At 38.8% G+C, this 576,716-nt stretch overlaps 2 protein-coding genes and 1 non-coding gene across 6 annotated transcripts; 1 reads left to right on the forward strand and 2 right to left on the reverse strand.

Annotated features, from left to right (window-relative positions):
• Positions 1 to 191,429: 191,429 nt before the first annotated feature.
• TRNAA-UGC (transfer RNA alanine (anticodon UGC)) lies at positions 191,430 to 191,501 on the reverse strand. The gene has a single exon. It is a non-coding gene; the product is annotated as a tRNA-Ala (tRNA).
• Positions 191,502 to 194,554: 3,053 nt separating this feature from the next.
• On the forward strand, positions 194,555 to 462,046 carry PDGFD (platelet derived growth factor D). 4 transcript variants are annotated; one of them, XM_061143144.1, is made up of 8 exons: positions 194,555 to 194,901; positions 370,383 to 370,569; positions 375,121 to 375,301; positions 384,974 to 385,108; positions 425,478 to 425,540; positions 432,379 to 432,577; positions 448,381 to 448,595; positions 459,533 to 462,046. In XM_061143144.1, the coding sequence occupies exons 1-8, from the start codon at positions 194,778 to 194,780 to the stop codon at positions 459,656 to 459,658; spliced, it is 1,230 nt and encodes a 409-aa protein (XP_060999127.1). In that variant the 5' UTR covers positions 194,555 to 194,777; the 3' UTR covers positions 459,659 to 462,046. The 4 variants fall into 4 exon arrangements, with proteins under 4 accessions (XP_060999127.1, XP_060999118.1, XP_060999147.1 ...); XM_061143135.1 differs by having other exon boundaries at positions 194,557 to 194,901; positions 370,365 to 370,569; XM_061143164.1 differs by lacking the exon at positions 384,974 to 385,108 and having other exon boundaries at positions 194,562 to 194,901.
• DDI1 (DNA damage inducible 1 homolog 1) lies at positions 329,316 to 341,404 on the reverse strand. The gene is made up of 2 exons (XM_061143177.1): positions 341,197 to 341,404; positions 329,316 to 330,966 (listed from the first exon to the last, which is right to left on the reverse strand). Exon 2 carries the CDS (start codon positions 330,630 to 330,632, stop codon positions 329,442 to 329,444), a length of 1,191 nt encoding a protein of 396 aa, XP_060999160.1. The 5' UTR covers positions 330,633 to 330,966; positions 341,197 to 341,404; the 3' UTR covers positions 329,316 to 329,441.
• Positions 462,047 to 576,716: the final 114,670 nt, after the last annotated feature.

Below are 576,716 nucleotides of genomic sequence, written 5' to 3' on the forward strand. Positions count from 1 at the left end.
AATGTTTGTTCCTCTGCAATTTTTTGAAAGAGTTTTAGGATAGGCATTAACTATTCTCTGAATGTTTGATAGAATTCTCCTATGAAGCCATCTGGTCCTGGGCTTTTGTTTTTTGGGAGTTTTTTTTTTTATCACAGCTTCAATTTCAGTGTTTGTAATTGTCTTGTTCATAATTTGTATTTCTTCCTATTTCAGTCTTGGAAGATTGAACTTCATTATGAATCTGTGAACATTTCTTCCAGGTTATCCATTTTATTGCCATATAGTTGTCCCTAATAGTCTCTTTTAATCCTTTGTATTTCTGCACTGTTTGTTGTAATCTCTATTTTTTGATTTCTAGTTTTGTTGACTTGATTCTTCCCTCTTTTTTTCTTAATGAGTCTGGCTAAAGGTTTGTCAATTTTGTTTATCTTCTCAAAGAACAAGTTTTAGTTTTATTAAACTTTACTTTTGGTTTATTTATTTCTTTTTCATTTATTTCTGCCCAGATCTCCACGATTTCTTTCCTTCTACTAATTGTGGGGGTTTTGTTCATCTTTTTCCAGTTGCTTTAGGTGCAAAGTTAGGTTGTCTATTCAATGTTTTTCTTGTTTCTTGAGGTAGGATTGTATTGCTATAAATTTTCCTCTTAGAACTGCTTTTGTTGAATTCCATAGGTTTTGAATTGTAGTGATTTCATTATCATTTGTTTCTAGAAATTTTTTTATTTCCCTTTTGATTCCTTCAGCAACCTGTTGGTTATTTAGAAGCGTATTGATTAATGTCCATGTATTTTTGTTTCTTACAGTTGTTTTTGTTTTTCTTATAATTGGTATCTAGTCTCATAGAGTTGTAGTTGGAGAAGATGTTTGATACAATTTTAATTTTCTTAAAGTTATTGAAGCTTGATTTGTCACCCAGGATGTAGTCTCTCCTGAAGAATGTTCTATGTGCACTTGAGAAGAAGGTGTATTCTTCTGTATTTGGATGGAATGTCCAGAAGATTCCAATGAGATCCATCTCATCTAGTGTATCATTTATTACTTTTGTTGTGGAAATAGGTGAGGGTTTCTGAACGTGATAATAACAGGAACAGCATTTTGTGTTCAAACCACAGTTTTACCATCAGCCCAGACTTTAAGATTTACATTTTGTTCAATTAAAGAGAGAGAAAGAGCTGGCTCCATATTCATGAATAGAGGCCTGGACCTTGTTCAGTATATCCCTCCCCAGAAGGTGTGAGGGAGATCCCAGCACAATCACAAACTCAGAAACTGTGAGAAAATAACACAGAGTTTCAGATGCAGCTTAAAGGATGACTGAAATTATAGAGTTTGTCTCGTCCTGACAGTCCCATTACATTAGTGGATTGGGAGGAAAGTGGGCCAGGGGCTTCAGTGAACACAGAGAAAGTTGAACACAGAGAAAGTTGGCTCAATGTCCAAAAGAAAATTGACTCCTTGGCCCCCCACAGTTATTAATACCCAGGCTTCCTCAGGTGTTGTTAAGATGGGAGCTTGTGTAGGGACCCCTGGGCACCTTCAATCCTGATTGTCCTGAGAGTCCGACCCCTGGAGCCAACACCTCTGGGGGCAATTCTGTTCTCCATCATGGTCCTTTACAGACTGGACAGAGAGCCGGGGGAAGGGGGTGCTTAGACTCCTGAAAGCAACTTCGCTTGAGATGTTCCTCTTTTCCTCAGCAATAGCAAGTCTGTCCCTTTTCACCTGGGCTCCTCTGGGCATTTTCCTCTTCAGGCTGACTCATACCAGTTTTCCCAGCCATCTCTAGAGCATGGGCCTTTTCTTTGGTTCTTTTCTGTTGTCGTTTCTCCTCCTCATATTCTCTACTGTAATATTCTGCCTGAGTCAGCTGAAAAGGTTTCTCTAAAGACTGATTCAGTCTGAACGCCTGTTTTTGTAACTTATGGTGGATATCTGGAGCTGACTGAGTGAGAAATGTATCTTTTAATATTGTCTCTCCCTCTGCACTCTCAGAAGAAATATTGGTGAACTTTCAAAGACCTTCCCAAAGTCTCTCTGGGAATCCGCCAGTAGTTTCCTTCTCTCCTTGCTCTATGTCAGTCAACTTAGCATAATTTAGAGGCTTGGTTTGAGCTCTTTTAAGCCCTTCAATAATGCAATTGACAAAGTGGGTCTACTCCCATATCCCTTTGTCTTTGTGATAATCCCAGTCTGGCTCTGCTATAGGAACTGCTTGGCTACCCATAGGGAGGAGAGGTATTTCATGTTCCCACTTTCCCCTTGCATCACACTCAAGCCATTCATCTCCAAAAGCAGTACTTCCCCCAAAATTCGACCTCTAGAGTCAAGAGTCAGCATGGTCCAAAGACATACATTACATGTCGCCAAGTAAGCTCATAAAGTTAGTCCTGTAAAAGCTTCTATGTATTTTTCTGGATACTCTAGATAGTCTCCCAGATCTCTCTTTATCTATTGTACCTCTGGGTAAGAAAAGGGCTTATGGATTTTTATCGATTGGTTATTTTTTTCCAGTGGTTGCCTCCTGAAGAGGCAGTAAGTTGTGTAGCTGTTCCTCTCTAGCTACCCTTCACATATGTTCCCAGGGATAGATTAGAGAAACCTGCTTTTTCTCATATTCATCCTCTTTCTCGTCCTCTGTCTCATCCTCTTCTCTATCTTGTATTTTACCCTTAGTTTTGGTTGTCTGTGCCTTCTTTACTTTGACTGCCTGATTTCCTATCGAGACAAGAGTAGTCTGAGGCTGCATTGGAACTAGGGTTGTTTGAACTTCTATCAAGACTGAGACAACCCTCCCTGGAGGGTTCCCATGACCCTCAACTTGCTCAGTTGTGAGCCCTGGATACAGAGGCAGAGGCAGAGTAAGAGGACAGGAGGGAGATGAAGTCTTTACACCCAAATCTGTACCCTTAGGACATAAGTCTGACATGTCTCACAGAGCGAAAAAGAGTAACACATGAAAAAGAGTAACATTTCCCTTGTTTTCTACAGAACTGCGTTAGTTGTCAAACAGCATCTTAATTAAGAGACCCTTCAACCTGCCATTGTCTGCCACCCTCCAGCGGATAATGTGGCCATGCATATTTGCAAAAGAAAGCCAGGTGTGTCTTCTTTAAACTCTAGGGGTCAAATTTATCCATTTTTCTGGACACAATCCAAGGGTGTGAGTCTGGAGCTTTGAGTAGCTCCCATCTATAAGAGAAAAAAAAGTGGCAACCAGAGCCTCTGCTTCTTTCCATCAGAGGTGTCCCTCCCTGTTCTAGATAGTAGTGGAGACAGACTTTCCACCAAAGTTTTCCTTCCCTGGCCAGACTTAGTTTGTCCCTAACTGACGCTGGCGCCTTACTCATCCCTTCCATTTCTACCACCGAGGCTGGGTGGAGACACACCATGGGTATACCTGATGGCATCCCAAATTGATTTCTAGCTCCATACCACTGCAATCTTTGTTTGGTTTGCCCCTTTCCTCTGATGACACCTAGGGTGTAACAGAGTAGTTTCCTGGAACGTTTCCCAAACTAGGACTACTAAAGGAAGCATCCATCTTCCATGTGTTTATTCATATTCCTGAGTACAGTCCTGATTGCAGTAGAAGCGATGAGCCATAGCCACATAAGTAAGCTACTGGAGAGCTTTTTCTAGTGTGCTAAGAGCTAGTACTACCGAAAGAAGAATCCCACTGTACTCCCAAACTGGGATTCCTGACCTATGCTCTTAGAAACCTCATGCTTGCTAGCAGCGCTTCCACCCACACAGTTAGGAAACACAGCTACACCAAGGACTCACTAGTTCCACTAAGCTCCTAAATGTTCTTCTAGCAAGTCTAGGTTCCCATGACTACCAAGCATGGGGATCTAAGTAAAAGTACAAACTAACAGCATGAATCACAAGTCCATTGGAAGTCTATGATCCGACAGATTAGGCTAGTAGTTCTAATTTCCCACGCAATTATGAAATGGTAAAAGAAAACAGGAAAAGCTGAATGAAAAAGGAAAGTTTAGCCTACATGCTTTGCCCATGTCTGGTTGCTCCTCTCGCAGGGACCTTGGGTGTCTCCTGTCATTGGCAGGTCGGTTTAAACCCCCAACAAAGCTCTTCTTTTTGGGGCTGCTTTCAGTCATTATGAGGCACTGCAGAACAGGGCTCAATGCTCATCTCTTACTCATTTTGGTATGTCTCTTTTATTCTACATCCACACAGACAGGCACACCATACAGTTAGTAAGACAGAAAATGTGTATACTGAGAAAGCAGACAGGCTAGAGCTCTGAGTGTTCTTACCTTGTCCTGAACATCCTGGAGAAGCCCCCAAGATGATAGCTTATGATAAATGAAGTCGGATTTGTGATCTCCAGAGAAGATTTAGCTTCAGGACTAGAGACCAAGTTTGACCACTCAGAGCTCTTGTGTGGCAGAAGTTTTATTACAGTGGAAGGGACAGAGAAAGATTCTGACATAGACATCAGAAGTGCCCCGCCTCCTAGTCTTAGCAAGGGAGCTATATATCTTTTTAATTAGTTATTACAATAAACCAAAACAATGTCTGAAAGTTGTAAAGATCATACCAGACCCATTCCCACAATTTGCATTTTAAGAAAACAGGATTAGAATCTAACAATAGAAAGATCTTACCAGACCCACTCCCATAATATGCATTTTAAAATAACAGGATTAGTTAGAAGGTTTTCAGGAAGGAGAAACTGTTCTCAAACAGGATATGCTGTTGTTATATAATCCCTAGTACAGAGCTTAAACTGAGCTGCTTTGTTGAGTAAATCATCGGTTCTGGTTTAAAGGCGGGGGGGGGGTGGGGGGGAATGCTACTAAAACTAAGGAATGTAAAGGAAAAAAAAAATATTAGACGTTTGTCCTTTCCTCCTTCTTCTTGAAAATTCCAGACACCTCTCTCCTCCTTGGGGACCCTGGACTTTTTATCAACCTGCCTAGAAATTGACTCTGTCAAGCAGAACATAAAGAACAAGTATGACATAAGTATTCACTAAGTCCTCTCTCTTTTCCTTAGAGAGGATGACATCTAATAGCTTACTGAGCCAACAGAATTTCTCTTTTTGAATTTCTTACACTTTCCCTTTCTTGATGATCATAGACTTGTTTATCCCCTCCTGGATACATCATGGAGTGTTTATCTGACCTGGATTTCCAATTTATAATCCATGTTAATTGGTCAGAATCTCTCTTCACAGAGAGCTCAAGGGGAAATGAAAAATTGATTCCCTGTCTCCCCAAGAGCATGCAGGTATGTGTAAAATTTAATTTCTAGAGGATTATTTTCAATGAGAAAAAAAAAAAAAATAAGGCTCCAATGTGAAGTTTTCTTGACTATCAAAAAGAATGCACTTGACAACATTGGACCCTCTTACAGGGAGTTCCTCTGAGGATGCTTACTTGATTCCTAATCTAGCTTCTCTTTGACGTTCCCTCTTTTCACCTTTATTCTGAATTTTACTTCCATCTATCAGAAAAATGTCACTTCTTTCAGAGAAAAACCCCATTCCCTTAAATTTTTTTCCCCTTTTCCTTTCACGGATTACTGAACTTCTTGTCCTGTAAATTTGAGTGGCACTCCAAGGCTTCAGCAAGGTACATACTGGTCTCTTGCCCCCCCTCCCCTCAAGGCCTGAAACAAGAGGGAAAACAAAGAATGAGGCGGAACATAATAAGCTCTGGTTCTCTGGTAGTGGTGGAAGTGGATGTCCCCATCCAGGTCTCTCTGACAGTCTCACAAATATGAAAGGCAAACTTACCACTTCCTTAAACAGTATACATCTCTGCCCCTTCCACCACTATCAGAACAGACTAAAATACAGGTAGTCAAATTTTAAAAGTGATATGTTCTTACTCAGATTCTTTTACACCACTGGGTGTCCAACAATTCAATTAAATTGTGACATCAATTTCTGGAGTTAGTGCAGACCCCACAGGTTAAGGATGTGGCTCACAATTCTGCTGCCACTCAGGCACCACTCACAATTCCTGAAAGGGAAGTCCACTGTAGTTCTAGTTAACTGGCTATGAACTGGGGTTCTTACAACCCCTTTGTAAGGTTCATTAATTTGACACAATGACTCACAGAATTCAGCAAAGCTATTTATGTTTACCAGTTTATTATTAAGGGTACAAATCAGAAACAATGCAATGGAAGAGAAAGGGCAAGGTGTTGATTCGGGGGAGGGTGGGCAGGCAATGGTTAGTCTCCATTCTCACGCAGGATTTGCCGGCCTCCCAGCACATTGATGTGTTCATCAACTAGGATTCTTCTCAAACTCTACTATTTATAGGTTTTCACAGAGGTTTCATTATGCAAGCATGATTGATTAAATTATTGACTACTGTGACTGAACTCAGTCTCTAGTCCTTCTACCTTCTCCACAGTCAGGAAGTGTAGAGTAAAGACCTGAAAGTCCCATCTCTTTAATCATGACTTGGTCTTTATGGCCACCAGCCCCATCAAGCAGCTATCAAAAGGCCCCATCAGTAATCTAAGCACACAAAATGCTCTCTTGTTACTCAGGAGATTCCAATGTTTTCAGGAATTGTATACCAGGAAAATATATATGTATAAATATATAAACATATATACACACATAAAATATTATATATATACATATTATATACATGTGCCATTATAATATATACATTATTTTGCCACAGTTCTCTGTTAGCAAGGCAGTTGCTTTCCCTCCACACCCATGGAATCGGTAAAACACCATCAATTTATTACTGAGTAAAATAACCTTGGTTTCATCCTTGCTTCAGTCAGACATGTTGGATTTTATTATCTGCTGCATTCATTTCTAAAGTAAGTTTAGTTTCTTACCTAGAGAAATATTCTATAATTGATGATACTCGCTCTAATCAGATCTTCTAATAAGAATAAATCTTGCAGATTCTATCTACTACAAAAAGACACATTGCTTATCTTTAGCCATCTTTTTTAACCCAGTCCTTTATTTTCTCATAGTAATTCAGCAGCTTATTAAAGTATTTTTAAAAACAATTTATAAAAACAATGGTAAGCACAAAAATATTCATCCATGATCAATCACATCAATTCTTAACATTTTTTCCAATATCCCTTGACAATGTTCTAAAGCACTTCAGAAATTATTGTGTACAAATTATAAAATGTCCCATTAACTTTACTGTTTGACAGATATTTTCACATATTAAAACCAGCTTTTTATCTTGTATTTAGTTTTTTTTGTTTTGTTTTGTTTTGTTTTGTTTTCCTAAATTGCTCTTGCCAATAAAGCTTAGATCTGGAATGTGGGAGAATGCACACTGAGATTCTTTTGCTTTTTTTTCCTTTTTTATATGTAATTGCAAGTTGAAATGTGCTGAAGGCCTTAATTTTATGCAGTTTTTCTTTTTTTTTTTTTTTTCTTTAATTTTTCTTTTTGCATTGGGGTATAGACAATCAACAATGTTGTGATAAATTCAGATGAACAGAAAAGGGACTCAGCCATATATATGCATGCATCCATTCTCTCCCAAACTCCCTTCTCATCCAAGTTGCCACATAACACTGAGCTGAGTTTCATTTACTATACAGTAGTTCTATGTTGGTGATCCATTTTGAACATAGCAAGGTGTAAATAACCAACAAATATCCCTTTCCCCTATACTTCCCACTGGCAATTATAAGCTCATTCTCCAAGTCTATAAGTTTCTTTCTGTTTTGCAAGTAAATTGATTTTTAACATTTCTTTTGGGAATGTAAATTGGTACACCAAAGACTTTGACTTTGTGGATAACAACAAACTGTGGAAAATCCTTAAGGAGATGGGAATACCAGACCACCTTACCTGTCTCCCGAGAAAACTTTATTCAGGTCAAGAAGCAACAGTTAGAACTGGACATGGAACAGCAGACTGGTTCCAAACGGGGAAAGGAATTCATCAAGGCTGTATATTGTCACCCTGCTTATTTAACTTATATGTAGAGTACATCATGAGAAACACTGGGCTGGGTGAAGCACAAGCTGGAATCAAGACTGCCGGGAGAAATATCAATAACCTCAGATATGCAAATGACACCACCTTATGGCAGAAAGTGAAGAGGAACTAAAGAGCTTCTTGATGAAGGTGAAAGAGGACAGTGAAAAAGTTGGCTTGAAGCAAACATTCAAAAATCGAAGATCATGGCATTCAGTCCCATCACTTCATGGCAAATAAACTGGGAAACAATGGAAACAGGGAGAGACTTTATGTTTTGGAACTCCAAAATCATTGCAGATGGTGACTGCAGCCATGAAATTAAAAGATGCTTGCTCCTTGGAAGAAAACTTATGACAAACCTAGACAGCATATTAAAAAGCAGAGACATTATTTTGCCAACAAAGGTCCGTATAGTCAAAGCTATGATTTTTTCAGTAGTCATGTATGGATGTGAGAGTTGAACCACACAGAAAGCTGAGCACCAAATAATTGACGCTCTTGAACTGTGGTGTTGGAAAAGAATTTTTGAGAGTCCCTTGACGGTAAGGAGATAAAACCAGCCCATCCTAAAGGAAGCCAGTCCTGACTATTCATTGGAAGAACTGGTGCTGAAGCTGAAACTCCAATACTTTGGCCACCTGATGTGAAGAACTGACTAATTGGAAAAGACCCTGATGCTGGAAAACATTGAAGGCAGGAGGAGAAGGGGACAACAGAGGATGAGATGGTTGGATGGCATTACCAACTCATTGGGTATGAGTCTGGGTGAGCCCCGTGTGTTGGTGATGGACAGGTAAGCCAAGCGTGCTGCAGTCCATGGGGTTGCCAAGAGTTGGACATGACTGAGAGACTGATCTGACTGACTGACAGCAACTATGGAGGACACTATGGAGGTTCCTTAAAAATACTAAAAATAGAGGTAGCATATGACCCTGCAATCCCACTCACAAGCATGTATCTGGAGAAAAACATCATTTGAAAGGATACTTTCAACCCAGTGTTCATTGCAGCACTGTGTACAATAGCCAAGATCATGGAAGGAACCCAGATGTCCAATGATGGAGAAATATATAAAGAAAATGAAGTAAATATATGTCATTTCAGTTCAGTTCAGTTCAGTCACTCAGTCATGTCTAACTCTTTGTGACCCCATGAATCGCAGCACGGCAAGCCTCCCTATCCATCACCACCTCCTGGAGTTTACCCAAACTCATGTTCATCGAGTCAGTGACACCATCCAGCCATCTCATCCTCTGTCGTCCCCTTCTCCTCATGCCCCCAATCCCTCCCAGCATCAGAGTCTTTTCCAATCAGTCAACTCTTCACATCAGGTGGCCAAAGTATTGGAGTTTCAGCTTCAGCATCAGTCCTTCCAATGAACACAAAGGACTGATCTCCTTTAGAGTGGGCTGGTTGGATCCCCTTGCAGTCCAAGGGACTCTCAAGAGACTTCTCCAACACCAGAGTTCAAAAGCATCAATTCTTCAGTGCTCAGCTTTCTTCACACTCCAACTCTCACATTCATACATAACAGCTGGAAAAACCATAGCCTTGACTAGACGGACCTTTGTTGGCTAAGTAATGTCTCTGCTTTTTAATATGCTGTCTAGGTTGGTCATAACTTTCCTTCCAAGGAGCAAGCATCTTTTAATTTCAGGGCCACAGTCACCACCTTCAGTGGCTTTGGAGCCCAAGAAAATAAAATCTGACACTGTTTCCACTGTTTCCCCATCTATTTGCCATGAAGTGATGAGACCAGATGCCATGATCTTAGTTTTCTGAATGTTGAGCTTTAAGCCAACTTTTTCACTCTCCTCTTTCAGTTTCATCAAGAGGCTTTTTAGTTCCTCTTCACTTTCTGCCATGAGGGTAGTGTCATCTGCATATCTGAAATTATTGATATTTCTCCAGGCAATCTTGATTCCAGCTTGTGCTTCACCCAGCCCAGTGTTTCTCATGATGCTTTCTACACATAAGTTAAATAAGCAGGGTGACAGCCTTGACATACAGCCTTGACATACTCCTTTTCCTATTTGGAACCAGTCTGTTGTTCCATGTCCAGTTCTAACTGTTGCTTCCTGACCTGCATACAGGTTTCTCAAGAGGCATGTCAGGTGGTCTGGTATTCCCATCTCTTTCAGAGTTTTTCACAGTTTATTGTGATCCACACTGTCAAAGGCATTGGCATAGTTAATCAAGCAGAAATAGATGTTTTTCTGGAACTCTTGTGATGATCCTGTGGATGTTGGCAATTTGATCTTTCGTTCCTCTGCCTTTTCTAAAACCAGCTTGAACATCTGGAAGTTCACGGTTCATGTATTGCTGAAGCCTGGCTTGGAGAATTTTGAGCATCACTTTACTAGCATGTGAGATGAGTGCAATTGTGTGGTAGTTTGAGCATTCTTTGGCATTCCCTTTCTTTGAGATTGGAATAAAAACTCACCTTTTCCAGTCCCGTGGCCACTGCTGAGTTTCCAAATTTGCTGGCATATTGAGTGCAGCACTTTTACAACATCATCTTTTAGGATTTGAAATAGCTCACCTGGAATTCCATCACCTCCACTAGCTTTGTTCATAGTGATGCTTTCTAAGGTCCACCTGACTTCACATTCCAGGATGTCTGGCTCTAGGTAAGTGATCACACCATCATGATTACACACACACACACACACACACACACATATATATATAATGGAATATTACTCAGCCATTAAAAAATGAAAAATGCCATTTGAAACTATGTGGATGGACCTAGAGATTGTCATAGTGAGTGAAATAAATCAGACAGAGAAAAAATATCACATGACACCCCTTATATGGAATCTCCCAAGCCTTTATAACATCTGTTTATTATTCTAGACAGATTACAAAGAGTGGCAACCAGTTTTTCTCTAACCTAGGAACATTCACATTTTCTGCTCTTTTCTTCTATAAGTTTTATAATTTATCTTTAACATTTTGGTCTATGATCCATTACGAGTTTATATCTACATAGCACATAAAGTATTGGATAAAGTTCAGATATTGCAAACAGACATCAAATTGGCCTGTGCCACTTTTTAAAAGATTATCTCATATGTGTGTATATATATACACACACACACACACACATGTATATATACATTTACATACACACCAGTACACACATGGGTGTGTATATGTTTGAGAAATATCTTGACAAATATATTTTTATCAAATAGGTATGTAGGTATATGATTTATGAATTTTCTTTTCATGTCTTTAAAAGTGAAAAGTTATTTTTTAAAAGGGAAAATTAGAAATCATTGAGAATGCTGAATAATATTATGTATGTTAAAATAATTTTAGCCTGGCCCATGTGGGTAAGTAAAAGACAAAGAAATGCTTTTTACTGATTTATGACATTTATATATAATTTAAAAAATTGTTTTACTTTGCAAATATAACATACTTTTTATTGCTAACATCATATTTATGTTTTTATGAAGCAATATTGAAAACAAATACCATGGCACGTGAAATACTCCATGGTTTTTCTTAAAGGTTTCTGCTCTGAACTGGACAGGGATTCCTCACTTAGGTAGTAAACATGACTCCAAAGAGTGTGTATCATCCTTATTTTTCAGAATAATTTATCAGTCACATAAAAAAATCACTTAGGAAGACCCTGTAACATGATTAAGTGTGATTGTATTCTCATCTATGTTTATATTTGTTTCAAGGCAATTCCAAATTTATCAGGCAAGAGGTTAATCACAATGGAGTGAGGTGGATATCATACAACTACTTTGGATATATTATGTGAGTTAATTCCATCTTTAAATTATAAAGCTTCAGAGGTATTGAGAACTTCTGTGTGTTCAGTATCAATTTGATTCAGCCAGCCCAGAAAAGTTGCAGGGGTGAGAGAGAGAGAGAAGAAAGAGAAAAGAGAAAGAGATGAAGATGATGGAGAAGGAGAAAATAAACTAATGAAATGACAGTTGACAAATAGATACTCACAATAAAAATGTCAGAGAAGGAAACGAAAAGAAAATCAGAGTTTTGCATATTTGTGAATGAAGGAGGAAGATCAGAAGAGATGAACTAGCAGGTTTTGTGGGAAACTGAAAAAGGAATAGATAATTAGAACTTTCAGTAAGGACTGTTAATTGTATTACCTCTGACATTTTACAACAGACATTTTAAATAAAGTTTAAAGATATTTCACAGTTACTGTTATTTGCCAGACTAATATTTATTGTACTCCCTTAAAACAGTGACTAAACATGAAGATGTTTGATTTCAAAACCAGTTTCTATGCTATTATTATTGCATCTTCTAGTATTATTTTCTTATTATCTTTTGAAAATAAATTATTATCTAGCAACAGCTTTTGTCATAAAATCTTTGAGAAACAGGGATTGTAATCTCCAGAGAGTCTGGTATAAAAATAAGGGAAAAATACTTCTCTCTAAACTACATTATAATAAATTGAATCAGCCATTGATTCACAATTCTAGGATGTCAAGGGTCCTCCCAGGACATGTTTTAGGAGCTAATCTGGTTGCAGACACTGCTTAATTTTCTTTCCTGAAAATACAACTTCAATTTTTCAAACAAACACATCTCCAGTATTTTATCTTTATTATTTGAGAGGATAATAATAATAACTCGATGTAAATTCATATTTGCTACACACAGTTGCATTTGGTCTATACCACAGCCCTGTGTAACAGCCTGATGCATAGTAAGTGTTGTTTACATTTTACCTTTTTAAAAAAATGAGGCTCCAAAAGAAAAATCAGTTGTTACTGGTCACATGGCAGAATCGGATTAACACCCTGGTGTCTGCACTCAAGCTTATGTTATTTCTAATACACATTACTTATTCTAAAATAATTATTTTAGTGTTTTTGTTTTTTAAATTAAAACAATGCAGTAAAATATATGACTAATGCACTTATTAAAATTAGTTTAGATATTTTTAAAGAGTAGAATAACGTGATATATTACATACTAAATTTTCATCCATGTTTGCCATCATACATACAAAAATGATTGTATAGATTAATTACTCCATTTAGTGGTAAAATCTACCCGCTATCTTATCAAGAAACAAACATATGAACACATATTCATCAACAATAGGATTTCCCTGGTGGCTCAGACAGTAAAGCGTCTGCCTACAACGCGGGAGACCCAGGTTCAATCCCTGGGTTGGAAGATCTCCTGGAGAAGGAAATGGCAACCCACTCCAGGATTCTTGCCTGGAAAATTAACAATGGGATTCAAGAGAATTCATAAAGTAAAATGAAAATTTTCTGGGTAATATTATATTCTACCCAATAATATTCAAATGATTATTGACATAAATCTTAAATGGCACTCTTAACTACAACTGTTGATTTTCATTAGTTCAAGACAAATGTTTCCCTGGTGAAAATAATATAGCAGCGAGAATCTAGGACAAGTAAGAAGACAGAAGAGAAGTTCTTCAGCCATAAGAAGTGCCTTAAAGTTCACCATTAATAAAGGATGAGCTCATTCTTCAACAAAGACACTGTCAGAGTGACATGTGCTAAAATGTCATCTATCCCAAGTTGTAAGAAACACTTTATTCCTTCATCCCTGGAGATTCATCTTCATTTTCTTTCCCTGTGTTTCTTTTACAACCCTTAAGACCCAAAAGACAGTTACCACAAAAAGTTTTTCATGCCCTGGAATACTATTTCAATCATTTTTTTTAAACTTTAAGTTTAACATTTTTTTTTTTTTTCTCCCAGCAGAGACCATCGAATTCATAATTGGTCAAATATCACAAAAGTTTCACTATGTGATTGATGCCAGCAGGAATCTTTGCATGAGGTAGATGAGTTAATCATGGAAAATAACTTCTAACATTTCATATTCACATTTTATTAGCTGAATGAACTTTCCTTGAGAGTTTTCTTGAGGTTTATTATTTAAAGGACAAAGAGAAAGGGCAAGAAGAAAAGGAAGATGAGGAGGAGAATATGTTTAGTCACTAAGTCTCATCTGATTCTTTTGTGACCCTATGGATTGTAACCTGTCTTATAACCTCTGCCCACGGGATTTTCTAGGTAAGAATTCTGGAGTAGGTTGCCATTTCCTTCTCCAAGGGATCTTCCCAAACCAGAGATCAAATCTGTATCTTTTGCATTACAGGTAGATTCTTAGCCATCTGGGAAGTTTATTCATTAAAGAGAGAATGGGATTTATGAAAAGAGTAACATGGAAACTTACATTACCATATGTAACATAGATAGCCAATGGAAACTTGCTGTGTGTCTCAGGAAACTCAAACCAGGGGCTCTGTATCAGCCTAGAGGGGTGGGAGGGGGAGGGTGGTGGGAAGGAGGTTCTAGAGGGAGGGGACATATGTGTACCTATGGCTCATTCATGTTGAGGTTTGGCAGAAACCAACACAATTCTGTAAAGCATTTATCCTTCAAATTAAAAAAAAAGCATTAAAAAATGCCTTATGAGAGAGAAAGAGAGGCTTTTTTGGCTTCCCAACTTGATCCAATCTTACAGGTCTTCAAAGAACTAGCTTTCCTTAATTTGAATAAATAGAAGCTACAAAAATTCACTTGTAAAATCATGCCCTCTGATTGCTTATTATGAGTTCTTCAGTGGACTTTGAGTTAATTCAAAATGCATAGCTGGCTTTTTTTCTGCTACAGTTTCTTAGTCTAGACTATCATAATAATTGCTTCCTTTCTCCCCTCAGGTTAGTATTATAGATCTGTTTTAAGATCCTAAAAAGAACCTGGCAGAATGAGAAAGCAATTATACTCTACTCAATTCCATGTTTCCCAACAAATAGGTGTCCTTATGAGATTTTAAACAAGGAAAAAAAAAAAAAAAAAAAAACAGAATGAATGAAATATTCACATAACTGCATAAAATCTCTAATGGAAACCCACAAAGTGTCACACTAGAAAGAATTTGCTGCTATAAGGAGCATATACATTTTAGCAGTTTTAAGTTCTGAGAAATCAGGAGTAAAATTCATATCTCATGGCTACTGTTACACTGTCAGAGTGATTAGAGAAAGGCATAAAAACATTTAAGAAATGGAAGAATTCATGTTTTTAGTCCTTGCTCTATACTTAGCCTCTTTTGGAGTTCTTTCTAACCCACAATTGACTCATTTATTTATTCATTCATCATGAATAAATAAATTGACTCATTTATTTATTCATCATAATTCTGTATTATTACTTACTTCAATCTATGGGCATGACTATAGGAAATATTGAGAGTAAGATGAGGAAAAAACAGGATTTTTTTTTCAGTCAGATTACAGTCTAGTAAGGAAAGAATCCACATAAAATGATATGATATACAGTTGTCCTTCAGTATCCTTGGGAGATTGGGTCCATGACCCCCACAGATGTAAAAATCCATGCTTTCAATTCCTTTATATAAAATGAAATAGTGTTTGCATATAACTTACACACATCTTCCCATATACTTTAAATCATTTCTAGATTACTTACAGTACATAATACAATGTAAAAACTATGTAAATAGCCACCTGAAAGTAAAAACTTCTAGTTTTGCATTTTGGAACTTTCTGGAATTTTTTCCCCAAATACTGTGATCCATGATCTGTTGAATATGCAGATGCAGAACATATGGATACAAAGGCTGGCTGTGTGCTTTGTTAGTTAAACAAAAGTAAATATATAAAAATGGGTTAAAGATTTAAATGTAGGTATGGAAACTATAAAACTCCCAGAAGAGAACATAGGCAGAACACTCTTTGACAAAAATTATAGCAATATCTCTTTGGATCTGTCCCTTAAGATAAAAGATTTAAAAAACAAAAATAAATAAAACCTATTAAACTTAAAAACCTATTACACTTAAAAACTCTGCAAAGCAAAGAAAACCATTATCAAATGAAAATAAAACCTACAATGTGGGAGAAAATATTTGCAAATTACATGACCAACAAAGTGTATTATTTAGTATATATATGTGTATATATAGATATATATGGGCAGCTTATCTTGTATAATGCATTCTGATATCAAACAACTCGAACAACATATGGGTAGAAAAACTCATTAGACATTTTTCCAAAGAAGACATACAAATGGTTAACATATACATGAAAAGAGACACAATGCTGCTAATTATTAGAGAAATGAAGATTAAAGAATCAATGAGATATCCGCTTAGAATTTTCAGAACGTCTATGTATAAAAGAGTACAGGAAATAATGTTGGCAAGGATGTGGGGGGGGGGGGTGTGGGAAAACACTTGTACACTGTTTGTGGTAATGTATTTGGTGTAGCCACTGTGGAAAACAGTACAGAATTTCCTTAAAAATTAAAAAATAGAATTACTCTCAGTCAGTCAGTTCAGTCAGTCAGTTCAGTCGTTCAGTCATGTCTAACTCTTTGCGACCCCATGAACCGTAGTATGCCAGACCTCCCTGTCCATCATCAACTCCCGGAGTTTACCCAAACTCATGTCCATTGAGTCGGTGATGCCATCCAACTATTGCATCCTCTGTCGTTCCCTTCTCCTCCTGTCCTCAGTCTTTCCCAGCATCAGGGTTTTTTCAAATGAGTCAGCTCTTTGCATCTGGTGGCCAAACTATTGGAGTTTCAGCTTCAGCATCAGTCCTTCCAAAGGACTGATCTTTAGTATGGACTGGTTGGATCTCCTTGTAGTCCAAGGGACTCTGAAGAGTCTTCTCCAACACCATAGTTCAAGAGCATCAATTCTTTGGTGCTCAGCCTTCCTTACAGTCCAACTCTCACATCCATACATGACTACTGGAACAACCATAGCCTTAACTAGATGGACCTTTGTTGACAAAGTAATGTCTCTGCTTTTTAATATGCTGTCTAGGTTGGTCATAACTTTCCTTCCAAGATGGAAGTGTCATTTAATTTCATGGTTCAAATCATCATCTGCAGTGATTTTGGAGCCCCTCCCCCCCAAAAAAAATAAAATAAAATAAAGTCAGTAACTGTCTCCACTGTTTTCCAATCTATTTCCCATGAGGTGATGGGACCGGATGCCATAATCTTAGTTTTCTGAATGTTGAGCTTAAAGCCAACTTTTTCACTCTCCTCTTTCACTTTCATCCAGAGGCTCTTCAGTTCTTCTTCACTTTCTGCCATAAGGCTGGTGTCATCTCCATATCTGAGGTTATTGATATTCCTCCTGCCAATCTTGATTCCAGCTTGTGCTTCACCCAGCCCAGTGTTTCTCATGATGTACTTTGCATATAAGTTAAATAAGCAGGGTGACAATATAAAGGTTTGACATACTCCTTTTCTCCTATTTGGAACCAGTCTGTTGTTCCATGTCCAGTTCTAACTGTTGCTTCCTGACCTGCATACAGGTTTCTCAAGGGCAGGTCGGGTGGTCTAGTATTCCCATTTATTTCAGAAATTTCCACAGTTTATTATATCCATACATCAAGGCTTTGGCATAGTCAAAAAAGCAGAAATAGATGATTTTCTGGAACTCTCTTACTTTTTTGATGATCCAGTGGATGTTGGCAATTTTATCTCTGGTTCTTCTGCATTTTATAAAACCAGCTTGAACATTGAATTTCATGATTCATTGAAGCCTGGCTTGGAGAATGTTGAATATTACTTTACTAGCATGTGAGATGAGTGCAATTGTGCGGTAGATTGAGCATTCTTTGGCATTGCCTTTCTTTGGGATTGGAATGAAAACTGACCTTTTCCAGTCCTATGGCCACTGCTGAGTTTTCCAAATTTGCTAGTATATTGAGTGCGGCAATTTCACAGCATCATCTTTCAGGATTTGAAATAGCTCAACTGGATTTCCATCAGCTCCACTAGCTTTGTTTGTAGTGATGCTTCTTAAGCACTTGACTATGCCACTTGACTATGCATTCCAGGATGTCTGGCTCTAAGTGAGTGATCACACCATCATGATTATCTGGGTCATGAAGATTTGTTGTATAGTTCTTCTGTGTATTCCTGTCACCTCTTCTTAATATCGTCTGCTTCTGTCAGGTCCATACCATTTCTGTCCTCTATTGAGCCCACCTTTGCATGAAATGTTCCCCTGGTATCTCTAATATTCTCGAAGTGATCTCTAGACTTTCCCACTCTATCAAGTTCAGTTCACTTCAATTCACTTCAGTTCAGTCGCTCAGTCCTGTCCGACTCTTTGCGACCCCATGAATCTCAGCACGCCAGGCCTCCCTGTCCATCACCAACTCCCGGAGTTTACTCAAACTCATGCCCATCGAGTCGGTGATGCCATCCAGCCATCTCATCCTCTGTCATACCCTTCTCCTCCTTCCCCCAATCCCTCCTAGCATCAGGGTCTTTCCCAGTTAGTCAACACTTTGCATGATGTGGCCAAAGTATTGGAGTTTCAGATTTAACATCAGTCCTTCCAATGAACACAAAGAACTGATCTCCTTTAGAGTGGGCTGGTTGGATCTCCTTGCAGTCCAAAGGACTCTCAAGAGTCCTCTCCAACACCACAGTTCAAAGCATCAATTTTTCTGTGCTCAGCTTTCTTCACAGTCCAACTCTCTCATCCATTCGTGAGCACTGGAAAACCATAGCCTTGACTAGACAGACCTTTGTTGGCAAAGTAATGTCTCTGCTTTTTAATATGCTGTCTAGGTTGGTCATAACTTTCCTTTCAAGGAGCAAGTGTCTTTTAATTTCATGGCTGTAATCACCATCTGCAGTGATTTTGGAGTCCAAAAAAATAAAGTCAGCCACTGTTTTCACTGTTTCCCCATCTATTTGCCATGAAGTGATAGGACCGGATGCCATGATTCTTAGTTTTCTGAATGTTGAGCTTTAAGCCAACTGTTTCACTCTCCTCTTTCACTTTCATCAAGAGGCTATTTAGTTCCTCTTCACTTTCTGCCATAAGGGTGGTGTCATCTGCATATCTGAGGGTATTGATATTTCTCCCAGCAATCTTGATTTCAGCTTGTGCTTCTTCCACCCCAGCGTTTCTCATGATGTACTCTGCATATAAGTTAAACAAGCAGGGTGATTATATACAGCCTTGACATAATCCTTTTTCCTATTTGGAACCAGTCTGTTGTTCCATATCCAGTTCTAACTGTTGCTTCCTGACCTGCATACAGGTTTCTCAAGAGGCAGGTCAGGTGGTCTGGTAATCCCATCTCTTTCAGAATTTTCCACAGTTTATTGTGAGCCACACAGTCAAAAGCTTTGGCACAGTCAATAAAGCAGAAATAAATGTTTTCCTGGAACTATCTTGCTTTTTCGATAATCCAGTGTATGTTGGCAATTTGATCTCTGGTTCCTCTGCCTTTTCTAAAACCAGCTTGAACATCTGGAAGTTCACAGTTCACGTATTGTTGAAGTCTGGCTTGGAGAATTTTAAGTGTTACTCTTCTAGTGTGTGAGATGAGTGCAATTGTGCTGTAGTTTGAACATTCTTTGGCATTGCGTTTCTTTGGGATTGGAATGAAAACTGACCTTTTCCAGTCCTGTGGCCACTGCTGAGTTTTCCAAATTTGCTGGCATATTGAGTGCAGCACTTTCACAGCATCATCTTTTAGGATTTGAAATAGCTCACCTGGAATTCCATCACCTCCACTAGCTTTGTTTGTAGTGATGCTTCCCAAGGCCCACTTGACTTCACACTCCAGGATGTCTGGCTCTAGGTGAGTGATCACATGATCGTGATTATCTGGGTCTTGAAGATATTTTTTGTACAGTTCTTCTGTGTATTCTTGCCACCTCTTCTTAATATCTTCTGCTCCTGTTAGGTCCATTCCATTTCTGCCCTTTGCCGAGCCCATCTTTGCATGAAATATTCCCTTGGTATCTCTAATTTTCTTGAAGAGATCTCTAGTCTTTCCCATCCTGTTGTGGTCCTCTATTTCTTTGCATTGATCGCTGAGGAAGGATTTCTTATCTCTCTTTGCTATTCTTTGGAACTCTGTATCAAAGGGGAATATCTTTCATTTTCTCCTTTGCTTTTCACTTCCCTTCTTTTCACAGTTATTTGTAAGGCCTCCTCAGACAGCCACTTTGGGTTTTTGTGTTTCTTTTCCTTTGGGATGGTCTTGATCCCTGTCTCCTGTACAATGTCACATACCTCCATCCATAATTCTTCAGGTACTCTATCAGATCTAATCTGTTGAATTTATTTCTGACTCCTACTGTATAATCATGAGTGATTTGATATAGGTCATACCTGAAAGGTCGAGTGGTTTTCCCTACTTTCTTTAATTTAAGTCTGAATTTGGCAATAAGGAGCTTATGATCTGAGCCACAGTCAGCTCCTGGTCTTGTTTTTGATGACTATATAGAGCTTCTCCATCTTTGGCTGCAAAGAATCAATTTAAGTATTGATCATCTAGTGATGTCTATGTGTAGAGTCTTCTCTTGTGTTGTTGGAAGAAGGTATTTGCTATGACCAGTAAGTTCTCTTTGCAAGACTCTGTTAGCTTTTGACCTGCCTCATTTTGTACTCCAAGGCCAAATTTACCTGTTACTCCAAGTGTCTCTTGACTTCCTACTTTTGCAGGAAAGGATCAGTGACCCCGCAAGAGACTGACCCAGACTTTCCCAGGAGTGTCCAGGAGTCTCCCACAGAGGTGTGGGTCAGCAGTGGCATGCTGCAGAGTTGCGTGCAGTGAGTGTAACAGTACATGCATGGGATCTGTTGAAGGAGGTCTCCATTATCTTCATTACCTCCACCATAGTTGAAATCAGTCCTGAATCTTCAATGGAAGGACTGATGCTGAAACTGGAACTCCAAAACTTTGACCACCTAATGCAAAAAACTGACTCACTGGAAAAGACTCTGATGCTGGAATAGATTGAAAGTAGGAGGAGAAGGGGATGACAGAGGATGAGACAGTTGGATGGCATCACCAACTCAGTGGACATGAGTTTGAGTAAACTCTGGGAATTGGTGACGGACAGGGAGGCCCTCGGGTTGCAAAGAGTTGGACATGACTGAACGGCTGAACTGAACTGAAAAGAAAGAAAGTGAAGTCGCTCAGTCATGTCTGACTCTTTGCGGCCCCATTGGGCTGTAGCCTACCAGGCCTTTCCATCATTGTGATTTTCTAGGCAAGGATACTTGAGTGGGTTGCCACTTCCTTCTCCAAGGGATCTTCCCGACCCAGGGATCTAACCTGGTCCCCCTACATTGTAGGCAGACACTTTACTGTCTGAGCCACTAGGGAAGTCTGAACTGAAATAGCAGGGAGGGAACAGAGCTCCACCCATCAGTAGAAAATTGGATTAAAGATTTATTGAGCATGGCCCTGCCCATCAGAAAAAGTCCCAATTTCCCCCTTTTTCAGTCTCTCCCATCAGGAAGCTTCCATAAGCCTCTTACCCTTCTCCATGAGAGGGCAGACAGACTGAAACCCACAATCACAGAGAACTAACCAATCTGATCACATGGACCACAGCCTTGTCTAACTCAATGAAAACTATGAGCCATGCCATGTAGGGACACCCAAGATGGATGGGTCATGGTGGAGAGTTCTGACAAAACGTGGTCCACTGGAGAAGGGATTGGCAAGCCACTTCAGTATTCTTGCCTTGAGAACCCCAAGAACAGCATGAAAAGGAAAAAAGATAGGACACTGAAAGATGAACTCCCCAGGTCGGTAGGTGCTTGATATGCTAATGGAGATCAGTGGAGAAATAACCCCAGAAATAATGAAGGAACAGAGATAAAGCAAAAACAGCACCCAGTTGTGGATCTGACTGGTGATAGAAGCCACCCAGTGCTGTAAAGAGCAATATCGCATAGGAACCTGGGATGTTAGGTCCACGAATCAAGGCAAATTGGAAGTGGTCAAACAGGAGATGGCCAGAGTGAATGTTGACATTTTGGGAATCAGCAAACTAAAATGGACTGTAATGGATGGATTTAACTCAGATGATTATCATATCTACTATCATGGACAAGAATCCCTTAGAAAAAATGGAGTAGCCATCATAGTCAACAAAAGAGTCTGAAATGCAGTACATGGAACATTACACAATTGTAAATTGGTATCACTTTTCTTTTAAATTCTATTTCTATTTATCTCTTACAACAAATTAATTAAAAATTCTGATACTGTGTTTAATGGTGAAGCAATCTTGAAAATTTTAATATATTTTATAATGATTTTTAAAAGTACCTTTGCTGTTTCTTCATTATGTGATTAATTCAATATTGCCTAAAATTTTTGGAGTGTGTGGTAAAAAAATGGAAAATCAGACACCAACTGAGGTGGTGGAATAATAGGACAAGGAAAAAGAAATAATTCAGTAGTTGAAATTTTAAAATAAAACATACTAGAAGGAATGAATAACATACAAAATGATGCAGATGGAACAATGGAAATCATCTGCTCAGAACACTAAAAAGAAAAACAGTTTGTTTGTTTTTTTTATGAAAAAAAAAAAAAAAAGGAGATATTGGAGATAACATTGTGTACCAACATTTCCATTATTAGAGTCCCAGAAAGAGAAGAGTGAGAAAAAGTGGGTCAAAAATGTGATTTTCTAGGCAAGGATACTCGAGTGGGTTGCCACCAATGTCTCTGAGGAAATTATGTCTAGAACTGCCAAATCTGAATAAAGAAACAGATATCTAGGTACAGGAAGTAAGAACATACCAAAGAAGATAACCTAAATAGAACCTAACAAAAACATCACAATAGAGTTGGCAAAAGTTAAAGACAAAATTCTCAAGTCAGTAAGAGGAAAATAAGTAAGACCAAGAAAGAATGAAGCCAGTAAGAGGAAATAGAAGGAAAAGAGAAAATACAAGGGAATCCACATAAGGCTACTAGCTGATTTCTCCACAGAAACTTTGCAAGCCAGAAGAGAGTGGCATGATCCATGCAAAGTGTTGGAAAGGAAGAACTTGCAACCTTAAGTACTCTACCCAGAAAGATTATTATTCAGAATAGAAGGAGAGAGAAAGGTATTCTCAGACAAGCACAAACTAAGAGAGATTATCACTATGAAACCTATCAGGATAGGTTAAAGAGTCTTCTCTAAAAGGAAAACAAGTAAGAATTTATAGATAAGGGAAAATTCCATTAGGAAAAGCAAATTACAGTAAGGACTGAGGATCAACCATTTAAATAAGCAAGATAAAGATTAAGAGACAAAAACTGTAAAAAGCAACTTTAGTTGAAATACATAGCTAAGGTTTAAACACAAACATGTAGGATATGACATCAAAAACACAAAATGTGAAAGAGGGGAGTGAAAAAGGTGGATAATTTAGGGCGTGTTTCAATTTTAATGACAGCCAGTTTAAACAAGTAGATATAGTTGTAGATCAATACATATGAACCCCATGGGAAACACAAATTAAAAACCTATAATATATGCACAAAAACAAAAAGAAATAAACATACTAGTAAAGAAAACAATCAAACTGCAAGGTAAGAAACAAAAAGAAGTAACAAACAAAGAAGAGCCATAAAAACAACCAAAAAACAAGTAATAAATTGTCAATAAGTACTTAACTAACATTAATTACTTTAAATGTCAATAGATTAAATGCTTCATTCAAGACATATGGTGGCTAATAGTACAAAAAGAACAAGACCCTTCAATATGCTACCTACAGAGACTGAAAGTAGGATGATGTAAAATGATATTTCATGCAAAGAGAGATGACAAGAAAGTGGAAGTCTATTTTATCTTATATCAGATAAAATAGACTTAAAAAAAAACTATGACAAAAGACAAACAAAGCAATATAGAATGATTCAGAGATTTATACAAGAGGAGGATTAAATGTGTTAGCATAAACGCACCTAACTTAGAAGTACCTAAATATATAATACAAACATGAACAAATATAAAAGGTGAAATGGACAATAATAAAAACACAGTAGGAGACTTCAACATCCCCAGTGACATCAAGAGACAGATCACCTAGAAGGAAAATTAATGAAAAGAATGGCCTGAAATGACAGAAGATAACAGTTGGATTTAATAGGTATCTATAGGATATTCCATCCAAAAACAACAGAATATAAATTATTTTCAAGTGCACATGGAATGTTCTCTGGGATAGCTCATATGCTGTGCCACAAAACTAGTATCAACAGATTTAAAATGATAGAAGTATATTAAGCATATTTGCCAGCAACAGTATACAGCTAGACATAAATTATAGAAAAGAAAATATGAAAGGAACAAAATGTGTATAATAATAAATATGTTACTAAAAAACAGATGGGTCAACCAAGAAATCAAAGAGGAAATCAGAAAATACCTCAAGACAAATAAATGTGGAAACAAGACACCCTAAAACATATGTAATGCAGCAAAAGTGGTTTTAAGAGGAAAGTTTGTGGTGACACACAGCTTCCTCAAGAAACAAGAAAAATCTCCAACAACCTAATATTCCATCTAAAGGAATTAGAAAAAGAACAAACAAAGCTTAAAGTCAGAGCAAGGAAGGAAACAGTTAAATTGAGAAGGTGAAAGTGAAAGGCGCTTAGTCGTGTTCAACTCTTTGCAACTCCATATATTATGCAGTCCATGGAATTCTCCAGGCCAGAATACTGGAGTGGGTATCCATTGGCTTCTCCGCGGTATCTTCCCAATCTAGGGATTGAACCCAGGTCTCCTGCATTGCAGGCGGTTTCTTTACCAGCTGAGCCACAGGGAAGCAGGAAATACATAAAATGGAAAATTTAAAAAGTTATGCAGAAGATCACATCACCCCCTTCAAAGGATGTGTGAGACATAAGTTGCTGCCATTCACTGATGAACCCTTTCATTTATCTCGTTCAGTCCCCACCCCTCTCCAGCCCAGTCCTCGCAGCCTAGCTATCTCAGCCTGAGGGACAACTGGCCGCTGGGTGAAGTCTTTCCCTCCACTCCTATCTGCGTGTCCTTCTCCCTCTCCCTGCAAAGCACTTCTCTTTGTATCAGTCTGGAAGTCTGTTCCTCGTCCCTAAAACCCAGATGGAGCCAAGCTCCCAGGATTGACACGTTTTCCTGGGCTTCTGCAGCTCTCATGGGCTGACCCCTACCACAGGTGGCTGTTGAAGTGTCAGTCCGAGACCAGGAGCTCCCCCATGCGTGCAGGGAAGGGGACCGAGTTGGACTTTGTGTGAGACCATGGGATTATTTGGATTATTTGGACTATTTGGATCTTCCCCGTAGCTCAGACGATAAAGATTTTGCCTGCAGTGCAGGAGACCCGGGTTCGATCCCTGGGTCAGAAAGATCGTCTGGAGAAGGGAATAGCAATCCACTCCAGTACTCTTGCCTGGAGAATCCCATGGACAGAGGAGACTGGCAGGCCACAGTCCACGGGGTTGCAAAGAGTCGGACACGACTGAGTGACTAACACACTATGCAAAAGAGCAATAAAACGAAGTTTGCTTTTTTGAAAAGAAAAGCAAAATTGATGTACCTTTAGCCAGATTCAGCAAGAACAGAAGCGGACCCAAATAAACAAAATAAGAAATGAAACAGGAGAAATAACAATTGATACCACAGAGATACAAAAAATGATAAGAGAACACTATGAACAGTTATATGCCAACAAATTGGATAGCCTAGAAGAAATACATGTATTTTTATCAGCATACAGCCTGCCAAGACTGAAGCAAGAAGAGATAGATAATTTGAAGGGACCAAATACTAGTAAAGAAATTGACTTTGTAAATAAAAAAAAAAAAAAAAGACTTCCAACCAACAAGAGTCCAGGAGTTTATGGCTTCCCAGGGAACTCTACCAACCATATAAAGAATTTATACCTACTATTATCAAAGCATTACAAAAAATTGAAGAGGATAGAACACTCTCCAGTTCATTCTAGAAGGCCACCATTACACTGATACCCAAAATAGACAAAAACACTAGAAAAAAATTATAGGCAAATATCATTGAAGAATATAGATGCAAAATTCCTCAACAAAATATTAGCAAACTGAATGCAATAATATCTAAAAAGAATGAGACACCATTAATCCAGGGATTTATTTTGGATTTATTTCAGGGACACAAAGAAGGCTCAATATTTACAAATCAATCAGAGTGATACACCACATTAACAAAATGAAGTATAAAAATATCATCATAATTTCTATAACACCAAAAAAAAATTTAATAAAATTCAGCATCCACTCATGATAAATACTCTCATCAAAGAGGGCATTGAAGAAATATATCTCAACATAATAAAGGCCACTTATTACAAACCCACAGGTACCTAATATTCAAAAATAAGGCCTTTCCTCTAAATTTAGGAGAAGACAGTGGTGACTTCTTGCCACTTCTATGTAACATGGTTTTGGAAGTCCTAGCTGCAATAATCAGACAAGACAAATAAAAGCATCGAAATTGTAAGGCGAGAAGTAAAACCACCACTATTTGCAGAAGACATGATACTTTTCATAGAAAACCCTAAGTTCTCTCTCCAAAACCTATCAGACATAGTAAATGAATTCAGAAAATGTAAAGGATACAAGATTAACATACAACAATATACTAATAATGAATTGTCAGAAACAGAAAGTAAAATAAAACAGTTTTTAAAATCACATCAAAGAGAATAAAATACCAAGGAATAAATGTAACTAGAGAGCTGAAAGATCTATGCATGCTCAGAAAACTATGACACATTGATGAGAGAAACTGAAGAAGATAAAATTAAATCATTTTATTCTACAGAATGGGAGAAAATATTTGCAAGTGGTGCTACTAACAAGGGGTTAATTTCCAAAATATACAAACTGCTCATAAACTTAATATAAAAAGCAATAAAAAAAAAAAAATAGGCAGAAAACCCACACAGACATTTTCCCAAAGACATACAACATTTAACAGCACATGGAATGATTACCATTGCTAATTATTAGAAAAATGAGAATCAAAACAACAATGAAATATCATCTTACACCCTCAGAATTACTCTCATTAAAAAAAAAAAAAAATCACAAAAGCAAATGTTGAAGAGGATATGGAAGAAAGGAACTATTTTACACTGTTGGTAAGAATATAAATTGATGCAACCACTTTGGAAAACAGTATGGAAGTTCCTTAAAAAGTTAAAAGTAGAATCACCATATGGCCCAGAAATTGCACTCCTGAGTGTATGTACCTGAAAAAATAAAATGAAATCACTAAAAAAAAGATACATGCATCCAAGTGTTCACAGGAACACTACTTGCAGTAACTGAAATATGGAAGCAGAGGCCCCAGTGTGGCACACGCCCAGGAGCTGGTGCCTCTCCCACCCTGGCTGTGCGATCCTGGGGCAACCAAGCTCCCCTGTGCTGGTACCTTGCGAGCCTGTGGGAGGCAGCTGGTGAATGGGTGAGTTCCCGCTCTGCATTCAGACAGTATCGTGATACACCTAGTTGCCTTACCTTGGACACATTGTTTCACCACTCCAAGGCTCAGCTTCCTTTGTAAACTGGAGGAGGACAAGAATAAGAGTAGACTTTCTCTCAGAAACGATCTTGCATTAGAACTACCTAGAGGTTTCTCAAAATGCCCCATAGGTGGCCTACTGAATCAGAATCTTCAAGAGTGGGGGCAAGAATTTGCATGTCTCCTGGTGATTTTATGCACCTCTAGTTGCCTACGTGTGTGTTGGGGGAGTTGAGCGATTATTAATTATTTATATATTTCTGTATTGTTTGTCTAGTTAGGTAATGAACAAGAACATCTTTTGCTACTTAAACAAACAAAAAAGCCATGATGTCCAAAGAAAATATATCGGTGGTGAATTATCACTTGAAAAAAAAAAAAAAAAAAAAAGACATGGAAGCAACCCAAATGTCCATTTATATTTGATTTGCATGGATAGAGAAGATGTGGTGTGTATGCATATATGTATACGTGTGTGTGTGTGTGTGTGTGTGTGGTGTGTAATATTACTCAGCCATTAAAGAAAGCACTGACATGTTGTCATTTGCAGCAACATGGATGGACTTAGAGAATATTATGCTTAGTTAAGTAAGTCAGACAAAGACAAATATGGTGTGACTTCACTTATGTATGGAACCTAAAAAAATAAAAGACATACTTGTATATAGCAAAACAGAAGCAAACTCACAAATATAAAAACAAAGTAGTGATTGCCAGTGGGGAGGGGCAAGATAGGGTTATGGGATTAAGACATACAAGCTATTAAGTAAAAAATAGATAAAACTATAATATATAAAAAGCAAGGAGGATATATTGTATAACACAGGGAATTATATGCAATGACTTGTAATAACTTTTATGTAGTATATTTTGTAAAAGTACTGAATCGCTATCCCATACAGGTGCTGCTGCTAAGTCGCTTCAGTCATGTCTGACTCTGTGTGACCCCATAGACGGCAGCTCACCAGGCTCCTCCGTCCCTGGGATTCTCCAGGCAAGAACACTGGAGTGGGTTGCCATTTCCTTCTCCACATACAGGTGCAACCAATATAATATTGTAAGTTAATTATGCAATTTAAAAAAGAATGGATCTGTGACCCAGTGAAACTGAGGCTTTTCTATTTCCTTCAGAGAGGTGTAACCTTGATTCCTCTTTTCACTAGAAGAAAACTACGCAATTAACAATTTTTACACTTGAAATTCTTATCTGGTGGACCGTGGAAATTCTAAAAGCAAAAGATTTTGAAAACAATTCCAAAATAGAAATAACAACCATTATTTTGGGCTGAATAATTACAACAGCCGCCGTCAGAAAGGAAAAAAAAAAAAATCTACACCCTAATCACCAGAACCTGTGAAAACATTCACTCACATGGCCAAAGGGACTTTTTATCTGTGATTAAGAATCTTGAGATAGAGGGTTGTGATTTTTCAGGCAGGTCTATTGATGTGGGTACTTGTGAAAAGGATGCGAGAGAGTTGAAAGCAGAGAAGGTGAAATAACAAGAGAAGAACTGGGGAAGAAAGAGAAAACTAAAGATGCTATGCTGCTGGCACTGAAGATGGAAGAAAGGGCCATAAGCCAAGGAATGTAGGTAAACTCTAGCAAGTGCAAAAGGCAACATATTCTCCTTCAATGTCTCTAAGAGGAGCCTGCTTGGATAACACCATGTCTTCAGACCAATGAGCCTGCCTGGGGACACATGAACTCCGGAAGTGTAAGAGAATAAAGGTGCATTGTATTAAGCACTGAGGTTGTGACAATTTGTTGCGGCAACATTAGAAAACTAATATAGCCAGCCTTTCATACTGCCCTCACCAACCAATACTGAGTTCTGGAAAAATAAAACTTATAATCTACTTTGAGAAATATTTCTTCCCCATTCAAGAGGAGTATAGGTGAACCACTGAAAAGCAGTGAAATCAGCTTACCTGTCACAGTCTCATGGTCGTGTAGTATGTACCAAAAAGAATAGAATATGACAACCATGCTTACACATGCACATGATTATACTTGTAAAAATTGCCTCGTAAATGCCTATGCGTATGTCATGTTAGAAAGTCATTGGAGGACAAAAATACTCTCAATCTCTAATCGTTGTTTTTCCAAACCTTAGGAAACTAAAGTTCTTAAATTTCCTTAAAACAAGCCTTGTTTAAATCTTAAAAATATAATCTCTGCTTTCTGCCATGAGCCAAGCTAGATAATAAATGTCCTGGAAAGAATACATCTGTAGAACATGGAATGAATTTCAGAATTATAAAATCTGGTTTTAAGTCCTGGTTCTGTTCTAACTTCAGGGAGATATGAAAATTAAATGAGATGATAGGTGACTGTATAACATGTAATCATTGTACTTAAAAACATAATAAATAATGCCATTTAAATAGCATAACACATTTATCTAGTTTATTACCTGTTTTTCCATCATCACAGCACCTCTGAGATGGCAGTAAGTGGATCTGACTGTTTTTCCTACCTATTGTTGTGCCTATCATTGAGCCCAGAACAACAGAATCTTCATGGAGAAAAACTGCTTATTGAATAAAAACGAAAGATGTACCAGGAAATGCATGTGCTGCACTGAAGTCAGTGCTCCAGAAAGCGCTTCACTATCCTGTTCCTAAAATAAGATTTTTGCTTCTATAATATTGCCTGGAGATTTTAATTTGAGATAGATTTTTAATTTAGTTTAACTAGGTGCTGAACACCTAATTAATACTTAAAGAGCTTCAGTTTGGATCAGAATGAAGATGCCTACTAACAATAGTTAATGATTATTTATGGCAATATTTTAAAAATGAGCATTCTAATGGGGTTACATAAATATTTGACACAGTTTAATTATCTTTATAAATGTGAATAGGAGCTGAGGAAGTAATATCATTCCTCAGCAGGCATTCCTATCTAATAATGTGGGTGGTAAGTGGAATCCATTTGGAAAAGCAAGGTTTTGTGCTCTTTCTAATGTAATTTCTATATTTTGCTAATTCCTTAGAGATGAGACACTTAAACAGAAAACAAGCTTCACATTGGAGACTTTATTGTCTCTTCCGAGAATTCCTTGGACTGCAAGGAGATCCACCCAGTAAATTCTAAAAGAAATTAGTCCTGAATATTCATTGGAAGGACTGATGCTGAAGCTGAAACTCCAATATCTTGGTTACCTGATGTGAAGAACTGACTCATTGGAAAAGAACCTGATGCTGTTATGATTGAAGGCGGGAGGAGAAGGGGATGACAGAGGATGAGATGGTTGGATGGCATCATCTACTTGATGGACATGAGTTTGAGTAAGCTCTGTAAGTTGGTGATGGACAGGGAAGCCTGGCATGCTGCAGTCCATGGGGTCACAAAGAGTCAGACACGACTGAGTGACTGAACTGAACTGAGACACGATGTCAGGTTTAGATGCACATTTTCAAAACACTTTTTAATATGGAAAGTGGCTGCTTCAGGATCTGTAAAACTCCTAACAATGTCATCATTATGATTACTTCCAACAATCACAAATATTTCTATTATCTGTTATTTAGAAGTCATTATCCCAAGTCTAGAAATAAGATAAAAATGAGAGTGCTAGCTATTATTTATGTCTTCACAGCTAGTATACAGACTCCATGAGAGTGAGGACCATGTATTCTCAATTATCTTTTCATTTTCAAGCAATTCTTGCAAGCATAGACTAAGTACTCTAAATTTTTTTCAAGAAACAGATCTATAAAATAAGAATTATAATAGTAGTGACCCTCTGGTTGCTATTGCACCCTTCCCCTCATTATGGTTTTCAGTAGTTTATGCAGCATTGATTCTGCTTCGTCAGTGCTTATGATTTACAAATTTTTAAGCGTTTTGAAAAGCACATATCTGTGTCAAAGAAAAGTGTTTTAAAGGGTAATGCATGTGAAAAACTTTTAAGAAGTTGAATAACTGGTAATAATAATGGTGCTGATGTTTAAAATGAGAGAAATGAACATAAAGGAGAAAATTACTAATCATGTAGCCTGTTAATAACCAGGTTAAGAAAGTAGTAAATTCTTAGAAATACAAAAAAGAGATAAGTTGATGAGTCTAGTCTAAAGCAAGAAATATTTATAAAACATATGACATGTAAAGAAGGTGCTCAATTATTGGTATGACATGATTGACTAAAAGGGAAGGTAAAAATTTCAGGTCCAATTAAATACCCATATAAATTTATATTAAATGATAGGACATTCAATTAAAATGTTTTACCTTTATGAAAGACAAAATGATTGGGAATTTTAAGAAATGTAATAACATCAAACTACTTCAGAGGTAAGGAAAATTGCAACATCTTGATTAGTATTCTGTAAAAAAGATTTTCTATATTTTTTAATGTGGAGATGGTAAGGAAAATTAAAACTAAAAGTGTCCATAAATGTTGCCCATTAAGCATATTAAGTATGTTTAGTAAGTATTTTCTTCATTCCATAAGATTTTATTTATTTTTCCCATTTTTTTTTAATTTTATCTTTTTTATACCAAATCACTTGGTATTAGACTATTAACAATAATGTGAGAGTTTCAGGTGAACAGCAAAGGGACTCAGTCTTGCATATACATGTATTCAGTTTAAAAATTAAATACTTATAACTAATAGTTTAACACTGAGAGTTAAAATATGATTTGAAGAAAACACAGAACTATCATTGTTATGAAATACCATTGTTGTGCTTAGTTGCTCAGTAACCCATTAGTCAATCAAAGGTAAAGGTAACTCAGAAAATATGTTTAACTGAGTTAAAAAGAAAGCAAAATATATCATAATTTATGGGCTGCAGTCAATGTAGTCTTCCAGAGAAATTTATAAACACAAATATTTATATTTGAAAGAGAAATATCTCAAAATAAGATATGAGTCTTAAGAAACTTAATAAGAGGAACTAGCCATACCTAAAGCAGGCAGAAGGAAAGAAATAGTTAAGATCTAAATTGAAATAAAACAGCAAAAAGAAAAACAATTTTTAAAGTCATAAAATTTTATGAAGATTTTTAGAAGACCTAAAGGATAGCTTCCATCAGGAAGCTTCCATAAACCTCTTACCCATGACCATCAGAGGACAGACGGAATGAAAATCACAATCACAGAAAACTAAACAAGATGATCACATCAACCACAGCCTTCTCTTACTCATTGAAACTATGAGCCATGCCATGTAGGGCCACCCAACACAGACAGTTCATGGTGGAGAGTTCTGACAAAACATGGTCTACTGGAGAAGGAAATGGCAAACCACTCCAGTATTCTTGCCTTGAGAACCTCATGAAAAGGCAAAGTATGAAAAGGCAAAAAGATATGACATTGAAAGATGAACTTCCCAGGTCGGAGGGTACCCAATGTGCTACTGGAGAAGAATGGAAAAATAACTGCAGAAAGAATGAAGAGATGGAGCCAAAAAGAAATCAATACTCAGTTGTGGATGTGACTGGTAATGGAAGTCAAGTCTGATGCTGTAAAGAACAATATTTGATAGGATCCTGGAAAGTTAGGTCCATGAATCAAGGCAAATTGGAAGTGGTCAAACAGGAGGTGGCAAGAGTGAACATCGACATTTTAGGAATCAGTGAACTAAAATGGACTGGGATGGGTGAATTTAATTCAGATGACAGTTATATCTACTACTGTGGGCAAGAATCCCTATGAAGAAATGGAGTAACCCTCATAGTTAACAAAATAATCCAAAATGCAGTACTTGGATACAATCTCAAAAGCAACAGGATTATCTCTGTTTGTTTCCAAGGCAAAACATTCAGTATCACAGTAATCCAAGTCTAGGCCCCAACCACTAATGCTGAAGAAGCTGAAGTTGAACGGTTCTATGATAACCTACAAGACCTTCTAGAAATAACATCAAAAAAAGATGTCCATGTCATCACAGGGAACTGGAATGCAAAGGTAGGAAGTCAAGAGATCACTGGAGTAACAGGCAAATTTGGCCTTGGAGTACAAAATGCAGTAGGACAAAGGCTAGCAGAGTTTTGCCAAAATAACACACTGGTCACAGCAAAAACCCTCTTCCAACAACACAAGAGATGACTCTACACATGGAGATCACTAGACTGTCAACACTGAAATCAGATGATTATATTTTTTGCAGCCAAAGATAGAGAAACTTTATACAGTCAGCAAAAACAAGGCAGGTAGCTGACTGTGGCTCAGATCATGAACTCGTTATTGCCAAATTGAAGAAAGTAGGGAAAATCACTAGACCATTCAGGTATGACCTAAATAAAATCCCCTATGATTATACAGTGGAAGTGACAAATAATCAAGGAATTAGATCTGATAGACAGAGTGCCTGATGAACTATGGATGGAGGTTCATGACATTGTATAGGAGGCAGTGATCAAGACCATGCCCAAGGAAAAGAAGAATAAAATGGCAAAATGTTTGTCTGAGGAGGCATTACAAATAGCTGAGAAAAAAAGAGAAGTAAAAGGCAAAAGAGAAAAGGAAAAATATACCCATCTGAATGCAGTGCTCCAGAGAATATCAAGGAGAGGTAATAAAGCCTTCCTCAGTGATCAATGCAAAGAAATGGAGGAAAACAATAAAATGGAAAAGACTAGAGACCTTTTCAAGAAAATTAGAGATACCAATGGATAATTTCATATAAAGGTGGGCACAATGAAAGACAGAAACACTATGGACTTAAAAGAAGCAGAAGATATTAAGAATAGGTGGCAAGAATACACAGAAGAATTTTACAAAAATATCATAATTACCCAGATAAGCACGATGGTGCAATCACTCACCTAGAGCCAGATATCCTGAAGTGTGAAGTCAAGTGGGCCTTAGGAAGGATCACCTCGAGCAAAGCTGGTGGAGGTGACAGAACTCTAGCTGAGCTATTTCAAATACTAAAAGATGATGCTGTGAAACTGCTGCTCTCAATATGCCAGCAACTTTGGAAAACTCAACAGTGACCACAGGACTGGAAAAGGTCAGTTTTCATTCTAATGCCAAAGAAACACAGTGACAAAGAATGTTCAAAATACTGCACAATTGCACTCATCTCAAACACTAGCCAAGTAATGTTCAAAATTTCTAAGCAAGGCTTCAACAGTATGTGAACTGAGTACTTCTAGGAGTTCAAACTGGATTTAGAAAAGGCAAAGGAATCAGCGATCAAATTGCCGAATCTGTTGGATCTTAGAAAAAGCAATAGATATCCAGAGAAACATCTACTTCTGTTTTACTGACTACGCCAAAGCCTTTGACTCTGTGTATCACAACAAACTGTGGAAAATTTTTAGAGATACGAGTACCAGACTACGTTACCTGCCACCTGAGAAATCTGTATGCATGTTAAAAAGCAAACGTTAGAAAGGAATATGGAAAAACTACTGGTTCCAAATTGGGAAAGTACCTAAAGGCTGTATATTGTTATCCTGTTTACTTAACTCATATGCAGTGTACATCGTGCAAAACGCCAGGCTGGATGAAACACAAGCTGGAATCAAGATTGCTGGGAGAAATATCAATAACCTCAGATATGCAGATGACACCAACATTATGGCAGAAAGCAGAGAGGAATTAAAGAGCCTCTTGATGAACATGAAAGAGGAAAGTGACAAAGTTGGCTTAAAACTCAGCATTCAGAAAACTAAGATCATGACATGCAGTTTCATCACTTCATGGCAAATAGAAGGGGAAACAATGGAAGCAGTGACAGATTTTATTTTCTTAGGCTCCAAAATCACTGAAGATGGTGACTGCCGCCATGAAATTAAAAGACGTTTGCTCCTGGGAGGAAAAGCTATGACCAACCTAGACGGCATATTAAAAAGCAGAGACATCACTTGGCCAACAAGCGTCCATCTAGTTAAAGCTATCATTTTCCAGCAGTCATGTATGGATGTGAGAGTTGGACCATAAAGAAAGCTGAGTGCTGAAGAATGGATGCTTTTGAACTGTGGTGTTGGAAAAGACTCTTCAGAGTCCCTTAGACTGCAAGGAAATCCAACCAGTCAATCATAAAGAAAATCAACCCTGAATATTCATTGGAAGGACTACTGTTGAAGCTGAAGCTCCAATACTTTGTCCACCTGATGCAAAGAACTGACTCACTGGAAAAGCCCCTGATCCTGGGAAAGATTGAAGGCAGGTGGATGAAACTGGAGACAGCAGAAGAGACACAGATGTATAGGACAGTCTTTTGGACTCTGTGGGAGAGGGTGAGGGTGGGATGGTTTGGGAGAATGGCATTGAAACATGTATATTATCATATGTGAAAAGGATCAACAGTCCAAGTTCAATGCATGATACAGGGCACCCGGGGCTGGTGCACTGGGATGACCCAGAGGGATCAAATGGGGAGGGAGGTGGGAGGGGGGGTTCAGGACGGAGAGCACATGTACACCTGTGGTGGATTCATGTCAATGTATGGCAAAAACCACTACAATACTGTAAAGTAAATAAATAAATATATAAAAATAAAACTCAAAAGAAAAAGAAAAAAAAAAAAACAACACCGTGAACAAGTATATTCCAACAAAATTAGATAATTTAGACAATACAGATAAATTCTTGAAAATTTTAATTATAGACAAATATTAAAAATTACATTAAATAGGAATTTAAAAATATCAAAATTCCTAAAGCAAGTGAAGAAATTAAAATAGTTTTTCTTTTCAACCTTGCCAAAATAGTTTTTCTTTTTAATCTTTACATAAAGAAAGCCTTAGGGATATACGACTTCACAATTGATTTCTTGTTGTTTCTCTGACTGTTCACTCTATATATCATGTCCAAATCATTGTGACCCCATGGACTATATCACACCAGGCTTCCCTGTCCTTCACTATCTCCCAGAGTTTACTCAAATTGAATTGAATTGAATTGAATTGAATTGGAATTGGAATTGAAATTGAATTGAATTGAATTCACCATTGAATTGGTGATGCAATTCAACCATCTCATCCTCTGCCACCCCTTCTCCTCCTGCCTTCAATCTTTCCCAGTATCATCATCTTTTTCAATGAGTCATCTCTTCACATCAGGTAGCCAAAGGATTGGCGCTTCAGCCTCATCATCAACCCTTTCAATGTATATTCAGGGTTAATTTCCTTTAGGATGGACTTGTTTGATATCCTCGCTGGCCAGGGGACTCTCAAGAGTCTTCTCCACATCACAGTTCAGAAGCATCAATTCTTCAGTGCTCAGCCTTCTTTATGGTACAACTCTCACATCTGTACATGACTACTGGAACCATAGATTTGACTATACAGACCTTCCTAGGCAAAGTAAGGTCTCTCTCTCTCTCTCTCTCTCTCTCTCTCTCTCTTTTTTTAATATACTTTCTAGGTCGGTCCTAACTTTTCTTCCACGGAGCAAGCCTGTTTTAATTTCATGGCTGCAGTCACCCCTGCAGTGATTTTGGAGATCAAGAAAATTAAATCTGTCACTGTTTCCATTGTTTCCATGTATTTGTCATGTATTTGTCATGAAGTGATGGGATCTGATGCCATGATCTTTGTTTTTTGAATGTTGAGTTTTAAGCCAGTGTTTTTTCACTCTCCTCGTCCACCTTTATCAAGAGGCTCCTTAGCTCCTTTCACTTTTCTGCCATTAGGATGATATCATCTGCATATCTGAGGTTGTCATATTTCTCCTGTCAATCTTGACTCTAACTTGTGATTCACCTAGCCTGGCATTTCACATGATATACTCTGCAAATAAGTTAAATAGACAGGGTGGCAATATACAGCCTTGACGTACTCCTATCCCAATTTGGAACCAGTTCCATGTCTTTTCTAACAGTTATTTCTTGACCTGCATATAGGTTTCTCAAGAGGGAGGTAAGGTGGTCTGGTATGCCTATCTTTTTTTAAGAATTTTCCACAGTTTGTTGTGATCTGCTTAGTCAAAGGCTTTCACATAGTCAACGAGGCAGAAGTAGATCTTTCTCTGAAATTCTCTTGCTTTTCCTATGATTCAAAACAATTCAGCTATTTGATCTCTGGTTACTCTGTCTTTTCTAAACTCAGCTTATACATCTGGAAGTTCTCAATTCATGAACTGTTGAAGCCTAGCTTGAAAGATTTTGAGCATTATTTTGCTAGCATGTGAAATGAGTGGAATAGTGTGGTAGTTTGAACATTCTTTGTCATTGGTCTTCTTTGGGATTGGAAAGGAAACTGACATTTTCCACCCTGTGGTTACTTCTGAGGTTTCCAAATTTGCTGGCATATTGAGTCCAGCACTTTGACAACATGAGCTTAGGACTTGAAATAGTTTAACTGAAATTCCATCATCACCACAGCTTCGTTTGTAGTGATGGCTCCTAAGGCCCATTTGACTTCACACGCCAGGATGTCTGGCTTTAGGTGAGTGACAACACCATCTTGATATTGGTCATTATGACCTCTTTTATATAGGTCGTGTATTCTTGCCACTTCTTCTTAATCTCTTCTAATTCTGTTAGGTCCTTTCCATTCCTGTCCTTTCTTATGTGACCTTTGCATATACCCATCATTGCATACTGATTTCTATCAGTTATTGTTATAGCCACGCTTTCCAGGAAACAAACTCACTCAGAAGGACAATGCAGATAGTGGAGTGCAGTTTATTACACCGGTGGGCCCAAGGCAGAGTCTCCTTTTAGCCAAGGACCCCGATTAGCATTTGTGAAAATCTTTTATACCCCATGTGTACGATGTGTACGTGTCCAAACCCCCCACCCCAATTCCGTTGAGACTTACATAAACAAAGGAAGGGTAAATACAACTACAATAACCCCATCATTCACATGCTATGTGTTCAAACAGTCAATAATCAATAAGCCCGCAGTTACATTCCAAATAGTTAATAACCGATAAGCCTGTGCTTACATTCTGATAGATAGTGTCCGGAAGCAGTGGTGATTAGTGTCTGTATTCTCTTAGGTGATGAGTAACCTGGATATGATCTTCAAGGTTCCCCTGTCCGGAGGGTGTCTTATCCTTCCATTGTCGTTCCCACAGGCACTAAGCAGAGAGTTCAGAGTCCACTGGAGAGGTGGCCGAGCACGATCAGCACAGACAGGCCTGAGATGGAGTCCAGGCCCTGTGAATTCCTTCTTCATTATTAAAAACTAAAATGAGAAATTCCATGATGATCCAGAGTTTAACAATCTGCCTGTCAATGTAGGGGATCTGAGGTTCTAACCTTTGTCCATGTAGACTCCTCATGCCACAGAACAACTAAGCCCACGTGCCACAACTACTGAAGCTTGAGCACCCTTGAACACATGCTCTGAAAGCTATGCAACTAGAAAATGCCTGCTCACAGCAAAGAAGATCTATTGCAGCCAAAAATAAATAAATAGGGAAGTATTTATTAAAAATAATAAAAAACTAAAGCTAAAGCACTACTGATCCTTCACAATCTCTATAAAAATGGAGAAGGAATGATTTTCCTATCCAGTTCTTAAGGACAGTATTATCCTGACATTGACAAAGCCATCACAAGGGAAAATAAAATAATAGTCTAATATCCCTCATGCCTGCATGCATGTTAAGTCACTTCAGTTGTGTCCAACTCTTTTGGGCCCTATGCACTATAAACCACCAGGCTCCTCTGTCCATGGAATTCTCTGGGCAAGAATACTGGAGTGGGTTGCCATGCCCACCTCCAGAGGATCTTCCCAACCCAGCTATCAGACCATGTCTCTTATGTCCTCTGCATTGTCAGGTGGATTCTTTACCACTAGCACAACCTCAGAAGCCCTAGTATCCCTCATGAACACATAGTAAAAAAATCCTTAGCACAGTATTAGTGAGTATATTCAGTAACATACAAAAAAGATTATATAGCATGACAAAGCTCAATTCATCCCAGGAATACAAGATTAATATGATATTAAAAAACCAATAATATTAAATACAATATTAATAGGAAAGGGTAAAATTCTAATAATAATCATCAAATACAAAACATCTGAAAAAATTCAGCACTTTTTCATCTGAAAAAATGTTCAGATTCTACAAATAGAAGGATATATCCTCAATCTTATACAAGGTATATATTAAAAACCTACAGCTAAAATCCTACTTAATGGTGACTGAATACTTTTACCCTGAAATCAGTCATTACAGTGACAGAACTCCAGTAGGAACGATATAGATTATAAGACTAAATGTAATTACTATTTGACTCTTTAGAGAAAAAGTTTGTGGACCCCTATCTACATGAAAGAAGTCACCTACAGAAAACTACCTATGATTGCATTTATATGATATTCCAGAAAGACAAAAGAAAATCAGTGATTGCCTGAGCCTGAGAGTGAAGACATGGATTGACCACAAACAGCCAAGAGTGAAGTAGCTGGGGGATAAAAATGTCTTAAGACTGGATTGTGATGACAGTTGTATAATTATATATGTTTATTAAAAAAAACTCTAAATTGTAGTTATAAAGGGTGAATTTTCATATATAAATTATATTTCACTGAAACTTAAAAATTAACAGGCAGTGTAATATTTTTAACAAAAATTATTTTAATCCAAATGACTTAAAATACTCATTTACTATGATTAAAATTTGACTTTTCTATTATTTAATTTTAAAATTTTATGTAAAAAACTTTGTCTCTCAGTCCCATACAGGATAAACCTAAGGAGAAATATGTTGAGACATACACTAATCAAGCAAATAGAGATTAAACACACACCAAAAAATATTAAAAACAGAAAATTATACAATAAACAGCTGATTTTTCAGTGGAAATTCTACAGGCCAGAAGGGAATGGCAGGTTGTATTTACAGTACAGAAAAACAAACAAACAAACAAAAATCTACTGACAAGATTACTATACCTGGCAAAGACCTCATTTAAAACTTATGGAGAAATCAACAGTTTTAAAGACAAGCAAAAGTTAAGAGAATTTAGCATTACCATGCCAGCCTTACAACAAATATCAAAGGGACCCACAGCAAACAATATTGTCAATTGTGAAAAACTGAGAGCATTCCCTGTAAGATCAAGAACAAGACAACATGCCCACTCCTAACACTATTCAGCATAGTTTTGGAAGTCCTAGCTATAGCAATAGAGAATTAAAAGAAGTAAAAGGAATCCAGATTGGAAAAAAAGTAAAACCCTCACTGTTTGCACACAACATGATATTATACATAGAAAGCCCTAAAGATACCATCAGAAAATTACTAGAGCTAATCAGTGAATTTAGCAAAGTGGCAGGATACAAGATCAATACACAGAAATCACTTGTATTCCTATACACAAACAATGAAATACCAGAAAGAGAAATTAAGGAATTAATCCTATTTACCATTGCAATAAAAATAATTAAATACCTAGGAATAAACCTACCTAAAGAGCTGACCCACTGGAAAACTTCCTTATGCTTGGAAAGATCGAGGAAAGAAGGAGAAGAGGGCATCAGAGGATGAGATGACCAGATGGTATCACTGATGCTATGGACATGAAGTTGGGCAAGCTCTCAGAGATGGCAACAGAGAGGCCTGGAATACTGCCGTCCATGGGGTTGCAGAAAGTAGGACATGACTGGGTGATTGAAGAACAACAAGGAGACAAAAGTGCTGTATAGAGAAAACTATAAGATACTGATGAAAGAAACCAAAACTGACATAAACAGATGGAGAGATATTCCATTTTCCTGTGTTAGAGGAATTAATATTGTGAAAATGACTATACTACCAAATGTAACCTACAGATTCAATGCAATCCCTATCAAATTACCAAGGACATTTTTCACAAAACTAGAACAAAAAGTCTCACCGTTCATATAGAAAGGACCCAGAATAGACAAAGCAGTCTTGAGAAAGAAGAATGGAGCTGGAAGAATCAACTTTCCTGTCTTCACACTATACTACAAAGCTATAGACATCAAGACAATGTGGTACTGGCACAAAAACAGAAATATAGACCAATGGAACAAGATAGAAAGCCTACAGATAAACCCACACACCTATGGATACCTTATTTTTGACAAAGGAAGCAAGAATATATAATAGAGCAAAGACAATATTTTCAATAAGTACTGCTGGGAAAACTGGACAGCTACGTGTAAAAGAATGAAGTTAGAATACTTCTTAACACCACACACAAAGATAAACTCAAAATGCATTAAAGACCTAAATGGCAGACCTAAATGTAATGACAGACCTAAATGTAAGACCAGAAACTGTACAACTCTTAGAGGAAAACATAGGCAGAACACTCTCGGACATAAATCACAGCAAGTTCCTCTATGACCCACCTTCTACAGTAATGGAATTAAAAACAAAAATAACCAAATTGGGACCTAATTAAGCTTCAAAGCTTTTGCACAGCAAATGAAATTCAAAATAAGGTAAAAAGACAACCCATGGAACTCTCTAGGCAGAATACTGGAGTGGGTAGACTTTCCCTTCTCCAGGGGAATCTTCCCAACCCAGGGATCAAACCCAGTTCTCCCACATTGCAGACGGATTCTTTACCAGCTGAACCACAAGGAAAGTCCAATAATACTGGAGTGGGTAGCCTATCCTTTCTCTGGAGTATCTTCCTGATCCAGGAATTGAACCAGGGTCTCCTGAATTGCAGGCAGATTCTTTACCAAGTGAGCTATCAGGAAGCCCTCAGAATAGGAGAAAATAATAACAAATGAAACAACTGACAAAGGATTAATTTCAAAAATATACAAGTGGCACATACAAGTCAAAACCAGAAAAACAAACAACCCAATCAAAAAAATGGGCAAAAGACCTAAACAAACAGTTGTCCTAAGAAGGCAGACAGATGGCTAATAAACATATGAAAAGATGCTCAACATCGCCCATCATTAGAGAAATGCAAATCAAAGCTACAATGAGATATCACCTCACACAGGTCAAAATGACCATCTTCTAAAATCTGCAAACAATAAATGCTGGGAGGGTGTGGAGAAAAGGAATCCTCTTGCAGGGTTGGTGGGAATGTAAATTGTTACAGTCTCTATGGAGATTAAAAAAAAAAAAAAGCTAGGAATAAAACCACCTACAGACCTGGGGAGCTCATCTTTCAGTGTCATATATTTTTTGCCTTCATGGGGTTCTCAAGGCAAGAATGCTAATGTGAACCAGCAATCCCACTACTAGCATATACCCTGAGGAAACCAAAATTGGAAAAGATAAATGCACCCCATTTTTAATTGCAACCCTGGCTACAATAGCTAGGACATGGAAGCAACCTAGATGTCCATCAACAGATGAATGGATAAAGAATTTGTATTAGATATACACAACAGAATATTGCTCAACCATATAAGGGAACACACTTTTGTCAGTTCTAATGAGGTGGAAAATTAACCAAACTGACCACATGGATCACAGCCTTGGCTAACTGAGTGAAACTATTAGTCATGCTGTGTAAGGCCACCCAAGACAGACAGGTCATGGTGGAGAGTTCTGACAAAACATGATCCACTGGAGAGGGGAATGGCAAACCACTTGAACATTCTTAACTTGAGAACCTCATGAATAGTATGAAAAGGCAAAAAGATATGACACTGAAAAATGAACTCCCCAGGTCGGTAGTTACCCAATATGCTACAGGAGAAGAGCAAAGAAATAGTTCCAAAAAAGAGTGAAGAGGCTGAGCCGAAGTGGAAACAGTGACCGGTTTTGGATGTGTCTAGCAGTCAAAGTGAAGTCCAATGCTGTAAGGAACAATACTGCTTAAGAACCTGGAATGTTATGTCGATGAATCAAGGTAAATTGGAAGTGGACAAGCAGGAAATGGCAAGAGTGAACCTGGATATTTTAGGAATCAGTTAACTAAAATGGACTGGCATGGGCGAATTTAATTCAGATGACCATCATATCTACTACTGTGAGCAAGAATCCCTTAGAAGAAATGGAGTAGCCATCATGGTCAACAAAAGAGTCCAAAATGCAGTACTTGGGTTCAGTCTCAAAAATAACAGAATGATCTCTGTTCAGTTCCAAAGCAAACCATTCAATATCACAGTAATCCAAGTCGATGCCCAAACCACTAATGCCAAAGAAACCGAAACTGAACAGTTCTAATATGACCTACAAGACCTTCTAGAACTAACATCAAAAAGGATGCCATTTTCATCATAGGGAACTGGAATGCAAAAGTAGGAAGTCAGAGATACCTGGAGAAACAGGCAAGTTTGGCCTTGGAGTACAAAATGAAGTAGGACAAAGGCTAACAAAGTTTTGCCAAGAGAACACACTGGTCATAGCAAATACCCTTTTTCAGCAACATAAGAGACAACTCTACACATAGAGATCGCCAGATAATCAATAGTGAAATCAGATTGATTATATTCTTTGCAGCCAAGGATGGATAAGCTCCATACAGTCAGGAAAAAAAAAGACCATGAGCTGAATGTGGCTCAGATCATGAACTCCCCATTTTGCCAAATTGATATTTAAATTGAAAGTAGGGAAAACCACTAGACCATTCAGATATGACCTAAATCAAATCCCTTAGGAGTATACAGTAGAAGTGCAAATAGATTCAAGGGATTAGATCTAAAAATACAGTGCCTGAAGAACTATGGACTGAGGTTTGTAACATTGTGTAGGAGGCAGTGGGCAAAACCATCCCCAAGAATGAGTAATGCAAAAAGGCCAAATGGTTTTCTGAGGAGGCCTATACAAATAGCTGAGAAAAGAAGAGAAGCAAAAGGCAAAGGAGAAAAGGAAAGATATATCTATCTGCATGCAGAGTTCTAAAGAAAAGCAAGAAGAGATAAGAAATCCTTCCTAAGTAAACAATGCAAAGAAATATAGGAAAACAATAGAATGGGAAAGAAGAGAATTCTTCAAGAAAATTAGAGACACCAAGGAAAATTTTCATTCAAAGATGGGTACAATAAAGGACAAAACAGCAAGGACATAACAGAAGCAGAAGATATTAAGAAGAGGTGACAAGAAAACACAGAAGAACTATACAAAAAAAGAACTTAATGACTCAAATAATCACAATGATGTGATCACTCACCTAGAGTCAGGCACCTTGGAGTGCAAAGTCAAGTGGGCCTTAGGAAGCATCACTAAGAACAAAGCAAATGGAGGTGGAGGAATTCAAGCTGAACTATTTCAAATTCTATAGATGATTCTGTTAAAGTGTCACACTCAATATACCAGCAATTTTGAAAAACCCAGCAGTGGCCACAGGACTGGAAAAGGTCACTTTTCATTCCAGTCCCAAAGAAAGACAAGGCCAAAGAATGTTCAAACCACCACACAGTTGCAGTCATTTCACATGCTAGCAAAGTAATGCTCAAAATTCTGCAAATTAGGCTTCAATAGTACATGATCCAAGAATTTCCAGATTTTCAAGCTGGATTTAGAAAAGACAGAAGAAACAGAAACCAAATCATCACCATCCAATGGATCATAGAAAAAGCAAGAGAATTCCAGAAAAAAAAATATATATATATATATCTCTGCTTCATTTGCTAAGATAAAGTCTTTGTCTGTGTGGATCACAACAAATTGTGGAAAATTCTTAAAGAGATGCAAATACTAGACCACCTTATCTGCCTCCTGCAAAATCTGCATGCAGGTCAAGAAGCAACAGTTTGAACCAGACATGGAACAATGGACCGGTTCCAAATTGGGAAAGAAGTACGTCAAGGCTGTATATTGCCACCCTGTTTATTTAGACTGTATGCAACAGTACATCATGTGAAATGATGGGCTGGATGAAGCACAAGCTGGAATCAAAATTGCCTGGAGAAATACTGATAACCTCATATATGTAGATCACACCAACCTTATGTCAGAAAGTGAAGAGAAACTAAAGCAGAAAGTGAAAATGTTGACTTAAAATGCAACATTCAAAAAATGAAGATCATAACATCTAGTCACATCACTTCATGGCAAATAGATGGGGAGACAATGGAAACAGTGAAAGACTTTATTTTCTTAGGCTCCAATATCACTATAGATGTTGACTCCAGCCATGAAACTGAGAGCTTTGCTTCTTGGAAGAAAAGCCATGACAGACCTAGACAGAATTAGAAGGCAGAGACATTCAAAGGTCCTTAAAATCAAAGCTATTGTTTTTCCACTAATCATGTATGGATGTGAGAGTTGGACCATAAAGAAGGTTGATTGCCAAAGGATTATGCTTTTGAACTGTGCTGTTGGAGAAGACTCTTGAGAGTTCCTTGGACTGCAAAAAAATCCTAACCAGTCAATCCTAAAAGAAATCAGTCCTGAATATTCATTGGAAGGACTGATGCTGAAGCTCCAATACTTTGCCCACCTGATGTGAAGAACTGACTCATTAGAAAAGTTCCTGATGCTGGGAAAGATTGAAGGCGGGAGGAGAAGGGGATGACAGAGGATGAGATGGTTGGATGGTATCACTGACTCAACAGACATGAGTTTGAGCAAGCTCTGGGAGTTGGTAAAGGACAGGGAAGCTTGGTGTGTTGCAGTCCATTGTGTCACAAAGAGTTGGGGATGACTGAATGACAGAACATCATCAACACGGAAGTGGATGAACCTAGAGCCTATTGTACAGAGGGAAGTAAGTCAGAAAGAGAAAAAAGTACCATATACTAACATATATATATGGAATCTAGAAAGGTGGTACTGAGGAATGTATCTGCAGAGCAGCAATGGAGACACAGACATTGAGAATAAACTTATGGACACAGCTTGAGGGGGAGGAAGGAGAGGGTGGGATGAATGGAGAGAGTCACATGGAAACATATATTACCATGTGTAAAATAGACAGTCATTGGGAATTTGGAATTCATTCCAAGGCTCAATAACAACCTAGAGGGGTGGGATGCGGAGGAAATTGGGGGTGGGGGGATGTTCAAGTGGGAGGCGACATGGGTAAACCTATGGTTGATTCATTTTGACATTTGGTAGAAGCCCACACAATACTGTAAAGCAATTATCCTTCAATTAAAAATAAATAAAGTTTAAAAAAACTGTTTCTCATTGTTACAGTTATCATTTTTCAAAGTCATCTAACTATGTCATGAGAAAGGGCACATATATATATATTTTTTTTTCTTGTCATGAGAAAGGGCATATTTTTTTTAAGTTTGCACAGGACATCATACGAACTAGCATTATTCATGTTTCCAGTAGCATGCTACAGAACTTCTTAATTTACATTTTGTTTAAAATATTAATAACAGTATTCACAGGTGAAAAGAGCTGGTAGAAGGAGGTAAATACTTTCAACCTGAGAAGACTTTGGCAGGGTGGAACAGCCTAATAAGACTTAAGCTAGGATGTACATAAAGTACTATTTTTTTGTGAGAATTCAGCCTCACATAAAAGATGGATATGAGATAGCATAACAGAAGTGTATGTTAAAGAGAGGTTTTAGTTGAGAATAAGTATGATATGGAGTTTAGAGTGGGAACACTGTAAATGCATGATGTGCCACCATTTAGCAAAGAGATTAGCTTCACCTTTAGAGTAACCAAGAAGAGAAACAAGGCCAAAGGACTGAAGTGAAAGAAAAGCAAATTTCAGTTCAACATGTTTTAATGATTATAAGTCCCTGAAGCTGTAGATGATATAAAATGAGGTCTGAGCTATTTTTAAAACCCTATTCAACATCTGTTATTGTATAATTCTATGACAGTGAATGGTATAGTAACTCAAGTTGCTAATCACTCAGATCAAAATTCACAAATTAAAATCTGTTCTTTCTACTTTAAACTCATTGTAGATCGTTCCTTAGTTAAAGGGTTTTGTTTACATGTGTAATTGATGTTGGACCTCTTCTTTTTTCTCCCTTATGCTTCTTCCCTAGTATTCTATTCCACCTATAAACAAGGAGGAGGAATTGAGGAATCAACAGCCAAATACATCAGTTAGGTAGTTCCTCTCCCTACCCAGTTAGTCAGCCACAAAGTGGATGGGATCATTGCCTCTCCATGTTCAGAAAAAAAGAGGCATTTTTAATGCATTCTTTCTGCATTACCCATATTTCTTCTAAGCATAAATAATACAGTGAATACTGATGAAGATTTAACATGTGTGTGTGTGTGTGTACACTTATCCATATACAACAAAATTTCATTATTTGTATTTGTAAAGTCAACTACTCCTTAAAATTTATTTGTAGCCCCAAAGTCAACATGTATGATGCTTTCATGGTTATTTGTGGACATGCAGAGAGTCACCTGATGTGTATGTAATCAGAAGTTGAGGTTGAACAGCACTCAGTCTTCCTTTTTCAGCTTTCATATTGTAAATAAATATCCTTTATATTTTTCACATTTTTGTGATTTTTGTTAGTGAACTTACTTCTTAAAATTGTCACCAAGCATAGTGCTGAGGTGCTGTTCAACATTCCTAAGTGCGAGAAGGCTGTGATGTCCCTTGCAGAGAAAATCTGTGTGCTAGACAAGCTTATCGAGCCATGAATTACGGTGCTGCTGACTTTGATTTCAATGCTAATGAGTCAGGAATATATATTAAATAAGGTGTCCTTGATCAGAAACACATAAAACTAAGGCATGTACTGATCAGTTGATGAAATGTGAGCAGAAGTGTACCGGATCATATTTTTCTAGGATCAACAGTTCAGTATAAGTATTCACTAATTCAGGCTTCATAGCAACTTTGTAGAGTAAACCACTATGAATAATGAGAAGCAAGTGGTTGTTCATGTGGGTGTATCCGTGCGTGTGTAGAAAGAGAGAGACAGAGACAGAGTGGTTCTTTAAAAGCAAGCTGGGAGTGGGAGAAATGGAAGGGTGATGTACACTGAGAGAAATGTCCATGATAGAATATAAGGTGTGACAGAAAATCAGATGGTTCAACGGCATCACTGACTCAATGAACGTGAGTTTGAGCAAACTCCCTGGGGATAGTGAAGGATGGGAAAGTCTGATGTGCTATATAGTTCATGGGGTCACAAGGGGTCAAACACGACTTAGCAACTGAGCAATACAGCATACTGGATGAGGAAGCTGATTTTTATAGGAGTTAAAATAATGAGGCTTACTGTTAGTAACAAATTTTCTAAAACTAGAATTCCTTATCTGGCATATAGAGCTATGATTCTAACATAGGTATTACTAATTCCAGGCTAAGCTTACTTCCTCTTCTATTCTCCTGTGTTTCCAGTTCCTTGACACTGAATTCACTGAAAGTTTCACGAACAGTCAAGCTTGTTTCTAGCCAGATCTAGAGATAGCCTGCACCAATTATTCAGACTTAATGACAAGATGGGCTCCCTCGTTGCCTCAGTGGGAAAAAATCCAACTGCAATGCAGAAGAGGCAGGAGACATGGGTTCTATTGTCAGATCAGGAAGATCCCCTGGAGGAGGAAATGGCAACCCACTCCAGTACTCTTGCCTGGAGAATCCCATGGACAGAGGAGCCTGGCAGGCTACAGTCCACAGGGTCGCAAAGAGTTGGACACAACTGAGCAGGCAGGCACACATACCATAATGAGAAGACAATATGTACCCCTCAATGTATTTTATGAGTCTATTTAATGAAGAAAATGTTATTGCTTATAACTTTGTTTTTCTGGTCAAAGGGTATCTTAGAACCACAGAAAATATAATATTTTAAAGATCACATGCATGAAGAAATTTTTCTTTTAATAAGTAAGTGAAAGTGAAGGTTGCACTGTTGTGTCCAACTCTTTGCGATCCCATGTACTTGCCCCACTCCTCTGTCTATAGGATTCTCCAGTCAAGAGTACTGGAGTGGGTTGCCACTTCCTTCTGCAGGAGATCTTCCCCACCAGGGATCAAATCCAAGTCTCTTGTATTGCAGGCAGATTCTTTAAAAATTGAGCCCACTAGCGAAGTCCTAGTGGGCTCAGTTTAATAAGTAAACTGATGTGTAAATTGTTCAAAATGTTTTTCTGAGGTTGCTTATTGGTAGAACATTTTCTGTGAATATATACCTTCTAAGAACCAATGTTTTATGAAAACTGTCTGGGAAAATAGTTTATACCAGTGAAAGCATCTCATATTAATCAAGGGATCTAAAACGTAGCAAGATGACACAGTGCGGGGAGAGAGCAAATTAGCCAGGATGGCGTGTTTCAGCTCTCTCGCCCAGCGTTTTGTAAATAGTGACTATATAATAGCTGAGATCATTTGTAGCACTGTGCATGCATGTCACGAGGCACTTGCTTGGACATGGGCTGCTTTGTGTGGTACACATATAAGAGCTCTCCCTAGAAAGCAGGGGCCTTACTACTGAGCCACAGCTGTGTCTGTTGGGTCAGCCACAAGAGGGGCTACTGCTACAGCCGCTGCATAAGCCAGGAGAGAATAACCATGTCTGCAGATCCTACAGCTCCTCAAGTCTCCTTCCAGCCTCATAGCTCGCACCTTGCCTACCCTGGGTTCAGCGAAGAGTACAAACTAGTGTCACAAACAGGATGAGCGATACACATGGTATCAGCTTATTGTCAGCTGGATGCAAAAAGCTTCCTAAATCACTCAGCATCCCTTCACAAAAGAGCATGCCCTAATATTCTGTGCACATAACATTTATGATAAGGAATTATAGATCTCAGGAAAAGGTGAGCTAAAACCAAAGGAGGTCCTTAAATACTGTTGCATTAATTTTAAGGACTCAGTATAGTTATGCAACCAGAGATCACATCAGGTATTTTGCCACATCTGCATTGACTCCAGTGAAACAAAATGCTCACTTAATATTTTTTAAGTCATTCAATATTTCACGTAAGTGCTAGTTACACATAGACCTGAAATATAATTTTCCAGTCTGGAGAATTTCTTTGTATCACTGTAGGTGGAACTTCACAATTCATAAATTAACTTACAGTGGACTGAAGGCCACTTTTATAATGGCCCAGGATATTCAAACAAGCACTAGACATTTGGTGCTTTTTTTTTTTCCTCTAGTCATCCTAACAATCAGACTGAGCCAGAAAATTGCAGTTTTATTTATTGATTAACTTCTATGTACCAAGAACAGTCCTACATTTCATATTCACTATCTAATATAATTTCTGTCAGGTATTATTTTCCCCAATTTTACAGAAGAGAACACAGGCTCATAAAAATTAAATAACTAGGTCAAGGTCATATAGCCAATATCTAACAGGGCCAGAATTCAATCTAAAGCGTGTTCTTGCAGTTCAGTTCAGTTCAGTCGCTCAGTCACATCCAACTCTTTGTGACCCCATGAACTGCAGCACGCCAGACCTCCCTGTCCATCACCAACTCCTGGAGTCCACCCAAACCCAAGTCCATTGAGTTGGTGATGTCATCCAACCATCTCATCCTCTGTCGTCCCCTTCTCCTCCTGCCCTCAATCTTTCCCAGCATCAGGGTTTTTTCAAATGAGGCAGCTCTTTGCATCAGGTGGCCAAAGTATTGTAGTTTCAGCTTCAACATCAGTCCTTCCAGTGAACACCCAGGACTGATCTCCTTTAGGATTGACTGGTTGAATCTCCTTGCACTCCAAGGGACTCTCAAGAGTCTTCTCCAACGCCACAGTTCAAACGCATCAATTCTTCTGTGCTCAGCTTTCTTTATAGTCCAACTCTCACATGCATACATGACTACTGGAAAAACCATAGCCTTGAGTAGATGGACCTTTGTTGACAAAGTAATGTCTCTGCTTTTGAATATGCTGTCTAGGTTGGTCATAACTTTCCTTCCAAGGAGCAAGTGTCTTTTAATTTCATGACTGCAATCACCATCTGCAGTGATTTTGGAGCCCAGAAAAATAAAGTCAGCCACTGTTTCCACTGTTTCCCCATCTATTTGCCGTGAAGTGATGGGACCGGATGCCATGATCTTAGTTTTCTGAATGTTGAGCTTTAAGCCAACTGTTTCACTCTCCTCTTTCACTTTCATCAAGAGGCTCTCTAGTTCTTCTTCACTCTCTGCCATAAGGGTGGTGTCATCTGCATGTCTGAGGTTATTGATATTTCTCCCAGCAATCTTGATTCCAGCTTGTGCTTCCTGCAGCCTACATTTTAGAGCAGCAGCAATATGATGACTCCATCTTTGGCCTCAAAGAGAGGTTAAATCAACAGAGGAGCTGGATTTGAGCTTGGGTTCAGCCTGTCATTCGGATCTGATATAGCCTTTTATAGAATCATTGTGAATTGAATGGAAAGAAGGAAAGTAAAGTGAATAGAGTAAGCACCTCATAATAGACAAAAATTACTATACATTTCTTATTTTTTTTTAATTGTGGTAAAAAGTCACATAATATAAAACATACTGTTTTAACCATATTTAACTGTACTGTTTGGGCTCTCCAGGTGGTACCAATGGTAAAGAATCCAATTGCAATGCAGGAGACATAAGAGACATGCGTTCGGTCCCTTGGTTGGGAAGATCCTCTGAAGTAGGAAATGGCAACCCACTCCAGTGTTCTTGTCTGGAAAATTCCATCGACCGAGGAGCCTAGTGGGCTACAGTCCATGGGGTCGCAAAGAGTTGACCATGACTAAAGGACTTAGCATAGCAGCCGTACAGTTCAGTGGCACAAGCACATCCACACGGTTGTGCAACTTTCACCTCCATCCATCCCCTGAGCTTTCACCTTCTTAAACTGAAACTCACCAATAAATATTAACTCCCCATCCTCCCTCCCCGCTTCCCACCTCTCCCCTCTGCCCCTGTTGGTGGCACTGAGTGAAGGTTCTGAAAGCTAAGGCTCCCCTCCTGCTTCCTGTCTTTTTTCTCAATTTCCTTCTAGATGTTTTCATCTAAATAGTCCAAAGCAACAGTCTTTTACAGAATTTATTAATTCCATAAACATTGTTCTATTCCATAAACACTGTTTTAGGACTAGACCATACAAATCTGTGTATGCCTCATATTGGAGCAACTGCCTATTTATACCAACTATCATAAATATGGTGTTCATAAAAATATTAAATCCTTAAAGTGATCTTCATCATGACTTACCTGTTTTAATCAAAAGTTAAATATGCATGCATTTCTGGATACACATCTTATATTTCACTGTCAAATCTGACTCTTCTGTCCTGTAGTACACTATGTTGTACAACAATGACGGCAATGTCATTACCACTGCTCGTGTTCCTTTATAATCTTGTCATACCCCTAGAGGTGGAGTATAATTTCCCTCCTCTTAAATATGGAAAAGTTTAGAACTCACTTGTAATGAACAGAATGCAGCAAAAGGAACAGAATGCAGCAAAAAAGAGTGCACTTGGGCAAGGTTAGAAAAGGTGGTACAGATTATATTTTGTTTACAAAACATGATTTTGGAGCCCTATGCCACCATGGAAGCAGTGAACTGCCATTCTGTGAGGAGGCCCAAAGTAACCTGCCACAAAGGAACAACAGGTGTTTTATAGAAACAATATATAGAAACTGTAGAGAAGTTTAGTTCCTACAACCACAAGGAATGAGACTCTGCCCACAAACCAAATGAGCTTGGAAGTGGGTTTTTCCCCAGGACAGCCTCCAAATGAGACTGCCACCCAGCTGGCACACAGGTAAGCTATGTTCAGATTTCTAACCTGCTGCTGCTGCTAAGTCACTTCAGTCGTGTCCGACTCTGTGCGACCCCATAGACGGCAGCCCACCACACTCCCTCGTCCCTGGGATTCTCCAGGCAAGAACACTGGAGTGGGTTGCCATTTCCTTCTCCAGTGCATGAAAGTGAAAAGTGAAAGTGAAGTTGCTCAGTCGTGTCCTGGCGACCATATGGACTGCAGCCTACCAGGCTCCTCTGTCCATAGGATTTTCCAGGCGAGAGTACTGGAGTAGGGTGCCATTGTCTTCTCCATTCTAACCTGCAGAACCTGTGAAATAAATGTGTGTGGATTTAAGCCAGTAAATTTGTGATAGTTTGTTGCATGGTAATAGAAAACTAATACAGGAACCAAGAATGAGATTGGCTTACAAACCTCATGCCATGAAGTACTGCAGTGGTATATCGGAATTTTGGATCTAAGCAATTTAGATCTAAGCAATTTAAATCTAAGCCATCTAAGCAATCCTAAGTATTAGGATTAGAAAGATCAGATATGAGACCTATAAGCTCCATGAAGTTGAAAGGAAATCATGGAAAACACTATTCTTCTGACTTGCAGTTGGAGGAGCAAGTACCTATTAGAGGCCACCCTCTCTCAGGATCTTACTTCAGGCATTCCCTTAAGGCTCTGGCTTTGGGCTTAAGTCTCAGCCTCTTTCCTGTCTGTCCCTTGTCTTAGATTCTCTTTGTTGCTTTTGGCCTCAGCTTTACTATCCAACCCCCCGCCCCCACACACACACCCTCTGGAGTTGCAGAGTTGGCCACGACTGAGCGACTAACATACATACACACACACACACACCCCTCTGTAACTACATTTCAACTGCACCTCTGAGTTTTCCCCGATTTCCTGGTCTCAGGCTTTATTATTATCATTATTATTATTATTAACTTTACTGGGTGTAGTTCTGCTGTGTCTTTGTCAACATTCAGCCCTATTTAGGAGACCCTGGCCAAGTTCTGTCCTCCCAGACAGGAGACCAGTATAGCTAAAGTGTCTGATTTGTTCTTTTCATCTCCTGCTTGATAGAACTATCATTTTCTAAAGGCATACATTGTGCTAACCTGAGGGGGAAGAAAATGATTGCATTGATTCAATTCACCACTAAGCTGTGCAGGTGTTCAGGCACTGTGCTATGGAGCCAGAGTCATGGTCAGGATGGAAAGTGTCCCTCCAGAACTCATCCAGGCCTTCTTGTAGGCTAATTTTGCTTCATGTTAAATTGTTCAGTCACTTCATGATGGGATCAAATGGCTTCTTTAAAAAGTGAACAGGTGCTATATTACAAGCCAATGAAATCCATCCCCATGAATTATGGTAATAGACAAGCTTCAATGTCATTCCAAAACTAGTAATATAATAAAGCTTGCAGAGAAATAGACTTTTCTTGTCTCTCAAAGCTAGATGAATAGGTAAAATAAATTAGTCTGTACCCTCCCTACATTCACAAGAGTAGAGAGTGCCTCTGTGCCTGAGAATAGATTGGACATTAGGGTCAAAGTAGAAAATTAACTTGGGTACTTTAGAGCAATGTATATCTATTGAAAAATATACATTTTTTAAAGAGTGACTTTTTTTATACATGAAAAACAAAAAAAAATTCCTTGGGCAGAACCCCAAACAGGGCATATGCCATGGACAGAAATGTTTATATTTTTGAAAAAGCTACATTTTACATCTTTATTTCCTATGATTTTAAATGCTTGCTTCCATTCTTATTTAAGAAAGCATTTCTAGTGCAGACTTTTCATAAATCTCCCCTGACTTATTTCCAGTCATCTTCATGAGCAGGAAAACTTCAGTTAGCTAATACAAGTAATCCAATTTGCATATTTTAATTATTTAAATGCATACCAGTAAATTAAGATGTATCAGTTCTGTGCTAACCTTTAGGATACAAAGATGAGTCCACATTTCTGGTCCACAATGAGTAACAGCCTCATGGAAAGGACAACTAAAAATGCCAGTGTGGTAAATGCCTTTAAGTGCTGGTTCTCATCCCTAAATTCACACTTGAGCCAACTGAGGAACTTTTGAGTAATAGTTTTGCTCTGTCACTACACTCAAAGAGTCAATCTAGAATGAGAGGCAGATAACAGAAATGCTTAAAAGTTCCCCAGATGACCTGAATGTGTATCTAGAATTGAAATTCACTGTCTTAAAGGATTCACTTGCCAGGTGCTAAAATAATAATCCACTAACTCTGCCTGTGGGAGAGAAGTCATCAAAATGCAGGTAGCACTTGAGTTTAAATTTAAAGAATGCAGAAAAATCTCTCCAGGGATTTGGGTTTGGGAGGTTTGAAGGGCTTTTGAAGTAGGATAAGCCTGCTGGGCACAATCCTGTTGAGACTAACTTTTAACTACCCTCTTAATTTATCCAAGTGTTCATCTCCATTGCCACCACCCTAATGCAAATCACTGCTGTAATAGCCTTGCATGAATCTACCAGTTTCTTAGCTTTTTCTGCATGAGCACTCTTTCCTCTTCAAACATATTCATCCCACCTGCAGAGAAAAAGATTTTCTACATTACAAATCAGTTGCATTGCAATAATTAAATATTTTCAGTGGTTTCATTTTGCTCCAAAAATTAAAAATATTTAACATAGCAGATTAGATCCTATGTTACCTATGTTATTTAATTCTGGTCTCCATTCAGCCTCATCTTAAATGTCCTATCCATCTTCTCTCCAACTTCTCCACCATCTCATGAACTAAATTTCATCCATGTCTGTTGTTTCAGTCTCTGTGCAAGTAAACCAAATAAATGAATATTGAATACACCAGAAATACAATCTTACCTACTTTTTCTCTCCAGTAGTTTTTATTTCCACCCAGCTCAAGATTTGGACCATGAAATTTGTCTTACCTTTCTTTATTGTATTTTTTTTTCCTCTCTGCTTTCTCTTTCTCCCTTTCTCTCTTTTCTCTTTTTCCTCAGAAGTTTAATATTTTGTATGGACCTCTGCATTTAAACAGAGAAACAAATAAACAATTATTATTAATAAGAAAATTATTACCTTAGTGTATGCATGTATGGATTGCCATGATGAAAAGGAAAAGGGAAGCTAAGTAATATTTTGTGAGCAGCTGTAATATGTTTATCATATTCAGTTAATGATTTAATTCTCTTCCGTGAACAATAATTTTTGAGATGAAGGAACTGGGACTAGGGAAGTCATTCTTTCCCAACGATCTCACAGCTAATAATAGAACTACCAGGCTAATGGCCAGTGCCTCTACAATTCCCTATCCTTTCCTCTCTCCACTACGCCAGTGAAGCTATAACAAAAGGTAGACCATTACCAGGGATTCAAAGCCCTACATGGGAAGTTATCTAACATATCTTAACTTTATATAGCTTCTTACACTATAGATTTCGGGTGTCTGTATTGTGTTTCACTCAATTATGTTTATAAGGCTAAAAGATTATGCACGTTACCAATTCCTGTCTCATCTCATAACCTTTTTAAAATTGCATTCAGTCATCCATTCAATAATGTCTGGTACTGGGAATATAATTCTGATTTGCTTTCAGAAAATTTATGTTATTAATCATAAAGACATTTTCTTAAGATTCTGAATTTTGTTATACTCCATTTCTTTCTAAGCTTTGAAATTAAATTCCATTATGCAATACGTACAATATAGTTGATAATTCTTGCATGTGTATGAAGTGAAAAAAAAAAAAAAAAACCTGCTGGCATCTGGGCTATGTGGAATGAAGAAATAAACTTGCAAAGTGTTTCCTGATTCTTAAAACACATATGTTGTGCCAGACCATATCATGATGGAAATCCCAGGTTAAGTGCAAACTCGTTTAATAATCAGTTCAATTAAACCCATGTGGTCCAAGATAATATTATGAGCAAACTGACTTAACATCAACTACATGCAGATTCATAAATTTTAAAGATAAGATCATTAAACATTCCAGAAATTTTGTGGTTTACAATTTCCTATCAATCAATCCCTGCCAAGACCATCCTATGACTAACTCTAGCCAACCTCTCCCCTCTTTCCTAGCCCTCCCTGAAAATCCCATAAATGAATTTAATAATAGTTAGTTCTTAAGACCATCCCAAATTGGACTACTTATTATCTTTTACCATGACAAAATCTTATCTAGAAGAGAAAGGCTGCAAAGACAATATCTACCTGAAAGACAATGTCTATCTGAAAGGTAATAATTTTAAAAGACAGCATCTAAGTAGACAAATTTACCTGACATCAGTTTTCATCTGTTACATTCTAAGGCCCAACCTGATGGAGGTGTCACCTGTACAAATTTTTTAAACAAAAGTAAAAAATTTTAAAAAAAAGATTTATTCAGGGTAGCTATTGGCAACATAGCAACTTGATTAAAGAGAAATGAAATAGTCAAATTCATAAAAGAACTATATTAGGACTGAAAAAAAAAAATACTGTAAGAAGAGGGTAATAGGGAATAGAACAGATGAGATGAGTGAAAGGATAATCAGAGAATTTGGTGCAAGATAGAAGAAACCAAGTAATTTGATTGTTTTAAAACTTGATTTTTACCTGCTGTTTAGCTATGATGAAGTTACTACTCCCCACCTGTAAACAACTGTAAAATGTGATCAAATATGTGAAGTAAATATTTCTATATGTTTTAAAGCATGGAGTATAGAATGGCAAATCTGAAAAGAAGAACTGAAGACTTGAATTTCATTAAGCCCTGCTTTCTTCCTGAAGCCACTTTCCAGGGTAAAGTGCAAGGAAGTTCATACATAGCACAGTTGTCTCACTGAGTTCAGTAGATAGAAATTAGAGTTCTGTTCTTCTGGAGAGTCTGGAATTTATGGAACAGAGTACCACAGAGAAGAGAATTGTGCAGAAAATAAGTTCCAGACTCTTCATAGAATGTCTCCTTGAATTTTCAGCTAAACACTAAAATACGCATGCTTAGGGTAGGTCTCAGTGGGGATGAGCAAGAAATAACTACCAGGGGAAGAACACAACAGAGCCCATACTTGGGAGTCTGCACAAGATAGGGATAAGAGGCTTCATTAAACAATCCAAGCATTTAATAAAGATCACAAAGAGCTCCTATGGTAGAAGAGCTAATCTAGACTTACAGCAAATTCTGCTCTAGATCCATCCCACCAAAGGATATGAACAACTTATCTGCAAATAAATGAACCAAAGCCAGAACCCTGTCAATAAAACAACAAAATCCCCAAATAGAAGTAAGAAAACTTTAAAAGGCTGCACTATAATACTATACTGCAAGATAAATATATTTAAAATAAATGAGAAAAAATAGATATCTCTGTGTTAAAAATAAAAGTCAATTCATAACTCACTTCATGTAGAAACAGTAATGCAAAATGGATCATAGATTCAATTTAAAATAAAAATTAAAATTTGTATAAAAGTATTTAAACTCTAGAGTGAATTATAGGAGATTATATTTGTAACCTAGATCTTACCTACAAGAGCAAAACCATGATCCAAAAGAGAAAGCTAACTGATAAATTTTGGTTAATTAAAATTAAAAATTTCTGTTCTTCAAAGACACTGGTGAGGAAAGTCATAGACCGAGAGAAAATACTTGGGAGTCATATATCTGATAAACTATTTGTATCCAGAATATGTAAAGAGCTCTTAAAATTCAATAATTAGAGAAACAAACACTCCAGTAAAAAAAAAAAAATGGGCAAAAGTAATGAAAATCACTTCACCAGTTAGTGTAAACAGAAATTTTACCAGCAAAGAAAACTGAACACATTTCTAATACAAAAGTTAGTTAATTTACACTTGTGAGTGACTCACATTGTTTTACGGCAGAAACCAATTCAGCATTGTAAAGCAATTACCCTCCAATTAGAAGCAAAAATTAAATAAATAAATAAAAAGACATTTATAACATCAAATAATTTAAATACATAAATTATTGAAGAAATAATGAAAATATTTCAAACTGAAGGACAGTGAATATTGTTGTTATTGTTTATTCTCAGTCATGTCTGACTCTTTTGCAAATCCATGGACTGTAGCCTGCCAGGCTTCTCTGTCCATGGAATTTCCCAGGCAAGAAAACTGGAATGAGTTACCATTTCCTTCTCCAGGGAATCTGTATGCTCTACAGATCAAACCCTTGTCTCCTGCACTGGCAGACGAGCTCTTTATCATTGAGCCACCAGGGAAGCCCAACAGTGAATATATATCATGTTCACATATTCACATATTCACAAGCCCAACATATCAACATATCTTTTAGATGCAGTACTTAGAAAGGAATTTAGAGATCCATGCTTGCTGTAGGTTGAATTGTGCTTCTCCAAATTTGTATGTGGAAGTCCTAAGCTACAGTACTTAGAATGTGACTTTATTTAGAAATAAAGTCTCTGCACATGGAATTTAAATCATACTGGAGGAGGGTGAACTCCTAACAAAGTTAACTGGTGACCTTACAAAAACATGGAATGTTGGACACAAGCACACACACAAGAAGAAAGCCACATGAAGACAAAGGCAGAGATTGGGATAATGTTGGTACAAGAAAAGGAATATCAAAAGTTGCCAGAAAACTGCCAGAAAATAGGAGACAGACCTAGAACAGATTATACCTCATAGCTCTCAGAAAGAATCCATTTTGCCAAAACACTGATCTCAGATTTCTAGACTCCAATAACAACTGTGAGACAAAATTCCTATTCTTTAAGCTGCCCAGTTTCGGGTACGTTTTTTTATGGTGGCAATAGAAAACTAATGCAATGTTTTTAATTAAAAAAAGAATAATGGTTCAATATCAATGATCTATGCATCTACATTAAGATACTAGAAAAAGAGCAAATAAAAAAATAAAAATAAACAAAATGAAGGAAAGTAAAAACAATAGTGAAAATTAATTTTAAAAAAGGAGTAAACAAATGAGAAAAAACAATGAAATCTAACGGACAAAATTCTAGACAGACTAATCAAGAGATAAAGACAGAAAAGTGAAAATACCAATACAGAAATATAACACACCAATGAATTACAATAATATTGTTCCAATGCTAATTCTCCCTTTATATGTATACATTATACTCTTTGTGTGAATAATACATGTGCTGTTGTTGTTCAGTCTCTCAGTCATGTCTGACTCTTTGCAAACCCTTGGACACCGGTTGTCCTTCACTATCTCCTGGAGTTTGCTCAGACTTGAGTCCATTGAGTTGATGATGCCATTCAAGCATCTAAACCTCTGCCAACCTCCATCTCCTCCTGCCTTCAATCTTTCCTAAAATCAGCGTCTTTTCCAATGAGTCAGCTCTTCACATCAGATGGCCAAAGTATTGGAGCTTCAGCATCAGTCCTTCCAATGAATATTCAAGGTTGATTTCTTTAGGATTAACTGGTTTGATCTCCCTGCTCTCCAAGGATCCTTAAGAGTCTTCTCTAGTACCACAGTTCGAAAGCATCAATTCTTTAGCACTCAGCCTTCTTCATGGCCCAACTCACATCCATATATGAATACTGGAAAAATCATACGTTTGACTAAACAGACCTCTGTTAGCAAAGTAATGTCTCTGCTTTTAATATGCTGTCTAGGTTTGTCATAGCATTTCTTGAAAGGAGCAAGCTTCTCTGAATTACAAAGCTGCAATCATCCTCTGCAGGGATTTTGCAGCCAAAGAAAATAAATTGTATCACTGCTTCCATTTTTTCCCCATTTATTTGCTGTGAAGTGATGGGACCAGATGCCACATACTTCATTTTTTGAATGTTGAGTTTTAAGCCAGCTCTTTCACTCTGCTCTTCACTTTCATCAAGAGGCTTTTTAATTCCTCTCTGCTTTCTGCCATAAGGGTGGTGTTATCTGCATATCTGAGGTTATTGATATTTCTCCTGTCCATCTTGATTCCAGTTTGAGCTTTATCCAACCTGGCATTTCGCATGATGTACTCAGCACATAATTTAAATAAACAGGGTGACAATATACTGCCTTGATGTACTCCTTGCACAATTTTGAAACCATCCACTGTTCCTTGCTTGATTCTGCTGTTTCTTGACTTTCATACAGGTTTCTCAGGAGGCAGGTCAAGTGGCCTGGTATTCCCATCTCTTTAAGAATTTTCCACAGTTTGTTTTGATCACACAGTCAAATACTTTAGCATAGTCAATAAAACAGAAGGTTTTCTAGAATTGCCTTGCTTTTTCTATGATATGACAGATATTGACAATTCAGTCTCTGATTCCTCTGTCTTTTCTAAATCCAATTGGTACATCTGGAAGTTCTCAGTTCACACTCAGTTGAAGTCTAGCTTGAAGGATTTTGAGCATTACCTTGTTAACATGTGAGATGAGTGCTATGTGCAGTACTTTGAACATTCTTTGGCAGTGCTTTTCTTTGGGATTGGGATAAAAACTGACCTTTTCCAGTCCTATATTCAGTGCTGAGTTTTCCAAGTTTGTTTGCATATAGAGTGCAGCACTTTAACAGCTCCATCTTTTGGGATTTGAAATAGCTCACCTGGATATCCTTCACTTCCACTAGCTCTGTTCATAGTAATGCTTCCGAAGGCCCACTTGACTTCACATTACAGAATGTCTCACTCTAGGTGAGTGATCACACCATCATGGTTATCCAGGTCATTAAGACATTTTTTGTACAGTTTTTTGTGTTTTGTGTATTCTTGCCATCTCTTCTTAATATCTTCTCCTTCTGTTAGTTAGGTCGATACAATTTCTGTTCTTTCTTGTGCACATTTTTGCCTGAAATGTTCCCTTGGTATCTCTACTTTTCTTGAAGAAATCTCTAGTCTTTCCGATTCTATTGTTTTCCTCTATTTTTTTTTGCTTTGATCACTGGGGAAGTCTTTCTTATCTCTCCTTACTGTTCTTTGGAATTCTGGATTCAGATGGGTATATCTTTACTTTTCTCCTTTGTGATTCACTTCTCTTCTTTTTCCTGTGATCTATAAGGAGTCCTAAGATAACCTTTTTATATTTCTCTTTCTTGGGGATGGTTTTGATCACTGCCTCCTGTACAATATTATGAACCTCCATCCATAGTTCTTCAGGCACTCTATCAGATCTTATCCCTTGAATCAATCTGTCACTCCCACTATATAATCATAAGGGATTTGATTTAGGTCATACCTTGAATGGCCACCAGTATTCTTGGGTTTCCCTAGAGGCTCAACTGGTAAAGAATCCACGTGCAATGCAGGAGACCTGGGTGCAATCCTTGAGTTGGGAAAATCCCCTGGAAAAGAGAATGGCTACTCACTCGAGTATTCTGGCTTGGACAATTCCATGGACTCTATAGTCTATGGGGTTGCAAAGAGTCAGACATGACTGAATGAATTTTACTGAATGGCCTAGTGGTTTTCCCTACTTTCTTCAATTTAAGTGTCAATTTGGCAATAAGGAGCTCATGATCTGAGCCACAGTCAGCTTCCAGTCTTGCTTTTGCTAACTGTATAGAGCTTCTCCATCTTCAGCTGCAAAGAATAAAATCAATCTGATTTTGGTATTGACCATCTGGTGATGCCCAAGTGTAGAGTCTTCTCTTTTGTTGTTGGAAGATGGTGTTTGCTATGACCAGTGTGTTCTCTTGACAAAACTGTTAACCTTTGTCTTGCTTCATCTTGTACTACTGAGCCAAATTTGACTGTTACTCCAGGGATCACTTGACCTCCTACTTATGCATTTCATTCCCCTATGATGAAAAACACATTTTTTTTTTTATGTTTGTTCTAGAAGTTCTTGTAGGTCTTCATAGAACCATTCAACTTCAGCTTCTTTGACATTAGTGATTGGGGGATAGACTTATATTAGTGTGAAAATAATTTTTGATATGGAACAGCAAAGGGCCTAGAGCAACTAAAAGAATCTTAGAAGAGGAGGTCATATACTACCACATTTCAGAATTTACTATAGTGCTACATTAATCAAGAAAATGCAGTATTCAATTTAATGGAATAAAGAATTTAATTAAAAAAAACTAACACCCTTGAAAACCATTCATTTTCAATAAGATATCAAAGCAGTAAAGTGGGGAAAGACCATTCTTTATAATAAATTCTGGGATAAATTGTGCTGGAAGACTGGTACTACATATGACAAAAAGGTAGACCTTAACTCATATCTCACACCATCACAGAAAGTTCACCATGAGATAGAGCAAAGACCTAAATGTAAAACCTTGCATTGTAAAGCTTGTATTTTTCATTGAAGTGGACAAAAATGTTTATAAACAGGACACACAAAAAAACTCTAAATAAACAAAAAAGAATTTTATCTAAATTAAAACATTTTGTTCACATTGCTAAAAATATGAGCATACAAACTTCAGACTGGGTAAAATAAGCCATAAATATAACTTGCAAAATACTTTAATCAAGAACATATAAACAACTTCTACAGCTGTATGGTAAAAAAGAAAAGCAATCCAAATTAAAAAAAAAAAAAAATGGGTATTTATTTCACCAAGGTTTATATACTAGCAACATGGCTAGTAAGCCATAAAGGTATTCCATACCTTTAGTCATCAGTAAAATGTCAATTAAAGCCACAATGTGATGATGCTACTATTGCCTATCCAACTAGAATTGCTAAATGTAGAAAAAAATAACACTGAGCTGCAACAAATGTGTGGAGTGACTGAAACTCCTACAGTTGCTGCTAAGAATGTAAAAGTGATGAAATACATTTGGAAATCAGCCTAGTAGCTTCTCACAAATGTCATTGTTTATTCAACAATGCGGATGAATCTCAAAACCATTTATCTGTTAAAATATAGTGAAATATTTTGAAGTAATGGCTGTCTCTGGCTGAGGTGGGATTGACAGAGAGGGCACACGTGTTCTTTCCGGGGTAATGGAAATCACATACCATTTTTTCACACATTCTCTGACATGTACCATTTTTAAAGTCTTCATTGAATTTGTTACAATATTGCTTCTGCTTTATGTTATGGTATTTTGGTCTTCAGGCATGAGGGATTTTAGTTCTTCAACCAGGGATTGAACTTGTATCCCCTACAGTAGAAGATAAAATTTTAACCACTGAACCACCAGGGAAGTCCATGAAATCTATATCTTAACATATGGGTGACAGATTCATGCAATTGTCAAAATTCATCAAACTATGAACTTAATATTTGTACATTTCCTTGAATGGAAATTATGATTCAAATTTTTAGAAAAATTGAAAAAGAAGTCTTTTTTATGGCATACTATATTGTCACCCTGCTTATTTAACTTATATGCGAGTACATCATAAGAAACGCTGGGCTGGAAGAAGCACAAGCTGGAATCAAGATTGCCGGGAGAAATATCAATAACCTCAGATATGCAGATGACACCACCCTTATGGCAGAGAGTGAACAGGAACTAAAAAGCCTCTTGATGAAACTGAAAGAAGAGAGTGAAAAAGTTGGCTTAAAGCTCAACATTCAGAAAACTAAGATCATGGCATCTGCTCCCATCACCCCATGGGAAATAGATGGGGAGACAGTGGAAACAGTGTCAGGCTTCATTTTTTTGGGCTCCAAAATCACTGTGAATGGTGACTGCAGCCATGAAATTAAAAGACAATTACTCCTTGGAAGGAAAGTTATGACCAACCTAGATAGCATATTAAAAAGCAGAGACATTACTTTGCCAACAAAGGTCTGTCTGGTCAAGGCTATGGTTTTTCCAGTGGTCATGTATGGATGTGAGAGTTGGACTGTGAAGAAAGCTGAGCAGCAAAAAATTGATGCTTTTGAACTGTGGTGTTGGAGAAGACTCTTAAGAGTCCCTTGGTCTGCAAGGAGATCCCACCAGTCCATCCTAAAGGAGATCAGTCCTGGGTGTTCATTGGAAGGACTGATGCTGAAGCTAAAACTCCAATACTTTGGTCACCTCATATGAAGAGTTAACTCATTGGAAAAGACCCTGATGCTGGGAGGGATTGGGGGCAGGAGGAGAAGGGGGTGACAGAGGATGAGATGGCTGGATGGCATCACCGACTCGATGGGCGTGAGTTTGGGTAAACTCCGGGAGTTGGTGATGGACAGGGAGGCCTGGTGTGCTGCGATTCATGGGGTCGCAAAGAGTTGGATATGACTGAGTGACTGAACTGAACTGAACTGAACCCTATGACACAGAACTATCTGCTCAGCAAATTAGTCCAACTATATTATAAGTATATAAACCATTCTACATTCTGAATATAATTGGTTTTTCATTCTGGAAGATACACTTCTTCATCATAGTTTATAATTTAAGTCTTGATAAGAAAGTCTGCTTCCAGAATAATTTTCAATTTTCCAAAAGTATATCCAGTTTTCTAGGTTTGGTCTAGTATGTTCATCTTCCAGGAAGACTAAGAGTATTCTCTTAAGCACATTATTTTCTAATTTCAAACTTATGTAGTAGTGACAATCCAATGCAGATTAATCTAATTCCTCTCAGTTCATTAATGTTTTCTGTTCATTCTATCTCTATCTCTCACCTCAAGGTTTTTCTTCTGAGAAACAGATCTTCAAATTGGACAAGAGAGGAATACCTTCTATAAAACTGCAAAAGAAAATGCAACAGTTTTTTAAAGATGTAATTCATATCCATGTAATTCACCCATCTAAAGTATTCAACTCAGGGCTCTTAAATGTATTCATGGAGTTGTGCACCATCACCATGAGCTTTTTTAGAACACTTTTATCACCATAATTTTATCACCTTGTTATAATTTCCATTTCTTTAATTTTTTATTTGTTTTGTTTTAATGTTGTGCCAGGTTAATTATTATTTCTCTTGTCTTACACATACACTTAAATTCCTCTTTTACTTAAATATTAAATATATGATTATAGAGTCTATGAAAATAATTTCACAATCTCAAGCATTTGCAGATCTCATTTTATTTGTTTTTTTTTTCTTTTTTCCTGATTCTTTCACATCTCAAATCAGTGAAAGGACCAGCTTGTGGTTAAACATTTTCAGGGATAGTTTTATGGTATTAATGTGTGCCATCAACATCTCCTGGAGCTTGCTCAAACTCATTGAGTTGGTGATGCCATCCAACCATCTCATCCTCTGTCTTCCTCTTCTCCTCCTGCCTTCAATCTTTCCCAGCATTAGGGTCTTTTCCAATGAGTCAGTTCTTCTCATCAGGGGACCAAAGTATTGGAGTTTTAGCTCCAGCATCAGTCCTTCCAATGAACACTCAGGACTGATTTCCTTTAGGATTGACTGCCATGATCTCCTTGCTGTTAAAGGGACTCTCAAAACTCTTCTCCAACACCACAGTTCAAAAGCATCAATTCTTCAGCACTCAGCTTTCTTTATGGACCAACTCTCACATCTGTACATGACTACTGGCAAAACCATAGCTTTGACTAGATGGACCTTTGCCACCAAAATCATGTCTCTACTTCTTAATATGCTGTCTAGGATTGTCATAGCTTTTCTACCAAGGAGCAAGCATCTTTTAATTTCATGGCTGCAGTCAGCATCTGCAGTGGTTTTGGAGCCCTTCAAAAAAATAAAGTCTCTCACTGTTTCCACTGTTTCCCCATCTATTTTTCATGAAGTGATGGGACTGGATGCCATGGTCTTAGTTTTCTGAATGCTGAGTTTTAAACCAACTTTTTTACTCTCCTCTTTCATTTTCATCAAGAGGCTCTTTAGTTCTTCTCTTCTTTCTGCCATTAGGGTGATGTCATCTGCATATCTGAGGTTATTGATATTTCTCCCGGCAATCTTGATTTCTGCTTGTGCTTCATCCAGCCTGGCTTTTTGCATGATGTACTCTGCATTTAATTTCAATAAACATTAAGTTAAATAAGCAGGGTGATGTACTCCTTTCCCAATTTGGAACCAGTTCGTTGTTCCATGTGCAATTCTGTTATTTCTTGGCCTGCATACAGGTTTCTCAGGAGGCAGGTAAGGAGGTCTGGTATTCTCATCTCTTTTTTTCCACAGTTTGTTTTGATCCACACAGTCAAAGGTTTTAGTGTATTCAATGAAGCAGAAGTAGATGTTTTCCTGGACTTTTCTTTCTTTTCTATGATTCAGTGGATGTTGGAAAGTTGATCCCTGATTCTTCTGCCTTTTCTAAATCCAGCTTGAACGTTTGGGATTCCTCTGTTCACATACTGTTGGAGTCTAGTTTGGAAAATTTTGATAATTACTTTGCTAGCATGTGAAATGAGTACAATTGTGTGGTAGTTTGAACTTTCTTTGTCATTGCCCTTCTTTTGGATTGGAATGAAAACTGACCTTTTCCAGTCCTGTGGCCACTGCTGAGTTTTTCAAATTTGCTGATATATTGAGTGTGGAACTTTAACAGCATCATCTTCTAGGATTTGAAATAGCTTAGCTAGAATTACATCACCTCCACTAGCCTTGTTCATAGTGATGCTTCTTAAGGCCCACTTACTTGACTTCACACTCCAAAATGTCTGGCTCCAGGTGAGTAGAAGTAGATAGTATAAACAAAATGCATAATATGGAGGAATATTCACATATAGCCATTCTACAAATGTGAAACATTAAAAAACAAGTAGATTATTATAAATATGAACCTGGAAATCCATGTCAAGTCCTTTATATTAATAGCCCCAAAGAGGGTTCACAGATCTTTGTTACCCATAAATCTTTTCAGTTTCATTGATCATTTTCTAAGCATTAAGAACTGTCCTTATGTTCTATGTGTATTTCATGGTATTTACTGTACAGCAAGAAAGACACATATATAAATTGACGATCATTGTGTATTGTTGTGTTATGGTAGTATATAAAAGGAGTAGATAGAAGTACCTTCTAATATCTATCTGGACAAGAAATTACTTGATAGAGAAGCACATGTTTCAATATGTGTTTAATGAATTAATGATTAAGAATGAGAACCCAGGCAGTAGTGTTTGGAGGCTTTTTGCCTCTTTCAAGGCCACTGTAGAAGTATTATTTGGCAGGTTGATAATTTTCATATTCTGCTTTTTGTTTTATACCTCTGATTTCTTTAAATGCACCTTCTAAAAAAATATTCCTAAAAATCATAAGAAAAAATGCTTTAATCCCATAGACTAGTAGAAGAATGTACATTTAGAAAAATAAAATTTGTTGGGAAGTTTCTTTCAACAACATGGGAACATTCATGGTGAAAATTCTCCATGACTATGGAATTTCTTGCCACTTCACACTACAGATGAACATTTTCCAAATTCTGTAATCCTCTAAATTCTTGCAATCAACATAACCTCCCACTTATCTTCTGTCTCCATTCTCTGTTTCTGATTTTTATCTTAAAGAAGTTTGCTGAATTCCATTGAAATGTATGGAGTCACAGAATGATCCTGAAAGAGATTATGTAATCTACCAGAAACCAAGCAAAATGATGAATAGGATGATCAGAATAGAAACAAAATGGCCTGTGATCTGCCCAATACTTGCTACATCTTGTTCCTTGCACACATGAAATAACAGGACAGTTTTCTTAGTTTAAAGCTCAAATTAAAATTCCCAGTGCTGTGGCTAATTATTTCACTACAATAAATTCTGATTGATGGATTATATTTTCTATACACTCACATGGGCTACATATCTTCTGACTGATTAAGAGATGGAAGACAAATTAAAAGCTATTTCCTAAATGCAATTTTCTTATTGAAGAAAATATTTGAAAAAATGGAATATGTAGATGGAAAGTATAGAACTATACATGAACTGTTAATCTAGTCTATAATCTTTATCTTCTTAAGTAAAAGCTTGAGATCCAAAAAGGCCAAATTAGTGTCTCAGTATCCAACAAGATAACACCAACATCCACTGGATCACAGAAAAAGCAAGAGAATTCCAGAAAAAAACATCTACTTATGCTTCATTGACTATGCCAAAGTCTTTGAATGTGGACCACAACAAACCGGAAAATTCTTAGAGATGAGAATACCAGCCCACCTTACCTGCCTCTAGAGAAACCTTGATGCAGGTCAAGAACTGGACACCGGAAGTGGATGGTTTACTCATGGAATGAGAGCAAAATGGAAGTGAATAGCTTATGCAAGGAACTGAAGTTCAACTTTGAATTATTTTAATTCCAGAATTGATTTAGCATGATCTTGGAGTGTGTGGGGAGAGAGTAAATTACAAAAGATGGTGTGTTCAGGCTCTCTTGCCCCATGGTTTGTAAATACTGACTACCTAACAGCTGAGATTATTTATAGCACTGTGCATGTGCTTCTCGAGGTACTCACTTGGTTGTGTGTGGTATGGCATATATGTGTGTGTGGCACGGCTTCCCTTGTGGTTCAGCTGGTAAAGAATCCGCCTGTAATATAGGACACTTAGATTCAATCCCTGGTTTGGGAAGGTCCCCTGGAGAAGGAAAAGGCTACCCACTCCAGTATTCTGGCCTGGAGAATACCATGGACTGTATAGTCTATGGGATCACAAAGAGTCGGCCACAACTGAGCGACTTTCACTTTCACCTAGAAAGTGGTGGCATTGCGGCTGTGTCCGTTGGGTCAGCCACGAATGGAGGGATTATAGCGTGTCTGCTGCTATGGCTGCAGAGGAGAGAATAAACGGGTCTGCAATTCCTACAGCTCCTTGAGTCTCCTTCCAGCCTTTTAGCTTGCGCCTTGCTTACTCTGGCTTCACGGAACAGTGCATACAGTGAGGTACAGTAAGATAATTCATGTCAGGAGCAGGATCAGCAACACAGTTAATGTTTCCAGGCACAGTTCAGAAAAAATAGACAGAGATAGAAACATACATAGAGAGAGCCATCCCATACTTCAGGTTAATTTTACAAGTAATTTTCAAAACATTTGATACAATTAAAAAAAAAAAAGAATGGAAACCATGAAACAACATGAAAAATAACCAAAGGTGTTAAGCTGGTGTTCTAACAAAGAAGGACATATAATGGTGGGAACAGTATAAAGAGTCTCTGCAAGATGGTTATCTATGTGCCTGATGCTGCAGCTTGAAATGCATAGGTCTGGCAGTAGGGAAGAAAAGACAGATGTAAAGTAGGGGAGAACAAAGCAATCTGGAAACCACAAGAGAAAGGAAATCAATAGATTATTGAAAAAACACTATCAGTCAATCTGATCAAATTGACGTCTATAGACCACTCTGCACGTTAATAGAAAGATGCATATTATTTTCAAGTATACATAAAACATTCAGCCAAGTAGGAAATACGTTATATGCTATAACCAAGTTTAAATAAAATTAAAAGATGGAAGTCATACATATTTCTCTAACCACAAAAGAAGTGAATCTGAAACTAATACACAAAGATATCTGGAAAAACTTAAATAGTAAGACAATAAATATAAACTTAGGTTTTTATTACCCCTAGGTCAAAGTGGAGTACACAAAGAACATTTTGAACTGCATAAAAATACATAATATAACAAAATTTTCAGCATGCAGATAGAGCCATAATTAGAGGAAAATTTATAGCTATAGTATTTGTATTCAGATAACTAAATGGTCCAAAGGCAATGATCCACTTAAGTATGCACCTTAAGGAGCTTTAAAAAAGAAAAACAAAGTAAGCTCACTGTAGGGAGAACAAGGAAGTGGAAAAAAATAAGAGCAGAAAATTCTTAAATAAAAAATTATAAAAACATATAGAGAAAATTAAGCCAGAAGTTTTCTTTTAGCCAATAAAACATAAAAGTCTAGTTAGAGGGATCAAGAAAAAGATAAAGAACAGATTATCAGTATCATGAATTAAAAAAAAAAGATTATCATGAGAGATCAAACAATTGAAGAACAATGAGAGAATGTTATGAATGCTGCTGCTGCTGCTGCTGAGTCGCTTCAGTCATGTCCAACTCTGTGCGACCCCATAGACGGCAGCCTGCAAGACTCCTCCGTCCCTGGGATTCTCCAGGCAAGAACATGAGTGGGTTGCCATTTGTGAATACTTGTTAAGAATACTCTACACCAACAAATTTAATAACTAAGACAAATTTCTTTTTATTTATTTATTTATTTATTTTTTCCCAAATTTCTTAAATAATAAAATCTACCAAAACTTACTCAGGAAGAAATGAATAATTACAGTAAATGCAAGAAGAAATAAATATCAACAACTATACGTCCACATGCACAAAATTGAATTTAGACTCCTAACTCACACATATACAAAGATTAACTCAAAGTGGGTCAAAAGCCTAGAGATATAAGCTGAAACTATAAATTTCTTAAAAGAAAATACAGGATAAATCTCTGTGACCCTGGATTCATCAATGATTTCTCAGATAAAACACATAAAGCACAATTGATATAAGAGAAGACTGTGAAACCAGACTTTGTCAAATTAAAAACTTTCATATTTTAACAAACCTCATCAAGAAACCACAAAGATAAACTCACAAACTAAAGAAAATAATTTCAAATCATATAACCAGTAAAAAATTTGTGTACAAATATCTGTGAAGTATTCTTTTGACTCAATAACATTTTAAACAATCCTATTTTAGAATGAGTAGAGGATTTGGATACTTCTACAAAGATATTTAATAAAATAATAATTTTTATTATTTATTTAATATTCTATTTAAATATTTAAATTTATTATCATTATTTTAATATTTAATTATTTATAAAATGTTTAATAAACCCACAAAAAGTTGGTCAACATTATCAGTCTTTATAGAAATGCAAAGCAAAGCCACAATGAGTTGCCACCACACACCTACTAAGATGGATATAATAAAAAAGAAAGTCACTAACAAGAATTGGTGGAGAAATTGGAATCTCATATGTTGCTGCTGGAAATGTAAAGGAGCACAGCACTTTGGAAAACAGTCTAGATGTACTTCAAAAGATTAAGCATAAAATTAACAAATGACCTAGCAATTTTACACTTAGATACATACCCAAGATAAGTGGAAAAATAGGTCCACACAAAAATTTGTGCATAAATGTCAAAGTGGCATTATTCATAACAGTTGGAAGATTGAGGCAACACAATATTCAACAGATGAATGAAAAAAACAAAAGCTGGTATATAATGGAACAGCATTTTGCATCCTGATACATGATGTAACTTGGATGAACTTCAAAAACACCATGTTAAGTGCAAGCAGTCAAAAAGAGATCACATTTTATGAAATGTCCAAAGGAGACAAATCTACATAGAAGGTACGTAGGTTAGTGGTTTCCTAGGGCTGGAAGTAGAAGGGAGAAGTGGGGAGTGACTGCTAAAGGTTTCATTGAGACATGGTGAAATTGTTCTCAGTTCAGTCACTCAGTCATGTCACTCAGACACTTTGCAACCCCATGGACTGCATCACACCAGGCTTCACTGTCCATCACCAACTCATGGAGTTTACTCAAACTCATGTCGATCCAGTCAGTGATGCCATCCAATCATCTCATCCTCTGTCATCCCCTTCTCCCGCCTTCAATCTTTCCCAGCATCAGGGTCTTCTCCAATGAGTCAGTTCTTCACATCAGGTGACCAAATTACTGGAGCTTCAGCTTCAGCTTCAGGCCTTCCAATGAATATTCAGGATTGATTTCCTTTAGGATTGACTGGTTTGATCTCCTTGCAGTCCAAGGGACTCTCCAGAGTCTTCTTCAATACCACAGTTCAAAAGCATAATCCTTTGGTGATCAACCTTCTTCATGGTTCAACTCTCACATCCATACATACTACTGCAAAAACCATAGCTTTGATTTTATGGACCTTTGTTGGCAAAGTAATGTCTCTGCTTTTTAATATGCTGTCTAGGTCTGTCATAGCTTTTCTTCCAAGGAGCAAGCATCTTTTAATTGCATGGCTGCAGTCACCACCTGCAGTGATTTTGGAGCCCAAGAAAATAAAATCTGCCACTGTTTCCATTGTTACCCCATCTATTTGCCATGAAGTGATGGGACTGGATGCCATGATCTCAGTTTTCTGAATGTTGAGTTCTAAGGCAACTTTTTCACTCTCCTCTTTCACTTTTATCAAAAGGCTCTTTAGTTCTACTTCACTTTCTGCCATAAAGGTGGTGTCATCTGCATATCTGAGGTTATTGATATTTCTCCTGGCAATCTTGATTCAGCTTGTGCTTCTTCTAGCCCAGGGTTTCTCATGATGTATTCTACATATAAGTTAAACAAGCAGGGTGACAATATACAGCCTTGACTTACTTTTTTCCCAAACTGGAACCAGTCTGTTGTTCCACGTTCAGTTTTAACTGTTGCACCTTGACCTGCATACCTTTCTCAGGAGGAAGGTAAGGTGATCTGGTATTCCCATCTCTTCAAGAATTTTCCACAGTTTGTTGTGATCCACACAGTCAAAGGCTTGGACATAGTCAATAAAGCAGAAGTAAATGCTTCTCTGGAACTCTTTTTGCTTTTTCTATGATCCAATGGATCATGAAATTGTTCTAAAATTATATAATGGTGATGTTGCACATTATGTTAACATGCTAAAAACCATGGAATTGTATACTTTATAAACAGTGAACTCTATGCCATGTAAATTACATCTCAATGAGAAAAAAAATAAAGCATATAACTGAGAAATTAAAATAAAAATATTTAATTTAAAACTTCCCTCAGACAAAATGCCAGGCTGTGATTGCTTTAATGGAGACATATGTCCGATGTTTAAGGAAGAAATAACATCAATTTTACTTAATTTCTTTTAGAAAATGGATGAGAAATGTGGAAGACAATTTTCTCTTATTTCTTAGTAAAGGATCCCAACATCCTGAATAATGGAAACTGACAAATTATAACAAGAGACTGCTTCCTTTTTACCCCAGAAACATTATCATTTTAAGAGTAGTAAGCCCAAAATTAAGCACTTAACTTAGGTTTAAAACTACCTAAGCTAAAGTTTCAGAGGTAAATGAGATGCTGAGCTACTCTTTTACATTCGATACTTGTAAAGTAGGAAGAGTTTTATTAGTCTTCCAGGGATTTGTTTACATTATGGAAATTAGTTGTTTCTAGTTCTCATAGGAGGAGCAGGTAGACTGAGCAGTATGTGATATATATATATATATATATATATATATATATATATATATATGTTTATATATATATATTTATATATATAATATATTTTATTAAAATATTAAATATATATATATTTAAACTCACAGATTCCAAATCCAGAGTTTCTCTCTTGTAGTGTAAAATATCCCTTTCTGTATATTCAGGTCTAGTCATCTGTTATAAGCAATAACAGTTTGGTTCTGATCCAGAAACCTCATCTTTGCTTTCAGAACAATAAAAGTACCTTTAGATATTAAATGGCAAGAAAGCTTTTCAAATCATTTTATGTGGCCATGGAACTGGAAAATGTCAGTTTTCATTCCAATCCCAAGAAAGGCAGTGCCAAAGAATGCTCAAACTACTGCACAATTGGACACATCTCACATGCTAGAAAAGTAATAAAAATTATCCAAACAAGATTTCAAGAGTACATGAACAGAGAACTTCCAAATGTTCAAACTGGATTTAGAAAAGACAGAGGAATCAGAGATCAAATTGCCAAAATCTGTTGGACCACTGAAAAAGCAATAGAGTTGCAGAAAATTTCTACTTCTGTTTTATTGACTGTGCCATAGCCTTTGACTGTGTGAATCAAAACAAACTGGAAAATTCTTAAAGAGATGAAAATACAAGACCACCTTCCCTGCCTCCTAAGAAAACTGTATGCAGGTCAAGAAACAATAGTTATAACCAGACATGGAACACCAGACTGGTTCCAAATTGGGAAGGGAATACATCAAAGCTGTATATTGTCACCATGCTTATTTAACTTATACACAGAAACACAAAATCATGCAAAATTCTGAGCTGTATGAAGCACAAGATGGAATAAAGATAACCAGGAGAAATATAAATAACTTCAGATATGCAGATGAGCAGTCATGAAATTAAAAGACACTTGTTCCTTGAAAGAAAAGCTATGACAAATCTAGACAGCATATTAAAAAGCAGAGACAATACTTTGCCGACAAAGGTTCATCTTGTCAAAGCTATGGTTTTTCCAGTATTCATGTATGGATGTGAGAGTTGGACTATAAAGAAAGCTGAGCATGGAAAAATTGATGCTTTTGAACTGTAGTATTGGAGAAGACTCTTGAGAGTCCCTTGGACTGCAAGGAGATCAAACCAGTCCATCCTAAAGTAGATCAGTCCTGAATATTCATTGGAAGGACTGATGCTGAAGCTGAAACTCCAATACTTTGGTCACCTGATGTGAAGAACTGACTCATTGGAAAAGATCCTGATGCTGGGAAAGATTGAAGGTAGGAGGAGAAGGAGACAACAGATGATAAAATCATGAGATACTATGAAAGCTCACAACTATTAGTATAAATACTGACAATTTTCCCCTTGGCTAAATTGCAAGCCCATGGAAGAGCCTGTTGGGCTGAAGCAGCCATAGGTAAAGATGCTGCCTCAACAACATCAAAAGGAGCTGCAGTATCATACCAACACAATACTTTCTATTTTCCACTTTTAAATAAGAGCCATCATTGAACCAAGAGAAGTCACTGTTATCCAAAGGAATTTCTTGTAGATCATTACAATGAGTTAAGAGATGCTCCATTAGTCTTAAGCAGTTGTGAAGGACTGATGATGTAGTGGAGGAGAGTAGCAAAGTTAAGGCTCTTACAACATAAAAGATCACTTTGAAGAGCCATTGACAAAAAGAGTTTATAGGAGGTGAGATAGTGGGCTGAGAAGTGTTCAGTGTGATAAGAATTCAGAAGAGTTTCTACCGCATGAGGTACAAGAAACAGTTAAAAGAGATTTCACAATATTTTCTTGGGGTCCTTAATCAAAAAGGCCATGGGCGTAATGTCTCTAAAGCAAGGGGTAGTCCAGACTGGATATGTAGTCCAGTCTCTGGCTATAATATCCTAGCTGATGGCTGTCCCCATGTTTTGGGGTGTTTTGGGGTGAGTAGCCCAACAGTATTCCCTTCCTTTTCATACACAAAAAGGAAAAAAAAAAAAAAAACTCTGACAATTAAGATGCCCAAGAGCAAGTGGTTTCATCAAACTCTCCTTTAAGGCCTTAAGGACCATGTCTTTTGATTCTCTCTGTAAAATTGGGTCAAGCTTGTTATATTTAAGTAAAACTTATAGAGATTTGACCATGAGAGAGATATTTGCAATCTGGTTTTGGCAATAACCAAATAGAACACCTCAACAGCTGATACTTAAGTTTGGATTTGGGGAAACTTATGACACTTTGAAGCCTATCTGAGTGTCAGTGCACCCCTTGTTTGGATATTAGATGTTTTAAATGTCCAACCTGGGTTTATTGCATTTTGTTTTTGAAGACTTTATGTCCCTTTAAGGCTAAAATCTATAGCAAGTGGGTGTCTTTCTGTGGGGAAGCTTGAGAAGGAAAGCAAAAAAAGCAAATAATCCACATACTGCAAGAAAGAAGAACCTCTAGGGATCTTATGTCCACCCAGATTAGCCTTCAGGATTTTTGAAAAATAAGGACTCTCATTAAAACCCTGAGATGCTATTGTCCAGGTGAATTGTTTTTCTTCCCAAGTGAAAGCAGAAGGGTATTGACTAGCTTCACCAACTGGAATACTAAAGACTGCACTGCATAAATCAATTACAATAAACAATTTACTTCTAGTTAGTAACAAATGAGGGTCAAGAGCAACAGGGTGTCCAGCAGCAACAATAGAGTTTATTGTTGAGAGGTGCTAAACAAACTTCCACCTTTGGCCCTTAGATTTTCTCACTTTCAAATGCAAGTGTCACAGGGCTAGTACAAGAGATAATGGGTCTTGAGGCTTGTAGTAATCTATTATATGTTTTATGTTTTGAGTCCCCATGTTTTGTTCTTTAGTATTGTTTAATTCTGGGAAGAGGTTTTGAGGGGTCTATCTGAATTTTGATGGAAAGTGCACTGTGAATTTTGCCATCTTAAGTTGCAGATCATGTCTGTAAGGAAAGTGATAACTGATTCAACAGAGACAAATTATTAGTGTTTCCAAAATCTGCTCTAGCACCATCAGAGGTGGAACAAATAAAAGATGTCAAATGCCCATTTAATTCAACTGGTGGGTTACTTTGATGATTACTATTAGTAATTATCCCTCCCCCTTTTGGGAGAAGTAAATTTTTTCAAGATACCTCTCTAAAAATCTTGGCCAAAGAACTGTATGGGCCTAAACCAAAGGAAATACATTTAGAAATAGGAATTTTTTGAGATTCATTAGAGATCCCCATTGTTTGAGCTCTTTTAGTACTCCAGGGCATGAATTTTACAGTAGTGAGTTTAAGAACCACGAGTGTGGCTCCAGACTCAAGAGGGCTAGGAAAGATTCATTCCCAATCCAAAGAATGTTTATCTAAGCATGGTAAGTATAAGATGGTGACATGAGAAGAGTCTCTGTAGCTCCTTATTGCTCTATCAACAGTTGGGAGGACAATGGAAAGGCTGGTGAGGGGGTGAATTCACCTAAAGCTCTAATTTTAAAAATCTATGTCCTTGGGTCTTTTCAATAATAGCAGAAACTAGGAGGGAGTTGAAATTTAAAGATTTTGGTGGTTTTCCTTGGAGATACCTCATCTAGAATGCAAGAGAGCTGGTGTGCCAGAATAACTGAATCTGGAATGGACATATTTTCTAATTCCATCCCAGTCATTTTTTTTTTTTTTTCCCTAGAAGGGAAAGTTTCTGGTTCGGTCTACTAAAAAGCATAGTGTTAAAAGCTACTTGGATGAAATCAACATTTGAAGAACAGAATTTTCTTTAAAACTAATCTGAAATCTACTATAGTAGTCTTGAACAGATTTGTCAGATTTTTTGTACAAGCCTGAATTTTACCCCAAGACTTTGGAAAATCTTAGGTATGGCTTGATGAAGCAACTTGACAATTAGCTGAGCCTGATTGTATAGTAAGTTAGTAGGCTGGACTCCTTCTTGTAATTGTAGATATCTTTCAGGATTTTTCCAATTAGTATTTTTCTTCTAATGGTTGGCCTGATCTTCACAGATCAATGCATGAACTGGCTGATAGGTCAGAGACACCATGTTGCTAAGTTTAAATGATTATGTTTAATTCCTCAAAAATCTATAAGGAAGATATTTGGTTACTTTATGGAAATCTTTGACTGTGGTTCATAGTTAAGCCTTAGTCCAGGGAGTATAAGAAATTAAGGGCTTAACCTCTGAATCCTCAGAAGGCTTAATTTTAGAGGGACAGGTTCTGACAAGTTCTAAGGAAAGGGGAATGAGAGAGTTCAGAAAAAAAAAAAGTGGAAGTTTGGTGATAGAATTAGTACAGGGGATCTGAGGGTACAGAGGAGGCATAGGAGGTTTAGAAGGGAAGGAAGAACATGGCATCAGAGGCAGAGTCTATTCACAAGGAGCTGAGGAAGAGAGAGACAAGATACTATCGGAGGTGAGCCTGAGGCAAAGAGGCCAATTTGGGGGCCATTTTATCTTTCTGCAGTGCAGGAGACCCAGGTTCAAGCCCTGAAGAAGAGAATGGCCATCCACTCCAATATTCTTGCCTGGAGAATCCCATGGACAGAAGAGCTTTGTGGACTACAGTCCATGAGGTCACAAAAGTCAGACACCACTGAGCGGCTAACACTTTTCTGCCTCAGTTAATATTAAAATCTTGTTTTGCAGAGAGGCAATTTTAGATTCCTGATAATGCTGGGGAGTCTCAAAATATCAATCAAAATTTTCTGAAATTTTTTGAGCTATTGTAGGCTAATTCGGTTTTAAGAAAATGAAGGTTGGTAATTTCAAAAGTTCCCCATAATGATCACTGATAATTTAAACTGCCTTTGCTCAACTTGGTTCATTTAGTTGAAAATGAACTTGAGAAAGAACTGAGGTTTTTAAAGATAAAAATCAGTCAGAATCTCTGTAGGGTGGGGACATCCTCAAAATACTGAAATAACTGTAATCCTATGTCCTAGAGGATTTTCTTCTAGAGTAAAAAAACAATTTTCAAGTAGATTAGGCAGCTTATAGCACAAACAGCTCAATTCAACCAGCTTCCAAACCAATCCTAGCCTGCCCTAAGAAGACAGCTTAGTTCCGGAGAATCTAGGCTGACATTTTACTCAGGATCAGCTGAGAACTGTAATTTGGGGTCTGCAATCATAGAACCATGTTCAAGTCCCTGCACTGCAAGGGAAGGAAAATACTTTTTAAGTATTGAGTCCTTGCCAGCAAAAAAGAGGAATCTTTCTTCTTTTTCCTGGGCTGTGTTGTCACAGGCTATGAGTGCTCTCCCATCTGGTCTCCCAGTTCTGTTTAATGAAGTTGCTGCTTATTAATTTTTTACATATATGTTACAAAGAAGGGGACCCCTTCCAGGACCTGAAAGGGGGCACTTGTCTAACACACAGCAGTGAGTTTCCTGAGGAGATGCAGGGCTAACACAGCAAGAGACTGTATTGGGAAAGGGCACCAGGTGAAGAGCAGCAGAGTGAGGGACCCAGGAGAAGCCCTCTGCCACCTGGCTCGCAGTCCTCGGCTCTGTGGTGATGGGGTTAGTTTCCTGGTTGTCTCTGGCCAATCATTCTGACTCAGGGTCCTTCCTGGTTGTGCTTACATGGCTCAGCCTGGGTGGATTCCAGTGAGGAGGATTCTGGGAGGTTAGTAGGACATATGGCTGGCATTTCCTTTATCCTTTTGACCCTTCCTAAATTCTTCTGGTTGGTGGTAGCTTGTTAATTCCACATTCCAGTGTGACCTCCTGTTGCAAGATAACTCTTTTAAGTGGTTACTATTTTGCCTGGTCGGGGGGTGGGGGGCAGTTTTCGTCAGCATTTCCCCTAACACATGCATATTCTCAAAGTTTAATTATCATCTTGTCTCCTCTTTTTTAACAGTTTTTCTTTGATAATCTGAAAGGCTGTGGTGAATTTAGTCATTTATTCTGTGCTGAAGACCCCTCCTCCAACCTTACTCACTGCTCTTCAAGCCCCAGATATAAATTTCTAGCCTCTTGTTAAAATTTCTACAAAAGTTTTTCAAATTCAATGTGTCACTAACAAAACTCATCAACTTTCCTCTCTCAATATGTTCCTCCATCTCGTTAAATAGATGTTCTTTTTAAAGCTTTCCTGTTATTTAAGTCAGTATGCTCTTAATTATACAACTCAAGAATCCTGTAGGTATCTTCCCTAAATATCAGGGTACATTTTTTATTTGTTATCCATGTTTGTTTAACCTTCCTTAGTCTACAAAGAATTATCTGTACATTTTCTGTAGTTTACAAAGAATTTTCTGTACATTTTCTGTAGTTCTAAATGAACTACATGTTCATTTAGTGAAGAGAATATGGGTTGAAGCCAGATAGAACTACATATGAATATCTTCTCCAATAAGGGATTGTATGCTTGAGTATAGAAGAGAAAATCTCAATTAAAGGGAAGCATACAGGTCAAACTTAAGTCTCATGAATATTCATGCAGTTCTGCTTCCACCACATTTCAATAGCTTTATCTCATCCTTTTTCCTCTACTGCAGACTCTTACTTGAATTATGTTATACAACTGAAACTTACCAATAGTTGAATTGTTTTTCATTTGTTTTTATTAGTTGGAGGCTAGTTACTTTACAATATTGTAGTGGTTTTTGCCATACATTGACATGAATCAGCCATGGATCTACATGTGTTCCCCATCCTGATCCCCCCTCCCGCCTCCCTCCCCATCCCATCCCTCTGGGTCATCCCAGTGCACCAGCCCTGAGCGCTTGTCTCATGCATCCAACCTGGACTGGTGATCTGTTTCACCCTTGATAGTATACTTGTTTCAATGCTGTTCTCTCAGAACATCCCACCCTCGCCTTTTCCCACAGAGTCTAAAAGTCCGTTCTGTACATCTGTGTCTCTTTTTCTGTTTTGCATATAAGGTTATTGTTACCATCTTTTTAAATTCCATATATATGCATTAGTATACTGTATTGGTCTTTATCTTTCTAGCTTACTTTGCTCTGTATAATGGACTCATAAATAAAAATAAAATTTATTTTGATACTGGGAAATGGCTACCTTAAATGAAGTTCTGTAAATATTCTTTTGATGTTATGCTTGAGAACATGGACCTGAGAGCCTACATGAAAAGGCAGTTTTTGTATGATTCCCTAAAATAGATTTAAATACATTTGCATTTGGATATCATTAGGTCAAGATTATGCACTCTTCACCTAGTCCAATCTTATTCACATCTCCCAGTCACTCTTTGGTTTATTCCCAGCCTCTTTCAGCCATTTATCTGCATAGGCCCAATGGTCATGTTGTTTTTTAAGGTTTGATCTATATACTTAAAATAAAATTTTAAAAAAATAATGCAGAATGCCAGAAAAATAAATAAAACAAGTTCATAAATTTAAAGAAAAGAATACAAGTCTGGTTTCAAATAAGTTTTCAATTTCTTAGAAGAACATATTTGAGAGCTTAAAAATATCAGCACTCTAGTTTCAGGGCCACCTTCCCCATAAAGGACTTTCTCTCTTCCTCATTTGTACTCTGACAACACTCCGTGTGCTTCTCTAAGGTGAAAAATTGATCTGTGAGCTTCAGTTTCCTTATCCATAAATGTTATAATAATTTGACCTACCTCATTTCAGTTTTCAAGATTAAAGGAGATATATAAGTAAAACACATAGCCCACTGTCTGACAAAAAGTTGAAGGAGTTTTGTACTAGAAAGGTGTACTTTTCTTTCTTTTCCAGTGAACAACAAATTCCTTCAGCATAAACTTTTGTTTGTGGAAGTTTGGTTCACCCTTCAGTGGCACTATACTAGGATGAGGAGGTGTGGAAGGAAATCATAGGCCAATTCCCAACCCCGACATGCTGATTCATTCAAACAGGGTTAAGATTTGGACACAGTTCTTATTCAAATATAAGCAAAGGATGTTACTTATTTTTCCTACCATCTTTGATTTCACATGAATGATAATAACAAAATGTAAGGAAACATTTCATTTGGCCCAAAGGTTTCCTTAGTTCATGATCAACTCCTTGTTTGCTATAACTCAAAATAAAGTTTCTAAAAGTTTGGAAATAAATTAAACTGTGCTTATCATTATTTTACTTGATTTTTTAAAGCCTAATTGCATCACTTAAAAAAATCGATTTTTCACTCTGCTCAAGTTAAATTAAGTGTGCTTGACTGGTTATATTTTCAGAAAAGCAAAACAAACTTGAAAATTGTTGCCATGGTGATGAGAAAACCTCCTAATTTGTTTTGTCAGAGCTTCCAACATTGTCCTAAAAATGTGGAGTATAATTAGCCTTCATTTCTCTGACAATTATTGCCAATTTCCTGTACAATTCAGTTTCAATATCCAGTATTATAATAATATCAATTTAGATAGCTAAATTTTAGAAATGGGAAAATAATTGTCAGAACAGGATTAGATTAAATAATAAATGTATTTGTACTTTGTCCAAATTGCCTTAAGTAATAGCTAAGTTTTTCTAAATTTATATTACTATTAACAATAGAATAATATTTATTTTATAATTTGCATAGTGTTTCTATTGTTAGATTCAACACTTCGTCCACACAAGAATTCTAAAGCATAATACTTATTATTTTTATTTCACAGAAGCTAATATGAATCAAGAAATATACATGGACAGGTTTTTTATTCCATGATCCTCCATGAACTTCATAGTATTCTCCAGCAACATTTTTATCAACAAGATCATTCAAATGTATAAATCTAATAGTGTAACTTATTTTGAAATCAAGATTATTTCTAACTTCCTTGTTATGGGTAAAGAAAGCAAATTAAAAATTCAAGATATTTATAAATGTTCATTCAATTATTTTAGAATATTTATTGAGACTGATATGGTGATACAGAATTAATGTATATAGAAATATATATGTATATATACATAATACCTTCTCTCAGCAATATAGTTGCAATAAGAGCAATCACATGCATAATGACAATATAAGGGTAAGTGCTGTGATGGATGTATGCCTGGCTAGTATGAGACAATCAGGATTGAATCAGTACGATTCAGCATTATGGGACAAATTGAGTATGTTCTTCCTTCATAGGTTGATAATATAAGCACAATTTTGAATGACTATTAGTAGTTATATAGATAAAGATAAGGAGAAGGAATTACTAAGATAGTATACTGAAGTAGCAAAAGCAAAAAGGCATGGGATGATAAGATTTGTTCCAGTATTTGCAAGTATTCTAGATGCCTGGAAAGTCAGATTCAAGTGGAGATTTGGCAGGACACGATTAAGGTCATACCATTTGGTCCAAGGTACCAGACTCTAGAGTATGAATTTTAATCTGGCCACTTCTTGAAGATTTATGAATAAATACAGTGTAGTCTGGGGCTTCCAAGGTGGCATTAGTGGTTAACAAAGAAAAAAAAAAAAAAAAAAAACTGCCTGTCAATGCAGGAGACACAAGAGAGGAGGGTTTTATCCCCAGGTCAGGTCAGGAAGATCTGCTGGAAGAGGGTGTGATGACCCTCTCCAGTATTCTTGCCTGCAGAACCTCATTGTCATAGGAACCTGGCAGGCAACAGTCCATGGAGTCACAGTCAGACGTGATTGGAGCAATTTAGCATGCACACACACAGTATAGTTTAGGTATTTGAGAGTCACATTTTTAATTGGTTATTGACAATGTTTTTGTTTAAAAAGGTATAAAATTTACATTGTAAAATCTAACCAAACAAATTTTAATGATAAAAGTGAAATATTTCACCACATGTTCATTTTCCACAGCTAACTGCTAAAGTTGTCTTTTCTCAATTTTTTCTGTACATATGAGAGCCTGAAATTCTATTTATCTACCTAGCTATCATTAGCATAAATGAACGGGATCATGCGTATTTTTGGTTCTACAACATTTTTTACCTAGATTGATTGTAGCTACTTTTGTCACTCTACCTTGTTCTCTCCACTACAATATTGTAAAGTAATTAGCCTCCAACTAATAAAAATAAATGAAAAAAAAAGTGCTAGAATTGCATAATATGACTATATTCAATAATCTAACCAGTCTCTAAACCTGAACACTTGATGGTTTCCATCTTTGCTATTATAGAAATTATTTTAATAAACAGTCACATATGTTGACATGATCTATTCATTTTGCATTTTATGTAGAATAAGTTCTTAATTTTTGCAGTGCTACACTGAAAGTTCTATGCATTATTAATTTTGATTTAAATAACTGAATTACTTTCTAATTATTTGTGTGAATTTTTACTCTTTATTGGCATTTTAGATTATAAATAAATCTATTCAAACCCAGTTCTTTTTCAAAATATCAAATATTTCCTAATAAATATAATAAAATAGATGGCATTTATACCACTTTTCTGCTTTCAGATGTTTTTATACATATTAATAATATGTATTTATATTCAAACAAAAAAACAAAATGAAGCAAAAGATCTTTGCAAGTTTTTTTCCTCTTCCATTTTTCTTTTGACAGAGTAGGCAACTAGGGCTCCTCAATTGAAACAAAGATCTGGCTATTAGTCTACAATATTATTTCCATGATACACCCTCAAATACAAATACAAATATGGTTGTCACATTTATTTTGCTTTTTTATAGCATTATTGGAAAACTGTTGTAAATCATTTAAAACTACTCTGTATGTATAAACTTAAAATGTTGAATACTATAAAAGGAAAAAAAAATAAAGCTAGATTTAAATATCAACTTTAAGCCAGTAAAAGTTTAATCTGGTCTTGAAGCAGTGACTCATAAAACCTCATGCATAGCTGTGTTGTTTTAGGAGAAGATCATTATTTCTATTTTAAGTGAAAGTGTTAGTCACTCAGTTGTGTCCGTCTCTCTGTAACCCCATGGACTGTAGCCTGCTGGGCTCCTCTGTCTATGGGATTTTCCAGGCAAGAATACTGGAGTGGGTAGCCATTTCCTTCTCAAGGGGATCTTCCTGATTCAGGGATCGAGCCTGGGTCTCCTGCATTGCAGGCAGATTCTTTACTGTCTGAGCAACTAGGGAAGCAAAAGTAGCAATTATTAAATAGCAAGTCGGGGAGTAGACTTTCTAATGAATGCTGCTGCGTGTGCTTAGTCGCCCAGTCTTATCCAACTCTTTGTGACCCCATGGACTGTAGCCTGCCAGGCTCCTCTGTCCATGGGATTCTCCAGGCAAGAATACTGGAGTGGGTAGCCATGCCCTCCTCCAGGAGATCTTCCTGACCCAGGGATCGAATCCAGGTATTCTGTGGATTCTTTACTGTCTGAGACACCAGGGGAGCCCAAGAATACTGCCTATCCCTTCTCCAGGGGAACTTCTTGGCCCAGGAATTGAACCTGGGTCTCCTGCATTGCAGGCAGCTTCTTTACCACCTGAGCCACCCAGGAAGCCCCCTTTCTAATGAGTGGATTCAACTAAAGCAATTTTGCTTTCAATTAGTTATAAAGTATCCAGGGAATAGTGTGAGATGCCTGTTGCCATGTTCTATGAAGCTCAGGGGAAAGAAGAACGGGAGATGAGGTCAAGAGTCGGAAACACTTCTCAGCAAATGATTCCTTTTCAGTCCATGAATAAACTCAGAGTCCATAGTGAAATTAGTGCCCAGGACCCAGTAAGTTTCCCAGGTGGCTCAGTGGTAAGGAATCTGCCTGCCAATGCAAGAGATGAAAGTTCAATCCCTGGGTCGGGAAGATCCCCTGGGGAAGGAAATGGCAACCCATTCCTATATTCTTGTCTGGGAAAACCCCCAGACAGAGGAGACTGAAAGGCTACAGTTCTGTGGGGATCACAAAGAATCAGACATGACCTAACAACTGAACAACAACCAAGTAAGCAATTAAAAGTGCAAAAGTGGTGATAGGTAAGTGCACCTGGCAACAGTGTCAATTGAATCATGTTTGATATGCAGACCCAGTCACCAAGGAACTTAAAGGATCTCAAGGGTTACTTTCAAGAGTTTCTTGATTCTAAAGTTGGAGATTAGTGTTAGAAAGAGAGAAGTAGAAATATCTGCAGGAGTAAAGAGGTGTTGAAAATCCAGAATTGCAATTCAATGGAAATTCCCTAAGGATAAAAGGTATCTATTATTTGGACCAGTCTCTATTCCAAAATTAAAATAGGTCAGGAATCATCCACAGATCAAGGGAAGTCTTTCAGTGTAGTTTTTTCTGGTGTCTGCAACAAACAGAGGTAGCTGAGATATGAGGCTAATGGGAGCAAGGTGAAGACCAGGTTCAAGAACTGATGCTGAGGGATAAAACAAAAATTAAGACAAAGCATAAAAAGACAGAAGCAAGTCTAGAAGCAGAGTGCAAAGTTGCAATCTAAGGAGAAGAGTTTCTCTGATAGCAAATCTAAGTCTATTTAAATTGAGTTATATAAACTGAGTATCACTGCTTGTATTTCACAAATGAGGGGGTAAAACTGGGATTAAGACTGGAAATGAGACGTTGTTTTTATTTTCCTAAGGGAAAACAGGACATCTATAGAAAAACCGGGAAAGTCTCTGGCCCCAGGAAGTTATTGCTGAAACTTAAGACAATTCAGGAACTTAAAAATGGGGAGTGAAGATTAAAGGAAAAGCAAAATGTGTGCTTAGGCATAGTATTGTATACTATCAGACTTCATCTCTGCTTATTCTGAAGGATAGGTTATTTCTCTCTCACAGTCTCTTTATCTTTTTTTTTCATTTTTTTTCAATTTTCCAAAAGAACAATGAATATGTGTAAATTATGTAACAAAAATAGTTGCTAATGTGGTTTGAAATAAACTTTTTATTGAGGTATAATATGTATATAATAAAATGCATCTATTTTATGTAAGCCTTTCGATAATTTTGATGAATTCATTATACAGTCTTGTGATCACCACCACAGTTCAAATATAGAACATTTCCATCACCCCAAAATTTCCTTTGTGCCTCTTTCCAGACAATAGCTCTACCCTCAACCTCAAGGAACCATCACGATACTTTCCATCACTAGAGACTGAACTGTTCTCTTCTAAGTTTCAAAGGTTGTTCTTTTCTAACTTGCTGGTTGGTTGATTGGTTGGTTTCTCTCAACAGGTTTGTAAAGTTCATTTATGCCATTGCAGCTATCAGCGGTTCATCCATTCTTGTTTCCGAAGAGTACTTCACTGTGAGAATAAACCATATTGTGTCCATCCACTCTACTTTGTTGTTGTTGTTGTTCAGTCACTGCCATGTCCAGCTCTTTGCAACCCCATGGACTGCAGCACGCCAGGCTTCCCTGTCCTTCACTGCCTCCTGTAATTTGCTCAAACTCATGTTCATTGAGTAGGTGATGCCATCCAACCATCTTAGAATCTGTTGCCCCCTTCGTCCCCCTGCCCGAAATCTTTCCCAGCATCAGGGTCTTTTCCAATGACTTGGCTCTTCACATAGATGGCCAAAGTATTGGAGCTTCAGCTTTCATTCTCCAAATGATGAGAATTAGGATTATTCTCAGTTTGACATAATTAAGAATAATGTTGTCAAAAATATGTATATGCAAATCTGTGTGTGAGTATGTTTTCATTTTTTCTTGTGAAAATGCCAAGGAGTGGAATTTCTTGGTTATATTGTATCTATATATTCAACTTGAGAAGGAACTCACAAACTATCATCCAATTTTATACACTTTTCAACAGTGTATGAGTATTCTGGTTGCTATGCATGCTTGACAAAATTAATATTGACAATTAATATTGGCAAATTAATTTTAAGCATTCCAGTGGATATGTAGTAGTATCTCATTCTTGTTATAATGTTATTTGTCTAATCACTAATGATACTGGGCATATATTCAGGGTGTATGGGTCCTTTGTATATCTTCCTTTGTAATGTGTCAGTTAAGATTCTGTGTTCATTTTAAAAATTGAGTTTGTGCTTCTATTAATTTGAAAGAAGTTTTATTTATTTATTTATTTTTTAAATAATGAGACAGCCATCCCTTTGTCAGATACATGCATTGTGGCTATTTTCTCTCAGCCTGTGATTTGCCTTCTTTTCTTAACAATCCCTTTTGAAGAGCAGAAGTTTTTAATCTTAAGGATATTCATAAAAGGGCATTGAATTTTGTCAACGGCTTTCTCTGCATCTATTGAGATAATCATATGATTTTTATCTATCCGTTTGTTAATATGGTGTATCACATTGACTGATTTGTAAATACTGAAGAATCCTTGCACCTCTGGGATAAAGAGCACTTGGTCATGATGCATAACATTTTAATATGTTGTTGGATTCTGTTTGCTAGAATTTTGTTGAGGATTTTTGCACCTATGTTCATCAGTGATATTGGCCAGTAGTTTCCTTTTCTTTTTTTTTTTTTTTTTTTTTTTTTGTGGCATCTTTGTTTGGTTTTGGTATTAGGATTATGGGGGCCCTATAGATGAGTTTAGGAGTTTGCCTTCCTCTGCAATTCTCTGGAAGAGTTTTGAGTACACTAGGTGTTCAGTTTAGTTCAGTTCAGCAGCTCAGTTGTGTTCAACATTTTGTGACCCCATGAATGGCAGCATGCCAGGCCTCCCAGTCCATCACCAAATTCCAGAGTTTACTCAAACTCAAGTCCATTGAGTCGGTGATACCATCCAACCATCTCATCCTCCTTTTGCCCTTTCTCTTCCTGCCTTCAATCTTTCCCAGCATCAGGGTCTTTTCAAATGAGTCAGTTCTTCGTATCAGTTGGCCAAACTATTTGATTTTCAGTTTCAGCATCAGCCCTTCTAATGCATATTCAGGAATGATTTCATTTAGGATGGACTGGTTGGATCTCCTTGCAGTCCAAGGGACTCTCAAGTGTCTTTTCCAACACCACAGTCCAAAAGCAACAATTCTTCCATGCTCAGCTTTCTTTATAGTCCAACTCTCACATACATACATGATCACTGGAAAAACCATAGCCTTGACTAGACAGACCTTTGTTGGCAAAGTAATGTGTCTGCTTTTTAATATGCTGTTGAGGTTGATCATAACTTTTCTTCCAAGGAGCAAACGTCTTTGAATTTTATGGCTAGAATCAACATCTGCAGTGATTTTAGAGCCCAAGAATATAAAGTCAGACACTGTTTCCACTGTTTCCCCAATTATTTGCCATGAAATGATGGGACCAGATGCCATGATCTTAGTTTACTGAATGTTGAGCTTTAAGCCAAATTTTTCACTCTCCTCTTTCATTTTCATCAAGAGACTCTTCAGTTTTTCTTCACTTACTGCAATAAGGGTGGTGTCATCTGTAAGCTGACGTTACTGATAGTTCTTCTGGCAATCTTGATTCCAGTGTGTGCTTCAGCCAGTCCAGCATTTCTCATGATGTACTCTGCACATAAGTTAAGGAAACAGGGTGACAATATACAGCCTTGACGTACTCCTTTCCTGATTTGGACCAGTCTATATTTCCATGTTCAGTTCCAACTGTTGCTTTCTGACCTGCAAACAGATTTGTCAAGAGACAGATCAGGTGGCCTGGTATTCCCATCTCTTTAAGAATTTACCACAGTTTGTGGTGATCCACACAGTCAAAAGCTTTAGCATAGTCAAATAAAGCAGAAATTGATGTTTTGTGCGTGTGGTTTTTTTTTTTTTCTGTAACACTTTCTTGCTTTTTCAATGATGCAGCAGATGTTGGCAATTTGATCTCTGGTTCCTCTGCCTTTTCTAGAGCCAGATTGAATATCTGGAAGTTCACGGTTCCCCTACTATTGAAGCGTGGCTTGGAGAATTTTGAACATTACTTTACTAGCGTGTGAGTTGAGTGCAATTGTGCAGTAGTTTTGTCACCTGCTTATTTAACTTATATGCAGAGTACATTATGAGAAATACTGGGCTGGATGAAGCACAAGCTGGAATCAAGATTCCCGGGAGAAATATCAATAATCCCATATATGCAGATGACACCACCCTTATGGCAGAAAGCAAAGAAGAACTAAAGAGCTTCTTGATGAAAGTGAAAGAGGAGAGTGAAAAAACTGGCTGAAAACTCAACACTCAAAAAGCTAAGATCATGGCATCTGATCCTATCACTTCACAGGAAATAGATGGGGAAACAATGAAGACAGTGACAAACTTTATTTTCCTGGGCTCCAAAATCATTGCAGATGGTGACTGCAGCCATGAAATTAAGACACTTGCTCCTTGGATGAAAACCTATGACCAACCTAGACAGCACCTTAAGAAGCAGAGATATTACATTGCCAACAAAGGTCCATCTAGTTGAAGCTATGTTTTTGTTTGTTTGTTTGTTTGTTTGTTTGTTTCAGTAGTCAGGGATGGATGTGAGAGTTGGACCATAAAGAAGGCTGAGTGCCGAAGAATTGATGCTTTTGAACTACAGTGTTAGAGAAGACTCTTGAGAGTCCCTTGGACTGCAAGGAGATCAAACTATTCAATTCTAAAGGAAATCAGTCCTGAATATCTATTGGAAGGACTGATGCTGAAGTTGAAGCTCCGATACTTAGGCCACCTGATGGGAAGAACTGACTCACTGGAAAAGACACTGATGCTGGGAAAGATTGAAGGCAGGAGGAGAAGGGGACAACAAATAATGAGATGGTTGGATGGCATCACTGACTCAATGGATATGAGTTTGAGTAACTCTGGGAGTTAATGATGGACAGGAAGGCCTGGAGTGCTGCAGTCCATGGGGTCGCAGAGAGTCGGACACGACTGAGTGACTGATCTGATCTGAACTGTGAAGAGTAGAATTATGTGATAGTTTGAGCATCCTTTGGCTTTGCCTTTCTTTGTGATTGGAATGAAATCTGACCTTTTCCAGTCCTGTGGCCACCGCTAAATTTTCCAAGTTTACTGGCATATTAAGTGAAGCACTTTCACAGCATCATCTTTTAGGATTTGAAATAGTTCACCTGGAATTCCATCATCTCCACTAGCTTTGTTGGTAGTGATTCTTCCTAAGTCCCACTTGACTTCGCATTCCAGGATATCTGGCTCTAGGTGAGTGATCACACCATCATGATTACCTGGGTCATAAAGATCTTTTTTGTACAGTTCTTCTGTGTATTCTTGCCACCTCTTCTTAATATCTTCTGCTTCTGTTAGGTCCATACTGTTTCTGTCCTTTATTGAACCTATCTTTGTATGAAATATTCCCTTGGTGTCTTTAATTTTCTTGAAGCGATCTCTAATCTTTCCCATTCTGTTGTTTTCCTCTATTTATTTGCAGTGGTTGCTGAAGAAGGCTTTCTTATCTCTCCTTGCTATTTTTTGAAACTCTGCAATCAAATGGGGATATCTTTCCTTTTCTCCTTTGATCTTCAATTCTTTTTTTTAACAGCCGTTTGTAAGGCCTCCTTAGTCAGCCATTTTGCTTTTTTGCATTTCTTTTTCTTTGAGATGGTCTTAATCCCTCTCTCCTGTACAATGTCATGAACCTCCGTCTATGGTTCTTCAACCACTCTGTCTATCAGATCTAGTCCCTTGAATCTATTTCTCACTTCCACTGTATAACCATAAGGGATTTGCTTTGGGTCATACCTGAATGGTCTAGTGGTTTCTCTTTTCTTCAATTTAAGTCTGTATTTGGCAAAGTGGAGTTCATGATCTGAGCCACAGTCAGCTACCAGTTTTGTTTCTGCTGACTGCATAGAGCTTCTCCATCTTTGGCTACAACGAATATAATCAATCTGATTTCACTATTGACCATCTGGTGATGTACATGTATAGAGTTCTCTTTTGTGTTGTTGGAAGAGGGTGTTTGCTATGACCAGTGTGTTCTTTTGGCAAAACTCTATTAGCCTCTGCCCTGCTTCATTCTGTACTCCAAGGCCAAATTTGCCTGTTACTCCAGGTGTTTCTTGACTTCCTACTTTTGCATTCCATTCCACTATAATGAAAAGGCCATCTTTTGGGGGTGTTAGTTCTAGAAGGTCTTGTAGGCCTTCATAGAATAGTTCAACTTCAGCTTCTTCAGCATTACTGGTCGGGGCATAGACTTGGATTATGGTGAAATTTAATGGTTTACCTTGGAAACGAAGAGATAATTCTGTAGTTTTTGAGATTTCAACCAAGGACTGCATTTCGGACTCTTTTGTTGACTATGATGGCTACTCCATTTCTTCTAAGAGATTCCTGCCCACAGTAGTAGATACAATGGTCATCTGATTTAAATTCACCCATTCCAGTCCGTTTTAGTTCGCTGATTCCTAGAATGTCTATGTTCACTCTTGCCACGTCCTGTTTGACCATTTCCAATTTGCCTTGATTCGTGGACCCAACATTCCAGGTTCCTATGCAATGTTGCTCTTTACAGCATCAGACTTTGCTTCTATTATCCACAACTGGGTATTATTTTTCCACTGGCTCTTTCTCTTCCTTGTTTCTGGAGTTATTTCTCCACTGATCTTCAATAGCATTTTGGGCACCTACTGACCTGGGGTGTTTATCTTTCATTGTCCTATTTTTTTTTTTTCCCCCTTTTCCTACTGTTCTTGGGGTTCTCAAGGCACAAATAATGAAATGGTTTGCCATTCCCTTCTCCAGTGGACTACATTTTGTCAGAACTCTCCACCATTACCCATCTGTCTTGGGTGTCCCTACATGGCATGGCTCATAGTTTCATTGAGTTAGACAAGGCAGTGGCCCATGTGATCGGATTGGTTAGTTTTCTGTGATTGTGGTTTTCAGTCTGTCTACCCCCTGATGGAGAAGGGTAAGAGACTTATGGAAGCTCCGTGATGGGAAAGACTGACTGAGAGGAAAACTGGGTCTTGTTCTCCTGGGCAGGGCCATGGCCAGTAAACCTTTAATCAAATTGTCTCTTGATGGGTGGGGCTGTGTTCCCTCCCTGCTATTTACCTGGGGCCAAACTATGGTGGAGGTAATGAAGATAATGGTGACTTCCTTCAAAAGACCCTATGCATGTACTGTTACACATATTGCCCCCAATCCTGCAGCAGGCCACTGCTGACCCACGCCTCCATTGGAGACTCCTGGACACTCCAGGGCAAGTCTGGGTCAGTCTCTTATGGGGTCACTGCTCCTTTCTCCTGAGTCCTAGTACACACAAAGTTCTGTTTGTGCCCTCTAAGGGTCTATTTCCCAGTCTTGTGTAAGTTCTGGCAGTTCTATGGTGGGGTTAATGGCAATCTCCTCCAAGAGGGCTTATGCCAGACTCAACTCTGCTGCACCTAGAGCACCTGTTCTTGTTGCAGTCTATTGCTGATCCGTACCTCCATAGGAGATGCTCAAACACAGTTCTGTTTCAGTCTCTGTGGGGTCCCTGGGTCCTGGTGGACACAAGATCTGTTTGTACCCTCTGAGTGTCTCTGGCTGGAATGGGCTTTGATTCTGAACATGAATTCGCCCCTCCTACCATCTTGCTGGGGCTTCTCCTTTACCGCCCCAGTGCCTACCATCTTGCTGGGGTTTCTCTAACCTTGGACGCGGAGTATCTGCTCACAGCCACTGCAGCGAAGTGCAGCCACCACTCCTGACCTTGGACATGGGGTATCTACTAATAGGTGTTAGCTCTTCTCTAAATTTTTGGTAGTATTCACCTGTGAAGCCATCTGGCCCTGGGCTTCCATTTGTTGGAAGATTTTTGATTAAGCTCCAATTTCTGTGCTTGTAATGGGCCTGTTAAGATTTTCAATTTATTCCTGGTTCAGTTTTGGAAAGTTATACTTTTCTAAGAATTTTTCCATTTCTTCCAAATTTTCCATTTTATTAGCACATAATTGCTCATGGTAGTCTCTTATGATATTTTGTATTTTTTTGTTGTCTCTTGTGATTTTTTCATTTCTAGTTTTATTGATTTGATTCTTCTCCCTTTTTTCCTTGATTAGTCTGGTTAATTGTTTGTCTATTTTATTTTCTTAAAAGCCACCTTTTAGTTTTGTTGATTTCTGCTATAATCTCCTTCATTTTTTTTTTTTAATTTACAGTTAGTCCTTTCAAAATATTATGCAAGAATTCCTTGCTGAGTATGAGAAAGAACCAAAGAATAAGAGAGCAAAGTGGTTTTTCTAATCCTATTCCTTCTTGCCACCAATGATTATAGTGATTAAAGTCTTTGGAGATAAGGCACCTATATAATTTGTCTACTACTGTCCTGGTGTAAGTTTGCTATCATATAATAATTATCAAGGTTTCCTTTTTTACTCTTAAAACTATCCTGTTTTAGATGGTAAAGATAGATAACCTTCCCTGGCTTTTCTGCCTTTCAGATGTCTCATGATAATGATACCAAATAGCCCCTTGGAAAAATGTATTGAGTACCATCTAAAGATCTGAACACAGATTTTTGAAAGTATTCCTAACTTTTGAAATAAGAACAGATCATGTCAAGGGCATTGTATATATGATTTAAGGGTTTTCTTAAAGGGGCTATGTTGGAATATTCTGCCACATTTTTCAGAGATGGGCCTGTCTTTGTGCCATTTCAAAGTCAGCTCAGCTGAGTTTGTATTTGAAAGAATAAGAGAAGATATGAAAAGACTGTTCACAATAGACTAGATAGTGGCCCAGAAAAGATTCATCCTAAAACACTGTTACCACAAATGTTATTTGTGCAGCGAAGGGTACTTTGATGATGTGATTAAGGATCATAAATGAGAATATTATCAAGTCTTACTTGTGTTGATCTTAAATATAATCTCAATTTCTCTTGCAAGAGGAAAGTGGAAGGAGATTTGACTATAGAACATAAAGTAAAAGATGTGAAAATGGTAGCAAAACATTGGATTGATACAAAGAAGGAGTAACAAGTCAAGGATTGCAGGTGACCCCCATAAACTAAAAAAGGCAAGGAAATATACTGAACTCTGGAGCCTCCAGAAGGAACCAACCCTGCTGATGATCTGCGCAGTGAAATTGATTTTTGACTTCTGGCTGCCAGAAGAAGGTTAATTTGTGTTGTTTTAGACCTTTGCATCTGAGGTAATTATTACAGTTGTCACAGGCAACTAACACACTGATGTAGCATTGTCTTATTTATAGTGAATATTTTAAATATACTGTATCAAACAAAGCTCGCAGAAGCTCTATGAAGTAAATGTGATTATCTTTCATAAAGGAGGAATCAGAAGTTCAGAATTAAAACTATTAAGTTAATAACACTCCATTCTTTTTTGGCATACAATGGCCAAAAAAAATCAAAGGAGGTGAAAAAAAAAAAAAAAACTAAAACCAAAAGGACTAGAAATAACTAAGTAATCAAAATCAAGTTGGTCCAAGACTGATTCATGTCAATGTATGGCAAAAACCACTACAATATTGTAAAGTAATTAGCCTCCAACTAATACAGATAAATGGGGAAAAAAAAAAAAAATCAAGTTGTCATGTTACAGGATATTTGACCTAAAATGAGATATGAGTCTAGAGCTAAAGGCTTAGAAGAAAAGAGCTGAGTGAAAACCCGAAAGAAAACTGATAGAAGTGCATTATTTAATAATTAATAAAGATGCTTTGATGAGGATGTATAATCAAAGCATATGAGCCACAAAACTTGATCGGGAAAGGTGATTCCTTTGGTCATGTTGTTGGTTAGTCACTAAGTCATATCTAACTCTTTATGACCCAATGGACTGAAGCATGCCAAGCTTTTCCATCCTCCCCTATTTCCTGGAGTTTTCTCAAACTCATGCCCATTCCATTAGTGAGGGTATTGAATCATCTCATTTTCTATCTTCCCCTTCTCCTTTTGCCTTCAATCTTTCCAGCACCAGGGTCTTTTCTAATGAGTTGGCTCTTTCCATCAGGTGGCCAAAGTTTCAGCTTCAGCATCAGCCTTTCCAATGGACAGTCAGGGTTGATTACATTTAGGATTGGCAGGTTTGATCTCCTTCCAGTCCAAGGGACTCTCAAGAGTCTTCTCCAACACCACAGTTCATAAGCATCAATTTTTCAACACCCAGCATTCTTTATGGTCCAACTCTCACATTGAACATGACTACTGAAAAAAACAAAGCTTTGACTAGCTGGATGTTTGTCAGCTAAGTGGGGACTCTACTTTTTAATCACTGTCTAGGTTCATCACAGATTTTCTTCCAAGGAGCAAGTGTCTTTAATTCCATGGCTATAATCACCATTCACGTGATTTTGGAACAGAAGAAAATAAAATCTGTTACTATTTCCACTTATCCCCTTCATTTGCCATGAAGTGATGGGACTGGATGCCATGGTCATAATTTTTTGACTATTGAGTTTTAAGCCAGATTTTTCACTCTTGTCTTTCACCCTCATCAAGAGATTCTTCATTTCCTCTTTGCTTTCTGTCGTTAGAGTGGTATCGTCTTCTTATCTGAGGTTATTGATAATTCTCCTGGAAATCTTGAATCCAGCTTGTGCTTCATCCAGTCCGGCATTTCACGTTATGTACACTGCATATAAGTTAAATAAACAGGGTGACAATATACAGCCTTGAGGTACTCCTTTCCCGATTTGGATCCAGTCCTTTTTCCTTATTAGGTTCTAACTTTTGCTTGTTGACATGCACACAGATTTTTCAAGAGGCAGGCAAGGTGGTCTGGTGTTCCCATCGAAAAAAAAAAAAAAAGAATTTTCCAGTTTGTTGTGATCCACACAGTCAAAGACTAACTTAGCTAATGAAGCAGAAGTGGATTTTCTTTGTCTAGACTTTCTTTGCTTTCTCTGTAATCTAATGAATGTTGGCATTTTGATCTCTGATTCCTTTGCCTTTTCTAAATCCCACTTGTACATCTGGAAGTTCTTGGATCATGTACTGCTGAAGCCCAGCTTGAAAGATTTTGAGCATTACCTGGCTAGCATGTGAAAGGTGCTCAACTGCATGGTGGTTTGTACATTCTTTGGCATTGCCTTTCTTTGGGACTGGAAAGAAAACTGACCTTTTCTAGTCCTATAGCCACTGCTGAGTTTTCTAAATTTGCTGCAATATTGAGTGCAATACTTTAACAACATCGTCTTTTAGGATTTGAAGCAGGTCAGCTGGAATTACTTCCACTATACTTGTTCATTGTAATGCTTTCTAATGCCCACTTGACTTCACACTCCAGGATATCTGGCTTTAGGTGAGTGACCACACAATCATGGTTATCCGAGTCATTAAAACTTTTTCATATACTTCATCTGTGTATTCTTGTCACTTATTCTTAATTTCTTCTTCTTTTAGGTCATGCACTTTTGTTTGTTCATATACTTTTACCAAAACAATACAGTAATGCCTAGGTTTATAAGAGGATAATTGAATTTCAGAGGTGAGTCTTTTCCTTTCTATGTGAAAGCTATATTGAAAAGTAAATCACAATCATTTTCTAAACAACAGCAATAATATCTCATATATTCTATGTGGAATATAAAATAAGTACATTTCCTTAAAAAATATTCTCAGAAACATCTGATGCTCTAGGTCATATCTGAGAGTGTGTACAAGTTGGCAATTTGAAGAAATCTATGACATAATTTGAAAGTCAACTCCATGATTTATAGTCATATCCTGTGCATGTCACCAAATAACTGCATTTCCTCATGTCAGACACTTTGGAGGTGGAAATTATTTGTTATATGTTAGAAAACTTTGGGGAAGTCTGATGTGGGTCGTAGAACCTTTGCTACAGTATGAGAACTTCTGTGGTATAATCATTCTACAGTTTGTGAGTCACCCACCCAACAGCTCTATGTTAAGGTTACAGGTTTTATGGTGGGGCTAGTGGCAACCTTCTCCAAAAGGACTTATGCCAACATGCCATGCCTCCCAGGACTGATACTGCCAGTGTCCCTGTCCCTGCAGCAGGCCATTGCTGGCCCATGCCTCCACAGGAGACTCTCAAAAATGCACAGGCAGATCTGACTCAGTATCTTGAGGGGGTCATTTTTCCTTTCTTGTTCCCTGGGTTTTGGTGTGCATGAAGAAGGTTCCATCACTTCATGGCATATGAATGAGGAAAAAATGGAAGCAATGGCAGATTTCATTTTCTCGGGCTCCAAAATCACTGCAGACAGTGACTGCAGCCATGAAATTAAAAGATACTTGCTCCTTGGAAGAAAAGCTATGACAAACCTAGATAGCATATTGAAACGTAGAGACTTCGGTGACAAAGGTCTGTATAGTCAAAGCTATGCTTTTTCCAGTAGTCATGTACAGATGTGAGAGCTGGACCATAAAGAAGGCTGAGCATTGAAGAATGAATGCTTTCATTAATTCTGGAGAAGATTCTTGAGGGTCCCTTGAACAGCAAGGAGATCAAGTCAATCCTAAAGGAAATCAGTACTGTATATTCATTGAAAAGACTGATGCTGAAGGTGAAACTCCAATACTCTGGCTACCTGATGTGAAGAGCTGACTCACTGAAAAAAATCCCTGATGTTAGGAAACGGAAGGCAGGAGGAGAAAGAGATAACAGAAGATGAGATGGTTGGATGGCATCCCTGACTCAGTGGACATGAGTTTGAGCAAACCATGGGATCTAGGGAAGGACAGGGAAACGTGGCATGCTGCAGTCCATGGGGTCGAAATGAGTAGGACACAACTTAGTGACTGAACAACAACAAGAAAACTTGAGATATCAAATAAATTTTGGATGCTTGTCCCATAATGTTTTTGAAAGTAATATACTATAAGCAGTAATTTCATTGATTTTCAGTTATTGACAAACTGCTCATAAAAGGCAGCTCAATGTACATGTTAAGAACATGTAATTTGAATCTTGCATCCAGTGTTTCTATATTACTATTGGCCCCTACTTCTGTGTGGTGCAGTCTACGCCACCCTATATTGTAGCCCTTTGCCTGGTTCCTCTTAAGCAAAGTATCAAAACTCACTGGGTCATAGATTCCTCCATAAAATGGGGATAAAGATAGCTCCTCCATCATAGGGATGCAATACAAAAAATAAATTATTTATCTATTTAAGCACTTAAAACAGTATCTGGAACACAGTAAGCATTAGGTATGTGTTTTCTATTATTAGGGGCTTCACTGATAGCTCAGTTGGTAAAGAATCCCCCTGCAATGTGTGAGTCCTGGGTTTGATCCCTGGATTGGAAAGATCCCGTGGAGAAGGGAAAGGCTACCCACTCCAGTATCCTGGCCTAGAGAATTCCATGGACTGTATAGTCCATAGGGTCGCAAAGAGTCAGACACGAAGGAGCAACTTTCATTTCACTTCACTTCACTTTCTATTATCAGGTTGAACGAACTAATATCAAATAATATATTTAATAATTCTATAAATTGCAACTTCCAACTTTCCTAAATCCTGAAATGTTAATATTAAATGCTTTACAACTTTGTCTTAAATGGTATTTAACTCTTAAAAATAATCTTATAGGCTTTCATTGCCTTTTAAAAATAATATGTTTCTTTCATACTCAGTATATTAATATATCTTCAGTATTTGATGTTTTATTAACACTGTTTCATTATAAAACTCATTTAATATTAAACTACTTATAACCATGGCTAAATAGCTGTAATTTCTTGAGCTATGACACCATGTTGTATATAAATGTGGTGATGGTGAGAGTGATTTATTTTCTTTACTTCAAAGTGTTAAATGGAAAAAAAGAAAAAAAAAAGATAATATTCTTCTTTGAGGGATTATTCTCCTTCTCTTCATAATATCAAATATCTATTTTAGATTGATTAGTATCAGATCAATTAAATTTTTAAAGTAAAATGAGCTTGATTCTTTTCAGACCTATCTACAGAATTCAATGTTAATCAAAGCTACACATGATGATTGGTCTGGGAGTCAAATATGACATTTGAAGAATTCAAATAAATATTCCTAGAAATTTTTAGGAATGTTCATGTACTGAAAGTCATTTTTAAAATAGAGACAACAAAAACAAAAGAGAAAAACTTTAGGAATTAAATTGTAATATTAATATAATTGATGTTTGCTTCTGCCACTGAACCCAGTCAAACATTTCTGGTTCAGATCACTTGTCAGTAGGCCAATTTTCTCATGGAACCTACTTCTTAAGTCCAAAATTATTTCTTGAGGGGAACAGTAAAAGTCAGCTTATACTATAAACGTATCACATGTGCAAGTGCCTTACAAAAGAAAATAAAAGATGAAACAAAAGAATACACACAAAAATGAAATGAAAGGTTAAAAGCTATTGTTGACTCCCATTCCTAACTAACCCAACTCCTCTGACCCATAAAGATTAACATAGCAGAACAACAAGAATATCCACTTGACATTTTACCTCCTAACTGTTACATGTGTTATGCTAATTATTCTAGTCCTTGCCATTCTTCACTGCTCTAACAATATATTGGCTCATAAGAAGAGAAAATGTATTATTTGAATAATATAGCTTTGTCTAGAGAACTATAAAGTGTATTCTGGGAATACTAAGAACATTTCAATATGCATTATTGCTTAAATTTTGGGCAAAGAACAACACATCAAAAAGAATATAAGATTGCATTTCAGTAAAATGTTTAAGTGTACTCTAGGCAAAAATGTAATTTTCTCTATAACTCCTTAATATACAAAATAGTGTATTCATATCTATACTTTCTAAAAACAACTCCCCAAGGAAGCAGTTTTTTTTTTTTTTTTTAATAAATAAGAAGGCTCATGGTTTTGAGTTTTATTTTGTTTATTTATCAGCAGGAAACATTAGCTTTAAGTACCCTTCCAATAAATGCAAGTGCAATACCAAATGTGTTCCTATTTTGTTCTATTCCTAGAAAAAAACTACAATGAACCCCAAATAAATAAATAAATAAATGAATAAACTTAATAACAAACACACACACCCACACATGGCCTTTTAATAAAAAGGCAAGTGATGGAGTCCTCTGCCTGACCTAAAATTGAAATATCAACAATGTAAGCTATCAATTATTTACTTCTATCTGAAAATGAAGGAAAGGATTCAGTAAATTAAGCCCTTCTAGGTCAAAAATAGATACGACTGAAATGACTTTGCACACACACTCAAATTTCTAGAAAATGTCAGTCTTCATAATATTCACATATGTATGTATTTTCAGAACACCAACAATGTAAACATGTGATGTCAAAGGAATTTTAGCTATTTTCTTCTTCATCATATTAAATACCATCAAAGAAGAAAATATATGATTAAACCAAGGCAAATAAATAAGTAAATAAACCAAGGCACATTTTGGGTATAAGCACAAAAGAGTATAATAAACCTTATATAAATGAAATAATTTTCCTTTTAATAATTTTATCTTCGAAAAACACTTTAGCAACAAAAATTGATAAAATAAATCAAAATATATAAAAATTAATGATACAGTTTAATGGAAAGTTGGACTATATAAACATTTTTAAAATTTGTCGTTACAAAACACTATTAACAGAATGAGAAGACAACCACTGAGATAAGAAGATAATATTTGCAAAACATATATCTAAGAAGGGATTAATATCTAAAATATATAAACATTGCCTACAAGTCAATAACATAAACACCAATAACTCAATTCAGAAATGGCAAAGAACTTTAACAGAAATTTCTCAAATAAAGTTTACAAATGACTAAATAATCACATTAAAAGATGGTCAACCTTATTGATGGGCAGGGAAATATAAATCAAAACAACAATCAGAAACCATTTTGTACTCATTTAGATAGCTGTTATAAAAAATATTAAGTGTTTTTGAGGATGGGAAGAGATTGATATCCTTGTCAGTTGCAGCTACTATGGGGAATAGTGTGGAGTTTCCTTAACAAAATTACAAATAGAATTACTATATGATCCAGCAATTCTGCTTTTGAATATATATACCAAAGGATTGAGAGCAGAGACTGGAACAGCTATTTGTAAACCTCTTTTCACAACAGCTGTATTCACAATAATCAAAAGATGAAAGCTCAATTCAAGCAACAGTGATTCATCTGTCATCAGATGAAGGGACAAACAAAATGTGGGAGATGCATATATATATACATGTACGTAATGGAATATTATTCAGCCTTTAAAAAGAACAAGTTTTTTACATGTGCTACAACATAGATCACCCTTGAAGACATTTTGATAAGTGAAATAAGTCTCTCAAAAGGACAAATATTTTTTTACTCATTTATATAATTTGCGTATGTTTATATTATTTATATGATTCCACTTGTAGGAGATACTTAGGGTGCTCAAATTCAGAAATTAGAATGGTGGTTGTCAGGGGCTGGCAAAAAAGAAGTTACTGCTTAATGTGTTCATAGATTCAGATTTGCAAGATGAAAAATACTCTGAAAATGGAAGGTGATGATAATTTAACAGTAATGTCAACATAACCAAGGCACTTACCTGTGCACTTAAAATGGCCAAAATGTTAAACTGTATGCCATTTATATTTTACCGCAAATTTTAAAACTATCTAGAGTGATAAAATATCCTTTTTTGAGTAATATGACAAATTCAGCTCTTTGGACCAGATCTCCTTTTGAATCAATGGCAAGTGCTAAATTAAAAAAAAAATAATTCTAGAAAAGCACCACAAAATGATAGCATTAACATTAACCAATTCTCCATGTGAGGTTACACTAAGCCTTAATAGCTTAATGATAAACAAATCCATTTGACTTGATTTGGCCAATGAAAGATGAGCAGAAGTGGACAAATTTTGGAGTAGAAACTTTAAGAACTATTGAATGGTTCTTCTATCTCTTCTATAGCTCTTTTACTAGAATTCCAATTCTTATAAAAAACTCCCACTTTAATTTATCTGCTTCAGAATGTGGAATACATATGAAGCAGCAGTGTAGCTTATCTGCAGCTGGTCTGTAATATAAATAAAAAAGGAAACTGTTATCTTTGTAAGATAAGAACATGTGGGTTTGTTTATTACTTTAGGATAAATTAATAAAAGTTGACTTGATAAGTAACTCACTACACACTATAAATAAAATCTGAAATTCAGAGGAATTCCCAGTATGGGAGTTCTAACAAGATAACCTCTCCCCTTAAATCTCAGACTATAAAGAGATACAAACTAAATGTAAAGATAAATCAAAATCAAACTACTCAATCATCATCTCTATTCACTACAAGAAAAGTTGCCTTACAAAGGAGAAAAGCAAGACATCAGAAATTATAAACAAAGACCAATTATAAGCATGGAAATTGAAACTGTAATAAAAAAATCTTCCAACAAACAGAAGCCCTGGCTTCACAGGCAAATTCTGCCAAAAGTTGTGGTTGTTGTTGTTCAGTTGCCAAGTCTTGTCCAATTCTCAATGAATCCATGGACTACAGCACTCCAGGCTTCCCTGGCCTTTATCATCTCCCAGAGATTGCTCAAACTCAGGTCCATTGAGTCAGTGATGCTATCCAACCAGCGATCTCACCCAAAGTTTAGAGAAGAGCTAACACCTATCCTTCTTAAACTCTTCCAGAAAATTGCAGAGAAAGAAAAACTCCCAAACTCATTGTAGAAGGCCACCACCACTCTGATACCAAAACCAATCAAAGATATCACACAAAAAAGAAAATGACAGGCTAATATCACTGATAAAAATATATGAAAAAATCCTCAATGAAATTCTAGCAAACAAAATCCAACATAACATTGAAAGGATCATATATATTTATCAAGTGGTCTTTATCCCAGGGATGTAAGGATTCTTCAATGTATGCAATTCAATCAATGTGATACATCATATTAACAAACTGAAAGATAAAAACCATACGATCATCTCAATAGATGTAGAGAAAGCTTTTAACAAAATTCAATACCCATTTATGATAAAAACTATCCAGAAAGTAGGCATGGAAGGAAATTACCTCAAGATATTAAAGGCCATATACAACAAACCCACAGTGGACATGATTGTCAATGGTGTAAAACTGAAAGCATTCCCTCAAAGTTCAGGGACAAGTCAAGCATGCACATTCTCACAACTAATATTCAACATAATTTTGGAAGACTAAGCCACAGCAATCAGAGAAGAGAAAGAAATAAGAGAATCCAGATTGGAAAAGTAAAACTCTCACTGTTTGTAGATGATATGATTCTCTACATAGAAAACCCTAAAGATGCCACCAGAAAATTACTAGAGCTAGTCAATGAATATAGTAAAATCCAAGATATAAAATTAATACACAGCAATTCCTTTCATTCCTATACATTACCACTGAAAAATCAGAAAGAGAAATTAAGGAAACAATCCCATTCACCATTGCAACAAAAAGAATGAAATACTTAGGAATAAGCCAACCTAAAGAGACAAAAGACTTATATGCAGAAAACTATAAGACATTGATGAAAGAAATAAAAGATGGGGGAAAAAAATAAAACAGATGAAGGGATATACCATGTTATTGGATTGGAAGAATCAATATTGTGAAAATGACTATTGTACCCAAAGCAAACCATAGACTCAGTGCAATTCCTATCAAACTACCAATGGTATTCTTCACAGAACTAGAACAAAACAATTCACAATTTTTATGGAAACATAAAAGATATAAAACATAAAACCATAAAAACAAGACATAATAGCCAAACCAATCTTGAGAAAGAACAGAACTGGAAGAATCAACCGGCCTGACTTCAGACTATACTACAAAACTACAGCCATCAGGATAATATGGCACTGGCACAAAAGCAGAAATATAGACCAATGGAACAAGGTAGAAATCCTAGAGATAAACCCATGCAACTATGGGCACTTTGTGTTTGATAAAGGAGGCAAGAATGTACCATGGAGAAAAGACAATCTCTTCAATAAGTGGTGCTGTGAAAACTGATAGATACATGTAAAAAAACGAAACTAGGATACTTCCTAACACCATATACAAAAATAAACTCAAAATGGATTAAAGACAAATATAAGGCCAGAAACTATAAAACTATTAGAGGAAAACACAGGCAGAACACTCTTTGACATAAATGAGAGAAGATCATCTTTGACCCACCTCCTAGAGTAATAGAAATAAAACCAAAAATAAACAAATGGATCAAATTAAGCTCGAAAGTTTTTGCACAACATAGTAAACAAAGATAGGTGAAATTGAGCAGCAGTAGTAGTATGGAGATTCCTTAGCAAGCTAGGAACAAAATTATCATATGACTCAGCAATCCCACTACTACCCTGAGAAAACCATAAGTGAAAAAGACATACATACCCCAATGTTCATAGCAGCATTATTTACAATAGTTAGGGACGTGAAAACAACTTAGATGCCAACCTACAGATGAATGGATACAGAAGATGTGATACATATATATAACGGAATATTAGCCATAAAAAAGGACAAATTTGAGTCAGTTCTAGTGAGGTGGATGAACCTAAAGCCTGTCACAGAGAGTGAAGCAAGTCAGAAAGAGAAAAGCAAATTTTATACATTAATGCGTCACGGCAACCCACTCCAGTATTCTTGCCTGGAGAATCCTATGGGCAGAGGAGCCCGGTGGGGTAGACTTGATAGGGTGGCAAAGAGTTGGACATGACTGAAGCTACTGAAGTGAAATGATAGAATTTAGAAAAATGGTATTAATAAACTTTATTTGCAGGAAAGGAATGGAGACACTGATATAGAGAGACGGACTTTCGGACAGTGGGGGAAGGAAAGAGGGAGATGAAGGGAGAATGTAGCATCAACATATATACACTGTGTGTGTGTGTGTGCTCCATTGTCTCTGACTCTGTGAGCCCATGGACTGTAGTCTGTCAGGATTCTCTGTCCATAGGATGTTCCAGGTAAGATTACTGGAATGGGTTGCCACTTCCTCCTCCAGGGGATCTTCCCAACCCAGGGACAGGACACCAGTCTCTTAAGCTTGCTGCATTGCAGGCAGATTCTTTACCATTGCACAACCTGGGAACTATATGTATGTGTGTATATATATATATGTGTGTGTGTGTGTGTGTGTGTGTGTGTGCATTACCCTACTGTATGTAGTGTATGTACACTACCCTAGGGTACACTGCGATAGTGTACATATATACATATACGTGTATATATATATATACACACTCCCATGTGTAAAATAGATAGCTGGTGAGAAGTTGCTGTGCAGCACAGGGTTCCCAGCCTGGCACTTTGTGATGACCTAGAGGATAGGACGAAGGGAAGGGAAGGAAGCTCATAAACCTTTGTCATTTAGTTGCTGAGTCTGATTCTTTGGCAGCCCCATGAACTATAGCCTGCCAAGCAGGATCTCCCAGGCAAGAATACTGGTATGGATTATTATCTCCTTCTCCAGGGGATCTTTCTGCTCCAGGGATCAAACCTGTGTCTTCTGCTTCACAGGAGGATTATTTACCACTGAGCCATCTGGAAAGCCCTTCATAAAAGTTTGGACAACTTAAAATAGATAAATATATTTCTAATAGGAATCCCTTAAGGTTTGACCTTGTAGGATATGGAAAGGAGACAAAAAATATTTGAAAAAGTAATATCCAAAGATTTTCTAAATTTGATAAAACTATAACACATAGATCCAAGAAACTAAACAAGCCCTAGGATACAAAGAAAGCAACACTAAGATTCATAATGAAATTGCTTAAAACCGGGGTCAGTCAGTTCAGTCACTCAGTCGTGTCCGACTCTTTGCGACCCCATGAATCGCAGCACGCCAGGCCTCCCTGTCCGTCACCACCTCCTGGAGTTTACTCGAACCCATGTCCATCGAGTTGGTGATGCCATCCAACCATCTCATTCTCTGTCGTCCCCTTCTCCTCCTGCCCCCGTCCAGCATCAGGGTCTTTTCCATTGAGTCAACTCTTCGCATGATGTGGCCAAAGTACTGGAGTTTCAGCTTCAGCATCAGTCCTTCCAATGAACACCCAGAACTGATCTCCTTTAGGATGGACTGGTTGGATCTCCTTGCAGTTCAAGGGACTCTCAAGAGTCTTCTCCAACATCATATTTCAAAACCGGGTAATAAACTATAAAACTTCTAAAAGAAAACATAGGCTGCACACTCCTTGACTTAAATCACAGCAAGATTCTCAATGACCTACCTCCTAGAATAAAGAAAATAAAAACAATAACAAGTGGGACCTAATTAAACTTAAAAACTTTTGCACAGCAAAGGAAACTACATACAAGGTGAAAAGATAACCCTCAGAATGGGAGAAAAATAATATCAAATGAAGCAACTGGCAAAGGATTAATCTCCAAAATATAGAAGCAACACTTGCAGCTCAATATCAGAGAAATAACCCAATCAAAAAGCAGGCAGAAGACCTAAACAAGAAGACATACAGATGGGCAATAAACACATGAAAAGATGCTCAACATAGCTCATTATTAGAGAAATGCAAATCAAACTACAATGAGGTATCACCTCCCACCAGTCAGGATGGCCATCATAAAACAGTCTACCAATACGACAAACAATAGTAAAGTAAGTCAGAAAGAGAAAAGCAGTATTTGTATATTAATGCATATATATGGAATCTAGAAAGATGGTACCCTTAAATTTATTTGCAGGGCAACAATTGAGATCCAGATATAGAGAACAGACTTGTGGACATGGTGGGGGAAGGAGATGGAGGGATGATTTTAAAGAGTCTCATTGAAACATATATACTACCATGTGTGAAATAGGTAGTCAGTGGGTATTTGCTATAAGATGCAGGATGTCCAAACCCGGTGCTCTGTGACAACCTAGAAGGACAGGATGGGATGAGAGGTGGGAGGGAGGTCAAGAGGGAGGGGACAAATGTATACCTATGACTGATTCATGTTGATGTATGGCAGAAACTAATACGATATTGTAAAGCAATTATTCTACAATGAAAAATAAAATTTAAAATGTCAACTCACCCTTTGTGATATTATACTGTCATTTTGAAAATGTTACTCTTGAAGGAAACTGGGTAGAGTGTACAAAGGATGAGTAGTATTACTTAAAAATTCATGAAAATTTACAATTATTCCAATAAGAAATTTCACTTAAAAGGAAACACACACACACACACACACACACGCAGACAAGAGAAAATCTGAAAAGCAACCATGGAAAGAAGATACATTACATAAAGAGTAGCAGAGATAATACCTCAACCAAGATGGCAGAATAGGAGGATATGTGCTCATCTTCTCCTGCAATAACTCCAAAATTACAACTAGCTGCTGAACAACCATCCATGGGAGAATGTTGGATCCCACCAAAAAAAGATACCCCATGTCCAAGGGCAAAGGAAAGCCACATCAAGGTGGTAGGAGGAGCAAAATCGTGTTTAGAATCAAACCTCAAACCTGCTGGAGACACTCAGAGGGATCAAACAAAACCTTGTGTGCACTAGGACCCAGAAGAAAGGAGCAGTGACCCCACAAGAGACTGCCCACACTTGCCTGTGAGTGTGTTCAGGAGTCTCCAGTGGAGGTGTGGGTTGGTGGTGGCCTGCTACAGGGTTGGGGGTGCTGAGATTGGTCATGTGTGCACGGGACCTTTTGAAGGAGGTCGCCATTATTTACATTACCTCCACCATAGTTTGCTCTCAGGTCAAGCAAAAGGGAGGGAACACAGCACTGCCCATCAAGAGAAAAACGGATTAAAGATTTACTAAGCATTGTCCTGCACATTAGAACAAGATCCAATTTCCCCCTTTTTCAGTCTCTCCCATCAAGAAACTCTCATAAGCCACTTATTCTTATCCATCAGAGGGCAGACAGAATGAAAACCACAATCACAGAAAACTAATCAAAATCGTTACTTGGACCACAACCTTGTCTAAATTAATGAAACTATGAGACACACCACGTAGGGCCACCCAAGAAGGACGGGTCATGGTAGAGAGTTCTGCCAAAACATGGTCCACTGGAGAAGGGAATAGCAAACCACTTCAGTGTTCTTGCCTTGAGAACCCCACGAACAGTATGAAAAGGCAAAAAGATATGACATTGAAAGATGAACTTCCCAGGTTGGTAGGTGCCCAATATGAATGGAGAAATAACTCCAGAAAGAATGAAGAGACAGAGCCAAAGCGAAAATAGCACTCAGTTTTGAATGTGACTAGTAATGGAAGTAAAGTCCAATGCTGTAAGTAACAATATTGCATAGGAACCTAGAAAGTTAGGTCCATGAATCAAGGTAAATTGGAGATGGTCAAATAGGGGATGGCAAGAGTGAACATCAACATTTTAGGAATCAGTGAACTAATGGACTGTGATGGGCGAATTTCTTTCACATGACCTACTAGTGTGGGCAAGAATCCCATAGAAGAAATGGAGTAGCCATCATAGTCAACAAAAGTCTATGAAATCCAGTTCTTGGGGGCAATCTCAAACATGACAGAATGATCTCTATCTGTTTCCAAGGCAAACCATTCAAAAGCAAAGTAATCCAAGTCTATACCCCAAACAGTAATGCTGAAGAAACTGAAGTTGAATGGTTATATGAAGACCTACAAGACCTTTTAGAACTAACACCCCCAAAAGATGTCCTTTTCATCATAGGGGACTGGAATGCAAAAATAGGAAGTCAAGAGATACCAGGAGTAACAGGCAAATTTGGTTTTGGAGTACAAAATGAAACAGGACAAAGGCTGACAGAGTTTTGCCAAGAGAACACACTGACCATAGCAAACACTCTCTTCCAACAACACAAGAGAAGATTCTACACATGGACATCACCAGATGGTCAATACCAAAATGAGAATGATTATATTATTTGCAGCCAAAAGTGGAGAAGCTCTATAGAGTCAGCAAAAACAAGACTGGAAGTTGACTGTGGCTTAGATCTTGAACTCCTTATTGCCAAATTCTGACTTAAATTGAAGAAAGTGGTGAAAACCACTAGATCATTCAGGTATGACCTAAATAAAATCCTTTATCATTGTGCAGTGGAAGTGACAAATAGATTCAAGGGATTAGCTCTGATAGACAGAGTGCCTGAAGAACTATGCACAGAGGTTCATGACATCGTACAGGAGGCAGTAATCAAGACCATCCTCAAGAAAAAGAAATGCAAAAAGGCAAAATGGTTGTCTGAGGAGGCCCTACAAATAGCTGAGAAAAGAAGAGAAGCTAAAGGCAAAGGAGAAAAGGAAAGATACTTTCATCTGAATGCAGAGTTTCAAAGAATAGCAAGGAGAGACAAGAAAGCCTTCCTTAGTGATAAACGGTAAGAAATAGAGGAAAACAGTAGAATGCAAAAGACTAGAGGTTTTATCAAGAAATTTGCAGATACAAAGAAAACATTTTATGCAAAGATGGGCACAATAAAGGATATAAATTGTATGAACCTAACAGAAGCAGAAGATACTAAGAAGAGGTGGCAAGAATACACAGAAAAACTATACAAAAAATCATCATGACCCAGAAACCACAACGTCATGCTCACTAGAGCCAGACATTCTGGAATGCAAAGTCAGTTGGCCCTTAGGAAGCATCACTATGAGCAAAGCTAGTGGAAGTGATGGATTTCCAGTTGAGCTGTTCAAATCCTAAACAGTGTTGCTGTTAAAGTGCTGCACTCATTATGCCAGCAAATTGAGAAAACTCAGCAGTGGCTACAGGACTGGAAAAGGTCAGTTTTCATTCTAATCCCAAAGAAAGACAATGCCAAAGAATGTTCAAACTACTGCACATCTGCACTCACCTCTCACACTAGCAAAGTAATACTCAAAATTCTCCAAACCAGGCTTCAACAGTATATGAACCATGACATTCCAAATGTTCAGGCTGGATTTAGAAAAGGTAGTGGAATAAGAGATCAAATTGCCAACACATGTTGAATCATCGAAATAGCAAGGGAGTTCCAGAAACATCCACTTTTGCTTTATTGACTAAGCCTAATTCTTTTACTGTGGTCACAACCAACTGTGGAAAATTCCTAAAGAGATGGGAATACCAGAACACCTATTTGCTTCCTGAGAAATCTCTGTGTAAGTCAAGAACTAACAGTTAGAACCAGACATGGAACTATGGATTGGTTTAAAATTGGGAAAGGAGTACATCAAGACTGTATATTGTCACCCTGGTTATTTAATTTATATGCAAAGTATATCATGCAAAATGCCAGGCCAGATGAAGCACAAGCTGGAATCAAGAATGCCAGGAGAAATGTCAATAACCTCAGATATACAGATGACACCACCATTATGGCAGAAAGTGAAGAAGAACTGAAGAGCCTCTTGATGAAAGTGAAAGAGGAGAGTGAAAAAGTTGGCTTAAAAATCAACATTCAGAAAACTAAGATATGGCATCCAGTCCCACCATTTCATTACAAATAGATGGGAAACCAATGGAAACAGTGAGAAACTATTATTTGGCTTCAAAATCACTGCAGATGGTCACTGCAGTTATGAAATTAAAAGACGCTTCCTCCTTGGAAGAAAAATTATAACCAACCTAGACAGCACATTAAAAAGCAGAGACATTACTTTGCCAACAAAGTTCTGTTTAGTCAAAGCTATGTTTTTTCCAGTAGCCATGTATGGATGTGAGACTTGGACCGTAGAGAAAGCCGAGCTTGGAAGAATCGATGCTTTTGACCTGTGGTGTTGGAGGAGGCTCTTGAGAGTCCCTTGCATTGCAAGGAGAACAAGCCAGTCAATCCTAAAGGAAATCAGTCCTGAATATTTACTGGAAGGACTTTTGCTGAAGCTGAAACTTTAATGCTTTAGGCACCTGATGTGAAGAGCTACATTGGGAAAGACCTTGATTCTCAGAACTACTGAAGGCAGGAGGAGAAGGCGACAATAGATGATGAGATGATTGGATGGCATCACTGACTCAATGGACAAGAGTTTGAGTAAACTTCCGGAGTAGGTGATGGACAGGGAAGCCTGGCGTGCTGCAGTCCATGGGGTCACAAAACGTCGGACACAACTAAGCGACTGTACTGAACTGAACTGAATGATAAGCAGTTTTTAACATCTTTTCATGTACCTCTTGGTCATCTGTATGTCATCTTTAGAGAAATGTCTGTTTAGATTTTCTGCCTATTTGTTGATCAGTTTGTTTATATTGATGCTGTTAAGCATCATGAGCTGTTTGTAAATTTTGGAGACTATTCTTTTGTGGGTCACATCATTTGCAAATATTTTCTCCTAATCTGTGGGTTGCTTTTAGTTTTGCTTATTGTTTCCTTTGCTGTGAAAAAAAAATAACTTTTCAGTTTAAGTAAGTCCCATTTGTGTATATTTGTTTTTATTTCTATTATTCTAGGAGAGAGATCAAAAAAGATTGCCACAATTTATGTCAGAGAATGTTCTACCTATGTTTCCCTCTAGGAGTTTTATAGCGTTCAGTCTCACATTCAGGTCTTTAATCCATTTTCACCTATTTTACATGTGTGTGCTCAGTCAGTCAGTTGTGTCTGACTCTTTGCAGCCTTATGGACTGTAGCCCACTAGGCTCCTCTGTTCATGGAATTTTTTTAAGCAAGAATACTGGGGTGGGTTACCACCTCTTCCAGGGAATCTTCCTGACCCAGGGATTGTATCTGCATCTCTTGTGTCTCCTGCATTGCAGGCAGATTCTTTTATCACTGACACAGCTAGGACAGCTGTCTAGTTTTCCCAGCACCATTTGTTGAAAGACTGTTTTTCCAATATTGGGTAGTCTAGCCTCCTTTGTCATGGAATAATTGACCATAGGGCTTCCCTGTGGCTCAGATAGTAAAGGATTTGTTCGCAATGCAGAAGACCTGGGTTCGATCCCTGGATTGGGAAGATTCCCTGGAGAAGGGAGCGTTTTATTTCCCTTCCCTTAGCCTGGAGAAGGGAATGGGGCATGGGTTTATTTCTGGGTTTTCTATCATGTTTCACTGACCTATATTTCTGTTTTTGTGCCAGTACCATACTGTTTGATGACTCTAGCTTGGTAGTATAGTCTGAAATCAGGGAGCCTGATTCCTCCAGCTCTGTTTTTCTTTCTCAAGGTTGCTTTCAATATCCAGAGTCTTTTGTGTCTCCATACAAATTTTGAGATTATTTTGTTCTAGTTCTATGAAAAATGCCATTGGTGACAGGGATTGTGCTGCATCTGTAGATTGCCTTAGGTTGTTGTTATTGTTGTTCAGTCACTCAGTCGTGTCCGACAGCTGACTCTCTGTGACCTCGTGGATTGCAGCTTGCCAGGCTTCCCTGTCCTTCACCATCTCCCAGAGCTTGCTCAAAGTCTTATAGTCATTTTGACATGCTGGTTTTCTATAGTAATTAATGAATATAAGAATATTATTTCAAGGGTATTATGTCTGTTTACTAGAGCCTGCCTTTAGTTTTTATGCAGAAGGGATGGAATCAGAGAAGGACATGGTAACCCTTTCCAATATTCTTGCCTGGAGAATCCCATGGACAGATGAGCTTCACGGGCTACAGCCCATAGCATAACAAAGAGTCAGACATGGCTGAAGTGACTGAGCAATCATGTCAGTGAAACTAGCCCATCTTCCCTAAGGATTTCTCATTCTTCCTTCAGTGCCAAGAATTTTGCCACTGCTTCTGTACGAATGTAAATGAAGCTCACCATTTGATTCAAGCATAGTTGGAAGGAAGGAGAGATTGGTGATTCAGAAAAAGAGATAAAAAGGCCCAGTAGTACCATCTTTTCTGAATTGCATTCTTCAATAAATCGTCATATAAATTGTTGCTGGACCTTCTTTCCTTCTTATTTTTTGCCTTTGAATGGAATCTTCCTTGCCTTTTTCAACAATTCACTAGAGTAGTTATCACTCTGTAAATTTCAAGCTATCTGCCTAGAGTCCTGCAACAATTTCTCAAATAGTATTGATGATTCTGTTTTCTTACATTTCCACATTAATATAGATCAATTCTGTTTTAAAATGCCTCTTTGTTATTTCTAAGAAGGCAAGGTTGCAGAGGCAAATGTGTTCAATCCACATAAAGGAAAGATGTATAGAGTAACACTAGCCAGTGAAATATCCTGATTTTGAGAGATGCCTGGCATACATTTAGACATTTTGGCATCCTCAAAATATAAACAGAAACTAATTAATGGGAATTCATTAAAGAAATTATATAGAGGAAGAAGAATATTAGATACTGAATCTGAATATTAATGTTTCATGTGTGGATCATGAGAGAGAAGGGATTGAAGGCTTAAAGGAAACCGTCTAAGAGATGAGTAGTCTTTGGTAAGAGTGGGTCTACACAAGCTAAATTTTAAATTTTTATTATACTTTTTGACTTCCAGCCCCACTTCAATTTGTACCTATTAAAATAAATTATTTATTTCCAAAATTTATGTATTAATTATATTTCTGTAAACTAATATTGGATTTTCAGACAATAGGTATATTAGCATAACAAAGAACAACAACATATTGCTTCACAGATTAGATGGTAAGTAATTATGATAATGATGATCATGGTCATAATACTGGACAATTATTAGCATATATTTTGACCAATATTGCTAATACGTTGTTCTCTGCCACTGTCTTACAGCCAACTGGACTCTGTATTTTTGAGAGTGAGTAGATAACCAGGCTTACATTTTATATTTGACATCAAAAATCTTTAAAACTTTAGCTCAGATTGATAAAACCTGGTTTTCACAAATGACCTAACACAGATTATTGCAGAACTAAACAAAGCTTATCCTGCTCATTTTACTGGTATAGTTGCATTTTTAGGGGTTCTTTACTTAATAATACCTGAAATGTATCCATGGTATACACAACACATCATATGCATGAACACTTAAAAATATTTTGTTTTTGTTTTGTTTTCAGACAATGAAGACAGTGAGGAATAACAAATATTTGCATTGATTTGTCGTATTTAAGGTTGTCTTGAGAGTTAACTGTGCCTAATTGCTTCATTTTGTTGTTGTTGCTCAGCTAACTGAAAAATCAATAGCTTCTTTTGTACTTCGTATTAGATTTCCTGTGGCTCTATAGTGTTGCAACTTTAAACTTGTTCTGCCTTTCATGAAAGATGCTTATTAATTTCCTATTGTATACTCAGTGCTGTCCTTGTGATACTGAAGTCAAATCTTTGTACTAGCAGACTTTGAATTCTCTTTCTTCTATCTTCTCTGTTTCAATAGCATGAGACTAATTTGAAAATTAATTCACATGAAAACTTTTAAATTTAACCAGAGTAAAAAGTATTTCCATGTCAACTTCCTTATCAGGACCTGTGCATGAACTACTTCAGACAATTTTATCTGTATAAACATGAGTCCTAAATATGGGAAATTCTCATTATACAGACGGATTGTTTTCTCAAGTTTATTTGCATAAATGTTATTTAGAACTTGGAAGGCTTTTCCCCACAAAAACAATGGTATGTATAATAATAATCCCTTAAGTTTGTCCAACATGTCACAGTTTTCAAAGTATCTTTGCAACTATTTTCCCACCCATCTTGGAAGAAATTTTTTAGGAATTTATGTGGGTGTTGTGCTTCCCTTTATATAAATGATCAAAACCAGGCTCAAAGATTAAAAAGAAATATCTGTTTTCCTCTACCCACAGAGAACTTCTGACACCAAAAGTGGGAGTTTTCCCACTCTGACTGGTTCTCCAACCCTACCAACAACAACTGGATGGCTTATAATTGCATTTTGACACTATGTGAAATTAGCACAGACTCCACAGATTAAGGGCACAATCCCATAATACTACCCCTCCCTCCAGGCACCCTCTTTACTTCAGACACCAGCAGCAAGTCCCAGGTATCAGCTGTACATCTCACCAACTGGCCACAAATCTGGAGTTCCCATAACTCCTCCTCAGATTTAAGTCTTTGCTATAATGGCTCACAGAATTTAGGGGGAAGGGTTTATTATAAAGAATACAGATGAACAGCCAGATAAAGAATCACATATTTGAGGTCCAAAAGGGTCTTGAGGGCAAGAACTTCTGTTCCTACACCAACTTGACACATGGATATGTTTACCAACCCAGATCTCCAAACCTCATAGGTTAGGGTTTTTCTTATGAATGCTTCTTCACAGACAAGATTGCTTATAAACTCAAACTCCTGTTCCTCTCCTCCCCCCCAGGGGATGTATGGTGGGGCTGAAAGTTTCAAACTCTAATCTTGGCTTTGTCTTTCTACTGACCAGCCACCATCTGAAGTTATCTAAAGCCATCAGACACCAATGATCTCATTAGCATATGGAAATACACTCATCACTCTGGACTCCAAAGGTCTTAAAAGCTCCTACAGCAGAAATGAGCTTCAGAGAATGTATATCAGGGGGATAAAAAAAAAAAGATGTTTTTAGCACCCTATCACTCAGGAAATTACAAGCATTTTAGGAACTCTGTGTCAGGAAACAAGGGCAACCACTCTCACTATCTAATATGTAATATTGTATATATCATATTTTTGTTACATATATAATAATAGTGTTTTTGTTTAGTCACTAAGTCATGTCTGACTCTCACAACCCCATGGACACACCAAACTCCTCTGTCCATGGGATTTCCCAAGCAGGAATGCTGGGGTGAGTAGCCATTTCCTTCCCCAGGGGATCTTCCCAACCCGAGATCAAACCTGTGTCTCCTGCATTGCAGGCAGATTCTTTTAACACTGAACCATCAGGGAAGTCCATATATATAATAACACACATTATACTTAACACCACAAAATTTTGTGTCTTGCTCAAGGTAACATGACCAGTGAGTGAATCAGCAATAAAAAGCATTGGAGTAGAACTCCAGATTTTGGCTGCTAGTGTAGTACTTATTCCACCACAATATATCTAATTTGTGTTTATTCAGTTACTCAGGAAGTCCAAAGCTCTTTTCAAAAGAGTTCTTTTTTATATCTTTTTTAAAAAAGAGCTTTTTAAAAGAGCTTTCAAGGAAAATATTACACATTTTCCTTGAAAGATGTTATGAAATATTGGAATAGCAACAACTAAGCAGAACAAATAAAACATAAATGAAATGTTGATATCTATTTCTTTTCTAAAATTGATTTATATTTTAATTGAAGGATAATTGCTTTACAGAAAAAACCTCAACATGAATCAGCCACAGGTATACATATCTCTCCTCCCTTTTGAACCTCCCTCCCATCTCCCTCCCAGCCCACCCTCTGGGTTGGTACAGAGCCCCTGTTTGAGTTTCCTGAGCCAGACAGCAAATTCCCCTTGGCTGTCTATTTACATATGGTAATGTAAGTTTCTATGTTACTCTGTCCCTACATCACACCCTTTCCTCCCTCCCCCCACTGTATTCATAAGCCTGTTCTCTATGTCTGCTTCTGCAAATAAATTCACTGGCACCACCTTTCTAGATTCTATATATATGCATTTGTATATGATATTTATCTTTCTCTTTATGACTTACCTTACTATGTTATAGTAGGTTCTAGGTTCATCCACCTCATTCGAACAGACTCAAGTGAGTTCCTGTCTATGGCTTAGTAAAATTCCATTGTATATATGCATCATAGCTTCTTTATCCATCATTTGTTGAAGGACATCTAGGTTGCTTCCATGTTCTACCAATTGTAAATAATGCTGCAAAGAACATTGGGATACATGTGTATTTTTCAATTTTGGTTTCCTCAGGTTAATGCGTAGGGGTGGGATTGCAGGCTCATATTGTGGGTTTACTCCTAGTTTTTTTAAGGAATCTCCATATTGTCTTTCATAGTGGCCATATCAATTTATATTCCCACCCTCAGTGCAAGAGGGTACTCTTTTCTCCACGTCCTTTCTGGCATTTATTGTTTGTAGACATTTTGATCATGGTCATTCTGGCCACCCATATGGCAGAAAGTGAAGAAGAACTAAAAAGCCTATTGTGGAAAGTGAAAGAGGAGAGTGAAAAAGTTGGTTTAAAACTAAACACTCAGAAAACTAAGGTCACAATATCTGGTCCCATCACCTCATGGCAAATAGGTAAACAATGGAAACAGTGACAAACTTCATTTTTGGGGGCTCCAAAATCACTACAGATGGTGACTGCAGCCATGAAACTAAAAGCTTGCTCCTTGGAAGAAAAGTTATGACCAATCTAGATAGCATATTAAAAAGCAGAGACATTACTTTACCAACAAAGGTCCATCTAGTCAAAGCTATTGTTTTCCACTAGTCATCTATGGATATGAGAGTTGGACTGTAAAGAAAGCTGAGCATGGAAGACTTGATGCTTTTGAACTGTGGTGTTGGAGAAGACTCTTGAGAGTCCCTTGGATTGCAAGGAGATCCAACCAGCCAATCCTAAAGGAGATCAGTCCTGAATGTTCATTGGAAAGACTGATGTTGAAGTTGAAACTCCAATAGTTTGGCCACCTGATGCGAAGAGCTGACTCATTGGAAAAGACCCTGATGCTGGTAAGATTGAAGGCAGGAGGTGGAGGGAATGACAGAGGATGAGGTGGTTGGATGGCATCACCAATTTGATGGACATGAGTTTGAGCGGACAAGCAAGCCTGGCATTCTGCGGTCCTTGGGGGCACAGAGTCAGACACAGCTGAGCAACTGAACTGAACTGATTCTGACCAGTGTGAGGTGATATCTCATTGCAGTTTTGGTCTTTCCCACTTTTTGATTGAGTTGTTTGTTTTTCTTGTATGGGTGCTTGTATGTTTTGAAAACTAATATATTTGTAAGTTGTTTCCTTTGTTATTACTCTCTCCCATTTTGAGGGTTGCGTTTTTACCTTGTTTATGGTTTCCTTTGCTGTGCAAAAGCCTTTAATTAGGTCCCATTTTGTTATTTTTGTTTTTATTTCCATTATTCTAGGAAGTGGGTTATAGAGGATCTTTCTGTGATTTATGACATTGAGTGTTCTGCCTATGCTTTCCACCTAACAGTTTTATTGTTCTGGTCTTAGATTTAGGTCTTTAATCCATTTTGAGTTTATCTTTCCGTGTGGTGTTAAGAAGTATTCTGACTTCATTCTTTTACATATAGCTGTCCAGTTTTCCTACCACCACTTTTTGAAGACACTATCTTTGACTCATTGTATATTCTTTCCTCCTTCGATAAAAATAAGGTACCCATAGGTGCATGGGTATATTTCTGGGCTCTTTATCTTATTCCATTTGTCTATATTTCTGTTTTTGTGCCAGAACCATACTGTCTTGATGACTGTAGCTTTGTAGTATAATCTGAAACCAGGAAGGTTGATTCCTCCAGCTCCATTCTTCATTCTCAAATCTTCTTTGGCTATTCAGAATCTTTTGTGCTTCCATATGAATTGTGAAAATTTTTGTTCTAGGTGGAATTAAGATTGCTGGGAGAAATATCAATAACCTCAGATATGCAGATGACACCACCCTTATGGCAGAAAGTGAAGAAGAACTAAAGAGCCTCTTGATGAAAGTGAAAGAGGAGAGTGAAAAAGTTGGCTTAAAGCTCAACATTCAGAAAACTAAGATCATGACATCCATTCCCATCACTTCATGGCAAATAGATGGGGAACAGGGCTGACTTTATTTTGGGGGGCTCTGAAATCACAGCAGATTGTGATTGAAGCCATGAAATTAAAAGATGCTTACTCCTTAAAAGGAAAGTTATGACCAACCTAGATAGCATATTAAAAAGCAGAGACATTACTTTGTCAACAAAGGTCTGTCTAGTCAAGGCTATGGTTTTTCCAGTGGTCATGTATGGATGTGAGAGTTGGACTGTGAAGAAAGCTGAGTGCCAGAGAACTGATGCTTTTGAACTGTGGTGTTGGAAAAAGACTCTTGAGAGTCCCTTGGACTGCAAGGAGATCCACCCAGTCCATCCTAAAGGAAATCATTTCTGGGTGTTGATGGGAAGGACTGATGTTGAAGCTGAAACTCCAATATTTTGGCCACCTGATGCAAAGACCTGACTCATTTGAAAAGACTTTGATGCTGGGAAAGATTGAGGGCAGGAGGAGGAGGGGATGACAGAGGGTGAGGTGATTGGATGGCATCACCAACTCAGTGGACATGGGTTTGGGTAGACGCCGGGTGTTGTTGATGGACAGGGAGGCCTGACGTGCTGCGGTTCATGGGGTCACAAAGAGTCGGACATGACTGAGTGACTGAACTGAACTGAACTGTGAAAAATGCCATTGGTAATTTGACAGGGATTGTATTGAATCTGTTGATTGTATTTGGTATTACAGTCATTTTCACAATATTGAATCTTCCAACCCAGGAACATGGACTATCTCTCCATCTGTTTATGTCATTTTGATTTCTTTCATCAATGTCTTAAAATTTTCTGTATACAGTTATTTTGTCTCCTTAGGAAGGTTTATGCCTAGATATTTTATCCTTATGTTGCAATGGTGAATGGGATTGTTTCCTTAATTTTTCTTTCTGATTTTTCATTGTTAGTATACAGAAATGCAAGTGATTTCTGTGTATGGATTTTTTATCTGCAACTTTTCTAAATTCACTGATTAGCTCTAGTAATTTTCTGATAGTATCTTTAGGGTTTTCTATGTACAGTATCATGTAATCTGCAAATAGTGAAAGCTTTATTTCCTCTTTTCTGATCTGGATTCCTTTTTTTTTTTTTTTCCTTCTTCTTCTTCTTTGATTGCAATATCTAGAACTTCCAAAACTATGTTGAATAATAGTGGTGAGAATGGAGATCCCTGTCTTGTTCCTGATCTTAGAGGGAATGATTTCAGTTTTTCATCATTGAGACTGTTTTCTCTGGCCTTATCATATATGGATTTCCTATGTTGAGGTAGGTTCCTTCAATACTCATTTTTGAATGGTTTTAATCATAAATGTGTGCTGAATTTTGTCAAAGACTTTTTCTGCATCTATTGAGATTATCATATTTATTTTATCATTTAGTTTGTTACTACGGTGTACCACATTGGTTGATTTGCCTATACTGAAGAATCCTTGCATCCCTGGAATAAATCCAAGTTAATCATGGTGTATGAAATTTTTAATATGTTGTTGAATTCTCTTTGCTAGAATTTTTTGGAAGATTTTTGCATCTATGTTCATCAGTGATATTGGCATGTAGTTTTCTTCTTTGTGTGTTGTCTTTGTCTGGTTTTAGTATCAGGGTAATGGTGACCTCGTGGAATGAGTTTGAAGTGTTCCTTTCTCTTCAATTTTTGAAAGAGCCTTGGAAAGATAGGCATTAGCTCCTCTCTGAATGTTTGATAGAATTTACCTGTGAAGCCATCTGGGACTGAGTTTTTGTTTTTGGGGGGAGATTTTTTATCATGGTTTCAGTGCTTGTAGTTGTCTTGTTCATAATTTCTGTTTCTTCCTGCTTCAGTCTTGGGAGATTGAACTTTACTATAAATCTGTCCCTTTCTTCCAGGTTATGCTTTTTTTTTTTTTTTTTGTCAAATAGTTGCTCCTAATGGTCCCTTATAATCTTTTATATTTCTGCATTGTCTGATGTAACCTCTCCTTTTTCATTTTTAATTTTGCTGATTTGATTCTTCTCTATTTTCTCTTGATGAGTCTGGCTAAAAGTTTGTCATTTTTGCTTATCTTCTCAAAGAACCAGCTTTTAGTTTTGTTAACCTTTATTGATATTTCTTTCCTTTATTTTCCATTTATTTCTGCTCTGATTTTTATCATTTCTTTCCTTCTGCTAACTTTGGTAATTTTTGTTCTTCTTTCTCCAGTTGTTTTAGGTGTAAAGTTAGGTTGTCTATTCACTGTTTTTCTTGTTTCTTGATGTAGGATTGTATTGCTATGAACTTTCCTCTTAGAACTGTTTTTGTTGCATCCCATAGGTTTTAATTGTCATGTTTTCATTGTCATTTGTTTCTAGAAAGTTTTTGGTTTCCCTTTTGATTTCTTCAGTAAACTTGTTCATTATTTAGAAATGCATTGTTTAATATCCTTAAGATATCAGTTAGATCCATCTGATCTAATGCATCATTTAAGACTTGTGCTTCCTTATTAACTCTCTGTTTTGATGATTTCTCCAGTGGTATGGTGATCTGTTAAGTCTCCTACTATTATTGCATTACTGTCAATTTCTCCTTTTAGACCTGTTAGTGTTTGTCTTATGTATTAAGGTGCTCCTATGTTGGGTACACAGATATTTACAATTGTTATGTCTTCTTCTTGGATTGATCCCTTGTTCATTATGTAGTGTCCTTCCTTATATCCTATAATATTATTTATTTTATGGTCTATTTTGTCTGATATAAGGATTGCTATTCCAGTCTTCTTTTGATTTCCCATTTGCATGGAATATATTTTTCAACCTCTCACTTTCAGTCTTTATGTGTCTTTAGGTCTGAAATGGGTGTCTTGTAGACAGCATACATATGGGTCTTGTTTTTGTATCCATTCAGCCATTCTGTGTCTTTTGGTTGGAGCATTTAATCTGTTTACATTTAAAGTAATTATTGATAGATATGTTCCTATTGCCATTTTATTAATTGTTTGGAGTTTGCTTTTGTAGATGTTTTTCTTCTCTTGTATTTCCTGGCTATATAAGTCCCATGAACGCTTGTGGTAAAGCTGGTTTGGTGGTACTAAATTCTTTTAACTTTTGCTTCTCTGTAAATCTTTCGATTTCTCCATCAATTCTGAATGATATCATTGCTGGGTAGAGTAATCTTGGTTGTAGAATTTTCCCTTCAAGTGCTTTAAATATATCCTGTCATTTCCTTCTGGCCTGCAGAGATTCTGTTGAAAGATCAGCAGTTAACATGTGGTGTTTCCCTAGTACTTTACTTGTTTTTCCTTGCTGCTTTTAATTTTCTTTATTTGTGTTTAATCTCTGTTAGTTTGATTAGTATGTGCCTTGGCCTGTTTCTCCTTGGGTTTATCTTTAATGGGACTCTGTACTTCTTGGACTTGATTGACTATTTCCTTTCCCATATTGCGGAAATTTTCAACTACAATCTCTACAAAAATTTTCTAGTATCTTTTCTTTTTCTCTTCTTCTTCTTTGGACCCCTAGAATTTGAATGTTGATGCATTTAATATTGTCCCAGAGGGCTCTGGGACTGTCCTCGGTTATTTCATTCTTTTTACTTTATTCTGCTCTTCAGCAATTATTTCCACCATTTTATCTTCCAGCTCAGTGATCTATTCTGCTTCAAATAATCTTCTATTGATTCCTTCTAGAGTATTTTTTATTTCAGTAACTGTGTTGTTTGTCTGTGTATGTTTATTCTTTAATACTTCTAGGTCTTTTTTAATTGATTCTTGCATTTTCTCCATTCTGTCTTCAAGCTATTGGATCATCTTTATTATCATTATTCTGAATCCCTTTTTCAGACAGTTTGTCTATATCCTTTTCATTTATTTGGACTTGTGTGTTTCTAAATTTTTCCTTCATTTGTGCAGTATTTCTCTCCCTTTTCATTATTTATTATTATTATTATTTTTTAACTTATTGTGTTGGAGGTCTACTTTTCCTGGGCTTCAGGGTTGAACTCTTTCCTCGTTTTGGTTTGTGCCCTCATAAGGTTTGTCCATTGGTTTGTGTAAGCTTCATGTATGGTGTGACTTGTGCTTGTGTTCTGGTGGAAGAAGGTAAAGTTTGCTTTTTTGTTTTCTTCTGATGGGCTTGGCTGAGTGAGGTGGCAATCCTGTATGCTGAATGTTGGGTTTGTATTTTTATCTTCTTTGTTGTTCGGATGAGGCGTCCTGCACAGGGTGATGCCCGATCTTGTATATAAGTGGTTGCCTTTGTTGGGCACTATTTGATACTCCATAGGGTTAGGAGTTCTTTGGTAGTTTAGGGTCTTGGAGTCAGCGCTCCCACTCCAAATGCTCAGGACTTGATTTTGGGCCAGGAACAGAGATTCCATAGGTGGTTTGTTGGGCATTAAATGGGATTAAAATAAATACTCAAAAACAAGAAACAAAAGACACCCCCAGACAAACAGCAATTACAAAATCAGGCAATAACTAAAATAATGAAATATACATGCATATATATATATATATATATATATATATATATATATCCATAAGTAAAAATCAAAACAGTTGAAAAATGAACAAATAAAGTATAATAGATTAGATTGACCTGGTGAACAAAGGAAACAAAAAATGACAACCACAGGTTAAGAACAAAACTAACTAAATCAGAGACTGGAAAACAAAACTAAAACAAAGTGACAACTTGTTTTAGTTGCAAAAAAAGCAAAGAAAACATGACAAACTAACAAATACAGTGAGAAAAAGAAAGAAAAGAAAGAATAGAAATGCAGAGTTAAATAAACATAGATAAAGAATATTTATATATATTAAAGATTTACTGAAAGGGAAAAAAGTCAGTGGGAAAAGCACACAAAGGAATAAATGTGGAAAATTCTCAATAACTTAAAATTTTTTTAATTAAAAAAAAGAGAAAAAAGGAAAATAAATATGAAAGAAAGCACCATAGAAATATAAAAAGGTCAAAGTAGAGGCAGTAGTTTATAAAAGAAATAAAAACTAATTGAAAAAGATTTTCTCCAAAGCTTAAATAGATCTCCATTCCTTCCTCTAGCTTTGTTTGTACGAATGCTTCCTAAGGCCCACTTGACTTTGCATCCAAAGATGTCTGGCTCTAGGTGAGTGATCATAACATCATGTTTATCTGGGTTATGATGAGCATTTTTGTAGTTATTCTGGGTATTCTTAACCGCTCTTCTTAAAATCTTCTGCTTCTGTTAGGTCTATATAGTTTCTGTCCTTTATTGTGTCCATCTTTGCATGAAATGTTCCCTTGGTATCTCTAACTTTTTTGAAGAGATCTCTAATCTTTCTGTTCTATTGTTTTCCTCTATTTCTTTGCATTGATCACTGAGGAAGGCTTTCTTACCTCTCTATGCTATTCTTTGGAACTCTGAATTCAAATTGGTATAACTTTCCTTTTCTTCTTTACCTTCTCTTCTTTTCTCAGCTATTTGTAAGGCCTCCTAAGGAAGGAGGAGGATCATCTGTTTGGATCATCAAAAAAGCAAGGGAATTCCAGAAAAACATCTACTTTTGCTTTATTGAGTATAACAAAGCCTTTAATTGTATAGATCACAGTAAACTGTGGAAAATTCTTAAATAGATGGAAATACCAGATCACCTTACCTACCTCCTGAAAAATCTCTATTCAGGTCAAGAAGCAACAGTTAGAACTGGACATGGATCAACAGACTGGTTGTAAATAAGGAAAGAAATATGTCAAGTTTGTATATTGTCACCCTTCTAATTTAAATTGCATGCAGAGCATATCATGTGAAATGCCAGGCTGGATGAAGCCCAAGCTGGAATCAAGATTGCCGGGAGAAAAATCAATAACCTCAGATATGCAGATAACACCACCCTTGTGGCAGAAAACGAAGAGGAACTAAAAAGCCTCTTGTTGAAAGTGAAAGAGGGGAGTGAAAAAGTTGGCTTAAAACTCAACATTCAGAAAACAAAGATCATGGCTTGTGGTCCCATCACTTCATGGCAAATAGATGTGGAAACAGTGGAAACAGTGTCAGACTTTAATTTTGGGGGCTCCAAAGTCACTGAAGATGATCACTGCAGCCATGAAATAAATTAAAAGACGTCTGCTCCTTGGAAGCAAAGCTATGACCAAACTGGAAAGCATATTTAAAAGCAAAGACATTACTTTTCCAACAAAGGTCCATCTAGTCAAAGCTATGGTTTTTCCAGTGGTCATGTACGATGTAAGAGTTGGACTATAAAGAAATCTGAGTGCTGAAGAATTGAACCTTTTGAACCATGGTGTTGGAGAAGACTCTTTAGAGCCCCTTGGAGTGCAAGGAGATCCAATCCTAAAGGAAATCAGTCCTGAATATTCATTGGAAGGATTGACGTTGAAGCTGAAACTCCAATACTTTGGCCACCTAATGTGAAGAACTAACCCATTTTAAAAGACCCTGATGCTGGGAAAGATTGAAAGCAGGAGGAGAAGGGGGCAACAGAGGATGAAATAATTGGATGGCATCACTAACTCAATGGACATGAGATTGAGTAAACTCTGGGAGTTGGTGATGGACAGGGAGGCCTGGTGTACTGCAGTCCATGAGGTCACGAAGAGTCAGACACAACTGAGTGACTGAACTGAACTGAATTGAAAATGCCTGAATATGTGAATTCAAAAGTAGATTGCTGCAGTCTCATTGCCTTCTCAAATACTATGAGTAATATTTTCACTGGTGGTATAATTTTCTGAAATAAGGTAAAAAACAAACTTTCTTTAAAATTCAGAAATTTATATGTATATCATTATATTTAGTTTTGAAAATTTTGCTTGTAGATAGGTTATTATCTATTAATTACATTTCACAATTTTAAAGCAGAAATAAAAAGTAATTATTATTAAAAGAAAACATTGTTTAATAGTAATAAGTGCTAGTGTAGAGAATTTTTAATAAAAAAGAGAACATTAAGTCCGATTGGATGGATCAGTGGTCTAGAAATAAAAACAAATGAGAAAAAAGTGAGAATGTTGAATCAACTTGGTAGCAGATAAAAAATCATCTTGGCAATTCACTGTTAAAAGTAGGAATTTTTTTGTCTGTAACTCAAAGGATTTCTGGACAACAATTTATGGCTCCTCCTAGTATATTCATCATAAACTTATAACTTTTAAGATATTGATTCACTGTAATCTTTGCCATTATAACCTCTACTATTGTTCTTTACTGTCTTCCTCTACTAATTTTTAATCAGTCAAGCTCTACTTCCTTTTACAATAAATATTCTTCTTACATTATTTATTTCCATGTCAACCAGATAATTTAATAATCCATATCAAAAAAAAAAAAAAAAAAAAAAACAAGACTGCATGACATTGTCCTTAAGAAATTCTGGATTATTTCTAAAGTGTGCCAGACACAGACTGAGCATTAAATTTAGACTGTCCTTAGATAAAAACATAGCAATGCTCATAATCACAATAAGATTGATTTGATACTGTCATGTATACTTCTTTACTTTAATGTATGCATTGCTTTCCCTTCAATTTTTATTTTATGATTTTTGATGATTTATGATTATTGCTGTCTGAAGATAGTATCCAGGATCCAGAAGTGAAGCCATGTGAGTATATTGTGATAGTAAAAAATCCAGTAAGCATTACCAAATTAATAAATTATAACCTCCACAATAGTGACCACAGCATAATGAAGATGTATACAGTATCTGATATTAGCAGCAGCAAAGAGACAGTTAGGAAGGAGAAATGAAAGACACTCCAAGACAAGACAATGTGGTATTTAATGCAAAGTATCGCTGCAGATGCTGATTGCAGCCATGAAATTAAAAGACGCTTGCTCCTTGGAAGGAGGTTATGACCAACCTAGATAGCATATTAAAAAGCAGAGACATTACTTTGCCAACAAAGGTCCATCTAGTCAAGGCTATGGTTTTTCCAGTAGTTATGTGTGGATGTGAGAGTTGGGCTGTGAAGAAAGCTGAGTGCCAAAAAATTGATGCTTTTGAACTGTGGTGTTGGAGAAGACTCTTGAGAGTCCCTTGGACTGCAAGGAGATCCCACCAGTCCATCCTAAAGGAGATCAGTCCTGGGTGTTCATTGGAAGGACTGATGCTGAAGCTGAAACTCCAATACTTTGACCACCTAACGTGAAGAGTGGACTCATTGGAAAAGACCCTGATGCTGGGAGGGATTGGGGGCAGGAGGAGAAGGGGACGACAGAGGATGAGATGGCTGGATGGTATAACCGACTCGATGGACATGTGTTTGAGTGGACTCTGGGAGTTGATGATGGACAGGGAGGCCTAGCGTGCTGCAATTCATGGGACTGCAAAGAGTCAGACAAGACTGAGCAACTGAACTGAACTGAACTAAATGCAAAGGAAATTGCTCTTATACTGTGATGACTCCAGTGGTTTTTACCTAATCAATAGTGCTGAGTATTGGAAACTCTGGGGCATTTGTAAAAAAACTTTCTAGTTTTCAGAACCACATAATGTTGATGTCAGTTCAGTTCAGTCGCTCAGTCATGTCCGACTCTTTGCGACCCCATGAATCGCAGCACGCCAGGCCTCCCTGTGCATCACCAACTCCCAGAGTCCACTCAAACTCATGTTCATTAAGTCAGTGATGCCATCCAGCCATCTCATCCTCTGCTGTCCCCTTCTCCTCCTGCCCCCTATCCCTCCCAGCATCAGGGTCTTTTCCAATGAGTCAACTCTTCACATGAGGTGGTCAAAGTATTGGAGTTTCAGCTTCAGCATCAGTCCTTCCAATGAACACCCAGGACTGATCTCCTTTAGGATGAACTGGTTGGATTTTCTTGCAATCTAAGGAACTCTCAAGAGTCTTCTCCAACACCACAGTTCAAAAGCATCAATTTTTCGGCACTCAGCTTTCTTCACAGTCCAACTCTCACATCCATACATGACCACTGGAAAAACCATAGCCTTGACTAGACAGACCTTTGTTGGCAATGTAATGTCTCTGCTCTTTAATATGCTATCTAGGTTGGTCATAACTTTCCTTCCAAGGAGTAAGCATCTTTTAATTTCATGCCTGCACTCACCATCTGCAGTGATTTTGGAGCCCCAAAACATAAAGTCTGACACTGTTTCCACTGTTTCCCCATCTATTTGCCATGAAGTGATGGGACCAGATGCCATGATCTTAGTTTTCTGAATGTTGAGCTTTAAGCCAACTTTTTCACTCTCCTCTTTCACTTTCATCAAGAGGCTTTTTAGTTGTTCTTCACTTTCTGCCATAAGGGAGGTATTATCTCCATACCTGAGGTTATTCATATTTCTCCCAGAAATCTTGATTCCAGCTTGTGCTTCTTCCAGCCCAGCGTTTCTCATGATGTACTCTGCATATATGATAAATAAGCAGGGTGACAATATACAGCCTTGATGTACTCCTTTTCCTATTTGGAACCAGTCTGTTGTTCCATATCCAGTTCTAACTATTGTTTCCTGACCTGCATATAGGTTTCTCAAGAGGCAGGTCAGATGGTCTGGTATTCCCATTTCTTTCAGAATTCTCCACAGTTTATTGTGATCCACAAAGGCTTTGGCATAGTCAATAAAGCAGAAGTAGATGTTTTTCTGGAACTCTCTTGCTTTTTTGATGATCCACCGGATGTTGGCAATTTGATCTCTGGTTCCTCTACCTTTTTTAAATCCAACTTGAACATCTGGAAGTTCATGGTTCATGTATTGCTGAAGCCTGGCTTGGAGAATTTTACGCATTACTTTACTGGCGTGTGAGATGAGTGTCATTGTGTGATAGTTTGAGTATTCTTTGGGATTGCCTTTCCTTGGGATTGGAGTGAAAACTGACCTTTTCCAGTCCTGTGGCCACTGCTGAGTTTTCCAAATTTGATGGCATATTGAGTGCAGCACTACCACAGCATCATCTTTCAGAATTTGAAATAGCTCACCTGGAATTCCATCACCTCTTCTAGCTTTGTTCATACTGATGCTTTCTAAGGCCTACTTGACATTACATTTCAGGATGTCTGGCTCTAGGTGAGTGATCACACCATCGTGATTATCTGGGTCATGAAAATCATCTTTGTACAGTTCTTCTGTGTATTCTTGCCACCTCTTCTTAATATCTTCTGCTTCTGTTAGGTTCATAGCATTTCTGTCCTTTATCAAACCCATCTTTGCATGAAATTTTCCCTTGGTATCTCTAATTTTCTTGAAGAGATCTCTAGTCTTTCCCATTCTGTTGTTTTCCTCTATTTCTTGGCATTGATCACTGAGGAAGGCTTTATTATCTCTCCTTGCTATTCTTTGGAACTCTGCATTCAAAGGGGAATATCTTTCCTTTTCTCCTTTGCTTTTCGCTTCTCTTCTTTTCACAGCTATTTGTAAGGCCTCCTCAGACAAGCATTTTGCCCTTTTGCATTTCTTTTCCGTGGGGATGGTCTTCATCCCTGTCTCCTGTACAATGTCATGAACCTCCATCTATGGTTCTTCAACCACTCTGTCTATCAGATCTGGTTCCTTAAATCTATTTCTCACGTCCACTGTATAGTCATAAGGGATTTGATTTAGGTCATACCTGAGTGGTCTAGTGGTTTTCCCTACTTTCTTCAATTTAAGTCTGAATTTGGCAATAAGGAGTTCATGATCTGAGCCACAGTCAGCTCCCTGTCTTGTTTTTGCTGACTGTATAGAGCTTCTCCGTCTTTGGCTGCAAAGAATATAATCAATCTGATTTTGGTGTTGACCATCTGGTGATGTCCATGTGTAGAGTCTTCTCCTGTGTTGTTGGAAGAGGGTGTTTGCTACGACCAGTGTGTTCTCTTGGGAAAACTCTATTAGCCTTTGCTCTGCTTTATTCCATACTCCAAGGCCAAATTTGCCTGTTACTCTAGGTGTTTCTTGACTTCCTACTTTTGCATTCCAGTCCCCTATAATGAAAAGGACATCTTTTTTGGGTGTTAGTTCTAAAAGATCTTGTAGGTCTTCATAGAACCATTCAACTTCAGCATCTTCAGCATTACTGGTTGGGGCATAGGCTTGGATTACCATGATATTGAATAGTTTGCCTTGGAAATGAACAGAAATCATTCTGTCTTTTTAGAGATTGCATCTAAGTACTGCATTTCGGACTCTTTTGTTGACCATGATGGCTATCCATTTCTTCTAAGGGATTCCTGCCCACAGTAGTAGATATTAAGGTCATCTGAGTTAAATTCACCCATTCCAGTCCATTTTAGCTCGCTGATTCCTAGAATGTCAACATTCACTCTTGCCATCTCCTGTTTGACCACTTCCAGTTTGCCTTGATTCATGGACCTAACATTCCAGGTTCCTATGCAATATTGCTCTTTACAGTATTGGACCTTGCTTCTATCACCAGTCACATCCACAACTGGGTATTGTTTTTGCTTTCGCTCCACCCCTTCATTCTTCCTGGAGTTATTTCTCCACCGATCTCCAGTAGCATATTGGGCACCTACCGATCTGGGGAGTTCCTCTTTCAGTATCCTATCATTTTGCCTTCTCATACTGTTCATGGGGTTCACAAGGCAAGAGTACTGAAGTGGTTTGCCATTCCCTTCTCCAGTGGACCACATTCTATCGGACCTCTCCACATGACCCGTCCATCTTAGATGGCCCCACATGGCATGGCTTAGTTTCATTGAGTTAGACAAGGCTGTGGTCCTGTGATCAGATTGGCTAGTTTCTGTGATTATGGTTTCAGTCTGTCTGCCCTCTGATACTCTCTCACAACACCTACCATCTTACTTGGGTTTCTCTTGCCTTGGACGTGCGGTGTCTCTTTATGGCTGCTCCAGCAAAGCGCAGCCACTGTTTCTTACCTTGGAGGAGGGGGATCTCCTCACCGCCGCCCCTCCTGACCTTGAACATGGAGTAGCTCCTCTCGGCCCTCCTGCGACCGCACAGCCAGCACTCCTTGGACGTGGGAAATAATGTTGATTTAAAACTTCACAATTCAAACCTATAAAACTTACACTCTATATTCAAAAGCAGAAAAATCAAATCCATCCCCTATTACACACCATTGACTTCCCAAGGTGATAAAACCTCATATTATTTTTGCTTCTAGGTTACTTTTCCTTGCCTGCAGCTCTTTTGAATGATAAAAATATTTCCTTGCTTAACCCCCCTATGCTTCTGCATGTACTAACAAGTCATCAGGTTTTATTTTCTTTCAATTATCTTTGTAGCCAATGTGGTATTCATGAAACTTTGTGCGAGTTCTTCATATCTACCCTTAGTTGTGAAGCTGGGCCCAGAATTAGTCTCAGCAGTTAATTATATCATAATTTACTGAAACCCTATTTCAGCCTCCAGAGCAATTATTATAAAGTCTCCTCAGACCCTGATTCTATCCCTTCATTTTACAGTTTCAGCAAGTGAGCTAACTTCTTTTGTAAATAAATAAATACACACAAAACAACAAAATGCACCTAAAAAATTCATATAGCCTTAAGTGTAGTTTTCCTGTCTTTACCATCCTCATCTCCAACTCAGTAAAGGAACTCCTTTACCCTGTTCCAAGGTAAAATATTCTGTCTGCTCAATCTTAAATGTTAAAATTGCAATCTTACATTTATTCATTGCTATCTCTTATAAAAGTGTCCTCTGAGTCATTCTCATCTTATTTATTCAATTTCTGTCTTCTAAATTTCTCTTACTTCTCAGTCTTTTTCCTCTTACAAACACACTCAAAATCTTTACGCCTCTCCATTCTTTCCCTTTGGTCTGTTCAATTTACCGTCCTGACACTATAATTTCCATCATTACTGACTTTTAAAGAAAACAACATGTCATTGTCTCCGTTTAGTCTCTTCAATCTTCTAAAATTTTGTTTTTGTTCTTAACAATTGAAATAAAGTTACTCTAATGAAGTCTCCCCTGGCTTAACAGTTTTATTCACTAATTCATTCTTAATGTCTCATTTTAATGTCTCATACTGACTAGATGCTCTATAAAACTCTCCTGTATGATCAAGAATAAAATTACTTTTAGAATTCTTGTCTAACAACTCAAAGGCCTCAAAAATAAATCTCAAACATGTTTTTAATTTCATCTCTTGTTATTTCAAATCATCTCATTCATTTCCATCAAATTGTGCATACTCTGTGCTTTGTATATGTGTCTTCATTGATCTGTTTCTGTTCCTGGAAGAAATTCCTCTTCCCTTCTGCCCATTAAATAATACACAAAGACATTAGAAAATAGTGGTTAAGAGCTTGGCATAGGATGTCAGGTCATCTGAATTTAAATTTTACTGCATTACATACCATCTACATTAACTATTGCTCTTACTTACTTATTTTTCAAAGATCATTTAAAATATCTTCCTTCATAATTACCACTGAAGGAGAAAGGAATACTTTACTCTTTACCCCATCCAATATTTCAGAATATTTTGTCCTCTTAGGTTTTCATTAGATTGAAAGTTCCTTGGGACTGGGACTGTGTTACATAGATCTTTGTCTTTTCCCCCTCTCCCATGATGTCAAGGACAAAGCTTTCTATTTTTTTAAATTATTTGTTTATTTATGCATGTATTTGTGTTTGTGCTGGGTCTTCCTTGCTATGCATGGACTTTCTCTGTGGCGAGGACTACTCTTTGTTGCAGGATATGGTTTCTCGTTGCAGTGGCTTCCCTCATTGTGGTGCACAGGCTCTAGAGGCATGAGTTTCAGTAGCTGCAGCATGTGGGATCAGTAGTTACAACATGAGGCTCTAGGGTGAGTTGGCTTCTACAGTTAAGGTACAGTGGGCTCAGCAGCTTTGGCACATGGGCTTTAGTTGCTCTATGGCATGTGGAATCCCTCCCTGACCAGGGATCATCCCCTACATTGGCAGGCAGATTATTTTTCCACTGTACTACCAGGAAAGTCCACAACATTTTCTGTTGACAGTCACCAAAGTCTTCCCTAAAGCACATCATCTTAGTCTCAGCTGGATACTAGCCCAGCAGATGGAAGCTGAAGAAAAGATCAGAGGCTAGAGGTTGATATCAAAGTAGTGAAAATGTTAGTCACTCAGTTGTGTCCGACTCTTTGCAACCCCATGAACTCTAGCCTGCCAGGTTCCTTTGTTCATGAAATGCTGCAGATAAGAATATTTAAGTGAGTAGCTGTTCCCTTCTCCAGGGGATCTTCCAGACCCAGCGATCCAACCTAAGTCTCTTGAATTACTGGCAGTCTCCTGCATTACAGGTGGATTCTTTACCATCTAAGTCCCCAGGGAAGCTGGTAGAGGTTGATATGGCTCCTTTCAATTCTAGAGAAGAATAGAGAAAAACTGTAAGCCATGATCTGGATCAAATATGATACTTTAAGAAAGTATCATTTGCTCTTCAAATGCATACTGTGATTGGTTGATTAGATGAAATAAAGTATATACCTACCTCAAGTAGGGGGAAAAGGGGTTAGAGGAAACTCTTACTGAATGATACCATCAGTGTATGAGGAAATTCTAAAAGTTCAAGTCACCTGGTCTAAGAGGTTAATTAGAAATCAGAATACAACAGAAAGAGAGTAGGGAACCTAACATCTAGTTGCCAAATTCATGGCTTATATCGAGTAATAAGAGTTAAGAAACTAAGGCAAAAATGAATGAAGAGCCAGAGAGGTTGCTGAGTGAGGAGTTTTGATAAAAGCAAAAAACAGATTTGTGGACTGAACAATTAGACCAGTTCATGATGCATACACATATATAATAATAGCAACAACAGTGATGGTTGTTATTATCCTGGCAGTCTGGATTACAATAGTGGATAAGAGTTGGGAGGCTGATAAGGGAGAAGCAGTTTACTTGAGATATGAACCAAAAATGCAAGCATTCAGTCCAAACAAGAAGTTAATATGAAAGCCTTTGGGGCATAAAATAAAAAGACCAAGAAGGGCAACCAGATGAAAACAAAGACCAAACTTTCTAAGTTAAGCCTCAGAAGCCAAACCTAGAGAAATACCCCAAGGCAAAGAAAACATATCTGTCTTAATTTTGTATGTGATTCTTATGACTATTGCTTGGGGTGTGTCCAAGAATTGACTGTGTATCTAAGATTAAATATATCCAGAAAGATTCCAGATTTTGTTGGAATTTCTACCTTAAATAGAAATAGATTCTAGTATCTAAGGGCTTCCCTGATAGTTTAGTCTTAAAGAATTCTCCTGCAATGCAGGAGACCTGATTTTGATCCCTGGGTCGGGAAGATTCCATGGAGGAGAAAACGAAACCCATTCCAGAATTCTTGCCTGGAGAATACCATGGACAGAGAAACATTGCAGATTATAAACCATGGGATTGCAAGAGTCAGGCACAACTTAGCAATTAAACTACCACCTTATCCTAGGATTCACTTTGGCTTCTGGAGAGTTCTTGTATCCTGGGTAAGAACATGACATTTTTGAATGTCATTTTTGACATTTTTGTCATTTTTGAATCTAATATTTAATCTTGGGAAGCATCATCCTCATAATAAGGAAATGCAGAGTCAATGTACGCAACAAATAGCTTCAAGAAAGGGGGATGAGTGTAAAGACTGAAAATCGGTATAGAGAATTGTTACCCTAATTTGAATAGTGTCAAGAGAAGACAGAAACAGTAAGGACCCTGCAGAAGCTGAAGAGATTAAGAAGAGGTGGCAAGAATACACAGAACTATACAAAAACGGTCTTAAAGATACAGATAACCATGAAGGTGTGGTCACTCACCTAGAGCCAGACATTTCTAGAGTGTGAAGTCAAGTGGGCCTTAGGAAGCATTACTATAAACAACTAGTGCAGGTGATGGAATTCCAGCTGAGCTATTTCAAATCCTAAAATGTGGTGCTGTTAAAGTGCTGCACTCAATATGCCAGCAAATTTGGAAAACTCAACAGTAGCCACAGGACTGGAAAAGGTCAGTTTTCATTCCAATTCCAAAGAAAGGCAATGCCAAAGAATGTTCAAACCACCACACAATTGTGCTCATTTCAGATACTAGCAAGGTAAGGCTCAAAATCCTTCAAGCAAGGCTTCAACAATATGTGAACCAAGAAATAGAAGCTGCATTTAGAAAAGGTCAAGGAATCAGTGATCAAATTGCCAAAACCAGTGGGATCATAGGAAAAGCAAAAGAACTCCAGAAAAACATCTACTTCTGCTTCATTGACTACCCTAAATCTTTTGACTGTGTGGTCACAACAAACTGGGAAATTCTTAAAAGAGATGAGACTATGAGACCACCTTACCTGCCTCTTGAGAAACCTATATGCAGGTCAAGAAGCAACAGTTAGAACCAGACATGGTACTATAGATTGGTTCAAAATTTGGAAACAAGTATGTCAAAGCTGTATATCATCCTGCTGTTTATTTAACTTATATAGAGAGTACGTCATATGAAATGCCAGGCTGGAATCATGAGCTGGAATCAAGATTGGCAGCAGAAATATCAACAACCTCAGATATGCGGGTGACACCACCCTGATGAAAAAAAGTGAAGAGGAACTAAAGAGCCCTTGTTGAAGGTCAAAGTAGAGAGTGAAAAGACTGGCTTAAAGCTCAATATTTGAAAAAGTAAAATTATGGCATCCAGTCCCATCATTTCATGGCAATTAGATGGGGTAAACATGGAATCAATGACAAACTATATTTTCTTGGGCTCTAAAATCACTGCAGATGGTGACTGCAGCCATGAAACTAAAAGACACTTGCTCCTTACTTAGCGACTAAATTACCAACACTACCTAGGAAGAAAAGGTATGACAAACCTAGAAAGCATATTAAAAAGCAGACATCGCTTTGCTGACAAAGGTCCATCTAGTTAAACCTATGGTTTTTTCCAGTAGTCATGTACGAATGTGAAAATTGGACCATAAAGAAGACTGAGGGCTAAAAAATTTATGCTTTCAAGCTGTGGTGCTGGAGAACACTATTGAGAGTCCCTTGGACAGTAAGAGAACAAACCAGTCCACCCCAAAGGAACCCAACCCTGAATATTTATTGGAAGTACTGATACTGAAGCACCAACACTTTGGCCACCTGATGCAAAGAGCCAATTCATTGGAAAAGACCCTGATTCTGGGCAAGATTGAGGCCCTGAGGAGTAGCGGGCAGCAGAGGATGAAATGGTTGGATGGCATGGGTTTGAGAAAATGGGCACTGGCTTGAGCAAACTCTGGGAAATAATGAAGGATGGGGAAGCCTGGCATGCTGCAGTTCATGTGGTGGCAAAGAATAGGCACAACTGAGTGACTGAACAACAACAACAGCGAGAAGATATTGCTGGAAAGAATAGGACCACAGCAAAAGAAGTGGTTTGATTTGAGAGAAGGAGTCTAGCATGGCTAATAGAAACTAGGACTTAGAGGGAATAAACTAAGTCTCTGAGGTGAGTCATTTCATTGTGTTGCTGGAGGTAAGTCCTGCATCATTACAACTGTCAAGCAAGTGGTGTTGAGAGACAAGAGTTCTGGCTCTATGAGCCATACTGGACTTTGAATCCTGGCTCTGCCACATTTGACTGTTACATAAAAGGAGTTAGGAAGTATGATTTTGGAGAAATGAGTGGGAGTGGGGGTAATGGATGATATATATTACTAATGTAATACTTGAGGGTCAAGACCCCTGACCTTGGACCTCTCTTAACCATGCCAACTCAACAGAAGAAGAGTTCTTTGCATTCTTGAGGTGACTGTCATTTTCTGAGCACTTAGGAATATTATCAGAGTTACAGTGTATCTGAGGTCAGAGGTAGCTGTGCAAGCATTCTGATTACTCATGCCAGAGAGCTCATTTTCTCCACAGCCTCCATGTTGATACATGTAATATGATCATCTTACTCAAGTAGTTAAGTTAAAACAGAAGCTCTCATCAGGTGCCATTGAGCAAGTGGTCACACACATTAGAAAAATGCACATACCTTATAGTTATATCTGATTTTGAAACCTTATTTTCAAGGTTCAAGGCTCAGTGATCTTGGGCAAATCAATGGCTCTCTAAATTCCAACTTCTTTATCTGCATAATATTTATTGTTGTTGTTCAGTCACTAAGTCATGTAGAGCTCTTTGTGACCCAAGGACTGCAGCATGCCAGGCCCCTCTGTTTTTCACTATCTCCTGGAGTTGGCTCAAATTCATATCTATCAAGTCTGTGATGACATCTAACCATTTCATCCTCTGCCAGCCCTTTTTCCTTTTGCTTTCAACCTTTCCCAGCACTTGGGCCTTTTCCAATGAGTCAGCTCTTTGTATCAGTTGGCCAAATTATCAGCACTTCAGCTTCAGCATCAGTCATTCCAATGAACATTCGGGGTTGATTTCCTTGAGGATCGACTGGATTGATCTCCTTACTGTCCAAGAGACTCTCAGGAGTCTTCTCCAGCACCTCAATTTGAAAGCATCAATTCTTTGGCCCTCAGCCTTTGTTATGGTCCAATTCTCACATCCCTGCATACTAATACCTGTCTCATAGGGTGATTGTGAGGGCTAAGAGATATAAAATTCCCATCCAGAGGAAAGCATTTAAAATGTCCCTCTTCCCTATCCCTTCAGACAGAGTTGTCAATCACCATAAAGGACTTCCTGACAAAAAATAGTCCCTTCTACTGACCTGAAATTCTAAAGACAGAAAATTCTGGAGGGAAGACAATACATTAAATCATACCATTTGTTGACACCTTAGTCAGAATGAGTTTCTCCAAACTTTTTTGATATGACAAATAACGTGAAAGTACCTCCCTATAAAATAAAAGATATATGTGTTTTGATGGAAGGAACAGTAGATATTTGGATTGGCCTTTAGCACAACAAGAGAGGATCTAGCAAAAAGACAAATAAAGGGACAATCACCTTAGGAGAGGAGAAATATGAGACAGTCAGAGATCATTTGCCTGCTAAGTGAGGGCACAAGAAAGGGTCTTAAGAATAACAGCAGATTAAACGCTTATGTGTGTTTATTCATTAGATCTCTCCTGATAGAACTAAGCTACAGGAGGTATTACATTTGCTTTATTCATCTCTATGTCTCTCATCTACCACAGGTTGGCACATAGTACATACTTAATAAATATTTACTGAATGAATAAATAAATAAACAACAAATTTCTAGTCATTAGGCACTAATAAGTGCCTAACTCTATGTTAACTTATATATCTTTAGTCCCATTTAATCCTTATGCATGCTTAGTCACTTCAGTCTTGTGCAACTTTGCGATCCCATGGACCATGGCCTGTCAGGCCCCTCTGTCCATTGGATCCTCCAGGCAAGAATACTGGAGTGGGTTGCCTTTTCCTTCTCCATTAATGCTTATATCTGCTCTTTAATGTAGATGTTGTCTATGTTTACAAATAAATGCACTGAGCCCACAGAATTTTAAGAATTTTCACCAAGGTCACATAGCTGATAAGCACATAAATAAAGATTTAAACCCAGGTCTATTCAGCTCTAATCCATCCTTTTCCTGTTATACTTTACCAGACAAAAATATTTCAGCTCTGTGCATTCATAGTAAATACTATGCTCACATCCTACACTGCTCAAATCCCTCAAAATTCACCTCAAAATGAAGAAGTTTTCTTACTGCTGTTACTTAAGGCCTATTTTTATTTCTTGGCCAAGGCAGTATGCTTGGCCTATATGCAGAGTAGGCCGGAAGGGCCAGAAAATTAATTAAGTCCTTGCAAGCAGCCATCAAATCAGTGACAGATGGGAAGTTGGAGAAACTTTTTCACCCCTTTTCACCCTTTAGTTGGGTAACTCTGATGCATATTCTGTAATGCTGCCTATGAATCCCCAGTGGGATTGAACCTAGGTGCTTATAGGAGCACGTACAAAAGAACACATGCTTTTCTGATTTTGTCCCTTTATCTGATGCTCTAGCCCACTCCCCTTCTTGTACTTACTAGAATCACCTCTCAAGCTTATTGTTTCCAAACTTTTATTCAGAGAAACCTCAGGAAAGCTATTCTTCCAAACAGTTCCATCACCCAACTCAGGGGTTCCAAGGACTTCTCCTGGTCTTACTTCTGTAACAGGCTCTTCGGGGATAGCTGAGCTTAGGGCATTCACAGTCCAAAATATGAAATAAGGTTAACAGGCATACACCACTCTACATGTCCCATCTGGATATGCCCATCTCTTCATTGTCTCAGTCTGAATATCCCATTTACATGTGGAGAGCTCTTTGATGCTTCAGGTATTTTTCAGGACCTATCCATTCTTAGGATGCAACAATGGTATTCAGTTAAAGGCAAAAGTATGGTTGCGGCTTGAGGATTTTGTGCATATATTCTATTTGGTAACAGTAAATAGGCTGGCAGAATATTTCTAAGAAGTGAACTGATGTTGAATACTATCTGACAACACCTGGAATTTATAATGATATCTTAAAAATGCACTCTATCAATTCCTCTCACTGATACATTTCACCACAAATTATGTTACTTTTATTCACATATACAGCATTATTGAGGTTTCCTGAATGAAGTTTCAGGTTCATTAACGTCCATCTTTCTTGAACTTTGTTATTGATCCCTAAGTAAGTTATTTCACCTTTGAGCAGAGCTTATAGATCAGTCTGAGAAATAAACTAAGGAATACAACTTAGGGCATATTCAGTTTAATTTTCCTTTAATGTTTGGAAAATTCAACCATACTCTATGAGTTTTGTTTTATGAGTAGTCTGTATGTTTTCCCAAAGAAAAAATTTTAAGCAAATTTGTTGACTAACAAGCAACAATAAAAGAGATTATATAAAGTTCAGATTTATTTGGAAAGATTTTAACTTGATAGAGAGAAAATAGATGTACATTATGGGCCTGGGAGTAACACGGGACAAGAATGCTTAATCAGGTTTCAATAGCTGACTTGAGTTCCAGGAGAGTGGCCTTGCCCACACCCAATTTCAAGGACCCTTCAGCTCCTGTCTCAGAGAAGGCACTAAAGTATTTGTTAAACTAACTAATGAAGAATGAGAAAACATGTCTTTTTTATTTAAAATCATTGACCCATTCTCAAGGTGTTCAAGGTTCAAAGGAAATTCACTGTTAATGTCAGACTACTTAAATTTCATTTCTGAAAAGGTTCCAGGAAGAAACGTGTTACCACCAATTTGAGCACAAGATTTTCATAGGGAAAAGTAGCAATACAGGGTCCAATTGACTTTAAATGAGGCCTGGACACCTGAAACACTGAAAGGAAGATCCTCTATAAAATTAAATTCATTAAATTCAGGTCCCACCTTTTTTGCCCTGTTTTTGTGTTTTGTTTCCCATTCATTTCTATCAGGCTTTTAACCTTGACTTGTCCACTAGTCATTGGAATGGAGTCATCCGGATTTTCAATACCCACTAATGCAACAAAGTGCATCTTAAACCACAAACATAATACTCCAGCAAAAGAAATTGTATTAACTAATGAGATAAAGAAAATGGTCTATACCAGGGCATTTTGTTTCAATGGCAGACTCAAAATCGTTTAAGATTTTGTGTTCCTTTGATGCATAAATATTCAGTTTATGCATAGTGAGTTTACCCAGTCTACAGTAATTAGTTTCATAAGAATAAAATACTACATCACTAACAAGTTCCAATTTATATCATTATTATTGTCATCATCATCATTTCTATTATATTTTTTCTGTTATTCGATATAGTTGTCCACAATTATTTTGAGTTTCTCCATTACTTTAAACAGTAAATTCAGCCTCTCCATATCTCTCCTGCTTTTGTAAGGCTGTGGAGAAGTTTAAAACCAAACCATCTAAATAAAGGACAGAGAAAAATACTGACAAAGCTCAGTGCTGAGCACATAACACATAATTAACATAATTTAATTTTAATTGGATTAATTTATTTGAAGTTCTGTCCTCTGGATTTGCATTTTTTTGTAACTTCTTTGACTTGAAAGATAACAACTCTTAACAACTGCAGCCTAATCATTTATATATTCTTATTTCTCCTGGAAAAATTTGTTCTGATACTCTTATACTTTTAGATGGGTCTGCTTTGCAGATATGACTTGTGATCATTTTTTAAAGAAATATCATTTAGAAATAAAGTTTCTCTTGTTTAATCATAAGACCAACATTGTTAAAGCTCATGATTCATGTATAAACACTGGTATAGTCATTTGAATATTTTATACTAGCTGCCCATAAGTTATGCAGCATTAAGAATAATTAGGGTACAAAAGCAAAATAGCTTTGCATGCATTATTGGTATCTGATATTTCTTCTTCTTATTATAAACAACTTGACTGGAACAAACAATAATGTTGCTTTCATGCTATTTATTTTTATTCTTGCATTTTCTGTTTCATATTGTCTCTTTTCAAGACCAAGAACTAATTTTTAAGCAGAGTAGTATGTGTTTCTCTGACATATGGATTGATTACCATATGTGATAACAATCAAATATGATATGTAATTCTTATCTGCTACAATTTCAAATTCATACTGTTCTGTGGAAAATGTATACAGACAAAATATAGACCAATTTAGTGTAAGCATTGGTTCACCAATGTTTGTGTTCTAATTCCTGAGTGTTTCCATTTCCTTGCCATGCTCCATATCGTTACTATAAAAATTCAAACTTAATAACAACTCAGGTGAAGAATACAGAAGGAAGAGGAAAAGTAGGAAGCAGCAGGTAAGGATCTTTCCAGCTCACATGTAGCTCACCACTGCCACTGTCTACAGCTCCTTGAGGCAGAACTTAAGGATCTTCTAAGGATGTGCAAAGGCAGTAGGTTGCCTTCTGATTCAAACCGGTGACATGCTGGTCAGAAAAATAAGGCTATTATTAACTTATGAATACATAGATTTCTCTATGTCAGTACATAGGTACCAATAATGATAGCCTATTTTTCTACCCAAAGCATCCAATTCTTATCACACTGATCCTAAAATATCCCTGTCACCCATGTCTATTCCATATGCTCAGAGTTAGATGCCTTACTTATGCTGGATGTCCAACTGATACATTGACTTTTTTGTTTTCTTGTCCATATTTCTTGGTATGCAGTAAACCTGAGGCCAAAATCTGTGTCTTTCTCACAATTGTATTTACTAAAACTTTAAAGTCATGGAAGTTCTAAGTTTCTATACTTCTAGAAAGAAGTGAATGTATTTTAAAAATACCATGTGTGTTCCTACATAAATACCTACTAACCTCTGAGGCTGTATAAGGTTATTAAGATGTTATCAAGGAATAATTATTTTCTGTTAAGTAAATATTGTTAATAGTTGCCATACTAGAAAAATACCAGAATGCTTTAAGGGAAATATGACTAACAAGTTTATCCACTTAAGTAACAACATTTTGTGATAGTCCATTTATATTTGCAAACATGTAAAAACACTTCTTTATAGATATTGTAGTATTGTGCAAACACATAAAAACTTTATTTAGTTATTGCATATGAAAAAGTTATATTGTATGTTAGTAGAGTACTGCATATTCACTAATATTTTATTTAAAACTGTTTCAGGGTATGGAATATTATTTTCTAGGGATTTAAAAGCATTTAACTAGGTCTTTGTTTTTCTGCAACCTCAGATCTCATATGAATTTAGAGTGGAACTCACTGTTCTCTTAAACAGTTATTAGCTCAGCTAAATTGTATTGCAGTGCACTAATGGGCTAGTATTTCCCTCATTTACTTTGAATTCTGCTTTGACGTAGAATTGTTGATGTCCTGATTATTATTCTGCTGCCAGACTGACTTCAGACTCTAAAATATTTTCCTAATGACAAATTTCTCTTTTAAAAAAGTGTTCTTCTGTTAATCATGTTGTCCCTAAAGCCTTTACACTCCTTCAGAAATTGGTCAGAAATGGTGGAGTCCTGACCGCACTGCTTTAAATTGCCTTGCTGTATAGAACCATCATACTGCATGATGCCCAGGCAAGTGGAAGCTAAGGAAACAGTGCAGCAGAAATGCTCACTGAAAGTGCTTTCTTTGCACACAGAACCAGGTTGCCATGATTCAGTAAGAGTGGGAGTCCAGGTTGTCCACAGCTCAGGTGCTATGAGTCTATCCTGCTGGACTCTCCCTAGCCACAGGTGTCCTTTTAGTATGACGGTGGTGACTTAGTGTACTGTCTTCCAATGTGTCCTTTTTAGTGTCCTCTTACTAATTAACCAGTTCTACAGCTTGGAGAGCTGTTGCTTCAGGCCCACAGAAAGAGAGAGCAGAATTAGAAAACCTCATCTTGCAAGGCTCTACAGGCTCTGACAACTGCTGCTTCCCAGCATCCGTTGCTCTCGTGTCTGCAGGTTCACTGTGCCCCTCCTCTCAAACCTCATATTTCACCTTGCTGACATCACTCTGTTTCAGAGTGTCATACAATTGCTGTTGTATGTTATGTATGTTGTATGTTATGTATCACAACAATTGCTGTTGTGGAATTTCACTAGAATACTGCACTTAACTCCCATCCAAGCCATCAGTTTGTTTGATTTACTGATGGCTTCTTTGGTTTGATGAGTTCTAAATTCTTCTCAAAGCTTCATGGCCCTAAAGACAGCCAGCCTATTTAGGTCCCATTCTCTAGAGATACTGAATCTAGATTGAATGACTGTAGAAGTTAATAAGATTCATGCCTATAAGGGGAGACTGAAGATGGACTGAGATAAATGAGTGGAACTTTGAACAGGGTCTTAACTCATGAAAAGCAGGATATTGTCAGTATCAGCATTTGCTTTTGTTACCTGGGGTTGAACACCAGTGTAACATTATCTTAATTATATGACCCTGGTAAACACATTTGAACTACCTGGGCCTCAGGATCCTTTGTAAAATGAGAGAGATAACAGTATTTATCTCACCTGTCTGAGGTCAGAAGTAAATATGTTTGTGGGTCTCAAATCCTCTGGAGAGTGCTGGTGTGTAGAAACACTACCAAAATGTGCCCATTGTGATTACCTGAAGATGCTCTGTGCTCCAGCCATCAGCTCTGCACTGAGCACCGTTGAGTTAACCCCTGCATAGTTCTCCAGGCCATTGATGCTGACTATATAGAACAGAAACAAATAGAAGACTACCTTACCTAAAGGGATAAATGCAGCATTGGCACATACTTAGAAACAAAAAGAAGGACAAATATACAAAAATGGAAAAAACCCTCACATCATGGAAATTATTAGATTATGGTCAACAACTAACTTTAAGTAAACCCAGATATGTCAATGATAATTTAGGGGCAAAGGAGCTGGATTTTCTTGATTTTGAACATATGTTGTTTCGAGGGATGACTGTTTTGCTATCAGCATCCCTTAAATTGCCAGACCTTCAGGGAATACTGTCACTTATCCTATACTTATTTCTCAAGTACGGGCACTGGGCTTTTGAGGATTTTGTGCATTTTGAGTCACACATTTTTTATTAGAATTATATTCAGTTCCACTTAAATTCTCTCCCTGCATTTGTCCACATGAGTGCATTAGAAAGAGGCTACTCCAGTTATTTCTGGAAGCACAGTCCATCTCATCCTTCAGGACCCACATCCAATGCTTCAACTTCATGAATTCCTCCTTGATTTCCCCAAAGTCTCCAGCTGATATAACCATTCCCTCAGTTATAATTCCATAGCACTTGACATGTTCATTTTAACTTTATAAACCACTGATTCATACACTTTCTATAACTGCCTGTCATATGTTATCTGAAGACTGTTATGTGTATGTGCTAGATTCAAGTTTAGGTTCTCAAATTTCTAGAAACATGTCTAGAAGCTCATCAAATATTTGTTGAAAACATAAATTTACCAGACTATATATCCTTTAAATTCTGTGCTCCATTTGGGAAAGATTATGCTAATTTTGTCAATGATAGGGTCCTATGCAGGATAGCACTCAAAGTAGATACTCTATAGACATTTGCTTGGTGAATAAATGGATAGGACATCCACTGACACTTGGAGATACTTAAATTAGACAAAGTCTCATTTAGATTTAAAGAGAAGGACAAGAAGCAGCTCTGTGACACATCATAATAGGATTTTAAATATCAGGAGGACCAGCTGCAAGCATCCATGTGCAGAAGTCTCAAAACAACCCTGAAACATAAAGAAATGTGTAATAAAAATGTTTCTTTCTTAATTCAACAACATTTTATTTTGCCTTTCTGCTCATTAGGCATTTACCATCTTAATGAACTTTAATTTGTCTGTATATACTACTGAAGTTTTAGATCAAAGTGATTATTCAAAATCATTTTAAATTTTACATGTCTTAAAATGCGCCATAAATGCTTATAAGGCAGTGCATCTAATTTATGAGGAAGTGGCTATCTCAGAGAACACATGTGAGATGTTTGCAAGTCAGACCTAATTATGCCAAGCTTTTGATGCTTATTGTGCCTGAGGGCCTTCAATAATTAAAAAGGAATATATGGTATGACAAATTTGACATATATGCACAATAAAACTGCAATTACTATAACACTCAGAAACTGTGTTCTCATTAACTGAATTAATGGAAAACTAAGAATTAAGCATTTTCCCCTCTAGAATCATTGAGTGTTGCATTATAACTTACTACATCAGTAGCCTCCTAACTGGACCATTAATCTTCCACTCTTGACCCTCTACCATCTACATGCCTCACGATAGCAACTTATCTTTTTAAGACATGAAGATCATGTTGATTCCCATTTCATTAGAGTTAAAATTCATGCTTTTTACCATGAAAAATAACTAAGGGTGAAAACCTTAACTAAAGTTCATGTTCCATGATTCTCAACCTGGGCTATATATTGGAATCACCTAAGGAGAGTCAAACTATTCTGATGCTTCTCATCTCCTCCCAGAGATCTTGATTTAATTGGTCCAAGTTGGAACCCAAGCATGGGCATCTTGTAATGGCTCCCTAACTGATACCAATGTGCAGTCTTTTGAGAACCTCTATTGAGACCCTCTGTGCTAAAAGATATGACCCTCATTTGGTGGAAGAATGAGCAACCTTTGATGGATTATAAGCAATGAATGAAGCAATAGAATTTGAATTAGATTAGAAAATTATCTGTTGTTTTTGTTCGGTCATTCAGTCATGTCCAACTCTTTGCAACCACATGGACTGCAGCACGTCAGGCTTCCCTCTCCTTCAACATCTCCAGGAGCTTGCTCAAACTCATGTCCATTAAGTCTGTGATGCTATCCACCCATCTCATCCTCTGTCATCTCCTTCTCCTGTTGCCTTCAATTTTTCCCAGCATCAGGGGCTTTTCTAATGTGTTGGCTCTTCACACCAGGTGGTCAAAGTATTGGAGCTTAAGCTTCAGCATTAGTCCTTCCAATGAATATTCAGGACTGATTTCCTTTAGGATTACTAGTTTTTTCTCTTTGCAGTCCAAGGGACTGTCAAGAGTCTTCAACACCACAATTTCAAAGCATCAATTCTTCAGAACTTAGCCTTTTTAATGGTTCAACTCTCACATCAATATATGACTACTGGAAAAACAATAGCTTAGACAATACCAACTTTTGTCAGCAAAGTAATGTCTCTTCTTTTAATTATGCAGTCTAGGTTCATCATAGCTTTTCTTCCAAGGAGCAAACATCTTTTAATTTCATAGCTACAGTCATCATCTGCAGTGATTATGTTCAAAATTTATCCTTTTTTGTAATTTTTCTTTGCAAACAGAAAAAGAGAGTAGTGTTCATCACTTCCTTTATTAATTTTTGAGTCATTTTAACTCCTTTTAACAGAAAATAACAACTCAACTAGAACTCATAAAATCGATGAAGTTTAACAAGTGTTTATCAATTACGTCTGCATCCACATCACTAAGACATCACAGTCTATTGCTAAGTACGATCATTTACTTTTCCATAGCATGTGCTGTCTTTTCACAAAATGTCAAGCATTGTCCTAGATGTAAGGGACGTGAACATGAACAATCACAACTCTACTTGTCAAGATGTCGCTGTTCATCAGAAAGACAGAAAAATGCAGAGCTAATTCAGTGACAGTGTAAGAATCCATAGGAATAAAGATAAGGAAAACATAATCTGTTGAAGGTAGAGGAGGATCAATCACAGAAGTTTCAAAGAAGAGGTGTCATTTCCCCCAGACCTTAAAAGATGAATGAGGATTAACCAAGCAGAGAAGAGAGGAAGAACACCCTAATTGGGAGCGATGACAGCAGCTGTGGCCTGGAGGAAGCGCGGGAGGGTTGGTCTCCTGAAGACCTATTGGGTAATTGAGCACACTATGTGTGCTGAGAGGGATGGTGCCCATAAAAATAGAAAAGTAATTCACATTATCTCAATCTCTTAGCAGCTTTAATTTCTCACGGTAATTTATTGCTATTTACAGGTTTTACTTGGTAATGTTTCAAATCTAGAAATTAAGTTTAAAATTTGAGAGTTAAACTTTGTTACAAAGTAGAATGGCTCAGGGCAACAGCTTTGATGCCAGCCTGCAGCTCCTATTTCTCTATGACTTAGCAGTAAATCCATATGGTGGTACATGTAGATAAAAGTCATTCTCATTGTACACAAGAAGTGCCCAAAATAGCCTGCTCTAATTCATCCTGCATTGGCCTACAATTTCTTTCTAATCTTTGGATTACAAACTATATTTCCTGTGAGTCAACTCTGGCCCAGTGCCTGCTTTTGAAAATAAAGTTTTACTGGAATACAGCCATTCTCATTCATTTGCATGCTGTCTATGGATGTTTTCACACTATAATGATAGAGTTGGGTATCTGTGACAGAGGCCATATGGGCTACAAATCTAAAATATTTACTATCCGGACCTTTATGGGAAAAAGTTGCCAACCACTGATCTAAACTTTGAGTGAGAATTTACTTCTAACAAAGCCTAATCAAAATGAAAACCAGTTAGCTGACAGGGGTAAGGCACTCAGTCATCGTCGCCACCTAACAAGCTAACATACAGTTTTGTTTGGCACGTAAGAGCACAAGGTCTGGAGCCGTCCATGTATGTTCAAATTCTCTCCTGCCACTTGCAAGCTGTGCAAGCAGCCTGGGAAGGTTCATAAACTCCCCTAAGTCCTAGTCCGGGCCCAGCACTCAGCTGTGATGACCGTTCATTACATGACTCCAGAAGTGACGCTCATTGCAGAGTCTGTAGAATAGATAACCATGAAATCACACTGTATGCAAACTGAGTGTCCCCATATGTTTTACCCATCCTTTAGTATGATCAAAATCACATGTTTCTCATAGAAGAGTTGGGAGGAATAAATGAGTGATATAATAAAGCAATTAATATAGGGCATAGTGTAGAGAATGCACTCAATAAATAAAGTCACTGTGCAGATGGCTAGTTGTCTTGCCAAATCCCACTTTAGGTTCTTTCTTTCTATTACAGTTTAAGTCAGACACAAAGCCCTATGACAAGGGTCCATATTTCCTAGTTTCTTTGCAGGTAGGTGTGGCTATATGATTAAATTTGGGGAAAGAAATATGTATACAAAGGTTAAGTGTAAATTCCATATAATCTCTGATTTAAGATTACTCACCTTCCCTGGAGTGTAGTCTTTTATTCTCCTCATGAAGTACATAGAAGATATATCAGAAAATCAACACTGACCATACAGATGAAGATAACACCCTAAGGAGATGAAGAAACAGGAAGATGAAATGAATCTGGGGCTTTGATGATCTGAGAAGTAGAATTCCCATGATAGTCTATACAGAACAAACATATGTGAGAGAGAAATAAATATGTATTTATGTTACAAGCTCTAACAGTTTTTTTTTTTTTTTCATTTATTTTTATTAGTTGGAGGCTAATTACTTTACAATATTGTAGTGGGTTTTGTCATACATTGACATGAATCAGCCATGGATTTACGTGTATTCCCCATCCCGATCCCCCCCTCCCACCTCCCTCTCTACCCGATCCCTCTGGGTCTTCCAAGTGCACCAGGCCCGAGCACTTGTCTCATGCATCCAACCTGGGCTGGTGATCTGTTTCACTATAGATAATATACATGTTTCGATGCTGTTCTCTCAAACCATCCCACCCTCGCCTTCTCCCACAGAGTCCAAAAGTCTGTTCTGTACATCTGTGAGCTCTAACAGTTTTATTGACATAAAATTGACATACAAAAATGTGTACATATTTAAACTATACAGTTTGGTATGTTTCGATTTATGTATATGCCTGTGAAACTGTCACTGCAGTCACAATAATGAATAAACTCATAACCCTAGAGTTTCCTTGTGCCCCTGGGAACCTTCCCCTGCTGTCCCTCCCCTAAGCCTCCCACTCATAACTAAGCAGCCACTATATTTTATAGCATTTTTGTCAGATTACCTTAGCCTTTATCTAAACAAATGCACATGTTATTACCATGTGATCTAATCAGTCCCCATGGAAATTTTTGGCAAATGTTTCAGGTGATGGATATATATGTGTGTGTAAAGCATAAAGCTGGCACAGAATAAAGCAGCATTTTAGGGTGAGTGATATAAGTGGTTAGGTACAACTGTTGCTTGATTATAAACTCATTGCTAGTAGGGTTTATGTCTCATTTATCTCTGAATTCCTAGCACCTACAACAGTGTTTTACCTTCAAGACCCAATGCAAGCTAAAGTGAATGAGCATATGGTAGCACAAAAAAAGAGGGGAAAACTTCAACATTTTAAGTAATTTCATGATTACTCACTGAGCTTGGCATGATTGTCAATGCATTAGGAGACCAAGATCAGCAGCATATTTTTAGACAATTTTGCTTCAAAGCAAGCAAAGTAATAATAATAAAAAAAAATTTAGACACAGCAGTTTGGGGAAAAATATCTTTGATCTTCTAAAATATTTGGCAAAGGAGAACAATAAAATATGAAAATAAAATATGCAATGTTATGAAAACTCTCAAAAGAGAAATATTTTTATTTGACATTTAAGAGCTATTTCTGACTATCTCTTTCAACTTCTGGTCTCCAGCTTAAGAGAAAACAACAAAAAGTGGAATGATGCAGAATGAATAGGATGAGTCATGTGTCAGAGTAGAGGTGAAGGGCAAGAAAATGGATAGACAGAAACAGAGAAAATTTCATCAGCCTGATTCACAGTATGCTTGGGCCCTGTACTTCCTTTTCCTTTGATTGTGCTTACAGACTCAATCTTCACTTAACCGTGCACTCAACTAACCAGGGACTAGATGCCAGGTTCTATACTAGGAATTGGAGGGGAGGATATAAATGTGGAGCTGTCAATGAGGGTCTTGGTAGGAGAAGACCACACATGCCAATTTTCTTAGTACAGTCTCAATTTAACCTGGAATAATGTAACTTTTGCAAGTATCCTTTTACTTTCTTAAGTGTCCCAGGTTGGATGATAAATTCAGGGCTATGATAAAAATGTTAATAGCTTCTCAAAGGAGAGAACAATTAAGTCTACCTTAGGAGGTCAGGAAATAGTCCATAAATAGGAAACATTTAAACTGAACATGAAATGAAAGCAGCTAAGAGCTAGGGAAGGAAGAACAGGGTTGCATATCTCAGGCAGAGGGAGCACTACAGTCTTGAGTTTCAGGGTTACAAGCAAGCATAGCACTTTTAGCAAACAAGAAGATAACAGAGAGGAGGTGGCTTTAAGAGACTAGAAATGTTTTTGCATTAAAAACTAATGGAGCTGAGTAGATTAAGGATGCAAAAATTTTTCTGATAATACATCTTCATTGGTGACCATGGTTTATTAGTGAGTTCTGTCCTCCCAACTGGCAATTTCTCAAACAAAACCCATGAGATAAGGTGACTGAGCAAGACAAGGCTGCTGATATTGGTATAACACTTATTGTAGGATGAAACAGAAGGACAAAGGACAAAATGTTGAATGCATGTAGTGGCAAGAGAACTTTTAATACAATAAAATATTTCTTTAAAGCTGGGTAAAGTGGGAAGTAGAGTCAGGTTGAATGGGATTGGGAAACGTAGGGAAAAATAAAATAAGAAACTAAAGACTCAAATTATAGTGTAAGTAAGAACCATGTAATGTGTTTACTGAAATTGCATTCTTGGGTGCTTCAGTTCTAACATTCTGATAAAGAAAATCCAGCATGAGTCTCAGGAATCATCTGCAAGGATGGGTATGTACGAAGTGAAGTGAAGATTGGGAGTTTAGAGAGTCATTGAACTCAATGCAGATAGATGCTCTGCCTTTCTTTGAAAATTCACTTTCATCAAATGCTGTCCTTAAAGTAAATTCTTTGTTTAGTCAATTTCTTCCTTGCTATCATTTCTCATTCATTTTTCTCATTCAAAACCATAGAGTCTATTTAACCAAGGAGGTGAAAGATCTTTACACTGAAAACTATGACAGTGTTTTAAAAAACTGAAGACACAAATAAATGGAAAAATATCAGGTGCTTGTTAACTGGAAGAACTAATATTGTTTAAGTGCTCATATTGACCAAAGTAATCTACAGATTCCATGGCAATTCTTATAGAAATAGAAAAAATCCTAATAATTGTATAGAAAAAAAAAAAACTTTTAAAGAATCTTAAGAAGAAAAGGGCTTGAATCAAGGCAAATTGGAAGTGGTCAAACAGGACATGGCAAAAGTGAACATCGACATTTTAGGAATCAGAGAACTAAAATGGACTGGAATGGGTGAATTTAACTCAGATGACCATTATATCTACTACTGTGGGCAAGAATCCCTTAGAAGAAATGAAGTAGCCATCATAGTCAACAGAAGAGTATGAAATGCAGAACTTGGATGCAATCTCAAAAAAGACAGAATGATCTCTGTTTGTTTCCAAGGCAAACCTTTCAATATCACAGTTATCCAAGTCTATGCCCTGACCAGTAACGCTGAAGAAGCTGAAGTGAATGGTTCTATGAAGATCTACAAGACCTTCTAGAACTAACACCCCGCAAAACTTGTCCTTTTCATTAGAGGAGATTGGAATGCAAAAGTAGGAAGTCAAGAAACACCTGGAGTAATAGGCAAATTGGGTCTTGCAGTACAGAATCAAGAGAATGCACAGGTCAGAGCAAACACACTCTTCCAACAACACAAGGGAAGACTCTACACATGGACATCACCAGGTGGTTAATACCAAAATCAGATTGATTATATTGTTTGCAGCCAAAGATGGAGAAGCTCTAACAGTCAGCAAAAAAAACAAGACTGGGAGCTGACTATGGCTCAGATCATGAACTCCTTATTGCCAAATTCAGATTTAAATTGAATAAAGTAGGGAAAACCACTAGACCATTCAGGTATGACATAAATCAAATCCTTTACGATTATACAGTAGAAGTGAGAAATAGATTCAAGGGATTAGATCTGATAGACAGAGGGCTTGATGAACTATGGATGGAGGTTTGGAGGCAGGGATCAAGACCATCCCCAAGAAAAAGAAATGCAAAAAAGCAAAATGGCTGTCTGAGGAGGCCTTACAAATAGCTGTGAAAAGAAGAGAAGCAAAAAGCAAAGGAGAAAAGGAAAGATATACCCATTTGAGTGCAGAGCTTCAAAGGACAGCAAGGAGAGATAAGAAAGCCTTCCTCAGGGATCAGTGCAAAGAAATAGAGAAAAAAATAATAGAATGGGAAAGACTAGAGATCTCTTCAAAAAAAATTAGAGATATGAAGGGACCATTTCATGCAATGGTGGGCTGAATAAAAGACAGAAATTGTATGGAACTAACAGAAGCAGATGGTAAAATACATGGAAGAATTATACATAAAGATCTTCATGACCTAGATAATCATGATGGTGTGCTCATTCACCTAGAGCCAGACATCCTGGAATGAGAAGTCAAGTGGGCCTTAGAAAGCATCACAATGAACAAAGTTAGTGGAGGTGATGGAATTCCAGCTGAGCTATTTCAACTCCTAAAAGATGATGCTGTGAAAGTGCTGCACTCAATATGCCATCAAATTTGCAAAATTCAGCAGTGGCCACAGGACTGGAAAAGGTCAGTTTTCATCCCAATCCCAAAGAAAGTCAGTGTCAAAGATTGTGTAAACTACCGAACAATTGCACTCATCTCATACGTTAGTAATGTAATGCTCAAAATTCTCCAAGCCAGGCTTCAACAATACATGAACTGTGAACTTCCAGATGTTCAACCTGGTTTTAGAAAAGGCAGAGGAACCAGAGATCAGATTGCTGACTCCCATGGGATCATTGAAAAAGCAAGAGAGTTCCAGAAAAACATCTATTTCTGCTTTACTGACTATGCCAAAGCCTTTGACTGTGTGGATGACCACAAACTGTAGAAAATTCTGAAAGAGATGGGAATACCAGACCACATGACCTGCCTCTTGAGAAATCTGTATGCAGGTCAGGAAGCAACAGATAGAACTGGACGTGGAACAACAGACTGGTTCCAAATAGGTAAAGGAGTATGTCAAGGCTATATATTTTCACCCTGTTTATTTAACTTATATGCAGAGTACATCATGAGAAACGCTGGGCTGGATGAAGCACCAGTTGGCATCAAGATTGCTGGGAAAAATATCAATAACCTCAGATATGCAGATGATACCACCCTTAGGGCAGAAAGCGAAGAACTAAAGAGCCTCTTGGTGAAAGTGAAAGAGGAGAGTGAAAAAGTTGGCTTAAAGCTCAACATTCAGAAAACTAAGATCATAGCATCCGGTCCAATCACTTCATGGCAAATAGAATGGAAACAGTCCATGGTTTTGAAAAGAATTGGATACAACTGAGCGGCTGAACTGAACTGAACTAAGAAGAGAAAAGCTAAAGGTTTCATGCTTCCTGAATCTAACTGTATTGCAAAGGCATAGTAATCAAAGCAATATTATATTAGCATAAAAGCTGACATATAGATAAATGGAAGAAAATAGGGAAAGCAGAGGTAAATCCATGTGGATCTGGTCAATTAACTTATGAAAAAGAAGCCAAGAATATTCAATGGTGAAAGGACAATCTCTTCAGAAAATGGTATTGGTAAAACTGGACAGTACCTGCAAAGAATGAAACTGGATTGCTATGTTATATCATACACTAGAATCAACTCAAAATGGAATAAAGACTTGAACATAAAACCTGAAACAATGAAACTCCTAGAAGAAAACATCAGTGGTAAGTCCCTTGACATCAGTCTTGGTGATAATTTTTTCAATGATACCAAAGGCAAAAGGAATAAAAGCAAAAATAAGCAAGTGGGACTACATTCAAATAAAAACCTCACACACAGCAAAGGAAACCATCAGCAAAATGCAAAGGCAACCTCCCAATGGGGGTAAATATTTGCAAATGGTATATTTGATAAGGGGTTAATATCTAAAATATATAAAAGACTTATGCAACTCAATGTAAACAAACAGTTAGATGGGAAAATGTGCAGAGAATGTGAATAGACAGTTTTCCAAAGAAGACAGCTAAGTAGTCAACACATAAATAAAAATGCACTCAACATCACTAATCTCAGGGCAATACAAAATTAAAACCATTATGATATTTTACCTCACGCCTGTCAGAATGGATATTATAAATAACAATAATAATAACAATATTGCCAAATAGTTGTCAAGGACGTGGAAAAAAGTAAACCCCTTGTGCACCCTTCTAGGCATGTAAATTTGTGTCTCCACTATGGAAGTTCCTCAAAACATTAAAACAGAACTATCATATGCCCTAGCAAACTATCATATGCACTAGCAATTCTACGTCTCAAAATACATTCCAAAGAAATGAAATCATTATGTTGAAAAAATATCTGCACCCTGATTCTCATCCCAGAGTTAACTGCAATAGTCAAGATATAGGAATAAAAGCATCTAAATGTCCATGAATGGATAAAATATATGCAAAGGACCCTAGGTAGAAACTCAAATATAATAGTAATTTGAAAAATACTGATACCTTTCATTGGTTATGTATATGATTTTACTACATATCAATCCTTAGAAAAATCAAAACTATTTTTCAAGTGGACTTAATCAGGTGAAACTCTGTCTAGTGCCTAGAGAAGATCAGAATATATCTAGTAAGATTGGGGGGAGGGCAAGTGCTTTAAATATTTGTAGAGAATTTTTAAATTCTAAGAGGAACAAAATGTTACTCATGACTGGCATAAAAATATAAAATGTTTACATTAGAAGGGGTTTGAAGGTTATCTTATTTGAATATGCTATTTTTAACTAGGAAACTAAGAAAAAACAAGGTTGTCTTTTACCCAACACCACAGTGAAAAGTGGAGGAAATTAACCCAGCATTTAGGAGTTTCAGGGGTTCCCTGGTGGCCCAGATGGTAAAGAATCTGCCCACAACGCAGGAGATCTGGCTTTGATCCCTAGGTCAGGAATACCCCCTGGATAAAATGGCTCCCCACTCCACTGATCTTGCCTAGAGAATCCCATGGACAGAGGAGCCTGGTGGGCTATAGTCCATGGGGTTGCAAAGAGTTGGACAGGACTGAAGCAATTTAGCATGCAGCACATTAATATGTTAAACTGTGTGCAGAATGTACAGAAAAAGTTTAAATGTGACCCTATATGCAAGACAGCAAAAGAGACACAGATGTAAAGAACAGACTTTTGGACTCTGTGGGAGAGGGCGAGGGTGGGATGATCTGAGAGAATAGCATTGAAACATGTGTATTACCATATGTGAAATAGATCACCAGTCCAGGTTCAATGCATGAGACAGGGTGCTCAGGGCTGGTGCACTGGGATGACCCTGAGGGATGGAATGGGGAGGGAGGTGGGGGGGTGTTCAGGATGGTGGACACATGTACACCCACGGCTGATTCATGTCAATGTATGGCAAAAACCACCACCACAATATTGCAACATCTTCAATTAAAATTTCAAAGACTTATTAAAATAAATAAATACTTTTTTAAAAATTCAAATGATAGAATTTTTAAGCATGCTAAGTTGCTTCAGTCCTGTCCAACTCTTTACAACCCCATGGACTATAGCTCACCAGGCTCCTCTGTCCATGTGTTTCTCCAGGCAAGAATACTGGAGAGGATTGCTGTTCCCTCCTCCAGGGGATCTTCTCAACCCAGGGATGGAACACATGTCTCTTAAGTCTCCTGCATTGGCAGGTGGGTTCTTTACCACTAAGACCACCTGGGAATTCCCTGGCTGTCCAGTGGTTAGGATTCTGTGATTCCACTGCAGGGGGCTCAGGTTTGATCCCTGGTTGGGGAACATAGATCCCACAAACTGCACTGCAATGCAAAAAAAAATTTTTTTTAATTTACATATTCATTTCAAAAACCTAATTATTCTTATCTAATTTAAAAAATTTTTGTGAAATCATTTATTTACAGACATCTTTCTCTTCCCTTGTCCCTTTCAACATTTACACACATATCACAGGATCAACCAAAATGTTTGCCTAGTCTGAAATAGGAATCCTAATTAATGACAAAAACTTTGTTGGCACATCACACTTTAAAGATATTTGTATTTTTGCAATTTAATTTATAAATATACCATGTGGATTTATAATTTAATGTCTTAATTTTAATGCTATAATAAAAACTAAAAAAAGCTAGTATGGAAAAATATTAGGGTGAGTGCTTATTATCCCCAACTTACAGATGAAGAAACTGAGGCCAGAGGAATTAAAAAAACTTTCCTGAGATCACATGTCTGGTACATGATAAAATTAGGATTTGAATCTAACCGGCACTATTAACTACTACACTGCACTACCACTCAGAGGGGAAAAACAGGCAACAAAGTAAGAAAATAAACAGTGAATGTGAAAAAAAAAAAAAAAAAAAAAACAGTGAATGTGAATAATGACAATGCCATCATGAAAACAGAGTAAAGTTAAGAGAAAAGGAAAGAGTTGGAATCTATTCAGATTCTGGGCAAGGAACTTTTTCATATTGCAGTAATGCTAAGATGAAAAAGATTGGAAGCCAGATAAACAAAGAGAGGGGAAATAATGGTCTACACACAACAAATAACATGTGAGAAGGCCCAGGTGTTTAAGAGACTGGCGGGCTTGTGCAAAGAAAAGGCGGCCAGTGTGACTGGAGTGTTGAGAGCATGAAAGAGAAGAGATGTCACTGGAGAGAAAGGTCAGGTCTGGATGGTGCAGGGCCTTGGGGCGCATTAAGAAATTTTGATTTCATTGCAAGTGCAAAGGGAAGTCACCGAAGCATTTTAAACTGAGACCAGTTTAAGAGGTTTCTGTTCTTTTTATATCTTCTCTTCAGTCTTCTTCAAAAGCTATTGCACTATACACATTGGATTGTGAATAAAGGTTAGAGTCTTAAATTACCAATAGAAAAGGGAGGTTATTTTTTTTTTTTTTCCACTTCTTTATTGTTACAGAGGGGACACAGGCCACAACATAAAGCTAAACATATCTCAGAAGTTTGTCAGTTTTCAAGCCAATAAAAATATTACTCTATCGCCAACACAATCCACATATTTGAATAAATAAGTAACAAAGACACTATTCAAAAGGAAAAGGTCAGCCACAGGTCCATATTTTTAGAAATTCTCAGCTTAAATGAAGTAAAGTATCCCAATAATTTCTTTCTCAGCACATAGTTTCCTTGATCATGCTTTACAAAACTGAATTATGTCTGCCTTCAAGAAAAATATGTTCTTGAAAAACATATATACTTTCATGACCCATTTGAACCAGAAAATGTATATCATAATGAAAACAAAAAATAAATTTGCCTTGGACATGTAGAATAGCTGAGAGTGGGAGAGGGATGGGAATGGGGAAAATATTTCCAGGAATTCTTTCTCTGCCTCCTTTATAGGAATACACTTGAAATATTTAAAAACTGTAGTAGACTAAATCAGAATGTGAGTTCAGGATCAAAAAAGAGTGAAAATCACAACTTGGTCTCAGTTCAGTGTTTACTCCCAATGAGGTATTAAGTTGCGGAAAGGAAAGTAATGATACCCTAAAGAGGGTGGGAGAATGTGGTCTCTGTGCCCTCTTGTATCTTGCAGACCAGCACCCCAAGCTCAGGGGCTACGGCAGCTCTCACAGAGAAGATGCCCACCATCACAGAGACCAACAGGATCCTGAGCTTTCTATCAACACATCCACAAGTAGCATTAGTACCAGAGACTGTCTCTTGAAATGGGTGAGACCTTAGATTTACAACTCAAAAAGCCATTTCTCTATTGCCTAAATGTTTGAATCATAGGTCTTAACACTTAAAAAAAAAATTTAATTGGAGGATAATTGCTTTACAGTTTTATGTTGGTTTCTGTCATACAACAGGAATTGGCCATAAATCCACATAGGCCCCTCTTTCCGGAAACTCTCTCCCACCTCCTACCAAGTCCCACTCCTCTAAGTTGTTCCAGAGTACCGAGGAGAGCTCTCTGTGTTAAACAACTTCCCAGTATATGTCTGTTTTGCATATGGTAATGTATGTTTCAATGCTACTCCTTCAATTCACCCCACCCTCCCCTTCCATCACTGTGTCCACAAGTCTGTTCTCTATGTCTACATTTCTATTCCTGTCCTGCAGATAGGTTCATCAGTACCATTTTTCTAGATGCCATGTATATGCATTAATATATGATTTTTGTCTTTCTCTTTCTAACTTAATTCACTCTGAATAACAGGTTCTAGGTTCATCCACCTCACTAGAATGGACTCAAATTCTCTCCTTTATATGGCTGACTAATGCAGATGACACCACCCTTATGGCAGAAAGTGAAGAGAACCTAAAAAGCCTCTTGATGAAAGTGAAAGAGGAGAGTGAAAAAGTTGGCTTAAAGCTTAACATTCAGAAAACAAAGATCATGGCATCTGGCCCCATCACTTCATGGGAAATAGATGGGGAGACTGTGGAAACAGTGTCAGACTTTATTTTTTTTGGGTTCCAAAATCACTGCAGATGGTGATTGCAGCCATGAAATTAAAAGACGCTTACTCCTTGGAAGGAAATTTATGACCAACATAGATAGCATATTAAAAAGCAGAGACATTACTTTGTCAACAAAGGTCCATCTGGTCAAGGCTATGGTTTTTCCAGTAGTTATGTATGGATGTTAGAGTTGAACTGTGAAGAAAGCTGAGTGCCGAAAAATTCTTGCTTTTGAACTGTGGTGTTGGAGAAGACTCTTGAGAGTCCCTTGGACTGCAAGGAGATCCGACCAGTCCATCCTAAAGGAGATCAGTCCTGGGTGTTCATTGGAAGGACTGATGTTGAAGCCGAAACTCCAATACTTTTGCCACTTGATGGGAAGAGCTGACTCAGTGGAAAAGACCCTGATGCTGGGAAAGATTGAGGGCAGGAGGAGAAGGGGACGGCAGAGGATGAGATGGCTGGATGTCATCACCGACTCAATGGACATGGGTTTGGGTGGACTCTGGGAGTTGGCGATGGACAGGGAGGCCTGGCGTGTTGCAGTTCATGGGGTCGCAAAGACTCGGACACGACTGAGTGACTGAATTGAACTGAATATCCCATTGTATACATATACAACTTCTTTAGCCATTCATCTGTCAACAGACATCTAGGTTGCTTCTATGTCCTGGATATTGTAAAGAGTGCTACAAAGCACATTGGGGCATATTTTAGAATTATGGTTTTCTTAGGATATATACCCTGTAGTGGGATTGCTGAGTCATGTGGTAGTTTGATTCCTAGTTTTTTAAGGAAACTCCATGCTGTTCATAGTGGCTATATCAATTTACATTCCAACCAATAGTGCAAGAGAGTTCTCTTTTCTCCATAACCTCTCCAGCATTTACTCTTTGTAGGTTTTTTTGATGATGCCCAGTCTGACCAGTGTGAGATGATACCTCATTGTAGTTTTGATTTGCATGAGTGATGTTGAGCATCTTTTCATGTGTTTATTGGCCATCTGTATGTCTTCCTTGGAAAAATGTCTGTTTAGGTCTTCTGCAATTTTTTGACAAGGTCTTAGCCTCCTCTAAATGAGGCAATCTCTCTAGCTAAGCTTTCACTGCAAAATCTAAGAGTTCCACTATGTTCATTTAGAGATTTACCATGGCCAACTAGGCATAGCCCACCACAATAGCTCATACTAAGTCAAAACAGTGATTAATTCCTCACACCTGGCACCCTTTGTTTTATTGTTCACAGAAGTGACATTTTAAACAAATCATGAAGAATGAATTAGCACTTGTATAGTCTTTTATCATGAATTACATCCTTAAAAATAACAAATGATGGTTATCTCAACTAGTAAAATACAGGGAAAGTAATAGTGTTAAGACAGGAATATTATAGTCTCTAGTACTAGTTAAAATAGAATTCTATAATTCTGAAAAGTGTTCTCATAATCATTTTATAAATGATGGTTTTCATTATATATGTGAACTTTAGGAATAAAGCCATGTATTTGAACACTCTCAGTTTCTGTAGAAACAAGATTAAATCTGGGCTAACCACGCAAAGCACTGTGTGTATAACAGTTACCTGATCCCCTTGATCTAACAAGGAACACTGTTGCCTTTTAGAGCATGAGGTGCTAGACATCTTTTTTTTTCTCCCTGTTAGATGCTCTTTTCTCACAAAACATTGTGGGAACAATTGCATCAGCTTTGGAAAATTACCTCAAGATACCTTAAATCCCTCTGTTGAACAAAACAAGATTAAATAAAAACTACAATAATTGAGTTCACAACAAGTCACAGGTATAATTATGGTATTCAACTGCTAACAAGTTTAAGCCATTAAGCTATCCATTTTCAGATGATGTCTATACAAGAACATTGGAATTAAGCTAGACAGAAAGAGGTTCTTTCGCCACTATCCCTCCATCTACAACCTGGAAAGGAGTAAAAGTATTTAATAGTTAAGTAGTGCTTTATATTTTATATACCAATTTATTTAACAAATTATTTGAAACATTTTGTAAATATAGAAGCTTATGTCCAGAATAGTTAATTGATTGTCCAACATCATACTGCTAGTAAGTTAGAAATCAAAACTCAAACTTGAATTTGTTTTACAATTCTGAGTATAAGTCATTAGCTGCATATCTAAGGTATATAGGAGTCAGTTGCATTCTGTGTGCTGGTGCAGCATGCTAGCAGTTGAATCCGTACAGACCTTGACATTGTTTTTTTTTTCAAAGCAATGTTGGTACATGTTACCAAATAAATATTTAATTTCATACTGCTTTGACTACCCTCTCATGCTCTATCATCAAGACATATAAAATATATATTTTTCCAAATTAGCAAGCATAGGAAGAGGTTTTATCTTATTGTTTTTTCAGACTGATACCAGTTGATCTATGTATTATATTTTTGTAGATATTGGCAAATGCTCTGATGTCATGTGCCCAGATCAGCATCATTCTTGATGAAAACTAGGGAAAATGGTAGTTTTTCATTACCATTTCCCAAAAATATATTCATGGATACGGATTAGGCTTACCCCCATTAATGAGGACATCAGATAAGAGATGAATTTAAATTTCTATTATGAAACATAAAAAAAGTCAAAATTGTCATAAGATGCATTTTTGAGTGCACAAGATTAAGTTTAGTTATAAATGCCACTTATTACTTGTTATGACCTCATCTTTCTGAAATAATTACAGACCACTGTCCTAGGGGAGCAAACAAGAGGCCAAATATCCACATCACTCCTCCACCCCACACTCACTGTACTCCCCACCCGCACCCCCCAGTACCTCTTCTGCAGCTGACTAGACCAATATTGGGGCTTTAACAATAGGTCTCATCTACATAGGCCCCTACCTGTAACCTGTAAGAGGTTCAGTTCCAAGAGGTAAAGTGCACCAGTCAGTCTGTCACTGAGCAAATTTTGATGAGAAGGGAAAATCTAGTCAGTGATGAATACTTGCTCTGAAAAGTTTAAAGAACTAAGTCTAGGGGGACAATTAAAAGACTGAAATCCTTTGAAAGCTATATAAGAGGAGCATCTCAGAGGGAGATGATTGGGAAGTGACGACGGGAACAGGCAGATGCAGGCTGGTGGCCTCAGGCCCCGCAGGTCAGGCAGCCTTAGGCCTCACTCCCGAGGTCCAGCCTCCATCTAGGGAGGCCCTACCACAATTCACTTCCAAATTTATATAGGTGTGGGACTCTCTAGATGCCTTCTAAAAAATCTCCTTTTTCATGAGCAAGCTTGAATGAGTCTCTAGAACTTAAAACTGAAAAGAATACCCTAACTAGGACATGACAGTTACCTAAGCTTTGAGCTCTATATATGTGGGTAGGAGAGGGTATTTTCTTGGGTTATCTTTTACTTCCATTAAAAAAAAATGCAAATGGTTTTAATTTTGTAAATAGCAGTTCATCACAATTTCTCTAAAGATGAGAGAGCGATATTGGGAAATAGAGAAGTGTGAGAGGCTATTTACTGTCTTAAGATGTCAGCAAGTTATTTGTAACCAAAAAAATCATGACCATGAAGTCTGTATACTCAATCAGGAGAAACATGTACCCTAAAATGTGAACAAGGATAATATAGTCTAATCCCATGTGCACACTCAGTTCACGGGGAGACTGAAAAGTCAGGACATGGCATGCTGTTTCCTCTGGTAGATGTTGTCCACTGTTAATATTCCTGCTGAGCTTGAGAATAAGTGGAAAGACACACCAAATCTAAAAGAGTACATTATTGATGACGGGAGAAAAATACCAAGAGGAGCAAGAAAACTGGGACTGCAAGTTTTGTATTTCAAATCAGAAAACTGCAGTTTTTCTTATCACGCTATCTGTGGGAGGATAGCCACAGAAATTGCCCTGAAGCAGGCATTTATATTTACACCAGGAATCATTGCATAAATTGCAGGCCTTTTCCTACATTAGGCAGGTCTAGAATTGCCAGTTCTACTCTCAACTTTACAATTGTCATGATAAATTACTTTGCCCAATGCTGACTTTTTCTTAGTCACATCAGCTTAGAATGAGATGATGAAATTTCTGAGAATGTCTTCACTTGTTAAGAAACTGATTCTGTTAAATGTACTAATCATCAACTGTAGTTTTAATTGTTGTCTTCTGGGACCTTATTAGCAAGAAGTATTTCACACATATGTCCCAGGGACTCCTAGGGACTTCACAAGTGGTGCAGTGGTAAAGAATCTGCCTACCATTGCAGGAGACACAAGAGATGTGGGTTGGGTCTCTGGATCCAGAAGATCCCCTGGAGAAGGAAATGGCAACCCACTCCAATATTCTTGCCTGGAAAATTTCATTGACAGAGGGGGCTAGTGGGCTACAGGTCATAGGGTCTTAGAGAATCTGACAGGACTGAGCAAATGAGCACAGAGGGACTCCTAGGTGCTTTTATGGGACATTGTTGATTCTGCAACCCTGGATCTGTTCAGCCCCAAATCTTCCTAATTTGAAAAGAAATTTAAGCAAAAGAATAAAATCACAAGAAAGCATTTGCTATCATATTTACATAATATGCTTTATGATAATCCATGTAGATATTTTATGAACTTTAATGGTTTATATTTATGATAGATTCTGAACTTATTAAAAGTATGATAACTACTTAATAGTATCATTACTCCCAAGCGAAGCACTTGTTTTTAGAATTTGATATAGAATAAACTCCTCTGAAATAAATAGCAATTGCCAAGCTTCATGGCTAGAAACCTAATAATAAATTCTGGAAAACCGAAGAGTTACCTGAGGGTAAAAACGTTCACTGCTTTTTAGAAAATGAAGACATGGAAGTCTATTCAAACACATTAGGAGGTGCACAGCTTTGAAGCCAACACATTTTTTTTTTCCCATTAAGAAACTACAGTTTTAAAGATGAAGCCTGTAGTGGGAAAACTGTAACTGAGTTAGGCATAAATGATTTATTTTCATCTAAATTGAATGCCTGATTCTCTAGCACGTTAATTGTTACAATTATCTGGACCAGACAAATCCTTTCTTTTCATTTTCTGAGGTGATATTTTTTATGGTTGAATATATCTGGCTATTTTTGCATGGTCATTTAAAATGGACTTGCTCATTTCCCATTTAAACTTGCTAAAATAAGTTATTTTGATGTTTTGCTATGTTTAAATTTATATTAATCCTGAAGGGTCAAATTGAATAATGTTAGTGTGCTTTATGATTGTTTTTCATTAGTAGGGACGAGAATTCAGGTCACAGGGAAGTTCTGTCCCATATGGGTTAAGTACCTTTCATTCCCCTTTCCCTGATCAAACTCAATTATCATTGTATTTGTCTAAGCACTGAAACATTTCTTTTAAGAGGGGGAAATCTTAGCATAATGAATTTGTTTTGAGGAAAATAGCATGCCCACAAATATGCAGCAAAAGGCAAGGATTCTACTTTTCAAGTTTTGTGGGATATGAATGTTCTTCATTTAGAGCCACTTTTCTCCTTTTGACAAATGTGGAATCATATGGAAAACTGGTAGAATGGAAAAATCATGAACACTTGCAATTATGTTTCCCCTTTGTATTTCTTCCTTATATATTCAGGGGAGTTCTTTTTTTTCCCTTCAATAGTGTAATATAAAAAAGATGGTAGGGAAAGAATTTTGCTAGAATAGCATAGTCTTTTAGATTTTGACACAGACTCAGAGTTGGAAGCATAATTTTTAAGACAGAGCAAATCTGAGAACTACTTCATTTTTACCTTCTTTATTTTTAACTTCAGGTGGAGAGGGTTGATGAATTCACACTCCACTGTACCTGGCACTGACATTATTATCTTTAGAAGGGCCCATACTTTTTTTCTTAAATCCCTTTTATATCCTTTATATTTATTGCCCAATGTCCTCACTCTCCAAAGGAAATAGAAGGGGAAGAAAAATCAAACATTTGACCCCAGAAGCTTCTAAGGATCCTTAATAGGTAAAGGGGAAATAAAAGGAAAGAGAGGGAGGGGAATTACTCAGAAAAGAAAAACAGCCATCAGATTAATCAGGTCTTCATTTATGAAAAAAAGTTTTAATATATGATTATGATGTAACTACCACTTAAAATGTGCTATCTACTATAATTTCACATTGATCAAGTAAAATGTTAGTAGTCATCCTTGATTTATCCCTTTCTTTCAGCTCCCACATGCAATAGCCCCCAAACATGTTCCTGTATCTCTTTACCCTTTCATTTCTGGTCTAAAACAGCATCTCCTCTTGCCTGGACTGGAGGAAACATCTCTCTTCTCACCTCTCTGCTTCCACAGTGACAAATATGTTTCACCACATCAGCATTTTCCTTCCAACCTCAACATCACAGTGACTCTTTCCTCTGCCTGGAGAAACCTTCTTCTGAATTTCACTTACTTTAATCCTTTACCTCATTCAGCTTTCAGATCAAATGTCTCTTCCTTAAAGGTGATTTCTATCACTTTCCTATGGAAAGTAGCTCTAGCCTACCCCAAGTCATTCTCCATTGTATTGCTTGGTTTATTTTCTTTTCATTACTATCTGCTGTGTCTTATAAAAAAAAAGTATATTATTTCTTTGTTTGTTTATTTGCTTATTTTTCTATCTTCCAGCTTCTCTCTATTACAAATAGGAGGTAACTCCATGAAAGACAAGGACATTATGTTTTTCAGTACTTTCACCCAAATACCCAGAACAGTAGTCACATCACAGACAATTGATTATTTATTAAATGGGTGAAAGCACTGGGCTCATTATTAGGTGACATACCTCCATCCTAAGAATAGGTATAACGTAAATCACTGCAGACAGTGACTGCAGCCTTGAATTTAAAAGATGCTTGTTACTTGGAAGAAAAGCTATGGCAAAACTAGGCATCATATTAAAAAGCAAAGACATCACTTTGCCAACAAAAGTCCATATAGTCAAAGCTATGGTTTTTCCAGTAGTCATGTACAGATGTGAAAGTTGGACCATAGAAGAAGGTTTTCAACTGTGGTACTGGAGAAGACTCTTGAGAGTCCCTTAGACTGCAAGGAGATCAAACCATTCAATCCTAAAGGAAATCAATCCTGACTATTCATTGGAAGGACTGATGCTGAAGCTGAAGCTCCAATACTTTGGCCACCTGATGCAAAGAGTCAACCCACTGGAAAAGACCCTGATGTTGGGAAAGTTTGAGGGCAGGAGGAAAAGGGATGACAGAAGATGAGATGTTTGGATTGCACTCAATGGACATGAGTTTGAGCAGAATCCAAGGGACAGTGAAGGACAGGGAAACCTGGTATGCTGCAGTCTACGGGATCACAAAGAGTCAGACACAACTGATCGGCTGAACAACAGCAAAGAATAGGTATAAACATATTGTTATTATTTGTTTTATAATCAAGAAACTGAAATTCTATTAGAGAGATTAGACAATTCTTCCAAATTGTATGAAATATAAATGGTACATCCAGAATGAAGACCTTCATTTATTCTAATTCCAAAATTCTTGGTCTTTTTATTGATTTTATAATTAATAAAAGTGATGTCCTTTATACAACAGTCCTATGAGGTAAGTGTTATTATCTCCATTTGTATAGATAATGAAGTTTAGGCTCAAGATAATCAATAACTTTGCCCAAATCACACAGGTAAAATATGATAGAGTAAGAATTCGAGTACTATTTTCAATGACCTAACATCATATTCTTTCTATCATGTCACATTACTTCCCAAATCATAGTATTAAGGTGAAGGTCCGTCTAGTCAAAGCTATGGTATTTCCAGTAGTCAGGTACGGATGTGAGAGTTTGAATATAAAGAAAGCTGAGTGCCAAAGAATCGATGTTTTTGAACTGTGGTGTTGGAGAAGACTCTTGAGAGTCCCTTGGACTGCAAGGAGATCCAACTAGTCCATCCTAAAGGAAACCAGTCCTGACTATTCCTCTAAAACTCTAGTAGCCACTGATATTTCTACTGTCTCTATAGTTTTTCCTTTTCAGGATGTCACATGGTAGGAAACATATGTTTTTAAAAGTACTAGAATTTTTCTTGTTCTTTTAGTGTTCTGGTTTAGAAAGCTTCCTGGAGGAGAAAATGGCAACCCACTCCAGTATTTTTTGCCTAGAGAATCCCATGGACAGAGGAGCCTGGCAGGCTACAGTCCATGAGGTCACAAAAAGTTGGACACGACTGAGCAACTAATACTTAGAAAGCTTCATGGGTTTGAGAGGTCTTCTCCAACTCTATTGTTCGAGAAGTTCTGTTACTCTTGGAGTGCAATTTTGTACAAAGAGTGATTTTTTTAAAAAAATGGATACACTGAGTTTTCATAGAGATAACTTTAGTTTCATTTCAGTTCAGTTCAGTCACTCAGTCGTGTCCGACTCTTTGCAACCCCATGAATCGCAGCACGCCAGGCCTCCCTGTCCATCACCAACACCCGTAGTTTATTCAAACTCATGTCCATCGAGTCAGTGATGCCATTCAGCCATCTCATCCTCTGTTATCCCCTTCTCTTCCTGCCCCCAAACCCTCCCAGCATCAGGTTCTTTTCCACTGAGTCAGCTCTTCGCATCAGGTGGCAAAAGTATTGGAGTTTCAGCTTCAACATCAGTCCTTCCAATGAACACCCAGGACTGATCTCCTTTAGGATGGACTGGTTGGATCTCCTTGCAGTCCAAGGGACTCTCAAGAGTCTTCTCCAACACCACAGTTCAAAAGCATCAATTTTTCGGCACTCAGCTTTCTTCACAGTCCAGCTCTCACATCCATACATGACCACTGGAAAACCCATAGCCTTGACTAGACAGACCTTTGTTGGCAAAGTAATGTCTCTGCTTCTTAATATGCTATCTAGGTTGGTCATAACTTTGCTTCAAAGGAGTAAGAGTCTTTTAATTTCATGGCTGCAATCACCATCTGCTGTGATTTTGGAGCCCCCCCCCAAAAAAAAATAAAGTCTGACACTGTTTCCACTGTTTCCTCATTTATTTCCCATTGAGCCAATATAAATTTGGAGGTCTCAATGTTGCAAGAATTAGCCTACTCTGGTTTATATAGATATTTAATTAAAAATCACTTTTACCCAAAGGATAGGGCATTTTTAAAAAATTATTATTAGAAGAAGTGCAGCATAGTAGTTGAGTGAACTTGAGAAAGTCTCTAAATGTTAATAACCTTACCTATCAAACAGTTGTAGTAGGTTTCTGTGAGTATTGAACAAAACAAGTTTAGTAATACATTTAGTTCAGTACTGACTCACAGTAGGAATTCGCACATATCAGTCACAATTTGCACCATTGGCTTTTATGTCAGATATACCACAATTCTGCCATATACTATCTGTACAGCCTTAATAATATTAGTTAAACTTGTAAAGCATCAACTTCTTTATTTGTAAAATGAAATTAATAACTTATCTCATTGTTCCTGGGAAAGTGTCTGAATATTATTCTGTCTGCTTATATGTAATCCAATATGTGTTATTAGTTTTGCATATATTATATTACTTAGAAAAAAAAATGATATTCAGACACTTTCCCAGGAATAGCAGACACATTAAAAAAAAATAGGTTTTGGTATGTCTTAGAGATTTAGATTATGTCTTATAGGTAAATGTTGTGCTTGCATATATATCAGCGTGGTTCCAGAGGTTACCAATGAGAAGGGGATATGTCTGTAATCATTAGCAGATATGCTAAGATTAAGAAAAATAACATTCCCAACTGCAGTGCTTTCCTCTAATTTATGCAGCAATATATTCACAGTGAGAAACTCTAGATTCGTATATGGTTTATTAAAATATTTTTTCTGAAGTTCACTGTATTCCATATAAATAGGGGAGATAAAGACAAATGACATACATCAAAATAAATTTGAGAATTTAAGAATTAAGTAATAAAAATAATTTTAAAAACTGGAAGAAATGATATGTGACTATCTATCAGTTTCTAAGACTATGGAAAGACCTTATGAACATGTTAGAGAATGGAACCCTAAAAAGAATTTTAATAAATATAACTTCCTAAAATTTTTAAATTTCCCCACAAATGTTTAATTCATCCACTCATCACCCCCCCACCAAAGATAATAACTAAGAAAATTATGAATATCAGAGTGATAAGCCTGGTGGTCTTACTCTATTGCCATCATTCTGTAAGGAAAAGAGAAACATCCAAAGAGAAAAATAGTGTAACAATGATTTGTTTTTGTGCCCCTGAAAATTCATATATTGAGATCCTAAGACCCAATGTGATGGTATTAGGAGGTGAAGCCTCTGGGAGGTGACTAGGGAGCACTCAAGGATGGGATTGGTGTCTTTATGAAAGAGACCCCAGAGTCCTCTCTCACCTCCTGGCTTGTGCAGATGCGATGAGAAGATGACTGTATGCGAACCACAAAAGGACCCTCAACAGACACTGAGCCTGCCTGAGATTTGATCTTGGAATTCCCAGTCTCTGGAACTGTAAGAAATAAGTCTCTGTTGTTTATAAGCCACCCAGTCTATGGCATTTCCATTATAGCAACCCTAACAGACTAAGACAGATGGGTAAGTGTAAAATTCAGATAACTCATTGTGTAAATATTTATTAACTAATATATACTAGATACGGTTCTGAGTGATGGGAATTAATAATAGAATGAATGATAGTCACTCTCTCACCCCTCAGAAAGCTTTTTACCTAATGAGAAGACAAGCAGTAAAAAAGTAAACAGGAGGCAATTCCATAAACAAACAACATAAGGGCTTCCCTGGTGGCTCAGTGGTAAAAAAAAACCCACCTGCCAATGCAGAAGACATGGTTTCAATCCCTGGGTCAGGAAGATTCCCTGTAGAAGGAAATGGTGACCCAATCCAGTTGTCTTGCCTGGGAAATCCCATGGACAGAGGAACCTGGTGAGCTACAGTCCAGGAGATCACAAAGAGTCAGACATGACTTGGCAACTGAGCATGCATGCATGCAAAAAAAAAAAGTTATATGAATCTAAGGGAAGTAGCCATAAAATAATGTGGGGAGAGGCTATTTTGGATGTTGGGGCATAACAACCTTCTTTGAGGAGGTGGCCTTTGAACAGAACAGAATGAATGGAGAGAGGTGAGACTTGGAAGGACTTAGATACAAGCATGCATTGCAAGTAGAGAAAATCAAGTACAAGGTCAAGGTCCCAAGATGGAAACAAACATGGCATAGTCTAAGAATTGCAAGATCACTGTAGCTAGACAGAATAATATAGGGAAATGTGGTTGAGAAGAAGTAAGACCATGTGTGATCTCGAGGCAATTGAAGCAACAAATATACTTTCAAAATAACCTCATGAATAATGATGTATGCAAATTAAAATATAGTAAAAACAAGTTTACTATCAAATAATCAGTTATTTAATGACTATGTACATTGCTAGAGAGAAAAATGAAGATTTGAAGGATAGGATTCTCAATTCTCCTAGCAAGAATGAAAATGCCTATCATCTTTCTGGAGAGCAATTTGATAAGTGTATTTAGATGCTTAATGCATATTTATAATTTTGACCAGATAATTAATTCTAGGAATTTAAGTTGGTGAACATACATACATGCACAGTTATTCTTACATTATTATTCAAGCTAGTGCAATATTGAAAATACACTGGTATATAAGATATAGCAATAATAAGGAATGTTATGCAGAAATAAAAAATTTCCAAAGACTATTTAGTGAAACATGACTCAGGATAATATGTTGATAGGGAAAAAGTAGTGTACCAAAAATATGGCTCCAATTTTATTGAAAAAACAGAGAGAAGAATCAAGCAAGTAAGTACACTGAAATATAAGCAGTGATTATTATTGTGTTGAAGAACTATGTGTGATTTTGATCTTCCTTTTTGTATATTCTTTTTCAACTTTTGTTCAATTGTAATATGCAAATTTTGTAATTAGAAAAACAGATGTTATTAAGAAAGTTTGCATCCAACATGCCTTGCATTTTATAAAAGTATCCTAAGATGGGTTATCCCCATAGTGAATTGTTTGGCGATACATAGAAGATAACCAAGAAAATGCAGTTTTTTGAAAAGAATGATCACAATGTGATGAGGTATTATATCTAAAAAGAACCATGAAGATAACTTCGTTAAAATACATTGCTTCACTGATAAGCAAACTCAGGAAAGATATGCTATCTGCCAAGGACTCAGAATTGAGTTAATGGTGGGAATTAGACTAAAATCTTTTTTCATATTTAACATTTTATTTTTATGCATGGAGGAATGGAAGGTTTTGTTTTTCATATATTTTAAACTAATAGCTCTTGTTTATGTTTATTACAGTGTATATATATAAAATATATATAATTTATTAGTCTTTAAAATACAGGTGGGAGGGAGGCTCCAGAGGGAGGTGATATAAATGTAATTATGACTGATTCACACTGATGTATGTGGAGACCACCACAACTGTGTAAAGCAATTATCTTCCAATTAAAAAAATAAAATCCACAGATTATTCTAGCAATTTTTCATGATATAAACTGGTGGCATGTTATATATTAATATTTCACTACAGTGTAAAGCAGTGATGGAGAAGGCAATGGCACCCCACTCCAGTTCTCTTGCCTGGAAAATCCCATGGATGGAGGAGGCTGGTAGGCTGTAGTCCATGGGGTCGCTAAGTGTCGGACACAACTAAGCGACTTCCCTTTCACTTTTCACTTTCATGCATTGGAGAAGGAAATGGCAGCCCACTCCAGTGTTCTTGCCTGGAGAATCCCAGGGACGGGGGAGCCTGGTGGGCTGCCGTCTACGGGGTCGCACAGAGTCGGACACGGCTGAAACGACTTAGCAGCAGCGGCGGCAGTAAAGCATTGATGAACACTTTGTTATAAATAATTGATTTTTCTTCTCCTAAGGTACTATTTTTTTCTTTTAATTTTACCCCCTTTGGCATATATATATGTATGTATGTATATACATATATAGAACAAAACCAAGGAAAATGCATAGTTGAGTGATCACAGTGTGATGAGATATTATATCTAAGAAGAACCATGAAGATAACTGAGTTGAAATACATTGTTTCACTGATAAGGATAATGAAAGTCAGGAAAGATATGCTATCTGCCAAGGACTCAGGAATTTTGTGTGTATATATATATATATATATATATATATATATATATATATATATAAATTGCTCCTCAGTCCATTTTCCTGTATCCCAGAACACCTCTTCAAACCTAACAGCAGTATTACCCTTGTTCCCAGTAAAGGGGATATATCAGAAAAATAGGGAACCTATGGCTGAGGAAACCTCTAACGTGTAGGAAAAAAGCTACCTATAGTGAGAGAGCAATGAGGATGACAAAATGACCACTTTTAACAACGCAATCTTTTGTGGCTAGAATGAAGTGCAGAGAAGAAAGAAAATAGTCACTGGGAGTGGAGAGACAGTGACCAGTGAGCAGACTAATGATCTGTCAGAGGATCTATTTTTATGCCAACAAGTTCAGCCAGGCTTGTTACCTGGAGCAACTTAACTAGGGATTATCTACTTTTCAGAAAAGCAAGACTGTACAACCCAGAATGTGGAGGAAAGGATAGTGGTCAGACAAGATGCATAGAGGTGGTGAGCTGACTCTCTGTAAGGACACTGCACTTCATTTTCTTGAGGTTTTATAAACTGAAATTCCTTACACACAGTAAGTTTTTCTCATACTTTAAGGCTCTGTAGATTGGTAGTTCACCATAGTTACTTACTTACTCTGCGATATACCTCATAGATATTTCCTAAAAGCTTGGCATCTAAACAGTGTACTAATTGTCATGCATAATCCAGTAGTGACATTGAATTCCAAAAGATGGCATACTGAAATACCAGAGATACCATCTGACAGACCTACATACAATTCTAATTTTGTCACTTATTAACTTGGGGTAAATGAGCTTCAGTTTTTTAATCTATTTTACCAAACAGAACTGAAAGGATAATATGAGACAATGAATGTAAAATACAGGGAGAATATTTGGACTGTAAAAGGCACAAGGTAAATAGTAGAGGCTCTTCCATAGTTTTTGCTTCTGTCTGTGTACCCTCCTCCCCTTTACCCCTTCCATTCTTTCCAAGCATAAGAGTTCACTGAGCTTTAAGCCCAGTATATGTTTTTAATCATGTTTCTACAAAGCTGTTCCTCTCATGGACATTCAATACTTGCTGGCCAAGTCTATAATAGTTTGAGATCTTCCATGACCTTAAAGGGACTTCCCAAGTGGCTCAGTGGTAAATAATCCAACTTCCAATGCAGGAGATACGAGAAATTTGTGTTCGATCCCTGGGTCGGAAAGATTCCCCCGAAGTAAGAAATGGCAACCCACTCCAGTATTCTGTCCTGGGAAATCCCATGGACAGAGGAGGTTGGTGAACTATATATTTTCCATGTAGTCACAAAGAGTCAGACATGACTGAGCAACTGAGCATGCACATTTGCATGATCCTAAAAATGAGGGTAAAAGCTTGATTTGACATTGGGAGAAACTAAAATTGCTCAGGAAGCTCTGAAATGGATTTCCACAAACTCAACATGAAATCCTCTCTCAGGATTTTGCAACATATCTGCTTGTATGTGTTGATGTGTGTGTGTGTGTGTGCATGTGTGTTTGTATGTGCGTGAGTGTGTGTGTGATGTGCTTATGTAGAAAAAGGAGGATCCTTTTGGACATGCAAAATGACTAAATCAAAAGAATAATGAGCAATGTAATGGTGGGTTCTACTTCACTCATTGTCTAGTATGCCTTAGAAGCAGAAGCAAATGCATGGGAAGCCTTGCAAATTTCAATTTTTGATTCCTCCCGTGAGCATTAAGTGGAGCATGAAGTGAAATGGAAAAATAAATGTTGTCAATTTGAACTTTCTAAGACATTTGGTGAAAAGGGAATATTAAGTTTAAAAGCAAAGCAATATATTTCTTCTCCGGGTGGCTATCACCTAATCCTATTCTTGGGTGAAAACATACATCATGCGTGTGGAAGCCAGAGACTGGAGACCACATCTCTGTATTCACAGCCATATGTGCACACTTACCTATAACTTTAACTTTTAATGGAAATCTATTTCTCCATTTTAATTTTTTAATATCAGTTATGTGTATAATGTATATAAGAACCCCATGTGGGGCTTGCTGAAAATCCCTCATCAGTTATGAAAAATTCTAATTCAGGAATCTGCATGTCTTAATGAAGATCTCAGGGGATCTAGTGCAGATGGTTATCCCAAATATGTTATGAAAAACTTCTACAGGTCCCCTGCTCTTTCTTCTTAATTCTTTCTAATGGGGCCCTCAGCCAGTGCTTTATCCTTCCCCTATTATTTTCTATGGAGGGACACACCTTTTTCCTTCAATTTTTTTTTTAAAGCTCTGATATGTCATATCTACTTTTGCCACTGTTTGCTTTTCTAATTAATAGAGCTAATATGAAACATCTTTTTCACTTGGCTTCTAAATCACATATTTGTCTGCTCTTCCTCTAACATTGTTGGTCACTCCTTCTCAGGAGCCTTTTTTTCGGGAAGTCCCTACTTACTTCCCAGCCCCTTAATGTCGATATTCACAGGGCTCAGTCCTTGAATATTTTCTATTTTTCTTTTTTATCAAAATCACTCCCTGAGTTATCTTATCCTTCTTGTGACTTGTATATTCAACTATCTTTTGATATCTTCACATGGATGTCTAAAAAACTCCAAAAACATGACCATCATGTCCCTCCAATCCTGACTGTCCTTCAGTCTCCTCCATCTTTTCAGTTGCCAAAATTCTTGAAATTATGTTTGACTCTTCCCTTTCCTCATACTATAACTCGATTTCATTAGCAAACCCCATTGGTTCTATTTAAAAATTTACAATCTGAACACTTCCTGAAACCCCATCTTTGCCACTCTAGTCTGAGTCCTTGCCATTTCTCACCTGTATGACTCATAGCTTCCCCACTGATCTTCCTTTCACATACACCTCCCTTTGTTGAACAGTTCTTATGAAGCTAGAATGGCCTTGTTAAATATAAGTTGAGCATGTCACTCCTCAAAATCCAAAGACTTCTCTTCTCACTAAAGTAAAGCCCGAAATCTACTCTATTTCTCAAAGGCCCTACAATAATCTGACCACAAGGCTGCTAGTTCACTTTCAACCATCTTACTTATTCCTCCTGGCCTCCTCACCACACTCCTACCATAGGGTCTTTGCAAGTGCTGCTTCCTGTCTGGAAAGTGTTTTTCTCAGATATGTGCTTAGCTTGCTCCCTCACTTCCTTCAGCTTCTTACAAAGTCACTTTCTAGACAACCCTCAGAATGGAAGGAAACAATTGATAACAAAACAATTGACAAAAGATTAATCTCCAAAGTATATAAGCAGCTCATACAGCTCAATATCAGAAAAACAAACAGCCCAGTCAAAAAGTGGGCAGAAGACCAAAAACAGATATTTTTTCAGACATACAAATGGCCAATAAACACAAGAAAAGAGGCTCATCATTGCTCACTATTAGAGAAATGCAGATCAAAACTACAATGAGGTATCACCTTACACCAGTCAGAATGACCATCATTAAAAAGGTGAAAAACAATAAATGCTGTGGAGAGGATGTGGAGAAAAGGGAACCCTACTTCACTGTTGGTGAGAATGTAAATTGATACAGTCACTATGGAGACAGTGTGGAGATTCCTTTAAAAACTAGGAATAAAACTATCATATGACCCAGCAATTGGGATTTCTGGGATTTCAATTCCAACCATAATTGCAAAAGATACATATATCCCAATATTCATTGCAGCACTATTTACAATAGCCAGGGGATGGATGCAACCTAGATGTCCATCAACAGAAGAAAGGATAAAGAACAATGGAATATTACTCAGCCATAAAAAGGAATAAATTTGAGTCAGTTTTAGTGAGGTGAATGAACCTAGAGCCTGTTATACAGAGCGAACTAATTCAGAAAGAGAAACACAAATATTGTATATTAATGCATATATATGGAATCTAGAAAAATGGTACAGATGAACCTATTTATAGGGAAGGAATGGAGACATGGATATAGAGAACAGACTTATGGACACAGTGGGAGGAAGGGTAAATTGAGACAGTAGCATTGATATATACACACTATCATGGGTAAAATAATTAGTGGGAAGTTGCTGTGTAAGACAGGAAGCTCACCCTGGTGCTCTGTGATGACCTAGAGGGTGGGTTGGGTGGGGGGAGGGAGGCTTAGTGGGGAGGGGATATATATCACGTTGCTGATGGTAGAAACCAAGACAACAGTGTAAAGCAATTATCCTCCAATTAAAAAAAAAATCACTTTCTCGGATAAAACTTTCTTGGCTAATAATCTATCTAAGGGTTAGCATTCCCCCACCCCTTTGTCATTTTACTTGCTAAGTCACGTCCAACTCTTTTGTGACTCCATGGACTATAGCCTGCCAGGCTCCTCTGTCTATTGGAATTCCCAGGCAAGAAAAATGGAGTGGATTACCATTTCCTTTTCCAGGAGATCTCCCCAATCTAGGGATCACACCCGTGTCTTCTGCATTGGCAGGCAGTTTCCTTACTACTGAGCCACCTAGGAAGCTTTCCCTCACCTATTAACATGTTGTAACTCCATTTCCTCCTTCGTCTTCTACCCTTAGCTTTTACTATAACTTGTTAGATATATTACTTGGAAAGAGTGAAAGTTTACTCACTCAGTTTTCTCCAACTCTTTGCAATCCCATGGACTGTAGCCTGTCAGGCTTCTCTCTCCATGGAATTCTCCAAGCAAGAATAACAGAGTAGGTAGCCATTCTCTTCTCCAAGTGATCTTGCCGACCTAGGAATTGAACCTGGGCCTCTTGTATTGCAGGCACCAGGGAAGCCCAGATAGATTACTTTTATTACCTATATTTGGATGCTTCTTCTTTGAGTGTTTTGTTTATTGCTGTAGCCCTAGTACCTACAGTGCCTGATATACAGGAGGCATTCAGTAAATACTGGTTGAATGACTTAATGAATAAATGTTTAATTTCTTGGGCCCTGCAATCCATCCAATCCACTTCTAACATTTTCTCTAGTTCTCTAGAGAATATGTTCCAAACACATTTATATGACCAAAATAAAATGCTCTGTATGCTACACTATATTGTTTAGACTGTTAACTTACTTTACTTTTAAAATGGTAGCCTTAATTTCTATAGTGCCTATAGTGTGAAATTATAACATATAATGCTATTCTCCAATTTAACAGATGAGGATTCTGTACTTTGAGTAAATAGCCTGAGATCACAGTTAGTGATCTTAGGATTTTTCCATAAATCATGTTCTTCCCTCTCACACCAAGGTCATATCATATCATTCCATGTAAATATTCCACTTCTGAAATATTCTGAATTCCTCTTATGATGCACTATCCTCCCCAAATTTATTTCATAAACATTCAACTTTGTTCTTTCACTTAAGAGTTGTAGCTTAAAACTGACCCTACATTTGCACTTCTCCTAAAGCTTTCCAGATGCAGGGAAGATTTTATCTACCTATATAGTTTTCATGTCATTTGATTTAAAAACTCTCCCCCTTTTTCATTCATTCTATATATATTTTCTTTCCTCAGATCTCTCAATAGTTAAATAAATCTCAAATTTCAACCCCAGTTTTAAAATGTGGCATTATGCCAGTGTTAATAATTATAGCCAATGTCAGCAGAAAATTTGGATAACTCATTGTTTCAAAATGGAATTATTGGCTCATTAATCTGGCAAAGTTATTTGCAAAGTGAAATTAACATATGTGCCAAGCATCTCTTCTGAAATTTTGCTGGTTAGGGATACCCATACAAATGACACAATTAAGATAAAATTTTAAAACAATGCAAATTTTAGATGACACTGACATCTGTATTTATATAATGATAACTGTCTCATTTTTTAATCATAAAGGCTTAAGATAAGGTACCTGATATTAATGGAAAAAATGCCAGAAAAAAATTTTTTTTACCAAATAAATCATGTTCTTTCTGCTAAAACTGACTTTATTCAGACATTGCTCATGAAGACAGTAGTGCCTCAACAACAACAAAAAATTCTAATAGTTTAATTAAAATTTAATCTTCTTATTTTAATGGTCATGACTTTCAAAATAAGTGCTTTCATTCCTTCCTAATGTATCAACAGTCTGTTGAGGTTATAGTCTGTAAAGCCCTACTTTCTATAGAGCAAGCTTAAACTTTACAATATCCCCTGTGCATTTTTATTAAAAAAGTGGGGAGGGTGAAAGAGTGGATTATGAAGGCATTTATATTAATTCATTTACCTTCTCCAGGGATGATGATGGATTTGTATAGTCATATAGCACTAAAACATAACTGCTTTAATATATGGTAGGTTTTTCATTTTTTAAGAACTCCTTGTGAAAAGGAAAAAGGTTAAAGTCGCTAATTTATGAGAAGAAAATATATATAATAAGAATGTATACAATTTTGAGATCATAATTTTTCTGCTATTGAATATCAAATCTACTAAACTATAACAAAAATGATAGTAGATAAAGAGGAATAATGACAAAATAAAAAATCTGGAAGCAGATTCAGTCATTTAACACTTCAGTGTAGACAAAAATCTCATCACAGGTTTTAGGGAGGAAACTCATGCAGCAGATTTTCAGCCAAGATCTTATCAGTTAATTGCAGATTCATATGACAATAATTCATCAATGCATTTTTGGTTAGCTTTATTATTTTTGTGATCATCATACATGTCAAACAACATGCTGGAAAAAAATCAGTAGTTCATACAAAGTATTGTCATTTTAGCCATTGTGTAGACATCTTTCAGGGTGATTAGTTTTCTATGACTTCCTGAAAAACAGTTTAAGAACATGTAGAAGTTCAACTTGTAGGAAAAAAAAAAAAAACCTAATCTGGCCACCTCATGCGAAGAGTTGACTCATTGGAAAAGACCCTGATGCTGGAGGGATTGGGGGCAGGAGGAGAGGGGACGACAGAGGATGAGATAGCTGGATGGCATCACTGACTCAATGGGCATGAGTTTGGGTGGACTCCAGGAGTTGGTGATGGACAGGGAGACCTGGCGTGCTGCGATTCATGGGGTCACAAAGAGTCGGATACAACTGAGCGACTGAACTGAACTGAACTGAATCTGGTAGAAAATAAGAACTACTTAGTAAAAAATAGTATTGAAAGAGTTTGAGAAATTTTATACCAATATGAAGATGTTAAAGTTCTAGCAACCAGTGGAGAATTAACATAGTTAAACATAGCTATGTTAGAGTCTTAAGATGTTATTTGTGTACCATTGAGAAAAGAACAAGAAAATCTGCCCAATACTACTAATTGAATTAATCAATGCTTTGTTATCTTTAGAAATGTTATGTTTATTCAAAGAACTCTTTTGAACTGGTTAATGTGTATTTTTACAATGAATAAATAAAAATGAAAATATTAGCAAGACACATTGGTTTAAGTATTCCTGAAACAACGTCCAACCAGAACCCAACTCTCCTAGTTGCTTTTTGGTTGAGAATTATTAAACTCTGTGTTTTAACATAATGTTATTTTCTGGGCAATCAAGAGGGTTGATAATACAGCATTTATTAAAAGAGGGCTCCACAATTGTCTTCGAGGTTTTCTCCTTATCCATCAACACCATTCTGTAACATTTGATGTCTGGGCTTTCTTAATCTTACCAGAGGTACCAACTGATGTCAACCACATTATGACTGCCACTAGGCCAAGAATGTTTGAGAGAAGCAAAAGATTAATCCTGATTTTAGATCTGTTTAAAATGATAAAAGGAAATGCATCTTAGAGTTGATGATATACTGTACGTATATGTGTGTGTCTTCAGTAGCTCAGACATGTCCAACTCTCTGTGACCTCATATACTATAGCCCACCAGGCTACTCTGTCCATGGAGTTTTCCAATCAAGAATACTAGAGTGGATTGCCATTTCCTCCTGTAGGAGATCTTCCTGACTCCTGGGATTGAACCCACATCTCATTGGCAGGTGGATTTTTACTGCTGTGTCACCTGTGAGACCCAGGATATATTTTATTCTGTTGTTGTTCAGTTGTTAAGTCTGTGTGACTCTTTGTGACCCCATGCACTGCAGCACTCCAGGCTCCATTGTCTTCCACTGTCTCTTGGAGTTTATTCAAATTTATGCCCATTATGTCAATGATGCTCTCTAATCATCTCATTCTCTGCCACCCCTTTCTCATTTTGCCTTCAATCTTTCCTAATATCAGGGTATTTTCCATGAGTCAGCTCGTTGCATCAGGTGGCCAATGGAGTTTCAGCTTCACCATCAGTCCTTCCAATGAATCAGTATCAGTTCATTCAGTATCAGTTCATTCACTCAGTCATGTCCGACTCTTTGCGACCCCATGGAATGTAGCACACGAGGCTTCCCTGTCCGGGACCAATGCCCGCAGCCTGACCAAACTCATATCCATTGAGTTGGTGATGCCATCCAACCATCTCATTCTTTGTCGTCCCCTTCTCCTCCTACCTGAAATCTTTCCCAGCATCACAGTCTTTTCCAATGAGTCAGTTCACATACTTCACGAGGTTTTGGAGATTCAGCTTCAGCATCAGTCTTTTCAAAGAATATTCAGGACTGATTTCCTTTAAGATGGACTTATTGGATCTCCTTGCAGTCCAAGGGATTCAAGAGTCTTCTCCAACACCACAGTTCAAAAGCATCAATTCTCTGACTCTCAGCTTTCTTTATAGTCCAACTCTCACATCCATAAATGACTACTGGAAAAACCATAGCTTTGACTAGATGGACCTTTGTTGGCAAAGTAATGTCTCTGCTTTTTAGTGTGCTGTCTAGGTTGGTCATAACTTTTCTTCCAAGGAGCAAACGTCTTTTAATTTCATGGCCGCAGTCACTATCTGCAATGATTTTGGAGCCCCCAAAATAAAGTCTTTCACTGTTTCCATTGTTTCCCCATCTATTTGCCATGAAGTGATGGGATGAGACACCATGATCTTAGTTTTTTTAATGTTGAGTTTTAAGCCATTTTTTTCACTCTCCTCTTTCACTTTCATCAAGAGGCTTTTTAGCTCTTCTTCACTTTCTGCCGTAAGGGTGGTTTCATCTGCATATCTGAGGTTATTGATATTTCTCCCAACAACCTTATTTCCAGCTTGTGTTTCATACAGCCAAGCATTTCTCATGATGTACTCTGCATATAATTTAAATAAGCAGGGTAACAACATACAGCCTTGATGTACTCCCTTCCCAATTTGGAACTAGTTTGCCATTCCATGTCCATTTCTAACTGGTGCTTCTTAACCTGCATACAGATTTCTCAGGAGGCAGGTAAGGTGGTCTGGTATTCCCATCTCTTTCAGAATTTTCCACAGTTTATTTTGATCCACACAGTTATAGGCTTTGGCGTAGTCAATAAAGCAGAAGTAGATATCTTCTCTGGAACTTTCTTGCTTTTTCTATGATCCAAAGGATGTTGGCAATTTGATCTCTGGTTCCTCTGCCTTTTCTAAATATGGCTTGAACATCTGAAAGTTCACGGTTCACATACTGTTAAGCCTCACGTGGAGAATTTTGAGCTTTATTTTGCAGACTTGTGAGATGAGTGCAATTGTGTAGTAGCTTGAACATTCTTTGGCATTGCCTTTCTTTAGGATTGGAATGAAGAGTGACCTTTTCCAGTCCTGTGGCCACTATTGAGATTTCCAAATTTGCTGGCATATTGAGTGCAGCATTTTCACAGCATCATCATTTAGGATTTGAAATAGTTCAACTGGAATTCCATTACCTCCACTAGCTTTGTTCCTAGTGATGCTTCCTAAGGTCCATTTGACCTCACATTACACGATGTCTGGCTCTAGGTGTGTTATCACACCATCGTGCTTGTCTGGGTCATGAAATCTTTTTTGTATAGTTCTGTGTATTTTTGCCACCTCTGTTCCAATGAATATTCAGGGTTAATTTCCTTTAGGATCAACTGGTTTGATCTCTTTGCTGTCCAGGAGACTCTCAAGAGTTCTCCAACACCACAACTCAGAAGCATCAATTCTTTGTGGCTCAATCTTCTTTATGGTCCAGCTCTCACATCTGTACATGAATACTTGAAAAACTCTAGCTTTCCTTATATGGACCTTTGTCAGCAAGGTGATGTCTCTGCTTCTTAAAATGCTGTTTATGTTTGTCATAGCTTTCCTTACAAGGAGCAAGTGTCTTTCAATTACATGGCTGCAGTCATCATCTGCTGTGATTTTGGGGCCCAAGAAGATAAAATCTGTCACTGCTTCTACTTTTTCACCTTCTATTTGTCATGAAGTGACTGATGGTTTACTATAATCTCAGTTTTTTAAATGTTGAATTTCAAGCCAGCTTTTTCACTCTCCTCTTTCACCCTCAGTGATATCATCTGCATAGCTAATGTTGTTGATAGTTCTCCTGGCAATCCTGAATCTTGAATCTTGGCAAGCACAATGCAGCTTGTGCTTCATCCAGCCCAGCACTTCACATGATGTACTCTGCATATAAGTTAAATAAGCAGGGTGACTGGCTTCCCAGGTGGTGTTAGTGGTAAAGAACCCACATGGATTTGATCCCTGGGTTGGGAAGGTCCCCTGGAGGAGGGCCTGGCAACCCACTCCAGTATTCTTGCCTGAAGAATCCCAGGGACAGGGGACTCTTGTGGGCTATGGTCCCTAAGGTTGAAAAGAGTTGGACACAACTGAAGCGACTTAGCACACATGCAAGCAGGATGACAGTATACAGACGTGCTCCTTTTTCAATTTTGAACCAATCAGTTGTTGTATGTCTGGTTCTAACTGTTGCTTCTTGACCTGCATACAGGTTTCTCAGGAGGGACTCTCAAGAGTCTTCTCCAAAATCACAGTTCAAAATCCATCCATTCTTCAGCGCTCAGCTTTCTTATAGTCCAACTCTCATATCCATACCAAAGAAGGCAATGGCACCCCACTCCAGTACTCTTGCTTGGAGAATCCCTGGGATGGGGGAGCCTGATGGGCTGCTGTCTCTGGGGTCGCACGGAGTCAGACACGACTGAAGTGACTTCGCAGCACATCCATACATGACTACTGGAAAAATCACAGCTTTGACTATATGGACTGTTGTTGGCAAAATATTGTCTCGCCTTTTAAATATGCTATCTAGGTTTGTCATAGCTTTTCTCCCAAATAACAAGTATCTTTAATTTCATGGCTGCAGTTACCATCTGCCGTGATTTTGGAAACCAAGAAATAAAGTCTCTCACTGTTTCCATTGTTTCCCCATCTATTTGCCATGAAGTGATGGGACTGGATGCCATATTGTGCTACAAAAACAACTGCATTAACTTTAATGCATTAGGGAAAATATATATGTAGCCATGACACTATTCAAGATTCTGGCCAGATTAAGGAGAAAGGCAACCTGCATTTTTTTTTTTTTTTATTCCCAATATAAGATCTTTCTTGTATATGCCTTATTCTCAATATAAGATCATTCTTATATATGCCTTTTTTTAAATTCTCAATATAAGATCATTCTTGTATATGCCTTATCATTCTTGTATATGCATTAAGAATGCTGCTGTGCCTTAGTGGGAATCTACAAAACTCTTCTAAAAACGGAAAACTTTTTAAATGGATCTGAAATAGAACTATTAAAAATTCCCAGCTGTTATGTATATGATAGGATTATTGTTCAAAAACTAAATGATCTTGAGAGAAATGTGATCATAGAATTACAAATCCTAGAGTTTGAAAAAAAGTTTAAGTCCTTTAAAATTCCTCCTTAATGAAGCAAATTCATTTTCAAAATTCTGAATATTTATGCAGTTCCCATGATAACATTTTCAGTAATTTAAAAACAAAACAACTTCTGTCTCAAGATTCAATTCATTCCACTCTTAAACAGGTCAACTTATATGGTGTATCAGTTGGAATGTGCCTTCTGCTAAACTCCATCCATTACCTCTATACATAGAATAAAAGAGAAAGTTTAGTTACTCTACCATATAATAGATTTTCATATCTTCAAGTACTTGAAGGTACTTTTTAGGTCTCTCTGCACCCTCACCCCACCTCAATTCTTCCTACACTCCCACTCATTTCAAGCCTTTATTTTTATAATTCTTAAGAAATGATTTCCACACAGATACTTCACTATTCTTGTACCTTCATCAGTACAAATATTAGTTTGTCTGCACTTATGTAATATATAGCACACAGATTATAATTGGACAGACTCTTTTTTCACCTTTACTTCTTTCCTCTGGTTTCCCACATCCTTTTTTGTCACATTTTTATTTTATTTTTTTCATGTTATCCAGTCCATTCTTGAAACTGCATCTCATTGATTATTATACATGAATACACTGAGCTTGCTTGTTTCTTCAAAGCTTCCTGAAAAGTTTTTAACTTCCATTGTAGCCTACTTAAAACAGGAAAATACAATAAGTAATTTGGACCATCGATAACTTTTCATTACTTTCAAAATGGCCTATGCTCAAGCAAATATAATCATGGAACATAAGTCATGACCTTTCAAAGATGCCATATTATGTTATACTTTAGGGTAACTTGAGGATTCTTTAATTAGTCAGTCAGTATGCAATACTGAAATATAAGATAATGCTGATAAAACTAGTGAATATTGTTGATCCTTCATCAAAACAGTCTCTTTTTGTAGAAGTTTAAATTTTTCAAATGAGGGAGTTTGCCAGTCTTTCTTCAGGAAACAAATTTCTTGTGCCTGCAAAAAAAAAAAAGGAACAATCAGGTTCGGTGTCTAGTGATGTGATTTATTTCACTATAAGTTATTTATTCAAAGTATTCATTTTGCACAACACTTTCAACACTTATTTCTCTTCTACTGTGTAATTTTATTTTCTTTAGTAGACTAAACATAAAGAGGGGATTCTGATAAGATAACTAAGGTTTTAGAATACAAAAGTTGAAGTTGGGAATTCCCTAGTGGTCTGGTGGTTAGAACTCTGTGCTTCCACTGCAGACAGCATGGGCTCAGTTCCTGGTGAGGGAACTAAGATCCTGCAAGCAAGTCAGGTGGCAGGACCAATAAACAAACAAATGCAGATGGAGCTTAAACAAAGAAGCAAATACTATCTGAAATTGAAAGGCTTTAAAGAAAAAAAAAAAAAAAACCTTGATCTCAAACTCTTAAAAGCAGATGAGTTAAAGTAGTTGAAAAGAAAAAGAAAAAAAAGAAAAGAAAAGAATCTGGTCATTAATAAGAGCTAAATACTTACTCAAATTTTAAATATCATCTTATTAATAAATTCAATATTGGATCCACTGAAAAGAAAAGAAGAATAAATGTATAATTATGGAGTCCCAAGAGACAAAAATATAAAACATATATATATATATATATTTTCTTGATTGAATTAAGCTCTCAGTCAACCAAGGGAACATTTAAAGACCTGAATGCCAATTTCTTGCTCAAGAAATAGCAAGGTAAGAGGAAAACTTAAAGAATAACAATGCACTGGCTATAAGCCAATCTCATAAAGATAAAAGTGCAGAATTCTGAAGGAGACTGGCAGACATCCCAGATCAATTAAGGAAGAAATCCTGCTGTATAGACAACACACTTATCTTTGAAAACTTAAATTTAGATAATGTAGCCCAAGAATGGATAAATGGACATAAAATATAACTAAATTGAAAAAGAATTATAGATTTGTGGGGATTTTTTAATATGATAAATGTGTAATTCAGTGACTCATTCTATTAAACTGTACCTCTGGTTAACTCACTGAAGTAAAGGTAAACTAATATTTGGCAGAACAGAACTCCAACCCTACCTGACTGACTGAATGGTTTTCAAAAAGTCAAGTTGACAGTCTCACCAACCACTAATTTTAAAATATCAAATCTGGGACCTAGTGCTCAAAATGTATCAGCTTTACATCAAATGCATTTGACATTGTTATTTAGAAACCCAGAACAATATGTAGTTTGTATATATATATGTATGTATGTATATAAAGTAAGTTACAAAGTGTAGCTTAAAATGAGCACATCTGAGGATTGAATTGCCATATATTGCTACCATGATTTTCTTCAGGTTAGGATGCAGAAAATAGAAATAGGCCCACAGTTGAGTCTATCAAGTAGAAAGAAATATCACTACCAGTTTTCATGTGTTTGATGGTATACAGTCAGCATGTGTCACTGAAGGCAGAGTTGTAAAGATGAATACTTAACGAGAAGGATCTCAATGCCATGGCCTGTTGTGGAAAGACGGTGTTCAGGACACAGGATCCCTCATCAGTAATTGAAAAGACTAGATTAATGCTGCTCTGAAGCAAATTAAATAAACCCACAAGTTTCAGTCCTCCAAACAGCCCTTTATTCCAGAGTGATTTAATTCCTCTTTAATCCTTATTTAAAGGAAATACACTTAAATTCTCATAATAATGGGGATAAAAATATAAATGTGATATACATGACAAATAAGTTGGTTAAAAATATGAGTTTAACAGATAACTTTATTGTTAAAAGAATCATTTGATCAGTTTAAAATGGTGTTCTATTTTTTGATGAGTCAATAAAATTTAATAATATATTTTGCACATACTTGATATAAAATAATATACAACCATTACTGTATTCCAGATCTTTAAAATCAGCAGAACTATTTAAAAATGCACCAAAATTTGTCAACTTATAAATATTTAATTTTATTCTTAGGCACCTAAAATATTCAAACATCTTTTTATTTTGAATACAGAGTTTAATCCATTACTTTGAGGCAAATCATAGGTCAAAATCATTTTGTTATGTATCTTAAAGTGTCAGGGATAATTATATCTTTTTTCTAAATTTGTCATAATTTTAGCCAACTGTATTTCTTCTATTATTTCCTTCTACCATTAAAACTATTTCTGTCTGTTATTGAACCCACCTTTGCATGGAATGTTCCCTTGGTATCTATAATTTTCTTGAAGAGATCTCTAGTCTTTCCCATTCTGTTGTTTTCCTCTATTTATTTGCAGTGATCGCTGAGGAAGGCTTTCTTATCTCTCCTTGCTATTCTTTGGAACTCTGCATTCAAAGGGGAATATCTTTCCTTTTCTCCTTTGCTTTTCGCTTCTCTTCTTTTCACAGCTATTTGTAAGGCCTCCTCAGACAATCTTTTTGCATTTCTTTTCCATGGGAATGGTCTTGATCCCTATCTCCTGTACAGTGTCATGGACCTCTGTCCATAGTTCATCAGGCACTCTGTCTATCAGATCTAGTCCCTTAAATCTATTTCTCACATCCACTGTATAATCATAAGGGATTTGATTTAGGTCATACCTGACTGGTCTAATGGTTTTCACCACTTTCTTCAATTTAAGTCTGAATTTGACAATAAGGAGTTCATGATCTGAGCCACAGTCAGCTCCCAGTCTTGTTCTTGCTGACTGTATAGAGCTTCTCCATCTTTGGCTGCAAAGAATATAATCAATCTGATTTTGGTGTTGACCATCTGGTGATGTCCATGTGTAGAGTCTTCCCTTGTGTTGTTGGAAGAGGGTGTTTGCTATGACCAGTGCATTCTCTTGGCAAAACTCTACTAGCCTTTGCCCTGCTTCATTCTGTACTCCAAGGCCAAATTTGCCTGTTACTCCGGGTGTTTCTTGACTTCCTACTTTTGCATTCCAGTTCCCTATAATGAAAAGGACACCTTTTTTGGGTGTGAGTTCTAAAAGGTCTTGTAGGTCTTCATAAAACCATTCAACTTCAGCCTCTTCAGCATTACTGGTTGGGGCATAGGCTTGGATTACTGTGATATTGAATGGTTTGCCTTGGAAATGAGCAGAGATCATTCTGTCGTTTTTGAGATTGCATCCAAGTACTGCATTTTGGACTCTTTTGTTGACCATGATGGCTACTCCATTTCTTCTAAGGGATTCCTGCCCACAGTAGTAGATATAATGGTCATCTGAGTTAAATTCACCCATTCCAGTCCATTTTAGTTCGCTGATTCCTAGAATGTCAACATTCACTCTTGCCATCTCCTGTTTGACCACTTCCAGTTTGCCTTGAGTCATGGACCTAACAACCAGGATCCTATGCAATATTGCTCTTTACAGCATCAGACCTTGCTTCCATAAACATTCACATCCAAAACTGGGTGTTGTTTTTGCTTTGGCTCCATCACTTTATTCTTTCTGGAGTTATTTCTCCACTGATCTCCAGTAGCACATTGGGCATCTACTGACCGAGGGAGTTCCTCTTTCAGTGTCCTATCATTTTGCCTTTTCATACTGTTCATGGGGTTCTCAACGTAAGAATAATGAAGTGGTTTGCCATTCCCTTCAGAAGTAGAAGATATTAAGAAGAGGTGGCAAGAATACACAGAATAACTGTACAAAAAAGATATTCACAGCCCAGATAATCATGATGGTATGATCACTCACCTAGAGCCAAAATCCTGGAATGTGAAGTCAAGTGAGCCTTAGAAAGAATCACTATGAACAAAGCTAATGGAGGTGATGGAATTACAGTTGAGCTATTTCAAATCCTGAAAGATGATGCTGTGAAAGTGCTACACTCAATATGCCAGCAAATTTGGAAAACTCAGCAGTGGCCACAGGACTGGAAAAGGTCAGTTTTCATTCCAATCCCAAAGAAAGGCAATCCCAAAGAATGCTCAAACTACCGCACAATTGCACTCATATCACACGCTAGTAAAGTAATGCTCAAAATTCTCCAAACCAGGCTTCAGCAATATGTGAACTGTGAACTTCCAGATGTTCAAGCTGGTTTTAGAAAAGGCAGAGGAACCAGAGATCAAATTGCCAACATCCACTGGGTCATCAAAAAAGCAAGAGAGTTTCAGAGAAACATCTAATTCTTCTTTATTGACTATGCCAAAGCCTTTGACTGTGTGGATCACAATAAACTGTGGGAAATTCTGAAAGAGATGGGAATACCAGAGCACCTGACCTGCCTCTTCAGAAACCTATGTGCAGGTCAGGAAACAACAGTTAGAACTGGACATGGAACAACAGACTGGTGCCAAATAGGAAAAGGAGTACGTCAAGGCTGTATGTTGTCACCCTGCTTATTTAACTTCTATGCAGAGTACAGAATGAGAAATGCTGGCATGGAAAAAGCACAAGCTGGAATGAGGATTGCTGGGAGAAATATAAATAACCTCAGATATGTAGATGACACCACACTTATGGAAGAAAGTAAAGAGGAACTAAAAAGCCTCTTGATGAAAGTGAAAGAGGAAAGTCAAAATGTTGGCTTAAAGCTCAACACTCAGAAAACTAAGATCATAACATCCATTCCCATCACTTCATGGCAAATAGATGGGGAAACAGTGGAAACAGTGGCTGATTTTATATTTTGGGGCTCCAAAATCACTGCAGATGGTGATTGCAGCTATGAAATTAAAAGACGGTTACTCCTTGGAAGGAAAGTTATGACCAACCTAGATAGCATATTAAAAAGCAGAGACATTACTTTGCCAACAAAGGTCCATGTAGTTAAGGGTATGGTTTTTCCAGTAGTCATGTATGGGGTTGAGAGTTGGGCTGTGAAGAAAGCTGAGCACAGAAAAATTGATGCTTTTGAACTATGGTGTTGGAGAAGACTCTTGAGAGTTCCTTGGACTGCAAGGAAATCTAACCAGTCCATCCTAAAGGAGTTCAGTCCTGGGTGTTCATTGGAAAGACTGATGCTGAAGCTGAAACTCCAGTACTTTGGCCACCTCACGTGAAGAGCTGACTCATTGGAAAAGACCCTGATGCTAGGAGGGATTGAGGGCAGGAGGAGAAGGGGACGACAGAGGATGAGATGGCTGGATATCATCACCGACTTGATGGACACGAGTTTGAGTAAACTCCGGGAGTTGGTGATGGACAAGGAGGCCTGGAGTGCTGCGGTTCAAGGGGTTGCAAAGAGTCAGACACGACTGAGCAACTGAACTGAACCATTAAAACATTTTATCCTTACCTATGCTTTTATGGAGCTGGACCATTGATTTCCTTAAATGAAAGTAAAAGTTTGAAAATAAATGTAAGCATTCATGCTAGATAATAAACCAATCTTTGAGTTATCCTCTTATTATAGTTATTGAAATATCAAAACATGAGCTTACTAAAATTAATGGAAAACGTCTATCCTTTTATATAACAAAATTTTCTACAACTAATAAAATTCATTTGAGCTTGACAAAGCTACATATATATACCACAGGTGAAAATTTATAAGAGAAGGCAAATTTTTAAAAATAAAACATTCAGATTTCTGAAAGATATTTTTAATAACCTAGTATAATACTCTAATTTCATAGGAAAGGATATAATCCCCATAAAATTCAATATTGACTAAGTTTAATAGTCTAGGAGCAGAGGAGAAATTAGGATGTTTTATCGAACTATTTCACTTTTTCTGAGATCTAGTGAATAGAAGATAAATAACAAAAGGATGTGCTCTTTGAATAAATTAGGCTTTATCTAAAGTCGGTAGATGTTTCGTTTTTAAAGGCACCACTGGTGTGATTCACTTGAAATGAAAGGCTTCTGAAAGGTCATACCGCTTTTCATAACTTTTCCACCATGGTTTTTTATGAGTTAGTGAAAGAAGCCAAGCGCATTTGAAAATGTAATAGGAAACACCATTCTCGTGTCTGTTAATCAAAGGAAGAGTAGATGTTAAAAATAGTGTCATATTCTAACCTACCCTTTTATCAAATCATCTTCCAGAATATTTGAGATAAATGTCACTTTATAGTAAAAGGTAAATACATTTACCTATCACTAGTTGGGCTTCCCTGGTGGCTCAGCTGTAAAGAATCTGCTTGCCAATGCAGAAGACACAGGTTCAATCCCTGAGTTGTGAAGATGCCCTGGAGAAGGAAATGGCAACCCACTCCAGTGTTCTTGTCTGGGAAATTCCATGGACAGAGGAGCCTGGTGGGCTACAGTCCATGGGATCACAACGAATCAGACACGACTTAGTAACTAAAACAATAACATTATTAGTTGCCTTCATTTGGAAAATTTTTTTCTTCTAGATAACATAGGTTTCTTTTATACTTAAATGCCATCAAAAGTCAAATAAACATGAAATAGATTATTTACATTATTATAAACACTATAGGAGTAAATTTTATAAATCTGTTTACATTGAGGGGCCTCATTCTTCTAACTGACACACAGACATTTGAAATGTGTTGACATTCAATATTTTGATAAGTTAGTTTAGGATACATGTAAAAAATAAGTTGGTACAATTTTATCTTGATAACAGACCTTTCCCATTCTCTCAATATATTTTTATTAAGTTCTATTCTGTGTGTAGTGATACCTTAGTTGATACAGTCAACATAATTTATAAGGATTTTTTTTTTAATCATTCACTTGTTTTTGGCTGCCTTGGGTCTTAGTTGTGACTGGCAGGATCTTTTTGTTACTGTTGCAGCTTGCAGGCTTCTCTCTAGCTATGGTGCACACCCATGCGAGTTCCGGAACACAAGGGCTCAGCAGCTGTGGTTTCTGGGTCTAGATGCCCAGGGCCACTTCTGATCTCAGTTCCCTGATCAGGGATTGAACCTTCATCCCCTGCATCGGCAAACAGATTCTCAACCACTGGACTACCAAGGAAGAATTAATTGTTAGGTAATACTGAAAACCGGATTCAAAATAATTGGTTAGTCTCTGGTGCCTAATTTTCGGTTTTGTAGTTGATTGGGGGTATTTATCGACATTAGAAATGAAGAATATATTGATCATGTGTGACACCCTTTACTATTCTCAGGTAATTATTTGACATTATGGATTAATAATGCCTTGAAACAGCACTTGTTCTGGAGATGCCGGGGATCGAACCCAGGGCCTCATACATGCAAAGCAAGTGCTCTACCACTGAGCTACATCCCCAGCTGAAACTCCAATACTTTGGCCACCTCATGCGAAGAGTTGACTCATTGGAAAAGACCCTGATGCTGGGAAAGATTAAAGGCAGGAGGAGAAGGGGACGACAGAGAATGAGATGGCTGGATGGCATCACCGACTTGATGGACATGAATTTGAGTAAACTCTGGGAGTTGGTGATGGACAGGGAGTCCTGGCACGATGCAGCCCAGGGGGTCGCAAAGAGTCGGACATGACTGAGTGACTGAACTGAACTGACTGAGACAGCACAGATTTAGTATCTTGGACAAAACTACTTTGAATATTTTAAATTCAATGTTTCATATAAGATATTTAGATAACTAATTAAACCTCTTTACCATTTTTATACTTAGTCATAAAAACATAAACCACTTGTACGTTTTCTCATGTTTCCTATATTCTCATGTCAGGAGCTATGGGTGAAATTTAATGAGCATTTCCAACCACATTTTAAAAGTAGCATCATATATTTTAATTACCCCCAGCCCATCAGTCTCCAATCCTCTTCTCTTATTAATACATATATGTGCCTGTTTATGATCTGTCATCCATTTGAATGTATGCTCAAAGAAAGCAGACATTTTCTCTCTCATGTTCACTATCTTATCCCAAGAGTTTTTAGACTAGAGCATGGAAAAAGGGAATAACTAATGCTTAAATAAAACTTGCTGGGTGAATAAATGACTGAATGCCAGTCTAGGTTTTAAGTCCCTTCTTGGTCCCTCTTCCAGGGATTGTTTATATTTTGAGACCTCTTTTCCCAGTGACTTATTGAATACAAACTTTTTGATCATGTGCCACAGAAATACCTTTTATATCCCTATATGTTTGTGTACCTATAAAGCAACACAGTCATGAAACAATGCAATGTTATTGTCTCTAATGAACCCTGATAATTAAATTTCTAAGCTATTTTATGCCATTCTATTTATTAAAAAAATAATGCTGTAGCAGAGGATTTTTCAGAGCAGTGAAAATACTTTGTATGATACCATAATGATGAATGTGGTATGAATATTGGCAAATACACAATATTTAATGGCAAATATTCCATGATGTATTTGACCAAACCCACAGAATGTGCAACACCAAATGCGAACCATGATGTAAACTTTATGTGTACCATATGTAACCAAGAGTGTACCAAGTTCATCAACTGTAGCAACTGTACCTTTCTGGTGGGTAGATATGCTAGTCTGGGAGGCTATGCTTCTGTGGTGGCACAGGGAAATCTCTGTATCATCCTCTCAATTTTGCTGTGAACCTAAAACTGCTCTTAAAAACAAAAATGTCAATTAAAAAAAAATAATGCTGGTCTTGAATTTTATTTCACAATGCACTAACCCACAGTTTGTAACACTGTTTAGACAAAAATGCCAAGAGATGAACCCACATTAATTTCTGAGTATGTAGAAAGAACACATATATTCTAGTCAGGCTTGGATGGTGTAATCTCGAGTTTAATTTTCCTGAACTTCCTAGGCTTCTTAGTGCTTCTGGCTCTCTCTATACATGAATATCATATATAGAGATATCCTCACACCCCCGACTTTCAGGAGCTGAAAGGCCTGAAAGAGAATGGAAAATGTCTCTTCTAGATCTCATCCTTGAGCAGCTAAGAAATTAAATAAATTTGGATTTGGATTCAGTTACAACAAAGCAAAATACTAAAGTTCTTTCATATAACTATCACCACAACCACGCAAACTTAAGAATGACTACTCTCCTTTTGTATTTTTTTTTTTTTTTTTTAAGTAAAGAAACTGAGGCTCAGGAGCTCAAATGACTTAAGGTGACAAACCTAGTGACCAGCCGAGCCTTGATTCGTTGTTCCTTTTCCAAATATAGTCCCCTACCCCTGGGGGCTATAGACATGATTTAGAAGTTCCTGGAATCCACGGGCATTTCCTCTGCACCTCTGCGCTTCCACATACTCAGAGTATGTGGCCTCAAGGCCTGGATGACCCTGCCTCTCTTTGTGGACCATGAAGACAATGCCCCCTCAACTTCTTCACTTTGCCAGTCTCAACCGGCCCAACCCCACCCAATTTCTAGATCTTTCTACAGTGCAGGAGGCGGGCGGTGGGACACATGCAAACACCCCTGACAATTTACTGTTACACTTCATCACATGCAACACCCAGCACACGATGTGTTTCATTCTGAGAAATTAACCTTGACTTGGCCTGGTGGCTCAGAGGGTAAAGCGTCTGCCTGAAATGCGGGAGACCTGGGTTCAATCCCTGGGTCAGGAAGAAACCCTGGAGAAGGAAATGGCAACCCACTCCAGTATTCTTGCCTGAAAAATTCCATGGATGGAGGAGCCTGGTGGGCTACAGGCCATGGGGTTGCAAAGAGTCGGACACGACTGAGCAACTTCGCTTTGGCGAAGGCCACACCTACTGGAGTTCAAGGGCTTCCCTGTGGCTCAGTTGGTCAAGAATCCACCTGCAGTGCTGGAGACCTAGGTTCGATCCCTGGGTTGGGCATGGAGTGTATGGTCCATGGGGTCGTAAAGAGTCGGTAAAGAGTCGGATGCGACTGAGTGACTTTCACCTCACTGGGGTTCAAAGTAAAGATCAAAATCAAGCTCCTTGCTATGGAGTTGTTCCTTTTTTTTTTTTTTTTTTTTTCACTTAGCAAAATCTTGACTGAGCAGAATCTGATCTTGGTTATTGTAAAGGACAACTTTCCAACGGCAGCCCTTCTCAAATTCCGCCCCTCCCGGACCCCATCACTAGGCAGGGGCCACGTCTTGGGGTGATTCCGCCCTCTCACATTTCTTCCCAGCCCCCCGCTCCCTGGGTCCCCTCGCCTGTCTGGTCTGGAGTCTAGGGCCGAGCCCCGCGCGGTCGGGGAGTCGCGTCCCGGGTCGTCCGGCCAGGCCCGGCGGCGGCGCTGGGCTCGGCCCGGGAGCCTGGCGCGCCGCGGCGGGGAGCCCGAGTGCGCGCAGCCCCGGGCGCCGCCGCCGGGCGGGGGCCGCTGCTGCTCCGCTCGGCGCCCGGGCGCCTGTGCTGCAGCTGTCGGCCACCGGAGGGGGCGAACAAACGTCAACCTGTTGTTTGTCCCGTCACCATTGATCAGCTCTCCGCGCCACGAGGAAGTGCGGCCGCCCCCCGCGCGGAGAGCGCAGCATGCAGGAAGTTTGCGGAGCGCTCGGCGACTAGCGCGGAGGCCAGGGCCAGCGAGCGCGGGCGCGCGTCCCGGGAGCCTGTCCCGGCTTTTTCTTGGAGCGACGCTGTCCCCGGGTCTCTGATCCCAATGCACCGGCTCATCCTTGTCTACACGCTAGTCTGCGCAAACTTTTGCAGCTACCGGGACACTTCTGCCACCCCGCAGAGCGCATCTATCAAAGCTTTGCGTAACGCCAACCTCAGGCGAGATGGTAAGAGACTCGGATGTTATTTTATTTTTTTGAATTAAATGATTACTTTTTTGGTTGTCATCACTGTGGTTCCCCCCACCCCCCGCCCCTTCGGTTTCTTTCCTACGAACCTTAGTGGCGTGTGTGTGGGAGGGGGTGCAGAAGAGGAAGAGAGGTGTGGTGCTTGCCTCCATCCCTGAGAGCCCCTTCCTGGGAATGGGACTGTGGGTGTAGAAGCCGGTGTGCCTGGAGAGGACTGGAGAACCCCGGTGACTCATCTCCCGGACCCCAGAGAAGTCATTTCGGTTCCATCCGTCCACTGATCCAGGACCTCGGAGCTGGAAAAAGTCGCAGGCTGCGCCTCCCCATGCTCAGGTTCTTAATCTTTTGGACTTGAAACAGATGGGGCATTTGTGATAGGTGGACGGACTCAAGAGTGGCCTTCTCTGGGTGATTTATTTTTATTTTTTAAGTGGGAGGAGAGGGAATGATTCGTTTCAGAGGAAATGGTAGCTGGAGCATAGGGACCGTTTATTTATGTATTATTTATCTTGAGAGGCCAGGTGCGCAGTCTGTTGCCCCGTTCATCCCCAGAGTGACTTTCCCAATGGAGTTCAGCATGGCTCAGAAACTCAGAATTTGGGAGAAAATGCTTTTTGGAGTTTCATCTGTATTTCAGAGGGACCTGACTCCTGCTGTTAGTTTTCTTTCATAGAGGTCTTTCCAACTGTTTGCAAGAAGCAAATCTCCTTCAACAGGCAAGTCTTAAGCAGAGTCCCAAAAAGGCTTGCTTGTTTTCCTTTTAGGGAAGACACCTGGGCCACTGGAGGCCAGTGATTTTAATTGAGTTTGTTTGCTATCTGGGCCTCCACCAAGATCTGAAGTTAATGTATTCCTCAGTTCTTAACTATAGCTTATGTTGCCAATAATTTGCAGCTGCTTCCACCACCTACCCGAACTAACCCAGAGAGGTTTTTTGTTTTGTTTTGTTATCCCTTCATCAGATATATCTTTCCTTCTGCTTAAAGTTCTGACACGTCCCCTGAGGAGCTCACCAAGCTATTCTTAAAGGCTTCATTCACTCTTTGAGCTGGCAGCATTTGACTGCTGGTAAATTCATATTAGCCTTCTTATTATCAGTTTCTCTCTTGGCATGTCCTTAGTTTGGATATCACTAAAAAGCTTCTGAGCTTTGAAACAAGCAAACAAAAACTTTGTTATATTTTCTGATGGCAAGGAGACTGTGGATTTCAGTGTGTTGAAGTCATCTGAAGTGGAGGGGATATAAGGAAACCACAGAGTCACCTTTAGACAGAAGGTCATCCAATATTTTAGTTACCTTATTATAGCATTTTATGTAAAATATGCTAACAGTGCATTTTTGATAGCCTTCCTCTTAACACATTTTTTAAATAAAAATTTTAAAAGGTTTAGGCTCAAGACTAAATGTTTATAGTTTTGTTTCACTGATTAATGTTTCCACCAGGGACACTCTTCTACTCATTGGGTTTTTAGATTTGTTAATGTTTGCACTTCATGTGCCCTTTCAGCTGCATAGAGTAAAATGCCATTTATAATTTGCATGACTTCATAGCCATAATTTTGCAATCCTTAACTTCCCAAGTATCAGTTACAAGAAGTCAAGGACAGAAAATGAAAAATATGTAACCGCTGCCCATTAACCCAAGATTCTGACTTTTAAAACCAAGTCTCACAGCTCATATCTCTTTGTTTTTATTGTTGTTAAAACTCTGTACATCTATCTAGTCTATATGAAAAGTGCTAATGTTTTAATTTATTAAAATTTGAAAACTTCTCTGGATTTATTCCTTCATATTTGAACTAGAACTGTTGTGTAATTACAACAGACACACACACATTTTGATTAGTTCAGACTGCTCAATACTTTCCTCACTGTCAATCTCATTTATAAAGAAGGCTAGGAAAGGGGGAAAGATAGTTGGATTAAAAGTAAAATGTTGTATACAGAGTAAAAATAATTAACACATAATGGGTTCTTAGATTGGGGAATTTTTAAATGGCAGCTTAAGTGTTATAGACATAACTTCTCAGAAAAAATAATAATAATAATAATATTGCCCCAAGGGAATATAATTGGATCTTAGGTGGTGAAAAAAAGTTTTATATATTACAGCGGTTTGTGGTCTTCCAAAGGGCCAGTGCGTATAAACAGATATACAGTGTATCTGTAGTATTAACAATTCATAGAGAGTATATGTGGAAACATGTCTAAAAAGACTCATTAACGAGGGGAGGGGCAGTAATGAAGAGAAGATTGACAGACACTTCGTAGCATTTTGGTGAGAGCAATAATGAAGGGGTTTTGATACAGTCTAGACATCATGTGAGAGATTTTAAAGGCAACAGCTGAGCTGACCAGAGAAGTTAATAACTTAATAAATTAAATCCTTGTTCTGATCTGAGACATTTTAAACTTGCTCTCTCAAAGTTCCCTAGTGGCTCCTTACAGAGGACAATATTCTTGATCCGATTCAAACAGGGTGTGAGTTTGGGGAGGACACACACAGAGGATACAATAAGGAGAAAGATGAAGATAAGTGTTTCCAAGTATTAATTTAGGGTCCTGAGAATATTTGACCCTCAGATTACAAGTAGGAAATCACAACAAAAGATTAGATGTGGCCCTTGATAGGGGTTTGAAACCACCATCCAGTGATGGAACCGTCTTTATGCTTGGGTGCCATGGTTTTGTCCCTGTTGACCCTGTCAGCTGCCACCTAATGTTGGGACTAAGAAGGGAGCCCAGAGGACAGGCCTCCCCAGTCCTTGGCATGAGGTCTGTTGGATCCTGTCCAGCCTGATACAAAAATCTTGTTTTCTGATCTCCCTGTACCTAGGAGCTCCAGATAACTGGAGTAGTTAATAAATGAATTGGAGATAAAGTGTGAAGGTTGGTAAGTGATAATCTCCGTCTACTCACTGTAAGAGGCCTCTCTGCTGAAGTATTCTAGCCTCCCAGAACTCTTTATCACTCTATATTCTTGCTCTAAAAGGGATGTCTGGAGAGCCCTTGCCAGCGCTTGCCAAATGACTAAAGGTAACCCAAGGAGGCCGGTGGTTGAATTTGGTCTCTGTCCCCAGGAGGAAACTAGGTTCTCTGGCTGGAAAAAAATTAAAATGTAATAGTTGGCAGTGCTTGATTGAATATCTATGCTTCTTTATATCATATTTGTTATTTTTCTCAAAATGACTTACTTTTGATACCCATTCCTGATCCACCTCTTGACACAGAGAAAATCTGCCTTTAGCAATAGCATCTGCATATTCTTATTTTAGAATCTGTGCAGTTGGTGCCTTTGTTAGAATAGCTGGCCACAACTGGTGTTTCTCAGAGCGTGAACCAAGAAGTGTGAAGGTAGCAATTAACTGACAGTATTGCTTACTTATTTTTAAATCTAACTAGATAGAGCTTCCTGCTTAGGCAGTTAAGATTACAGATGTATTCTTCATTTTCTTGACCCTGTTTTGCTTTCAGAAGGTACAGGTGTTGGTGGCAAATGATTCTGAATATAGTTCTGCTTGGTTAATACACCAGGACTTGAATTGTGTATTGTCTATTATCATTATCTAGAGAGAGGCCTACAATTTTAGCAATTGCGGTCTTAGATTTTTGTTTGTTTGTTTTTAAGTAGTCAAGCTTATTTCTTAAATAACAGTTTCTTTAAACATCAGTTTCTGTTTCCTCATTGATGACAGCATATTGACTTTGATTCAAAGACCAGAGCTTAAGGGAAAGGTGAAAAAACAGAGGGTAATATAAACAAATTGGGCTTCCCAGGTGGCATGGGGTAAAAACTCCACTTGCCCATGCACGAGAAGCAAGAAATGAAGGTTCAGTCTTTGGGTTGGGAAAATCTCCTGGAGGAGGCCATGGTAACCCACTCTAGTATTCTTGTTTGGAAAATTCCAGGAACAGAGGAGCCTGGCAGGCTACCATCCATGGAGTAGCAAAGACTGGGAGATAACTGAGCACAAGCCTGAGAATATAACCAAGTTACTTTTAAAGTGAAAGCTGAGAATTGGATTAGTGATAAAGCTGATATTCTTCTGTATTTATATCTTCACTCTATATCTTTATGTAGATATATAGATATATAGTGAAGTGAAAGATGCCGTAAGGCTGTCAGCTATACTAATTCATTAACTGACAGTGATTTTGGAATACAGGGTTTTTCCCTTTTAGCAAATGAAAGCAAAATGTTATTGTCTTAGTACAATAGGGTCAAACAGTGAAGCAGTGTTCCCAGAGTCACTGACATGGGATTCCTGAGTATACGTGGTCTCAGAGAATCCCGTCATTCTGAGGGTCTGGAGGATGTGGACATTTGTGTCTCTGTCCTTGACAGCTGAGTCATAGTGCCAATCATTTTCCTTCTGGAACTTACTCTTTAGCTTTCTTGCTGATGTGATATGATTAATGTAAAAAGGCATTAGCTGAACATTTTAGTAAAATTCTGCTCATGTTAAAATAGGAGCCTAGTCTGAAATTTCTAAATTTACAGTTCTCAGAACCTGAGTATCACTGAGGTCTCATCACCCTGGAAGCCCCTGAGTAGCTAAGCACACTAGATGTTAGATTTTATTAGCTGGATCTGAGGTCTCATTAGGGTAATGTAAATCACAAAAGTGACCTGGTTAGTGTTTGACAACGTTTTAAGTTATTTCCAACTTCTACATTTCAGAATTTATGCAATTTTATAAGGGGAAAATTTTAGGTAACTTTTACATGAAGGACCATTTCAACAAAATGCTACAAGGGGATGATACATAGTAAAAGGAAAGAATCCAAGACAAATGCTGCAGCAGAAATATTCTGGCTCTCTGTGCTGTATTTCAGGACCAAATGCAAGTCCTAAGTCAGGAAATAAGCCCATGAGACACTCAAGTGCACACATGCACCGGCGGGAAGAAATACTTTCTTCCAGGAATTTATTTTTCAGAACAAGGACTAAGCGTGCCTTACTTCTTACCAGCATTGATGATGCATACAGTAATATCTTTGCTATTCACCCAGATGTGCTGACATTCATATATTCGCTTTAATTTTGATGGGTTAATACTGTTTTTTTGTGATTGTGCCATGTGCAGACAGGGAGGTCACAGCACATGAACTGTCTTTCGTTATGAAGAGTGATCTTTTACCAAGTTTGGAAGTTTTTACTTGAACACTTTTTGTAAAGTGTAAAGACAGTTTTGGGTGCAGTACTTTTCCTATAAATATAAGCCAAACATGATTTGAAACTTTGTATATTAGGACTCTTGATTTTTTAAATCTGGCAGGCCTCCTTTGGATTGAAGGAGCTCAGTGACACAGTGCCTAAGTGCGGGCTCTGAGAATGGGTTGAATGTGCCATATTAGTTTTAAGCGAGTCATTTCAGACCCAGTATGAGAAGCTGCTGATAAGTTCAGCATTTTGCTGAGACATTTAATAAGCAATACAGCAATAGCATGCTTTAACAGAATTCACTATTCAGCAGCTTCAGCTATGTAAAATGAAACCAAATGAACTCATAAATGTGCAACAAATCCACTTAAAAACCAAATTCATGTTGATGTTTGGTCGAAACTGACACAATTCTGTAAAGCAGTTGTCTGTCAATTAAAAAAAAATTAAAGAATCCATATCTGTATCACATCGTGTGTAAATGAGTTCACAAAGTCCCATGGTAGAAACTTAGATGCTCTTTTCCTTTGCTTCCGGGCAGCTCTGTCTCACTTTCACGTGTGGCCTCCATGTCCACGTCACAGCCTGAGTGTGGCGTCCTGAACAGGACTGGCTCAATATACTCACACTGTTAGCGGTGGGAAGGGACCGCTAGTAGTTTCCTGCCTCCTCCTATTTTTTTTCAGGGTTTGAAAAGTGTTCACAAGACCTGAGCAGGCACAGTTGGCTTAGGTTTCTAACTGAGGCAGATAAGAGTAGTTCCAGCTTGGAATGGACTGAAGGGATGTGTCCCCTCCAAATTTGTATATTAAAAGCCCAACCCCCAGTGTGATGATATCAGGAGGTGGAATCCTTGGGATTTGATCACATCACAAGAGCAGAGTCCTCATGAATGAGATTAGTACACTTATAAAAGAGATCCCAGACACATCCTTTCTCTGTACTCCACATGAGGAGGCAGCAAAAAACACATGGAATCTGCTGGACTTCCCAGCCTCTCAAACTGTAAGACATACATTTCTGTAGTTTTAAGTCACTCAGTCTGTAGAAAATTTTTATAGCAGCCCAGACGGTGTTTAACCTATCTCTGTATGTCACCAGGGATATACTATATTACAGCCTAGTAAGACTGATGATTTTTAGAGATTTTTATGATTTTTTGAATCATAAAGGAAAGTTTAGATTATATGTTTGGTAGGTTTATCAGGATCATAAATTGGACATGGTATTAGCTGAGGTATATATGGATTTAATCCAGAAGACTGACAGCACTCACTATGACAGCTTTGTGGAAAAGAACAATTGTAGTCTGGGTAATAATGCACTGTTCTTATTCTTTTAGTGATAACTAATAGACTTGTGTTAAACAAGAGGAAGGGGAACAGGAATTTTTAATCTGCCTTGTGGGTTAGACCCTGTTAAATCCAGAATTCTTAATAACTTGAATGAAGACACAGAAAGCACATCTCCTTGCGTATTTTACTTGGAAAAAACAGTTTATGGGTTGGACTAGAAGCAGTTTGGCTGATTCTTTTCTACAAAGGGCCAGATAGTAAATATTTTAGGCTTTCCTAAAGTTATGAGATTTCTATTGCAACTGCTCAACAACTCTGCCATTATGAGCAGCCATAAAAGCAAGAGCAAAGTTGCTCAGCCGTCTCCGACTGTTTGCGACCCCATGGACTGTAGCCCACCAGGCTCCTCTGTCCATGGGATTTTCCAGGCAAGAGTACTGGAGTGGGATGCCATTTCCTTCTCCAGGGATCGAACCTGGGTCTGCCCCATTGTAGGTGAACACTTTCACTGTCTGAGCCACCAGGGAACATAAATGAATGTGTGTGGCTGTGTTCCAGTTAAAACTCTATTTACAAGAATAGGCAGTGAGCCTTCAGGCTATAGTTTGCTGAATTAGAGAATCTACATGCCTCTTAGGTTGAAATAATGAATGAAATGATGAAAAAATGAATCCTATAGAAACAGAATTTAGGGAGAAATGCAAAATCTAGCTCTTTGGCTGGAAAATAAAAACAGCTGCATTACTATGGATTGGAATAACTTGAATTAACTTCAGGTTATTCTAGATAGATAAAGATATGTCTATATCTTTATCTTCTTATTGATTCCGTTGAACACAGCTGATGCTTCAGCAAATGGTGTAATTGCTAAGCAACAGCAGTGTGAAACTGGAATTAGTGCTGGTACCCTGTTGGGGTCAGGGAGGCAGCAATGTTCTCACAAGTCACTCTCTGTCGAGTTGTGCTTGAGGGTGTTGTGCTCTTGTCCTCTGTGGGATTCTGCCTCCTTCTGCCTCCTTCAAACCCACGCCCTAAACTCAGAATTTGCTGCTCTTCTGTATTTAAACTTTCTCTTCTTACTGGCTCCTTCCTGTTAGCCAACACATATGTTTAAGTGTCTTTGCATTCTCCCACAGCATATAAAAGCTGTTTTAATGTTTTTTATATAAAAAAGGTTGTTTTTTTTTTTTTCCATTTTATCACCATATAAACTTCCTCAGTCTCACCATGCCTCATTGTCTCTGCTTCATGTCTCCCTTACTCACTGCAATTTGAAGTCATCCCTACCCCTCCGGCTGAGGTCACTATGATCTGTAGTCTCCTCTGTGATTGGCAGGTCTCTTCTAGAAATGATTTCTTCCTTTGGTTTCACACTAGCCCCCTTTGCCTTAACTACTTCTAAATGTAAGTTTGAAATAGTGATAGAAATACAGCCAAACTTAACACAGTACTTATTTTAGATTCTTTGGAGAAGCAAGATTAGAGAAGGTTTTAAAAGTGTATCTTATGTTTTGTCACTGTAACTATTGTGAACAGTGAAAGAAGTGGAAACAATCTTAGACTATGATAGGGATCTTATTAATATAAAAAACATTTGAAATTAAAAAATAACTTCATGGTAAAACCTATCTAGCTCTACAGTTGCAGTTTTTTGGAGGTAGATATGCACATATACTGGAGAAGGAAATGACAACCCACTCCAGTACTCTTGCCTGGAGAATCCCATGGACAGAGGAGCCTGGCAAGCTACAGTCCATGGGGTTGTAAACAGTTGGACATGACTGAGCGACTAAAACACACACACACATGCACATATACATGAGACAAACATAATATCTTAAAAAGCAAAATACTTCTAACTATAGAAATATGACATTGAATAACCACATAGATACTTTCCCTCATATCCCTGAGTGCTCTTTACCTATTTGTGTTTTTTTGTCTTCTTGGCTGGGTCTTCATCTTCCTGTCTGCCCTTTAAATACTGGTATGTTTTCAAGGCTCTGACCTGCATTTTTCTCAGTGTTAGTCTCTAGAGGATCTTAGTTTTTGTCCAAAGTGTCAGTTGCTACTTATGTGTGAATGACCTGTAAATCTATTTCTACTGCTTCTGCCTCTTTTCTGAGCTCTTAATCTGTCTTTTTACTTTACTTCTTGAGGTTAGTAAATGGGTGATCCCACTGGCACCTAAAGTAAATGCTCCAATTCAGTAGGCCTCAGAATAAAAGGATTCTTTGTTTAAAATATTGGGTTATACATCCAATAGTGAATTCCTTAACAGTATTAATCCTTTTGTTGTTTTTCTTCCAGATGCATCATGATTGTTTTTGAATGAACTATTGAGTGATTGTGCTAACCAGGCATCCCATTTTAGACAGGAACTGTACACCCTTCATACCCTTTCCTGACTTCTCATCTCCTCTCCAGGTAGAACTGGCTACTGCTTTATTTTCCCCACATTTCTGTGGTACCTGTTTATTTCCATATCTGCCATCTGCTGATGTAAGCACACTCATTGCAATTAATGAAGCTGTGCGTCCTCACTGTGTATTCCATTGCTTGATATGCAGGACTTCTCCTCAGCAAGGTTTGAAGAGTCAGTAGATCAGCAAATCACTGTCTTCTTTTTACGACAGATCTTTAGGCCAAGTGAGCCCTATCAGATTGTAAGTGAATGGGAGCACGGATGTTTAAATTCTGTAAAGTTTCTGTTAATTGTCTGGATGGCTGTTTGTATTTTTGAACAGGATGAGGACTAGAAGAGGAAGAACAGATGAGGGAAGGACATGGAAATATAAAACTATTTTGTGGACACTTTAAGCTTTAGGAACTTGTGTAGTATTCGTGTAGATGAAATCTAGAGGAATGAGATAAAAGAGAAGCACTTATTTGCATGAAATGCATTCACAGTGAACATGAAGTAATCAGCTGTGTACTATCATGTTTTCAAAGTGAGTGGTATTCATGATTGTGGGTATATCATCACCACCATCATCATCCGGGCTTCCCTGGTGACTCAGTGGGAAAGGATCCACCTGCAGTGCAGGAGACCTGGATTCGATCCCTGGGTTGGGAAGATCCCATGGAGGAGGAAATGGCAACCCACTCTGGTACTCTTGCCTGGAGAATTCCATGGACAGAGGAGCCTGGCGGGCTACAGTCCATGGAGTTGCAAAGAGTTGGACAGACTGAGCGACTAACACTAACTAGTTAATGATAGTACGTGATATTCCCAGAGTGCTTATAAAATGATGAAATGCTTTCATAGCCATTGTAGACAGTGGTTTGGTGTGAAGAAATGGTCATTTCCAAATGACTTAATGGAAAAATTTCAAGATCACATATTCTTTTAGACTGCTGCCTTGGACATAAATGTGACTTTAGGGATTAATTTTGGACTAATAGCAATGAAATGTGGAGGGTCTTCAACTGTTTTCCCTGTACCCCAAGCCTGCCTTCCCCTACCAAAAAGCCTCGCGCATACTCTGACCAAAATCAATCCTTTTTGGTATGCCTTTCCTTTCCAAAATTAGTATTTGAGCACTTCCACAAGAATTTCCCAGTACTTAATAAAAGTTCAAAAGAAAGGATAGAAGTAAATTAAGGTCATGAAACAAGTCTTGAGGTTCAGTCAGGATGATTGACTATGGAAAGCTGTGGAAAAAGTAATGCATCTCCATTCTGTTTAAAGATTTATCTGTAGAGAGCATGTTCGCACTATTTTACTGAGGATTTAACAAGAGAGTTGCTATTGAATAGAATTTTTAAAAAGTACACATTTCCTATGAAAGCAAAAAGTCCATAGATGAAGTTGGAATATGGAATTAAAGGATTTTTTTAGATAGTTGCTAATTAAAACACACAGACACACAAGAGGATGGTATGAGACCTATTTGTAATTTAAAGGGCAGCCTATTTGGAGATTATTTGAGTACTCTGGGAACAACCACTGTGATTTCATATTGTTTTGATTCAATTCTTTACTACTTTTCACCAAACTCAACTGCAGGAACATAAACACTACTTATTTGTTCAACAAATATTTATTGAACACTGACTACATGCAAATCTCTGGATTAACCACTGAGGCGGAAACAGTTAAGCCTAAGGCACACTCTCTACTCTGCTAAAACATATACTTTAGTTGATGAGATAAAACATGCATGGGAATGGACAGAGCAAAGGACAGACAGGGCCATCTGTGTGCTGCCCTCATGTGACGTATTTTTTAAGACTCTGTCCTGTTGACCACATTGTGATTCTTGGTCATCTAATGTTTAATTCAGAAAAAAAATTATATTGATTAGGCTGCTGTTGAGCATAGTACTGTGTGAAGACCGAAAGACAAATCCTTTATTGATTATTAATATTACTATTATTATATCAAGGATTTGAGCAGAAAAGTAATTTTAACTGTAGGACTAGGAGTCATGTGTTCTTCATTTTAGATGTTAGGCTAAATATTTTTGAACCATAAAAGCAAATATACAGGGTCACTTGCCAACCCAGTATAACTTAACTTTTTTTTTTTTTTTTTTAAATCAGAGTATAGTTGCTTTACAAAGTTGCATTAATTTCTGCTTTATAGTGAAGCAAATCAGCTATACAATGTATACATATGTCCCCTCCCTTTTGGACCTGCTGCTCAACACAGCACCCAGCTAAGCTGCCAGTACTTTGCAGCAGGTTCCCACTATCTATCTATCTTATGGTGTATAAATGTCAATCCTAATTTCCCAGTTCATCCCGCCCTCCCCTACCCACCCCCATGTCCACAGGTCCGTTCTGTACAGCTGTGTCTCTTTTCCTGCCCTGCAAACAGGTTCATCTGCATCATTTTTCTAGAGTCTACATACGTGCGTTAATATACGACATTTGTTTTTCTCTTTCTCACTTGCAATGGCTAGCACACGGAGACAATCTAAATGTCCAGTGACGGGTGGATAGTAAAGAAGATGTGGTTCTTATATACAGTGGAGTATTGCTCAGCCATAAAAAGGAATGAAATTTGGTCATTTGTAGAGATGCGAGTGGACCTAGAGTCTGTCATACAGAGTGAAGTCATAAAAAGGAAAACAGCACCAACTTAACTTTTAACATGTGATATGCACTATGATTATTTGACCACTGGATGGCAGCAGAAAAAGGACTGCTTTGTGGATCTTTTTTTTTTTTCTTTTAACCCCCTTTCTTGGTTGGGCATGTCAGCTCAACTAAGGAAATTTTATATTTTCCAAATACATTGAAGACAGCAAATTACAAATCTTGGTAATCTGTCATTAATGTATAACTATTACAGCCCATATGAGCTCAATAAATTTTAGGTAAAAGTAGAATATGTTGAAAATATGTGACTATTTTACTGCTTTTTTGTATCCTTTTCACTGGTGGCTCTGTGGGAAAGAATCTGCCTGCCAGTGCAGGAGATGTGGGTTTGATCTCCGGTCTGGGAAGATCCCCTTGAGAAGGAAATGGCAACCCACTCCAGTATTCTTACCTGGAGAATCCCATGGACAGCGGAGACTGGCTGGGTACAGTCCAGGGGGTCGCAAAGAGTTGGACATGACTTAGTGACTGAACAACAGCAACCCTTACTCATCTAGTTTGTGTGCATGTATAAAATTCTTGAAAGTCCAATTTAGAAACATCAGTTGAAAATCATTTTCTGAATAAGAGTTGCATGTGCACAGCCATTGGTTAACAAATTTCCTTGGAGCACATGGCCAGCTTGTTGACAACTCTAGACTTGCAGTGGACTCCTCACTACTTGTCAGATGAATGGGTTTATCAAAAATAACTTACTCCGGGGGACAAAAATATTATGATATCAGAAGTGAGAAGTCATCTCTAAATGCTGCAGTTTCTGAAATCCTAAGGAGACACAGGGCAGAGCAGTGAGCATGTAAAAGTGTAGGAACATAAACCTGCAGCTCTCTGCCTAGATACAGAACAGTACTCAGTTGCATATAGTCACATTATTGCTACATTAAGAAAATGGTACAGTTAATCCAGCTTTAATAAAAATTGCTAAAAATGTTGTTTCTGTTGTTGTTTAGTCACTAAATTGCGTCTGACTCTTTTACAATCCTACGGACTGTAAAGCTCCTTTGTCCATGGGATGTTCCGGGCAAGAATACTGGAGTGGGTTCCAGTTTCCTTCTTCAGGGGATTTTCCTGACCCAGAGATTGAACCTGTGTCTCCTGTATTGGCAGGCAGATTTTTTACCACTAAGCTTCCACAAAAGCCCCAAAATTGCAAAGTGGTATACAAAAATGACTATTTTTTAGTGAATACTTTAGAGCATATTGGAAAACTATATATTGAAGTCTGTATGAGGCTGATTGATGATCCTCAGGTCCTAATTCTAGTGTGTCTAAGTGCTACAGTATGTGACAAAGACTTTGCAAATGTGATTTTGCTTTGGATTTTGAATGATGAGATTATCCTGAGTTATCTGGCTGGGCTGTGATGCAATCACAAATGTCCTTACAGGGGAGATGTAGGGAGATTTGACACAGGCAGAGGAGGGAGCAGTGTGACCACAGAAACAGAGATTTCAGTGATGTGGCCACAAGCCAAGGACTGCCAACAGTCACCAGAGGCTGGAAAATGCAAGGAAGAGTTTCCCCCCTAAAGCATCAGAAGGAGCAAGACCTTGCCAGCACCTTGATTTTGACTCTGAACTGGCCTCACACTCTGACTTCCAGACTCTAACAGAATAACTGTCCATGTTTTAAGCCAGTAAATCTGTGGAAATTTGTTACAGCAATCACAGGAAACTAATAAAGGGCCTTTGAGTTGAAAGATGAATGGTTGAACTGCCTATTTGTTGAGTCCAGTTTTCTGTTTATGAAATTTCATTGACCATTATAGCTGTATTGACAAATGATGAATTTAGATCCCTGCCCTTGAGAATTCTCTAGTAAGACAAGCCATGCTTCTACTCTAGTTCTGTATCAGACTATTTAGGAAATTCTGGTTCCAAATCTTACCTGTTTTTCAGAGAAGATTAAGTCCTGACATGATGGGAAAGTGCAATGATCCTATTTTATCAGAGTTTCATTGATTCTTAAATATTTCCCTTTACCCAAACATGTCATTTATGCATTTTTGGCTCATAGTTTACTCATTTGCTTTTGCCACAGACTTTTGTTGTGAGACTGTCGTGTAACTTTCTGTACTGGGGAACAGTGTTGAAAGTGATGTGATAATAATTACTTTGTTAATTAGCTGTTGATTATGTGATAGTAGCTACCATCCACTGGAAAAGGCAATGGCACCCCACTCCAGTACTCTTGCCTGGAAAATCCCATGGACGGAGGAGCCTGGTGGGCTACAGTCCATCGGGTCACTACGAGTCGGACACGACTGAGCGACTTCACTTTCACTTTTCACTTTCACACATCGGAGAAGGAAATGGCAACCCACTCCAGTGTTCTTGCCTGGAGAATCCCAGGGACGGGGGAGCCTGGTGGGCTGCCCTCTATGGGGTCACACAGGGTCGGACACGACTGAAGTGACTTAGCAGCAGCAGCAGCTACCATCCACAGAGTACTTATTGGTATAGATAGTATGCTGATAATAATACTGTTATGTGCTAGTACAGTCACAATATTATATGTTAGGTGATGGGACATAGATGTTTCTAGAAGACATATTGGCAAATATTAGGTTTATTAGAAATTTGGAGCTTAGGACAGAATCACAGAATTCCAGTTGAATACCTGAGCCCAGTTCCCTAAACTCAAATTGAACCCAGCTCTTACCAGTGTAGGCCATCACTGTTCAGTAGAAATATAATGCAAATGAATGTTATTTTAAAAATTAGTAACCACAGAAGAAACTAAAAAGCAGAAGTTAATTTGAATACTATATTTTATTCAATCCAGTCTGTATCCAAATATTGTTATTTCAATGTTTAATAAATATTTTAAAAATACTGATTTCTTTTTATATCCTTATCATATTGAACCTTCAAATATGGTATGCATTTTATATATACATATAACACATCGTATTTCAGACTAGTGCATTTCAAATAGTAACCACATGATGCTAGGCATTACTGATTTGAACAGCAGTTATCTTAGGATCACTTATTTAGACCAACACAAGTTATCATTTTTTTAACTTAAAAAATAGTGAGTTTCTGAAAACTGTATCTCCCTCTCTCTGTTGTAGCATGTAAAATCGACTATGTCAGTTTTTAGGGGGATTAATAACCTAGCGTAGGTAAGTTTTATGTGGTTTATATTTTGTTTTCTTATTATATCAACATTGTTATAGTTGATGTTCCTGGTTGTTTTCATCTAATCTCTTTAAAATAATTGCAGTTATCTCATAAACTTGCAGTCAGACAGGTTACTCAGTTTATATGCAGGTGCAAATTTTTCTGATTTTTGAGAAGCTTCTTTTGAAAATAGCAGCTGGCTCTTTATTTCTCTGTCATGGATAAAAAAAGAAAAAGCTGTGTTTAACCAGCACTGGTTGTCTCTTTCATTTACACCTTAATGTGACTTAGGTAATGACACCATTCTCTTTTATCACTTGACCATTAAAAGAAAAAGTATTCTTTGCAGCTGATCAGTGAAAGATTTGTGGGGAAAAAAAAAAAATACTGCTATGTGTGTGGGAGGAGGTTAACCGATTATATATTTGGTTCAGATTTTTATTAAATTACTGATATCTCCTTGGTTTTGGAGGCTTTAGACAGCATACATACATTTGGTGTATGCTATTTTAGGGAAAATTAAATGTTATGAAACAATTGTTTTGTATTTTAAAATCTCAGATCTATAATTTATTTACTTCATGGCCCAGAAGTGAAAGGTGATTAATAAAATTTTGTCACAGAAACAAAAATCATTTCTACTTTTGCTAAGTGATGTATTTTTACCCGTCTTTTGGTTGGCAGTTGGTTGGTATGACCTTTTCATCTGTTTGTAATTTGGGCAAGGAAAAGTGTTCTACCGAGTGACTTGTAAAGGTGTCTTGTTTTTCCCTCACTGATTTAGAAACATCTCATTGAATTGTGTTCTTGTGAGAAGCTTATGAGTAATGTTGTCATGTGAAACTCTTTTTGCTGTAAAATCTCTTTTACTGGGAATCTCAACCTGAGTTTCCCATGTTGACGTCTCATCCCAGGAAGTCTTCAGCACGGCATGCCCTGTTTTCACAACAAACACCCAAGACTGGGAAGGCCAAGGAAGGCTGAGAAAGGCACTGCTTCACGAGCTCAGGATCTCTTCAGCAACCCTTTGTGTGAGGACACAGCACAACTCTGTTGTTATGGAAAACCTTTTATCCATAAGGCTCTTTTTGTTTTTAGTGAAGAAGTGGTTTTGAAGACAATGACTTGTTTTTTTGTGTGTGTATGTATGTACTTTATTATTTTTTTCCATTTATTTTTATTAGTTGGAGGCTAATTACTTTACAATATTGTAGTGGTTTTTGCCATACATCGACATGAATCAGACCCAATGACTTGTTTTAGTATGCCCTGGTGCTTGGTGTTTATCCTGCTCACCTCTACCTGAAATTATTTCATTCATTTTACTTGTGTATGTTCTGCCTTCTCCCAAGAACCTAATGTCTGTTAGGATAGATACTTTATCTTTTATTCCCTACCACATCCCTGGCTCCTGGAATAATAACAGTTACGTAGGAGATCCTCAGGAAGTACTTGCTGAACGATTGAATGGACATCAGCGGAGTGCAGTTCAGATGAAGCTCAGTCTTGAAGCAAGAGCATGGTGTCTGTGGGAGTAGTGGTGAGCTGACAGTGAAGCTAATAAAGCTTAAACTTCAAAGTCCTTCCCTTACTAGATTTCTTCCAAGGCCCTGTGCCTAATTTTATATTTATAACATAAATTATTACTTTTCTTAAAGAGAGCATCCCAAATTGTATAAGTATCAGGCTTGACAAAATCTGGATGATTTACTGGTGTTAAGGTACATATCTTGTCATTTGAGGTTTGCTCTGAAGAAATGTAAAAATATCTTCTACCAGATGAGCAAATTAATACTGTTCATTAAAAGGGACTGTTACCGCAAGAACTGGCTTAGCCACATGGTCTAGTCTTAATTTAAAACAGTCTAGCAGACTAATGAGCAGTTATTGCAGTTCTCTTGTATTACTTACCTTCTATGCATTTCTGCTTACACACACACACACACACACACATATGTGTATATATATACACACATATATATACACACACATCACAGGTCTGTTGTACAGCAGTTCCCCCTTATCTATTATTTTTCTTTCCATGGTTTCAGTTGCACACAGTCAACTGCAGTGAGAACATATTATTAAATGGAAAATTCCAAAAATAAAACCCACATGTTTTAAATTGTGTGCATTTTGAGTAGCATGATGAAATTTCACACTGTCCCACTGGTGTCCGTTGACAAAGTGAATCATCTTTTTGTCCAATATACCCTGCCCGTTAGTCACTCCATAGCCGTCATAGGTTATCTTGAGATATCACAGTGCTGTGTTCAAGTCACCCTTATTTTACTCAACAATGGCACCAAAGCCCAAGGATAGTCATGCTGGCAATTCAGATATGCCAGAGCAGCCTTAAAGTACTTCCTGTAAGGGAAAAGGTGAAATTTCTCAACTTAAGAAAAAAAAAATCAAATCATATGCTAAAGTTTCTAAGATCTATGGTAAGGACATGACTTGGCTATGAACTTGTGAAGAAGGAAAGTGAAATTTTGCTGGCTTTACTGTTGTATCTCAAACTGTGAATATTAAGGCCACAGCACATGATAAGCACTTAGCTAAAATGAAAAAAACATTCTATGTGTACAGTAAGATATCAAGATAGAGACAGACCACATTCACATAATCTTTATTATAGTATATTGCTATGATTATTCTATTTTATCATTAGTTATTGTTGTCAGTCTCTTGGAAAGAAAGTGAAAGTCGCTCAGTCGTGCAACCCTATGGACTCAGTCCATGGAATTTTCCAGGCCAGAATACTGGGGTGGGTAGCCTTTCCCATCTTCAGGGGATCTTTGTAACCCAGGAATTGAACCCAGGTCTCCCACATTGCAGGTGGATTCTTTACCAGCTGAGCCACCGGAAAAGCCCAAGAATACTGGACTGGGTAGCCTATTGATTCTCCAGCAGATCTTCCCGACCCAGGAATCAAACTGGGGTCTCCTGCATTGCAGGCAAATTCTTTACCAACTGAAAGAAGTCTTAGGCCTTAGATTTTTCTAAAGCATGGTAAATCATATCTCAAACTCTCATTTAATTGCATCAAGAATGTGGAGATTTGGTGATAAGAGAACTCACAGGAGATTTGAAAACTTGATTAATTTGACAAATATTTCCTGAACATCTGTTGTTAGTAAGGCACTGTGTTAAGTAGATAAGGTAGACTTTTAAACAATCTATTAGATCAACTATGCACTTATGTACTATGTATATATTATGTATATATTCATACTTATATATATATATACCCAGTGCTATGATAACATTTTATATATATGTTCAATATATACACAGGTATGCATGCACATGTACATTTATTTATCTGTTCAAATGCATTATATATTTTGTATATCATAAATATTCTCATGCATGACCTAAATATATGTGGTATCATTAATGTGACAGTGTTAAAACATGATGCTGTAACAGTTCTAATTAGAGATAGTTATCAACCACACAGAGTCAGGAATCCTTTTATGGAATTGAAAATGGTGAAAAAGTGACAAATTAGATAAAAGGGATTAGATCTGATTGACAGAGTGCCTGAAGAACTGTGGCCAGAGGTTCATTACATTTTACAGGAGATGGTGATCAAAATCATCCCCAAGAAAAAGAAATACAAAGGACAAAATGGCTGTCTGAGGAGGCCTCACACATAACTGAGAACATAAGAAAACTGAAAGACAGAGGAGGAAAGGAAAGACATACCCATCTGAGTGTGGAGTTCCAGAGAATAGCAAGGAGAGATATGTAAACCTTCCTAAGTGATCAATGCAATTAAATAGAGGAAAACAATAGAATGGGAAAGACTAGAGATCTCTTCAAGAAAATTAGAGATACCAAGGGAACATTCCATGCAAAGATGGCTTAAAACTCAACATTCAAAAAGCAAAGATCATGGCATCTGGTCCCATCATTTCATGGCAAATAGATGGGAAACAATGGAAAAAGTGACAGACTTTATTTTCTTGGGTTCCAAAATCACTGCAGATGGTGACTGCAGCCATGAAATTAAAAGATGCTTGCTCCTTGGAAGAAAAGCTATGGCCAACATAGACAGCATATTAAAAAGCAGAGACATTACTTTGCTGACAAAGGTCTGTCTGGTCAAAGCTATTGTTTTTCCAGTAGTCATGTGAGAGTTGAACCATTAAATCTGAGTGCCAAAGAACTGAGGCTTTTGAACTGTGGTGTTGGAGAAGACTTTTGCGAGTCCCTTGGACTGCGAGGAGATCAAACCAGTCAATCCTAAAGGAGATCAGTCCTGAATATTCATTGGAAGGACTGATGCTGAAGCTCCAACACTTTGGTCATCTAATGTGAAGAACTGACTCTTTGGAAAAGGCCCTGATGCTGGGAAAGATTGAAGGCAGGAAGAGAAGGGGATGACAGAGGATGAGATGGTTGGATGGCATCACCAACACGATGGACATGAGTTTGATCAAGCTCTGGGAGACAGTGAAGCACCAGAAAGCCTTGTGTGCTGCAGTCCATGGGGTCACAAAGAGTCAGACACGACTGAGCAACTCAACTGAACTGAACCAACCCCAGAGAGTCACGAATCCTTTTATGGAATAGAAAATTATATGTGAACCAGACAGTAAAGGTAGTATATTTTCTAAGGCTATTGTGTCAAGTTTCTACATCCTTCTTGACTAAAGCAACAGTAATGGTTTCTTTCACAGTTCTGCAAGCCAGAAGCCCAGCAGTGAGATGTCAGCAGGGTGGTACACCCAGAGGAGGCTCTCAAGGAGAATCTGCTCCTTGCCTTCTTTTGGCTGTTTGCTGTCCTTGGCTTTGCACACATCACTCCAAGTTCTGCCTGCCTGGCCACCCTGCTTTCTCCTATGTGTCCACTACCTCTTGGCTTCTTTTATAAGGACAGTTGAGATTTTTATAGGATTACATGAATAATTCAGGAAAATTCCTCAAGATCTTACACTTAATTGTACTGGTCACAAGTTTTGGCTCAGATATTAGTCTTTGGGCATATTTTAAGAGGCCACCATTCAACTACCTATAGGTGAGACCCTTCAAAGGCTGAGTTTAGGAAAGCATCACAGGCTGAGAAACTAGACTAAGCGGAGGTGTAGAGGTTGGATAAAGAAGGTATGTCGGGTACAAGAAGGAGCATTGGGGAGCAGCAGCGTGCAGAGGAGAGGAGAGGGAGGTGAATGAGGGTCATGCTACTGCGGGAGCCCTTGGCCCCTGGGCAGCCGTGTTAAAATGAATGGAGAACCAAAGAGGATGCTGTTAACATAGCCTATGTGAGACCTTGCCCAAGCCTGCATGACGATGTTGGCCATGAGAGTAGAAAGTATTGAAGAGAACTCCGGTTGCCTGTTTATTTGGGAGGAGGTTTAGGACATTAACAACAACAGGGAAATTAGAAGACAGAAATGATGTTTGGGTTTGGATGGTTGCTTCAGTTTCCAGCATGACACCTGGAGGAAGGTGCGCTTAGAAATGTGGAGTTAATCTCCACAGTGTTCGGCATGGGAGTTATCCACAGTGACGGGTGAGACTCCCAAAGGAAGAAAGGGGGAGGGAAGAAGAGAATGTCTCCAGTGTCACCATCTTGGAGACCTCCTTCCTTCAGAGGTTAAGGGAACTAAGCTTCCTTTTTTCATTATGTTTTAAAATGTGCACTTTTGACACTGTAGGTTCTTTAATGTACAGGACTTTTCATGCACTGATTGTAGGTGAGCTCAATCTCTCTTTATTGTGTGTACTGAAATACTGTTATGTGAACTGTGCTATGATTCTTTGCATTTTGTGTTAAAGTAATTTACTCTAATTATGACCTTATTAAAGAAACTTGGTTATATTTCCTCTTTGTTTTATGGTAATGACTGATCAACAAAATGCCAATTGACATTAACAATTTTGTGCTATATTTGTTCTGATATTCAAATGCTTTAATTAGTATTTAATTTGCATACCAGCCTGAGTTATATATCCTGATATTACTTTTGCTTTTTTGGTTCAGGGAAGTTATTTATTAAGACATGGCAAGGGTCCAAAGTTTTGTTACTGTGTGTTGTGTTAACACTGGTTTTCAGGGAAGGGAATTTTCTTTATTTAATCAAGGAAGTATGTAGGTGATTTCAAATATGTCATTGAATGTGAAGTGTTTGTCATTTTAAATTTTAAAAAATCATTGGACTATCCTTTGTCTAGTTGAAAGCAATAGCTTCTAAACATAACCTCGGTGTTAGCCTTTAGTTTTTAGTGTTTGTAATTGAATTGTTGTCCCAGGAGCTTATTTCTGGTTCAGTTCAGATTCATATATATGGTTCATATGTCAGTTCATATTCATATATGGTTTATCAGATATTTAACTTATCAGACATTAATTTCTCCTGGGGCACCAGGTACTCACCTTTTCCCATGTATTTCCTGTTACTTTTATTTAAAAGTAAAACTTTTGTTTTAGAAAGTTTTTAAGGTTTTTAAAAGGTTTTAAACCTTTTAAACCTTTTCTATTAGAAGTTATATCCCTCTTTCCCCCGACTATTATGCTGTGAGGTCACAGTAAAGTCTTCAGATTTCTGAATTTAGGAATTAGCTGCCATAGGTTTCAGTACCAGCTTTCACAAACTACATAATTCTGGGTCATCTGTTAATTGGAGAAAAACTATTCTGTGATATTGTTAAAGCAGATAATGAAAGAATCAAGAAAATCAAGAAAAAAATATTGTTACAGCAGATAATGAAAGAATCAAGAAAATCAAGAAAAAAAATTATATGTATCTAAAAGTACTCTGAAAAAATTCTAAGTACTATAAAATGCATGGTAAAATTGTACTATATGTTTAATGCTATAGATATTTAGTTATTTCATTTTGAAGTGACACATTCTAACCACAGAGAAGGAAAGGTAGATGGATGAAAGCTGTGGATTTCGACATATTTTACTTATGAATCACCTGGGGATCATGTTGAAATGTCCAGTTGAAAGATTCAGGAGGCCTGGCGTGGGCCTGGTATGGTGGATCTGTCAAGCACTGAGTGAGGTCCATGCTGTTTGTCTGTGGGGCACAGACTCAGAAGCGAGGAGCTGAAGAACTAATGCAGCGTTCTATCCAGTCAAATATTAGGAGAATTTAAAGGTGTATATATATATAAAAGTTTATACCATTTGTGGATTCAAATGCATTCATGATGATACACATAGATCTGTGAGAAAGCATAAGAGAAATTTTAACCTAACTGGAGAATAAAAGCATTTAAAAACTGGAAAAGAAAATTAATCTAACGAGGGATTTTGCTGTTAAAAAAAACATTGTAGTGATACCTCTTGTAATGTAAATTTCTGTCTCAAATAATTGCTTCCTAAATATGGATTTCCTCATGGAGTTTTCTTAAAGTGGATTTTTAAAAGAGAAGAGTTAATATATAAGTTAGAACCTGTTGTCTATTTTTCTCGGTTCAATAAATATGATAACTTTGATAGTTACATCATTCCATTCTTTTCCTTTAACACATATAATTATTTTACTAGATTGGGTATCATGGATTTATATCATTTGCTCTTAATAAGAAAATTTTCAGAAAATATGAATCTCTGTAACATAGGCCAGGTTATGGGATGCCTACGGTGTGTCAAGAATTAGCTAAATGTGGCGGATATAAGATGAATGAGCCTGGTTTTTGCTTTCCTGAGCTCATTTTCTTCTGGGGAGACCCAAGCATTTGTGTACCAGCACTGACAAAACCCTGGCACCTGTCTGCAGAACGGAAGCTATGTTCTCTGGACGAGGGTAGATGTCAGAGGGAATTTGGTTTTGGCAGACAGCACCTTAGGCTAGATATTAAGTGGGCCTATTTGGAAGGGCAGGAAAAGCAGGCAGAATTCCAGACAGAGAATTCTAGACAACCAATAAATAAGAAGGCACAAAAAGATAATGTTCATTGCTAGCTGAATAATTTTAGGTACAATGGAAGATCATAATTAGTCATTACAGACTTTGCTGCATGGAAGTCAGCCAGTCAGTCTGTGACCAAGTCAACAAGTCAAGACAGTCTATGGCAACAAAGTGAGATTACTAAATTGACTATAACTTTCAAATATGGAGTACTAAAAAGGCTCAGAACGCTCTGGAACACTATAGCTTTTCCCTCTGCTGTTGATAAAATTTATCAAATATTGCTTCACTTTTATTCTAGAAACAATGCTATAAATTCTGTATCTGTTGGCCTATTTGTGATTTCAGACTTTAGTAGAACGTTCCAGTTCCCATGAAGATCATCCTGTGTTGGCCATCACACTTCATGACGTTTTTTGGCTTAACCCCATTTTCCCCTGCTAGAGTGTATGTTGACAAGTTATAGGGCAAGGATCAAATCCCTTATTCACAGCTATATAATGAGGAGAGTGCATATTATTCATTAGGGGTGCTATCCTATATTAGTCCATGTTTAAAGGTCCTTCTAGTTACTGAAATTCTAAACAGACAAATTTTAAGATGTACTTAATGTCTACACTAGTGTTAATATTTTGTGCAAGCCCTTTGGTGTAATGGGCTCCAGTGCACAGTAGACAGAGCTGGAGAAATGCTAGGTCAGTGGAACAAAGAATGGAAGGCAGAAACTGTAAGGGTGGCACTGCTGAACTGTTTTGCATCTGGCGAATTTCTTCACATGACACTTAGCTTTTCCATCTGCAAAATGAGGACCTCGGGCTAATTGCACTTTAAGTCTTTTCTGGTTCTAAAACTTTATGGTGTGTGCAAGTGAAATATCACTGTAAAGTATTTTAGGAGGGTGACCCCAATGTTTGAGTGTTTCTTAAAAGCACTTGGTCTGGCAGACTGGATAATGCTTTATATTTTATCTGCAATAAAGCATAAAAGTGATGACAGATAGCTGTTGGTGCAGGCTGAATGTGCCTGACAGAGCAAATGTTGACATAGACCTAGTGTGACATAATCATGCTTTTTATGTGACTTATTATTGGAAGACCTGTATTTGTGAAAAGTTACATGCCAGCTAAATGTCATTCTCGTGTCGTTAATGTTGCAATTTATAAAATGTTTACTTTTGCCAGGGTGTACATATATATAGTTAAATAATCAAATGGAAATCCCTCAGGGTTTACAATAATGAACAGTGGTCCTTCTAATCCCTTCTTACACACAAATCCCAATTCCCCAAGCACTCTGTTTTTTTCTTTAATCGACTTTTGTTTGATTATTTCTTTTCATATATTTCTGTCTCTATATTTGTCACTTTTAGGCATCATTTACTGTCTTTTTATACTGAGGGGGGATGATTCATGAGTTTTGAGAGGAAGTTAAAGTAAACAGGCTTATTCAATCTGTTGTGCTTAATGGGAATACTGCTAATTTGCCTTTGTGCGCGTGCGTGCTAAGTCGCTTCAGTAGTGTCCGACTCTTTGCGACCCCATGCACTCTAGCTCACCAGGCTCCTCTGTCCATGGGATTCTCCAGGCAAAAATACTGGAGTAGGTTGCCATGCCTTTAGAGATGTTTTATTTTGTTTCTGTAGAATCATTATGGACAGTAGCAAGATCATCAAGTCATAGACAGCCTTGACCCTCCTGGATGTCTAGTCTTCAGAAACTAAATTGTGTAACCAGTTCTAGGTTTCTCCGGTGTACATGAGAGCTGAGTGGTGCCCGATCGCCTCCTCCTTCAGATTCCAAAGAGGAGGCTTATGGAGTTGCCTCTGCATTTACCTCCCTTCTCTTGGAAATGCCTCTCTCTCCCTCACCAACCCGTTGCACCCATCTGCCTGGAGACCCTTCTTCCAATTCAAATTCAGTATTAGCTCACCTTCTCTGTCTGAGAGCACTGCCCACAACCCTTGGTGTGAGTATTTTTGCCTATTTTATGTATTTTCTTTTTAGTGTTCCATGCATCTCCTAGACCACTCTCTTGAGTGCACACCTTTACCTTTAATTCTCCTACAGACACCTTCTATATGTCTCTCAGGTACCTCAAATTCACTGGGCACAGAGCCAAGCTCATTCTAGCCTTTTCTGAAGTCACTTTCCCTTCAGCACTCTGTATCTTGGTGAATGGCACTCCTGCTAAGGAGAGCCCCACTCCCTTCCTGCTCTCATCTAATCTGAAGTCCTCCGACTCTGCAAGGAGAAATCAGAGCAGGTCCCTCCCTTTTGAAAATACTCATTTATGCAACACCCGTTTATGCAATAAATAAATAGCCTTGAGTAAGGCTCATGTGTTGACTTAATCAAACCCCTCAAGCTGTTGCACAGACATACACCCTGGCTTTGGCATATTGAACCACTTGGGGTTTCTGGAAGATAGCATTTCTCTCTTCTCTGGGATTTTATATTTACTGCACCATTTTGGAAAACCCCTTTACCTAGGAAGACAAGTTTGTCTTCCTAGACAAATTCCCATCATCACCTTTATAGTTCCTCCTCTACTTTCACCAGCTCATCTCACAAGCCTTTCTGAGATCCCTCATACTGAGATGGGTGCCCCTGCAGTGGGCTGCCTTGGGTGTCTGGGCTTACTTTACATGTAACACCTGACACTGTGTGATTTAATAGACACTAAGAAGCATAGCCTATGTTTATTTAGGACTTATTTTGATCAAGGAATTGTAAGAAGTGTTTTATGGAGAGCAGGCCTTCTAAATGTGATTGTTTTATTACTAATATAACAGACTTAGTTGTCAGTTTACCTGCCATATGCGTGACCCTCCTTGGAGACTAACCATCATCACTTCTGAGAGAGTGATGGATCCCTTACCTGCCCCGCTGGCCTCAGCGCATTGCAGTAGGACAGACACTTGATTCAGTCTGGGTCAACCGAATTCTCTATTATTGAAATCTTGAATTTGGACTCTGAACGATATAGGAGGCTGAGAGGAATGACTACTTTTCATTCTGTGGGTGCAGAATAAGGCCAACCAGAAAGGAGACTGGAGCTCTGCAGCCCATGGGTCCTGGGGAGGCAGAGAGCAGACCTCTGGTTCTGACTTCGAGCTGATGGTTTCAGCCCCTCGTGAGGCATGACCACATACTGCCTGTGGTCCAAGAGATCTCTGTGTGTCTGCCCGTAGATTCTCCTTCTTTTCTAAGCTAAATGACTGAGTTCTATTGCTTGAAATCAAAGTGTTCCTAAGTAAGGTATTGATCTTTACCACAATACTGACTATGAACCTTTTAAGGACATGTAGTGTGGACTGGGTACCTTCAGATAGTTAAAGCCAGTGTGGCTTCTTATAGTTGGTGTTCCTGGGGTTGTATCACTTGAATCAGGCTTTTTGTGAAGCTTATTACTCCAGTTTAGAGTTGCATTTTGTATATGTGATAAATTTTGTAATCCAACACAATCATTTCTTTTTAATAGTATACTTAGGATGTTCTAACTATGATTAATGGGCTGTACCTCCTAGAGCTGCTTAGCATCTGAAAAAAATTAAGGCTAATGTTTAATGTGTACAATCCATTGTTGATTTTTCAGTAGTTACCTGGAATCTAGTATTCCAAAGATGGTATTAAATATGTGTGTGTGTGTGTGTGTGTGTATATGTGTAATCTCTAAACACCCATTTATGTACACACATCTGAATTTCTGCTAACAAAGGGTAACAAACAGAATTCTTAAGACCTTTAATTGGTACTTTCATGCTCCCTGTATACTTCACTAGTGGGTGATCGAGATGATTAATATTACAGAAATGCATGTGGTTGTCAGAAATTCAAGAAGTAAGAAGAATAAAGATGTAAGCATATGTGTGATCTGCACAGATGTCTGTTCTAACGCAGGGCTATCGGTAATTAAGAAGTACCCATTCTGGTGGCTAATGTGTCTCTTCAGGTTTTCCCAGATCCTGTCCCTGGTGAACAGCATGCACAGATGGACTCTGGTTACAGGATATACCAGGCCTTAGGCTATGTAGTAATAGGTTATGTAGCCTCTTTGAGCCTCAGTTTCCTTTTTGTTTTGTTTTCTTCTTTTAAACAAATTGCAGGGAATTCATGACACTGATCTTGCAATCATACATCAAATGACTATATAGTCTTGTGGGTTAGGGTTAGGGTTTAGGGTTAGGGTTAGGGTTTAGGGTTAGGGTTTAGGGTTAGGGTTAGGGTTATATGACACATAGTAGCATCTGGAGAAGGAAATGGCAACCCACTCCAGTGTTCTTGCCTGGAGAATCCCAGGGACTGCAGAGCCTGGTGGGCTGCCGTCTATGGGGTCACATAGAGTTGGACACGACTGAAGTGACTTAGCAGCAGCAGCATCTCAATAAATGCCAGTGATTATTATTGCTGCTTAACTCAGAGTTAATCTGTTACTCTGAATTAAAACTTGAATAACATAGTGAAACATTTCAGTTAGGACAGCACTTGCAGACTACTAGAGCATTTGTGGTCATGTATGGATGTGAGAGTTGGACTGTGAAGAAAGCTGAGCGCCAAGAAATTGATGCTTTTGAACTGTGGTGTTGGAGAAGACTCTTGAGAGTCCCTTGGACTGCAAGGAGATCCAACCAGTCCATCCTGAAGGAGATAAGTCCTGGTTGTTCATTGGAAGGACTGATGCTGAAGCTGAAACTCCAGTACTTTTGCCACCTCATGCGAAGATTTGACTCATTGGAAAAGACCCTGATGCTGGGAGGGATTGGGGGCAGGAGGAGAATGGGATGACAGAGCATGAGATGGCTGGATGGCATCACCGACTCCATGGACATGAGTTTGAGTAAACTCTGGGAGTTGGTGATGGACAGGGAAGCCTGGAGTGCTGAGATTCATGGGGTTGCGAAGAGTCGGACCGGACTGAGCGACTGAACTGAGAGCATCTGTAGCGGATAGCACCATCACATTTGAACATGCAGAATGCCTCCTTTGCATATGGGACAACTCTTAAGTGTGTAAATGTATTGGGCATCCTTGCTCGGTTCTCTTCAGTGCAGAAACTGGAAGAATGTTGAGAACTTCAAGACTTCACTTATACCTCATAAGCCTTAGCTTATAAAATTCTACTAAAATCTTGTTGATAAGATTATTCACAATTCCTATTTCATTGTTAGTGAGTTATAGCAATTCAAATTAATCAAAAGTAGACGGATGATCTTTGTTGCATGCCATTTATTAGATGCTGGCAATGATTTAATCATCTATTTATTTAACAAGTATTTGAGTGCTTACCATAGTGCTAAACACTATTCTAAGTCCTGGAAATATAATACTGACCAATAAAAGCAGATCCCTTCTCTCATGGAATTAGCTTTCTAGTTAGGGAAGAGGCAAGGTATTATTAGGTAAGCAGGTTGGTCTCCAAAGTTTAGAAGCACCTTGGAAAAAATAAATAGGGAGCTGTGACAGTGAGTGGGGTAGATAAGTGGCAATATTAGGTGGGTTGTAGAAAAATAAACTCTCAGGAAGGTGATGTTTGAGTAACATCAAAAATTAGGCTCTGTGATAATCAGGAGAAGGAGCATCTCAGACGGTAGGAACAAGTGCAGACACCTCTAGGCAGGAGGACAGAAGGAAGTCCAGTGAGTGCACTGTGTCTTGATGTAGTAGACCAAATAGCTCCCACCCAGAAATGCAGATCCTAATCCCTGGAATCTATGAGTGTTACCTGATGTAGTGAGCTTTGTGTAGATATGATTAAGGATTTTGAGATGAAAAGATTATTTTGTATTGTCCAAGTAGGCCCCTAAATGCATCATAAAATGTTCTTATAAGAGAGAGGTGGCAGGATATTAGACACAGACCTATAGAAGAGGAGGAAGAGATGTGAAGATGGATGCAGAGGTCAGAGTGATGCAACCACAAGCGGAACAATGCTGGCGACCATAGCAGCTGGAACAGCAAATAATGAGTTTTCTGCTAGAGCCTCTGGAGGGAGCATGGCCTTCTATCACCTTGACATTGGCCTTCTGGCCTCCAAAGTTGTGAGACATAAATTCCTATTATTTTGAGCCACTAAGGTTGAAATCATGCATTACAGCAACCTCAGGAAACTAATATACATGATGAGTGAGAACTAGAGTGATAAGGGGCTTGTAAACTGAATTTGATTGTTTTCTATGTGCAGAGAAACAGTTCTGCATTGTATAATTTTACGTGTATCAGTTCAGCTCCTGGTAGTCAAAGTAAAATAGATCATGGTGGGGAAAGTGTGTGCATGGGAACTGAGTGAAAACGCAGTAGTTAGGATTCAGTTGCAGTCATCTAAGCAGTGTCTTGGTTTGGGATAGAAGCAGTGGAAACAGAGAGAAGTAGATGAATTCAGATAACATTTCAGAATTAGAGATAACAAAGCTCACTAAGGGATTGGTTGTAGAACCTAAAGAGAGAGGTACATTGATCCGAATAAAAGTAGTATTATAAAGCTAAGGACAAAATAACTGTTCATCCTGTTGATAGTAAATACAATCTGATAAATTTTAATAATTTTTTTATTTTTAAATAAATTATATATGAAATGGGTATCTTAAGGACTTTTCCTAAGCTGTCTTAGAAGTCTTCATCTCACTGTAACTAGAAGACAAGTCTGCTTGTGTATGAGAGTGATGAGCAGAGTAAGTACCTCTTCTCGTGCGTTTTGAGGAAATGTGTTTAGAGAATACTGTGGAATGTGCCAGTCTTTGCACTCTTCCCCTGAAGATACTAGCATGACTCCTTGTTTTGAAACTTTTAGAATCTCTGTATCCCTGCATGATTAAAAGTATATGTGGTACAAATATTACAAGGACAATTAGAGTACAATTTCATTTCACGTTTTACCATTATTTGATGATAACCCAGCATTGTGCTGAAAGTGGCTGATAAAAAACAGTTGATTCATGTTTAATATTCAATATTAATATTTAAAAGCACTTATTTTTCTCTGTTGTAGTTCACTGAAACTGAACTAAACTGAACTAAAACTGAAGAACCTATATGTTTTATTATCCAAATAGGATGTATTATTGATGTCCAGAAAAATTTTATCCACAATAGTCAATTTTCGTTACTCGGGGAAATAATGTGTAAAATGACAGGGTTCAAATTCAATCTATGAAACCAAATTGTTTAATAATAATAATAAAATGGTAATATTTATGTATTAATATAATAATAATGAATTGAATTAGTAAAACCTAAATATAATATGAATTTAATAGCTTAATATCAGTGACTGTTACTGTGGGCTAGGTATTACTTTATGAGTTATTATTTATTTAATCTTCATAACTAATTCTAGCTAATTTACAGTAGTTGAAGTGGCATTTGTCAAATCTGGGTTGAGGCAGTTAAAAGTCAAATGTGTCTCTTGCATCAGGTTCTTCTGCCTACTTTAGTGACCATGGAGTTCCAAACGGGGCATCTACAAGAGGGTCACCCAAACTGCTTTGTATATGTATGAGAAACAAGTTTAAGTTGAGCTACTGAGATGTCAAGGTCATATTGTTATACAGTATGATCTTTTCTATCTTGCATTTAATAATAGGTGGTATGCAGTCACATTGTTCATTTGGTATCCTCTTGGAACGTAATGGAATGATGAGTTTGGTAGTAAAGAAGTATGTTTTCTTTTTGTGACAAATCTTAAAGTCTCCATGCAAGACTACTTGTTGGTTACACAAAAAGATAATGGTTTCAACAAGAACATAATATTCAGTATAAATAATTCTTTAAAATAATGCTACATAGAATTATATTATCTATACTAACTGACTCATTAGATAACTTTCCTTAAAAAAGTGTTCTGTAACACTGCTTTACCTCATGTTATAGAGTGTAAAGATAACAAAAGATAATAGAGATATGTGATACTAGGAAAAAAATCTACCATGGAAGAGGAACCTCTGTATAAAGAGGTTGCAAAAAAGCTTAGTGGAAACCCAGACTGAGGCTACTGAGTGTTTTATGTCCAGCTGTAGGAAAGTAGCTAAGTATATTGTTACATTGCAGTACAAAAAAAGGAAAAAAGAAAAAGAAAACATGAAGTTCTTGTAGTAATACCTGAAATTCATTTGGGTATGTTACCTGTCAAGATTATGTTATTTGTGCAGAATTTTGAAAAAAGATGCATAGTTTTCATTGAATTTTATTGAAACTCTTATCTATTGTGTATATCACAATGAGAGAACTACAGAGGGAGAGCAACAGAGGAAGCAACAAGAATTTGACCTAAGAATAAAAGATTTTAATTCAATTATTCAAGTGAATAAAAGGATGAGAATTTTATCTAGGACTGCCTGAATTTCTGATAATTTCCTGTCTTTTGGCATGCTTACAATGTCAGATGGTATTTAAATCTCTATATTTCCTGTACCAGAAGAGGATGCTATATTTTTAATAGAGTTTCTGTGGTATGTACATCCAAAGATTCATCCTGGTGTCACTTGTTGATTTTATCTCTACTAAGCTTCTGCAGAAATAGATGTTTTCCTGGAATTCTCTTGCATTTTCTATGATCTAACAAATGCCAGCTATTTGATCTCTGGTTCCTCTGCCTTTTCTAAGTCCAGTTTGAACACCTGGTAGTTCTCACTTCATGTACTGTTGAAGTCTGGCTTGGAGAATATTGAGCATTATTTTGCTAGCATGTGAGATGAGTGCAATTGTGTGGTGGTTTGAACATTCTTTGGCATTGCCTTTCTTTGGAAGTGGAATGAAAACTGACCTTTTTCAGTCCTGTGGCCACTGCTGAGTTTTCCAAATTTGCTGGCATATTGAGTACAGCACTTTCAAAGCATCATCTTTTAGGATTTGAAATAGCTCAGCTGGAATTCCATCACATCCACTAGCTTTGTTTGTAGTGATGTTTCCTAAGGCCCACTTGACTTCACATCTGATGATGTCTGACTCTAGGGAGTGATCATACCATTTCACTCCTGAGAAATCTGTATGCTGGTCAAGAAGCAACAGTTAAAACTGGACATAGAACAACAGACTGATTCCAAATTGGGAAAGGAGTATGTCAAGTCTGTTTATTGTCACCCTGCTTCTTTAACTTCTATTCAGAGTACATCATGCGAAATACCAGACTGGATGAAGCACAAGCTGGAATCAAGATTGCTGGGAGAAATATCAATAACCTCAGATATGCAGATGACACCACACTTATGGCAGAATGTGAAGAGGAACTATAGAGCCTCTTCATGAAAGTGAAAGAGGAGAGCTGGCTTAAAACTCAACATTGAAAAAGATCATGGCATCTGGTCCCATCACTTCATGGCAAGTAGATGGGGAAACAATGGAAACAGTGACAGACTTTATTTTCTTGGGCTCCAAAATCAGAAAATGGTGACTGTAGCCATGAAATTAAAAGACACTTGCTCCTTGGAAGAAAAACTATGACCAACCTAGACAGCATATTAAAAAGCAGAGGCATTACTTTGCTGACAAAGGTCTGTCTAGTCAAAGCTGTGGTTTTTTCAGTAGTCATATATGGATGTGAGAGGATCATAAATAAAGCTGAGTGCCAAAGAATTGATGCTTTTGAACTGTGGTGTTGGAGAAGACTCTTGAGAGTCCCTTGGACTGCAAGGAGATCCAACCAGTCAATCCTAAAGGAAATCAGTCCTGAATATTCATTGGAAGGACTGATGCTGAAGCTGAAGCTGAAGCTCCAATACTTTGGCCACCTGATGCGAAGAACTGACTCACTGGAAAAGACCCTGATGCTGGGAAAGATTGAAGGCAGGAGGAGAAGGGGAAGCCAGAGGATTAGATGATTGGATGGCATCACTGACTCAGTGGACATGAATTTGAGCAAGCTCCAGGAGTTGGTGATGGACAGGACACCCTGGCATGCTGCAGCCCATGGGGTCGCAAAGAGTTGGACACGACTGAGCGACTGAACTGAATTGAACTGAAGCTTCTGCTAATGAGAATTGTAGCCTGTTGGTTAGCTCATCAGATGGTTTATCACAGGGAAGCCCATTTTTTTTAAAAAGTTCATTGCAATCTAGTATACTTAAAGGGAGACACTAGGACAGTTTCTCTGTCTATGGAGATTATAGAACATTTCTCTCATTGGTGACAGCAAACCAGACAAGAAATGCTAACTGTTGTTCTAAGTTGATAGAGAAATTGCATTTTTAGTGATTATCTTGTCCTACATCATTCTGGACAGTGAAACAGCAGTGCATCTAGTTCTTTGAGTAAATAGTTTTTGAATACCTACTATTTTCTGGGTTTTAGAGATATATAGGCAAGCTTCCATCTTCTTTTAAAGACAGAGAGGCTATGTGAGAGGTGTTAAATTATCAGTTAGCTTATTGTGGTAAGATACACATTATGTTCCACATTCTAGCAGTTTTGAAGTCAGATGCAACTCACAATTCAAGATGTCTTCCCTACTATTGGCCGGAAAGCAGTCTGACATATCTGTCATTTCCTGCCTATGCCCAAACTTGTTAAAATATGGACACATTGTTGCCAATTGAGTTGGATCATTATATTGTTAGTATTACACAGGTTTAGTTTAATACTGCCATTTAAAATGTGTTTGAGATTACATTGTGATTTGACATTAAAACAGAAAGTTGTTTCAGAAAGTCTAGAAAAGAGCACTTGATATTATATGAAGCTTTTTTGAAAAAATGACTACAATTTAATATTTTACTGAAAACAGTAAACAATAGTTCTCATTTACATTTTCCTGTATATGTAGAAGAGTGATAGATGATGAAAATCAATGTCTAAATAAGTCTATAAGAACCTTTTTTAAAATATCTCTACATTCAGAATTCAAAATGGTAAGAATATATTGTGTTTTATTTAATTGACAGCATTTTGCTTTGTTAGGAATACACGTAATAATAGTGCATCTTATGATTGATGGTTTCTGAAGTCAATGAAATACAATTAGTAAACCAGAAAATACTGAGTGGTTATAAGGTTTATGAAAATAGGATGAGGTGCCAGAAAATGGCTGAACCCAGGGGAGGTGAGGTACTTCAGCGAGGTGATCTGAGAAGGTCTTTCTGAGGATGTATGAGCCGAAACCCGGAAGACAGAAATGAGTCGTGTTCCAAGAAGAGCATTCCAAGGTGAGAGACAGCAAGTTCAAAGGCCCTGAGGATGATCATACGTGGCATCTTCAGCCAGCAGAGAAGGCTAGTATTCTTGAGTACAGCAAAGGCTGATGTAATGATATTTTTATCTCCTGTTTGTTTCAGCAGCTGGAGAGTTACTTATGCAATTCAGATGTTGCCCTTCTCCTAGTAATTGAGGTCATCTCTCTGTGCATTTGGAGAACAGTGATCTCATCACATATCCTCTTCCAGTTAGTTCCACTTCGTGTCGTATCACCACACAGAGACCCACCAACATTCCTGCTGTGTTCTGGTGATGTCTGTGTCCCCCTCCACAGCCCCGTCTCTGGAGGACACCTGACTGCATTCGATTTTACTTAAGATTTTTGTAGAGAAAACGGGGATTGAAAGAGACTAGGATTCCGATGGTCTTTCTGCCTCATCGTATATGCCTGTGAGCCCCCACCCGCCTGCATTTCTGCAGCCTCCTGTTAGGCTTCTCAGGCCCCACCCGTCTCTTTCTTTCTCCGTTGGCCCACCCACAGTCCCCCTTTATTTTCCAGTGCTGAGTGGTTCAACTATTTCTTCTTTTTGTTTTGTCCCTTCAGTTTTTGCCTTCATGTCTCACCTTCCACCTCTTAAGAAATTGATCGAAGTATTTTATGTGAGGTTTCTTCTCAAGAAGAACTCTGGTACCGACCTTTAAGATCATAAATTCCATACCTTGCTGCTCCAAGGAGGCATCTGATAGTGTTATGCAAGATTCCCTGCCATCATGATAGCAATGTTTTATTCAATCCTTTTCCCTTTCCCTGTGTAAGTAAAAACATAGTGTGTCCCTAGGAGACATGACTGAGAAAATATGTACTTATAAGCATATATTTACTTCCATGTATTGCTCATGACTCAGAATGATAGCAGGAGGAAGTGTTGCAGGTTAGGGGGAAAGTTGACAAGAAATGCTTTAAAAGTTTCATGCCTATTATTTCAGGAGATGGAAAGTAGATGTGTCTGGGATTCCTCATCTTTAAATCACTCTCCAGGGTGCCTGAATCACTGCCACACAGTGCTACCTGGAAAGATAACCACAATTATTTGAAGTTACCAAAAGGATAAAAGAAAAAACAAAAAGAGATGACAATGACTGAGCTCCTCTTTGTCAGGAAAATATAGTTTGAATTGGAGGCAGCTCTCCTCATGTGCTCTGCCAAGTTCCTTGCATTTTTTTTTTAAGGTTTATGTAGATTTCCAGTTTAATTTCAAACATTTCAAGATATACCTGAACAACATTTCAATGTTGACTGTAAAACTGGTGGTCACAGAGTTTATTTAAAAACTGCTGAATCACTGGATGTTTGGACTTTGCATTTCTAGGTCACCATGAGGATAATTTAATTTCTGAATGCAGTATTGTCATTAGGAATTATGAGCAACAATATAGCAGCAACATCAAAAATAATAATTCTTGCCATTTATTGATCGTTTTTTCATGTGGTAGGACAGTGCCAAAGACCTCATGTGTGTCATCTCATTAAATCCACACAGTAAATCTTCTCAGTAATGTGCAATTTTTCCCCTCATTTTAGAGTTCAATAAAATAAATTTCCCCAAAGAGAAGCCACACTTTCAAAACAGATTTTTCTCATAACAAAACACTATAGCGCCTCTTCTAAACTGGTATTTTTCTAATAGCAAACATCTCTTCTTTATTGTTTATGGCAGGCTTACAAAAGAAAGGAGAAGTACATTCTTAATCATTCAAGGAGTTAGCCATTTGTGACAGCCTTTCCATGTACCAAGAGAGTCTCAACTGGGAGTGACACTATTATGCTAGAGATGTTTTGGTTGCTATGATGAATAGAGACATTTAGTGGACGTGGACCAAGGAAAAGGGCATCTGCTTTCCATGGGGATGGGTTTGGGCACGAGTTTTAAATGAAACTCTGTACCACATTTTGATAGATTGAGCCATTTCCTTCTAGACCAGCATTTAATCTCTCTCCTTTCCCTTTATTCAGGATGTCAGAGGCGTGACTGAGGTATGATCAACCTAAACCATGTTTTAAGGGACTTCCGAGGTGGCTCAGTGGTAAAGAACCTGCCTGTCAATGCAGGAGGCACAAGAGATGCAGATTTGATCCCTGGGTCAGGAGGATCCCCGGGAGGAGGAAATGACAACCCGGGCTAGTATTCTTGCTGGGAAAATTCCCTGGACAGAGAAGCCTTGTGGTTACAGTCCATGGGATCTCAAAGAATGGGACACGACTGAGCACACACGCATGCCATGTTTTATCAGTGAGCGCGGGCAGCCTCCCCGTGTCCATCTCATACTCTTCTTAGGTGTACCAGGGTGGACTTAACACCAAAGGACTTACAATGGAAAGAAACTGCAGAGTGGGATCTTGGAGGTTGGTTGGTATTCAGGTAATGATAGCAGTCCCTGGTCATGAGTAATTATTCATGTGAATTCCTAAGGACCCAGCTGAGCTATCATCTTCCTCCTCAGCATTTGTAACATAAATCGATAGAAAGGCACAGTGACCAAATATACTAGAATACCAGAATTAGTCCAGCTAATACAAATACTAAAACTAAATAACTAATAAGTAGCAGTGCCGTTCACTGGGAGAAAGTCCATGCATGTTTGTGCCAAAGTTCTCAGAGCTTCCCTGGATCCTGTTCTTGCCAGTGTTGGTTAGTTTTTCATCTTCTTCTTTCAGTTTTGGAGCTCTGTGTGTATATACGTGTATTCTATATATGCATACACATATTTTTTAATTGAGCCATAATCATGGCTTGCAAAATCAGCAAACAAAACTGGCTAATACACAGTTGTCCCAGGATTGGAACATGATATTAAAAGCTGTTCTTTATTGTTACCTTTGCATAGATACTTTAAAATTTAATAAATGTTTAATGTTAAGTACTTGTTAGAACCAATTTAGAATCTAGGCTTCTACCTAGCATAAATGTGACATCTTTGACAAGTGAATCTGGCTTTGTGACTTCATTGCCCTTGACTTGCTGCATGTTAGAACTGCCTAGAAACTGATATCTCAAAGTCCAGATTGTACCCATATTAATTAAATTAGTTAAATTAGAAAGTCTGAAGGTGCCATGTAGGCATCAGTAGTTTTCAGAGATGCCCAAGCAACTCCAAACTGCAGCAGAATTTGGAAGTTACTTGCCTAAAAGACAAAACTGTTGGTTTCCTTCTTTGGCTTCTATCTCCCATTCCAGCCTCAGCTCTGGCCTTTTCCTTTCTCATACTTCAGTTCTTACACAACGCTTTTCTATCATTTTTCAGCTTTTTTTTTTTTTTTTTTTTGGTCAGAATAACTTCTTTTTGGAATCACAGTATAAAAAACAGGAAAGAAAATAGCTCGTGAGGTGACGACGGCATTGGTGCTGTCGGAGGGTCTTAAGCCCCTGAAGATCTGTAAAGCTCCCCCTCTTCCACAAAAACCAACAACAACAGCAAACTCCAAAGAGCGGAGTTCAAACGCCATTGCTTTAGCATTTTCAGTTTCAAATAAAGCTTCATGTGCAGTTGGGAGAGCTCCTGTAATTTCTTACTCCAAGGATTCTATAGTTTGCAATTTTTTTCCTTCTAAATTAGAGTAGTTTCATTCTGTAACTCCTTTTGTTTGTGTTGCAGAGTTCCTTGCTGTGTGGGAGGAAGAGGGGACGAGTTGTAGCAGTTGCTTGTAACTGAGCAGCACTCACAGCCTGTTAGAGTGTTCTCAGGGTTGGCGCAGTGTCAGATGCATGGCACTTGCTGCATTGCATTGATATGCTTTATATATTGTGCCCCTTTAACTGGACCTTAATTTCCTCAAGAACACGAATTGCCTTTAGTTGTTTCTTTCACACCTCACATGCCTGGCAGGTAGTAAGTGCTCAGCAAAGGTTGTTTTTCTCCTTAAAAATTAGCTGAATTAACAACTGAGTTTATTTGAGTTTAAAGAAGCCCATTGAAAATACTTGCCCGTCCTACCTGGTTTTTGATAAAACTGATGTTGAAGGATGTCTTCTAAGTGTGGTTTCTTGCCGCGTGTGGAACCCCAGTCTCGCACCCCAGCTCTGCTGGGCTGGATGAGGGCGGCACCTCTCCTTTGCTGCTCCAGTGAACTCTAGGCAGTGGGAATCTTTGCTGCAGGCTCAACTTTGCATTCTTAACTCATGAAGTGTTGACCCAGTTACTCTTCTTTGAGAATCAGCAAAGGAGATGCACAAAGAATTAGCCTGCCAATGAAGGAGACTCGGATTTGATCCCTGGGTCCAGAAGATCCCTTGGAGAAGGAAATGGCTACCCACTCCAGTATTCTTGCCTGGAGAATTCCGTGGACAGAGGAGCCTGGAGGTCTACAGCCCATGGAGCCGCAAAGAGTCAGACATGACTCAACATGCATGCACTCAAGGGAGATGCTAGAGGCTAGAAGTATCTCTTGGAGCTCTCTCCACTTGGAAGGAAACACTCAGAGTCAGGTGGAAAAGGATCCCTCCTGTGAAGCCTCATCACCACGGTGACCGCACTCTGCCACTCTGCAGTTCTGTACCCTCAGCCGCTGAGCGTTAGGCTTCATTCTACAACATGCCTGAGATTATGAGTACTGTTCCCTGTTATTCTAGGTCCTGAAATGGACATCTCGCTCCTTAATTGTGCAGCGACAGCGCCTTCTCTGGTCGTAATGCAAACAGCTTTACCACTGCCTAACTCTGCATCAAGAGTACTCATGCTATGCATTTGCTAACAAAATTATAGGGAGCTTTATATTTTTGCAGATAAAATTATAAGAATATTTTGGCTTTTATGGAGAGTCGTTGGTAAATACACAGTAGTGTAATAACATGTAATTTGATTCTTAAAGTGTTCGTAATAGTGGGATATTCTTGAGAGTCTGTAAACAAGATTCATTTGGGGATAAAATCATGTGGTTTTAATTGAACCCAGGTCTGAATACATATAATCTATAGTTACTATCTTAAATTAACTGTGTCCCTAATAATTTTCATGTGAACAACTTAAAAAGTCTGAAATTGAGAACACTTATAAACACTTTACTTAAGGTAGAAATTCTCTCAGTATAATGTAATAATAATAATAAAAGAGTACATGAGTATTTTCTTGGTATGTGCTACCCTTTATATGTTTTATTTTATTTGATCCAGAAAACAACCCTATGAGGCGCACATTTAGCCCTATTATCAAAGTAATAAATTTAGGTAGTTGTTCAAGGTCAATTAGCTGTTAAACAGGAAATTCAGACACCAAAACAGGTGCTTCTTTGTGCTTAAGCAGGCTGTGAAGAGGCACATTTCCAACCCTCCCTGAGGCTCATAAGCAACCAGTAGGTTGGTTCATACCAAGCATTCTCCTCCACTAACTTTAAAGTCCTGGCTACTCGTGAAACTTAGGACAGCCCATGGAAGAAGCTGGAATTTGTTTAGCAATGAAGATCATCGGAGTACTTCTTTGCTGTAGCAATTTTAATAGTAAAAGGGAATTATCAGTCTAAAATTAGTGTTTCTGTTTCATCTGCTTTAAAAGAAATGCAGCTAAATGATTGTTTTTATTGTTTTCTGCTTGACAGTGTATATGTTATTTTACTGACTCGTCTGTTCTCTTTAAGAGCCTTTATTTTAAATTTTTAAATAGTTTATGTGAGGAGGAAAGCCTGCCTGTAGTATGTCTTTTCTGGAGAATCGGAAACTCTCGTTTTTTTAACCCTCATTTTTTGTAGAGTTTTTAGGAAAGGGCATGGTTTGGGCAAGAAACAATACTGAAAAGGATTCATTGCATCATTAATATAGGTATATTTGCCTATCAAAACTTTGCTTCATTATAAACTGATACAAAGCTCTAAACTTTTTCTAGCCACTTTGATAAAATTCATAATTTCATGAATCTTTTCTGAATAGATGAGAAACAAATGAGCACAAACACACTTGATTTAATGAAAAAACATATTTATATTAATAATTACTGACAATGAGGGTCTTAAAGATTATCTGCTGGTCTTCTAATCATGGAGGTCTCGTCTGTGACCTCTCTGATGAATGTTTATTCAAGACTTTAAGTACAGGGGACTCACCATCACTTACACACCCATTCACAGCTATTGACTTCAGAGGAAGAAAGTCTTTTCATGCCTTAAAGTGGAATCTACTTCCTAGAAATACCCAGATTGTTCTGATTTAACAGATGAATATTCAAGGGTCAACTCAAAAAAAAAAGGAAAAGATAACTCTTTCCTCCATCCTGACAACTCCTAAAATATACTGGTGTTTATTTTGTTCTTTTGCCTTTTATACTGTTATGGTTGTGCTCAAGAGCGAAGCACAGAGGTTCTCTGTGGCTGAGGTAGGAGGGGAGAAGGAAGGTCAGGATTTTTGTTATCATGAGCCTGAAAACAAAATACCTGGGAAAACAAAGCATTTGGAACTTGTTAAGGTCCACTTGAAAGCACTATTGACATCATAAGGAAAAAGGTTTGATAAATTCAAGGTCGTTTTTCTCCAGGAGTCTAAACCCTTTTCTTTTCCCACTCTGCATACTTTCTTTAGAGGTAATCTTATTAATACTCATCCCTTGCAATTACCCTCTATTTATTACTGATTCTTAGGTCTTCCTCCATTGCTGAACTTTTATGTCTGACTGCTTACTGGGCACCCCTATTTGCATACTTCACCAGCATCATGTAAATGCCATATCATATAAACTGATCACACAAAAAACCAGTCATCTTTTCCTGCCAAATATGCTTCTCCTCCTTTTGTTTCCTATTTTATTGAGCAGCTGTGACTCAGACGGTAAAGAATCTTCCTGCAATGCAGGAGACCTGGGTTTGATCCCCGGGCTGGGCAGATCCTCTGGAGAAGGGAATGGCAAGCCACTCCAGTGTTCTTGCCTGGAAAATTCCATGGACACAGGAGTGTGGTGGGGCTACAGTCCATGGGGTCACACAGAGCCGGACCCTGAACGACTAACACTTTGACTTTTTCACCGTTCAGTCACCACTTGAGATGGACTTCTGCACGGGCTGCTTGCTTCTTCCCTCTACTTCACTATCTTACCTCATCTACCAGTAAACTGGTCTTCACCTCCTAAATAGCTCTGAAAGCTTTCTCTCTCTATTCCCACTGTAGCCAGCCTGGTCTAAGCTCCTATCGCCTGCATCACTGTGAACCTGCATGATGCTGCTCCATGCTGTCTTCTCCACCTCCACGCAGGCTTCAGAAGAGCCTTTCAGTTCCTTGAATGTTGCCTGTGTATTTCTAACTTTGGTCTTTTATACACACTTCCCTCTGCAGAAACCTGACTGGCCCTAGGGCCCCTCACCCCTCCCACAGTTGCAATTACAATTCAGTGGCTGATATCTTAGATTTAAGCTGTCGGCTCTGTGAGTGAAGGACAACCTTTTCTCCATTATTTCCCAGCAGGGAGTTTGAGATAGACTAGGCAGTCAGTGACTCTTTGTGAGCAAATAAAGGGTCAGTCTTCGAATTGAGCCTTGATGGATAGGTTTGGCCTTACCAAGCAAAGAGGTGAGAACTGCAAAGTCTGATGCAGAGAATAACTACAGAAGAACTATGCCAGTTGGACTGTTGCCAAATATAAGCAAATTTTTAATTCTTTTTCTTTATCATCTGGAGTCAGCACCCAGTAACTTTATAGATACTAAGATAGATAAAAGGAAACGTATTTTACAAAAATTCCAAATCTCAGGAGGAATGGGATTTGAATATAACACAAAGGGATATGGGTATGTATAAAACAAATGACATTTGAAAAATTTTTCAAAGTCTACGTTAAAACTGCAAGCTTTGCTAGCAAGTTATTTTTCCTTTGAATTCATGAATTCAGAATAAAGACAAAGGAATACCACTTTAAACATACTTAATTAGTTGAATTCATGACCTCAGGATATTACTGACTCAGAGTTTACTAGGTTTAAGAATTGGTAGAAGACTTATTAATAATAGATACTTGTACTCATTATTTAACATTCACTAAGCAAGCGTCGTGTTGTCTCCACAGACAAATAAAGCTGTGGTTTGAGGCAATTAACTGGACATTTCGGGACCTTTTTACTTGAATTGTCTAGATAGTTGCCCTGGTATCTTATTTGCTTTTCATGAGCATGCAAAAGGATAGAATGTAAAGTTTTCTTTCTCTTTTAAAGAGCATTTTATAGAGGAAAAAAAAAGTCTTCATGTCAAAACTGGCACCCAGGCTAATAATTAGGACCTGAGCATTCTTTCCCAGGCATCACACAGTCACTGTTACAGTCAGAGGTTTTAAACGTGCTATGCTGCTAGTCTTACACTTACTTTATGTTTGTATTTTTTTAAGTGAATTTCCAAATACAATACCATTTTTAATAAATATTGACTACCGTGGAAGTTCCCAGGAAAACATTCTTTTAAAAAGGAGAGAAATAAAGCTCACCAAAATTTGCAGTGGTTTATATTGTTGAGATTAACATTAGAAGAAAAAAATGTAAACACAGCTGCCTGGAGTTTGTAGCAGATCTAGGGGCCCCAGCTGGTACTAAGAGTAATTTTTCCTTTTAGTATCAGTTTTTTTGGTCTGTGTAATCTTTTGTTCCATGTTCCTCTTATATAGACAAAATCATCAGACAAGGTATAGTTCTAAGCAGTGTATATTTTAATATTAAAAAGTCTGAAAGCTGAAATTAAGGGCAACTATATTTTTTTATTTCACAGTCTTGTAAATTAGCTAAAGTAAAAAAAAATTTGTTGAAGGTTGTGTTTTATATCACAAAGGACACAAATAAAGGTACATGGATACCCCTGGTTGTGCTGCTAACTATGTTATTCCATTCAGTTCAGTTGCTCAATCATGTCCAACTCTTTGCAAACCCATGGACTGCAGCATGCCAGGCTGTCCTGTCCATCACCAACTCTTAGAGCTTGCTCAAACTCATGTCCACTGAGTTAGTGATGCCATCCAACTGTCTCATCCTCTGTCGTCCCCTTCTCCTCCCACCTTCAATCTTTCCTAGCATCAGGGTCTTTTCCACTGACTCAACTCTTCACATGAGGTGGCCAAAGTGTTGGAGTTTCAGTTTTGGCATCAGTCCTTCCAATGAACACCCAGGACTGATTTCCTTTAGGATGGACTGGCTGGATCTCCTTGCAGTCCAAGGGACTCTCAAGAATCTTCTCCAACACCACAGTTCAAAAGCATCAATTCTTCCATGCTCAGCTTTCTTTATAGTCCAACTCTCACATCCTTACATGACTACTGGAAAAACCATAGCTTTGACTAGATGGATCTTTGTCAGTAATGTCTCTACTTTTTAATATGCTGTCTAGGTTAGTTATAGCTTGTCTTCCAAGGAGCAAATGTCTTTTAATTTCATGGCTGCAGTCAACATCTGCAGTGATTTTGGAGCCCAAGAAAATAAAGTCTATCACTCTATTCCTTGTTTCACTATTTGTCATGAAATGATGGGATCGGATGTCATGATCTTCATTTTCTGAATGTTGAGTTTTAAACCAGGTTTTCCACTCTCCTCTTTCACTTAACATTAATTACACACAGTCAGGATGGCTGCTATCCAAAAGTCTACAAGCAATAAATGCTGGAGAGGGTGTGGACAAAAGGGAACCCTCTTACACTGTTGGTGGGAATGCAAACTAGTACAGCCCCTATGGAGAACAGTGTGGAGATTTCTTAAAAAACTGGAAATAGAACTGCCATATGACCCAGCAATCCCACTTCTGGGCATACACACTGAGGAGACCAGATCTGAAAGAGACACGTGTACCCCAATATTCATCGCAGCACTGTTTATAATAGCCAGGACATGGAAGCAATCTATATGCCCATCAGCAGATGAATGGATAAGGAAGCTGTGGTACATATACACAATGGAATATTACTCAGCCATTAAAAAGAATTCATTTGAATCAGTTCTAATGAGATGGATGAAACTGGAGCCCATTATACAGAGTGAAGTAAGCCAGAAAGATAAAGGCCATTACAGTATACTAACACATATATATGGAATTTAGAAAGATGGTAACGATCACCCAAAAACAGAAAAAGAGACACAGATGTACAGAACAGACTTTTGGACTCTGTGGGAGAAGGCGAGGGTGGGATGTTTCAAGAGAACAGCATCGAAACATGTATATTATCTAGGGTGAAACAGATCACCAGCCCAGGTTGGATGCATGAGACAAGTGCTCAGGCCTGGTGCACTGGGAAGACCCAGAGGGAGCGGGTAGAGAGGGAGGTGGGAGGGGGGATCGGGATGGGGAATACATGTAAGTCCATGGCTAATTCATATCAATGTATGACAAAAACCACTACAATATTGTAAAGTAATTAGCCTCCAACTAATAAAAATAAATGAAAAAAAGAAGAGGCTCTTTAGTTCCTCTTTTCTTTCTACCATAAGGGTGATGTCATCTGCATATGTGAGGTTATTGATATTTCTCCTAGCAATCTTGATTCCAGTTTGCTTTTCATCAAGCCCAGCATTTAGTTAGATGTACTCTGCATTTAAGTTAAATAAGCAGGATGACAATATACATTCTTGACCTACTCTTTTCCCAATTTGGATTCAGTCCGTTGCTCTAAGTTCAGTTCTGTTGCTTTTTGCACTGCATACGGGTTGCTCAGGGGGCAGGTAGGTGGTCTGGTATTCCTATCTCTTCAAGAATTTTTCACAGTTTGTTGTGATCCACACAGTCAAAGGCTTTGGTGTAGTCAATGAAGCAGAAATAAATGTGTTTTTTTTTTTTTTTCTGGAATTCTCTTGCTTTTTCTATGATCCAGTGGATGTTGGCAATTTGATCTCTGGTTCCTTTGCATTTTCTAAATCTAGCTTGAACATCTGAAAGTTCTCAGTTCATGTACTGTTGAAGCCTGTTGGACAATTTTGAGCATTACTTTGCTGATGTGTGAGATGAGTGCAATTATGCAGTAGTTTGAACATTCTTTCGCATTGCCTTTCTTTGGGAATGGAATGAAAACTGACATTTTCCAGTCCTGTGACCACTGTTGAGTTTTCCAAACTAGCTGGCATATTGAGTGCAGCACTTTCACAGCAGCATCTTTTAGGATTTGAAATAGCTCAGCTGGAATTTCATCACCTCCACTAAGTTTGTTCTTAGTGATGTTTCCTAAGGCCACTTGAGTTCACATCCCAGGATGTCTGGCTCTAGGTGAGAGATTGCACCGTCATCGTTATCTGGGTCTTTCCACCTTTTCTTAATATCTTCTGCTTCTGTTAGGTCTATACCAGTTCTGTCCTTTGTTGAGCCCATCTTTGCATGAAATGTTCCCTTGGTATCTCTAATTCTCTTGAAGAGATCTCTAGTCTTTCCCATTCTATTGTTTTCCTCTATTTCTTTGTATTGATCATGTAGGAAAGCTTTCTTATCTCTCCTTTTTATTCTTTGGAATTCTGCATTCAGATGGGCATATCTTTCCCTTTCCTCCTTTGCCTTCAGCTTTTCTTCTTTGCTTAACTATTTTTAAAGCCTCCTCAGACAACCATTTTGCCTTTTTGCATTTCTTTTTTTGGTGATGATCTTGATCACTGCCTCTTTTAGAATGCCATGGATCTCCATTCATAGTTCTTCAGGCACTATTTCTGTCCAATCTAACTCTTCAATTTATTTGTCATTTATACTGTATAATCCTAAGGTATTTGATTTAGGTCATACCTGAATGGTCTAGTGGTTTACCCTACTTTCTTCAATTAAAGTTTGAATTTTGTATAAGAAGTTCATGATCTGAGCCACAGTCAGCTCCCAGTCTTGATTTCCTGACTGTATAGAGCTTCTCCACCTTTGGCTGCAAAGAATATAATCAGTCTGATTTTGGTATTGACCATCTGGTGATGTTCATGTGTAGAGTCATCTCTTGTGCTGTTGGAAGATGGTGTTTACTATGACCAGTGCATTCTCTTGGCAAAACTCTGTTAGCCTTTGTCCTGCTTCATTTTGAACTCCAATGCCAAACTTGCCTGTTACTCCAGGTATCTCTTGACTTCCTACTTTTGCATTCCAGCCCTCTATGATTAAAAAGGACATGTTTTTTGTGTGTTAGTTCTAGAAGGTCTTATAGGTCATCATAGAACTGTTCAACTTCAGCTTATTTGGCATTAGTAGTTGGGGAGAAAACTTGGATTACTGTAGTAGTTTGCTTTGGAATTGAACAGAGATCTTTCTGTCATTTTTGAGATTTTACCCAAGTACTGCATTTTGGACTCTTTTGTTGACTATGATGGCTACTCCATTTCTTCCCAGGGATTCTTGCCCACAGTAATAGATATAATTGTCTTCTAAATTAAATTCCCCCATTCTGGTCCTTTTAAGTTCACTGATTCCTAAAAGGTTGATGTTCACTCTTGCCATCTCCTGTTTGACCACTTCCAATTTACCTTGATTCATGGACCTCACATTCCAGGTTCCTATGCAATATTGCTCTTTACAGCCTTGGGCTTTACTTGCATCTCCAGTCATATCCACAACTGGGCACTACTTTTGCTTTGGCTGTGTCTCTTCATTCTTTCTGTAGTCATTTTTCCACTCTTCTTCAGTAGCATATTGGGGAGTTCATCTTTCCGTGTCCTGTCTTTTTGCCTTTGCATACTGTTCATGGGGTTCTCAAGGCACAAATACTGAAGTGGTTTGCCATTCCCTTCTCCAGTGGACTGCATTTTGTCAGAACACTCCACCATGACCCATCCATCTTGGGGGCCCTGCAGGGCATGGCTCATAGTTTCATTGTGTTAGACAAGGCTGTGATCCAGGTGATCAGTTTGGTTAGTTTTCTGTGATTGTGTTTTTTATTCCATCTGCCCTCTGATGGATAAGGCTAAGAGGCTTGTGGAAGCTTCCTGATGGGGCAGACAGACTGTAGGGAAATCTGGATCTTGTTCTGATGGGCGGGACCATGCTCAGTAAATCTTTTATTGAATTTCCTGTTGTGGGTGGGACTGTGTTCCCTCTCTGTTGTTTGGCCTCAGGCAAACTGTGGTAGGGGTAATGGTAACCTGCACTGTGTATTCAGTGCCCCTGACCCCGCAGCAGGCCACTGTCAGCCCACGCCTCCTCTGGGGACTCCTGGACACTCACAGCCAAGTCTGGCTGTCTCTGGTGGGGTCACTGCTCCTTTCTCCCGGGTCCTGGTGCACACAAGGTTTTGTTTGTGTCCTCCAAGTGTCTCTTTCCCCAGTCCTGTAGAAGTTCTGTTGTCAAATCCCACTGGCCTCCAAAGTCAAATTTCCAGGGCGTTCTCAGTCCGTTGGCCAGATGCCCAGGTTGGGAAATCTGTTGTGGGTCCTTGAGCTTTTTTCACAGTGCAAGATTTTCTTTGGTGTAATAGTTCTGCAGTTTTGGTCTGCTTGATGGCTCTATGGTGGGGCTATGGTGACCTCCTCCAAGAGGACTTATGCCTTATGCCGTGTGATTTGCTCCCAGGTTTGATGCAGCCAGAGCCCCTGCCTCTGCGGCAGGCCACTGCTGACCCGTACCTCACAGGAGACGCTCAAACACTCAAAGGTAGTCTGGCCCAGTCTCTGGGGTCTCTGGGACGGGCGCACCCGAGGTTTTGTTTGAGCCCTCTAAGCATCTCTGACAGGTATGGGGTTTGATTCTAAATGCAATTTCACCACACCTATCATCTTGTTGGGGCTTCTCCTTTGCCCTTCAACATGGGGCATCTTTTTTGGTGGGATCCAACATTGTCCTGTTGATGGTTGTTCAGCAGCGAGTTGCAGTTTTGGAGTTCTCACAGGAGAAAATGAGCACACATCCTTCAAATTGGGTTTTGACCAACATCCAGACTTAATCAGCACTGGGAAGTACCGTGTCACAGCACATCTGGAGTCCCAGTTGGGAAAAGGTCTCAGGCAGCATGTCCGCTCCATTGGTGAGACTTCAGTATTAGATGTGTTAGATGTCTTAGATGTTATTAGATGTGTTAGATATCATTAGATGTGTCTTTTTTATGGGCATTAGTATCTTCAGCTATGTAAGGGTATTTAACAGGTAAAGATTTTTTGAGAACTAAATAAATTATGGGAAGAATCTAGATCATTGTTACACAATCAGTTTTTTTAAAAAAGAAATTTTTGTGGTTCTCACTTCATTCATCTATAAAATAAAGGAATTTTACAAGTGATGCTCCAAGTATGATTTGCTAACCAGTGATGACCCAGACTGGAGAAGGAAATGGCAAATGACTCCAGTATTCTTGCCTGAAAAATTGCAGAGACATAGGTGCATGGCAGGCTATAGTCCATGGAGTCCAAAGAGTTGGACGTGTGTTAACAACTAAAAACAACTAACAGTGACCAATGAACTATCTCATTTAAAATAAGTACAGATTGAGACTGTTACAAATTTTGCATAATTTGCCAGAGTAATTTTATGTCTGTTGCAACTAATGATTAAAAATGGAAACATCTCTTCTTTTTTATTGTTTTATATTTTAGTGATTCATATTTATTGTATTTTACAAAATTAGTGGCAGATAGAAAAACAATGCAAGGTATAGAGATAGTTTGAGTACCAGTGGATTAGATAGCCTCTGAGACAGTCTCTCCAGCTCTAAATTTCTAATATTCTGGATAAATTGTACAATTTTTTTCAAAGTACTATGAAATATACTCACAATGAATATAAACATTTTTAAAAGCATTTCATTTAGTGAAAATAGTTCCACTAAATTAAATTCAAACATGTACTCCTTAATATTTATTCACATTGTCACCTGGATTTAAAAAGATGTTATAGGCAGCCTGAGGGAAAGAGCAATGTGTCTGCATTGTTGGCAATCAAATTAAACTTTCAATTTGTTCTTTAAAATCTAATTTATTTGGATTCAAAGACCTGTTTTGAATGAAAAGCAGAGGGAGATTACAAAGTGATGGTGACATGTGCTGTCACGTCGTGTCACCCATTGCTTCTGTTAGATTGGAGTGTTATAAACCACTGCTTATAATTTAGATGGGCTTCCCTGGTGGCTCAGATGGTAAAGCGTCTGCCTGCAATATGGGAGACCTGGGTTTGATCCCTGGGTCGGGAAGTTCCCCTTGAGAAGGAAATGGCAACCCACTCCAGTACTCTTGCCTGGAGAATTCCATGGATGGAAGAACCTGGAGGGCTACAGTCCATGGGGTCACAAAGAAAATGTTCTGTTCCAGCTAGTTAATTTGGAAGTAAGGTTCCAGATGGAATTAAGGTTGCCAATCAGCTGCCTTTCAAGCAGGGAGCTTTAGGCAGAGTCTCTCATGGGCCCGTTGTAGTAACAGGGGTCCTTGCAAGTAGAAGGAGGAGTTAGAAGAGTGAGAACCACAGGGACAACGGCGTGACCATTTTGCCCGACATCCATCACTGGCTTTGAGGTTAGAGGACGAGAGCTGGCAGCCAGGGAATGTAGGAGGCCTCTAGCTGCTGGAGAACGTTCCTCCTGAGGCCCCAGGAGAATGCAGCTCTGTCAACACTTAGAATTTAGGCAGGAGGCCTATTTTGGACTTCCAGCCTCTAGAACTATAAGATAATAAATGGGTGTTCTTTTAAGGCACAGAGTTCGTGGTACTATGTTACAGAAGCCATAGAAAATGAATGCAGCCAGGTATTTACCAGAGCCACAGCTGCTGGTTCCACCTTTCTGGCTTCGCATGGGGCCACCAGCCCAGCAGGAGGAGATGTACCACTCTGAGCTCAGTGACAATGCTGTCTTTCCAAAATGTTTGTTACTTGATAAGTCACAGAGCAAAGAGCTGCAGAAATGAACTACTCTCTCCCTTTCTCCCATCCTTCTACTGTTTACAAATGAATTAAACATTATCCTTAAAATTACCCATCATATGTTTTATATAAAGTCATTTTGAGAAATATGAACCATAAATTGACACAGTAATCCAAGGTTTGTGTATCTGTAAGCTTATACAATTTGGAGGGGGGTGTTATTTAAAAGAAAAAATAGAAAGTTAAGTATGAAAGTAAATATGTATTTGGTATAAGAACAAATGAAAAATGAAAATGCTAATAAGTACCACTAACATTAAAAAATTAGAAAAATAATATGCAATTTTTGAATTAAATGTCTGACATGTCTTTATAATCTTTTAATGTATATTTTGACTATGTATTCTGGATTATTTCTTCATTTGACTATGATTTCTGTCATTCCTTTTCTGTAAAGAGTATTGAAAGGTCAAGCAGTCTGTCTTCTAGCATGGCTAATTAAAATTTTTTTTTTCTTTTATTGATACTTTGCAAAATTTCCTCTCAGTGTCATAACTTGTAGTTAGCAATGACATGCAAATTTTAAGAGTGTTTCAAATATCCGTCAAATGTCTTTCATATATGAGCTTAAAGATTCAGAAGCTTTTTTTGTAGTTCAGTCGCTGGCTCCATGCATTTCAAATTGTACTTTTCTACTACCTCTGTTCTTCCGGTTACAGGCATGAGAAGACCTTTTCGGATCTCTGTGGAACCTCTAGCTTTGCAGCTCTGTGTCCTGACAGTCTGTGTTGGGGGAGTCAACCCAGTAGGTGGTAGGATATTTCTGGAAGCCATTCCTGCGTTAGGACAGGAGGACAGTTATCAATGATTTGACTATACAAGGTTGTAGCTCTGGATGGACCACATAAGTATAGCCGTTAAACCCAAACTAAATTTATTCCCAGCTCAACTTTCCTTAACAGCACTTGCAGTGCCTGCTCACAACTCCACCACCACCCAACCTGGAAGGGAGCCTACAGGAGCTTAAGTAAGAATGGAAAGAAACAATGACCTTAATTGATTGCATTCAATGTATATTTCTTCTGCAAATTTTGCTAAAACATATGATTTGGTGAACACACTACTAGGACTCCCCAGGGCCTTGGAAAGAGCCCTTGCAAGGGAGGGATCCTGAAGCTTAATTAGCTTCCCAGTAAACACATCTCTGATAGGACACAGCCCCATACACTGTCTGGATTCTGTAATTCTTTTATTTTTGCATTTTCCAATCCATGATTCTGAAATTCCAAATATAGAAGTAACTGAGAAGCACGGGCCATATTCCGTTAAAATATTTATTCCCATAGGCTACTTTGTTGACCTTGAGAGACCCAACTTTACACTAGGATTAAGCTTTTAGACCTATTTCTATTTGAAGAAGCTTCCTTATGTGCTTTCTGTGGAGCCAACTAAAATAGATATCCTTAAAGCATGTACCTCCCTTTGTTTGTTGGGTTTTGTTTTTCATTAATTTTATTGTAGCTAGGTTTGATTTAAAATTGGTCATTTTTAAGATTCCTACTTATTTGTCATTTGGCTAAAATTAATAAGCATTAGAAATTCTGAAGATATGAAGGAAAATGGGGAAAAAAAAAATGATATACCAAGATTCCTAGTTAGAGCAGAAAGAATGGATTAGAGCTTTCATTTGCCCATGGGAAGGAGATTTAACAGAACTGGTGGCTTACATAGCTGAGTGAACAAGAGTAGTTCTTACTTTTCACTGCTAAGGAAGATGAGCCCAGAAAGAGAAAATGTTTCATCATTTCTGAATAGGTATTTCCCTTCTGGGTTGATAGAGCTTTCATCATTATTTTTAAATGCTCCTACTTTCATCTGTTGATAGTATGTGTAAGGAAGTAACTAATTAGCTGAAATTTTTAATCCTAGGAGATAGACTTCCCCAAGTTTGATGGTGTCACTTAGAGTATTTGATGTTTTTTGTTTTCATTGATGGAAGGGTGATGTGGAACATGGAAAAGTCATGGGAACATTTGTCAGTCTCAGGGTATGATGTTTTTGAAACCTTTAGATGGGAGCAAGATATGAAATTAATCCCTTAGAAGTTTTCTAGACTATGTTGTACCTTTAATACAAAATAGATTGGCTCTTTTTCACATGAAGTATGTACCTGTCCTCCTCTAGTTTGCTTCTGTTAAAGTGGTGTGTTCTGAAATACAGTCTGTGAGATGCCAGTGTTAAATATGTATTTCATGCCACTTTGAATTGGGAACTTGCTCTTGCCAAACTTCTGAAGAAACAGCTCAGGTTTAGAGTTCTCTGGATCTCAACCTCAGATTACCCAGAGACCTCCATAGCACACTCACTCCTCCTCACATATAAAATTCATGCAATCATAGCTGACTACTTGTTCCTCTCCAAAAATAGGCCTTGCTAATTCTTTTCTCCGTGCTTTAAAAAAATATATATATATTTATTTTTAGTTGGAGGATAGTTGCTTTATAATATTGTGTTGCTTTCGGCCATTCATTAGCATGAATCAGCCATCGGTATCCGTGCGTCCCATGTCACGTGGACCTCCCCCCACCTCCCACCCCGTCCCACCCCTCTGGCTTCTCACAGATTACTGGGTTTGAGCTCCCTGTGTCTACAGCAAATTCCTCTCTGTGTTTTTAAATTCCTGTTCTATTTGGTAAACTAATACTTGGTAAAGAAAAAATTGTTTGGTCAAGGAAAGCGTTTTTATCATACCTTTTGTCCTTCCCACAGTGCTTTCCCAAATCCTGCCATTTCCAGATTACTTAAGAACTCTGTCCCTTTTGAAGTCATCCTTGGTTTTTGCTGTTAAAACCAACCAGTAAATGCACTTTGTTATTCCCTTTTGCTTATTCTCTTCCCCATGCTTGAAGACCCATCCTTCATTCTGCCATGTCTTATAAATAGTTACTGCTTCTCCTGACTGGCCTGTATGCTACACAACGAAATAAGTGGTTTCCTGAGTTTTGTTTGTTTTTTTGTTTTTTGCTTTATCCTTCCTTAGTGATTGGAATACATACAAGGTCAAAGTTTTTGCTTGGTTTTGTTATTCAGCAAGTATTTATCAAGGACCTACTATTTGCCAGGTACAACTCTAAGCATTTGAGACACAGCAGTGAACCACACAGACAAAAATGTCTACCCTAATGAAACTGATATTAATTGATTGGATCCTGCATTAATTAGATTATGCTCATATTTTATCCTTAAATCTGTGGTATGTTCCTGGATTTGTAAAATTTTAGTCTTGTTCTGTAGACTTTAGCAACTCCTCACATTAATGATATTCTTGGTATGTATCATTAGTAGGCCTAATCCTGTAAGACATATTTTTTTCTATATTGGCAAAAATAAAGTTGTATAAAATCTGTTTAAATTAAGTCAGACAGTGGTTTAGTTGACTGATCTGTAAGGTTGCATGTTATTTATTTACTTATAGATTTTAGTACTTTATTAGACAGGTCTTGCCCAACCACCATTTTCTTACCCAGTTTTTGTGCAATGACACTACTCTCCACCCTCTTATTCTGTGTTATTTTTTTCCTTCAGTGGAGCATAAGCTTTATGTGGTTAGGAGCTTTGTCTTGGGCATGGCCTGCATCCCCAGTGCTCATTGTATTACATTGTCAAGCAAAAAGGAAATGCTCAGTCAGCTTTCTTATAATGATTGAAAAATAAGTCTGGGAAAGTTATGTAACCTTTGGTATAGACACTCTCCCTTGGTAAATTAACTTTGGTAACTTGCCCCTTCTGACAGACTATGTCAGTCCTGGCCAAACATTTCAACTGAACAGGGCCTCTTTCAGGTATAGGTCCTATTCTTAATTTTTTAAGTCTCATGATTGGTTCTTATCCTTCTAATTCTAATCCTGCTTTATATTTTTTCATTAATTGAATTAGTTAGGAAGTATAATAAATACTTTTACATTTATAATTTTATGAAATGACAGCCATCATGCAAATGACAAAGACTTTGAAAAAGAATGTAAGTTCTTATTTGAGATTCAAATGTAATTAGCATTTTAGCAATAAAAGCATTAGTCTGAAGACTTGAATTTTATGGAGTGTTTTTTTTCTGTAGCAAGCTATAACAGATTACAAGCTACTTTTTGGGGAAGACTTAGATGTGGTAATAATAGATGTATAAATATGTGAGATGTTTTATCCTGACATACCATACTTAATTTTATAATTCCTCCTTACTTATGAATTCTTTATTTTATGAAGTCATTTATTACTTATCCTGCTTCCCTATGAAATGGATAATTTATCTAAACTGTAAAATGAGCATATGTCTAAAATTTGCCTTTTCCTTATCATCATCAGTATTTCTTGATTTTTTCCCCAACCTTATTAGTTTCTTTTAGTAGATTATTGCCTAAGTTATCCAGAACCTAGATTTGTAGAGAATGGGATCTAATTGTTCATGGAAGAGTAATTAATATACAGAGCTTATAGAATGGATGTGTTACTAATGCTGTTTATGTATAGAATTTTAGTTTCTCCTGCATGAGAATTTTAAGAAGGAGAAAGGAAATAAACATTGAGTGTTATTAGGAATTATACTGTACATACGGTTATAGTCATTGTTACTGTTATATAAATAGGTACTTAGAATTCTTCTACTTTTAAATAATAACCACTAAACATTTTCCTCCCATAGAGTTTCACTCAATAAACAGAAGGAATATATTCCTTAAGTTGAAACTATTTATACTAGGATAAAATAAAGCATTTTTGTGATGTACATAATAAAGAGGATTTATTTTGCCTTTATACCTTCTTCCATTCCAGTTGTTTTCAAAATATCTTATCCTGAGTTTCTAGTTATCCCTGGTATCTTTCCTAAAACTTTCATAATCTTACCATTGATAAGGGGGACAAAAATACAAATAAACCACACAGTTAACCTCATTGATGTTGCCATTACAACACCACTTATGTAAATTTGTTTATTTTTCTTTCCATATTTGTTGTGGCATAATTGGAAATAACATCATGGAGATTGAAGGTGTAAATATTGATTTATATGCTTACATATTGCCAGATCGTTAGCACTGTGGTACATAGCTAACATCACCATCATGTCACCTAATTACTATTTCTTTTTTTGTGGTAAGAACATTTAAGAATTACTTTCAGTTATATAATAGAGTGTTATTAACTGCAATCACCATCCTATACATTTGATGCCAAAATTTATTCACCTTAGAGCTGAAAGTTTTTATACTCAGACCAACATCTCCCATGTCCTCCACCCCACCTCCCAGCCCCTGGTAACCACCATTCTTTTACCATAAGTCTGACTTCTTTAGATTTCACATGTAAGTGATTTCATACAGTATTTGTCTCTCTCTGATTGATTTTTTTTTAGCATAATGCCCTCAAGGTCCATACATGCTGTCACAAGTGGCAGAGTTTCCCTATTTCTCATGGTTGTGTATGTATATGTATATATATATGTGTGTGTGTGTGTGTGTGTATATATATATATATATATATATATATATATAGGCTTCCCTGGTAGCACAGTTGGTAAAGAATCCAGGTAAAGACCCTGGTTCAATTCCTGGGTCAGGAAGATATACTGCTGAAGGGATAGGCTAACCATGCCAGTATTCTTGGGCTTCCGTTATGGCTGGTAAAAAATCCACCCGCAATGCATGAGACCTGAGTTTGATCCCTGGGTTGGGAAGATCCCCTGGAGAAAGGAAAGGCTACCCACTCCCATATTCTGGACTGGAGAATTCCATGGACTGTATAAACCATGGGGTCACAAAGAGTCAGACACCACTGAGCGACTTTCACGTTCACTTTCATATATATATATATATATCTTGTATGTTTAATATACATATGCATATTTATACATATTTATGTATTTATATATATATATATATATATGTGTAAGTATATATATATGTATATTCAGGAAGCATTTAGGTTGTTTCCATATCTTGGTTATTGTGGTTAATGCTTCATTGAACTTGGAAGGGCAGATATCTCTTCAAAATCCTGTTTGTTTTCCTTTGGCTGTATATCCATAAGTGAGACTCCTAGATCACATGATAGTTCTGGTTTTTAACTTTTTGACGAGGCTCCATGGCATCCTCCACAGTGACGACCAATTTCCACTCCTGCCAACAGTGCACAATGGACCGTTTTTTCCCACAGCCTCCACAAGACTTGTTATACTCGAATCTTTTTGAAAAGAAAGATCTGCTGTTAATTTTATGAGAGCTCCCTTGTACATAACAAGTTGCTTTTCTTTTACTCCTTTTGAGGTTCTCTCCTTGTCTTCAACTTTTGACATTTTAATTAAACTGTGTCTTGGCATGGGTCTCTTTGGAGTCTTCTTTTTTTGGAACTCTCTGTGCCTCTTGGTTCTAGATGCCTATTTCTTTCCCCTGGTTATAAACGTTTTCAGCCATTGTTGTTTTCAAATAAGCTTTCTGTCCCTTTATCTCTCTCATCTCCTTCTGGGATCATGGTGATGCACACATTGATCCATTTTATGATGTACTCTGAAGTTCCTTAGCTATCTTCACTCCTTTTCATTCTGTCTTGTTTTTGTTTTTTTTTTTTCTTTTGCACCTCTGATTGGATGAATTCTACCGCCTTGTCTTCAGATTTGCTGATCCTTCCTTACACTTGATCTACTCCACTATCAGTCCCCTGGTAGAATTTTTCAAATCATTTATTGTATTCTTCAGCTGTATGATTTCTGTTTGTAACTGTCTTATATTTTCTTTCTATCAATATTCTCACTGTGTTCTTTGTTTTCCTGACCTCTGTTAAGTGTCTTTATGACTTATTCTTAGACTCTTTATCAGGTCATTCATTATCTCTGTTTCACTGAGACCTGTGTCTGAGCTTTGTCTTGTTCTTTTCCTTGTCATATATGGCTCTGTTTCCTCATTTTCCTTAGCTCTCCATGTTTATTTCTGCATGTTAGATAAAACAGGTGCCTCTCCTGTCTTGGCCTAGTGGTTTTGTATGGGAAACAGACCTTGTCAATCAGCCCAACCTGTGTTCCTCCTTGCTTCTCAAACCTTTTGGATCACCCAAGCTGACTTTTTGTTCTTCGTGGCTCTCAGTAGTTCAGAGTGTGCCAAGACCCACTGGTGTCTCAAAGGGGAGGTTTACTCTCAGCATCGAGATGCAGGCTGGTTGGAATCTGGGCATTCAGGTAGCACCTAGGAAGGTATGTAGTCAGGCCACTTCTAGGGAGAAGATGGGAGATGGGCATTTTTGTCTCTTCCCTCTGAGCTGAGCCTGGCTGTATATATATGGGGAGGAGGATGCTCCTAAGCCCATTAAAATTTTACTTATTTGCTACAGTCCTATGAAACTCCTGAATGCAAGTTCTGTTGGCAGAGCCAGGTGACCCTGCGTCCTGCTTCTCAAGTGGCAGCCACAACAGCTGGGGTGCCAGATGTGTGCACAAGCTTTTCCCAGGGAGACACTGGTAGCTTGGAATGAGCTAGAGGGTGCCTTCTGGCTTTCCTGGCCTCCAGTAATCCCTAAATGCATGCTAAATTAGAAGCCTGATCCTCAGGAAGCAACCTGTAAAATAACTATAGTGAATTTTAGGAAGTAGCAGGTAAGGGCTTGGGAAAGAGACATAGTATGGATGGCTTGTTTCACAAAGAATAGGACACAACAGAAGTGACTGAGCGTACAGCACATGGATGGCTGGGCTCACAGGTTTCTTTGCCCATAAGAAACACACCAAGCTGTTGTTGGGCCCTTCAAATGTTTTGAGGCTTTCCTAGGCCTCCTGTCTCAGTCTGGTCTCTAGTTCCAGCATATCTCAGTTTCATCTCAAATGCCAAGACTTCTCAGTTATACCTGCCCAGAGCATTGTGATGAAAAGGATTGTGAAGGGCTCAATAATTTTGTTTTAATGAATAAATGATTTAAAAGCATGGCTTAGAATTCTGAATACAATTACTTATAAAGTAAGGAGGACTTCTTTTCATTTTTACTACTCTGTGTGAAGCTTATGAAAGGCCTAGAACTAGCAGTTTTTATTTTGCCTACTACATACAGCAAAATGCCTTGCAGGGAATAGGCAATCAATTTCAACTGAATTCACTGAATGGGTGAAATTTTTATCTTATGCATGTCAATTCCAGTAATTCACCCAGAGTCTTATTGGTATATGATCTTTATTAAAATAAATTATGCCTATTTTTAGAAACAGAGGTCTCTGCCAACACTGAAAGTTATGCTAATACAGAGGTAGTTATTTTGTCACTTAAAAAAAAAAGCATGTGTTATGATATAATTCTGGCTGTGTTTCCTGGTGGTATGCTGACATTCTTCAGAGCTGAAAAGTGTAAGCACATGCCATCAATTAGTGGGCTCATGAGGAAAAATCAGAATTACCTCATCTTGTTTACAACTGGGCTTCATGGAAGTTTGAGATTCCACAATTTGCTAAGGCACATTGTCTGAGTGCCTTAAGTTATCTACCAAGGATTTATTCTTCTCAGAGCAATAACTGTTATGCTTTTAATATATACATAATTTTAACATCTCTATGTTGCTGGTGTCATTTTTATGTGAATATTTTAACAAATTTTCTAAAGTAACACTTTTATAAACCTTATACATTTTTTTTTAAAACAATCAATATATCAGGAATTTCTGACAACTACACATGTTATTCTGGACTTCTTTGTAAGCTTGTCACAAACTTACGTTTTTTGTTTTTTTTTTTTTCCCCTTATTCATGATGTTATAAACATCTACTTATATATACCAACCTTAGAAGTTTACTTTTTCTTTGAATGAGTATGAATTTTCTGTCAAGACCCAGGAAAAATTTCTAAGAATTCTTTTACGTGAATACTTTGTATTTCATCTTTTTTACTGTCCCTCTCCTTTGTCTTATTGTGACATTATTTTCATATGTCATTTTGGAAATTACAAGCTTGCACAGTAGAAATGAACCATCAACTCTATATAGAATATCGCTGACTCCCCATGTCAGTGACATGGAAAGCTGAATAAGCATTTGAAAAACATGAAAATATTTACAAGACAGTTTGCATAACTGGAGACACGCCCCTCTTCTTTCTTTTATAAGAATGATCTTATGTGGGTTGAGAGAAAACTGATGAATACTGTCTTTTACCCAGATGGACAGGGTTTACTTTTCTCTTTCCCATAGTTTATTCTCAACTCTGATTCCTTGGTTTAAGTGAAGTGACTGTACCCAGCAGACATTTTATTAGGGCCTGTTCACTTGTTAGATAACTCATGTGATTTGAGAAAACTAGTTGCTAACAGATATAGTGTAATGAACAGTGGATCACAATGAAAACCAAAACTTACAGACCTAATTTTAGCACTCTATCCTCCCTGCTATATCTTTGTCTTGGGGAGCAAAAGCTTCAAATCAGAAACCTGCATTCAGTATGAGCCCAGCTATTAACTCTCTGTTTGATCTCAGATGAGTTACCCTTAGGTGATCCTTATCTCTCTTTCTTCATTTTATAAAATGATGATCATGGAGCCCCTCCACTTACAGGATTTCTGCATGCATGTCAAGTGTATAAATGATGCATGTCAAGTGCTTAACACAGTGATGGGCTTATAGGTTGTTTCACTTAAATGTAGACTGTTATTATTGTTACATTTTATCTTTTATGATGAACAGCATGAAGGAAGTCCATACTGGGGAAGAGTAAGAGTTTTCTGTATAGTGTTCTTGTAGATATATGTAAATCTGCATGTGGTATCAGTGTTTGAGGTAACAAACAACTGATCTACAAGGTACTTTTGAATATTAGCACCTGTTTTCAGTAAGGCATAGCACTCAGAGACTTAGAACATTGCTTTGGAGAAGTTTTTGTATAGTTCAGTTCAGTTCAGTTGCTTAGTCGTGTCTGACTCTTTGCAACTCTATGGACTGCAGCACGCCATGCTTCCCTGTCCATCACCAACTCCCAGAGTTCGCTCAAACTCATGTCCATCAAGTCTCTGAAGCCGCCCAACCATCTCACCCTCTGCTGTCCCTTTCTCCTCCTGCCTTCAATCTTTCCCAGCGTTAGGGTCTTTTCCAAAGAGTCAATTCACATCTGGTGGCCGAAGTATTGAAGCTTCAGCTTAAACATCAGTTCTTCCAATGATTATTCAGGACTGATTTCCTTTAGGATGGACTGGTTGGATCTCCTTGCAGTCCAAGGGACTCTCAAGAGTCTTCACCAACACCACAGTTCAAAAGCATCAATTCTTCGGTGCTCAGTTTTCTTTATGGTCCAACTCTCACATCCATACATGGCTACTGAAAAAACCATAGCTTTGACTAGATAGACCTTTGTTGGCAAAGTAATGTCTACTTTTTAATATGCTGTCTAGGTTGGTCATAGCCTTTCTTCCGAGGAGCGAGTGTCTTTAAATTTCATGGTTGCAGTCACCATCTGCAGTGATTTTGGAGCCCAAAAAGATAAAGTCTGTCACTATTTCCCTTGTTTCCCCATCTATTTGCCCTGAAGTGATGGAACCAGATGCCATGATCTTTGTTTTTTGAATATTGAGTTTTAAACCAGCTTTTCCACTCTCTTCTTTCAGTTTTATCAAGGGGCTCCTCAGTTCCTCTTCACTTTCTGCCATAAGGGTGGTGTCATCTGCATATCTGAGGTTATTGATATTTCTCCAGGCAATCTTGATTCCAACTTGTGCTTCATCCAGCCCAGCAGTTCACATGATGTACTCTGCATATTAGTTAAATAAGCAGGGTAACAATATATAGCCTTGATGTACTCCTTTCCTAATTTGGAACCAGTCCATTTTTCATTTGTCCATTTCTGTTGCTTCTTGACCTGCATACAGATTTCTCAGGAGGCACTTAAGTTATTCCCATCTCTTGAAGAATTTTCCACAGTTTGTTATGATCCACATAGTCAAAGGCTTTGGCATAGTCAATAAAGCAAAAATAGATGTTTTCCGGAAATCTCTTGCTTTTTCAGTGATCCAATGGATGTTGTCAATTTGATCTCTGGTTCCTCTGCCTTTTCTAAAACCAGCTTGAACATCTGGAAGTTCTTGGTTCATGTACTGTTGAAGCCTAGCTTGGAGAATTTTAAGCATTACTTTGCTAGCTTGTGAGATGAGTGCAATTGTGTGGTAGTTTGAGCATTCTTTGACATTGCCTTTCTTTGGGATTGTAATGAAAACTGACCTTTTCCAGTCCTGTGGCCCCTGCTGAGTTTTCCAAATTTGCTGGCATATTGAGTGCAGCACTTTCACAGCAACATCTTTTAGGACCTGAAATAACTCAAGTGGAATTCCATCACCTCCACTAGCTTTGTTTGTAGCAATGCTTCTTAAGGCCCACTTGACTTCACATCCCAGGATGTCTGGCTCTAGGTGAGTGATTGCACTATCATGGTTCTCTGGGTCATGAAGATCATTTTTGTATAGTTCTTCTGTGTATTCTTGCCACCTTTTTGTAATATCTTCTGCTTCTGTTAAGTGCAGTCCATTTCTGTCCTTTATTGAGCTCATCTTTGCATGAAATATTCCCTTGGTATCTCTAATTTTCTTGAATAATCACCTTGTGATTATTTAAGTTCTAACCATATAATGCATCTCCTTTTGGCCTGTCTGGTCACATCACTACTTCTTAAGACAACTGGAGTTTTATGCCTTTTGGAGGATTTTAAGTAACTGGATAAACTGTACCATGGATTTTTTCTCCCATAATTACATCTGACACCAGTCCCATATGCTAATGTGCCTAGTTACAAAAGATAGCTTGAATTGTTGTCCAGGTTACTAAATACTGACCACTCTTGAATGAGGCAGCTTAATCAGTGATCCCAGAATCCTCTACAGAATAAGACACTTGTAAGTGATGCTTTTTGAATGACTGCTTGCATGATATGTATTGAATGAAAGAACATATGTACCTTCTATGTATCCTCTTTCATTCCAAGCTGAGTGCCTTGTGTTTTGTAGAGCCTGAAAATGTTTATTGAATGAGTAAATGGATTTTGGAGACTTGTTAGTAACTGTAATTCCCATTGCTTCTTCTTTTTTTAAAGGCAACTTTTTCATCTTTCCTGAAGTTATGTATTTACTTATTTATGTATTTGTGGCTGTGCTAGGTCTTTGTTGCTCTGAGGGTTTTCTCTGGTTGTGTGCACAGACTTCTCACTGCAGTGATTTCTCTTGTTGCAGAGCAGGGGCTCTAGGGCGTGAGGCTTCAAGCTGCGGCCCGTGGGCTCGTTAGTTCTGGGCTCTAGAGCATGGGCTCAACAGTCGTGGCTCTCTGGCTTTGTTGCTCTAGGACATGTGGGATCTTCGCGGATCAGAGATCAAACCAGTGTCTCTTGCATTGTGAAGGGATTCTTTACTACTGAGTCACCAGGGAAACCCTGCCCATTGTTTCTTTGTCATTCCCGGATGAAATCGAGTTGAATACATACATCACTCACATTTTTTATTATTCATTGACATTTGCTTTTAAGTTGCACCATAAATTCAGTGCATTCCATTTGCAGTTTTCCCATCATTCCTAATATTTTGACCAATACCCATATTATAGTAGCTATAGATAAGAGAACTTCTTTTGTCTTTTTTTTTCTTTTACAACCATATAAGCTTCCTTTTTTTTTTTTTTTTTTTTGCAGGAAAAATAGGATAGTTATTGAACATTTAGATTCTTGAACAAGTGCTTAGGGAAAACTGAAATTGTGACTCATTTTATAACTTCAGTTAGTAATTTTAGATTGAAATTCTTATTTTTCAAGGTACCCATTATAAAAACTTAACTACAGTAATAACTGGAGTTTTAGAACTTAATGTTAGATTCTGTAAGTGTCTTAGTAATTCTCTTGGGAAATGCTTAGGCACATCTGCAGATTGTATTAATTTTCCGTGCCACTGGGAGGGTATTGAATGAGTTATTGTTTAAAAGTATGGGTTGTGAAATAATCTGCTTCAGAACTAACAGAGCTAACTCACACTTTTATCTTTTCATATATCAGTAAGCAGGATTTCACTTCTAGTGCTAAATAGATGAGAAGATAAATATGATACTAGAGTTTGTAGGATGCTTCCTTCTAAAGATTGGAGCCGTATATCTGGTCTTTGCAAACATTACCAGTAATGGAGATTGCATGTGCAAGTATTCGTTATAGGGATATAGGCTTTTCTATGGAGTGTTTTTATAGGCAGACTCTGAAAGGAAAATGGTGAGAATATTTCTTACATATCAAATCTGGTTCAGCTATGAAACTTAAATCTTTTTCTCTTTCTCCTCCTCTCGTTTTCTTTGTCTTTTTTTCATCTCCAAGCAGTCAGTGATGATGTGACAAAAATAGATATTATAATAGGAACTGTAGGTGTGGACGGCAGAGTCTTGCTGTGAATGAAAACAGGAGCTTGTAAATCTCCCACCAGCCTCCTTTTTATAGGGCCCATATTAGAGTTGAGGGGGCTGCCCACTTCAGTGGAAAGAGTTATTTTAAATAGTCTAAATCTTTTCTGTTCTTAATTTACATATAATTCTCTATCACCTCCTGCCTGCACTGTCATAGGTGCTGGATAGACAGCATTTCAGAAATATCTACTTCTTGCAATCATGGAGATTGTAGTTTAGTTAGGTGACAAAAAAAAACAACAAGCAAACAAACAAAAAATGAATAAATATACTGAAATAAGAGAGTAGTGGGATTAACTTAGGTTATGTGGGTTGTCAGATAAGACATGTGAGGGTGCAATATTTGAACTGAGATCTGAAGAATAAGAAGAGGTGAGTGAGGTTAACAAGAGAGGGAAGATATTTCAAGGTAGAGGAATCTACAAGAAAAAGAAATATTAGCTAGGAATAATTTTGATGCATTTGAGTAACTGACAGGGCACCAGTCTGGCTGGTGTGCTGTGAGCTGGGAGGAGAATTAGAAACCTAGGCAGGAGACAGTTCAGTTCAGTCACTCAGTCATGTCTGACTCTTTGCAACCCCATGGACTGCAGCATGCCAGACTTCCCCGTCCATCACCATCTCCCAGAGGAAGACAGATCATGCAAAATTTTGTGGGTGTATTTAGGAATTCTAACTTTGTTTTCAGTTTAGTAGAATGTCTTACTGAACTTTAAAAAGGACAATGACATAATCTGATGTACTTTTTAAGACTATTACTCAACAGTGTGAACTGGAAGGGAGGGAGGTGCATGGAGAAAGCAGCCAGGAGACTATTGCCTTTGTCTGTGTAAAGGAGGGTGTCGTGGTTGAAGTTTTGGTAGTACAGATGGAGAAAGTAAAGCTGAAAAAAGAATGTATGGATATAGGTATAGGTAACAGATTGGATGAGATTTGGCAAACAATTGGATGAGGAAAGTGAGAGAGAAGGGAGATCTCAGTGGTGAAGATTAGATTGATGCTATTTACTGAACAGGAAGACGCGCTTTGAGGGGGAAGGTGTAGAGTTCAATTTAGAAAAAGGTATATCTGAGATGCTTGCATCTCAAGTAGGTTTTGGGATATATTATCCTGGTCCTCAGGTATAAATTTTGGCATTCTTGGCCCAGAAATTATGTTGTGTGGATGAGGCAACCTAAGAAGACTATATGCAGAGAGAGAGAAAGAAGGAGCAGGATTGATGACTAAGGAATTCCAACACTGAGAGCTGAATTAGAGGAAGAAGAGCCAGCATGTGCTCCTAAAGGATGGCTGTGGGAAGCTGGGAGGTGAGCAGGTAGTCAGAAGCTGAGCTGAGTCAGTGACCAAGATGACATCAAGATAGGGGGATGGCTGATGTGCCAAATGCTGCTGGGAAGGCTGGGGACCCAGGAATCAAAGCAGATCCAATCACACCTAACAACATGAAGATCACTTTGTGTATAACATAAGGCGAACTGGTGAAGTTATGCAGACTGATGCAAGGCTGGAGGGAAGTCAAGAATGAACAAGGCAGGAGAGAGCTGACCACATGTGTAGATAACTCTTCAAAGGTTTTTTTTTTCTCTGAAAAGCAGTTGAGAAATTGAGACATGGCAGTAGCTGAAGTAGTTAGTGAGACTAAGAGGATTTTTTTTTTTTTAAATATGGAAGATGTTAGAATGAAAATAGGGAGGTTAACCCATACAGCAAAGGCCTTGCAAAGAGAATTAAATAATGAGAGTCAGAGGCACATGAGGGCTTGGACTAAATTAAGAAAGGAGAAAGAGAAGATGGGCGGAGACCCATAACATTTTGTAATTTGGTGATGTAATTAGGTAAGGGGTGAAAGGGTTTGGGAGGTTTGAGGAAGAAAAAAACAAGCTTACTAAGAGAATATTATGAAAAGTGTACCCATATGAGAGCCTTCACTTCACCCGTTTGAGAACTACTCCACAGAATCTTGATATGTAAAGCTGGTAAAAGAAGAGAGGTTTTGTTTCCCGGTGAGGAGGAGGAACATTGTTTTGCCCTTTGAGTTTTCTTGGCACTACTGGGGTAGCCTCAGAGGAACTCTCGGGCTCCAGAGCTCTTCATTTGAAAACACTGACCCTGGGTAAAATGTTCCTGGCAAGGCATACAGAATTCTCAGTGAAAATCAAATTCTGGAAGAGCTGCTGGCTTGTGAGACTCAGAAGCATTTAGGGTTCAACTGAGAGAAAGCAAGGTGAATGCCTGTACCTGGGACATGGGCGACCACAGAGTGGGCAAGAGAACCACTCAGAAAGTGCCAGGAAAGGAATCGAGACAAACTCCATCTACTTTATAATGCTGTCGTAGACTGAATTCAGAGGAAGATGGCCCTGGCATGTTCTCAGCCCACCTGTGGAGTGACTCATTCTCTCCTTGGGTCAACCTTAAAAACATGAGAGGGGATGAGAATGCAGGACACGTTTTTGAAATCCCAAGATGATCTTGTCTTGTTTTTTCCCATAACCAGTATTGATTTTCTACTACTTATGTAATTCAGCACATTTATCTTGTCAGAAAAAGCTAACACCAGTGAAGTACCTTTTAGAAAAAGGGGATTATGTTTCTCAAAAATTTTACAATAATTACTTATGCATGTACCAGTGGTATGATTTTCTTTCAGGAAGATTAGACTTAGTGTTTTGTTTTTTTGTTTTTTTCTGAAGAAATGTCTAGTTATAAGAAAAGGTATTAGTTTTATTCTTACTTATGGTAAAGCTGTAAGTATTAATTGTAAAAAAACATGTCTTTTGGCAGTGACATTTTCTAATCTGTGAGGAAAGCTATTATTTATGGCTTATCATTCTAACTGATTTTAAAATGGTGAAAATAATAAGTTTGACATCTGTTTTGCTGCTTTTGTACTTAGTGGTTCAGGAAAGTGTGCCATCCCCAGGGCTCTGTTCGGTGTGAGCACAGGCGCTTTTCTCTTTCGTAAAATGCGAGCTATAAAATCTCCTTTCTCACAAGGTTGTTCTATGAATTTAATGAGTTGATATACCCAAAACACCTAGCTATTGCCTGATAAACAGTAACCATACGCTGAATAGTTGAGACACATGAAGAAGCGACAGAATCCACCAGGAGGCCACATGATACTGATGAGAACTCTGCCTTTGAGTCAGACTTGTAGGGATTCAAATTCTGGTGCTCTCATGTATCAGCTGTGTGATCTTGGGAACATCACCTTGCTGTCTGAGCCTTGGCTTAGTCTTACTAACTTGGTGGTCCCGCTTTGTTCTCTAAGCTGTAGCTTTTTCCAACTCTAAATTAGAAATAGTCATTCTTCCTTCATTGGACTGATGTGACGGTTATGTGGGACACTGTGTAGAAAATATATGGAAAAACATCATATGTGAGGTTTGTTTGACAGTTGCTGGGGATGCTTATGTAAGTCAGACTCTCCTTTCCTGCTGGCCAGATTTGCTTCCATCCTGACAGATATGACTATAGTTATTTCTGACAGCGTATTCATTTCTCACAGTCTGTTGCACCTACAAGTCTCTCAATGTTAGATCATTTTTTGCAGTGGGGTATAGATTTTAGAACAAGTCAAAATCAACATTATGAAGCCATTAGTTATATAATGGTGATTGTGATCTTGTTTTATATAAGCAGCATAGGCTTTGTTCTAAAGTACATAAAACATAATTCCCAAGGAGCAAGTCTTAGCTTACTTCTCATTGAAGGGCAGTCTTGGGACCCTTTCAGCGGCTGTGAAAACGACTCATTTAAGACAACTTGGTAGCCTACCTCCAGCAAGTGAAAACAGTACCATCTCCCTGAGCGTTGCTGTGTCAATGAATCAAATGTGAATCAGTTTAGGGTACATGCCTAGAGGCTGTAGGCTCAGTCACACTGGGCGAGGTGTTTCCTGCGACTAGCTCTATCTGGGTCATGTAAAAATAGAGAAGGGCAGAATTTGGAAATGTATGGAATGGAGGACATGTCTCTTCTTTAGATACCAATTAAGGATGTTATGGTGTCTATGTCTTGAAAGGAATTCATAGTTGAATCTATAGTTTAATACTGTATATATATACATATATATATTATATACTATGTATATCCTTTTTTTAAGAAGGGAAAGGCAATTAACATGATTTTAATTTTTAAATATGTTCAACTGAAAAGCCATTTATAAAACTATTTCTATGCTATGCTTACACACATATAAGCAAGCTTGATTTTGGCTAAAGATTGTCAGAGAGTCTATTTTAATTTACAGTACTCCTTTCTTTCTACACCTGAGGCATCAGCTCTATATCTGTGGAAATTACACTGTTTCAGCTGGCTTAGAGGCCCTAGGGAATGCTTTAGGATTTTAACATTAGACCCACTGTTTTGCCCAAGGGGCTTCTGAGAGACTAGTCACGGGCCAAGTCACTGCATCTGTTTTAAAGCCTTAATATAAGCTGCGTCATGGTCACAGTGACTGCTGCAATGTCCACAGGCACAGTTCCTTGGTGAGACCCAGCAGATCAATAAAGTGCACATTCCAGGCAGTTGGAGGAAGGTGCTGGCTTAGCCGTGGGGCCTGCCTCAGTAATGTGACACAAACAGCAGGAGTCGTTTATTCCATTTAGATGTCTTTGTCCATTGCGGGAAAATGTTCCTGAAACATAATATTTTAAAAAATAGTGCTGTGGGTTTTTTTCTTTTTAATTAATGCAAAATTTTCCACAGCAGTTTGTTTTGCTATACCTATGTCTTAAAAGAAATTCATGGTTGAATCTATAGTTTAATACTGTATATGTGTGTGTGTATATATATATATATATATATATGTATATACTATGTATATCCTTTTTTAAGAAGGGAAAGGCATTGACTGAGCACTAAAAGTTATCTAACTAATGTTGAGTTTTAGTTGGAAATTTTGAAAGCCACAAACCCAAATGTGAAAATGGAAAAATCAATTTTTGTAAGATTCATAGCTTGTTACTGCTGGTGTTGTAATGGTTCCAAATATGGTTGGAATGGTTCCACATATGGTTCCAAATGTTTTGAGGGGGAAAAAAGAGAGGAAATATAATTTAAGATGTCTTTTTCTTTTCTACCTTCCACACTGTCTTTTGAAGAAGAGATGACACTGCAATCAATCTAAAATTATAGTTTTGATTGATAGAAACATTAGTAGCTTGTCAATATTGATCTTAACTAATTTAGGGGAGAGAATTGTATTAATATGTTTTACTCTCTATTGTCTGGATCTCAGGCAGGGAAACTGACTCTTAAATCTCAGTATCTAGAGAGTGGATGGCTCAAAGAGACTCTGTATTAGTTCTGCGTCCTTTGCTATGATAAGTGTGTTACTGATCATTTGTATTAATTTTGTTGTAACAGCTAGATTATGCATCAAATATATCAGGGAGACTTTTATTAAAGCATTCTTTGGTAAATTCTTAAAGTTAAGAAGCCCACATCTTGTGGTAGGAAGTAAATACAATTTCAAGTCTCAGTGCTCTCCTTGGCTGGCCAGTCACAGACATGCATCTTCACCTTGCCAAGACTCACTTCTACAAAAGATTTTTTTTTCCATTAGGATTGGTGAGGATCAATTGATGTGATTCTTGCAGTAGCACTTTGTAAACTCTGAATTCTAAGCTGATATGACTAAAGCTCTGTGTGATTTATTTTATTCTTGCAGTTGAATTTTTACTTTATATAAACTTGGAATCTCCAACTCAAAACTGCTTAGAAAAAGGCATAATCTCCTGCACTTAGAATGCTGTGTGTATGTGTGTGTGTGTGTGTGTTGCTCAGTCGTGTCCAACTCTTTGCAACCCCGTGGTCTGTAGCCCGCCAGGTTCCTCTGTCCTTGGGATTCTCCAGGAAAAAAAACTGGAGTGGATTGCCATTCCCTTATCCAGGGGATCTTCCCAACCCAGAGATCAAACCCAGGTCTCCTTCATTGCAGGTGGATTCTTTACCATCTGAGCCAACAGGAAAGCCAAGAATGATGTGGTCATCTCTTAACCCTTGCTTAACAGTATTGCTTTCAATTATTTTAGCTTTGACAGTGCAAAGGCTGCCTTCTAGGGATTCAAGCTCTGAATCCCTCTGATTCAAGCTCAGAGGAGAGAAGACCTTCTTTTGACTCTTCTTTTTCTAGTCCTTGGGGTTCCAAATCCATTGTAAATTAATTCCTTGATGCTCAAGCTTATTTTTAATCACCTATTCACATTGTTCCTATATTTCAGGGTCCTGTTGAAAACCTCATCTTTCATGAAATACTCTCAGTGACACCAAAGTCTATCACCTACTTCATGTTTGAATACAGTCTTGGATTCCCAGTTTATGAGCTGGGGATGCATATGTTTTTTACTCTCCATTGTTAGCTTTTGGTTTTCCTTAAATACAGTTCATGGGGTTGCAAAGAGTTGGTTACAACTGAGCACACACAAAGATAGAGGTAACTGTAATTCTTTTGTGTCTCTTCTCAATGGATTTTTTTTCCCCTGTAGTTCTTTATCCTGCTTTGATGTTCATGCTTTGAATGTGATGTAGCTAATGGGCATTTGCAGTTTTAGCACTTTCCTGGATATAGAAGGAGGACTCTTACATCAGTGAGTACTAGCAGTGCTTTCCTGGCTGAGAGAGTGATCTGGCTGCTCTGATATCATGTAGCCTCATTCTTCCTCAAGGCTGATGTGGCTGACTCAGTTGTTGATCCAAGAAAATCTAAACATTCTCTGTCACTGTTCCCTGTGAGTGCTTCCAACAGTTGCCACTTCGTTGGAGCAGTCTGCCTTCCCTTCTCCCAGAGAGAAGGCATCTGTTGTTCAGGCAACCCTGAATAACAAGTTATATTAATAGTATCCAGACAAAGGGTCCAAACTCAAGAGTTTTCATTTGGAATGTCATTTAAAAAACATGATATCCCTTAAATTTCAGAAATCTTTTATGTGATGCATCTGTGTGTCCCTGCATTTACACTTTGTGTTATTCTAGATGATGGAGGTTTTAAATATGAAGAAATGAATCGAGTACTTAGAAGTAATTGTTAAGCAGTAAACAAATAAGTGATATTGACCCACATTATGATATGGTTAATATAATTCTCACCTTTGGAGAACTTTCAGTAAGGCAGAATAAACATTATTGTTTAATGAAATGTAACTATACACTTTTAAAATTGCCTGTGTACATGTGTGCACAAGAATGCACCTGCCAATGCATGAGATGTAAGAGACATGGGTCCGATTCCTGGGTCAAGAAGATGCCCTGGAGAAGGGCATGGCAACTGACTCCAGTATTCTTTTCTGGAGAATTCCATGGACAGGGGAGCCTGGCGGGCTTCAGTCCATAGGATTGCAAAGAGTTGGACACGACTGAAGTGACTTAGCATGTATGAGTGTACGTATATGTGTGAAGGCAAACTGAGCACCCACATGCATAAGTGTTTGCACGAGCTGCAAGTAGCACAGAAGCAAACTAGACCCAGGCTCTGCCATAGAGGGACTCAGTCTAGTCACTTGCTCATGAGAATACAACCAAGAGGCAGTTATTAGCACAATGTGAGGGAAGCACAGGAAAAAAAAAAAAACTGACTAATTCTGTGGAGGAAAGAGATGTCTTCACAAAGAATGTGAAGCTTCCATTTCCTTTAGGTGGATAAATAAGCTTTCACTTTTTTCCAAGAGTAATGTGTGCAAAGCTATACAACATTTTCAGGGAATAATTTCTGCAGTCTGACTGAACCAGGGAGTATGTAAGAAGCCCCATCATAGAATTTAATTATTAAGTAGCCCAGGCCTCCCTGCCCTTTATTCCAAATAAAAACAGTGTAGGTCTCTTTTTAACAGGTAACTAATAATCTACCGCCTTGAGACATAACACCAAGGCATTATACAAACACCCAAATGGAAGCAAAGTTTGTGTTGGGGATAAAATGTTTTAAAAATTGCCCCTGGACATCCTGAACCTAAGACCATACTGAATCGTTCAGGAAAAGATGTGGAAGTGGTGGTGAGCAAACAATAATCTGTGGGTAAATGGATTTGCCTTTGTAGTCTGTGTGGTCATAATCTGATAACCTAGGAAAATATTTTGTTTTCTAATACTATGTGTTAGATTTGAGGTATGTTGAAAAGACGAAGGGATAAAAGAAGCTTAATAGTTGAGATGCAAAAGGAAAATTGCTTTCTCTCTTTCTGTCTGTCTTTCTCCCAACTGAATGATGGTCACTGCATTACAAGATGAAGCCTACCATTCTAACTTTGTGTTTATAATTTATTCTTGAAGGATTTAGATAGTACCTCTCCCATGACTTGGAATCTGTTATAGGAACATTCCTTGGCACTCAAGGAACACTCTAATTATCTGTTGCTGATACTGAGGCATCTCTGTTTATATCTGGGTCTAAATATATGCCTCAGTTTTTACTTCAATAAAATAATTTTGTTTATATAGTATCCTCTGGGAGAATTGAGCAAGATGAGTACCTGAAAAAAGTGAGTATTATTACGCTGCTTGAGTGATATGTTTGCCTAGAGTTAACATCCTTTGGTCTGACTCTGCCATGTTTATTTCTAAGGTATCAACAATATGGAGAGGAAAATGGAATCATTAAATATTTGTGCATTCCTACTTATAAAACTTGTTATAAAACTACTTTAAAAATCTATACCTAGTTTACACCGGGTCAAGCTATTGTACTTTATTTTGGAGGCTATGATCAAAAATCTCCCAAAAAAACGAAGCCCAGGACCAGATGGCTTCACAGGAGAATTCTGTCAAACATTTAGAGCAGAGCCAATGCCTATCCTTCTAAAACTCTCAAAAAATTGCAGAGGAAGGAACACTTCCAAACTTGTTCTATGAGGCCACCGTTACTCTGATACCAAAGCCAGACAAAGACAACACACAAAAAGAAAACTACAGGCCAGTATCACTGATGAACATAGATGCAAAAATCCTCAGCAAAATTTTAGCAAACAAAACTCAGCAACACATCAAAAAGCTCATACACCATGATCAAGTCGGGTTTATTCCAGGAATGCAAGCATTCTTCAATATACACAAATCAATCAATGTTATACACCATATTAACAAATTTAAAGATAGAAATCATATGATAATCTCAGTAGATGCAAGAAAAGCCTGTGACAAAATTCAACACCTATTTATGACTAAAACTCTTCAATAAATGGGCATAGAAGGAACCTACCTAAAGGCCATATATGCTAAGCCTACAGCAAACATTGTTCTCAGTAGTGAAAAACTGAAAGCAGTCCCCCTAAGATCAGGAACAAGACGAGGGTATCCACTTTCACCACTATTATTCAACATAGTTTTGGAAGTCCTAGCTAGAGCAATCAGAGAAGAAAAAGAAATAAAGGAATTCAAATGGGAAAAGAAGTAAATCTCTCACTGTTTGCAGATTACATGATGCTGTACATAGAAAACCCTAAAGACAGTATCAGAAAATTGCTAGAGCTAATCAGTGAATTTAGTAAAGTTGCAAGATACAGAATCAACACAGAAATCATTTGCATTTCTATATACTAACAACGAAAAATCACAAAGATAAATTAAGAAATCAATCCCATTCACCATTGCAACATAAATAATTAAATACCTAGAAATAAACTTATGTAAGGAGACAAAAGAACTGTATACAGAAAATTATAAGACAGTAATGAAAGAAATCAAAGATGACATAAACAAATGGAGAAATATTCCATGTTCCAGGGTAGGAAGAATCAATATTGTGAAAATGACTATACTACCAAATGCAATGTACAGATTCAATACAATCCCTATCAAATTACCAATGACATTTTTCACAGAACTGGAACAAAAATTTTCACAATTCATATGGAAACACAAAAGACCCCAAATAGCTAAAGCAGTCTTGAGAAAGAAGAATGGAGCTGGAGGAATCAACCTTCCTGACTTCAGATTATACTACAAAGCTATAGTAATCAAGACAGTATGGTACTGACACAGAAACAGAAATGTAGACCAATGGAACAAGATAGAAAGTCCAGAAATAAACCCATGCACTTATGGGTACCTTATTTTTGACAAAGGAAGCAAGAATATACAATGGGGCAAAGACAGCCTCCTCAATAAATGAGGCTGGGAAAACTGGACAGCTACATGTAAAAGAATCAAATTAGAACACTTCCTAACATCATAAAGAATGGTAAAATCAAAATGGATTAAAGACCTAAATGTAAAACCAGAAACTATAAAACTTTTAGAGAAAAACTTAGGCAGAACACTCAATGACATAAATAAAAGCAAGATCCTCTATGACCCACCTCCTAGAGTAATGGAAACAAAAACCAAAGTAAAAAAGTGGGACCTGATTAAACTTAAAAACTTTTGCACAGCAAAGAAAACTATAAATAAGGAGGAAAGACAACCCTCAGAATGGGAGAAAATGATAGCAAATGAAACAACTGACAAAGGATTAATTTCCAAAATATACAAGCAGCTCATACAACTCAATACCAGGAAAACAACCCAATCAAACAGTGTGGAAAAGACCTAAACAGACATTTCTCCAAAGAAGACATACAGATGGCTAACATCTGAAAAGATGCTCAACATCAGTCATTGTTAGAGAAGTGCAAGTCAAAACTACATTGAAATATCACCAATATCACTGGTGAAATATCACCAGTCAGAATGGCCATTATCAAGAAGTCTACAAACAATAAATGCTGGAGAGGGTGTGGACAAAAGAGAACACTCTTGCACTATTGGTGGGAATGTAAATTGATACAGCCACTATGGAAAACAGTATGGAGATTCCTTAAAAAAAAAACCTAGGAATAAAAGTACCATATGACCTAGCAATCCCACTCCTAGACATGTACCCTAAGGAAACCAAAATTGAAAAAGACATATATATCCTATTGTTCATTGCAATGCTATTTACAATAGCTAGAATGTAGAAGCAACCTAGATGTCCATTGACAGATGAATGGATAAAGAAGTTGTGGTACATATATACAGTGAAACAATGGAATATTACTCAGCCATGAAAAGGAATGCATTTGAGCCAGTTCTGATGAGGTGGATGAAGCTAGAATATATTATACAGAGTGAAGTGAGTCAGAAAGAGAAAGATAAATATCGTTTTCTAACACATATATGCAGAATCTAGATGAATGGTACTGAAGAACTTATTTACAGGGCAGCAATGGAGAAACAGACACTTATGGACATGGGGAGAGGGAAGGAGAGGGTGAGATGTATGGAAAGTGTAACATGGAAACTTACATTACCATATGTAAAATAGATAGCCCACGGGAATTTGCTGTCTGGCTCAGGAAACTCAAACAGGGGCTCTGCAACAACCCAGAGGGGTGGGATGGGGAGGAGATGGGAGGGAGGCTCACAAGGGAGGGGAGATATGTATACCTATGGCTGATTCATGTTGAGGTTTCACAGAAAACAGCAAAATTCTGTAAAGCAATTATCCTTCAATTAAAAAAAAATAAATTAATTAAAAAAAAAAGACGTGGGGTGGGGGGAATCTATACTTAGTTCTAATCTGTATTTAAACAATATTACAATAGAGAAGATGTGTAGTTCCTTACGTATGAGATGTCATTGAATTTAAGATGCACCCCCAATTTAATAGCAGCTTTGGAGGGAGGAAGCAAACAAAAGTATATGGCTCATTAAATACACACACTTTTATCTTTTGCCAAATTCACCCTAAAACTTGTTGCTCCTCCTGGTTTTATCTAACACACTCTTACACACTAGTGATTAGGTGCAAAATGTGTGAGGGATTCCTGTTTCCTCTCTGTTTCATCTTCCACATCTGCCTCATGATCAAGACCTTAAAGACACACTACATTACTGCTGCTTTCACTGCCAGCCTCTTCCAGAGTACCATGATGTCTTACCAGGAGCCTCCTAGTCAATCCCTCCATAAACCCTCCCATGCTGTTTGCTGTCACTAGCCACCCCAGTGACATGAGAGGATGAGATGGCTGGATGGCATCACCGACTCAGTGGACATTGGTTGAGCAAACTCTGGGAGTTGGTGATGGACAGGGAGGCCTGGCGAGCTGCATGTCCTGCTGCTGCTACTAAGTCACCATGTCCATGGGGTCACAGAGAGTCAGACACGACTGAGAGACTGAACTGAACTGAGCCACCCAAGGTATTCATTACGCACGGAGACACCAGAGGAGTGATATGTCAGAAAGGTCTAAATCAAATCAAGCCACTGCATGCTTAAACTCTACAGTAAACTCCCTTTCCCTGGAAATCCAGCCTCTATGTTACCCAACACATTAACATGGAAATTCAGGAAGTCTTGAGAATCCTGGAGACCTTTCCAGGTGGTCCACAAGGTCAAAAGCACTTTTGATCATCAAACCACGATGATACTGACTTGTTCTCTCTCATTCTGTCACGTATATTTTGAGGAGATTCCCAGAGGTCACATGGCATGTGATATCACAACACGTTGAATGGAGAAATGCATATGAGAATCCAGCAGTCTTCTATTAAGCCAGATATTAAATAAGTTTGAAAAAATATAAAACAGTGCCATTCTTCTCACTGATTTTTTGTAGGAAAAAATATTTCTCATAAAATAGTATCTTTCTATGAACCTATAATAGATTTCTTACTGATATTTTAAGTGAATTAATAAATAAATATTTTGAAATACCTCTGTTTGAATGCCTAACATGGTATATGTCACTGTATGTAACATGCATAAACAAAAACTATTAGGTATCTTCAGTAATTTTTAGTAGGAGTGTAAAGCAACTCTGGTGTCCTTCAGTGAGTAAATTGGAAAACAGGCTGTGGTCCAGCCATACCTGGAACACTGCTCAGAATTAAAATGAATGAACTGTTGAAACATGCCAGCAATTTGGATGCATCACAAGGACATTATGCTGAGTTAAATCAAAAAGTCTGTCATACAGAGTGAAGTAAGTCAGAAAGAGAAAAACAAATATTGTATATTGATGCATATATGTGGAATCTAGAAAAATGGTACAGTTTTACAGGAATAGAGATGCAGACATAGAGAACAGATGGGTGGACATGGTCGGGGTGAAATGAATTGGGAGATTGGGATTGATGTATGTGCACTGCTGTATATAAAACAAATAGTCAGTGGGAATATGTGGCATAATGCAGGATGCTCAGCTCAGTGCTCTGTGGGAACCCAGATGGGTGGGATGGGGGAGGGCAGGGAAGCCCATCAGGGAGGGGGTGTGTGTACACACAGACCATTCACTTCATTTACAGCAGAAACTAAAGCAACATTGTAAAGCAACTATGCCCCAATGAAAAAGAAACAACTTATATGACATTATGGAACACATGTCCCTGGCTTCCAGGGAGCTTTGTGTGTGGGGGGAGTGAAAGAACAGTTCTGTAATGACAGTGATGGTGGTTACATGAATCTACACATGTGATAAAACCTAACAGAAATACATACACCCAAAAAAATTCAAACTGGTGAAATCTGAGCAAGATTTGCATTTAAGTTAATAGTATTTTACCAACACAGATTTATTTGTTTGGAAATGTACTATGATATGTAAGTAAGCAAGGGGGAAATGTACCATATGGCTCAGATGGTAAAGAATCTGCCTGCAATGCGGACACCTGGGTTTGATCCCTGGGTTGGGAAGATCCCCTGGAGAAGGGAATGGTAACCCACTCCAGTATTCTTACCTGGAGAATCCCATGGATGGAGGAGCCTGGCGGGCTACAGTCCATGGGGTCACAAAGAGTCGGACACGACTGAGCGACTAACACACACACTATGTATTTTGTCTATATATTATCAGTATTATATATTATTTAATATGTTATATAATATAAAATATGTTGTTTGTATTATATATATATATACATATTTCTTTTTTAAAGAGTGTGAAGGAACTCATAGAAAAAAAAAATGGAGAAACATTATCATGAATAAATCTAAGACCTGCCTGACTTTTAGACCTTTCCTCTTTCTACTTATTACATTTCAACTGCACTCCTCTTTCTTCTGTTCCTTCGATATCTGGAGCTCAGGGTCTTTGTATCAGCCCTTGCTTCTCCCTGGAAATCACATCCCGGATCTCTTCAATGCTGCTTCTGTCTATGATTCAGTCTCAGCATACACATCATTTTAGTGGAAAGAGCTTCCCTGACTGTGCAGCATGCAGCAGCGACTCAGTCATGCTCTGTGCCCTCCCCTCTGATTTTTACCCTAATGCTTTCCACCCCCTGACATTTCTTGTATCCGTTTGTTGCCCAAGAGCTGGGCTGTGAGCTCATGTGTGCAAGCCTCTTCTCTGAGCTTTCACTGCTGTTCCCAGTGCATCAAATCCTTGAAATAGCTTAGGAACGAAATACATACTTGCTAAGTGAATGCACTAGTGCATACAGGTTCTTCTTCACTGTCCCATCAGAGTTTGAAGCTGCAGTTTGTTCACATGCAGCTCGAAGTCTGAAGGGTTCCTTTAGTCAGTTTTCAGCTATTTGACGGCTTTTCATAACCTGAATGTGAAATCTTGACATCTTTGGCACCTTCAGAATTTTCAGTGTGCTTTTGAGACACATTAAAGAATTCCAAGGGCTTCCCTGGTGGCTCAGAGGTTAAAGCATCTGCCTGCAATGCGGGAGACCTGGGTTCGATCCCTGAGTCGGAAAGATCCCCTGGAGAAGGAAATGGCAACCCACTCCAGCATTCTTGCCTGGAGAATCCCATGGACGGATGGAGGAACCTGGTGGGCTACTGTAAGTGCATTCTCTCTTGTAAAACCAGAAATACAACCCAAATGCCAGTCAAGCAGTCTCTATAAATTGAGAATACTTTGGAGGATGGATTACAGGAGAGCAGGACCAAAGTCACCATATGGAGATGATCATAATGGTTAGAGTCCTCATCAGGGTCAAGAACCTAGAATTCTGTAGAAATATATTAATTCTAGAATATTGTCAATTAAATTTTTAGGAAAAGCTATGTGGGAAGAATAACATGGATCTGTGTATCAGATTTTATGGTGGTTTCAATTATAGTCTCTGTTAAATTTATGGGTTTTGTTTTATACACAGTGACTGTAACTCTATATAGCTGGCAGAAAACACAAGTACTTTGAAAATAATCTGGAAAATGTTCATTAAAAAAATCTGGTGGTTGAATAATACATTTTTTCTTTGATGTATAAATCATTCGGTCCTACTTCTAGTTTCAGAATCCAGTGACTAATCATAAGAGACTTAGCATATTCTATTGCTGTCAATGAATTTGACTTTTATTCCAGTGCTAGTTTAGTGAGTAATGAATTTGAAATAGTATGCACTAATTAATGATCTGAATTTATGTGACACTCCTAATGGAAATAATTTAATAGTTTCCATGCAACAATAAATTTATACAGTTAAATTCACATCTGTCTAGTCAGTCTCAGCTGGGTCACAACTCACATGCCTGGTGTCAGGCAAGTTTCTTCTGCTGTTGACTGTAATAAACTCTTGGAAAAATAAACTTTGGAAGCTGAGACAAAGTGCAGCTTAAAATTGAGTCAGTGTAGTCATTGTTAGTTGAGCTATGTTGAATTAGAACTGAATTGCGGTTATTCAGGATATTCCCTGACTAGATCCTTTTCTTTAATTTTTATATCTAGCAAGAGGTTGGGAAAGTTACCCTTCTCCATCCCAAAACATCTGTTGATAATACTCAAATTTGAGTACCATGGAGTATCAAGGAGGTCTACCGTTTTCTACTTTTATGAGTACATTATTTTACATCCTACATCTGGAGTCCAGTATTAAAAAAAAAAAAAAGGTGTACCCTAAAAGTAGAAAATGGTAGACCTCCATGCTACTCAAATTCGATAAATGGAGTTCAGGGCTTCCCAGGTGGCTCAGTGGTGAAGAATCTACTTGTCCCTTCAGGAGATGCAGGAGATGTGGGTTTGATCACTGAGTCAGAAAGATCCCCTGGAGGAGGAAATGGCAACCCACTTCAGTATTCTTGCCTGAAAAATCCCGTAGACAGAGGAACCTGGCAGGCTAGAGTCCATGGAGTTTCAGAGTCAGACATGACTGAGCATATATGTGACTGTGAGGTGGAGTCCAGGTATTCATGAACATGTAGCTTAGTAAAATAAAGATCATATAGCAAAACATTTTGCCCAGAGCAACTGAATATAATAATTCATTAGAGTATATGAATATATTATTGGTTTCTGAAAAAGAAAGAAGAGAAATTTCAACTTTATTATCAATAGACATACCAATAATATTAATATTATTCTGAATCTTAGAACTACTGAAGAAAATGCAAATCCAGAGATAGGGGCACAAGGTTTAGCAAGTAAAAATACAGGACATTCAGATGGCATTAGCCAAGGTTTCCCAGATGAACAGAACCAATGGGGTACATTTACATATGGAGTTGTGAGGAACTGGCTTATATGATTATGAAAGCTAAGACATCCCGAGACCTATAGACAGTTGGCAAGCTGGAGACCAAGGAGAACCAACAGTATGGTCCCAGTGTCAGTCTGAAAGCTTGATGTCTAAAAAGAGCCTGTGTTTCAGTTTGCATCTGAAAAGACCAATGTCTTCAGCCCAAAAACAACTGAATAGCAATGTCTTCAGCACCAAGACAGGCAAAAGATGCTCCCACTTACTAGCTGGAGTACCAGCATTTATACTCTCTTTATGCCTTCAACTGATTGGATGGGGCTACCCAATTAGGGCAGGCAATCTGCTTTGTTCAGTCTACACATTAAGTTCTAATCTCATTCAAAAACACCCTCAACAAACACACACACCTAGAAAAATATTTGATTAAATATCTGGGTACCCCAGGGCCTACTCAATTTGAAACAAAATTAAACATCACACAGACTAATTGAAATTTCAAATAAATAGTGAGTAATTTTTAGTATAAATATATCCCATGCAATATTCAGAATACAATTAAACTAAATAATTACTTATTACTTGTCTGAAATTCCAATTTAATTGTCCTGTATTTTATCTAAAAACTGATGGATGTTGGATTACACTGTGTTCCTTCTTCTCAAAGTGGATGGACTGATTTGTTTGAGTGGCAGAATGTCAGCTAATATATGAAACTCAGAACAATATGACATAGTTCTTGCACTGTCAGTGTCTCGTTTGAGGATGCATTTGAAGATTTGGCAGTGTTCCAAGATTTTCTCATATGCACACTCTAATTAAATAAACACAATCCAGTTTTTCTATGTTGAAACAATACAATGTTTGTTTGTTTGTTTTTGGTTGTGTGAAAGCCTAGAGAATAGGCAAATTTTCTGTTCAATTCAGTTCAATTCAGTTGCTCAGTCATGCCTGACTCTTTGCAACCCCATGGACTGCAATACACCAGCCCTCCCTATCCATCACCAACTCCCAGAATTCATCCAAACTCATGTCCATTGAGTCAGTAATGCCATCCAACCATCTCATCCTCTGTCGTCCCCTTCTCCTCCTGCCTTCAGTCTTTCCCAGCATCAGAGTCTTTTCAGATGAGTCAGCTCTCTGCATCAGGTAGCCAAAGTATTGGAGTTTCAGCTTCAGCATCAGTCCTTCCAATGAACACCCAGGACTAATCTCCCTTAGGATGGACTGGTTGGATCTCCTTGCAGTCCAAGGGACTCTCAAGAGTCTTCTCCAACAGCACAGTGCCATAGCATCAATTCTTTGACACTCAGCTTTCCTTATAGTCCAACACTCACATCCATACGTGACTACTGGAAAAACCGTAGCCTTCACTAGACGGACATTTGTTGACAAAGTAATGTCTCTGCTTTTTAATATACTGTCTGGGTTGGTCATAACTTTCCTTCCAAGAAGTAAGCGTCTATTAATTTCATGACGCAGTCACCATCTGCAGTGATTTTTTTGGAGCCCCCAAAAATAAAGTCAGCCACTGTTTCCCCATCTTTGTGCCATGAAGTGATGGGACCAGATGCCATGATCTTAGTTTTCTGAATGTTGAGCTTTAAGCCAACTTTTTCACTCTCCTCTTTCACTTTCATCACAAGTATCTTTAGTTCTTCTTCACTTTCTGCCATTAGAGTGGTGTCATCTGCATATCTGAGGTTATTGATATTTCTCCTGGCAATCTTGATTCCAGCTTGTGCTTCTTCCAGCCCAGCGTTTCTCCTGATGTACTCTGCATGTAAGTTAAATAAGCAGGGTGACAATATAAAGCCTTAATGTACTCCTTTTCCTATTTGGAACCAGTCTGTTGTTCTATGTCCAGTTCTAACTGTTGCTTCTTGACCTGCATACAGGTTTCTCAAGAGGCAGGTCAGGTGGTCTGGTATGCCCATCTCCTTCAGAATTTTCCACAGTTTATTGTGATCCACAGTCAAAAGCTTTGGCATAGTCAATAAAGCAGAAATAGATCTTTTTCTGGAACTCTTTTGCTTTTTCGATGATCCAGCAGATGTTGGCAATTTGATTTCTGGTTCCTCTGCCTTTTCTAAAACCAGCTTGAGCATCTGGAAGTTCAGGGTTCATGTATTGCTTAAGCCTGGCTTAGAGAATTTTGAGCTTTACTTCACTAGCGTGTGAGATGAGTGCAATTGTGTGGTAGTTTGAACATTCTTTGGCATTGCCTTTCTTTGGGATCGGAATGAAAACTGACCTTTTCCAGTCCTGTGGCCACTGCTGAGTTTTCCAAATTTACTGACATAATGAGTGCAGCACTTTCATCTTTTAGGATTTGAAATAGCTCAACTGGAATTCCATCACCTCCACTAGCTTTGTTTGCAGTGATGCTTCCTAAGGTCCACTTAACTTCACTGGATGACTGGCTGTAGGTGATTGATCACATCATCGTGATCATCTGGGTCATGAAGATTTTTTTGTACAGTTCTTCTCTGTATTCTTGCCACCTCTTCTGAATGTCTTCTGCTTCTGTTAGGTCCATGCCATTTCTGTCCTTTATTGAGCCCATTTTTGCATGAAATGTTCCCTTGGTATCTCTAATTTTATTGAAGAGATCTCTAGTCTTTTCCATTCTATTGTTTTCCTCTATTTCTTTGCTTTGATCACTGAGGAAGGCTTTCTTATCTCTCCTTGCTATTCTTTGCAACTCTGTATTCAAATGGGTATATCTTTCCTTTTCTCCTTTGTTTTTGCTTCTCTTCTTTTCACAACTATTTGTAAGGACTCCTGAGACAGCCATTTTGCTTTTTTGCATTTCTTTTCCTTGGGGATGGTCTTGATCCCTATCTCCTGTATAATGTCATGAACCTCCATCCTTAGTTCATCAGGCACTCTATCAGATCCAGTCCCATAAATCTATTTCTCACTTTCATTGTATAATTATAAGAGATTTGATTTAGTTCATACCTGAATGGTCTAGTGGTCTTCCCCACTTTCTTCAATTTAAGTCTGAATTTGGCAATAAGGAGTTCATGATCTGAGCCACAGTCAGCTCCCAGTCCTGTTTTTGCTGACTGTATAGGGATTTTCCATCTTTGGCTGCAAAGAATATAATCAGCCTGATTTCAGTGTTGGCCGGCTGGTAATGTCCGTGTGTAGAGTCTTCTCTTGTGTTGTTAGAAGAGAGTATTTGCTATGACATAACTCTATTAGCCTTTGCTCTGCTTCATTCCGTACTTCCAGTCCATTTTAGTTAGCTGATTCCTAGAATGTCGACGTTCACTCTTGCCATCTCCCGTTTCACCACTTCCAATTTGCCTTGATTCATGAAACTAACATTTCAGGTTCCTATGCAATATTGCTCTTTACAGCATCTGACCTTGCTTCCATCACCTGTTTAGTTAGTAATTGGAAAATGTCATATATTTGTATCATCAGAAAATCTAGTGGTATTAACATGAGCTTTAGAGTAAACATGATCAGACCTCTGGAAAGTAAAAGATGATGGAACTTCTGCCTATTCTACAATGTTCTGTTTCTTAGAATGCCCTCGAAAATTTTTACAAACAATTTTTATTTATGTTTTTGTCTTTTATAAACCAGGTACTTGGTACTTTTTATCAAAATTATTGCTTCCATACATTGTTTCAGCTTTTCCCAACTTTGACCAGATCAAAGATTTTGTATGCAGAAAGATATCTGTTTTTTATTCCACTTCTCCTTCAGTTCAGTTCAATCGCTCAGTCATGTCTGACTTGTTGTGACCCCATGGACTGCAGCATTTCAGGCTTCTCTGTCCAACACCAACACCCAGAGCCTTCTCAAACTCATGTCCATCGTGTCAGTGATGCCATTCAACCATATCATCCTCTTCATCCCCTTCTCTTCCTGACCTCAGTATTTGCCAGCATTAGGGTCTTTTCCAGTGAGTCAGCACTTCACATTAGATGGCCAAAGTATTGAAGCTTCAGCTTCAGCATCAGTCCTTCTGGTGATCAGGACTGATTTCCTTTAGGATGGACTGGTTTGATCTCCTTACAGTCCAAGAGACTCTCAAGAGTGTTTTCCAACACCACAGTTCAAAAGCCTCAGTTCTTCACTGCTCAGCTTTCTTTATGATCTAACTCTCACATCCATACATGACTACTGGAAAAACCACAGCTTTGACTAGACCGGCCTTTGTTGGCAAATTAATGTCTCTGCTTTTTACTATGCTGTCTAGATTGGTCATAGCTTTTCTTCCAAGGAGCAAGTGTCTTTTAATTTCACAGTTGCAGTGACCACCTACAGTGAATTTGGAACCCGAGAAAATAAAGTCTGTCACTGTTTCATTGTTTCCCCATTTAGTTGTCATGAAATGTTGGGACCAGATGCCATGATCTTAGTTTTATGAATGTTGAGTTTTAAGCCAAATTTTTCACTCTCTTCTTTCACTTTCATCAAGAGGCTCTTCAGTTCCTCTTTGCTTTCTGCCATAAGGGTGGTATCATCTGCATATCTGAGGTTTTTGATATTTCTCCCTGCAGACTTGATTCCAGCTTGTGCTTCATCCAGCCTGGGATTTTGCATTATGAACTCTGCATATTTGTTAAATAAGCAGGGTGTCAATGTACATCCTTGACATACTCCCTTCCCAATTTGGAACCAGGCAGTTGTTCCACCTCCGGTTTTAACTGTTGCTCCTTCACTGCACATAAATTTCTCTGGAGGCATGTAAGGTGGTCTGGTCTTCCCATCTCTTGGAGAATTTTCCAGTTTGTTGTGTTCCAAAAAGTCAAAGGCTTTGGTATAGTCAATAAAGCAGAAGTAGATTTTTTTTTTTTTTTTTTCCTGAAACTGTCTTGCTTTTTCTCTGATCCAACGGATGTTGGCAATTTGATTGCTGGTTCCTCTACCTTTTCTAAATCCAGCTTGAATATCTGGAAATTCTTGGTTCACATACAGTTGAAACCTAGTTTGGAGAATTTTGAGTATTACTTTGCTAACAGGTGAGATGCGAGCAATGGTGCAGTAGTTTGAACATTCTTTGTAGTAGTGTGACCATTCTTTGGCATCGCCTTTCTTTGGAATTGGAATGAAAACTGACATTTTCCACTCCTGTGGCCCCTGCTGAGTTTTCCAAATTTGCTGACATATTGAGTGCAACACTTTCACAGCATCATCTTTTAGGACTTGAAATAGCTCAATGAGAATTCCATCACCTCCGCTAGCTTTCTCTGTGCTAATGCTTCCTAAGGCCCACTTGACTTCACATTCCAGAATGTCTGGGTCTAGGTGAGTGAGCACACCATTGTGGTTATCTGGGTCATGAAGATCTTTTTCCCACAGTTCTTCTGTGTATTCTTACCACCTTTTCTTAGTATCTTCTGCTTCTGTTAGGTCCATACCATTTCTGTCTTTTATTGTGCCCATCTTTGCAGGAAATATTCCCTTGGTATCTCTAAAATCTTGAAGAGATCTCTAGTCTTTCCCATTCTATTGTTTTCCTCTATTTCTTTGCATTGATCACTTAGGAAGGCTCTCTTATCTCTCCTTGCTTTTCTTTGGAGCTCTGCATTCAGATGGGTATATTTTTCTTTTCTCATTTCCTTTTTGCTTCTCCTTTTCTCAGTTATTTGTAAGGCCTCCTCAGACAACCATTTTGCCTTTTTGCATTTATTTTTCTTTGGGATGGTCTTGATCACCGCCTTCTATAATAGTGTCACAAACCTCTGTCCACAGTTCTTCAGGCACTCTGCTTATCAGATCTAATCCCTTGAATATATTAGTCACTCTTCTGTATAATCATAAGAGATTTGATGTAGGTCTTACCTCAGTGGTCCCTTTTCTGAAAACCGCTAGACCATTGAGCTATATCCTAAATAAAGTTAGTTTAAAAATGACCAAGATGCTGAGATAGTTTTTCAAATTTGATACCATTCTTTATCTAACTTTTGGAATGATCATGGATTTTATTTTCTACCAAAATATGAATATGAATCCAGTATATTATGAAACCAATACACTTTATGGGCAATTTTTAGCAAACTTCAATATACGGGAGTTACGATTAACAAAATGAGGACCCTAAAAATATGTACAGTTGGATATAAATGGTATATTTCATAGAATGTTTTTAAAATATGATTATGTATTTCAGTTAACTGGGATGATAACAAACAAACCTAAATGTTAATGTTTTGACTTGATCTTTAAAATGAATGAACCATAAAACCAAGCACAGAAATTTTGGACAAAGGTCACTAGTACTTTTGGTAGCTAAATAGAAAAGATCATGACTGTAATTTGTATGGTAAAAAAAAAAAAAATACAACCAAATCCAGAAAGTAATATTCTTTTTAGAATTTTTCAAAGCCAATTTCAGAATAACCTTTGAAAGTGACATTCACTTAAAGGGAAAATATTTTCTGAAACCTTGGATATGAATAAGGCTGAAACTTTTCTAGGTCAAAGAATGTAACCACTGAGGAAAACAAAAAAAGAAAAGACCTTTATTAACACCATCAGAGTCTCTATACCTAAACTCTTAATTGAGAGCTTGAGTTTTTACCGGTATAGCTAGCTCTGTGATTTTAGAGCTATTAAAGTCAACACTTCAGTGGACTTTCTTCATGTATATTATGTCATTAGGAAAGACATACTGAACTTCATATTGCCCAATCAATAAGTGTGTGGGAAGAAGTTTGGCAATAACTGACAGCTCTGTTCATTTCAGTCACTCAGTTGTGTCCCACTCTTTGTGACCCCATGAATCGCAGCATGCCAGGTCTCCCTGTCCATCACCAACTCCTGGAGTTTACTCAAACTCATGTCCATTGAGTTGGTGATGCCATCCAACCATCTCATCCTCTGTCCTCCCCTTCTCCTTCCACCTTCAATCTTTCCCAGCATCATGGTCTTTTCAAATGAGTCAACTCTTCACATCAGGTGGCCAAAGTATTGGAGTTGCAGCTTCAGTATCAGTCCTTCCAATGAATATTCAGGACTGATATCCTTTAGGATGGGCTGCTTGGATCTCCTTGTAGTCCAAGTGACTCTCAAGAGTCTTCTCCAACACCACAATTCAAAAGCATCAATTCTTCACTGCTCAGCTTTATTTATAGTCCAACTCTCACATCCATACATGACTCCTGGACAAACCATAGCCTTGACTAGATGGACCTTTGCTGTCAAAGTTATGTCTCTGCTTTTTATTTTTTTTTTTCATTTATTTTTATTAGTTGGAGGCTAATTACTTTACAATATTGTAGTGGGTTTTGTCATACATTGACATGAATCAGCCATGGATTTACATGTATTCCCCATCCCGATCCCCCCTCCCACCTCCCTCTCTACCCAATCCCTCTGAGTCTTCCCAGTGCACCAGGCCCGAGCACTTGTCTCATGCATCCAACCTGGGCTGGTGATCTGTTTCACTATAGATAATAGACATGTTTCGATGCTGTTCTCTAGAAACATCCCACCCTCGCCTTCTCCCACAGAGTCCAAAATTCTGTTCTGTACATCTGTGTCTCTTTTTCTGTTTTGCATATAGGGTTATCATTACCATCTTTCTAAATTCCATATATATGTGTTAGTATGCTGTAATGTTCTTTATCTTTCTGGCTTACTTCATGCTTTTTAATATGCTCTCTAGGTTGGTCATAACTTTCCTTCCAAGGAGTAATTGTCTTTTAATATCATGGCTTCAGTCACCATCTGCAGTGATTTTGGAGCCCAAAAGAACAAAGTCTGACTCTGTTTCCACTGCTTCCCCATCTATTTACCATGAAGTGATGCCATGATCTTGGTTTTCTGAATGTTGAGCTTTAAGCCAACTTTTTCACTCTCCTCTTTCACTTTCATCAAGAGGCTCTTTAGTTCTTCTAAAGTGAAGAAGTTCTTCACTTTCTGCCACTAGAGTGATGTCATCTGCATATGTGAGGTTATTGATATTTCTCCAGGCAATCTTGATTCCAGTTTGTGCTTCATCCAGCCCAGCTCTATACCAAGACAGCTCTATACCAAGCAAAATTTTGAGAACTCGATAGACTGCATCAAGTCTATTGTTGCTTTTATTAAGAATCATCTGCCTTAAATACTTTGTCCCATGGGTGTTTGAATGTTCTTACTGGGATGGTTAAAAAAAAATTCATGAAATAAAGTGCTTCAATTGCTCGTAATTTTAGAGATTTTTGATGAAATGTAAGATAAATTTTTAAAAAACTGCTTCTATGAGTATATATCTTGAGTGAGGTAAGTGGTTGAAATGCTCCAACTTGAATTTAAATTGTGGTTTCCTTTGAAAAGTATGGGATATCATGATGAAGGCAAAGACTTGGATAAAAGGCTGATCTCATTTTTCTTATAAATTTGGTTTATTTTTCATTTTTTGTACCTGAATATCCTTATTAACTGGAGAAGGAAATGGCAACCTGCTCCAGTATTTTTGCCTGGAGAATTCCATGGACAGAAGAGCCTGGTGGGCTACAGTCCATGGAGTCCCAAAGAGTGGGACTAAGTGACTAACATACACACACACACACATTCTTATTAACATCTGCATTTGCAAAACTGAACTTCTTTTCATTGTTTCTATCAACATCACCATACTGAAATGAAATTTTATAGTTGGATGAAGAGAGTTGATCATATGGAATATTATATTCTTTGTGACTCTTAGCTTATTTGGATTTGACATAAATAGGTTTCTTTTGAAAGGAAAATAGCTTTTCATGACTTATTTTTCTAAGACATTAAAAGCAAACTGAACAGCTCTTCAGAGAATATTCCAGTGTGTCACATAAAACAAGCAGTTTCACCTGTTACAAAGAAGTGAACTCAATCAATTTTCTATAAGCTGTAGCTTGAAAATTTAACTCCACCAAATTATTGTTAGGACCATTCACACCTCTTGTTTTCAGGTTTTTGTCTTCACATAGTTCATGAAGAAGTAAAAATAATTCATTGCCTCTATCCACTTGCATATTATTTATTTATCATGGATAACAAAATATCCCAAAACTTAGTGCCTTTAAAAAAAAAAAACCAAACAAACAAACAAGAAATATGCATTTTTATTATAGATATCTTGTAAATTAAGAATTAGGAGTAACTTGGCTGACTCTGATTTCTGACTCTGATTCTTTTATGAAGTTGCAGTTAAGATATCATCTAGAGCTATAGTCATCTGCAAATTTACCTGAGGCTGGAGGATCTGTTTCTCTGTGACTCACTCACATAACCATTGTTATGGTTGTTGCTGGTTGTTGATTGGAGGCCTCAGTCTTTCCCCATGGGACTGTGATTCACTCACATAACCATTGTTATGGTTGTTGCTGGTTGTTGATTGGAGGCCTCAGTCTTTCCCCTTGTGGACTGTGACTCACTCACATAACCATTGTTATGGCTGTTGCTGGTTGTTGATTGGAGGCCTCAGTCTTTCCCCTTATGGACTGTGACTCACTCACATAACCATTGTTATGGTTGTTGCTGGTTGTTGATTGGAGGCCTCAGTCTTTCCCCTTGTGGACTGTGACTCACTCACATAACCATTGTTATGGTTGTTGCTGGTTGTTGATTGGAGGCCTCTGTCTTTCCCCATGTGGACTGTGACTCACTCACATAACCATTGTTATGGTTGTTGCCCGTTGTTGATTGGAAGCCTCCGTCTTTCCCCTTGTGGACTGTGACTCACTCACATAACCGTTGTTGTGGTTGTTGCTGGTCATTGATTGGAGGCCTCAGTTTTTCCCCATGTGGACTTTTCCACAGTGGGCACCTCATGATAGGACAGCTGGTTTCTTGCAGAGTGAGCAATCCAAGAGGCCAGCTGAAAATAGCAGTGTCCCTTTTAGCATATTTTGTGAAGTTACATACCATTGCTTCCTCAGTATGTGTTTGTCATGCAGATTACCCTTTTACAGTGTATGAAAGGTGCTACCCAAGAGTTTCAAACAAGAATCATGTTGGAGGGGTCAAGTGGAAGCTGTCTACTCCCATCCATGTCAGAGTATCATCATGAAACATTGTGATGCCAATATGGAGACAAGAAATTGTCTAGAGGTTGGAACTAATACACAGTGAATGTCCTTTCTATTTAATTCAGTTCAATTTTCAGAACTTTGAGACTCAGCACAAGTTTACCTTGCATTTGAACCCAAATGGTATCAAAATTTCTATTGTTTTCCAGAAGGTATTTTAAGACATCATATCAATATTAAGACATAATTGATATAGTATGGAGTTGAATTCAAATTTTAAATGAAATTTCTAGGAGATTTTAAAAGTAGATCATATTTAGGTGAAGATGGCTAGATATTTTTTGTTGTTATTCAGTAGTTCAGTTGTGGCCAACTCTTTGTGACCCCATGAACTGCAGCACACCAGGCTTCCTTGTCCTTCACTATCTCCTAGAGCTTGCTCAAACTCATGTCCATTGAGTTGATGATGCCTTCAAACATTTCATCCTCTAATGCCCACTTTTCCTCCTGCCTTCAGTTTTTCCCAGCATCAGGGTCTTTTCCAATGAGTCAACTCATCACATCAGATAGCCAAAGTATTGGAGCTTCAGTTTCAACATCAGTCTTTTCGATGAATATCCAGGGCTGATTTCCTTTAGGATTGACTGGTTTGATCTCCTTGCTGTCTCAAGAGTCTTCTCCAGCACCAGAATTCAGAAGGATCAATTCTTCAGTGCTCATGGACAATGGAGCCTGGCAGGCTATAGTCCATGGAGTCACAAAGAGTCAGACATGAGTTAGTGACTAAACAATAAAAACATACTTTCTTTGGTAGGGAAGTTTGAGAAGCATTTTCCTTTAGGGAATTTATAAGACAGGTTGGCTGCATAACTGTTCTAAATATCTGAGATAAAAAGGTGCCATGTCAGCCTATTTTTTGTTAGTGCTTAAGTTCTTGAACATGTTCTCTATAAAATGTCTTTTTTTTCTTTTTTTGCATTTTTATGTAACCTAAGCTTTTTTCAATCAGCTCTCATCTATAGATGCCTAAATGCTTCCATATTTCAAAACCAATATTAAATGCTTTGTGTTCCACAGAAACTTTCCATTTGGCCTCCATAAACCTCTCTAGCCTACTGACTCCTGTCCACCGTGGGTGGGGTGAAGGCCATAGAGTGTATGGAGTTGTGAAGAGAGAGGGAGTTTGGGGATAAGTTAGAAGTAACAACAGTATTGTCTGAGATTACTCCCATAGTAGCTTTCACTATGGTACTTTCATGTCAGTTATGAATATCCATCTTGTAATATCATAGTCATAATAAGAGACTCGATAATAATTTGTTGAATTATGTTTCTTGAAATAAATCTGTGCTCAGTAAATAACTTTACACTGGTTATCATGATATGAAATTTAAGGCTTTCATGTGATGCTTTTCATACTCTCTCTGAGAAAGAGAAAACTCACCAATTAAAAAGTTCTGCTCTGCTATTTATCATTCATTGATCTTAGTTTAGAATGTAATTGGTTTCAATACATTGAAGATTTTCTGCTTTGGTTCTTCATTCTCATATGATTCTCAGCATTATTGCTTTCATTGACAAAGATATTTGTCATACTGCTGTGCTTATGAAAAAGGAACACTAGTGATTACTCACGTATTTTTGTAGAACATGCCACTTGTACCACCCATTTTAAAAGTTAAATTGAATAGTGCCTTGATTAATTCTTATTTTCCTAATTAAACAACAAAGTATTATAAGACAAGGTTATTCTTTAGACTCCCTGAAGCACCAAAACATATTACATTTTAGTTGCTTCATTTGATTGCACAAGTTGTGAATTACCAAAAGAGTTTAATTCTCTTACTAAAAACCTTTTTTTCTATTTTTTTTTAAATGGCCTTATCCAAATCAGCTTCTCTCCCTGCTTTCCCTGTCCCTTCTGTCCTCTCCCTTACTTTCTTTCTCCCTCCCCACTTTCCTCCTTCCTTTTTTCCTCTCATCTTTTCTTCCTATTTAAGATAAATAATTTAGGGCCACAACTGACCCTTTTTGCTTCAGTTATGGAAACTCATCGATTTGTAAGCTTCTTTAGAACAAAACTGTGCTTGAAAGTGTTAGTCGCTAAGTTGTATCTGACTCTTTGTGACCCCATGGACTGTAGCCCACCGGGATCCTCTGTCCATGGAATTTTCCAGGCAAAAATACTGGAGTGGGTTGCCATTTCCTTCCTGACCTAGGGATAAAACCTGGGTCTCCTGCATTGCAGGCAAATTCTTTACTATCTGAGCCACAGCTGTTCAAACTGTGTTTAGTACAATATTAGCATCGTGCCTGAATAACGCAGACATTTATAAATATTTCCTCAATGAATGAATTCGGTGGGTCATACATAATAATTGAGTGTCATATGTGATTTTAAAGCTCTTGAATTTCTGGTCTATAAGTGATGGTTGATATTACTTGAAAGGTCTTTTGTTTGGCTTAAGCATTATTTATTTACCATTGATAAGCATATATCTCATAACTTATTCCCTTGCTGATAGTATCAAAAGGAAGCACTATTGAAAGACCAAAGGGGCCATGAACCTCATTCTTTGAAAATTGTGCTTTCAAGTCAGGGCAGTGCTAGCTAACAAGAGATTTTAGTGATTCAGACCTAGAAAGTCCTCTCTTTTCTCTGGGTAGAAGATACATATACCAATCCTCTCTTCACTTTATTTAATCCCAATTACTGTAGAATTAGTGGGGGAAATGAAGAGTAATTTAGCAGGTTTTCAGCCACATTTATATGTATAAACAGTAATACTGTCAGTACCATTACCTTTTAAATCAAAGAGTACGAACTACACCTCAAAGCATGTACAAAACATATAAATTTAAAGAGATTCGTCACAGAGCAATGAATTTAGTATAAATAAATATTATAAATGTACATTTATACTGTGCATAAATACCATTAAATCATATGTTCAGCCTTTTTCTTTATATTCTTGCCATTAATAATTCCTTTATGAATGTGGTATATATTTATGTACATAATGTATATGTATGTATTTATGTAAAGATTAAGGTTTTAGATTACAACTACTCTATCACTATGCACATGTTGGGAAAATTGGAAGAGCATTCACAAAGGGAACTGTCAATCGAAATTGAAAGTGGACTTTAGGCCAAAATCAGCAATCTGATTCAAAGTATTCAGGGAACCAATGTAATAATCATTTTAGGAGAGTGGGGTGACAAGCTTATTGTAATTCCATAGATCTTTCTTTAGTAAATACAATGCTATCACCTACAAATTGTGCTAAAGTGATTAAAGATATAAAGATACTAAAGCAAACTACTTATTTCACTTGCCTGGGTAATGGATCCTGAATTATCCAATGAGTGCATCTGCATTAGTTTAAATTAACTGGATGAGTTGTTGTTGTTTTTCCAGATCTTCAGATCTGTGCTTGTTATTGTCAGAATTGAGAAAATTGAATTATTACTATCTGTTAAAGTGAAAATAGCAATTTAATCAGTTATTTTTAGCAATATCCAAAGTAGATGTTAAGAGACATCAGAGGGAAAAACATTCCCTAGTCTACCAAATTGCTAAATAAAAGCTTTTTTAAAGAACAAGTAAGCCTAGATAATGTTCAGTCTTACACTTATTTAGGAAATATGTATAAAATATATAAAGAGAACAATGTGACTTGTCATAATATTTCTGCCCTCATTGGCAAACAGCTGGCTGCTTAACATTAAATGCTTTATGGGAGCAATTAGTTTAAAGACCGTGTTTGTCAAAATATGGTCAATTTATTAAAATGAAAAAACATTTTGGTGGGCTGTTTCCAAGAGTAACATGGATTACCTATTGATTACCCCACAATTACATACTCAAAAGCATTTTTAAATGACTTCTGTCGAACTTTCAGTTTGTGGAAATAAACCACATGGAATACATAACAAATACATTACCTATAAAAGAAGAAATAAGAAATAGATATTTTCAAAGTAGTGCAACAGTCCAAAGAAAGAAAAGATGTTCACTAAAATGCTGGGGCCACAAAGGCATCTTTACCATATGTGCGCAGCAGTTGGTCATGTAAGAGGCTCAGTGGCAAGTGCTGTAATAAAGTCCTTTTGAAGCTGAGGTTTCCTTCTAGGTGTGGTCAAGCCAGAGCAACACAGCCAGCCATGCCCTCCTTCAGCGGTCTACCAAACTCAGCATGAAGCAGGGAAGTAAGTCACCTTTGCCATCTCCTGTATCTAGCTTCACTTCTGAAACTTCTGCTCTGGGAAAGTGGGGTTCCTTCATCATGTCAAGTCTCACTTTCTTCATTTGTAGAAGAGAACTAAAATACTTAACTTTATAAGTTTATTGTGAGGATGATAGGATATTTTTATATCCTTAATGAGTAAGTTAGTTTTTCCTCCTGTACCTCATATGTGCTATGGTCCTGGAGAGGAAGTAGGGAAAACAGCACCCTGGGAAGGAGGTAGGGAAAGCACCTAATAAGATATAAGAGGGAAGTGAAAGGAAGTCTGATCGGGGAAAGTGATAGGATAGGGGAATGAGTAAGAAGGAAAAGGTAGGAGAACCCATCAGATTAGAAACAGCCTCCTTAGTAAAGGCAGGATCTGAGAACTTGGTCCTTAGTGGCTGGCTTCCTGAAGCATAGTGTTGGTGGATGTCTCAGCCTTTCAAAACAAATATATCAGAATATCTGGGTTCAAACCTCCTTGGATTGAAATTTTTTCAAAGCTTCCTTAGAGATTCCAGTGTAATGTAAGGTTAAGGGGAATTAAAAAGGATCCAATAATTCATAACATATATTTTTTTAAAAGATGAATCTGATGTGAAAATACAAAATTAAAAAAATTGACATACAACTTGAAGACCCAAGACCTATTTTTGGCAAGGACCGGGAGAGACACTTTTGTATCCTTGGATGGAAAACATTTGAAGGTTTTTAAGCTAAAGAGTGATATGATCATACTAAATAATGATAGTGATAGTAGTAGCAGTAGTAGGACTTCTAGGAGTAATTTTAATGGTGGATACAGAAAACACAGAGCTCTTAGGAGGACGTCCTTCAATGATCCAGGTGTGAAATGCTGTTGATGTGAAGATATTGTTACATTGTTTGGTTGCTCAGTCCTGTCTGGCTTCTTGCAACCCAATGGTCTGCAGCATGCCAGGTTTTCCTGTTCTTCACCATCTCCCCGAGCTTGCTCAAATTCATGTCCATTGAGTTGGTGATGCCATCCAACCATCTCATCCTCTGTCATCCCCTTCTCCTCCTGCCCTCAATTTTTCCCATCATCAGGTTCTTTTCCAGTGTGTTGGCTGTTTATATCAGGTGGCCAACGTATTGGAGTGTCAGCTTCAATATCAGTCCTTTCAATGAGTATTTAGGACTGATTTCCTTTAAGATTGACTGGTTTGATCTCCTCACAGTCCAAGGGACTCTCAACTGTCTTCTCCAACACCACAGTTCAAAATCATCAATTCTTCAGTGCTTACCCTTCTTTATGGGCAAACACTCACATCCATACACAATTACTGGAAAAACCATAGCTTTGACTATGCAGACCTTTTTTGTAGGCAAAGTGATGCCTCTGCTTTTCAATACACTAAGTCTGTCATAGCTTTTCTTTTAAGAAGCAAGTGTCTTAATTTCATGTCTGCAATCACTATCTGCAATGATTTTGGAGCCCAAGTTGTGGACATGTCTGGAGGTGAAAGTAAAGTTGGATGCTATAAAGAACAATATTGCACAGGAGCCTGGAATGTTAGGTCCACGAATCAAGGTAAATGGGAAGTGGTCAAACAGAAGATTGGAGAAGGAAATGGCAACCCACTCCGGTATAACTTGCCTGGAGAATCCCTGTGGACAGAGGAACCTGGCAGGCTAACGTTCATGAGGTTGCAAAGAGTCAGACACAACTGAGTGACTGACCACAGCACAGCACATTGTATCTACCACTGTGGGCAAGAATCCCTTAAAAGAAATAGAATAGTCCTCATAGTCAGCCAAAGAGTCCAAAATGTAGTACTTGGGTGCAATCTCAAAACCAACTCTGTTCAAATCATGAACAGAATGATATCTGTTCATTTCCAAGGTAAACTATTCAATAGCACAGTAATCCAAGTCTATGCCCCAATCACTAATGCCAAACAAGCTAAATTTGAATGGTTCTATGAAGACCTACAAGACCTTCTAGAACTAACACCAAAAAATAAAAATTTTAAAAAATGTCCTTTTCATTATAGGGGACTGGAATACAGAAGTAGGGAGTCAAGAGATTCCTGAAGAAACAGGCAAGTTTTGCCTTGGAGTACAAAACGAAGCAGGGCAAAGGCTAACAGAGTTTTGCCAAGAGAACACACTGGTCATAGCAAACACCCTCTTCCAACAACACAAGAGAAGACTCTACACATGGACATCACCAGATGGTCAATACCAAAATCAGATTGATCATATTATTTGCAGCCTAAGATGGAGAATCTCTATGCAGTAAACAAAAACAAGACAGGATCATGAACTTCTTATTGCAAAATTAAGACTTAATTTGAAGATAGATAAGGCATGCAGAAAGCACCATGGAGGCAGTCTAGTAGAGTGAGAAGATGATGGTACCTGGGCAGTGAGTGTGGGAGAAACACATGCTAGGTGTAATGACAGCAAAGTGGAGGGACAGGTGGTAGACTACTTAGGCTGTGGATATGCACCAATATTTTTTAAGGGTCAAAATTATTCTATTACATAATCACAATCTTGTATGAAGTAACAACTGGGGAAAAAAATGACTTATTGTGGATTAAAATTGAAAAGCTTGAAAATGGAATGGTGAATTATAATAAGCTTATTATGTATTTTGCCAGAGGCATCTGTTTATAAAGCCAACTACAAACAAACAAACAAACAAATACAGCTAATGGTTCATCAGAGCAACAAGTTTTGCAAATTCATCAGTAGCATACTTCACTTTGTGTATGAGAAAGAAGTGATCAAGATATATGAACTCTTTAAAGAGAGCAAATTACAGCACCCTTAATTATGTGACCATTGGCCATTTTTATCCCAGCCATGTTTGAAAGCTGTATGTTTATGTTGTTGTTCAGTCATTCAGTTGTATCTGACTCTCTACGACCCCATGGACTGCAGCATGGCAGGCTTCTCTGTCTTTCACTGTCTCCCGGAGCTTGCTCAAACCCATGTATATTAAGTCTTTGATGCCTTCCAACCATCTCATCCTCTGTAGGCCTTTTCTTCTGCCTTCAATCTTTCCCAGCATCAGGGTCTTTTCCAGTGTGTTGGCTGTTCGTATCAGGTGGCCAAAGTATTGGAGCTTCATCTTCAGCATCAGTCTTTCCAATGAATATTTAGGCTTGATTTACTTTAGGATTGACTGGTTTAATCTCTGCTGACCAATGGACTCTCAAGAGTCTTCTCCACCTTCCAAAATGATGACCCTGAGTCATTAAGAGAAAGTTAGATGGTAGGCAACATACAATGTATGTTGTATATCATAGCACACTTCCCCACTTTCTTAGATAGCAGAGCACTTTTAGTCCATGAGTGGATTGGTTTTGCTTAGTTATTTATTTTGAATTATTTTATTCGATATTTTAATAATGAAATAAGAACTTATGAATCCACTACACAAAACAAAAGCTATAAGTTTTATAATGAGCTACATTTAACCATATTTCCCCATCCACCATCTTGCTCCATCCCAAGGAAGCAGCATTCTCAATCCCCTGCTCATCATTGCCTTGCTTACTTTTTTACATAATTTTGTTATGATCACACTTTGGATACTCTCTCTGGGCATACTTTTTCACTTTGTGTTATTTTACTAAGATTCAACCATGTTGTTGTCTGTTGCTTGATTTGTTCATTCACACTGACACCTGTGAATGCACTGTGACGACTTCTTTGGTTAATTGTGTGAGCTAGTATGTGCTTATTTTTAATCAATCTTGGTATCTGCTTTTCTTTACACGTCTATTTGTGATTCCTTATTTATCTGTTTGGGGCTTCCCAGGTGGGACTAGTGTTAAAGAACCCACCTACCAGTGCAAGAGATGTAAGAGACATGGGTTTGATTCCTGGGTGGGGAAGATCCCCTGGTGGAGGGCATGGCAATCCACTCCAGTATTCTTGCCTAAAAAGCCCCATGGACTGAGGAGCCTGGTGGGCTACAGTCCATAGAGTTGCAAAGAATCAGACATGACTTAAAAGACTTAGGACACACTGATATGATTAAATTTTATAATTGTGTTATCAACTTCTGTTTAAAAATCCATTGGAAATAGCAGAGCATTTTTGAGTTCCTGACCCCAGGGAACATTTCCTTAAAGGAAATTCTAGGCATTTTCTATCATTCATATATTACCACAACAATATTGCAATACAAACTACCTCAAAATTTAAAGGGGCTTAGGACAACAACCATTTATTGTTCTCACAGGCTCACTGGTTAGCATGCTGACCTGGGCTGGGCTGACGGCTCTAAGCTGGCCTCATGTAGGAGTCTGTGGCCAAATCATGGGTTGCCTAGGATTGGCTGGGTTAGACCAACTCTGCTGGGACTGCCCAACTCATCCCCTATAAACAAGCCCAGGCTTATTGTCATGGTAGAAGCAGGAGTCCAAAAGAAGAAATGGAGATGGGCGATCTCTTTCCCATACTTCTGCTATGTTGAGTTTGCTATCAGCTCGTTGACAAAGCAAGAGCTGTCGGGGGCAGGGCCCACTGACTAACATTGTAAGACAGGCTGCAGCCGTTAGTGCTCGCAGTATACTGCACATTTTTTAAAAATTCAGATATTAGTTCTTCTTTACCTTACAAAACTGCTTTGTATTCATCATATGCTTGAGAAAATAAGTAAATATATTGTGGATAATGGGAGCCAAGTTTCTCATTATTGGAGAAGGAAGTGACAAACATAGAAAGAAGGAAGAGCAGAAAGGACCCTGTGGGGTTGGATTTGTATTTAAGGCATTACTGTGAAATAAAGGATTTAATAAACAGTTGTTTGATAGCTATTCCCTAGCTTTGTTCTCTGAGAAGGCATAGAATCCATGACACTACACTAGGAATGAATACACTTAGTATCTAGTATTTGATTTTTACTTACCATTCTCCACTATAAACGACCAGGGCTCCTTGGAAAAATGGCTGATTTCAGGACCGAGGCAGGGAAAGTCCAAGATTAACCTGGAAAATCCTGTATGCCAAAAGTTTAGGAAGTGTTCAAAGAAAGATGGATATATATCAAAAGAACACGGGGGCCAATGTGAAGGAGCTTCCACTGACAAATCTGGGATAATATGAATGCCAAAATCTTGAATTTGTAGGATTGTAACTATTAAATAAAATTATAATCTTGGCGGGCTTCCCTGGTGGCTCAGCAGTAAAGAATCCACCTGATATGCAGGAGATATGGGTTCAATCCCTGATCTGGGAAGATCCACATGCCACTGAGCACCTAAGCCTGTATGCGACAACTATTGAGCCTGTCTGTGCCCTAGGCGCCAGGAGCTACAACTGCTGAGCCGGTGTGCTGCAACTACAGAAGTCCATACATTCTAGAGCTCATGAGCCCCAGTAAGTCATAGCAATGAGGAGCCTGCACACCACAACTAGAGTGTCTCCCACTCACCACAGCTAGAGAGAAACCCATGCAACAACAAACAGCCAGCACAGCCAAAACTAAGTAAACAAATAAATATAATCTAGGAGCCTATCTGAATTTTAATTTCACAAAATCACAGCCATGAAATTAAAAGACACTTGCTCCTTGGAAGAAAAGTTATGACCAACCTAGAGAGCATATTAAAAAACAAGACACATTACTTTGCCGACACAGGTCCATCTAGTCAAGGCTATGGTTTTTCCAGTGGTCATGTATGGATGTGAGAGTTGGACTATAAAGAAAGCTGAGCACTGAAGAATTGATGCTTTTGAACTGTGGTGTTGGAGAAGACTCTTGAGAGTCCCTTGGACTGCAAGGACATCCAACCTGTCCATCCTAAAGGAGATCAGTCCCAGGTGTTCATTGGAAGGACTGATATTGAAGCTGAAACTCCAATACTTTGGTCACCTGATGTGAAGAGTTGACTCATTGGAAAAGACCCTGATGCTGGGAAAGATCAAAAGCAGGAGGAGAAAGGGACAACAGAGGATGAGATGGTTGGATAATATCACAGACTCAATGGATGTGAGTTTGACTAAGCTCCAGGAGTTGCTGACTGGTGTGCTGCAGTCCATGGGGTCGCAAAGAGTTGGACACGACTGAGCGACTGAACTGAACTGAGGAGCCTGTCTGGGGAAGCTCTTATTTTAGTAAAAATCCATCTGATAAATGTGGAAGGAATGTTTGAAATTAGAAAGCCACCATTTCTCAGTCATAATATAATTATTGGTCTAGGCAAGACCTGTCAATGGATGCTAAAAGAAATGGGTAAAAGTTTAAAAAGTAGCAGAATACTTAATATAGTCTTAAAATATCTCACATATGGTATATGTTCATTAATTTTAAAAGGCAAAATAATTTTACAGTAGAAAAACATAGCAGACACCACCTTAACAACATAATAAAAACTTTGTCAGCTGTGAGTCTAATTGAAAGCATGAGCTTTCTGATAATGATGCATGGGAAAGAACACAGCAGTACTTTTGTGATATCCCTGACAAAAGTGCAGAAATGGAATATAATTTTGAAGAAACATCAGACAAACCAAAGTTGATGGTTATTATACAAAATAATTGGCCTGCACTCTTCAGGGATGTCAGTATCAAGAAAAAAAGAAGACTCAGAAACTATTTCAGATTAAAAGGAGCAAAAGTATCATGACAACTGAATGCAATGTATGATCTTGAGACATTATTGGGACAACTTGGAAACTGAGTAAGGTTTGTAACATCTGTAGGTTAAAAGACAGTATGGTATCAAAGTCATTTTCCTGATTTTAAAAATTGTTCCATGATTATGTGAGAGAATCCCTTGCTTTTAGTAAATACAGACTGAGATGGGGGAAAGGGATATTACATCTGCACCGCACACACATATACATAAAGGGAAAAGGGAAGAGAGAGAAAGCAAAGTAACTGTCACAAAATGCCAACACCTCTGTGATGGTCATTCACAAATTCTTTGTACTATACTTGCAATATTCAAATTATATCCAAATAATTAGAAAGTGATTATTAACCAAAAATATGTAAGCATGCATTTTCCCATTGCTCATCAATATCATTAATGAATTAATACATTTTGTTCAATCACAATTAAATACTATATGAAATGAGGAAACTATATAATACCTAGGGTAGCTATTAACTAATTACCAGCAATATTAAACTGAAGAGTGGGATTTTAGTTGGTCCCAATTTAGGTAGCTCAACATTCAGAAAACTAAGATCATGGCATCTGGTCCTACCACTTCATTGCAAATGGATGGGGAAACAATGAGAACAGTGACAGATTTTATTTTGGGGGGCTCCAAAATCACTGCAGATGGTGACTGCAGTCATGAAATTAAAAGATGCTTACTTCTTGGAAGAAGAGTTATGACCAATCTAGATAGCATATTAAAAAGCAGAGACATTACTTTGCCAACAAAGATCCATCTAGTCAAAGGTATGGTTTTTCCAGTAGTCATGTATGGATGTGAATGTTGGCCTATAAAGAAAACTGAGCGCCAAAGAATTGATGCTTTTGAACTGTGGTGTTGGAGAAGACTCTTGTGAGTCCCTTGGACTGCAAGGAGATCCAAGCAGTCCATCCTAAAGGATATCAGTCCTGATATTCATTGGAAGGACTAATACTGAAGCTGCAACTCCAATACTTTGGCCACCAGATGCAAAGAGTTGACTCAGTGGAAAAGACCCTGATGCTGGGAAAGATTGAAGGTGGGAGGAGAAGGGGACGCAGAGGATGAGATGGTTGGATGGCATCACCGACTCAATGGACATGAGTTTGAGTAAATTCACTCTGGGAGTTGGTGATGGACAGGAAGCCTGGAGTGCTGCAGTCCATGGGGGTCACAAAGAGTCGGACACGACTGAGCGACTGAACTGAACTGAACTGAACTGAATTTAGGTAGCACCCAGATCTTGGCCATTTTCTATTTTTGGAGTGAAGTGACTTTGTATCAGTGAGTAGAGTTGGTCATTCCCCAGAATCCCTTCCTGCTAAAAGTACTTGTTTTAGGTAGAAAGCAGCTAATGCTGCTAGAGAAGCATTAGCTGCTCTCTACCTCTAGTCATTGCTAGAATATGCACAGAAGCACAGATTTTTGAAGGTCAAAAACTTGAGTAAATCATAATCTATGTATAGGTAATGGCTTCTCTATGAATATCCCAAGGTGTTTATGTAATCGTTATATTGGAAACTTAAGAGAGATACTAAGTGGTACTATAGATTCATCCCCAATTTGGAAATAAAGTATGGCTGTATGCAATGAAATCTTAAGACCTTTTTAATCCTAAATTATAAAACTACTTGGGAAAGAGGTAGTTACAGTAAAAACAAAAAAAAGAAAAGAAAGAAAATAATTATTAGCATTTGATTTTACTTTAATGAAAATGTGTATTCTCTCTCATTTGGGCTTAAGTATGTGGTGATGGATAGGGAGGCCTTGTGTGCTGTGATTCATGGCATCACAAAGAGTCGGACATGACTGAGCAACTGAACTGAACTGAACTGATGTGTCCACTACCTAGAGAAAATAGTCAGATACAAAGCAGTTTGTTGTTTGGTTACAAAGACTCTGGAGCCAGATAGATTTGGGTTCAATTCTAACTCTGTTCTTAATCTGTGAAATGGTGACTCTGATTTCTACCACATAGGGTGTAGGTTTGGTTTAACAAGCTAACCTAAAGAGGTGCAGTGTCATCATTAGCGTCACTGCTCCAGTTTTCTAAAGAGTGAAGTGATACAATCAAGCTACCTGTTTTTTGACCTCATAGGTTAAAAATAATTATGTGGGGAAAAACCTTACTCTTTAATGTGTTAACATTTAGGTATGATAGCACATGGTTCCTCTCACCTAACTGAAGTTTTTGTGTCCGTCCCACGTTTATAATTCTCTTTCCCCTGCAATCTTATTAGCATTATTCCCGTGAAACCACCAAAGCATTTTAATTAACTCAGGTTTAATGTGTTTTCCTTATCTGTCATTACTGCAGTTGAGCAGAACTGCTTGGTGTATTCAAAATCTTTTAGTTGATCAAAGAAAGGAAATGCAAGGCTAGAAATTCATTTAGTTCTGGCTAGGTTACAGGCATGAACAGAGGCCATTTATCCTTCAAAACATCTTGAAATGTATGCTTTGCTGTTTGAATCTAATGTTCTCTAGAATTATTCTGACTTACTAAAGAAAATAGCACACATGGCTGACCTCCTTGTTTTCTTCTAGCCTCATATCTTATTAATAGGAAAACAGGAGATTTCTTATGATATATTTGGTAATACTTTGAGTAGAATTTAAAGATACTTGCATGTATGTGTGTATATTTAATTTGATTGAATTTCAATTTTGAAGTATCTTTTATCTCGTAATATATATGAAACAAGAATATTTACTTGTATACTTTTCAACTGACCATCTCAGTATGGTTACAGCAATTATTCAGTCTGTTAAATATTTAGCAAGTATCTACTATTTTCAAAGAAATGAGTAATTGAGAACCACAAGGACTTTTTTGATTCTGCTTCAAAAGTCAAATAAACAGCCAAAAATCAGTTATATTTCCCACACTGTTCATACAGGGAAATAACTCTCTTATTTTAAGAAAGTTTTGTCTCTAGACAAGTGTCTGCACTTCTGTATATCATAGGAGCAGAAATGGCAATAATGTACACATTTCATTTCACTTACTATATACATATATATATCACACACATATATACACACATACATGTGTGTGTGTGTGTGTGTGTGTGTGTGTGTGTGTGTGTGTGTAAGTCGCTCAGTCATTTCTGACTCTTTGCGACCCTGTAGACCGTACCCCACTAGGCTCCTCTGTCCATGGGATTCTCCAGGCAAGAATACTGGAGTGGGTTGTTATTTCTTCCAGACCCAGGGATCAAACCCACATGTCCTAAGCTTCCTGCATTGGCAGGCAGGTTCTTTACCACTAGCACCACCTGGGACTATACATATTCTATACTGAAGAATGGCATAATCCTTGCCTTCTACGTCTTGAGATGAGATATGTCATCTTTGTACTGTCTTCACATTTACCCATACGTGCCTCGCATGATGCTGGGCCCATCTTCAGTGTTCAATAACCATGGAAAGAATTAGAGTATAACTTAGGATGGAAGAGGAAATTTTTGGAGATTCTTCACATTCTCATGGCATTTAGTAATGTGAGTACTTGTACTTCAAGACTTCAGAGAAGGGGCATATTGGAACTAATCCTCCACTCACCAAAGGCTGAGTAGAATTTGCTCATATGATTTGTTCCTATGCACTGCCCCATCTGGGATCAGTCAGTGATGCTCACTGAGCCTAGGATTTTATACCGTGGCACTAGGAATTTTATATCATTTCCTTCTGATAAATGCTTAACAATGTGCTCCCAATACCTTCAGCATCCTCTGTGAACTGTCAAGTCTATAACATGTAGTAATTCATCCAAATACTTAATATTGTGTTATCTCTGGATGTTAGTTAAAGGACAATATACTGTGTAAAGAGATATTTCTATTTAGTTGTCTGAAAGCTACTAAGACAGTGTTTGTGTCATCTCACTTAGAGGTTTTACAAGTGCTCATTCTTCAGGTTTTACAAGACTCAGCCTGTATTCCTGAAGGTAACACATAGTTAGTACTTCTCTATCCACTGAAGTATCTGATTATTTCTAACCTCTATAACTACATTTGCCATACGATATCATCCAATTCTATTCAACTGGGTCTTTTTTCAGTATTTTTAAAACTTATTTTGTAGTTTTATTATAGAACCTGAGAAAAAGGGTTGTTGGTGATTTTAACAAATCATGGCTTATAATTCCGGTTCAAGTATATCAAAAGTTCTAGAAGATGAGGAAGGTACAGCATTATTCTACAAAAGTAAATCATTTCCCTGCATTTTCAATAGACAATGCTGCTGTTGCTTCTTTACATTTCAACAATAAACATGATTTATATCTTATCAGTTTGTTAGATTGTATATATGATGCCATATTTTCCAAATAAAATTAAAATATTGATCCTGCAGCTCAATTCCAGAAAAATAAATGACCCAGTCAAAAAATGGGCCAAAGAACTAAACAGACATTTCTCCAAAGAAGACATACAGATGGCTAACAAACACATGAAAAGATGCTCAACATCACTCATTATCAGAGAAATGCAAATCAAAACCACAATGAGGTACCATTACACGCCAGTCAGGATGGCTGCTATCCAAAAGTCTACAAGCAATAAATGCTGGAGAGGGTGTGGACAAAAGGGAACCCTCTTACACTGTTGGTGGGAATGCAAACTAGTACAGCCCCTATGGAGAACAGTGTGGAGATTTCTTAAAAACCTGGAAATAGAACTGCCATATGACCCAGCAATACCACTTCTGGGCATACACACCGAGGAAACCAGATCTGAAAGAGACACGTGCACCCCAATGTTCATCGCAGCACTGTTTATAATAGCCAGGACATGAAAACAACCTATATGTCCATCAGCAGATGAATGGATAAGGAAGCTGTGGTACATATACACCATGGAATATTACTCAGCCATTAAAAAGAATTCATTTGAATCAGTTCTAATGAGATGGATGAAACTGGAGCCCATTATACAGAGTGAAGTAAGCCAGAAAGATAAAGAACATTACAGTATACTAACACATATATATGGAATTTAGAAAGATGGTAATGATAACCCTATATGCAAAACAGAAAAAGAGACACAGATGTACAGAACAGACTTTTGGACTCTGTGGGAGAAGGCGAGGGTGGGATGTTTCGAGAGAACAGCATCGAAACATGTATATTATCTATGGTGAAACGGATCACCAGCCCAGGTTGGATGCATGAGACAAGTGCTCGGGCCTGGTGCACTGGGAAGACCCAGAGGGATCGGGTAGAGAGGGAGGTGGGAGGGGGGATCGGGATGGGGAATACATGTAAGTCCATGGCTGATTCATATCAATGTATGACAAAACCCACTACAATATTGTAAAGTAATTAGCCTCCAAATAATAAAAATAAATGAAAAAAAAGAGAGAAAAAAAAATAAAATAAAATATTTCAGCTCACCAGACAGTTGTTTCACTTAGAATGTTGGAACAATTTTTGTTTTTGAATTTCTACACTCTGTTTACTGGTCATAGTGACTTGTTTTTCCCATGTCTTCAGTAATTATTAAATATATGCTGCAGTTCCTTCAGGATGGAATAAAACATCTCCAGAACTTTAATAAAATTTTGTTGTAGCAAGTATACAAGGTAAAATCTGTGGAGGGGTCAGTGTTTTACGCTTTCACATGATTTGCGGGTCATCTCCACAGATCCTTGACATAGAAGGTGGAAGAAAGAATTACGCAAACATTAACCATATCTTCCTGAAGAGGTTGATTTTGAATAATCACTACCATATTGAATTTGACTTAAGAATTTTCCATTGCCGGTTAATTTCTGGATACATTTTTTAAGAGCCAATTTTATTTTTAAAAGTGCTATTTTCATTCTTATTTTATATTTACCTTTGATCCGTCCTTTCTGAGAAATACACAATTATAAGTAGTTTAAAATCTCATGCTCCGTGATAATTTTTTAATACTAAAAACTTGCTAATAATTCTAAAACTTTTGTAAGGTGTGAGGTGAGAACAGTTGTTTGTTAAAGAAATGCACATTTGAGGTCTAGAAATGGTGCCCCAGTAATTGTATATTAAATTTAGGTATTTTAATTTTCAGAATGAACAAGCTATATATTATGTCAGTTTCAAGTCAAAATCAGAATATGAAATGTGCAAAGAGGTAACATTTACAGAACTAAAGGTGAAAATGCAGCATGACGGGACTCTGGCTGTCGGGCCAGAGTGACGTCTCCAATGAAGACAACTCATTTTTGCCTTCGTTTCCTCTATTTCATGTTAATTTATACATAAACAATTTTCTAAACATTAAAATCCAAGACACTTTCTTGGAAATGTGTAGGGAAAGAGCAAATTAGCCAAGCTGGCGTGGTCAGGCTCTCTGGCTCCACGTCCTCTTGCTGTCGTCCCGCGTTTTGGAGATAGTGATTACGTAACAGTTGAGGTTACGTATACCACTGCGCATGCGTGTCAGGAGATCCTTGCTTGGCCAAAGGCTGCTTTTGTTCTGCAAGCGTATGTAAGCTCCACCTGGAAAGCCCCAGGGTGTGTTGTTGAGGCTGCATCATGGCCGCATTGGCTCCGTTCGCTGGGTCAACCAGGAGAGAATGCAGTGTGTCTGTTGCCATGGCCGCTGCGCCAGGCAGGAGAGAATAAAATGCCTGTGCCTCTATGGCGCCTGTCTCTTCCAGCTTCCCCATTCACGCCTCGCCCAGTGGGGTTCAGCGAACAGTGTGAGGAGTGAGACAAAAGGAAACCCCTCCTTTGTAGACAGCGCTTGGCCTGCCTCTTCTATGTACGGTGCTGACCACGTAGGCATCTTAAGTGACTCTCTGTCTGAGGGTATTATGATATGTCTAGTGGCCTTGAAGAAAGGAGAGTTATGCAGCTGTCAGCACGTGCTTCTTAGGTGCGGCAGGCCTCTGTCTAAGGTATGTTCAGCACTCCCACTGAGTCGCCTCATCGCCTCTGTCAGGGTATTTCTCACACAACATTTTGATGAGTCATCCTAACACATTAACAGCATTTTAGGTGATCTCTCTGAACTGTTTGAGCTCAGTGGGAAAGGCCATGTTGTAAAGACAACACTTACTCTATTTTCTGTCTTATAAACACATAGTCAATTTCACCACGAAGGTTGTATTTTGATGTTATGAATGTACATATACTTTTATCACTGACTTCATGTTGAAAATCACAAACTATGGCCTTAATGGAGTAGGTTCAGAGTTAGTGTTTGAAGCCCAGCAGCTAGACTCAGACCTAGACTCTCTGCTGACCATAAGGCCCCTAGCAAGTTATGCACATTTTCTAAACTTGCCTGCTTCATTCCTCTTCCTCCCACCCCTCTAGAGCACTAGAGGTGCTCTAGTCTCCTCATCCTCTGCTCCTTGAGGCAACAAAGAATTTTTTATGGCATTGGGTTTAGTGATTAGGAAAAAAAAAACCTTAAATTTTAAGGATGAAGAGTCTGTGATTTAGTAATGTCCCCAAGGATCCTATATCTAATTATTGCAGAACTCAGAGTCATTACTCTTCTTCCTCTGCTTCTTTATCAAAGTCTCTCTCTTTGTCTCTCTCTCTCTCTCTCTCTCTCTCTCTCTCTCACACACACACACACACACACAGATCTGAAACATTATAGAAGGCTCAAAGACAAATCATTACAGGAAGTGTCCTGTGTTTCTTAACGCTGGTGATCATGTTGGAGTCTGTCTCTTGAGTATCTGTACTTATAGAAAGGCCTCAAGATCTTTTGCTTTAGGAGAAAAATACCTTCCTTACTGGTTGCTCCCCTTCACTCTCATTCTGTAATATTTAGCAGCATAATTGAGTGGATGTCGATTAGTCTTTTTCAAAGCTTGCAGTCTGGGGCAGTTGCCCTAGTTTGCTGGATCTCAGGGGAAGCTCCTCATAAAGTATTTATATAACCCACAATCATGGAGGTTTGAAAGAAGAGGAGTTTGTTTTGTTTTTTGTTCAGAGATGATAAATGTTCACAAAATTTGATGAGAATATGTGGGAGAAAAAATGAATAGCCCTAACAGATAGTCTGTATCTCTAGAGAAAGCTCTGTATCTGATCCTCAAGTTCATTAGCATATCTGTTGTGGATACTAGTGATTAATCTGATTGAAGGCATTTTTATTTTCTCCCCTTAACATGCTTTTTCAAACATGCTCCCTTGTCCCCAGGAAATAGGTTTGACTTAACTATTTTATCGCAGTTTTTTAAAGGATATTTGTAGTAACACAATAATCTATTCATTTTTTTAATGTCAATTCGCAGCCGACTTGGATGGATAAGCATATTTACTTAATATAGGTAATTATTTCTAAGCTATTCTGAAGTGTTGAGCTGCCACCTGGATATATTTTTAAATCTAACCAGAAAAACATAATTTAATTCAAAACGTAAATGGACTGTTACATACATTGATAACACTGATTATTCATTTTCACATACTTTATCTGAATTCAGAAAGATATTTTTTATTAGATGGAATCAGTGACAAACAATACACAGAGCCAGACCGATGACACATTAGGAAAGAGCAAGAGGAGACCTTTTGCCTTTTCTGTGGCCAAGAAGAACAACGGGGTCGAGAAACATCCCAGGAAGAACTGGCCCAAGATTTTAAGTGGAATGCTGGTTGAAGGTATTTGATTACGAGTGACAAGAAGAACACAGGGAGCTGTCTGGGAACTGCTGGGGAGGGAGTCAGCAGTTGCTAGCTCATATTCTTCAGGTCCAACAAAATGTCACTGAAAAACTTCCCCATCCCCTCCTCCTCTGCATTAGAAAGGCTTAGCTTTGATTTTTAATTGATTATTTATCTTTTTGTTAATTTATTTTAATTGGAGGATAATTACTTTGCATATTGTGATTGGTTTTTGCCATACATTGACATGAATCAGCCATGGGTACACATGTGTCCCCCCATCCTTCTGGGTTGTCCCAGAGCACCAGCTTTGAGTGCCCTGCTTCGTGCATCGAACTTGCACTAGTCATCTATTTTACACATGGTAATATATATGTTTCAGTGCTTATCTCTCAGATCATCCCACTCTAATGGCCTTCTCCCACAGAGCCCAAAAGTCTGTTCTTTACATCCGTGGCTCTTTTGCTATCTTGCATATAGGATCATCATTCCCATCTTTCCAAATTCTATATATATGTATTAACCATTTAAAGGCATTTTAAATATAGTAGTGTCTACATATCAAGGCTTCCCCAAAGGCTGAGCAGGTGAAGAATCTGCCTGCCATGCAGGAGACATGGGTTCAATACCTCAGTTAGAAAGATCCCCTGGAGGAGAAAATAGCAATCCACTCCAGTATTCTTGCCTGGAAAAATCTCATGGACAGAGGAGCCTGGCTACGGTCCAAAGAGTTGCAGAGTCAGACACGACTGAGTGAGCACAAACACACATCACAGTGTGTACATGTCAATCCCAAACTCCCAGTCTATCCCTCCTCCCCACTCTTCCTCCTGGAATCCATAAATTCATTCTCCAACTCCGTGAATCTATTTCAGTTTTATAAATAAGTTCACCTGTATCTTTTTTTCTTTTAGATTCTGCATATAATCAATATCATGTGATGTTTTTCTTTCTCTGTCTGACTTACCTCTGTTGAATTACCCATAGCAGCCAACAGTCATGGGCATTACACTTAGGTCTGAGTTAGCGACTCAGAGGCAGTCTTTCCGCTCCTCCACCCCGCTGGGAAGAGGAGTAAGTAATGATAACCCTATATGCAAAACAGAAAAAGAGACACAGAAGTACAGAACAGACTTTTGGACTCTGTGGGAGAAGGCGAGGGTGGGATGTTTCGAAAGAACAGCATGTATGTTATCTATAGTGAAACAGATCACCAGCCCAGGTGGGATGCATGAGACAAGTGCTCGGGCCTGGTGCACTGGGAAGACCCAGAGGAATTGAGTGGAGAGGGAGGTGGGAGTGGGGATCGGGATGGGGAATACATGTAACTCCATGGCTGATTCATGTCAATGTATGACAAAACCCACTGCAATGTTGTGAAGTAATTAGCCTCCAACTAATAAAGAAAAAAAGGAAAAAAATTAAATATAATTGACATATAGCATTATATTAGTTTCAAGTGTACAACATAATAATTCTAATGACTTGATATACTGAATATGTATATATCAAGAAATGATCATCACAATAAAGTCTAATTAACATCCTTCAGCACCCTTAGTTACATTTCATTTCCTGTGATGAGAATTTTTGAGATCTAATATAGCTTTATCACTATAGTCACCATGCTGTATAATACACTCTCAGAACATATTTCTCTTAAAATTGGAAGTTTGGACCTTTTGACCTTCTACTCCTATTTCACCCATGCTCCACCCCAGACTTCCTTAGTCTGATCAGCTCTCATTGTACTTCTTCTCAATTTCTTTTCAGAATTTTTTGATTTTTGTTTTAAAATACTTTTATAGGTCCATATGCTCAGTTGAGTATATTGAATATAGTTGAAAAGTTGTGTTTTCATTTTATTCTGCTTTGTGTGTGGCTTTGGGAGGAAAGGAATGTTCATCAGCTGAAATATCTTGATTGTTTTTATTTTTCCTCCTTATAGTTGTTTCTTCCAGAGTTTGCTTATTTTTCCCCTAGGCATTCCTTCAACACTGTTACAAATTCAAGTGTCCTGTCTATCCTATTAGAAGAACCATAAAGGTGGGAATCTGGTTTGTATATGCTGCCAAAAGCTGCATTTACAAAAACAGTGTTATGTGTAAGTTAAAGGTTATAATGATTTCTAATAATATTTTGATTGAAAAATCACATATTGTTTTTATTATTTTAATTATTTTATTTATTTTTAATTGTTGGAGTATTTCTGAAAATGAAAAGATAAAAAATCTTCTCAAAAAAAAAAAAAAAAAAAGAGAGTGGTGATGCCTCTCCCCCTTCATCACAGGCAGACAGGGACCCAGGCCAAGTATAACAGGACTATGCTCATCCAGGCTTCTAGGCAGCCACGTGGCCCATACCTACCTGGTCTGTAGAAGCTGATGAAACCTGACCTACAGAGGAGGAAGCCACATGGGTCAGAATGCTGTCACTCTACATGTGCGGGGTCTGAAAAGTCAAGTTACACCCAAGTACACCTGATACTTGGGGCCTTGCTGGTTGCTGACCTGGACAAAACCCAGATGTAGAAGTGAGATGCCAGAACATGGTCAGAATGTTATTCATAACATAGCAGATCTGTATAATCCTTTTCAGTTCTAACACTGCACATTTCTGATATAACACCCCATTAGGAGGTCTTTGGGGATGACAGTGTCTTTATGAAAAAGAAAAATAGCCAGAAAGCAAAATCAAATTAGGATTCAGCCTATTGTCCTTCAAATGCCATGTCATTATGAAATCCCTTCTTGGGCTATGGTCCATGTAGGCCAGTCTCCTGCAGGGGCTGTCTCCCATACAGTAAAATAACAACTGATGTTTGAGATACGATGTATTTTCAAAGCTAGACTTGTATTTAGCACCTTCTAGATATTAGACATGTTGCTAAGACTTGGGCAAATAAAGATATATAAACTAGAATTCCTAGGTCTCAGTTTAGTAGAAGAGACAAATCAGTGTCAAAGGAGTGCTATCCTGGAAACAGATAAGATGCCTTGGAGCTCAGAGAGAAACCAGTGAATCAGCCTGGCACAGCCGCAGTGTCCAGGGAGGAAGGCTACTGGAGCCGTCTTGAGGGGTTAGTTGTGGTTCCTTAGACAGAGAAGGTCTCATAAGAAAAAACAAAAATGCAATAGCTGTGAGAAACTGCTCTAAAGTGGGAATTTTTACAACGTAAATTAGAAAAGCTCAGTAAATTAGAGAACTAGATTTGAATTAACTTATATAATAACCATAACAATGTAGAGCTAAAACTATGGGCTATTTTCACCTTGGAGCAACTGTTTCACTTGTAAAGAGGTACTTTGTGCTTAGTTTATCAAAGCAGGACATTTAAGAATCGTGTGGTATTGGTAATGCTGACAGTTATTTTTAAAGGCTTTTTTAGGAGAAGATATATATATAGATTGTATTTGTTTGGGAATGTTTCAAATTTGTATCTGCTTAGAAATATTAGGATTTTTGAAGAACATACCCATGTTAATATAGCTCCAGAAGAACAAATGCTATTGCACAGCTAGTCTGAAACTCCCTAGTTTAAATCCTCCTCTTTGCCCTGAAATTTTTTTTTTAGTCAGATTTATTGAGGTATAATTTGCACATAGTAAAATCCACCTTTTTAGGCATATGGGTTGCATTTTAACAAATAGAAACAGCTCTGTAGCCATCACAACCATCAAGATATGGAAATTTTTTGTTACCTGAAAGCATTTTCTGATGCTTCTCTGTAGTCAGTCCTCTTGCCACGCCCCCATGTTCTGTCAATTTCTGATCTACTTTCTGTGCCTTTCATGAATCTCATATAAATGGAATCATGCAGCATTTAGACTTGTGTGTCTGGATTCTTTCTCATAGCAGATGCTTTGCAGATTATCCATGTTCTTGCATATATCCATAATTCATTTTTATTGTTGAATGGTTCCATTGTTTGGAAATTCTGTAATCGATGTGTCCATCTAAATGCCTAGGTATTTGAGTGTTTCTGGCTTTTGGCTGCTCTGGATAAACTACTGTGAACATCTGTGTACAGGTCTGTGATGTTATTTCGTTGGCAAGTATCTGTTAGTGTGGCCAGTACTTGTTTAACTGTGTGAGACTCCGAGCCGTTTTCCACAGTAGCTGCCCCTTTGTGCATCAGAGCTCTAGATGTTCTGCGTCTTTGCCGACACTCAGCGTTCCTGCTGACATTGTGTGTAATCTTAGCCATTTTAGTAGCTGTGTCTTGATATCTTGTGGTTTTCGTTTTCATTTCCCTAATGAACATTTTTTTTTAAACATCTTTTTTAAAGCTCTTGTGTACCACCCATACCTCTGTAGTGAACTGGCTGTCAAATATAGTGCTCATTTTGTATTGGGTTGTATTTCCTGTTATTAAACTGTAAAAGTTTAAATATATATATATATATATATATATACACACACACACACACACACACACACATATATATATATATAAAATTGAATATTTATCAGATATATATTTTACAAATAGTTTCTCCCTGTCTGAAGTTTATCTTTTTGGTTTCTTAAAGTATTTTTTTAAGATTTTTAACTCTGATGAGGCCAAATTTTATTTTATTTTTTTATGGTTCATGCTTTTTGTGTTCTACCTAAGAAATCTTTGCCTAATCTTCGCCAAGAAAATTGTCTCCTATGTTTTCTCCTAGAAGTTTTAAAGGCTTTACATTAACTTCTGTGACCCACTTGTGTGTGTGTGTGTGTGTGTGTGTGTGTGTGTGTGTGTCTGTGTCTGTGTCTGTGTCTGTGTCTGTGTATGCATTACTGTTTCAGTTATCATTTGTTGAAAAGATAAGTCTTTCTGTACTGGATGACTTTGGCATCTTTGTTGAAAATCAGCTAACCACATATGTAAGGATCTGTTTCTGGACCCGATCTATGACTCCCTATGTATGGATATATATGATGTTCTGGCTGTGCACTAAATCAAATCACCTTGATTACTGCAGCCTTGCAGTAAGTCTTGAAATCAAGTATTATGAGATTTCCAACAGTTTTTTCTTTTTAAATTTATTTTAACTATTTTAACTCCTTTGTTTTACATAGAAATTATAAAATCAGATTGCCAGCTTTTACCCACAAAAATTTTCTACTGGATTTGGATTGGAATTACTTTGGTTCCATGTATTAAATTATGAGGAACCGACATCTTAACAATATTGAATCTTTTAGTATTTAATTTTTCTTATCAATATTATGTAGTTTTCTGTATACAAATCTTACACATATTTTGTTAGATTTATCCATATGAACTTTGTGTTTTTGATAATATTAATTTAAAATTTGATTTCCAAATGTTTATTCAGTTCAGTTCAGTCACTCAGCCATGTCCAACTCTTTGCAACCCCATGAATAGCAGCACACCAGGCCTAGTGTCCATCACCGACTCCCGGAGTCCACTCAAACTCATGTCCATTGAGTTGGTGATGCCATCCAGTCATCTCATCCTCTGTCGTCCCCTTCTCCTCCTGCCCCCAACCCCTCCCAGCATCAGGGTCTTTTCCAATGAGTCAACTCTTTGCATTAGGTGGCCAAAGTACTGGAGTTTCAGCTTTAACATCAGTCCTTCCAATGAACACCCAAGACTGATTTCCTCTAGGATGGACCGGTTAGATCTCCTTGCAGTCCAAGGGACTCTCAAGAGTCTTCTCCAACACCACAGTTCAAAAGCATCAATTTTTCAGTGCTCAGCTTTCTTCACAGTCCAACTCTCACATCCATACATGACCACTGGAAAAACCATAGCCTTGACCAGATGGACCTTTGTTGGCAAAGTAATGTCTCTGCTTTTTAATATGCTATCTAGGTTGATCATAATTTTCCTTCCAAGGAGTAAGCATCTTTTAATTTCATGGCTGCAATCACCATCTGCAGTGATTCTGGAGCCCAAAAAAATAAAGTTTGACACTGTTTCTACTGTTTCCCCATCTATTTCCCATGAAGTGATGGGACCAGATGCCGTGATCTTAGTTTTCTGAATGTTGAGCTTTAAGCCAACTTTTTTACTCTCCTCTTTCACTTTCATCAAGATGCTTTTTAGTTCCTCTTCACTTTCTGCCATGAGGGTGGTGTCATCTGCATATCTGAGGTTATTGATATTTCTCCCAGCAATCTTGATTCCAGCTTGTGCTTCTTCCAGCCCAGTGTTTATTAGTAGTACATAAATATGAAGTTGACTTTTGTATTAAATAATGGCTTTAAACTTTTTATTAAAATATAAATACAGAAAGAAATCACTTTTAAAATTCAATTTTGGTGAGTTTTCTTAGAAGTTTCTGTCATGGAATAGAGGAAAAATATTTTTACTAAAGTGTACAGTAGTTACTGGCTTCCCCAATGGCTTCTGGCAGTAAAGAATCCTCCTGTAGTGCAGGAGACCCAGGTTCAATCCTTGGGTCAGGAAGATGCCCTGGAGAAGGGAATGGTTACCTACTCTAGTATTCATGCCTGGAGAATTCCATGGACAGAGGAGCCTGGTGGGGTACAGTCCATGGAGTCACAAAGGGTTAAACATGACTGAGCGACCAGCACTTTTGCATAGTAGTTATGATGTCACTGAACAATGTCTTACTGTAATCCATAATTATTTAGAATTAGTGTGCTGTTAGAATCTAAGAGTGGTAGTAATATTAGCGAAAGTTACTTTGCTAAGCCTTAAATTCTTCCCCTGGAGAAGGGAATAATTTTTTTTCTTCAGAATTTTGTGAAATTAAATGATATTAAATGCAAAACAATGTGGATTTTGGTTCATAGTCAGTGCTCAACAAAAGTCAGTTTCCTTCACTTTCTTTACCTTGTTGAAGGCTGTGTTAGTTTCCTAGGTCTGCTATAACAAATTACCGCAAGCTTGCTGGCTTAAAACAAAATAAATTTACTCTCTCTGGAAGACAGAAGTCTGAAAGCAAGGTGTCATCAGGGTTGGTTCCTTCCAGAGACTGTGAGGGAGCATCTATTTCATGGCCCCGTCGTGGCGGCTTGCACAGTCCTTGGTGGTCCTGAGCTTGTGGCTGCCTCACTCCAGGATGTAGTGACCGCCTGTGTTCTCACATGGACATCCCCCGTGTATCTGTGTACCAGGTCTTCCCTTCTGTACTCTTATAAGGATGCCAGTTGTTAAGCTCAGGGCTCACCCTGAACTCAAAGATCATTAAGTTAATTATATCTGCAAAGACCCTATTTCCAAATAAGGTCACATTGACAGCCCCTGAGGGGTTGGACTTAAACAAATCTGTTCTGGGAATACTATGCAACTCACTACGAATGTGCAGATAAAAATTAATGGTGCAAAGAAATATTTAATATTGTGTTATGTACAGCATAAGTAAAGAATATACCAAAGCAGTGCCCACAAAGCGGCAGCTGGGAAGCCACAGTGGGCCAGGCGTGGCTAAGCTCTGCCACCAGAGCTCTACCAGCTGCTGCCTTGCATCCCCTAGGCCTGTCCGGACAGCACAGGACAGGCCGAAAAAGAAAAGAAGATGGAAAAGACACAGATGGGGCATATGATAGGTTCATATTTGTAGATAATCTGCCATGTACATGGATTACTTTGTCCCTCTTTTCCATCTACATTTGAAAACTCTTTATTCTTCAATAGATTTATATATGTAAAAACAGCAGTCAGCTTTTGGATAAGTGGGTTTTTACCAATTTTATATCATGTTATAATCTATTAACTTGGAGGTTGTGGTGAATAATTTGGCTCTGCTTGTTGATTCTTGTTTTTTATTAGGCATGTTGTTTTAAAAGGCGAAAGTAAATTAATAAAAAGTAGAAATTGCTCAGTGTTATGTGTGTGTGAGTGAATGTGTGTTTTCTCTCTTGAAGGAAGCACATTCAAAAGAAGAGCTCAAAGGAGAGAAATGTCATTTCTATGGCGACGGTGCTATTATACTTGGGCTTCAGTAGTCATTTCTGTAGCTCGTTGGATCACTGTAGTTGGCACCTTCAAAGGACTTAAAGTGAGGGAGTAACACATCAACATTGTCACTTTAGTAAAAATTGGAAAACTTTCTTCAAGTAAAACATTTTCAAGTAATCACATTAATGGTATATTTTAGATTTTAACAATAAAGTTCTGATTCACTAAACCTTTCTGTTAATTCCTCAAATTATTTTTTATTTTTACTAAAGATTGATATTTGCCTCATAGCTCCAATTATGTCCCAGACACAGTACTACTTTAATATGTTATTTCTATTCCTTGTATCACACTTCACTTAGAAGTATTATTGGGCTTTGTAGGCGGCTCTAGTGGTAAAGACCCTACCTGCCAATGAAGGAGACATAAGAGATGTGGGTTTGATCTCTGGGTTGGGACGATCCCCTGAAGGAGGGCATGACAACCCGATCCAGTATTCTTGCCTGGAGAAGCGCACAAACAGAAGAGTCTGGTGGGCTACTGTCCATGAGACCGCAAAAAGTCGGACATGACTGAAGTGACTTAGTATGCACACATAAAAAGTTAAGAAAACTTTATTCATGTATTCCTTCAACAATATTTATCGCCAGCCACTATTCTAAATGTCAGACATAGAACAGTGAATGAATAAGGAAGAGCTAGAAACTGAGAGGGCCAGAATTCAAACCCACATTCTAACACCTACATTCCTCCTGATAAATACCTGCTGCTGAGACTACTCCACTTGCCAGACTGTTTATGTGTGTGTGTGTGTGTGTGTGTGTGTGTGTGTGTGTGTATATATTTTATGTTATGTATATATAAATATAAACATTACCTATATTAAATAACATGGTATATATGTTCAGTTCAGTTCAGTTCAGTAGCTCAGTCGTGTCTGACTCTTTGTGACCACATGGACTGCAGCACGCCAGGCCTCCCTGTCCATTGCCAACACCTGGAGTTTACTCAAACTCATGTCCACTGAGTTGGTGATGCCGTCCAACCATCTCATGATGGGATGGTATATATATTAATTCCTTATAATTCTTTTAAATGAATTGCTGCCAGAAAATTTGCTTTTGAATATATATAATATTTGTATAAAACCCACTGGTAGTGACAGGTGTGTGCATGTGTGTGTTCAGTCGTGTCCAGCTCTTTGTGACCACATGGACTGTAGCCCACCAGGCTCCTCCACGGAATTTCCCAGGCAAGACTACTGGTGCGGGTTGCCATTTCTACTGTGTAGTAACAGGTTGTGTTTGTGTTAAATTTTTTAGTTGAAATGAACTTTTATATGTCAGATGCTCTTTGTATAATTTTTCTAAATTATAGATATTGTTGTTCGTAGTTTAAAGTTCAGAAATTGGGCTTTGGAATGTTAAGGCACTTGCTCTTCCTGAGGCCTGCCTGCCTAAGGTCTTCTTTGTCATCTCCTCCTCTCTGAGATGCTCACCCTGGTACCACATCAAAATCCTTTGTCTCTCAATGTTACTGGTCGCTTCTTTCTGCATTTTAACTTATTCTGGTGTCTCCCATCTGAAAGCAGATAAGTGCTCTTCCTCTGCCCATCTATTCCCCTTCAGGAGGTACTCTTCCTTTGAATCTAAACAACCTAAAACTGTTCCCTACATTTGCTGTCATTGCTTTCTCCTTGCCTCTTTAATCTTCACCATCTTAATCTTGTTTCTCCATTTCTGCTCTAAGTGCCCTCACCAAAGACTTTGCCAGCCTAATGTTGCAAATGATACCTCATTGCTCATGTGTCTAATTTATTCTTAATATGACTGAATATGATTTTTATCCCTTTCTCACATATGTGTTTGAATTTCCTGCTCAAAGCATATGCTTTTTTTCTTAAGATTGCCCTATTTCTTTTAAATTACTACATATTTAATCGGGGAAATAGATTATTTAATCACTTTTGACCAACATCAGGTAGAATTAACAAGCTGAAACAACATCACTGATTAAAGGTCAACAGTATATGTATGGTTAAGAACACTGAACAAACAAACTATGAAGGATATTATGCAAATAAGCAGCTTTTATTTCCCGGGAACATGAAGTTTTCTTCCTCCTCCTCGGCAACCATTTCCCATTGGTCAGAGTCCATTTATGAAGTAAACATGTAACCCATATATGGCAGTGTTTGTCTCTGCAGTATTTGATACAGAGCTCCCTGGAGACTACCTGTCTGCCTCATGGTGTTGTGTTGGAGTGGTGGACGTGTGGGCTTCCAGCAAGTTGATCTCATGAAAAGCACCATGGCTTCTCTTTTGCTGGCCTCTTTAGCTCCGTTCATAATTTGTGTATCATTTACCTTGATAAATGTAGAGACATTACATGTTTTGACTCATGCTATACTGTAGATCTCTTTTACTTCTGTTATGTAGCAAAGTACTATCATAACCAAGACTGCCCTGCAATTTAGAAGCTTCCAGAGAGTATGGCATTGTTCCAAGCAATTTTATAGATTCATCAAATTTTACACTGAGCCTTTGTTGTTTTGTGTCTCAAAATCATATCTGGTTTGATTTCTCTGGGTTATGCAGGTGTTTATAAAATCCTGGTATATTGAATATATGTGCTTCTTGTTCAGTATTGTCCATTACAAACTATATTCCAAATAACTGATATGGTTCAAAAGTTCATTTTTTGTGGCTGAAATTGGTTTTACAGATGACTGCAATTACATTAAAGGACGCAAATAATTTATCTTCAGCTTGTACCTATTACAGCTATTTAACATATTTCTATAGGAATAGTATACCAAACCTGGACCATTTTTGTAGTAAGTTAATTATATTCTTACAAGCTTTACGAGTACCTATTAATTTCTGCAGGAATAACTTATCATCTCACTGAAGTGAGTAAATAAAGTGGTCACAGTTTTAAAAATAGATATTTGAAAGACAGACACCAAGAGTTAAATTTCAGTTATTTTGCACAGTGTTTTTCCCTAACTGAGATACAAGAGAGAACAAAATAGTGTCTCCTTGGAGGAAAATTTATACATTGTAAATGGACTCTCAACTTCTTAGTATTCTTTCTGAAACTCTTGCAATACAAAAAGGGCTCTTTTTATCCCTCAAAGGTATCATTAAGAACTAAAGTTAGATTACTATCTTACTTCAGCTCAGTGGACTGAGGTTCTTAAGAGCAGGTCACCATTCTACATTTCATAATAAGAAAGTATTCATTCAACTAAATCAAAAGCATATAAACCAAATAATTGAAAATGTTTGATTTAAAATAATAGTGTGGAAAATCACAGTTAAGAACAATATTCTATCTCATAAATTACCTCACTGTAACTGACAGTGAATAAAAAAATATAGAAATTCTGTGCTAGATATAGGTTGGTTGGAGATCCCACAGGATATAGATGGAGATTTTAAAAAAGAAGAAGAAAAATCTTTTCTGACTTTTTCTATAGCATACCAGGACATTTCATACACAAGCAACCTGTTCCATCAGCCCCTGTATGGATCAGGGTACCAGTTTAGAAGCAGGGTCATGAAAACTTTGAGAATCAATCTGATTGACACCAGAAAAAGAATTCCCTCAGCTTGCTCATGTCAGCCACCTTGCATTAGCCCTAGTTGGATAGAAAAGAACAAATAAATAAGCAAACACCAAAAGACCCACATACTCTCTTTGATGCTTACTGCAATTTACTCAACAGCCATTTACTGAGCATCTTCTGCATCCTAGCTAGGGAATTCCGAAGCTTTCAGCTCATCAATAATTAATGCATGTTTACTATGTCTTATTAGTAAAGATCTAAGTGTCACTTAAGAAAAGACTTCCTAACAGTACCATCTTCTGTTTCATGAAGAATTCCTAATAGTAAAATTAATAAAATAAGCTCTTTTCTTTTCTCTTCTATCCTTAAGACTTACAGTAATTAAGATAAGTTAGGTTTTGCTGGATTTCTTCTGGGTTCTGCTTATTGTTGGCACTCAGAATTGAGAGGTAGCTCCATGCCATGTTTTGAATTAACCTTGTAATTATAAGTATAGACTTCTGCCACAGAAAGAAATGAAGTACTGATATATGCTTCAAGGTGGATGAGCCTTGGGAACATTATGCTAAGTGAATGAAGCCAGACATAAATGGTTACATATTGTATGATTCTATTTAACTGAAATATCCAGAATGGAGTAGTCCAGAGAGACAAAACATGGATTGGTGGTTACCAGAGGCTAGGAAAAGGGCAACAGGTAGAACAACTACTAATGTCCACAGGCTTTCTTTTTGGAGATGTGAAACAGTGAAGCTGGGTAGAGCTGGTGGTTGCACCATATTGTGACTATACTAACTGCTACTGAATAATTCTACTAAAATGGTTAATTTATGCTATATGAATTTTATGTTATATGAGTTGCACTAAAAGTGTTTTTTACATTTTGAAAGGTCAAACAAAGCACACTGGCTATTTGTATTCTTTTACTATATTGATTACATCCTATAGATGAAGCAGTAGTTATAATATCTGGCAGGCATTCTTATTTGACAAATGTCAATGATAAAACTGTTTGAGAGACTGTGTAATCACTGATTCCCCCCCCCCCCAAGGAATCGCCATCCTACTGTTTAAGATTTTCACCTAAAATTTTCCCTATCTGTGTTATCTCACTGCATAATTGCCTGCCTTGAATTTTTTTTCCATTTATTTTTATTAGTTGGAGGCTAATTACTTTACAATATTGTAGTGGTTTTTGCCATACATTGACATGAATAAGCCATGGATTTACATGTATTCCCCATCCCGATCCCCCCTCCCACCTCCCTCTCCACCCGATTCCTCTGGGTCTTCCCAGTGCACCAGGCCCGAGCACTTGTCTCATGCATCCAGCCTGGGCTGGTGATCTGTTTCACCCTAGATAATATACATGTTTCGATGCTGTTCTCTCGAAACATCCCACCCTTGCCTTCTCCCACAGAGTCCAAAATTCTGTTCTGTACATCTGTGTCTCTTTTTCTGTTTTGCATATAGGGATATCGTTACCAGCTTTCTAAATTCCATATATATGCATTAGTATACTGTATTGGTCTTTATCTTTCTGGCTTACTTCACTCTGTATAATGGGCTCCAGTTTCATCCGTCTCATTAGAACTGAATTTTAAATCCTACGAAGAAACTCTGTATTCTTTTCCAGTTAAGTTATTACTGTGATGCTGGAAGCTTGCACTTGGAAAAACTCCCAAGGTAGAATCAGTTTTGCAAATCCATCTGCATGCTGGTTTTCCTCTTACAAATCATTAACGAAGGTGTCAACCAGAAAGGTCACTAACAGCCATGCCTGCAGCACCCCACTGATCATCTGAGTAGAATTTGATATATTACCTTTAGTAATACTGCCTTGCCCTTGTCAACTAATTCTCAGTTCATGATGGGGCCTTAATCACGCGTGCAAAAAAAAAATCTCTTTTTCTCATTTAATGCTAGTGAGATGCCATTGCCAAACTGGCAATATGTGGATATCAAACTTTCTTTGCTACTATTGGACACTGTCACTGGCAGCACTTTTAATTATCGTGACAGCTAATGACACTGTTTTCTGTAATTACAGAGCGCTGCTTTTTCATTTCTGGATCACCCTGTACTGGCTCTTCCTTTCTCTGGCTGTAATCTGTAGACTCTGGCAGTGCTCATTAGTACCTTAAAAAGGCCTGAGGAAGTAACAAGGGTAAATTCAACATGTTTTCATTTTGTCTGGCTGGCAGCCTCTTTTCAGTCTAAAAACACCCCACGGATAAGAGCGATGATTCTTGGTGATAAATTAGGTGTATATATGCATGGCTCAGTGGTAAAGAATCTACCTGCCAATTCAGGAAACACAGGAGACACAGGTTTGATCCCTGGGTTGGGAAGATCCCCTGGAGTGGGAAATGGCAACCCACCCCAGTATTTTGGCCTGAAGAATTCCATGGACAGAGAGCCCAGCGGACCACAGTCTATTGCAAAGACAGCCACAACTGAGCGACTGAGCACACACATGGATTCACCCATCCCTGTGAGCTGGCTCTCCCTAACATCAACACCTAAAGTTACAGTTAGTGTCTTAGACTTGGCACAACACCTAGTGTGATCCTTGGCTCCCTATGTTTCTCACCAGGGGTGGGCATCGCTGGAGATTTGGGAGGGAGAGTCATTTGTCTTACAGGATTATCCCATGCACTAAGGAACTTGGAGCATTCTGCACATGGAGTTCTAAATGGCACTGTCGCCAGGACCACCCAAAGTATCCCACACCTTTGTGGGTGCCCCCGCGTGGTGCTCATCTACATCTTGTCACTTACAAGCAAACTGAGCCCCAGAGAGGGAGTTGGTGTTTTGCATACAAGTACATATCCAATAAGAGGCGAAAGTGGTGTTGGAATCAAAATGTCCACTTCCCTTGTCCAGCTTGCCTGCTAAGGAACTCTGTCCTGCTATAAAATGACTATTTCATACCCTCTCCCGACTTCATCCTTTGACACTCCCTGCCTTCATCTCACCGTTAACCAGGGCTCTTAATTCACTGTGAAACTGGAAGAGAGAGGAGAAACGGATCGTCTTCACACCCTCAGATCTGCCAGCCTGTGTTGCACGCGTGTGCTCTGCTCAGCTTCCCGTCACTAACCGTGGACTCTTTGCTCTGAGGCCCACTTGAAGCCTCCCTGAATCTGAGGACTGTGCTCCTTGAGTCACCCTTGTTCCCTCTTGCTTCCTCAGTTTCCCTCCCACTGGTTATTCTCACCATATCCAGAGGTGCAGTTGCCTTCACAGGAAAAGGGATGCTCTCGTGGCCCCTTCATCTACTGCTGTTTCTTTGCTTCCCTGAAAGGGCTGTTTCCTAAGAGACCTGGCAGCACTTGCTCTCTCCGCTTCCCCTGGTCCGGTGGGCTGGCCAGCCTCCTCAGACTAGGCTTTCTTGACCCACCACACCCACTAACACATTCTCATTATTGACAAGCTCCCCTTGCCAGATCCAGTGATGAGTTCTCAGCCCTCTTCCTAACCTTCCAGCAGTGTCAGACACAGTGACCACACTGCTCTTCAAGAAGCAGTTTCTTCATCTGGCTTCTTAGATGTGATTTCTGTATTTTCCTCCTACTGTTTTGGGGCTTCCCTGGTGGCTCAGAGGGTAAAGCGTCTGCCTGCAATGCAGGAGACCTGGGTTCGATCTCCAGGTCGGGAAGATCCCCTGGAGAAGGAAATGGCCACCTACCCAGTACTCTTGCCTGGAGAATCCCATGCAAGGAGGAACCTGGTGTCTCCTCCATCCATGGGGTCTCAAAGAGTCGGACACGACTGATCAATTTCACTCTCACTTTATTTCTTTCCCTTGGGCCCCTTTGCTGGCTCAACCTCAGCTCTGCCTGCAGATTCTGGGCTCCACAAGGGCCCAGTCCTCAGCTCTTCTATTTTTAACAGAGCAACCAGAGAAGAGTTTAAAAAATAAACCAAAAGTCTTCCCTTGGTTAAAAGCCTATAAGTGGCCTCAAATGAAATCCAAACCCTTCATTTAGACCACAAAGCCTTGCATACCAACTCCTTCAGTTTATTCCCTCTCCCCCCACCACTGACCTCCTTGCCCTCCCTTAACATTCCTAGTTCACTTCTGTCTTGGGGCCTTTGTGTTGGGTGTTTCTTGGAATGCTCTCTGCCCAGATCTACTTAAGAGTTCCTCTCTCTCATCACTCAGGTTCCTCCTCAAGTATTAATATCATCTCCTTGGAAAGATCTTCCATGACAGTTTTATCTAAAGTAGAACCCTTTCCTCTTCTAGTGCTCTCTACTCTTTTATGACATTTTTGTCTTATATTCATATAATGTATCTCTACTACACTTTTTACTATACTTTACTACACTTTTGAGAGGTAATATGGTAGAATGATTAAATATATAGATTCTGAACCCCAAATTCCTAGATGCAGGGACTTTCTACCTCTGTGACCTTGGACAACTTAACCTTTCTCTTCCTCTGAGTCTTAACCTTTAAGATGGAGATATTGTTCAGTACTTATATATTGTTTTAAACATAAAATGAGCTAAAATGTATACTTAAGATAAATCAATCACCTAGTATTATGAAAATGATAGGTATTAACATTGTTATGTTATATTATTGTTTGAAATTTCCAGTGGAAAATAAGCTTCAGGAAGGCAGCTACTTGTCATTCTTGTGTACCACTATCTTTTTAACTCTTAGAGCAGTGACAATACCTGGTGCATTTATAGTTCTTAATATCTATCTATTGAATGGCTCTCAATATCTAGTTACTGAATGAACAAATGAATGACTTACAGCTAATAGGATTTGGGTCTCAGTATCCTCTCAAGTGAGGTTTGTATGGTCTAAAACAAGGTAACTTTAAGAATGGCCTATATCAAAGGATAGTCTTTCAGGAGCTAAAAGTGAGTTAGAATACTTGTATAAAATAAAACACCCACATCTTCCTAGCTATCAGTTAAGGTTTTGGTGACCTTCCATTTAGTCTGGTTTCCCCATTTACATGGACATCATAGGGAGAACAAGGAGGTACAAGATGTTTGAGGTGAAGTAGGAGACATAACAGCTAGTGATACTTTGAAAGCATAAGCTTTGCTTATTTAAGGAAGAAGATGGCAGAAAAATAAATGAATGACAGAATAAGAATCAGGATCCTAATGTTTGGCCTTACCTGTTTCACTTCTATATTATTTTAAATGTTCTCTTAACAATTTCTCCCTTAATATTTTCTATTTAGAGTTGTATTTTTCTTTCTGTCTAGTTGAACAGATTCCTCTAAGTCACCCTCAAGATAAAGACAGTCTCTCCTAGAAACAGAACTGTTGAATGCCTATGTAAAATATCAAGTAAGATTATTAAAACACAGCTAAATCTAATTCTGAAAGTGTTCTTTTAAGAGAAATACTCCCAGAATTTCACTGATGAAAAATTATACATGGAGTCCAGGAGCGTCTATAGTCCTCTCAAAAATGTGTGCTAAATTTGTTCATTTATATCTTGGTAGACTGAAATAACTCAGTGCTTCTTAAGCACTATCAAAACTAAAGCAAACTTACCTTGGCTATGCAGTAGAACCCTTGGGGCCAACTGTCCATGAACATAGTGAGCATAATACATTCAATCTGACCGCCTCAGCTGTTCCCCATGGCATCTCATCCAAGGAGACTGATCACTAACCTATTCTCTGAACTTCCTGCAGGACTTAAACCCATTCATTTTGTTGACTGCCAAGTTTTTTTTAAATTTCACAAACTATGGAAAGTTATAGTGCAAATGGAAATCTTAGACTTCCACATGTATCTTTATAGCACTTAGCTAAAACCTGAAATATGTTTAGAATGTTTTTCAAAAGGAAAAAGCATATAATAGTATATGCTCACAGTGCTTTTGAATTTTTTCTAAATCACTTTTTAAAAATTAATTAACCTGAATAACAGAATATTTAGGTAACATTAGTTAGATAATGTGAAAAGTTTTGCACTTTTCATAAAACTTAGGCTTGCTAGTTATTGAACACTTAGAGAAAAAGAGCAAACACTGTTTTAGATTCTTGTATTAATGAAGACACTTTCAGAGCAGATCCTCAAGAATCATTATATAATGAGGCTTTGACAGTAGAAACCTTGCCATGTGGGCACATAAACTCCTATAGCTTATGGAATATCAAGGAGATTACTTTGTGTCAGCTACTGCTCTGGAGGCAAAGTGATGGCAGTTGGCAGTTTTTGAACAGAGAATATCTTTGTTTCTGTCTTACTCTAACTGCCCATCTGTTGCTTTCACTTTATGCAATCACTTCTGACAGAATGAAGCTTAAAACACTGGTTCCAGTATATTTATGTTAATTTTTTCTTAGTTATTCATTTCTAAATTCTTGATAATATGGGTAACAGGAAAGTTATTAAACAACAAAATTAGTAAACAAATGAATTGATTCAACTGATAGCAAAAGTTGCCTTCTATATGTTTCTGATGTTCATTGACGCCATCAACTTCTCTGATTCTGCAAAAGCTCCCCTCATCATAGGTTGTATTATCCTTTCCGGCAGCACTTTACCATTTTGTTTTCCTCAAATTATTTGGTGCACCCACTGTCAGTGGCTGACTTTTTTCTCCTTAGAAGCTCCTCTGACATCTGCTTCCACAGCAGCATCACAATCTGGCCATGTCCCCCCTCCTGCTTCCTAGCCCCTCAACACTGCGCAGCTTTCTGCCCAAGAACCCTGGGCTCTCCATCTCTGCTTCAACCACGTACTCAGTAAAGCTGCTTCTTCTAGGCCTCATCTACAGTTTATAAGGACAGCTCTTTATCAAAAACCTGCTCATCTTTTACTGTTCCCATTGTCCAGACCTGTTTGACGTGCTGTTCATTGTATTTTGACAGTTTAAAGTAAACATGGAGGTGATGTCATTATTTATATGTGCTTCTTTCTGAAGTTTTTTTTTCTGTTCCTTTGTTCAAATATTCCCTTAAAAATTCAAAACCTAGGATTTACTTTGAAACTTAGATTTAATCTATCTCATCTTCACTCTAAGTGTAAAAAATGGTGTAGTTTGTTTTATCAGTGCTTTTTCAGGATAATCTAAATTCCTGGATAATTTACATATTTTACCTCATGCCCCCATATTCTGATGTCAGTCTCCACTCATTTTAATTTTTTAGTTGCATAAATACATACCACTTCCAAGGAATCTTGAAAATTGAAAAAGTTTCATGGACCTCAGGTATATTGTACACTTTCTTGAAAGAAATTATAAGGTTTTCCTCATTAAATTCTTTTAATATTTCTTTTTAAAAGATTTTCATATACTTTTTAAATGGTTAATGTTCCAGTGTAGAAACACTTAATGACTGAGTTTAAATAAAGTTATTTCTCCTATACAAAATAGATTGAGAAATTCTACTTTCAACATTTGAGCATATAACCTGGAATATTGATCATTCAGGCCTATTAAAAGTATAGCTTGTTTGGCGGTGCCAACTGCACGTTCATGGGCTAGGAATGAAAAATCCACTTCCAACATTGATAGGGTAACCAGCTTTTCTGGTTTTCCTGAGACTGAGGGAGTTGCCAGCTGCCGAGCTCGTTTGAAAACAAACGCAGTCCCAGACAAACTGGGGTGATGTAGCTACTGCAACTACTAGTTCAATTGCTCCTGTGTGTTATGTGGTCAGGCGTGCCTGACTCTGCAACTCTATGGACTGTAGCCGCCAGGCTCCTCTGTCCATGGAACTTTCCAGGCAAGAATATTGGGGTGGGTTGCCATTGTCTATTCCAGGGGAATCTTCCCAACCCAGGGATTGAACCCAAGTGTCTTCTATCTCTGGCATTGGCAGGCAGGATTTTTCCCACTGCACAACCTAGAAAGCCCACCTTACCAGGTGAAGGGTTTATTTCTTGAATCACCTACACTTAAATCTATACACGAAAATATCAGCCATGCAGCTAACCCAAACCCATTTTTTTCTAATTTATAGAAAGATAATCTAGATATGATTTAGTTTTACTTTACGTATTTTACCATAAAAACTAAGCTAAATAAAAACTCACACTTTCTCTATATCAGCTTATTAATAACAATGGAACTGTGTCTCTTTTTTCATTCAAATAATCTGTAATTTATTAAGGAGATACTGTTTGCCTCACATAAAATACTAAAAAACTAAAGATATAATTATGAACAAGATTATAATCACTTCAGAGAATCCCAGCACTTTAGTAGATTATAGTTAGTAATTTGGGGCTCCATTCTAGGTTTTCTAAATGCCCAAACATGAACTTAATTGCTGTCTGGTTTATATCTCATTGTTTATGAGATCCCCTGTTCTTTTATGCCCTTGAGTTAAAGTATGTGACAATACTCCACCAAATTAACTCATCTCTGGGTGTTAATTTCTTCTCCCTGTGTCACTAGTTGTTCATCTGTTGTGTAAGCCCTCAACCTTTTTTGAGAGAAGTGTTTGTTTACAGTGGCCAAACCATGTTCCAAGACTAAAGCTCTTAATAGGAAGCAAGGGGGGCTCAGAGCCACTGTGAGTCAAGGCGGAAACAGACCATACACTTCACCTACAAGTTCAGCCTGAGAATTGGGCTGCCTTTGGTTGTGTTAGCTGGGTCAAAGATGGGAGGTGACAGATTTTCCTGTATGTCTGATTGCATCTCAGAGTGCCAGGTGAGCACCAGAAGACTCTTCCTGCATCAAGAAAATCCAGTCTCTAAAATGGTGCCTTTCATAGAGTAGCTGCTTAACAAAACTGTGTCCAGCAGTTCCTGCCCTATTATGGTTAGCATCTCAAATGAGAAGCGGTTCATTCCCCTGAACTCATGTTCTGTATCTCATGATTCAGCACCAAATTAAATATTTCTGCACTGCTTACTTTTTATTTTTTCAGTTCCTCTAACAGGACTTTAAAAAAAATTTAAAGACTAAGGCTATAATTTACATTTCCTTTGTCTCTCTGCATGATAGAGGACAGCGGCAAGACTCTTGAAAATCTGTATCAGATTTTTAATGACATCAGTGACTGCAAAAAATGATGCTTTTTGAATGATAAACCAATGAAATCCCTAAACATGACATGAGTTTGGAAGAGAAGATAGGTGAATTAATGTAATTTTAAATTATTTTTTTCTCTTCATCTGAATGGGTCTCTGTAGCAAAGTACCAGTAGAATAAACTTTTAGAGTGGTGACTGATGTTGTAGTGTAAGAATTTGATGGTTTTAAGTGATTATTTTACCTAGAATAGGCTTATGCTGGTAGTTATCTATTTTATTTGGACAGAGCATCAATATATCAACAGTAGGAAAATATACACTTCGCTTTTGTGTGGAGCACAACCCATGTTGCCTCCTGTGAGGAAGAAATTAACAAGGAATTAACATAGGAAGAAATTGCCTTGTGATATTTCTAATGATATTCTTAAAATAAACCTACCCATTAGAATAGACCAAAGCTGGATTCATACAAGTCTTTCTCTAAGGGAGGAGGGGCAGGGATGGGGATGAGGAAGCAGCAGCCACAATCATCAGAAGCATTCAGTGCAGGAGTAAGAGGTTAACCCACACCGGGCCTGCCCATCTCAACAGGCTGCTAAGTGCACAGAGGGCGTGGCGGGACCTGGAACCCCATCTCTCTGAAAACAGACCCTAGAAACTCTAAGATTCTAACACATGGACCCAAATATGCAAACAAGATAGAGTTCAAAAGCCAGTTTGACTCACGCTCTAATGTGAAAATATTTTCATGTTTAGATAACTTGCCAACGATAGATGAAGAATTATGGAAATATAGCCAGTCCTTAATCTCAGCCCAGTCCCCACCTACTTTATGAAAGAGCACTTAAACCAAGAGAGAATTGTTTAAAAGCAACCCAGATTTCTGTGGGTTTTCCCCTTCTTCCTCCTTTACTTCTCTTTACCTTTGTTCCTTTTCTTTGGTTTTCCAGGCTCTTGTTTATCTCAAAGAATAACTATAAATGTTAGCATTGATTAATATCTTCATCATCAGTTTTCTGTGTGAATCCCAGACGACTTTCTCATCCTTTACTCAAGTGTTTCTTTATGGAATGTTGGATGTCAGCAAATGACCTCTGAAAAGAAGTGCAATGTTCTCTTTAAAAAGGCAACATTTAACACCCACAATTGAGATGAAGTCATACATGCAGATATTCATTTGCCTTTCTCTCTTGGGGGAGTGAATTTTCTTCCAGGAGCAAGAGAAATTTTATGACCTGATACTTTAAGAAAGAAATAAGAATTTTGTTACTATATATGCTCTACTAATATCAAATATTATCAGTCTTCCAGTTTAACTGCAGCAGAATGCATTGCTGTAATTTCAAATGCATGCTTATTAACAAGAGGGAGTTTCTTTTAGGTAGGATGAGTCTTTGGGCATTGAGAAAGCAAGAGCTTGATGGAATTTTAAAATGGCTTGTTATTTTAAAGAAGTTATGTCTGATTCATCATGTGGTCTAGTTTATCATGATTTCTAATGGGAAAAAAGAAAATGAAGAACTGTTCATTGTTTTTTGGGTAGTAAATTCCCAAAAGTAAATATTTATAAGTTGTATATTATAGCAATCTAAAATTTGGGAGGGAAGTTATGTTTGTTTTCTCCAGCATCAGTTTTGGCCATTTAGACACATTAAAATTACATTTCACTGGTGTGCTTATTTATATTAAAAATAACTCCAAAATTAAAATGTATTCCTTCATTGACACTAAAATAGTACTGATTACATGTCTACCTTTTTTGTTCTTAATTGATTACAAGATTGTCTCCTATGCCTACACCAAGTTGTAATCACCTTGAAATCTGAGACTGACTACCTTATTCATTTTCACGCTTATAAAAGTCTAGCTCAGTGGTTATTTCATGCATGTTCAGTAAATATTGCTGAGTATATTCTGATTACTACTACTTTGTTGCCATTTTTACTGGTAGTGTTTTGGTCGTCTTTATAAAATGAAACTTCTAACAGTTTGTACCAGTAGTTAGAATTAAAGTGGATCATATGAGGAAGGTTACATTTCAGAAAGAACATGACATTTGAAATCAGACATGAATCAGGCAATCTAAAAGGTCAGTGTGTTTCAAATTGCAGATCAGGATATCTTGGGTGTAGTTAGTGGGACAAACTAATAAAATACAACTTTTTAAAGAAATAGACTAAGAAAAGATTAAATATTTCATATTAGTTTAAGAGTCTCTCTGTTTCAAAGATAGATGTGTGTGTGCTTTTGCCTGTGTGTATGTGTGTGTGTAATATGCAACAGGATCACAATCTAAAATGTAGACTGCTGCCCAAAAAACTTTAAAAAAAAGTAAGCTTTAGGTATTTGAATATTTCACAATAATTCTGAGCCTTTAATTTCTTATCTGTAAAATACAGTCAATGATAACTCTTTTGAAGGTCAGTTCTAGGGACTAAGAATACTAGTATATGTAAAGTACCTTACATAGCTCCTGATTTACATAGGAGACATGCAAAACATGTTGCCCTTTACTAAAACTAATCCATTTAAAATTTACTTGATTGGGGTTTATTCACATGTACACAGGATTGAGTCAAGATTTTAAATCCATAAAACTAATTTTCAAAATACTTTCTGATTTGAAAGATAATGATCTTAAAAAATGTACCAGCAAGGACATTGCTTAATTAATTAGCTCTTTATTGATTTTTCCTTGAGATAATTTATTTTCAGTCCAATGAAAGTATTTTTAATTTACCAGTCCATCTAGTCAAGTAATATTTTTAAAAGCTGGAATATGTCCAAAGGAACACAACAGAAATTTTTAAGTGGTTCCAAACTTATCCAGTGAGGAACAGTTAAAGAATCTGGTGAAAGCTATAAAAGAGACTATTTCAGATGACATTTATTTCCTATATTAAAAAGATTGTCTCATGCCAGAGAAATTAAATATGTTCTTGACAAAGAGAAGAATAAAGATGAACTTATTGGAAGTTATGGATTAATAGAGTTCAATTCAAACCAAAGCTCAAAACAAAAAACAAAGACTTGGATCTGGTCCTAAAAAACATAATTACATTAGAAGTGATGTTGCTCTGAGAAAGGCAAGTGTGTGTGATGGGATTTGATATCATGCAAAGTGTCTTTTTAATTTAAATACTTGGTGATTTTTGATTGACTTTCATGGGTTAGATATCCTGATTCACAGTATACTCAACCTTGGTCAGCCCCATGTGACATGTGCAAATGAGATATGTTTTTCGTATAAATGGATCTGAAAGCTGAGTCTTGCAGAAAATACTGAGGAGTCTGCACACTTTTATCCATGAAGGTATCCATGCATTTATCAGGTCAGTCCCCATTTTTCATTGGTACTTAACTGATGATCCCTGGCTGTACTCTGAATTTCTTCCTGTACTTTGTCACCTACTTTTGTCTTTAGTACTTATTTAGAAAGAAAAGTAGAAAAGAAGTCTACTCATTGGTCATTTTTAGTAACTCTACTGGATGTAAAGTGAAAGTCAAAGTTAGTCGCACAGCCGTGTCTGACTCTTGCGATGTCATTGACTGTAGCCTGCCCAGCTCTGTCCCTGGAATTCTCCAGGCAAGAATACTGGAGTGGGCTGCCATTTCCTTTTCCAGGGGATCTTACCAACCCAGGGATTGAACCTGGGTCTCCTGCATTGCAGGGATTCTTTACCAACTGAGCCACTAGGGAAGCCCAGATGTAAGCCTTGGTACAAATGTAGACAAGGTTGGGAGAATGATATGAGCACAGGAATTCTATTAGGAAGAATGAAAAGTGAAAGTGAAGTCGCTAAGTCCTGTCTGACTCTTTGTGACCCCATGGACTGTAATCTACCAGGATCCTCCATCCATGGGGTTTTCCAGGCAAGAGTACTGGAGTGGGTTGCCATTGCCTTCTCCAGAGGATAAGGAAGAATACTGGGAGGCAAGTTGATGATAGCTGTAAGGAAAGAGGAGACTCTATAGAAACATAATGAAGAAACCAATAAAGAAAGGGAGACCTCCAGGGTAGGAGTTTTTTTCTGTAGCCTTTGGAAGGGCTTGGGTAGCTTTAGATCTTGTTGGGAAAACAAATAAAGGATATCCTAGTTCATAATGTAGTCTTAGTAGCTTAAAATGACTCTCCCATCTGAAAGAGCTTATAGATTAGAAATCTGAGGTGTATTATATGTGAACTGATTTGCCTAATTAATATAGAGCTAAAATCACAATATATTTTTGACTTTGAACCTTGTGTTCTATTAATAATACCAATCTTAATGAATTGTTGTTGTTCAGTTGCTAAGTCATGTCCTTATCGACCCCATGGACTGTAGTACACCAGGCTTCCCAGCCCTGAAACATTTTCTGTGAGTCTGATGGTCTCAGGCAGCTGAAACTTTTCTCTGAGGTATTATAGCCATGGATTGTAATTAAGTCTGGAATATTCCATTTCCCACTATCAGCAGTAATGGAAAGTAGCTTTGTCAGAATGGACCATATTGCTGAATGAGGCCTTAGAGATCTCATTCAGAAATTTTCAGATGTTATTTTAAAAGTGAAGCCCTTTGTTCAAACCAAATTTATGTAGTAACAGCTTAATATATAAAGCCAGAAAGATAATCCAGGGACCTAGACACTGCCTGCCCTTGACTCTCATTCCCACCACAATTTAACCACTAGGTTCCCAAGAAGCATGATAATTAAAAAAAAAAAAAAAAAAAAACTACTTGATTGCTTTTCTTTTATGACCAGAATTTCTTGGAATGTAGAGGAGAGAGGAAATTACTTTAGGACATCCTGGGAGAAAAATTCACTCTCTTAAGTATGGTAGAAATAGCCTTTTAGAATGAATTGCAGTGAGCATGCCTCCACAGGAGTCATGAGGAAATTGGCTTCTTACTGCCCCAAACAGACATTTATATGTATTAATCAACTTGAGTAAAATTGACCAACCATTTCTAGTACCTTTCCTTAAAAAAAAAAAAAAAATTCTATGAAAATAAATGTATTCCCCTAAATATACAATGGTTACTGCTGATTTAAAATAATTTTGTGTAGGTGCATTGTAGCATCTGTAGCAATGGCTTTTTCCAGGGAATTCTGCAAAAGAGCAACAGGTTTGGACAAGCCATACTATAATTTCCTTGGACAGCGTCTCCAAAGAGGCTGGTTTTCCTTTCATGGATTATCTGAAAATCAGTTGGAGCCTCCAGAGTCTTCTCAGGATAAGGTCAGTGATTTTTGGATAAGGGAAATGGATGGACCAAGATCAATCAATCACAGTTTACATAGTGATGGCTCTGAGAACTTAGTCCCAAGGCCAGCTTTAGTGGTTACCGATTTTTTAATGATTGCATTGCCAGTGAGCTCATGTCTTATAATTTCCCGAGACCTGAGACTCCCTCACGGTGATAGCATATATAGGGCCTGTTTCAATGCTTTTTCCGCCCTGAATCCCTGGCTGAATGTTTAATAGCATTTGCTATTTCCTTATCTGAAGACTCCTCTGGCCCCGCGCCACTTACCAACTTAGCACACGGAGGTAACTCTCCCTCAGGAAGGAAGGAGGTCTGTGTGCCAGTTGTGCCGATCACCAGCACGTTTCTCTTGAGGTCGATGGAACACTGATGTCTCCTGAGCATATCCAGCCCGAGAAGCATGTCCATGGGCTGCTCCTCCAGGATAGAGAAAGAGCACTGTAAGAAGTCGCCTTCGATCTGAATCTGCGCTAGGTGGACTCGCCCGAGGATTCGCTGCGTGCCCACGCCTTTAGCGACCCCAGCCCACCGCCGATCCACCAGCCGTATGATGTTGCACCTCTCGGCACAGACTTGGTTCATGATGGTCATCTGGGCCCCCGAGTCGACGAAGGCCTTCAGGGGATGCCCGTTGACTCTGCAGTTGATGTAGAGCATGGCCACCTGGCCGAAGCTCTCCGGCGCCTCTTCCATGGCTATGCTCATGTTCTCCTCGATGTTCTGCTGCCGGATCTCCTCCTCGATCTTGGCCTGGGCCTCCAGATCGAACGGGTCAGCCGAGAAGAGGCGCAGTCGCTCTTGCTGTCTCAGCGCACTCTCGCGTTGCTGCTCCATCAGGACCTGGGAGAAGCTCTCCAGGCTTCCGCTGAGCAGCGCTTCGGCCAGGGCGGGGTTGCGCTCCTTCAGCAGGGACAGGTCGTGCGGGCTGGACAGCAGCATGCTTCGGACCAGGGCCGGGCTGTCCAGCCCTTGACCCGGGCCCGCCTTCTCCCCAGAGCCGCGGCGGCCAGAGTGCTGGGCCGACTGGGCGCGCTGGTGCGGCCGGGAGCCGGACGTCCCCGGCAGGGCGGGCCCCGCTGGCTCCACGCGGGAGAGGCCCGCCGCCAGCCCAGGGGAGCGCGGCCGCGCGGCCTCCTTCTGCAGTAAAATGACCATGTCGCCGTCCTTGAGGCCGTAGGCGCCCAGGGAGCAGTAGTCGTCGACGAGGAGCCGCTCCATGTAGACGATCTGCGTCTCCTCGGCGGGGATGCCCGACTCCAGCTCGCAGAGCACACGGAAGTCGTGAAGCTCAAAGTCAGGCCTGACCTGCAGGGAGAAGGTGGCCTCGGAGAGGTCCCTCCTCACGCAGTAGACCGTGAGCAGCATGGCTTGGGCCCGGGAGGGCCGGATGGACAGAGGGCATCGGGCGGCTCGCTGGCTTGACTGGAGCTGGTCTCCGTGGATGGCTGGGCTGCTTCTGGTGACGTGGTGTCCTATGCATTCACCTCCCGGAGATGCAGCCACTCACCGGTCCGGGGGCCGCCTGCCAGCCTCGGTGCCTGCTGCTTGGCCGCATGGAACCCTGCGGGGGCATTTGTGTTCCAAAGTCCATTCGTATGTGTGCTGCTTGGAACTTAGACTGCTTGTTCCCATAGAAACAAAGTCACTCCAGTCCATTTGGTTCTAAGACGAGTCCTTCAAAGCCTATTTGACCTGCGGTCTGAAAAAGATTGTTTCAGCTTTCCCTATACAACATATTAGCATTCTGTTCATTTGACAGTTGTATTCTATGTACTTTTACTTACCCCCCCCCCCCCCCCCAAACAATGAGTACTTGTTTCCTACATAGCAAGTATCAGGCTATGTTGGTATAAAAAATGATGGATGCCTTCCCTTGAGGATCTCATATGCTAGGGGTAGACTGATGGGAAATGAGTAAATCACAGTTCTGGAGGTCAGTACTTCCAGACGTGTTCAGCATACCGAGGGATTCAAGGGAACAGAGGATGTCTCTCTAAAGAGACAGGTGGATGTTGAAGGATGAGCATTTCCCATGTAAAAAGTGGGGAGGGTCACTCTAGACAAAAAGAACTATATGTGTAAAAGCAAGAATTCATAACAAGGTCTGTTTTTCCAGAGAAATATGACACATTAAGTGTAATAGGAGAAAACTGTCTGTGAATTTGAATGGCAGGCTATGAAGCTGGAAAAAATTCATTGGAGCCAGTTTATAAAGAGCCATATATGAACCCATGGAATTTAAGCATTATCAATAAACAAGAATCCTCCCCTTCCCAACCCCACCCCCCAAAAAAAGGTGGGGAAAAAAAAGAGAAAAGAAAGGAAATGGAAAATATTTGAAGCAGGTCTTTGTGATGTTTACTTGTTTTATTGATTTAAGGAAGAGTTTTCTCACAACAAATGAAAGATGTGATTTGGCAGGAGGATCAGCTAGAGGTTTTCTCAATGGCTCAAAGAGGGAGCTGTTGCTGGAATTTGCAAATGTAAGAGGCAGTGCAGAATTATAGTGTTTCCTGAGTAGAATGTGTTTACCCATTGGATGTGGGAGCAGAATTGTGTGGAAAATACAGAAGGTGTCTAAAACAAGAGACTGGTTAGAAATAAGTCATTACTTTGAACGGATCAGTGAGGTGAACCTAGAGGAGACCAATTTGACATCAATTCCATAGGAAAGAACTTCCCTTGGGGCTCAGACGGTAAAGTGTCTGCCTATAATGCGGGACACCCGCGTTCAATCCCTGGGTCGGGAAGGTCCCCTGGAGAAGGAAATGGCAACCCACTCCACTACTCTTGCCTGGAGAATCCCATGGACGGAGGAGCCTGATGGGCTACAGCTCATGGGGTTGCAAAGAGTCAGACACAACTGAACGACTTCTCTTTCTTTCTTTCTTTCTGTAGGAAAAGGCAGGCTAAATGCCTCAGTGCCTCACACTCTGACCTGAGGGCACAGCCCCACACCATACTGGGCTCAAGACCCAAAGGCAGGGGTAACACGGTCCTTCAAGGCAATGGAGATCAGGTAGAAAGCCTTGAGTGCCAGTTGTTTTTCTTTGTGTTTCACTGTGTGTTTCCACTGTAGAGAGGTCATGTCTTCCTAGCTTGGTCTTCCCAAGTGCACTTTTTTATGAACCAAAAGATAGCGGACATCCTCTGCCTCATCCCCTCTCCTTATTTCAGTCTTGTCAGAAGACCTGCACTGTCACTTAGAGAAAGATGTGACATCAGTCTGGAGAATTTGGAAGGGGTTCTGTTTCTCAAGTGTTTGTCTCAGATGGAAGTCTATCTCTGCACTCATTGCTCTAATTACCCTAAAGTTCATGCTCATATTCATTTACATCGAGAATGTTGGCCAAATGCCAACTGTGTGTGTAGAATGTGCAGAGTTTTCGGGGTGCACATAAATAATGTTAAATACAAGCTGTGTTCTTAAAGGAACTCAGTCTAAAATAGAGGACATGCACACATATACCTACACATTGGGAGTTAAAAATACCACAGAATCTGGCAGAACGTGGAAGAAATTAGTAGTATCTGTAGAACAAATGCAGAATATGGATAGGACTATTGGGCATGGAAGGCTTCCTGAAAGAGCTGGGTTTATGATGATGACAAGTTGGGTAGCAGGGAGAACAAGGCCAAGAAGACTGCCTGACTTAAGGGCCTTTAGTTGGAAAGGCAGCACCTAATGACAAGGAGGACTTTACGAAATGTTAGGGGGAAAAAACCTAGCATCATAATGTTCTTGTAGAAAATTATGAATTATTTAGAACTATCTTTCACTCTTTATGGAGATGGATGGCCCTTTGGCCTAATAACAATAAGCTAATAAATGTCTTCTGTGGTTCTTAGTGTCCAGATAAGCCCATCAGAGATCAGTAATGGTTTCTCCTGAGTTTGGGAACATCTGTAATGAAGATCCCCTAGAGAAGGGACAGGGTACCCACTTCAGCAATCCTGGTTTTCCCTGGTAGCTCAGAAGGCAAAGAATCTGCCTACAAAGTAGGAGACCTGGTTTCAGTCCCTGGGTTGGGAAGATCTCCTGGAGGAGGGCATGGCAACCCACTCCAGTATTCTTGCCTGGAGAATCCCCATGGACAGAGGAGCCTGGTGGGCTACAGTCCATGAGGTTGCAAAGAGTCAGACACAACTGAGCGACTAAGTACACACACACACGTAATATGAGACATGTTCATATGCAAGTTACTCTGCTAAGGAGCAGATGAGAAGTTAGTAGGGCTCACATTCCATGTTCCTTTCTCCCTACCCAACCAGCTTTGAACCATGGTTCTTAAAATATTGATAAGTCATGAAGGTAATACGAGGGCTTTTGTTTTTTTTAAGCAGTGAATAAAATTATTTTTGCAGAATAAGTCTTTTTTTTTTTTTAGCAAAGCAAGTATTCAGAATTCAAAAGCAGTCAGCATCTTTTTTCATATTACCCTGCCTTGATACTGAATGTCATTAAATTTTATGTAGTATCTTTTATTATCTTGTAATTCTTTACTTTTGGTGGCATTTTGAATTTATGTGCCTTTTTACCTTTTACTGAGAACACACAGTGGAAAACAAAGAGACTCAAAGTCTGGCCAATTAACTGTCATCATTCTGTAGATCACAGGATGTCAGGATTGGCAGGGAGCCTTCAGATTCTGTGGTCCAGTCACTCATTCAGATCTTAAACCTCGGTTGCCAAATAGTCTGGAATTTGAAAAGATAAATACAGCCTCCTGTTTAGTATTTCAGTTTGTATCTTCTTTGATTTTTTTTTTCATTTTACTCAGTATTACTGGTGATTCAAATACTGTATGTATAATTTTCTTACCTCAAAATTTTAATTAAAAGCTTCTTCTAATTATGTAATAAACTGGGGAATAATCTGGAATATATAAAAATACTCATAAATGTAAAACATTTTTAAATCTATAATCCTTGTTGCACAGATCACTTGGAAATGGGAGCTCTGAATTATCTAGGTGTGCTTATCTGGGTAACTGAAGGTCATTGCAACTTTTCTTTGGGAGATTTTGTGAAGTATAGTCCCTTACTTTTCTTCCCTGGTAAGTACAATATAGGAACATAATTGAATCTTTCTTTGATAAGTGATACTCCTGCAAGGTCCCAGGGCTATCACTCAGAAAATCAATTCTCATTGTATAGCCTAAATACCCATAAAATAGAAAAGATGACACTCATTTCATACTGGCCAATAAATAACCCCAAAATTATTTTTTGAAGTAAATCCATAATAGTACCTTTTGTAATTTGCTTCTTTTAAAAACATAATGCAGCAAAAATCCAGATGATTAATGGTTCCACTTAGTACAGTGAGTTGATGTTTAAAGTACCATCTCTTGCTTTACAGAGCAAAATAAATGTTTTCTATCTGAAACAGTACTGCGGCAGCATGAGTGTCATTATGTAGTATATGTAATAATTAAGCTGCATTAAGCAAATATATTAGCTTGCTATATTTTGTTTCCTTTAAATATATGCCTGGTGTTCCTTTAAAAATACAGTGTTACTGAGACTTATTAAAACAGTTATATCACCACTTGAGATTTTCAGTGCCATTTAAGGGAAGATACAGAATTTTTAAAGCTGTATTCATAGGCTGAACAACTGAGTTTCCTACTGTTTTCATAGGTTAAATAACTAACTTTCCCATTTTCCTGTTTGCAATACAATATTGTACCAGAACTGCCAGTAATGAATAACATTGATTTCTTCAGGAAGCTAATCACTTAATAGATACACTAAAATGTTGCTCTGATGGAAGTTCAAGCTTTTATTAGTTTGTTTAGAGGTTTTCCCTAATAAAAATGTTTAGCATTGCCCATTTTTGAAACCTAAAGACCACAAGACCTCTTAAATATATTAGCAGATATATAATTGAAGAAATTCTGAGAAATTAGTGTGTCTCAACCTGCTGGGAACTCAGCTAGTGGTTTTTCTTAATTGTAAGAAAAATAAAGCATGAACAGAAGACCTACACATACATGTGTGTACATGGTACACACACATGCACATGCTTGGAGAGAGAGAGGAAGCTCACACTCAGAACATGTTTTCAATTATTTTGAGAATGCAATGAAGATGATGTCACTTTCCCACAGGGAACACTTCATCATGCCTTTATGTATTACTTTATTTTATAGCATAACATTTTAACATTTTATCATATAAAGAGATGCATTTTAAGGTATTTACTGTGTATTGAAGGTAATATAATCTCTTGTTAACTTTTAGTGTTTTCAATACATATACTTTCCAAGTCTATATATACACGTGTGTATTTTCATTTTTAAGAAAATTTGCTGCTACAGTTTTGTACTTTATGGTCCTTTTCAATGTGTTAAGAATATGAAAATAATATTCTGATCTATAGGATGCCCACCTTGTTTATTGAAGGTTTGAAGATTACTTATATTTTGTGATTGTTTATAGACTAAATAAAGTTAGTGTAATGAATTAAAAACAGGAACAAAACAATTTACTAATGTAACTTTGTGGGTTGATAGTGACTTGTCTCGGGACTTGCCAGGTGGCCCAGTGGTAAAGAATCTGTCTGCCAATGCAGGAGACATGGGTTCCATCCCTGGGTTGAGAATATCCCCTAGAGAAGAACATGGCAACCCACTCCAGTATTCTTGCCTGGAAAAGTCCATGGACAGGGGAGCCTGGCGTGCTACAATTCATGGTGCTACAAAGAGTCAGATACAACTGAACACACTTACTTTTCTTAAATTTCAGTGTACCTTAGACAAGAAATGTTTTTATTTTCCTGTTTCTGCTGTGAGAATAATCATGTAAAACAAAATGTAACAGTAATGACAACTAGGGTCTTATGTTTTGAATTCAGCTGTGATTGAGGAAAATTATTCAAACCATTTTTATTTATTCTTTTACAATAACTTGTAATCAGCTCATCTCAAAAACAATGTCACTGTAGTTTAGAAATACCAGTGGGATCTATTTATAAGTTCAAACACACTTTAATAGTTGTAACTTCATTGTGATTTCTATACCTTTCTGTTTTGTCCTTCCTGTATCAGTTCAGTTCACTTCAGTTCAGTCGCTCAGTCATGTCCGACTCTTTGCGACCCCATGCATCGCAGCACACCAGGCCTCCCTGTCCTTCCTGTATAGTTAGTCCTAATTGGAAACCATGGAAATGTCTTGACTTAGTCCAATTTAGTTACAAAAAATATGTGTTTAGAAAGTTACAGATTTGTTTAGTTAGTTTTCTGCCATTTGAAGATGAGCTCAGAAACATGTTAATGATTTCTCATAGTAAATATTTAATGACTACATCCTATGAGCACATCAGCGGACTTGGGGCTTTGAGAACAAAGATGACCAGGACTCCCTTTTCTCCAAAGAACAAGGTAGCCAGTAGACCAGATAAGACTCATGCACTTTGGATCATTTTATATAACAGAATGTAGTAGAAGTTATAATAGATGTGTGAATAAAATGCTGTGCTTGCTCAGAGAAGACAAAGGTTACTTGTTTGGGTGAGGGGTACAAGGAGTAAGTAGGAATATGTAGAAAGCTCACTGGTGAAACTGCGCCTGAATTCAACTCGAAATATGACTTGGTCACAGCCATAGTTAAATTTTACCCAGCTGACTTTGGAGAAATAATGCTTTGCTCAATGTGTCATAGCATGAAAGTGAAAAGAAAGTGAAGTCGCTCTGTAATGTCCAACTCTTTGCGACCCCATGGACTGCAGCCTATGAGGCTCCTCCATCCATGGAATTTTCCAGGCAAGAGTACTGGAGTGGGTTTCCCTTTCCTTCTCCAGGGGTATCATAGCATACACTTGACTTTTTTCTCCTCTAACACACATGCATTTTGCTGTTCATTGTTTCTCCTTGTAGATGGTATTAATGGAAGGATACAGTAGGATGTTAGGACTGGTGCAGGGAAGGAATAATAGTCTAGCTTTCTCCTCAACCCTAGCATTCACATAGGCACCCACACAAACAAACAGAATGAATGTCCATGTTTGTTTCTGTATAGAGCCTGGCTGGTTGAGCTAACAGTCAGTCTTTATCATGAGGAAAAAGCCAATGCAGTTCCTGGGTTGCCATCTGCATAGATCCTCTTCTTCCTCTGCTTTAGAGTTAGTGAAGATTCCTTCAATATTTTGATATTGTGTTGCCTGTCAGTCTTAGTTTATGTTACTCTCTAGCCTGTAGAGATATTTCATTAGGAAATGTGCATTAGGAATTTCCAAATGTCCTTGTAAGTGCTTTTAACATGGATGTGTATAATTAGTTAATATTATAGTTTAATTCTTTTAAATGTCTTGATGCTATACACATACGTGGATAATATAGTGCAAACTTTTCTGAAAGTAACCAGTTTCTGCATTGTCCACATATATTCACTCTGACACATGAAACATGTAACTCCCCGGTACATGCATGCAGTTCCGATAGGAAAGATCTGAAGATGCCTCCAGTCAACAGCTATGCCACCCCAAAAGCTAGCTGTGTAGCAGGTCACTTCATTTATCATGACCTTTTGAGCCAGATTGACTGGATGCATGTTTCCTGTTAGGGCAGAGGTATATGGTAAAGATCTCAAATAAATAAAGAAGCCCATTGTACCACAACAACATGGCCGTTTGGATATTTTATGAATTATATGTTTGATAGGTTTCTACAACTGTCTTAGACAAAATTCCTAGGTTGTTGTTTATGTAGCTTTCTCTATTCTAAATAGCAGCTGAGTTAATTGATCACCATGGTAATTAGCACGGCTGAAGCCCATCTGTCTATAGAATTCAATAGTATTCCAACCATGAAAATGAGAAAGCCTGATAAACAAAAGTTTCAATTAAAAAAAAAATAGCAAATAAAAGAGAAATCAGCTCACCTATTTTTCCCGGATAAATTAAATTTAGCAGTTTAGCTACAAGGAAACTTCTTTCTTAGGCCATCTAAATGATGTCAGGCTCAGAGAATCTCCCTCCTTATTATCAGAATGGTTTGGAGGTGCTACTGTCCCCCCAGGCTCTTTCTCTGTTCTGAGAGACGTGAAGCTCCCAGCCCTGTCCTCTATTCCATTGTCGTTTCCATTCCACTTAGGAATATTCTGTTTCGCTCAGCTCATAAAATGTGTTTAACTGCTGATATGCTTTTGTTTACTCATATAGTGGTAAAATATTTCAGTGCTGCTTTCAGAGCATGAACATCTTTCTTTGGAACCCTCCAAAGGACGTGAACTGATCAGAGAAACCATATACCCTGACTTTCAAAATAAGAGACCCAATTTCAGATGCTGAAGGGAAAGAAGATCAGATCATTGATTTTTCTTTTTCTTTACAAACTGTACATGAAATGAAACAGAAAGGTCTGTGGCAACCCTAATTAAATTGTTTTTCAGGCTTATTTTTCTGTATTTCCTTATTTTTCTTCAAAACAACTTAAGTTACTATTAATCTTGAACAAAGACATAGTTTGATTTCATGTTCTTACTGTAGTGTTTCATCTGGAATGTAGAATTGTGGTGGGCCCTTCATGCCTGTGGCTAAGAGACACTAGACCAAATGTTCCAAGGATAACTCATAAATTACTGCTTATGCAACATGAAATATACTGACATTAGATTGACATCAAAAAGTGGATCCCCACTGAAATAGTGGTTGCTGATATTAAAGTTGAACTCTCAGATTATGTCTTTGTAGAAAAATTTAAATCAACGAGGATGTTAAATCCTGAATTTGCAGTAAACCATCCTGAATAAAAAAGCAATGACAATTTCAGGTAGGAGGTATACTTTATGTTTGTTAGGATGGGTATGTAGACAATTTATCTAGGAGTTAGCATCAGGTCTCTATGTTCTTTTATATAGTCTTAAGTAAATCATTTCTTTATGGTATTGAATTCTTCATCTAAAATATCTGGGATCATCCTAGATATAAGATACCTCAACAAAAGAAAAAGAATTTATCTTATAATAAAATAGGCTTTCGGTGAATCACTTCTTACAAATAAGGCTGCAAGCTCTTTTCTTTGAAAATATCAACTCATTCTGCCTCTGTGACCAAAAAACATCAAAACACAAGCATTTTTTAAAAAACTAGTATCAAAAATTTAATCAAGTTATGTTATTCTATCCTTTTATAAAGCAACAGTATTCTATATCTCGGGTAGTAGACAAACAATCACATACACACACTCACAAACTGTGTTGGATACACAGTAAGATAGAAAGCCTGGTGTGACTTTGAAGTAAAGAAAGCAGGGCTTATGCTCATTGGGTTTGTCACATTCTCTGAATGTCCTTGGATAAAGCATCTATTTCTCTGAGCCTCATTATCCTCTTATATAAAATGGGGATGATGGCAATGATGTCTTTTCCATAGGATTTTGGTGTGGGCTTAATGGATCATTTGAATTTGTCCTGTAAATAGAAAAACGCTCTACCAAAGTTATCTTTCCCTCAATGAGTAGAAGCAATACTTAACAACCCAGAAAAGTCAAGGAGAATGGAATTTATATATCCTGAAGATGATATGCAGATTAATTTTAACTGCTAATTAGCTCAAACTGGTTGCTGTTGTGCTTTTAGAACCATCCCTACTCTCTTCAACTTGTACTTTAGGCTTCCCAGGGTAGCAGCAAGAGTCTGTCACTAGCCTGTTTAAAAATCCCAAGAAGTAACCGTCAGGAGTTGAAAATAAATCCATTCAGAGTTCTTTATTTCAACAACTTATTCGCTGTTGTTTTGAACCAAAGCAGTTGGTGAGCTGTTCTTGCAGGTTAAAGGAAGTAGACAACAAGCATCTGCTTGTAAGGTGCTTACAGAATGATTGAGCAAACGGAACATATGAAAAGACAATCCGTTCACCATAACCGAAAGGGTTGCAAATTAAGTCTAGTTAGTAGGCAACCGAATTGTTGAGGTGGATGCCAAGAGTATGGTTTTTCCCATAAATTACGACTTGGAGTTATTATTGTGGTGGGTCATGTGTTAGATGGAACAGTAAGAGAGCTTCATTCCACATACCTTCTTTAAAGGCCTTTTTTTAAAAAACCAAACCCTCAATGCAATTTACAGAGCTAAGCAAATCAACACTCAGGGTGAATGCCCAGAGTCATTTGGACTGAAGAGTATAACCACGAGGCCATGAGATTTGCAAACCTAGGTGTCTCCTCAGGACAATTGATTGCAGCCTTCTAAAAGTTCCCTTGAAGAACCTGCTGTTTGACAGTGGTCATTGGCCTTCTGGCCATGAAATAGCAGATGCAATCTCTCAGAGCAAATCCTTTTGATGGTGTACCTTATTAGTTAAAAAGAATCAGCAAGAAACTTTTATCACATTTTCAATATGTGTACATATATTTATAAACTATATATAGTACTATATATAACTTTATAAAATATTAAAGGGATAGATATTTTAAATGGATCAGTTAAATACCACTTTCTACTATTTTTTGTCTACACTCACCCATGCATCTTGAAATGTAAGAATCTTACTTTTGAGACTTTCAGAAAACAATTAAGTCTCTTATGCTTTGAATATACCCAAGGAGCAGGCTTCCTTTCAGGTTGGCATAGGTTAGGAGCAAAACAGAAAGGTAAGAACACAAAGCCTCGCCTTAAGAGAGGTTGCAGAGAATCACGTATGTAATGCCACTTCATGGGCTGAGACCAACCTCTCCTAAGACAGTGACCAGCAGGTAGAGGTCAGGAGAAGACAATGGGATGGCTGCAGCCACTGAGTTGGGAGCAACTGGGACACAGCTCTGCGTGTCCTAGTTTTCCCACCTCCTCTGATGACACTGGGGGCAAAAATGCAAAGAACATTTGAAAGCCACTCTAGAGAGTCCATGTGGGAAGTGACAGACAGATGATGAAGAAGGAGGCAAGAGAAAAGAGGGAGATGAGAAGGGCACATTCTGAAAGTCTTTACCTTTGCTGCCCAGTGGCCGGGACAGTTTATCAGTGCTTTAGAAAGAAGTGAGTTCGGTCCCTGGGTTGGGAAAATCCCCTGGAGGAGGACACAGAAACTCACTCCTGTATTCTTGCCTGGAGAATCCCTTGTACAGAGGAGACTGGCAGACTACAGTCCACAGAATCACAGAGTCAGACACAACTGAAGCAATTTCGCACGCTTGCATGCACTGCTGAATAAACAAAAGCTGTGGTTTTGTGACGTTTGTCCTTTTGAACATACTGTTGCTGCTCCAGCTTATGGGATTTGGTGGATAAATGCCCCAGGTTCTCCATCTTTCTGTGGGGCAAGTCTGAGGTATGTTCCTCAGGTTTCCTCAGAGGGTTTGAACTGCAGTGGTCCATGGCAATGATGTGTTCACTAGATTTTCTCTCTTCCTTGTCCAAGTATAACCAATTCTCACTTGTGCCTCCTGGAATACCCTCCCATGGGTCTGCACCCATAACCTTGTCTCAATTTAAGTCAGTTTAAGTCCAAAGAGAAACAACTGTAAATGAATTTGAGCTGGTGGGGTTGGTGGTGGTTACATATTTATCTGTTACATTCTGTATGGTTTTATTGCAGTCATTTCTTCTGGATTCTCAAAAAATCCAAGTACATTTTACAAAAATATAAACAGCATGGATTTACACCTTACATCATTGGGTCAAAATCTTGCTGCCTGGATGTGGGTTCAGTGTGGACGTGGAGCTTTTACTATTTCTGCATGTTCTGTAATGGTGTTATCAATTGTTGCTCTAAAGTGGCTGATTCAGATTCAGAAGTGCTCTGTCAGTTAAGCTTACAGTTTTATGTATTTGGTAATTACAACATATAATAAAATGTAGACAGTTTGACGTAAGTCTTAAGGACATGCACTGCCCATGTGCTGAGATTTAGTTCCCCATTTTGAGGCTTTTACTTCTGTGCATAAATTTATATTTATATTTTAAACAAGAGTCTTAGTATTGATATCTTGTTGACTCCTGAGAAGCACACCTAGCATTGGTTTGTGGGCTTATTTTTAAGCATCAATCACATTATGATACTTGACTAAGGATGTGTTCCATATTCTGTTTGAAAATCCTTGTGATCAGTTCTTCAGTAGAGATTATACAGATTTGATACTTATGTGTGCAAATTGGTAATTTGTATGCACATTTTTGACAGAGGTCTTATGTGTATTTCTCATTGCTTTGAAAATATTAGCAAACATTAGAGACATTGATTAAGTATCAGTTATTTGTATGCAATCCAGGAGACTTCCTGTGGTTTTTTGAAGAAAATTCATATCCTCTGAACAATTTGTTCTGTGTTTGAAATATGGATACAATAGCAGCATGATAGGTAAAAAAAAAAAAAAGTGTCGTTTCTTTTGTGTTTGTATCATATTATCATGTTCAAATGTATTCTTAAAACATATACTTGAAAATATTCTTTTAATTTAACTATTTTATCATCAAAATTTATAGCCCAAGATGAAAGCTCCCTGACACTAAATGCCAAATTATGTATTTTGTGAAAACTTTTTGTTCACAAGAATCACAGTATAGCCCAAGATGAATGCTCCCTGACACTAAATGCCAAATTATGTATTTTGTGAAAACTTTTTGTTCACAAGAATCACAGTGGAAAGTATCTCTTCACTCAAATGATTTTTATTCCTCATAGAATTAGTTAATGTTATAGTATCATACATGTGTTCAAGTTTATGAGGTTGTCAAAAGCAACGATGTTGAAGATACATTTGAGAGAATATTAACACTTGTCACAAGTTTGTACAATCTTTTTTTCTTAGGTTAACAATATTTGTATAAAACATGGCCAGTGTGGTAATTTCACTCTGAATATGGCTTTTAGATATAATAGGAAAATCATTTCTAAGAGAATTTCTGCAGTAAATGTATAAGTTGTAATAGGCATTTAGCCAACATATAAAATTTCATTTGAATGTCCACGGTGGCTATACTCATTCGTTGCTGAAAAAGAAATGCTGAGCGTCTGGTTAGCACATCTCTGGATCATTTTACATGACCTCTGGTCTATGGTTACATGATGTGTTTCAAGGAAAAGATAGGTAACATTTGTTAACAGTGAACTGTCTTTGTGTAATATAAACACTAGATATTAGGAGAAATAGTGAAATTTACCAAGAATGAATCAGTAGTGTGCTTTTTTGTTAAAAAAAAAAAAAAAAAACAGAACTATTGATTAAAGAATAGTTAGTGTCATCCTTTTCCCCTTGTACTCAAATTCAACACTTCTTAAATATTACCCAAGAGGTAGAAGCATTTCTAGAATGACTATATACCTATCTTAGGTGAGTTGAGTCAGATGAAAGAAACTTTGCTTTAATTGAAAAAGGATGATTGAATATGTTGAGATCAAGAGCTTCCTGAAAAGACAGGATTCTGTTTGAAATGCATTAGAGCAAAGAAGTTTGTAGTTCAGAAAGATGTAAATAAAACACTGCTCCAAAGACCTTTTTGTTGCTTACTTGCAGCTGTTATTTACTTGAGATTTTGGTTATTTAACTATACTTTATTCCAGAAGATATTCAAGATCATAGTTGCGGCAGATTTTTAATTATACACAAAGCTATACAACGTGGAACATTTCACCCTGGGGAACACCCCAGAATGGCTGGAGCCACTTTATTAAGTAAGCTGCTGCAGTTTGCTCTGGTTGCTAAATCAAAGGTTCTATTTATTTATTTATGTTTTATTCCTTTGGGCAATAGTTGTTCCATAGTTTTCATCTTTGACTAACTGGAAGTACAAACAAATAAACCTTTGAAGAAATAAAAACAGTTTTTACACTTTTATATAGTTATTACCCAAATAGTACTGAATAGTATACAGGAAACTTTAACAACAAAAATGGCCTGTAAATTTAGTGTATGTTTACAGACCTAAATTTACCTAAATACTTGATAAGGTTCAGATATATACACTAAATTTTAGCTTAACATTATAAAAACAAAAACCTAGATAAAATATTGTTTCACATTTTTAAAAATCTTAAGGTCACATTTTTCTTTACTTTTGGAGTGGTTGGAGCCATCTGTTTTTGAAATTGACTTAGGAAATTCGAGGGGTAAAATCTATTTCATTCTTAGTGCTACAGAAAGTATATGTTATTATAGTATCACACTCTAAATAATAATTATGAAAGCAATTTCTATAAGCAGTCCTGTTTGTTCAGTCTATTCACAGAAGCTACATAAATTAATGCAGTTGTCTCTCTCAGCTGTTGAGTCCAGCTATCAATTTTGGACATGGGATCTGTTAAGTTAGAACTTGAAAGAAAGATACAAAGAACAGTAGTAAGTCAGTTGAATCTGATTTAGAGTGGCTATTTTAAGGAAGCAAACTGAAGACGATTATAACTTTATATATGTCTATTATTAGCTGAAATTTTTTCCTTAGTAAGTGCTTGAAGTCTGTTATATTTCAGTTCAAAACATTCTTCTTTCATTAACAGATTTCTGGTCTTTGTGCATTGCATTCTGTTTTTGTTCCTTGCTATACTCACTGGGGAAGAAAATAAGGAAGAACTGTCCTTCCTTGTATCAGAGGCCTGACGGAGATCCTCAGAACTTGTGAAATCAGGATTTTTAGAATCTGTTGAATGAGCTGCTCACAAGCATAGGCATTAATACCATTTCCACCCACACTCTGAGTATACCCTTTCCAACACTGTGCATCTCAGCAGCCCTCCTCCACCTTGACTCTTAAAAGTTTCCCTCTGTATAGACATTAAATAGCTATTTGCAGACTAATCTGTGTAAGAAGTGTCCCAAAACTCAGCGGCTTAAAACAAAAATTATTTATTTTCATTCGTGTGCCTGGGGTCAGATGGATCTTGACATACATAGACTAAGCTTATATGGTGTTTACCCCCTAAGTTCAGGTTGGATCTACATCTGTCTCTCAGCCTTGGTAGCCTAAAAGGCTACCCAGTACATGTGTTTCTTCGGGAAGTAGCAGAAGCAGAGATGGCTGAATAGAAACAAAGTCAAAAGTGAAAGTGAACTCATGTCCACCAGGCTCCTCTGTCCATGGAATTTTCCAGGCAAGAATACTGGAGTGGGTTACCATTTCCTTCTCCAGGGGATCTTCCCCACCCAGGGATTGAATTCAGGTCCCCTGCATTGCAAGCAGATGCTTTTACCATCTGAGCCACAAGGGAAGCCCCCAAATAGAAACAAAGGATGACTCCTAAGGCCTAGGCTTGGAATCAGCACACCAGCATATCTTCCTGAATTCTACCATCTCTGTCGAGTCATATTCCCAAGTGCAGTATAAATGCAGTATAAATGGGACAGTAGAATGAAGCGGTTGACTCAAGAGCAGGGATCCCCAACCAGTTGGTCCTCAACCTGTTAGGAAGCAGGCCATACAGCAGGAAGTAAGTGACAGGCCAGTGAGTGAAGGTTCATCAATTGCTTCCATTGCTCACATTATCCCCTGAACCACCCCTCACCCTCCACTTCCATCTGTGGAAAAATTGTCTTCCGTGAAACCAGTCCCTGGTGCCAAAAGGCTGGGACTGTTGCAGAATACTGCAACTAATTTAGGCTACTGATTCTATAAGTCAGACTTCAGGGAGTCAATCTATTTTTAGGTTTCCTTGGACCAGTGCAGCTCAAATGTAATCATGGACCTGCTGCCATTCCAGGAACCCTTTGTTCATAGTCTACACTTGGTGTAGATTAACTATGGCCCAGAGTGCATTGTTTAGTTTGTTGAAATTGTTTTTTTAAGTAGCACGATATTTTTGACAAAGGAAGCAGTATGTTGATTTTCAGCCCAGTTCAGGCTCCTCGTCACATAGCAGACAAACACTTTGAATAGCCTTGCCTTGAACTTGTTTAGAAAACGAATCCCTTAATCTAAGCTTTCGATTCTTTCACTAATTATAGATCCAGAACTGAAGTTAAAACACAATGAATTCAACACCTATATATTGACATTGATGGTCATACCTTTTTAAAACTATTCCATTAGTAGTACAAATGCATGCATGAAATAATATATTAGGATAGATATGAAAATTGACAGTTATGTAAAGGCATAAGAAAAAGTGAGTTTAAAATATGACCATATCCTAAGCTCCGTACTCTTAAAATATAGTCATTTTTCTAGATCTAAATTGAAAAATATGCCTTCAATTGCCTTTCAACATATTCTAGAAACATTTATTGTGTTTCCTGATTTTGTATAAGGTACCTATCAGAGTGCAGCTGTGAAATAATAAAATGTGAAGTGAAAGTCGCTCAGTCATGTCTGACTCTTTGTGACCCCGTGGACTGTACAGTCCATGAAATTCTCCAGGCCAGAGCCACTTCCTTCTCCAGGGAATCTCCCCAACCCAGGGGTTGAACCCAGGTCTCCTGCAGTGCAGGCAGATTCTTTACTTATATACTTTGTCATAGATATTATCTTATTCATATTACTGAAATATTTTTCCATTCTTTAATTTTAGTTTAAGAGCTATCAATAAATCATTTGTACTATCTTTGGGAGATTAAATGGATAAAGTAAGTTCATACTTTATGAGGTTTATATTTTCAGTGTATGTCAACAGTCACAGTTATCTCAGACTTACTAGGAAAAAAATTAATGAAATAGCTCTGGGGCCTAACATTCCTAGAAATTGTGTCAAGAAAAGCCAGATTTAAAATATTAAGTGTATATCTCCATCTCTACATTTTATTACATATATTATTTCTTCTCTTTGAAATAATAAATTGGACTGTGCTTCACCATCCTCCAAACTCCTAAAATGTTTGTTGCCTAGAAATCATTGTTTGTTTACTTCTTTATGTTATTACTCTGTGCATCAGTTTAACTATATGGCATTTCTTTCATTTCTGGTTTAGATTTTATAAAGCATTGCTGTGTGTCTTTTTGCTTATTTGTTTGTTTATTTTTGGTCCTTGGAATCCTGTAGACAACCTAATGTCCTCACTATTTGCAGACAAAGAAACTGTCGCTTTAGATTAGGTAATCTCCTCAGAGACACAAAGCTAGAAAGTAGTATAGAACACTCCCTTCAAACACACTTATTTTTAAGAAAGCTCATTCACTTCATCCCTTTTACAGTTCAGTTCAGTCGCTCAATCGTGTCTGACTCTTTGTGACCCCATGGACTGCAGCACGCCAGGCCTCCCTGTCCATCACCAACTCCTGGAGTTTACCCAAACTCATATCCATTGAACCAGTGATGCCATCCAACCATCTCATCCTCTGTCATCCCCTTCTCCTCCTGCCTTCAATCTTTCCCAGCATGAGGGTCTTTTCCAGTGAATCAGCTCTTTGTATCAGGTGACCAAAGTATTGGTGTTTCAGTTTCAACATCAGTCCTTCCAATGAACACTCGGGACTGATCTCCTTTAGGATGGACTGGTTGGATCTCCTTGCACATAGAGGTGGCAAATATAACATGTGTATGACCATTTATCCCCCTTTCATACTCAGGGTAGGTGCTAGTAATTATGTATAGTAAGTAGTCTTTCTCCTAGAGCATACCTGCAGTCTTAGAAACCTTCCCAAAGCTCATAAGGAAAAGACTCATAAGTGTTTTGGAGTTGGCATTCAAGATTAAATATATTTGATTTCCATTTCTATATCTTACTTTGTTAGGATTTATGTCTTTTATGTCTGCGCCCTATAATAGCTACTATTGTACTTTACACAGAATAAAGATTAAATAGCTATGCTGGAAAAAAAGTTATGACCAACCTAGACAGCATATTAAAAGGCAGAGAAAAAAAAAATAAAAGGCAGAGACATTACTTTGCCAACAAAGGTCCATCTAGTCAAAGCTATGATTTTTCCAGTAGTCATGTATGGATGTGAGAGTTGGACTATATAGAAAGCTGAGCACCAAAGAATTGATGCTTTTGAACTGTGGTGTTGGAGAAGACTCTTGAGAGTCCCTTGGATTGCATGGAGATCCAACCAGTCCATCCTAAAGGAAATCAGTCCTGAATATTCATTGGAAGAACTGATGCTGAAGCTGAAACTCCAATAGTTTGGCCACCTGGTGCGAAGAGCTGGAAAAGACCTTGGTGCTGGGAAAGATTGAAGGCAGAGGAGAAGGGGATGACAGAGGATTAGATGGTTGGATGGCATCACCAAATTGATGGACATGAATTTGAGTAAGCCCCGGGAGTTGGTGATGGATAGGAAAGCCTGGCATGCTGCAGTCCATGGGGTTGCAAAGAGTCAGACCCGGCTGAATGACTGAACTGAACTGAATAATTTATTGTTAAATGGGTATAAGTCATATTGTGGTAGAATTTGATTTACTGTAAGGACTAATCTTTTCTTTTATTCTCATTGAATAATTTATTTCTAGACATCACTTGACTTCATCTTGTGCCAGGCACTGTGTTATGCATTTGAGACTCAAAGACTAATTCATTCACTGGGGCCTGAAATGGAGACAGAAAAGGACATACCATAGCAGACAGGATGTCTGCCCAGTGATGGGTTATAAATGTTTCTGGATGTAGCTCACCACTGGGGAGTGGAGGCTGCCTGGGCACCTACTGGATTGCTATTCACAAAGAAAAGGGTATCATAAGTGTCTGGACCCCCAAAATACATCTTAGTTTACAGAAGCAGACTAGCAGGAGTACATGTCATAGCTTTGTCTTCAGGGTTTGCAAATTCTGGTTTCAAAATTGCAAATGAACATCCTCAGTCATCAGATGGATTAACCGCTTGTCTTCTCTTGTACTGCTTCCTCATATGTAAATGTGCATAAACATCTTGCTGCAAGAATACTCTTAATGCCATTCATTCAAAAAATATTTATTGAAAGCCTCCTATTAGCTCCCATTATGTCCTGATACAGCAACGAATAAAACGCAGTCATTTTTTTTCCAGAAGCTTTCACTCTGGGAAAGGGAGGACAGGAAACAAATGAATATTTTAGGCAAAGGCAGAAAGGCAGCACATGCTGTATTTTGTCACAATGCTTGACCAAGAAATTCTATTCCCCTTCCCCCATTCCCACGCACTGTATCATCATGAGGCACTCTATGCATTTTTTAAAACCTAAAAACCTCTCTGTTCCATAATTGCTAGTGAGAACAGCACTTGTCACTGTAGCTTTCAAATCTTTCTGGAGCTATAAATGACGGTGATGCACCTGTACCAAATGACCCATCAGCAGATGCCAAGTATCCTGTCTGTAACACCCATAACAATTAAATATTGTGTACTTACATTCTGTAAGGCTCTCATGGGTAGCTCTATAAGACTTCAGCTCTTCTTCACAAAAGTTAGAATCCTGATAATAAGATAAAGATGTAGGCAATGTGAGCTGAATAAGTCTTTGTAAGACATATGTCAGGCACCGCCCCCCCCAAAAAAAATCCTGCAGGTGAGAGAAAAGATCAAAGCTTCTGAACTTCAGTTACTGTTTATTGAATACTTAGGTGAATAAGCAGTTGGGGTTTATGAAAATTTCTAATTTTAGGTGAGGGGTTGGACAGGACAGTGATGAAGGCTATGCTGAATGCTAGACTAGAAACTTGAACTGAGAAAGTATTAATAGGAGATGAAGGCTAATATTTGGCTATGTGGACCGAGACAGTTTCCAGTGAATAAAGTTAATCTTCCTTCCTATTTGATGTCCCTCGCATTTGTTTCCACATGCTGAATAATAAAACAGATAGGAAAAACACCCAAGGAATGTTAACAGATTTGTTTTAAGGTAAGAGAGATTGTTGAGGGCTGAAAATGTCAGAGATTTCCTTACAAAATTTAGTTTAATATCACCTACATTCTTGAGTGGAATTACATGCTGTGTGTGGAAGGAAAGGTTTTTCTCCTAACATCCTTCCCAGCAAACAGATTATAAACAACACTTTTCAGAGCAGGAACTGTGTCATAGTAATTTCTTCATTCCAACAGTGGTTCTGATGTCCTGTCCACACTGAAGTAGCATGCACTCAGGAGGTGTTGGTTGAATGTATATTTCCAGTGGCCTTGTATACCTTGATAAAAACACAGGCAAGCATACTAATTCTTAAATCACTGACATTAGTGGCCACTCCCGCTGCTTTCCTGCCCCCTTTTGGTTACTCACTGAACCCTGATGAGTGGACATGGGCTTCAGGGGAGGGAGGCTCAGCTGCTCCCCAGGCTTCCCTGGTGGCTCAGAGGATAAAGAATCTGTCTGCCATGTAGGAGACCTGAGTTCGATCCCTAGGTCAGGAAGCTCCCCTGGGGAAGGAAATGGCAACCCATTCCAGTATTCTGGCCTGGAGAATCCCATGGACAGAGGAGCCTGGTGGGCTACAGTCCACAGGGGTCACAAAAGAGTTCAACACAAATGAGCAACTGACACTGTCTCTGTCAGCTGCCTCCAGCCCAGGGAGCGTGCTGTGTGCATGTGAGCCCGTCATGGGAACTCCACTGGGAATGGAGCAGGCCTGGGAGTGTGCCCAGTAAGACAGAGGGCAGGAGGGAATGCCAGCTTGGGGTGGGCATCAGGGTTCCAGGAAGGCCTCTGCTTTCTTAAAAAGAGGTGCCCATGGAGAGAAGTCCCCTCTTTGGCCTCTGAATCCCGCCCTGTGAGGAGGAGATAGCTGGCAGAGAATATTTTGAGAGCATACGACACTGAGGAGGGCACCTCAGAAAAGCAGACGCCCATGACTACACTGCAGAACCTTGAATTAACCAACGCTGAATATATTCTAACTCTTCATTGCCTTTGTGACAGGATACAGCTTCTTTTTTCTTACCTTTTTTTTTTTTTTCCATTTATTTGTATTAGTTGGAGGCTAATTACTTTACAATATTGTAGTGGTTTTTGTCATACATTGACATGAATCAGCCATGGATTTACATGTATTCCCCATCCCGATCCCCCCTCCCACCTCCCTCCCCATCCCATCCCTCTGGGTCTTCCCAGTGCACCAGCCCCGAGCACTTGTCTCATGCATCCAACCTGGGCTGGTGATCTGTTTCACCATAGACAATATATCCTATATGCAAAACAGAAAAAGAGACACAGATGTACAGAACAGACTTTTGGACTCTGTGGGAGAAGGCGAGGGTGGGATGTTTCGAGAGAACAGCATCGAAACATGTATATTTTCTTACCTTTTTAAAGCTGTTTTATGTTTTATTGGAATATGATCACTTTACGTGTTGTGTGAGTTTCTGCTCTGCAACGTCAAGAATCAGCCATATGTATATATATGTCCTCTCTCCTGAGCCTCCCTCTGAACCCACCACTCCACCCTTCTAGGTCATCGCAGAGCATGAGTGTGTTCTCTGTGACATGCAGAGCTCCCCGTTACCCATTTTGCACATGGCAATGTGTATATGTCAATGCTACTTCCTCAGTTAATCCTCCATCTATTAACACGTATATATGGAATCTGTAAAAGTGGTCCTGATGAGCCTGTTTGCAGGGCAGGAATAGAGATGCAGACATAGAGAATGAACTTGTCAGCCCAGAGGGGGAGTGACAGTTTATTTATTAAGTCATTTTTCAGTGTGTTTCATCTGTTACTTGCAGCCTAGATTAGCCTGTAAGATCAGTGGATTAATTAAACATATGGTACTGTGCAAATGAAGTAAAAGACCTCTCCCTGTGTGCAGAATCTCAGAAGGATTTATTCAGCAAATATTTCTTCAGAGCTTACTGATTTTCACAAACTGATAAATGAAGAGATAAATTGATTCTACTGAGGTTTTGGACTCTAGTACAAACATGAAATGGATAGTAAAAAACCAGTTAGTATTCACTGTATTTTCCATGCAAGTTCTTTATATGCATGAAAGGTTTGTCTTTGAGACTCTTTTTTAAGCCAAAAGTGAAAAATAGAAATAGCTAAATTGGATAACCATGCAGAATTCTCACATGATATTGCAATTTTATGAAACATGCCATCCTCATGGTTTAATGAATACTATTACTCTGATACTTTTTAATTTATTCAGTTTTTGCACTTCCCAAACCCCATTTTATTTATATATATATGCCCAATTTAGAAATTCATGCTTTTGAATATGCTATTTTATTTAAGGAAAATGTTAAATAGATAATTATCCCATGTGAACAGGTGTTTTAAAATGATGTTTCTTTATATTCTAGATGCAAAGGCATTGCCGTCTTTACTTCTATTTTTTTTATCTTACAGTACCAAAAGAGATGACCTGTAGTTCTTCCTTCCTCTGAAATTGGTATTCTTCTAACTTAAAATGCAGCTTTGTTCACACCTGAGACCCTTTGAGAATAAATAAAGTCTGCATTTCTTTTTCGAGCAGTATCCTGTCAGTCTAAGAAGGAAAGAGCAGCTCATTTCAGTCACTGGCTCTCATAGCATGGCATTTGTAACAGTCTCAGAGAAGATCACTAACTTTAGCTCAACTTAAAGGTTAGCATTTTATTGCATATGTTTCAGTATAAAAACTAGTAAGATTTAAAAACGCTTACTCATCATTTATGATTAAAAAATATAAAATAACTGTTCAGAGCAACAGATAGACTGGAGATGATGTGAGCAGAACGTTCTGCCTTTTCTCTTCTTTTGCAAAAACAGTAGTAACAGAAGAACCTAGAACTTGCTTTCCCTGCCTAGGGACATCGTACTTGGTGTGAGAACATTACACGTGGGGCTCCACTGTCTAAACGGACACTTTTAAGCTCCATCATTCATTCATCAAGATCTCAGCCAGTGCTTGTAGGATGGTGGATCACTGTGAATCTGGATTTCAGATTTCTTTTGCTCTAGCCATGTAAGAGATGAGCTGATTATTATTAATATCTTGGTTCCTAGGGAAGCCAGACAGATGCTGGTATATCATTAGTCCTTATTTGCCTTATCAGTTCAGTTCAGTCACACAGTCGTGTTCAACTCTTTCAGGTCACATGAACTGCAGCATGCCAGGCTTCCCTCTCCATCACCAACTCCTGGAGTTTGCTTAAACTCTGTCCATGGCATGGACGTGAGTTTGAGTAAACTCCAGGAGTTGGTGACAGACAGGGAGGCCTGGCGTACTGCAGTCCATGCAACCTGAAAGAGTCGGACCCGACTGAGCAACTGAACTGAACTGAATTGAGTTGGTGATGCCATCCAACCATCTCATCCTCTGTTGTCCCCTTCTCCTCCCGCCTTCAATCTTTCCCAGCATCGGGGTCTGTTCTAATGAGTCACTTCTTCGCATCAGGTGGCCAAAGTACTGTGGTTACAGCTTTACCATCAGTCCTTCCAATGATTAATCAGGACTGATTTCCTTTAGGATGGACTGGTTGGATCTCCTTGCAGTCCCAGGGTCTTTCAAGAGTCTTCTTCAACACCACAGTTCAAAAGCATCAATTCTGCACTCAGCCTTCTTTATGGTCCCACTCTCACATCCATCCATGACCACTGGAAAAACCATAGCTTTGACTAGATGAACCTTTGTTGGGAAAGTAATGTCTCTGTTTTTTAATACACTGTCTAGGTTGGTCATAGTTCTTCTTCCAAGGAGCAAGTATCTTTTAATTTCATGGTGGCAGTCATCATCCGCAGTGATTTGGAGCCCAAGAAAAAAAAGTCTGTCACTGTTTGCCATATAGTCTTCTAGTTTTCTAGCATAAATTAGACTTGGACTCTGATGATGCCTATTTGGGTTCACAGATAGATATATATAAACACAATTGCATCATTCTCAATATTCATTAGATACAAGTGTGAATTGTTCTTTATTAAAAGCCACAGTTTTCCTTCTATGTCATCTAAAAAAAAGATTCTAGATTATGACAGGAGTGGTCTGACAAGAAAAAAAGCTCGACTTATATTGACATATATTGTATAAGCCAAAATATTGCAAGCATTTTTATTGAGAAATAATTGATGTATAATAGTGTATTAGTTTCAGGTCTACAACACAATTGTTTGATATTTGTATATACTGTAAAATGATCACTACCATGTCTTATTAACATCCATCACCACACATAATTACAATTTTTTTGTGTGTGGTGAGCACTTTTAACACATAGTTTCTTAGAAACTTCCAAATGTACAAGTATGATGAGTTATAGACACTACGCTATACATTACTATTTTATAACTGGAAGTCTACTTTTTCACTACCTTTACAGATTTTACAAGCATTTTTAATGGTGGGAAACAGTGTCTTGTGAATTATTATCCATCAACTCATATGATGTCTTTATTCATTTAACATCTGCTAAATATTAGTGATGGTGGCTCAGATGGTAAAAAAAAAAAAAAAAAAAAAAACCTGCCTGCAATGCAGGAACCCTGGGGTTCGATCCCTGGATTGGGAAGATGCCCTGAATAGGGGAATGGCAACCCACTCTAAAATTCTTGCTTGGGGAATTCCATGGAGAGGGGAACCTGATGGGCCACAAAGAGTCAGATATGACTGAGCAACTAACACTTCCAAATATTAGGGACTGTGCATGGTGCCAGCACCAAAAAGAAGCTTGCCTGTGATGGTGACCAGCATCAGAACAACTAGATAGATAAAGTGCTGACATGAGAAAAAGACCCCATGAATTAACCTCATTTGTTCATTTCTTCCCTCTTGATCTACTTAACTGATTAGATAAATCTGATTGTCTACTATTAAAGTTACAGTAGTTGATACAAGTAACTCATGATGTCATAAATAAAGAATAAAGTAAAATTTATCTCTGCTACACACAAGCAAGTAACTTCCTGTTTTGGAAGAAGTGGTAATAATGAAGACGAATACACAAGGTTCCCTTGACTTTTAAAGGCTAATAAACATTAAGTGTTTATGTAATATTGTTGTTGTTCAGAGGCTAAGTCACATTCAATTCTTTGTGACCTCGTGAACCACAGCACACGAGGCTTCCCTGTCCTTCACTATCTCTCTGAGTTTGCTGAAACTCATGTCCTTTGAGTCAGTGATACCACCCAAACATCTAATCCTGTTGCACCCTTCTCCTCCTGCCCTCACTCTTTCCCTGCATCAGAGTCTTTTTCAATGAGTCAGTTATTCACATCAGGTGGCCAAAGTATTGGAGCTTCAGATTCAGCACCAGTCCTTCCAATGAATATTCAGGATTGATTTCCTTTAGGATTGACTGGTTTGATCTCCTTGCAGTCCAAGGGACTCTCAAGAGTCTTCTCTAGCATCACAGTTTGAAAGCCTCTATTCTTTGGTGCTCAGCCTTCTTTATAGTCCAACTCTCACATCCATACATGACTACTGGAAAAACCATAGTTTGACTATAGAGACCTTTTTGGGCAAAGTGATGTCTCTGCTTTTAAATACACTGTCTAGGTCTGTCATAGGTTTTCTTCCAAGGAGCAATTCTTTTTTAATTTCTTGGCTGCAGTCACCATACACAGTGATTTTTGGAGTCCAAGAAAATGAAATCTGAGACTGTTTCTACTTTCCCCACATCTATTTGCCATTAAGTGATGGGACCAGATTTCATAATCTTGTTTTTGGAATATTGAGTTTTAAGCCAGCTTTTTCAATCTCTTCTTGAATCACCTTCATCAAGAGGCTCTTTAGTTCCTCTTCACTTTCTGCCATTAAATACCATTAAAGTGGTTTCATCCGTGTATCTGAGGTTGTTGATATTTCTTCCAACAACCTTGATTCCAGCTTGTAAGTCATCCAACCAGTATTTCACATGATATACTGTGCATATAAGCTAAATAAGCAAGGGTGACAGTATGGTATACAGCATACCATACGCTTTTCCCAATGTTGAACCAGTCCATTGCTCCATGTCCGGTTCTAACTGTTGCTTCTTGACCTGCATACAGGTTTTTCAGGAGGCAGGTAAGGTGGTCTGATAGTCCCATCTCTTCAAGATATTCCACAGTTTGTTGTGATCCACACAGTCAAAGGCTTTAGCATAGTCGATGAAACAGAAATAGATGATTTTTGGAATTCCCTTGCTTTCTGTATGATCCATTGGATGTTAGCAATTTGATATCTGGTTCCTCTGCCTTTTCTAAATCCACCTTGTACATCTGGAAGTTCTTGGTTCACGTCCTGCTGAAGTCTAGCTTGAAGGATTTTGAATATATCTTGCCAGCATGTGAAATGAGTGCAAATGTACAGTAATTTTCCCATTCTTTGGCATTGTCTTTCTTTGGGATTGGGTTGAAAACTGAACTTTTCCAGCCCTGTGGCCACTGCTGAGTTTTCCAAATTTGCTGGCATATTGAGTACGGCACTTTAACAGCATCATCTTTTAGGATTTGAAACAGCTCGGCTAGAATTCCATCACCTCTGTTAGCTTTATTCATAGCAATGCTTCTTAAGACCCACTTGACTTCACACTCCAGGATGTCTGGCTCTAGATGAATGACCACACCATCATGGTTTTCTGGGTCATTAGGAGGTTTTTTGTACAATCCGTCTGTGTATTCTTACCACCTCTTCTGAATCTTTACTGCTTCTGTTAGGGCCTTGTCATTTGTGTACCTTATTGTGCCCATCTTTGCATGAAATATTCCCTTGGTATCTCCAGTTTTCTTGAAGAGATCTCTAGTCTTCCATTCTGTTGTTTTCCTGTATTTCTTTGCATTGATCGCTGAGGAAGGCTTTTTTGTCTCTCCTTGCTATTCTTTGGAACTCTGCGTTCAAATGGATATATCTTTCCTTTTGTCCTTTGCTTTTGGCTTCTCTTCTTTTCTCAGCTATTTGTAAGGCCTCCTCAGACAATCACCTTGCTTTCTTCAATTTCTTTTTCTTGGGGATGATTTTTGTCACCACCTCCTGTTCAGAGTTATGAACCTCCATTCATAGTTATCTGGCACTCTGTCTATCAGATCTAGTCCTTTGAATCTATTTGTCACCTCCCCTCTCTGGGGATATATTTAGTAAATGCTAGCTTTGTGAAAAATATTATTTTAACCTAACATTCATTGATATTCTGAAGAATATGTAAATGATGTGCTATATAATTTTAATTTGCCCAGGGATTTCTTTACTTCTGGACAGGTAAACCACACAGTTTTCCTACATTATTCCCAAGCAAATATTCATTCAAGTAGTATTTATCAGGTCCCCACTATGAATGATAGTGCTATCCAGAAATTCATAATCTTTTTGAACAAGCAAGAGAAAAGCTAAATATAGGGTAACAAGGAGACTTAAAATATGATTCAGTGTTAAAGTGAATGGTATAAACAAGAGCAACTTCCCTGTTGGTTCACAAAGTAAAGAATCCACCTGTAATGCAGCAGATGTGGATTCAAACTCTGGGTTGGGAAGATCCCCTGGAGGAGGGCATGGAAACCCACTCCAGTATTCTTGCCTGGAGGAGCCCAAGGACTGAGGAGCCTGGCAGGCTACAGTCCATGGGGTCGCAGAGTCAGACGTGACGGAAGTGACTGAACACACATGCACAGAAGCGAGGGACGCCATTCTGTCCCCTTACTAGACTCTGTTCATCATTTCCATTTTTCCCCACTTAATACAGAAACAAGTTCGGAACCCTTTTTAAGATAGTACTGCAGGAAGTCATTACTTTTTAGTTTACCTCCTGGATAAACTACTTGCCATCTCTAACAGGCAAGTTCTAAAGAAAATCAAGACTGCTTACTCAAATCTGTTTTCTGGTGCCTCACAACAATTTTTCTTCCTTTGTAGTAATAAAGTTGTCCCCTGTGAATCATCTACTCATCTTTCCCTACTGACTATGTCTCCCATCACTGCAATGGTTTAGAGTAAAATAACAATGAGATATTATGTAGGACATGCACAGATAGTGCTCCCAGCTGGAAAACAAGATGAGTCAAGCCATCGCATCAGTGTGTGGGCAGCAAGTAGACACTGCAGTGGTGATTGGCATTGTCCATCAATTTCCAGTTCTCCTTTTCTTTCAGTCACCCACTCTGGTAGAAGTTAAGGTCTGGCCATGTGATTAACTTTAGTCTGCGAAATGTAAACAGAAGTATTTTAAAAACCAATGGGCAATTCTTCGTGTCTTGATTTCTCCCTGCTATAACTGTTGATTTAAGAATGAACTTCATTAGCTCTGGTCCCAGAGTAAGAACACAGGAACAGGGCACCACTGACCCAAAGTGGATGTGAAGTATGAGCAAGAAATAAAAATTTATTGTTAAAACCACTGAGATTTATGCCAGCATGATTTCACCCCTCATGACAAATACTACTCTATTACTATGTGTAGGTCAAGGGAAGAATCCATGGTGAGCCTTCTCAGTAGTAACAATATTGAAGGCAATCTATAGTGTGAAATTTGATTAGGAAACAAAAGTCTCAACCACTCTAAAATCTGTCCATTGTAAGACCCAACACTGATATAGTAATAGCTTTTGTGGGGAAAAGAGATTCACATTGAAAGTAGACAAAACTCTTTAAAAAAAAAAATTAATAGTATGAATTTATCCATTAAAGTAAAAGATCTATTTTATTTATTATCTTAGCACAAGGCTTTCTTTTAATTGTCTCAAATGTCTTCAAATTATTAGTCCTTCTGCATAGACACATAGTTTCAAGGTAACATGATCTTTCTTGTACCATGTGTGTGTGTGTGTGTGTAAAAGAGAGATAGAGAGGTCTTGACATGCTTAGCTTACTACTTTTAGGGACCAAAAGAATTTTAAAAATATTGAATACTGGGCATTTATCTGCATTTTTTGTTTAATAAATTGTATCATTTTTCATATGAGTTTTTGTTGTTTTTCACTTACTAAATCCCACCTGACTCTTTGAGACCCCATGGACTGCATCACACTAGACTCCCCTTTCCTTCACTGTCTCCTGGAGTTTGCTCAAATTCATGTCCATTGAGTCGGTGACACTATCTAACCGTCTCATTCTCTGCTGCCCCCTTCTTCGGCCTTCAATCTTTCCCAGCATCAGGGTTTTTTCCAATGAGTCATCTCTTTGCATCAGGTGACCAAGTTATTGGAGCTTCAGATTCAGCACCAGTCCTTCCAATGAATATTCAGGACTGATTTCCTTTAGGATTTACTGGTTTGATCTCCTTGCAGTCCAAGGGACTCTCAAGAGTCTTCTCCAGCACCATAATTCAAAAGCATCAATTCTTCAGCACTCAGCCTTCTTTATGGTCCAGCTCTCACATCCATCCGTGACTACTGGAAAAACCATACCTTTGACTATATGGATATTTGCTGGCAAAATGATGTCTCTGCTTTTCAACATGCTATCTAGGTTTGTCATAGCTTTACTTCCAAGGAGCAAGCATCTTCTGATTTCATGGCTGTAATAACCGTCTGCAGTGATTTTGGAATCCAGGGGGAAAAAAATATGTCACTGCTTGCTATTTCCCCCTCTATTTGCCATGAAGTGGTAGGACCGGAGGCCATAATCTTAGTTTTTTTAATATTGAGTTTTAAGCCAGCTTTTTCACTCTCCTCTTTCACCTTCATCAAGAGGCTCTTTAGTTCCTCTTTGCTTTCTGCTATCATCTGCATATCTGAGGTTGTTGATATTTCTCCCAGCAATTTTGATTCCAGCTTTAATTCATTCAGCCTGGCATTTTACATAATGTACTCTGCAAAGAAGTTAAATAAGCAGGGTGACAATATACAGCCTTGACATACTCCTTTCCCAATTGTTAACCAATTAGTAGTTTCATATCCGGTTCTAACTGTTGCTTATTGACCCACATACAGGTTTCTCAGGAGACAGATAAGGTGGTCTGGTATTCCCATATCTTTAAGAATTTTGCACAGTTTGTTGTGATCCACACAACCAAAGACTTTAGTGTAGTCAATAAAGCATAAGTAGATATTTTTTTTCTGGAGTTCCCTTGCTTTCTCTGTGACCCAAAGGATATTGGCAATTTAATCTCTCTTTTCTCTGTGTTTTCAAAACCCATCTGTACATCTGGAAGTTTCTGGTTCACATACTGCTGAAGCCTAGCTTGAAGGACTTTTAATGTAAATGAGTTATGTATATTAAACAATTGTCTTAAAAGCCACCAGCTTTTGACATATAGGTGTTTATCAACATCAGAGTGCATGAATTGTTTGCATTAATATCTCATAGCTTTGATAATTATTTGACCTATTCTGAGATATATAGTAATTCCTGCCTTTATTTTCATTGTCTGGAGTGAGAAGAGAATTTGTTTTCTTGAATCTCAATGACAAATCAAAATTCAGCTTTGTTTACTTGCATACATCTTCTCAGCTTTGGTTCTCTAAAGTACTTGATTATTCTTTACAAGAGAATGAGGATGAGATATCATTACTTTATTGTATTTACATTTAATACCTTTTTTGTACTGAGTTATATACATAAAAATTATTTTAGTGATGCATCATAGTGCAACATTGATAAATGCTTTTTGAATGACAATTAGATATCCAAATATAAGCTATAATTCATCTCTACATATGGTGCTACCAGTGAAAATATCTGAGATTGAAATCAGATGAACAGTTATCTCCTAAATGTTGCTAGATTCGCACAGACAAAAGCTAGGACTGTTGTGTCCCAATTTGCTCTATGTTCTAACACCTGGGCAGTCATCTTCAACAGTATTCATAAGTTATATCTCCAATTTGAAATATTAATATGTGAATTAAGTGTTCTGGAATTCAGTGAACTGTGATATTGAAAAATGACTGAATATATAAATAATACTACAGCATTTAAGTTTAATAAGCATTTAAGTTCAATTATATAGAGAGAGGCTTCCTAGGTGGTGCTTATGGTAAAGAACCCGCCTACCAGTGCAGGAGACTTAAGAAAGGAAGATTACACCCCTGGGTTGGGAAAAGTCCCTGGAGGAGGGCATGGCAACCCACTCCAGTATTCTTGCCTGGAGAATCCCATGGACAGAGGAGCCTGGCAGGCTACGGCCGATACGGTTGCAAAGAGTCAGACTTAACTGAAGAGACAGTACATATGCATGCATTGATGTGTATATTTTTAATATGTATATATTATATTAGATATTACTAATATACATGCTAAGTAATGTGTTAATTTATATTTTGATAATATAATTTTATATACATACATATACAAACCACAGATAATAAACCATGTGATTCTTATATTGACTCCCAATTAGTTTTCTCTTAAGAATTGATGAGCTCTTTAGTCAGGTGTGATTAGCAAACTGTTTTGTCTTTGAATACAAATCAAGTTTCTAATTACTAGGGTATTGCAAGATCATCTCTGTTGCACACTGTTCCATTCCATATCAGCTTTGGTGAACTGATTACTTCCTCTGAAACTTACCCTGTAAAATAATTTCAGAAAATTCTCATTTTTTGTGAATAAACAAAGGTCTTAATTTAAGTAGCTTTCTTTCACAATGTTTGTAAAAGTGTTAGTTTTCCTATAATAAGTGTTTTCTAGAAAAAATAGTAAATCTACTTTCTGGGAACATTTTTTTTTTTTAAATTTTGCCTGTTACTTTCCTATATATGAGAGCTATGTTTAGTTTAGTTCAGTCGCTCAGGCATGTCCGACTCTTTGTTATGTTGGCACTGGGAAAAGCAGATATTTTTGTCATTAGGGTTGTCTTGTTTTCTGGGTGTTAAGTTGGTATGGTTGAAAAGATATTGCTCTTCAGCCACCTCATCTATAGTGCTTTCTGTCATCCTGCTCTACAATCCCTTCCCCCTCTGCCACAGTGCTGAATGTTATTGTCTCATTTTTTTCACATCCTTTACATGGTAAACAACATCCCAACACAGACAGACTATAGCATAAGAAGAATTACCAGAGAATTAATTAATTTGAATTATCCTAAAGTGATAAAAATGGCTTCCCTTGTGCTTCAGTGGTAAAAAAAAAAATCCACCTGCTAATGCAGGACATGCAGAAGACGCAGGTTCAGTCCCTGGGTCTGGAAGATCCCCCAGAGTAGGAAATGGCAACCCACTGCAGTATGCTTGCTGGGAAATCCCATGGACAGAGGAACCTGGCAGGCTGCAGTCCATGGGGTCACAAAGAGTCAGACATGACTTAGCAATTGAACAACAGTGTAATAAAATAGAGCATGGTTATTTTACTGCAATCATTATTGTCACTAATTTCAATTTTCAAAAAACTTAGACCAAAAATAATTTCCATTTTAATATAATTTAATAATCACTTCTACGTGTGTGTGTTAGTCACTCAGTTGTGTCCGACTCTTTGCAACCCCATAGACTGTAGCCCACAGGGCTCCTCTGTCCATGGAATTCTCCAGGCAAGATGCTGGAGTGCATTTCCATGTCCTTCCTTCCTGGGATCAAACCCAGGTCTTCCGCATTGCAGGGAGATATTTTACTACCTGAGCTACCAAGGAAGCCTCAACCACTTCTCTAGCCTACCTATAAAATACAAGTAATTTTGAAAGAAAGAGTGTAATTGCTCACTGTTGTACAATAAGACAAACCCTTGTCCATTAAGAGGTCTTGTGAGGTGAGGAATAATAAGCACCAATGTGGGCATTACTACCCCCTGGTAGTTGTAACTGGAAAATGTTCAAAAGGACATTGTAATACTCTTTTTTTTTTCTTTCTTTCTTTTTTTGAGGGACTCAGATTTTTAAAGAAGAAGAATTTTGAGTTCAGGGAATTTTCAATTGATTACAAAAATATTGTCTCCACATTGTTACTCTAAGGAATGTTGCATGAAAAGGAATTATAATTTTTAAAAAAAAAAGGATATGTAACTGGCAAACAACCAACTCCCTCCTCAAATCTTTATAAACAGAAAGGTTTTGTATTACTACTAAGTTCTTAGAAAAATCTCTGCTAGAGAATTCTAAATAAATCCTGATGCTTAATCGGCTTTGCCTTTGAGTTGCTTAAAAGCAGAGTGATCACGGGGGATGGTTGTTTTTAGAACTGTTGTATAGGCTTTTGGAAGACTGGCTCTTGCCAAGACCATGTGTCAGATGTTAACCAAATATTCCTTAATGAAAATTGGCCCACTAGCAGTCCCTGGAGGAAATTAGTTCATTGATTGCAAGCTTCAGTGCCTGAAGAAACATTGAGGAAAAAGAATGTTGAAAATGCTTTCAGGCTGATTTTGAAACTAACATTGTTAACAAAGTCTAATTTTCACCTTTAGCAGTTCACAGGGTGAGCCAACCCTGTGCTTTTTAAGTTAGGATATAATTTATGAAAAAGTATCTAATTAAATTCAGTTTAATCCCAATTGTGTATTTTATGGCCAGTTCTACTAATTGACATTCATTTTAAAATTAGGGACTGCTGCCCTACCGTCTTTTATGGTTTCCATCACGCCCTTGTTTCTCTCTCCCTTTTCATCAATACATTGAGCGATGTCTCACTGATGAAGGTACTACTTTGTGTTCTAAGATACTTTTGTTTAAGATGCTGTGATTGGTTGAGGGAGAGTGCAAAGATTATTAGAGGTAGTCAGTAGTAATAATAATCATGCATTAGTCAGTCACAGGTCTCACTGTTGATTAGCCTTGATGAACTTTCTATTCTAAATTAGCTGGCTGCATAAGATGAGAACTTTGGGAGACTTGTCAGTCACCCAATTTTCATCCATCGCTTGCTTGATCTGAGAGTAGATCCCAACAAACTCTCCCGCTTTGGTCCAGTGCTGTTCTTCTTTCTTGGTCACAGGTTTTTAGAGTGATGTGGACCGACTCTGCTGAGCTTGGTGGTACATGTCTTGCTCGAAATAGTGTAGAAAAGGAGGCAGTTCTTTCAAAATTAATGTCTGAACTGAACAGCAAGCAGGATCATTTCAATGGAACTTTTTCCAAAATAGTCCTTTAATGTTCGTGCAAGATGTGTTCCCACAAACATCAGGAACACTTAGAAATAAACTCTTTGGGCATTTTAAACTGCCTTTTATTTATTATCTTGCTTCAAAATGCTTTTCAGTGTTTAGCAATTCTGCCTATTCATTTATTCGCAGTAACCATTCATCCATGTATGTATTTAACAACTCTGTTTTGAAAGTCTCCAAATCTGTTTTGAAAGACTGGTGAGGTTCTGAGGTTACCTTGGTAAGCAAGACATTGTCCAATATATAATATTCTGCATGTGATTTTTTTAACTTTCCTATGAAACTTTCAAAGAAATTATAAGGCATACGTTGGTAACTTTAAGTTCCTGTACCCAAGCAGCTTCAGGCAGAAGCCTCTACATAATTTTAAAAAAGCAAGATAGAATACATTCCGTCTACTTTAAAGGATTTATTTACATTCCTCCATAATGTGTTCAGCACAAGTTGATGGGCTAAGTGGCCAGTTATGTGCCTGGGGCACTTTTCTAGTTAATAAGAAAGATTTTCATACATATGTTTGAACAGCATTTGATAAAATATCCATTTGTACACCTATTTTAGATGATAGCATACAACTATATATACAATCACTGATAGATGGGAAAAGTGTTTATCCCGCTGAAGATTTTGGATTTCAGATTCCTTGGTCTCATTATTGCTTCACCTGCATCTGTCAGTGAAACCACTGGCAGTTCTGCCTTCTTGAAGGAAAATCGTTGAGGTGTCCTATCATCTGGACCTGAGAAGAATCTTAAATGTCATATTATTCAGCCCCTAAATTATTACTTTAGGAAACAGAAGCCAGAAGGATGACATGGTGTGTCTGATGCTGCTGTTGATTATAGTGAGAAAAGTCACCAACATGATGGCGCTGCATTCAAAACTTCACTCTTCCATATATCAGCCAGCCTTCCATTCTCTTCACTTACGACGAATCACTTTAACTTCTGTGTGTTGGTTTCATTACCTGTTAAAAAAATATAACAAAATTAAATTTAAAATAAAAAGCAGAATGAAAGCAGTGGTAATTACTGCAATATTTACTTTTTATCAACTTATGGTGGACTTACAAAATTGGATGCTTGTAAAGCATATTGCACCCCACAAAAATTAAGTGGTTATAATGCGGTTGTTTGGCAGCAGAGCTTGGTGTATATAACGCTTAACTACATGCTCATCAAACATTGTTCATACGATATATGGTATGATTGTGAATAACCATTTTGCAAATGAAATTTTATAATAAATCTCTTTGCAAATTGGGAATTTTCCAATGACCATTCTTTTCTTTTGGCTTGTAGCTGTAGTATGTTGGGTTTGTGGCTAACAGTCATGATCCTGGCTGCTGGATGTCTTAGAGAGAGAGTGGAGCCATGAGTATGCCTGTATGTTCCACTGAATTTGTGTGAGGTCCCACAGTCTGCAGAGATCACCGTTTATTCCTATGGAATCACTGATGAAATATTTTAATTATTTTAATAACTGAGCATTTACCACTTGGGTCACATGCTGTCATAGATAATATTATGATCTGAAAGAAAAAATAAACCATTATTTGTGATTTCTTTCCTCCTTCAACATAACTTGAAGCAATAGGTTACCAGATGTGTCTATTGGGACCAAGAACGACTATTCCATGAAATGGGGAAAGTTAGATAAGGTGATTTCCAAAGTAGATAGTTCTTACCCTAGTTCATTCTATAGATCATATGATGTCCTCAAGAAGGTTTCAAGGTCAAAGATAGGAAAGTGAGCCCAAGGCAGGTCATCAGTCAGGGAGGTAAAATGAAAATTCAGATATGAGATATATAGTCAAGCAAGGCAGTGAAGGAGCCTGGGGAGTCAAGAATGAGAAGCAGAGTAGAAAGAATGATATGGTCAGTGGTTCTCACAGTCTAGGGAGCTCAGAATCACCTGGAGGGCTTATTAAAATAATAGTGCTGGGCTCCACCCCCAGCGTTTCTGCTTCAGTAGGTCTGGAATGAGGCCTGATAATTTACATTTCCGACAAATTCCCAGCTGATGATGCTAATCCGGGGACCACGCTCTGAGGACAGCAGCTGTTCAAGATGAATCCCAGAGTAAGTGATAGTACCTCCAGGGATTTAGTGAGCTCCTGGGATACTTGGTCGGGCAAACTCAGTTCACCAAAGAGTCAGGGACAGAATAAAAAACATCTTGACTTTTTCTTTCATTTTAATTCACTTTTTTAAAAACATCAAATTCATAACCCAGAGTAATGACTATGTGAACCTCTTTCTGTATTAAAATGTAAAATAAGAACTTATATTCTTGTCATATAAAACATAAATCAAAATTATTCCCTCTCTATGAAAAATTACATAGTTCATATTTTTGTAGTCTAACAACTCATGCAGTGTTCTGATTAAGAACGTGTGGTCTGAAGATAGTGTAGGGTCAGATATTGATTTTACCACCCGCTTTGTGCCCTGAAATCATAAGTTTCTTGAACTCTCTGAGCCTTCTTTGCGAAGTGGGGATATTACTAATTGCATACAGTTGTTGTGGGGATTAAATGAAGTAATGAATTTAACAACTTACTGGAGTTCCTGGCACACAGTGTTAGTTATTATTGGAACACCAAAGCAAATGCCTTCATTGAGGAATGTGACTTTGTATATAACACTTCGGAGTTATCTCAGGTTTAACCTGATAGGTTGCTCTCTATATCTATAATTCATTACAGCTCTTCTGCCAAGAATAGCCCTGAGTTTGGCATGAGGTTATAAATTATATATAAACAATGAGATTCAGAAGTCAAAGAAGTGATTATAGATAGCAAAGGATCTAAAATTGCCTCCAGCAAATTTCATGCAAAGAAGGAAAACTACCGTCTGTTTCAGGATAGTTAGGAGCATCAAACCTGGGACCAGAGCATGGGTCACGACTGCAGAGCTAGCGCTCTGGTCTCCTGGTCGAGAGGCTGGGAGCTGGGACGTCCACTCCTCTAGCTACATTTGCTCTTCCTAAGGCTGTCTCCCACACAAAAGCTGGCCAGGCAAGCACAAACACTAAACGCTGAATTAGTAAAAAAAAAAAAAAAACGAAAAGAAAAATTGAAATTCCCATCCATATCAGAACGTTTGTAAAAGGGAGAGAAGCCTTTGCATCTCATATGCTGACTCCTTGCTCATCTCCCTTGTCTTATTTTGGAAGCTTTAACAACCACCCTCCACAGCCCAATCTTTCAGTGGTTTCCACCAGCAATTTAGGCCTCCCTGGCCAGGCTCACTGAATTATAGACTTTGGAGTCAACGCTCTGTGGGAGGACACAAATAGATTGTGGCTGCAGTTCTGCTTGCAGAGGGGCCTAAAATGTCAAATCTAAAATGCAAAGAACTCTGGACACTGGGGGATGGGGAGAATGGGCCCACTGGGCAGCGCAGCTCTGGCACAGACCACCTGCAGTCAGGTCAGATGTCACCAGGCGAGTGCCCAGGTCCCAAGGCCGATCTACAGTCGCCTGCTGAAAACTGTGAGGTGCCCAGGTTACCCCTGCTTCTTACTAACTGACAGTGATTCGAGGGCCTCCCATAAGCCCCTCAGGTTTGATAAACTGCTAGGAAAACTTGCAGAACTCAAGAAAGCACTGTAATTATCATTACACTTTTACGATAAAGGATACAAATCGGGCCCAGCCAAACAGACACTTAGGGAGAGGTCTGGGAAGTCCAAGCATGAAGCGTGTGTGTGTGTGTGTCATGAACCAGGAAACTCCCTCAAGCCACAGTGACCAGAGTTTTTTTGAGTTTCATTCTATAGATATGATTGATTGGATCACTGGCAACAGGCTAAGACTCCAAGACACCTCACCTCCAGGGAGGTTGGGAAGTCAGACTGGTGTCAGAGCTGAAAGTCACATGTTTAGTCTTTCTATCATAGCCAGTCCCCATCCTGAAACGACCTAGGGGCCCACAGTGAATCACCTCATCAGCATAAAATCAGGTTTGGCTCCAAGGGCCTACTGTAAATAATAAAGAAACTTCAGAATTCTAAGGGATTAGAGGTTCCCTTTTAGGAACCCAGGACAAAGATCAGACTTATTATACAATATATGGAAAATAGAATTGAAACTATTTTAAGTCAGCAAAAATGAAGGCCAAAAATTCTGATCTTTTATGATGGAGAAACAACTGGAAAATGTCATTTGATTAAAAAATAGATGGTCATTAAATATCATTAGAGTCTTTAATTTGCTGTTCACTCACTTGTTTCCTTCACTTATTCATTCATTCAGCAATATGTATTGAGCACCTCCTGTGCTAATCATTGAAGATATAGTGTTACTCTGTCAATGAAAAAAAAATGTATTTGTACAGTTGATCCTCAAACAAAGTGAGGTTTAGGGGTGCCAGTACCTTACAGGGGCTTCCCCCTGGCTCAGCAGTAAGGAATCCTCCCGCAGCGCAGGAGGTGCAGGTTCGATCCCTGCACCGGGAAGGTCCCCAGGAAAGGGCATGGCAACTGGTGACTACATAGATGCAAAGTGAGAGCCGCAAGTTAAGTTTTAATGGGGCAAAATGAAGACTGAAGCCCAGGAGACAGCACCTCAGAGACCTCTAAGCAACTGTTCAAAAAAAGGCAGTGGGGAAGGTCAATATATAAGATTTTGGTGAAGGCGGAATTCAGAGCAATCAAGTACCTACTTTACAAAAGGTTTTCTGCTAGTCAGGAGGAGCTGATGTCACCATGAAGGGATTTGGTGCTTTTCTAGATGTGAGGAGATGCATGGATTTGGATCATGAAATCAGTTTCTGAAAGTATCTGACTATCTAAAGGCTTGCTCCACCAGTTTCCCTGGAGCACAGAGTGCCTCACTCTCCACCCTGAACTGCCTTCAAGGCATGTTTAGGGTCAACAGCTGCAGTAGCACAGAATTCAGTCTCTGCAGAGGCAGGCGGCAACTGCCATCAGCAAGCAACAATCTGTAGTTGACACAACCCACTCCAGGATTCTTGCCAGGAAAATCCTATAGACAGAGGAGCCTGGTGGGCTACAGTCCATGGGATGGCAAAGAGTCAGACACCACTATGCAACTGAGTGCACACATGTGCGCGCGCACGCACGCACACACATGCACACGCACACACACACACAAAATCCAAATATAACTTTTGACTCCGCCCCCCCACCCAAACTTTACTCACACTTCACTGTTGGCCTAAAACCTTACTTTTTTTTCCTCTTTGGCTTTCTGTTTGTTTGTTTTGTTTTGGTCCGTGTTGGGTCTTCACTGAGGCATGCAGGCTTCTCTAGTTGTTGCGTGGGCTTAGTCACTATGGCACGTGGTATCCGAGTTCCCTGACCAGGGATTGAACCCATGTCTCCTGCATTGGAAGGTGGATTCTTTATCACTGGCCCACAACAGAAGTCCCCAGAAGCCTTACTGCTAAACAGTTGATTAACACATATTTTGTATGTTATATGTATTATATATTCTACAATAAAGTGAACTAGACAAAAGAAAAATGTTGTTAAGAAAGTCATAAGAGAAAATGCATTTACAATGTTGCTGATGAATTTACGGTTCTTGCTTTGTCATGAAAGAATTCAGAGATGAAGTGATAGTAAATGGATGTCTTTAAAGGCAAACCCACTTCGCAGAGTGTGGGCCATCTCAGAAAGCAAGAGAGAGCCTCAGTATACAGTGTGGATAGTTTTTATGGACTGGGTAATTTCATAGGCTAATTAGTGGGAGGATTATTCCAATTATTTGGGGGAAGAGGCAGGGATTTCCAGGAATTAGGCCACAGCACAAGATTTGACCTTTTATGGTTGGCCTCAGAAGTGTCATGGTGCCAATGGGTGTGGATTTAGCATGCTAACAAGCGTAAGATGAGGTGCTAGGTCTACTGCAAGTTGACACTTCCGTCATCTTGGACAGTTATTTCTAACCAGTCTTTGTCATGGTTATATCATGCCCTCCCCCCTTCCCTCCTGTTTCAACCATATATTTATTTACTATTTATTTATCGAAAAAATTCACAGGCCCACACAGTTCAAACCTGTGTTGCTTAAGGGTCAGCTGTATTCATGGAAAAAAGGAAAGATGAACTATTTGAAATTTCTTGCTCATTTTAATTCCAATTGAAATGAGTCTGAGTTCTGAGATCATTGTTAATTTTGCTTGTCAAAAATAATGTTAAGAGAGCTCCCAAAGTATAAAATATTAGAAGTCAAGTCTAGATTTATGAAGAATTGCAGAGACAGGGTTGGTAGAAAAAAATATGGATGTTTGTTTAACCACAAAGCTGCTATTTGTTCTTATGTTTTTAAACAAAATCAAGAAGTGCTTTGAAATGTGATGTGTTTTAAACTGTTCTTTTTTTGCTTTCCTGTAATTGGAGCAACATACTAATTTCTACAAGTTGTGACTACTAACAGAGAGCAATCACCTCACAGACTTGTACCGAAGAGATGAGACCATCCAGGTGACAGGACACGGCCACGTGCAGAGTCCCCGCTTCCCAAACAGCTACCCTCGCAACCTGCTTCTGACCTGGCGGCTCCACTCCCAGGAGAAAACAAGGATACAGCTAGCCTTTGACAATCAGTTTGGATTAGAGGAAGCGGAAAATGATATCTGTAGGTGAGTGTGAAATAAAGTCCATATTAGGGTAAAATTCCAAGGTGAAGAAAAGGTTTAAAACATTGCATCCAAGTTCTCATTCGGGCCCTATCCAAAATATGTGACTTCTTTTTCAAAAAGCCTTTATGTCCGTCCTAATGTACAGCATAAATTGAAGCACAGTCTCTATGGAAGCCTTAACTTGGCATGACTCACAGAAGCTCACTCCTGCAGCTGGCAGAGCCAGGCTGTGTGATTTCCAGAGAAGGGGGATCTGGGTGATTCTTTTTCTTCTGGGCCAGGCCTAGAATCACCTTTGTGAGCAGCTGGACACATCAGGTGTCCCAGGTCACCTGCAACCCTGTCCCGTTCTCAGGTGTGAGCTTCCCAGGAGTTAAGGAGTGTATCCCCTGCCGGGCTCCAGGAACTGACCCAGCACTGGGAGAGGGTGGTGGCTAGGACCCTGCCAGGGCCTTACCTGAAATCGTAATTTTAAGGCCTCAGATACGTGTAAGAAGAAAGAAGGCAAGCTCCCGGGGCCAGCGCACTCCTCAGAAGTCTGTTCCTTCCTGCAGTTTCCGGGTCAGCAGAAAATGAAAGCTCCACCCTTTTTAGCATATTTTTCAGAGCGAGGCTTGGCTGTTCTCAGAATTGCCCACTCACGGCATCATACTCCCTTAATTAGCATGGGTAAGGTGCGGAGGGTTTTTTTCCTCACTGTACTTTACTGTGTGCCCTTGTTCTGCATTGCCAACGAACTGCTACTAAACTGCTAAATCCTTTCAGCAGGTTTATTTTACTCTGAATGATAAAAATCAGGTGCCTCAAATTTGGCTGTCCTTTGTTGCATGTTTAGTACGCTGACAGCATTTATTATGTTGCTATTTTTTTCAAGAATAATAGCACAAACTATTACTTTCTAGGACCATAGAGGCTAATGTATGCTGGAAAGTAAAGATGAATACATGCAGGAGGAGCCAGTTAATATTTACAGAGAGAATAAGCTTGAGGAGATCTTATGTCTTTTCAACCTTGAAAGGGAGAATTCATTTTCTGTGCTTAAAAAAAAAAAAGGGAGAGAGAGAGATCATGGAAACAAACAAAAAGCCAGGATTAAAAGTTTATTAAAGATGATGTCATTGAAGAGACACTGGTCTCCACTCCCACAAAGGGTTTTGATCTGGTAGTGACTAAACCCTCTGGCCGACAGAGGATGAGATGGCTGGATGGCGTCACCAACTCGATGGACATGAGTTTGAGTAAACTCCGGTAGCTGGTGATGGACAGGGAGGCCTGGTATGCTGTGATTCATGGGGTCACAAAGAGTCGGACACAACTGAGCAACTGAACTGAACTGAACTGAACTGAAACCCTCTGGACATCCTGACCTTAAAATTAGGAGAGGAAATTAAGGACGATTTTTCCCCCAGTTGTTGGTCAATTGCTAAGTGGTGTCCAACTCTTTGTGACCCCATGAACTGCAGCACACCAGGCCTCCTTGTCCCTCACCATCTCCCAGAGTTTGCTCAAATTCATGTCCATTGAGTTGGTGATGCCATCCAACCATCTCATCCTCTGTTGTCCCCTTCTCCTCCTGCCTTCAATCTTTCCCAGCATCAGGGTCTTTTCCAGTGAGTCACCTCTTCACATCAGGTGGCCAAAGTATTAGAGCTTCAGTTTCAGCATCAGTCCTTCCAATAAGTATTCAGGGTTGATTTCCTTCAGTATTGACTAAAAGATCCCCAGACCAGTCCTCAAATCAAGTTGCTTCTAAAAATTTATAGAGGGAGTTAGAGAAGTAAAAGGTAGAGGAGAGAGGAAGAAGGGGAAGAGATTAGGACCCTCCCTGAAAACCAAAATGGAGCTTTGAGAGTGAAAATTGTGCTAATAGGTTATCTAAAAAACAAGTGACCTCTTGTGTTATTAAAGTTTCAAGTATACTCTTGATTACTGTAGTGAATATGATTCACATATATTGTATATAAAATGAAATGAAGTTGTTTCTTCCCATCTGTTGCAAAACTTCCTTGATGTCTACATTGTAATATTTATTGCTCTAATGATGATTCTTAGTACTTTTCACTTTCCAAGCACCATATATCAAGTAGTTAATTTGCAGAGCTCTGAATAGATATTCAGCTGATAAAATTACATAAGCCTTCTTATTGTCCTCATTAGGAAACTGAGGCAAAGGAGATACAGGCCCCACCAATTATTTTCAATGAAACTGAGTCACCATTTTGTTATGCTCGCCTGCTTCTTAGTCCACCCTGGCCCACCCAGTAAGAGCTCTGAGGTGTATGGGTTAGACTAGTTAAATTGTATTGGGTTTTCTTCACACTCAGATGTGATGGTCCTCATGCTGACTCCTTTTGGCAATCATGACAGGAAAATATAAAGTAGATAGGAGACTTCTTGCACTGTTCACCCCGTATGTTTGCCCTGAGTGCTCATCGTTTGCACTGTGACTTTAGCATCTTGAGTCATATGGGGGAGACTGGTGAATGAAGGACGAGACCCTGATGATCAGAACTGAAAGGCACAGACTTCAGCTCTCAAGTAGAATGTTTTAAGATTTTGGGTATCTCAAAATAGAATAAGTGATTCCTAGAAGATGCCAGTCCTGTCTCTGAACATGTTTTACTCTGCAATGAAAGAGTTGGGTATTGTGCAGGGACTTTGAGGATCTAACGGCTCCATGGAATATCTAAAATGCCTCTCCTGTCTTTTTCAATCCTGAGATGCTCTGTTTCTCTGACCAGTGCCAATGATGAACACATGGTGTTACCCAAATTCACACACAACCCAGATATGTCCAGTACTGGCTAAGGCACATCACTGCTAAAGGCATGTGCTTTTCATTATGACAAATGTCATTGTTTATGATACAATCCCTTCAAAAGATAGGTTCCACAAAGAGAAAATAGTTGTTTATTTTATAATTTTACCACTTATTTTCTACAATGAAATTGCTGATTTTAAATGCTATGTAGGTATAGACCATTTCCTTTCCTCAGGAAATGCTGGATGTGGTAAATTAATTCCAAGGGGAAATTTGTTTAAAAAATTGATATAGTAAACATGTGGGTATATAATTGAAGCTACAGGCTTCCCCAGTGGCTCAGCGGTAAAGTATCTGCCTGCAATGCAGGAGATGCTTGTTCAGTCCCTGAGTCGGGAAGATCCCCTGGAGGAGGGCCTGGCAACCCAGTATTCTTGCCTGGAGAATCCCATGGACAGAGGAGCCTGGAAGGTTACAGTCCATAGAGTCACAAAGAGGGGACATGGCTGAAGCAACTGAGCATGCACGCACGCACACAACTGGAGCTATATCTCCTAAACTATGACAAGAGATTATATTTATTGGTTTCTCCAGGAAAACCTTTATAAGCTAGATGCTCAGAAAGTAGCCTATTTTGATTTTTGATGATTTAGGAAGAGATATGAGGCTTCTCTGTTAGCTCAACGGGTAAAGAATCTGCCTGCAATGCAGAAGACCCCTGTTCAATCCCTGGGTTGGGAAGATCCCCTAGAGAAGGGATAGGCTACCCACTCCAGTATTCTTGGTCTTCCCTGTTGGCTCAGATGGTAAAAAATCTCCCCGCACACTATTTATAATAGCTAGGACATGGAAGCAACCTAGATGTTGTCCATCGGCAGATGAATGGATAAGACAGCTGTGGTACATACACACAATGGAATATTACTCAGCTATTAAAAAGAATGCATTTGAATCAGTTCTAATGAGGTGGATGACTGGAGCCTATTATACAGAGTGAAGTAAGCCAGAAAGAAAAACACCAATACAGTATATTAATGTATATATATGGAATTTAGAAAGATGGCAATGATGACCCTATATGGGAGACAGAAAAAGAGACACAGATGTAAAGAACAGACTTTGGACTCTGTGGGAGAAAGCAAGGGTGGGATGATCTGAGAGAATAGCATTGAAACATGTATATTATCGTATGTGAAATGAATCGCCAGTCCAGGCTTGATGCATGAGACAGGGTGCTCAGGGCTGGTGCACTGGGATGACCCTGAGGGATGGGATGGGGAGGGAGGTGGCCCCCCTGTTCAGGATGGGGAACACATGTACACCCGTGGCTGATTCATGTCAGTTTATGGCAAAACCAATACAATTGGAGCCTCCAATTAAAAAAAAAAAAAAAGAATCTCCCTGCAATTCAGAAGACCTGGGTTTTGATCCCTGGGTTGGGAAGTTCCCCTGGAGGAGGGCATGGCAACCCACTCTAGTATTCTGGCCTGGAGAATCCCATGGACAGAGGAGCCCGGTGGGCTACAGTCCATGAGGTCACAAAGAGTCGGACACGACTGAGCGACTTTCACTCCCTCAAGGAGGATAGGCTGAAAGTGTATAAAAGTTTTTCCTCACAACAGATTGTTGAAGTTTGAATTTGAGAAATCCGAAGAGCTGGTTTTTCTTCTAAACTTCATTTCAGGTAATAGGTCATGAGAAATCACATATGTTAGTTTTAATTTCTCAATGGAAGTATGAATTTCAAAGTCTATTTTAATCAAAGCTTATTTATGTTACATTGGTACCAGGTATGATTTTGTAGAAGTTGAAGACATATCTGAAACCAGTACTGTTATTAGAGGACGATGGTGTGGACACAAGGAAGTTCCTCCAAGGATAACATCAAGAACAAACCAGATTAAAATAACGTTCAAGTCTGATGACTACTTTGTGGCTAAACCTGGATTCAAGATTTATTATTCTTTTGTGGTAAGTAGCTTAACCACCTCATGATTAAAAGCAGACACTGGTTAAATGAAGTTTAGAGATGATTTTCTGTGATTAAATTCAGCAGTGTGAAACTGAACGGACTGTGTTAATTGTCTGTGGTACGCTTTGTCCCTGCCTTGTGGCCAAAATGTTAAAACTTTCTTTAGTGAGGAATACCATTTTAGATCTGTTAAATCAATGCTTGGGGCCCAAGCATTTTGAAAGAAAGCACAGTGGATAGAAAAAGTAAAATTGTTTCCAGTAAAGCATATACCATTTTACCTTTGATTCAGCAAAATAAATGTACAGCCAAAAAGAAGTTACGTGATATTTGAGAAATTTTCTATGTAATTCCAATCACAGAAGAGTTCCAGTGATTTTAGGTTAAATTATGACCCAAATTTGGGAATGATCTATATTATAATCATAGAACCTCAGAGTTAGAAAGCATCTTAAAGATTGGAATATAATTCAGGACCCAAAGGTTGATTTTTGCTTACTCAACCCATGTTTATTTTTGCTCTCACGTCTGCTTAAGCACCTCAGCAGCAATTTTAAACTTTAAATGCTTCTGTTAGAAGATGTTCAACCTCATATTGAGGTATAATCTACCTTGTAGTTAAGTCTAGTTGTTGGGTCATACATGGTCATGGATCTTCTTTATTCAGTCATTCATTAGTAAAACAATATAAAGTTCCTTGGAGGAGGAAATGCCAACCCACTCCAATATTCTTGCCTGAAAAATTCCATGGACAGAGGAGCCTGGCGGGCTACAGTCCATGGGGCCACAAAGCAGCTGAGCACACACACACAGGTAAAGTTCCTGCTTATTATCAGACACTCTGATAGGTGTAGTAGATAAAAGCCGAGCAAGAAGACAGGGTTCTTGAACCTCCTGGAGTTGATAGTCTGGTGGAAATGGCAGTTAAAAAGCAGTAACAACTAATGATGTGTAATAAGACAGAAGGACTGGGTGTTGCAGATGAAGCACAGGGAGAAATTGGGATAATTTTGCCTATGCATTACCTTTAGGATAGATTAAATATCTCTGAATCCTTGGGTCATTCATAGCATATTGCCTCTTGCTCACCTGGCAGCATCATTAACTCTCATTCAGTTTATTGCTATCCCCTTTCAAAATGTGGTTGCCAAATAGAACACAGTACTACAAATGGAGTCAATTTGTGGGTTTTTCCTCATATGAGTTAAATTTAGAGTAGGAAAAAATCTTGATTTTTTCAAATCTAATGTGGTTTCTTCTCTTTTTTTTTTTTGCATTATGATGAGTTATTAAATACTAAGTAAATTCTACATCAGAATACTATAAATGAAAAATAGCATGTAGTAATCCTGGTTCTGCTTTAATTTGGGAATAATCCATCAAGTGTGATATACCTTATTGCATACTCATGCAGTGCTGCTCAGCATTAAAATGGAAGTATGAACCTTTGGTTTCTGCATTTCTTTGCTTTTAATGTGTTCAGTGATGCATCTGTTCTCAATTTTTCATGGACAAAGCGGTCTCAGCATGTTGGAGTGGTGATGTGGCAGAATGGCTTAGTTAAGGACCTGTTTTATTCCCTCAACGTATCAAGGCCTGTTAGTGCTCATGTATATGCTTTTTGTGAAGCTTTGGTTATGACTAAGTTAAATGATCCATAAGTCAGTTAGAAACATGCTAACTCTAATATTATGTCTTAAAGGCAAAATAACTCCTTTTCGTTGAAAAAGGCAGTGCAGATGTAGATTTAAGGAAAAGGGAGTATTTTCGTTTGGTGTTCTGGCTTATAGTGAAGGCTCGTCACTCATTTCCTGGCTGCTGTTAAGTGGAGTATTGGACAGACTGTAGTTTGGATGTAAACTCTTTGGCACGACTCCACTCACTTACTTATTCACCTCCACCAGTACATTCAGTTGTGTTTTATAGAAATGATGGTTGTTGTACCTTTTTTTGTTATACCAGTCTCTTGGTCTACATTTATTGCAAATAGCTTCATCTCTCTTTTCACTCCTAATAGGCTTCTGGCACTAAATATGATCAATTAGGGCCAAAGTGGTTTGGTGGCTGAATTCCAAGATAGAGTAGGCATAACCTTCAGGTGTATATAAAGTCTAGATCTGTGGGACTTTTTGATAAACTCTTCTATTTGAACCTTGTTCAACAGGGATCATTTATGGCTTGACCAATGTTTTGGAAAGGTCATTTTATTCATGTTTAAATTTTTCTTGGAGAAACTTTAAAGCCGAGTTTATGAAATCAAATGCTACAGAGACCAGACTTAAAACTCTTAGTGAGCCCTATATAAAATTAGAGGGAGCCAGTGGGATTAAAAATAGCGAGGCTTGATGTGTATAAGTCATATCATTATGCTGCCCACTTTATACAGTGCTGTATATCAATTATATCTCATGAAACTAGAAAAAAAATGACAAGCCTTCTTTAGGTGTATTTAAATAATGAATTTTAAAATGTTGGACAGACCTACAAAGCTCCTCGAATTTGGAGACAGATGTTTTGCAATTCCTCCTTTAAGGCATGAGAGGTGCTGGGGAAATTTGGACTGATAGTTCCTGAGCAATCCCCGTGCTCTTAGAAAATGGCACATAGCTATTTGGATAGGTCAAAACCACCTCCCTTCTCATCTCCACCTTTCCACTTCTCAGCCTTCCATCAAACACCTCTCTTCTTCCTACCTCATGACTCTCCAGTTGTTCAAGGGCATCCCTGGAGGCTGTAAGTTACAGGTGCCCAGGACCAAAAGAGCCCACTGCACTAGAATCACATCTACATGGTTCATGCTTGTAACATTTTTAGAATAAGTATGGTGTAATTTTTAGTCTATTTTTCACTCCAGCAAAGTGTGGGAGACTGACTAATGGGGTAACATCATGATCACTTAGTTTTGGTTAGCAATTATTCTTACAATTGCTACAGTTTTGTCTGATGTGCTAATTCGGTCATCTATCTTTTTTTCCAGCACCGATCACAGTCTTTCCTAGGGCAAGGCAGCACAGCCACAGGGGACCACATTGCTATGAAGCATATTTTGATTCAAAGAATGTTTCCCCAACTATTAATGTGTGATACAGAATGAGTCTCTTACCTTTTGGTTTTATATACATAAAATGGGGATAATAATTGGAGCTGATGTGAGATTTTAAATTAATAGCAAATACTTACAATAGCACGTAGGATGTAGTGGAAGTGCTCAATAAATAATGGTGATAGTGATCCTATCTTTGTCATCAGTAAGTGTGTGTGTGTGTGTGTCTCCTCCGGATATAATCGATAGCAATGAACTATTTGAGGGTAGGACAAGTATCCTGTGTGTATTCTACTGAGTACCTTATACATGGCTAGTTATGATGTTTGTTGAATTGACTCCTACTGAGAAATTGCTTCAATTTCATATTTCAATTTTTTCTCTCCTACTGAGTTTTCTTTCCTAATTTCACTCAGTTGAGGAGGATAGTTAACCATCAGGGCTTCCCAGGTGGCATAGTAGTAAAGAGTCTGCCTGTCAATGCAAGAGGTGCAAGAGACGTGTGTTCAGTCTCTGGGTTGGGAAGATCCCCTGGAGTAGGACATGGAAACCCACTCCAGGAGTCTTGCCTGGCAAATTCCATGGACAGAGGAGCCTGATGGGCTATAGTCCATGGGGTCGCAAAGAGTCGGACACGACGGACCACACAACACAGTAAAAACAACAGATACCATCAGAGAGCATAATGAAGCAGAACGGATAATGTTATCAAACTGTTAGCAAAATGTGTTTGTCTAAATAAAGTAGGCTCTGCCGTTACAAATTTAGTTTGTTGGGGAATGAATGGATTGACTGGGTTGTTAGGAATCTCTTTTTGAAGACCATTAAGTAGATTATTGGGAAGGTGTCAGTTATTAGACTCCAAGCGTGTGGTGTGCAAAGACGTCTGCAAGCATGTGTGTGAATTTCAGCTCTGCTTCTTACTGAGCAAAGGCTCATTTTTGTCATCTGCAAGATTGTGATCATGCTGCCTGACATACAATTAACTAGTTATTGGGTTAAGCTAAATAACTTTTGTAAAGCACCTGCCTGGAACTTAGTAAAATTACACAAATATCTACTGCTCTTATTGTTATCATTATCACTGGTGTAATTATTAATGTATCATCAGGTGGTAAGTGAACCTGGCAGACCTGTACAAACAGCCCCATTGTAATTGTGTGTGTGTTTGTATGCACATATACACATACCTCTGACCATAATTTACTTCCAACCTCCAAAGTAAAAGCATTTTATTTCATATTGTGACAAGCATTAAAAAAGCCTTTTATTTGTATATATGTTTTTAATGAAAGTGAAAGTGAAGTCGTTCAGTCATGTCTGATCCTTTGCGCTCCCATGGACTATAGCCCCCCAAGCTCATCCATCCATGGAGTTTCCCAGGCAAGAATACTGGAGTGGGTTGCCATTTCCTTCTCCAGGGGATCTTCCTGACTCAGGGATCGAGCCCAGGTCTCCCGCATTGTAGGCAGATGCTTTTACCATCTGAGCCACCAGGGAAGCCCGTGTTTAATGAAAAGTATATTTTAATTCAAAAAATTATTTTTAAAACTTGTATTGAAATATAGATGACTTACAACATTAAAATATTAAATATTAAAGTAAAAATTAAATTACTTGAAAGCTAGCCCATTTTTGTTTTATTAACAAACTCTAGTTTATTTTTTAAATTGAATTTAATAATACATTATAAACATTTTCTAAAATAAAAAAGCAGTTTTATGTGTTACTTAACTATGTACCTCTGTAGTTTGAATCAACTTCAAGTAGCAGTTAAAATTTCCATTGAGGTTTAAACTCCACATGAATCATGGTTTTGCATTATAAATAATTATTTAAAATAGATGCAGAAAGGGAAGAGGATGGTAAAGAAGATGAGGATGCAAAGAAAAAGGAAGAATAAGGCCAATGAGTTAATAATGAAGATTCTGATTTATAAGAGCTTTCACAGATTCTAATTTTGCTCACCTAAAACTTACCAGTTGGTAAAACAAAAACAAAATAATGATGGGCAATTCATTATTATTCCTATAAACTAAATTCTCAAAGCTAGAAATTAAAGGACCTCATTCACTTTCTGTACAAAATGTGGACATTCCATATTTATTTCCATTGTCAGATAAAAGTTGTTGAAGGTTTTTGAACATCCCTGGTTGTTCTGACCACATCAGCCAAGGATTGTCAAGATGAGGATGGTGATCACATGGCAGATACTGTTTCCCTCAGCTTCATTTCAGTGTATCCTACTGAAGGTTTGGCAACATAGAGATGCAGTATTATTTATTAAATGCCTACTGTATGCTAGACCAAGCTCAGTCTCGGGTCCTGGAGATAGAGCTGTGAGAAAGACAGGCAGATCTCTGTCCTCAGGATCTCACATAGTTGTCGTTCAGTCACTCAGTTGTGTCCGACCCTTTGAAACCTGCTGGACTGCAGCACGCCAGGCTTCCCTGTCCATCACCATCTCCCAGAGCTTACTCAAACTCATGTCCATTGAGTCGGTGATGCCACCCAACTGTCTCATCCTCTATCATCCCCTTCTCCTCTGCCTTCAATCTTTCCCAGCATCAGGGTCTATTCTAATGAGTTAGCTCTATACATCACGTGGCAAAAAGTATTGAAGTTTCAGCTTCAGCATCTGTCCTTCCAATTCAGGGTTTATTTCCTTTAGGACTGACTGGCTTGCTCTCCTGGAAGTGCAAGGGACTCTCCAGAGTCTTCTCCAACACCGCAGTTCAAAAGCAGCAATTTTTCATCGCTCAGACTTCCTTATGGTCCAGCTCTCACATCCATCTATGACTACCGGAAAAACCATAGCCTTGACTATACTTTGTTGGCAATGTCTCTGCTTTTTAATATGCTGTCTAGGTTTGCCATAACTTTTCTTACAATGAGCAAACTTTTTAATTTCTTGGCTGCAGTCACCATCTGCAATGATTTTGGAGCCCAAGAAAATAAAATCTGTCACTGTTTCCATTGTTTCCCCATCTATCTGCCGTCAAGTGATGGATCCGGATGCCATGATTTTAGTGTTTTTTTTTGAATGTTGAGTTTTAAGGAACTTTTTCATTCTCCTCTTTCACCTTCATCAAGAGACTCTTGACTTACTCTTAGCTTTCTGCCATAAGGGTTGTGTCATCTGCATATCTGAGGTTATCACTGTTTCTCCCAGCAATCTTGATTCCAGCTTGTGCTTCATTCAGCCTGGCATTCCACATGATGTACTCTGCAGGTAAGTTAAATAAGCAGGGTGACAATATACAGCCTTATTGTACTCCTTTCCCAATTTTGAACCAGTCCATTGTTCCATGTCTGGTTCTAACTGTTGCTTCTTGACCTGCGTACAGGTTTCTCAGCAGGCAGATCAGGTGGTCTGGTGGAAACAAACAATAAACATTTACGTAAATAAGAAAGTAAGTACATATATACAAACATAAATTTTTTGAGCTTCAATAGTAACTAGAAAGAGGATACAAGAGAATATTGTAACAGAGGATGACTAGAAAAAGACCCACTTCACTTAGAGAGTCAAAGGAGATCTGTGCGTGCAAAATTTGAGTTGATAGCAAAAGAGGAGCCAGCAGCACCAACACCATGGGCAAGTATGGGAGAAATGCTTTAAGAAAAAAGACAGCGAATGCTAAACCCTGAAACAGAAAACAGAAGAGTCTTTTCTTTGATAGCAGTGAATCTCTTGGCATCTTGGAATTCCAGCCACTGTAAGGAGGCAAATATAAGAGAGGGAAGTAAAACAGTAGCTGATTCCTCTCTCAGCCAAGTGTCAGAAGGCTTTCTTATCCTCATCTGAGCCCATCCTATTTTGTATGTTTCTCAAATCTTTTAGTACTTAGACCAGGTGAGGTAGCTAAAATCAGAGAGTTAGCTCAGGGCAGATACTAAGAAAGTATCAAGATAAGAAAGTGTGGAGCAGAAAGAAAACCCAGGGTCATGGTCTGTGTCAGACAGGAAGATACCCCCAAGGCCCCAGGTGAAGGTCATAGCAGCAGAATGCCAAGTTGTCAAGTCCAGGGGCATCAAAGGATATTTGTCGAAGCAATCATTCCTAAGGCCAGAGTCTTGTTGTTGCAACATTTCTTAGTGAAGGTAGATAAGTATTCTTATTTAAAGTTTTACAGATGTTCTAAAATTTCACCAATTACAGAGATCATTTTTTGATAAACTAGGAGTCTCATTGGGAAGGTTAAGTGAATCAGTTATTTTAATCAACTTGCCTTCAGAAAACCTGAATACATAATGAGAACTTTGATTGAGTTCTTAAGAGAGTAAAGAGCAAAATTCAATATAGTCCTGGGGCAAAGGATAATTTAACACGGAGTATGGCTAGGTCTAGAAGCAAACGAGAATTTGAGGAGAATAAAGGGAAGTGGGCTCTTGCAGATGGGGTGGGGAGCAGAAGAGGAGGGGTTAGGTAAAAACAGGATTAAGGAGGCAGGAGAAGACAAGAAAGTGAAGTAGAATGAAACCCTATGATAGTATTTTCCCCTGTGGAATTCAGGGCAATTTTGCTAGTTGTATATTCGTTTCAATGCATTATTCAAAGGACTTTTTATCGGGCACCTATTATTTTTCATGCACTTTGATAAATACTGGGTAGCGAACAAAACACAACAAGGTTCCTATCCTCGTAGAACTTACAGTTTGGTAGACACAATCCTGATGATGATGATGATTAAAAAAATATATTATAATAATAAAAGCATATAACTCTTTGGGTAATTGTGAGAAGTAAATATACAGGACAATGTATGTGAAGTGTTTAATGCAGCATGTGGCATATTATAATCTGTTGCTATTAAACCGTGCATTGCATGAAGACTGATTGTAAGAAAAATACAGACTCTTGGAGAACCAGTGCTTAGACCAACCCTCTTCTTTTATAAGTGAAGCGGTGAACTCAGGCTGGGTAACTTTTTTAGTGAAACAGTGAACGCAGCTTGTGAATTTGTGATCACAGAGCTCGCACATATATGTTATCCAAGAGATATGAAAGCTGTGAACCCTATCCAAAGAAAAATAAATATACCTAAAGTTTGCACAGAGTACCAGGGAAACCCCCTAAATCTTATTTGTGATCACCCTTAGATGCAGTTCAGAACCCCACACATATTGCCTCTGCATGTTCTCTGATTTTGGGAATGTTTTCTTCCGTGTTGGCCAGTCCTCCCCAACATAAGCCGTGTTTGAAATAGTGCTTTATTACTGTAATTAATTTTCCTCATAAAACCCATGCACTAGTCACATGAGCAGATGACTCCACAGGTGCTGAGTAAACACATTTCCAACTTTGCGAGGGATGCTGTCTAATGACACTTGGACAGTCCAGTATCCTGTTTATCTAGCATTAAGTTACACGGACTTGCCACAAGCAAACTTTTATCCTTGAAAATCATAAAGATGCACTGATATTAAATAACTGGACCTCTTTATATACATATCACTTTTTCTCTATAATTGTGCTTTTTGATGTACTAATATTTTGGTAGATGAAGAAAGTGAGAAAGTTGAAGAAGGAAAAAGCTATTCAATTATATTAGAAAGTTATTTGCATATTAAAATATGCTTAAAGCAGAGCAGTATTTCTTTCTTAAAAAGCTTTGAAGAAGTGAATCTCAGTAAGAAAATATCTCTACCTAATGTTCACTTGTCAATTCAACAGATAATTCTGAGAACTTACTGTGGATGATAAGAAGAAAATTATATTCCTTTGAGGGAGAAAGACATATTAATTATAAAACACTGTGAATTGCAGTGATGAAATGTGCATGGAATATTCTGGGCACACAAGGAAGAAGAACTCTTAATCTCACAAAAAATGGGACTTGCTGCTATAAGGAAAGAAAAAAAAGTCTTTTTTTCCTCTACCCTCCTAGGTTCTGTTTTGAACTGTGTAAATTAGACTGACAGAAACCAAATCAACAAGAAAGACGCAAACAGATTATTCACACATACATCTCACACACATGTGGGAGCACTCAGTGAGGAGTAACTCAGAGGGGTGGTTAGAACCTGGGCTTATATAACATTTTAACCAAAGGATAATACATTTTCAGAGAAGCGACAAGACAATGGAAAAGGACTTTGAAGATTCTAGGGCAGAGAATTTTGGAAAGGTAAATATATGGGAGAACAAATGGAAGCAAAGGATTAGTGAGATAAATTTGTTATGTGGATTCCTCTGGTGCCTCACTAGGCTGCTAAGGGTGCAGAGTTGTCTTTGATGAGGGGAGAGATGCAACCTTTATGAACTTATATGCTTCTAGGCACATAGGGGGAGAACAGAGACCTTGCCTGAGCCTGCTTCTCAGTTGCCTTCAGCTCAATATAATTCTTAGACCAAAGTGGCATATTTAAGGGTGGCGTGTTCCACTACACTTCACTGGACTGGGTCAGGGAGGGGAGCAGACCCTGAGAAGAGAATGCTGCCTAAACAAAAGCACGAAGTCAGAGAAGCCAGGCATCTCAGAGTATTCTGATGAGCTAATTCAAAGGGCTTCAGCTTGAGGCTGCTAGGCATTTACTACCTTTCTTTATTCTTGCCAGTAGAAAGGAGATGCATGCATGCATGCTAAGTTGTTTCAGTCATGTCTGACTTTTTGCAACCCTATAGATTGTAGCCTCCAGTCTCCTCTGTCCACGGGATTCTGCAGGCAAGAATACTGGAGTGGGTTGTCATGGCTTCCTTCAAGAGATCTTCCCATTCCAGGGATCAAACCCACATCTCTTACTTCTCCTGCATTGGCAGGTGGGTGTTTTTTGTTTTTGTTTTGTTTTGTTTTTCTTACCACTAGAGTCACCTGGGAAGCCCAGAAAACAGAAGTCAGAAGATGATCAAAGAAGCAACTTTATTCATGGTGGTCCATAAAATGCTAAAGCTCAGGACTTACTTGTAAAACTAGAGTGGAGAGCTTGGCTGTGACCCACTGCCAAAGTATGGGTGCACCAGTACTGTGATACAAATTCAGAATCAAGGATTCTTTCCAGGCTCTAGGGGATATATTGACATGCCCCTCCAGCTGCTTGGAAGATGACAGGCCTGGTTACAGATAGTCTCCAACAGTGGGGAGCAGGCGCTGAGGACAGGACAGTTGACTCCAGGCCCAGCTACGCTGAGCAGATGGAGTGGATGAGAGCTGAGACCTTTTCCAGGGGCTGAAGTCAGAAACAGGCCACCCCAGAGAGAAGAGGGGAGAGGGAATGGAGATGACGAAGGGAGGGGAGATGAAAGAAGTGATGAAGGGAAGGAATCTATGAAGGAGAAAAACAAAAATGCCTGGTAATGTCTTTATATCTGTGGGCTGAGACAAGAACATGGAGAGAAGTGTTTCTCCTCCAGAGGAGCAAACAAAACTCTTTGTGCCCCTGAAGGGTCCAAACCCACAGTGATTTGTGTGTGTGTGTGTGTGTGTGTGTGTGTGTTTTCAATCAGTCATCTTTGGTAACAGTCCTTGGGGACTCAGTCCTATCCACCTCTGGTCCTAAGGAGAACTGGGCAACCCCCTTCCTCTATATAAGACTCAGCCATTCCGTCTGGGAAATTGAAGATTCCTGAAACACTGGGGAGATGCCAGTCTTTTCTCCCAGGTGAACCAAAGAATGATTAATCAATCATTCAGACAGGATTCATTTAGCCTTGAAAATAACCACTCATAACATCTCTTTATCAGTGGGAACATGGCGGATTAAGGCTGACCTTCATTCAACATTGCTTCTTTCACCTGTGAGAAAATTGAGTTATGTATTCAAAGTGACTCTTCCCTTATTTTGCAATTGAAAATAGGAGCCAGGCAAGAAAAAAAAATTAAAAGAGAGATTGAAAAGGCATGGAAAAAGAGAGAGACATGAATACATGATCAGGTGATCAGTGCTCCTTGGCTGGGCCCTGCTCACCCCGCTTCGTGACTGGTCTCCTGCCTCCCATCTCCCTGCCTTCCGTCTCTATTGCATGTGACTGCCAGAGGAAGAAACAGAGCTGTAATCAGGGCACTTCCAGCTGAAAACCTGTGAATGATTTGCAGTTTCCTATGGAGTACTGTGCAGATGCCTTACTCAGACACCGAGCCTTCTGTGTTCTGATCCTCCTCACACTCTAGCTTCGGTTCTGGCCTCTCCTTCCTCAGATTGCTCAATCCAGACCTGCAGCCGTATGACCAGGCAGTCCATACTTCATGATTGTCCTCCCCTAATCTCTGCAGTTAACTTTCCCATGGATATTTCCTCAAGAATCCAAGCCCCCCTCCCTCTGTCAGACATATTCATGTCAAAGATACCACTTGTCCTTAGCTCCTCACCCACAAATATGCCTTCCCTTTGTCAGGCACCCATCTTGCTAGTCTTTATCAACATTATGGTTTTTCAAAGAAGAAGTAATGTGTAGATATCCCAGCTGTTTTTGAAAATACAAAGAAAAGTAAAAAAGAAAATTAAAACCTACCAATAGCTCCCATCATCAAGTACAACCACTGTGAATATTTTGGATCTTCCTTTCCAGCTGTTTTCTTAACCCATAGAAACCTATGCACAGGTCTCAGCGTCTCCATTGGAGTGAAAGCTCCTGGAAGGTTGGGAGCACCTTATTTCGGTAGGTCTCTCACAGGGCATTGTACTAAGTAGGTCTTAATATGTTTCATTGAGCTGAACCAACAAACATTCATTGAGTACTTGTGATGCATCTGATCGCTTGGAGTAGAAGCAACATATTGGGTTGGCCAAAAAGTTTGTTTGGGTTGTTGCATAGGCTGCTAGAAAAAAGCCTAAATGAACTTTTTGGCCAACTCAATATAAAAGAAATCCCCAATGATCTATAAAGAGACAACTGATTGTCTTTTTTCAGACTTAGGGCCAGAAAAACTCGCTTGCTCTCACTCTATTGTTATAGTCATATCAATTTACCAACGACCCTCAGTGGCTTGGTCCAGGATTCACTGGGCATTGGAAGGAGTGGGGGTGTGAATGGAGGAGTAGTGGCCACTAGAGGGGTCAAATGTCAGGGGAATTGTGGAATGGAACCAGGTATCCTTATTCTAAAATCTGCCTTCGCTATATTTTAAACTCAAGGAGGATGTAATTGCATGTGTAACAGCCTGACCTCAGCATTTCTTATATCAGACTATGTAATAGTGATACCATGGCAGACGTGGTTCAGATTCTCCACTGATGCAGCTTCTGAGCTGTCCAACCTCATGAAGAAAGTCAGGAGCCTTGCGAAACTCAGGACTGCTTGTATGCTCTCCTGCTCTCGGCTGCTCAGTCATATCTGACTTTTGGCGACCCTATGGATTGTCATCCACCAGGCTCCTCAGTCCATAGGATTTCCCAAGCAAGAACACTGTTGTGAGTTGCCATTTCTACCTCCAGGGATCTTTCTGACCCTGGAGAGATTAAACCAGCATCTCCTGCATTGACAGGTGAGTTATTTACTGCTGAGCCCACCTGGAAAGCCCATCAGGACTTCTTATTAATTGTGAAAAGATCTTTGAGGTCCTGATATCTGTCCCACCAAGAGTCTTTGCTGAGGCCTCAGGAGCTTTTCAGGTTTTTTAAATATTCCAGAACTATTTATTTGTTGTTTTTTGAGGTTTCTTGTACAGATTTGAGGATATATGAGTCAGAAACACTCAAATTCAAATCTATGAGTTGATGTATTTATGAGACCTAGGACACATCATTCAAACTGTCCAAGCTGCTGTTTCTTAATTCATAAAATGAAAAGGAACCACATGCATCATAGAGCTGCCTGAGGATTACCTTTCAAATATATGGGTTTGATAAACTATGTACAACAGATGGAACTATTTTTATTAGTTACCATCTAAATGTCTTTGGAGAATTAGAATCCAATTAAGTATATCCCAGGTCCTTTAAGAGATTCTGTGCCTTAGTTCATCTGGGTTATCATAACAGAATATTATAGCCTGGGTGGCTTATAAGAAACAGAAATTTATTTTTCACAGTTTTGGAGGCTGGGATGTCCAAGTTCATGGCACGAGGAGACTCAGTGTCTGGTGAGAGCCTGCTTCCTGGTTCAGAGACAGTCTTCTTTTTGCTATGACCTCACATTGCAAAAGTGGGCAGGGAGGTCTCTGGGGCCTCTTTTATTAATATAAGAACACTAATCCCATTCATGAGATCTCCCCCTTCATGACCTACTCACCTCCCAAAGGCCCCACTTCCTGAAACTACCACATTGAGGTTTAAGTTGCAACATATTAATTTTGGGGAGACACAGCAGTCTCTATAGCATGTTGGAACCTGGCAAGCACTGGGGACTTGGAGTAAGGTCAGGCCTAGGAACAGTTCTGCTGTATGATTCTGTTTCCAAGTAAACCCACACACCCTGAGGCAGAGTTAAGAGGAGAGAAAGCCAAAACCTAATAGCCCTGTTCTGCTAAACTACATTAAATGTATATTCTCTTCATCCCTCTTAAACTACTCAGCAAAATATCTTGAACTATACCTTTAGTGTGAAGATTCTAAGTTTAGTAGTATATTTGGAGTTTAAAAGTTCCTTGATGTCACTCTTGTAGAAAGATCTCCATTCCTCAGCTACAAAATACTGTGCAACAGCCCCTTTGGCTCAAAGACAAGCTAGATCTCTGAAGTCTACAGTTTTTCAGGCTATGCGTGCTCAATGTCATATTCTGGCCTTTATTTTTCTTGAAGTGTTAAAAACAGTTATTTTTACAAGGAGAAAAAGACACTAAAATGTCCTAGTATTTTAATCTCTGTGATATATCTCTCTATAACAGATAACAAAGAAATAGGAATTTGAAATAGAAACATTTCTTTTAGCCATTCGAGATAACCTAGACAGGGAAGGTGTTTCTAAATCATTAAAGAACAGAAATGTGGATATAAAATCTTAACCAAAAAATCAGTCCTGGAGGAAAATCTGTCTAACGGTAGAGCTCTAAATTAAAATTTAAGACTAGTACCTCATTTTTATTTAATGGTACAATTAGTTAGAATAAACAACTATCAATGATCTATTTTCTTCTGCTCCTTTTGCAAGAACTTCCCTTGGGTATCAAAAATATATGTTATTTAGCAATATGAAAATAAAATGACTGTTTCTAAGTCCTGTTGCAGGCAGAATGGCAAAGCAGATCTGATTTTATGTGTCCTCAGTTTCCTTTTGGAATCTTCTAAATTCAGTCTCTCATTCATTCTACATATATATATATATATATTTTTTTTTTTTTAATGCATTTATTTTTTATTGAAGGGGAGAGGGGAGGAGAGGGTGGGATGTATGGAAAGAGTAACATGGAAACTTACATTACCATATGTAAAATGGATAGCCAATGGGGATTTGCTGTTTGGCTCAGGAAACTCAAGCAGGGGCTCTGTATCAACCTAGAAGGGTAGGATGGAGAGGGAGCTGGGAGGGAGTTTTGAAAGGGAAGGGACGTATGTATACCTATGGCTGATTCATGTTGAGGTTTGACAGAAAACAGCAAAATTCTGTAAAGCAGTTATCATTCTACATGGTTTTGTGTGTGTGTGTGTGTGGATCTCCATCTCTATGTCAAGTTCCAATTCCTGAAAATACAAATAAGATGGGACACCTACCCTCAAGAGAGTAAAATTAAACAGACCTACAGTGATCAGCGATAGCAGAAACATACCCGAGAAGTCCTGGGAGGGAGACGGGAGAGAGTCAATAACAGGAGAGTGTCTCAGGGGTAGAGAAGGTGGTCAGGAAATGATTCACAGAGGAAGCAGGGACTGACCCAAGGAAGAGGTGGGGAATCACTCAATCCAGGCTGAGGGAACATGAATCACTGACTGATAAGAGCTAAAAGCCTTACCCATCCCAAGTCATTTGCATTTAAAAGTGATAAGTCCTAAAGCTAAAAGGAAGAAAATTGGCCAAAAGCAATTCAGGCTTAAACCATAGAATATAATTTAGACAGCATCACAGTTCAAAGAAAATGATTCTGAATCAAGTGTTTGCAGTAGAACCATCTCAGGCTTTTTCTTTTTTTTAACATAAGTGCCAAGAATTTACCCCAGACTTAGTGAATCAGAATCTCAGAGAAAGGGCCTGCAAAACTATTTTTTAAATGTGCCTCAATTGATTTGAATGTGCTGCCCTGATAAGAATTATTTCCTTTGACAAGAATTCTTAATTTATAAGCAGAGCCCCAGTCTATACTATTCTTTAAGGATACTATCCTCAACTTTATGTTTGCTACTGTCAGGCGAGTGTATGCTCCTCGGTTCTGTCTCGTCACAACAAAGATTTGGAGTGACGGACATTAAAGCTTGGCGCGTCACAGCTGTTGGGTCTTGGACAGACTATGTTATAGCTCTTAGACAAATCAGTGTTAGAGCTGTATTTTATTTAGAAGATAGCAGGAGAATCCATCCTCGAAGCATGAGGGCATGCCAACCCAAAGATGTGAAGAGAAGAGAGTGGAGGAGCGCACCAGCATGTGGGGTAGACAGAGAGAGAGAGAGAGAGAAAGAGCGCATGCACGCACGCGGTGGGGAGAGAGAGAGAAAACTCTTTGACTCCTCCTTTTGTATGTTTTTTCTTCCCCCTGGGCCTCCTCTGTGTAAATTGGGTTAGCCAGGAGTGTTGTTCGTTCTACCTGAGGTCTTCACTCCAGTCCTCGGACCTTCCTTTGACCTTTCTTTGTTCTATTTTCGCGGGCTTTTCCCTTCCTTGTCTTTTAGCCTCTGCCATTTTGGACTCCTGTTTTCTGTTCTAACTACCTCAGTTCAGTTCAGTTCAGTTCAGCCGCTCAGTCATCTAATTATCTAACACTACTCAATTCACCACTTCAGTAGCAGTGAGTTTACCACAGCTTTCTGGAGCACTTATGTGTTGACCTTTCTTGTTCTGGTTTTAACTGGGCTAGGAGCACTTTAAAAGAGACAACTACAAGCCTTAATTATATGGTCTGTTTAATCGTGTCACTTAGTAGGATGGCATTTACTCACTAAGTGTTCCTGGACGAATTAACATTCTGTAAACTTCCAGAAGTCATTACAAACATATCTAAAGCACCTACTATGTAGCAAGAACATAGTAGGACTGAATGAGATAAGATGTGGGAAAGTCTTTAGTAAAATATAAATGCATTGTAGTTTCCAAATATTGTAAAAGACAAACAAGTATGCTTCTTAATTTCATTAAGAACTCAATAGGTTGAATTCACACTTTTACATCAATGTAAATATATTTAAGCCCCATGAAGAGAGACCTCTAAATTAATTAGCTTTCTTAATTCCTCACATCAACAGCCTGCTAGTTCACATCTTCCTTTAGTCCGTGTTCTGCATGCAAGTGATAGGAGAGGCATGCACAGTGGCCCGTTTCAAAGACAGTATTCATGTTGTGATCTATTCATGAAAAAAGAAAGCAAAGCGACTTCTTTACCTCACTCACAGCATCTCACACATAGCCCATCTCTTCTCTCAGTAAACCAGATTGCATTTTGAAGGCACTATTGTTCCGACCTTCTGTTAAGAGAAAATTTCTTCAATTTCTCTTTTGAAAAAATAGTTTTCTATGACAGAAAAAATACACCTAACAGGGTCTGTTTGCTCAGCTGTTAACAATGCGAATGACAACCTTTACGATGTGAATACTGCTGGTGCCTGCAGTATTTGAGTCTCTCACCCTCCCCTGGGCTGCCTTGACTTTGTTTTCAGTGACTTGCTATGCAGTACCAGCCTTCTTTCCCCATGTGCTAATAATTCTATAACCTCTACTTAAAATTCTACAAACTCTGCTGCTCAACACATTCCAGTTTGAATGACTACTGCCTCACTTTATTATTTAGACTGCTATTTTCAGTAACCATATTTTTAAAGGAAAATAAAAATTTCTGACCACAATTCTTTTAGGTATATTGAGACCCAGTTTCCAACATGAAATGGAGGATTCCCCAAACTGGCAAACAGTTCTTGCACACCAGCAAAGTATCCAAGAATTCAACTCCATTCTAATACTGTCTACTTGGAGAAAGTGTCAGATTTCACAGGTTAAGAGCCCATCCCACAAGATGAGCTTCAGACTGTTCACCTGTGCTCCTGACAGACTGGCTGTAGGTCAGAGGTTCCGGGGGCTTGATTAATTTATTTGAGACACTCAGTGAACGTAGAAACATTTCACTTACTAGATCACTGGTTTATTATAAAAGGATGTAACTCTGGAACAGCCAAATGGAGGAGATGCCTAGGGCAAGGTACTTGGAAAGGTGCAAAGAACTTCCATGTCCTCCTCCAATGCACCACTCTCCCTACCTCTCACTAGCCCAGAAGCTCTTTGACCCCTGTCCTTTTGAATTTTTATAGAGGCTTCATTACATTGTTATGATTCATTGAATCTTTGGCTGTTAGCAATTGATTCCACCTCCAGCCCCTATTTGATCCCTGGGTCAGGAAGTTCCCCTGGAGAAGGATATGGCAACCCACTCCAGTATTCTAGCCTGGAAGATCCCACGGACAGGGGAGCCTGGTTGGCTACAGTCCAGGGGGTTGCAAAAGAGTCAGACATGACTTGGCAACTAAACCACAACAACAGTCCCTTTCCCTCCCTGGAGGTCAGGGGTGGGACTAAATATTCCAACTCTCTTGGGTCTCCAGGTGACCAGCCTTCATTAGGTGTGGTTGAAAAAAAAAAAAAAAAGTCAGATTTTTTAATGTAACAGAAGAATTACTACTTTATAACTGTCCACATTAGGAGACTCCAGAGTTTGGAAGCTGTGAGTCAAGAACTGTGGACAAACAGCATGTGAAAAATGTATTTTGCTCATCTGAATGCTCAAGTATATATTTATTGTAACAAAATCACAATAATGTATTCCATTATCTTCAAATATATTTGTTGTTGTTCAGTTGCTCAGTCATGTCTGACTCTTTGCGACCCCATGGACAGCAGCATGCCAGGCTTCCCTGTCCATCACCAACTCCCAGAGGTTGTTCAAACTCATGCCCGTTGAGTTAGTGATGCCATCCAACCATCTTATTCTCTGTCATCCCGTTCTCCTCAGACTTTCCCAGCATCAGGGTCTTTTCAAGTGAGTTGGCTCTTCATATCAGGTGGCCAAAGTACTGGAGCTAAGCTTCAGCTTCAGTCCTTCCAATGAATATTCAAAGTCGATTTCCTTTATGATTGACTGGTTTGATCTCCTTGCAGTCTAAGGGACTCTCAAGAGTCTTTTCAAACACCACATTTCAAAAGAATCAATTCTTTGGTTCTCAGCCTTCTTTATGGTCCAACTCTCACATCCATACATGACTACTGGAAAAAAATAGCTTTGACTATATGGATCTTTATTGGCAAAGTAATATCTCTGCTTTTTAATACACTGTCTAGGTTTGTCATAGCTTTTCTTCCAAGGAGCAAGCATCTTTTAATTTCATGGCTGCAGTCACCATCTGCAGTGATTTTGAAACCCAAGAAATGAAAGTCTGTCAGTTTCCGTTGTTTCCACATCTATTTACCATGAAGTGATGGGACCAGGTGCCATGATTTTAGTTTTTTGAATGTTGAGGCAGTTTCCACACTCTCCTCTTTCACTTTCATCAAGAGGCTCTTTAGTTTCTCTCTGCTTTCTGTGATAAGAGTGGTGTCATCTGCATATCTGAGGTTATTAATATTTCTTCAGCAATCTTGATCCTAGCTTGTGCTTCATCCAGCCTACCATTTCAATAACGTACTCTGCATATAAGTTAAATAAGCAGGGTGACAATATAGAGCCTTGACATACTCCTTTCCCAAATTGGAACTAGTCCATTGTTTCATGTCTGGTTCTTACTGTTGCTTCCTGAACTGCATACAAGTTTCCCTGGAGGCAGGTAAGGTGGTCTAGTATTCCCATCCCTTTAAGAATTTTCCACAGTTTGTTGTGATGCACACAGTCAAAGGCTTTAGTGTAGTCAATGAAACAGAAGTAGATGTTTTTTTCTGGATTTCTCTTGCTTTTCCTCTGATCCATCTGGTGTTGGGCAATTTGATCTCTGATTCCTCTGCCTATTCTAAATCCAGCTTGAACATCTGAAATTTCTTGATTCATGTACTGCTGCAGCCTTGCTTGGAAAATTTTGAGCATTGATTTGCTAGCATGTGAAATGAGTGCAGTTGTGCATATGTGTATATTTTTTGCTATTGATCTTCTTTGGGATTGGAATGAAAAATAATGTTTTCCAGTTCGGTGGCCACTGTTGAGTTTTCCAAATTTGCTGGCATATTGAATGCAGTACATTAGCAGCAGCATCTTTTAGGATTTGGAATAGCTCAGCTGGAATCCCATCACCTCCACTAGCTTTGTTCATAGTAATGATTCTTACAGCCCACTTGACTTCACCCTCCAAGTTGTCTTGTTCTAGGCAAGTGATCACACTGTCATGGATATCCGGGTCTTTAAGAGCTTTTCTGTATAGTTCTTCTTTGTATTCCTGCCACCTCTTCTTAATATCTTCTGCTCCTGTTAGGTCCACACCATTTCTGTCCTTTATTGTCCCCATCTTTGCATGAAATGTTCCCTTGCTATCTCTAATTTTCTTGACAAGATCTCTAGTCTTTCCCATTCTATTGTTTTCCTCTATTTCTTTGCATTGACCACTGAGGAAGACTCTCTTATCTCTCCTTGCTCTTCTTTGGAACTCTGCATTCAAATGGGTATATCTTTCCTTTTCTCCTTTGCCTTTCGCTTCTCTTCTTTTCTCAACTATTTGTAAGGCCTCCTCAAACAACCATTTTGCCTTTTTTACATTTCTTTTTCTTGGGGATTGTTTTGATCACCACATCCTGTATGATGTTATGAACCTCCGCCCATAGTTCTTCAGGTACTCTGTCTGTCAGATCTAATGCCTTGAATCTATTTGTCACTTCCACTGTACAATCATAAAGGAATTTGATTTAGGTTGAAAATTAGATTTAAGTCCTCAAATGTATAATAACTAATAATTGGCCCTCCCATTCTTGCCCTGATTTTGTAGGTGAAGAAGGACTGCCAGTAAGATTCACGGTCTTTACACACTTGGCATATTTGAGTGAAAACACAATAAAAATAGAACAGAGTGATACATATATCATTTGATTTGTCTATGTATACTCACTCATATACTAACACTACAAGGAAGGAATTGAAGCAGCTGATTCAGCAAATATAATTATGGAGAATCTGTTATATGCTTGCTACTGTAGGGGATTCAGTGGACCTAGCCCAGCTTTTGAAGAAAAAACACTTGTCAGGGTTAACACTTAGGGTGGAATAAAGGTGATGAAAGAAATATGGCAAAGCCCTATATGGTTAGTCGCTTTGTTGTTGGAGGTGGCAGTCAGTCAGGAAAGAGGAGCACTGCTTCAGAGAGCTCAGATGTCCCATTTTTCAGCCTCATCCACCCTGGTGCAGTTTGGGCAGGAAGGAAACCCTGGGAGGGTGTAGGCATTTTTCTCTTTCCATTTGGAAAACTGCTAAGACTTTTCTTCATTAACAAGCACTCCCCACTTACCTCCCTAACGCCGCAATGTCTTTCTCTATGAGCCCCCTTTTTCCTCCCTGTTCATGTTAGTCTGGATATACCTACCAGAATCTCTTCCCTGGGCAATACACAAGAATCTCTTTCCTCCCTTGTTTCTCTGCCTGTAGGATGGTCATTGAACGTCTTTTCCCCAGAGCAGCCAAGAGACCTTTCTAAAGCCCATACCCAGACAAATCTGCCATTCCTCTTTTTATAACCCTTCAGTGGTTCTCCCTGATGTGTGATGAAATCCAAATCCCAGCATGGCGATAGAGCACTCTGTGGTGTATCTCTGTCTGTTTGTTTGCTTTATCCTTTACCCTGGCTATGGAGAAGGAAATGGCAACCCACTCCAGTATTCTTGCCTGGAAAATTCCATGGACTGAGGAGACTGGTAGGCTGCAGTCCATGGGGTCGCAGAGTCAGACGAGACTGAGGGACTTCACTATCACTTTCCCTCCCACTTTCCCCTGGCTTATCTCTCGCCCTGCCTGCAGCCACATTGAGTATGATAGAGTTCTAGAAATGGTTGTGGCATGTTCATAGACTCTGCTCATTAATTTGTGCTTCCTTTCTTAGAGGGGGATCCATCAAGCCTCTGGCATTTGAATGCAGACTCTGCTGCTTATTGTAGACCATCAGTGAGGCTTTCAGCTCTCCAAGCCTAAAGATTCTCCTAAAATGCAAATAGTGAGTTGTGGAGTCCTTGGTAAGACTGGAGATAATATGTCCTGGTGCAGAGGTTTACACTTAGTAGGAGTGGAGAATTATCACCTGCTGCTGGCCTTTCAAAGCTCTTTTCTAAGCATCCCCTCTTAAGTTGGGCTTATTTCTACCTATTTACAAAAGTGTAGAACACTTTTGTTCTTTTGAAATGCATCTATAACAATGTGTGACACTTGTTTACATGTTAGTCTAACCCCTAAATTCCATGAAAGCAAAGGTCCTGTCATTGATTTCTGTAGGCTAAACCCCTGCCAAAATTCCTTGCATATAATTGACACTCACAGGACACCTTGGACTTCCCTGGTGGTTCACAGTAAAGAATCTACCTGAAGTGCAGCAGACCCAGGTTCAATCCTTGGATCTGGAAGATCCATGGAGAAGAAAATGATAACCCACCCTAGTGTTCTTGCCTGGAGAATTCCATGGACAGAGGAGCCTAGTGGGCTGCAGTCCATGAGGTTGCAGAGTTAGACACAGCTGAGCGGCTAACACTTTCAGTATATCTGTATGGGTCAAATGAATGAAATGTTGGTGCCAGGCTTTTGTAAAAGTTTCTTTTGATATTGGCCAGTTCATTGAAGCTCAACAGATAAAAACTAGAAGCAGTCTTTAGAATTATCCACACCACATCCCCATGTTGCAGTTGAGAACCACTGTATCCATGAAACAGAAGTATATCCACATTTATACTGTTAGGTGTTAAATTTCTCTATAAGTATATATGTTTTAATGTGCATTAACATCTGCACCATTTCACTCCAGCTTCCATTATTGGCTCATAGGATTAGATGTGAACTTATCACTTGTTGTTTAGTTGATGAGTCATTTCTTTTTCATGACTCCATAGTCCACTGCCTGCCAGGATCCTCTGTCCATGGGATTTCCCAGACAAAAATACTGGAATGGGTTCCCATTTCTTTCTGCAGGGGATCTTCCAACCCAGGGATCAAACCTGCATCTCCTGCATTGCAATCTCGCTTCTCCTGCATTTCAGGTAGATTCTTTACTGCTGAGTGTCCAAACTAAACACTAGCACATTCTCAATAAGAGGGAAAGAGTGAGATTAGTATAAATGACTAAACAATTATTTTTGATATGCAAAAACTATCAAGTATTTCTACTCAATATTCATTGTCTTTAATCCACTCCTCATCAACTAAATGCCCATGAGCAAAAGAATTGGGGTTTAATAAAATATGGAAAACTTATGTATTTAATTGATGACTGGTTAAAGAGAAAATTTCTAATATGGGATTTATAGCAATAAATAAAATAGAAAAATTTCTTTCTGCTGTCGAATCATCTTTCAGAGACTGCAAGTTTAGGATTGGATGTATGCATTTAAAGATGCATTATAAAATGGATTAACACTCCCACTGTCTTTGTTGCTTTTTCCTCAGAGCAATTTCCTTACAGAGACTCAGGATATTAATGACAAACATGACTTTCACAACAGATAGCTCGGGCAAACCAAAGATTTACAAACTATAGGCCTTTAAGAAAATAAAATTTAAAAGATATTGAAATAATAAACTTAAAACTGAAACTATGAAGATAGAAGATAGATGCTCAGTGAAAGTTGTAATGCTCCTAAAAACAGAAATGGAAAACTCTTGTGGGTCATTCATTATACCCTCCATCATAGCAGTAGGGTAGATTTCTTTCCAAAGGTATATCTTTGAATACTTTGTCCACTCTGGTGTGAAATGACTTGCAGGATGGCTTTTCTGCTACTTCCATTGTAAGGCCATTTCACAATTTAATAGATATCACTACTGGGGAAACTTTGTAGATTCAGAGGCTACATTTTCTGTTATTCAATTTCATGCCCTGACTTTTAGTTATTACCCTCAGGGAACATGGTAAATAATTCTTTCCCTTCATGGTGAGACATTTTGGATTCTTAGAAATTTGTATCATACCCCTAAGTCATTCTCTAAAATACTTTATGTAGTGTACATCAAAGTACTTAATTCTTCTGTCAATAAACAATATATTTAGGTTTTATAATCTTGTCTCATAAGTCATTTTTCTCAGCTTGTTAATCAATCAGCTCTTCTGTAAATCCCCACAAGTTTGTCAAATCTTGTAGGAAAATACTTGCAAAATGATTTGGTAATCTCTCTCCATCTCACCACTGTATGGCAGAGATCAACAATTGGTTTCCAGTTCAGACTGGAGTGTTCTTGTGTTTTGACATCTTTGCAATATCTTAACAGCTCCCTCCATAGCCTTTTATCACTTTCTTTATTTCATAGGAATTTCTCCACTGAATTCTTAGGTAAAGTAATTCCACTATTAGATCTGTGATATCAAAGGAGTTCTAACAACTTTTTTTATTAAAACTCATTTAATCTGTACTACATGTTATGTAGTAGCCATGTGATAGAATAGCTTTGCAACAATTGTTGATAGAGAGGTAGATTTAGTAATTTCCATGTTCTTTTGGCTCTGAGATAATCTGTATCTAAATGCAATATCAACATTTCCACAGAAAGAAGTCTAAAATATGCTGCAAAATTTGCCCCCACAGAGACCCTATACATGTACATTATACAAGTTATAGGAGTTACTGAGGGACCATGTTCAGGTTAATAATTTAATTCCTCTGAAATGTATAGTGTATCTAGTTAGCTCAGCCATCTTTTCTGTTTCTTTCAGATTCATTTTGCATGATCATCTGTGTTGGGAAGACTCTACTTTATTTTAAATTTCTAAGGTTTTCTTTTTAATATTAAGTGTTACATATCTTATAAGATGATCTTCCCTTTTCACATCATTCAAGTTTAAGAGTTCTCCAGATATATGCTGAGAAAAGCAAAATTGAAAAAGACACATGAATCCCATTGTTCGTTGCAGCACTATTTACAGTAGCTGGAACATGGAAGCAACCTAGATATCCATCAACAAAGGAATGGATAAAGAAACTGTGGTACATATACACAATGGAATATTACTCAGCCAAAAAAGGAACACATTTGAGTCAGTTCTAATGAGGTGGATGAGCCTAGAACCTATTATACAGAGTAAAGTAAGTCAGAAAGAGAAAGATCAATATCATATTCTAATGCATATATCTAGAAAAAATGGTACTGAAGAATTTATTCACAGGGCAACAATGGAGAAACAGACATAGAGAATAGACTTATGGACATGAAGAGAGGGGAGGAGTGAGGTATAGGGAAAGAGTACCATGGAAACTTACATTACCACATGTAAATTGACAGCCAATGGGAATTTGCTGTCTGGCTCAGGAAACTAAAACAGGGGCTCTGTATCAACCCAGAGGGGTGGGCTGGGGAGGGAGATGGGAGGGAGGTTCACCAGGGAGGGGAGATGTGTACACCTGTGGCTGATTCATGCTGAGGTTTGACAGAAAACAGCAAAATTCTGTAAAGCAATTATCCTTCAATAAAAAATTAACAGCAACAACAAAAAGAGTTCTCCCATTCCAGAATTAACATTACTATGAAAGTTACTGTTGTTGTTTTGTCTGAGTATTTTATTGTTATCAGAACCTGCATTTTTTAATCTTAAAATAAATCAAATATGGGTAATTAATAAATTTTAAAAGATTGTGAGCCTGTTACCAGTGGAATCTACAAGAATCTTGGCAATATCTTGAATTTCAGTACTAAAAGCCCCTGAATAAATAGCTCTGATACCAAAGGACAGAAATATAGAGGAAAAAAAATTTTTTTCACAGTGGCCTTAAAATAATTGAATTAATCACCTGCTGCCCAACCTTCATAATATTTATGTTAAGGATATTTTGCCGAGAAGAAACCACTTTTGGAAATAAAACTAAATGTCAACAGCTCTCTCACTGGCAAAAAAAAGTGGCTTTAGAGAATCTTTAATTGTTACACATTTTAAAATGCTTGAGAACAGAAATAGTCATTAACTCATAAACAATCTTTAAGTCACTAGTGTGAATAAAGATAGCTTAAAAAGGAATTGGGATAGGTGTAGAGGGTGGGGTTTGAGACATCAGAGATTGATGTTTAAGGGAGTTTTGTATACGTTCATTTCTGGTTCTGCACACGTTTCATACACCAACATAGGCTGTAGTCAGTTTTTAAAATTAGCAAAATTACTTGACACTGATACATTTGATATGTTTAACTATGTCCCATATATAGACTACTTCTGGCTTGTGACTAGTTTGAACAAGAAATCTGTCACCTTTCAAGATGCCTTTTCAGAAGGATCTGGCTGCTGAGGTGCCTATGCTTTTTGGATCAGTTGGTGCACTTCTTGTTCCTAGTAAAAAGGTGTTTTCTTAAATTACAACCAGTTTGATGTATCTGGTAACATAGACCTGACTATACATTTTACATTATTTCACCGTTTTGTAAACTGAGTTTTTTGAAAGCACATTTGTCATTTTGTCCCAGTACATTGCCCCTTACATTTTGAGGTAGGTCTTAAAAATTTAAAGTGGCAAAAGAGGAGCCAGAAACTTTCTAAGCCTTGTAAAATGTTTCAAATAATGACCTTGTTTGAGAGAGTTAGAGGCAGTGGTGTTTTAAACAAAAGAAATGCATTGTAATAAAGGTAGTTTTAGAGCAGATTAATGATGGTGGGGAAAGTCTTGCTAATTTGTTTATTTCCCTGAAAAGATGGGAGTGTGATGAGCAGTTTAATAATTTTAAGGAGCTGGTCTCAACTTTAGTACTTATAATTATTATAAGAAATCAATATTTCCTTAAATTTTGACATTGCTTTGTCCCGGTTATCTAAGGTTCATATTCCAACTTTCTGTGGCAACTGAACTTTATATAGTATTTTAAAAGGTAATTGTAATGTTTTTGACAGTATAAACAAAAAGCTAGAATATAAGGCCTAGAAAAATTGTCCTTTGAAAATATCAATGATGTACCCTGGAATGTGAAGATGTCCCCTTATAGTTTAAATTGATTTATTTGAATATTGTAATCATTCTTCAGACTTTGAATGAGTCGTTACAGTGTGTGTCTGTATATCCATAGAGAAAAATGACAATTGAAATGTAACTTTAAAATCAGAATAAATTTGGCACTGTCTGTTGCACCAAAAAAAAAAAAAAAAATGAATTGGTCACCTGAATATATGGTCTTTAAACTTAAAAATTAAATCCCACACTGATAGATAATTGATCTTCATTAAGAATCTGAGAAGGACGTTGTCACATTATGTCATAGAAGCCTAATTAGTTTTTGAGTCTTTATTGAGAGCCTAATATATCCCAGGCACCACACTGGCTCCCGTGGAAGCATGAAAGTCAGCAAAAAGTACATTGTAAAAATATTCGTATACACTGGAAACACAGAGGTGGGAGCATCTGCATCAGAGCTAATGATGCTTCTCAAAGGGAGTGAGTCAATTTGTGTTCTAAGTGATGAGATAGAGTTAGCTAAATGGGAAAGAGATGGGTGAATCTTCTAAGCAAAGGGAACGGCCTCTTCAAATTTGAGAGGGCTGATAAAGCATGAAATAATTCTGAAGTTTGGGGGGAAAATATGAGTGACTGGCTAGAAAAGTTGTTGGAGAGGACCACAGTAGTCAGATCATAAAGGTTTTGTTGTACTTGTCAAAGGACTGCAAGTTGTTCAGAGACTCAGAGATTTGGAGCTTGGAAGTCACATAGATAGCACAGTCCTTTTTGTTTTGATTTTACGTTTCAAGACCAATATGGCAGGTGAGTGGAGGATAGATTGCAGTTGGCAAGAATGGAGAAAGACTATTTAACAGGGTAACATAGTCATCCAGAAGAGATATGACAAACTCTTAAAGCATAGAATAGAAGACAGAGTTTTGAAAAATTTAGAAAGTATAATCTGAAGGATTTAGTGACTAATTGGGGAATATTTCAACATGGCTCCTAAATACATGACATACACAATTAAGTGAAGGTGGTTTTATTTTTCTAGGAAAGGAAACACAGGAACATGAATGGGTTTTGTGGAAAAACTGATGAGTGTCATTATGAATATGTTGAATTTGTGGAGATTATGGGATATCCAATGGGAGGTGACCAGAAGGAATTGAGCAAAATGATTTCAACAGCGATTTCTTGGCCTGGTATATGGAGTCAGGCATCGTCCATGTATGAAAAGTGAAATTGTTAGTTGTTCAGTCTTGTCCAACTCTTTGTGACCCTATGGATTGTAGCTCACCAGGCTCCTCTGTCCATGGGCTTCTCCAGGCAAGAATATTGGAGTGGGCTGCCATCCCCTTTTCCAGAGGATCTTGCCAAGGTTTGATCTTTCTCCAGGGTTCGATCCCCAGGTCCCCCATATTGCAGGCAGATTATTTACCGCCTGAGCCCCCAGGTATCTGAGCCATCATTCATGTATAAACTATTGTTAAAGTCAAGTCAAGGCTAGAAAGGGTACATTGACTTTGACAACTGAGGAGCTATTAAAAATGTTAATAATGTTTTCATTAGAGTGGTGGATCAAGAATCAGGCTGCCATGAGATGAAGAGTGAATCAAATTTTCAGTTAACAACAAATATAAATGACTGTTTCAGGAAGCTTCAGGGTAAAGGGACACAGATTTGAAGAAATGATACCTAGAGAGATTAAATGAAGAAAATCCATCTTTAGATGATAGAGAGATGCAAACCATTTTTATAGGTTACATGGGACTGGTAAGTAGAGGAAAGGTTAAAGATACATGAGAAAGAAAGCTAACACAGTGTGATGGGTTTGTAATTTTATTCAAGCAGAAATCCAGGTGAAGAATGATTGGACTGCTCTAGAATAGGGCTTTTGTAGGGTGGGCACCAGAGGACAGCTGGGTGGGAAGAGACTATTGATAAGAGAGGACTTGAAGCGATAGATCGTGAGGTCTCTAACATCTACAGGAGACTGGTATGTTGGAGGAACATGTAAATATTAGGTAGAAGTCTAAGTGAATGAAGAGACAGAGATAGCATCAGGTAATTCAAGGGCATCCAAGGATATGGAAGGCATGGCTGCAGAACACACTGTCCATTTCAGATTTCAGACTGAGTGGCTAAAGTGAGGGTAGGTAAGAAAGGACACTTGAGTTGAGAGTCAAGGGTAGCTTCTGTGCTATCTGACGTCATCCAGGATGGTGGTGATGAAGTAGAGAGAAGTATCAGAAAACAGATGCTGTGGCCTTTAGTAAATATGGGGAAGTGGCCAGGACTTTAGTAGCAGTAACAATGCATAAAGAGAAAGCAGGGCTGATAAATGAATGACTTGTGTTTCAAAGGGGCTGATTGTAAATTTGCTTATCTATGCTACCACGTCTTTAAAAGAATATGTAAGAAACATAATGTTGATTGCCTCTGAGTGACATCTCTTTTCTGTTAGACTGGGGGCCGTACAAATGTTTTGCATTAAAACTATCAATGACAAATGACACAAAGTCATACTGATGAGTGATAAAATGAAAAATGATAAAAATATCATTCTGAAAGTTTCAGAATGGAGTCAGAAGAAAGGCAAGCCACAGCCATGTGCCCAGCCTAGCAGGGTTCCAGAGTGGGGGCTCTCGTTAGTCAGGCCTGGAGGGAAGTACTGTCTTGAGGGTAGGAAGGGAGAGAGTGATCAGTGAGGGCTTTGAAGGTGTTGAGGTTGTTGGTCCACAGTGATGCATGGCTCTAAATGACATTGCAAAACAGAAGTCTATCAGAAATGATGCTGTGCTTATGTGTCCCATTTTAAGATTAATCTACTCAATAGTTTTTAGACTAAAACCATTCAACCAGTGTCAGAAATCCAATTTAAAGTTTCCTTTTTTATTTTTGAAGAGAATATGGAGTACTGGCTAGCACATCTCCTAAATGCAATATTCTTTACTGTGTACAATAAATCATCAGCTTTCTATCACATCAGTAAACTAAAGAAGCTGGCAGAAGAAGATAATGTAGTGTTCTCATGAGAGAAAAGATTCTTGTTAACCTATGTTCTTATCTTATATAAAAGTTTGTGGCTTTCTTCGGTTATTGCTGCTCTTGAAAGGATAGTATCTTCCACTTAACACAAGAGACTTGGTGGTGTTTTTGTCTTCTTTACCCTGATGAAATCTCGTGTATGCATTGACTGAATAGTGACTGTAGAGGTTGATTCGCCCTAGCGAGGATGAGCAAAAATAAATGGAGCTGTAGAAAGCAGTAAAGCAAATATCTAGCTTCCTTAATGTAGCTTAATTTGACACTGTGGTTAAATTCAAAATTGCTTTGCTCTGAGCAGTCTCTCTCCCCACCTTCTCCACCTCCCTATTACCCTCCATTCTCAATAGGAAGCAGCCCAGACATAGCTGGGAATAAAGTGATTCTAATTAGATGGTACTTCCCCAACCCAAATCATCTTTGGCTTTTGTATATGAAATGTTATTGCACAGTTCTCGCTTCACATCACAAGGAAATATGAACAAGCCCCCTCCCTTTTCTTGTTCTCTGAGAATAGCTATGTGCTGAAGACAGAAGTGCTCAATACTGTCAGCTTGCTGAATCAGGTTCTGCGAGAGTCAGCGGCCAGCCACACACGCTGCCACTATTTCCTTCCCAGTCTGCTGGGAGAGAGGCCAGGAGGCTTTCCTTTCTCCCAACCTGAATATCAAGAAGTTGTTGAAGTGTCAGGGTTTTCCATTCTGTTCAGCAGAGATGTTCCCATTATTGAGGAAGCCTCCTCTAAACCCATCAGTCAGAATGACAGTTCACCAGAGACCTCTGAAAGGCAATGGACTTAACATTAGGGTTAGGACTACTATGGTCAGCATTTGAACACTACAGATGCTGGGAGCGGGACCGTTAATTCTACACAATTCCTAACCCACCTTCTCCCATAGGCACTGGGTTCTTTCCTGCCTGTAGATGAAGGTGTCAATTCCGGCTGTATTATTTCTAGCCATAAAGTGAAGTCGCTCAATCGTGTCTGACTCTTTGCGACCCTGTGGACTGTAGACTACCAGGCTCCTCTGTCCATGGAATTTTCCAGGCAAGAGTACTGGAGTGGGTTGCCATTCTCTTCTCCAGAGGATCTTCCTGACCCAGGGATCGAACCCAGGTCTCCCACATTGCAGGCAAACACTTTACCATCTGAGCCACCTCTGAAGCAGCCTAAATATCTAGCCATAAATATCTTATTAAATAGCAGTATACATAGTCTTGTGCAAAACACTGTATCCGATTCAAATAAAATTGGGGAATTTTACAGTAGTTGTATTTATTTTAAAACAGAGCTTTCATAACTTTAATAAAGGCCATTGGCTGCTGCTTTTGATGATTATGAACAATGTTGCATTTTGTAGACTGTGAACTAAATGACCCATAATATCCCCCATAACTTATTACTTTATGTAAAAAGAAATATTATATGCTAATATGCTATTGCTAAGTCACTTCAGTCGTGTCCGACTCTATGCGACCCCATCCCTGGGATTCTCCAGGCAAGAACACTGGAGCGGGTTGCCATTTCCTTCTCTAGTGCATAAAAGTGAAAAGTGAAAGTGAAGTTGCTCAGTCATGTCCGACTCTTTGCGACCCCATGGACTGCAGCCCACCAGGCTCCTCCGTCCATGGGATTTTCCAGGCAAGAGCACTGGAGTGGGGTGCAATTGCCTTCTCCGATATGCTAATATAGGATGTGTTTATTGCATCTGCAAACATTACTTAAAGGATGATTGTTAAAGAGACAAGCTAAATTGTACAGAGTCTCCCCTGGCTTCTCACGTGTCAAATGCGGAGGGAGCAGTGAATGTAGCTCAGTATCTGTGTATCTAGATGTGCAAATCATTTTACACAAAATCAAGTGTTCCTGTACAGAGGAATTAGTTTAAATGCCCATGTTGTTATTTTTTTTCCCTTGAGAGAACTTACACTTATACTGTAGATAAAATATTGGAAGAGGACAGTGTTTTTCAAATGCATCTAGTATGGGATTAACCACTTCCCAATGTACCACCCTTGGGAAAATTTCTGTCTCTTTAAAATATAAATGTAAATATTACCTGAGATAATACTAGCCAAAATATCATGAGAGGTATACACTGTACTGCACCAATAATGGGATCAGAGCACAAAGACCGGGATAAGGTTTTCAGTAGATCCCACCCTCAAACAAGAGGGCCGCTGCCACCAGCTGTCTTCAGGGGAGCCTCGCCTGTTTCCAGCATACATCAGAAAGGACAGCCACTGCTCCCTCCAAAATTGTCAATTGCCCCTGAAAACAGCATAGTTTTCATTGTCTTTCTTCAATAGTGATAGACTGGGGATAAAGCTGAGTAGAATTTGGGCGAGAACTCTAGAGTAAAACAGTGTGTGTGGGTTGCCACTGGAGGGTTTGGGGAGGAAAAAAATGTGTGACTAGAAGCTACTCTAGAGGTCTGAAGAACTACTTAGAGAATGACTAACTTTTCTTGATGCTTTTGAACTGTGGTGTTGGAGAAGATTCTTGAGAGTCCCTTGGACAGCAAGGAGATCAAACCTCTAGGAGACTTCCTAGAGGGAATCAACCATGAATATTCATTGGAAGGACTGATGCTGAAGCTGAAGCTCCTATACTTTGGCCACTGGATGGGAAGAGCCAGCTCATTGGAGAAGATCCTGGTGCTGGGAAAGATTGAGGGCGGGAGGAGAAGAGGGCAGCAGAGGATGAGATGGTTGGATGGCATCACTGACTCAATGCACATGAACTGGGCAAACTCCTGGAGACAGGAAGAGACAGGGAGGCCTGGAGCGATACAGTTCCTGGGTTGCAAAGAGTCAGACATAACTTAGTGACTGAACAACAACAACAAGCTTTTCTTGAAGCATGTACTAGTGTGGAAAAATCTCTGAACTAGGAGTCAGGAGACATGGGATCTACTTCCAGCTTTCTCCTGGGTTAGATGTGTCCCCATTGAAAAGTAATAGTTCTGGACATTGATTCCTGAAAATAGTCGTGTGTGTGTGTGTGTGTGTGTGTGTGTTGCTCAGTCATGCCTGATTCTTTGCAACACCATAGACAGTAGTCCACTAGACTCCTCTGTCCATGGGATTCTCCAGGGAAGAATCCTGGAGTGGGTTGCCATTTCCTCCTCCAGGGGATCTTCATGACACAGGGATTGAAAATAGTCATAGTTTACCAAATTATGCTGCAGTAACAAACAACCCCCAAATTTCAGTGGCTGATCCTGTTAGCTACTCATTACCTGAAGCTATGCTTTGCTTAAGGTTCAAGGCCTGAAGGATCAGCTTCACATGGGCCATGCAGCAGAGAGAAAGGAACAGTGGAAGAACAGCATAATGTGGTTTAAAGTTTCGCCTCACATTCCACTGGTCAAAGGCAGTCATATGGCCTAACCTCCCTCAAGAGGAAAGGAAATACAGTCCTCCTTCAAGCAGAGCACCCGGAAGAAGCTCTGAGAAGGCAGACCCAGAGCAGAGGGGCAGCACTGTGCCTAGAAGTTGAAAGCATTGGTTGATGATTTGTAAAGCCTCTCCCAGCTCCAAAATTACACATTTTAATTCATGAGTTAGAAATAGCAACAATTCATTTGGTTGTAGAAATATTTTACCAGGAAATAAGGAACTAATTTTTAAAATGGCCCAATCCAAGAATGGGCAGAGCACCTGCATGATTCAGTAGTCTATATATGCATATATAGGTTTTTACATTTAAATTATTTCAACTATTTTGAAAGCAAGTTCCTGGCCTTTCAAAAATTTTTGCTTGATATTTTGTTGAATACATAAATAACACTCCTTTACATATGCAAAATGCCAGGCTGGGTGAAGCACAAAATGGAATCAAGATTGCATGAAGAAATATCAATAACCTCAGATATGCAGATGACACCACCCTTATGACAGAAAGCAAAGAGGAAATAAAGAACCTCTTGATGAAAGTGAAGAGGACAGTGAAAAAGCTGGCTTAAGACTCAGTATCCAAAAACTGAAAATCATGGCATCTGGTCCCATTACTTCATGGCAAATAGATGGGGAAACAATGGAAACAGTAAGATTTTATTTTCTTGGCCTCCAAAATCACTGCAGATGATGACTGCAGACACGAAATTTAAAGACGCTTACTCCTTACAAGAAAAACTATTACCAACCTAAACAGCATATTAAAAAGCAGAGACATTACTTAGCTGACAAAGGCCCATCTAGTCAAAGCAATGGCTTTCCAGTGGTCATGTATGGATGTGAGAGTTGGACTATAAAAAAAAGCTGAGCACCAAAGAATTGATGCTTTTAAACTGTGGTGTTGGAGAAGACTCTTGAAAGTCCCTTGGATGGCGAAGAGATCCAACCAGTCAATCCTAAAGGAAATCAGTTGCAAATACTCATTCGAAGGACTGATGCTGAAGCTGAAACCCCAATCCTTTGGCCACCAGACGTGAAGAACTGACTCCTTGGAAAATCCCTGATGCTGGGAAAGATTAAAGGCAGGAGGAGAAGGGGATAACAGAGGATGAGATGGTTGGATGTCATCACTGATTTGGTGGGCATTAGTTTGAGCAAGCACCAGTGTTTGGTGATGGACAGGGAGGCCTGGCGTGCTGCAGTCCATGGGGTTGCAAAGAGTTGGACACGACTGAGCGACTGAAATGAACTGAATGTATCTGTGCATGTGTGCTAAGTCACTTCAGTCATGTCCAACTCTTTGTGACCCTATGGACTGTAGCCCATCAGGCTCCTCTGTCCATGGGATTCTCCAGACAAGAGTCCTGGAGTGGTTTGCCATGCCCTCTTCCACAGGATCTTCCCGACAGAGGGATCAAACCCACATCTCTTATGTCTCCTGCTTTGGCAGATGGATTGTTTATGACCAGCACCACCTGGGAAGCCCTCATATTGTAGTGGAGAGAGTGAATTGAGATGAGATGTTTTTTGAAAATTACAAAATTCTAATGCACATTTTAGGCAGTAATATATTGGACCATTGTAGGTTGTTGGATAGACCGATCAGCATTTCTTCCAAGGGAAAAAAAAATGGGTTAAAGATACAGATTTTCTTCTATGTGTCAGGCACTTTCATGACTTTACTTATAGTGATCTGTTTAATCCTCAGAGCATCCCTTTGAGATAGGAATTACAATGACTCTGCTTTCAGATAAGATATCAAGGCACGGACTCTAGCCGGTACATGGTAGAGTTGAGATTGAATCCAGAGTCAGTCTCCAGAATTTATAACAACTAGTTGATTTCCATTTTTGCAGAGGTTTATAGAACCATCTTTCCTGTACAAAGATAATATATTGGAAAGGCTGTGCTAGTTTCAGAAAGTGTGCAGCTAACAGTCCACCTGGGCCAGTTTCACACGAGTTATCTCACTGAATCCTCAACTAAGCCTGTGGGGGTGGGGGAGGTATTTTTCCATTTTACAAATCAGGACTCTCAAGCACCGAGTTTACCTTGCCCAAGGTCACACAGTCAATACTCCACATAGAATTTGATTGTGAGTGGTCTGCCTCCAAAGCAACATTTTAAGAAATGATTATCAAATCCCTTCTACCAACCAAAAGTGTTGGCAACCCTTATTCAGCAAGATGAATAGCAAAGGAGCATCTCAACCTCCTTGCTCTTCACTTAAAGGCGTGTGGTTTCTCTTCTTTTGTTTGCACTTGACAGGCCCTCTGGTGAAACCCATCCATGCTTATTTGTGTTCTAGCATCTCTGTGATCCCTACTGGGTTTAGACCTAGCTTTTAGTAATCCCACCAAATCAATCCCTGCTGACCAGCCACAGGGGTCATCATAAAATACTTAAGGGGTTCTCATCTATTGAATCCTCTCATCAAGCAAACATTCTAACTCTTCTTTGAAAGAAAGAAAGGTAATTTTGATTCCTGCTGAGGGGTAAGATAGAACTAAATTGTATTTGAGTAGAAAATGTTGTTATCATTTTAAGTGTTTGATTACCAAAATAAGGAATGCCTCCTAATTCTAAGATTGGCTGAGAAGATTATCAACATTCCAAGAAGTTTTTTTTAAAACAGCAACATTGGATTTCTGATCTTCAGTTTTCTGCACTATTCTCATCTCTCAGAATAGCCATTTTTCATTTACTATTCATTCTCTAGGAATTTTATTATGTTGCTTAAGATCACTTGAATCCAGAGGAATTTTTCTCTTTTTTTTTTTTTTTTGTATACACAGAAAGCAATGCAAGTAAGCAGGAGCAAGGGAGTCGTGGCTGTATCAGTAACCAGCTCTCTACGAGTTAGCTCTCCACACTGCTCTATGTCCAGAGACCCCCGCTGCAGGCTTCAGATCTGCTGATGTTGCTGACACTTGACCTTTTAAGGGGTTGATTTGCTAACATGTAGGCACCAACTCGATGGGCATGAGTTTGGGTGGACTCCGGGAGTTGGTGATGGACAGGGAGGCCTGGCGTGCTACGATTCATGGGATCGCAAAGAGTCGGACACGACTGAGCGACTGAACTGAACTGAACTGAAGGCAGAGGATGGTCAGATTGAAAACTCTCTGAGAGCAGTGACCTTGACGCTTTTTTCATTTCTGTATCTGCCATAACTTTAAGTCATGTAGTCACTAATAGTGGAAGTCCACAAGTACCTGTTGAATGAATGGTTTAATGCCCTACCTCCCACCACCCCTCAGAAAAGAAAGAAAGAAAATGGAAAAGAAAGAGCCATGTCTGACATTTAAGACTCTCTGATTTGTCTCACTTTTTCAACCTCATTTTCTGCCTGGTACTTTGGACACATGGCAGGCTCACAGGTCCAAGATCACACCATTCTGTTCATGTGGTTTTTCCCACCTGCCTACTCCCCTTACTGTCAGAAGCCCTGACCATCCTCTGAAGGTCAACTCCAAGGCCACTTCTTCTGAGACATTTATTTCTATAGATTTTGTGTTATTCATTTATTCATTCCACAGATATTTATTAACATTCAACTGTGTAGCAGCCAGCATGCTCGGATTTTACATGAATCACCTCATTTGATCCTTGCAGTAATCCAGTATCTATTTATTCTTTCCTTTAACCAGCATTTATTGAGCACATGTTAGTTAGCAGACTCTGCTGTAAATGCTAAAGGTTGAGTAGTGAGAACATTAGAAAACATCATCCCTTCCAGGGCTTATATTCTAATGGAGAGATGCAAACTTGGGAAACTAGTACAGAAATAAATGAACAAGATAATGTACATGGTGGTAAGCCATTATGCAGCTAAAAGCTGCTGATGTGAAAGGGAATGACAAGAGTGGGGAATTAGAATTAATCCAGGTGATATTAAATAAGTTCCTCAAGGGCAGTTTTCCGTCTTATGCAACTATGCATTATCCAGTGCCCAACATGGTGAGTTACATGCTCTGGCCATTCAAAATAGTCAGAGAACTTTGAACCTAGTGATCTGTGAGGTTCCTTTCAGCTCTAACACTGTGCTGCTGAGAGTAAGAAATAGGTACAAGGTTTACATGTGCAACATGAAATCTCCCTTAAAAAAAATATGCAGGGGATATCTCAGCCAATCCCTGGGCCTGGGCAGCAGCAATATAGTCTGCTCTGACTTCTACCAATCCTGTAGAGGAGAAGCAATAGTTTACCCAACCCCTAGAGTATTTTCTCTTTGACTTTGGAATGCATTGTATTTTTTTTCTTTGGATGCAAAAATACCTTTGTAATTATATTTGGCTTAGACGAATGCAGCAGTGAATTCTTAAAGTACACAGCATGTGATAATACCAAAGAAAGTATAGCAGGAAGCCAAGGAGAGCCAATCTGGGATTAAGATTTTGTTTGCAAAGCCTAGTGTTTTCACTCACGGAAACTGCTAATAAATATTGCTAATGTAATGACAAGCAAAAATTAACTGATGATAACCAAAAGTAAAAAAGAATTGTAAAACCCCGTGAACACTAACTAATAGGGTTCAAATTGCAGACTCTCTCATCTAAATACCATTTATTCTATTCAGAATGATTTCCCCAACCAGTATGAGAAGACTTGGCATTGTCTGCTCAGGTGTGATGATGAAGTTATATGGATTGAGGCACACATCTGTTCCTAGGAGGGCTCCTTCACTGGCTTTAGCCAGAGTCTGGCCACAGTGTTTAGTTTTTCTCTGGGTGAAGCTTTATCAGCCTCAACAGGATGAAGTCCGCAATGTATGCTTGGCACTCTGCTCCAAGAAGCTCAGCTAATGGACCCAGACCACAAGCCTGCTCTCTTTAGAGATCTGAAACCTGCAAACTGCTTTGATTAATTTCTAGTTAGGTGCGGAGTGGAAAGAGGAACTGCAAGGCCAAGAGTTTGCTAATCTCAGCCTTTTTTGTAAAGTGTGATTTGCAGTAGAATGGGTGCTACATTTCTGCTTACGACTTTACTGTAACCAGTTCTTTAGTTTAACCACACAAATGAGTGTGGAAACCCCCTTACAGTCAGCTCAAGAAAAACCTTGTCCTTTGAATTAACTGTTATTTAATTACATAGTTCTATGATATAAGCATGTCTATTAAATACTTTATATTCAGTGTAACCTGTAGTGCCAAATGATAATTATGATGGTTTGCAGTTCCAGTGAAAGCATGCAGGCCCAGTGTAAGAATGAAGATTAATATATATAGGATAAAATGTGTCACAAAAGCACAATCACCTCCCTAGGCAATATTTACATTTTTAAAAAGAATGAAGAGCTTTTTAAATGCTTTAAGTTTATATTGCCCCTGAGTTTTTAATAAGGTGTTCCCCTTTATAAACCTATCACTTGCTGAATAACATTTAATGAGTGCTTTTTTTTTTTTCTTCCTCGTAGTATAACAAGCTATGTTGACTGTTGGACTTTAAATGGTATTTTCTCCCTAAAGTAAAATATTAGGAGTTTTAATTAGCAATGCAATAATTTTAGTTCAGAGAGGAAATGATTTTAGCTAAAGGAGTTTGGTGACATGGCCTTAATCTTCATAGTGTTTGTAACTGCCATTTTTCCAACTATTTGTTTTAATAGTATAACTAGATTTTGGCCACCATGAGGATAATCTGTTTATATAACAGCGTTAAAGTAGAGAGGGGCTTCCCTGGTGGCTCAGACAATAAAGAGTCCTCCTGCAGTGCAGGAGACCAGAGTTCAGTTCCTGGGTCGGGAAGATCCCCTGGAGAAAGGAACGGCAACCCACTCCAATATTCTTGCCTGGAGAATTCCATGGACAGAGGAGCCTGGTGGGCTACAGTCCGTGCGGTTGCAAAGAGTCAGACAAGACTGAGCAATTAACTTTCACTTTTCACTTTCAGAGTAGAGAGAAGTTTCCTAGTTCTTAGGGGTGTGGATTTCAGCACAGAGTCATCCAGACAAAGTGAAATGGTTTGTTGAATTTTGAGTATGAAGTGTTACTTCCCCCATCAACGAAAACAAAACAAAAAACAGAGTGCTCGCTATGTACCAGGAGTTGTGCTAAATGCAAGGAAAAGAAAACATGAATAATTCAGATCAATATTTCTCTGCTTCATTTCAAACTTGTAATTTTCCTAACGTAGCAAAGTAATTTCCTCAGCCATCCATTTTAGCTTGGTAGTGTAAATAATCTTTAAGATTAACTTAGCACTATCAAAAGCACAATCTTTAATAATATTCAGGCTACTGATGATCTAAGCCAAATATTCTTTTTGAAATGCATTTAAGAAATGTATGAAAACCTATACTTAGTTTAAATCAAGCATATTTGTTTAGGTTATAAAAGGATTCTTTATAAAGGAAAAGAGGAGTAGTTCAGCAGAGATGGAAGAGCAGGAAGTCAGCCTCTGGCTCAGGTGTTTGTGGAGCCTCTTAAAACCAGGCTTGATTCCACAGGCAGGTTCCTTTTAAGCATCTTGTCTCCCTACTTTCTCATCTCTTAAAGCTACAGAAATGATGAATGGGATGCAAGAATACTGGAGTGGGTTGCATTTCCTCCTGCAGGGGATCTTCCCTATCCAGGGATCGAACCTGCGGTGGGTGGGTTCTTTACCACTAGCTCCACCTGGGAAGCCTCAGCGTGTGCAAGTTTCCTATAATGCTGGTCACATAATCTATCCTCCATAAAAAGCACCTGTTACTGCCAGACAATTAATCATGGAGTTTTCTTAATACTAAACAATTTTATTGTATTTATAAGAGCTAATCACAAAATGTATATCTGCACTAGCTTTTAAGCAACACATTGTAGAGATACCTCTGGCAGTACTTTTCGAGATGTAAATTAAATGTCCATGTGTCTTTATATGTATCAAACACAATGAAAGCTACTAGCAAGATTGCATTTTGCAATTTTCCATTTTCTGTTCAGCCCTCTGCTAAGATGTCCTTGTTTGGCAAACAAAGGCTTTAACCACTTCTTCATTCATCCATCTCTCCTCTCCAGGATCCTCATGTTTTCCTCAACTTAATTATTGTATACAGATGATAATTGCTGGTTGTTCATTCTTTTTCTATTTGAATAGACCCCTTCTCTCTGTCTGCAAACACAGATCAGGCTTTCTTGAATTCTCAAGACGACTCTCATGACAACCTCCAAATTGATGACCTCTTTTCTGCTTGTCAGAGGAGCTTTCTTCTTTGCCCACTGGACTGATGTTTGCTCAATCGTTGCTTATCCTGTTGAGAACAGTTTCCCAGACTAAATTCCATCTGAAGAAACCAGAAACTAACAAGTATAAAAAGTTTCTTATAAGAATGAAAGTGAACTTAAAAAAAAAATTGACATTAGCATTAAAAATACATGGATGACAGAAAACAGCAAAATTCTGTAAGGCAATTATCCTTCAGTAAAAAATAAATTAATTAAAAAATTAAACAATAGAATGAAAAGCTAAAAAAATAGAGGATGAATCCTAGGAGTTTTAAATTAAAACATTTTACATACTTTATCATCAATAATAATAAATGAAAAGGTGATAAAATTCATTCTTAAGCCAGTAGAAATCTGCAAGTGTGTCTTATCTATAAGAACTATTTTTTTTTACTAAAGATATATTTGTTTTATTAAATATATATCTTATATTTCCAATAATAGATGATTCATGCCCATGGCTTCCTATAGCTCTAAGAACATATGTTATTAAATTTCACAGGAAAATCCTCTAACTTTGAAACATGCTCTTTGATTCTTATTAATTATTGATCCTTGAACTCTTGATATCCTTATGTTAAATGTTGCTGCCAATAAAAGCTGGCCTCAAGCCAAGGCTTTTCACTTAATACTTGTAAAAGAGCTGGTTTGATGATGAGCATATAATGAATTATACTTGTAAAGATTTGGTTGGACCACAGAGTTTGATTGAACCTAAGAGTTTTCAATATTTGCTTCATTCTATTCCTATAGAGATTAAGACATCAGTCTATCATTTCCACATATATCACTTGGATTACATGCCAGAAATCCATGTACTAGAGTATCAAGGTCTTTGTTTTAAATGATCTCACCTGTAGAGTAATCCTAAGACTCAGGGCTCCAAGATTAGCTTTATTTGCATTTCCTTCAGTGGGTCATAAACTGAACAGAGTGTCATGAAATGAAGAATACACTGAAGGAATAAATGGTATAGTATGTTTGCTCATTATTGTTTTCTGAATCATGTCAAATCCCTCTGTGTTTCTTTTCTATTTCAAAAGAAACACCTTTAAGTATTAGTTCAGTCAAAAAGCACAGACACAATTAGGAGAGATATTTCTTTATTTTTTGCTTGTGTGGAGTGAATATAAAACAGCAAACAGAAGAAACATTTTTTTTTTAATTAGGGAAATGTCTTTTAAAGCTTTTCTAAAATAAATCATCCTTGGTGAGTTAAAGGTTGTCTTGGTTGAATGCTTTTTAAAAACCCCACATAATGGCATATATTTTAAGAGATAGTGGAGTAAAACCTCTGAGCAGTGAACAGTTCATGGCTCATCTGTTCACGTACAGCATAATCACCTGGGATAAAAATGAACAGCCATTCTCCAAGAGTTCCAGAAACAGGTGGTACAAATAATCATCCCAAATGTTTGGAACACTGTCGTAGCAACCAGATCCAAAAGACAAGTGTTCTAGCTCCACTATAAAGGAACAGGAGAAGGATTCTTTTGCACATCCAGGGCAGGCATTCAATGAATAAATGTGTGCAGACTTGCCTTGGTAGAGGAATGAGTAGGTTATTTACTTATTAGCTTGTGATACACCACATGCTCTGTGGGATGAGCTCAAGGCGACTGATGGCAAGTAAGGGTTATATGGAGATATCTTTTCTGAAAATGGAAATTTCCATCCATATTGTAGTCTTTAAATACAGGAGATTAATATTGAAACTATTCATTGCTTATAATGCTATTTTGTCCCCAGCTATATTTGCTTTCAGCCTGTGCATAAACTGTCTGCAAATAAAGCCAGAAAAATGCCTGTCTGACCCTGAACTGATTTCATATTTCTGTGGCTGTTTTTAAATACTGCATGTTTCTGAGAAACAACAAGATCCTATTGTATAGCACAGGGAGCTATTCAATACCCTGTAATAAAACTTAATGGAAAGGGAAAATAATGAATAAAACAGAAAAAACAACCAAAAAATGAGATAAAATAAAATGGTACTGCTTGAAAAAAAAACCTACATATTTCTGTGACTGTTTTTAAAAACATCAAAGTTTGTGTTGCATTAGTTATGTTTTAGGTGCAACCAAATATGATCATTCTAGAACAGCCTTTATTGTTTCATCTTTGAACAATTCTGTATTTAGTAATTTGTGAGAAACATGTCTATAAAACAGGCTTTTATTTTCTACCAGGGGATACATGGGTGATACTGTCAGTCCAGGTGAATGGAGGTACCCACCCTCCAATCCACGTTTTCTTCCTCGCCGCTGCTTCTATCCCGGTGCAGTCAGATAATCTGTACAGGTTTCTAGCAAACTGTATTATATAGAACATGCTGTTTTTTAACCTTTTGATTTTGAGTTTATTTTATTTTAAGGATATTAACTTTTTATCTGTTGTATCTGCTACCGGTATGTTTGCTAGTTGTCATTATGCTTTCAATTTTGTTTTTGGTATTTTGGGGATTTATACAATGATTTGTATATGTGAGATGTATCTGGTTTTACATTTTCTGACTTTAGCACTCATACTTAGAAACAATTCTTCCACACTACAATCATATAAATATCTACGTGCCTTTTATGCAGTACTTTAAGATTTTACTTTTATATACCTTCCCAGTGTTCTTGTCTGTAATGCTTTTCTCATCCAAACCACACCTTACATACTAAACTGTTTAAAAAGTGAAGATCTGAGAATCATATCTATGTTTTTAGAACTAGTCCAAATAGTATAATGCAGAGATTGGAGGGAGTTTCATTTCAAAATGCCAAATAATGAGTTTCATTGCCAAAATATAATTAGGAACTATTTTAATGTGAAGACATGAACTGAGAGTAATTTGTTATAATTTAATGACATAAATTAATTCTCATTAGATTAAGACAATGCAGATTAAGATGCCTATAATTATAGGATGATACATGTCATTATTTGGTGAACTGGAAAAAAAAAGTGACTAAGAGATAGAGTAGCTTATTGGGTTCTAGTCCTGACTTCAGTAATACTCGGTTTGGGGTGATGGCCAATTCCTTTTCTCTTTGAGCATCAGTTTGCTTATCTCTCAAGTGAGGGCATTGGACTTCTAAATGACCTCAGTAAGGTACCCACAGAACCTAAGATTCCTACCTGGACTAACGGAATAATAAAGCCAAAATATCAGCTTCTTTCTTCTAGGATGGAACATACCACCTTTCAGGAGCATGCACTAAGGAAATCAAGGACTGAGTTTGCCCTAACTTCTTGGAACAGTTTTCTCTCCTCAGATAAATAGGACATGGCTTTCAAAGCACTTATCTGACTTTGCTGTAACAAAGAACAGAAATGTGTCTTTGTAAGCTGGACTGTTTTAATACATTTTCAATGATTGGTCACTGTTCGTTTTAGCATTTCTTAAAGTAATGCTAAGGGCACTGCTTAAAAGCACCCATAAAAAAAGGAGTTTGCCTTTAATTAGCCTGCAGCTTGAAAAACTAACCATCTCCCCAGGATGATATTAAAAACATGTAAGACATTTGCTCCTTGGAAGAAAAGTTATGACCAAACTAGACAGCATATTAAAAAACAGAGACATTACTTTGCCAACAAAGGTCCGTCTAGTCAAAGCTATGGTTTTTCCAGTAGTTGTGTGTGGATGTGAGATTTGGACTTAAAGAAAGCTAACCACCAAAGAATTGATGCTTTTGAACTGTGGTGTTGGAGAAGAGTCTTGAGAGCCCCTCGGACTGCAAGGAGATCCAACCAGTCCATGCTAAAGGAAATCCGTCTTGAATATTCATTGGAAGGACTGATGCTCAAGCTGAAACGCCAGTACTTTGGCCACCTGATGTGAAGAACTGACTCCTTGGAAAAGACCTTTAAGTGGGAAAGATTAAAGGCAGGAGGAGAAGGGGGTGACAGAGGATGAGATGGTTGGATGGCATCACCGACTCAATGGACATGTGTTTGAGTCAACTCCGGGAGTTGGTGATGGACAGGGAGGCCTGGTGTGCCGCGGTTCATGGGGTTACAAAGAGTCGGACATGACTGAGAGACTGAACTGAACAAATAGTATGACACAGGACTATTAAACTATAGATCTTCCTCAGCTTATGACAAGATTACATCCCAATAAACCCATTGAAAATATCACACTGAAAATGCATTTAACATCTCATCTACCAAACATCACAGCTTAACCTAGCCTGCCTTAAACATGTTCCAGAACACACATTAGCTTATGCTTGAGCAAAATCACCTAACACCAAGCCTATTTTCTAATAATAAAGTGTTGACTATCTCATGAATTTTATTGAATACTGACAGTGAAAACCAGAATGACTGTACAGGCCCAGAATGGTTGTGGTGTATCAGTTGTTTACCCTCATGATCCTGTGCATGACAGGAAGAAAGTATACTATCACATATTGCTAGCTAGAGAAAAGATCAAAATTCAAAATTTAAAGTGCAGGTTTTTTTTTTTTTACTGAATGCATATCACTTTTGCAGTATCATACAGTCGAACCAACTTAAGAACCGTCCGTCTTGCTTACCTATACTAGGGGTTAGGTGGCAGCTGAACATCTTTCCTGAATATACACTGGAGACCAGAGAAATTGGAGTGTGTACCAAAACTAGCTAGGAACTTGGGACACAGTAGAGAGCAATCAACAAGGTCCCTGTCATTCTAAATTCATGCTTTCTAGTTGGGGAAAAAAGATAGTCAGCAATAAAAAAAAATATAAAATCACTTCTGTTCATACTAAATGCTTTGAACAAAATTGAGCAAGATAAGTGAACAGAGCAACCAAGAGTGGAAGTATTTTAAATAGAGTGTTCAGAAGAGGTTCTCTAAATATTTGATACTTGAACAGAGAGCTAAGACTTGGAGAAAGAGCATCCCAGCCAACAACAAATTTAGAGCCAAGAGGAGAAGAAGCTTGGAGGCGTTATTTGAAAGACTGTGAGAAGGCCAGGGTAGTAGGGGAGGGGTTTGGTGAGAACTGGAGAACATCAAATCACAGAAGACACCAGGAGACACGGTAAGCCGTGGTCAGCTTTTATGAAACCAGATTCTCTGAGTGCAATGGAAAGCTGTTGCTTCTTTTTTAAACAGAAAACAGAGTGACTTGATTTACAGTTTAAAAAGATATCAGTGAAATAGAATTGAGAAGCAAGAAACAAATCAATATTTGACAGTGGAATCAAGAATACTCAATATGAGAGAGAAATTATTTTCAATAAATGGTGTTGGGAAAGCTAGATACTCAAATGCAAAAGAATGAAATTAGACCCCTATCTTATACTACTCATAAAAACTAACTAAAAATAGATTGGATACGTAAATGTAAGATCTGAAACCATAAAACTTCTAGAAGAAAACAGGGAAAAATGCTCCTGACATTGGTGTTAGTAGTGATTTTTTTTAATATGACACCAAAAACAAACGCATTATAAAAAATAAGCAATTAGACTGTATTAAAATAAAAAGATTCTACCCAACAAAAGAAACAGCCAACAGAATGAAAAGGCAGCCTGCAGAATAGGAGAAAATATTTGCCTAACTATGTATCCAATAAGCAGTTAATATAAAAAATATACAAACAACTCATACCACTCAATAGAAAAAAGAAAAAGAATAATAATCAAATAACCTGATTTAAAATGAGAACGGGACCTGAGTAAACTTTTTTCCAAAGGCATGTAAATGGTCAATAGGTACATGAAACGATGCTTATTATCACCAGTCATCAGAGAAATGCAAATCAAAACCATGGTGAGATATCACCTACCACCTGATAGGATGGCTATTATTAAAAAGACAAAAGGTAACAACTGTCACTGAGGATGTGGAAAAAAGAAAGCCCTAATGCACTTTTGATGGGAATGTAAACTGGTGCAGCCAGTATGGAAAACAGTATGGAAAATTAAAAATAGAACTACCATATGATCCAGGAATCCCACTTCTGGATATACATCCAAAGGAAATGAAATCTCTATATTGAAGAAATATCTGCATCCCCACATTCATTGCATTATTCACAATAGCCAAGATATGAAAGCAATATAAGTGTCCATTGATAGATGAATGGATAAAGAAAATATATATATCCAAATTATATATGTTTGTAATATATATCATATATATTTTACATTATATTTATACATATTTATTCAAACACAATAAAGAAGGAAATCCTGCATTCTGACAACATGGATGAACCTTAAGGACAATATCCTGTGTGAACTAAGTAATCAGACAGAAAAAAGACAAAAACTATATGATCTCAGTTACATGTGGAATCATTTAGGAAACAAAACAAAACTCATACAGAAACAAAGTAGAATGGTGGTTGCTGGGGGCAGAAGGATTGGGGAAAATGTGAGATATTGATAACACACTTCTAGTAATAAGACTAGTAAGTTCTGAGGATCTAATACACAGCCTGCTGACCGCTGTATTATGTACTTGAAAGTTGCTAAGAGAAAATCTTAAATATTCGCACCACACATTCTCTTTCACACACACACACACTTGTAATTATGTGAATGATGGATGTGTCAACCTTACTGTGGTAATTATTTCTCAATATATACATATCAAATTGTCACATTATATACCCTAAACTTATACAGCATTTTATGTCAACTATTTCTCAAAAAGCTGAAAAAAAAAAGATAATTCCAGCTGCCTTATGTAACGCAAACTGTAAGGAGGAAGGAAGAAGCATGGAGAAAGTTAACAGACAGTTGGGAGATTTACTAGTATCTTGGATTTGGGAGATTATGGTGGAAGATATGAGAATTGTCCTAGGAGTATAGATTTAGAAAGTAAAATTGCTATATCTTTCCCATGCCGAGATTTCTCTTTTCAGGGCAAAATTTGGAGGTTCTGTATTTTATTTTTTAATGAATGTCATTCCCTTTTATAAGCTCATTTTAAATGTCATCCTTCTTATTTTATTTTAATACCAAAAGCATTTTGTATTGGGGTACAGACAATTAACAGGGCTTCCCTGGTGGATCAGATGGTAAAAAATCTGCCTGCAATGTGGAAGACATGGGTTCGATCCCAGGGTTGGAAGATCCCCTGGATATGGCAATGGCAACCTACTCCATTATTCTTGCCTGGAGAATCCCCATGGACAGAGGAGCCTGGTGGGCTACAGTCCATGGGGTCTCAAAGAGTCAGACATGCCTGAGCGACTAAGCACATAGCCGGTTAGCAGTGATGTGGTATTCCAGGAGAACAGCAACGGGACTCAGCCGTACGCACACATGTATCCATTCTCCCAAATGCCATTTATAAATAATGGCAAACTTTTGAAATAACATCAAAGAAAGTTGGTTTCTTTTAAATGTCTAATATTCATATTGCTAAGAGAAATTTATTAATATATTTTATATAGGTCTTAATGAAGCCCTTTATCATTTGTTCCTATTAAAATTTCTGACTGCAATTCTGAAGCCCAAATAGTGAAGAAGATAATCTTCAATAAATGGTGCTGCGAAAACTAGATATTTAAATGCAAAAGAATGAAATTAGAATCCTATCTTACTCTTCTTATAAAATCTCTGTGTGTATGTGTGTGTGTGTGTGTGTGTGTGTGTGTTTGGTCATGTCTAACTCTTTGTGGCCCCATGGACTGTAGCTCACCAGGTTCCTCTGCCCTTAGAATTTTCCAGGCAGGAATACTGGAGTAGGTTGCCATTTCCTACTCCAGGGGATCTTCCTGACCCAGGGATTGAGCCCACATCTCTTGCGTCTCCTGTATTGGCAGGCAGATTCTTTACCACTAGAGCCACTGTATAGAACCTACAATAGAAGCCTTTCCTTTTGGACTCTGTTCCATTTTCTTCCCCCAGACATACAATTACCCATGCTAGCTGCAATGATGTGAAAAATTACCACACAGTTTTTAACTGAGGAATGGGTTCTGATGGTCCAGTCATTCCCAGAAGATGGCTATATAATATAGAGCACACTGTCTGTCTGAGAATTGGTCTTCTAATACCAATTAAAATAAAGAGATTATCCTTCATATCCTTTTAGCATTTTAGATAATCCTAAGAGTTCTTTCCACTTCCAAAATTTTAAGATGGTTCCTCTTCTGATTTTCCTATGCCGTTGACACAATCCATTACTTATTTAGTTAATTTCACAATGCTATATGTGTCAGCCATTTTTATGCTGATAATTTCCCAGTTTTATACCTCAAGTTCAGGATTCTCTCATGAGGTTGATTCTCATATAACAAATGGCTTCCTGAACATGTCTGGATGTTATATCAGTGCTACAAATACTTTATGTCCAACATGACTGATTCATTAACTTTCCCCATCAGCTCGCTCCTTTTTCTGTATACGCTCTTCATATTGTGAGCAATATGTGAGCATATAGAGAGCATATATGAGCATATTGTGAGCATATAGAGAGCAATCATAGGTTGCTCTCTCTTTGATTGTCTTCCACTATACCATTCTAGCAAATAGCCATCTGTTTACTTGTCTACTTATCTGAGTCTACAAGACTCAGGTCAAGTTACCTTCTTATGCAAAATTTTTCTAAGCCCACTTCCTAGGCAAGAAGAATTTCTTACCGCCTATGGTATCTTGAGTTATCAGAGCACCTGCCTGAGTTTGTTCACCTGTTTATTTATTTGTCTACATTTTGAACTCCTTGAGAGGAATTATAGATTCTTATTTACTTGTGACTCTATGCTCAGCTTAGAATATATCACATTAGATGATTAACAAATATATCATGAATGAGTAAAAATGAAAATTCTCTGATCTGAGAATTACTCATATCCCATTTTTTAATCTGAAATATATTCTCACACTAATAGCATCTCCAAGACAGGGAGAAGCCATTGGCTTTCTTGCTTATTTTGACTTGTTTACCAGTTTATGAAGACTCATATAAATGTTTACCTTCATTTGTTTGCACCCATCCTTCCATGATATATCAGTGTTCTTTCCATGTACATTCTGTCTTGCAGAGTGCAGAGACTTTTGTTTTTCCTCTCTTCCTTGAGATTGAGATTAGAATAATGATGCCCAGCCAGTTTTTAATAGATGTTCATTCCTGAACCCCACATTTTCCTCAGTTCCCTCTGGAAAACAACCAAAGTTTCTTCTGTGTAGACATTTATATATAAACCAATTTTATCATCAGCAGTTAGCAAATTTCAGCTCTTCAAAATGTTAATGGAATTTAGACATGATTCTTAGCTCTCATTCAGTAAGCATACTTGGGTGAATAAGCTGTCAAATTTGAGTGGCTGACTTTTTCTCAGTGTCGTCTTAAAATACCTCCTACTCCCTGATCAGGCTAGAAGGAATTAACCAAAGTGATTTACTTTAGCAGTGTCAAGAAATCATGTGTGACTTGGGAAAATGATAGAGTCAGCTCTCCTTCCCATTATGTTTTTGAAACTTACAGGTACTGGAATAATTAACAGGCAAATCAGAAAGAACTTTGCCTTATAAGAGAAGCTTCTTTCTCTGAGGTCACAGTTCCTCTAAGACTTTGAGTCTGCTCTTCACTTTCTTTCCTTGAGTGGGTGGTGTGTTGTCACTCCCACAGCCATTTCCTTCCTCCTGCCAGTCTTCCTGACATTTCTTGATAGAGTCAGGAATAGCATTTTGTCATTTAATTTATCTTTAAAAGGTCACAGATTATCATAGACTAGCTTGACAGAAATGAACATAATACAGAACATAGTTCAAACCAAGTAAACACTAACACTGATAATAATTATTATTAATCTTTATTAGGTTCTAGTTATAATTACATAATTAATGCAGTCAATCCTCAAAATGGCCCTGTAATTTAAGCATCCTACATCAGCCTTTTACAGGGCCTCCCAGGAGGCTCAGTGGTAAAGAATCCATCTGCCCATGCAGGAGACCTGGGTTTGATCCCTGGGTTGGGAAGATCCCCTGCAGAAGGAAATGGCAACCCACTCTAGTATTCCTGCCTGGAGAAGCCCCATGGACAGAGGAGCCTGGCGGATTACAGTCCGCAGGATCACAAAGAGTCAGACATGACTGAGCGTAGCACGGCATTTCACAATGTAAAAGCACATTCCTTTTGCAGAGAGGAAGAGAAGGATTAGAGAGGAGAGGCCACGTGGCCAGTGGATGACTGAGTTAAAATTTGAACTCCTGTCCTCACATTTTTTTTCATTTCACAAGTGTTTATAAGAATATGTGAATGCAATTGTCCATGTCTTGAATGACAAGGGCTCTTGAGGAGAGGTGCTTAAGGCAGATGGTGATCTGCTCAGCAGGCGTGTAGCCTGTATTCCCCTTGTCACATAGTTGGAAGCAAATTCAGATGGCTGAGATGAAACTGTGCATGTAATGAGTTGAACAGGAGTTTGCCTGACTCGCATGAATGTTTCTTTGCCTTCTAGGAAGATTTCCAACCTGCAGCAGCCTCAGAGACCAACTGGGAGTCAGTCACAAGCTCTATCTCAGTAAGTAATTTATTTTTCTGTTGCCTGCAAAAACAACTGATGGAGTAGTAGCTAAGGTCAATCCTGGGATGACTTTAGCTGCATGAAGGATCTATGACTTGATCCAAAGCCAGATCTCAAGCATGATGTGTTCTTCCACTTCTTTTAGGTTACAGTGGGTTATGTCAGATGCCCTTTTGCCTTCTCTTTCAGAAAGGTTTCCAGGAAATGTCAGTACCCATTGTAGGAACACAGGAGACAATGACTTAAATATTTATGAGTTTCAAAGCAGACATTCCAACTAAAGGACTATCCAACCATATAAAATATATGAAACAGGTCCAAGGCCCAAGCTCAAGTGGGGAATTTTGAAATAGTTTTTTGAATATTCCAGGGGAAGCTGTTAACCTTTCCATTTTCAATGGTCTTTTCATATGTGAAAAAGCCCCAGTGTTAATCGCAAGATAAAACTTAAGTGCAAGCCAGACTTGTGTTCTGTGTGTCTTAGAAATAAAACATAACTCACCCTGAAACTTAAAATGGTTTGTGCTCCATTTGTTTTCCTCCAAATTTAGTCATTTCTCAGTATTCTGTCTACTTATCTACTTTGTACAGAAAGAGCAGATTTTGTTTTCACCAATCCTGTGGGTAGCACTTGTGTAGCAATAAACTAAAATATGATAAATGCAGTTGTTCATTATTAAGATTAAGAGCATGGAGAAAAGTTGGCTATGATTCTAAAGTATGTTAGTGTGGCTGAGTCAACGTTGATTTTTTTTTTCCCCTGAAGTGATAGTCTATCTTTTGTTCTTGGGGGGGATTTTTTAAAAATATCCTGAGATGCCAGGATTTCCTCATCTATGGATTCTGTGACTCTTTAATTCACCAAGTGTGGCTGCTGGACTAGAATATGATCTGATGGAGATCAGCGAGGTCTCTAATGGTGATTTTACAAAATCTTTGTTCATCTCTGACACTTGGGAATGCATGCTCTGAAATTAACTGGGTATAGGCAATTATTGTCAGGTAGGAGAAAATTAAAATAATGCTGAGGTACTGGGGAGCTAAGAGGCTAGGCAGGAGGTGTGGGCAGTTAGAGGCTGACTGACAATTTAAGGTACATGCCAGTGACAGCTTTTTCCACCAGGACTGAATGTTCTGTTCTATCAGGAGATCCTCTGGCTTCCCAAGTATCTTGTGCATGGTAGCTCAGGGTTGTCTCATCATTCCTTGCCCCAAGGGCAGAAATTAATAAGCTTGAAGTCCCCTTCTAACTCAGGATAGCCCAGGTCCTCTTAAAGAGAAGGATCGTCCCGTCCATTTGGTGCATTTGTGCAAGCTCAGCCTTATGTCTGAATCCACTGGAAACTCTTCCAGATTGAGTTCTAAGTCCAGGTTCTGCTGAGTCCCCTTGGAAGATGAGGGAGACCTCACTTCTTTCCTCAGCATTCTGATTTTCAAGAACCTTCTGAAGCAGGAGCAAGAGCCCTTGGATTTCTATGTAAACCATTCTTTGCTTCTGTTGAGACTGGTTTACAGTTTTCAGAGCATTTTTTTTTTTACAAATTTTTATCATTTTAAAGTAATTCACTTAGCTTTTAGTTTGATTTTTATGAACGTATAACAAAATCTGAATGAGATCAAATTTATAGTGCCACTGAAAGAAGCACAATCAACTAGTATTTCCCTCAAAAGTAGTTTTGAAATAATTGCCTCAGAAACAAAAATGTTCTCCTTTGCTGAGTAGGTGACCTAGTCAGTCATAAGTATTTTCTTTACCATCGCTAGTGTGTTAGTCACTCAGTCATGTCTGACTCTTTGTGACTCCATGGACTGTAGCCCACCAGGCTCCTCTGTCCATGGAATTCTCCAGGCAACAGTATCGGAGTGGGTAGCCATTCTCTTCTCCAGGGAATCTTCCCCACCCAGGGATCAAACTCAGGTCTCCTGCATTGCAGATTCTTTACCATCTGAACCACCAGAGAATCCCCAACCATCATTAGTATTTCAAGTCAAAACTTGGAAAGAGCAGCAAAATTCATACACAAAGTCACTTTTACATTGTACCTATAGTTTGTATTTGCTCTTCAAACTAATATTAGAAGGGCTTAGATTCCCCCCTCATCTTCAAGGACTAAGAGCACCTCCACAGCTTTCTCTTGGAGAGACGTCTGAATGCACACTATACCTTAAGTACTATTAAGGCTAAGCCCAGGAAGCTCCTTGCCAGGAGTTCCCCAGAATCATTTAGGTAGCTTTGCTTGCGGTTGAATGGCTTGATTGATGTACCTGCTGTTGTCTCAAAAAAAGAGGGAAAAATATAATCTCAAAGCTTTCTTATGGTATCATGCACCTAACTTTGGCCAGTTAATTTTGATTTTGTGGGTCTCAGACCACATTATTGTGATACAAAGCTAATTGTAAATCGTGTGGTCAGTAAGAGCTAACTAGACTGTAGATCCAGACAAGACAAAGTTGAGTGGGAACTTGGACTTGTGTTGCTGAATCATAAATTTAGCTGCCTTAAGGATAGTGTACCAAGAGGGTTGTGAAAGACAGAAGTAATGTGCCTTAATCAGGGTTCAGCTTCTATGAGCCATGCACACACAAACACAAACATAAATACACTCCTAGATTAAAGAGCTGGACTGGTACCCTTCACCAATCTGTCTCATGTCTCACACTTTACACTCCAAACCCCATCTGTCACTTAGTCCCTTTCCATACAGGGTGTATTTGAATTACAATAAATTATACCTATAGTAGGTATTTATGCTCTTATAAAAACTCTTAACAATATTGCATAGGAATATTGCATAGGACAATATTGCATAGCAACCTGGCATGTTAGGTCCATGAATCAAGGTAAGTTGGAAGTAGTCAAACAGGTGATGGCGAGAGTGAACATCAACATTTAGGAAGCAGTGAACTGGACTGGAATGAACTGGAATGGAATGGACTGGAATGGATGAATTTAACTCAGATGACCATTATATCTACTACTGTGGGCAAGAATCCCTTAGAAGAAATGGAGTAGCCCTCATAGTCAACAAGAGTCTGAAATGTACTACTTGGATGCAATCTCAAAAATGACAGAATGACCTCTGTTGGTTTCCAAGGTAAACCATTCAATATCTCAGTAATCCAAGTCTATGCCCCGACCAGTAATGCTGAAAAAACTGACATTGAATGGTTCTATGAAGACCTACAAGACCTTCTAGAACTAACACCCAAAAATAGATGTCCTTTTCATTATAGGGGACTGGGATGCAAATGTAGGTAGTCAAGAGATACCTGAAGTAACAGACAAATTTGGCCTTGGAGCACAGAATGAAGCAGGGCAAAGGCTAATACAGTTTTGCCAAGAGAACTAACTGGTAATATCAAACACTCTTTCCAACAACACAAGAGAAGACTCTACACATGGACATTACCAGATGGTCAATATTGAAATCAGATTGATTATATTCTTCGCAGCCAAAGATGGAGAAGCTCTATAGAGTCAGCAAAAACATGACCAAGAGCTGACTGTGGCTCAGATCATGAACTCCTTATTGCCAAATTCAGACTTAAATTGAAGAAAGTAGGGAAAACCACTAGGCCATTCAGGTATGGCCTAAATCAAATCCCTTATGATTATAAAGTGGAAGTGACAAACAGATTCAAGGAACTAGACCTGATAGATAGACTGTCTAAAGAACTATGGGCAGAGGTTTGTGACATTGTACAGGAGGCAGGGATCAAGACCATCCCCAAGAAAAAGAAATGCAAGAAGGCAACATGGTTGCCTGAGGAGGCCTTACAAATAGCTGAGAAAGGAAGAGAAGCTAAAGGCAAAGGAGAAAAGGAAAGATATACCCACTTGAATGCAGAGCTCCAAAGAATAGCAAGGAGAGATAAGAAAGCCTTCCTCAGTGAACAATGCAAAGAAATAGAGGAAAACAATAGAATGGGAAAGACTAGAGATCTCTTCAAGAAAATTAGAGATCCCAAGGGAATATTTCATTTAATCATGGGCACAATAAAGGACCAGAAATAGTGTGAACCTAACAGAATCAGAAGATATTAAGAAGAGGTGGCAAGATTACACAGAAGTTTACAAAGAAGATCTTCATGACCCAGATAATCTTGATGGTATGACTGCTCACCTAGAACCAGACATCCTGGAATGTGAAGTCAAGTGGGCCTTAGAAAGCATCACTACGAACAGAGCTAGTGGAGATGTGGAATTTAAGTTTAGCTATTTCAAATCCTGAGAGATGATGCTGTGAAAGTGCTGCACTCAATATGCCAGAAAATTTGGAAAACTCACCAGTGGCCACAGGACTGGGAAATGTCAGTTTTCATTCCAATCCCAAAGAAAGGCAATGCCAAAGAATGCTCAAACTACCACACAATTGCACTCATCTCACATGCTAGCAAAGTAATGCTCAAAATTCTCCAAGCCAGGCTTCAGCAATACATAAACCGAGAACTTACATATGTTCAAGATGGATTTAGAAAAGGCAGAGGAACCAGAGATCAAATTGCCAACATCCACTGGATCATCAAAAAAGCAAGAGAGTTTCAAAACGACATCTACTTCTGCTTTATTGACTCTGCTAAAGCCTTTGACTGTGTGGATCACAATAAACTGTGGAAAATTCTTAAAGAGATGGGAATACCAGACCACCTTATCTGCCTCCTGAGAAATCTGTGTGCAGGTCAGGAAGCAACAGTTAGAACTGGACATGGAACAACAGCCTGGTTTCAAATTGGGAAAGGCGTATGTCAAGGCTGTATATTGTCACCCTGCTTATTTAACTTAGATGTAGAATACATCATGAGAAATGCTGTGCTGGATGAAGCACAAGCTGGAATCAAGATTGCTGGGAGAAATATCAATAACCTCAGATATGCAGATGACACCACCCTTATGGCAGAAAACGAAGAAGAACTAAAGAGCCTCTTGATGAAAGTGAAGAGGACAGTGAAAAAGTTCACTTAAAGCTCATCATTCAGAAAACTAAGATCATGGCATCCTGTCCCATTCATGGCAAATAGATGGGGAAACAATGGAAACAGTGACAGATTTTATTTTGGGGGGCTCCAAAATCACTGCACACGGTGACTGCAGCCTTGAAATTAAAAGACACTTGCTCCTTGGAAGAAACGCTATGACAAACCTAGACAGCATATTAAAAAGCAGAGACATTACTTTGTCAACAAATGTCCATCTAGTCAAAGCTATCATTTTTCCAGTAGTCATGTATGGATGTGAGAGTTAGGCTATAAAGAAAGATCAGTGCTGAAGAATTGATTTTTTTGAACTGTGATGTTGGAGAAGACTCTTTAGAGTCTCTTGGACTGCAAGGAGATCCAGCCAATCCATCCTAAAATAGTCCTGAATAGTCATTGGAAGGACTGATGCTGAAGCTGAAATTCCAATAGTTTGGCCACCTGAGGCGAAGAACTGACTGATTGGAAAAGACCCTGATTCTGGGAAAGATTGAAGATGGGGATGACAGAGGATGAAATGGTTGGATGGCATCACCAACTCAATGGACATGAGTTTGAGTAAGATCCCAGAGTTGGTGATGGACAGGGAAGCCTAGCGTGCTCCAGTCCATGGGGTTGCAAAGAGTCGGACATGACTGAGCGAATGAACTAAACTGAAAACTTCTTAATTTTGCTAAAAGCAGACAGTTCCCCCAAGAGTAAGTGTCTTTTGCTCTTGATTTGTTAAAAAGTAAAAGCATTCACCTGAAAGTCTGAAAATAATTGTGGGCTTTGCTATCTGGGACTCTATAATGCATATGCATATTATTTCTCATTAGGAATGCAGCTAAGTTTCAGAAATGTAAGTTTTCATTAATTTTTATTTTCCTATAGAGATATGAGGCACTTGCCCATGGAGGATATTATTTGTTTAGCAATTTCTTTAAAGACATTTAGAAAACATTGGAGACTATGTGTTTTCCATTTCCTTGTTAATGGGTCATGAATTTTTACAGAGATGTTTGACTCATGGCTCATTTACCTCTAGTTTGTACAAGGGTTAGTGAAGTAAGTGCTTAGAAATTTATATGGGAATATATTCCATGGCAAAATACATAATCCCTTCCAGACTTTCTATGATGTTATCCCACTTAAAGAGTATTCCTGAGAATGTTTTAATGGCAACAGGGATCCCTAGGAACTATAGCAGTTAAAATGCACACACACACACACACACACACACACACACACACACACACACACACAATGCATACACACACACATACACACCCAAGTGAATCTTCCAGTCTTAAGTCAAGGGAGCCAGTTTCATGGCTTACTATTCTTGTTGACAATAAGTTGCTTAAAATACCAAATTTTATCAAGATGTTTCCAGAGTAAATTTAAACACTGCTCAGAGAACATCTATTGTGCTATGTGAGCTATAAAGAGGGGGCATTGAGGCTAAGCATGGGAGATGAAATGGATTACTCACGGTTTGCATGGAAGATAAAAGGAGTTCATAATTTACCTATTACCATTATTTGTTGATATGGATATGATGATTTGGGACTTTGAACCAAGACATTTAATGACTTATTTTGATATTTCCATTTATCTGGTATCATTTTTAATAATTATAGTTCAGATGAGCTGGGTATTTTATGATCTTCCTGTTTTTGATTTGCAATCAAGCAAATGACTATGATTTACCAAGTAATTATTTAGGAATATGGCAAGACTATGGCATAGGGGCTTAGCATGATATTTAGATACGTGACGTCTTATAATCAGAAGTCTGTGTTCTTCCATAAGTTTGTGTGACTTGTATTTCATAGCAATGCACTTTTTCTGAGTACACTGAGCTGTCTGTCACTCTTAGGGGGTATCCTATCACTCTCCATCAGTAACGGACCCCACTCTCACTGCGGATGCTCTGGACAAAACGATTGCGGAATTTGATACTGTGGAAGAGCTGCTCAAGCACTTCAATCCAGAATCATGGCAAGAAGATCTTGAGAATCTGTATTTGGATACCCCTCATCATCGAGGCAGATCATATCATGACAGGAAGTCAAAAGGTAAGAAAGAGATATGGTTATTCATAAGCAGATACAAGTGCTAATAGTAACAAGTAAGAATTTGCAATGCAATATATTTAATACACTTAAATCAGATGAGTACTGTTAGCCCATTCTTATTTATCTTTTCACAGCACTTTCAAATGATATTCTGTGTTTTGCCCAAACTGTGTTGTTTGTATGGGACTAAGAAAGACTTGAGTCAGTCAAAGTTTGGAGCTAGAAAAGACCTTATAAAATCATCTGGATCAACTTTGTGCTTCTTGGCAAACAAGGCATTTTTAGTCCCACCATAAATAGTAGAGGTGACCAAAGTCAGGGGAGCTGGATAACTCTCCAATGGCTGCATGGCAATGGAGAAGAAAGGAGAATCCTGGTCTCTTGCCTCCAATGGCAGTGCGTGTATTACAGTCCACTGTGCCTCTCTGATGGATGTGAGTGTTGAATTAGCCCAGGACTCAGTCCGTGTTCGCAGGAGAGGCTCCTGGTAAAGCAGTGGTCAGATCTCTGGAAGATTCCAACTCTACTCATTCAGTGTCCATTCCAAAAAATTTTATAAGGTCCTACCATAGGCTTGGCATCCTTGGTAGTTCATAGGCTGTAAAGGTCCCAAGAAAGAAACAAAGATCTTGGATATTTTGCACACGTGTGAGGGCATACATGCAGTTGAAAGGTTCAGAAAAACACACTGAAGGGAGGAGAAAAGAATATTCAGGCAGAGTTAAAACATCAAGAGTTAAAACCATAATACTTAAACTCTTCAAAAATAGGATGCTGCATCTGGGTAATATGATTTTAGGATGTGAGTATTTATTTGAATGTTTAACTCAAATTAATAGAGAAATAATTTGTAATTACCCTTATTGAATAAAATTATAATTTCTAGTCTGTTATGTTCTTGCTTCATTTGATAAGATTTGTTATTATTAACATTTTCTTTGGAAGTCTTATAAGGCTGACTTGCATCACAGATGTAAAGATACTTAATACAGTATAGCCTGTTTCTTATACTTTGTAATAAGAGAGGTCCTTTTAAAGAGAAGGGATTGGCTGCCCACTCCAGTATTCCTGGGCTTCCCTGGTGGCTCAGGTGGTAAAGAATCCACCTACAGTGCAGGAGACCTGGGTTCGATTCCTGGGTTGGGAAGATCCCCTGCAGAAGGGAAAGGCTACCCACTCCAGTATTCTGGCCTGGAGAATTCCATGTACAGAGGAGCCTAGCAGGCCACAGTCCATGGGGTTGCAAAGAGTGGGACATGACTGAGCGACTTTCACCTTCAGGAATTGTGAACCTGGGCCCTTTTACAGATAATGTTTGTGTTGGTAAGGGCAATCTGTTAGAACATGTAGGCTGAAACGACTAATTAGTTAACTCCTGCCTAAATCTGCTACTTATGGCTTAGGTCATAATCTTATATACTTAAATTGCACAGCTAAGTGGGGACAACAGAGTCACTGGTGGCCCTGATGTTATGGAGATAATGCCGCATGCCTGTGTGAGTGCTAAGTCACTTTAGTCGTGTCCAACTCTGCGACGCTATGGACTGTAGCCCACCAGGCTCCTCTGTCCATGGGATTCTCCAGGCAATAATACTGCAGTGAGTTGCCATTTCCTTCTCCAGGGGATCTTCCCTACCCAGGGATGGAACCCGGGTCTCTTGCATCTCCTTCATTGGCAGGCAGGTTCTTTACCACTAGCGCCACCTAGGATGTTGCATGCAGAACAGTGTAACTCTCAAATCAAATTTCCTCAGCGCTTACTTTGTATCCAACTCAAAAAAGAAAATGCTTTTTTATAAGGCATTGCTGTCTTTGGATCTCTACCAGGTCAACTTGAAAGAAAATAAAATATTCACAATGTGTTGGGAACCCCAGAAAAAGAATAAATAAATAAAATGGCATTGGACAAAGAAATGATAAAACTTGACTATGTCTTCAAGTATCTTAACCATGACAGCTATTTGAGGGTCAGCCCTACTTGACACCTACTTTTTTGAAATACTAAAATTTAAAAATCACGTAAATTCATTACTTATTTTTCCCCAGACATTATGTTGAGTTAGAGGCAAGGCATCTTGTTTCAAATCCTAACCCTGCCACTTACAAGCTTTGTGGTTATTTTCAGCTCGTCATTGGTTCTTCCGGAGCCTCAGTTTCCTCATTGGTGATGTGGGTATGATAATACCTGCTTTCAGGGATTGTTAGCGGTGCCATCCAGAGCACCTGACACACAGTACTTGCCAAGAGACGTTAGCCAGCTGTGGTCACTGCGATTCTGAAGTGACCGCCTCACTTCCTTTATGGAGCCCTTATTGCCCCTTTTTGTCTCTCTGTGAAGCCCACCACTCCAGACTTCTCAAGCATGGAGTACTTGAGATGCTACAGCATCTATTTATCCTACTACTGCATTGCTATTGTATCTCTGTATTTTCTCTAACGGGGCTTCCCTGGTGACTCAGATGGTTTAAAAAAAAAAAAAAATCTGCCTACAATGCAGGAGACCGGGTTTGATCCCTCGGTTGGGAAGGTCCCCTGGAGAAGGGAATGGCAACCCACTCCAGTATTCTTGCCTGGAGAATCCCCATGAACAGAGGAGCCTGGCAGGCTACAGTCCATGGGGTTGCAAAGAGTTAGATATGACTGAGCAATGTGAGATCCTAGGGCCTAAGTGTATTAACTGTGGCTGAATGTTAAGTCACCTGGGGAGCTTTAACAAAATACAGGTGCCTGGTGCTGTCAGAGTCACACGGACTCAGAAACTCTGAGGGCGAACCTGGGGCACTGATATTATTTTATGGCTCCTAGGAGATTGAGAAGATCCCCTGGAGAAGGGAAAGGCTACCCACTCCAGTATTCTGGCCTAGAGAATTCCATGGACTATAGTCCATGGGGTCGCAAAGAGTCGGACCCAACTGAGCGACTTTCACTTTCAGGAGATTGAGACCGATCCTCAGAGGCACTCAGGGTTGAGGGATTGTTCATCCTCTATCTTCAGTAAATTGGTACGATCTCTGACACATGGGAAAAGACCCTGATGATGGGAAAGATTGAGAGCAGGAGAAGAAGGGGGTGACAGAGGATGAGATGGTTGGATGGCATCACTGATGTGTAATGGACATGAGTCTGAGCAAGCTCTCATTCTCGTCAGGGAAGCCTGATGTGCTGCAGTCCATGGGCTTGCAGAGTCAGACATGGCTTAATGACTGAACATCTGTAACAACGGACACCTTTTAGCTGCTCAATTAATGTTTGTGAAATTGGAGATATTAATAATTTGGTATATTTCTAAAGTTTATATAAACCCACCCCATAGAGTTAGGCTTGAGCCTTTATTAAGAATGCCTTTGGTTACTGAAATAACCTTGCTAGAGTATTCAAGGCTACATTCTGCTGATTTCTGATAGAGTAAACATCTATCTCCCCTGTTGGCTTGGATTCCATCTCTCAATCTCTTATTTAAAATGGCCCTGAGGCAGATCTGTACCCTTTCATTGAACACTGGCAAGTCACCGTTGTCTCTACACTTGTATAACTGTGCTGGTTTAATTGTTTATCATTCCCCTGATGCTGAACCCCTGATCACAGAAGCAGAGGGAGTCACGTTTAATATTTCAGCTGTTCTTGTCAGCTTTTGCAACTTAAAAATATAAATCCATGGTTTTTATCCTGATGTATAAGAAATGGGATAGTGAATAAAAGAGTGAAAACCGAAAAATAGTTATAGATGATGGAGGTCCATTAGGTGTCAAATAAAATATGCACTTCATAGGATTTCTAAAACGTTTTCTACTACTAGTATTTGTTGCTGTTGTTTAGTCACTGAGTCATGTCTGACTCTTTGCGGCCCCCTGAACTTTAGCCTGTCTGGCTCCTCTGTCCATGGGATTTCCCAGGCAAGAATGCTGGAGTGGGTTGCCATTCCCTTCTCCACGGGCTCTTCCTGACTCTGCTGTATTGGCAGACTGATTCTTTACCACTGAGCCACCTGGGAAGCCCCTATAATAATCTTTTAATGATGATGTGTAGAAACAAACTTGTCATTTGTGAATATCTATTGAGCATCCTTTTTTCTGATTTGCCCAGACTGATCAAAAGTGGAATTTTTCATGATGTCAAATTTTTCATGATATCAAAGAACAAGATTCTAAAATTGAATGTGAATACATAGATCACAAAATTTTTTAAACACTAAAATAAAATACAAATACACTAGGTGAAGTACTTAAATAGTATAAAAGAGTTAATATATTTAAATTAAATTTTATGCTTTGCTTCTACTGTTATTTGAAGGGAGATGAGGTGACAGTGATGTTTTATTTCTCCTTAAGAAGAGACTTGAAAATGGTAAGTATGAGGATATTAAAAGTTTAGAGAGAAGAGGGAGGGAAAGGAGACATAACACTGCCAAGTACTGAAGCCAGAATTTCAGCTAGAATTTCACTTTTTTTCAAATTCACAAGTAATAGATAAGCAAAAACTTGTCTGTAAAAGCTTCTGGACTGAGGATATTAGGACAAGTTAGTATATTCAACTTTCAGTTTCCTAGGGGGTAATGGAGAAAAGGGTAACATGGATAATTGAAATCTATAGATAACTGCATTTCCAAAACCCAATTTTTGCCAATAATTTCAACCTTAAAGCTGCTCAAAATTTTAAAATAAGTAATTTGAAATTCAAGTCGCATTTATGTCTTCTGATGAACATGCTGATAACAGCAAATTTGCACATAATTAGGTAAAAAATTATATGGATGTTCTACAAACCATGTAATTACTCTCTGAATCCTTGCATGACCACTTTGTGCCTATGCCTGTGTTCAGTCACGAAGCCATGTTCAACTTCTTGTGACCCCGTGGACTGTAGCCCGCCAGGCTCCTCTGTCCATGGAATTCTCCAGGCAAGAGTACCGGAGTGGGTTGCCATTTTCTTCTCCAGGGGACCTGATCCCAACTCACGGATCATATCTTCCCATATCTCCTGCATTGGCAGGTGGATTCTTTACCACTGAGGGAAGTCAAGGAAGCATGACCACTGAAGTTAACAGAAATTATACTATGATTCCTTGAAAAAAAAAGTCCTTTGAATTTATGGGCAGTGTGTATTTACTCAAGTATATAGCACAAAATCTGACATCTCAACATGGAAAAACTGTCGGTCTTAAACTCTACTAGACTGGGCATTGAGAAGTGACTTATGGGAATTAACAATGTGAGATCCTTTTTTTTTTTTTTTTTACTTATTCCAAGAGAACATGACTTTCCTAAATTATGGTGTGTTTGTGTGGCTGAGCTGGTAAAGAATCCGCCTGCAGTGTGGGAGACCTGGGTTCAATCCCTGGGTTGGGAAGATCCCCTAGAGAAGGAAAAGGCTACCCACTCCAGTATTTTGGCCTGAAGAATTTAATGAACTGTGTAGTCCATGAGGTCGCAAAGAGTCGGACATGACTGAGGAAATTTCACTTTCACTTTTGCCATAGAAAACCCAATAGTAATAAGGAAACCTGTTTTCATAGTTTGTGTTGTGATTGAAATATGGATATAATTGTTGAGGCATTCCAACTTAGTAGTTCTGAACAACAATAATGCTTGACAAAAATACATTTTCCCCAAAGATTTGCCATTTATTGATACATAAGCTGAATTTGATGTGCACTCCTCTTTAAAAATCAGTAAGTTAATATTGAGTGCATCAAGCATACTAATATTAAATTGATTCCAGAAGATGATTTTCACAGATTCTAAATGGTTAGATGTTGTAACTCTGGGACAGTTAGCAACCCATTCCCCAGGATCTTATATCAATTCTGTCATTTCTTACATGATGTTATTTTTCTATAATATCTAAAACTCGCTTTAATATTAAAACAACTTATTGGCAAATAACTGGCATAAGAAGCTGAGGATTAAATTAAATAAATACGTTTCATATAAAATGTTAGAACTGGCTCTGAATTCTTTTAGATGCAAATACCTTTCATTTTTAAATTAGTCACTTAGTGTTGTTTTTTGTCATGCCCTTGCATACTAACTAGAAAGAGGTAACTTGCTCTTTCAAAAATGATTTAGAATGTAGGAAATAATTTCAGTGTATTAAGATATGAACGTTATTTTAGAAATGAGCTAGTCAATGTAAATCAAATGCTTACAACTTTCTATTTGCCTATTTGATATCTGAGTAAGAATTTGCAGAAAGTCCTTGACTCTATGGATGAATTGGGTAAGGCAGTCTTGAGATATCATTCTTCTGCAACTATCCATAGGTAAATTAAACAGGAATACAAGAGACATTAAGTCAAATGGATTTTTCTAATTTCTTATGTCCAGTAAGGGCTAACTTCTTTTAGTTTCCATTACAATGTGGTATGTACCAAGTAAAAGCTTTTTTGTGTTTTATCAATATTAAAATTGTTTACCATAAATTTGATAGAAATAGAGCAAAAAGAAAGACTGTGGTAGTGGGAAGAGCACAGACTTTGGAGTCAAGTAAATTTACAATAAAATCCTAAATCAGTTCCTGATAGTGGCCTTGGAGAAGTTATATGCAGACCTCGGCATTTAGGAAAATAGCTAATTACAACCCCTTTGCAAAGTTGTATTGAGCTTAATAATAGCAGAGCATCCAGCTCCTAGTAGGCCGTCAATAAATGCTGGCTACTATTATTATTTGAATACAAAACTCTGCATAGAACCAAGGCATTTCTGTGGACCCTGTTCTCTTCCCTGTATGGCTTTAAAAGTCTGGAGAGCCTCCTATGAGACTATCCAAAAATTGTCATATTTAAGTATCTGTATAATCAGTACAATCATAAAAATTTTACAAAATAAATTCCAATTACTCAACTTTTCTATGACACTATTTACTGAGAAATTTCTGGCACCATTTTGCTTTTAAGACATTTCCTTTTTTTTTTCCATTTATTTTTATTATTTGGAGGCTAATTACTTTACCATATTGTAGTGGTTTTTGCCATACATTGACATGAATCAGCCATGGATTTTCATGTGTTCCCCATCCTGATCCCCCCTCCCGCCTCCCTCTCCATCCCATCCCTCTGGGTCTTCCCAGTGCACCAGCCCTGAGCACCCGTCTCATGCATCCAACCTGGGCTGGCGATCTGTTTCACCCTTGATAGTATACTTGTTTCAATGCTGTTCTCTCAGAACATCCCACCCTCGCCTTCTCCCACAGAGTCTAAATACACTATGGAATATTACTCAGCCATTAAAAAGAATTCATTTGAATCAGTTCTAATGAGATGGATGAAACTGGAGCCCATTATACAGAGTGAAGTAAGTCAGAAAGATAAAGACCAATACAGTATACTAACACATATATATGCAATTTAAAAAGATGGTAACGATAACTCTATATGCAAAACAGAAAAAGAAGTTCCCTTTTTAAAGCTTAGTTTTTAGGCCTTAGCCACTCTTTATAACCCATATGATTTGTAAGTATCTAGGTGCCCTACTCACTCAGTTTGCCTGCAAGCATTAATAAAAACCACATTGTCTTATATAATGCTGCATGCATCTACGAGGGCACACACATAAAAGTTTGAAGAAAATCTCAGCACAGGATCAAGGACTTTTTTTGCTCGTTTATTCTCTTAGTGCCAGCGCAACCTCTGCTTTTCTCTGATAATGGTTGTCTATCTTTGTGGATATCCTAAGCCCACTTTCATTAGCAAACATTCCTCACATCTAGGCATATGACTCAGGTGCAAATTGATTGGAAAACCCATTTCACAGTAGAAAACCAGAGGTGACTTTTAGTATCTTGGTGGACAAACGTGCCTTTTCCACGACGGTCACTCTCGTTACTGTGAGTGGGTTTGCCTTGTGGTTCCTATGCCAGTTTTTACCTGTGTGGCATTGAGGAACCCCTGCAGTATCCTTGGGCTCAGTGCTCTGATGGGCTTAAGGAGACAGCACACCCTTCCTAGAACTCACACTCATGCAGAAACTGCTGGTGCTGGGAGATCTGGCTCGCTAAGTGTCTTTATTTGCAAAGGACTGTGCTTCAGTGCTGCGTCTCATTGAATTAAACTAAACACACATCATTGCTTTCTGACACTGTGATCAAAGTGGGGATGATCTCCCTTTCCTTAGCAATCACCAATTGCAGAATCTTGACTACTTCTGGTTTTAGGTGATTCTTTTCTTAACCTTATTTCATTGATCTCTTTTACTCATTTCAACATTAATGTGAGGCATACCTACTGGGAGCTGAGGGTTTGGAACTCACTTCAGACACTTTTAACTTGTTCAAGCTTAATGTTCTTGGCAGGAGAGTACTGTTATTCCAATTTTATCTAATAAAAGAAACAAATGCAGAAATGTTTATGAACCTGAGCGTGTTGACTGCAAGGTCAATGCTGCGAGGGACCCAGTGGTGCTTAAAACTCAGAGACTCATGGTCTAGTAAATGAGAGAAAGACATACATTTAAAGGTCTCCTTGATTCTTATTCATCTCCTAACCTTGTTCTTATTTTTCATTTTATAGATATATTTTATACACCCCCCACTAGAGTTCAGAGAATTGCCTTATGACAGTGTCAGCTGCTTTCATGCCTAATCCAATACCTTGTAGATATCCATGTATTCACCCATTCATTTTCCAGCATATATTTGTCAAATGTCTACTATGTCCAGTGACTCAGCTCCTCTGCATCTCAGCTCAGCAAGTCACTCAGCTCCTCTGCATCTCAGTTTCCACATCCATCAGATGAAAAAAGTAGTCTCTAAGATGAAGGTTTGTTATGAGAATTCCATGAGACTTGAGTTTGTGAAAGCATCTCACATAGTACCCCAGCACATAGTAGCTGCTCAATAAATTTCCATTCATTCACCACTTAACAGTTTTTTGAACCCTGACAATTAGGAATTGTTTGACTGGGAATCTTTTACTATGATTTAGGTTAATTTATACAAATACAAGTGGTTAACGTTTCCATTCTTGAGAAATGAAACCAGCAAATGGAGTCATGAGATTCATGATTTTGAGTTTAAAATACCCTGGTATTCCCTCATTAAAAGTTATAAAATAATTGTTCTTTCTAGACTCATTTGCACTTGAAAACTGGGTTGAAATGTAGAAACAGTTGTCACAATTAAGTGCTAATTTATAGAAACTGGAATCTGAAAATCACAGTGAGGTTGTAATGCTCATAAAGATGAATAGACTGCCTCCTAGGAAATTTATGAACCTTAAATAAGGCTGAGAGCCCCTCGTTTCTTGGTATAAAGATACTACAAGTATTCATATACTCCCCTTACCTCCCCCACTACCTAAAACACCATAAATCTGGTCTTGTAATATCAAAGTCAAGTTTATAACACTTTATGTAGCAGGCTGTGGGACTATCACCCATTTGGCAAAAGACATATTCCTGAGCACCTTGAGATGTATATCAGAGAGCCAGCCTCCTGGACACCATCCTTCACCCCATGTAAAAGATGTGGAAGAGCTATGTGGAAAAGCTTCTAGAGCCCGTGGGTCTTGGTGCCAATCTTCATGCATCACAGTTCATCTGTCATTGAGCTGGTTCTAGAATCCTAGCTGTTCAATTCTAACCCAACAACAATTAGTAGTTTGATTCCTTTAGTCATTATGGAGTACCCATGCCTTACAAAGAAAACTTGGATTGATTAGTAGGTCTATAAATGGCCTAAGCATTTTCTAATTTTGGCTTTAAGTTGATTGGTATCCCACAAAAGATGTTTAAAGAAAATCAGAAATGTTTGCCTAGGGAAGCCATAGTGATTCCTGTTGTTTTTTATTGGATTTAATTAATTATTTCAAATGTCCTGAAATGGCACATATTCTAAGACTACCAAAAAATGTATTTTTTCAGCACCATGCAGCTTCTAATTTTTGAAACTCAATGGTTTTAGGAGCGGTGTACTTAATTGACCTACATATACTTCTTCCACTAGTGGCAAAGCACTATGAGAGGGGGGATTAAAAGATGATTAACTCTGATTCCAAGAACCTTATGGTTTAGTGAATGAGAAATACCTAAATAAAGAAAAGGATATCTATTCATCTACCACTGGACATCTAGATTGCTTCCATGTCCTAGCTATTGTAAACAGTGCTGCGGTGAACATATAAGGAAGTTGTGGTACATATACACAATAGAATATTACTCAGCTATAAAAAGGAACACATTTGAGTCAGTTCTAATGAGGCGGATGAAACTGGAGCCTGTTATACAGAGTGAAGTAAGTCAGAAAGGAAAACACAAATACTGTATATTAACACATATATATGAAATTTAGAAAGACAGTAAAAATGATCCTATATGCAAGGTAGTAAAAGAGACACAGATGTAAAAACAGACTTTTGGACTCTGTGGGAGAAGGCGAGGGTGGGAAGATTTGAGAGAATAGCACCGAAACATGTGTTACCATATGTAAAATAGATGACCAGTGCAAGTTTGATGCATGAAGCAGGGCACTCAAACCAGTCCTCTGAAAGGGATGGGATGGGGAAGAAGATGGAAGGGGGGTCAGGATGGGGGACACATGTGCACCTGTGGCTGATTCATGTCGATGTGTGGCAAAACCCATCACAATATTGTAAAGTAATTAGTCTCCAATTAAAATAAATTAATTTAAAAAAGAAAAGGATAAAGCAAGTTCTACAAAGTAAGTGCTACAATAGGAGGCAGAGAATGTCAGGTGAGTATTTAGTGAAGGGGTTAGAGGAGATGTCGGATGAATGTGTCTCTTGACTTAGAAGATTAAAGTGACAGAGTGGCCTGAGACACCCGAGAAGGTAAACTAGATTGACAGAAGCTTAATGCTAGCAAAGCATGGCCCTCCTTCAGACACTTGCTCTTCTGGCGCCGGGACCATGTGCTAAATCTGCAGGAAGAGAGGCTGCCTGCTAGGAGAACCCTTAGAGGATTTTAGCACTGTAAAGGCTGTAACTGGATTATAGTAAAATGATTATTTGGAGACGATCATGGCAACCCATTAGAATATTCTTGCCTGGAGAATCCCATGGACAGAGGTGCCTGGCAGGCTACAGTCAATAAGGTTGCAAAGAGTTGGTCACAACTGAAGTGACTTAGCATGTAGGCATACAAAATGATTACTGGCTAACTCCAAGAATATGTAGAAGTTTAATCGGAGAATAGCAAGAATATTCAAGACTGGTGACACACACGACAGGATAAAGATTGATGAGGGAACAGCATAATGAACTTGGTACCCAGAAGAGACTAACTCAAGGAAGTTCAGTCGCTCGGTCGTGTCCGACTCTTTGTGACCCCAAGGGCTGCAGCACGCCAGGCCTCCCTGTCCATCACCAACTCCCTGAGCTTGCTCAAACTCATGACCATCGAGTCGGTGATGCCATCCAGCCATCTCATCCTCTGTCATACCCTTCTCCTCCTGCCCTCAATCTCTCCCAGCATCAGGGTCTTTTCCAGTGAGTCACCTGTTCACATCAGGTGGCATTTTTCAATACCAAAGGAAAACACTAGGTTCAGTGCAGTTGCCTGCTTCTTTAGCAAGATTATGGTCCGTGTACTTTCTGGGTAGAATCTGATAGATGAATATTTGTGCACAGGAGTACATGCTTGGATATATGTAACTGACAACATCTTAAAAGTGACAGGTCAGTGCCTGACAACGCACCTAGGAAGCCAGGTCATTTGACAGGAAGTAGGCCTCTAGTCGGAAAGCTCCGACAGGGCTCATAGAATCTGCTCGCTGCACCCTTCTTCAAATCTTCAGACTGGAGCTTCAAAGTACAAGAGTGATGAAAAGGCTAGATTCATATCGGCTCTTCTCCTGACTGGATGTGTGGCTGTGGACAAGTTTTTTCCCTTCCCTCTCAGAGGCTCAATTGTCTTGAGTGTAAATATAAGGCTAACAATAGTATGTAATTCATAGCATTGATGGGGATTTCACGCAATCATATTCATGAAGAACTGCTATATTACCTGATACTTGGGATGGCCAATATCAAAAAGACCAGGCTGACTCTCCTTCCTCCCAAATCTGAGCCTTCATAGACTAGAAACTTAGGAGGGTGTGCATTCAACAACGTCCTGTTGCTTTACATATCCCCGCCCCAGTGCTCAGACCGCAGAGCTCACCCCACGGCTCAGGAGCCTCTGTGACTAGGCTGCACTTTGAGGCCAGCCCTGAGGAAAATGGTGCTTCCCACGGCTGGGTGCAATGGCCCACATTAGATTCCTGTGTCCAGAGGAAGTCTTTGACAACACTGTCAGCCTTTCCAACAGATTGTCAGTGCAGAACACAAAAATGGAAATGACGCCAAAGATCCATGAGAAGGCAGGACTCATATTCAAAAGGACAGTGAAAGAGGGATGATGACATTATGTACAGCTGAGTGAAATAAGGGTAATTAGATGAAATTAATGGGCCTTTGAATTAAATTTGGTACATCCTCGCTTTCGGTAATATTCCACTCTGGAGAATGAATCAGGAATGGGAAGGGTGGCTCTTCTCCCCGGATTTGTACCACGTGGCCTGCACCCCACCCCCCACAGAAGCTCACACCAGAGCCCCCCTCAGACCAGAGCTACAGAAGCCTTAATTACCACCCAGTCCCCTGTCTGGCTCCCTGGTCTGCTGCACTGCCTAATCAGTCTTCTTTGACTTGAAATTCAATATCCCCTGCAGAAAGTCTGCAATGGCGCTTTAAAGTTATTTGCATCCACTCTGAGGAATGTTTTTAGTTCTAGTTCTAAATTGAGTGTCTTCATGGTTTCAATCCCCCCGATAAGCAGGGCAGCTGGATTCTACAGAAACCACACAGGGCCACAGTTCTTAGTCACGTCAGGGAATTGGTGCATAAATAACTGACAGCATCGTAAATCTCTTCATGGCCGGTAGGAAACGGAAGTAACCAGTGTGAGTCAGTAAAACAGTTATACAATGTGAAGAGTTTTGTTCCAAGACAAGTAAGGCATGCATGCCTACCCTGATTTGTGGAGGGCTCTCTAGGCGATCAGCTGAGTTCCCACTGGAAATCATGCTATATAATTTGGCTTGGACATATTCCGGACATAAGGGTGTAGCCATTAACCACCCCAGTCCTCATACACCGCCATACAGGAGAGCTTAATATCATGCCAGGGAGATCAATCTTCTCTTTCAACCCCAGGTTGCCTGCCAGCCCCCCATTCTTCCTGATGTGGCAGAGACCGGGCAGCAAGAGGGAGAATGACTTCAAGCCCAGTTCTCCTACTTAGTATTCACTTTGAGTAGGTAACACACATCTCAAAAGGGTGGGGAGCCTCAATAAGTAGGCCTGTGAGTCAGGTGCCCAGCAGAGGACTGGCTGGACCCACCTACACCCAGTCTGTCACTTCCTTCCCATCCCTCTTGGCCTTCCACACTTCACCACGTGCTCAGTGGCTCAGTCATATCCAACTCTTTGCAACCCTGTGGATTGTAGCCCGCCAGGCTCCTCTATCCATGGGATTCTCCAGGCAAGAATACTGGAGTGGGTTTCCCGTGCCTCCTCCAGCTTATCTTCCCAACCCAGGGGTTGAACCTGAGTCCCCTGATGTCTCCTTGCTTTGTCAGACAGATTCTTTACCACTGAGCCACCTGGGAAACCTCACACGTTACAACCTCTTCCTGCAAATAGTACCTCTCGCTCCTAGATGGAGGACAAAATCTACCCCCAGCATCACAATCCGCAGCTTTGGCCGTCTGTGTTAGCCCTGTCTGTGGCCCAGTAATGCACAGCCAGCATCAGAATTTATCTCAAGGTGACACTTGTAATGGATGATTGCAGCACTTCTTAATCCATTTATGTAATCCTCTCTGCTTTGCTTGCAGTTATTTTCAGGGTTTTAGCAGCAATGAAATGGTTCCTTTCCCAAGACAGAGTTCATTTAATTTCAAACTCGATTGATTATAGCTAAACTTATGATATGTCTTTGCAAAGGAAGAAAGAAACAGCCATCAATTATGCATGGTAATTATTTAGCATTTCTGCAGCTCCCACAGTGTCCTGGGCTCAGCATGTGAGAGTTGGGGTAAAATCCCTGCCCTTGAGAATCAAAGGCACACAGGGCAGAGCATGAGTCCACTTGCTGTTGAATTCCTTATTCAAGGGGGTCATCGGCCACATGGCCAGCATTTTAGCTGACTTCATGGGGTTAAGTGGAATCTTCATCCATTTGTGCCTTCTTTCATTTCTGTCTTATTCAGATGCATTCTACTGACAGCATCCTTAGCCTTTGACCTCTACCCCAAAAGAGCACTCCTTACTACTCCTCACGCAGTTTTGGTTTAGGACTAAGACATTTAATGGGGTTAAAATCAGAGTAAGTCTGATGACAATTGCCTGACGTTTGTGGGATTCCTCCTGCAGTAGCCTCACTGGTGACAAAGGAAGTGCATTCAGAAATGGTATGGAACCCGGAAATGGACAAAGGACTTTCCCCTAACTGCATTCTTGTGAGGAGATATTCATGTACGTGCTCACCCGCCAGAGGATTTGAATCCCAAATAGATGGATGATTAGATGGATTTTGAGACCACAAGTTAAAATATAATTTATACAGTACAATAATACAAATGTAACTCAAGTAAAATATTAATGACTAAAATCTGAAAATTTAGTGTAATACTCTTAATTCAAAGAAGTCCTGATAGCCAACCCCCCAGATAATTATTTACATAGAATAATGACCAAAAGAAATAGAAGAGGCAGATCTGAAAACAAAAATTTTTTTAAATTATTGACCATTTGACTTTAAAGGGAAAACCTGGAGAAACTGAATCAAGATGAATGATAAAAACCAGATTGAATACCAGGCACTCTGCTTTCAATACTTCAAATATTGCTGAAATAAGTAAAGTTACACAATTTGCATTTTGTAGATGCAAGAAACAGAAGTATAGAGGAGTCAGGTAACTTACCAACTGAAAGGAGATATAGCCATGAGTTAATGCTGCTGTGGATTAACGGCAGAGCCCAAGCACTTAACCACTACCCTATACTGCCATCTAGGATGCAATGCACAAATATGCATCATATCCCCAACCTCCAAATTCCTCATCCTTTGACATTTTGCTTAACCTTGGAGTTACAATGAAGCTAAAACTTTTTATTCATCACATTTACTTGTAGAATTTCACTGTCGGATCAATAAATTAAAATAATTCTCCCTAATGTGTCCCTGATATAATTCAAACTATATTAAGTAATGGCTTAGAGTCAGGAGTAGTTTAAAGTCAAGAAGGTATATATATATACATTTGCACATACACACACACACACACACACATATGTTTTTTAAGGTAAAGACAATTATTTTAAATTGCTGAATGTTTTCTTTTCTTTCATTGGAACTCTTTTTTTTTTTTTTTTTTTGTTTGCATTAGAAAGGTGCAAGAAAAATTGAGCCAAGATTTAGCTAAGTTTTTGAAGGTCATTTTGTTTTCTCTTTGCTGTTGTTGATTTTTTTTTTTTTTTGAAGGTGAAGAGAGGACCAAAAGAGAAATTAGATTTTCCACCTATGGTATTGGAGAAGGAAATGGCAACCCACTCCAGTATTCTTGCCTGGAAAATCCCATGGACAGAGGAACCTGGTGGGCTACAGTCAACAAGGTCGCAGAGTCGGACATGACTGAGCATGCGACACTCACCTTTGGTATTTGGGGTAGTAGTTGAGATCCCGTGAATAGGGTCAATCCCTGGGTTACGGCTGTCCTCACAGAATCTCCCCACCTTGCTCCCAAAATGCATGCTGAGTGTTTATGCCACAGTCATGCACTTGATTACCTAGCGCCTGTGTTTCTTACAGTTGACCTGGACAGGCTCAATGACGATGTCAAGCGTTACAGTTGCACTCCCAGGAATTACTCCGTCAACTTGAGAGAAGAGCTGAAGCTTACCAATGTGGTCTTCTTTCCACGCTGCCTCCTTGTGCAGCGTTGTGGAGGAAACTGTGGCTGTGGAACTGTCAACTGGAAGTCCTGTGCATGCAATTCAGGGAAAACTGTGAAAAAGTATCACGAGGTATGCCGTTTCCAGAATTTTCTTGTTGCAGTGCTGCGCTGGGCCCTTTAGCAGCTACAACCGTCCTGTAATCTCTAGGGTGCTGGGACACTGGGCCATCGCATTGGTTATTCAGGTTGTTCACTGCACAGGGACCCCTCCCAGTGAGATGACTGCGGAATTGTACTTGAGCTGAACTTGCAAAGGCAGGTCTCTGGGGAGGGTGTGGGTCCATCCTGAAGTAGGGATTCCTTTTTCTAACCCTTATTCATAATATATATGTGGCCTGACAATGGTCTTGTTAGTATACACAACCGAATGCATGATGCAATAATTTGAGAGCTTACTTACAGAAATATAATGGGATTCATTTCACAGCATATGACTACAAATCCAGGTTACTTTAAGAGAATACTAAGAGCTAATCTTAAATTCAATCAACTCATTGAAAAATGAATCAGGGTAAAAATAGCAAAGTATAAATTGTCAGAAAAGATACTTTGTCAGAGACTTTTTCAATCTCTAATTATGGAAATATTTTTCTTCCAGAAGTACTAATTTTTCCTAAATATAACTGCGTGCTCTGGGGAATCAGCTCTGAAATTATGCAAAAGTAAACAAAAGTAAACATAAAGATGTAAGAGGAATGAAAATTTAAGGAGAGCAGCAACTTTTAATGATAATAACAGGAAATACACATAAGTCTTTACAGTGTACCAGACATCATTATAAGCGATCATTAGCTCACTTGGCAGTTTCTCCACATGTTGTCAGGAGATGCTATTTGTATTCCCTTGTTATAGATGAATAAACTGAAGCCTGAGAGGAACAGTGGATTGACCAGTGTGACTTGGTCAGCAACTCAGAGAAATGGAACCTAAACTGATCCACTGTTTCTAAAGTCTATATATATACTTACCAACGGTAACACTGAGCACTCTCATTTTAAATGTATAGCACGTTATTGAAGATTAAAGGAACAGTGGACTTAAGCGGAGTTAGAGCTACTCTTGACACTGACAGCAACTCTATCACTTCCTGATTATGCAAGTCACTAAAGTTTAGAGAGCCAGTTTTCATGTATGTGAAATAGGATTTAAGAAATTATATGATAACCCCATACAGGGTGGCTCTGGGGAATCAAAGCAGTGCATATGAAGTGCATTTTGTAAGAGGTAAAATACCATATTGAACTATGTTTAAAATATAAAATATGAACCAAACACTATTGTTAGGAATTATTGTTTGAGTTGCTTTTCATCCATCAAAAGTATCCATCAAAACAAAGGAATAGATGGTGCCCCCTAAATAAAATCTCCCACTTTACACAACCACTTTGTTATCCTGAAAACAATAAAACAATAATCAGTTAAGAGGTAATTACTGAGCTAAATGAAAAGGGATTCGTCATAAGTGGTATTTTCAACGTGGGAAAAGTAGGAGCTTGGAGGCCACAATAACCCTGCTTACCTCAGATAGATGCAGACACGATTTGAGACCTCCACAGAGCATGTTTTCTTAGTAACAAGAATTTCTTACTTCACCTCACATTTTTCAAAGGGAAAAAAAAAATCTGTTCTCATATCCAGAGAATGCTGTTGTCTGTGTTCATTGTGTTTTATTTTTGTATGACCTGATGAACTCTAGATTGGACTTTGTCCTTTGTGTCTAAGAACCTGAATGTTGTAATGTTGAGTCATACACTGAGGACAAATGCAGAATGCAATAATTTGGTTTGCATTAAAATAAGCCAAGAAGTGACAAGATCTCTACCTAGTCTTTACTGTGAGGAAAATATGTAAGTTCAGGCTTTTGATGCTTTATTTTCATCTTGACTCTCCTCTCAGAGAGAAGTTGTAGTTTAATTTTTTTTAATTGCTTATTGCGGAAACACAGTTAAACACACACCCAAAAGGGCCCTCACCTCCCAGACAGTTAACTCGGAAAGAATCTGAAGGGTCCTTTTCTTAGGTCTATTGTCTCTCTGCACAGAGGCTGTTACCTGCAAGTTTCTATTCACAATTAATATCTAGGAGGCAAAGCCCTTGATCTCTTTGTTCAGTCACATGAGTGGGTCTAAAATGTGGAATCTTTTTGAAACTGCTATCTAAAGCATCTCTGTGGAATGTGTCATGATATTTTTACTTCTCGGAGTCTGCTGAGCTCTGTGCAAAATCACTCTGCTGAGTTCTGGACAAAAGGACAAAAGCGCATCAATCACTCCATCAGTTACTGCACACCTGGAACACATGCAGCTGACACGATTTCCCCAGCCTCCTAAAATGCCCTTGAAGTACGTCCCAGGCATCATGCTGTCCAGGAGGCTTGTTCCATTTCCAGAAATAGGGGTTGCTCGGGCTCAGTCTCGTGAGGCAAGAATCCTTGTCCTCTCTTCTCTTAGTTTTGGCCGTGTAGTCTTAATACAGAGAAATGAGAAACTGGTCTCCCCGCCTCCTGGTTGGAACTGATGAGATGGGAAATGAGTTTTTATGAGATGAGCACCCTTAAGGGGGTGACTAGAACTTGCCACCTAAGCAGGCCTCTATGATTCTCCACAGATATTTCAAGGCTCAACATTTAAGGAATAAAATCTAAGAAATTAAACTGTATAATGATAAAATTATCAATAATTAGAAATTATAAATAAAAGGAAGTTAAGATCTTTGCTCTTTCCCCAGGTCACATGACTTCTCCTTGTAGAAATCTGAGCATTTTGCACTGTGCAATAAAATGCTCCATCTGTACAATTCCCTCTTCTGAAAAGTTTGTAGGTATCCTGCTAAAGTATTCTTCCTCTTTCCTAGCAACCATTCCTTCTCTTGGAATATATAGAATATAAAAAATACCTTCGGTGGGGATTTTAAAAAGAGAAAATTCCAGAAAACATACTTACTCTGTAGACTATTAGAGGATGCTATTATTTTAGTCTTATCTTCCCTTGTTAGTGTATAATGAAGGGATGTTCCCTAGAAATATATTGACCTTTTAGATTAATACTTACTATTCTATTTTTTCTTAAGCATTTGGTCTCCTGGCTATGTCCATTCAGTCAACAGTCAAAAGCTTAGGAGGCAACAGAGAAAGACAAGTTAATTTTCACTGTCCTACCTCTCATGATTTTGTCCCAATGCTGGCACAACTGCCCTATCTGTTAGAACTTTCCGCAGTGATGAGAGAGTTCCATATCGGGACTATCCAGTCTGATAGTCACTAGCAACTTGTGGCTACAGAGCACTTGAAATGTGTGTACTGCAAATGAGAAACTGAATTTTTAAATTTTATTTAATTTAAACTAATTTGAATGAGAAACTGAATTTTTAAATTTTATTTAATTTAAACTAATTTGAATGTAAATAGCTGCACATGGTCAGGGGCTCCGATAGTGAACAGCATAAGCCAAGACACAACTCTCTCTGGCACTTACAGCATCTAAACCATTCCAGTCGCTTGCATCATGAAAAAATTACTGTGAATGACTTTTTTAACTTTACATTAAATATATAAAAATTTTGTATTAAAAATTTGTTGCCCATTAAACATAAGAGGTAGAAGATATAAGCAGATATTTACATATGAAACAAAAGATTGATTGGCAATAATAAAATATTGAGATTTAGACTTGAGATAAAAGAATGGTACTTGTAATTTTTACATGTTTTAAGCATCTGCCATTGAAACAAATTTAGCTAAAATCGCAAATTGAGACCAAGAAGACAGGAAAACAATATTTTTCCAAAAGTTTCTACTCTATGGTAAAGGCAATGAATTTGAGGGTTATGATTATTTTAAAAAGTCACAAAAATCTTTATTCTTTTCCCGGAAACAGCATTTCTAGAGCTTATGGCAGCTTAAGTCTCCCTACTTCTTGCTCCCTCTTTGAGTGAGACCTTGAGAAGATTCTCTTGCAGGCCTTTCCTGTCTGTTCCTATAAGAGACAACAGAGACAGAGAAAATCACACAACTGAAGAGAGAATATGTGGATTCACATGAGAGGCCACCTCGGGCCAGCCACCTAAAATTCCCCAGGGCCTCGGGTTTCCCTTTACTCCCTATGATAACCTACAATTTTGAGTTCTCAGACAGATCTGAAATTATATGATATCTGTTCACCACTCCCTAAATCTTATCTTGCCGAGATTGTGTTAGGAATATAAACAAGTTGGTGGTTGAAATGCTAAGAAAATACAAAAGAACAAAGATATGATCTGGAACATTTAAAGTGTATAGATTATGTGTAAAAAAGTTATCCACCCACCATTAGTAACACCTGTGCTGCTTACCTCTGGGGAATCCTGGAACAATGAAAGCCTCTGAAGGCTGTAAAGCACTCAACAGACGTGGGTGGAATATCCTGAGAGTGTGGTCGGGCTTGCTCTGTTCTGACTCCCTCACAGCCTTGATAACTTACTGGTGCCGGGACCCTCCAAGTACAGCAAAGTGCATACATCCTTTTCCTTGTAGATCTGGATTCATGTTAAGCCTTCTTGCCAAAGTTTAGCAAACCTGCCTTCGGGCATGATACTCCCCAACTAGACAAAGACCCATTTGTGACATGAATGATACTCATTGTTAATGCCGTGCTCTGAAACTTGGTGCCCAGCTCAGCTTCCATCATGTTTTCTGCAATTGGTGCACTGAATATGTAGTCCTTAATCCTCTAAAATACTGTTAAAATCATTTATCTATTTCAGTTCAGTTCAGTTAAGTCGCTCAGTCGTGTCCGACTCTTTGCGACCCTGTGAATCGCAGCACGCCAGGCATCCCTGTCCATCACCAACTGCCGGAGTTTACTCAAACTCATGCCCATCGAGTCCGTGATGCCATCCAGCTATCTCATCCTCTGTCGACCCCTTCTCCTCCTGCCCCCAAACCCTCCCAGCATCAGGGTCTTTTCCAATGAGTCAACTCTTCGCATGAGGTGGCCAAAGTACTGGAGTTTCAGCTTCAGCATCTGTCCTTCCAATGAACACCCAGGACTGATTTCCTTCAGGATGGACTGGTTGGGTCTCCTTGCAGTCCAAGGGACTCTCAAGAGTCTTCTCCAACACCACAGTTCAAAAGCATCAATTTTTCGGCACTCAGCTTTCTTTACAGTCCAACTCTCACATCCATACATGACAACTGGAAACACCATAGCCTTGACTAGATGGACCTTTGTTGGCAAAGTAATGTCTCTGCTTTTTAATATGCTATCTAAGTTGGTCATAACTTTCCTTCCAAGCAGGAATCATCTTTTAATTTCATGGCTGCAATCACCATCTGCAGTGATTTTGGAGCCCAAAAAAATAAAGTCTGACACTGTTTCCACTGTTTCCCCATCTATTTGCCATGAAGTGATGGGACCAGATGCCATGATCTTAGTTTTCTGAATGTTAAGCTTTAAGCCAACTTTTTCACTCTCCTCTTTCACTTTCATCAAGAGGCTTTTTAGTTCCTCTTCACTTTCTGCCATAAGGGTGGTGTCATCTGCATATCTGAGGTTATTGATATTTCTCCCAGCAATCTTGATTCTAGCTTATGCTTCTTCCAGCCCAGCGTTTCTCATGATGTACTCTGCATATAAGTTAAATAAGCAGGGTGACAAGATACAGCCTTGACGTACTCCTTTTCCTATTTGGAACCAGTCTGTTGTTCCATGTCCAGTTCTAACTGTTGCTTTCTGACCTGCATATAGGTTTCTCAAGAGGTGGGTCAGGTGGTCTGGTATTCCCATCTCTTTCAGAATTTTCCACAGTTTATTGTGATCCACGCAGTCAAAGGCTTTGGCATAGTCAATAAAGCAGAAATAGATGTTTTTCTGGAACTCTCTTGCTTTTTCAATGATCCAGAGGATGTTGTCAATTTGATCTCTGGTTCCTCTGCCTTTTCTAAAACCAGCTTGAACATCTGGAAGTCCTCAGTTCACGTATTGCTGAAGCCTGGGTTGGAGAATTTTGAGCATTACTTTGCTAGCGTGTGAGATGAGTGCAATCGTGCGGTAGTTTGAGCATTCTTTGGGATTGCCTTTCTTTGGGATTGGAATGAAAACTGACCTTTTCCAGTCCTGTGGCCACTGCTGAGTTTTCCAAATTTGCTGGCATATTGAGTGCAGCACTTTCACAGCATCATCTTTCAGGATTTGAAACAGCTCAACTGGAATTCCTATTTAAGTCCTCTAAAGGTAGAACTGTGGCTGAATACACCCCAGAGTGCTCACAAGAAAATTTCGATTATAAGTAAATGTCCACAGATGTCAAAATTGCATTTTCAAAATTCATGAGGGTTGTATAGAACCACACTATAAGCCCAGCCTTTAGTCACCTTCATACCTAGCTTGTCAGAGAAATGTGCTGAACTCTGTTATTTGTGTCTTTCTTATTGAGGACTGTATCTCAGGACTTGGTATCACTCCTTCCCTTACAACTTTCAATCTCCCTTGAAACTACTACCTTCAAGTTGGACAGTTACCCAGGTAGAAAATAATATGTTTTCTCATCTCAAAATATTTTTGCTTGTAGTCACTTTAGATTTCAGAAAGGTTGACTACCAGACCTTAAAAATCTTAACTGTATGCACATTTTTATAAAGTCTACAAGCATGAAAGAAGTCATAAAGTAAGGAAAAATATGAAGCTTTTTTCCTTAGGAAAGTGTGTATACTGAATGCTGCCTGCTTTAGAAGTTGGGTGAATCTTAAGTAAACCCTTAATGATTTGGGTTTATACAGGGCACGTGTCCTAAAATATGTACTTGTGTTCCTCCATCAGCCATTAATTTGAAAACTGTTACAAGGCCTTAACGACCTTTCTTTAATATTTCCAATAAACAAGAACCCAACTCAGCAGGTAGCTTTTCTGTCTAGTACTGTTTTATTACTGTAATAACTTTATGGCAATGATTCATTCAGTGGTTTATTGGCAACAAAGAGAGTAACTGTAGTAAATATCTTTTGTGATATGGTAATTTGCAAACTGAGCATCTTCGATTTTGTTTAGTGGTATGAAAGCCACCAACTGCTTCAGTCATTCTCCATTTAATAAAAATCAACTTTCCCTGGCTTCATGTGGTTTTTCCAGATGGTGGAGAAGGGTCAAGAAGGCCATTTTCACCCATAGGTGATAAGAAACGGCTGGCTGCTCCTCCATGGATTTTTATTTCAGTGTGTGTGCTTGCAGCAGTGAATCATAGAGCAGAAAATAGGAAAGCATTTTGTGAAGGTACCTATTAGTGAGTGTCCTACAGCGACTGTAATTAATTCAACGGTTCCTTCCCTTTAAAGGTGACCAGATAACCCAGAGACAGTTTGCTTTTTCAGATAAAGGCTTTTCATTTTTCTTTTAACTTTTCATGCTCTCTCAAATCAGCTTTGCTTTCTTCCTCCGTTCAATGCTGTGTACCTGAACCTAAGACTATTACATGGTCTGAAAGCTTTGAACATCAGCCCTGTGATCAGCCAGTAAAGCAGTCCAATTTCCACTTTGTTCAAACAGTGCTTTCCTGTCTTGTCTGGAAAAGTGTCTGCCAATTCATTTTTCTCCTCTTATCAGCAAAACACATATATACTGGGCTAACGTGGCTTAATATAAAACACAGGGAAAATCCCTGAACAATCAGGACACCAGTTAGAAAAAACTGGCCAGGCTCGGCTCTCATTCCAAAGCACACACTTTCATTTCTCATCAAATGCGGAAGCAAATCAACGGAGCACTGATTTTATAGATGTCAGTCATGGCAACTTATTAGGCTTTGATAATGGTCTTTTTAAAAAAGAGAATATTTATCATCTGCTCAGCTTCTTAGGAATCATTTTATTCCCCTGAATAGTTCAACCTCCAGATCTGGTTTATTAGGGTTGGAAAATAGTGACTAATATTAGAGAAATTCTTGGCTAAGTTGCAGGAACCCAAGCTTTAAGCTCTTCCAGGGCACTCTGACCAAGTGTGGCACAGGAGGGCTTTCCTATCTATCCTAGCAGGGTATTTAATATCCCACAATGCAATAAACACTTCTTCCATGCTTTGGTTACTTAGTTTTTCATGGAGAAGCAACAGTTTTTATTTTCTTTAGAGATGAAGCAGGAGTGAACATGGGAGCAGGGAAAGGAAAATATCATTGTCACTGTGCTCTCAGTACAGAAATTCTGTTTCAAAATCGTAAAAGACTTGCAAGTCATGCAAAGCATAGGCCACTTCATTGTGGCCTCTGGGTTGGTTTGTCTTGCGCCCCTGCCCTTGTTGGAGGTTGGGGTAGAAGTGAGGTAGGAGGAGACAGGAAAGAGAGGCTGTGAACATAGGTTCCCATACTGTGACTGGCAGCGTCACCCACCACGGCCACCGGGGTGTATCCCACTGGAAACCTACTGTGTTCCCAACACGCTGCTGACCAGAACAGACAAAAGTCCACCTTCCCAGTCAGGGCACGCGCTGGGCCACATGGAGACAAACTCTGGTGACGCCAGTCACCGACTCTGCAACCTTAGTCTCTCTCTTCCCTATCTGAGACAGTATTATAAAAGTACCTAAATCATAGTGTTACAGTGATACTCAAAACGTCTAATACTTCCAGTCATAGCAGTGTGTAGCATCTAACAAATACTCAATGATGTTAGTAATTATTTATGCTATCCTTGCCCTCAAAGCATTCGTTAATAGAAAGCGTATGTCATATGAAACTATGTGATGCATAGTGTAAGTTCAGTGAAATTTAGGTAAAAAGGATAATGTAATTAGCTATCAAAACTGGCGCTGGGACTAGCTTTACCATAAGCCAGTATTTTTGTGCCTCCCTCATGAACTCTTCTAGGCCATTCCTTCCCACCCCATCCCCCAACCCCAGTTTGTACTCACAAAAGTACAAATATCCTTTTGAAGCTCTTCTCTAAGTGGGACTAGGTATTTCACTCTGTGTTATCAGAGCCCAGGCTCCTTACTTTACTGAACATTGAACGAATGACCTGCTCCACAGAACTCTTATGGAAAAACAGGCTAAATGTTGGGACTTACCTGGTGGTCCAGTGCTTAAGAATATGTCTTGCAATGCAGGGGACACAGGTTCAGTCCCTGGTCAGAGAACTAAGTTCCCACATGCTGTGGAGCAGTTAAGCCCGCATGCCACCACCACTGAGTCCGTGCCCTCCGGAGGCCATGTGCCATGCCGAGAGCGTCTGTGTGCCCCAGTGAAAGCTCCTGCAGGGCCCAGTGAAGATCTCGCACACCACAACTAAGGTGCAATACAGCCAAATACATAAATATCACCCCCTCGATGCTTTAAAAAGGTAAACGCTAAAGTAAAGTGGATGCATGGGGACTGAGGGCTCTAGGCCTGTTTTCCTAGTAGATGGTTTTGATTTGCTTATAACATGAAACAGGTAATGTGAGGATGAGGACATTGCTAGGAAGATAATCCACAGTAGAAAAATTGGGGGCATGCCATGAAAACTTACACAGCCTAGAAAACAAGATTTCCTCGCATCTAATCTTCATCTCGGAGCAAAATCTTCATACCAAGCATCAGGGCCCATTTCAGTTCACACGTGTGCCTGACACACCTGTGAGATACAGAGGGAAACTGCAGCCACATTAGAGAGGCGCTGGTCCTTGGGTCCTAGTGTGCTGGGAGTCCAGAGAGCAACGCACTGTTGTTCAGACCTGAGTTGACAGAAGACCCTGGCACCTGGCCTCCCTTATAATCTCAGTTTTCTAGCTTTTACTGTGAGTAAAGACGCCTTCTCTATTGTATGACAAGGTTTGTCTTAGGGCAGACAAAATAGTGCATAGGTGCAAATTTTTTTTAAACTACAAAATGCTACATAGTTGTATGGTAGTATGATGCAGAGTTTAAAGTCTAAAAGGGAAAATAGAACAGAATCAAAAATGAAAGCTAACAGGAGCCTAAGAATATACATAAAGAAGCAATTAAATTGACTGTATATATATTAGCTATATATACATAAATACTGTATATATATTTACATATATGGTATAATGTATCTGTATATGATGTATATGATGTTTATGTATATGATGGCAAATATTGACTTCAGTGAAGGCCACACTAGGGAAGAAGTGTTAGCTTCTATTTAAACTTAAAAATTTTTTAAATCACATTTACACCTATCAATGTGAAAATTTAAGGATGTGATTTATTCAAGAAATGTTGGATTGTTTCAAAGGTATTAATATGCAAACATTTTAGAAAACATGATCTCTTTTGAATTGTAAATTCGATATGTAAGATCGAATATGTAAGAACACATTGTGTGTAAGAACATACACACATTTTCAGTTGTTTATGACCACTAAGGAGGCAAAATGTCTTAACCTCACCCACGCATTTAGCCACGCCAGCACTTTTGTGGGGCGGGGGGTGACGCCCCGGGTCTTTGTTGCTGCACATGGGCTTTCTCTAGCTGTGAGCAGGGGCTGCTCTTCTGTGACTCAAGGGCTTCTCACTGCGGTGGCCTCTGCCACCAGGTGCAGGTGGAGAACGTGGGGTCTGCCCAGACCAGTGGCAGGCGGATTCTTAACCACTCTCCCGGGAAGTGCCCATACCAGCGTATTAGGTCATAACTGTATCCGTTGTCCTGTCCACAGAGAGAGTGATATTCTCAGTATTGTATTTATCCATAACACATGCTTTAGTCAGAAGACTCTTTGTGATATTAATAATATTTGGGACAGCACTTGGCACAAAGCAGGCCCTCAGAAAGTGATCAGTAAACACCTGCTCAGACCCCTGCAGTCCTCATGACCCGGCAGGTAGGTAATGCAGGAGGCATTGCTCTGTGATCAGTGGATTCCATTACTTTAAGGAGTCGGTGACTGTCTATAACAACATTTGTACGTGTTCATTCTAAGAGTGAGCCTGTAGATTTCATCGGATCCTCAAAGGCTTAAGAACCAGTTGTCATAAAGAGAATAAGTGGTATGTAATTGAGTTAAATCCCAGGTACTTTCTAACAGGAAATGCTTCTTGTCCTAGGTGTTAAAGTTTGAACCTGGCCATTTCAAGAGGAGGGGCAGAGCGAAGCACATGGCTCTCGTTGACATCCAGTTGGATCACCATGAGCGGTGCGACTGTATCTGCAGCTCAAGACCACCTCGATAAGAGAATGTGCATGTACTTTCATTAAACATGAAAGAACCTTTATTTTGAGAAGGGTGTGGTAAGAGACCCCTTTCCCACCAGCAACCGAACTTACCATTAGCCTGCAAAGGAATGAATACAAGTGGTAGCTGACTTTCAACCTAGCTTTGTTAGTGCCATGACAAGTAGAAAGGTGTATCATCAACCTCTATATCCAAGAATATAGGATTGCATTTAATAATAGTGTCTGAGGATATATATATATATATATATATAGATATATATATATATATCATCTCCATGTCTCTGTGTAAATAGACCAAATGGTTTACTCAGTATATATAACCAGGTACACCAGTGCTTACATATGGTTTAATTATTTAGACTCTTAAAATCTGACAAAATAAGGGACATAGCAAATACATTAAACATGTCTTTGGAAGATTAATTTGTTTGTTTTTAAGTTTTGAATCACAAAACAATTTTGGATCTTGCTCTTTTAAAGAAAGCACCTTTTATATTAAAAATTAAATAAATGAGCATTTCTTGTGCATACATCTTAATTATAAAAAGAGGGAAATATGGTTTCTGGGAAGAGATACATTCCTAGCCGTTTTTCTCATGAGATGTACTACATACTTAGCTATATAGACAATAGTTACCTGTCTCCAAAAGCATGTCATCATAATATAGGTGCTTTAGAAATAAAGCCCTTAAGTCTTCTCTTAGTGTATCTTGCCAAGGCATGCAAACTCATTAACACCTGTCTTCAAAAAATTCTCACAAGGTTTATTAATATTATCCTATGAGAAATAATGTATAAACTGAAGCAGAATTTTGAATTGTTTCTTCTCAAAACCTCTCCACAAAAGTAACTCCTTTAGAGAATGTCATGGGGACTCTCTATGAGCCTTTCAAAATAATGCTCACTGGAAAGTTTGAGCAGTTGAAAGTAAAAAAATGTGAGCATTGAAATATTAACATAACTGGGAGTGGGATGGAATATTTGATTGAAATCCATATTTAATAATGACTCATACTCTCCGAATTATGCCAATTAATTTTATGTATCTTGCTTTTGTGTTCCTATCTCCTCCATATCTCTTCCTATCTCTTCCATATATATATATGTTTATCTGTTTATGAGTTTATGAGTCATTATTAAATGAGACAATGTATATATATATATATATATATATACAATGGCATTTTATATTTGGCAAGCCATCATGGATTACTTATAGCCCAGAAGCTTTTGTGCATTAAAGCAACCCAATTTCATTGATGTAAATTCCTAACTGTGTACTCACTGTTCAATTCAGTTGAACTCCTGTTTCTGAACTAAGTGAAAGGAGACCTGGGGTCTCGGGTTCTTTCCAAATCTATGGCACTTGTTCTAAGAAGCCTCACTGCAAATTGTGAGAGCACCAGGTTGGCCCTGCTCTACCCTAGGAAATGGTTTTTGCATTGGTAGTTATTATTGGTACTTAGAGTAATTTTTCCGCCTTGGCTCCTTAATGTCTGTTAAGGCCTCAGGGACTGACTGCAAGCGTAGGAAGTGATTCATCATTCTCCAAAGGAAGACTCTAAGAGAGCAATACTAAAATTAAGATAGCTCTGGAGCCGCTCAGAGAAAAGGACATTTTTCTTCTCGCTTTGAAATAAAAAAGGAGAGCTGCTTCCTTCCCTGAGTCCAGGGCCCTACTGAACACAGCTAAGTCAAATGAGGGTGTGTGACTGGGGCTCATTAAGTCTCAGTGTCAGATGAACAGCCTATATATATTTGGATTTCTGAGCATGATGCTTTCAGGACCAAGTTCTCAAGTATCTTTAGGAGCTCATTTCTGTTCAGCTCTTTGAAAGGTCAATGCTTATTGAAGATATTCCCTCAAAACTTCCCTGAAAGTGTCCAGTGTTTTTACCTCAAAGGATGACTGGTAAAAAGAGATGCTCTATTGTTAAGTTGTCCAAAATCCAGAGCGCAGCCAGACCCTCTAATAATCAGGAACCGCTCTTCCCCTGCAAGCCTCTTGAAAGCTTCCTGTGAAAACATAGGATTCCTGGACCAAAACCAAAATTTGAGTTATATCATTCTAACTTGTTCAACTGTTAAGTATGAAAAATTAGAGTGTTCTACCCAATTTTCAATAAACCTTCCAGGCTGCAATAACCAGGATGGTTTTCAGTTAAAGCCCTATCTCAACTTTTTATTTATTAGCTGCCATGTAAGCATGCATTCTCACTCACTTCTTTTTTTTTTTTCTTTCCTGAGTGTTTTATTAAAACTTCTCCCTTGGTTATCTGTTATCTATTGCACTTCCAACATGTAGCCAATAAATCTGTTTCATTGCCATCAAAGGAATAAAAAGCTCACCGTACAAATTACATTTCAAAACAAATCCTAATAAATCCTCATTTCTGCATGGCTCATTCACCTGGAATAATGCCTTCTGTTCAATATGTTATAGGGCAGAGCACTTTCATAAGAGGAATTTTTTCTGGTTTTTTTTTTTTTTTTTTTTTTGGTCATATTAGTAACATGCAGCTTTTTCCTCCCATAGCGTTTTCTGTAACAAATGTAATTTGCCTCTTATCTTCATGAAAAATAAATATTGCTTACAAACAAAGCTACTCCATTATTTAGTACTCAACTGCAGTTTTAAAAGGTGCACAATGATACAGACTCACTTCCCCAAATACATGCAGCTGTCTGGAGTGACAAGGTTGGGTGAGTTCTGTGGGCCTGGTTTTAGAACATTGTTCCCTGAAAACAGGATTTTACCCTGTCCCTTCTGGAAGCCACTGGAAACCAGAAATGAGATGAGACTTGAGTTTTGTTTTTTTTGCTGCTCTTGGTGCTTCTTTGTTTGACTGTTTGTTTCCCTGCAGGCTTTTAGTAGACGATATCCTCCTCCGACACTCTCGCTTTGGAGAATCCACAGGCTCTCTCTCCTTTCAGGCCTGAAATCAATAACATTAAGTTCACCCTCACACCTTCACCCATTTAGATGAACACCACAGCTGGTGGGTCAGTGTTAACCAACCCCCTCAACAGAATGCCTAAACCTGCAAGATACTTTAAAGTTATCCCAGATATTTCAAAATACTAGATTTGAAGATCATATATAGTTCCCTTATAACATGCGTGCTTTCAGTAAATTACAAACCATGTAAAATTATGCGAAGGCAGATGATCAATCTGGTAGCATTTGTAAGGATTCCTGGGAAGTGATCTGTGGGACCTGGGGGCTTTCCTTCCAGCAGGTGGAGGCCAAATGTGTCATAGTGCATCAGAGAGAAAGCTAGATGTCCTTGGATATAGTGACAAATCTGACACTTTCTGGACCTGCTTAGGGGCTACTCTCCCACAGAGTTTGGTGTGTGCCTTGTTGGTGGGGGGAGGCGAAGAGACAAAGCCTAAAGAGAGCTCATCTTGCTTTAAGAACTTTTGCTTTTGCCTGTAGTCTTGGTCTTCATCATCCCAGTGAAGACAGGATGGCAACTGCACAGTGTTGGGTGAAACTCTGCCACTTTGTTTAGTTCAGTAGTGTTGGGTTTTTGGGGAAAGGGAGTAGAGACATGTATTTTGTGGCAAGGATCAATTTTACCACTGGAAATATCAGCTAACATGGAGTCAAAGTATGGGGAATCATACTAGTCATAGATATATAAGCAGTATTTTAATGCAGATATGTTAAGAATGTCATTTTATTTCCTGAAATGCACACACGTCCAGTTTTCTATTAAGAGTAACTCAATAGATGTCCAAATTGTTCATATTCTCCTAGGATCCTCTGGTAGAACATTATGTTCATAGATTAGCATTCATGCCTGAAATCCTAGGAAATACAATTTTGTTTATTGATAGCTCTGATCAAATATGCTGGAAGAGAGAATATTTATAATTCACTGGTTTTATTGACATTCACTTAAATTCTGTTGTTTTTAATGATCCACTTAAAGACTACATAGGCCTTCAAAACTTAACCCACTGAGATATCTCCTGAATATTGTAGTTAAACCTCAGCAATGGATAAGCAGCTAGCCACTTAATTTAAGATTTTGAGCTTTTTGTTCTTACAGTTCAGAATTTACAAGTTAATCTTTATCTTTTTAAGTAAATTTTATTTGTATAGATATCTCTAAGAATTCTTAAGCAGAACACATTAGAAGAGAGTATGGAGCTGAGTCCATAATAAATGCTAATATACTCAGTGCAGCAAGTCATGGGCCAAGAAATCTTCATTTTCTAATAAAGGCATTTGATTTTCTAATCATTTTAAACTGCTAAGTGCTGGTTTCCAAGCTTAGTGGCCAGGAACAAAATGTTAAAATCACCCTTGGGTTCAATTTATATTTTAAATAATGCCTGGAATACAAATTCTCTTGTAAGAGCTAGTCTTCCAGTCGTATTCCTTAATCTCCATTTTTGGTTGAGGAAAGATTACAAATTCATTCTCTTCTGTTATCTTCTAGCCTTTCCTTTTTCTCTTTGTGACTTCCACATCTCTCCTCTTCTGACCAATTTCTACCCCCTAGTCTTCAACTTAGAGAAAGTCAGGATGGGTGTGCACTTTAAAAGGCACAGGAAGTGGAGTCATTTGAGGAGATCAGGTCCAATGCATGGTTTACCAAGTGAGAAGTTAATAGGCTAAAATTGCCAACTGTTAAGAAATCACTGTGTTTTGGCAGTTGAACACATTAAGTGAATATTTCCCAATATTTTCCATTTTTATATAAACTTGAGAATATGGTATAGATATTTATGACTTATATCAAAAGAAATTTGGCCATAGCGAATATGGGGGAAACTGGTTAAATGTTTCACATACTCATATGAGGCATGCTTTAGACTTCAAAATGCAAGAACTACAGCAGGGGATAAAACTAGAGAAAGATATTCTAGGTGAAATAAACAAATAAAAAACCCAAAGATTCACTAGGAAAAATACATGAGGTAAATGTGGGCAGTTCAAAGACTAGTGAGGAAAGTATCAGAAAGGAAAGGAATCTATATACAGGAACAATGGGTGATATGTTTGAAAAGGTAGATAAGTACCTGATTATGCAAAATCTTCTGTGGATGGTTAGCAAAAACCCTGTCTTTTACATGTGGGAGAGGAAGCCACAGAGGCTTCTGCGCATAGTGTGAGCTTCAAGCACCATCTGCATCAGAGACAGAGTTAGAAGGCCTTGGGTATAGGAACAAGACTGCCACTTTCCAGACATGTTTTCTTATTTACAAATTGGCAGGATCAGACGTTTTCTAGGTCCTTCCCATAGATCAGTTCTGCAGTTCAGTATTTTGGAAAGTGGCAATCTGCAGGAAGGACAGAGGTGGATACAAGTGATAAACCTCCTAAAGCTGTAGTGAAACCAAGTCCCCCTAAAACTGAAGTCCTCCGCCACCCCTTAAGATGGAGAAGTATCAGAGAAAATGGGGGATTGAAACTGTGCAGGATCCTGTGGTTTCCCCTCCACCCCAGGTACAGAGACCTTTCTTTGTCCCCCATTTCCTGTTTATAGGAAGAAGGTTTCCATCTGCTAGACCCTCCCTGTGTTCCAAAGGGCACATTCAAACAGTGACTATTTAGGGGAGTGAGGGAATGCAGAGAGTACAATAGTGCAGGATGAGACTTGAGCCTGGTTCTTCCAGGGGGGACGTGGGTAACAATTTGATAGTAACTCTGAGCTTGCTGGAACTGAGGCTCCCACCCAGGTGGAGGATGATTACCTCAGGCCTAAAATAAACACTTGGACCTAAGACTGGTTGGAACCAGAAGGCTGATGATTGAAATCTCTGGAACACCACCCTGTTACCTCACCACCACCAAATCAGAGGACAATTCCACACCCTGCAGTGCTCCCTCTCCCCAAATTTTGCTTATTAAAACTTTTTCCCTAAAACCTATCAGTGAGTTCACATCTTTTGAATGAGAGCGGCCCCATACTCCTTGCGTGGTTCCATAACAAATACTCTTTTCTTGGCTCCATACTCGTCCACTTTGGCTTGTTTGGTCTTAGCTTATGTCAGGCACACGAACTTGGGGATGACAACATTAGCAGTGAGACAGGACAAAAGTGAGATCTCAGACACGAGAAGGTGTGTAGGACCTTGTGGTTGTCCAGGATGTGTATTAAAAACCTCTGTCATTGTTGTTCAGTTACTCAGTCCTGTCTGGCTCTTTGCAACCCCGTAGGCTGGCACAGCATGCCTGTCCTTCACCATCTCCTGGAGTTTGATCAAATGCAGCCTTCTTTACAGTGACATGCTCACATCCCTTCATGACTAAGGGCTTCACTGGAAGCTCAACTGGTAAAGAATCTGCTTGCAGTGCAGGACACCCAGCTTCAGTCCCTAGGTCAGGAAGATCCCCTGGTGGAGGGCATGGCAACCCACTCCAGTATCCTTACCTGGAAAATCCCAAGGACAGAGAAGCCGGGAGGGCTACAGTCCATGTGTTGCAAGAGTAGGACATGACTGAGTGACTAAACCACCACCATACTGCCTACTTGGAAAATCATAGCATTGACTACATGGATTTTAGTCACCAAAGTAATATCTCTGCTTTTGAATACGCTGTCTAGGTTGGTCATAGCTTTTCTTCCAAGGAGCAAGCATCTTTTAATTCCATGGCTGCAGTCACTGATTTTGGAGCCTAAGAAAATAAAGTCTGTCACTGTTTCCATTGTTTCCCCTTCTATTAGCCATGAAGTGATGGGACCAGATGCCATGATCTTCATTTTTTGAATGTTAAAAAAGCCAGATTCTTCACTCTCCTCTTTCATCAAGAGTCTCTTTAGTTCACCTTTACTTTCTGCCATAAGGGTGGTGTCATCTGCATATCTGAGGTTATTTATATTTCTCAATCTTGAATTCAGCTTGTGCTTCATCCAGCCCGGCATTTTGCATGATGTACTCTGCATATAAGTTAAATAAGCAGGGTGACAATATACAGCCTTGATGTACCTCAGGGGGCAGGTGAGGTGGTCTGATAATCCCATCTCTTTAAGAATTTTCCACAGTTTGTTGTGAACCCTACAGTCAAAGGATTTAGCATAGTCAATGAGCCATAAATAGATGTTTTTTCTGGAATTTTCTTGTTTTTTTCTATGATCCAGTGCATGTTGGCAATTTGATCTCTGGTTCCTCTGCCTTTTCTAAATCTAGCTTGAACATCTGGAAGCCCTCAGTTCACATACTGTTGAAGCCTGGCTTAGAGGATTTTGAGCCTGACCTTGCTAGCGTGTGAAAAGAGCTCAACTGTGTGGTAGTTTGAACATTCTTTGGCATTGCCCTTCTTTGGGATTGGAATGAAAACTGACATTTTCCAGTGCTGTGACCACTGTTGACTTTTCCAAATTTGATGGCATATTGAATGCAGCACTTTCACAGCATCATCTTTTAGGATTTGAAATAGCTCAACTGGAATTCCATCACTTCCATTAGCTTTGTTCATAGCGATGCTTCCTAAGGCCCACTGGACTTTGCACTCCAGGATGTTTGGCTCTAGGTGAATAATCACACCATCAGGGTTATCTCAGTCATTAATATCTTTTTTGTATAGTTCTGTGTATTCTTGATACCTCTTTTTAATCTCTGCTGCTTCTGTTAGGTCCATACTGCTTATGTCCTTTATCATGCCCATCTTTGCATGAAATATTCCTTGGTATCTCTAATTTTCTGAAGAGATCTCTAGTCTTTCCCATTCTGTTGTTTTCCTCAATTTCTTTGCATTGTTCACTTAGGTAGGATTCTTATCTCTCTTTGCTATTCTTTGGAACTCTGCACTCAGATGGGTATATCTTTCCTTTTCTCCTTTGCCTTTCACTTCTTTTCTCAGCTATTTGTAAGGCCTCTTCAGACAAATCATTTTGCTTTTTTGCACTTCTTTTTCTTGGAGATGGTTTTGGTCACCACCTTCTGTACATTTTTATGAACCTCCATCCATAGTTCTTCAGGCACTCTGTCTAGCAGATCTAATCCATTGAATCTGTTTGTTACTTCTACCTTATAACCATAAAGGATTTGATCTAGGTCACACCTGAATGGTCTAGTGGTTTTCTCTAGTTTCTTCAATTTAAGTCTGAATTTTGCAATAAGTTGTTCATGATCTGAGCCACAGTCAGCTCTCAGTCTTTTTTTCTGCTGACTGTATAGAGCTTTTCATCTTCGGCTGCAAAGAACATAGTCAGTCTGATTTCGGTGTTGGCCATCCAATGATTTTCATGTACAGAGTTGTCTGTTGTGTTTGATGAGGATGTTTGCTATGACCAATGTGTTCTGTTAGCAAAACTCTGTTAGTCTTTATGCTGCTTCATTTTGTACTCCAAGGCCAAAGGTGCCTGTTACTCCTGGTATCTCTTGACTTCCTACTTTTGCATTCCATCAAATGCAATGCAAAAGTAGGAAGTGATGATAAGGACATCTCTAGGAGGTGCTATTTCCATAGACTGGGATCAACAAACTACAGGAGAAATTAACAAGAGCATCCAAGAGTCTTAATTGCTGATTGAGAATGGCAGTGCAGGCTGGGTGGTATCCTGAGGGAAAGAATCACATGGGTTAGAGTTCTCACAGTACTCTGAGAAAACTAGGAAGGCAGAAGAGAGGCTAATTTTGAGAGAAGAAATGTCTCCCAGAAGAGCCAGGTCTTGTAATGTTGACTGGGAGTCATCCTTAAAGTGCCAAAGCTGAATTCATAAGATAAAGAGCAGAATCCAAAGGACATCCAGGACCACAGAGAAGAAGAAAATAGGAATTCACAAAGCTCACAATATATGTTCCAAAAATGTGATAAATACTAACTAAGGGCTAGCTAGCCCTCATTAAGTGCCAGACACAACAGATTTAAAGTATAATAAAACAGCTATGTTTCATGCTCTTATCAAGCTAGATAAGAAAGCGTAGATATTGAACAGGTAAGTAAATGATCCACTGTATTTGTGAAAATAAAATGTAATGTGAGATGATATTAAAAGGTGGAATTTAGATCAGGTGCACAAAAGGATTCCTTAAGAAAATGACATTGAAGAAGAAACAGAAAGCTGAATAAATGTTAAATAATATTAACTGGGGGGGAGAGTAGAAGGAGATTGTGGCATTAGAAATGAAAAGAAGTGTGACTAGATTACAGAAATATTTTGAATGTTTAATTCACCAGTTGGCGATGGATTGGGTGTTGAGAGAGAAGTGAAAGAGGATGTCATGGATTTTTCCAGGGCTTCTAGCATAACAAACTAGGCAGATAGAGATGCCATTTGTTGAGTCTGGAGATAGGGAAAGAGAAGAAGACTTGTATATCAAGAACTCAACGTCAGATATTAATGCCAAATGGTCTTTGACATGTCCAGTTGAAAATATGAAGTAGGCAGTGAGGTCTGTGGGTCTGGAGCTCAGAAGAGGTGTTTGGGAATAAGATGTAAATTTAGGAATCACCAACATGTAGCTATTAAAAACCACAGGCATGGTTGAGTCACTTAGAGGAGGGTGAAGATTGAGGAGGAAAAGGTTCACAGGGCAATTGAAAGAGTATAAAAATATCCTTCCTGAGTGCCAGAGGGAGAAATTGTTCCAAGGGGCAAGTTTTATCAAGTATTGCAGAGAAGATGTTGGAGAAACCTACTGATACAACTGCCCAGAAACACTCCTCCCTACCCCCGCCTCCACCCTCTTTCTGGGAAAAACCACTTTATCTGTAGTGGCACTGTACAGTAGAAATGTGTGGTGATGGAAGTGTTCTAATTCTGCACTGTTCAGGGCTATAGCCACAAGCTACATGTGCTTGTTAAGCACAGAAAATGTGACTGTATAACTGAAGACTTTTTAATTGTACTTAATTTTAATTAATTTACAGTTAAATGTAAATAGCCACATGTGACTAGTGGCTATGGTATCAGACAGTGCAGCTCTAGATTCCAGACATCACCCACAAAGTTGCAGCTGCAATCACACTTCATCACAACACACACATGCACATGCACGCCTCAGCTGAATATCTAGGGTTGTGGCACCTGATCCAAGCAGGAATCTAAGTGTTTCTCAATATGCATGAAGCTGAGATGTCGACAGTGTTTATTTGGTTATTTGGAAGGTAGGATATAAAAATCATCGGCTATTGGCAGCCACACTCCTTCCAAACAGACCAAAAAGACCAGAAAAGCTCATATTGCAAATGGAGAGAGGGAAGAATGATACCAGCAGAGAGAAGAGAGCTGAGGGTCCTGCGGGAGGCCCTCCTTCCTGTGGGTCTTGATTCTGGACAAATCCCTCTTTTGGATTCTCTCCGAATGCCTAGTGATGGACGTGTGAGTCAGATGGAGACATATCGCAGAGGGAAGAGCTGTGATGAAATGGACGAAGTTTCAGAATGAAAACTACTTGCTGGAGAGGTTGATTAGTGATTAAAAGGAGAGAAACAGTCAGTTCTTGTCATCATGAACACTGAGTTAGCAAATACAGAATCACGGCTCCTGGGGAACATATAGGCTTAGGTTCCTAGGAGCCTCTGGTCACTACTTTTCCATCAACTGATAGATGCATAACATTATTTTATGTGTGTTTATGATTAAGGACCTTATTTTAACAAATATTATTGACTCATTAAATTGAACTCACAGCCAACAGCACTATTATTCATGCCTAAATGAAGCTTAGTTAACACATACTTGCCTCCTTGTACTTGGGAACACCAGACAGCACTTTAGCTGCACTTCAGGGCCATTTTAGATGACAAAATCAACAGCACAAAAATGTGAGAACTGTGTCACTAGAAGGATGCTTGTTTATAGGCTGAGAGCTGGAACAAGAGGGCAGAGTGTCGCCTTGTTCAACCTCATCTGGGAACATGTGTTAGACAGCTCAAAATTTTCACCACTCTGCACGTGTCTGCAACTGACCACAAAAATACTTCATGTATTAAGTTTGGAGTTACATTTAAATTTTAGGCAGTGGGTAAATTTGCAAACACAGAAGTTACAAATATTGGATATTGACTGTAATATCATGTCCATTTAGGGAGTGTTTACAATGTGCTAAGAATTTTTCTGCTGCTTATATGTATTTGCTTAATTCTCATAATCATCTAGTGATAAATGAGTTTTATAAAATTAAAAAATTAATACATTTAACATTTTTATTGTAAAACAATGTTATCTCTATTGTGTTTCATAAAGACAAAAACTGTGATGCATGGAGAGTTTAGTATTATTACCCAAGGTCAGTGGGCTTCCCTGGGGGCTTAGCTGGTAAAGAATCCGCCTGCAATGCAGGAGAACTGGGTGGGATCCCTGGGTTGGGAAGACCCCATGGAGAAGGGATCTGTTACCCACTCCAGTATTCTGGCCTCGAGAATTCCATGGGCTGTATAGTCCATGGAATTGCAAAGAGTTGGACACGACTGAGCGACTTTCACTTTCACCCAAGGTCAACAAGTGGTACACTCCAGGCAGTTCCTCTGCAACCCACATCCTTAATCACACTGCAACATTTGCAACTATTTGTCCAAGTCAGGAAATACTTAATACTTTCTTCATAAAGTCGTCCCAATTATAATCCCAAACATGGACCTTGAAGTCATCATTGAACATTCTGGACCAGCCCCATTCATTTAATTAATCATAATTGAGCATATGGTAGGTACAATTCTAGGCACCAGGTATAATGAACAAAAAAAGGCTTTAGTTTTCAGGAAATTTGTACCAAGTTAGAAACAGAAAATAAAACAACTAACAAAGAATTAATCTTCAAAATATACAAGCAGCTCATGTAGCTCAATACCAGAAAAAAAGAAAAACCCAATCAAAAAGTGGGCAAAAGATCTAAACAGACATGTCTCCAAAGACATACAGATGGCTAATAAACACATGAAAAGATATTCAACATCACTCATTATTAGAGAAATACAAATCAAAACCACAATAAGGTATCATTTCAGGCCAGTCAGAATTGTTGTTCAGTTGCTTAGTTGTGTCCAACACTTTGTGACCACATGGGCTGCAGCACACCAGGCTTCCCTGTTCTTTTCCATCTCCCAGAGCTTGCTCAAAACTCATGTTCATTGAGTCGGTGATGTCATCCAACCATCTCATCCTCTGATGTCTCCTTCTCCCGCCTTCAATCTTTCCCAGCATCAGGGTCTTTCCTAGTGAGTCCACTCTATCATCAGCTGGTCAAAGTACTGGAGCTTCAGCTTCAGCATCAGTCCTTCCAATGAATATTCAGGGTTCATTTCCTTTAGGATGGACTGGTTTGATCTCCTTGCAGTCCAAGGGATTCTCAAGAGTCTTCTCCAACACCACAGTTCAAAAGCATCAATTCTTCAGCACTCAGCCTTCTTTATGATCCAACTCTCACATCCATGCATGACTACTGGAAAAACCACAGCTTTGACTTTTGACAACAGCTCTGACCTTTGTTGGCAAAGTATTGTATCTGCTTTTTAATGTGCCTTCTAGGTTTATCATAGCTTTTCTTCCCAAGAGCAAGTGTCTTTTGATTTCATGGCTGCAGGCACCATCTTTAGTGATTTTAGAGCCCAAGAAAATAAAGTCTCTCACTGCTTCCATTGTTTCCCCATCTATTTGCCTGAAGTGATAGGACCAGATGCCATGATCTTAGTTTTTTGAATGTTGAGTTTTAAGCCAGGTTTTTCACTCTCCTCTTTCACTTTCATCAAGAGGCTCTTTAGTTCCTCTTCACTTTCTGCCATAAGGGTGCTGTTATCTGCATATCTGAAGTTATTGATATTTTTCCTGGCAATCTTGATTCCGGCTTGTGCCTCATCCAGCCTGGCATTTTGCATAATGTACTCTGCATGGAAGTTAAATAAACAGAGTGACAACATACAGCCTTTACCTATTCCTTTCCCAATTTTGAACTAACCCATTGTTCCATGTCCAGTTGTAACTGTTGCTTCTTAACCTGCATACAGGTTTCTCAGGAGGCAGGTAAGGTGGTCTGGTATTCCCGGTCAGAATGGCCATCAATAAAAAGTCTACAAATAATAAATGCTGGAGAGGGTGTGGAGAAAAGGGAACCTTCTTACATTCTTGGTGGGAATGCAAACTGGTACAGCCACTGTGTAGAATAGTGTGAAGATTCCTTTAAAAACTGGAAATAGAATGCCATATGACCCAGCAATCCCACTGCTGGGCATACACACTGAGGAAACCAGATCTGAAAGAGACACATGTGCCCCAGTGTTCAGTGCAGCACCGTTTACAAAAGCCAGGACATGGGAGCAACCTAGATGTCCATCGACAGATGACTGGATAAGGAAGCTGTGGTACATATACACAATGGAATATTACTCAGCTATTAAAAGGAACACATTTGAGTCAGTTCTAATGAGATGGATGGACATGGAGCCTATTATACAGAGTGAAATAAGTCAGAAAGAGAAAGACAAATACCATATACTAACACATACATATGGAATTTAGAAAGATGGTAGCAATGATCCTACACAGGGCAGCGAAGAAGACACAGGTGTAAAGAACAGACTTTTGGACTCAGCAGGAGAAGGTGAGGGTGGGATGGTTTGAGAGAATAGTACTGAAACATGTACATTACCATATGCAAAATAGATGACCAGTGCAAGTTCAATGCATGAAGCAGGGCATCCAAAGCTGGTGACCTGGGACAACCCAGTGGGATGGGGTGGGAAGGAGGTGGGGAGGGCCCAGCATAGGGGGACACATGTATACCTGTGGCTAATTCATGTTTATGTATAGCAAAAAGCATCACAGTATTATAATTATTCTCCAGTCAAAATAAATATATTTTTAAAAATTTATATAATAAGTGCTGTAAGAAAAAGAAAGCACATTAGGCAAGGAAAATCTCTGTTCTAAGGAGCTGAAATATTTGCTGAGCTCTAAAGGAGGTGAGAGATGGGAATACCAGAGCACCTGACCTGCCTCTTGAGAAACCTGTATGCAGGTCAGGAAGCAACAGTTAAAACTGGACATGGAACAACAGACTGGTTCCAAATAGGAAAAGGAGTATGTCAAGGCTGTATATTGTCACCCTGCTTATTTAACTTATACACAGAGTATATAATGAGAAACGCTGGGCTGGAAGAAGCACAAGCTGGAATCGAGATTGCCGGGAGAAATATCAATAACTTCAGATTTGCAGATGACACCACCGTTATGGTAGAAAGTGAAGAGGAACCGAGGAGCCTCTTGATGAAAGTGAAAGAGGAGAGTGAAAAAGTTGGCTTAAAGCTCAACATTCAGAAAACTAAGATCACGGCATCTGGTCCCATCACTTCACGGCAAATAGATGGGGAAACAGTGGAAACAGTGTCAGACTTTATTTTTTGGGGCTCCAAAATCACTGCAGATGGTGATTGCAGCCATGAAATTAAAAAACACTTACTCCTTGGAAGGAAAGTTACGACCAACCTGCTGCTGCTGCTAAGTCGCTTCAGTCGTGTCTGACTTTGTGTGACCCCATAGACGGCAGCCCACCAGGTTCTGCCATCCCTGCGATTCTCCAGGCAAGATCGCTAGACAGCATATTAAAAAGCAGAAACATTACTTTGCCAACAAAGGTCCATCTGGTCAAGGCTATGGTTTTTCCAGTAGTCATGTATGGATGTGAGAGTTGGACTGTGAAGAAAGCTGAGCACTGAAGAATTGATGCTTTTGAACTGTGGTGTTGGAGAAGACTCTTGAGAGTCCCTTGGACTGCAAGGAGATCCAACCAGTCCATCCTAAAGGAGATCAGTCCTGGGTGTTCATTGGAAGGACTGATGCTGAAGCTGAAACTCTAATACTTTGGCCACCTCATGCGAAGGGTTGACTCATTGGAGAAGACCCTGATGCTGGGAGGGATTGAGGGCAGGAGGAGAAGGGGATGACCGACAGAGGATGAGATGGCTGGATGGCATCACCGACTCGATGGGCATGCGTTTGAGTAAACTCTGGGAGTTGGTGATGGACAGGGAGGCCTGGCGTGCTGCGGTTCATGGGGTCGCAAAGGGTCGGACACGACTGAGCTGAACTGAACTGAGCTGAGCTGAAAGGAGGTGAGGAAATAACAGGTAGAAATCCCAGGGAAGGATACTCTAGGCAAAGGGAATAGCACTTCGAGCACCGAGGTGGCGGCAGTATAGAGAAGATGTGAGGGACAGCAAAAGGGCCAGAGTTGGATGAGCAAGAAACTCAGTGGCAAGAAAACAAGTGAAAGAAGTCATCAGGGAAATTCATGTGGGGTCTTGAAGGTCATGGTAAGGAGTTTCAACTCTGAGTATACTGGAAAGCCCTTGGAGGGTTTCACGCAAGGAAATGAAATAATATGACAAGCTATGAAAAGACCTCTCTGTAGAAAGTTGATCTTAGGAAACCAAGAGTTGAAGATAATAGACCATTATTTAAGGAAACAGACTCAGGAAGGGTAGGAGGCTCCATCTAGGGAGGCTGACGTAGAGATATGAGAAGCAGACAGTTTCAGGCCATATTTGAAAAGTGAAGCTTTAAATATAGAGCATATGGGAAAGAGAAGATGTCTCCAGGGATCCAGAACCTCCAGGTGAATATTAGAATCTTTCCCTCAATAGGGAAGGTTGGGGTTGGAGGATGGGAGATTGGGAAGAAGGAGGGTTGGGGGATTGGAGACCTAGTATTTTCCTTCGAACTCACAATCTTTTACTAAATCCTAGATTTCAGGATTGAGATTATTTTTTAAGTTCATTTCTATGTCTCTGGGCAAAGGGTGCTCTCAATATGTAGGAGTCAATTGCCTTGGTTGTGCTGTGAAATCCTCATTTTCTTAAAAAAAAACAAAAACAAAACTGATTTTTCCCCCAAGCAAATCTTATCTGAACACCAAATAGATCTTAGTTGTTACATAACTAAAATGAAGGTTGGTGTGATAAACTAACTCGCCCTGTATATGCACATGCCTAAGTAGAGACACTTGAGCATAAAGCTCTGACAAGAAATGGCACACAGATTGATAAACTGGTTTTGCTGAGAAATACATCTGGCATGCATCTGAAGCCTGCAGTAGAGAAAAGCATGGACCAAGTCAGCAAGTGTATAAATTGAAAGAAAAAATAGAAGGAAATATTTTGGTCAACTATTTATCCAAACTAAAAATAATTCTCTGAATTCTAATACCTCAAGCTCACCTCTAATTTCCACAGTAACTAAACTCATTTCCTGTTTCATCCATAGGAGCAAACATTTCTTCACCAGACATTTTAACAAAATATATAAACGTTTTCACAAGACTGGGACTAATACGACTTTCCTTTTTCCTTTCATAGATATTGAAAGCAGACTAAAAGCCACAGAGCTGTGAATAGTATAGGTCTAAATCTGAACATAAACTAGAATAAAGGGAGCCAGGCACAGCTTAATCATCATCATAGTACTTACTGGGTCTAAAATATATCTAGCACTTTAATATGACACACTTCTCTCATTAACCCATTCAACAATTAATGTTCAAGAACCTACTATATTTCAGACACTGTACAAAAGTGCTAGGAATATACCAGTGAATAATACCATCTCAACTGTTATCCTTGTGTTTCTTCTAGTTTAATACTGTTACGTAGTCAAACACTGATTATCTGAAGCAATTTCCAGAACAAATGTCACTCCACTTCCCTTAGGACAAGGTTTCTCAAGTTCAGGGCTATTGACACTTGGGGCCTGGTAATCTTTGTTGGGAAGGAGTTGCAGGGGTTGGCTATCCCAGGCATTGCAGGCTGTAGTGTGTGTTAGTCAGTCAGGTCTGATTCTTTGCAACCCCATGGACTATAGCCCTCCAGGCACCTCTGTCCATGGGATTCTCCAGGCAAGGATATTGGAGAGGGTTGCCATGCCCTCCTCCAGGGGATCTTCCTGACCCAGAGGTTAACCTGGGTTTCCTGCACTGCAGGCAGAGTCTTTACTGTCTAAGCCATCGGGGAAGCACCGCAGGTTATTCAGCAGCATTCTTCGTCTCTGCTTACTAGATAACAGCAGCACTTTTCCCCTATTAGTGGCAATCCAAAAAATGTCTCCAGATACTGCCAAATGGCCCTCGGAGGAAATACGCAAACCTGTTGGAGAACTGCAACAAGATCCTGGCTCTCGGTGAAGTGTCCCACTTGTTCTATAAACTTGCCTTTGCCAAATGATATTGCCTGGAGAAGAGACTGTGCTTAACACAGAGGGACCAGTCCGTCAGACTGGGCTGAATGAGACCACAGAGGCAGCAGGACCCCTCAGTCAACTTTTCAAATGCAAAGGCAATGACTGTTTCTGATGACAAAAATATCAGCTTCCAAGATAGTCATTCATTTACTTAATAAAAAGCTATTAAATACATACATGTCTATATGCCAGATAAAATTATAGATTTTAGGGATAGTGAACAAAACAGATCAAAATCCCTGTCCTTATGGAGCATATAGTGAGGCGAGACAAGTAAAATGTATATACGTGCATGAGAAGGAAATAAGTGTTATGACTACAGATAAATAAATGCAAGGAAAGGGGATCAGTAGCATAGGGAAGTTCAGTTTTAGATAAGGCAGTCATCTAAATAAAAAAAAAAAAAATTAAAGTTCCAAAGGACATAAGGGAGAAAGTCATGCAAACACCTAATAAATGAATATCCCTGGCAGAATAAATTGCAAGTGCAAAGGCCCTGGGGTAAGAGCTTGCTTGGTGTGGGACTGGAACGCCATGAGCTAGACTGAGTGGTGGAGATGAAGTTAGGAAGCTCGTAGAAACCAGATTCTATCCAACCTTTAGGCCATTGTAGGGACTTTGACTCACACCACTGACGATATTTGGTGATGTTTAATAAATGTTTTCAATCATCCTTCTAGGCACCCAAGGAGGATTATATTCCCTTGTTCCTTTAAAGCCAGGTGTGACCACGTGTGATATTTTCAGCTGTTTGGCCCAAGCCTGCAATTCTTTGCACCCAGGCGCATCCCCTGGCTTCTCTGTAGACGGACTATACGTCTCTCCTTATTGGCTGTGGGTTTTGGTCACATGATTTGCTTTGGCCAATAGGATATAAGTAGATATGATACTGGTGAAAGCTTGCGACGGGCTTCGCTTCTTGCTTTTCCGCCATCACCATGAGAAAAACCTGTCCTGCCTGCCCATCACCTTAGGAGGAGGATGGGAAACGTATTCAACAGAGCTGTCCCAGATGAACTGTAACTTAAAGCAGGCCACCCGGACTAGCCAAGGCTGCAGCAGCTGACTGCATTTATTTACATCAGCCAGTCTGCATTTATGCCTTGTTTGGTACATGCCACTGAGATCTTGTAATGATTTGTTACAAAGCAAGGCACCTTTTTTGGCCAAAGAAATGGGAGTGGAAGTGGAATGTGACATTTCTGGGTAGGAGTGGAATCCTTGAAAGCCACTGCCTATGTTCTCATTGCTGCGGGGATGATGAAGTACATATCAAGTCACAACCTCGGTACCCTGAGTATTGCGCTGGTACCCTGAGTGACTGTGTTTAGCAGAGCCCCTGTGACCCACACTAGATTTATACCCTAAGAAAGAAAGAAAAATCTGTGCTATTAGCTGTTTTTGTTTCAGTTTCTGATACTAAACTATAACCTAGCTTGGCTGATGCATGAAGTCACTATAGGATTTTGAGGTGAGAAATGACATGTTTTGAGTTAGATGTAAACAATTCTGACTATGTTAAGAATAGATTGAAGGTGTAGGGGCAGGACCAGGAGGCAAATTTGGAGGTGGTGGTGGTGCTTGTCCTATAGTCACTCAGTAACTCAGTAATGTCCCATTCTTTGCAGCCCCACTGACTGTAGCATCCCAGGTCTCCCTGTCCTGCAACATTTGGAGCTTGCTCAAACTCATGTCCTTTGAGTCCATGATGCCATCCAACCATCTCATCCTCTGTCCTCCTCTGTCCTCCACTTCTCCTCCTTCTTTCAATCTTTCCCAGCATCAGGTTTTTTTTTTTCCAATGAGACAGCTCTTCAGATCAGGTGGCCAAAGCACTGGAGCTTCAGCTTCAGCATCAGTCCTTCCAGTGAATATTTAGGGTTGATTTCCTTTAGGATGGACTGGTTTGATCTCCTTGCAATCCAAGGGGCTCTTAAGAGTCTTCTCCAACACCATAGTTCAAAAGCATCAATTCTTCAGTACTCAGCCTTCTTTATGGCCCAACTCTCACATCTCTACATGACTACTGGAAAAACCACAGCTTTGACTCTATGGACCTTTGTTGGCAAAATAATGTCTCTGCTTTTTAATATGCTGTCTAGGTTGATCATAGCTTTTCTTCCAAAGAGCAAGTGTCTTTTAATTTCATGGCTGCAGTCACCATCTGTAGTGATTTGGGGGCCCAGAAAATAGAGTCGACAGTGACAACTGTTTCCATTGTTTCCCCATCTATTTGCCATGAAGCGATTGGAGCAAATGCCATAATCTTCATTTATTGAATGCTGAGTTTTACACCAGCTTTTTCACTCTCTTCTGTTTAGATACTCTTTGCTTTCTGCTATAAAGGTTATTGGTTATTGAGATTTCTCCCAGCAATCTTGATTCCAGCTTGGGCTTCATCCAGCCTGGCATTTCACATCATGTATTCTGTATATAAGTTAGTTAAGAAGGGTGACAATATACAGCCTTGATATACTCCTTTCCCAATTTTTAACCAAGTAATTCAGTTTTGCAGGTGGTTAATGCAACAATTTTCATTTAATGAAATTAATTTCATTTAATCAATTTTTTTTTTAGGTGTGGATTTTTATTATGTTAAAAAAAATAAAAATTACACAATAATGCAACATGCTCAAACTGTTTAAATCACAAAATGGGTATGAGGAGGAAAAAAACTTTGGATAAAAATCTTTTTTTTTTTAATTAATTTAATGAAATTAAAAGATGCTTACTCCTTGGAAGTAAAGCTATGATGAGCTAAGATCTCATCAGTACTCCAACTTTAAGGATGCATTGAAATCACTTGCAAGGATTTGTATACTTGCTGGACCCCATCCTCAGAGTTTCTTATTTTTATCTGATTCTTGGGTGAGATAAGTATTTGCATTTTCACATTCCTAGGAGATGCTTGTGCTGCTGGTCTGGTAACCACACTTTGAGAAACACTAGGTTAGATTAGGTATTCCTCTGATTTCTTCCCTTAAAGTTTTAATCATCCTGGGTAACTCTCAACATAAGGTTCCTCCCTAGATGGGCTGTACTATCTGATTTTATTATCTCTGAAGTTGTAATAATTATTTTTTTTCCTGCCTTCAACTTTTCATTGATCTATGACAGCTCCATTTTTGATGGCCTCAAGTTTCTATTCTTTCCCATACCCTACTCAGATCTTGGTAGTTAGTCTCTTTGCAAGTACACTCTCCTTGAATTATCCTAAAATGAGTAGGACACCAATGTCACTGATATAGGGTCATGGAGATGAATGAATAGTACTTTTAAAAGGCACATATGATCAACTGAGTCAAATGATGCAAAAGAGACAAATAGGAGAAAGATTTAGAAATGACCATTGCATTCAGCATTTGGAGGTCGTTATGGAATGTTGTCCTGGGAAATCCCATGGACAGAGGAGCCTCGGGAGCTACAGTACATGGGGTCACAAAGAATAAGACTCAACAGAATGACTAAACAACAACAATAGAATGTCGTAGACAAAGGCTGATTCGGGTGCATTTGAGAAAGAGTGGTGGAGATATACATTGCAAATTAAGCCAGTTGTCATAAAGATCCTAACTAACATTGAAGACAATGACTGAGGCCCTGTGTCATCCGTGGTTGAATTTGTTAAGCATTGAATCAGTTGCTCAGATATCCATGAGGCGCCCTGTACCCCTCTTCCCCTTAAGTCAAATCAATTAGCCATGGTTATTCTATAAATCAGTCTTCCCTTGTGGCTCAGCTGGTAAAGAATCTACCTGCAACGCGGGGGACCTGGATTTGATCCCTGGGTTGGGAAGATCCCCTGAAGAAGGGAAAAGCTACCCACTCCAGTATTCTCTCCTGAAGAATTCCATGGACTATTTAGTCCATGGGATCACAAACAGTTGGACACAACTGAGTGACTTTCACATCACATTGCATGACATCCTATAGATCAGGGCTTCCCAGGTGATGCTAGTGGTAAAGAACCTACATGCCAATGCAGGAGACACAAGAGATGCAGGTTCAATCCCTGGGTGAGGAACATCCCCTGAAGGAGGGCATGGCAACCCACTCCAGTGTTCTCACCTGAAGAATTCCATGACAGAGGAGCCTGATGGGCTACAGAGCATAGGGTCCCAAAGAGTCAGACACAACTGAAGCGACTCAGCAGTCACACATGCACATCCTATAAACCAATCTGTAGCAATGGTTCTTAAACTGTGGGATACATCAGAATCACCTGGCATGCTTGTTAAGCCTGAATGATAAACCTTCCCTCAGAGTTCTGATTCAATAGGTCTGGGATGAAACCCATTCATTTTTAGTTTTAACAAGCTCCCAGGTGGGGTTAACGTGGCTGGAAATGGGACCCACATGAGAAATCACTCCTCTGTTGGAGATCATTCATATCTGACTTTTTCTTTCCATCCACAACCAGTCCGGTCTTTGATGACATTTGCCTGTATTACCACCCACACTCCAAGCCATCCTTCTGTTCCTGATTGTGTGTTTGCTCTATGCTAAGAGATCTAAGACACCAATTTAATTAATCACTTCCTTGCCCATAACGCAGGGTTCCATGGCCATGGTCTTTGGGAAAAAGAGCAGACTCCTTTGCCAAACCCTTCACTCCTGCCTGTTACCATCTTCCACTCTTATCACACTCCGAAGATGCTGAATTATCCCCTGAATACAATTCTACCTCATACATGACATTTTCCAATCTTTGGATGTTTCCTATCTTCTTTCCTAAGAGTCTCACCTATTCCAGTCCCCTGAGCAAACACCTCCCTCTCCTGGGCGATCCCCCAGCAGGCCCTGGAGGTTAGAGAGCTCTGACCCTGTAGCCCCCACCTCACAGTGACAAGTTGTTAGTTCTCCTGGGTCTGTGTCTCCAGGGCTCAGCACTTGCCTGGCCCAGGAGAACAAGCCCTCAACCACACTGTGTTAAATAATGAGTAGAAGATCCTGTATTATGTCAAAAATGTGGGCATTTTAGTAAGAATTTCAATAAGCAAAAAATAGTTTTTAGTTATTAACAGAAAAATCAAAAGAACTATAGCAATATGTTTCCTGATAAATTGATATTTTAAGGCTTCCCTGATGGCTCAAATAGCAAAGAGCCTGCCTATAACACAGGAGATATAAGTGACATGGGTTTGATCCCAGGGTCGGGAAGATCTCCTGGAGAAGCAAATGGCTATTCACTCCAGTATTCTTGCCCGGAGAATCCCATGGACAGAGAAGCCTGGTGGGCTACAGTCCATGGGGTCACAAAGAGTTGGACAAGACTGCTTGACTAACACTTTCACTTTCAGTTGATATTTCAGTGACCTAACAATGTCACAAGGAATGGTAAATCCTACATTCAGGATTAAATTGTGTTAAACCATAAATTCTGTAATACAATTCCTTGCTTTTATTTTATTTTTTTCTTTTCATGGTAGAAGAACTTTTACAGAGATAAATAAAATCAAGACTTTAACATATTTTTCTGAAGTTTATAAACTCATCCAAAAATGTGCATCTCTGCATGAGTGAATACAGCATGCCATGATCCAACATGAGAGCATGTATTTAACAACTTACCAGGGTTCTCTCTGATCACTTTGTGGCAGAACTGGTGTTGGCAGTTAGGAACACTGAATCTTCCTCTCTTTTGCAGTGAAAAAAAAAAAAAAATCACATCTAAGAGAGGAATTAATTGAACAGCTCACAGGTGGACAGGAAGTAAAGGCCAGAGTGGGATCAGGGTCACAGAAGATCTGAGTGTAGGTCTGCTATGTGACCCACCCAGAACTGCCCTTACTATGTGGGTACTGTACAAACTTTAAAACGCATAAGTTGAATTAACTGCCTGAACATGTGCGTTGACTATAATTTTACATCAGAACTGGAAATCACTAAAGCCTGAGAGCTTCTGAAAAAATTATGTGCCAGGAACATAAAGTGATGGGTCTGAAGATAAGGAAATGAGACTTGCAAGTCATAAGAAAGAAAGTTGGGAAAGTCAAGTCCTGGGAATCTGAGGGCCTGTGTGCTGGAGTTCTTTGTCTGTTTTTGTTTTGTTTTGTACATTGTGTATGTGTGAGAGAGAAAAAGAGAGATCTGACTTCACGGGCCAGGGTAAGGCTCCTCATCTACTTGGGAAAAGCTATTAAGGTAAATGTTCAAAGTCACCTTTAGAAATGTTAACAATAAAAAAAAAAATAGAAATGTTAACAATAACACTGAATGCTGAAGCTGTTTGTTTGTTTGACAAAACAAACCTCTCTTGAGAACTACTAGGCTTAAGGAGTTTTTTAAATTATTTTTGAGTCCTTTAATCATTTTTCTCACAAGTTATATGATTCATCACTGCTTCAAAGATGCTCTTTCTTCAAAACTCATCTTGTACAAAATGTTGCAATCTTTCTGTAAGATGGTACTCATAATTTTTAAGGAAAATAACCTGGTCAACTTTCTATAAAACACAAAGCAAGGTTATCTCTCCCGGCAGACTGTATGTAGAGGATTAGAGTGTGTTTTTCTGTATTACTGATTAAATGCAGTTGTGTTAAACTCTCACTATTTCATAGTCAACCAATCTTTTTTTGTATTAACATGGCTTAAAATGCTCTAAAAGGACAAATGTTCAATTTTCAAAAATTTTGATTTATCCCCCAAATGGCCAAAACGAAGCATTTAATTTGTAGAAGGGCTGATGGTTATATTAAAACTTAATCCGAGAAGGGCAAGAGCCAATGGCTAGGGACCAAAGGTGCAGGGAAGTGGGCAACCCATTAAGGAAAGGTGGCCTATCAGGTTTCAGGTGTCCTGTCCAAAGAAGGAAATTATTGCTGTGAATTTTCTTTCTTTTAAAACAGTTTGTTCTTCTTTGGTAATAGATGTGTTTATGAAAATCTTAAATTGAGTAAGGAGAAGCAGCTTCACTATGTGAAAGTGATGAGATGCAGGGAGATTATTGTCCATATAATTTTCATAGGATGCCGTGTTTTTGGTCAGGTGAAAATTTGGGTCAGCGCAGTGAACGGTGATGTAGGAAAGGAGGAGCAAAGGAGCCCTGAGGAAAGTAGTGAAAACGGGAGCTGAGTGAGGAGCGTGAGCAAGAGGCGGGTGAGGAGATGGACCCGAAGGAGGCTCTGTATGGACGCTGTGCTGACACTCTTGTTCTGAAGTCAGGGAGGAATCCAGGGTTCTGACAGATGGAAAAACAGTATCTTACTCTCATGGGCCAAAGACAGTCAGAGGTGGGATAAGAATGCCGTAGAGCAAACCAAACAAAACCTTATTCTGGAGAGGCTGGGAGGACGAGAAGAGGAAGGGGACCTGCAGCCCCTCCTGAAGCTGAGCAGAGCCGACAGCGGCCACGTGGGGCCTGCTGCTTCCCGAGGCCCCTCTGGCTGGTCCTCTGAGCTGCCCACAGGTCTTGGTTGGATCTCTGACATGTTGTAAACAGACATTGGTAAGAAAATGAGTTAAAATAGAAATGGGGAAGAGGAGAAACATGCTCATACATTTTCTGCCCCAACCCCAGGTGGTATCAGCAAGTTGCAAGCAGCAAGAAACCTTTCTCTCCTCCCCCCACAGAGTGCATTGGCTGATCCACCATCTCAACGAGAGTGGCTTGTCTTTCGGGGCCCTGGGAGAGGAGACCACAGCACACATCCTCTGTGAACAGGAGCAAGAAGGTTTACTACTAGTAATTCTCACACGGCCCTAGCATTGACTGCTGACCTGCTTGGAGGGTGTGCTAGGACCTGTCTTAAGTACTTCACATCACGCCGCCATTTAACTCTTACAAAAAATCTCATTCTTTCACCATGCACATTCTGAAGATGAGAAAAATGAGAGGCAGAAGATTTTCCATCACAAGCCAAAAAGCTTCAAGAAATTTAAATGCAAGAAGTCTGGTTTCCGGGCTTGTGACCAACACGCTTTCCTGCCACACACACCTTTGAGAAGATGCTGTTCCTCCTGCTTCTGCTCCTTACTTAGGAATATGCACAGATAGATTTAGAACAGCAGAATTCAGAGAAAAGTTGAGAGCCATGAACAAACCCCACGCATCTATACTTTGTGAGTGCTGTCTCTTGCTTTGAAGTCCAGCTCATGTCCATTAACACTTCTCTGTTTAGTGAGAGCATTTCCCATCTTGCAAAGCCCTCCTGAATGCCAGTACCTTACAAAGTCCTTTTTGTCTCCTCTATCCCTACCTCCTGAATTGATCTTTCATTTATGCCGTCATCGCATTTTCTTTCAACCTTTCATTCCTGTAGCTTTCATGGCATTTCATCCATTCATTTATATGACTGGCTATGCTCTGTGCCCTCTAAGCTAGAGATCCTATCTTTCTTGTCCTTGAATTCCTAATGCCTAATACAGTGTGTGACAAATAAAAAAGTGTCCAATAAGCTGAATTAATTAAACAATCAATTAAATGTCCTGAAACTCATTGTCTTTCTTGGCACTCGAGTCCTGGGATTATATTTCACTCACTGCATGCTTACTCTAGACGTCTGTAAGAAAAATAACTGCAAAGGGGTTTTCCATTTTTTACTTGGAAGTAAGAGGATTAAAAACACCAACTCATTTCAACTGTGATAACACTCTCCACCATTGACTGAAACTGCCTGTGACTAGCGTCTGTGTCTGCGCTGGAGCATCAGCTCTCTGACGGCAGAGCTCCTTTCCTCCCTTTCGTGGCCAGCGCGGTGTCTCCAGACCCGGGGCAGCGACTGGAACATGGTGAGGACTGGCGGCCACTTTGCATGGAGCAGGGAGTGAGCTCTGAGCTAAGGAGCAGAGGCCTGGATTGCCATCTTCACTGCTAGCTTTCCATGAAACTTTGGGGAGGCCTGACCCATCCTGGCCTCAGTTTTCTTCCCTTTATAATAGCAATGGAGTTCAAGAAAAGTATGCTTTATGCATGTGGAAATAAAGACAGGAGATTTCTGTCTCATAGAGACGTAGGATTTCATGTCTCTAAAGCTGTGCATTCACAAGGCAAGTGATGGTGGTGGAGTGATCAGAAGTACTTGCTGGCCACTTAGCCCGTGTCCCTGAGACAGGCCCCTGGCCGACAGCACTCTCACTCCAGCCATCACTGCAGACAAAAGTCAACAAGGGCACTTCAGAGAGAACACCAATGGCAGCAGCAATCATTCAGGTGATCTCAGACAAAGACGGACCAGCCAGTGCAGAGGAGCTACGTTAGAAAATTTGGAAATTCTTCCCGGTTCTCAACATCTCTCCATCTAGGAGATACATAGCTAGAATGAGAGATTAAAAAAAAAAAAAAACACACACAGATTGGATATACAAATTATTGGATATATAAATTATTATTATTATGTTATTAATAGGATAAATAATCCTATTATTTATTAGGATTATTAAGATTGGAAGTTATCAGAATGCAAGGACTAAAAGGTTATAAAGGGGTGATGGATAAACATAAAACCATTTCTGCTTATTCCAAATTGAGTTTATCATTTGAAGTTACAATCAGCTTGGGGCAAAGGGAAAACTTCCCACTTCTCTTGTGTGCATTTCAGAGGTAGGACTTACACAGAACTAGAAAAGTGGAAGGGCACATCAACCTTCTTTTTATTCTGCCCAAAGCAGCAGACTCAGGAGAACTGAGGCTGAAAAAGCCTTCTGGGACTGATATGCAAATGAGAACACCAGGCTTCACACTTGGCAGCTTCACATTCCTGTGAAGTGGAAATTTTTTGCTTTGAAAGCAGTGCTGAAAGATGGCAAGAGATGTAAGTGTGATGTCAACTATTTGTATTCCCCTCGTGTTTCCTCAAAAGACTAAGGCCTCAAAGCCCCATAACGTTTTGGAAAACCATCGTCAGAGTTCCAGCAGCCTGGGCTCCAGCTGCTTGGCCCCGCAGCTGGGAGGCAGCCTCTGACACAGCGGCAGCTTGGGGTGCGTCCTCCTAGCTCCAGAGGCAAGGCAGCTGCAACCCCTTCCTGCAGGTCACCCTCCTGGGAGGGCAAGGAAAGCCAAAGAGAAGTGACAGACCAGTCACGAGCTACCGAACACTAACAGCCGCAAACCCTGCAGCCGAAGCAGCGTCGGGGGCCATCTTCATAAAGCAAACACAGTTCCCCAGGGATTGTTGACAGAAACTTAGGTAGGAAATTTAAGGCCTGTTCCTTAAGTCCCACGCTTTGGACCTATAATATAGAGTTTAAAATGCACAACAGCCTTGCAAAAGAGAATTGTGTGTTAATAGAGAAATACAGCTGTAACTGGGGGCATTATTGAATGCTAATTTGCGTGTTGGCTGTGGGGAAACTTGAGATGCTTGTTGGTGTTCCAAGCAGCCAAAATGTGAATGCTTTGTGACCTGTGGGAAATATTAGAGGAGAAATGTGCCGCATGCTGTTTTGGACTGCAGTTCCTACAGAGGTCAAGGACTTGCTTCTGCCACACCGGGGCCCAGCAGCCTAATGCTGAAGAGACAGCCCTGAATGTGAGACCCGCTATGGTCCAACAGAGGCTGGATTCCATAGGCAAATGATAGAAGCGTGGCAGGATTTCATTATTTGAAAGCTGTGCAGCATTGCAACTGTCCCCAAGAACTCTTTAGAGATACTGCCTTTGAGAGAGTGAGACTTCAGTCTAATCACAAATGAGTCATTGCTAAAAAGAGACCTTCTAAGACCAGATGGTAAGAGGAATATCGGGACTACTTAGAACTCTAAGTGAGCTTGGGTCCTGTGATAGAGCAGACAGTCAGAAAATGTAGCAAGAGCCAGCCACTCCAGGCAAGCACACTGGAGTGGGTAGCCATTCCCTTCTCCAGGGGATTTTTCTGACCCAGGGATCGAACCCAAGTCTCCTGCATTGCAGGCAGAGTCTTTACCATGTAAGCCACCTGGGACATTAAGGGGCGTCCAAGGAGAAAAGGCAGACTTCAAGAACACCTGGACCTCATCTGCTTAGAGACTTACCAGAGTGGGCGCCAGAGTGAGAGGACCCCATTCTTAAGGGGAAATACACAGCTCTTCCTGATTGTGGTCACCCCGGAGGAGGGCAGAAGTTGCGCTACCATGAAGCGGTGGATGGTGACCAGGAGTGTTGGGGATCCGAAAACCTGGGGGAGGTGTAAAGGACGTGAACTGGAGCAGCCCCATAAATTCCTGGGTGGAGAAAGTGTGAAGTTGATAAAGTGTCAGAATGATTTGGAGGTAGGCCAATGAGTGTTTTTTGTTATTGTTATTGAAGGAAGTATTTCAAAACAGACAAGACTTCAGAAACTGTCTGGATACTATTAATGAATCCTACGCTTAATAATATCTAAGAATGCACACAGAATGAACCTTTGAGAATGAGATTAATAGTATGTGAAAATGCCAAGCATGATGTCTGCACATGATAAGCTCTTCTCCTACCCTCCATGAAGTACTGTCCAGAGTCACTTATTCCTGTGAATGGAATCCAAACCAAGATTTTACACTAACCTGCACTAGGAAAACTACCATGACCAGGAGTATCACCAGTCAACTAACTAAAGTACCATGATCTTTTAGTACTTACCAAATTAAGAATTTTAAAATGTCTAATAAACAAGTCTGCTCTCAAAACATTTGTAATTCCATCAGTGTAGATCAGTGACTCTCAGCCCTGGATCTATTAATACATGAGCATTAACTAAGCAGCTTTGAAAATACTGCACTTGCCCCAGAAATGCTGATTAAATTGGTCCAGTGAGGAGACCACACATCTGTGCTTTTAAGACTTCTCAAGAAATTCTAGTGCGTCACTTGGTTTATAAACCATCAGTATTGCTTATCTTTTAATCAGTCTTCCACACTATAATTTCCCCTAAACTCTGCCATCAGAGGACTTTTTCTTTCAACTTATGTCAAAGTTTTTCATTAAAAATCTTTAATAGCTTCTCATAGTAAGGTAAAATAAATTCTAACCTAACAGTCAAGGACCTTAGAAATCTACTTTCAACCTATCTTTCCCATTTTATTTTTTCCTGTATTCTATGAAGCTATGCAATTCAACTTAACAAATCTGTTCTCCCCAAAGCATATGCATTTCCACACCTCAACAATGGCTCCACACTATTCCCCTGTGAAAAGCATTGTTCCTCCACTTTGCTCAACTAGCAAAACATACTCATCTTTCAAGGCTCCACCTTAATGTCAATTTCTCCAACTCCTCAGCAGACTTGAGTGACTGCATCATTTCTAATTCCTTAACACTATGCATACACTATAGCTAACTATCATATTTTATTAGATGATCATATGGCAGAGACAATGCTAAATAGTCAGCACATCCTATCATTTTTCATTTACTGGACACACAGGAAAATATATTTCCCAACTTCCTATATTGCTGTATTGGGGTCAGATGATGACTCCTAGTCAGTAGGGTATTAATGGAAGCAATGAAAGTCCCAGACACCGCCCTTGAGGATATCCCAATAAGCCTCCTATTTTGCTCTCTCTTACTGGCCAACCTGAGAATGAATATTAGTTGAAGTTTAAAGGCTGTGCCTTAGTCATCTTTGGACTCCCAGGAACCAGTAAAGTATTCAACACATATGGTAGATGCTCAATAAGCATTTACAGGTTGAAGCTAATATATGGTAAAAGAGAAATAAGTGGAATTAGAAGTTTACAAACAAGCCTGAAATCAGATTACAGCTGAGAAGATAGGACATAGGCCAATAAACAGGGTACTATGGACCAAGAAATAGAAAACTATTTCAAAAAGGTCAATGTGTTCCTTGGGAAAGTAGCTCATATATGTGGAGGTCAGCATGGCAGTCATCTTCAGAGAATATAAAGGCTATGGAATAGGCTTAAAACAATGGTGATGATAAACCTAGTAATTCCTTGTATTTGCTTAATATGCCATGTGCTTCCCAAAATATGTTATTACCTATTATTTAAATTTGATTCAGGAGATGATACAGAGATAGTTAGAGCAGATATTACCTTTTCTAATCCAGATAATGAAATTGAAGTCCAGTGAGATTAAGTCCAGTGGCACTTGCTCAAGGCCACGCCTTAAGGGGCTGTACAGATAGAGCCCACTTGCCCGTGGGCAGTGGGCTGTCTGCTCCTCGGTACCACCTCATGCTTAGACCTGTCACCTCTCAGTCATCTATGTGCCGCATGATGTTCTGTTATCAGCTGCAAAAGTGAAAACAGTAAAAGGGACCAGTTCATCCTCTTCAGCTATGATGATTAATCAATTCCTAGGGCTCTTGCTGTTCTTGCAGTGTTCCTGTCTCTGTGGTCAGTAGAAATGACCAGGTTGATTGAGAGCTAAGACAGCTAGATTTAGAATTCTGAGCAGCAGACACACTACCACAGAAAACAGCGGTAACTTCTAGGACTGCCTGATACAGGACAATCAGAACCAAAGATTTTATTTCTATGAGAGATTTGATAAGCCTGTAAGAAAAAGAAGCCAAATCAAAAATTCTGTGAGGATAAATACGTGTGTAGAAGGCAGATGTGGGCAGCATTCCAGGAGGTCAATGGTGGAGGTGAGATCATGTCGAGGATAAATGAGACAGGGTTATGGGTTCACACCTTCATCTCACAAGTGACCTTAGAAATAGGCCACCTCACAGAGATGGAAAGTTCTGGTCAACCCAGGCTCCTAATGGAGGAACAACTCAGAACCTGTATTCCAACTAGGACAATCTCTTTCGTTTGGAGAGGTTGTTCATCATGAGCAACATAGCAGAGTTGTCCTCAGTAAGGCTACTTCAATATGCACATTTGTATTCCAAGTGAGTCTGCCCTTTTCTCTCCAGGGCTGCCAGTGTATTAGTTTAGTAACTAATACATTAACCTTAAAGTAATACTACAATAGCGAAGCTGCCTGCCTGTGAAAGCTGCTTAGGTTTAAAACATTCTTATGTAATTTTGTAGGTAGACATAATTTTAATAATACTAGCCACTATGTATTAAAAGACTGCTATGAGCTAACTAAATTCTGTTATAACTTGCCATATGAGGAAACACAAGCACCGAAATGGTAACTAAGGTCACCCCACTAGAAAGGGAAGATTTCAAAATCTGTTCTTTCAGGAAAACAAATATAACATGGAAAGATAGGAAGAAAGGATTGGAGATTCCTTTCCATTGTGCAACTTGAAGCATCTGTCATATGCAAGAGAAATCACAGACATTTTACCAGATCTTCCCAGCAGCTTCTCCAGCCAGATTTGTTTGGGGCTTTTTCTCTGGCTGCCTTGAGATCTAGCTGAGGGACCCCCAGCCTGTTTCCAATCTTATCCTCCTTAGAACTCAAGGTTCAGGAACAGGAGTTTAGAGGCTGGGTTCCAAGCATTCATCCTCAGTTCTAAGGCTGGGCCTAGTGCTACTCAAGGTTTAGGGTGTGAAATCTGTTGGAATTCTACATCATGGGTTAAAGAAGCTACTGTGGGCTTGCCTGGGACCTAACATGAGTTACACTGTTGCTATGGGGAAATAGTTTCACATTCCAAAGTGACTTCCAAGTCAGTTCTGGGGACACCTCCATTCATAATTTGGGAGAGCCTATATAGATATGACAAGAAAATCCAATTATTTCTACCTTAATGAAAATTTACGGGTATGATCATGATATGAACACAGCTCAGAGTTAGGAAATTTAAAGGTTCTGTGGGCTTTTGTTACTCACATGAGGGTAACGTGCTTTTTCTAAGATCCACACACTAGTGATATCACTAAAGAATTTTATAATAGGCAGCAGTTCCATAAACTGTTCTCTTCTTAGTAAGCACTTTCCAACAGAGTCTAACTGGGCGAGCCTTCTTTTTTCTGCCTTTGAATGAAGAAAATGCATGAAAATGTCCCTGTCACCTCAGACCACAGAGGAAATACTCATGTCTGACTTGGGCCCAAGTCCTCTGCTTTGCTGTTGTGGCAATGAAGGTCTCTACTGCCCTCAGGTGCATGAGGGTGCAAAAGTGGGAAATGGAGGAGGGGAGAAGGAGAGACGGAGAAGGGATATGATTTCTCAAATGCAAGGATGTCACTAAAGACTTTAATCACAAGCATTTACTGAGTACCTGCTATGTGACCTACATGGGGCTTTGGGAGAAGGACAATGAATTTATGCTCCAAAACAAATGTAAATCTATTCTTCCCAAGGCCAATATCACTGCTCATGTGACTTTCATAATGTAGCATTTTGCTGAGCTGAATGTTGCAAGATACCTAAAGTTACATTTTTTTTTTCTACAACATGTGTCCTAAACTCAAGCCAACTACTTCATCTAGTTGCCAGTTTAAAAAAAAAAAGGAAAAAATAGCCATGAGGGACTCCTTGTCAGTCCAACATTTTCTAAGGAATGTTCTACATAGTTTCCACCTTACATGCTGTCTCTAAAACCCAACCCTTGAGTAGAACGTGACTCTGCTCTACTAGGTTTGAGGATTCAGTTCTTGAGCCAACTGTCAATTCTGACATTTTAAACTTGAGCTATCAGAAAACATACATAAAATAAAAGTTCTGACACCTCTTGCTCAGGTGTGCTTCTGTTGCACTGTCATCTTCCACTATGGTTTGCAATTATTTTTGTCTTCGAATTACAAGCAGCAAACACACAAGTGCAATCCCACCTGGAACATCAGTGTCTTAAACCATTTGGAATGCTAATAACAGAGCTATCTTTATCTGGGTGGTCTGTAACAACAAAAATGGACATCTCTCTCAGTTTTGGAAGCCGGGAAGTGCCAGATCACGGTCCTGGCAGGTTTCCGTGTCTGGGGAGAGACTGTGTCCTCTCAAGTGGCCATCTCCTTTGTGGTATTCTTACATGATGGGAGGGGAGAGGGATATCCAGGGCACTTCTTTTATAATTGGATGAGCTTCATGGAAATGAGTGAAAGATATACCATGAGAAAAGGAGCAAGTTGTAGAAATGTAGGAAGTAGGATTTAGGAAATCATTAGTCACATTATGTCCGGTAACATCAAGCTGTCCAGACCGAGACACCTTCTGGACACTGAAGATCTGTGGGCAAGATGCTCCCCAAGAGGGGTCCATAGTGAGAGCCAGTCTGTGGAAACTGAATCCAACCGTCTGCACAGATAATAAGTGTTTCCAGTTCAGAGCAAGAAGAGGTCATTAGGAGTAAGAAAAGTTATGGAGCCTTCTAGGGAGCTAGGGAATGAAGCTTGAGCTTCTAGGATGAGTGTGGGTTTAATAGGTAGGAAGAAACTAAGAAAACTTTTCAAACTAAGGATGGACTATATGAACAATGGTCCAGAAATTGGCAAAAAAAAGCTATCCAATGTGGCAATTTATAGACCAGCTTTTCAGGTGAAAAGTTCCTAAGAAAGAGAAAAAGAATACAAGATTTCTGGGTGAGTTTGGGTTACAGTAACGGCATACAGGGACTTGGCAAGGGAGACTCTGGCTGTTGGAGATTCTGAGAGCGCTGAGACAGACACGCGTGTCATCAGGCGAGTCGGTTGGAACGGGCACGGCGGTGAGAGCAGAAAGCAGCAGACTTGGCCCCTCAGATCCGGGTTCAAATTCAGACCTGCCGAGTGTTAGGTGTGTGACTGTGGGTGTTCTACACAATTAAACTTGCTGAGTCTTATTTTTTTCTCAGTTAAATGGGCACGTAACAAGCAAATCTCAAGGTATAGGAAAAAATGCCTGGTACAAAGCAGGCCTGCAATGGTGAACTAAAGGAATGGATTGGAAAAGGGAAAGTGTAAAACTGGGATTCTTTAAACAAGTTATTTCAATAATCCAAGTGTACTTGTAGATTATTATTTCATCAGAAAGAAAAGAAAAATAGAGATGGATGGGAGGGATGCTATGAAGAGGCAAAAACAAATGATAGAAATTGGCGGTCTATTGGACTGAGTAAAGGAAGAAAGGAGAGGAAGTCCCAGGTGAGTCTAAGTGCCCTGCTGGGTGATACTGTCTATTGTCAGCGATCAGGGTGTGGAAGGAACTGAAATGTATTGAATTTGGCTTTAGGCTGAATCCATGATATAAATGAGGGAAACCTGAAATAGCATTATTTTCTGTATTTCTAAGTTCAGTTTAACCTCTGTTATAGTTTTTTTTTTTTTTTTTTTAATGACAGCCCTTTTGCTTGACTTCTCCATTATCACTGATTTGGATTCCATCATTCCTTCTTTTAATTTGGCCAGGAGCATAGGGTAGGACAGAGAAATAAATTTATCCAAGGCCACTAGAAGTACTTTTACACTCACTGCTGCAGAAAAGCAACTGCAATTGCTTTGTGACCTTTGGTAACAGTTGCTCTGCTTTCTGGGAATCAAGATTGATTTTCCACATCAGCGTAGGTGGGAGCCAATCGCCTGAGAGCTGAGATTGATGGTCTATCAGAATGCGACAGCTTTTCTAGAGTCTGTGGCAGAGCAACCCAAATGCCAGTAAAATGGTTGCTCATTCATTGCCTCTGAGGTGATAGTGTAAAGGCGTTCCCTTTGTACACAGTGCAAAGTAATAATGAAACTGTGTATTCAGATGGTAGCTTCCAGCCAAAGAGTTCATAGCATTTATTAACAATGTCACCTTGCCCCATACCCTCTCTAGGACTCAACAGGAAGTGATGATCTTCTGTCTCCTAAAGACTGACTTAAGGGGCACAGACAAAACTTTGCAGAGACAATGGGTAGGCTATATCACAGGGACAGACTGGCCATTCTTGGTGCCTTTATGCTGAGTCTGAAATAATTATGACATCACAGTTTGAAGAATACTCTGGAATTCGTAAATACATTCAAATATGTAATCTTAGAGTTCAGAGATGGATTTTGGTACCTAAATCCTACCACTGACCCCATCTCTCTCACCACGGTCCAACCCAAAGAGCTGAATACAAAAAGGAAAAATCACCAAACAGAAAGGAAAGTGCCATTTTATTAGCAATATCTGTGCCGAAGCATGTGATCAAAACCAGGAAGTCTGACTGCTCAGCCCTTTCCTCCTCCCTTGACTTTAAGACATTAGGCTTGCAAACCGTGTGCTGCGCTGACCTCACGGGCCTGCCCAGCTTCAAAGGGAGAAGCAGCAATAGATAGCTCCGAGTCTCTCCAGAAAATAGTATAAGGGTTTGAATTCTCTTCAATGTATGTCATGAAATTTTATGTGGCTTTGAATGACAAGTTTACTTAAAATATAATCTTAAACTTTAATGTATTTGAACTACTGCAGCATTTTGATCACTCACACGATGCCACATCCTACTTAGTCTTAGAAGTGAAATCCATCAGCTCCTTCTCCATCGTTTCATGAGGGATGGAGCTGGCAAAGCTAGTGCTTGCCCTGCAGATTAACAGGACTATCAAGTGGGGTGAAATACAAGTTAGAATGTCCTCAGGAGCTAAGTAAACAAACAGCTTCACCCAGACCAACATCATCAGTCCAAGAGCTGTAATCTGGTGTGGCTCCAGAAGGTACCAGACACAGTGGGCGTCATGGTGTGGAGACTTGGGTGTTCTCCTCAGTTTGAGCAGAGTCCAGCCTGTGAGGACGGGAACTGGAGAGAGCTAGGCTGTGAGTCAGGGCCCCAGGGAAGTGACCCTCGCTCAGGGCAGAGCTGCCGTCTCAAGGAGGAAGCTGGAGAGCTCTCAGCAAACCAGGCCAGGCTGCACTGGGCGTCCGTGGGAGGAGGGGGAGAAGTTCCAGACTGTCCGTCAAGCTGTCCTGAGGGTGGCAAGGCGGACTCAGATGGTGGGTCTGAGCTCTAGATTCACATTTAGAATAGCTCTAAAGCAAAGACAGGAAAATATATACGAACATATGGGAGGACAAACCCGTTCATCATACAATGTACAGAATTATGGTGTTTAAGTGGGCTGGGAGTTGCCACCAGGGTGTATGTAGGTCTTTTCCCCACTGGGATTCAGAAACATCTGGTCATTTTGGATAAACTAGTAGCAAAGGCCCGTCAGGAAGTTACTTGTGTCAGGAGCCAAGGAATCTGGGAGCAATCTAGTTTTATAGAAAGAGAATCAATTCAGTTCTGCTCATCCATGTAGCCTGAGACAGGTTGGATAGACGTGGGTAGGGATTCTGCTTTCAGAATATTTTCTGTCACTTGTATTTGCCTCCCACCCTGGTCCTTCTGAGAACTTATGTCTGAGCGGGTATATTTTAAGTAAAAGCTCAAAAGATGGTTTTACTGAACATTTTGTAAAGTACTGAAGCAAAAGAAGCACTACATTTTACCATGAATATGTTACAAAATGATAGTCAAGTGAGGAAAGAGATGGTCACAGCCCGTGATGGGCCTCTCTCCTGAGAATGCCGCCCCACCCTTGAACTGTGAAAGGCTGGAGGCACATGAGCAGAATTCCTCACAGGAGTCAAGCCCACCTACTGAGCTCGGCCTGCTGTGAGCGCCCCTCTGTTCATTCCTCACTGCACTGCCAGAGTTGTCTTTCTAAAATAACGCTACTCAACGTGTGACCTTCAAAACAGCTGCGTAAGAATCACTAGATGCTTGTTCAAAATCTGTTCAATGGCCAGACCATGAACAGGACCTATAGACTAGTATCATCTGGGTGAACATCCTGAGAACTGACATTGTGATCTACTGTTAAGCGATACTTGTGTGCGTTCCACTGAGAGTCATTATTCTAGACCTTAGAAGATCGTGTGGTGCTCTCATACTTAAAGACTATGAATGATGTTCGGTTGTGTGTGAAGCAAATCCTAACTGGTAAAAATGGCCTTCTGTGTCCCTCACAACTGCAGCTGCCACGCAACCCCTCTGACATCTTCTTGTCCCGCCACACAGGCCTACTGCTCAAACACATTGAGAAATTGCCTTTGGCTTCAGCACAATCTCTTGGTCATGTCTCTGTGGACTTGTGGCTCCTTCTGACAAGAATTTTTTTTTTGCTTTCTTTGTTTTCTTAGTGGCTTAGTTGGTAAAGAATCTGCCTGCAATGCAGGAGACTGGGGTTTGATCCCTGGGTTGGGAAGATCCCCTGGAGAAGGAAATGGCAACCCACTCCAGTATTCTTGCCTGGAGAATTCCGTGGACAGAGGAGCCTGGCAGGCTGCATTGCATGGGATCATAAAGAGTTGGACATGACTGTGTGACTTTTTTGTTTTGTTTTCTTACAGAACAAACTTCTATTACCTATTGATATATCATTCCGTGAGTTTTCTTAAACACAGCAAGCAATATTAGTCACTATTTTCCCTTGGATAATGGTTAATTCTGTGTGTCCACTTGGTTAGGATATAGTTGTTTGGTCAAACACTAGTGTAGATGTTGCTATGAAGGTATTTCTGGATGTGATTAACTTTTACAATTAGTTGACCGTAATTAAGCAGATTAGCCTTTACAGTGTCAGTAGGCCTCACCCAATCAGTTGAAGGCCTAAAAGCAAAGACTCAAGTCTCCTAGAAAAGGAATTCTGCCTCAGAATTGCAGCGTGGAAATTTTGCCTGAGTTTCTAGCCTGGAGGTTCATCCTGCAGATTTCAGATGCAAGACTGAAATAGCAATGCTTTACCTGAATTTTCAGCCTTGCTGGCCTGCCTTCAGTTCAGCTCAGTCACTCAGTTATGTCCAACTATTTGTGACCCCACGGACTGCAGCACACCATGCTTCGCTGTCCATCACCAACTCCCAAAGCTTGCTCAAACTCATGTCCATTGAGTCAGTGGTGCCATCTCATTCTCTGTTGTCCCTTTCTCCTCCTGCCTTCAATCTTTCCCAGCATCAGGGTATTTTCAAATGAGTAAGGTCTTCACATCTGGTGGCCAAAGTATTGGAGTTTCAGCTTCAGCATCAGTCCTTCCAATGAACATTCAGGACTGATTTCCTTTAGGATGGACTGGTTGGATCTCCTTGCAGTCCAAGGGACTCTCAAGAGTCTTCTCCAACACCACAGTTCAAAAGCATCAATTCTTTGGCACTCAGCTTTCTTTATGGTCCAACTCTCTCACATCCATAGATGACTACTGGAAAAACTATAGCTTTGACTAGATGGACATTTGGTGGCAAAGTAATGGCCTTGCTTTTTAAAATGCTGTCTATGTTGGTCATAGCTTTTCTTCCAAGGAGCAAGCATCTTTTAATTTCATAGCTGCGGTCACCATCTGCAGTGGTTTTAGAGCCCAAGGAAAGAAAGTCTATTGCTGTTTCCCCATCTATTTGCCATGAAGTGATGGAACCAGATGCCATAATCTTCGTTTTTTGAATGTTGAGTTTTAAACCAGTTTTCTCACTCTTCACTTTCACCTGCATCAAGAGGCTCTTTAGTGTCTCTCTGCTTTCTGCCATAAGGATGGTGTTATCCACATATCTGAGGTTATTGATATTTCCCCCAGCAATCTTGATTCCAGCTTGTGCTTCATCCAACCCGGCATTTTGCATGATGTACTCTGCATATAAATCAAATAAGCAGGGTGACAATATACAGCCTTGATGTTCTTTCCCAATTTGGAACCAGACCATTGTTCTATGTCTGGTTATAACTGTTGCTTCTTGATCTGCATACAGGTTTCTCAGGAGGCAGGTGAGGTGGTCTGGTATTTCCATCTGTTTAAGAATTTCCACAGCTTTTTGTGATCCACAAGGCTTTGGCTCAGTCAGTAAAGCAGAATAGATGTTTTTCTGGAATTCTCTTGCTTTTTCTATTATCCAATGGATGTTCGCAATTTGATCTCCAGTTCCTCTGCCTTTTCTAAATCCAGCTTGTGCACCTGGAAGTTCTTGGTTTGTGTACTGTTGAAGTCTGGCTTGGAGGATTTTGAGCATTACTTTGCTAGTGTGTGAGGTGAGTGCAATTGTGCTGTAGTTGGAACATTCTTTGACATTGCTTTTCTTTGGGTTTGAAATGAAAAGAGACCTTTTCCAGTCCTGTGGCCACTGCTGAGTTTTCCAAATTTGCTGGCATATTGAGTGCAGCACTTTTAACAGCATCATCTTTAAGGATTTTCAATAGATCAGCTGGAATCCCATCACCTCCACTAGCTTTGTTCAAAGTGATGCTTCCTAAGGCCCACTTGACTTCACACTCCAGGGTTTCTGGCTCTAGGTGAGTGATCACACAATCATGGTTATCGGGGTTATTAAGATGTTTTTTGTATAGTTCTGTGTATTCTTGCCACCTCTCTTTAATCTCTCCTGCTTCTGTTAGGTCCATACCATTTCTGTCTATTGTGTCCATCTTTGCATGACATGTTCCCTTAGTATCTCCAGTTTTCTTGAAGAGATCTCCAGTCTTTCCCATTCTATTGTTTTCCTGTTTTCTGATGTTGATCACTGAGAAAGGCTTTCTTATCTCTCCTTGCTATTCTTTGGAACTCTGCATTCAGATGGGTATATCTTTCCTTTTCTTTGTTGCCTTTAGCATCTCTTCTTTTCTCAGCTATTTGTACAGCCTCCTCAGAGAACCATTTTTCCTTGTTGCATTTCTTTTTCTTGGGGATGGTCTTGGTCACAGCCTACCTTACAGAGTTCAAATTTTCCAGCCCCCATAATTGTGTGAGAATATTTCTTAAAATAAATCCTCCCCCACACACACATACACTCCCCATATATATGCATACATACATATATACACATATGATGGTTGGTGGTTTACTCACAAAGTCGTGTACGACTCTTGCAACCCCATGGACTACAGCCTGCCAGGCTCCTCTGTCCATGGGATTTCCCAGGCAGAATACTGGAGTAGGTTGCCATTTCCTTCTCCAGGGGATCTTCCCAACCCAGGGATGGAACCCATGTCTCCTGCATTTGCAGGAGGTTTCTTCACTAAATGAGCCAGCAAGGAAGTCCATATACATGTGTTTGCGTGTATGTATATATGTATGTGTGTACATGATAGATAGATATACTGTTGGTTCTGTTTCTTTGGAGAACCTTGACTTATGCACTTGAGTTTTATTTAGCTTAGATTTAAGATGAGGAACACCTCAGAGGAGAGAAAGATCTCCAGATGAGTACAGCATCTCCCTTATCCCTGGAGTGAAGAGTGGGAAGCAACTCCTCAGTCCCCTGGCTTTCTCCCCAGAATGGAGAGGAGGACCATCTAGGAGAGCAAGAGACATGCCCTCTCCCTATCGCCTCTAAGTGAAAGGGGAAGATGGCTTTCCATGCAAACAGAGAAATCTTTCTGGCTTTCTCCCAGGACCTGTGGCCTGCTTATTCTTTGTACAGTCACTGCATAGCTCTCCTAACTGTAGGTCTAATCCATAGTTTCCATGAACAGCCCCGGTATCTGACCCCCCACAGCCCCAAGGCCCAGCTCAGTGACCTGGCACATAACAGTGCTTCATGACTGTTGAGTTACTGGATTAAAGGCTTTTTTCTTCAGGATCTTTCTGCCATGCCCACTGTGACCTGTGCACTGCTCCTGAGTGGTGTTGGGCCCACTGCCACCGGTAGGGAGAGTTCAGCACGTCAGATTTCACAGCATTGGTTTTCAATGTTGAACAAAAAATGTCTTTTGAACAAGGTGAACTTCATTTCAGAGTATTGTCACTGCTGCCTCTCTTTCTTCATAAATACAGGCTGACAGATTGATCTTACATTTGCTTGTGAAGTCAGAGTGGTGACTTGCTATTTAACCTTTTGTTTGGAACATGGATCACTTCAGAATAAAAGGTCTGTACTTCCCAAGTGTCATTTTAATCAGAGGTGATTGTAAAATAAATGTGAATTTCATTCTTCTGTTGAGACTTCTATAACCAGCTGCTAAGCACAATAATATTTTCTACTTTCTAGCACTTTGTATTGTGTGATGCTTTTCTTTCATATACAGTAGTTCAACAAACATTAGCTACCCTTTTCTTTAATTCTTACAACAAACCTGAAAGGTAGATATGAATGTCAAATTGTACAGGCAGCTCAGAGAGGTTAAGAGAATTGTTCAAGGTTAGAAGTTAGTCATTCAAGGGTAGGTATATATAAATGTATGTAATAATATCTACTGTTTTTGTTGAGTGCTTATTATATGCTAAGCAATTATTAAGAGCTTCACATGCATTATATCTTATAATTCTTGAAATGCCATCATGAAAAACGTACTGCAATTGTCCCCATTTTATATCTGCAGAAATTAAAGGTAAGTAACTTGCCCAGAGTTGCATAGCCTTGGATCCATCCAAATTCAGACCCCACAAGCTTAGCTGCTACCCTATACTGCTTTTGAACCTAAATAAGCATGCACATGAATGTTTGTGCACATCATACTTTATTGTGTTTCTGAAGGGAATAAAACACCTCTTGCAGTTAGTAAGAGGCACAGCCAGAGTTGAATTAGGCCTCATATTCTTTATTACATTAAGGCTGCCTTCCTGAGTGCTGCAGCTGCCTCTTTAACCAACAGACTCTGTGTCAACACTAGCTTTCAATTAGCTCATGACTGGGGTCAGGGAGGGAGAGCACAGGTCACTGAAATTCAAAAATAACCCCTCAAAACTATTTTCTGCAATGTCCTGTGTAAAAATACCCTGTCCAAATGGTTTAAAGTAGTCCTGTGGATGTGTCTGGCTTCACTCCCTTCCCCTCCTTCCTGGAACAGAGGTTCAAACCAACTCCCAAATGACCAAATCTGGACAACCCGGGGGAGGCTGAGGAGGCTGCTGGGGAACAGAGGGAGTTTAATTATATCCATGAGAGGCTGAGTAACTGACTGTTTGGCTTCTTTATATGAGTTTGTAAAAGTCTAAGAGCAGGAATGAGAGGAATGAAGGGAGAAGGGCAGGCACGCGTTGAAACGTGTGCCTCGGGGCTCAGTCAACCCAGGACAGGATCTGACACTGTGTCCGTGTTGACTGCATGCATGTTCAATGGATGACTGACTGCTGAATGGACAAACTACGAGGAATTGTTTCACCTCAGCTGACCTTCGCATGGATATCACACCTCTGATTCAATGATATAACCCTGTCACCTGAAAGGGGGTATAGTGAATGGAAACTGCTTGAGGAGCCTAGTCATTCTTTGACAATTTAGCATCCAATCCTTCATTCCTATTAGCACCTGAAATCTCCCGGAAACCCACATTGTCTCCAGTCTGAGTGAGGAAGTGCCCTTGTCTCCAAAGGAAGGCATTGGGTCCCCTTGCTCTCTCCACTTCCTGAATCAGTGACAGGCATGTGTGTTAAGTTCAGCCCACCAGACTCAGTCTCCTGAAATGCAAGTCTGAAGGGAGTGACCTGGGATCTTTAACTGGGAGGCTGGGGGGCGGGGAGGGTGTCGTCTTCTGGTAGCAGCAGACCAGCTTGCATCTGCTGCATGATCTCAGCTGCAGACCCCAGAGCACTGTGGTGTCCACCCATATTCCCACTCTGGGTTTCCAGTCTCAGTTCTGTGAGTCCCTGTTACTCTTCCAACATATTTTCGGCTTAAGATTGCCAGACATTTTCTGCAGATTGCAATCAAGAACTCTGACACATATAAGTTGTGTGAGTCCCTTGAAATAAAAGACCAGTGAAAGAAAATGGCTATGCATTTAATGCTCACTGGTACCACAACCGCAAAAGCCAAAACACAGTACCCAGAATCCGATCTTTTTTTGTTGTTTTTTTTGTTTTTTTCACCTACCAGAGCAACTCTATCAGATAGCATCTACTGAAGGAAGCATGGCTTCAAAATAACTACACAATTTTCTCACATAGAAATAGCAAGAGTTCAGCTGGGCATCTGAGAGAATGGCTTCTATTGCTAGAAAACCAGTTTGCTTATTGACTCAGAATTGGAAAGTGTTTACTTGTAGTTCAAATTGAACACCGTTTAACAGAAAAGACCTGTCACAGAAATCTTCTGCAAACTTTTCTTGATCACGAACTCCCACAAATAATTCTTATAAGGTTTCTGAGTAATTTGTGTTAGGCAAATTCAAGTGTAGATTTTTCAGGGTGAACACTCCTACCAGTCCTCTGGGACTTACTTAAACAGGCAAACAGAAGTAGGAGAATCCCTGTTAGTAAACTGGTAACACTTCCACAGGACAGCCCGAACCAGGTAATTGTAACAGTGTCTGTGTGTGCTGGCCGCTCAGTCATGTCTGACTCTTTGCAACCCCATGGACTGTAGTTCTCCAGGCTCCTCTGTTCATGGGATTTTCCAGACAAGAATACTGGAATGGGTTGTCATTCCCTTCTCTAGGGGATCTTCCCGGCTGATTGAACCTGGGTCTCTCGCATTGCAGGAAGATTACTGTCTAGGTCACCAGGGAAGCCCAACTGTAACAGTATTTTGGGCTAAATCTCAATCATTCCTGCTGCAAATCAGAAGGAGTGGAAAAGACATCCTTAGGTTTTTATAATTTTATTATCTTTGGTAGAGGAAAGTAGTAGAAAGAGATAACTAAGATTGCAACCAATTTTTTTACTACTAGATTTAGCTTCAGTGGGCTTCCCTTATGGCTCAGCTGGTTAAAAATCTGCCTGCAATGCAGGAGACCCAGGTTCAATCCCTGGGTTGGGAAGATCCCCTGAAGAAGGGAAAGGCTACCCACTCCAGTATTCTGGCCTGCGGAATTCCATGGACTATACAGTCCATGGGGTCACAAAGAGTTGGGCATGACTGAGTGACTTTCTCTTTCACTTTAGCTTCAGTATCCCTTAATGAAATTATATATTAATATTTTTTAAAAAGTAATATGTTTAGCCTCCCTCCTTCAACTTCCTGTCTCCTTTCAGGTGATGGGCTTTTTGGACTCAGAAAACTGGATCACTGATTGTGTATCTTTGTATGTGTGGCTGGACTAGAGTCACAGTGGAGTGGACTAGGGGGAGAGGGAAGCAAGGGAAAGTCTGAAGGTCATCAAAGCAGGAAAAGGGACTCAAAGATGGAGATCTGAACTATGTATCAGTTTATTGCTCCTCAGGCCTCAGTCCTCCATCTATTACCTGCTTCTGTAGTAATGGAGCTAGACCTTCATTTAGCACGTCCCTTTTGCAGGCAGCACAAAGCCGGCTTTATCGAGAGAGCAGGGGTGTGTGAGGGTGCTACAGGAGCCAGGCGTTCTCCTTCTGAGTCTGGAGTGCTGCGGTTTTGCTTCTTTCTTGTTTGTATCACTTCGTTGCTAGTGATACGTGTGAGGAAAACTTGGTGGCATTCTTTCCCAGCCACTTTCCTGGAGCCCTCGGGTCCCTGCCAAGCTGGCTGCACCTACCCTGACTCTGGCCAGGTGACTGCCTTTCCACGCCCCCTCAGTGTGGACAACATGAACCCCAACATGGGCTCCTCTTCTAGACTTCTGCTTGCCTGTCCCCACCATCTCCCTCAGTACCCCAGAGAGCGGTCTCCTGCTCACCTGGTACTGGAGCAACTCAGAAAACTTCTCCATCAAGTAGGGAAACCACCCCTCAACCTCCAACAAGGTCTAAATCTCAGCCTGGGAGAAGGGACCTCCCTTCTAAGTTCATTTTTGTTTAGGCATTCTTTCTCAGCCCTAGGGGATTATTTAGAGTTCTCTTTACCATAATTATGGTCATTCCTCTGTTATAGTGAGTAACACTTTGCATTAAACTTTACTTGTGTGGTTTCTGCCTCCTAACCAGAATCTGATTGATAAAGAACTTGCAGAGGAAGTAGTCTCACAAAGATGGGATTTGGAGATTGGTTTGGTCACACCCTTAGCCTGAAGTGTAGTATGGAGCTCCTTGACAATAGGGTACTAGTAATGGCAACCCACTCCAGTATTCTTCCCTGGAGAATCCCATGGACAGAGGAGCTTGGTGGGCTACAGTCGTGGGGTGGCAAAGAGTCGGATGCGACTGAGCGACTTTACTTTCACTTTCGCTTTTAATCTGTGCCATACAGTGATACTGTAACTACTGTATTACATAAAGTCATAACCTGTGTTTGAGTTTAATAAAGTGTCAACTGAAATAAGTGCCTTAGGATCCCAAATACTTGCTGCATTTGACTTTTATGGCAGTAATGATGACTACAAAGACTATGGTTTAAGATTGATTTTTTTTTTCAATGCACTTTAGCATTTGTAAAAGGAAAATGGCATGCTCAGTTCCTTTGACTTTTAGCTATTGTCTGAGCACATCTATGACAGCCTTTTGAAAAGATTCCCTTTTCTTATAGCTACAGGGATGTTATAGCTGAAAATAAAATGCAACACTTCATTATGTGAGCTGTTGAATTACAGCAAGAGTTAAATTCAGTCATGTCAAGTTTCTCATGTGAAATTTAAGACATTGACTAGGAAAGAATGGAATCATGAAACTCAGAATGGGGACTACTGGTTGGATCCAGATAAAGCTGGCAATCATTAATCCTGTCATCCTGAGTCTCATTTCCCAAGGGAACTAATTTACTCTTTCATGTCTGAGAAGAATTAGCCTACCTTTGCTTGAAAACCCTGTGATAACCTCACCTGGGATAGAAACCTTGAAAAATTAACTCTTATTCCCCTTAAAACACACCACAACCATACTCTATTGCCACCAGATCTTTGGTCTAATCTCTCCCTATTCTTAGGGCCCAGGACATACTACAACCCAGGAGAAAATACCAAAGAATTGCAAGACTTTGTTATAACTTCATGTAGAAACTGAGGGGAAAATGTACAAGAGTGAATTCTAAGTGTATTAGGCCAAGCACAGCACTTAGCTACAAAGACAAGGTGGAAATCTTTACCTTAAAATATAGCAAAGATGTACTGGTAATCAAAATGCTTTGATCCACAGGATATTCAGATAATTTGGATAATTGATCAGAGTATGCCTAGGAGTTAAATGCACTGGTGAACTATTAGTATACTTCTTGACTGATATAAGAGGAAACGATTCTTGCTGTGGAGTCAAAACCCTGAATTGAGTCACCACAGTGAATAATCTTGGCCTCTCACTATTTCCAGACCATAGTTAAGTTTCAGACACAGAGTCCTTTGATTGAAAGAGAGGCCAATAAACCTGATGAGGGATCCTATGCCATTGATGAAAGTATCTATTGTATAAAGAATCCTGCAGATTAGAATGAGAGTGCTCTGGGGAATTGTCCCCTGACCTTTTAAGGGTCATCATACAATAGTCCTGAACTGACGCTAATTCCTGGGCACTCAAAAATACCTTTATGGTCCAACAATCAAAGTTGAGGCTTATAGTGGTCAAATAATAGATGGAGGTTTATTTCATATTTGACTTACAGTGGGTTCAGCTTAATCTCTAAATTCATTCTCTGTCCTTATGGTGAGGATCATCTTGACAGGAATAATGAAGTAAAAACCCCTGGAACACCCCCTATCCTTATCAAGATTGTCAGCTAGAAGCAATACCTTATTTCTAGGAAAATTTCAGATGTTAAAGTTGTCATCAATGACTTGAATACTTTAGGAGTGGTGATACCTATCATATTCCCACTTGACTCACATTAGGCCTGTGACAAAGTCAAATGGATATTAGAAAATGATCAGGAATTATTTTAAGCTTAATTAGGCTGTAACTCCAATTGCTGTCACTGTTCCAGATGCATTACCTCTATAAGAAAAACACCAATGAACTCTGGCACTTGGTTTATAGCTAGTGACCTGTCCAATGTCTTAATCTCCATACCAATTTATAATAAACACCAAATGAACTTGGCTTTTACCTGGCAAGGCAGGCTGTATACCTTTGCAATCCTATGTCAGTGCTCCATTATACTGCTCTGCAAGACAGTATAGCCAGCAGAGATTCTGAGTGTCTTACTGCAAAAAACACTCACTGGTCTACTATATCAGTGACATTAAGCTCATTAGATCTGACGAACAGAAATTAGCGAGTACTCTAGATCTTTAATTAAGACATGTGCAAAATAGAAGGTGAAAGAAAAATCCCATAAAAATGAAGTTTCTTGAAACCGCAGTGAAGTTTCTGGTGGTTCACTGGTTTGCAGCATGTCAAGATATTCATCCTGAGGTGAAATATGAGTTGTTTCACCTAACACTACCTACCATGAGAAATAGGCATAGTACTTGGAAGAACTTTTGGGATTTGGAAGATAACTTATGCCACATTTGAGTGTGAAACTCCAACCCATCCTCAGAGTCACTTGTAAGGCTGCCAGTTTCAATTGGGGACCAGAGTAACAGAAGGTTTACAGCACATTTAGGCTGAAGCACAAGCCAAGTTACTGCTTGATCCTTGGTCTTTGGTCCAACAGATCCAAGGACACTTGAAGTGACCATAACAAGTAGGGATGCTGTATGCCGTATAGAGGAGCCTCTTACAAGCAATAGAGAAATCACAATAGAGGAAATCTATGCCATCTTCTGAAGACAACTTTTCTCCTTTTGAAAGACAGCCTTTTACTATTGGGTTTGGTAGAAACTGAATGCCTAAATATGGAATATGAGGTGACCATTGGATCTGAACTCACCCTCAAAAAACTGCATGGTCTGACCTATAGTCATAAGAGTAGATGTCATTGTGAAATATAAAGGGAATATAAAAGATTGGGCTCAAACAGGTCTTGAAAGTAAATGTAAGCAAGTAGCTCAGACCCCTTCCACAGCAACCCTCAGAGGCTTGCTTTCTCTGTCTCAGTTATCACCTACAGCCTCTGGGGATGTTCTTTACACCCCGCAGACTGAGGAAGAAAATCCTCAAGCCAGATATGATGGTGCCACCAAAAGTGGACAACTGCAGCCTTAGGGTTCCATTCAAGCACGACTCCGAGGGACACAGCTGGAGGAAAAATCTTCCTAGTGGGCGGAACTCTGGGCGGTGCGTGTGGTTGCCCACTCCATCGAGAGGGACTGGGAGGTGGGCAGAAGTGGGAAGGCACCCTCCTCCTGAGCAGTTGCTATGTTTGGCTTGATGGTCAGGAAAGAAACAGGACTGGAAAACTGGGTACAAGAAGTCTAGGGCTGAACCTCATAATGGTGCAGACAGTGAAGATGTTCATGTTCCCAGAAAATAGTGTCCATTTCAGAGGAGGCTGTAAAACCTATGTGGGGGAAATGCCACTCTCGTCTAATGTCAGCCTCGTTCCAGCCACATGGAGTTTAGTTGCCCAGTTGTGTCTGGCTGTTTTGCAACCCAATGGACTGGGATTCGCCGTTTCCTTTCTCCAGGGGATCTTCCCCATCCAGGGATCAATCCAGCACTCCTGCGTTGGCAGGTGGTTTCTTTACCATTGAGCACTGGGGAAACCACATTAGTGCTTGGTCAGTGGGCCAAAGGACAAAATGGCCTTGACGCAAAGACAGAGGAACTCAGTAACATAGGTTTATCCTTACCAAGACTGACTTGGCTAATCTCACTGCTGCTTGTTTAATATTCCAACATCACAGGCCAAAACTAAGCCCCAAGTATAGCACCATTCCTCAGAGTGATCAGTCAACAAACTGATAACAAGTTGATTACATTTTACATTTTTATATCATGGAAGGGACAGAGGTTCATCCTCACTTTAACAGGAACATTCTGGAATTGCTCCAGGTAATCAAGGGGTAGGAGTGGCTCTTCTCACTATTATACTTAGTGAGCCAAATTCAGCGTGCTTGCTTCTCAACTGAGAGACTTTGAGCTCTGTGGATTTGGGGGTCTTTAATGCCTAAAGGGGTAATATTTCTGTCAGAGGATGCTATGGTGCTTCATAGAATTGGAAGATGAGACCTGATCATTTTGGGCTCCTCATGCCACTTGAACAAACAGGCAGAAATGATTCTACTTGTTGGAGCTACAAATCCTGAATGTCAAGGGGAAATTGGGTTGTTACTACACAGTGAAGTCAAAGATTTTATTTTCAACCCAGTGGGCTTTTGGGAGTGTCTTTTACTATTTCCACATCCAATAGAAAAAGTTAATGAGAACTAAAGTAGCAAAAAAAGGCAGGTCTCTTGATAACTTAGACCCTTTGGAAATTAATGTTTACCTGCTCGCTGTACCAGGTAAAGCCCAACTGGCCAACAGTCTGAAGTTGGAGGAAATGTAGAATTCACAGTGACAAAAGGAGTAATCAAATATCAAGTGGAACCCTGTAACCAATTACAAGAATAAGAACTATAGTACCTGTCATATTTTCTATTTGATTTTATTTTATTTGCATAAATTAATTATTTTCCTCTCTCTTGCCCATTTTTATTTTACGTACCAATTGTGGTTAATTTTAAATGTTGCTCATTAAGTTTTAAAATTACAGAATATTAGGTGGTACTGTGATAGAATTGGGGGATTATTAATATAGTCATATAGAAATACAATGACTGTTGAATCTGTGCATCTCCTCCCATTTAGGAAAGGATGAGAATGTTTCACCTTTAAGACGGATAGGTGTGGCTTTATTTGGGTTGAAATATGGAATTGTTTACATGTTGAATGGAATTTCAAATGTGTGGAGAAGGGTAGATATGGAATCTGAGTTATCGAAAGGGAGGTTGTGACTTCAATAACTCATTGCTTCTTAATACATTTATTCTATCGGGGCCCCCCTGGTGGCTCAGTGGTAAAGAGCCCACCTGCCAAAGCAGTAGATGCAGGTTCGATCCCTGGGTCGGGAAGATCCGCTGGAGAAGAAAATAGCACCCTCTCCATCACTCTTGCTGGTAAATCCCTCGGACAGAGGAGCCTGGCAGGCTACAGTGCAAAGGACTGCAAAAGAGTCAGACATGACTAAGCAAGAACAATAGATTCTATCATACAGTATCCACTCTGTGATAATGCAGCTGAACCCTTTAAGCATTTCTCCTTTGGAGCAAGCATGATGTTAAATTTTGTCAGTAGAGAGTGAAGGAGGGATATTGCACAACCAGGGAGTCTTTTTCTTGGTTCTGGGATGCTGCAGTGTTGTATCTTCTTACTTCTACCAAAAGGCTTCCAACAGTCCCCAAGGCAAAAATCCAGTGGCACTCCACTCTGGCTGCTTGCCCAGAGCATGCATTCCTTACATGTCCACTGCTTATGCCTCAGCTGGGTGACCACCTCACCTTAACCCTCCCCACAGACACAACACATCTCCAGTTTCCCACCGTCCTGCTGGAAAGTGAGCTCCATATAATCAGGCTCAATAAACTGAATTTTGCCTAGATAAATGGAATGTCCTCTGAACTACTCTGAGGCGCTTATCTGGCCAGAGGGTGTTCCAACTTTACAGAGTAAATCCACTCTCGAATGTCCTCTAAGCCTTTTCTTCCCTTATTCTATGGTCATCCATATCAGTTATGGCATTTCCACTTCATTTAGTGTGTGCCGTCACTTTTTCCAGGTTTTCAAGAGTAATTCTAGGAGTGTATTAGCACCATTTCCTAGGGTCCTCGCTAGGGTATTATAACCCACATTTTGGGAGAATACATTCATATTAATAAACTCTAGTTTAACCAGCCTGGTATTTTATTTCCCTTGACCTTGAACCCTCAAAATCCAGTTCCATATATTTTTCCACTTCCTGACAGAATGTATTGGCCAAATTCTGCAGCTCCTTCAGAGTATAATTCCTCTCTTCCCTTAGCAGACCCAGCACAGGCTTAGTCTTAGACTCTTGTTCTAGGTCTGGTTTCTGGGAAGGTGCAAGTGAACTCTGTCTTCTAAGACATCTTCCTCACTTGAGGGTTCTGTACTGTCTCTAAGGAAAATGTGAGTCACTTCTGCACACCCAGAACACTCAGAGAAATCTGGGAATTCAAGGTTCTCAAATGAATCTATCCATATATCCCTATCCCAAAGCTCAGGGTCCCACTTCTTCCCTGTTAGAGCCCTAATTATGGCCCAGGAAGCCTGCTGTGGTAGAGAGTTTGATGTTCTCTTATTTCCACTACTTCCATGACTAAGTCCTCAGCATGACCTTCAATCCACTCTTCTAGTCACAGCAGATGATTTAAGTGCTGCATGGAGTCCTCTCCTGCCTTCAGTCTGTCTTGAATTGGTGATTTATCACCCTGAGCCTGACATCTATCTTCAATTAACTATTGGTGCTTAATATCAACCCCCAAGTCCATGGTTCTTTCTCATGGTTATCGTTTCCTTCCTCTTCCTTCAGCACCAGAAATATTATATTACCTTATGAATCCTCTTAGACCACAATCTTATCCCAAATTATCACCAGTGAGACTTTTAACAACTGCCCTGTTACAACATTTCGGAGGCTGTTCATTCTCCACCTACCGCTAGTGATGGATTCCTCGTTGCCAGCCAGCTAGGTCTATCTCCAAGTGCCTTTACAATCTGCTTCCCAGAACCGCTTCCTAGAATCCACTTCTGGATTCTCTGGCAACAGAGGCTGAGACAGTGAGATGGACAGTCAGTCAGGGATGCTGGGGGCAGGAAAGATGGGGCTCTCAGTAAACAGATTTTAAGAAAGCGAGAAAGGCGAGATGGGCAGAAAGAGAGTTTCTTGTTTGCAACCAAGGCTTTGGCTGATTCTGTTGATTTCTGGAGATGAGATGTCTTTCAGAGCATCTCAAATTGAGTTTCCAGAAGGTTGTCTCCCTACCTCGACATATTTTTGGCTGTGGAATGCTTCCTGGGTAAGTGGTGAAGCTTTGGGACAAGGCTGAACCTGGACACTGAGGGTTCCGGTGAGGAATACAGCTGAAGTCATTAACAGCTGATAGTCTCAGAATTCAGGGACTGCATGAATCAGATCTAAACAAGGGATCTGGGAGGAGCACCACCATATTTACTGCTCCAATAGCTACTGAGTCAGGTCCTACTAAATTTGCTGCTAGTCTGGATCAGAAATGGTTCTGGAATAAGCCCATAGGTTTCATGCCCCTGGGGAAGCAGATGAGCTTAACTGGGTGACAGTGTGGCTGGGGGGAGATGGTGGGGGAGTAGGGGGGATGGAGGGTGGGAGGGGGGATACTGACAGCTTGCATCTATTCCAAGCTAAAAGCCTCTTTAGAAAGGAGGCTAATTTAATTCATTTAGTTAAGCTATAGTTTTTACATGCATGGCTTTTGTATTCTTTTTGCTCCTGCTGTTTGGAATGAAAAAAGAATGAAAAAAAGAAGACAGAAGGAAGGTGGTTGGCTTATTGAGCGTAGGGCTATCAAGCCCTATCTTTGGCAGCTCTGTTCTTTTGCAGATAAAATACAGATGGATGTGAGTTCCAGGCCCACAACATGAATTGCCTCCCTCTTGACACAGTTCAGTGATAAATCAGCTGTAACTGCAAAAGAAAATGGGAAGTAACTATGGGCACACCCCCAGAAGAGGAACTGGCAACCTACTCCAGTATTCTTGCCTGGAAAAATCCCAGGCACAGAGGAGCCTGGCGGGCTGCAGCCCATACGGTGGCAAAGAGTCAGACACGACAGAGCAACTGAGCAAGAGCATATGGGTACACATGACACATGAAATCAAGTTAGTTCATTCTGATTAGCATTGGTTCACTCAGAGGCAAATAAATTAGCATTCACCCACCTCTGACTAAATCTGTGGTCACAAGCAGGGCGGTCTGAGAGATGTCATGACTGCATTTGAAAGTACTGTTTAGATGAAAAGAGCAGACTTTTGGACTCAACAGGAGAAGATGAGGGTGGGATGATCTGAGAGATTAGCACTGAAACATGTACATTACCATATGTGAAATAGATGACCAGTGCAAGTTCAATGCATGAAGCAGGGCACTCAAAGCTGGTGCCGTGGGACAACCTAGAGGGATGGGGTGGGGAGGGAGGTGGGAGGGGAGTTCAGGATGGGGGACACAGGTGTACCCATGGCTGATTCATGTTGATGTAAGGCAAAAACCACTACAATACTGTAAAGTAATTATCCTCCTATTAAAATAAATAAATTTTTAAAAAATTAAAAAGAAATAGAAAGTACTATTTAAGTACCTGAAATTTTAAAAGTATATCTCTGAAGCTTGCAATTCTACCAAAGTTCCAGCCTGAGTGCCTGCAGTCAGGGCCTTCTGAGGTTTGTGTGCACAAGATTCTCTGCTATGTAGCCAGGTACAAGGCCTCCAAACCCACTCCTAAAACCACAGTCCTGCTCTCCTCCGCGATCCAGGGCGACATCAAGCTGACTGCTCTGAAGGTCTGTTCTCTCTCCCGGCTGCAACTGTCTTCTCAGTGCAGAGCCAGGATATATGAATTAGGCATTCACTCCAGAATTTACAGGGTCACTGAGAAAACTTGGTAATCAAAACTAATATTTTTACAAATTGAAACTAAGGTAAAAATTTTATGGTGAACAAAATAACTAAATTTTAAATAAAGGCTGAATCAATTTATTGATTTTAACTTTTGCCTGAAGCTATCTAAAACTATAGTTCATCATTGCACTGCTAAGGAGGAAGCGTAGCATTTCAAGGGCCTGGATCAAATTGACTTCCTGCTTGAAATTGATGGTCTCCAGAGCGTGCAGTGGTTCCCCTACTTCAGTGGGTATCAAGATTGCCTGAAGAACTTGTTGAAACACAGATTACTCAACCCCAAACCCAGAATTTCTGAGATGGGCCCCAATAAATTGTATTTCTAACAAATTCCAGACAATGGGACTACTTTTAAAATAAGAACAACATGTTAAGAACTACTATAAAACACTTATAAAAATAATAAGCCAATAGTGCCCATAGCAGGTGCTCATAGAGAAACAAAAATATTTTGCTGAGGTGAGTGAGTGAATGAAGTGTCATAATGCCAGATCAGCTAGTGGGTACATGCTGAGTGGAGTTTTATAGGTGAATTTCCTCTCGTGTCTTTTTAAGGAGTGTTTCACTATCCACACGAGTAGGCGCAGGCTTCTCCTGCCTGGTTCAAGGAGACACATCTCAGACGGACGTGGGGAACAGCAGAGCTCTGATGCCTGGCCTCCTGCTTCAGGGCAGGGCATGACTGTGACAGAGCTTGAATCTCAACTTGGCTCCATAGGCCCCTTTTCTTTAGCTTTCCTCCTCTTCTCACCTACTTATCCTGCCATCCTTTATCCACATGCTACCCAGTCCCTTCCTGCATGGAACCACCCAGATCTAGTCTCCTAGGCCACTCTCAGAGGTAGGATGGGAGTGTCAGTGCTACCAACTGCAGACCCATTCTTCAGGCTTTATTGATAGACATTTCCAAGTCACATCAGACAGGGGACTCAGAAAGGAATTATTTAACGTTGTGCAGACTTTAAATAATCTTCTTTTGATTCAGTCTGGCAGTCCATGATTTTAAGACATGGTTGGGCACAATCTAAAAATGTAAAAGATTGAGTCAATTAACTAGAAAGGTCAAAGCATAAATTTGGAAATGTGAGAAAATATTAGCATTCATCACTATTTTAAAATTTCCACTCTTTCTACTCATATGCCCACCTGCAAATCAATTAGGCTGTGGGTTTATGTTGTTACATTTCCTGTTACAATACTGCAGGGAATAGATATAATTCTGTGGCAGTCATCCTGGAAAGGAGACAAGAAATAATGTTCATCGGGAAGAAATGAATTAAAAGAAGCCCCTTGGGAAAAAAAAAGAAAAATACTCATTTCCTTTCCCCCATCCCTTCTTCTACCCAACACCAATTGGAAGAAGAGGGGGGAAAAGTCATACTCTACAGCCAAAGAGTTTCAGAAGGAAATAATAAAAAACTGTGAGAGATGGTAGAGGAAAATCTAGTGACATCTGTCACCAGAGATTTTCAAGCATAGACTGGAGATATGAATGAAGACACTAATTTGACACAAATGCAGAAGTTCAGGCAAGAGTTGTAACCAGTAAATGAAAACTGATGGGAAATGCAGGGAGTGCTTTTCTCTCCATATTACATCTCTACATTGTTGTACTCCTGCCTCATTTTTTACTTTTGCAGATTGGCTCACAGAAGAAGGTAAGTGTACTACCACTTCCAAGATTATCAACCCCATTCAAGAAAACAGGCAAACTGAAGCTGTAGTAGCTTCATGCCCACTTTTTGTTAAGGAGGAGGGTACTTTGGCTCCGTTTGCTGGAGGTATTCAACTAAAGTCCAATCAACATCAACTAGATAAGGAGTCACGGTGTACTTACTGAGCTTCTTGGGTTCTACTTGGTTTGGATGACAGTTCATAGAGAGAGGGGGAAATTCTTGGTCCTTGTGCTGAGAAGACATCCCCAGATTATCCAATACACTGCATGAGCACTTGGCAAGAATGAATATTTGTGAGAATCAAGCATCACATGTGATTTTCAACTAAATGATCTCTCGGGTGCCCTCTGATGCTATCGCTTCAAGAATATGATTGACAAGGAAGTATGACAGGAATGCAAGAGAAACACTTGGATTGTGCCTACCTTAGTGACATTTTGAAGATTAATTAGTTGTTTTAGTAAGAGCTTTGAAGATGATAGAGGCTGGAAAAAGCAATGAGTCTTTACTACCAATTCCTAGGTGTCAGTTGTGAAATGAATTAATTTCAGGCTGTAATTTGTGATGACATTCAGTGAAGAATTGCCTTCACTGCGTTTTATGGGGTATCTTTCAGCTCAGAGAAGACTTATATAAGGCCTAAGAAACTGGAGTTCTGAAAGGAAAAAAAAAATGAGGATTTTAGGATTACCAAATAACTCTAAGATTGGTTCCTTATATTCATTCAACATGCAATCAAGCCTTCAGAAACAGGATGTTAGGGATGGAACAATCCCTGTAGGTGATCTAGTCTCCTGTCTTCATTTTACAGATGAGACGCTCAAAGCCTGGAGCTAGTAACAGCGTAACTGGTGCTACCATTTGAGTCACTTAATCCCCGTTTCAGTCACAGAAAGTGCAGAAAATTTCTCTGCATGGAATGATTTGTGATTTGGGAGATTCTGGAAAGCCCTTTCTCAGCAATTTGAAAATATTTTCTGCACTAGCTATTACTCATGCTAGAAGCCACACCGGTTCTAATTCTTAACTTTTTATTAAATACCACTTTCTACTGCTGTTGTGCTGGGCTTAGTCGCTCAATTGTGTCTGACTCTTTGTGACCCCAGGGACTGTAGTCCGCCAGGCTCCTCTGTCCATGGGGATTCTCCAGGCAAGAATACTGGAGTGGGTTGTCATGCCCTCCTCCAGGGGATCTTCCCAACCCAGGGATGGAACTCAGGTCTCCTGCATTGCAGGCAGATTCTTTACCATCTGAGCCACCAGGGAAGTTCTCTTTTAAAATGAAAGCTTTGCAAGGAGAGGTAACTGGTTTAGCAGGCTATTATTACACTCATTGGAATAAGAAACAAAATGGACTGAGGAGTTGCATAAATAGCTCACCACTCATCAGCTGTGGGACATTTTACATATAGTTTCCACCTGGCAGTGTCAGTTATATCACCTGTAAAATGGAAAAATGAAATATTGATCTCATAGGGTAGTTAAGAGTAAATGAAATTGTGCAGGTAAAGCCTGACCTTGCTTATAAGTTTTGAGGAGATAACATGTCAATGGTAAGCACTAAATAAATAGTAGTTGTTACCATTATCATCATTTCTGTGCATGAGTTTAATTGGAATAGTTTCTTCCCAGGGAGGATGGTCCTGCAGTAATGGACAAGGGAAATAAGGCAAGTGGGTTGTAAAAAAAGGAGGTTTGGATCCCCAAAGAAAAACTTCATCCTCTATAGTTTGGCAGATGATTAGTGTGGCTTATGTTAACCAAACCAACACTCTTATAGATGCATGGATCAAAATCTTCATAAAATCATTTGAATTTAAGAAACTCTCAAAGACAGTTACATTTATATCAAAGTTGTCATCAATCACTTTTCAATCATTTAAGTCTTAGGAAATATCTCAAAAGGAAAACATAGCCTATGTTTTTATACAAACCATGGAAGCTAAAGTGGCTATATATTCTTTTCATTGAGTTTTTCACAAGCAGATGAAGTGATTTTCAGACCTTATTTCTTGATTTGGGCATAGAAGGTTTTTGAGGACCTCTTGGTTTCATTTTTAGCTAAGGATCTAAGAGCCTACAAAGTGGCCCTGAACCAGTCACATCAAGAGCTACAGACACTTTGTGAGGTCTGCCCAAGGCCAGTTCCTCACCTTGCCAAGGAATCCAGCTGACCAAATCTGGTTTTATTAGGAACTAGGCAAAAGAAGTTGAAGCTAGTGCATTTTATTTATTTGTTGATTCATATACCCAACATTTATGAGTAACACAAATATCAGATTTGGAGTGTACTCTGGGACCCCCATCAAAGCACTGGGTGTCTGGAATCACAAACACTCCATGAACCAAAGTTGCTGAATATTTCTTTGCTACATTAAAAAAAAATCCAAATGCTTCTGTATTTTCCATTTATGCACACAGGACATTGGAAAATGGAAATTTGTTCTGTTTCTAGTTCTGTATTTGCCCTCTGTGGTTTCCAAACCTCGTGAGCTCTTCTGTTTGCAAACATCTGTGGGCCTCCTTTTGGCCCTTTAGCAGAGTATATAACTGAACGACCTCAACCTGGGCTCTTCCTTTGGGACTTACACCCTGAGCTTGGTCCTCCGGATCTTACCTCTCTTTTTGTGAGAAAAGAAAAGTCAAAGGAATGGAGAAAGAAAAGCTTATTCATTTATGTTTTCTGTGAGGCCTAGTAAATGCTAGCTTAAGATATATTCTCCACGCCTTCTCTTCTAGATCCTCTTCTGATCCTAGTAGGCCGTCCAGGTATCCACTCTAGGCAGCAGGCATCTGAGGTATATCTTACCACCTTAGTCAAACGTGAACAAAAAATAAATGAGCAGGTAAGGCAATCCACAAGAATCAAGAAGCATGGCCCTCAATTGTAATAGTAAAATTCTTACTCTTCCTATTAGAAGACTTCTCTCAAAGCATGGTATCCAGTGTTTTTCCTGGAAGTCTATTCAATTCTTGACATATAAAGAGGCCTCTTTCCTAGGTGGTTGAGCTGAGGAGGCTGATGGGGTATATAGAGGAAGCCTTGAGTTTTCCTTGAGAGTTAGAATGTGTGATTGGCCCACTGAAGAGGGCGAGTTGAGGAAAATAACAAACTTGACAATGATGATAATCAGATGATAAAGGGCTTTGTAAACTTTGCTGAGGGGGTTGAACTCTAACATGTGTGTTATGGGAGGCTGTAGAAGGTGTCTACATATCTGAGAAGAATAATCTTGGCAAAAGAAATTCAGTTTTATAAATAGCATCTATAAAAATGGCAGGTTTGTTTCTCCATTATGGACATGGAGAGAGAGGAGGAGAGGGTGTTATGTAGGGAGAGAGTAACATGGAAACTTACATTACCATATGTAAAATAGATAGCCAAGGGGAATTTGCTGTCTGGCTCAGAAAACTCAAACGGGCTCTGTATCACCCTAGAGTGGTGGGATAGGAGGGAGATGGGAGGGAGGTTCAAAAGGGAGGGGACATATGTATACCTATGGCTGATTCATGCTGAGATTTGACAGGAAAAAAAACAAACTTCTGTAAAGCAATTATCCTTCAATTAAAAAATAAATTAAGTAAAAAAAAAAAAAAAAAAAAAGGCAGATTTGATCTAATCTAAAGAGGCCAAAAGTGCTCCAGTTGGCAGCTACTCTAAGGTTAAATAGTCGAGTGGTTAGACCCTCCAGTAGAATATACTTTTTCCATCTATGATGCCATCAAGGAGTCTGAAGTCATCCATCAGGAAGAATCTGTGGCAAAGTGAAAATTGTATGTACTAGGAGGGCGAATCTGAGTTTTAAACCCTAGCTCTACAGTTCATTCCCTGTGTGACTGGGATGAAGCCTCTTAAAATCTCTAGGTCTCAGGTTTCTTATCTGGAAAGTGAAGATAAACCTGTCCTATAGTGCTTAGCTCATGTGTGGATAAATGAGATCATCAAGTGAAAATACCTGATAGGCATTTTGTAGATGAAGATGAAGCTGATGTAGAGCATCAGCTCTACCTTCTGGCTCTTACTCTACCAGCCAAATCCGCCTCTCACTCAGCTTTGGAGGGATTCTCTAAACAAAAGGTTTACTGAAAGTTGAAGACTGATTTTTTTTTTTTTTTTTTTTTTATGTGCAAGGTTTACGGAAGCATCCCAAAGCATTTCTCTGAAAAATAATTTGGTAGCTCACTAATAACTGTAAACTCTCTTGATTTCTGTAGAGTGCACAATTTTTCACTATTTTTCTTCCTAGTCTATCCACCTGTCAATTTTCTAGTAATGATTGTTCTAACCACATGACTCAACTAGGACCTGTCATTGAACTAGTGTGTACATGTGACAAAAACTGAATTCCTGAATCATTCTCCAAAATATTTCAAATTTGAACCAAGGAGCCGCTTCCTTCTGGCTCATACTAGGAGTATTGTGAAGATAATAGTCTGCAGAGCTTGACAAACAGCCAACATGCACAGAGAAGCCGATGTAGTTTAAGGATAAAACCCCCACAGTGGTACTGGGTAGCACTCCTAACTAAAGTCAGAGTCATCTTGCTTTTCCTGTGATCTGATTCACAGACCTATATCTTATTTTAGTCTCACCCTTAGTAGCAATAAATTTCTAGTATTTGAAAATTTAAAGAATCTCATTATACACTCACCCTGAGTTGCAATCAGAAGTTTTATTGTTTATAACAACTTTTAGTGGGTTCCTTTTGTTTTTGAACAAGTATGGAAATTTTAAACCATGGCCCTCACATATTTTGACATTTCTTTCATCAAGATGTAGGATTTATGTCCCCTTCTCTGGAGTCTTGGTGGGCTTCTGATTGCTTCAACCAACAAGATAAGGCAGAAGTGACGCTAGTGTTTCTCAAGGCTAGTCAGAAAAGGCCATAGCTTCTACCTAGCCCTATATATGTGCACTTATTCCATGGGAAGCCAGCCATCGTGGCTGAAGTCCAGTTATACTGAGACCGCCATGATTAAAGAGGCTATATGCAGGTATTTTGGTCGTTGGTCCCCTCTGAGCTCTCAGCTTAGAGCCAGCAGCCTCTGCCAGTTCTACAGGTGAGTCCCACGGCAGTCCAGGACTGAAGCCGAAGGACCTCAGCCCCACTGCCATCCAGCTGCTACCACCTCAGAGACCGTGAGAAATGCTAGCCATCATCTTCCAAATTCCTGACCAACAAATCTGAAGAGAGAGAGAGTTGTTTTAAACTCCTACATTTGGGAGCAAATTCTTATACAGCAGTAGTAATCAGAGCCAATAAGTCACTTAAAGACTCTGAGGCTCTGAGATATTAAAGCCAAAAACACTTCAGGATCATTGTGAGACATTGGTGACACCTGAGATGGTACCTGGATGCTGCTTGCAATGAGTCTGTACAACCCTGACTCGCAATAAGCATTCCTTCTCTCTACCATCTTTCAATTAAGTGAGATGACCTAAGTAAAAGAGATTTTTCAAGCTGTAGATATTTAACCAATGTTAGTTATTTTTCCTTTGGAACCCATTGTCCCCAGTAGTGTATTCCCAGTCAATCATTAGTCTGAGGTACATTCGTAATCCTTCTTTTGCTATTGGATCATTTATCCAATGAACATGATTGTCAGTAAGAATCTGTGAACACTTAGAGAAAAATTCATTTATCCAGAGTCTTTTCCTAAGTGTTCACAAATTCTTACTATCCTGTTCACATTAATGTTCTATTCTCTTTAATGGGATGTTAAAATGTTCCATTTTCTTTCTTTGGTTGTTTACTTAAAGGCAGAGATAATATTTGCTAGAATATTCTTTTACCTTTGTAAGTAGTTCAGAAAGTTATAAATGTTTGCTGAAATTGATGATGAGATATTTGAATTTTCAGTGGTAGGAGAAAATCATGTACCTCATTAAGATCAAGAACATAGAGAAACATGATCTCACTTACATGTGGCATATAAAACACAACAAACAAACTCGACATAGAGAACAGACCGGTAGTTGCCAGAGTCAGGGCATGGGGGATGAGTGAAATGGATGAAGGAGAGCAGAAGTTTCAAACTTCCAGTTATAAAATAAATATGGCGTGGAGATATAATGTACAGCATGGTGACTGCAGTTAATAATATTGTACTGCATATTTGAAAATTGCTGAGAAATTTGATCTTAAAAAGTTCTTTCACAAGATAAAATGTTTTGTAACTATGTATAGTGATGAATGTTAATTAGACTCATTTTGGTGATTGTTTTGCAGTATAGGCAAGTATTGAATCATTATGCTGCATATCTGAAACAGATGTAATATGTCATTATGTTTTAATTAAATATGTATATAATATACACTTTCATCTTTGCAAACATCTTGTTTATAAAACAACTATAAAATTTTCCCTTTAAAGATGATTCTCAATATCCATGTAAGAGTTGCCATTCATTTTCCAAATACTAAAAATTCTCAGGAGGAACAGATTAATTTTTTTGTCTTCTACCTGAGAAAAGAAAAAAAAAAGTTGTTCCTTTCACCCAGTGTCTTCTTGTTCTACTACTTTATGGATTTTGTTCAAGTCATGTCAAAGGAAACTATATTTCTGTTTGCTAAACAAGTTTCAAAGAAAAGAATTCAAGGCTTCTCCTGATGAGAAAACCACATTATCCAGAGACACTGAGAGTAATTAGAACAACAACTCCTCTTTCTCAGGTCAGCAATCCAAGATACAGAAAAGAAAAGAATATATGTAAGTAGACTAAGATAATGATACATCCCCCAGTTCTCTGTAGTTCTTGGACACTTTAAGAAGTTTAGAGATATTTCATGAAGGGTGAGAGTATTAGAAATTTATTTGTTGAATTTATTTTTCATGGTTCAGTGTTGAAAATAACAATAAATTCCACAAATAGATTTCAAGTTGGTCAAGCATTTGGGCTTTGGAAAGTTAATCCCTTGAAGACGATCTCTGCACACGCCTGGAAGGGCTCAATAAGACAGTGACATGTGAGAGGAAAACACCCCAGCCCTGCGCAGTTCTGACCCTCAAATCACCAAATGGGATTTGAGGGGGCGGGGGGAGACAGGCTCAGAAGTTATTTTCCTGCTTATTCTTTTAAAGCTCTTCTTTCTGTTATTGCTTCCAAAAGCTATATTGGTAATACTTGGGCTTTTCACTGTTTGCATTAACTAGTTTTAGTCAGGGAATCCTGACTTAACCTCCTTCTTTTTCACAGACACAATCCAATGTTAGGATGGCTCCTGGGCAGAGTGCTGCTTTCATAGGTGCGTTGCTCCCTTAGGTGCAGAGTCCTGGAGGAATGTATTCAGCACTCAGTCCCCCTCTCAGCTTCAGGTGGCACCTTACCCAAACCACCTCAAATACTGGACAATTTGCCCTAGTTTAGAAGATTTCCAGACTCAGAGACTGAACAGCCCCCGTGACATCTAAATTTAGTTTCGCAGTCTTTATCCCTGGCTTTATCTCCCCATCCAGCATGCTTCAGATAATAACTGTGTGCTCTAGTTTACGTTTTCTCCTTTCCTGCCCACAGCAGATTTGAAGCCAAATATGACTTCATATACGGTTGGTTGTGGGCTCAGCATTAAGTCACCCCTCAGACCTCTAAGTTAAGAAGTGCTAATCCCCTTAAATTTTCCAGGCATCCTTACTTATAAGAATCTGTTATACACATGTTTTACTTCTATGGACTACCTCCTCATACAATATGGACTTTTTATCAACTGGGAACACTGTTCCCACATAGGGAGTCTACCTAATTAGCACCTTGGCAGCAAACAACAGTAACAACCCTTTAATGGGCACGGCTGTAGGCAGACTCCTAAGATGACTGCCGACTGCCACCCGCTCCCTCATACTTGACTTTACAGTCTCTTTTCCTTGAGTGTGGGTGAACCTGTGAACATGATGAAATAGCACTTTTGTGATTAGGTTACTAGTTAGTTGGCTTTGAGGTACCCAAAATGGAGATTATTCTAGTGGTTCTGACCTAATCAGGTGACCTAATCAGCCTTTCCCAGTCTTGCCTACCCCACTGTGGGATGCTTCAGGGCCACCTGGAGGCTTAGTTCCTACCTGATTCCAGTCTCCATCCCAGGCAAGGGAAACATAACAGATGGACCCATGGTTTGAAACTTATAATATAGTCAGTCTGGCTGCTGGAGTTATTCTGACCCAGAACCCTGAACCAGGGAGCGAGTCTTTGTCTTCCTGGTGACCACATCTTTATCTTGCATTCAAGTTTCATTTATCAGATTATAATCTGGCCTCATCATGCATTCCTTCAAGGAATTACTCTATCTTTAACACTGCCAGAAAATCAGTCTTTTTCTATCAAAATACAAGATTTTTAGAGAGTCTAAATCAATGTGCCCTTGCTCCCATGTGAGATAGTAAGAAGGTATAGTGAAGATTGTGGAAAAAAATTGAAGACAGAGAGTGGAAGGCAAGATACAAAATGTGGGGCAAGCTGGGTTATAAATATGAAGGCAAAATGGAAAATGGCGTTGAACAGAAATTGAGAGAAAAAATACAAGAGAAAATAGAAAAGAAAAAAAAAACTTTTTCCAAAGAATAAAGAAAGGGGGATTCAGGGAAAACTATGAGCACATAAGACACAGCAGAAAGAGTTAGGCCAGGAAAACCTTGTTGTATTTGATGTTTCTGAGTTTTATTTACCAAAAATGGAGGCTAAAAGATGCTACATATGAATAAACAACAAGGTAATATGACCCTTTCAGAGATTATTGTCAGTTCAAGAGTTAAATCATCAGATACTCTGAAAAAAATCAGATAAAGGTAACAAAAAATATGATAAGATAATACTGAATATTTTAAATACTGTGTGTAGCCATTGTTTTAGATATTTTAACTAACTTAACACTAACAATGATCCCCTGAAGTTCTTACTATTATTAAGCCCATTTTGAAGATGAGAAAACCGAGGAACTGAGAACTTAAGTAATTGACCCAAGGGAAACAGGGAGACAAAGAGCAGAGAGGAGGTCAATGTGGCAGGGATGTAGGAAGCAAGTGGGAGGTCATGGAAGATCAATGCAGAAAAGTGGTATGGGATAAGAATCTGGAGAATCTTATAGGCCTTGTGAGAAACGTGACTTTTATGCTGAGTGAATTGGTCAACCGTTGCCGGGTTTTGAGCAGAAAAGTGATGCATTTTGACTTACATTTAAAAATCATTCTTTTGGCTGCAAGACTGAGAAGAAATTGTAAGCAGAGGCGGGGACTGGGGTGTGGGGAGAAGAGGTGTGTGTGCCAAGAGTGTAGCCAGGTGGACCGCGTAGGAGGCCATTGCAATAACACATGTCAGGGTAGGTGGCTTGGTCACTGAGCCGACTGGGCATAGATCGACTATACTTGATCGGGCCCATTTGTATCTCCACTGACTAAATAGAGAGAGGAGATGGTGAGTGATGGCATTTAAAATTACAATACATTTATTGCAACTACATGCGTTCCTTAACTACAGCTTACTTCATATGGATAAATCTATGTGAGCGTTTCCTATGTATGACTTAGTGACTTCCTAGTCATCCCACGATAATAAATAGGACCATGCGTAATTTATAAAGCAACTTCATGTGAACTGCTTTGGAAACAACCTGATGAGGTATGTGTGTCAGAAACATATTATTCCTGTCTCTTAACATAAGAGAAACAGACACAGTGAACTTAGAGGTAACTTTGCCCAGTATCACATGAACTGTGAGTCAGAAGTCTGTGGTTTCTCCCCCAAAGCCAGCTTCCTAACTAAGCTTGTGCCAAGGACGGCCTCAAGATGAAAATGAGAAAGGAAGCCACCACGCCCAGGATGAAGTCTTAGTTTGAAAGTAAGCTCACAGCAATCCTATTGACTGGCATTTAGGAAGAATAGCTACCACCTCACTTGGTTCTCAGCTTCTAAATCATGGGCGTTAAAAGTCACCTTTGATTCAAGCTGTGAATTACCATATAGAAGACGTATTAAAACAAAATCCAGTTAAACTAATAAAGTTGAATTGTAGCAAAGGCTTGCCTTTTACAAGATGATTTTAAGAAAGAGAAGAGCCTTTTGAGAAAGCTCACAGCATTCCTCCTACTCCCTGCAGCTTCAAGAGTCAGCCCCACATCCACATCCTATTAGCTTTGATTTCCAATTCATGAAAATCCAACCTGTCATTTTTTTCCCCCTTTTTCTCAAAACACAGTGGCAACTCAGCCTTTCCTTTTCTTAGCTGTTAAATAGATTATCACCTTTCTAATGACAGGGCCAAGCCTAGGGCAAGGTTCTAGTCTTGGCACAAAATTTAAGCGGATGTTAAAAAACTAGCAATCAAGATAAATAATATTTCAATATGATACCTTTAAAAATTAAATTAATGCAAAAATCCTTACAAAAGGGAATAAAATAGCAATATTTTAAGCAGAAACAGTATCAGTACTATTGACTTCTGCCTTGGGCTACTCTGTGGCTCAACACAACACTGGTAAACAATACTGCCTTCTGATGTTTTATGGTTCAATTTTTTTTTTTAATGTAGTATTCACTATAAGCCAGAGGTGATTTCTCTTGTGTGAAGCTAAAATATAGGAAGAATAAGAACAAGGACAGAGCAAGTACTGTGTTTTGTAGAATATATTGAGCAACTCTTGATTTCCCTTTAATTTGTTACATTTTTCTAAGGCATCACAAAAGGTAACCTTTCATCATCTTAATCTCCATCACACAGGGTAATACTGAGTAGGCATGACCTCCTTGCACCGAGGGCTGTAATGTAGCATGTTAAACAAAATCACTGGCCAGCATGGCACTGCCTTGCTTATGCTCTGAATACTGGAAGTAAATGCTAATTATCTGCCGATGATAATAACATGACTTTTGAATAAACAAAGCACGAACAGCAATCATACAGTTAACAAAACTATGACTGTCAGGCAATTGTACTTATCACAATTCTTGAGCCAGTAATTAGAGTATAGCATTTCCTCTTGAGATAATGTTGATTAAAATGTATATATATTCTGCTGGAAAATAACTTCAGGATTGATGTGAAAATAGCAAAGAGAGATTTCAAGTAAATACCTTTGAAGGAAAGGGCATTCTTGTGAAGAGGAGAATATTTGTCTCTTGTCCTGCTGGGACCTGTGTCTCTCAGAGCCATTTTGTGGTTGGCTGGGCAAGTTTTTCCAAAAGAAAGAGAAAAGGAATGAAGTGAGTCAGCTAAATTCTTGGTAGCTAACAAACAGAATTTTCTTTGGAGATGGCTTTCTTCTCAATGTTTTGTAATCACAGATACAAAATGTGCTTTCGTATAATATGCATGTCATTTTCTCTGTAAACAGGTATAAGGGCAAACCTTACCAATTAATAAAATCTACATGCTCACTACTTTAATCTGGTGTGCATCTAAAAGTACCTGCAGCATGAGTTTGCTGTGCCTTTTTTATTTCAAGCTGGGCCTTTAAATATTGGCTAAGCAGCATGGCTAGGAAGAACTCTGGGGAAGGTGGTGATGGGGCTTTGCTGAGCTGCTCACAGATGACATAAAATCAAGAAGCGGTCAAAGAGCCAGAAACATGGCTCAATCTGCCTTCTTCAAGTCTAGAGCCTCACTCTTCAACGTGCCCTCTGCAGACCCGCAGTTTCAGCAGTGCCTGTGAGCCTGTTAGAATCGGAGACTGTCAGGTCCCCAGACCTCCTGAGTCACGTCTGCATTTCAGCTGGAGCCCACGGAATCCTTATGTGCACTGGGAAGTTTGACAAGGACTTGTCTAAGAGTGCTGTGCCCACAAGCCTGGGCTTTTAAGGCCATCTTTGTGACCAGGGTGAAATATCAAGACAGTGGCATAATGACCTGCAACTGGAAGCAAATGTAAAGCACAGGTGAGTCACCAAAAGTTTCATACACCTTCTTGGCAAGAAGGAGTTCACAGGGGTTATATAACTTGATAGGCAGGTAGCTTCAGTAAAAGGGAAACTTTATTTGTAGTTAAAACTATTCTTAGATTTTGGAAATTTTTAAGAAGAACATCTCTATCACTGAGGTTCAGTGGAGGCAATTACTGGAAGCCACTTGAGGGCTGAGCATCTAAGAAGAAAAAAAAAAGAGAAGGAAATATCTTCTGGTTTACGTGTGGCTACATGCTGGGCCACACCAGACGTGCATGTGAACAGTCCCTGTTGCATCGTATTTGACAGAGCCCTCCTGGTGGCTCAGAGCTGGCACCTTACTGACGGTTTTCACACATTTCTACATACATCATTAATCTCTTGGGTTTATTTTACCACAGAGAAGTCAACATAGGTTTCGTACAAGTAAATATCAATGACAATGACAGTAGCTTCCTTTTTTTTTATTATTATTATTATTTTTTTTTCCAGTGGGTTTTGTCATACATTGATATGAATCAGCCATGGATTTACATGTATTCCCCATCCCGATCCCCCCTCCCACCTCCCTCTCCACCCGATTCCTCTGGGTCTTCCCAGTGCACCAGGCCGGAGCACTTGTCTCGTGCATCCCACCTGGGCTGGTGATCTGTTTCACTATAGATAGTATACATGCTGTTCTTTTGAAATATCCCACCCTCACATTCTCCCACAAAGTTCAAAAGTCTGTTCTGTATTTCTGTGTCTCTTTTTCTGTTCTGCATATAGGGTTATCGTTATCACCTTTCTAAATTCCATATACATGTGTCAGTATGCTGTAATGTTCTTTATCTTTCTGGCTTACTTCACTCTGTATAAGGGGCTCCAGCTTCATCCATCTCATTAGGACTGGTTCAAGTGAATTCTTTTTCATGGCTGAGTAATATTCCATGGTGTATATGTACCACAGCTTCCTTATCCATTCGTCTGCTGATGGGCATCTAGGTTGCTTCCATGTCCTGGCTATTATAAACAGTGCTGCGATGAACATTGGGGTGCACGTGTCTCTTTCAGATCTGGTTTCCTCAGTGTGTATGCCCAGAAGTGGGATTGCTGGGTCATATGGCAGTTCTATTTCCAGTTTTTTAAGAAATCTCCACACTGTTTTCCATAGTGGCTGTACTAGTTTGCATTCCCACCAACAGTGTAAGAGGGTTCCCTTTTCTCCACACCCTCTCCAGCATTTATTGCTTGTAGACTTTTGGATAGCAGCCATCCTGACTGGTGTGTAATGGTACCTCATTGTGGTTTTGATTTGCATTTCTCTAATAATGAGTGATGTTGAGCATCTTTTCATGTGTTTGTTAGCCATCTGTATGTCTTCTTTGGAGAAATGTCTGTTTAGTTCTTTGGCCCATTTTTTGATTGGGTCATTTATTTTTCTGGAATTGAGCTGCAGGAGTTGCTTGTATATTTTTGAGATTAATCCTTTGTCTGTTTCTTCATTTGCTATTATTTTCCTTTTATGGAGTGTCTGCTTAATACCAGACACTATCCCAGATGATTTAAATTATCTCTTTAAATCACATGGCCCTGAACTGCGATATTATTCTATCTCATAAATGAGGAAGTTAAGACTTGGAGAGCAGTACTTCATATTCTGCCCCAAACCTTGTCATTCGTCTTGAATAATTTGTTTGAACAAACAGCACTTGCCCTTCTCTTTCAGGCCCTGCTTCTTCTCTGAGTAAGTCAGTCTTGTCTGCCAGTTCATCCTCTTGGCTCATGTGTGACATCTCTTTCCTCACCCTGACCAATGACAGGTGGCATCTTGCTATTCCCCGCCATGCGACAACCCCATTTTCTTCCAAACAGACAGTTTTTTGCCTCCATGGTACTAAAGCCGATCAACCCCCTCTCCACATAATAGGGGTCACGGATTGCCTTGCCTTGCCTGAAAGGTGTACGGTCTCTCTACCCTCTGTCTTTCAGCTTACTTTCTAAGAAGAGTTGTCGTGACAACTTCAATTAGTCTTCATTCTCTCTATCCCTTCTGTTGAGGTAAAAATTGTCTCTAACCTACTGCTAATTATTCATCAGTCCAGGTGTACAGAATTTTAGAAGCACAATGATTCCTAGTGCAAGGGGGAAAAAAAGGTATTTCATAGTAGTAAGTCAATTTCTAAGTAGGGTCAACACTTTGGAGTACCTTGGCTTGTCTCCTTACACACTAACACAGATGCTTCCATTAAAAAAAACCTAGTTTTGTCTAATCCTGGAGTAAATTCAGTTCAGTTCAGTTCAGTCGCTCAGTCGTGTCCGACTCTTTGCGACCCCATGAATCACAGCATGCCAGGCCTCTCTGTCCATCACAAACTCCCGGAGTCTACTCAAACTCACGTCCATCCGAGTCGGTGATGCCATCCGGCCATCTCATCCTCTGTCGTCTCCTTCTCCTCCTGCCCCCAATCCCTCCCAGCATCAGGGTCTTTTCCAATGAGTCAGTTCTTTGCATGAGGAGGCCAAAGTATTGGAGTTTCAGCCTCAGCATCAGTCCTTCCAATGAACACCCAGGACTGATCTCCTTTAGGATGGACTGGTTGGATCCCCTTGCAGTCCAAGGCACTCTCAAGAGTCTCTCCAACACCACAGTTCAAAAGCATCAATTCTTCAGGGCTCAGCTTTCTTCACAGTCCAACTCTCACATCCATACATGACCACTGGAAACACCATAGCCTTGACTAGATGGACCCTTGTTGGCGAAGTAATGTCTCCACTTTTTAATATGCTGTCTAGGTTGGTCATGACTTTCCTTCCAAGGAGTAAGCGTCTTTTAATTTCATGGCTGCAATCACCATCTGCAGTGATTTTGGAGCCCCCAAAAATAAAGTCTGACACTGTTTCCACTGTCTTCCCATGAAGTGATGGGACCAGATGCCATGATCTTAGTTTTCTGAATGTTAAGCTTTAAAGCCAACTTTTTCACTCTCCTCTTCTACCTTCATCAAGAGGCTTTTTAGTTCCTCTTCACTTTCTGCCATAAGGGTGGTGTCATCTGCTTAGCTGAGGTTATTGATATTTCTCCCGGCAATCTTGATTTCAGCTTGTGCTTCTTCCAGCCCAGTGTTTCTCATGATGTACTCTGCATATAAGTTAAATAAGCAGGGTGACAATATACAGCCTTGACATACTCCTTTTCCTATTTGGAACCAGTCTGTTGTTCCATGTCCAGTTCTAACTGTTGCTTCCTGACCTGCATATAAGTTTCTCAAGAGGCAGGTCAGGTGGTCTGGTAGTCCCATCTCTTTCAGAATTTTCCACAGTCTATTGTGATCCACACAGTCAAAGGCTTTGGCATAGTCAATAAAGCAGAGATAGATGTTTTTCTGGAAATCTCTTGCTTTTTTGATGATCCAGAGGATGTTGTCAATTTGATCTCTGGTTCCTCTGCCTTTTCTAAAACCAGCTTGAACATCTGGAAGTTCTCAGTTCACTTATTCCTGAAGCCTGGCTTGGAGAATTTTGAGCATTACTTTACTAGCGTGTGAGATGAGTGCAATCGTGCGGCAGTTTGAGCATTTTTTGGGATTGACTTTCTTTGGGATTGGAATGAAAACTGACCTTTTCCAGTCCTGTGGCCACTGCTGAGTTTTCCAAATTTGCTGGCATATTGAGTGCAGCACTTTCACAGCATCATCTTTCAGGATTTGAAATAGCTTAACTGGAATTTCATCACCTCCACTAGCTTTGTTCATAGTGATGCTTCCTAAGGCCCACTTGACTTCACATTCCAGGGTGTCTGGCTCTAGGTAAGTGATCACACCATCATGATCATCTGGACAGTGAAGATCTTTTTTATACAGTTCTGTGTATTCTTGCCACCTCTTCTTATTATCTTCTGCTTCTGTTAGGTCCATACCATTTCTGTCCTTTATCAAGCCCATCATTGCATGAAATGTTCCCTTGGTATCTCTAATTTTCTTCATGAGATCTCTGTCTTTACCATTCTGTTGTTTTCCTCTATCTCTTTGCATTGATCGCTGAGGAAGGCTTTCTTATTTCTCGTTGCTATTCTTTGGAACTCTGCATTCAAATAGGAATATCTTTCCCTTTCTCCTTTGCTTTTTGCTTCTCTTCTTTTCACAGCTATTTGTAAGGCCTCCTCAGACAGCCATTTTGCTTTGTTGCATTTCTTTTCCATGGGGATGGTCTTGATCCCTGTCTCCTATACAATGTCACAAACCTCCGTCCACAGTTCATCAGGCACTCTGTCTATCAGATCTAGTCCCTTAAATCTATTTCTCACTTCCACTGTATAATCATAAGGGATTTGATTTAGGTCATACCCGAATGGTCTAATGGTTTTCCCTACTTTATTCAATTTAAGTCTGAATTTGGCAATAAGGAATTCATGATCTGAGCCACAGTCAGCTCCTGGTCTTGTTTTTGCTGACTGTATAGAGTTTCTCCATCTTTGGCTGCAAGGAATATAATCAATCTGATCTCGGTGTTGACCATCTGGTGATGTCCATCTGTAGAGTCTTCTCTTGTGTTTTTGAAAGAGGGTGTTTGCTATGACCAGTGCATTCTCTTGGGATAACTCTATTAGCCTTTGCCCTGCTTCATTCCATACTCCAAGGCCAAATTTGCCTGTTACTCCATGTGTTTCTTGACTTCCTTCTTTTGCATTCCAGTCCCCTATAATGAAAAGGACACCTTTTTTGGGTGTGAGTTCTAAAAGGTCTTGTAGGTCTTCATAGAACCATTTAACTTCAGCTTCTTCAGCATTACTGGTTGGGGCATAGGCATGGATTACTGTGATATTGAATGGTTTGCCTTGGAAACGAACAGAGATCATTCTGTCGTTTTTGAGATTGCATCCAAGTACTGCATTCCGGACTCTTTTGTTGACCATGATGGAATAATTTAGGGTAGCATATCTCAAACTTTCCCCATCAAAGCGGAGGAAAGGACATGCATAACCACAGGACATTGCTTAAGGGGGTCTGAGAGCATAATCCCTAAAGGGATTTGATAAAACAGGAAATTTTTTGAAGTCAGAAGCTTTATCTTTAAAACAGAATGCAAATTGCGACTACCCTCCCGTAACAAGTCTTTATCTGTCTCACTGTAAAAATGATTTGAATTTCATACCAGATAAATTACCCAAAGTTTCACCTCTAAGTTTTTGGGTGAAGTTAAATGATGTATAATGTTCTGTGTTTATTCTGTGGCTTTTGTATCCCTGCACACTGTCATCTAAGTCCCTCAAAAGCCAATCGTGAGGATGTTATGATTCCCTGATGACTTTGTTAAATAACTAGCATGGAAAATGGGATAGTCATTCAAAGAAGGACAAGTTTCTCTTTCAGAAAACTTAAGAGTGGTAGTGAATGTATCTTCTGCTGGACTGCTGCAGTCTTAGCCTGTTTCCCAATTGGAGAGCCAGCAACTAAGTTGAACAAGTGTCACTGAGGCATGTGAGCCACAGGGGGTCGAAGTGACCGACCAGTCTTCAGAACAGACCTCTTCTGAGAGCTTCCTTCCCCTGATCCTTCAAGAAACCTTGTGTGAATATCACTTTAAGAGCAACTTTTCCTGCCTTATGCAGCAACCAGGGAAAGCCACTGAGGCAACTAGCCATGTGTACGTGTTCTGTTCAGCAATCTTAAAGTGAAAAATAAATGTATCCATGTGACTTCAACATTTCAGCACAATCTTCCTTGACAAAGAAGTAAATCCTGTTGTGGGGGAGAAAGAATGAAAATAGTGCTCAAGGACCACCCACTGTCTCATTGTTAAATGCCTTGTCACTTGGGAGGACAGGTAATGATAGCCAAAAAGCGTATTAGTTTTATCTTTGAGCCTTGGAAACTTTGTGATTCTTCCTGTTGATGAAGCTATCTTTAGTTATGAAATATTTTGCCAAAAAAATGCCTTTGACTTAAGGCACGTAAATAACTCTAGCTTAAAAAATAGTGAAAAGATGATTGAAAATATCCTCTAAGTAATTTGCAGGACACTGTGCGCATGTATTTATATTTAGAAAAATAGCAATTTTAAAGCTAAATATATCTTAGGCAAAAATTTAAAGTGTCAGAATATGAAAAGATTGCTTGGTGCATTTGAGAAAGAAAAAGAAATTAAAGTAAAATCTCAAAAAAGATGTCAGAAGGTCTTGATGGTACAAAATAAATGAGACAATAGAAACATGGACAGAAATTTCCCTAATTCGTAATGTATTTCCTTGTTCTGGAGATTTGTTCATTATTGAGAAAATTAGCCAAATTTAATCTTTTTAATGGCTGTTATGAGAAAACTTTTCTTCATTTGTTTTGAAATATATTCTAATAAACTAAGCATACATAAACACATGTACAAACTGGAAAACAACTTTAAAAACAAACTTATGTACTCACCAACCACCAAAAAGAAAAGAACACAAGCTGTTACCTTGCTGTCTTACGCCAGATGATTCTACTCCTTGCCCTGGCATCCATTATCTTGTGCATACATCAATTCTTGCCTTTAAACAATGTTTAACTACATGTGTTTTAAAGTCTAAACAGTATGCCATTTATTTTTGCTTGTTTTGAGCTTCATATATGTTTGTAGTCTTCAGGAAATTGATTCTTTTTTTCACTAAAATTAGCTTTATATGAATCAGCCATGTGAGTTGGGTTTAGCTGTATAAGATTCTATTGTGTGATATTGCAAATAAGAAATCCATTTATATATCTACTTTCTAATAAGTGGATATTTGCTTTGATTCTAGGTTTTGTTATTAATATTACAAACAGTAAACCAACAAAAACTCTTGTAAATGATTCCTAAACCCATATACAAAAATTTTCTCTAGTGTATATAACTAACACTGGAATGATAGAGTCATAAAGTATATAAAAGTTCGATTTCACATGTTATTGTGAGACTGTTCTCCAACGTGGCTGTCCTTGCCTCTCCACCAAAAATGCAGTCCAATTGATCTGTATCTTCTAAGGAACCTAATATTTTAGACAACTTAATTTTTTGCCAATCTCTTTGGAATGAAATGACATCTCATTATCTCATGGGTTTCTCTGGTTAATAGTGAGTTTGGTCATATATTCATAGGTTCATTGTGAAATTTCTGTTGTTGTTATGTTGTGGGAAGTTATCTTCTTTTTATTGATATTTTGACTATCTTGAGGTAAAACTGACAAATAAAATTATAATATATTTAAAGTGTACAATGTGATAACTTGATATGTGTATACATTGTGAAAGGATTTCCTCAGCCAGATCAATTAACACATTCATGACCCTCTCATATTTATATATTTTGTAAGATTGCTTAAGATCTACACTCTTAGCAAATCTCAATTATATGTTACAGGGCTATAAACTATCATCACCATGAACTACACTGGATTCTCAGAACTTACTCATGTTATAATTGGAATATTTCACCCTTTTACCAACCTCTCCCCATATCAACCCCACCCCTATCCCAGCCCCTATTCTATTGTTCTATTCTATTGTTCCTTTGAATTTGACTTATTTCACATACTATACCATGCAGTAACTGTGTTTCTCTGGCTGGCTTATTTCACTTATAATGCTCTCCAGATTCAATCATGTTGTCACAAATTTCATGATTTCCTTCTTTTTTTTTAAGGCTGAATAATATTCATACATATATATGTCATATGTTATTTTTCTAATTATTTAGTTTTAATTTTTGGTCATGCTTATTCATTGCTTTATATGGGTTTTCTCTAATTGCAGTGAGCAGGGGCTACTCTTCATATCCCTTGAATCTATTTGCCATTTCCACTGTAAGGGATTTGATTTAGGTCATATCTGAATGGTCTAGTGTTTTACCCTACTTTCTTCAATCTAAGTCTGAATTTTACAATGAGTTCATGATCTGAACCACAGTCAGCTCCCAGTCTTGTTTTTGCTGACTGTATAGAGCTTCTCCATCTTTGGCTGCAAAGAATATAGTCAATCTGATCTCAGTATTGACCATCTGGTGATGTCCATGTATAGAGTCATCTCTTGTATTTTTGAAAGAGGGTGTTTGCTATGACCAGTGCCTTCTCTTGGCAAAACTCTGTTAGCCTTTGCCCTGCTTCATTTTGTACTCCAAGGCCATGCTTGGTTGTTACTCCAGGTATCTCCAGGACTTCTTACTTTGCATTTCAATCAAAGAAGAAAAGGACATCTTTTCTCTCATGTTAGTTCTAGAAGGTCTTGTAGGTCTTCATAGAACTATCCAGCTTCAGCTTCTTTGGCATTAGTGGTTGGAGCATAGGTCTGGATTACTGTGATACTGAATGGTTTGCCTTGGAAATAAACAGAGATCATTCTGTCATTTTTGAGATGGCATGCGAGTACTGCATTTTGGAATCTTCTGTTAACTATGAGAGCTACTGTATTTCTTCTAAGGGATTCTTGCCCACTGTAGTAGGTACAACGGTAATCTGAATCAAAGTCATCCATTCCAGTCGATTTTATTTCACCGATTCCTAAAATGTCAGTGTTCACTTTTGCCATCACCTGTTTGACCACTTCCAATTTATCTTGCTATCCTTATTCCATTCTATTCTTTTATTCTATTATTATCTGCTCTTCTATTCTTCATAGTATGTGAACTATGAATTTCAAGATGTACAAGCTGGATTTAGAAAAGGCAGAGGGACCAGAGATGAAATTGCCACCATCCATTGAATCATAGAAAAAGCAAGAGAATTCCAGAAAAACATCTACTTCTGCTTTACTGACTATGCCAAAGCCTTTCACAAACTGTGAAAAATTCTTAAAGAGGTGGGAATACCAGACTACCCTACCTGCCTCCTGAGCTATCTGTATGCAGATCAAGACGCAACAGTTAGAATGGGACATGGAACAATAGACTGGTTCCAAATTGGGAAAGGAGTACATCAAGGCTGTATATTTTCACCCTGCTCATTTAACTTATATGCAGAGTACATCATGAGAAATGCTGGGCTGGATGAAGCACAAGCTGGAATTAAGATTGCAGGGAGAAAGATCAATAACCTCAGATATGCAGATGACACCACCCTTATGGCAGAAAGTGAAGAGGAACTAAGGAGCCTCTTGATGAAAGTGAAAGGGGAAAGTGAAAAGGCTGGCTTAAAACTCAACATTCAAAAAACTAAGATCATGGCATCCGGTCCCATCCCTTCATGGCAAATAGATGGAGAAACAGTGGAAATAGTGGCAGACCTTATTTTCTTGCATTCCAAAATCACTGCAGATGGTGACTGCACCATGAAATCAAAAGACACTTGCTCCTTGGGAAAAAAGCTATGACCAACCTGGACAGCATATTAAAAAGCAGAGAGATTACTTTGCCAACAAATGCCCATATTGGTCATGCATGGATGTGAGAGTTGGACCATAAAGAAGGCTGAACACCAAAGAATTGGTGCTTTTGAACTGTTGTGTTGGAGAAGACTCTGGAGAGTCCCTTGGACTTCATAGAGATCAATTCAGTCAATCCTAACGGAAATCAATCCTGAATATTCATTGGAAGGGCTGATGCTGAAGTTGAAGCTTCAATACTTTGACCACATGGTGAGAAGAATTGACTCATTAGAAGAGACCCTGATGCTGGGAAAGATTGAAGGTGGAGGAGAAGGGGATGACAGAGGATGAGATGGTTGGATGGCATCCAGACTCAATGGACATGAGTTTGAATAAGCCCTGGGAGATGAAGTACAGGGAATCCTGGCATGCTATAGTCCATGGGGTTGCAAATAGCAGAACATGACCGAGTGACTGAACAACAAAAAATGCCATTGGAATTTTGGTAGAGATTGCATTGAATTTGCAGATTGTTTTGAGTAGTACACACATCTTTAATATTAATTCTTTCAGTCCTTGAAGATGAACGACCTTATCTATTTTTGTCTTTTTCAGTTTCTTTCATCAGTGTTTTATAGTTTTCAGTGACAGATACTTCACCTCCTTGGTCAAATTTATTTCTAAATATATTATTATTTTTGATGCAATTGTAAATAGGGTTGCTGTCTTAATTTCTTAAATAATTCATTATTAGCATATAGAAATGCAACTGATTTTTGTATATTGATATTGCATCCTACAAAATTATTGAAGTTATTCTTTAGTCCTAATAGATTTTTGGTGCATTCTTTAGGTATTTCTATATTTAAGATTATGTTATCTACAAACAAAACCAATTTTGCTTCTTCCTTTCTGATTTGGTTGTCTTTATTTATTTTTCTTGACCAGTTTTTCTGACTAGAATTTCCAGTACTATGATGAAAAAAATGGCAAGAGTGGATAGCCTTGTTTTGTTCCATTTCAGTTTTTCACCATTGAGTCTGATGTTTGCAGTGAACTTGTCAAGCTAACGTTTGGTCAGTTTTTAGAAATATCAGCTCTTAGCTTTAGTGATCTTTGCTACTGTCTTTCTAGTCTCTACTTCATTTATTTATGCTCTGATTTTGGTTTACTTCCTTCAACTAACTTTGAGCCTAGTTTTTTCTTCATTTTCTAGTTCTTTGAGATATAGATTTAAGTAATTTATTGCAATTTTTCTTTCTTTCTTTTTTTTTTTGACTCTGCTTTGATGTTTATGCATTAGATAAAACATTCATCTTTCTTACACTTGACAGACTCTCCTCATATAAGAGATGAATCTCTTTGATCAACCCAGCCTATGCCCATGGATTTCCCTCAAACCTTTGTGATTGTTTAAACCACCATCCTTGTTCTTACTGGCTCCCAGTAGATGATGGTGTGCCAAGACCCTGCAGTGTCCTAAAGTGAAAGAAAAGTGAAGTTGCTCAGTCATGTCCAACTCTGTGCAACTCCATGGACTATAGCCTATTACACTCCTCTGTCCATGGGTTTTTCCAGGCAAGAGTACTGGAATGAGTTGTCATTTCCTTCTCCAGAGGATCTTCCTCACCCAGGGATTGAACCCGGGTCTCCTGCATTGTAGGCAGATGCTTTACCGTCTGAGCCACCAGGGCAGTCCTTCAGTGTCCTAACGACATGGGCAAATACCCATATACCTGTTCAGTTCCTGAAGGACTATTGATTGCCTGACCCTTCTACCTCTGAGTGAAAGCTAATTTGAAGATCAACATCAATATGAGATGGTAATGTCAGGGGATTAGATAGGCAGTGTAGCTCCTGTCAGGAAAGCAGTTGGTGATGGTTGTTTTTACCTTCTTACTCTGTTTTAAGCCAGAAGGAATAGATGCTAGAAGTGCTTGTGTGCCCAAATAGAACCACTTCTGTTTTGTGTGGTCTTGAGGAACTCATCAATATCTGGCCTCATCATTTCCCAGAGCTGTGTGATCTGGGAGCCAGTCTCTACGGTAGCAGCTTTAATAGTTGGGGTGCGAGACATATGGACAAGCTCCTTCCATGGAGAAACTGGAGGTGTGCTTTTACTGCTGGAGTGAGCCAGGGGAGATAGTTTTTTCAGGCCCTTGGGAGAATCCCAGTCAGCAAGTTGATTAGGAGCCAGAAATTCCAGCAGTTGTTGGGAAAATACAGAGTCCTATTTCTTCCAGGGATAAATTAGGAGACAGTGATGGGCATTCTGCCTGCTCCTTTTGTGCCGTGTTTAGGAGGAGAGCTTCAGCATGTGCTTGTGTGCTGATTTGAAAATTATTTTCATTTGTTTGTGTGTTTAATAAGCTTATGCAGTGCTTGTAAATGCTGAACCCCATTTACCATCAGAACTAGATAATTTCGGGTCCTGTTGCTTGGGTAGCAGTCATAAAAGTTAGATGTGTGGACAAGCTCCTTCTAAGAAGAAGATAGCAACCTGGTTTTATTGTTGGAGCAAGACTGAGGGAGAAAGAACATGGGTGAAGTGTCCACCGAGTGTTTGGCTTCACTCAGAACCTAGCTGCAGGCTGATTAGAAGCCAGATACTCAGGCTGTAGCTGAGTAAATATGTAGCCAAACCTCTTCCAGGGAAAAGTAGGAAGATAGGCATTTTCATCTTCTCCCTCTGCACTGAGCCTGGGGAGGACGGCCTCATAGAGTTTTGTGCACCTGTTTAGCAATCGATTCTTGCTTGCTATAGCCCTGTAAGTGGGGGCTAATGTGATTTGAGGGTCCATTCCTAGAACGGCATCCTTAAATGATGGGTCACTCGATGTATGTTCCAAACCCTTCACTCCTCAAGGAGAAGCTAAATATTGGGAGTTCCTTCCCAGCTGTAAGGCTCTGTGCTGGGTGTGGGATTATGACAATAGGACTTGTGGCAAATACCTACCCAAGTTAATGTGGTATTTTCTCACTTGCCTGATGTGTAGAAGTAACTCCAGTAGTTGCTGGATTTCTCTCAGAAGGAACTGATCCGTGTTTAGTTGTATATCAGATATATCTGTAGGAAGAGGGGAAGTCTCCCATGTCACCATCTTGATACAGTCCTCTTGTTGATTTCTAATAGCTCTAGTAGTTGTGTGTACATTCTAGACACTAGTCTTTGCTTGATCATATATTTGGCCACATGGCTCACATTTTCATTTCCTCTATAATTTGTTTTGACGGACACAAGCTCTTCATTGTCCTGAAGTAGATCTATCAATGCTCTCTTTTATGAACTGTGTTTTTTATTTTAATTTATGAACCCTTTCATACAAAGCCTAAAAAAATATTCTCCAACTTTTTCTTCTAAAAATTTAGAAGTTTTGTCATATACTTTGAATTATTAATCAGATGAAAAGTAATGGCTTCACATGTGAGTTTTCTATTCTTGCTCTTTTGGTCAATTAGATTATCCTTGGATCACAACCTCCCAGTCCTAATTGATATAAATTTATAACTCTATTTTGGTGTACCAATTTCCCCCAATGTATTTATCTTCTGGATATTCTCAACCCTTTGTCCTTGCACATAAAACTCCAAATCATCAATTTTGTTTAAAAATCTATTGGAATTTAGATCAGAGTTTCACCATGACTATTGGTAACTCTTCAAAATTTTGTGACATCTTTATGACTGAATTTTCTTACCCATGAGGTGAAGCATCTTTAAACTTAATTAAATATTGTTTAATGTTTTTCTTTAAAGTTTTATGATTTTATGTGTAGAGGTATTGAACATCTTAGATTTCTTCCTTGATTTATCAGATTTGTTGCTGTGTTAATGGTGTCTGTATTGGAGGTCTTCAAGACCTCCCTCATGCTTAAAGAACTTCAAATTCTTAGAAGTTATTGTACTCACAGTTATAACGTATTACAGCAAAAGAACACAGATCAAAGCCAGCAAAGGAAAAAGGCACATGGGGCAAGGTCCAGGAGAAACCAGGCACAAGCTTCCAGATTTTCCCTCCCAGTAGGAAATATTTACACTGAAGGACAAAGAAAAAAAAATAGCACAAAAAAAGCATTAAAGACACCAAAGACATAGTGAAAACATGTAACATCTATGTGGTTGGTGACCCAAGAAGGAATAGAGGGAGAAAATGGGGAAGAAGTAACATTTGAAGATATATATTAACCAAAAAATTTCCAAAACAAATTTTAAAAAGTTACTTACCCAATCAAACTGCTCTAAAGACCCTAAGCAACATAAATACAAAATATTTCCACTTTGACTTGTCACAGTAAACTGCAAAACTCCAGAAATAAATTCCAAATTTTAAAACCATCTGGAGGGGGGAGGGGAGGCATACTTTCAAAGTAGCAAGGAAAGACTGAGTTGACTTCTTCACAAAAAATGATGGAAATCAGAAGACATAAAATCATAAAGGATGCATTCTGCTATTGGAATTAATACATATTCATCATAAAGTCTTTTTAAAAAATGAAAGCCTAAAATCAATCTCCAAATATATTTTAAAAATTTTGCATGAGTGCTTATGAATGTTATTGGTCTACTTATTTTTGGTATGCTCCTTTCTGTGATAGCTATTAAGATTAAAAATAGCTTTTTCAGAAGAATTGAAAAGTCCTTATTTTTTCTTATCTACAGAAAAAATTTCTATACAATTTTTATCAGCTACTTTATAAATAGTTGATAGACTTCTGTATAATTGTGTCTGGTGTTCTATTTTCAGGAGGCTTTTAAACTATGTTTCTGTGTCTTTAATAGTCCATAAAGTGTAATAGTCACTGACATTTTCTCTTATTCCAACAATAGCCCATATATCTTATATTTCCATTCTCATTTGGTTCTAACCATTTTCCACTATAACTTATTCTTTGATTTGGAGATTTTTGGTTTTCTTTTAAACTTCCAAGTATATGGAATTTTCTTAGTTTTATTTTTATTACTGATAGCTAAATTAATTTCATAGTCAAGAATGTACTGTTTGATACTGATTAGAATATTAAAGAACTGTTTTTGGCTTGTTGCTGTTGTTTAGTCACTAAGATATGTCCAACTCTTTGTGACTCCATGAACTGTAGTACCTCAGGCTTCAGCACACTCACTACCTCCGAGTTTGCTCAGGCTCAGGTCCACTGAGTCAGTGATGGCTCCAGCCATCTCATCCTCTGTTGTCCCCTTCTCCTCTTGCCTTCAATCTTTCCCAGCATCAGGGTCTTTTCCAATGAGTTAGCTCTTTGCATCAGGTGGCCAAAGTATTGGAGCTTCAGCATCAGATCTTGCAGTGAATATTCAGGACTGATCTCCTTTAGGATGGACTGGTTGGATCTCCTTGCACTCCAAGGGACTCTCAAGAGTCTTCTCCAGCACCACAATTTGAAAGCATCAATTCTGCGGTGCTCAACCTCCTTTATGGTTCAACTCTCCCATCAATACATGACTACTGGAAAAACCATAGATTTGACTATACGGACCTTCGTTGGCAAAGTGATGTCTCCACTGCTTGATATGCTATCTAGGGTGGTCGTAGCTTTTCTTTCAAGGAGCAAGCGTCTTTTAATTTCACGGCTGCAGTCGCTATCCACATTGCTTTTTTAATACAAGATAAATTTGAGCAGAAGTTTCTTGTGTGCCAGAAAGAATTGTACAACAAATAGGTATTTTTATGTGTCCACTAGGTCATTTGTGTTGCTTGCATTTTTTAATATTTTCTGTAGCATTGCTGAGTTTTGATCAGCTTCATGTATTAATAACTGAGATAGCTTGAACCTTCTTACCACAATAGGGAATTTACCACATTTTTATTGGAGTCAGTCAATTTTTACTTTATACATTTATTTTAAAGAAAAAATTTAGGTATCCATAAGCTCCAATATTGAAATAGTTACATTTTCCTGGAAAATTCCACTTTTTACCAATACATGCTCACTCTTCTTTTCTAGCAATTATTTTTGCTTTAAAGTCTATGATCAGTCATACCAGCCTTCTTTATTTTAATAATTTTGTTGTGTATCTTTTTCATTCTTTCAGCTTTTCTTCTGATTTAGATGTACCTCTCAGAAAGAACACATAGTGAGATTTTTTTATCTTTTTGTCTAGACTGACAAGTTTTGCCTTTCATCAAAATAGTGATTCTCTTTTATTTGCTGTAATTATTTGAATTCATTGATGTAATCTTATTTGTGTCTATTAAACTACTTTTTTGGATTGTTTGCTTTTTATCCTTAATTCTTTACAATTTGAATATTAAACTATTTCTCTTCTTTTATTGTTTATCCTAAAACATTCTGGTGCTCATTTAACTTTACACAATCTAAAATTAGTATTTTTGTCCTCTTTCAGAAAACCAAAAGGACTTTAGATTGCTTTAACTCCTATCATCTTCTTCCCATATTTAATACTATTGCTATCAAATAATTCAATGGTGTTTTTGCTTTTCTCTGTAAATCAAAATTGTTTTTGCACAGTTCATACTTGTTTTGATTTATCACAGGATTGTATTTTTAAGCTCTATATTCCTTCTTTTATTTCAGATCTTTTTATGTTTTCTCCTCATCGCCCACCCAAAAGTGCATGTCTACACAAATGACACGTCTTCCTTTCAATTCAGTGGACTGGTGAACTCTTTGAAAGTCAATATATAGATTAGGTTTAGCACTCTTGAGATAACTAAACATTGTCTTTAATGGTGTAATTTTGGTATCTTAAATTTAAATAAATAAAAGTCCCTTTTTTTGCCTACGAAGCTGTTGTTTGCAGAACCAGCCAATAAAAAATTCAATGGATGGATTAGGTTGTTGCTTTCATACCACGACTCCCTTGAAAGGAAGACCCACCAAAGGAATGCTGGACCCCACCATAGGGTAGGGAGATTCCTGGAGGATTCCTCTGCACCGCCAAGAGTTGTTCTTTTCCATTCCTGCTTTTGCTATTGGCAGTACTTGAATATGACGATGAGACTAAGTAATGGTTTCTGAATTCCTACTATACAGTTTAAACAGAGTCTCGTGGTCCAGACTTCTGTGGCTAGGGAAGTAGCCTGTGGCAATGAGTAGACTCTTGTTCTTGCTTAGTAGGCCATTCAACCTACCCCATGTCTTTCTGCTGCTGCTGCTAAGTTGCTTCAGTCATGTCCGACTCTGTGCGACCCCATGGACTGCAGCCCACCAGGCTCCTCTGTCCATGGGATTTTCCAGGCAAGAGTACTGGAGTGGGGTGCCATTGCCTTCTCCACCATGTCTTTCTAGGGTGTTGCAATTCACAGCCCATGCTGACTCTTGATCAGCTGAGCCTATATGCATCCAGATACCGTACAAACATGAACTGTCAAGGAGGCAGTTTAGTATTCTGAGAGAACAGGCATACCCACCATCCAAATAGCTAAGAATATTTTTCTAAGTAAAGAAACAGTCTTGTAGCTGATTTCATAATGGAAGAAAACAGGAAAAAGACTGTGAAAAGGAAGAAACTGCCAGGAGAGAAGAACGCGAGCTACAAGTGTGGCGCAGGAGGGCCAAAAGGGGTGCTTACGTATTCGTTTATTATTTGTCATTCAGTGAAGTGCTGACCTGAATATCAAGACTTTGATTCTATTAGCAGTTCTTGTGCTAGCCGGGTGGTAGACCGGTGACAGCTATGCAGGGTTCTGAAAGACGCGTGGGCTCTGAAAGCGTGGGAGCTTAGTTTCACATGGCGGCTCTAGTATTTGTTGGCTTTGCAACAGCTAGTGGCTTCCTCAGCATCTCTTGGTCTTAGTTTCCAGTTTGCAAAAGGGGGAAAAGCCACTATCGTGGCAGTATTATGAGGATTGACTATAATGAAAGTAAATGTCTTTCAACACCTACCCTGCGAAACACCCTCAGTAAAAGGCAGCAATTATCATTATGTGACATTAAAGTCAGCACTCAATCTCTATCTCTCTACAGTTTTCTAATCTATAAAATGGAAATTAAAAAACAAAAAGCTCCTCCATCTTACAAAAAGTCTGTGGCAGTATAAATGAGCTTGAGCACTTTGTTGACATTTTGCACAATTCCATTAAACATAGTTCTTTAAGAATCCTGTCCCCAGGCCCCAGCCCCAAAAAGAAAATCAAGCTAGATATAAATAAATAAACTGGTCTTCTTTAAATAATCATTCATTTCATCCAAACTTTAAAATATTTCCAAACTATGACCATTTCTTTGTTATTTTTCTCGTATTTTTTTTATGTTTAGAGTACCCATATTTTTTCATAATATTTCCAGTTCAAATCAGAAAATATGAAAAAGGAAACATTTGGGGGGAGAATCTTCTTGAGCAGTAGTTGGCTTTCTTGTAACTTTGGAAAGTCTGTGTATATCTGAATGTATCAGTTAGTTACCTGCACCCCACGATTTTCCTCTCCACTTCTCACAGCCGTTCTAAACTACCCCGTCTGGAGCCAATTTCCTTCTACACAGTTGCCCAGTTGCTTCAGGTTTTTGTTTGCTTTTCTTCTCGATTGAGTGTTCCAGTTTCTTCCCTTTAGCTGCTATGGCCAGACTTATATTCTGAAATAAAATGAAAGGACAAATAGTCAAGTAAGTTTTATCGTGAGGAGGGCTTGTGTCCAAATCCCTTTCTCCTCTTTACCCTGGTGAGCAGAGCTAGAAAACTCAGCAGCCTCGTGATCCCTGCCATCCTCCCCCTTGAGACTGAGAACACAGGCAGTTCTGAGCAGCCAGCTCCCACCTCTGGCTCTGCTGGACTGTCCCAGCCTGTCCTCCTTCGTAGAGACAAAGGCACTTCCTGCAAAAGGCATACTCAGCTTCAAATCGTACTACCCCAAATCCTGCTTCCAAAGTAGAATAAAGAATAAAAAAAAAAAAAACCAGAAGAAAAGAAATAAGAGAAAAAGAATCCAAATTGCTATCTCTACCTTTTTATCTTGTTCATTTTGGGAGCCAAGGAATGGTGTCTAAAACATAGCAGTCATTCAACAAATATAGTTGAATAAGTAGACGATGTAAAGTAGAGGATGAAGTAGTGGCTTTTCTAAATGAAGTTATGGTGCTTCTGTGTGCTGGTTTGTTTGGTATCCATTCTAATCTCTTTCTTCTGTGTCTTCATCAAATGTATTGCCTGGAAGGCTGACAACTGTATTTCCCAGATTTTCTTGCAACTGAAATTATAGATGTCACTTAGGTTCCACCAACCCGGCGAAATCATTGTGGGATTTGAATTTGAAACTCTGTCAAGTGGAGAGTTAAGAGGCATCTGTTTTGTTGATGTAAACTGTGAGAGGCAGGGTAAAACTGTGGCTAGCAGCTTCCTAATTTGATGGCTTGTTACAGTTCAAGTGGAAGCTTTCCCATCACTGGTAGGAGTTCCTGGAAGCTCAATCCAGAATCTGCTTCTACAGCCTCCACTGATTTTGGAAATCACCCAATGCATCATAACAAGCCTAATTTTTTTACAAACTACTGTCTGCAGTGTAGCTCTATTGTAGCATATCCACTGAAATGTGTGACCTGTTTCGCCACTTCACACCAACAGCTAAGGACACTTGGACGTGAACATGCACTGCTCACTCTTTGATTGCTTCAGTCTGTTCAATGCAGGCCCTTGCACCCCACCCCACCTACCCTGCACTGCCATTAAAACTTCCTCTAATCTATTTATTTGTGTTTTGACTTCTCAGGCTTTTTTTTCTACCTCATCATGAACAATCCTCTTGTATTCTCTCAACATGCTGTTTTTATAGACACCAGTCTTCCATGCTACTTGAGGACAGCACCTTCCCCATGACCACTGCTGCCTACACGTGAACACTGATTCCTGTCCTGCCAAGGCTGGGGTTTCTATGGGTTTCCAAAGTAGCCAATCCTCAAAGTGCTATAATCCCTTTAATTATCACACTGTTGGAAAAATAACTGCTCCAGGAATAAAGGAGAGAATGTCTTTCTCCTTTAACCTGTGGCATGATGTATGACCAAAGCAAAATGACTTAAACCCCATGTCTCACCATAGACTTCTGAAAACAGCCCCTTCTCTGTTAAGAGGCTGAAATTTATGCAGTGTTTGACAAGGGAATATATACCAGCTATTCTCTGATGCCTCTGTCTTCTCCTCTTCTGAGCTTGTGCTGCAGTCTTCTCCTGCAACCCCAAAATAAAGCCTCTGAGACAGAAGTAAATGTTATCTCAGGCCCATCTCTCATTCATGAAACTGAAAGTCGCTCAGTCTTGTCTGACTTTCTGTGACCCCATGAACTGTAGCATGCCAGGCTTCTCTGTGCTTGGAATTCTCCAGGCAAGAATACTGCAGTGGGTAGCTAGCTGTTCCCTTCTCTAGGGGATATTCCCAACCCAGGGATCGAACCCAGGTCTCCTGCACTGAAGGCAATTCTTTACTATCTGAGCCACCAGGGAAGCCCAAGAATACTGGAGTGGGCAGCCTATCCCTTCTCCAGGAGATCTTCATGACACAGGAACCGAACTGGGGTCTCCTGCATCATAGGCAGATTCTTTACCAAACTCCAGCAAAGGACAAGGCCAAAAACTTATCAACACCACTCACTTATTTGAGCACCTACATTGCACTAGATGTACATTCACACTGATCTGCAGGTGAATTATTCATGGTCTTTACCCTTAAGGAATTAGTCACATAGTGGAAATAAAGAACCACCTTTAAGATGGAAAAACCTTACATACAGGGAGTGCCTGTCAGATTTGAACCCCCAAACAAAACCAAAGAAATTTAAATTTTCTATACCCTATTATTACTTACAAAGTAAACATATCTAGCAGTGAAAAAAAAAAAGTGTTAGGCACAAAACTTGAGAAAATAGATTTAAAGCAACCCTACATTTTAATACAAGGGGTTAGGCTGTCAGAGATAACATAGGTGATTATTTGTCAGGTCAGACTCTCGTGAATTTGAGACCTCATGCAGATTCAAGCTTTAGTGATAATTTTAAGGATACAAGTAACCACACAGCAGAGTCAAAGCAGAGAGGCCAGGACCACCACTGCAGGCCCCCAGGCCCTTTCTCCCTGCATCAAGACACACTCCAGGTCAGCTTAATTTAGGAGGTCTCTGAGTTGTGTATGCAGAGATATTACTTACATAGAAAGCTGTTGCTTCAGTCATGAAACATCTCCATTTTCGATTCAGATAGGCATTTTGACTGGTGTGGGAACTGAAGCTCCAATACTTTGGCCACCTGATTCGAAGAGCTGACTCATTGAAAAAGACCCAGATGCTGGGAAAGACTGAAGCAAAGGTGAAGGGGGTGGTAGAGGATGAGGTGGTTAGACAGCATCACCCACTCAATGGACATGGATTTGAGTAAACTCCGGGAGATTCTGAAACAGGGGAGCCTGGTGTGATGCAGTCCATGGGGTCGCAAAGAGTCAGACAGGAACTGACAGAACTTTATGTACAAGATCTTCAGTGGTCATGGTCCTAAAAATCCACCAGTCTAAGAGTAAGGGTCTAAATACTAATTTGGCCCAAATACTAATTGGTTGTGTACAGAGGGCTCCAGAGTCAGATGCATAGCTGTCCCAGGGAGATACAGTCCTTTCCATCCCTTCCCTCCCTCCTCTGGAGACACCGGGGTTGGACAGGGAGCCGGGAGAGCAGGTCTGGGGAGAGAGACGGCCACCCCGCCTTCCTCAGCAGGTCAGAGGCCTTCTGAGCTCAGGGAACTTTAAATCCATGAAACTCTGGTGGTAGATATTAGAATGATTGGGTTTTTTACATGATTAGTAGATATCCAATTAGGACTGCAAATGCAGTGGGAACTAAGATTTTACCCACATAAAGATAGGGAAGAACCTGCCAAGTGGGCTTACAGCAAAAGGTTTGAAAATACGGTGAGGCTATCTATTTTCATCTGAGCAAGTTTTGATTATCCAATGAATGGGTTATATGGGCACACTGCTATTTGTGTCCAAGGGTGTGTGTGTGTGTATAATCCATGGGTGTACATAAATTTTCTTTGTTTATTCCCCTTGGTGGTAGAGGGAATTAATCAGTCATCCACACTATGCTTGAGAAACTATACAGTTCCTTAGGCAAGGAGGAGGCGTTTGGGAGAGAAGAGGTATTTATTAATGCTATGTGCAATTTCTTCTCCACTTTTGAGAAAGTGACTCTTTAAAGAGAAAATAAAGTGATCCTTGGTTAGAACTAAATGCTGGATAATTTGACCTTTATTTGAGGAAACTTACAGAGTCCAAAAGCATTAGGGCCCTTCCTGATGGGCGAGCATTATCTGTTTTCACACATAGGAAAGAGCAGAAAGGATTCAGTCTGAAGATGCTTTGCTCCAGATCCTCAGTCATCTTCAAGAGAAACAAATTCCATGGTCTCTCCGATTCTAAAAAATGTGTTTCAGACAGATATACAAACATTTTTCTTTCAATGCAAGTTCGATAAAAGGTTTATGTTTAGGTTTGCTTTTCAGTTGTCAGTTTCTCTTGGGCTCCTTTGTTGAAGAGCGTCGACTCCCTTTCCTCAGCAGAGTCAGTCATCTGCACTCAGGTCTCCCTCACTGGAGCAGGCTTCTGTCTCTTCCCTTTTGCTGTCACACTCTTGTAAGTGTTCAGAGAATTTCAGCATAAAATGATTCCCCTGTTCTCCTAGAAACTCGGAAAATCTATGCAGAAAGTGACAAAAGAAGTTATTATTCCTGCAGAAATTTACCAAAGAAGCAAGCCCAAATAACAGGAGAAAAAAAGAAAAAAAAACCAGACACCTGATTTGCTAAATCTGGAAACTGATGATTGATAAAGGACTGATGGCTATTGATGTTTTAATAGAAGACTGTCATTTGGGTTAACCATGAGACCCCATCTCTATCAATATTGACTAGTAAGGATGAAAATTCAAAATTAAGATACTGACAATTTACTTTCTTCAAAACATCATAAAATGAAAACTTTCGAAGTATATAGATTTACAGAAAATACTTTTAAAAAATATTTTAAGAAATAAAAAAAATTAGAAGGAAAAAATTAAGAAAAAATTAGAAGGAAAGAGATGAAGACTGAATGTATTCCACTTATTTTTATTCGGTAGTCCTTATCTCATAACTTAGACTTTCATTTTTAATATTTAAACAAGAGGGAAAGAGTAATTATATAATTGACTATCAGTTTTTCGTTTCTCCCATTTTTCAGGTTATTTTTGGTAATGATTAATACATTTTAATCCATGTTTTAGACATTTCACAACAGAAGCTTTCATAAGGACTTATCGCCCAGTAATTACTTAAGTATGCTTTTTCAGAGTATGAATATACTGAAAACTATTGTGCAAGGCAGAATTTTTGGTTTTTGGTTAATGGTAAAGCAAATGTGATTGAAGCAGATTATAATATTTAATCACATATTGGCTGAACAGATGCTTAAGAATGTAGCATCTGAAGCTCCCTACTTACCATTTACAATGCAAATTTAACAACATAAAAAAATCTCAAGAGAAAAATACTTTTTCATAATGTTATAATCTCTGTATCTATCATATACACTGGAAGTTCCTTAAATAGAGGAGAATGTTTAAATGACCTGTTAAATAAGAGGTGATATCTTAATAAAGTAGGACATTGACTAGATAACTACATCTAGCTTAGGTTGAAAACCACTTTTACATCTCTTGCTATGTGGATCCTTTTATTTGCTGATGTCATTGCATTCACTCTGCCTCATCCACATACACACACACAGAAAGGCATCTCATCCATTTCACACCCTGGTGACTCATGGGGAACACCCTATATTTTTTCTCACAATCAGGTATACTTTAGTGTACCTATATATTAGTATATATACTAGTTGGTTCTCCTCCAAAAAAAGTTGCACAAATTTGAATTTTGAGAATACAGATTACAGTTCCTATGTTTGAACAGGGGAAGGAGTAAAGATATACATAAAAAGAAGAACAAGCTTAAAATTATTTTGTCTTCCCTAGAGCATTGCATGTGAACTGGATTACAACCTATGACTCTCTGCTGTGTGGAGAAGAGGTCATAACAAGAATGAATGTCACACTGTCCTAGTCCTCCACTTAGATGAAGTACAAACACTGGACTTCAGTATTCTTGCCTTGAGAACCCCATGAACAGCATGAAAGGCAAAAAGATAGGACAATGAAAGATGAACTCCCCAGGTTGGTAGCACCCAATATGCTACTGGAGATCGGTGGAGAAATAACTCCAGAAAGAACGAAGAAACGGAGCCAAAGCAAAAACAATACCCTGTTGTGGATGTTGACTGGTGACAGACGCAAGTCCGATGCTGTAAGAGCAATATTGCATAGGAACCTGGATTGTTGGGTCCAGGAATCAAGGCAAATTAGAAGTGGTCAAACAGGAGATGGCAAGAGTGAACACTGACATTTTAGGAATCAGCGAACTAAAATGGACTGGACAGGCATGCATACGTTCACTAAAGCCCCATGCTTGTTTTACTGTCTGTGCATTTGTTGTCTGTGCGTCTCTATATGTGCCTCACAGTATTAATGAGCTTGTGTTTTATTCAAGGGTTGTTATAGATTTGTTTGTCAAAGTTTCCTGGTACCGTAGCCACCAGGCCTTCTCCATTTCTACAATGCTCAGAAAACCTTAGGCCAGGCCTGTGACTATGGAGGTCCTATGTATGGTTAGTAGAGGATTAATGGTTCCAAGAAAACAAAATTCATTTGCTCTTTCAGTATTAGTTCTTGAGTGTTCCCTTCATGCCAGATACTGATTGAGGCCCAACATGAGCGTGGGGACAAGCTAGGCTGCAGAGGTGGCACCTGACTGAAATCATGATACCTAAGCCCTGAGTTACTAGAGGAACTCAGTAAGCCCAGTCAACCGCACAGGAAAACACCAGCTAAAGGTTACAGCAGATCAGAAGAGCAGTACTGAAGGAGTTTTCTGATCCTCCTTGATTACAGAATATGAAACAGGAGTACCAATGGTCAAAATTAAATTTGTTTTTATATATTCATAATTAGTTGTAATGTGTTTTCTTTTTTTTTTCACAATGTTATATATCAATTACATCTCAATTTAAAAAAAAAATAAAGGAAAATATCCAAATCCCCAGAATTAATGAGCCAGAATTAAAAGCAAGTATTTCACTGTTCCACTGCCCTTAATTACCCCTCAAAACAAGAAAAATATGTTCACTGTCCCCATGATATCTCCCACATTGGCAGACAGATTCTTTATCACTGAGCCACCTGGGAAGGCAAGGAAGCTCTCTGGGGCTTCTTTACTTATTTGAGACATTATACATTCCTTACTTCCCACAGTAAGTGTTTGAAATTTGATGTGTACTTTACTTATACAATGCATCTCCATTTGTTTATTTTTTTAATCTCACTTTTATACCTGAAACTATCACAACATTATTATTTGGCTATACCCCAATACAAAATGTTTTTGGTGTTTAAAAAGAAAAAAGTTGTAATGTTTTATTTAGCTGTTTGGTAAAAGAGTTGGGCACAACTTAGCCACTAAACAATGACAACCAATTCAGTTCATGTGTCAGCCTGATGAAGTTATCTCCAGCAAACTCCTTTTTGCCTGGAGCATTTGAAGAAAGACTATGAAACAGGTTTAGGTTTAAATCCACACAGTTTTAATAATCATTGTCACTAGTCTAGCCTTGGGCAAAGACTGGATCTACATTTACTCTGACTATTGGTAGAAAGGAAAAAACGGTTAAACTTTTGGCTTCCTTAAAAAGAATGGTCACTGACAGAGTCAGTGCCTAACACAAGAGATCAATAAAGTGCTAGTGTGGATGATGATAATAACAGTTTACAGATGCTTGGAAGCCCATGAGTCATCATCATTAATTTAGATTCACATTCGTGTAGGCAGAATAATAGGATTCAGACAGGCCTCTGAGGGGCAGATCTATCATATTGATCGAGAGCAGCCAGCAGAAAGATGGGCTTTCGGTCACATCTGACAGCGCTATGATGCGGTAGAAGGCAATCGATGGAGCCCTCCTGTCTGACTGGACTGCCCCCTGCTTTGAACACAGCCTCACGTGACGACCTCCCCACTCTCTGGTCCACTTTTAGCCTGAAACTTGGCTTCAAGTCATCCGCGTTGTCTCCTGCCCTGAGTGGGCTTCTGCCTGCAGAGTAACAACCCTCTTGTGTGCTTTATGCTAATACACGGAACCCTACTTTGCTCTTCAAATTGGGTTTCTCAAATGTTTCAGCAAATTAAATGCCCATTTCTTCCAGAAATGTGGCTTTGCCATTGGTGTCTGGCATTTCTATTTCCTGCTGGGGTTTGAAAGCTGGCCTCTGAACCCCTGGTGGCTGGGCACCTGCTTAAAGACTGTCCGGCCTGCACATCCCAGCGTCACCTAGTGCTAATTCTCCGTCACTAAACTCTGCCACTAAACTTTTGATGCTTCTGAACTGTGGTGTTGGAGAAGACTCTTGAGAGTCCCTTAGACTGCAAGGAGATCCAACCAGTCCATCCTAAAGGAGATCAGTCCTGGGTGTTCATTGGAAGGACTGATGCTGAAGCTGAAGCTCCAATACTTTGGCCACCTGATGTGAAGAACTGACTCATTTGAAAAGACCCTGATGCGGGGAAAGATTGAAGTCGGGAGGAGATGGGGATGACAGAGGATGAGATGGTTTGGGTAAACTCTGGGAGATGGTGATGGACAGGGAAGCCTGGTGTGCTGCAGTCCATGGGGTTGCAAAGAGTTGGACACAACTGAGTGACTGAAATGAACTGAACCGAACTGAAACTGCCACTGGTTTGCTTCAAGTCGGAATATAGATGCTAATTGTTTACTGAGCATCACTTGTGATTCCGAGCTGTTCTCACCAGATGCTGAATTCTTTGTGGTGTTCTAGGTGGTTTCTCAGCTTCCACAAATAAGTTGTTTTTCCCTTTTCATCTTTCAATCTACCTAATGCAGTTAACTTGGCCAAGGCTAGTTCTGTCATGAAATGTAAGATGGGTAGGAGATGCAAGCTGTCTTTGACCTTAAGAAGGAAGATTAATAACAGCAACTACAATTTAATACATTCATTTATTCACTTATTGTCTTTTCTTGGCTACTATACATTAAATGTTGGAATCAGAGCAACAACAACAAGAAAGACAGGATTCCCATTCTCACGGAGCTTATATTTTCAGGCAAGCATGCACACATTCATGTGTATGTTGTTGTTGTTGAAAAGAAGGACAATAAAAACCAGTATCATGTTATAAATAGCACCATGTAACAAGGTAGAGAGTTTAAAGAGCTAGTTCAAACTTGGAGGTAGGAAGTCTCTCTGTGGAGGTAACATTTGAAGTGACATAAAGGAGCCAGCCATTAGCTGATCAAAGAGATCACATTTCTAGGAGAGGAAAAACTGGGCAAAGATTCAAAACAGGAATGAGCCCGAGGACCTGAGAGTCAGATCAGAGTGGTTGGAGATAGTGGACAAGAAAGCAGTGATTAGAACAAGGTTGGCAACTTTGTCAGAAGCTAGATTTTCCTGGATGATAGAAGTGTCCTTTGTTTTAATGAGGTGACCCTTGGTAGTCTCCTGGATAGTTTCTGGATGGGAGCTGATCATCAGGAAGACCAAACCATTATTTGTTGTTGTTGTTGTTTAGTGACCAAGTCATGTCTGACTCTAGCCCACCAGGCTCCTCTGTCCATGGGATTTTTCAGCCAAGAATGTTGGAGTGGGTTGCCATTTCTTCTTCCAGTGGATCTTCCTTCCTGCATCGACAGGCAGGTGTCTGTTTCTTTGTTTTTTTAACCACCAAGCCACCATGGAAGCCCAAACCATGATCAGATGTTTGGAATTTTTAGCCCCGTCACCCATCCTTCTGAAAGGCGAGAGGGACTAGAAACTGCGTTAATGATCAGTCATGGAGGTGATGAGACCTACATAAAAATGCCGAAATTGCAGAATCCTGAGAGTTTATGGGCTGCGGAATATAGCTGCATGCCAGGAGGGTGGTTATCCTCAGCTTCACGAGGTAAGAAGCTCCTGTGCCCAGGACCTTTCCAGGTCTCACCCTGTGTATCTCTTTATCTGGATGTTTACCTGTATTGTGTAGTATAGTCTTCATTATAAAACAGACTGATAAGTATAAGAAGGTGTTTCTCTGAGTTCTGGGAGCTGCTCTAGCAAATGATCAAGCCCAGGGATGAGGTTGTGGGAACACCAGTTGACATCCTTTGGGTCAGAAGTACAGCTGACAAACTGGGACTTGCTATTGGCATCTGAAGTGGGAGGAGGGGAGAGGCAGTCTTGTGAGACTGAGCCCTTAACCTGTGGGTAATGATGCTTCTCCAGCAGCAGGTAGTGCTAGAACTGAGTTAAACTGTGGGACATCCAGCTGGTGTCACAGAACTGCTTGATGAGTGAAAAACCCACTCATCTAGAGTCAGAAGTACTACCAGTAGAGAAAAAACACAGAAAAGGAGTATGCTTTTTTGTTGCTTCTGTTTGTTTGGTTGGCTGGTTTTTCACAGGAGTCATCTGCACAGAGCTGGTATTTGCATGCTTGGAGTGGAGGAGGCTCCAAGGAGACGGTGTGGATGAGAAGAGATGAGAAGGAACCAGGAGAGACCTTTGAGACACCCTAACATGTTGAAGCCAAGAAGAGGAAAAGGAGCGCGAGAAGTGATCAGAAATGTGAAGGAACTGCATTTCATAAGCCCTCATCATATGCAAACTCATGTGTTAATTAAAAAAAAATTAATGTATTGAGGTCAGATTACATAAGTTTCCATGTATGACATTATATTTCAGTTTCCGTGTACACTACAGCATTAACACCAAAAGTTCAGCTTCTGTCAGTCACCATTCAGTTGACCCCCCTGAGGCATTTCTCTGTCCTCCCAGTCCCCCTCTCTTCTGGTATCTGCTACTCTGTTCTCTGTATCTGTGTCTGTTTTTGTTTGGCTTGGTCATTTAAAAAAATATTCCACACGGTGAAATTTTTATGTAGGCTAATCACTGTAACCTTAAAGTTTCAGAGCTAGTTAGAACATGAAGTCTGTCTAAGCCCCTCCACTGGCCAGCTGTGTGACCTTGGAAAGTCAACTAGCCTCTTCATAACTCGGTTACCTCATCTGTAAAGTGGATTTATAAAAATCCTCACAGGCTTGATAGTTGGAAACGGATGAATATGTATAAAACCCCTAGAACAGTGCCTACTATGTATTAAGCACCCAATTAACATGATTTAGCAATTGGTAAACAGCAATTATTATCTGCCTTTCACACTTAACTGAGGGTCAAACAAGTCTGAATCGTGAAATATCAAGAGTTAGAAATGGTGGAATTGAGGCTAAAATAACTGTTTGATACCAAAGGGTATAATAATTCTACATTCTTTTAATTTAGGATCTTTAAAATAAACTGACTTGCGACCTAGTTATTATTTTTAATCAACCATGGTGCCACAATGCGTAAAACTGAAATATTAATATTTCATTTCAGATAGCATTTCAACCTTCATTCCCCCCAACCAAATATTTTTATGGGATGCTGAACATTAAGCAAACTCAGTTTACTTTCTGTCTTATCTATGTACTGATTAAGTATACTACTTTCCCCCTCAAAAAAAAAAAGGTCAGTCAGAGTTGGGATGAGGCAAAAACACTAAAAAAACTAGCTAACCAAACAATCAGCTGTCATGTAAACATGAGCTTCCCAGGTGGCTCAGTGGGTAAAGCGTCAGCCTGCAGTGCCGGAGACACAGGAGGTGTGGGTTTGATCCCTGGGTCAGGAAAATCCCCTGGAGGAGGGCATGCCAACTCACTCCAGTGTTCTTGCCTGGAGAATCCCACAGACAGAGGAGCCTCATGGGCTACTCTAGGGTTGCAAAGAGTCAGACACAACTAAAGCAGGTGAACACACACACATGTAAGAATGGAATGCATTGACCATTAATTTAAAAAATAAAATACTTGTTTAAAAAGCATGTCTATTAATTTTAACTATGTATACCAAATTCTGTATACCAAATAGCATCACTGACTCAATGCACATGAATTTGAGCAAATTCTAGGAGATAGTGAAGGACAGGGAAGCCAGGATGCTGCAGTCCATGGGGTTGCAGAGTCAGACATGACTTAGCAACTGAACAACAACAAATACCAAATATGGGAATCAGTCTCAATAAAATGATAATTTTAAAAGGAAACATTATCTATTAATTTCAAATAAATAAAGCAATTCAAGTCAGGCTAGTTAAGTATTGTCAAGAAAAGGAGTTGGAAAGCTACTTCAGTAAGTAGAGAAGAATGATTTGTATTTGGCATACTTGTTGTTCATCCATAAATTGGTGCTTTTATTTGTTTTAAAGCAATTTGTTCTCCTCAACAAAATGTTCCTCTATGCAAGTGATAGGCTATTTTATTTGCAACTCTTTTATGAAACAAAGGTAGCTTCTGCTTAATTCCCATCCAGATTAATGAAGGTTCCTTTTATTTATGAGATTCTAAATCTTTTCTACTGGTGCTAATTAGGTTCTATTACTAAAGTTGAGAAAGGTAGAGAATTTCTCTGTCCATAATTCCATTATACAGTTCAATAAATTATGTGAGAAGATTGTTGTCACTTTGGAAGAAACTGTGAGGAACATCTGCCCACACCAAGAGGAGACAGGTCTGACTATAATTTTGTCCAAATTATACCACAGGGCATTACCCATCACAGACAACCTTTAAATGTCAGAAATAAGAAGGAAATAAAAGGAAAGACAGAAAGGGAAGGAGAAAGGGAGGGAAGCCGGGAAGGAAATAAGGAAGGAGGGAGGGGGAAAGAAGGGGGAAAAAATCTCCTGCTTTGGTTTGGAAAAATATTCCCTCCTTCCAGTTGGGTTTGGAAGCACTAGTTTCTGAACAAGGTCAATCACCAGGGACCCGCTCAACTCTGAAAATTTTCCAAAGTGAGGCTTATGTGCTCTGTTGAAATTCACCCAAGAATTGCACACCTTGCTTCTAGGAAGTCACACCAGATGTCCTGTCCAAGGACTAATAACATTCGCTCCTGTCAGCTACATCCATATGTGAAGAAGCAGAAGAAAGTGTTTCAGAGCTCGTTAGTCAACTTTAAGTTATGCTTAGCACACTGTATCGGGAATACAAAAGCATTTTCCAGATGGCATCATAAAGTCAGTTCATTTTTGCAAAGCACCATCTCATTTTTGAGAAACAGATCCTTGTTTTTTCATTTCCCTTGGTTGTTTCCGAATTGCTTTTTCTTGCCATAAATGCGTCCCTTAGCTGGAGGGCTGGGTAAGATATCTGCAGTATAGTATGAAAAATGTCTAACAGACTGTAAGTGTTCAGATATGAATTGACAAGGAAGATGATAAGCTATTGTCTTAACCACTGGCCAGGCCATCAAGGAGACAGAGTGCCAGATTGATGTTTGGGGATTCTACTTCCACTGCTAATGACATAACCTTGTGTAATTCACTTAATCATTCTGTGTTTCGATGTCTACATATGTATGAGAGCTATTCTAACCCTCAGAAATTCCTTTGCGAGTCATCCAAGGCCCATCTATCATATGAGTTGTTTCCCTACCTGCTTATCTGCATGAACTGTGCGGTAGCCAAATTGTTCAACTCACTTTCTTCTAAACACGCCTTGCACTTTTCCAAATTCATGTCTTTCATCAAGTCCTTTCCTTGGCCTAGAATGCACTTGCTCTTCTTCTCTGTCTGGCCAAATACTACTTGTTCTTTTGAGGCAAGCCTCCTCCTCAATGAAGGCATATACATATTAATATAGTATATTAGGATTTACACATGTAATTTTATTTAGTAATCAGAACCATATTAAGTCATTAGTTTATGCTTATTTACAGATGAGAATATGAGACTCTAAACACTTATTGTCCCTAGGTCCCAAAGTGTTATCAGAACCTGGATTAAATTTAGGTTTCTTGGACACCATAAATTCCCTTATTGCTCCACACAGTCTCCTAGTAACATTTTTCTTTCCTTTGTTATAGCTGTTGTTATTACTTTTATACTTTTTTAATGTAAAAATTCATGTTTCCTTAAATAAACAGTAAATGCCTTGAAGAAAGGAATGGTATTTGTATATTTCTTACACTAGAATATAAACTCCATGGGAGCAGAGACTCTGACTCTGTTGTTCACTGTTCTTACTCCAGTTGGCAGGTAGTAAGCAAAGTAAATAACGGCAGAATGAACTTCTGTATGTCTCTTACAGCATCTGGCCTTGCATGTAGATGGTCCCAATAAATACTTTTTCTTCTGGTTCTATGAGACTGTCCTCCATAAAGATTTTCAAATTAAAATCTTCTCGGATATTTACAAAATGCTTCCCCCTTCCCCCTTTCGATGCCTGTTATTGGCCTTCTGATACTGACCGTGTCTACCTAACATGACTGTTCTCAAATCACTCACTGAGTCATTTATACCACTCTTGGCTTCTCATGCTAACACCAAACCCTGTCGTGTTTGTCTCTAGTGATGTGGAACGAGAGGCATATTATGAGACAAAAAATTGCTTACTAAATATCATTTATTGAGTGATAAATTATCCCCGTGCTGAGCAGTTCATTTATATTATTTTATTTAATTCTCAGAGAGGAACAAAGAGTCTTTTTACAGGTTAAGAAACTAGATTTCAAAGAGATTAAGCAACTTGCTCATGACCACAAAGCCAATAAAATGATGAGCTAGGATTAAAGCCCAAGCTCCAAACCACTGAGCTCAGCTTCATCCATGCATCTTGCAATGTTCAGGGAGAGGAGGCTGAATGTTCCCATAAGCTAGCATGATCAGATTAGACAAGTCCTAACAGTAAAGTTCAGTAGAGTGAATAATGGCACTGCATTTTAGGGGTTTGACTATTGGGAAACTGTCCAAATTGTTGACAGCCACACAAATACCAATTGCTTCTGACTGTTTTATTGACGTAGTCTGAGAAATTATTAAACACTGAAACTAAAATTTCAGTTCTTAGTAATGTTATGTTATTTGGTGAGCATTAGGTTCAATTCATTGGTGGAAGAAAATCATTAGTATTTAACCTTGTTTTCTCTAACTTCAACCTAGTAAAGGTCAGTTGGTTATTACCAATATTTTGAGTGTGGATAATATTTCACCAACATTATTTAGTAAGACTTCATCAGCTATGTTGGCTATAGTTTTGGTTTGGCACTGAGTCACATCTTTTGGTTATTTTCAGGAAGTCAAAATGAGTGACTCAATGGTGTTCAGTGACTATTTAAATGTGAAAATAAAAACACAATGGAAAACATGACTTCTAAGTATTTGCAATAGATTTTACAGTTGTTATAACTTTGGAGCTGGTGAAAGTTAGTTGTTCTGGCTTCTGAAATGAACTGCATTTGGAAACTTGACTTGGCCATTTTTAATCCCTTCTGGTAAGTACTGCTAAAGCTTTTATCGTTGTTACAACATAAATCAAAGAAGTTTCTAGGCTGCAAATGTTAGATTTTTAGAATTTAGATGCTATTTCTTTCTCAACTACCTACCATATGTGACACTGGGCAAATTTCTCATAAAACAGGTTTTATTTTATTCAACTCTAAGAGGCTGTAAAAATATAACTCAAGAAATTCAAAAAGGATCAACAAACACACAAAGTGCTTAGAATTCTTTTAATCAAATCACAATGCAAATATTAGGTAGAAGATTGTGACATTCTGATATTTTATCCATTTGATTTCTCATTTTGATATCTGTGCAGTATGCACAGCAAGCAGTGAATTTAGTTTACACCTGTTATGTATTCCAGATGATGGGAGAAAAACTAGAATGTAACTTAGGAAATAGTATCGTTGCTGTGGCTATTGTGACATTATTAAATTGCCAGCTTCTGACAGACTCGAGCAGGAAGCTGGGTCTTATCTCACTGTAGAAGTCTAAGGTCTCTTGATCTGCAGGCATTGAATCATTGCTTAGAAGAAGATTAAACAATGCCTCGTTTTACAGTAAATCAGTAATTAACGATAAATTATTTAAATGACTGCAGACTGCCTTTGGCTTTCTCCTTGAGTATACGTACCGTAAGCAGATGAGTCTTTAAAAAGGAAATCTGACATCCCTTATTAGCAAAATGATGTGTTCATTACATATTCACTAAATATGTGTTGGATACCTGATACATGTTAGAAACTGCATCAGGTTCTGGTTCCTGTCTTTAAGGCACTCACCATCGAGTGGAGGAGAAAGATGGACCCACAGCTAATTTCAGTATTCATCCCAACACCATATTCTTTGTTGGAGGCGTCATAACCAGAAGAAATAATGTGGGAAACATGGTAATATACCCAAAGTTAGATAAGAAGGATTATAGAATAAAAATCTATTGTATAATAATAACCCAGAGAGAATACCAGATTTATAAGTGATAATCTTGATACAAAAGGAGATGCAGCAAAGAATCGGACAGAGCAGAAGAGATGAGGCAGAGACCCGGCGAGGGAAGATATAGGTGGAGAGGAGCTACAGAGGAGGAAGTCTGCGAGGGAAACTGCCTTCTGGCGCTTTTAGGACAAAGCAAGTTTCACACCCCAGAGAAAACTGGGGACAAGAGAACACAGACTCTCCCGTCCATAGACACCTCTGGGAGAGGCTCAGTCTCTTCTCAAGGAATCAGCAGAGAAGTGGGGAGACTTGAGTAAAGCTGCAGAAAGGCCGTGGACACTTCTAACATAATAATATAACAGCCTTGCTTACTCATCCCCATGTCAGCTTAACATGGGGCTTAAATGATGAGGTAAATGCAGAACAACACAAATGTGGAATTCCTTAATGCTGCAGCATTGTCCGCCCCCTGCCCCCTTTCCTTAGCCGAGAGACATGAGGCTGATGCTATCCAGTGGTAGAGGGAAGGGGAACCAAAATCCCAAGTCCCAAAATTTATAGTCTCAATGTGAAGATTAAACGCCATGGTCTAAGTGAGAGATAGAAATATTTTAGAGCAAATTGCTTCATAAACTGGTTATTTTCTCTTCTCACCAATGCTGCAGTGTTTCGATTTGGATCTGCTGCTGGGACAAGGTAGAATTCCTAAATTTGATTGAACCTGCACTTTAAATGGTTAAGAAATCACTGAACGACTTGAGTCACCCTAGAGATACCTACAGAAATAGGGCTCAAGGTAGAAATTAAGTCCAATTTAGGAAAACAGAGAAAAGCATGTTTTGTTTGCTTTTTTGCACACCAGAATTTGTGACTTGAGGAAGTCGTACGAGCTAAACTTACTTTCAAAGGTCAGATGTGGACCATACATGATTTAATGGACATCCAGAGCCCCCATTTTTTTCCATCTCTTTTCGGATGCCCTCAAATTTTTTTTTTTTTAGTATAATATGTGTTTTGTTCTACAAATAGGGTCTTCAGTTCACTCTAGGCCAGAACACTGGAACAGGTAGCCTTTTCCTTCTCCAGGAGATCTTCCAACCCAGGGATCAAACCCAGGTCTCCCACATGGCAGACGGATTCTTTACCAGCTGAGCCACAAGGGAAGCCCTGAGTTCACTGGATAATAGGAATTTCTATTAACATTTGATTAATTTGTCAATCAATCAGAAAGTCCCAGTGATTGATTATCAGGGTCTCTCCTATATGAATCTGTAAAAGAGGATTAGATATCAATACTTGGAGATCTGGGGTCCCCAGTAATGAAATAGTTTCAGGAAAAAGAGGCAAATGTACCCTCTAAAGGGGAACTGTCTCCTGAGGTGGCGGTGTTGCAAATGGCTCTTCCTTTCATGATTTATGAAGATGTGTACTTTTAACAAACTAATTTCTAATGTATGTGAGAAAAATTATTCTGCATTCTAGGTGCTGAAAAGTGCTTTAGGATCCTTGTATAATTTGACTTGACATTTTCTTTCTGTAAGTTTTATTTGTTAAAATTTTAAGTCTCTCTTTAGGAGGTTTTGTTTGTTTGTTTGCTTTTTAATAATCTATAACTGAAATCCTGATGTCTTGCAGATGGAGTGCTGTGGCTATGGGAAATGAAACTATGCTAAAAATCGTGTCAGGAATGACCAGGCAGGTGAAAATAGGACTCCCACCTTGACGTCTCACTGTTTCCTCCAGGAAGCAGGCATCCTCAGAGAACTCTCAAGGAGGATGGACCAACTGTCTGTTGAATATGGAGCTATCTACCCCAGGGGGTCCTGAGAAAGTACTCAGTCTAAGGGAAAACAGTCCATTGGCACTTTCAGAGCTTTGGCCCAGGTTTGGTCCCTGGTCAGCGAGCTAAGATTCTGCAAGCCACATGGCTCAGCTTAAAACAAAGAAGAATGGTCCAGATTCACAAGGTGGCTCTCCAGACTCACCTAGACACAGGTTGAGGGACTATGACAATAGTGGATAAAATCTCAAAGAATCAACTCACTAAAATCTCTTGTCAGACATCAACAATTCAGTGAAGCAATACTTTGTGGCTTGAAAGTGAAAGTCGCTTAGAGGTGTCTGACTCTTTGTGACCCCATGGACTATAGCCTTCCAGGCTCCTCTGTCCATGGAATTCTCCAGGCAAGAATACTGGAGTGGGTAGCTGTTCCCTTCTCCAGGAGATCTTCCCAACCCAGGGATTGAACTCAGGCCTCTCACACTGCAGGCATATTCTTAACCAGCTGAACTAGCGGGGAAGCCACGTTGTGGCTTATGTAATGACAATTGGGTGAAAGGCACTTGCTCTTCCTGAAGGTAGCCTGTTGGAACCCAGAGAAGTTATGGAATGGACGTGGTAGCCCGGGCAGTAAGCTGAGGCAGTCTGTGCTTGGAGAAGAGAAGCTGTAGAAGGCATCTTGCTTCCATTGTTCCCCTTTGGTTGTGATAGGAGAGGGCAGAAACAGTAGTCATCCCTCTGGGAGCTGGAGTGCAGAAGAAAACCACCAATGAGCCCAGGGAAGTAGACGTGGTGAGTTAAAGGGCTCCTTCCTGAGCTCAAGTAAGCTGGTCCTTTGCTTCTCTGTCTCCTCTAAGAGGAAGGTGAAAAGGTGGAGTTGGGGGTTAGGGAGTGGGGACAAAGTCAAGGAAAGTTTACTTCACATCTGGGCAGTGCAACCAAGTAAATTTTTGAGTTACACCCTGTTTGAGAACCCTTTCAACTGGGGAGTCATCTGAGGTGATCCTGGGCTTTCCTGGTGGCTCAGTGGTAAAGAATCCACCTGCAATGCAGGAGAATCAGGAGTCACGGATTCAATCCCTGAGTCAAGAAGACCCCCTGGAGGAGGAAATGGCAACCCACTCCAATATTCTTGCCAGGGAAAATTCCATGGTCAGAGGAGCCAGGAGGGCTACAGCCCATGGAGTTTGAAAAGAGTTGGACGTGACTGAGCAATTAAACACTGAGGTGGTCCTGGCACTTTCATCAACTTCATCACCTTAAACAGTTCTTTTCAGGTACAGGTCTACCATGGAGAGACCTAGCTGCTTAGCTTCCAGGTAATGGGTATTCAATGTAAAGGCAAGTTCACCCAGTGAAATAAAACAAAACAGGATAATCAAGAGGCTTTAGTGAGCCCATCTTGGATTCATTTTCTTCATCTGTGAAAATAAGGTGCTTCTTAACATGGAGTGTGCAATAGAATCATCTGAGGAACTTAAAACTAAAACAACAACTATCTGAGCCTCATAAACACATACCGAGTTAGATAAAATGCATATGCATATTAAAAGAGCTCTATAGGTGTGTCCACCCATTGGTTAAGGACCACCAAACCTGATATTTTTGCAGGTTCCCATCCAACTTCAAAATGTTATTTGTCTTCACATATTTGTATATATTGCCTGTGAGAGATTAAACGAGCACAATATATATTAAAAGCCTTATGAATTTGCCTGCCTTCTAACTTAACAAATCCCTTTACAGAAATTTATCCCTCAGAAATTAGGTCATGTATACAAACATATATATTCAAAAATAATCATTCTTGATTATAAAAGCAAACTGTTGAAACAAAGAAGCAATTAACAGCAAGATCTTAATTATGAGATAAATTATGGTATATCCCTAAAACAAATTAATGTATAGTCACTGGAAATTAAATTTTAAGAGAATAATTAGTGATGTGGAAAACACTCATTATATGAAATGAGGAAAAGCAGATTTTAAAGTACATGTGAGTATAATCATATGTGATCATTAACATGTGTGAGAAATATGCTGCGGGAAAGAAGCTAGACACAAAGGTGTACATACTGTGATTCCATTTATACAAAACTCTGGAAACCGCACGTCTGGTTGATAGTGACATAAAGCATTGTCTGCCTGCAGCAGGGAGCAGGGATGGAGGTGGACTGCAGTGGGGGACTCAAAGCACCTGGCTGAAGTGATGGGCATGCTTTCATCTTGGTCGTGATGGTTACACAAGTGAGTGCACTTGAACACTGGAAACTGGTACATTTTATTGCATGAAAATACTACTTTACTTAAAACTACAGAGTGAAACTTTGCATAATATTTTCTATAAAAGGGTTTTTCTAAGTAGCTAAAATGTTAACTTTTAGAACAAGACAACTTCTGAAACAAAACCATGAAAACATTCTCATTCTTTACTAAGGTAGCTGCCTGTGCCTTAAAAACAAATTAGAAGTATGTAAGTATATAGATATGGTAGTTACTATATTTGGGTGCTGGAATCAGAGGGGAATTTTTTTCTTTACACTCCTTCAAAATTTCTATAATGTACAGTTTTATATTAAGCAAAGGATCATTTTAAAATTGATGTTTAGAAAATGTTAAGCTGAACGCCCAAAACAGAGGAAGAATGGGTGAGCTAAGAGTTTAGAAAAACCTAGTTATTCTCGTCTTAGTAAAATGTGACCTTAAAAAACACACAGCGATAACAACAATGCGGTGTGAAGTGACCGAGTGGGAACGTGCACTTGAGCAGCGAGGGCACCAAACATAAACAGCCAGCAGGCCTGCGTGGCCTCCGCTTCCTTCCCTGGGCCGGGCAGTGCCTGCGGCGGCAGGAACTCGGCCTATTTTTACTCAGGAACTGAGCCCCTGCGGCCTTCCGGAGCCGAGCTGGTGCCCGGCTGCCGGCGGCGGCCCGCCCGCTCCCCGGCGTCCCCAGCCCTCCGACCGCTGGCCTGCACGCCCCCTCGTCACCGGCCCTTGCAGCACCGCAGGCCGTAAAAAGGCGAAGTGCACGCCGAGGACGGAGGAAATGACCCAGGCAGTTGCCCGCGAACAAATAAGCAGAGGGGAAAAAACACGGCTGGGAACCTGAACGAGGGTGCAGGGGAGGAAGTAAACAAGCAAACTAGCCCAAGGCTGAGATCGCCCGAAACGCACGCCCGCACCGAAGCCGTTCCTAGGGGAGAACGGGAGGCCGGCGGAAACGGAGAACTTCCCTGCTAGCCGCGACTTGACAGATGCCTCATGAGCCCATTGATTGTGAAGTCCTGGTTGCCTTTCTGGGTCTGTTGGCTCCAGACGAACCAGGCAGATCTCGGCCGCTTACCAGGGTAAACTTGGAGTCCAAACCTAGACCTCCCTGCTGCGTTCTTGGGGGCGGGGCACCATTCTCAAGAGAATACAGTGAAAGGTGCCCTGGAGCGGTGCAGTGATCACTGGCCAGCCCTCATCTGTAAAATGGGATTCATTGTTCTTACTTCAGATTCAGTGGTATAGCTTCATGACATGATTATATACTTCAGTTTCTCTGGGGCTCTGGTCCAAATGAGATTATAATAATAGTTACATTGCCTCTTTTTCAGCTTCTGTGTCAGGGCTGCTTACATTTAAATTCTTAGAGATTTTTCTACAGACTTAATCATTTAGGGTTGTATTTACTGATCTGTCTTTTCCTAGAATGTAGATATGATTCCATCAGACAAGACTAGAAATAGATTCAGATCAGAGACTATCTGTGTTGTAATTACTGTCCCCTTCAGTTCTGATGGAGAAGGAAATGGCAACGCACTCCACTATTCTTGCCTGGAAAATTCCAAGGACAGAGGAGCCTGGCAGGCTCCATGGGGTCACAAAGGGTCAGACATGACTGAGTGACTAACACTTTCTTCAGTTTTGATACTTGGTTACCAGATCAAAAGATTTGTGTCAGACTTCATCTTCCCTTAGAATGAGTTCTTGACTAAGAGAATCCTCAGTCCTTCTGTAAGTGGGCTTCCACTGAGCATTAACCTTGGTCGTAGATGCAAAGTCACAGTGCCTGCCTATGTCAGGCTCTGTGGGAAAGAAACCTGTGCATCTCATCATCCACCTGGAAACGTGGCTCATGTGAATGGAAGACCAGGGAAAATGCCCTTCTCTGAGAATTGTTCAAAGTCTCTTCTCAGATGTCTGAACTTACTAGGATCCAGAGAGATTGTGAGGATTGAGGGGACAAAAGGAAAGGTCACATTTTGGTTTTCTTTTTCAGTACTGGTTAATAGTCATGTAGAGGCTCTAGGATTTATTCTTAGCATATTTCAACTATCCACCCCAGCATTAACCTCCTATTTATTAAACACTGATATTATGAGACAATTAGTTTAGCTTATTATTAAATCATAGCTAATAAACTAGTATTCATTGGAAGGACTGATACTGAAGCTCCAATACTTTGGCCACCTGATGTGAAGAGCCGGCTCACTGGAAAAGAATCTGATGCTGGGAAAGACTGAAGGCAAAAGGACAAGGGTGGTGGCAGAGGATGAGATGGTTAGATAGCATCACTGGCTCAACAGACATGAATTTGAGCAAACTCTGGGAGATAGTGAGGGGAAGGGAAGCCTGGCGTGTTGCAGTCCATGGGGTCACAGAGAGTCAGACACAATTTAGTTACCGAACAACAACAACAGCAAATAATCGACTAGGAAGGAGGCGTGCATTTGAACCTCTCGGAGGGAACAATCAGTGGAAATCTAATATTTTCTTCATCTGCAAATAACTTCAAGATTAATAAAATATTTCACATAATCACCTGGAGTTCAAACTTCTGAGATATTCTGTTGCATCCAATCCCTTTGAAGAATGTGCCAGAGAAGTCCCTCCACCCCAGGACCCAGAGCCCCCGGAGAGCAGAACAGGATGACTCACAGTTGTCCCTGGGCCCACCTCAGAGCCGGCCCAAAGGGAGCGCTCAGTAAATGTCATCACGTGACCTTCAGCACTTCTTTCAGTGAGTGTGTAGGGCAGGCAGAGGAATAGCACACAGCAAAGGCCCCCACTTTCTTGGAGAAGCCTGATACAAAGGGAAGTTTGTAATACTTTCAAAAGGGCAACGAGTTGTGAGACCTTTAAAAGTTAGCAGATGCAGAAATCTGAACTATTTCTGACTGTTACTTGAGGTAAAATAAATAACAATTGTCAAGCAATGACAAAGAAGGAGAAAATGCCAGAAATGGGGAAAAAAATCAATTTCAATGTCAAGGAGCAGAGGGGTTCAAAGAAATGAAACAAATTACTACTGCAATTTTTTTTAAAAAGTTAGAATTTACAAACATAAATGAGAAGATTGACTCGGTACAAGTTTACCAAAAGTTGTGGAATCCTAGTGATTGGGATGTCAGTAAGTAACAAGCTGAGGCTGTTTTGTTTTGTTCTTTTAATGTAACATGATATTCAATTATTACAGAATCAAAGATCCCAGAATAAACACTTCCATATGGAATGTGTAGTTGGAATATATAAATATGTAATGGGAAATAATTATCCATTTGTTAAAGACTCTCATCCTATTGGTAGTTGAACATCTAAGTGAGATGAGAAAAAGCTGGTCACTATAAGAAAACAAAGATACGGATTTAGAATAGCAAACCTAAGAGTAAGACTGATAGAGAGTTCCTATTGTTTTAACTCAGGAAAGCGAGGGCTGAGAGATGATTTAATATGTGTCTCCAGTCTATAAAGGGTCATTATCTGGTGGTTTATGACCATCTGTTCTTTACCTCCCCTAAGGACGGAAAAGAGGAAATGAGCTTAAACTACAGGAAAATAAATTTAGGCTAGACCAAAGGGACTTCCAGACTAAGGTCTGTGCAACATTGCAAGCCTGAGTGGTTGTGGCATTTCCTCCCCTAACCTCGTCTGGGAACAGACAGGAGGCATTTACCCATCTGGGATGAATTCTACATAGCCCAGAGGGGATAAACCCATGAATATTTTCAGACTGTAAATATTATTGATGTCACTTTGATGTAACTTATTCTCTTCTGCCTTAAAGCTTTGGTCTGGGTAGAAGTCCTTCTTACATCTTAAGTTAAGGGTTTATCTGTTGACTTCACTGACCCATGAACTTTCCATTGACTCAGCACTTAACATGTGGACTTGTCCATTCACATCCTTCTGTTCTGTTACCCAAACTCTTCCTACGATAAAACCTTAAGCGTCCCCTTGCTTGGCACCTGCCCATATCTGCAGGCCTCATAAGGCCCCAGCGTCTCAGCAGGCTGTACCAGGCTGGCATTCCCTCCTGCCCTAACTGTGCAAAGCCTGGCCTGGCTCCTCCCCACCGGTTTCTGTTCACATGCACCTACTTCTCTCCAGGATGCTGTTACCTTCCTTGTCTGGGTGGACAACTAGGAAACTTTCAATTCCCTGCTCAAATGTTTCAGCATTTCGAAAGGTCTTCTGTCTTTCCTACCGAAACCTACATTCTCCTCCCCCAAATTACAGTCCTTTCAGCACTTAGAGGCCCAGGGAGAATTTAACATGTATTATGGTAAGCTTCAGTCCACATTTCCATCAAGCTATAGTAGTAGACATAAGAGCAAAAATAAAGATAATTTTGATCCCCTATTGCCCTACTGGCCAATAAATGTTTATTAAATAGCAAGAAGAAAGAATAAGTGAATGATTAACAACTGTGAGGCGGTTCTCTAACATTAAGGGTAAAAATTATTACCACTGGTGAAAACTAAAACTGTAGTAGAGCAATAGAAAAAACTTGAGGATTGCTTTCATTTTATATCTGCTTGTTTTATTCCCAAGTCAAGCATTGATTTACATTTGATACTCTGCTTGGGTTAATGCTGCTAACAAATAAATATTTGCTGATGATACAAGCTAGTACTTGCATTTGTAATGTTTTCCTGTCCTTTGCTGATATTACTGATATCTGAGATTTAGCCAACTTTTATATATATATATATATATATATATATATATATATATCGCTTCAGCAGCACCATATATATATATATATATATGATGAGCTTCTGTGGTAGCTCAGACAGCAAAAGCATCTGCTTCCAATGCAGGAGACCTGGGTTCAATCCCTGGGTTGGGAAGATCCCCTGGAGAAAAAAATGGCAACCTACTCCAGTATTCCAGCCTGGAAAATTCCATGGATGGAGGAGTCTCGTAGGCTACAGTCTATAGGGTCGCAAAGAGTCAGCCACGATTGAGTGACTTCACCTTCACTTTTAAGCATAAAAATCTTTCATGGAAACTAAAATATGTTTTTGTTAAGCAGCACTTTGTGAAGCAATGTTTGAAAGCTGGGTAAGGGAAAAGTAATTTCATAAGATAAAATTAACAATAAAAATATTCAATTTTACTTTCATTTAAATTCATTTTATTAATACTTCAGTTAAATAAATACATGGGCTTCCCTGGTGGCTCAGATTGTAAAGCATCTACCTGCAATGCAGACCTGAGTTCGATCCCTGGCTTGGGAAGATCCCCTGGAGAAGGAAATGGCAACCCACTCCAGTATTCTTGCCTCGAGAATCCCATGGTCAGAGGAGCCTGATAGGTTATAGTCCATGGGGTTGCTAAGAGTTGGACGCGACTAAGTGACTTCACTAAATAAATACATACTCTCCACTTCACTGAATTCTCAGACCTGGATATTTGGAAAGTTTGATGATAAATTAAAGATTCTTTTCTCAGAAAGCTTATAATCTAGGACAGGAAAGACACCTGCACAAATGACAGTAATATGAGGGAAGGTGCAATCAGAGAAAAACTCACATGGAGTGACAGGGACCAAACAGTGGGCAGAAGGGGCTTTTTGAGAACGTGGCATTTGAAACAGGTGTCTAAGACTGAAATGGATTTCAACAGGAGTTGGGTTTGATAGGTTAATCCACAAAGAGAGCAGGAGCCAGTAGGATAATTAGGGTGTCTTCGGGAAAGTCAAGACAGCGAGGCTGGGACACACATAACTCAGTCTGAAGGAAAGATAAGCCAGCATACTGATGATGAAGATGAGGGTTTGGGGCTTAACTCAATAGTTGATGGAGAGATGCTGAAGGTATTGATTAGGACAGTGATCAACACATGCGGATGTCCTGAAATAGGAGGGAAGAAGTAGAGGAGACTGATGACCACAATCTATTTGAGAAACAATAAGACCTGGATGATAACAGGAAACATTGGAATGACAAAGAGAAAACCAGCCAAGATATTTTGTAGAGAAAGAATAAAATCTACAGAATTAGCCCACTACTGGATGAAATGTGAGAAAGAACTCACAGAGAGAGTCCAAGAAGGGTCTGAGAGTCCCATCTGGGTCCCAGGGAGAATGATGCCGCAAATTAACACAATATGGAAACCACAGGGGAAGAGATATTAACTGAGTTTAGGTACAAGGGTCAAATGCTAATAGAACATGCAGATGGAACTACTCAGCACACAGAGGCCAGCTAAAGCTGGGCCTCTCCTAGGCAGCTTAGGGTAGAAACCGGAGAGTCCTCTTCATAGAAACGAAGCCTGCAGGTATGGATTTTCCTCTTAGGAGGTCCCTACACTTTGCAGGAGACACAATTTGCTTCATTTCTCTTTTACTGACATCCAGGAACTAGATCATCAGCATTTTCAGCTCTAAGAATGTGCTAAAAGCAAACACAAAATCCATTTATGAAGCCTTTAAAATATATGAAATTCTCTATAAATGTACAGTGTAAATTGATAATTATAGCTCTGTTCTGGATCATGGGCAAGTAGGAAACAGGAGACTAGAATGGTAATTAAAAAGAGATTAAATTATTCACAATGGTGTGTGTGTGTGTGTGAGAGAGAGAGAGAGAGAGAGACAGAGAGAGAATGAGGGAATGTGAATGTATTTTTCAATACTCAGTGTGAAAATGCATCAATTTTTCTTTATTCTGAGGGCTGGAAAAAGTTCATGTTTTGAGAAGGGTTACTTTTATATGCTATAGTCTTTGTAATCTGACACCTACAAGACAGTGTTTAGATGTATGCAATAAAATTGCACGTTTTGAGAAGCCGTTTCTTTGCTTCCTTCTGATAGTTCTTCAGCTTGACATAAGGCTTAATACCCAGGTGAGAAACGATAAAATACATTTTACAAGCGTAAAGACACTCAAGAAAAAAGACTTTTCTTCCTATTATTTATTCTCTGTTCTGTGTGGTTTTATTTTTTCCAATTCTGGAAGTCTCAAGGTCAACTTTCTTTCATAAACCAAAGTGGAATCATGGCTACACTGAGTGTAGTCAGGTCTCTGACCGTGCTGTTTTTCACTACAGTGATATAAGACATGTATATCGTTTATTTTCTTTTACTACTAGTAAGATGCTACTTTTCTCACATGTAAAAATCAACTTCCTCTTCATTCATTTAATTTAATCTCCATGTTAATGATTATAACTAGAAAATACTTTTCTACATACAACATATGAAAAATCTCTTGGCTATGAACCTGACAAGCTCATTAAAAGATACTTACATTGTAGTGGGGATGCCCAGCTGGCCTTCTTAATAAGCTCTTCTATTTCTGAGTATGTCCCTTTAGTAAGTTAAACAGGTACTTCATGAATAAATGAAATTAATAATTCCTGGTGTGAACAGGGTTGCTTGGCCTTTTAAGGATTTCTGGCATTGCTGTGAAAGCCACAAAGACTGTGAACTTTCCCATATGTATTTGATGATGAAAACAATGGCAATGATGATTGGCCTGGAAAAATCATTTTAAAATGTGTTTAATAAGGATCCATCAATGACATTGAATGACCCAGAATGAGTTTCCAGTTCTCACATGATTTAAAAACACTGTTCTAGCACCATCATCTGGACAACCTCAGTCTTTCCAAAAACACAACGTCAGTAAAACACCCCTATACTCATTTTCTTTAAAAACACAGACTATACTCTGGTTTTAGTAAATTTTTTTTTTTAGGTTTAAGTATCATATCATTATTATTTATCATTCTTTCAAAATATCTGACAATTTTCTCAGAGTATGATACCAAAAATGAAACATCAATAAAAATGAAGTCAAGAATTCCTAAATAAAATGAGCAACTGTTTCACAATTTCCCCTCAATTTTTAGCAAAGTTATCATAATGCTGTAGTGTAAAATTTTATCTCACAAAGGCTGATGCGGCCTTTGAAGTTTAAGGCAATAAGTAGTTGTGGAGGAACTGCAGTAGAGAAGCATCTCAAAGTAAACTGAATCTGTTTTGGATATAGAGTCATTTGTATTTTTTTTAATTTCCACATATAAGTGATAAAATGCAGTATCTGTCTTTGTCTGATTTATTTCACGAAGTATAGTAGTCTCTAGGTCCATGCATGTTGCTGCAAATGACAGAATTGTGTGTGTGTGTATGGTGGTAGATTAGTTGCTAGGTCGTGTTCAATTCTTGTGACCCCTTGGCTCCTCTGTCCATGGGATTCTCCAGGCAAGAATACTGGAGTGAGTTGCCATTTCTCTTCTCTTGAGTCTCCTGTATTGGCAGACAGGTTCTTTGCTGTTAGTGCCACCTGGGAAGCCCGTAAGTGATACCACGTCATACATGGTATGACATACATTTTGTTACACTGTCTATCTTATTTCTCCTAGAATAATGCCCTCATTTCATCACTGTTGTCACAAAAAGCAGGATTTCCTTCCTTTTTTAAGTCTGCATATTTTTTTTTATTGCCTAATTTGCTTTATTTTTTTTTTATTATTATTTTTTTTTGGTCATACATTGATATGAATCAGCCATAGATTTACACGTATTCCCCATCCCGATCCCCCCTCCCACCTCCCTCTCCACCCGATTCCTCTGGGTCTTCCCAGTGCACCAGGTCCGAGCACTTGTCTCATGCATCCCACCTGGGCTGGTGATCTGTTTCACCATAGATAGTATACATGCTGTTCTTTTGAAATATCCCACCCTCACATTCTCCCACAGAGTTCAAAAGTCTATTCTGTAATTCTGTGCCTCTTTTTCTGTTTTGCATATGGGGTTATCGTTACCATTTTTCTAAATTCCATATATATGTGTTAGTATGCTGTAATGTTCTTTATCTTTCTGGCTTACTTCACTCTGTATAAGGGGCTCCAGTTTCATCCATCTTATTAGGACTGGTTCAAATGAATTCTTTTTAACGGCTGAGTAATATTCCATGGTGTATATGTACCACAGCTTCCTTATCCATTCATCTGCTGATGGGCATCTAGGTTGCTTCCATGTCCTGGCTATTATAAACAGTGCTGCGATGAACATTGGGGTGCACGTGTCTCTTCAAGATCTGGTTTCCTCAGTGTGTATGCCCAGAAGTGGGATTGCTGGGTCATATGGCAGTTCTATTTCCAGTTTTTTAAGAAATCTCCACACTGTTTTCCATAGCGGCTGTACTAGTTTGCATTCCCACCAACAGTGTAAGAGGGTTCCCTTTTCTCCACACCCTCTCCAGCATTTATTGCTTTTAGACTTTTGGATAGCAGCCATCCTGACTGGCGTGTAATGGTACCTCATTGTGGTTTTGATTTGCATTTCTCTAATAATGAGTGATGTTGCATAGTATGCCTATGTGTGTGTGTCTCTGTAATATACACATATCTATATCTATGCATGTGCATGCCCAATAAGTTGCTTTAGTCATGTCCAACTCTGTGTGACCCTTTGGACTGTAGCCTGCCAGGCTCCTCTGTCCATGCAATTTTCCAGGCAAGGAAACAGGAGTGGGTTGCCATGCCCTCCTCCAGGGTATCTTCCTTAACCAAGGATAGAGCTTGAGTTTCCTGCATTGTAGGCAAATTCTTTACCATCTAAGCTACCAGGGAGGCCATGTGTGTGTGTGTGTGTGTGTGTGTGTGTGTGTGTGTGTGTGTGTATCTTCTGTATCCATTCATTTGTCAATAGGCAATTGGTTAGCAACCATGTCTTGGTTACATAGAAAACAAATTATGGTCATCAAAGAGGAAATGGAAGGGAGGAGAGACAAACTATCAGTGTGGTATTAACAGATATGAACTACTATGTGTTATATAAAATAGATAAGAAACAAGGATATACTATACAGCACAGAGCATTATACCCATTATCTCATAATAAGTTATAATGGAGCATAATCTGCAGAAACACTGTGCTATATACCTGAAACTGACATGATATTGTAAATCAACTATGTCATTGTAAAAAAAAAAAATAAATGGTAGGTGGGATATGGCAGAGGATTGTGGAGCAGGGAACTCTTTACCTAACCACAGAAGGCATGCCAACATATCCACATGTTAGCATGAAGATCAATACTTTTAAAATTAAACTTTTTATTTTGAAATCATTGAAGACTCACATGTAGTTGTAAGAAATAGTCCAGAGAGATCTCAGGAATCCTTTGTCTGGTTTCCACAGTGGTGACATCTTGCACAGCTATAGAACAGTAACACAACCAGGAGGATTTGACATTGATACTGTCAAGATATGATACATTTACACCACTACACGGATTCCTCATGTAAGCTTTTGACACTGGCTTTTTAGAAAAGATCAACTTTTTAATGTATTTAATCTTGATGTACATTTTAAAAGAAATTCTATTCAGTTTTTCCTTAAACCAATCATGCCATCAAATACAATTTATACTTATATTAACATTCTTCATAATTTTTTACTAGTTTATACAGGAATAAAACACACATAGAATGAAGCCTTCTGGATTATGTTAAACAACACTATACCTCACCTTCATCAGAGTACAGACACCAGAAGAGGAAGAAGATACAGGAGGACGGAGGGGAAGGGCAGGCATGGGCCGCAGTTATGTTACTGATCTAAACAAAATTTTCTAAACCAGATTATGCCATCAATCAAAATGGTCCAGCCAATGTAGAATTTCTCAAAATCCCCAATGGGGAGAGTGATCCTATGATTGTATACATATATATTACTCTGTAAAAACCTTTTGGGCTTATGTGAAACAGATTGCCTGTCCAGGTTCAATGCATGAGAAAGGGTGCTCAGGGCTGGTGCACTGGGATGACCCTGAGGGATGGGATGGAGTGGGAGGTGGGAGGGAGATTCAGGATGGGGAACACATGTACACCCATGGCTGATTCATGTCAATGTATGGCAAAAACTACTAAAATATTGTAAAGTAATTAGCCTCCAATTAAAATAAATTAATTAATTTTTAGAATTAAAAAAATAAACCTTTTGAGCTTTTCTGTATGTCACGTGCACTCAGGCACGTAGGTTCAAGGGTGATGGGACCAAGATCTTCATCATTATGCTCAACAGTTCCAAGTATAAACATAAGTTGAGGACAGACATTGTGGAAAACAGTTTTATTCCTTATCTGCAGTAAATACTCCACGAATTTCAAGACAACCGTTCAGAAGCAATTAGTTAAAAACCTGGGATTGTTAGAAGGGTTCTGTGTGTTACATCCCAAGTCTGTTACCCACAGAGGCTTTCAACCTCTGGAAGCTATGAAGGGAACAGAAAGCTCTAGTTTCAAAACCATTCTTTCTTCTCTTCAACCCAACCAAGTAAACTGGCAAGGAAGAAAGCAGCCTGACACTACAGACATGCCACAGAGATGACATTTCCACGTTTTGGAGGACAGCTTGGACTTATCAGATTATCCATGGAAATGAAGAAATAAATGTCTTACGTTTTTCTGTCCTTCTTTCCATTGAAAATTCTATGGATGAAACTAAATTAAGGAAAAGGTTTGCACTTATCCCTGTTCCCTGGGGTTCTCCTTCCTGCTCACCTCTGCCCATGCGTCCACAACTAAATCCCCCTCTTCTCCTGCCTGGGTTATCGGCGTCACTCACGCTCTGGTTCTCTTCTAGTCCAGAAAGTCCTCCAGACTCTTGCCCATCATCACCCTTGATCCTGGGGTGGTCACGTGGGCATGAACTCTGCGTCCCAGCTGCCGCTGAGTTGGCTGTATTGACCTGGAGCCTGACTACGGGATCCCATAGTAGCTCAGGGGCTCAGGGGCTGCCCCAGAGTTGCTTTGTCGAGCGTAGTAGCCACTCTGCTGGCCGTCGCTGCTCGCTTGCCCCCAGGTGTTCTGCTGGATCTGCTCTGATCCTAACTAACCAGCTATGCAGAGGACTAGCTGGTGGGAGGATAGGATGGTGGGAATCGGACTGGCTTCACGGGATAGCTACCTGGGGGAGGCTGGGCTGCTTGTAAGCCTTCGTGCTAGATTGAGGTTGCCTTGTCTCAGGGGGTTTGTTATCATCCTACAGTCCTGCTGGCCCTGCGGCTGCCAGCTGTCGCCCCAAGGCTGGGTGAGCAGACTGAGTGCCACATGCAGACAGCTGTGTAAGAGGCCCGGGGGTAGTAACTGTACGGTGGTGGCATCACAAGCCCCGGGGCCGAGCCCCTGGACAGGCTGACAACGCGCCCAGGGAGAGTCTGTCCTTAAGTTGTGTAGGTGGTCTGCACATAGGGCGCAGTGGTCTGATCCTGAATATGGGGGACATCAGGGGGCTGTTCAAAGGGCCCACAGCTTCGTTGCCCATGTGCCTGGGTGGTCTGGGCACATCCTTGGGTGGGGTGGCTGGTGGAAGCACCGTAGTCCTGCTGGGCTTGGTTGCGGCTCCTGTAATCCGTGGTCACTATCTCCCCTTCCTTCTATTCTCAGCCTTCCTCCTCTTCTCAGCCTTCCTCTTCCTGTCTCACTTCCTCCTGGTGCTGCGGGCACAGACGTGAAACCCGCAGTCCTGGGCACTACAACTGCGCCAGCCTGCCGGGGAGGAGGAAGCAGGGGTGGACCACAGCGTTCTCTGACGTTCTCTGGGGATCCGTCCAGGTGGTGTGTGCGCTGTTGGTGAATAGCATTCCACCACTTGTCCAACGAATTTCCCATTTCAGGACAAATGGGTTGTTTCCAGTTGGGAA

This window comes from Dama dama, chromosome 1 (assembly GCF_033118175.1).
Source record: "Dama dama isolate Ldn47 chromosome 1, ASM3311817v1, whole genome shotgun sequence".
Taxonomy (NCBI): Eukaryota; Metazoa; Chordata; class Mammalia; order Artiodactyla; family Cervidae; genus Dama; species Dama dama.

Bases quoted from the DNA above. Each gene is read 5' to 3' on its own strand.
- PDGFD (XM_061143135.1), top strand. From the start codon at position 194,778: ATGCACCGGCTCATCCTTGTCTACACGCTAGTCTGCGCAAACTTTTGC. The intron at 370,570-375,120 runs GTGAGTGTGAAA...CATTGGTACCAG, and splicing joins GCGGAAAATGATATCTGTAG to GTATGATTTTGTAGAAGTTG. The intron at 385,109-425,477 runs GTGGGTGTTTTT...TTTGCCTTCTAG, and splicing joins TACTTCTCCTGCATTGGCAG to GAAGATTTCCAACCTGCAGC.
- DDI1 (XM_061143177.1), bottom strand. From the start codon at position 330,632: ATGCTGCTCACGGTCTACTGCGTGAGGAGGGACCTCTCCGAGGCCACC.